Source organism: Corvus moneduloides, chromosome 1, assembly GCF_009650955.1.
Source record: "Corvus moneduloides isolate bCorMon1 chromosome 1, bCorMon1.pri, whole genome shotgun sequence".
Taxonomy (NCBI): domain Eukaryota; kingdom Metazoa; phylum Chordata; class Aves; order Passeriformes; family Corvidae; genus Corvus; species Corvus moneduloides.
The window spans coordinates 99,394,659-99,971,374 of NC_045476.1; the positions used below are offsets into that span (position 1 = coordinate 99,394,659).

At 39.0% G+C, this 576,716-nt stretch overlaps 2 protein-coding genes across 4 annotated transcripts; one reads left to right on the forward strand and one right to left on the reverse strand.

Annotated features, from left to right (window-relative positions):
• Positions 1-3,762: 3,762 nt before the first annotated feature.
• On the forward strand, positions 3,763-477,465 carry GABBR2 (gamma-aminobutyric acid type B receptor subunit 2). Of its 2 annotated transcripts, none has more exons than XM_032119790.1 (19): positions 3,763-4,494; positions 110,869-111,006; positions 194,349-194,519; positions 226,796-226,897; positions 232,023-232,088; positions 237,508-237,699; positions 238,828-239,064; positions 273,095-273,155; positions 313,093-313,173; positions 316,120-316,270; positions 316,754-316,886; positions 329,653-329,760; positions 343,827-343,949; positions 437,271-437,381; positions 450,020-450,244; positions 456,566-456,748; positions 458,691-458,820; positions 467,562-467,679; positions 474,990-477,465. In XM_032119790.1, exons 1-19 carry the CDS (start codon positions 4,180-4,182, stop codon positions 475,153-475,155), a joined length of 2,811 nt encoding a protein of 936 aa, XP_031975681.1. In that variant the 5' UTR covers positions 3,763-4,179; the 3' UTR covers positions 475,156-477,465. The 2 variants fall into 2 exon arrangements, with proteins under 2 accessions (XP_031975681.1, XP_031975690.1); XM_032119799.1 differs by lacking the exon at positions 3,763-4,494 and adding an exon at positions 19,054-19,413.
• Positions 477,466-512,957: 35,492 nt separating this feature from the next.
• Positions 512,958-552,782, reverse strand: ELP2 (elongator acetyltransferase complex subunit 2). 2 transcript variants are annotated; one of them, XM_032119837.1, is made up of 22 exons: positions 552,624-552,782; positions 552,444-552,522; positions 550,633-550,718; positions 548,704-548,854; positions 547,408-547,485; positions 543,133-543,197; positions 537,099-537,165; positions 536,109-536,243; positions 535,092-535,187; positions 533,293-533,393; positions 531,183-531,314; positions 530,554-530,703; positions 527,266-527,454; positions 525,150-525,216; positions 523,473-523,568; positions 523,295-523,352; positions 519,530-519,602; positions 518,944-519,130; positions 517,221-517,342; positions 516,576-516,718; positions 515,351-515,464; positions 512,958-514,377 (listed from the first exon to the last, which is right to left on the reverse strand). In XM_032119837.1, the coding sequence occupies exons 1-22, from the start codon at positions 552,753-552,755 to the stop codon at positions 514,221-514,223; spliced, it is 2,478 nt and encodes an 825-aa protein (XP_031975728.1). In that variant the 5' UTR covers positions 552,756-552,782; the 3' UTR covers positions 512,958-514,220. The 2 variants fall into 2 exon arrangements, with proteins under 2 accessions (XP_031975728.1, XP_031975718.1); XM_032119827.1 differs by having other exon boundaries at positions 525,150-525,219.
• Between the last annotated feature and the right edge of the window lie 23,934 nt (positions 552,783-576,716).

Genomic DNA, 576,716 nt, shown 5'->3' on the forward strand with positions numbered 1-576,716 from the left:
AGATGCAGAGGGTGTCTGATGTAGACCACCAAATGAGAATATAAAGCCTTTTTGCCTAACAGATAAAGGATGTATGCTGCTTCAGAGGATTTCATCCTGGGGAATGAAATTTACCAATTTGACGGTAGCAAAACATTCTGGGGATTTCTAAGGGGGGAAAAAAAAAAAAGGCAGCTGGGCAAGTGGCTGTGTCTGACACAATCTTTAATAAGCAGTTTGGTGCAACTCTCCTTTAGGCCTCTTTTTATTTAAAATGAGCTGTTACCTGGGCATGTTATGCATAAACACAGCATAGTACCTAAGAAAGAAGAAAATTCTCCGTGCTGAGAATTGGAAAGAAGCAGGCTTTACAAAACATAACTGTAGCATTCAATCATGCTGAAAACGTATATGGACAACATGAAACTTTCTATCAGATTGCAAATTAAATACTTAGGTGCCAGAAATAATGATTTTTGTGAAATCAAAAGTTGGCCTCAGTGTGTCTATTACACTATGATTTTCAATTACATTATTTTCTTGCAGTACATTCATTCCCTCTTTTGGGGGGTGGAGGGTGTTTGGGTTTTGTTTGTTTGTTTTTGTTGGGTTTTTTGTTGTTTTTTACAAAAGATGGGGAAACTGTCTTTTTCATGCCTCACTGATACACAGGAAGAATTCTGAGAGGCTTACTTTAACCAATCCACATTGTTCAGTATAAGGCCTTATTTGCATCCCCATAACAAATCCCTAGACCGAAAAATAAAAATTATTTTCTTAGTGTGGGTTGTTTTCTTTTTTTTTTTTTTGTTGGTTGGTTGTTTTTATAGAACTTGAATGTTAAGTTTCGTGGTGTTTCCCAAATACTTATTAATCTGTCTTCACAGTATTACCATGAAGGAAGAGCATCCTGTTTTATTGACAGGGAATGCAGCAACAAACAGATTAAGGTCAGAAGTACCACATTGTTAAATACTGTAGTTTGAGGTGCAGCTTTGCTTGGTTTAAATGATATCCAGCCATACTCCAGACCTCTGCAGCTCCTAGATGCATTTCTTTGCCCTATCTCTCCAGCACTGGCCTTCCCTGTGCCCTGCAGGGACACCAGTGTCAGCTGCTCTTTGCCTCCCACACGAGGGCAAGCCTTGAACTTTACACTGAGTGGAACTGTCCAATAACTCCTTCCAACCTGTGCTGGGAAAAGCAAGGACATGCATTTCAATGTTCAGCTAACAAAGGGATATTTGCTGCTGCAGCAGTAGTAAAGAAGGATGTCAAGCAGTTGCTAATAATATTCAAGATACTAATTCTGTTGTAACACACAACCTGGCCTCAAGCTTTCTTTCAGAAAGACTGAGTTCTCAAAAACGTGAAATTGCTTCCAAAAAAAACCCCAAATCTTGGAAAGCTGATGATGGTCCAGAGATGATGTGAGTGTGTGTGTTAATAAACTGCCAATATTGTAAAATGATCACAAAGTGATCCAAGTAGCTGTAGTCCTGGTAGCCAAGTACTGGTGAAAATCACAGAATGATACAGAATACGAGCAATGCAGAACAATTTTCTGTGAAATGAATTTTGACAGACAAACTTGCAAATCGAGTTGAGAATGGCAAAGCATCATTTAGCATATGACATTCTGGTTAAAAATAGCATTACACGAAATCAATATGGCACCTATTCCTGTTGGCATCCTAGGAATGTTCTTGGTGTTATGATAATCAATTTTCTGGAAGAAAATGAGTTGCTGGAAAGTTTGCAGGTGACAAACTGCTGGACAAGTCACTCGTACAAAAGAAGCTCATGGTTTGATTTATTCTAGTGAGAGATCGAGTGCACAGGAGTAAGGAGGTAAGTGATGCTTTTAGGCAGTATGGATTCAAAACAGGGTGTAGATGATTTCATAAAGAGACATCCCCACAAGGGCAACACACTGATCTGTCTGTAGGGATTAGGTTTCCCGACCTGCCCAGCCTATGGAACTGGCTGGTACTGAGGGAGGTGCTGAGGTTGCAGCGGATGGCCCAGGGCTGGCAGGTCACAGGGTCAGAAGGGCCACTTCGACATCATGTGGAAAAAGGAGAGGTGCATTGGAAGTGCCTCCAGCAATGATTCTTGAGGTGAGGGAAAGCTGGCCTTATTTTTTTACAAAAGCAAAATGTGATTAATCTTAGCCCCTGTCTGTGGGAGAAGATCACTGATACTACTACTGATATTACATCCCCTTAAGCTAATTAAGGTACAATGAGAACTAGTGGTTGGAAGGTGGAATAAGACAAATTGATACTGAATATGAAATTCACCTTTTAGCAAACTAATTAATGATTGAAATGATTTATCAAGAGATGTGATGGACTGTTCATTACTGATGCCTTAAAGTCAACACTGCTGGATGTCATTCTGAGCGAAAGGCTGTAAAGCAACAAGTGTTATGAAATTACTGTTGAGGGCTTTTAACCCAAGGTCAGATCTTACAAACTTAGAATGTATTAATCCATGAAAATTCTTTCCAATTTATTGCAGACGTGCTGCCATTGCTGTGTAATATAAATTAGATGAATTAGGTTGATCTTCAAAGGTTTGCTTGGAGTGACCTCAGGAAATTTATGAATATGCATAGAAAGTGGGGTGCCTAAGGCAGGGTTAAGAAAAGTTTTGCATTTTGCCTGTACCACCTCCTGTGCGGGATCTACCTGAGATGAAACAGATCAGTGAACTGCTGCTCTGGGGCTCTGCAGATCACAGATGTGGGTGGGCAGTGTGAACGTGTTCCCTGGGGTGGGGGTATAGCCTGGGAGCAACGTAGAAAGCCATGGGCTGTCCATGGGATACGCTCCACAGCCACTGAGACCTGGAGACAGCTACCTGGGAGAACAGACGTGGAAAGGGCTCGTTTCCCACAGGCTATTCACAGGGTTGCGACAGCCCTCGGGGAAGCTCAGAGTCCTGCCTCAGCCTTAATTTTTTTTTTTTTTTTTGGTAACCCGAGCGGCGTCAGGCTGCCGAAAAAACCGCCAAATCTGCTGGAAAAAGAAACCAGTTTAAAAAAAAAAAGCAACCCACGACTTCTCCTCCAGCGAAACGCCCCGCTCCTGCGTGCCGCAGAGCTGCCGTGGCCCGGGCTGGCTGCGCGTGTGCGTGTGCGGGGTGCCGAGCCCGAGTGGGAGCGTGTTTGCGTGCCGCGTGTGCGCGGGGGAGGGCGGGGAGAGTGCGCGGAGCCCGCCCGCGCCGGGCAGCGCTGCCAGCGGGGTCTCTGTGCGTGTGCCAGCCGGGTCGCGCGTGGGGACAGTGCGCGGGCCGCGGCTGCCGCCGGCCTCCCCTGCCCGCCGATGGGCAGCGGCCACAGCCCGCACCTCCCCGCGCCCACCCGCGCCCGCCCTGGCCGCTCCACCTGGAGAAGGTGCCCGACCCACAGCCAGCGAACGCTGATGCCGTGAAGGGGGAGCTCGGCCCGGCCCCCGCCGCCGCACACTTTGCTCTGCCCCCGGCCGCGCATCCTGCCCGGCGGCTTTGCCCGACCCGGAGGACGGGCGCAGGCGGCACCTCCCGCCCGCGGCGGAGGCTGCCCCGGCTCCCGCGGAATGCGGCACTAGCACCCCCGCCCCGGCTCGGCACCGCTCCCCTCCTCCGCCTCCCCGGCTCTAGGGGGGGCTTTTTCCTCTTCGGCGTTTTCTGCCGGAGCATCCTTTTTTTTTTTTTCTTTTCACCCTTTTGGAGGAGGAGGAGGAGGAGGAAGGAGGGAGGTGTTCAATGAGGGCTGCTCGGCTCCCCCCCCCGCGCCTGAGAGGTGCTGTCCCTCCCTGAGCGGAGAAGGGGGAGAGCTGCTGGGGAGGCAGAGGCAGGTCCCGCTCCCTTGCTGTGCCGCCGAGGAGAGCGGAGGAGGGTGGTGGGGAGCGTGTCTGTGTGTGCGTGGTGGTGGTGGTTATTTATTTATTTATTGCTCCTGGTGGTTGCAGCTGGCAGACCTGGGAAGGAGTAGGCGCCATTGCCAGAAGGATTATTGCCAGGGGAGGGGAGGGGGGGGGAAGAGAGAGGAGACCCCGAGGCTCCCGAGGAAGCGGAGACAGGCAGATCTTTTCCTCCCGCCTTGGCTTCTGCCGCCGGGGGATGCGCCCGCACTGAGAGGGGCTCGGCTCCCTTCCGCCTCTCTGCCGGTTCCCCCACCCTCAGTCCTCCTCCTCCTCCCCCCCATCCAGCAGCATGCATCCCTCTCCGCGGAGACCGGCCGCTGCCACCTCCAACCCTGCCATGCTACTGCTGCTCCTGTTCCTGGGCTGGGCGCCGCCGGGCTGGGGCTGGCCGCGGGGCAGCTCCCGGGGGGCGGCCGGGTTGCCCCTCAACGCCACCACGCCGATCTCCATCATGGGCTTGATGCCGCTCAGCCAGTCCGAGGAGGACCAGAAGAGCAGGATCGGCCGGGGAGTGCTGCCCGCCGTGCAGCTGGCCATGGATCAGATCCGCAACGAGTCCCTGCTCAACCCCTATTTCCTGGACCTGCGGCTCTACGACACGGAGGTAGGGACCGCCGCGGGCCCCGCGCCTCCGGGCGCAGGGGGAGGCGCCGCCGCCCAGTCCCGGGGCGCTGCGGGTACAGGGGCGCAAGGGCAGCGCGGACGCCCGGGCCGGGGCTGCGGCTGCCGGCGGGGCCGTGCGCGCCGCCTCCGAACCGCCTTGCCCGCCCGGCCCCGCAGGCTGCCGGCAGATGTGCAGGGTACCGGCGGCGGAGGGGGAGGACGTGGAGCCGGCGGGCCGTATCCTGCCCGCCCGGCATTATCAGGAGCGGCTCCCCCGGCAGCGGGGGCTCGCCCCGCAGCCCCAGGAGTACCCTGCCCGGGAGTACCCTGCAGCGCGGGGGTGGGCCCGGACGGGTGCCCAGGCGGCGCGGGTGCTTGGCGGTGGCGGTGGCTGGGATCCGCTGCCCTTGGCACGCACGTACACCGGTGGGAGGAAGGCTGCCTCGCCCAGCGAAGCCACGGCCGCATCCCTGTGCCAGCCGCCACCCGCTCAGCAACAGATGCACGCCGGGCGCTCCGCTCCCCCGCTCCGCCAACGGGCTCACGCTGCCAGCCCGTCTTATCCCATGCGGCGACGGGACGCGAAGGGCAGCCGTAGCTTGAGAAGGAGGCGGGGAGGCTCTCGCAGGGTTCCGCTGAGTCTCCCCCGTCCCTGCCCTCCGGCGGGAGCGGCTGAGCCCTCGCCCGGGGGTGCGTGGCGGCGGCGACGGGGCGCGGAGGCGCTCGCTCCTTGGGAAGAGCTAAATTTGCAGTCCCGGTCCGCGCAGAGCGCCTCCAGCGCGGCGGGATGCCTGCTCCCGTTGCGGAGCGCTGCGAGCGGCCGGCCGTCAGGGCTGGGACAGGGGGGAGCCCGGCTGCGCCAGAAAACACGTTCCCTTTACCTGGGAGAGAGAGGCAGGGAGCGAGGCGAGGGCTTTGTCGAGTTGGTTGCCACTATCACCCGCCCACAACTGCCTTTGGTTTTTGTCACAACTTCAGTACCTGTGTGTTAGCGGAGAGTACGCGCGGGTCCGGTACCGGGGCTCCCCTGAAGATGGCAGTCGCTTCTTGTGTAATGCTGGCGGCCGGGGCTCGCTTCCAAGACAACCCCCGGTGAAGCAAGTGACTGCTGAAAACCTTCCCAGCTGTAATTTAAGGAAGCCCCTGTCTGCTCCCCTTCGGTTCTCAGGGTCCGCGGGGAACAAGCTGAGAGCAGCAGTGACAGGCTGTACTGCTTCGTGATAGTGTTTCCGTCCCTAAAATGACTACCAAAACCTCTCCTCCCAGGGTGGCTGCTTTTAATTGACGTAAATTTGTCATAGTATTTTTTTTTAGATATCTCTGAGCAGAAATGCATGGAGGGCAATACTGCTGAAGATGTCACTTAGGAAGGAGCACGCTGCCATCCTGTCGTGTTTAGTGAACGAGACTAGATACTGACAGGGAATACAGGCAATATCAGCCTAGAGTAGCTGCCTGTTTCCTTAAAAAGATGTATCTCAGGGAACTCTGCAATCGTAATGAAAAGAATTATGGGGGATTTTCTGAATGGCATTACCTGTCTCATAAAGTGAGACGTGTGTTAGGAAAAATCACAGTTCTCCTAGTCCTGTTTTCATTACATTATTCTATATTAGTTCTTCCCTTGGATTGAATTATTACAAAAATAACATATGCATAGGAATTAGAGAAGCCTTGGCAGGATCTTCCTTCATACAGTAACATCTTAATCAATAATGTGCTGCACTTTATTGCAGTCAAAATACTGTGAAGTTCTTAATAGAGATTTTGGGTTCTGAACTAGGTCGTTATCATTAAAATATTCAGGAAAAAATACCGTGCTTGTTGTGGAATGAGTATCAGTTTCTTAAAAATTGTATTTTTACTGTTTTGTACTCCAGGGACATAAGAAATCAGGGTCATGTTGCTAGCTTGCTGTGTTGCTTTGAATGCTTTTAAGCAATTAATAAATGGATGGTTATGGAATGGTAAGTCAGGCGAACGTATATGTTTGGAGTACAGTTGGATCATTATTGTGTGCTTAATAGTGACGAGTAAATAAGTTGGTGTCCATGAAGAGTGCTAGACTGGCTGCACCCAAACAGAATAGACCAATGTCTGGAATAGCCATTAAGTACCTAATGGCAGCACAAACTTTTTCACTCGGTTCAGACATTACCTTTTTCCTTCAGTGCACTTACGGTAAGCAGGAGGGTAGCTGGCTCATCATGCCCACTTGATTCTCAGCCTATTTTCTGAGGCCGCCAATAAATAGATATGCCTGAAGGGCCTGGATCCTTATCATTGCATAATCAGGGACCAGCGAGTAGTTCTCCCTCTCAGGGCTTCACAGGTGGTGCTTGTGACATTGTTGGCTCTTGAAAGAGAGAATGTAGAGCCTTGAACACATGGGATTTTTCAATAGCTTGAAAAATAATTGCAGCATATTTATAATACTTAGGAAATGTATGGCAGTGATTTACTAACTCGTGTATTCTCCCTTGTGTCTCTCCATAATCCCCCGTTGTTGCAGTCTGATCTTTGTATTGCAATTTTCCATAATGCTTTAACTAAATGCTTGTGAAAAACAATAATGAAAATAAACAGACTAGATTTTTTTTATTTTTTATTTTGCATTCAGGTAGTTTTCTGTCAAGTTTGAACTGAATATTCTAGCTTGTTTGATAGTCCTGGTGTGTATAAGGAAGAATTATAATGTCTTTACTTTCTGACCAACCATCTGAAGATCTGCAGTGTGCCTTCTAAGGTCAACTGCTGTTTGTCAGCACTTGAACTCATTAACATTTGAGTACATGAGCAGCAGCTCTAGTGTTTTTCAAAGCATTTAAATTGAATTAAGCACTTAAGTACAATGTTTAGTTTGTGTCTCAGTTGAGATTGTGTGAATTACATCTTTGTTATGAAATATGACCACAGGTTACATCATGTACAAAAATGCAGAGGCTTCTGTTTTGGGTATTTTTGATCTTTAAATGTGCTTGAAGTGTGATCCTGATCTAGCCTGGTAAAATATTTTGCTACTTCTTGGGCATGCCTTCATCTATTTGGGCATTCCTATGTAGGCTCAGTCAATGAAACAAAGCTCAAAGGTAGGCATTTGCAGAACTCTGGTCTAAGTGGCTTTACTTTTTGCTGTTCATTTCAATGAGAGTGGGAGTCTCTCTCTAGATGAGGCTCCTGGGCAAAATTTCATAACCATGTTATTTTAGAAACTCAAGAATTTATAAAGTGATCATCCCTAAAGAGTCTCATCCAAACCCCATTGAAATTAATGGCAGTAATGCACTGATTCCAGCGGCCCTTGGACCATGTCCTAGAAGTTAAGGGTACTTCATAGTTTATGGCTTCAGATCAACAACCATGATACAATAATTCTTTTTTTTCCATCCCTGTGATTGTAGCTTTAGTTGGTTGAAAAAGCAAACAAATATTTTGCAAAATAATGAAAGAAAAAACTCTACATATGCTAGAAATTGCTCAAGCTGCACATAAATCAGGAAAGATGATTTCAGCTTAAGTACCCTGACACACATCTGTTGGAGGAAAAAACCAGAATAACCCTAAAATAAAGGAATTGATCATTCTATTAGACACTATTATCAATTTCAACAGTAATTGATTTGCATCAGGCAAAAACTGACCATATAGTAGCTGGAGGAATAGGCATCTTGGAAGAAGGCAAGGGAAGTTAATGGAAGTTGGATATCTGTGCTTCTACATCTGGACATCTTCCCTCAAATATGCACTGGATTTTCTGATTTCTTGTAGGAGCAGTGCTGCAAGTGGTGTACAGACAGTATGAATTTGTTTTGAATCTAAACATGGGTAGCCAAGAAACATGTAAAGACAAGAAGTTTTTGAAGATCAATGTGAGTCTTGGCAAGCTGAAAAAAAAATCTTCCTGAAGTAAATGGGTAAATTATCACAAAGAGGAAAGAATATTTGTACTGGGGGGGTGAGATTATTTAATTTTCTCTAACTACAACAAATACCTTGTGGTAATCATGATATAATCTCATCTTTGTGTAATAATACACTCTAATACCTTTAAACAGCGGGTTGGCACAGAGGAGTGAGCTCTGGAAAATTCACAGGACTCCACAAAATCTGAAGGAAAACATGAGCTTATTGACATTTGATACATATTTGCCTTTTTCTATTCTTTAAGTAGAAAGTGCCTTTCCTAATTTATCTGACAAGAAATTACAGTATAGGCATAGTATGTGTAGACTTTATTTTCTTCTTCTTTTTTACTAAAAAAGTGCATGTGTTTTCAGTAAAACTCTCAAAGCTTAAGAAAGGCTGTGCACCCGTCTGAGTCATTCTTACCAGCTATTCTAACTTTTAAGGGACCCTGAGCCCCCAAATAAAGACGCCTCTTCCAGAAAGTCCAGTCATGAGTGCTGTCAACAAAATCCACTCATGTCTTGTTCCTGCAAGTGGAAATAGGAGAACTATTCACTTTTGCTAAGTATGGGGAACACATTATGGAAACAGGAGGGCAGGTTTGTGTCAGTGGTACAGAATAAGGTGTCTGTCCACTGGAGTTCAGTGCTCAATAACACATGGTGGTCCTCAGAGAAGGACAAAGAGCTACTGGTTGCTGTCTGAAAAACCACCATAACTGTAACAGGACTGAGCAAGGGCACCCCCCACCCCCGAAAGAAGTGCATGTGATGTGTTGGTTTGGCCCTCTGTCTCAGGAGGCATAGATCCAAGTCCCTCTAACAGTGCCTGGAATTGCAAGAGGAAGTATGGTGTACCAAAGTCAAGTAGGGTCTCTGGGGGTGAGCCCTGTCATGCTTGTGAGTGCTCTGAGCACTAAATTGTCTGGAGCCTTATTTTGATTTCAGGAGTGCTCGCAGTGGGACAGGTAAGGTGGTGTTGTGGTCATCTGAGGGTAACAGCTGAATATACAGGAGATGTGAGGGTCTGAAAGAGAGTCAGGCTTACAGCAGACAGAGGTGGTAGACTTTTGTTCTTGTATCGTCAGGTGAGCATGTGTCTGGCATATGTTGAGGCGGCTGGGTAATTTCTTACCTTCAAATATTACCGAGTTCTTTCGCTGTCTGATATTTGCAGAGAGTGAGGCATTAAAATGCACTACGCTACGTGTATGGTGACGATGGCTGTCTGCTCTGCTGGTGACACTCTGCTTGGAAGGGACGTACTTCTTTAAATAGTCAGTGTCTCCTCTGACTTTTGCGTAACATGACTCCGTTTACGACATTACCTCCTTTTGCTTTAGAGTTTTGTAAACTTGGAGGGAATCATCTAAAAGTTAAGTGTTTATGTTAATTCTATGCTGGCTTCTCCGCTGATGTTAAGATGTGGGTGGGGAGAGGAGAGAAATCATGTATTCACTGCACCCACTCCTCTGGGTGCGGATCCCAGACCTGCAGAATGTATATCCTCTAAATATCTCTGCAAAGAGACTAAAGCCAATTTCTGGCATATGTCTTGCAATTTCTTGTATAACTTATCCTATGCATACTGCAAAACACAGTTATAGAATCTTTTGATTCAAATGCCAAACACACTCCATCAGCATGGAAAAACCATTTTTTTTAATAAATCTCGGAAGAAGTACCCATTTGCATTTGAAGAAAGAGGGGAAGGCCCTATCCTCTGATGTGGTTATCAAACAGAGTTAATTACTCAAGTTTGTGGAAAAGATGGGGTGTAATATCCTGGTGATAACTGTGAAGAAAATATTTGCAAGAGGAAAATGGAGAGGAAGGAGCTAGATGAGAGAGATTTAATGATGGCATGCACAAAGAAAGTTGTTGATTCACTATTTCTATTGTTTTAATTAAATACATGTAACTGTTTGGAATGACATCATAAATAGCACTGAATATCAAGGCTACAAAACCCCATCTTGCATTAATAATCTGAGTATGATGATACATGTGCATCTCAAGCTTTGTTCTCTGCTTTCAATTTCATTGCTTTATGGATGTTCCCATGACATAAGGCAGAAGAACAATGCCTTTGAGCAAACTGCAGAACCTGGAAACCAAACAGGTCTTTCATGAAAACTCAAGTCGAGACCTTTGTTATTACAGGAAAGGAGATACTTTTCCTTAGGAAGGGTTGAACCATTGCATGCAGAAGTCTGGCTCAAGGAGTCAAGTGGTAGAAATTAACAGAGGAAAACCCCCTATGATTCATTTCGGCTCAAGTAATTTTTGGGGTAGCTGGGGTTAGCAAAGATGTGTACTGAGATCAGTGAGCACAGTTATGACTCAGTCCTGTGGAGATGTCTGTTAATACACAGCAGCCCCAGATATCCCAGGAAGCCTGTTTCAGACTCTGGGATTCCAAACTGAGATGGTACAGTGCAAATACATCTCATTTTTTCAAATTTATTTTTATGCTAGGAATCTTGGAACTAAATCAGTGACAGAGCCTCAAACTTTTCAGGAGCCAGATGCACTGTTCTCTGATTTGTGGGTCTAGCTGAGCTAGAAATGAGATTTGCAGTACTTTTGTGGTTCTTGGGCTCCAGCATTAATGGACCAGTAGCCTGACTCCTGTAGCAACCTCATTCAGCTACACCATTGCTCTGACTCAAAGAAGGCAGTGTCCCTAAGAACAGCTGGAATATGTTTTCAGTCACCCTGTGTCTCCCCTTGCCATGCCACTGACACTTAAGGGATGCCTTCTTTGCTAAGCAGGGATTTCTCTACTTGCAAATGCTTTTGCTGTGGGTAAGATCTGCTGGATTTGGGGATTGCTTGATACTGCCTGCTGAAATGGGACATACTGGGTGGCAAACACCTTTTTTTATTTCTTTTTTACCCTCTTGTGATGGAATAGCCATGTAATCTCATTGCTAAGTCAGTGATTGATGCCCAATTTCTGTGCCATTAATTTTTCATTATCGTCAGCCTTTATTTCTGACAATTTTATCCATAGTATTTTTCAAACAAGTTTTATCAAATGTGAAGAAGAAAGCTAACAAATTAAAGACAGATATCCACCTTCTGTCTGAAAACTGTACTCACAAAGAATGAAGAATATGGGGGCTAATTCATCAGGGTTGTCCAAGCTGTTGTTACTGAGGCTTCTGAGAGATGAAGGCCCGGATAACAGACTAGCTGCTGTAAAGTGAACATCACAAGTTTGAGCAATAGGATTAGAACACTTAGGTTTCCTACTATGGCCATGGTGCTTACCTTAAATAATTAATGAGTTCTAAGATCAGAGGACCATTAGGATTATCCACATCTTACCATACAGACCATGTGTTTCACCTGGGATTTCTGCCCTCTCTGCTGCAAACTGGAATATGTACTTCAGTAAACCACTTGTCATAATGTTCCCCCTTATCCCTAGACAACTTTTCTCTGTGATCTGCTTGAAACCCCTTTAAAGGTCCATTGCTATTTCCAGCTTAAATGCTACTGACCCTGCAGCTGCTGATGCCATGAGAGAAGCAGCTCCCATTTTTTTTACATACACTGCTCTCTCTGCCATACCTTCCCAGCTCCAGGCTTGGGACATCACCAGCAAGAGAGGGGGATCAAGGCTTTCTGACTTTTATGGCTGTCTAGGGGATCCTTCCCTTGTATGAGGAACTCTGATGGATTTGATCCTGATGGAATCAAAGACTTCTTTGCTTTGGCAGATTGTCACAGACTTCATGTGGAAACCTTGTATGCTTGCTTCTTTGCAAGCTGGGTCTGCCAGACTCATGTGCTCTGTTGCTGAGTAGATAGTTCTGCAGAACCTTTTTTGAATTCTTGGCTGAACTGATTTTCTTCTTTACACCTACCTTTTTTTTGACCTATTTTGCCACAATCCCCATCAGAGGAACTTATACTCTCTGTCTGATTAAGTTATTTCCAGAATCTCATTTATTTTATTTATTAAATAATCACCACCACATATCTCTAAAAGAACCTACTCTTTGAATCTTTTATGTCATTAAAGTAGTTATGTATTCTAATTTGCCATTTACCTTGGGTAGGCCTCAGTTTCTGCTGCAGCTTCGTTGAACTACAGAATTATGTGAAGAATCATGTGCACAATAGGTGTCTAAGTAACCATTTTACATCCAAAACCTCCAGAGACAAAGAGTAAGAGGCCCCTTTTGGGATGCTAATTAACTTCCTTTCCACTGTTTACTGCTCCTGTTTTCACAGGGAATTAAGTGTTTTTCTAGCAAGGAATAAATCTCTTTCTTTACTATTTTTACTCTATATGAAGGGGCAGTTTTTGACGCACTAACACTTAGTGTGGTACAAAATACAACACATAACATTTTTCAAGCACTGTCATTCAGATACACCTTCGTGAGTATCTTATCAGCAACATGTAGGTATATTTTAGTATACACATGGCATAAAAATATTAAGCTCTGTGTTTTTGTGGGGTCTTCCATATAATTTTAAAGTTCTGTAAAAGCACCTTCGGTTTTGCTTTCCATTCTCCCCTGTGAATTTGGCAAGCCCGAAGTATAAATAATTTACAGGAGGTTGACCAAGAGAGAAAGCCAACTTTCTCTTTGTTTTTCCCCATTCACTTTCTCTCTTTCTAAACATTACAAGCAGGACCAAATTCCATGTTGTTGCTGAGAGTCTAATCTGGAGGGATGTGCTAGTGGCAGCAAGACTGTGCAATGTAGCAAAATAAATTAAGTTGCAATAGTTGCCTGTATATAAAGTGACAAAAAAAGTTGTGCATCTTTAAACTTTGCCAAGCTCCTCTCTTCTCCTGATTTTTTGCTGTCAAGCATGCTAATAATATCAGCTACACATCATTTTTTCTTTTTTTTTTTTTAAGAGTTTCTAGTTAGGTCCCTGAACTAAAGATTTGCTTTCCAAAAGCATGGAGTGATTTGCATTTTCTGTCAACAACAGTGGGAATTGCTGAATGCTCAGCACTTTAGAAAGCCAGCCCACCTATGAAAATGCAACGTGCTTCTATGAGGAGGAGACCTAGAATTGCCACTTTTAATTAAGAACAAAGGCACTCATCATTACTTGCTTTAAATTTTCAAATTGCCTGGTGGAATAAAATGCTGATTTCACTCAGCCTTTGGGACAGAGATCTTTTCAGGATCCATGGCAGTATTAAATATCTTTTAAAATTAGATTATTACATCTCAAGGATCTTGTAGTTGAGAAATATGCAAGGTACGGATATTTTTAAAAACCAATCAATTAAAAAATAGTAAATTTTTTAATTAACACATATTTGGAAGTGGTGTGTTTGACCTTGGCAAAAATAACAGTTTGTATGAAGTAAACAAGAGGAGTGGCATGGTGGGAGTACTGTGTCCCTAGGGCCTTATTACCCAAGGCAGGTCTATATGGCTGGCACAATTATGTCATGGGTGGGTATCAGGAGGTGTTATCTCAATGTCAGCAGAAGCCCTTACTGTAGTTACAGCAGCAAACATCTTTTTTAACAGATTGAGCAAAAGTTATTTCATGAAAAGGGGATAGTTTACTGAAGGGTAGAAAGTGTGTTTTCCTTAACCACTCAAAAGTTTGGTATTATTAGAAATAATTTTTTCATCCACTATAGAGCAAGTTACCAATTAAGCCACCTCTGAACATTAAACTTGATAGACTGAATTGCTGCTTTTGTGTTGTTTTTTTTTTTTCTCAGCTTTTTATGTGTTCTTGTGTCTTTCTTTTCAATCTTTTGCAGTTTGTCATCTTCATTCTCAAAGTGTTGCCACTAGAATTTGATCTATTACTTCAGGAATAATCTCACCATTGCTGTATATACTTGTAATTTTATCTCTTTTCTTCAAGCCTCCTGTTCAGAATGGAGGAAATTAATTTGATCTTTGTGCTGCACTGCTAGGAAAGAGGAAAAGGAGGCAGAGAGGAGATTTTCAGGCTACACATGAGGAGTGAGACACTAGGGTTTGAGGCAAAAATAAATTTTCATTTGCTTTCTCAAAATGAATCTCTCTAACTACAAGCAAATCTAGTCAGACTTGGTAGTGGTGCCTTTGGTCTTAAAATCAAGTCAAACATGGTTAGAAGGGAAAAAGGGATTTTACCTTGGTATCTATTTGAAGGATCCTTAGGTGCACTACATCCAGGTCGAATGCACCTCAATGCCCACCACAATGCACACCACAGTGCACACCCCCAAAAGATCTGGTATAACATTATAGGTCTTACTAATTAGCATATCTATCAAAAATTCCCCAATGAGAGGCTCAAGTGAGCCCCCCTCCCCAAGGAGCCTTCCCCTGATGGTTCTATCTTGGTTTACAAAATGTGTTCTGGAGAGGACCTTGGGGTCTGGGGCACACTGATCCCTACCTACGAAGCTTCTAAAATGTTTGGTCTCCTAGCTTGACAAACAAGTCCAAGAATGTAGGCAAAAGCACTAAGGGTACAGAAGTTGTAAAGAGGTATAAAAGGGATTTAAAAGAAAAGGCAAAAATTCATCATGACATCAGTAGGACAGGTGGACATAGATAGCCTGGTCACTTGGATGGTGTTATGGGACGTAAATAATTTTAGCTGAATAGCAGCTGCTTAAAAAGCTGGGACACGTTACAGCAGATAGTAGTGTCTTGATAGTGAAGCTGCTCTTGGCAATAGGTAGAGACTTGGTGTCAATGTCACAAGAGGAGTTGCCATCCACAGTAAATGTATTGGTTTCCAATACATTACCAAGGTTTCCTAGGATGTGAGAGTGCTCTGTACTCTAATTACACTGAGCAATTAAGCAACAAGAGCAGAGGCACATGGGACAAGAAAGGGTGAATGATAACCTGCTTTGAAAAAACTAACGTGAAGCTGGGATTAGAACATCCTATAAATGTTAATGGGTGTTACTCAAGGGGGAGGAAGCTGTGTGTGGGAGGCGTGAGGTGACATATAGCTTAAATATATAGCCAGCCTTTAACACAGTTAATACAGTCTAAAATCAACCTCTTACATGAACTAATAACTGTTTAAGTGATTTACAGTTCAGAAATACTGATCAGGGGATTGAGAACTGAATTTAAAATGCTATAAAACCAGAGGATAATGTGGCAAGGCGGACAACACCGAAAAGATCTCTCCTTTGGAAAGTATTGGCTATGGACGACACATTTATGCCAGGTGTTTGGGGTTTTTTCTATTTTTAATTTCTCAGGACTGTGCTTCTACGAGGGACCACAATTTCCTCCTACAGTTTCCCTCATTCAGAGAGGAATTATTACTCAGTTTGTGTGGAACTCACAAAGGAGATGCCAACAGTGAGTCATCTGGTCACCAGCTCTGTCCTAAGGCTTTCAGCTAAATCTTGCAAAAGCTACCTTAATGTACTGAACAACAGTACCTTTGATAAAGCTCCCCAAAACAGTGTGGAAGTGTTTAAAGTCAAATGGCCTTCTGACACTGAAAACAAATTTCAAAGTTAGTTCTATTTCAAATGCTTCACATTTGAGAAATGGATGTAAGATGCAGTGAGTTGATCTACCATCTTAAAATTTCATCATTGTTATGTTTTAGTAGTAAATTTTGAGGGTATTGGGCAAACTCACTTGAAAGACTACCTTCAAATGTGTGACAGGGGCTTAGTAATATGCTTTTGTATGTATTAAGACTCAGCAGATGCTATCCTGAAAACGAAGCTGATACCTGTATGATCAACCACGAGCGTGGCAAATATGGCTATTTTATTCATCAAAATGAAAACACACAGGCTTTTTTTGATGCAAGTTTTACAGGATTAATTAGCAATAAAAATACTATATAAGAAACAATTGTCTGGTTAGATAGTCAAATGTTTCTGTCAGAAAGCAGATTTTCAGGACACAAGCAACCGGAGGCTGCTCCTGTTCATAATTTTGTTTGCTCCTTTGCCAGGCACGGGTTAAATGCAGCAATGCTGAGGGCACACAGAAGTAGCACCAGAAGAGGACTGGTCTAGTTTGAAGCTGATCATGTATAGAATAAGGGGATGCTCCCTTAAATGTGTGTCCATCCATATGGTGCTGAAACTGATTTCATAGCCTCTGATAGGCCATTGCCCTCTCATGAATTTAAAGACACTGGCTGAGCAACAGCGGTTCAGTGAGGTGTGGTGGCAGATCTGTGTCTTTTTGAACACTGAAGGGGATATTGGATAGTCAAACCACATTTTTTCTGTTATCTACCTGTAAGCCAAAGCTATGACTCAATGGAGCCCCATGTACCCACTTAGCTGGTAGGAAGATTTAGGCATAGGAGGAGCAGCAGTTCAGAGCACCTCAGCTGCTCAGGTTTGGCAGCATGAATGCCTGCTTTCCTCTCCTCTCCATTAGTGTAGTCAATGCTGAAATAATGCTGGTAAGGAAGGCTGGCCCAAGGACTATTCACCAACAAAATCCTGTTTAAGCCTCTAAGAAAGGTATTAAATGGGATTTAAGCAACATCTTGGCCTATACTGGCCCTCTGCTCAGGGAAAAATTTAATCTCAAGTTTAAAAAAAAAAAATTAAAAATATGTTTTCAGTAATCACATTATAGAATCATAAGACTTAGGAATGGAAAATACCTATTAAGTCATTGTGTTAAATTGTTGCTATGCAGACTGTGCTATGAGAGTGTGCTTCCTACTCAGTATTGTGCCCGGACAATGTGTTAAATTTCTCAGTCTAGGAAATGTCCATAATAAATTTTGACCTTCCTGCATTTGATTTGTCCATAGCCTTGCACAGGAAGAAAACCAGTATCTCCTTCCCCACACGAAGGGCTCCACGCATCCTTGCTGCTTTCTGACTATGGGCAATGGTGATGAAGGAAAGCAAGGGCTATGCAAGGTTTTTTCACTACCCTAAGCAAGGGTATTTCTTTTTCACTCTGTGTTTGTGTATAAGAATGCATTGGGCTCTTTTCTTGTCTATCCAGTTGCACAGGTATCTTGGCAGAAGAGTCACTGTAGACAGATAGTGATGAATTGAGTGTATCTCCTGCTTGGAGCTGTTTGCTGGGCTCAAGGTAGACATTATTTGCTTATTTATTCATTATTATTTTGCTCTTTTTACTTTTATTTTTCTATTTACTTCCATGCCCTCATGTCATGCAACATATAGATTGTAATTATAAATTAGAATGTTTATAACTAGAATTTATTTGGAGATTTTCTGTAAAAACTTCTTAGTTACATGTCAGTTTCAGAATAATTTGTTGACCTGGAACACCATGTTTTTAAAATTAAAATTAGACAAGCTACTCTTACCTTCTGCAGCAAACCAGTAGTTTCTTTTTTTTTTAAATGTCAGCCATTCACAAAATAAATTGCCAAGCTCTGAACATATAATTTCAAATTTGATTTATACCAAATTAACCTTCTGCTTATGAGCCCTTCCATTTTTTTTCCTTTCAGATTATTGAGTCATGAAAACCTTTGAGGTTTCAGGTTTCCATCCCAGCTTGGCACAGGGAATTCTTTTGAAACCTTGAGTTTCCACAAGATGGTGAAGCAGTTTGCTATTCAGCTGCATATATAACGAGACTTGCTGAAAATAAGAGTTTTTTTCTACTCAAAGAGGCAAGCATCTCCCAGATGTCCTTCCTTTCCCTGCCCCTGGGCTTGGCCCCTGTGTTTCCTTCCCTTGCCTATGACAGCATTCCAGTAGGTGTGGGAGGCTTCCTGTGGATGGGGAGAGCTTGAATGGAGGAAAGGGGTCACCCACGCGGCTGCCTCGAGAACAGGGGCATTGCTGCTGTGAAAGGGGCAGGGAAGGAGGTGCTTGTCTGAGGGGTGAGGCAGGCTGCAAGTCCTGGGGAGCAGAGGTGCAGGTTCTTCTCTGGTGTGGTGATCCTATGTATAATCCCTTCTCACCCTGGTGAGTTTTGATTAGCAGCAGGGAAGATTTTCTCCAGCATTACTATTTTCTCTGCATTTCTGCATGTACAGCATCCGTTCAATTTCGTAGCCTGGCATAGGACTTGGAAAACTGCAAATAGTGTGCTGAAATTACTTAGCTAGCTACAACAGTATGTGAAATGCCTGTCAAAATCTATGTGACTGTACATGGGAGGAGCAGACCTGAATGATGAATTTTCTCACAACTACCACTGATTTTAAGGAAAGCATGGGGTTTCTGACAACAAGCAGAACCAGGAAAAGGATGTACAGCTTTAGGCTGATGCAGCTTTTGCACTAGAAGTATATAAGATATTATCGATATACAAAAACTTCATATTCTCTGTTTGATGTGTATGAAGCCAATAGAAAATATGTTTGTGCAAGATAAAACAAGCTGAAGCAATCTTCTGACCCAATGGCATACAGGTTGCTGTACGCAACTCAAATGACTTCAGTATGCAACCACTTTCATCAACCCCTAGAATATCTATTTTCAAAGGAATCATATGAGTTTGTGTATTGATTTGTCACCTGTGGTTGAATATTTCTCCTACAGAATGTTTAAAATGACACATGTTTAAAATTAGACTTGGCAGGGCAATTTGCCTAGAGATTATTCTTGTGAAGTATTGATTCACAGCATTGCTGTGAGCTGGATTACTGTCCAAACTGGAAAAGCCAGTCGTTGAGAGGTCTTTATCCTTTAATAACAATTAGCTGCTTTCTTAGAGGGACAGCCGACTGAAGCAAAGGAAAGCCGCAAAATGTCGGGCAACCAGGGAATCTAAGGCCTTCTCTTCAGGGATGTGGACTGCTGGCGAAGAGAAAGAAAAAGAAGAAAAGCACCAAAAAAGATGGTTTTCTGGAGCTGGAAACTAGACACACTGATGCTGTTTGTGTTACTAATAATTAGGTGCTCTGAGGAAATGAATCGGACGCGCCTCTCTCTTCTCGGGGTTTTACCCACCAGCTGCCTGATTGATCAGAAAAACCTAACGGCAGATGTGTTGCCCGCGGTCCATTTAGCCTTGAAACATTTATACAAGCATAAATGGATGTTGAAGAACTATGAACTCCAGATATCATTCCATGATACACAGGTAAATGGACATAGGTGTAGAGTTGTGCATTGTTTGAGCCCCCTCTGTGAGCACAATTCAGAATGCTTGTGACTGAATCCCTTCCCAGCAAACCCTGCTCTGCTGAAGTACAGCGAATGTGGCTGTCCAGAAAAGTTTGGGCTCTTGGGTGGATGCCTGACTGTGATGTGATTCTTGCAGTGCAATTGTGTCCTACTGGTGCTAGAAGCAGGAATAACGAGTGTGCAAATTTGGGGGGGTTGCAAGCACCTATGGCTCTTGAAGAGTGGCTGAGGTTCCCAGAAAGTGATCCCCAAATCCATGGCTGGAAGAGTCACTCTGTTCTTCTGCACTGTCTTCTGCATCTTGCTCTTCCAGCTTTCCACAGTAACAGCTTTATAGATCGCTGCCTTTCTCTTCCTGCTTCTGCATGAGCAGGAGAGAAGCCTGTGCTGTGCTGTCAGAGCAGGGTGGTGGTGCCAGTTTAAGGAAAAATTAAAGGCTGATATGAGAGGTGAGGGTATATAAAGAATATTGATAAAATGGGGATATAAAGAGTATAGTGATTATATCTGTTTTTGTAATTGTTTCAAAGTTGAGAGAGGCTTCTTTTAGAATTGAGATATCTTTTCACCTTCCATACAGAAATTAAGGAAATCTGTTTCTAAAACAGGTCTTTTAGTCTGGCCAAAATAATTGCAACAAAATTAAGAGGAGGAGCTCATATATCAGGGCGATCTGGGACTGTAAACATATTCTTAAGGAGATTGTCACTGATACGAATTTCTGTTTCCTAAATCAGAGGCATGTGGTGGGGCAGATGCCCTCAGACTCATACGCACTTACAGGCTCCCTATGGTGCTTAATATTTTGAAGTTGCAAAGTAGTGTGTCTCAACATATTTGCTTATCTATGTCTTTAAACATGGAATGTACTGTTATGATGAAGTTATTAAAATTTGACATTATTGCACCAATAACAGTTGTGCTGTGTTATATAATGGGAAGAAGGTATGATACATCTTCCTTCGAAACTCTAGAATATTAGCCAAGGGAGAAATTAGAATGTAATTTTAATAGTGTATTTGGTTCATAAGCACTTATGTATAATTTTTGAAGTGCTTAACATGTAACAAACATGATCCCATATGCTATAAAATTACTCGAGGATTGCTTCCATGTTTAATAATGGAACACAAATGTATCAACTGCATGTACTCATTAAGAAAATATCTGTCTTGTAAATTACTTTTAATACAATTATTTATTGTTTTATTTATTTGTCTGTATGTTCCTATAGATATGCAGTCCTGAAAAATGTGTATTTCTTAGTTTGTCATGTAAAAAGAGTAACATATCAGTTACATTTCAGCTTAAATAAGTGGAAAGTGTGGATGTGAGTTTAAGTGGACAGCAACTAAAACCTACTGGTATTTGCTCAGATTCAGTGTTTCGATTGGGCTGTGGGCAGTTTTGTGGAGGTGGAGGTTTATTTGTTAATTGTGTTTACGTAGTTTCCAGTTCTAGGAGCAACTCCAAAATATTTTTCCCCACATAAATATTCAGTGGATTTGAATTGCAGAACTTCAGCTCTGTTGCACTGACCTCTCAATTTGAATTGAAATATTGAAGTAATCTATAATTATCTTTTTGAAATAACCTCTGGAAAAAGACATGTCATGGTGACTTGTAAGAGATTAACAAAATGAGGATCCCTATGATTTCTGATTTTTCTTCCTGGTTCTGAGAGTAGAGTACACACTCTTGAGTTTTAAGTATTGATTACAGACAAGCTACAGAGCTCCTTGTATTTAATTGTTTCTTAGGGACAGTATGGATGCAGGAGAGCTGATTTTTTTAATGTTGTGAGCCTAGATTTGCCATATGTGACCTTATACAACCTTTGAATTAGCTTCCTTTGAAGTAGAAAATATGGATATTTGTCTCTTTGGACGCAAGATCTGTCATGAGGGGGACAGATAATTGACTTTTTGGCATAGTTCACTAGGAAGAGAGAAAAGTTACATCGAAAAGTACTTGTGTTGCTTCTGCTGAAATAAAAAAATGGAAAGAAATCATGGGTCCCAATATATGATGATGCACAGGGCTTGAAAACAGCGTTGTAGTTGCATTCATGAGCAAAGGGAGCAGAGCTGTGCTCTGCCATGAGCCCCTGAAGTTTTGAACCCACATTCTCTGCTGCCCATGTGGGAGCACTGCCCTTTCACAAGGTAGGATGTTTTGTGCAGGGTGTTCAGTCTTTGGCTTTGCTACTGTTTTATTTCAACTAATTAAGCTGTCACGACTCCAGAACGTGAGTGGTGACTGTGAGTCAGGGGGAGCACGCTTGCAAGAGCTGTCTGAGTTCTTCGTATTAAATGAAGCTACTTCATCTGGAGCCTTTGGTAAACTTTCTTCAGCATACTTTATTAACCTGGTGGCTTTGGCACTGAGCTGAGAATGGAATGCTTTCTTTGACTGATGTCTCTCAGATCTCCCATGATTAAACGTGCATTTCCTAATTACTGTGTTGTCAATTCCTTTTAAGTGGGACTCCCTTGAAAACTCATGATGTAGCACTTTCACGTTAAAAAAATGCTTAAATATTCACTAAGAATGAAAAGCAAGCAAATGAAAGTGATCTTGTAGTTCGGTAAATGGCTGCTTATCCATCAAACGGTACATCGATGTCTGCAATGTTTATTTATTTATACCAGAAGGACAGTGTTAACAGGACTGATGTATCTCTCTATTCCAGCCACCCCAAGCAGTGGCAGCTTGGGGAGGTGTGTTTCCCTGCCTCTAACTGAGGGAGGCCTGAACCTGGTTTGTGTAGAGAGCTCAAATCCTTGAAATGTTGGACAAAGGATGTGGAAAGGCAGAAAAGCTGCCTTCTGCAGATTTGTGAATCCAGCCATGGAGCAGCTTTTTTGTGCAGTAGGGGAAATTATGCCCTTGAGATTTTCACCCATGGGGGTGGGCAGCCAGGTATAATTGAGCTGTCTGGGTATCACATTATTTCTGTCTTTCACCGTATGGCTGACATCTGGAGTCTCTCCTTCTACGCTGTCCTCAGGGTGATCAGGCTGGTGGATTCTTACAGGCTTAAGCAAACCTAAAAATAGTTTTACTGTTGTGTAAAGAACAATTATGTTGGTTCTTCAAAGTTATTTTTCTTTTCTTACCTAGTTTTTTGAGTTAGTATCCAGTTAAAAGGATGTGAAGCCCGGGCTTTATTAGCAATGGCATTAACAAGGAAGGTTTGCGTTCTGTAATTAGGGCATGGCCTGAGCAAACGAATAGACTTTACCACTGGGATTTTCTGAGTAGTGCTGATTTGCACTCAGATTGCTAGTTGACACTTGGCTGAGTCTATCCTAATGTGTATCATTTTTGACAGGAATGCTACAACATGTGCCAGTCTAACTTAAAAGCTGCTTGTCTTTTCTTTGTTAGTAAACTGATTCTTTTGTAATGGAATGACATAGTAACATGATAGCTGTGTGTCAGCTCATTTAAAGGCATGTTTTTCCATTCTTATTAAAAAAAATGCAAAAAGTAAAACCCCAAGCCCCCTAAAACCCAGCAGTGGAACAGTCACAGAAAGTGACATTGGTAAGCAAATTATTTCTAAACTGAAAATTTCAAGGCATGCTGGTTTTCTTATCCTACCTAAATAAGAAAAAAAATCTGCTTCAGGCTTAAGATGCAATAAACTGAATCATTACAGTGGTTTTAGATTGTAAGTGTACATTAATTACTTAAAAGTGAAGACATTTTGCAATGACATTAGGATACATCGCCAGTATTATTCCATAAACAAGACAAAATAACTACTGGTTTTTGTGTGTGCAACTCGTTGCATACAATGTGTAACTTCACCTTGTACATTCCTGCATTCTGGGATGCTTTATGAATCAGTTTGCCAAGACAGGCATGACAAAAGCATCCTGTTTTGTAGACTTGACAGTTTGAAAACGTCTGTAAATTGGTGTCCTAGGAAGTTATTAAAAGACCATGTACTTGTGTGCTGATTTGAGACAAATTTGGAGGAAAATATCCTCTGATAGAAGGCAGGTTACAACCACCCCTGCCCCACCAGGTTTGGGAAAAAAAAATTTGCCTCGGAGGAAAGTGAAATAGATAAAAAACCTATTTATTTAACAAACACACAGGAAAAGGATAATAATGCTAAATAATAAAACCTCTCACTGTGGAGAGAAAACCTGGGAATATTTCAGAGTCCTTCCGTAGGTGTGGTCTCTCTCCTCCTCCTTGGAGCTGGGTCGGTGTGGGCCCACCTCCAGGGCCTTGGTGGAAAATTCTCCCAATGTGTTCTGATGTTGAAACAGTCCAGAAGAGAAGAAGGGAAAAACCCGAAGTCCCAGGAAAACAAAGTTCAACTCTCCATCTCCCTCTGGAGAAAAGGAGCCGAAAGCTGGCTGAAAAGCAAGAAGGGTGCTTCCTCTGCTCTTGCTACCGTAGAAACATGCAGAGAGGGATAGCAGTGATCTTGGAGCACAAAACTGCTTTTGAAAAGCTCGCTCAGTTTTTTTCTCTTCCCCCTCTTGGACTCAGTTTAAAGGCACAGAAATTCATTTCTGGGCATAGAGAGGCGATAGGGGATACACACCATAAAGTCACCCCAAGACAACATGGTAAGCCAGTTCTTGACATCTAAAATTCACATGAACAAGGTACTCTATTTTGCCTTTCAGGGAATGCAGTTTCTCAGTACAGTATTGTAGGCATGAAAATTGTGAACAATAAAATACTTGTCGAAATGCTAATTTTAGCTTTCCTAAACTACCCCTATTATTGGAACCCTCTAACTGAAAACAGGAAGAAAAGTGTTTTGTTGCCTATGTTTTTCAACCCAAAAAAGTCTTAATTATGATTCCTGGCGATATCGCTTTGTTTTCCAAATCATATACTTAAAAAAAAATGATTATAAGCTTGGCTAAATTCCTTATAAACAGTTCTTTTGAACTGTCATGAAAGGTATCCAGTTTCAGTTTTATTTTAATGTTTCACTTTCCAGTGCAGCAGGGGTTCAGAGTTGTACAAAGGGTGCACAGTCACCTTATGTTAACCCTGTCTAAATGTTATTTGAGCTATTTCTCATATAGCAGAAAGGAATGTAGCTTTTCTTAACTTTTGGCCCCAAAAGACTCAGTCTTTATCCGCTGATGCAATTCTATCTTCTTAGTGTCACCTTTCATTTATTTCAGGCCTTTGAAACTGCTGTGTTTAATGCACCTTACCCATACGAGTGCTGCACATGCAGACATCTGGTATGAGAAAAATTATTTGGGCCTGGCATTTTTGTTTTCCTGCTACTGCTTCTGAGCTGTAAGGAATTTGAGCAGAGGAGTTAGTTGATGAATCCAATGAGGGCTGACAGTGCAGGAGAGGGGTTTGGCGCTGTGAAGCCGGGGATGTTCCCAGGCATGTCCAGGGCAGAAGGGCTCCAGGCTTCAGCTAACCTGGGTTTGGAAATGTGGGCTGGGGATATCTCCCTTCAGCTAGTGTGCCAGGGTTCTTGTTCCATCAAGGAGTAGGCCCTTCTATGTGGAAAAATTCATCTAACCTATTTTAGGTGACTATTTTTAAGATAAAAAGAATTGTATACTAGAGAAAGCCTATTTTTTTTGTGAAGTATAAAGGGAGCCTCAGCTGAGTAGTGTAGATGCAGATGTCTCCTATGTGGAGGTCTGTATTACATCAGCTAGAGACTACCCTGGTGTCTGGGGGAATTTTAATGTAAACCCCTGTAGTAACAATGCATTTCCATCACCTTTGATCCTCCATGGGTTTCAGCAGATGGTCCAGAGAGCTCACTTCTCACCACCCGCACTTCATCTTTATTGGTTACAAAATATTCTTCTTTGGTCTCTCATGTCTAGCCAGAAAAGCCTGGAAACCAGGTCAGCAGTGCCCTGTGGTGTGTTGGGACGCAGGGTGGTGGCAGCACAGTGGCCAGGAGTGCAGACCAGGAAGCTCTTCCGTGCTGACCCTGTGGACATCCAGGCTGTCCCTCACCTGAGCTGAGGTTGGGCTTCTGCTGCTGTGTGCTGTGGGGCTGTGCCTGGGGAGGGCCTCACCAATTAAAGCTTTTTCATAGGTGAAATGTTAGATGCTGGGAAACATGTCCTGCACTCTGGTCCTGCTTTTAGCTCCTGTATAAAGAGAAAATTGTGAGGAGAACTATTCATGTGGAGCACAGTTTCTTTCAAAATCACAAGCACTGTGAAACCACATTACTATCACCACACCTTAATTTCAAAAATCAAGGAAGGATAGTTTAGATAGTCTTGACATAATTTTTGAAATTGCATGCAGTTGTATATTCCTTTCAAAATTAGTTTCAATTGTGATGGCAGTGTTTTTCTCTATATTCCACATTAAAATGAAAATAAAAGAATCAAAATTTGAATTATTGTTTTTATTAAGATTAAACATTCACATCAATGAAAAATTAATTCTTTTCAGAATTCTCTTTCATGGAGAAATCCAATGTTCAGGATTTTCTGCTCCTAATAGCATGAAAACCACTTGCAAAACTTCACAGATCACTTGATCCTGTTCTGCACCTCCCGCTCATATCTCCTCATGAATGTTTTCCTTCTGTGAAATTCTACACATACATGTTTTGTGATCTTTGTTGTGAAAGTTTCATAAAATGCCTCTTTTTGAATTTGAAAATAAAAAGGGAGATCCATCAGAACCAACAAATTCTGGAAACGTTAATGCATTTAAGTATGCTTTGTTTAGGGTAAATTCAAGGTTTTAAGATGTATTATTTTTGAATGGATCCAAATGTCTGGTGAATACTGTTGCTTTTGGAGCAATTTGCTTGATTTTGATTTGCCATGTGGGCAGGCAGTCTCTAAAGAAATGCCACCAGTGACATCTCTACTCTGCTGTCATTCTCAGACACATCTTGCAATTTCCTTAGCTTTCACTGTAAAGCAGTGATAAAACAATGCAGGGGCCTCGTGAAGGCAAAGAATTAAAAAGGCCACAAAGCCTGTTGTTAAGTTCTGGATCACTTGTAGCTAGGCTAAAGTGTAGCAGCCTCACAAACTGCTCTGAGAATGGTGACCTGCTGGACAACTGGTACAGAAGTAAACCAGGGTTTGTTTCAAAGTAGGAGGTGGCAAGACCACTTGATTGATTTGAGTAGTTCCACTGAAGGATTAGACATTTCAGCTTTGCATCACAATTAAACTTTGTCAATTTTTTTTGCATAGGCAATCTTTTAAACTAAAAGTGTCTTTTACTTTCAGGTACTATCTATTCACTTTTCCGATACCAACTGATATCATACCAGTAGAAACATTTTCTTGCTCGATGGAGATGCATGGTAAATATTTGAAACATAGAGAAGTAATCTGGAAATTTTTTTAAAAAAGGAGTATAGCACTGTTCTCTGAGGGTGTTCACACCCTAATTTTCTAGTTATTCTCCAGACCTTCCATGTTCATCATAGTCAAAGTACTCAGTCCAGCTGCCCATTTCCTCCATTTGCAGCTCTTATCCTCACTTTCCACGGATGGGGTCTTTTTCCTCTCAGTTAGCATATGCTCTGTCTTGGCTCACATCACTGCTGCTCCAGAGCTCCTTTCTCCTGCCATGACCACTGACTCCGGGTGCTCTGTGATTTCTCATCTGCCCACAGTAAGGAGAGAGGCAGGGATCCAAGAGAAAGGAGTCATCAACAGGAGGACAGTGAAATGTTGTGAAGAGGAAGTAGGCGTTTCACAGGGTTTTAAAATGAGAAGGATCAGGAAAAATGTCACCCCAATGTCTTATGAGCAACTTCCAAGCACAGGAATCCTTCAGGAGTGCATGGCTTAGTACCAGCTAAACCACAAGAAATTTAGAGACACAAATAGGATCAGAGTGCTGTGTTTAAAGAAGTGAGGTTTAAAGCTGTAGTGAGGGATGTTAACTCCAGAGGTATTTAGCAACAGGAAGAAGAGAGAAATTAATTTTTTTCACATTTTTGTTAGGAATTGGCTTCTTGTTGCTGAGTGGATCCAGTATTGCTATGGTACTTTACCAAGTGTAATTCATAGATTTCAGGCTGGAATGGAAGATTTTCTGAAAACTATGTTAAATGCATCATTTAAGGAAAATCATGAGGTTTTTGTGATTATTTTCTCAGCTTTGTGATTAAATTACCTCCAAATAAATTTTTGTTTATTTTTATTATGAAGGCAGGGGCACTGAATTGCAATTACTATTTTGTTCCAAATGATGTCCCAATTCTGAAAAAAAACCCTAATAGAAATAAGAATTCCTTCATACATAAGAAAACTCACATGAAGATCTAACAGACAGCTGGAATTGGTTTATAATATTTACGTGATACCTATTAAGTTATTTGTTTAGGTACGTGTATAACAATGGGAAAAATATTCTTGATCCAATTCTCTTTTACACAAAGGACTGTTATACTGAAATTGACAAGGTAAAGGTGCTTTAAAAAGATCTGATCTTTAAGTCTACATAAGAAACCACAGCCACAGCCAAAATAATTGACTTCAGTGTAAGTTTCTATCCCCAAAATCTGAAAGCCAGTATCAATAAAGTAATACATATAACTTGTGGGATGGGTAGAAATGCAATGGGAAGGTATAAAAGTCAGAGAGTTGTTTCTCTTAACTTTGGTGTGCTGGTAGCTGCAATCAAAGTGGTGCTATAATACAGATATGCTTTAAAGCCAAGTGTCATGCCAAGTTTTATCGCTGGGACTAAGATCCAGTTTTTAAGAAGTGATACAAAGAACTTTCTATATGGTAAATCATGGGAGGAACTGGTAGACATACCAGAAAGCCTCCCCTTTGTAGCATGACCTACACACCAAACAGCAGAGAAAACCAGATGACTGAAATGCAAAAGAAAACATGTTGGCCTTGAAAGGGATACTCGCATGTAGGTATTGGTACATCAGCCATGTTTTTAACCTTGGCAGTGAGCGTCATGGTGGTAGAAGTCTTAGGAGATGCTTATAACAAGAGTTTCTAGTTCTTCTTGCCTAGTTTTTGTTGTTACTGTTGGCTGTCCTAACTGGGTCAAAAACCTAGCAGTAGATTAATTCACAAAATATGGTAATCTTGACTTCATTAGCCTTTCATGGACCAGTTACTCTATCCATCAAGAGATTCCTACAGCAGGTTCACCAGTCTCCCTCAGAACTGTAATTTATCTTTTTGAAAGATGTGCAATTTTTATTCAGAGTTATCCAAGGGTGAAGAGAATTTACCGCATTTTTTTGCAAAGCTGTACCAATAGGCAATCTCACATGTTATTTCTGATTAAACTTTGCTGATTTTGTATTTCAGTTGTAATGTATAATGGTTTCAGATTTACGATCACACTGTGATCTCTGTATATTGATTGTGGATCATGTTCATCTCACCACTTTCTATTGGCTGTGATAAACAGAGAAAATGCTTTTATTTTCTTGCTGCAAGGCAGGATTCTCGGGAGTTACACCATTCATCAAATTAGCTTTCTGGAGAGAGGAGAACAGAGGAATATCACCATTCTCCATTCCCCAACTTGACTCCTACTTTAACCTCACGTTCTAGAAGCATGGTTCCCATAGCAATTTGCTCTGCTGTTCCTACTGACTTGCAGAGGTCCAAAGAAAAAATGGGACACATATCTGATACAGGAAGAGCCCTATTTATTTAAAAATTGCATATGAAGGTAAAAGTGTCTCTAGAAATTTTGCCGTGTCCTCGAGTTGTCAGCACACACTTATTCTTCCTTCTTGGTGTAATGCTGAGATACAGGCTGTATCATAAAATATTGTACCCATAAAACATAAGAAGTTTAGACCATAATCGTCTTAATCTGAATATTCTTGATAGACAGAATCACAGCATGACCTTTTCTGCTTAAATGAAGTTTGAAACCCATTCCTTTGATAACAAAAACTCAGCATGAGAAATGGAGGCTATTTTAAGATTTTACAGTGTTTCACATATCATTGGAAGACTCTTGCTCTTTATTTACAGAACATTGCATATATAAATACACATTTCTCTCAATAGAAACTATGTGACAGACGTTTTGTTCTTGGACTTTGTTTATGTAGAAAGCTTGTATGTGTAAATATGTGTAGCTATGTAGTACTAAGGGAAAAGGTGTGGGATTTTGGCTAGTTATGAATGCAAAATCCAAATGATTGTTTTCTTGCTTTGTGTTTCAGCTGTCCTGTATGAGAGCTCTTTTGCTTTATACACATTTTCTTTCAATCTCTGCAAGAAAACTGCTAATAAAATTAGGTAATTTGAAATGATGATATTCATGGAATCATAGAATTGTTTGGGTTGGAAGAGACCTTAAAGATCATCTAGGTCTCACCTCCCTGCCACGGGCAGGGACACTTTCCAATAGATTCAGATCTCCATCCAACCTGGTCTCGAACAATTCCAGGGGTGGGGCATCCACAACCTCTCTAGCAACCCATTCCAGTGCCTCACCACCCTTATAGTAAAGAATTTCTTCGTACTATCTGATCTAAATCTACCCTCCTTTGGCTTAAGGCAATTCTCCTTGTCCCCATTACTTTTTATTTGCATTTAACTTGCAGAGTTTTCTGCCTTGATCATTATTGAGAATGTTTTCATTCTTAGTTTTATATGAGTACTGCTAGTTTAGCTTTACAGAGTTCCCTTCTTAAGACCTGATCCATAACCAGGATGCATATATATATAGATAGGGCCCATCAAAGCTGAACTGAACTGAGAAGTGACAATGGATGCAAAGTTGATGTCTGATTCATCACACCTATTTTTAGATATGTGTGTCTGAGTTGGTCTTTACAGTCAAGATATTTAGATGTCTGCTTTGGGATGCAGTGAATCCTGTACTAGAATAGTCTGCTTCTTTCCACTGTCTATACTAACCCATAATATTTAGCATAAGTCTAAGTTTGGTCAAATGAATCACACTATGCATCTGGCCATACGGAAAGGGATTTGTTGTTTGTGCTGTTCAGGTACATGGTGATCATTATGTTGTTGTCCAGCTGCATTGCAAAACTGTGCATTTATAGTCGTTTTACTCCTTCCTATTCATAAACCAATCTCTTCTTAATCTAGGAAATACCCTCAAGTATGTGTCCTAAGGGAATGCCTGGATACTACCTAGGTTTTTGCATGACAGACCATCCATTTAGCATCTGAGAAGTAAACCCACTAATGGCAACCTATCTTTGTGCCTCAGGGACTGCTACCTCCCAGGAGCCGCCTGTGTTACCTAATATGTATTCTCTTTACTTCCACTGTAGAATTCACATTTATCTGATTTTCTGCTTCCAGTGCTTCTTCTAGAACTGTGTTCAGATTGGTTTTGTTATTGATATTTTAATTTTGCAGGATGCTTTTGCTAATTAACGATTTTACATTTTTGAAAATTTAATCTCTTTTGTTATTTTCCAAACACATTTCCAAACTAAGTTCCTTGCTATTATTTCCTTTCATTCATTAGTATTCTCAGTAGCACTCAGCTTAATAGCATCAGCAAATTTTCAGCAAATTAACTGGTTGTTTATGTCTTCAATATAAAAAATTTAAATGTTAAACAGGACTGTTCCAACACTGATCCTCTGGCAGTCTAATCATAGTCACTTTTCCCAAACTTAGCAATTTGTCATTTATCACGGTGGTACTTCAGACATAGTTCAGACTATCTTATCACACATATGTAATCATATGTAATTAATTTGGTAAGATAATATAAAATGATATGCTAAATTTCAAATATTCTGAGTTCAAGCTTAGTTTTCAATTAAAATTCCCACTCAGTGGACAGATGCCTCACAAAAGCAAATACATTAAAATCAACGTGCAGCACATAACGAATGAAATGGAAAATCATGGATACAATATTATACACAGATATTCGATAAATCAGTGATACATCTATATATGAGCTGTGCTCCATCATAAATATGAATACAGGCATAACAGAAGGGAATCAGAGATGGGGGATGAACCTAGTCAGAGGCCTGCAGATACCTCAGTCAGAAGATACACTTGCACAGCTAGGATCTGATTTGAAAGAGCAGGTCAATCCCAGTATCACATTCTGGGAGACTTATTCAACTTAATTCCACACTCTCTTTTACTTTTGCATTTTACTTGAGTCAATGAAATATTTCTTGGCCCAGATATCACAAGTAGAAACTCATGACAGTGGTTTCTGGCTTCACTGGGATATCCACATAAATTCTTGGTATTGCTTGTCTTACTTGAGTGCCAGTCCACTTCTTGCATTTCCCAATGCATAATGCACAGATGGGTCACACTCAGACAGTTCTTTCATGTACCAGTTCCTCTAATTTGTCTGAACCAGTATATAAAATTGTTGTTTCCATTATTATTTCATGTAAAGGTTGCCCCAGATCATCCTTCACTTCTTTTGAATCTGGCTCTTTTGGTCCCTAAGGAAATGTGGGAAGACACTGGGTCCTTGAAATGAAGCTGATGTCTTGGACACTTTCCATAGCACACAAGGAAAAATAAGACCAAGTAGGAGAGAGCTCCGGAGCAAGTACTGGAGGCGGTGAGGAATGTAGTGTGATGAATGGTCAGGAAGCCACTCTAATGCTTTCATTTAAAAATAGACATGCAGTCTCTTGTGTGGTTACAGAGTAAAACTTGAAAAGGTAATAAGAGTGCATTCCAAAATCCAAAGGTAAATAAGCAATAAGAATTTATTATGATGATAGGTTCAGTTTCATGGTATATTGGAGCCTGACTCATGACCTTTCAACATCAATAATGGATGGTGTTAGCAAAATAGGGAAGAGATTCATAATGTGTAGCAGTCAAGTAAGGAGCATAGTGCCTGTCAACCCTTTTGCAGTGAAATTTAATTTCCTGTCTTTTTGTCCTGTGCAGAGTAGAGGTTTTCTTTTTATTGTTCCATTTGACTTTGAAGAAATAAACCTTGTTAACAACTTCATGATTATGAATGTAGTTTATCTATCTCATACTTTATTTTAGTTTCCTTCTTTATAATGGTGAGACACTGAGCATGTGTTTCTTAAGAAGCTTTTAAATTTACCTCTAGTAACTGCAATTCATGTAGGTCTGATTGTGCAAAAACAGAAATATTAGTAGAAATTGTATGTATAACAGAGCAAATAATTCTTAAAGAATGAAGTTGATCAGAGTCCTCAAAATTTCTGGAAACAGAAATGTAGTGTAGCAATATGTTATATTTAAACTGAATTTTATGGGTCAGTAAAAATACACAGACAGATCCTTAAGTAGAAAAACAACTTATAAATACTTTTTAAATGCTAAAGCATGTCACTGACAGCCTAGCTCTATAAGTAAATATATACCTCCAAAAGACTGGAAAGACTGGGCGGTGTCCTTTAGAGATTGACCAGCACTGGAGCTGATTTTGTGGAATTCCTCTATTGTATTATTGAGGAGGATGGGATAGAATGCCCCCTTCTCTAGTTTGTAAATGACACAGGACTGGAGGAGTGGTTGATGATGGAGACAGAATGAACTCAACAAGGTTGGGTTGAAAGAGCCCTTGGGTATAAGACATTGCCATCATGACGTGAGTCCAGCAGAGGTTTACCAAGATAGTTCAGTGGTTTGAAGCACATTATGTATAAAATGTGGTTCAAAATTTAGTTTTGAAATACTGTGTGTAAGGGAAGGCAAAGCAGATGGTATTTGGTGACTCATTCGTATGAAGGTAAAGTGCAACTACCATACTGAGCTATCATCTCTTCATCTCATGGGTGGCTTGTCCCACTCTCATGTCTGTTGGAGGGACAGCACAGAAGGGCACAAGCAGCTCAGGATGTTTCTGGAGGGCATTGGTGATAACTTCCAAGCAACATAAGTGATCAAGGAGCTCACAAGCTGATGAAGTAGGGGCTTGTGGGGGTGGACTGAAAGCTGTCTGAACAGGCAGGCTCAAAGTGAAGTGATCAGCACCATGATGTCTAGCGGGAGGTCAGATCCTAATGGTGTACCCCAGGTAGCAATACAGGGTCCAGCACTGCTTAACCTTCTAATTAATGATGAGGATGCTGGGGCAGACCCTCAGCAAGTTTGCAGATGAGACAAATCTGGGAGAAATGGCTGATAAACCAGGTGCATGTGCCTTGATGCAGGAGGGACTTGGACAGGCTGGAGAAATGAACCTTATGAAGTTCAACAGGGGAAAGTGCAAAGTCCTTCTCACAGAGAACAGTAACACGTGGTACCAGTACACCCTAGTGTTGCAGCGGGGATCACTGCAACATGCATAAGACAGAGAGACCCCTGGAAAAATAGGGACTGATTCTTGGCGGATGTTTTCAGAGATGTTTATTTTCCAGCCCCATGGCCGAGGACTGCCGAAGAACTCTGCAATCACGGGACAACGAGGGTCCTCCCCACGCAGGGGAACACAAAACAACCAGTGGGGAATGGGATTCACCAGGGAGTAGGGAAACTCCATAGGCCATGCCTCTGCTCCAGGGTTCCCTCTCCCAGGACCCCATGGCAGGGGGGAGGAACCCCAACACTTCACGTTTTTGTTTTAACTAGAAGAGATTTAAAACTTAGCATTGAAAACACCTGGATAAACATAAGATAGCAAGAACAGTTTCAAAAGAAAACAAGCCACCCTCCTGAGTTTTTAAATATCCAAACAGATTTTTTCTCTGGAATATCTTAGGGCTGGCAGAAGGGAGACAGGACTCTATGAGCATGCTTTGTGGGGAAACTGAGGCAGGAGAGGGTTTCTTCCATTTGTACCTGTTGCGACTCTAAACAGCAAGTTAATTTTTTCCCCCCCTGTCATCCCCCTTTTGGCATTGGAAAGGGATTTTTGGGAAGACAATTGATAAAGGCATGGTTTTGTGAGGGAAACCATGGGTGGGAAAATGGATTAGGAATACACCGGGGGTAATAGGATATGGGATAAAGGGAGAGGTAGGATTGGGAAAGGGAGATTGTATGGGTTGCTTATAATGGGGATATTGTCTAACATGACTACAATTTGCAGCGTATAAACTGCCTTTCACAGAAACACCACCAGGCCCGGTAACAGTTGCTGCTTGCCGGCCTTTCCTTCCTTGAATAATCTTGAACTCTACCACTTCTCCGTCTCCTAAGCTTGGGGTATATTTTTTGGGGTTATTCTTCATAATGGCAGTGTGATGAACAAATATGTCTTCTTTGTTGTCACATCTCATTATAAAATTATAATTTTGTTTGACATTTTACCATTTTACTATTCCTAAAACCTTAGCTATGATGATTTTTTTTTTTTTCCAAGTTGCTGCTGTTTTCTGTCTCGCTGTGTTCCTGCTTTCACTTTCGCTTTCGCTCGCTCCCACGTTGAAGCTACCAGAGCTGCCGGGGCTGTCACGGCTGCTCGTGCCTGTGCGCTCTCACCACGGGGTCTTGACTTCTCAGGGTCACATCTGGGGCCACGCAGGCAGGGCCAGGCCAGGCTGGGCCGCCCAGCTCCCTGTGCGCCGCCACTGCCACTGCCTCTGGTTGCAGCTGCGCTGCCGCTGCCTGGTGTTGCGCCCACGTCTTGGCCGGGCCTCCACGTGGCAGCCCCCCCCGTGCCTTGCAAACGGCTCCATCCCGGCACGTGCCTGGGCTTCGTGCGGCTCTGCTCCACCACCATCGCCGCCGGCCATAGGCCGCGCATTGCCCCTCTCGGCCAGGCATTCACAGGGCTCGCTCCACCACACGCTGCGTGGGGCCGGGCGGGCACCGCCAGCTCCCACCATTCCCACCGCACCTCGCTCCACTGCCGACACCACAGCTCGCGCCGCTCTGCCCACGCGCGGGAACTGCCTCGCTGCTGCTCGCAGAGCGCTCAGTGCACGTGGCCGTGGTCGCACAGTCCCTGAGGCACGTTCCCTTCACAAGGACACAGTTGACATTGTTCAACAGTCTCCGTGATTAGATAATATTCAGAGAAATATTCTTCCATTGGTATATATTTTGACTCAGAAATTAACTGTCCAAACAGTTCTTCCAAAAGTCTTTGGTAAGAATCAAGTCCCAAAAAACAAAGAAAAAGTTTTTAAACAACCATGCCAGGAAATGTTTCAGTTCTTTTTGAGCTTGAATTAAGCTAAAATTTACATATCATTTTTCAAGAATCTTTTCAAGTTTAAGATAAATGCCCTTATGCGGCTTGGAAAGCCACGAGTCTTTCCACAGTTCCTCCACAGTTTATGGAACAGCAAAACAAAAGCAAGAAAAGAGATCCAGAAAGTTTCCTTACTCATGAATCTTTGGGGATCTTCAAAATCTTGATTGTTTCACAGTCACTGACTCCAGGGAATCGTTCTGCCCGCATTCTCCACCATTGTTGCAGCGGGGATCACTGCAACATGCATAAGACAGCAAGGCCTGTGGAAAAATAGGGACCTATTCTTGGTAGACGTTTTCAAAGATGTTTATTTTCCATCTACATGGCCGGGGACTGCTGAAGAACTCCGCAGTCACGGGACAACCAGGCTCTTCCCCATGCAGGGGAACACAAAACAACCAGTGGGGAATGGGATTCACCAGGGAGTAGGGAAACTCCATAGGCCGTGCCTCTACTCCAGGGTCCCCTCTCCCAGGACCCCATGGCAGGGGGGAGGAACTCCAACACCCTAGGGCGGACCAGCTGGAAAGCAGCTTTCCAGAGAAGGCCTTAAAGGTCCTGGTAGACAACAAGCTGACCAGAAGCCAGCAATGTGCCCCTGCAGCAAAGGAGGCCAACAGCCTCCTGGTCTGGCTGCATTGGGAAGCACATTACCAACAGGTCGAGGGAGGTGATACTTCTTGTCTACTCAGTACTTGTGAGGCCACATCTGGGGGAACAGTTCTGGGCACTTTGATACAACAGGAATATGGACTTATTGGAGCAAGTCTACAAGAATTTCTCGTATGTGGAGAGGCTGAGAGAGCTGGGATTGCTTAGCCTGAAGAAGAAAAGGGCCAAGGGAAAGCTCATCAATGTTTATACATGTCTGATGGCAGGGTGTAAAGAAGAAACATTTAGACTCTTCTCATTCATGCCCTTTAAGAAGACTAGAGGCAGTGGGCATAAAGTGAAACACAGAAAATTCTATCTGAATATAAGAATTTATTTATTTTTTCACTTTACTGTGAGAGAGGTTGCATACTGGAACACTGTTCAGAGATGTTGTATAGTCTCCATCCTTGGACATTCTCAAAACACAACTGGACACATTCCTGGACAACTTAGTTTTTCTGACTCTGCTTTGAGCAAGGAGGTTGAACTAGATGATTCCCCGTATATCCCTTTCAGACATCCATTCTATGGTCTGTGATTATCTAGCAAGATGACCTAACTTGAGCCTGAGTGGGAAGCACTGAAGGAATTTCAGAAATATCTGAAATACTGGCAGACTGATAATTTCCTGCTTTGTCTATGGTGAAAACCTCTGTGTAAGAACTAAGTATTAGGTTACTAAATTTACTATTTGATAGGAAACCTCAAAGATAATTAAAATTGCTAAAGGTTGAATATTTTACTTAACCATGTTAAAGAGTCAAAATTACGCATGTTACTCAACTCCCCTTTCAGCTTGAAATTTGAAAAGTCAGTAGTGTGAAATAGTAGAGCTTAAAAAAACCCAACACCTAAACAGATGGCAAGACAAGGGAGAAAAGTGCACAGTGAAATGAAGACAAGGAGGGACGTGACATTCTTTTAATCCGTACATGACTTGAATTCTGTGAGAACAGTAGAAATTAAAATGGTTTAATGTTAACCAGTTATGAGCAAACATGCATTTGGCCATTAATATTTTGCAAAACCATGTGGAAGTAAATGAATGAATTGCCCATGACTCTTGCACTCGGTATTGCAACAGCCTTTTGGCAGATAAATCACAGAATCACGGAATTGTTAGGGTTGGAAGGGACCTCAGGAGATCATCTAGTCCACCCTCCCTACCAAGGCAGGGCCACCAGGAGCACGTCACACAGGAATGTGTCCAGATGGGTTTTGAATGTCTCCAGAAAAGGAGACTCCATGACCTCCCTGGGCAGACTATTCCAGTGCTCTGCCACCCTTCCTCACATTGAGGTGGAACCTTCTTGTGATTTAGTTCATGGCCATTGCTCCTCGTCCTGTCACTGGGCAGCATGGAAAAGAGTCTGGCCCCATGCTCTTGGCACCTGCCTTGAGATACTTACATGCATTAATGAGATCCCCTCTTCAGTCTTTTCTCCTCCAGACTGAACAGGCCCAGCTCCTGCAGTCTCTCCTCATAAGAGACCCCTCATCATCTTTGTGGCCTCCACTGGACCCTCTCCAGTAGCTCCTTGTCTTTCTTGTACTGAGGAGCCCAGATGTGGCCTCACTAGGGCTGAGTAGAGGGGAAGGATCACCTCCCTTGACCTGCTGGCCACACTCCTCCCAGTGCACACCAGGATTCCACTGGCCCTCCTGGCTGCAAGGGCACTGCAATCTCATGGGCAATCTGTCATCCACTAAGACTCTCAGACCCTTCTCAGCAGAGCTGCTCTCCAGTAGGTCAGTCCCCATCCTGTGGTGGTACTTGGGGTTATTCCTCCCCAGGTGCAGGACCCTACACCTGCCCTTGTTGAACCTCATGTTTCTTTCTGCCAAATTCTTAAGCTTATCAAAGTCCTGCTGAATGGCAGCGCAGCCCTCAGGTGTATCAGCCACTCCTCCATATCATCAACAAACTTGCTGATGATCCCTAGCATTTTTTCCCTTCATCCAGGTCGTTGATAAACAAGTTGAATAAAACTGGACCCAGTAATGAACCTTGGGGAACACAACTGACTACAGGCCTCCAGCTGGATTCTAATCCTCTGATCACAGCCCTCTGAGCTCTGCCATTGAATCTGTTCTTGATCCACCTCACTGTTCATTCATCAAACCCACATTTCCTGAGCTTACCTACAAGGATTATATGGGACAGTCTCAAAAGCCTTGCTGAAGTCCAAGTAGATGACACCCACTGCTCTCCCCTCATCAACCCATCCTGCTATGTCATGATATAGGCTATCAGATTTGTCAAGGATGATTTCCCCTTGGTGAATCCATGGTGACTACTCCTGATTACCTTTTCTTCTACATGGTCCTTGATGACCTCCAGAATGGCCTATTCCATCACCTTTCCAGAGATGGAGGTCAGGCTGACTTGCCGGTAGTTTCACAGGTCCTCCTTCTTGCCCTATTTAAAGATGGGAGTAACACTGGACTTCCTCAAGTCATTAGGCACCTATCCCATTCTCCATAATTTTTCAAAGGTGATGGAGAGCAGCAGAGTAACAACATCTGTCAGCTCCCTCAGCACTCGTGGGTGCATCCCATCAGGTTTTATGGATTTATGCATGTTAAGGCTGCCTAGCTGATCTCTAACCAAATCCTCCATGACCTGGGGAAGTACTCCTTTCTCTGGCCTTCTTCTCTTATCTCAGAGTTCTGGGACTCCCGACTGAGGCAAGGAAGGCATTCGGTGTTTCCTCCTTCTCTGTGTCTTCCATTACCAGGACAACCATCTGAATCAGCAGCAGCCCCACATTTCCCCTAATCTTCCTTTTTCTGCTGATACTTTTGTGAAGCCCTTCTTGATGTCCTTGATGTCCTCTGCCAGACTTAATTCCAAGTGGGCCTTGGCCTTTCTTGTCACATCCCTGCCTACTGTGACAATTTTCCTATAGTCCTCCCATATGGCCTGTTCCTTTTTCCACATCCCATAAATTCCTTTCTTTTATTGAGTGCTCTTAATAACAGATGGATGAAAAGACCTCCCCAACAAATAAAACGACACGAGAAGAGGTCTGTATTTCAGTATGGTGTTAATTCCTCAGCCTGCCAGAGAAGTAATTTTTTTGCTATTTTTACAAGTCACTGAACATCTTAACATAACTGGAACCAGTCAGCAGTTGGGTTCATCTGTTATATTAAACCTGACTCAAATGTCAATCTACATGTAAGATTAGCAACAGTGGTAAAATCACAGTTATGAGTCTCCAAATGTTTTTAGGGAAGAATTTGTAAGTTACATCAGGAAGAAAAGGTGGATAAATCTGTATTATTTGGAAATGAGCATAAGAAAAAAGAAAATAATTTTTCTATTTATTATGACAGAGTCTCCAGTCTGGAAGTCATGGTGGTTTAAATCTGAAAGAATGATATTTCAATATAAAGGGAGATAATGATTACATAATTAATGTTTCTGGAAGTAATAACAGTAGTAGGAGTAGTACTACTAGTACTACTCCTAGTAGGAGTAGTATCAGCAGTAATATATTCTCAAGCAACATGCAGTCCTGAGGAGAAGCAGGTGTTGAATTCCCCATGATCCTGAATCCTCAACATGGATACTGTTGACTTCCTCTGTACAGGGGAGCCCACGATGCAGGCATGTGCCACTTTGCAAGGGGTGTCCTGGGTAAATAGCCTTGGTGGCTTTCTCACAGGCCACAGGAGTTGCATCTGGCACTGGTGGTACCATCATCTGGTAGAATCCAAGGTGGGATCTGACATTCTTCTTCCTTGAAAGACTAAAGGATGAGAACTTAGCAATGGATTTACACAACAGGCCTGGTAGGAGCCTGTATGGGCAGTGTTTGGAGAGTGAAACAGGGATGTATCAATGAGATAGAAAAGAAACACAAAATCGCATCAAGGAAATTCTGAAAGTGTGACCAGAGCCTGAAAGGTGAGAGATATGTCCTGTCCAGTGAATGATTGGTCTGAAACAGAGTCTGTGGGAGCAGTGGCTGCTTAATTTGTTTATTGAAGACTCCACATGGAATGTGTCTGGTAGCTCACTTTTGGTGGTATCCTGCAGCTTCAAGTTGCTTTCGCAGAAAGACTTCCATGGCTATTGAAGTGAATTGAGCAGTTTAAAGTAATGCATTTTAAATCCTTCTGAAAGTCAGAAACAGGGGAACTTGGGGCCATAATCTGTGAATATTTCTGCCAGAACTTAAAAATAAAAATGCAACATGTTCTTCCTATCTGACATCTGCGCAGCAGTTCAGGACACGATCTGTAAGTTTGGGTAGATATTTTTTCCTTGGTGTTAGCTGGGGGATGGAATTAAAATTTAATATGATTACAATGAATTGGAGAAACAGTCTGGAAGAAACAGGTACAATTCAATACAGACAAATGCAGAATTCCAGCTTTAGCAATAGACGAAGTTAATAAACACTTTCCTTACTTGGCTATAGATCTTTGATGTGTGTGACTTAATTTGACAGTTTTCCTCAGTTGTACATAAAGAGTTAAATATATCTTTGTTCATTACTGACAAGGGAACATATATTTTAACAAAAAGATGATTAGGGAGGGTTTAGGACCATCAATTCTTTCATCACCAGCTGTCATGTATTGGCTATAACACATTCCTAAATCTTCATTCATATATATTTTTATTTATTTTACATTTATATAGGCAAGATCTCTTACCTTAAATTCATCAAAGTATTATAAGAAGTTATCATCGGATAAGAAAGAGCTATAACACATGCATTTAAATCAAAGTATGCTTGAGAAACAGCTGTATGAGGCACTTACTATTTTTTTTCTTTGCTTTACAATTCATTTCTGCTACTTTTTCTCAGTTCTTCAATGTTGTACACTTCATTCACTGAAGATGTGTGTTTTTTCCTGTCTTACTATGCATGAATTCTCAAATTAACATCTGGAAAATTCTGCCAGATGACACTGAAATTGTTTCTTAGCTTCAGTGCTGGAGATACTATCTCAGCTTGAGATACGCAGGAGGTTTGTGATTGCTGTGCTGTTCTGTCCTGCTGCTTCTATATTCTCCATGCACGGGGTGATCTGTGGGGGAGCTGCCAAAGGAAGAGAAATGTCAACGGTATAAATGTACTTGCTGCATCACACAGAACAAACAACCCCACCTTCCCTCTCCTTTCTCCTTGTGAAATAGCTAGGAAGAAGATCTAAACCTCTGGAACAGACCTTTCAATGTGCAGAACTTAAAAGTATTAAATATAGTGGTTTGGGGTTTTTTTGTGTCAGAATAGTGAAACATGGAAAGCTCTCAAATCAGTTCATTTCTAGATCATCAAAACAACCCCTCCATAGTAAGGGGCTACAGTTTTACCTGCTTAGAGGATGATCATCCTTTCTGTGCATCCTCATGTTCCTGTCACCTCTGACAGCAACCCCTGCATTGTCACTGCTCATGACTTGACATCCTTACTTTTCACTGTATCTGCTTAATTGTTCTGTCTGGCTCCTGCTTTCCTTCTCTACACATTTTCTTTCACACACAGTGCTATTTCATCTTGTGTTTGTAATTAGCCAAATGATAATCAATAAGGTATTACATTCTGTGCACAAAAATAATATCTGGAAATTAGCTTGCTTCTTAAACAGCTCCACTTCCCTGCAACAGCCTGCTGAATCAGTCACTTCAAATATTACTGGAAACATTGATTGCTGCACTATTCCTAAATGAAATACAAATTTACATACTTTATCTTCCCATGACAATGGTAGTCTGAAATTATACCTTTGAGCATACTTTATTTTACTGTAGTTTATTTTGGGTAAATGGCTCTGAGACATAAATCACATCATTGTTCCTCCAGCCAGCCTCGCTGTAAGGGAGAGTTGTAAGCATTAGAAGATATGGTGTCATTAAAATGAGAGGTGGAGGGAACTGTTTTGCTGCAGGAGCGATCAGGTAGTGGTTTCTAGCTGAGGGTATTCTGACAATACATTTTGAAGCATACCAGTCAGAAATACGGTTATTCAGATCCTTACACTTAATCATCTGATTGAAATTACATGCAGAAGTAGCCTGTTCCCTGTGTAACAGACTGTGAAATGTTACTTCTTTTCTGCTAAAAGGGAATCCAGAGTTAACATTTGGCATAAAAATGCCAAAGGAAGTGGCTGATCTTTCAATCAAAGGACACAGATAATTTTTGGCAGCAGGAGCCTGATTCTGGATGATCATATGTTAAGAGTTGTACTAGGAATTTACTTAAAAATTACTAGTCAGCCAAATAAACAAATAAATAAAACAGATGCTGTTATGATACCAACTTCAGGCACTTGACTTCAATTCTCTAAAATATGAGATGGATTAAAAAATAAACCAATGCCATTGTGAAAGGCTTATATGTGCCTTGGTAAAGAGAAGAAAATTGAGAAGGAATGTTTCTGTATAATACCAGCAGAAAGTAGAATTATCACACAGAGTTAATCCTAGGAGCTACTGCACACGTTTTACACAGCAGCAGTTCTGCAGGGATTCAAACAAACTAAAGTGGCATCGCTGCTTTTGTGGTAAGTTTTCATGTCAATGAAGATTTTTCTCAAGAAATTAAAGTGGCATCGCTGTTGTTTAGAAGATTGTGTGACCTTTGACTGGTATAGTAATAAAGCATGTAGTCTTGTCTCTGCAGATCTAGTAAGGAAAAAAAAGAGAATGGATAATTTGATGAATGCAGCATGGTGTCAGAAAGGACATAAAATATAAACAACCTTAGACTTTGCAACCTCCATTTCAGTCTTCTTGGCAGATTTGGAAGGCTTAAATATTTCCAAGCTCTCTGATTTGTGTATATTTAATAGCACACTACTATCAGAAGGTTATCAAACCTAATGTTGTACTTATTTTTTTCTTGCCTTTGGAGTGATAAATTGAGGACGGAGGAATGGGAAAGCAAATGAGTTGGTCTTAGTGCAATCTGAAAGAATGTTGCCTTGTATCCATTTGAACCCTGCAAGGCAAAAACATTTTCTCACCAGACAGAATCTAATCTCCATGGTCTATTGAGCAGATAGATCCATCAAACAATTTTGCTTTATTTGTTGGGAAAGATACTAAATATTTCTGTTTTAGATCTGTGCTCTAAATTTATATGCTGATTCTGGTATGCTTAGAATAGGTGTTATCCATGCAATACATTAGCTCAAAGCAGGCAACGTAGCTTGTCAATCACACTGATATGCATGTTAATCACTACTTTCCTAGATTCCTTGTCATCCACAAGAAATGCCTTGATGGCATTGGGACCAGCGGCATCAACACCAGTACAACATCCAACTCAACATGCTGTCAAAAACCCTTCTCATCTTCCTGCAGCTCTTGCTCCAAACACTCCTTCCCCTTATCCCCCCACAACAAGATCCTGATGTGAGATCACAGGACAAGACCAGGCATCTGCGCATCAGGTCAAGAGGAGATGTAGGAGAGGCATCAGGTATGAACAACCCTCCTGCAATAAATCCCCCTTTTCACAATTGACATTTTTGTGTGCCACCTTCATCACAGACGGATTGGCTGCCGTGACCGAACAGACTCAAAGTATATCTGAGCCGTGCCTGAGAGGTGGTCAGATCCACCGGGAAAGCAACCCCAGGCTGCAGATTACTCTGAGTGGAGGCCAAATGCAGCAGTTAACGTGATGGTGCAGAGGGGGTGTTCCTGTCCCACTGGCACAGAGATGAACAGAGACTGTACTGCTTCCAGAGATTGATGTGTCACAGTGGGGCACAAGGCACAGTTGCCTTCTGCTTCACAATTTCTGCTTCACAAGTTGCTTTACTTCACAATTGCTTGATACACCCTCATAATCATCTGCTCCCCAAGACTCTTTCACTTCTGTTGACTACTAGATTTCCTCACTTCTTTCTTTCTTCAAAATAAGATTCAAGTCCATCTGTTGGCTCATGAACATCAATTTCGCCCTCTTGGAAAAAACTATCCAAGAGGTGTCACTTGAATATTTTTTTCTTATTTAATTAGATACAGTGATGCAACAGCATTAACTCTGAAGCATAATTTAATAATAACTTACATTCTGTAGTGGTTTGATCCATTTGTCTGAAAACACTTTAAGACATTAATGCATTAAATTTAACACTGTCCTTCTTGTGAAGTAGGTAGGTATTATAGCCTTAATTTTACAGATGAGAAAACACAATCACAAAGAATTGAAATGCCTAGCCCAAGGTCAAATGAGAGATTCCTGCTAGAACTAAGAGACTGGGAAGAGGAAGGAACAGTGTGTTTCCATTAGCACTGCAGCAATGTATCCAGCTCTTAGGTTTTTACGGAAGAAAATGTGTGCATCTACACACATGAACAAATATATTGGCTTATCTTTGTATGTGTAACAAGACACTAGTGTAAATGCCTGCATAATCAACAACATACTTTTAAATTGAGACAATGCATCAGAGGGATTTAGTTCATTTTTTCCGTATTAGAAACTAAACATCTATAGCACTATTGTTTTTTCTTGTTTCTTTAATAGAGTTGTTGGTTTTGAGAAATAAGTGCAGTAAATAAATGAGTGTGTAACCCTAGCCATGGCTGACACAGGTTAATAAGATTCTGGACTGCTGTCTCTGGAAACGAACATGAAATCAATTCTTGGTCATTCCTGCCATGGTGTTAAAAGAAAAACAGACCATAGGAAGGTACAAAGTTGAGACAAAAGCTTGATTACAGAAAGCTGTCATGACTTCGGGGGTTTGCCATGAGAAAGAAGAACATCTGGAGAACTGTTAAGGGGCTGTTTTGCAAGGACAGGGGCCTCTGAGACATGCCTGGGTCAGTCTGGAAGTGTTAGCCAGAATAGAGGATGTGTAAATTAATTTTTTTTCTTCTTAACTTGCTGATGTAACATGCCAGTCAAGGTAGAGCCATGCCATGGGTCTTACGATTTTCTTTGTGGCTCTGGAAAATCACTTTCTTCTCTTCAGCTGTTCAGTCTTGTTACATTAATGCACATGTTCTGGAAGTACTTGGATATTTCTGATTTTCCTTCCCTCCTTTTCCTGTAATCAATTGCTGCCAGCCACTTCCAGAAGTGTATATTGGCTTGTTGTCAATTTGCCCAGCTTAATCTATGTAAATACATACAAATGCTTTTATCTCTACTCTCTTTCCCTCCCTACTTAATTCTTCTGAGGTTCTCTGCATCTGCTCTGATTTGTGCTGCATGCAACTCTGTTCCCAAGTTTTGAATAGATACATGCACTTATCCTGTACATCTTTGCTGTTACCGGATACCCGCAAATTCCATGCCTCTCAAGCAGTGCCTGTTGTGTTCACCCAAGTAGAGAGGTTTGTGATCTTTCTAGGGAACATGAACAAAGGCCTTTGTCAAGTAAAAAGTCACACTAGATTGATTTTCCCTTACTTCCTGTGAAGAATAGGACCAGAACAAGAAATTGTCAAATAAAAATATGGTCCCACTGCATATGCAGCAATCACAGTTCTTGCTTCCCAGCTGTAAGCACTGAACTCTGGCTCCTCAAACATAGAGGTTCTGTTTCTGTCTGGAAAAGTCCAAGCTGGCCAGCTGAAGTGTGGGAGCTGGAGAGATGATCCCAAGTGAGAAGCTAGGACAAATTTCTACTTATCATTCCTCTCCTTTGCATATTTTTTCATACCTGTTCCCATTTGTTACTTTGTCATATGATGCTCCACAAATGTGATTTGTCATCTGTTCTTAAGTCATGCAAAAACACCACAAGCCAGGGCATCCTGCCCTGAACTTGCTTTCTTACTTCTCAACCCCTAATCCCTGGCAGAACAGGAGCAACAGGAGGCCTTCTTTCTCTATCCATGTAGCTCATGAATGCTCTGTCCCAAACAAACCTTATTCAAGAGGTTGTTTTGTGTTGCTGCCTCTCAACAGCGTTTCACAGTGCCTTGGACACTTGGCATGTGTCCTCATGGTGTCATTGATGAATGGACAGCAAGAAACACAGGTTAAAACACAGCAAAACTAAAATCTCCTGAAACCAGCAAGACAGACGAAGTCATCTGTGCCTTATCTCTTCACTCATTGAAAGAGGCAAGAGACAACTGCTGGCTTCCTGCTGAAGGTTTATGTTTTATGTAGACTGATACAGGATATCAGTGTGACTCACTGTGCTAGTGGATGATGGAGGTGTGGGGTTTTTCTTTGGTGTGAAACAGCAAAGTATTTTTTATAATCTGATTTGCTTAGATTGTCCTTATCCATATCAATATTTATATAAAGATCTAGAAAACAAAGGATTTTTCTTTTCCTCAAGGGCTAGCTTTATGTCACCTTTTAAGGTCCTACAGAAGAACAGAATCAAATAAGTTGGAAAAGAGCTTTGAGATTATTGAGTCCAACCTATGACCTAACACCACCTTGTACATCTCCATAGAAATGGCTTTTAGCACAGAAAGTCATGGAAAGTATTATCTAAATGAAAGATACCAAGGTTTGCCAAATAGCTGCTTAGAAGGTCCAAGTGTTTCTTTACCCTTAATGGGCAGAAAGTAGATATGACAGCCAGAGGTCTTTGCAGGGGCATTTGCTACAATGCTTTCATTAACTTTTCTTTTAAAAGAGCTTGCAACTTTTTTTATAATGCACCTAATGGTCTCTTGTCTTCTCATTAATATATTGATAGATCAGAAGATGTGATAATATACAGAAGATATAATAATAATATGATATATACGTCATACATGGTGTACTACATTGTAGTGTTTATTATGAAATGAAATAACAGTAATACAAAATAATAGTGTGAGAGATGGCTTCAGACCTTTAAGGAGCTCATTTAGAGTGTTTTTATTTCTGGATGTGTATTTTAGCACAGAAGGATTGCTTAAAGGTTGTTACAATTCTTTTTTTGACCCGAACTAGGCTTACTTATGTATGCAGTTAGACTGGCGCATTTTGAAGCAGGTATGGTCTCCAAAATACTGTTTTAAAGACAGGTATTAGAAAGCCAAAATAGGAGTTTATTTACCAGCTAAGGGAAACTTCTAATTTCTCAGTCACTCAGGGGTGTGCTGGTGGTGGAAAAAGGTAGGACATTAATAATCCACTGCTTTTTGGGAAAGATGTATTCTTGAGACCAGAACCTCAGGAAAACAGAACAAAAGTCTGACTGGCACTCTCTTACAAGTTAAAATCTTTCCAGGAACAATTTATACCTGTTCCTGCCCTGGGCGGGTAGTAGGATTCTCCTTAGCAGTTTCCTTGCATGGCTTCCTTCAGGACTGTTTAAAAGGCTGAACCTGATCTTTTGGCATCAGAAACACAAGCTCACCGCGTTGCTGGAACATCAATTACATCAGCAGGTTGCAGTACTGGGTTCTTACAACAATTAATCTGCCAGCAATAGAAAATGTGTCCATTTTCTTTTTATTTTGGGTATGTCCAGGAAGTCTTTTTTGAGAATGTAGGTTTCTATTTTGATCTGGGAATATTTTCTGAGTGGTTTTAAAAGTATTTTCAGACAAGCTCTGTGCCAAATGGAAATCTTTTCCCCCATTGTTCTCTGCTGCTTTGGGAGCAAATTCAGTGCAAGTCAGATATACTGTGGGCAGAAGTTTTCCTTTCCACAGGCAGTAGTTTTTTGTTTCTGGCTGGATTGCAGAGGTCTAAGCCCAGACACACAGATGATATGGAACTAGAACTGTTTTTCAACATTTTTCTCATCCTGCTATTTTGTTTTAATGAAATCAAGAAATATGAGTTCTTTTCAAAAGTCAAAATGTTATTAAAGCTTAGATCACGGGTTTTGGTAGATGATGGAGGATTGGCTTGGGCCAGCTTTGTAGAATAATGAGACCTCACAGATTCATTATGTCATAGGCTCTGTTCTCAAGGTGTAAGTTATTAAACAAAAAAAACAATCGGTGCTGGTTTGGGGGAGTGTTTAGTTTTTGCTTGGTTTTGTTTTTTTTTTTTTTTTCAGATAAAACTGTTAAAAATAATTTCAAGATATGTTGCCAAATTATGGCATAATTTGTATTTGCATAGTCTGTTAAAGTCCATGTATGAATTTGCTTTCAAGATCCAGGATTTAAACCACAAAGTTTAGTGCATTTGCTTGGGAAATAAGAAATGCAAAATGACATGCAATGTTTGATAATTAAGAGGATACTGTCAGAAAATTACCCAGTGATATTTTCAAAGGCAATAGGAAACATGATCCAAAACATTTTCCTGTTCTTGTAAAAAGACTGATCATCCTCGGTGGGAAAACATGTAAAAAGAATCTTTGTATGAAGGAATTTGTTCCACATAACCATATTTTACTTTTCCCCAGACAAATTCTTTGAAGATGACTATTTTAATGGCTGCTGAAAATCTATTGAAGATCTGGAAGATAATCAGCATTAACAAACTTGCCTCCTATGTACTTTTGTACATTGTCAAATACAATCTTAATTTGCCACAGGCACTGTATATTTATTAAAAGTGACATTTCTCCAAGCAGATGTCTCATATGTGCACAGAAAGCTAAGTAAGAGGACAAAGACTGTGTGTATTCCCTTAATGTTCCACAATTGCAGTATTTCTGAATTTTCTGAAAGTGAAGACCTGAAACAGTTTCTTCCAATTCCTACTTGTGTGGCAAAAGTTTTTACTTAGAGTAACATGAATTGCCTGCATAATTCTTGCATAATTTTCAGCCTGAGTCCTTCATCTGTGTGTGTAGCACACATAGATATGCTTACAAACTTCCCACGTGCTTGACAGTAATTTTTTCCCCAAAAGCAACATTTGTTAATTATAGAATGGGTTAAGCTTATGCTGTAGCTTGTTTCTGGTTTTTATTATCAAGACCAGATGCAATGTTCATTAGGCTTGATCATTTTATCTTGGACCTTTGCTTTATAAATTTAATACAGATATGCTTTTTTGATCTACAGTATGTAAAGTTTTAGGCATGCACAAGGGGAATTAGTGACCTTGAGTCTGTGAACACTCTGCAGAACCATAATTTGCATCACAATGCCATATAAAGTCAATAGTAGTAGAATTTTTAGCATTAATTTTAGATGATGCATCATTCCAACAAGCAAAACTTTTTGGAATTTGACCCAGTGAGTGCTGCCAGCAGATTATGAATGGGAACAATTCCTTCTGAAAAATCCATTCATCTGCCTGTGAAGAGTTTGCCAAAAGTGCATATAGTCAGATTAGCCTCCTACATGGATGGCTAAGTGTAAACAAGGGACTTAATGCTAGTCTGTAGGGCATGCATCAGAGATAAGAGGTTCAAATGCAAGACTTTAATTTCTTTGCCTCTTTCCTTACTAATCTTATGTTGTGCTCACCTCAGGTGTGTGTGTCCAAGGAATAGTAGGAATGCTGATAATTAGTTTTTAATTTGGACATCTTCAAGTCAATAGCATCAAAATTGACCAGAAACTTTAATTTTTTGGTTAAACTGTGAGTAGTGCATTAGCACTTTGCAGCATCAAGAACTCACCCTTTTGGTTTTCATACAGTCATTTGAAATACTTTATTTACTTAAAAAGGATTAATCTTAATTGCTTTAAAAATGAAAGGCCAAAACTAGCCAGAATTGTTGGCTTAGGACCTACAATAGGGAATTAGTGGCTTCCCACTCACCACTAATGAGTGGATTTTTTTTTAAGCTCTGTTTATTTATGAGTACTGTTGGATACAAATTCTTGTTAAACAAGTCATTTTAGGGAACCTGCTCTGCTTGACATCAAAATATATTCAACAACCATATTAACAAAATGCTACTTGCCCAAGTGGCTACATACCTTCATCTAACATGAAAAAAATGCTGCATGCTTAAAGAAGAAAAAAGTTCAAATTATTAGTAACTGTAGGCTTTTAAAAAGTTACCTCCTTTACTTAGCGTGGGTACTTTTTGGGCAACCTAAGATACAAGTACATACTATCATGCACTTAAATTGTGTGTACAATATACTACATAAACATTCCAGAAAATTAATATCTAAGGTATGTACAAGCTTAGTAAAGGGATTTGCTCATTTTGAAGACCACGTGACTTAAGAATATTAGAGGGGAAAATAAGATACCATTTTTGGGGTAGCGTAAGTGTTCCTTTGCAAAACCTTCCTCTATTGCACCAGTGTTATTCCTTTTTCATGAATAAAAGAAATTTGAGCAGATTAAAACCAACAGAGTCTGCATTTTAACATATGAGGACAGAAATAATTTTTTGTTGTTGTTTCTTGGCTTCTGGGAACTGACTAGTAACACTTTTACTGTAGGGTTTTCTTCCAGTTTCCCTATTTTGATTCTATTTTGATTATGTGTAAGAGAAGACTATTTAGCTAAACTTAAAGATTTTTTTTGTTGTTGCTCTTTCATGACCTCAGCTTTTGTTTTAAAAAAATTTTTTGGTTACTCTTACGAAATGAGTTTTTCATGTAGTATTTTCATCCTCTCAACTTCATGCTTTTTTGCCTCTTCATGTTTTCCTGCTTTTACATTTTTGATCACAATGTTCTCTTCCACCATTTTTGTTCTTGCACTGTAACACTGGGGCGCCGTTTCTGGCATTCAGTGTGCCAAGAGGAGCGTTTCTGTACCTCCCTTGGCACGGATGCTCCAGGCTAAAGCTGGAGTTCAAGCAGCTGCAGGTGATCTTGGAGTAGCTGCAGGTGACCTTGGAGTAGCTGCAGGTGACCTTAGTGAAGCCCAGACACTTTGCTTGCCCCTTTTACAGAAGTGCTTGGGTGCTGGTCTGGGATTCTTAAGTAAGGGTTTGCTTCTATCTTCTTTCTTTACATATCTAATAACCCCGAAAAACAAATTAATTTTCACAAGGAAGTAGAACCACTCAGCTTTGACCATCTGCTGCTGCTTAGCAGGAGAGCGATCCTGGTCCTGGAAAAACATACCAGAAAGGTCAACTAGTTTTAGTTCCTCAAATTACTCCATTGACAGATTGACCTGTAATTGTCTTCTTCCACTGTGACAATTAAAACTCACTTACAGTGGGTAATGATTTGCTCCATTATATAAGATGGAGGTGGGAAAATTTACTGCATTCCTGCTCTGTGCTGGAATTGCCCATCAGATTAATTTGGAGAAAAAAAATTACACAGTGATAAAATGTAGCATTAAGTGGATTATACTCCAGGTCCTTCATGATCCAAGTGGATGTCTCATTTTGCATTTCTGAAGCAATAGATACAGTATAAATTGTTCTCATTGTTTTTGCTAAAATATGCATATGTATGCACACACAGAAGAGCTGGTCCTTGTTTGTCATTGACAAAGGTGTATCTTGGGGAGATAAGGCTCCAGATCATTACAAAAGATATTTAGAATAGTTATATATATAACATAGTAGTAATATATTATATATAATTTTTTTTTTAAAGTTCTAATTAGTGCATGCTACCAGAAGTATTGAAAGGTTGTTGCCTGACAAGGAACATCAAGCTTTCACTTGAAATAATTTTGATTAAAATTGCACTATTTGAAAAATAAATTATAGAAACATATGGAAAAGGAGCCATTTACATGCAATTGTGTGAGTATTTGCAAATATAGCTCTGAATTTTTTTCCTTGTTTGTTCATTGGCAGTGTCCAGCTAAACTGCTCTGCATCAGATTCCATCATTATGTCTGTCAGCTTCAGTGCCACATGGTTTTAGAACTTTCTGTTATTGCAGCAGTGAAGCAGAGCAAGCACATTACCAGTCAAATAATAGTTAAAAAACCAAACCAAAACCCAAAAATTGAATTGATATATTTTCTGTATCCCTGGTAATGAAGCTCAGTAAGACAGGAAGACTCTATTACATCATCATTACTGACAGCTTGTGACTACTTACCCAGTTGCGAGTCGCCTGGTACACACAGGATCAGCTCCCTCTCCTAGCATCTCTTTTTGTTAAGTTTTATTGTGCTTCTTATACAACAGTCATCTCCCTCAAAATTTGTTTTCTGGATCTCAAATGCCATGGTATTGGAAAGAAAAAAAAACCTCCACAGAAATGATAAAAAAGTGTCTATCAGGTATGGAAATTATGCCTTCAGATCCTTTGAAATGGTGACCTTTCTGGATCTCCCTAGCTGAGCACATTCTTTCCTTCTCCCCCTCAAAAAAGTATTTTTATGTGTATTATTAACACTCTTTCAGATGCACTGCAATGTGAAAACCCCTGGATAGCCTGGGCCGTGAAGGAATTCTTACAGAGACTCTGTGGGTTGAAAAAGAAACAGGAAGTTCAGGAGGAGTGGGGGAGATGACAGGTGTTAGCCAGAGACAGTTCTGAAATATACTTTCTTCAACCTTTATTACTGCTGGCATGAAGGCTTTTGTTGTGTATTTATGCTTTGTTTTGTTCGAGGGGATAGCACATTCATAATAAATGTGTAAATGATGGACCTTTTCCTTGCTTATCCAGGGGCAGTGCACATGCTTCTTAATTTTTTCTAGCTTTTTTTATAAACAGCAAAGATATAGTGTTTGGATTTATGCCAATGGGTTGTTCTGTCATTTTGGTTTGTTTTAAAATCTGAGTAGCATATAGATGGCAAAGCCATGATGCACCTGTAATGAAATACAATTCTTGTCTCCTTCACACACATGCACCTATCTTTAAAAAGAAGAATGAACATTAAAGTAATTGAAGGTAGAAGACACAAATGATAACTGACTTTGTGTGAGTAGACCCACTTATGTAAATCTCTGAATCAGTCTTCACAGAAAGTACTACCGTTGAAAGCTATAAATATTTTTTTAATTCTTTCTGAATGAAGATCAGTGTGAGGAGGTGTCTAACTCCAGTTTCAGTCAAGAAAAAATTTATTCCATTTTAATTTTAAACAGAGTTATTAAATAGTGCTCACATTTTGAAGTATATATTTAGGGATGGTCAAAAGTAAGGAACATTTATATTTCAGGTGCAATTGGTAGTCAAGCTCTACAAGCACCTCTTCTGGATTTAAATAGTCTCTTGAGTGCCTTCCTCCTACCTTCTGCCATTAGATGAAAAAGTCATCCAGTCTAACTTCCTGCTCCAAGTAGCATTCCTGCCCATGCTACAGAGGGTCTGTTGTGGCTCAGTTGGACAAACCTCAGCCATCTCCAGGGTGCAGACTGCAGCTTCACAGGGCCATCCGACCCAGTGCTGCTCCAGCGAAAATGTTATTCCTGATGTCCTGACAAATCTCCCAGGCTGCAGTTCACAGCTAGGTTATTGCCCACTGTTATGTTATCTGCCAGGACCATCATCTCTGTAGCCCATTTTGAAGTACTGTTCTGTTGTCGCTCAGCCAAGCTCAACCAGCCCAGCTCCCTCAACCTCTCTGTGCTGGGCTGTGTGCTCCAGGCTGCTGACCAACCTGGCAGCTGGGCTTTTGCTGGAGAGCCAGAGCTAGATAGAGGAGTATTACAGATATAGTGCCAAAAAGAAGAAAATGGTATCTTCTCTCTTATTGTCTAATTACATCTAGCTATATTACAGGCTAATTGCATCATGTCATAGTGTTTGAGAAATGTTTGAGGAATATGGTAAGATAATATTTCTAAAATAATGCTGTTCTTACAAGTGGCACAAAAAATAGGGTATGCTTCCAAGATGTCTTGCCAGCAGAAACAATACTACAGGGCTCTGAGAAATCAATGTATGAGACTTCTTTATCAAAATTCTAACAAATAACTTCGAGGTGCAAGGCCTGTTTTTCTCAAACTTAAGACGAAATTTGCACTTGATTAAGCTGCAGAAGCAAAGCAACATGGGAAGTGATTGTGGGCTAGTTTCATCTTTGTTTTCTGGCAGTGGACTCAGAAAGATGAGTATCCACCACATACACATCCTTTGTATTGCTTTTTGCAGGGAGAACAGCACAGGAGAGATATTTGAGGGTGAAATGCCTTCGATCACTCACAAAGTACTTGTTGGTAGCCTTCACAAAGATATTGAAGATGGTATATTTGCCTCACTTCTACTTTGGACATTCATTTTTAGTTTTCTAATTAAATGGGACTATTATTTTAAAAATGTATTTTTAATTACTTGAAATGGCACAAGAAATAGTAAAGGTTGAGCTCACCTTAATTCCATACAGTACATGTTCTAATTTTTAAGAATATTAAGAAAACAGGTGCACCCTATCACAAACTTTGTAAATGATATGAAAGCGTCTACATATAATTTGTATTTGAGCATAATCTCTTCTATAACTGCTTTTACCTCTTATTTTCTTTGTAGTTCTTTGTCCAATTTGACATTTGCAACAACTCTTATTTTAATAAAAATGTGGAAACAGTTTCTGTTTTGATTGTCTTTTTCTTTCCATTCAACTTTAAAGGATATTAGTTTCCTTTAGAAATGTATTTGTTGTGAGCAACCGTATCAGAATTGAGACGTAACGAAACACAACTTGACATAAAGAGGCAGGCTCAAATATGCTTGTAATTACTACACAGTTTAGAACCTGCTGTCCAAAATATTTTTTGTTGGTGGTGGTGGTTTTTTGTTTGTTTTTTCTCCTTTTTTATTTTTATCATATCAAGAGGCCTCCTAAAGGAGTGCGTTTTCATGTGATGTAGCTCCAGTAACCAAAGAGGTGTTCCTATTCCATAAATACTCCTCTCTTGGTACAAGATGTATGATAGCAGTGGCAGGCAGCCGACCTGGTAGAAAAGCACAAGCAGTTTGTGTAAGAAAACAAGTTAAAGAGATTGACAGGTGCATAAGGGTTTGTAAGTGTCCTGTTGGGATAGATTCAAAGGAAGTGCTTGAAAGAGGGTATTTTTGTGCATAGATTTCTTTTGTAACACTATGTGTGGACATACAAGGAGTTTTGTAGGAAAGATGACGAGTGGGGATAGAAAGTCACTGTTGCTGACAGAGGGAGCACAAGACTTGATGCATGAACTCAGTATTGAATTAGTTGGGGAGTGATGAACAGGAGCTAGACAAAATAATATAAAAATGTAATAACATACTTGATGAGAGGAGGGTGGAAGCAGAAACTCTACCTTACACTTTTTTTACCCTTCCGGATTTGAAGCAAAAAATAAAAAAATCCAGTTTTACAGGGAACAATTTCCCCCCATACACGTAAAACATGTCATTTTCTGGAAGAAATTTTTTTTTTTACATCATTGAAATTTTATTATTTATTAGTCAGTCTCACTTCCTGCAGAAATTGTGACAAAAAGAATCTTACATACAGAAAGAAATAAAGGAATTGCCAAGCATAATCAAGAGTTTGTTTAAAAAGAAGACTGAGTTTAGAGTAATACTGAGTAGAACAATTTGTAGGGTAAAGAAGAACCAGAAATAGAAAATCAAGGGTTGGAGAAGAAGATATGAAGAGATAAGTAAAGGTTGAATTTCTGGATTGGGTGGATGAGGTGAGAGGTTCAGTAAAGAAAAACAACTATCTCATTTGCACTGACAGACTAAAAAAAGTAGTTTGTAAGACACGGGCGGGATAAAACCTGATTGAGGCATGGCTGATGGCATCTTCAGTTTCCAGTGCTGGGAGGATTATTTCAGGTTTTTTGTTTATTTTTTTATCTCCTTCCTGTAATTGGAAGGACTTGTTTGGGTGGGACTTGGATGGAAATGGGAGGTTGCTCCTGCTGGGGTAGGTGAACAGAGATCTGCCCAGAGGGAAGGTGGCAGCCGGACGCAAGGAGCCTGCGGAGCATCAAGAGCATTGGGGAGGAAGTAGGAAAGAGTAGGGACCAATGTTCTAGTGACACAAATGTCAGAAAAAATTCCCTACAGGCAGAGGAGGCTGGGAACAGTTTGCTGCAACTCAGAAAGTCACTCAGTTGGCCAAAACTGGGCTGTGAAGCAAGGATCAGCCTATGTTTGCTGTTGTGAGAATAATAAATTTGAAGCAGACCGAGAAGTTGTCTCTCTCAATTATCTTGATGATTTCCAATGATTGAGGGCATCAGTGTCAAGCTGTTATTTCTTCCCAGAATGTAACTCTACAATCAATACGTTGTACTAACACTTCCAATGCCTGTTATGAAAATAAAATAATTTAAATATTTAGTCAGAAAATTGCATCTATCAGTGCTTCTTGAGTAACATAAAATTATTCAAATTTTGAATGCTTGATATAGATTCTACCTGAGATGTAGCAGTCCCTGTAGCCTTCAGGCTAATCTTCCCCTTCCCCTGCCCAGGGGACAGACAATGCCGCTCAGCGGGATGAATTTGAATATACCATCCAAAATATAATATTGGAAGAGTATCTTCACATTCAAAGTTTCCATGCTTCCAATACAATAACAGCTTCTGATATTTAAAAATGTTTACTTTATGCGTTTTGGTTTTGTACTTGGGTTTTTTTTGGGGGGGTGGAGTTTGGATTTTTAAATATTGCTTTTTCAACTTATTCCATGAATTCTCCATTTGATAAAAAGCCTTCTGGTTTTTGATTGACTGTTTTCAGTGACCATGAAAAGTGCTGAAAAGTGCAGCTAACTCTAGGTACTGGGGAAAAACGAGTGACAGAGTAACACAGCTTTTCATTTAAGAAGCAACTCCCACCTCCTAGAAAGGACCGGCATTACAGAAACGTGCTCTCAGGCTGTGCGTTAGCCAACGAAGGTGTTTGTTTTGGGCTCGAGCACTGGCACTGCATTTGTGCAGATGGGGCAGCCTGGTAAAGTACACAGAGCCATTTGCCCAGCTGTCCTTCCACCAGAAACCACAGCTCAAGAGGATTGAGAAGATAATGCACCCTGAGCTCCACCCCACCTTAAAATGACATGGTTTCATTGCTTCTTCATGCATGGAAAAACGTTTTGATACACAGATTCAGTCAACCTAACTTTGGATTTCTAAAATTTTTCTACTGAGGAGGTTGAAATTCTAGTAAGATTTCACTTGGTTTTGAAACTTGTGGAACACTGTCACCTTCCAGCTGGAAATGAACCAAAGGCAAGCTACATTTGTCATGCAAAGTTGTCGTGGCCGCTGCCTAATAAAGGTTATTGACCTGAGCAGGATAGCCCTGCTCTTAACCAGCTGCTGGTGGGAGGGACAGACAAACCGAGCTTACCAAGGCAGACGTGGGAGTTTTTATGTTGTGATTTTGGTTTGGGATTTTTTTGTTCATTTTTTGTTTTTTCTCCAAAGGAAAGCAAGTGTTTATTTGCAAATGTTTATCTTCTAGGATAATGTGATGTTTACGTTCTTGGAGTGCAAAACACTGCTATGCTGCCTGTTGTTTTCCTCCTTATCATTTCAGCATCTTTTAGAAAATACATGAATATACATGTCATGCAAATGAGGGTTTATAAGTCAATAAATAATTGTATTTGCATTATTGCAGATGCAAATTTTGAGGTCAAGTTACAGTCATTAAAATAGTTTTATAAGCATTTCTTTTTACCTTGACAAAAATAACTCATCTTTGAAGCAATTACTGTCATGCAAGCTACTCAACTATTTTGGATAACTTGTTTTTGCTTTGCAATGCTATTTGCTCTATCCAATTGGCTAATATGTGCAAATGCGTTAGGAAAACAATTTGCTTGCTGGTAATCCTATTGTTCAGCAGGCCAGACCTTGTATGACATCTCTGTAACTCTGCTTGTGCAGTGTCTGGATTAAGCAGTGATTCCCTTACTAGCAGAAGCAAACGTGAAATGTATGTTACATGGCAAATGAATTCACCTTGCACAAGCTTCTTGCTCCTTGGGGCAAAAGAAAGCAGAAAAATTAATTCTACAGATAAAGACCTGGACATCAGAGTTATGAGATAAATATCTGCTAGAACTTGTGGAGAGTAGGGTAATAGTCCAATGTCAGTATTAGAGGCATACCCAGGCCTATGACTTTAATAATGATGTATGTCTGCTGTATATAGAAACATTTATGACCTCATGCTGTAATTTAGGTGTCCTTTATAAAAAACCTGAACACATTAGGCAAAAGCTTGAAGTGATTTGCTTGAAAATATAATTTGGAGATCATCCCTGCAAAATATTACAACAGCAGTGTCTTTGGAAGAAGAGATCAAACCAAATTGATAGCCTGGGGAAGTAGAAACTTTAAAATAAGACCATGTGATCATCAGATGGAATGAGCAATATAATAACTCTTACAGAAACATAGGTAAATACATAGCTACTGACTCACTGATTTTTCACTGCATATTAAATTATTCCTAATTGAAAATTTTTAAAAAGCCAACAGTCACACGGGCAAGACCCTCAGTGTTAGATATTTCCTTTTAGGACATTTTCAGACACCAATTTACAAAGAAAACAACTTTTTGACCTTCAGGATGCCTTTTGGCTGATATATGTAACTTTGAAGGGCATTTTGCTTTCTTCCTAGTGCCGCAATAGTGCCAATGACAGTTCTGTTGTATGAGGCCTCAGGGGGGTTAGATACAAACGCAGATGACACTAAAATGTTTGACTGAGGAAGTTCTTGATTGTAACCTGATAGCATAATGAACAACAGAAGGTGTCAAATGTTATTACAGTTAATGGGCCTCAGTTTTCTTGTCACGAGCTTGAACAGATCTAATCCTCTTCACAGCACAGCTTCCACAGTGATAAGGCAGAAATAATTGTCAGGACTGCCAAAAGCCTGGGCTTTGGATTTTATTGTTTTTCCCTCCCTACCCATATCCCCCCATCTCCAGATGGAGAGGAATAGGTAAGTGGGAGCAAATCAGAATAACAAAGTGTGTAGAAAGAATTGCTAGACTAGAGAAAAACACCAGCAGAAGGCAAAGGCAGCCTTCCAGTACAGCTCATGTCACACCATGTATGGACTATCCTGTTTATAGCAAATGAAGATTTGAAGCCAGCAGCAGCTGAAAATATAACTGCAAGCCTCAAGCCAGTGGTAGCTAACTAAATACTACTGTGCAGATAGCCAGATTCCTGAGACTTCTAATATTCTTGCTAACCAAGGATGCAGCTGCCATCTAAAACCAAAGGTAAGGTGTGAAGGGCACAAGAAGACACATGTTCAAGACTGGTGTCTAGCAGCAAAGAACAAGTGACAGATTCAAATGCACAGGTGACTGGTTCAGCACCTACCTAGCAGTATGGATTGAGACAAGGTGACCAAGATAAGGCAATAAAATCATCAAAGACAACTTGCCAAGACAGATGTCAGAAAACTATTACAAAAGTAAAAAAAATCATAAAAAGAGCTGAATAAAGCAAACTGAAAACCTTTTATTTATAACTGAAAAAAACTCACTGTATTCCAGTAAAAGCAACATGAAAAATAATAAATATGTCCTTTATGAAAGCGATTAATGTAGAGGACAGGAGCCTCCTAGCATTAAATGTTTTCTATTCATTAGTCTGAGTGGTTTATGCAACCAGTATTTACGAATTTTGTTCTATCTAACCACAAATAAAAAGGGAATTAATAAAGAGATTGTAAATAGAAGGGAGAAAGATAACACAACATCGTGTCGTTTTATAAGCTTCAAACAGCTACTTGAGTGGAAAAGAATTCCTCTGAAAATTTTGCTTTCAGCATGCTGCCAGAAGCAAGCTCAGTTTTACTACTGTGCCTCATTATTGTGTGTGGCCAGAGGTACTGGCCAGCACTTAATGACAGGCATGAGAAATTTATAGCTGAGACATAAATACAGTGAGTAGCAGAGAGGTTATATATAATGGAAGAGCAAGTCATGTTCCTCTACAACCATAATTCTGAAAGAATAAACACTAAACTCTTTTCCTTAGGGAACAATTTGAATTATTCCTATGGCCTGGTTGTGAGGATAGCTACTTGCTGTAAGACTTGAGGCTTGGCAAAAATGACGCATGAAAATGAAAATCAAAGTATGGATGTATCTTGAAGGCAATTGTGAAATGAAGAACATCACCCAGAAAAAAACTGTGGGTGAACTGTAGAAAGGTCTAAAAACCTCTACAGGCATTACATCCAACTAATACTGTACTGATTTTTTCTCCTGGAAGAGAGAAAGAATCATCACAGGAGCTTCCTCAGTGAGCAGCTATCTAGAAAAGACAAGTTTTGTCACTGCTTTACCCTGAACACAAGCTTTTGTGGCTCTTGAATTCTTGAAACTCATAACTTTCAGGTGGCCCAAGTGCAATGTTTGTGTTGAAGCAAAACCACGCACCTGGAAGCTGGCACAGATCCTGCTGGGTACAGCAGGTCCTAGATGCTGCAGGCAAGTGGCCAGCAGAGCTATCCAAGCTCCTGCTCCTGGGGTCCCCCAGTTCAGACTACTGCTACTCTGCAATGAAACGCGAAGTTGTTCACAGGCAGGAAATATTAATTACTTCCACCACCTTGACTTACCTCTAGAAACCGGCTTCCTTGTTGAAAGAAAGGTCACATGGCAGGTGACAGAAAGAAAGCCAGCCAAAATCTCTGCAGTGTTGATGCCCACACAACAGTAGGGCTGGCTAGGCCAGGTCTTTCTCCACCCTTCAGGTGGGTTTTCAGAGGAAAAACATCTGTAGAGCTTTCCCACTTATCAAGCTCTTTATTAACTGAATTCAACCTGAGTTTGCAAATAGTTTACTATTTTCTTTAAAAATAAAATAATAAAAAACCCTTTACAAAACAAACAGCTATCTTTCCTAGCCTTAGGCACAGCTGAACAGCTGTGAAGAAGCATTTCTGCTATTGTCGTGCCAGTCACGGCAAGGGAACAGAGCTTTTCACAGGTGGCTCTCATTTTCTGGGTTGCTGACTTGCGACCTCACTGTTTGATTTGCAGAAGCACTGAGTACTCGCAGCTGCAGCTGGAGTTAATAGTAGCTGGGTTTTGAACATGGAAGAGCACCATGAAGCAAGTCTTCTGAAAAGCAGTTTTCAGCACTTTCAGACTGAGTATCCAAAATTAGTAAGTGTGTGGTGGTTTTTGGTTTAGTTTTTTTGTAAGTTTTTTTTGCTAGGCTTTTTTAATAAGTTTTTCTTGCTGTATGTATGCTGTGAAAATGAATTTATTAAAATGTATTATGCATGTAGATGCTGCAATAATGAACTTATGGAGGAAACACAGACGAACTTAATTGCTTTCAGTCTGAACTCATGTTGAGTTTACAGAAAGAGAATTCAAGGAAATGAAATATGGTAGGGCTGGTTGCTGAATCAAGTAGGACACAACAAAGAGTAGTTATTGTCTCTCTGTCTTGCCCTCAGAATTGCATGGAATGGTTTAAATATGTATTGAGAGCTGCAAGGTCAGGTACAGTCTCTCCATGTTGTGTAACTCGCTTCACTTGTATTACTACTACCTTATTGTGGTGTAAATCAGGAGAGAATCTTGAAGGAAAGAAGCCCTTCATCACAGTGCAAAGAGAGCTCCTGTACTGTCATGGGCCCTACCATAGTCTGTAAGTGCTCATAGGATATTCTGAGCAATGAGTTCTCTTTCAAGGGGCCTGTGGTAGCCCCAGGTGAGCAGCACAGTCCAAGACTGAGCTTCAAAAGTCAGCGGTAGCTTACAAATAACAGTGCTGTAAGTATATAAAACATGGCACAGTGGTTTTCCCTAGCTTCTATAGTTACTGATGTTTTTACTTTATTATCAGGACACTGTAGGGACAGAGACACATAAAAGAATCATTGATGTGATAGTTGAATAAGGTCACTGCCAGTGATAGGAGGAAAAATCTGAACTGCTGGGTTTCTCTATTTCTTAAAATGTTAGAGGGGAAACAGTGGCCTAGGAAAGGATAAGGAATCCTTAAAGTTTTGCACTTTCTTTCTTCTGCATAGCTGAGGCTGATGTAAGAAATGTAGCTGATTCTGATTAGTATCCATGTATCTAATTGCAGCCTGCCTGCTTATGATTGATTGTACTTAGGATGTTATGGCAGTTTTGCATTGCAATTAGTTTAGAAACTGGAGGGTGAGTTTTGATGTATTTGCTTGTACTGATTTAAGATTTCCCCTGGCTGTTGGAAATTACCATCTTCGTTATAGTAAGAATGAGACGTGTACGTGTGGTTCCACTTTCCCGCTTGTTAACCCATGAGGACTGAATCACGGATAAGAGCAGGTTTCTGTAGGAAGCCAGGCTGTTAATGGGGACGGCCTGAAATGCACCTTCTTGTCTTGCTCCCTTGGGCATTTGCTAAGGGCCAACTTGGGGCAGAGCCACCATATTCAGTTCTCGTGCTGGTACCCAAGTGAGACACTCCAATGTGAAATTTTAAAGCTCTTGTCTGCTCTCCCTTACCTGCTTATGAAGCTTTATTACCCTGCTGGGAATGACTTGGGGCTGCTGGTGGATGAGAAGCAGGACATGAGCTGGCAATGTGCACTTGCAGCCCAGAAAGCCAAATGTGTCCTGGGCTGCATCCAAAGCAGCATGGCCAGCAGGGTGAGGGAGGGGATTCTATCCCTCTGCTCTGCTCTGGTGAGACCCCTCCTGCAGTGCTGCATCCAGCTCTGGGGGCCCCAGCACAGGAAGGACATTGACCTGTTGGAGTGAGTCCAGAGAAGGGTCATCAAGTTGATGAGGGATGGAGCACCTCTCCTGTAAGGAAAGACAGAGAATTTGATTTGTTTAGCCTGGAAAAGAGAAGGCTTCAAGCTGACCTAATTGTGGCCTTCCAGTGCTTAAAGTGGGCTTATAAGAGAGCTGGAGAGGGACTTTTTAGAAGAGTGTGTAGTGAAAGGACAAGGTGGAATGTCTTCAGACTGGAAGAGAGTGGGTTTAGAATAGATATCAGGAAAAAGAGTCTTTACTGTGTGTGTGGTGAGGCACTGGAACAGGTTGCTCACAGAGGTTGCAGATGCCCCACCTCTGGAAGTATCCAAGGCCAGATTGGATGGGGCTCTAAACTGGTGAAAGGTGCTCCTGCCCACAGCAGAGGGGTTGGAACTATATGATCTTTAAGGCCCCTTCCAACCCCAAAATTCTATGATTCTACAATACTGTGGTATCAGTGGGCAGATTGATGCAGTGACTTTTTTAGTTCCATACACGTTATCAGTTATAAAAGTTGCTGTAGGTTTAGTGCTCCTATGAATCCAATGCACGATAATGTCTAGAGAATGTTTGCTAAAGCAGTACAATTTTTCATGTTACTGACAAAACAATGCAAATAGTGAACATCAGCAGGATTTTGCAGTTTAAGAAGTCAAATTCATTGTTGTCTATTACATAATACATAAAGCAAAACCACTATGAAAGCATGCATGCATCTTAATACCAGTGAAGAAAACTATGTCCAACATTGGCTCTGTGTGTCTCTGAAAAGATAGCCAGCTTTTTAAATTAGCAGCAAACTGAGTATGCCTCAGCTGTTTTCTGCAGAAAAGCAGAAGCCATCATAAACAGTGGAAAACGGTTCTGGAGTCCTCCTATCACTCAGTTTTCAAACACAGGATTTTTGCTTCCCTGGATTTCAGCTTTGAAATGATTCCAAGCATCACCCCATGCAGCAGGATGACAATACCTGGAAACTGGGACAGCAGAGTCACAAGAAAGATTGCATGCTTTCAGTAAAGTACAAGTGAAGGAGACTTCTAACTCCTAGTAATAATAATAATAATAACACTGTCTCAGATGGGAGAATAAATTCTGCCAGCTTTTTACTTTGCTAAGCTGTGTGCTCTGAAATGAGTCATCATCAATTCATTTGCGTTGACCCAATTCAACCTAAAGTAGAGCTTCATCTGCCCTGATCTGATCAGAAGCCACACAGATTGTTGGTAGCTGTAATGGTTGGGGAAAGGAAACTACATACGGTGATTAACAAAACTATTTTATTACACCTACAGCCTTGCTCAGGAATGTGTATAATATTATGTCAGCATATGGCATTTTTTTACATGTTGGTTTTTCAAATATAAAGAATCCTTGTCACACTCTTCCTGTAAAATTTCTTCAATTCCTGGCTGCTCTTATTCCTGCTGTCTCTTCTTTCTGTTGATGGTTGTGCCTGAGAGACTTTTTTTCCTTGCCAAATCTGTCAAGGTTTGAAGGTCAGTCACTGGCAAATTGAGCTTCATGGTTTTCACAGGTTTCAGTCCTGGCCTGTACTCGGAGCAATTACTGGAGTCCTGTAGCATTGCAGCAGCATTTTTCTGTATCTGCCTGTAGTGCTGTTAGCAGGCAGCTGGGATGCAGTGAAGAGAGGAGCTTTTTAATACCCTGGTGTATCTTTGCAGATCTGAAATGTTTTTCTTCACCTTTTTGTTACCATTGAGTGCATAAGCTGATTTGCTGTGGGCTGTAAACTGGATGGTGAAACAATACTGCTGCCTGCTCCTTTGGTTGGCAAATCTTAGTTCTGCTTTCATCGTCTCTTATCCCAGTTTGCCTGGGTAATATTTTCTTGAGAGCTGCACACACTTTGCCATTAAACTGGCTGCAGTGCGGGAAAAATGTGGGACATTCAAGTTATGTTTGTGATGTAAACTCTGCAATTCCTTGACAGGCAAATTAGAGAGAACTGAAAGGACTTTGAGAGGCTGTGTTTTCCATATATCCATCCAAATATAAATGGATCGATTGTAACTGTCACTTCTTAGAAGCATTTGTCTAACTATTTTTAAAAACTTCCTATGATGAAGATTCAAATCCTTTCCCAGTCATATATTCCAGCTTGCAGCGTTGGACACAGGAAACTTTTCCTACCTTAAATCTGTGATGCAAGCCCATACTTTACTGCTAGAAGACATGGGGGAGAAAATGATACCTTAATCTGCTTTAATTTGCCACTTAAATGCTTGCTGGCTCTGAATGGTTACCAATTTTGGCTTTCCAGGGCAAACTGTCCCAACTCATTTAACCCTTCCTTACAAGCTATACTTTCTAGTCTTCTGCTTGGTCCCATTATTTACCCAGTGGCCAGCTGTGAAGAGCCTGGATACTTCTTTAGTTTTAGCAGTCTCAACTAGGTGTGCTGGTAAAGACCTGGCTAGTGCCACACAGGGCAAAAGCACTTCTGTGGTTGTCTTATGGACAATACTCTTCCTTTTATATTATTGGTATGGTGTTTGGTTTTTTTAATTAAGCATAAAGTGCATCATCGGCTCAGATCAGCACCTGCCTCCCGCCCCTTTGTTTGGGCCATTTTTTTTTTTAATTGGCATATTAATTTATCCTTTGTCTATAGATCTGAAAATGTAAAATTTGCATTTGGTCTTACTGAATTAAAAGGGAGGTCCATGTTTTCAGTGGGAGCCCCTAGAAGGTTAGCCAAACTAAGCAAGCTGGTGAGGAGGACTACTTTTAAAACATTTTTTTTTTCTTCTTTTTTCTTTTCCTAAATAAAACAAATGACAAATATGCTAGTTCTCAATCAGTTGGATGTTGTTTGTGTTAGGCTTATGTGCTATTTTTAACCTATTAAAGATGAAGTGTCAGAAAATCAACTGAAAATTTATTTGACTGGAGTTTGTACTTCAGGGGAAGGCTTAGGAAAAGCTCTGTTGTCAGAGGGTTTCACTGTGAAACAAGTGACATTCAGAGACCTGTAAGAGTGGATGTGTATTTTTGATGTGTTTATGGTAATAGGCAGGGAATACACTTCTCAGTTCTTCCTGAAATCCAGTCATGTCCTTCAGAGTGAGAAGATGTATCTATTCATCTGCTGCTTAAAACAGTGCGTGCACAGTGGCTATATTATTTCAGACCAGAAATCATTTCTGTTAAACACTCGCAAACTAAATCTTTCGTGGCATTTGTAAATTTTGAAACTCTCTAGTGAAGCCCTGACTCTGAGTTGCTGCATACTGTCAGTTACTCAGTGACATTTGGGATGTGGTATTCAAGGATTCATCTCCAAATGCTGACTTTAGGCTGTCAGCACTGAGATCTTAGCAATAAGTATCTGCAGTTCAGACTAGCAAGTTATGGAATACTTACAAAAGCAGCTCGATAATCTGTCTTTCAAAATGGTGAATCTTTTACTTCATTTTTCTTAATAGATCTTTTCTTCCATAGAATGCAACTCCATATATGTCAGTGACATTGTTAAAAATTACATTAGGATTTTTTTGTTGTTGTTTTGGATTGTTTTCATCTAGAAGATGAACTGTGAGCAGCTATTTGTTGCCATTTGCTAAATGACATCTTTAATTCCATTGAGCCCCTACATAAGCAAAGAAAGAAGATGCAAAAGACCTTGAACCTTTTTGTGTCTATAATGATGATTCTGATGTCCTACATGAGGTTTTTAAACCACATTTAAAGTCTTGGTCTGGGGTGTGACAATATAGCTCTTAAATCATGCTGCGTGCAATGATGCACTTGGAAAACAAACTAGCACTGATTCTGAAACAATGCCAGCTAATAAACATGGTGGGAAAATATTCTCCTAGCCAACATTGCCCAGAATGAACTAGATGTGGAAAGCTGCAACTCAAGGGAAAAAAAACTGTTTAGGGGCATGTTGCAGATGGTAATTTATGCAAGACTAAATTAAGCCTATGCAGTAAATTATGGGTAGAATGGAGCTGTATGTTTCTCCAAAAGATCCATAAGAATACATCATCTACTGTAGTTTCCAGTGGTGGATTTCCATTTTTTGATGTCCCTGTTTCAGAAATAAGAACGGCCCCTCCACTCCTTTAGCCTTGGCATGACTTGCTGCCTGGTGTGTTCACAAGCAGAACTTGTCCACTCTCCCTCTGCTCCTTTGCACAAGCTGAGGTCTCGCCTGTGGGTGAAGTCTTGTTCCTTGACCTCATGATTCAGGGCAGGCATGACCCAGCCTGTATAGCTGAGGTAAAAGAGTTCAGCACCACTGTATAAAATCTGGCAGCTGACATGTTACCTTACAAAGGAAAGAGATGTCTCTTCTACCTGAGAAAGCAGAGTAGCTTTTGGAATAAAATACAGCTAAAGTCATTGCCTACCTGTTTGTCCTAAGAAGCAGAAATCCTACCTTATTTAGACCTATCATGATGGGCAGTCAGTGTTATTTATAAATAGAAATGAGATACAAGTGGAAATTTAGACAGGAAACAGTCAGTCTTTTTTTCTACCATCCTAATCCCTTTACTAGCCTTTGAATTTAACGTGTTTAATAAATGGATTAAGCAGAGTAAAGAAAAATTTTGCTTAATGGAAGTAAGTGGAAGCAACGAAGTAAAACATTTAAAAATAGCTCAGACAAAAAGCTTTAAATTGCATTGCAGAGATGGGTGGAAAAAAAGACTAACACAGACTTGTCTCATGGTTTTTTATGTATATATGAAATAGGGCTTCTTTTATTCTGAGTTAAAGTTTGGAATTTATCTATTTTAAAATTTCTGTTGATGATAGAAATCAGCTGAATATAAAAGTTGTTAAAACTCACTATTCTGTCATAAACTAGAATTTAAGAATTCCAGGGAGTGGATGATATTTATGGGCTTTATTTTGTTTTCCTTTTGTTCAAATAGCAATGTTGATTGCCTAATTATCTTTGATTTCCTGTGAGAGATAAAAAGCAAATGTCTTTTCAGCACATGTGGCTTTCACATGATGTTAAGATGTCATTATCTTCTAGTAGCTGGCCTGTAGGCCTAGTAAATTTTTGTTGATCCGGTGAAGGTAAGCTGAAGAAGTGAATAGATAAAAGCTTTATGGCATCTAGAGATGTAGCCTGGATTCTAATCTGATAGGATCTACCCAGCTACTTAAATTGGTTAGAAATGTGTGGGAGAAAAGAGCTGTATATGTACTTTTGTATATGAAAGAACAGATTTCCTTTGAGACATAGAAGGAAAAGTGCAATATGTAGGGTAACTGATAAATAACTGCTTTCTCCTCAGCCTTGTTTTTACGTGGATTGTAGACAAGTAATGAGATGTAGGGAGTTGCTGTCTTCTGTAGAAGGTCTACAACTGCCTCAATGCTGCTGGCATCCTGAAGTTCCCTATTATCATCTGGTCTCAGTCAAGAGCTAGTGATAAGCTACATAGAATTAGTGTGCTAAAATATTTGTGGGGTTTTTTTAAATTAATTTACAGTGATATAAACTGTAAGGTTCAGTGACAGATTCATTCCTTGCTGCTGCATAAAGCCAAATAGCCACCAAAAGGGAAGTCAAAAACTCCACTTCCATTGCAGCAAGGATTTACTTAGTAACTAGTCCAGTGCAGCATTTAGTGATTTAGTGTGGTAAAGAAATACTTGCATGGGTATTGGAAGGGAAAATCTCTAAAAGACCAGCCAGACTTTCTCCCACATCAGGCAGAAATAGGAGTGTTGAAGTGGAGCATGAGAGTCCTGTATAATAGTTTAAAGGAGATCTAGGCCATAGGAGCTTGATGGTACAAGGGAAGGCTGTATGTTCTGCAATCTTGATTGTTGTAAGGAGGGACCAGTAAATCAACAGAAAGAAGTTTTACAAAAGAATATGAAACTTTTTTTTTTTAAAGTAGGTTTTGATGTTTCTATTTTTTCTTTTCTTTTTCTCCAGAAATATCCATCTCCCTTGTTATTTAGTACTCAGCAATGGGCTGACTTGATTCTAACTGTAGCTCTATATTTTTTTCCAAATATAAATAAACATATATACAGCAAATATAAAAAGCAAACCCTTTTTGCTTCTAAACAATTTGCATTTCTATCAGATGTGAGAGATCTAATTATAGAAACACATACAGGCTGCTCTGTAGTGACATGCTGGAAAAATCTGAACAATTCTGTTCCTCTATCTTCTGATTCCTTTAATCTCAATGATTTCAAGAATCAATTCTGAGCATGCTCTCACTTCTTTTTTACATAAATGGAGCATACTTATCATTATTCAGAGATTTGGGTCCCTTAAAGTAAGTTGTTAAGCAACTTTAAAGCCTACATTCTCAATATTTCAGGAGAGAACTAGACATGTGAATCACTTTGACATTTTTTAAAATATTGCTTCAGTCCTCTCTTTCATCTTGTAATTTAAAAGGATTAAAGGCTTGACTGTCCTTTTAAGTCTCAACCAGCATTATCACTGGGTGTAATGGCACTGTATTTCAAGACACATAGAGCTGTCCATCTTTAGAAGACTTCTGAAAGCTTGCTTGTAAACTAGATAGATGTAAAGATCATCCTCAGGATGGGGGTGGCTTTGGAAACATAGGCAGCTCCAGGAGTGGTGGTTTGCAGAGCTGTGCTGCTACAGATGCTTGAACAGTTGCTTGGGTCTAGCAGCAGATAAAAAGAGAAGCTCCAGCTCTTTGGGAAAAGTAGAAGGGATGAGACGGTTTCAGGGCTTGCTTGGTCTGAGGTACCACTATAAATGCATTCTGATAAAAGAAAAAAAACCTGTTGGTTGGCTAAAAGCACTCAGTTTTGCTATCAGAATAAGGTCACAACAACCCTATGTATATCTCAGGTGAAAAAGAGCACTCAGAAATAACTTTTTTTTTTCCCCCTCAGAGCTACTTCGCATACGCACTTAAGTACAAAGCACTACTAGTGCTACTAGTACTAGGGTTAAAGTAGTATTCTCCTCAAAGTAGCATTGATTTTTATATATCTCTCACTAGTTCCTAAAGTCATGATAGAATGTTTTAGTTATATCTCATCCTTGCCCTTTGTTTTCTCAGAATTAGTTGTTGTGTAGATGGATGTCTTTTTGGATGCAAGAGCATCTTTAGTTACAAAATGAGGCAGAGGTCTGTTAAATAAAGGTGTTTATCCAGTCGTTTATTGGCAGCAATTCTTCTCAAGCACCTTTCTGCAGGACCCTCCAGTGCAGTGTGTCTTACTTTCTGTACCCATCATCTTATTTGGATTTAAATGTGCAGGTGTCACAGTGTCCTTGACTTTTACAGTTGCCTGGTTAACCTCTTATTACTTAAAGATAGCTCCTCAGACTGCCTTTCCTCCTCCTGGTCTGCAGTCACCTCCCGCTTCATCCTGCTCAGCTGCTGGGGCCCTGCACCTTGCCGAACTTCCAAAATGCAGCATCAAGTCCTCCCATATGCTGCTTTTGCACAGCTGGTCTTCCAGATATAGCTTTGACTTACAGCAAAATAAATTTGCAGAGAAAGCATTTAGCTGCCTTGATTTAGTCTATATCCCAAAGAATTTTTGTAAAGCCAATAATTTCTCCTCTCTACACTGATAGGTTTTATTGAAGAGCAAGAGATTATTATACTTCAAATGGCAGGTAGAATTTCAAATCTCCATCTTCCTTCTGCTGCAATGAGGGAGTCACAAACTTGTGTGTTTTCTGCTACAGCTCTATACAGTACGTAAGGGAGCCTGGAAAAACTGTATTACACAACATGCAACTATTAGATTTCATTACATGCAACTATTAGATTTCATTAAACTCTGACTGGTAGATTGGTCTCTAAAAATAAATCCTTTCTGGCCTATGGACATTTACAAATTGTGACAAAATGCCTCTTGATTTCATCCTTGATAAATAAATGGAAGGAGATCTTTAAACTTATTAGGCATGACCGCCTACTCTGGCCTGTATAGGTTTCCTTCACTTAGTAAGTTTATAGGTTGGATTAGTGAGGGTTGTCATAATTATTGCATCTTTTCACAAAAAAGATGATAAATGTCCCTGCTTTCAACTACTACACTGGAGAAAGAGTAAACAATCCAAAACATTGGATAGGCAGCATTACAGTTGAGCTGATTTCTACTTAAGAACAGTTTTCGTTTTAGGAGGCTTTCTGGAGGAGAGACTTAAAATCTAGTGGAGAATCTCATTTTCATTTTTCTGATCCATTCCTGCTTAAGAAGACACATTGTTTCAGGAGCCTTTCGAGATTAAAGTAATAGACTGACCAAAACCTCCTAATGCCTTGGTGCTCTTTTCTTTTGACTGAATTTTTTTGAATGCTGCATGCTTATGATGCTGATAGGGAAACACAAAACATCCAAAGTCTTGTGTCTGCCACTGAGGGATGCTTTATGTGACTCAAAATGCTGCATCTTACTAGAACTTTAATTTTTCCTTTGCTTATTTATTATTTATTTATTTGAACAATAGGGTATGGAAGTAGCAAATCTTGGCAGAAAGATTGCAAACCATATTTTTTTATTTTCAATTTTGGTGATCTTTTCTCTGTAGCTTGTACTAACTCTCCTTGAAGTTAGACAGTTTTGGCTGTCAGTTCATTTCAGGCTGTCTCACTGATTTAAAGTAATACATTTTAAACTTAAAAGAAACTAGTTATGTTTTGAAGTTGGGATCTGAAAACAACTAGCAGCAATTTACTTGTATTCTTAATTCAGAGTGCTGAGCTACCACCTCTAACTGTATTCCTTCTTCGTGTACATTGTCAGTGGGATATTGGGTGTAATGACAGTAGTAAGGAAGGATTTGGGGATCACTTGACAGGCTGAACAAGCATCTGTAATTCTCAAGTGTATGAGAATATCAAGTGGTAATAGGGACTTTTTATAGTTTTTTCTTAATTGAACATTAAGACCCTTACTTCAAGACTGTATTCACTTCTGGTTTATGCTTTCAGCAAAGAAGCTGGAAAGGATTCAAAGTAAAAAAATAATGAGTGATATGACATTTGAAAAAATAATCTTAGCATAAGAGAAGAAGAAACTCTATTTTATTAGAGTTGCTTCAGAAGTTTCCTGATCACAGCCTGGGGCAGGATTTTGTTGAAGACTGTTGTGCCAGGGTGGAATCGGCTGTAAACAAGCAGGGAAGAAACTGGCTTGTCAAAACACCAGCTGCCTCCTCAGTGACTGTCTTTAACTTATAGGCAGGTCTTTAATCTGGTAGGAAGCTCCCAACTTTAACAAAATCCAATACGAAAATTATTTTGTTGCACTGTTTTGATAGGAGTCAGAGGATTTATAGGCTACAAAGAGCATAAGCACGTAGCAGGCATGTAACATCAAACAGTAAATTTCTACCTACTGAAAGATTAAAACAGAATTACAAGTGACTATTGGAATTGAGAAGCATTCTCTGAGATGTCTGCCAATTTAATTGAAGTGCCATTGTGAAGAAATTGGCTTTTTACAATAATTTTTTAGTACTTGGAAAGGGTATATTCATGTAGCAATGTCACAAATTTGGCTTAATGACTAGAAAAACAGAAACATCCTAAAAGTTCCTAAAAACCTGCAAGAATAGCAATCCAAAACTCAACCTCTAGCAAATTGATTATGCATAACAGAACATCCAGTTTTTATCTGGAAAACACTGCAGAAACCTAATTTGATTCTTAATTAATAGGTATTTCTGGTTGTATTCAGTTGTCTTGGCCTACTGCAGAGGAAAAGGTGTTTTTATTTGTCAGCCATGGAGAAACAGCTCAGCTTCAAGACTGCTTACTGAACTTTCATCTCATATATCATGAACATAATTATTTATAATTTTCTGATCAACTATTCCTGAATAAACAGAGAGATTATACCACTAGCATCAAATACTCAGTCAAGGACTTTCCTGGCGATTGCCATTTCCTAAATCAGACAGAAAAGAAAAAGGAATTGAAATGATTATTCCACTCTGAAATGTTCACGTCTGGGTCCCATCCTCGAAATGCTGTATTAGTAAAAATAACTGGTACATCATAGCCCAAGTTTTTCAGGGTGTATGTCCAGAGTTCCCTGTTTATGTGGGTAGATGGTTTTTTGTGCTATCTATTGCTAAAATTATTTGATTGAAGTTGTGTTTGAGTGATATCTGTGCCCAATATGTAGAAGATGGTGTCTTTGGGAAAGTAAATCACGTTTGTGACACAAGATTTTGGAAGTAAGACTGGGAAGCTTGTACAGCCAATAAGGATCTTTGAATGAATGTGGGGGAAGTGGAAATTATTCAATTTCAGAGAAAAAAAAATTGTCTTTAATAACTCAGAGCAATAGCAAAAACTTTAGCAATAGCTAAAGAGTCAACACCTAAGTTGGAATACATTTTTTATAAACTTACAAAAATGCTCTTCAGCCCTTTTTTTGTCTGGTCAGGCAAGCTATATACTTCTTCTGTGTTGGAATGTGGACAAAAAGCTTTCAAAAACATCTTCCAAGTGGGCTGCTTTGAGGTGGGGGAGGAAGGAGGGCAGGTGGCTGCTGCAGCAAACACATGCTATTATTACCTGTAGGAGGTTTGCCCTGTCCCCCACCTTTCAGCTTAGGAATGTCGTGGGGAGCCTGCTTTGGAAATGCTATATGGTTCTTGGCTGCAGGGTGGCACCACAGCTGCCACAGTTTGGCTTGGGAGTCTGAGCTGGTGGTGTGAGAAACAGGAATGAAAAAAAATAATGCAGATGGCTTTTATCTACAGCAATGAAAACATCTTAAGTTTGTCCACTGTTTCCATGGTGACCATGCCATCCTATAGTCTCCCTGGGTAACAGGCAGGAGGTGGAGAATGCTCAGAGTCTTGAAATATATAAACCAGCATATTCTTATGAGAAATTGTTTTGCTCAAAAAGCAAATAGATGAGGGTGTTTTTTGTAGAACTGCATCTGTGCTTGCACTTGTGCAATCTCAGAATGGCAGTGGCTCTATTGATGGGGCTGTCAGCTATTCAAAAAGCTGTGTATGAGAAGTAAGCCCCTGTCGCATCAGGGAAAATTATTCAGAGGCTTGTGACACCTGGATAAAAAGCTAATCTGCACATTATATCCTTTCAGGTTTTCGTGTAGTCCATGCATATCCTGAAACTGGGTGACTGTGAGCCACCTGCATTGGAAGACTTCTCTGCACTTTTTGTTGGTGGTGTATACTCAAAAGACACCCAACTCTTTCTCATGTTGATCAATTATTCTGTAGTATTGTTTGCTTCACTTTTGTGTTTTAAAGGACGAAAAGAAAAGGGAAATCAAACTAAAAAAACACAGGGGGAAGAGAAAGAGGAGCAAGGAAAAACGGTATTTTCTACTGACAGGACTAGAATAGCAGGGGAGCACTGCCTAGGTACTGGCTGCTGCACTCTGAGCCGTGGTGGAGAGCCTTCTGCTGGAAGGGCAGGCTGCACGCTCTGCACCTATCAGGGAAAGGGGTGCAGCTAGGAGATCTCCAGGGGAGCCTGGTGAGAGAACATAGAGGAGCCGTCATGCATGGCAAAAAAGGAGATTTCCTCACAGGAGCAGGCCAGAACAGGCTGGACTTGGAGGTTTTCACCTTGGGACACCAAACTGGCTTCAGTCACTTTACCGTGTGACTCTATTGTCTCAATTCCTTTGCAATCCTGTCTCTTTGTCCCTTTCTTCTTGCAGTTAGATGTGGCAGGGGTGAGGGGTATGACTTAACCTTATGCCATCAGATTTTTCAGTTTGTTTTTGTTCTACTTGACTTTGGTTATCCTCTGTCCTGGCTTGCCCTTGCAGGTGGCAGCTCAGGTGGCCCAGTTCCTGAGCACAAGGCATTCCTATTCAGCTGGGAACCCAGAAGGACACTCCAGGAATATGTGAAAGGCTGGTTTTCATTTACATGAAATGATATTATACATACAAATACGCTGTGCATATTTATCATCTACATCTGCAAGACTCATCTGTACTGGATCTAATAGATTCTGTACAGAACTGGTAAATTTTTGCCTTTTAAAGGCAAACTCAAAGAAAATGCTTCTCTTGTGCTTCCTACAAAGCTAAGGCAAACAAAGGTGGCATGGGAATCTGCAACTCCAGCAACTCAAGAGGCCACTGTTGACTGGGGTGGAAACACTTTGACCTCCTGTTACTCTGAAAATCCTGTTATGGGTGAGGAGGATGCACGTAAGTAAGCAAATAAGCATACGTTTTATATATGTAAAGACAAATATTTATTTGTAAAATAATGGGAAGGTTATAAGTCTAATTATCCTTAGTTGTAGAAAAACAAGGCTAATAATGCCATTAAAATTGTCACACACAAATCTCTTCAGTTTTGTCCCATTCCTGGTGTTATGCTACCCCATCCATTCTTCTCTGGGTTCTCAGGTTGAACAACCATGTTGGTCCAGCAGGATCTAATGTTAGTAAACCCATTCTGACTCTGCCCAGTTGCTTGCTCTTTCATGTGCCCAGAAATGCATTCCAAGAGGATTTACTCCTTTATTTTCCCAGATCTGGCATCTGTACTTCACTTTCTCACCTTTTTCAGGATCTTGAACCCTGTTCCAGGGTCGTGACAGCCAATGCTACAACTAATTATCCCACGTCCACACGGTTCTTCCTGTGTTAGTGAACTGCAGATCCAGCTGTGTGGCACATCTTGTCAGCCCATCCTGTACCAATGTCAACAAGCTACCTCTGGCACCCTCAAAAAATCTCTCTCAACTGCTTGTGTCCTGCCATGTTGCCTTTGCTGAAGATGTCAGGGCAGTTGCAGACCCCTGTGAGAGCAAGGGTCTGATACAGAGACTTCCTCGCATTATTTAAAGAAGGTTTCATCAACTTCCTCACTTGATTTGATGTGGTACATGCATTCTGTATCCTGAAGACACCCACAGCATCCAGCAGCTTAAGCAGCATTCCTGGGCCCCTGTGCACGCCCTTCCTCTGGCAGCAGGATTTGGGATGTGGTTTGCTCTGCACTCCAGAGCAGGCTGCTTCTCCCAAGACTGAGTCCTCCTGTCTGCTGCTCATTTTACTTGTGAGGAACTCCAGTGCTGCCATTGTGGGAAATGGCACTGGGGTATTGTCTGCATATGTGTGGTGAATCTTCCCCCAGCAGGTCCTGTCTTCTGCAGCAGCTGGCACCACTCCTCTGGGTATTCCCTATGGTCCCAAAGTTTGATCCCAACTAAGTATCTCTCAAGTGCAGTTCTTCTCCTTGAGCAGGGAGTGTATTACTGTCTGTGTTGCAAGTAAACTGGTCTAGCAGTACCGAAATTCATATTTTTCAGCCCATCTCTATGCTAAGGAAAGCTGTGTGGAGCTGTTATCATTAACATTTCACCTGCTTTTCATCTTTCTTTCCTGGCAGCTGCAAACTTTATCAGCAGAGATTTTTTTTGAATTTACTTTCAGGAATGGATCTGCCTTCTTGATGACCTTAATCAAAGCGGAGAGGTTTGAGATTTGGCAGACTGTTTGTGTCAAAGCATGACTTGATTGATGGTGTAGCCAAGGTGTGTTCATTACTCAGAACTGGAGGGTTAGATCTGCTTGTCTGGCTCCTAGGTACTTTCTGGGCACAGAAGTTGGTAGCTGGGAGGTTCCAAGGAGATATTCATATGTATACACACCCTCTTACCTCCTTAGCCTGACCAACAGAAAATCTGAAAATGCAGAATTAAAGTACCATTTAAAAACAAGGGAACAACAGAAAACCACGTATGCTGTGACACACCTAAGGACTTTGGGCAAAAATGGGAGAGTGGAAGAGGTGCAAATAATTTTCATACATGAAGAGGAAGATAGGTGGTTCATTGGTTAGTCCCCAGGTATTGCTTTGTGGCACCTAAATTACAACCTGTCCTGTTTTAGAGAGCTACGGAAAGGAGAAAAGCTCCTTGCTGTGAGTCCACAGCAGGTGAGTGTCTTAATGCTTAAAGTCTTTCAGTGGTGATGGCTGTCTCCAGTTTTTCGGTCTCTCTTGGTGTAGGTCCTGTGCTGGTCCCTTTTGACTTGTCTTCCTTGCTTTAAGTCATCAAATATTCCACAAGATTCATGTCTGTGTGAAGAAGAATCATTGAGATGTAAGAAAGGTGCTCCTTCCAGCCTTCATATGATTACCACTACAGAGTTTACAAAAAAGTAAATAGGCATTATGCTCTGGAGTAAATATACTGCCTCATATCTGCAATCAGCAAATCTTAGAGCTAAGGCTGTGTTTATCTTGCATATTTTTGTGATGTTCAGCAGTTTGATAGCCTGTCACTGAATGGTCCTGTTTTGTTGTTGCTCAATCTCAGTTGATATCTGTGTTCTCAAAGAGATAAAAGGATTTTGAAGGACTTCGGGCACTTTGGAAATTAAAATTGTAGCGTAGGAAGAATGAAGGGAGGAAATACTTTGTGACCTCCTGTCCAACAGTCTTGACAAACATGGTAAATTGGCATGCCACTTCTAAATAACTGTAACTCTCTCAGGGTATGATAGCATTTCAGGTGAACTTTTCATCATTTACTTCTGCAAGCCAGCTTTGACAAGAGAGTTAAGATAAGAAACTGCTGCCTTTCAATTTTGTTTTCCAGAAAGTCACGCATAAGAGTTAATATGTGGTGGAAAAACTCTGAATTTACTGAGTCTTGTGGTTTGACTGGCACAGAACGGCCAGGCTATCTTGGGGATAGTGTAAGGGGTTGTGTGTTTACTGTCTGTAAAGTTACAAGAAGAATGGTTAGTAATGTAACTGGAAGGAATTCTACACTGGATCACAATGATCAGCAGGTTTGGTTGTTTTTTTTTTTAGATGGTATATTAGCTTTGTAGGTTCTTACTTTGTGCTGATTCACAGTAAGGAAGCTCCTTGGAAAGTTTAATGAGACATCCTACCATGATTATTTTCCTCTCTTTACTTCTGTTTTAAGAGATTCCACAGAGTCAATTAGGAGGGAAGTTGCTCATCTTCCACACTATGTCGGTATGTCTGCTCAGAAGTGCAAAGCTATAATTTTTCTATTTTATTGTTTTACAAAAAGATAGGGCTGTTCAGGATTTTGGTACTAGTAGCCTAGTGGAAGCACAAATAATGGGAAAAGCTCATCAAGTGTTCAAAGATATTTTCCATTTTACTAGATTTTTTTTTTTTTCCCATGAGAGAAGTGTCTGTGGTACTCAATAACTGGTGATATAACTGGGGAGAAAAGGAGTAGCCACAGTGAACTTGTCATTAAATGTGTACAAGCTAATTAGAAATTTGTGAAAAAAATACTTCATAAAGTCTGGTGTCCTGGAGATTTGAGCCTTCTGTCCATTTGCCTGGCCTCTGCATGCACTGTGAAAAATATAATTTCAAGCTTTCTTCAAGTCCAGTGGGATTTTGTCCCTGTTTGGCTTTTAGAGCACTATTGGCTACCTGGTGTTTCCTCATGCCTTGGGAAGACGCAGCTGTGGCTCGTGTGGAGTCTGTGTGTGGCCGGACAGTGCCCATGTGCTGCCCACTTGGCAGATGACTGAACTTCAGGGGCTGTCTCACCTGACACATTAGAGTGCTCTAGTTTGCCTCTTCCTGATTCTTGGTCACTTGTTTTCATCCAACATAGAAATAATCCTTTAGGAGTTCAAAAGGGTGAAGGGTTATGAAGAGAATGATGGATAGGCAGAAAACAACTGGTACATTTAGAAAGTCACTCAAGAAGTGAAAAGCAAAGAGCAAGATGTGATGTTTCTTGCAGCTTTAGAATTCCACGCCTGAGCACTAAAAAGAAGCTTTTCCTCTTTTTATTTTTTTTTTGCTATAGGTAAGAAAACCCTCCCTGGGTGTAATAAATTCATTCTAGGGGAAAATCAGTACTAGCACTCCTGGTAGGGATTGACAGATTTGATCCTCAGGGAAGGATTTGGACTTGCTGGTTTTGGGAACAGAATAATCCTGTCTGGATTTCAGTCACAGTCAGCACAAACCCAGAATTTGTAAACAATAACAGAAACAATGAACAGTACGGAGGAGGGAGAAATAGTACTGAAAGGAAAATCCATCACAAGGAAATAGTGGTAAATTTTAAATTCATCTTTAAGTGAAAGGAAGAGTCACAACCAACAATTTAGAGTAATTCTTGAAAAGAATCTCTTGAAAACTGTTGATAGGGCAAAATTTAGGAAAAAAAATTATATGTATTTGTACTGTACAGTACCCAAAGTGTTAACAGAAGTGGTATAAATGCATTTCTAAAAATACACATTTATGAAAAATGTCAGTGGAGCTGCATGAGTTTTTACCAGGGCTGATTTCCTTTCATATTTATAAGCCTTGCCTATTTTCGTGGTCTCCAAAGTAATTTGAAATTTCATATTTGCATATTTATTTCTTAACCTTAACATAGTAATAAAATGTATAACCATCTCCATTTTATTATGTATCTCATGCTTGATTTTAAATTAAAGGAAGAGAACCAATTCATTAAGCTATAAGCTATGATAACTACAGGGATTTTTTAAAATTAATTTTGCAGTAAGTGAAATTTGTTTCTGTTTTTTAATTGTAGTTATCTTTTTCTATGATAATGAAATATTATAAGGTTGGGGTTTTTTTGGTTTGGTTTTTTTTTTTTCCTGTATGTGTAAAGAACCAGAATCACATGTATACCAGGTAACTTTGCATGTAAAACACGAGTTTGCTTCTGCAAGAATTGTCATGTCAATACTTCATTAATATATATTTCTATGAAGCTGTTTTGTGATAGAGAATGTGAGTATATCATTCCCCAGGATGAAGGGTTAGTACAAATCCTTCTGACATTATTAATAAATAATAACTCACTTTGCAGGGGGAGTGTGCACTATATAATGACAGCATGTCTATATAGCCAACCAATTCTGTGATTATAACTGGTGTTATAAATGAAAGTTTTCTAGAAATAGATTATTACCAGGAGACAAAATAAGAGGAATATTTTCTCCGTCAATGAGATTTCAGTGTCTATAAGAACACATCTTGTGGAAAGATTTATATGACAGCTATAGTAAGTGTAAAATGAAATAAATGCTGATGTTGTACATATCTAATTCATCTATATGATCTCCATATGGAAAACATTCACTAAAAATGCTCAAAAATACTGACATTTTTGCACAGAAGGGAAGGCTGAGTAATTTGGGTGGTTTTCTTGTTTGCAGTATATCGGGCTTATTCTCCTTAGGAGGAGAGAATTGTGCTTAAACCTTGATATACTTGAATCATGAAAATCATTTAAGGATGCAAATTGCTTTTACAGATAATGAACACAGTCTAATAAGTGATGCTTTAAATGAATCAGTTTAAACTTTAGCATTTATAAAGCATTTTATTGCTATCAGTCTATAAAAAAATTTGCATTCCAGCATTGTCTTCTTGGCCTCAAATTCTTCCATTTCATGCCCTCGTCTTGTGTTGGGCATGTTAGTCACCCTGAATGTCTTTGACTTCAGGTTTCAGCCTGACATGATTCAGAAATATTATTAATATATGTGAAAGCGTGACACTCTTCATATACTGGGTCAGGTCTGATCTGGTTGGTATATCTATACAGTCTGAAAGATATTTCAGAATGATTGCTTAAAAAAGAAAGTAATTTCCCATCTCCAGGGTTGCTATGAAATCATTAGCTGTGATATAAAATATCCTGTTAAAAGGTGGAATACTCAATATATTCCAGATGCTCAAAACTGAATGTGGAAGTAAGAATTATCAGGAGTTTAAGTTCCTTATATAATTTAATTTCATCTGGATGTAGTGAGTAAAAGAACAGGACTAGTCTCTGCACCTTCTATTTTGTGTGATAAATAAGTAAAGCTAATATCTAGCCTTTCCCTAAGACAGGCTTCTGAAATAGCAGTAGTAATGGGAATGGAAAGTCTTTCTCTGTATCTGTTGCACAATGAGTTAATCATTCTCAAATGTTATGATTCAAGATGCACATGATAGTCCTTTTTGGGTTATTTGCTGTGTCTGGAAACATTTTGGTAGACAATTTTTTAAATTACATTTGATGTTTTTGCATTTAAATGTGATATTTAAATATTTACCCCTCAATTTCCAAATGATGAACTCCAGACTTGATGTGTACTTCTGTTTTACTGATTTGTCATGGAATGGTTTGGGTTGGAAGGGACCTTAAAAATCATCTTGTTCTAGTCCCACCCCCACTTCCTGCTGTAGGTTCTGAAGACTTTGTAAATTACTGCTCACCTACATACACAACACATACAGGTATGTTATATAGTCCAGTTGTCAGCTCTGGGCTAGAAAAATGTTGTTATAGTTCCTGCTGCCCTCAGAGATTTGTTTGCATCCTGTGAAGCCTGGTCTGAGCAGGTTTGCGTAGCCCAGGTGCAAACCAGGAATGCTCTGGGGCAAAAAGCATGAGCTACTGTGAGCCAGTGTTCATGTCCCAGCACAAAGGCAAGGCTGCAGGAGACAGGCTGCTGTTACGCCAGCTAATTGATTCAGCCAGCCTGCTCGTGTGCACTTCAGCCCTTTGCTGCAGGAAGGGCACGGGTTTGCCTTCAAAGGAAGGGAATCCTGACCATCAGTCCCAAAGGAGTCCCTTGCCCGGGTGGTCTGCCCCAGTGGCCCTTTTATTTTGTCAGAGCAATGGGAGAGTCAAATTGTCTCAAGAGATCAAGAGACCTTATCCCGTAGGGCCTTTCTTGTGCAATGTTAGCTTTCTTGCATTCATTTAGGAGGTAGAGCAGAGGAGGAGAAGAAAACACCAGATTTCCTAGAATTTTTCAAGAAACGCCATAGAGTCCTTTGCCTAATTTTGCTTCACCAATAGGAAGAATTATTTGCAAGACACAAAACCCTAAATTCAGATTTAAACTTTGCAGTGTAACTTAATGTATTAATAGGGACAAATTCACATCTGTCAGTGCAACTAGGAGCAGAAGACTGTCTAGTCCTATGTCTTAATATTAACATGTGTCCAATATCTAAAGTGTTTAGTGCTCTCAGTGTCTACCTCAAACAGGACCTCCACTTTAAGGATATTTTCCCATTCTAGTACGTCGTCAAGAAGCTAGAATCCCCATTATGCATAACAGAAATGTGATAGGGGAAAAAGAAAACTAGAACTAGTGGCGGATGGAGGCAAAGTGTTATTGGGTGTGCTATGTGTTGAACTGGAGATCTGTTGATTGCAAATGCTGAGCATAGGGACTGGGAAAGAAGTGCGACTTAGAAATGTGAACCTTATATTTCTAAGAATTATTCAGTTTGGTTTCTGGTGTTTTGGAAATTTTCAGGGATTGTGAAGAACTTCTTTATTTTTTTTTTTTTCATAGCATACAGAGGCCTAGTCTAGTGATGGTCAGGGTCCTCATATATGTCAATTTGGAGATATAGAGGCAACAAACATCTCTAATACTTCTGGAAATGTGGATTTAATACTTTAAAAATGCCTAGCTGCAGTTTGCATTTCCATTGTGTGGAAGCCCTTGGGTTCATACCTTGATTCAGTTATTTTTTAAGATTGCAATAACTTCTTCTGCGTTGCAAATGTGTAGGGTCACGTATTAACTGACAGTGACTGACCTGGGCCTTTTTGCATCTGTAGTGTTTCCAGTTGTTATAAATGACATTAGTCAGGAATGCTGCTTCAGATCTACTTACTGAAGGAACAAAATGAGTCTTAATAGTGTGCCAGAATGAGGAAGAAGGTTGTAATTTAGAGACCAAAAAAGCAAACTAAGAAGTGTTAATTATCTCATCCCTTTGTACACTTGTCAATTTTTAACTGGGCACTATAGTTTTAATGTACAAAAGAACTCTGTCCCTGTTCCATTTTGTTACCTAATGCCAATTCATTGGTATGGCTGTGGTCTTTTGTCACAGAATAACCTCAGAACTACTTTCCATGAGCACACTGAAAACCGTTTTTTCAGTTTTGTAAATCAGGATGTTTTAATCCAAATGAGTAATGAGATGGTTTAATCTTATTGAGAAGACATGTAAAAAAAATAAATTACATCTTCAATTATAATGAAGCAGTTTAATTGTGTTATCTTGCACAACACAGTACAAGGTAAAAATTAATTTTTCTTAAAAAAATCTGTTCATTAAGCATTCTTTTTTTTCTGACAAGTGACAAGAATGGGAGATGTCTTTGCCCCTCTCTTTCTGAAGCAGCTCTGTTTGATTCAGATTTATGTCTTAAGTTGTTTTGATACCTATGTTCTCTAGCTATTCTTCTTTTCCATTATATAAATATTAATCTTGAGTTATGGGACAGATCTGTGCTGTTAGATGAGTAGCATCAGAAGCGTGTGCTTAAATTTTGTGGAATGTAAGCCTCATGTAGAAGTCAATAATAAGCTTCTGCCCCAACACTTTCAAAACAAAATGTCATTTAGTCCTTACATTAAAAAAAAAATAATAATAAAAATTATGCTCTTGTGAAGAGAATGAAGGAGACATTTTGGGCATTTTTAAGCGAAGTAACTGACCTTGGTATGCATTGCTGTTAAGCTTATGATCAATTTTGTTGGGGGAATGCCAACAGGAATGAGTGTATGGTAGTGGAGAACTTGGAACTGGGGATTGCAGTGGGGCAGTAAACACAAGTCAGAAGTAGTAGGCATGACTCAAACACAAACTTGTTTTTCAGCTAAATGGTTCTGTCTTTTACTGTAGATCAAGGATACCAGCAAAGTTTGTGTTCCATTTGGTAAATGTTTGACATCCAGTTTCCTTGCCACCTGGGTTCCCTGCCTGACCTCTTACCAGTAGTACTTATCTCTGCCAAGTTCTAACCTCTGTTTTAGTGTTATGTGAAGTACTTACTGTGTACTTATATACCTTAATATAATTTGGATGTGATCCAGTAAATTGTAACAGTTAAACACAGTTCCTGTATAACACAGTCCTCTGAGGGTGTTGAAGGCTGAAGTGTCACGACATACTCACCTTCTGTTCTTTGTCGGTTGCTGTCCTGCAATCCACCTGCTGTGGGTGGATCCAAGCATTGCTACAAACAGAGGGAGATGAGACACAGTTATGACAAACTTCTAGACAGAGCTCGGCTGACAAAAGCGACTTCTTCATTTCCTACCCCCTTTTCCTAACCTTTGCAATGGCTTGGCTCTGCCTGGCTCTGGGGTACTGAGTTTCACATAGATATTTATAAACAGAAAATAACTTGTTTGAGTAAATGGAGATAATGGCAATGTAGTTAAGATTTTCATAAATGCATCAAATTCAGCAACAAAGTATCGTTTTCTTTTATTAGGAAAAGGGTTACCACTTGAGTGCAAATAGGCCAGAGTTCCATTGAGGGATATATTAACGCAGTTGCCCTTCAGGCTGAACAAGCACGCAGAGGTCAGTGCATCTATTCAGTGCTTAAACAAGATCAGAGCAATGCTATTAAGAGAAATGGTGGAGTTCATCAATTTTACTCACTTAAATCTATTTGATATTACAATTTGTTTTCAGCAGTCTCCTAGAGTTAACCTACTTTAGTTTCCTTGCGTGTGCTTGGCAGCTCCAGAGTCAAGTGCCTGAACCATATGTTCGAGAGCCATGTGGTGATGCTGAGGCATCAGCCGGGTGGGAGAGGGAGTGGTTGGTAACAAGGCCAACGCAGCCTCAGGAAAAGGGGCGAGTAGGCATTTGGAAGAACTCGTCTTATCCTCTATTTCACTTAGATCCAAAATACAAATGTGCTTGAGACGGCCCTTTTGACAGGTAATTCTGGGGCTGAGACTGAGAGTTGTTTACTGAAAATATTCTGTGTTTCTCAATACAACTTGGAGAACTGCTCTGGGAAAGAATATGTTTGAGGGATCTGTTGTCAGGGAGGCATGAACAGTCCTAAGCTCTGTGTTGTTTGCCTTTAATTTTAAGGGTTAAGGGATAGATGTTGAAGTCTGCTGAAAAGATTAATGTAGAACTAATGTATCACATATGTATAACATTTATCAGTACAAATTTAGGTTTAATTTTGTAAGTTACTGACCATCTACTTCAGCATGTTGTAATACTGCATCCTTGTTTTGTACAGCATCCATCATAAGGTAACTTGCCAAATGTGTTACGCTTACAAGATTAAATGACAAATGGTGCGGGGTGGGTTTGCTTTTTATTTTTTTCTAGATAGGTTTTATTGATGGTAGTTAAGGACCAAATAAACTGTGGAGAAATTTACTGCATGAGTAGGGTAAGGTGTGAAGAGCCAGTACAATGGTAGACCAACACTTGTGAAAACTTGCCACATAAATAAGGCTAAAAAGGTGTGGATTTATTGTGGAAGGTTTTGGAGGGCTGGCACTTTGCTTCCTTGTTTTATTAGCCAGTACGGTATGAATTCCTGCGTCACGGGGCTGTTGCATCTGCCATTGCACAATTCCCTTGCCTCCTGGTGAGACAAAGTCTTGATCAAATGTGTGCACAACACTGCCATGGAAGCAGTCAGTTGCAGTTTTGAAACACGCCTTTTAATGGGTGCCACTCTGTCCTGTGTATTCTGCAGTTTTAATGTAACAATATTGCATAGTCTCATTATTTTAATATGTTATAAATGTAAATGGGGGGATATATAAAGCTTGAATTCTAAAGATAAATTTATGATCAAGAGAAAAGTTATTGCCTGAAATACTCAAGAAATAGAAATTTTTCTAATGAGATCAGGAGAAGCAAGTGATGTTGAGGTTTTTTTATTTAATGAGGAGTTGTCATCTAGCTGCAAAATAGGCTGAGAATTATTAACTTCAAGGAAAATAGCAAAGTATCAGTGCCAGTTATCATTCTATGACCTTTCACTGCATAATTAAAGGTGTTTGGAATGGCTAAAGGGTAGACCAAACTATTAGTGTGAGTTTACTTCACTGGGATAGAAAAGCATTGACAGCGTTTGAAGACCGGTCCCTACAGGCCTAATTCCAGTGAATTCCTTTTATATCGAAGCTTTGCTTATGTGCTTTGTGGCAGTACCTGTGTTCTGGAACATATGCTACCCATGGGTTTTGTATGAAACAGTGCTATGGTGTTGGTTTGTAGGTTTTTTCCCTCTGCAGGAAACTAAGGAGCAAGGAAGGATGTAAGAAAAATGAAGAGAACACCCCAATTGAAATGCCTGCTCAAAGCACAGATGAAATAATCTAATCTTCCACTAATGTATAAATAAGTCTTTTCTATGATTGCCCCATGGGTACTGTGCAGTAGCAGATGAGGAACCAAGTGATTGCCTGATTCTCTATGGGATTAAGATTGACTTACATAGTGACAGAAGTGAGAGATGGAGTGCTCTTGAAGGAATTATTCGTGAAGATGTCATCCATATTTAGCATTAGGCTAAAACAGTGTAAAAAACAAATGTAATTTGTTGTTGTGAAAGAATTGGGAGATGTGTTTTTGCTGCAGTTTAAGCAAGTTTGGAATTGTGCATTTCAATCTACTCAGAGATTGTGGTGGGTTTTTGTTTTGTGGGGGTTTTGTTGTTTGTTTGTTTACTTGTTGGGTCTTTTTGGTGTTACTGAGATTTGTTAAATGTGACCTAATATACAAGAAAATAATCATAGTGAAATCTCTGGAGATGTTTTAAATGGTGTACAGAGGGAAAAGTAATTAGAATGCATAAGAATTTCTAAATGTCAAGATACATGAGTAAATGTAACTTCATAATTTTTAGTGTTTGCAATTCTTTATGTGTATTTATAAGGTCAGAAAATATTGTATAAGATAGCCATTCAAGCTACGTAGCTTTTAGGAAAACAAACAACTTGATATATTGCAAATTTTACACTGTAAAGAGGAAGAGATCTGCCTATTACCAAATATTAATATTTCACAAAACAGTGCTGGACTACACGGAATGATATAGATCAAATGCATGCAATAATACATACATTTTATTATAAGTGGCGTAATGTACCATTTTGAGGTTTTTCCCCAAAAAAATATGTGTACAGGCAATAGAAACACTTGGTAAGGGGGGAAAGTATGGACATGGCCTCCATCAGCTGCTGGCTTTTCTCTCTTTCAAGTAAGTTAGCCTTTAAAATATAACCTAACTGTAGGTAATTATAAGGCATATCTCAGAGTTTGCTGAGAAAGTAGTTTTGAGCTTTGGCCTCATTTATTCCAGTGTCATTCAGATGGCAATGATTATAAACACCCTTTAAATGTTTCTATTCCTCACCGAGTGTGTAAGTTTTCCATATATTCCAGCTGCCAATGTAGCTAAGGGATATGAGCATGAGAGAATCAGGATCATGTTTAGGGTTGCAAAGCGTTACATTTCTGACCTGTGTTACAAGCTGAACCTGGAGAGGTTAAAGCTCTTGGGTTTTACAAACACACTCAATAAGCACAGTTATTTTATTAAGAGCGTTAGTCACAAAATCATAGAATATGCTGAGTTGGAAAGGACCCACCAGGATCATCGAGTCCAACTCCCAGCCCTGCATGGGACACCCCAGGAGTCACACCACGTGCCTGAGAGTATTGTCCAAATGCTTCTTGAACTCTGTCAGGCTTGGTGCTGTGGCCATCTCCCCGGGGAGCCTGTACCAGTGCCCAGCCTCCCTCTGGGTGAATTATTCAGCAGTGCAGTTTCTAATTCAGCCTAATATAAGTGTACCAAAGTGAGAATAGCAATTACTGGTCTAATATTTTATCTCTTTATTATGGTTTCTTGATGCTAGCAAAAAGCTATAGATCTGTTTAAGTTTCAGACTCTGCAGCAGTTTCTCAAGATGATGACTGTTTTTTGGGGGGTTTTTTTTGTTTTGTTTGTTTGCTTGGTTTTTTTTCTTTTTTCCCCCTTTGTGTCACAGCATGTGAAATATTTTCTAAAGTAAAATTTTATTGGACAGCTGAACCTTGTGTTTAAAAAATACAGTTTTCCCCCTAAGATCACTTCCCATTACTTATTTAGGTGTAGCAAGGGTTCCAGGTGATACGGTACCAGTTTCTTTATGTGATAAAATAGCTCATCTGTAAACCATGACATCAAGGTGTCAAGCAGTTTAAGCACCAATTTCATACTCCTCTAATCTTATATATAATGAACCTGACATGTTTCAGGATTTCAGCACTGTACAGTGCTCAGCTTTGCACATACCTTGGAGTTAAATCCTAGATTCAGAGAGGACACAAATTCATGGTAGATTGGCTTAATTCCTTTTTTTTGTGACAGATGTGCAGATCAGAATAGAAACTGGACTTTTAGGCTAAGTAGTAGGAAGTGTCTTTGTGGATTGAATGCAAGCGATGTGGTCAGAGAGACTTGTTAAATGCTTTTATCCTATGGTGCACTTAATTTCTTGGAATTTTTGCGTGTTTTGAAATCCTTTTATTTGTTTTTTCTAGCTACGTTCTGTGGAGAGGGTGAGATGACAGAGCAATTACATAGTTTGGATCAATCATTTGTAGGTTGAAATGAAAAGAACATTTTGATAAGGCCAGGAACTAGTGTTTTGTGTGGAACTTTTATAATTACAGTAATGTGATCTAATATTGTGAAACTTCTTATTAAGTGGCTGGTGTAGTTTTTTAACTTAGAACTTTTTTCATTCCTGGCTGAAGAAAGCAAATGTGATAAACTCTGTAAGATTTCAATGGTTTCTGATGCACTCCAGCAGAGCAATTTCCATCAGAACCAAAGGAAAAATAGTGCCCTGGTGTCTAAGGGCTGCTCCTCTGCCAAACAAAAACATCCATTTATAGCAAGTGGAGCTATTAGGGCTCTTTCCAAGTTGAAAAATACAACGGGGAAAAATGTATTATCAGAAAGCTTCAGGCGTCATTGTTGTTTTTCCAATGAGATGCGGGCAGAGAGATTTCAGAAATGGAGTATTACAGCAGGGCACTGCCATTCACAGCAGCCTGGTGTCAGGGAGCAGGGCTTTGCCTCTTCTCCAGCCCTGTTAGGAATGCTTACATCGCTGTGGGTGCTGAGGTATGGGCTTGATTATTTTGCCTGATTTGACGACTAAGTGACGTTAAACATTATCTCCCAGGCACAGAGATACTTCTTAGTGGCAACAGCAGCGTTTAACACCTTTGTGTGCTTGAAAGACCTCTAGCAACTTTGTATGACATGGGTATAGTTTTCAGGGAAAGCTATGGTTTCATTGAAATAAAAATCATAGCTATTGTGGGCTAATTTTTACTCTGGCACATGGAGGTGGATGGCCAGTGATTACAGAGGGTTTGCATCTGTTTTTTTTTTCAGGCTTGAAGTTATCATGTTACCCTTGCTCGCCCTAACATTCACTTTGTTTCATTTCTTGTGTGTTGTAACAAAACATATTTCTTTCCCCAATTCATTCATTCATGATGAAACTTCAACTGAACTCCAAAGTGTTAGGAAATTTAGGCAGATGAATAAATGTATGAAAGTTCCAAAGACAGAACTGCTTGTCTGCCAAGACACTTCCCGTGATTAAAAGATGCTGTCATTTAATTGAAATAAATTATTGCTTAAAAATCACCAACCAAAGACTCAGTAAAATGACTTCTAGGATTAGCAGTCTTTTAAAGATGACAATACACCTCTGAATAAAATCCATATTTATTTTATATGTCAAATTAAATGAGATTATTAAAGAGTTTTTGCACTTTGCCCATATTTCATTTTGTTTGCATGGCCTACTTTTGAACTTACTTAAATTAATATAGTTAGAACCAAGTCTTCTGAAGATAATGTAATAACTGTAGCAAATCACTGCTGTAAGGGAGAGGAAGTTCTGGCATGCATATGTAATATTAAAAGAATTCTTCATGAAACTGCTTTCATAATGAACTATTCAAAAACATCACTTACAAACTAAGCCACAAGATGAGACTTTGGGAAACGCTGCCATAAAACAAAATCCCTGTTACTGTTGGTAATGTTAATGGCTACCACCCACTGAACGTTTGATGTGTATGCAGTCACGGGTCTGGTTAAAGCTATGGGCTAAATCATCTTTTAGTCAAGCTAGAAGTAAGTGGAATTCAATGTCCTTCTTCACAGTGTTATCTAGATGTGGTAGGAAGATACATGGATACCTAGGAAATCCAGATGATGAAGATTATTGTTTTATTACAAATTTAAGCTGAAGGTTGCGCATGTGTGTGAGCACACAAACCAAGAAACTAGGACAGGAAGAATGGAAAATTAGCAACTGAGTAAGAGAAGAGGTGTGAGTAAGGCCTCAGAAGATGCAAAGATGTGCCCTTTCTTATAAACCACCCTGGGGAGGCAGCTCTGCAGCTCTGATCAAGAGTGAGCTCACAGCACAGCCAGCCCAGCCAGGGCCTTACTGCTGCAGAAAGGGAGATTTCTGGTGCCTTCCCTGCATGCACCCCCTACCCTGCCTGCTTGCCCCTGATGGAGGGTAAGATGGTTTAACTCACTGATCAGGGGGAAAGAAATCACCTGAGTACTTTTCTGTTCTTTTATTGTTTCAGTCTACTCACCATGGGATCAAATGACAGTCAAAACCAGCCTTAGTGAGAGGGCAGCAGGAGCAGAAGGTCAGCACCTCTTGCTCTCACCAGCAGCGAGGTGCTAGTTCAGCTTCAGGCCTGGGGATAAGCAGGGCTCTCAGCTGCGCTAAGGGCATGGGTGGAGAAAGTGCATGTGGATTGTTAGAACAGCTTTCTCTGCTTGCTCTACCTTTATATTTTTCAGCAACTGCCAAGAGTCTAAAGGAAGACTCAACAAAACATCAAAGTCTATGATATGATAACTATGATAACTTTCACCCTAAAAGGTATGGGCATTTAGACTGTCTGCAGGGGAGACAGTGGTTACATGAAAAACTGCATCTAGTTTGCCCCCTTGAGCCCAGGCTTATGGTGGTTTTATTGAAGGTCTTGTGCTTGTGAGGAGAATCATAGAATGGTTTGGGTTGGAATGGACCTTAAAGATAATGTAGTTCCAACCTCCCTGCCATGGGCAGGGACACCTTTCACTATCCCAGGTTGCTCAGGGCCCGATTCAACCTGGCTTAGAACATGGGAAGGGTTGGGGCATCCACAACTTCTCTGGGCAACCTCTTCCAGTGCTTCACCTCTGAGTAAAGAATTTCTTCCCTAACATTTAATCTAAATCTCTCTTTCCGTTTAAAACCATTCCTTGTTTTTCTATCACTACCTGCTGTGTAAAAGTCTCTCTCCCTCTTCCTTATAAGCCCCCTTTAAAGTACTGGAAGATTGCCAGAGGTTTCCTTGGGGCCTTTTCTTCTCCAGGCTGAACAACCCCAACTCTTCCAGCTTGTCTTCATAGAGAGGTGTGTCATGGGTTAGCTGTTGTTGGTTAGACCAAACCACTACAGGTGTCTTGTCTGTGCGGAGGGCCAGGTGGGGTGTTACAAGAGCAGAGTAGAGGGTCACCTCCCTCAACCTGCTGACCCTTCGATCTGTGAGTGCACACTGTTGGCTTTCAGCCCAGAGAGGGTTGCTGGACACAAGACACTGAAGTAGTAGAAGTTATCTTCTGGTATTATAGACCTGGGAGAGCTGGAACATAGATGTCAGTTCCCAGGTGTTCGTGACTTAAGGAAAGGCAGATAAGGTGGCAGTATCCTCTGTTTCCTGTGGTGGTGCTATCTGGTTCATCCCCACCCTGGCCAGACTGTCCCAGTCCCAGCTGACTCCCTGTGCATGTCCAGTGTGTACAGAGGTGGCAGAGTGGTAGCTCTGACAGTGAGATTGTTTTCTGAGTCTCTCGTGTTCCTTAGGCTGCTCAGTGTGTCCTCACAGCATCCTTCTTAAAGACAGGTAAACGGAGCACTGAGTGACAATCGTTCACCCTTCTCATCCTCTGTTCATCACTTAGATGTCAAGCATCAGTAATTATGCCATTTCCCCTTGCATTCACTCTTTCATTTTACCAGAAGAGATTTTAGCATAGCCTTTGAATAGTATTGGTAGATTTATTGGTCTGGATGCACCTAATCTTCCCAATGCTCATTGACTGTTCTTAAATGGTGGTATGCAATAGGTTGAAATGGATTTTTTTTGCTACCTTGAACAATTCAGAGTACAAACTCCTGAGAAAACAACATCATGTTTAGACAGGAGAGGCTTTAAAAGCCCAGTAAAAATCATTACCACCTGAACTAAGAGTAACTGGTAGAGAAGTAAACTGTTTTCTCGTGTGTGTGAACAAAATTTCACTTTGACAGTGATTCTTCACTACAATTAACTAAAAATGTTGGGAATTGTAGAAACTTATCTTCTACTCTGGTCCCAGAAAAATGCTTGTTTTTAGAATTTGCTGATCACAATGTTGGGTTGAGCAATGAATTAGGATTTTATACATAACTTTGTGAGCCTTGAATCCACCACATCCACCTCACAAACAAGGGCTGGATTTTACCAGTTAAGAGCCTATATAGAAATAAAATGAATGGCCTAATGACAAGCTACGGGTCAATATGAGGATCAGGAATACCACAATATCCCCTTGTCTCTTGCAGAAAATAATTCAGGCAAACTAATGCACACACTGCAGTTTAGCAGGCTGGGTTTTAATGCTGTTCTTACCATCTGCACATCTGCTGACTGGCCATACTCCTTAAGATCTTTAAAAATTTTAGTTAAAGAATGACTAAATTTTTACTTTTTATTACCTGCACCAGGTGGGTAATAGGAAGCTGGTAATTCCTGACACACAAAAAAGTTAGTTATTGATTTTTTTCCCTCTCCTTCCCTCCCTCATCTCCCTCCCTGGTCTTAGAATATTTGCTGAACACTGCAGGCCATGGAGAAGAGTTATACAGAAGCTAGTACCAGGTCCTGCATGCTGCCGTTCTCTATCAAGTTATTTGTATGGTGACAATCCTAAAGTTTCTTGTATTGCTAATTTATCAGTCAAATCAATATAAATAACACTCAAGAGTATGTGAGTGTTATGAATATCTGGGACCAACATCTCAACCATGTTTAATGGAAAACAAAAAAGGGGAAGAAGATCGTACTGATAGTACTATATAAAGAATAGAGGCAGCATGTCCTGTTTTTCATTTCCTTATGCTAAAAAATTTCATATTCAAATATCTTTAAAAATACATTTTTCATCCAGATACTGCAGCGTGTTGGACCACTTCCTTCCTGTTTGAATGCCAACATTTGAGAATGCTAGATCAGAAAAAGCCTTGTGTAAACTGCACTGAATAACAGAGCATACGGTAATGAGGCAACATACATGATGTTCTCCCAAGTGAAAATGATACAGAACGTTCAGTAAAAGAAATTTGATGTCTGTTAGAAATCCAAATTAGCAGTGTGACAAGGCTGTCTTATAAAAATATTTCACAAGTTCTCGAGATTCTATCACAGATGTAGTTTCTCAGAGGATATTTCCTGCATGTACATCTGCTGCAGTAGCATGACTAGCTACTAATCTACTTATTTAGATGTCTCAGGTTGTATCCTTTTAAGAGGGTTGCCAGTAGTCATTGGGAAAGCAGAATAGAAGTATTGATAAGGTGCCAAGAGTGTTGGGTTAGACACAGGTCTGAGCTTGGGATCTAGTATTAGGGGAGATGGGATTCACGGGAGACTGTAGGATGCACAGGAAAGCATATAGCATCTGTATGGGCAGAGACTTATGTTTGTTGCTCTTTATCAGAAAAGATTGTGATTATGCTTTTTTCAGTTGGGGTCTGTAAGCATAGCCCTGGGGAGAGAGTATGCAGAAGGTAGGAATGGGGAAAGATTTTCAACAGAGTGTGAAGGAGAAGGATTGGAGTGAAAGTAATTGGGATGTCTCAGGGCAGAAGTGGTGCTAGGGTTAAGGAGTACTCAGGGAAGAGATGGAAACTCTGCATGATAGTACATTCTTGCACACACAACTGACATCTGCTATTTCCCTTTGTATTTTAAACAGATGGTAGGAAATCAAATTAATTTATGTGATTACCTAAAGGGAGTCATTCAAATGAGATCTGTCCTTAAAGAGTTCACAATCACAATTTAGATGAAGAGTATTTTAGCATGGATTCACTCAGTGATATTTTTGTCTGCCAGGATTAGTTCAAGGTCTCTTACCTTATCTAATTTTACCAGCTCTCTGTTCCTAGCCAGTTTGCTACCCCCAATCTAAGTCTTCCCAATACTATTTTCACAGATATATAGAGTATAGTATTCATCTAAAAGGCAAGATCCTAAGACTGGAAAAGGAGTTGCATTTAAGTGTTTTTCTCGTCTCCTGACTAGCAGTAACTCCAGTGTGAAACATTGTGCTCCCTACAGCTGGGGAGTGAGGTGATGGTGATCAAGTATTTGGTCCCACAGGATGCAGCATGTGCTGGCAACTTCTGGGGTTGTCCCAGTTCAAGGAACAGTCCTGAGAAAAGCAATGAATGATATTAGGAGTATTTATTCTAAATCAGATCCCACTTTTCTGCTCTGTTTACCAAGATTAGCAGATGCCTTCTTTCCAGGAATATAGCCTAGACAATCTGGTGTTTTCTAGGAGAAGTTGTAATTACAATAAGTTATAAATACCTTACATGATTATACTATTTCAATATTTGATTTAAATTATTACAAGGAATATTGCTATCACAGCTTTCATTGAGCTTTCATAAACTCTGACTTGCCAGGAATTATTCTGGGATCTTGGCAAAAGATGACATATCTTGTGTTTGTGGGTTAATAAATATTGTTGTAGTACTTTTCCTTACCCGTTAGAAATTGTTGGCTGAACTTAAGTATGTAAAAATGAAAGATGATGTTGCTTGACTAGATGATGTTTAAAAAAAAGTTTTTTGACAAATTGAAATTAATCTATTTAGAAAAATTGTGGCAAAACAGTGTGATATTAGTACAGGGAAAACAATTGTCTAACTATCCATAACAATCTGTAAATAATACTCTTTATAGTGGCTGAGAACAAACCATGATGGAAATGTAATTTAAAAAAGCAAAACAAAAAGTTTCAAATAAAATATTGCACGAGAACCAGAGAACGCACTGTTGTTATGTGAAGATTAATGATGCCATTCTTTCTCAAGCATTTTATATATAGTCCTGTTGCTGTCTTAAGTAAATGCTAGCCAAAATAACTTTCTGCTTTCCCATTGCAAAAGGATTCTTATTGGTGATGGAAAGATGTGATACAAACTTTAGGCTCAAAACCTTTATTTGCACAGCTTCTTTCCAAAAATGGGGTGAAGACCCTATTTTTTCAGTGATCATGGTTACTGCTTGAAATAAAGACCTTATTAAATCAATGCTGGAATTGCTGCTGGCTCTGCAACTAGAATTAGCACTGCATTGGAGGCTACTGTGAATAGACATGGTGTTGCAAGGCTGATTTTGCCTTTTTTGCTTTGCTTCAGCTCTTGTGGCAACTTATTATTGAAATATCACAATTAATTTTGATTGAAAAGGACCTCTGGGGATCATCAGGTCCAACATCCTGCTGAAAGTGGCTGTTCTTGAAGCTCTCTCAGGCTGCTCAAGGCACTGAACTGTCAGGTGTTGAAATTTTCCAAGGATGGAGGTTTTCCCAAGCTCTCTAGTTAACCTGTTCCAGTCCTTGATCACTCAACTTGCCGTTTTACCTCTTAAAACTAATCAGAATCAGTCTTGTTGAAACTCAAGACTGTGAGCATGTCTGTGAGGAGAGTCTGCCTCCATCTGTATTCCCTCTGTTAGGGACCAGAACGCTGGCCCAGTAGCCTTCCCTTCCTGAGGCTGAAGGAGCCCAGCTTCTCCAGCTGTTCCTCATGCATCATGTGCTCCATCGCCCTTTTGATGTCTCTCCTTGGTTTCTCTCCTGTTTATCAGAATTTCCTCTCTATCCAAAGACTCAAAAATGAGCAGGCTACTTGAAATGCAGCTTTGACAATGATGGATAAAAGGGAATAGTCCATCCCATGAAACCACTAGCTATGCTTTTGCCAGTGCAGAGCAGTCTGCGCTCACTACTGCATAGCCCCGCTGCTGACACACATCCAACTTCTTGTTGTCCAGACTCCCCCCTTTCCTGTCTCAGGGTGCTACCTGGCCTGTCAGCCTGAACTGTTGCATGGTGCTCTTTGCTCCTACATGTGCAACTTTGGATTTGCCTTCACAAAATTCATGAGGGTGTTGTTAGCACATACCTTTGGGCCTGTCAAGGCCCCAGTGAAGGGCAGCATAGTCCTCCTGTGTACAAACATAAGAATTTGACTTGGCTGAGCTCAGATAAATGAGTTATGAGGAAAGGACTTCAGTTTGCTCTTCCAGGAGCTTCCCTGAAGGAGAAAGCTGTGTCCTTTGGGGATCTGGGAAAGGGAAATCTTGGCCTCTGTCCTGTTCCACTTGGCCCCACAGTTTGTGGGGTTGCCATGATGTTCCCTTGAGCTCATTCAGCTTCTGCAGTTTTGTACTTTGTGAGAAGTTCCTGAATCACTAATGTAACCAACTGCAGATTTCCAAGATTATATTACCTGTTTTGCTGGCTTCTTACAGAGTTAATCAATGACTTTAAAGGAGGGGTTTCTCTTTGTACATCACTAAACTCTTTGTTCAGAAATCAGTGGCATCAAGGAGTTAAGTGCTTTTAGATTCAAGTCTAAAAAGGAAGGTAGGTCTGACAAGCACTGGCTGGCAGGAGTTGGACTCAACAAGAGGGTTAGCTGACTGTGACCTTTGTATTTACAGCATTAGCTGATATTTAGAGCCTCATGTTTGTGTCTCTTCTCAGTTTGAGATAGTCCAGTCTTGCCACTCAGAAGAGGTTGTTCTTTTTTTTTTAACTGCCAGGCCCAAGATAGACTGGACAAAGCACACTTCTGTTTTCTTGCTAAAGGTGTCTGGAAACTATATGAGTTAAATTAGAAGCATTCCTCTGTCTGGATCATCAACTGGAAAAAAAGGTATATTCTTCTCAAGTCCTTGATGCCTTGATGTTTTGGTGGGTTATATTAAAAAGAAAAAAACAATTCCATGAAAAATAAATATTTTTCTTTAGGCAGAAGTACCTTTTTGAAGATTTAACTATAAATATTTTCTTAAAGTTTGAAGTCACAGAGTGAGTAACGTTAATAGAAATTAAAACCTCTGGGAGGTTTTAAATGGCATTTATTTCCAAATGGAAAGCAATTAAATTATTTATACCAGATTAAAGCTGTGCCAAAATCACTTCTGGCTTATTATTTCTAAATGGAAAGCAGTGCTATTTGTATTGTGTCACTTTTAACACAGGTACCTGATAAAAATGTGATTTTTTTTTTTAATGTGTCTTTTAGGCTGCACTAAAGCTTCACATCAGCTTAATTTACATAGGTCTTACATAACTTAGTCGTATTGTTTTAAATATTTGGTTAAGTGTCATTTAGAATCATAGCATCCTATTTGTTGGACACTAAGAATTTGTAATTAAGAACTTATCCAATATCTGCTGGATGTGAGAAGGTACAGGAACTAATGCTGATAAATGTTTTTGAAAAGGCCAAGTTAGACTGTCAAATGACATTTCAAGTTGCATGTGCATATTTATCAGCAATGATAAATCATGGATTAGAAGGTAAATTCTTTCTACTCAGTGAGGAATATGGGAGTAACCAGTATATAAGTTGTTCCTAATACACCTGGTGGAGTTAATGCACAAACAAGTTGAAAACCCATCAAAACAAGACTAGAGAGTCTCTTACTGTCAGGAACTAGTCAAAAGAAGAACTAGTGCTTTGTTAGTGTGAGCTAATCTGTTTCCCTATGTCATGGCATAGAGCAGAAGTGTGCAGGGCTCAGAAGTTGATTATCAATAGGCTGTGTACCCAATATTAAGTGCTGAAAAGTCTTTTGTTGATTTAAGTGTTAAAATGCAAACTTGGGAAATAATTTCTCTGAGTAATACTGCAAATAACTCTTGTAGTCTAATTTTCCTAAATTTGTTTTCTATTGTGATCTCAATTAATTAATTATGTTCATATTTGTTTCCAATATTTATGGTTGAACACACTGTTCATAGTTTATGAATAAAGGAACTTTACAGAAATGGTTGCAACGCAATGGAGGAAGCAGTGGACAAATTTTCTGTTTTCCTTCCCATACTGTTATCATAATGAATTTAAAGCATGAGGAGTTCTGAAATCTGGAGGTGTACTTGTTTTGTCATATCTGCATATCTGTGGAAAAATTCTGAGCTTAAAAAAGTCAATAAGCTTTTGTGGTTAGGGGAGATATATGACACTTCCCCCCCACCTTCCAACTCTGGCATGTTTGCATGCTAACACATCACATGCCACCCAAATCCATGTTAACATTTGTGATTCATCCATATCCCTGTCTCTCCCTCCTCTTTGCTGTGGGTGTGAGTCTCTTATCTTCCAACTCCTACAGCAGCTTAAACTACATTTTGAACACACTGGAAGAGGGTACTCACACAGTCTTCCATCAGTTTGCATATAGCAGTGTAAGTAGGAGGCAGCGGAAGAAATTATCCCTCCTTTTTTCCACTGGTTTTACTGTTACTGGGGAATATAGGCTCCACTGTACCTGAGGGAGGAGCTGTTCTGTGTTCTCATGAGCTGGCACCTGAGATGTTATTTTGTCACCATGTGCTTAGTTCAGCAAGTTGACTTGTGCTTCCAGCTTCATTTGCTGGAGCGGATTTGTTTTGGTTTTGTTTGTTTGGGGTGAGGGGTTTTTTTTGTTGTTGTTTGTTTGCTTACAGATTTCTTTTTTGAAGATTAGTATGTGAAACTCTGATGGCAAACTGTCCTATTCTTGAAGCCGAGATGTGGGGTGCTTGAAAAGAGCATTTCCTTTTAACTGCTGTGTTGTCCTTCACCCTCAAAGCATACCAGTCAAATCAGAGCTGCAGGAAAATCTGTGGCAACCAGCAAGGCTGTTGACCTTGTCCCTCCTCTGTCCTTGCCCCTTCATGCACATGCTGACACACACGTACCTACACATCCTGCTTTGACAAAGTGGAAAAGATGGTGTGAACTTATCCATTTCAATGTGGGGTCAGCAGACATATTCAAACAATTGTTAATGTTAGTAGAAATTTGTCAAGTTGCTTTACCTGAAGTGGGAACCACTTGCATAAACTCTTCTGATTGGGCTGTGGAAAGATAGTAGCCCAGTGATATGTTTCTGACCACAACCTCAGAACTTTTCTTGGCTCTACTGTGCCACCTGGTCTATGGCACTGGAGTGTTTCTGCTTGTATTTCATCAAAGCTTTGAACTCCTAATCTTGCTAATATACATTCCCACTACTGGTTTTAAATTAGATGTTGTGCCTCCCTCCTGCACCAACATTTTCCGCAGCTGCCAATTTATGCAGTTTCCAGTAACCAACAGAAAACCTATTTAGATCTTTTACTGCACCACTACTTTGTACTAGAAGACTTAATGACAGAAACCCCTTTCCTCCCCTTGAGACACTCTGAGTGTCATATCAAGTAAGACATTTGAAATCTCGTGAGGTACTCATAGCACTGGTTCATTTTGAGAATGGTTTCCTTGGACAAGGTCATTGTCAATTTAATATTTCACGTTGTCAGGACTTGCATGTTTTCCTTCAGTTTGTCTCCTAAAAAATGGTAAGACAAATTTAACTCATTCACACCACTTCCTTTACCTATATGATGCCATAGTAAAAAATAAAACTGATCCAGAGCTGTACAAAGTACTTTTCTTTACTTGACAGTGTAGTGTCAGCCATGCTTGACAGAACAATTAGAATCATTCTATTAGCATTTTATACCATTTCAGCCTGTTAAGATTCTGGGTGACAGTCAGTACATGTTTGGCAAAAGAATGTCAAGAATCTGCTCTGTTCCCTGTGCAAGCTTAAAGCAATTTAGCTCTGTTGAAGTACATGGTATAAGAGGAAGCAGGCGGTCTTGAGGAACTTGATACTTGCATGATTTTTAAGTTTATTTTTTTTTATCTCTGGGCAGCTTGGGACTGAATGAGACTGACAAACTCATGGAGATTTTAAGGCAGGGTTATCTTTGTAGACAGATGGGAAAAATTACATGTTTCTCTCTCCAGTTACTATGCTAGTGTGCGAATTTTCTACTATGATGATTCAGGGAGTTTAGTAATTTACAGTTTATTAGAGTTTAGTCAAGCCATTTTTAGTGGAGTTTAGGCAAGTTAAAAAAGTCAATTTACACAGACATGAATTCTACTCATGCATATAAGTAGAATTTGCTTGTGGGGTAGCACTGCCTAGCAGAGCATTATGTGCCAAAGTAATAGCTGCAGTCAGGGAGGTTTCAAATAAAGCCACAATATAAAGGCAACGGGGCAAATGACAGAGGATTTGGTAGTTTGGAACTTCTTCATGGTGTGTCAGTGAGATTTCTGTAAAGCTTGGTTAACAGCCAGCAGGAATTACTAGTTCAGTGAGACATGTCTGAGGGAGTTCATGTTGGGGTTTGTTATGGAGGAGGAGAGTGTATACAGAGACAAAGCAGTTCTTGGGCTCCTGCATTCATCTTGGGTGGCAAGCAGGCAAGGAGCTGAGGAACAAATGTTGTTGTGAGTGTGTCTCAAGTATATAACACATTTAAGAAACTAAAGGAAGAAAATTAGGGTGACCTAATTATGCTAAGATGAGCAAGATAGCAGGTCTAAGGCTCTGGTATGGATTTTGTTGGCAGTTTCCAGACTTGCATTGAATATATTTGCTTTTAAAGGTCTGGGTGGTTGATCTGGGGCCAACTGCAGGTTTGAGCTGTGCTCTCTGTGGGCATTTCACCTTCATTCAGCTCAGCTTTTTTATTTCACTTTTGTGCCATATGGCTTTTTTTAGGGGGGGAGCATAAGGAGAGAACCCCCAAGGGTCAATACTTCAAGGTGAGTAATACCCTGCTCTTGGCAAGCTGAATTAAGACTTTCTGTAAGGGCTGTAAGAAAAAGAACGTTGGTCATTCTGGTTGTTGAAATCTTGTACTACACTGCTGAATATGAGTGGTGAGGATTTATTTGTCAGTCTGCTACCCTTACTTGATCTTGCAAAGGAACACCTGTTTGTTAATCACGTTGCAATTTGCAGCACAGAGGAAGTATCTTGCTTTTATAGATTTAAAGCCACTGAAATTTAGTGTCCATGTGTGAATGTGACAGGACCACGTCAGACAGATCCACCATTTCATGTTTTTGAAGTGGTCCCTAATCTCTACCACTTATTTTCCTGCAATATAAAATCAACTGGATCAAGGTGAGCCTTTAAATAGGGAAAAAACAAATTAAGTTTGATTGCAGTAATACCCGTGACAATCTTGCCTACAGAGCTCATTAAATTGGAAACCTTTTGAACATGTTTCCACTCCAGTAACTCTCCATACTTCTAGGGCTGGTCCTTTTCTTTCCTTTGCCTCTCAGACTCAACTTTGAGTCAACTCTGCATTGCAGAGAAGTCCGTGACACCTCAGGTTTTTGTTAGCAAGGTTCCTGATACTGGGATTTTGGGGGTTTTTCATACCTGCTGGCTGTGAAGCACTGTGCCTACTCATGGCCTGAATGTCATCCCATCTGAGTAGCTGCTAAAATAAAACTTTTTTCTCTCCATATTGTCTCTTTTGCCAGGTATTAAGGGGAAAAAAAATGGTGATACCTGTGTTTATATGCACTCTACCCATTTTCAGCCTAAGATGTCTACAAAATGGTGAATTATTGTAGTCTCATGCTATGTAAATTTAAGCCAAATTAAAGCATACCATGGATTTAATTTGGCTGTTATGGGCTAACTTAATGGTAGCTTATCTAAAGGATCATAAATTATTCCTCATTAGATAAATTAGCTTAGCAGAGCTTTATTCACAATAGACAAAGTTCAACTGTTTTACATCACAGAAAGATTTTAATTAAAAATCGTGGACTTGTGATAAAGGCTATTACACCAGATTTTCTTGACCTTTGAGTCAAAAAAATTATTTTTTGCTATTCTTAATTCATTAAGCCCTTTCTAACCTCTTACTTTGTCAGCTGTATTTTAATTCTGATCTCTCTCTCTGTTACTGAAGTTCTGGCTGGGAATTTAAAAAAAAAAAAAAGGATAAAAACCCTCTTTTAAACAATATTGCTTCAGAAAAAGTCATGCTGGGAGCTACATGTACCACTAAGCACTCCTGATGTTGATTATCATCCTCTAAAGTAAAAGAGTTTCATCATATTTTCCAAAAATGCCAGGTGCTTTCGGACCTTTTATTAAAATTCAAATATATTCTCAAGGATGCTACAGACATCCTTGTGATGGCTTAAGAGACTGTCTCACATTTTCCTGGTAAATGACTTTCAGAAGTTATAAAAACAGTTCTGAAGGGCCTCGGAGTCATCTGTGTCTCTTGTCATCCCCGGTGAATGTTTATTTAGAAATTTCTGTGGTTGTGAGCACTGAGACGTGGGCCCTGTTGCCATATGACAGAGGCACACAAGGGAGACTTTATTTCAACATGACCCTTAACTAGAAGGATGCTGAAGAGTTTTGGTTTTTTTTTGATATTGCTTCACCCTCAGAATAATATTTGAATTTCATGTCAGAAGAGTATCAAGAAAGATTTCTTTCTTTTTTTTTTTTCCCCCACCCCTACCCCTTTTATAAAAATGAAGTCATTTTCATGAGTAAGTAGGTCATGGTAAAGAAAGAATTCATATAGCAGACTTCCCCTACAACTGCTTCTTGCTGCTTGCTGAGGGTCAAGCGATTTTTCAAAATATCTTTGCACTCCTATCTTGGTTTCAATTGCAGCTTATTACTGCAGAGAGGGGTGCCAGGCATTCTATCATGTATATCACTGGTACTTCAAATGTTTTGCTCTAATACACCTCTATTCTCTTCTACCTACAAGAACTTCTTGATTTTTATTTATAAATTCAGATTTTTCTGCTTTTATATGCTCTTATTTCAGTCCTTTCTTTTATTCACTGCAAAGAGCACTGTCGCAGTTAAAAGGAGTTACACATTTTTAGTATCTAACAATTTTCAGTGTACTGAAAAGACCCACTAAGGGTTCAGAGATGGTACCCTTCCCTGCATGAGGTGATTTTCCTATTCCCAAAATTGCCTGGGAAAAGAAAACCCAATCCTATTAAAACTGAATATATAGTTAGTAGTAGACATAAGGAAAGAAGAAAATTGGTGAAACTATACCTTTACAGGTAGTTTCAGAAAATGTATTTGCAAAACACAGTATGAAGTATGATTTATTATTTTTGATTGTTCATGCTAAACATCATATATTTTTCATACTCTAGATCTGGAGAAGAAAATCAAATGTCATATTTAAATGACACATCTTTTCACTTTTCTGAATTTTTCCTTATAGTCTAAAAAGCACAGGGGAGAGAATGAAAAGAAATCTAACTGAAATATTTCAACAGAATGTGACAATGAAAACATAGGCTATTTATGGTAGTGTAATAATAAATAATAAATGGTAATAATGAAGGGAAGAAAAAAAAATAAGAGAAGTACAAAACTGAAGAATTGACATTAGTGCCTCTGTGTTGAACCTGCCAGTGTTGTCTCCCTTAGCTCTTCATTTTGTACTTGAACTGCAGTGGGCAAGTCCTTTGTAAATCTACTACAGCACATGTCTGAGAGACAACAAAATAATCAGTAGATTGCAACAGGAAATTTAAGTGGCAATGATCTTGGGACTCAAGTGTCTGAAACAATTAACACCTTTCGAGGTTACTTAAATGCAAAACCACAACTGATTTCCTAGGGGTACTTTAAAAAATTAAAATAAAGTCTGAAGATATTTTCCTCAATTATTGAATAATTCAATTAATTCTTTGTTTAGTTAGAAATCATTATAATGTTGAACTTGTTGGTAAAAATTGGAATAGCTGGAGAAAACCAAGCCAACTTCTTCTCAAAACCAGAACATATTATTTGTTTTCTAAATCTATTTGGATATATTATTTTACTGTTCCTTTGGAATTTTATGCTTTTTCATAATTCCACTTATTTCCATAAAACATAATGACAATGGAGTAGTACAGGTTAGGTTGGGAGGAAGAAGTAAGCAAAGTATTGGTCTCCCTGTTCATACTGAATGTACAAAAATATCTGATTGGTGTTCGAGTGCAGAAATGTCAGAAAAAACCAATACAATACCAAGACTTAGTTTTGTGTTTTATATATTTATGCCATAGTAGGGCAAATGTGAACATCCACATGCAGCTTTAAGGATACTTGGAAAAACTTCTAATTCAAGATGACATTGTGTGTGGGAACATTCATCCATTTCAATTAATGCTGCAAATTAGAAAACATCTGTAAAACTATCTTGTGCAATATTTTATCGGATTGGTGCAGGAATGAGTTAAATAAAACGGACTGTATGTTGTGGCTGAACCAATACAGTGTGGATGTTATAAAATCCCCTCTGGTCCAGGAATATTTGAATTAACACCAATTTGATTCAGGTAAGATGACAGGTCCGACTGCAGAAAAATCCAACAAAACTCAGTAACTTATACTGTGGGATCTGACTAATTGCTCATATTGCAAAATAGGAGCTCTGTAAGGCCCAAATGTTAGCTTTCCATTAGCAAGTCACAACGAGATATTAATGATTTGAATTTCTGCTCAACTTCTTGCAGACATCCTGGCCAGTGTTACCTGAATTATGAATTTCATCTCTGCATAGAACAACTCCTGCATGTGATAGTTGTACAGCCAGAAAAAAAAAATAAAATAAACCAAAACATACAGTAGATCTCTGCTTCACTATGGACCTCCATGGGCTGCAGGGGGACAGCTTGTCTCACCATGGGCTGCAGCACCTGCAGCATCTTCTGCACCTCCTTCTTTACTGACCTTGGTGCCTGCAGGGCTGCTCTCACATATTTTTTCTTGTTCCTCCTTCACAGCTATTGTGCAGTGGTTTTTTTGCCTGTTATTTAATATCGCAGAGTTTCATCAGCACCACTGATGGGCTCAGCTTTGGGCAGTGGTGGAGCAGTTTTGGAACTGGCCAGAACTGGCTGTCAGTTCTGGGGACAAATGTGGGGGCAACTTCCAGTGTCTTCTCACAGAAGTCACCCCTGTAGCTCCTCTACTACCAAAACTTTGCCACATCAGTCCAATAGTTGTGTTTTTGAAAGGGAGTGATCTTTATATCACAAACACACAAAATGTTTCTGGATGGTCTTCTGAACTTCTGTGTGTGTTACAGTTACATATCAGGGAAAAAACTTTACCTTTGTTTGAGGAAAGACTTCACCTTTCAAGCTGAATGCAAGTTTTCTCTCAAAAGAGGAAGTCAAATTGATCTCTGCTACTACTGCATATTTAATCAGGATGGAAACATAGAATCAGTTTTGATTACACAGGATTTATCTATTTGCTACATTCCAATTCCATTTCATATTGGAGTTCTTAAATTGGAATCATTTCGTGTAAATGTTATATACTCAAAGAAATAGTAACGAGACTGAAAATAAAAGTCATATAATAAGAAAAAGAGCATTATTGGGAAAAGTAAATATACTTCTCTTACAGGGAGAGACAGCAAATCTTTGTTTATCTTTCTTGGTGGACTCAGTTCCAAACAGGGAACCGAGTAAAAAGAAAATGTCATTGAGCAAGAGGCTGAGCCTTCACAAGGTGTGTAGAGAGTCTCTTAGGAAATGAGGGGACAGAGGAGTGAGTGGTGCCCCTTGCTTTGGAAGCAGTGATTAAAGAGGCTGGTGACGCTTAAGGCAGAATATAAGCTGTTAAATGAGATGCCAAGCACCAGTACCTTAGTGGTAGCACTCTATGAGCTGTGCAGCAGGCAGAATCAGATAAAGGAGTTGCTAGGTAAAGTCGAGAAGTATGTCAAGAGGTGGCAAGGTAAGAGAGTTAATTTACTGGGAATTACTTCACTGAATAGATTAAGTCCTCCTCTGCTGTTTGCACTTCTTCTAAAGCAAAACCAAATATGACTGCTAGCAGTTAAAATTAAAAGATGTTAGGGAAATCACATAACAGAAAAGCCTACTGTTTGGGATGATCTACCTTCAGTTTTAAGATCAAGAAGTTTAGTGTAGTTGCTGGAGGGGTTTGCTTTTGTTTTTCAAATGCAGAACATAGGAATGGCTGTAGCAGTTCAGACCAGAGTTGATGCAAGTACTTTGCACTGTCTTGGAACAGTTGATCAGCAAGAAAGGGAGAGATTTTAGTCTTGCTTCCCTGGAGTAGTATCCTGGCCACCAATAATCTGTGATTCAGGAATTTCTTGAGAAAACTGACATCTCTCCATTAAGAAGTTTTGAATTGTTTTTTGATCTATGAACTAGTCCAATTTAATTGCACGTATTTGTGAACTTTTTGCATTCATAACATCCCCTGGCAAGATATCTCACACCTACTTTGCACAATGTGAAGTATTCTAGAACAAATGAAAGGTAGTGTTTTTTCTTTCAATGGATAATTATGTTGTCACCAGATGCTGTGGTTGTCAAAGTGGAGGTTCATGGAAAACTCATGGAAAGAAAATCCAGCTACAGTGATTAAATGCAAAAATCTAGTTGCTGGCTTTTAAAGTACTTAAATTGCAGATACTTGAAAACAGAGAGAAACCTCAGGGGAAGCATGCCCTGCCCATGCAAAACAGGCAGAGTTTGCTAAATTGATTGACATTTTTTGTAGTTCTGAGAAGTTGTCTATATGTTCTTCACTGAATTGTCTATATTTATTGAAGTCTTTGAAGAAGTCGATGAAAATTAAATTAAAATAATTGTTGGCGTTCCTCATCTCTTCGCTCCACTTGAGGTGATGTTGTAACACAGTTAGTTTCTAAGCAAGATTTTGCAGAGGACAGGAGTAAGGCTTTATACCTTTGTTCTCTCTGTTCAAAGAAGTGTCTTTATATATTTATGAGCATTTAGGGCAGAGTGCTGCTGAAAGCTCTCATATCGCTCGATAAAGTTGGATATTTTATTATGCAGATGACAGCTGTTTGTTAGTCCCTCTTTTCATAAAGGCTCTCTAACATCAATTGTCAGTAGCTCAATAGACACCAAAATAGTTCCTCATGTTTGCTTTTACTCAGAAAAAGTATAGTTGTGCCAGAATACAGCTTACTGAGGAACAGTTCAGCATAGCTATCCAACAGCTAGAAATCTGAACATATCACACATGTGACCAGTGTATCCATCCCTACAATGTTCCTTGCTGTGCAACTCTAACAAGATCGGTTAAATTGAGAGTATCTGCTGTTGTGCTAGCCCTGTAATTACTCAAACCTGTCAATGTTACAGAGTTGGCAAAATTTCTATGTATGAGAGCCATTCAAATTTCTGTTCTGTGCCCCAAGGATTTGCAGTGCGTTATATTTATGGCCATGAGGATTTCAGTGCACACCCCAGTGTCTCTTTCACTGTCTGCCAGACAGGCTTCCTGGCAGCCAGCAACCCTCACAGGTCAGTCCTGCTGCTTCTCCTGACTTCAGTGATGCGTGGCCTTCACATGGGACATCCTTCTCTCAGCCGCAGAGGGCCTTTGGGTAGATTGGAGGTCTCTCCTGTGTATTCAGCTGCTCTGCTGTTCTCTCCAGAAATTTTTCTTGTCCTTGTGCACCCCTAATGTCTCAGGCAGTTCTTCCTCCCTGTGTATTTGGATCCTTTTCCCAGTGGAGGATAATAGTTTTTATTTGTCAGCCTCTCCTCTGAAGAGGATTCAGGAAGGCTAACACCTCAATCCACAAATTCCTTTGACTTGTCTCTTATGCAGTTCATCTGGCTGTTTTTCCTAATTAAAATAGATGCCTCTATGCACACTTTGTCAGGTGCCAGCTGTGATATTAAGCTGTCTTTGTCACAGCAAGAGGCAGGACACTTCACAAACCTTTGCTTAGTGATTTGGTTGTATTTTTCCTTGTGAATCTCCCAGGTAATCTGTATCAAGACAGTGTGTTAAGAGATACACTTAATGTAATTATTTCATTAATATGTATGTTTGCTATTTATATTTGGCTTATTGCTGGCTTTTGGCTGAGACTATGCACAACAATTAATGTGTTTGGGGTAGGTAGTTCTCAGCCCCTTCTCCTGAAGAAAACTGTGATGAGTAACAAATCACATATATTTGAAATTCTAGTTTGGGTAAACATATTGCAACCTTGGTCAGTGTTTCAATGTGCAGTCAAGTTCAGGGGAAGAGCATAGCTGCCAGGTTTTATATATGGGTTGAAAGTGAGCTGGCTGCTGTTCAGCTCAGTGAAGTAGATATGTTGATGACAATTGAGGCAAAAGATCAAAACTTGGTAGTAAAAGCAGTGCTGGCTCCTTCAGGTTATATTTTTCATCATATAAATTTGTGACTTTTTATTAAGGATTCTTTCCCCTTCATTGCTCCCTGTCATGCTCCAATTAGTAAGACAGTCAGCTTCATGTCATCCACATGTGGCCAGGACTTTCTAGCCTTTGCTTTTTAATGTGGATTTTGGTCCTTATGCAGTCTTCTGTTGTACTGTAAATAGATTGCTGCAAAGGGTTGTTCCTGGACCGAGCTTGAGTCACTTGTAGACAACAATTCAAGAAGTTGTTTGGTAGTGATCTGATGGGAATTTCAGTGATTGTTGTCCTCCAACAGCACTGCTCTCTTTTAGGGTTACATATGTAGGGTTTGGAAATTGAAGACCATGAGCAGCAGTGGTGGCCATCTGGGATTTCTGAAAAAGTGCATATGTTCAGAGGGCTTCAGGAGCTCACTAAGGATACAGTGCTCAGACTAGAGGCAGGAAGAAACGTTTTCTACTGCTTGTCTGTCTGGCTTGGTAGGGCTATTATTTTTATCTGAATGTTTATTTTTTAATGCTTTTGACAGACTGTTCTGTTGCTTGCAGGGAAGAATGTTATACACAGTGTATGTTGTGAAATGTGTCATGAAACAAATGTGAAAGTCTGCTTTCTCCCATCTTTCTCATTTTTCCTTTCATTTCTGTCCAGTTGTGGCCAGCCACAGTACTAAGTTCTTATTCTTTATCTCTGAGACATACTTTGACTATTGGAATGATCTTGCTCAAGGAGTAGGCAGAGTCTGCTATAATTATTCATGGTGGCCTAGAAGAGAGAGAACTGAGACTGGTCAAGAGGAAAGTACAAAGGTGAAAACATGGTAGGCTTTTAACTGGATCACATCAAAGAGAAGCCCAGGTGTTATTGTAGGTACTTTTGATTGAACAGTACTATATCTCAGTGGTGTGAACCTTTCACTTTGGGAGAGATGAACAAATATTTTGGCATACCTTCCCAAGAGAATTGCTGTGTGATGGAAAAAGGGTTGTTGTCATGCTAGTATATTCATAACCATGAAAAGATCAAATAAGAAAGAAAGACCTTATACTAATGCCAATTCTGGACCTCCCAGTGAGTCAACCTACTGGGACCCATAATTGCTTAAGTTTACTGCAGTGAGAAACATTTTGTAGTTAAAAATGCATCAGTGTTTTGTGATGTAAGGGTGGGTTTTAGCATGAATTTTGCTTCAGATAACACACCATAAGGTTTTATAATTTAGAATGTAGAATTTTATTTATCCATAACTTTCACAGGCCCTTCCCAGACTGCAACTTAGGACAGTCATTTTATTATTAACATAATTTTTATTTCATATAGGACTTGTATTCTTCTCAAACTGCTACTTAGTGATGCATTTTAAATGTGACCTAATAAAAAAAAAGAAAAATAACTATATTCACTGGTTTTAAGTTGGTATGAAAACCAATTCAACAATCTCTTCTGCTGCAGCTTCAAATGATAAGGTGGATGACGGAAAAGACTTGGCTAAATGTCAATTAAATAAAGATACCTACAGCTGTATTGTCCTTGGCTGCTTAAAAATTCAAGAAGTAGCTGAGCCTTCTAGTTGCACTTGGAATAAACTGGTCTTTAACTAGGGAATGAAGGAGTAAGAATGGAGGATGCTGCTTCTTCCAACGATCACAGTTTTAATTCCCTCACAACGTGAGCTTGCCACCAACACATCAAACTAATAGGGGAGCCTCTGCCATACTGAGTGGTTTTGGGTTTTTTTCTGCATTAAGAAGGAAAGTGTTGGGCTATATTATGCAATTTAAAAGAGTCTATGCATTAAATATCTGTATCCTTTTGAATAAGTGGGAGCAATAATGCTATTCTTGCAGATAGAATGCAAATATAATATTTTTGCTTTTAACATATTAACTCAGTAAGGAGCTTAATATAAGCTTCCGAACTTCTTAGTCAAAATCTTTATTCTCTCTGCAGAATTCAGTACAATTACTACTTGGATGCTGATAGTAAATGAACTCTTTTATTGAATAGTCATAATGAAATATTGGAGGCTGGTGTGTGATGGCTCTTATAAAGAGTACATTCAAGGAACACTTTGTAGAATAGGCAAAAGAGGGCAGAAAACTTTCGTTTCAAGAAGAGAAAAAAGTGGCTTTTAGTGGAGCAGTGGCAGCTGCTATTATAATCTGTTGGCACTCCTAACTTCCAGTATGGTTTGGAATCAAATTCCTACCTTCAGGCACATAATTTATTAATACTTTGTTGCAAGCTTAGGAATTAGGGTTATTATGAATGATTAATATGACTTCATTCAAGGATTGATATATCTTTTGCAATACTGACTATCATGAGCCTTTTTCCCCTAATTTTCAGTCCTGGTCTCAGTTTGCAGTAAAATTCTTTACACCTGAAATAATGATCAAACCAATTATCAGGGAAGCCAAGAACAGGTCAGGTTAGAAGGACCACAGAATGTCATTTAGCCCAGCCTTCCTCTCAAAGCTGTGTGAGCTATGAGAGCAGAACAATTAATTCTTAGCACTTTAAAAGAATATTTTGCTATCTTTTGAAGATTTTACGTTGTCCTTCTAAATGACAGGCTCTCTGCTATATATTTTTGCACAGAATACTGAGGTTGGACTTCCTATAGAAGTTCCTTAGGAGTCTACATTAGAGACAGAACTTTTTTTATAGAGACCATCAGTAGTGTCAAGCTTTCCTCTGACTACGGAAGTCCTGCTGACAATGTGGTGTTACATTCCAAGTTTTGCTTTGGGAAATGGTAGCTCTGAATGTAGAAAATAAATGTTTTGGTCAACCATTTTTTGCTGGACTTAGTTATTATTTGTCAAATGGAGGTATCAAAATTCTGGTTTTGTACAATGTAAGGAAGCATGTTGGTGTTCTTTTACTATGGCACATTAGGGATCTGGAAGAGAGTGCTCTAACTTTTCAAGTTTAAATCTTACGTTTATATCTGTGGAACCCCTGATTTTTTTCTCTGCCCAGCTGCCCAATAGTTTATTTCTTAGTTAATTATTTTATTTGTGACATTGAATATTGTCTCTCTCTTTTTTTTTTCCCAGTGTGACAATGCAAAAGGACTCAAAGCCTTCTATGATGCAATAAAATATGGACCTAATCATCTGATGGTTTTTGGTGGTGTATGTGCAACAGTTACTTCTATCATTGCTGAATCTCTAAAGGGATGGAATTTGGTTCAGGTAAGGCATGGAATGGAATATATTCTAATGCTGACTGTCTTGTGTCTCTGGATCTTTTTTTAAAATTTAGAAACTTAAGTTTGATGCTTTTAAAGCTAAGCTTTAAAACCGGATTTTAAGGCTTGGCATTTTGTTGTACTCAAAAATGCCTTTGAGTTTGAGGAAGCAGTCATCTGTCTCAGTAGGCTAATCAAATAAAAATAATGGGTCTCAAAAAGCAATCTAGGTGAAATCAAGTTCAGGCATGGTAGGGGGGCAAACCTAGGACTTCTGAAAAGTTAGATGAAACAACTCATCAGGCCTTAAATTATGGTACTTCAGGGCATTTACTCAGTCTGTACTCAGTCACAATGCAGTAATTACTATGGACTTTAAAAGTGCTGGAAGTGCATAAATTCTAAATAGTGACTGGGTTTGTGTCTCAGAATTTAACTCACGAAGCACATTTATTCCCAGTTGTTTTCTTTCTGACTTTCTCAAAGGTCAAGTTTGTGGAAAGGTTTCCTCTGCTGAGGAATCAGAATTTATTAATACTAATCTCTAAAATGCAGATGATAATAGCATGATTTTCTTCATTTATTCAATCATCTGACTAGTGATAGTTTTCAGATGGATGGCTTCTCACATAGCCGTTGAGTTTTGCTTTTCTGATGTGGAAATACCCTGGCTTTCTACTCAATATTCATATTGCCCAAAAATACTCCTGTATATTTTTTTTTCTTAAAAACTGCAAATTATTCTATAGCAAAATAAAAAATATATAGTTAAAACAATTACCTGAAGTTACAGTTCCAAACAGGCTCCTCTTTTCCACCTGGAATACTCACTAACAGTAGAGCAGCAAGAACAAATGAGGCATAATTAGATTTGTGAAGAAGATGATGATCAGAGTACAAATGGGAAAATCTTAGGAGGATAATTAAAGTAGCTTGTTAACTGTGTTTGCAGTGCTTGTCAGATCAGATTTTTTTTTTTTTTCTGCTTCAGGATTTTTTTTCTGATGTGAAAAACAGTTCTTCTGTGGAAACCAAATAATAGTGTGTCTCTGGGGAGAATGGAGAAAGTAACAGAAAGCTTGAAACTATCTTTTAACGCTCTCTCTAAAAAATGGCCTAGTTCATGACCTGTAACGAAGTATGTGGCTGGAGCTCTGTTTTTTTTTTTTTAATTTGTCACATGGAATTTCTATAAGATGGAGGATGTTTTAAATAGCAGGATTTCATTGTGCTAAAAATCTTTTCACTTGCAGTCAGGTTCTGCCTGATACAATCTGGAAATCAATTTGTTAATGAAATTTCTCAGTCTAAGGAAAGGTTTCAGAAAGCTTTTAAATTCCTGAATTTGTCGATGTATGTGTTCAACTATAGAATGACATGAAGTATTGCTACCAGAGAGCATTTATTTCTCTGTGTTTAACCACTCTGGCTGTGACTATGTCTTAAATATTATTTATGATATCAGTGCATCAAGGTATTCTTGATTGCTTGGGCTTAGTATTCTGTGGGCACTAGATAAATCCTCACATGGTAAAACTGCTCGTTATGTCAGGTTTTTATATATTGATTGACTGAATGATGAAAAAACCACAAATAACAGCATGACTAGGAAGTGTGGCAAGGCTTAGTGGATGGTATAGCAGTAATGGTACCAATCCAAATATTGTTTGTGAAAGTGGTATGTCACATGGTGACAGCAATATGTGTTATCTGCAAATCAGCAGACGTAGCATGTATAAGACAGCAGGGAAACAGAGTACAAATCCTTCCACTCCTCAGGATCCACTGTCATATGTGTCTCTGATTAAAAGCATAACTTGAATAGAAGGAGAAGATAGAAATCTGTAACTCCTAGAAGTGGAGCAATAATATTCAGCCTGATAAAATACAAGGCTGTCCTCCCTCAAAACTTGAAACTTCACCTCAAGGAATCAGAGCAAACTCACATAAATTGTTTTATTGTGATAATGATGAAGTCATTTCATGTTACAGTCAAGAAGAGGGAAAACAGCATATAGACAAAAACTAACCTGACATTGTATTATTGAATAGAAGATTTGCATTTGGATGTCTGACTCCAAAGCTTTGTCCCCGTCCTTGTGCCTGCAGTTGTGAAAACAAAGCTCTTACCTCTAGCAGGAACATTTGATTTGATTTACACAGATGTCATGAGGTTCAGCAAAGTGATGACTTTCTTACATGCCAGAGAAATGAAGGATGATACTGATAGTCTTGGGAAAAATAGGGATGAAAGAAGAATAACAGAATATAACAACTAAAAAAAAAAATTACTTTCCTGAGGAAATACAGTATGAGGCTTGCTGACTGCAAAACCATTCTGAAAGCCTTTTAGCCGTGATTTCCAAGTTACTGGGTGACTGCTTTTCCTCTGTTTGGATGAATTTTTCTTTTCTGCCTCTTCTCCGTTCTCTACAATAAGAAGCTGCCAAAACCAAACAGTGAAACAAAAAGCCAAGAGTATAAATGTGCTGGAAATTTTCATATTGCGTTTGCTACTCAGGCAATTGTAGTAGTGATCAGGGAGGGGAAGGAAATAGATTCTTGCCAGGCAGCTTCAGTCTCTACACTCCTTACTGTATGCTTTTGATAATGATACTGTCTCTTTTACTTAAGTGGTTAAATCAGGTAACTGATGTCCTGCAACAATGTGAAATAGGGAAGATTACAGAGGTTGAGAAGAGTCTCAGTCTGAAGGTGACATGTCTTATTTCCATGCTATATCAAAAACCAGGTACTTTTCCTTCTCCATCTTGACAAATTCTGATTTAGTTATGATCAGCAGCAGAAAGGGAATTTGTGTTCTCAATTAGCTGCCTTCAACTGCTGGCTGATTTAATTATCTCTTACTGTAACAAAATTAATTATTTTTTAATGGAGCATTTTATATCTGTGAAAGGAGCAAGTTGTTTTAGTCTGCAAAGACTTTTGTCATCCTGAAAGACTTTCACTGAGGTATGCTAGGTGACACAACTTGGAAAATGCTTTTTGAACACATATTCTTAGTAGGACAAGTGCAGGCACCCATTCCTTAGCCTCTCAAATTAAAAGCCTCTCCATGGGTAGCCTCTATGTGCCAGCAGTCCTTTGTTGAGTGACAGTCTGAATATGGGCTGGAGGCTGCATGTGTGTCTTTGATTTCCAGGCTGTGGTGTGGAAGCAGTTTGAACCTTTGGTGTTTTAGTTTAAAAGTGCCAGTAATATCTTGTGCCTTTGAGAATGTGCCTTAAAGGCATAATACAGGGAAGTTGCTGTTCTATAGGGAGAATATGTCAATGTCAAATTCTTCCAGATTAGTCTTATCCCCATTCTTTCTCAATGTGTGTTCAAGGCAATTAAACAGAGTGAAGAAGAATCATGAATAGTATCTCTCAATATCTTACAAAAGACAAGTTATGTATTTTTATTCTGTATACTGAAGCATTCCTGCTAGTATGCAGTTAGTGTAAAACAAGAGACAGTTAGCTAGCTATTCAGTCTTTCTCTTCTATTTCAGGATATCCATCAACTGTTATCTCCATGTGATTTGCTTACGGTGGCAAAAGTGACTATTTTATATGGATTGCTGTTTCCCCTGTTTTTTATTGTCATCTCTCACTTTTCCTAATTGTTATATTAACACAAACATTTAATCAGCATGAGGATTTTGACCACACTGGTCATGTCTCTTAATACGTGGAACTCTGTCTCAACTTTTGGAGATTTGTCTTTTTCTTTCATTGTGCCAGACTTTCTCTTACAGCCTGCTTCATTTACAATTTCATTTAACTCTGGAAATAAGCCTCTGCCAGAAACAGAGTATAAATGTTTGTGCTTCCTCGCAATATCCTCTGTTTCCACATATTTTATGTAATCTAGTCATAACTGCTGGCTTCTAGGCAAGTAACTCCAGGCAATACAGTGATTAGATCGTAATGACATTCAAAACTGAGGAACCTTATTTTGGATTCAGCATCTCATGTTGGAAAGTTTTCTAACAACATTATAGGTGCCCTAATCAGGATGTATTACTTCTCACTCTTGGGCATATTAATATAGGATGAGTTCCTGTGTTAGAAAGGGATGTTGGAAAGGGAAAACTCCTGGTTCTGTGATCATGTGATTGGATATTAAAGAGCCTACCCTGAGATTTGTTTTATTGTCCCAGAGGTCCATAGGTATTCAAGTTCCCATCTCTGAGTTAGTGAAGAGGCTGCTGGTGTTCAGGAAAATCAGTGGTGTTTCTAGCTTTTGATTTCCTTCTGAAACAAGGCTGATGTGATTGCGCTGTCTGTTCCCCCTAGTAATTTCTGACCACTGGGAAATCACAACCCAGTTTTAACAAAGGATTTCCTAAACATTATTAGCTTCTATACATTTATGTGAAATTGAGCTTCTGTGGACAGGGATCCATAAGAACGAAGGAGAGGCTCCAACATGAGCACAGAGAACTTAGGGACAGTCGTGCTGTGTGGTTTTCCATGTTCAGCTGCTGTTATGGAAAGGGGACTGGCTGCATTGAGAAGATTGTTAGAAAAACAGCAGAAAAAAAATTAAGAAAACACAGAGAAAGGGTGAAACCCAGAAGGATATGAAATAGAAGCTGAGGTACGAGTTTGTGTGTGTGTTTGTAGAAGCCTAGGACAGTGCATCTGTAAGAAACCAGGCTTTATTAAGTGTCTGTTACTCATCAAAATTCTTGTTAATACAGAATTTCACAGATATGTTCAGGTTAAAATAATGGGGTTTAACACAGAACTATTGCAAATCACCAGACATTTCTATACTGGCCACTGAATCAAATTCCTTCTTGTTAATATCTGAATTTTCTAAATCTTTGTACTTGTTACCTGGAGCTCCAGCATGGACACATAAAGTAATGTGGTGTTTTCTTTTTTAGCCTTCTTCGTTCTGTTTATTCCAGTACAGTGAGTTTGTGCTACTTTTGCTTCCACTGCACAATTTCCATGCATTATTAGCTTGAGTAATGAAAAGGGCATTTAAACTAGTCTTTGGCTAAGAAGATTAGCTACTTCTATCTATGTGATGCAGGTAGTCCCTCTTATGAAGAGGCCTTTTTCCCACTGGAATATGACCCAATGCACCAAAAAAATAGAATCTTTGCCTTTTAGGCCCATAATTCACTATTGTAATCTTCATTTTCTTCTTCTTCTTTTTCCTTTGCATTTCTATTTTTTTTTCTCCTGGAATTGGAGGGATTTTATAGACTTTTCTGTATTTGTGTTGCGCTTTTAATAGACAAAGGGAGGAAAAGACACCTCTTGAGGTCTTATTGTATAAGGCACAAACCTGAAGACATTCTTGTCCTGTTTTTAGGAGTTAGCTGAGCACATAAGGAAATTTTGCTCACTTCACTGTAGGAATGCCCAGGAGCTCCTGAACAGGAAGAAAACACAGTAGGTCTGACCTTCAGGCAGAATTTCATGTGAAGTTTCTCCTCATTTAAAAGAAGCTCTGGTGCATTTGGAGGGAGACAGACCTTTTGATTCTGCAAATCCTCCCCCTGAGAGAAGCTGCCAGCAGGAGCCCTGCCGTTATTGATGAACCCTCCTGAAGATTTGCGGCTGCTGCTGGAGCAGAAGATGCATGGGGAGTAGAAACAGATCATCAATGCCATACCTGCTAATTAGTCTGGGGGTCTCAGCATGTTGATGGATGCATACATGCACAAGGTAGAGCAGACCTGGAAGTAGCTGTATGTTCACCTTTCAGCTTAGAGAAATGGATGTGGCAGTACAGCAGGCAAGACTGGTCTAGGGCAGAAGAATTACTTGGGTGACAAAAGTTCTTTCACAGGACCCCTTGATTCCCAGTGCATTATTGCAGTTGTACTCCAGGGGTGACATTTGCATTGCTTTGCTTTAAGAGCAGAAACTTGGTCCACAAAGTTTACATTGAAAATTTCAGAAAATTTCCAGGCTGAGGTATGGCAAGAAGTGCACATCCTGATTTTCAAATGCACTGCAAGATTTAGTAGGATCTTCTTTTATCTTCTTTCCCCCTTCTGCCTAAATGTATGACATTGATTTCTATGGCTTAACCTCTCTTTCCATCAATTTGAAACTGGCTTCCATCCAGTGTTCACTTTTATTTAAATATGATTAGCTGTTCTTTTTCATCTTGTTTGTCCTGGAGAAAACATCAAAAGTACAATATATAGTCTAGTTTTTGCCTTTGATCTAATGTCTAAGGTTCAGTTCTACTACATAAAGCGTGAATAAAGGTATTTTAATACAGCTCTAGAGTTAGGTCAAAGCAGCTCAAGACTGAACCTGTATATTTATTCTAACATGATCTGCATGCTCTGGTAGAAAAAAAAAAACAAAACAACAGCACATTTTTTTAAATTGTTTTTGTTCTTCTTAGTTGTTTGCACATATTCATTCAATCACTTTTGTTTAGAGTTGGATCAATAATATGAAGTGAATGGGTGATGGTCTAGGGGACAGATACACACTGAAAAGGCAAGGGTGTCACTTTGCCTTGCAGTATAATATGTGCTTGGGAAAATTTAATTCTGAACACATCAGATATTCTCTCTTTCTGAATCTGAATGGTCTCTTGAACAAAAATAAAATACATTAAAAATATCCCAAACACAGAGTGTAATACATAAGCATTGATGGGTTTTGGGGTTTTTTCAAATATAAAGCCTTGTGCTTTAAAGCTAACTCATGTTATTGGTAAGGTGTTTAAAATGTCCAGGTTAATTTATTATTAAAATAAATAATGGCTGCGTACTTTGGTATTTGGGTATTTTTTTTTTCCCCCCACGTAATTTTTTACTGTCTCACTGCTTGTGTTGCTGGATTTTTTTCAGTTGTTCTTGTTATCTTTCCCATTTTGTTCATTTTTATAAAACAGGCTTGAAGCCTTTTCTCATGTGGCTTTTACAGCCCCTCAGCTAGGATAGACTTGGCAGGTAGAATCTTACTTACCAAAAATGTTTCAGTATTGCGCCTTGCAGCTCTTGCAGAGCTTCCTTCCCTGCTACACAGGTATCCCCTCAGTGTGCTGTTTGGGGCTGCCTTTTCTGGAGGGGTTTTAGGAGGGGAGGTAGAAAGGCAACTTTGGTTCCCATCTCTTCCTTGTCCTCTTCCCTGTCCTGATATGATAGGCAGACTTATGGTTTGCTTCTTTGTAAAATCACTTGTAGTTCGGAATCTTCGTTATGCTGAATGACGATGACTGTGATATACACCAATTTCTTTTTCACATTTGAGATTATTTTTATGGCACATTTTCTAGTACCTTGTCAGCTGTCTGGTTTTTTGATGGTCTAACCCACTGGACTAAAGTGCTGCTAAATTTTGTTCTAGCATTGTGTTTTCACTGACTTTCTCTTGGAAATGTCATGCAATTTGTGGGGATATAGCTGTGTAACACTAATGTCCCATTAATGATAATATTTGATTTATTCACAGTTATGCTAGCCCAAAGAATCACATTTTGATTCATTAATCTCATTAGTTTCATTACTCTGTGACCCACAAACTTGTCTAGAATTTCCCATTGCTTAGTGGGAGCATTTTTATAGTTTCTCAGCAATTGCAGCACTGAATTTTGAGCTGCCTCTTGCATTTTCCCCTATGCCTGACTCTCTACGAATCTTGTTTCTCTCTCATTGAAAGCTATCTCAGGGAGATCAGATGCTAATTAGCTGCCTATCTGTATATGTTTTTTCTGCTTTTAAGATTATATTGATTTAAAGCTATCTTATATCACTGAAAATCATGTTATTGTTATTTGGTTGATTTTTGACAATTATTATTAGCTTATTCCAAAATACTCAGACTATAATATTGTATTTCTCTGACTATTGCAGCATTCCAAATATTGTAGAAAAGTGGTTTCAAGCTTCTTTTACCATCAATTCCCCAAACGTGGTTTTTCTGATTATTTTCACTATACCTAAGCTGGAATTGGTTATTTTGGTATGCTGTTTGTCAGTGACTACAGTAATTTGTTTCTTAAACAAGTAGCACTGACTGTACTCTAGAGAACCAGCTTGCTGGCCTGTTTCTCAACAGCCTGCTTGGAAAGCCCTGGGGTTGTTTTCTCTCCAGTCCCTTTGACCAGCCTGGCTTGAGTGGCCTTATGTGGAGTGGCATCCTCTGCCATAGCTGTTGTTGTCCTTGGAACGCACAGACCTGTTCAGAGTAAGAAGGAAAATACAACAACAACTAATAATAACTAACAACTAACAACAATACAACTTGACAACCAAGTCAAGGCAAAATTGATGGGATAAATTTTGTTGCTTGTACTATGGCTCCCACAGCCTTAAACTCACTTCTTCATTTCATTCTCTCTCATTTGAATGTATTTCTTCATGTCACTGTTCTATTACGGTACAAGGAAAGCATTTTCATGTGGTAAATTAACCTGCTTTCCCCTGAATGTTGTTTGGCCACAGTTACTTAATTACTTATTTTGAGGAATAGCCTAATTCATACAAATTCAGCATCAACAGCTCCTGGGCATAATTGAAGAACAAACTAATACACCAAGAATCTGGAAAAAGAAAAATCATCTTCACGAAATTTTGAAATTTAAATAAAATATTTATTGACCTTTAAAAACAGAAAAAAGTTAATTATGCTCCATTATAGAAGTAATTCAATGGTGATATGTTTGTAGAAAAGTAAATGCTACAGTACAAATCCTCACATAATAGAAGCTGTTCTAAGGGCATGATTCTCAAATTCACTGTGGAGTTCTTGGTATATGATTCATCTAGGATTGAAACCTATATGGATGACATCTGTTTTAATTTTTGATATTCTCAGTACTCGATGCACCTAGAACAGTTTCTGGGGAATTGTAGACCTTGCTAAGTGCCTTTTCCAGGCATCAGTTAAGTTTCAAAACAACTGGAGAAAAATAAGGCCAATTGAACAAGTGATAGTTTATTTCAATTAAACATGAAATTGTTTGGAAACATTTATTTCCTTTAACCTTAGTTATCACACATAGAAAAAGCAGAATCTCAGTGTCAGAGAAAAGAGAAAGGATCAGCTTAGCTTAAGAAGGTCCAGACTCTGTTGGAAAAGGACTATTAATTGCATACAAAATTGTGACTGAAACAATTTGCAGTTGGAATAAGAAGCATTGTTTGGCCCTAGGATTACACTGAGAAGAGGAACATATTGCATAGCCCTTAAACATTGACTTGTGATATCATTTCCCTTTCCTTCTCATCACATTTAAAACTTACAGCTATAGACAGCTTAAGTAACTGCATCGAAACTTTTTTTTATACTGGAAAATAGTTCCACAGTTGCACCTTTCCAGTCTTTCAGAATCTCTTCTTAGCTCTCTGTGTTTTAATTCCAAGCTGTAGTTGCAAATCCAGATTTACTTTGATTTCTTGTTTTGCCTTGATTTCATTCATTTTTAGGAGATGAGTAACTTGAAAGTTCTGAACTCTGTGTTAAGCTATAACACCTTCTGCTCCTAATTCTCAAAGTAAAGGAAGGCGTTTCCCCAGTAAAGTGTTGCCTTCATCTTCCATTACCTTGCAGGAGTCCTTTAGACTTTGTTATTCAGTAGACAGCCTGTCACAGTCTGATTAATAAACTACAGCAGGACTGGCAATATAACCACTATGAGCTTTGTTTGTGTTAGGATGCAACACTAAGCTAGGAAAATTCTATAATTATTCATAATTAAGCTACTGTGAGGGCACAGTGTGTATCAGAATGTGGATTCATTATGTCAGTTTGCCTTCTGAAAGTAAAAAGATTAGTGGCACAGCTTCTGGAAGGTTTGTTTAAGTCCTTCAGTATTCAGATAAGGGAATAAGCCTGCATGTGATTGGGGAGTGACAGGTCTCCAGCAGTCTACAATATTCCATGAAGTGCTTGGGGGCTACAATTTTGTATTCATTTTAAGCACTGTCCTCCTGACATAAATCAAGAGTTAATTTGTTCTATTAAAAAAAAGCAAGAATGTTCTTCATCATAGCCCTTCTGAAAAGCTTGTAGAAGGCTGATGACAGTCTCGATCTGAAATAGTCTACGACTGCCTGTCAAAAGCTGGATGCTTCTCTGCATTTTTCCAGCGGAGGGCAGGAAGACAGTCAGGGGTCTGGAGCATCTCTCCTGTTGATGACGAGCTGAGGCAGCTCAGGTTGTTCAGCCTGGAGAAGGGATGGCTCCAGGGCTTTATAACAGTCTTCCAGTACCTAAAGAGAGGTTACAAGAAAGCTGGAGAGGGACTTTTTTTGGGAGCATGGAGAGATAGGACAAAGGGTAGCAGCTTTAGACTGAAAGAGGGTAGGTTTATATTGATTATTAGGAATAAATTCTTTACTGTGAAGGTGGTGAGACACTGGAACAAGTTGCCCAGAGAAGCTGTGGATGTCCCATACCTGGAATTTCATGTTCAAGGTCAGGTTGGAGGGGGGCCCTGAGCAACCTGGTATAGAGGAAGGTGTCCCTCCCTGTGAAAGGGGGCTTGGAACTAGGTGATCCTTAAGGTGCATTCCAAACAAAACCATTCTGTGATTCCAAACAAACTCACAAATTGGTCCCACTAATCTATTTGGGAGAATCTGGAGCTGCAAGGAAAAGATCAGTTCTGGGAAAGTGGCATACACATCCATCCTTGCTAATACTGGTGTATTTTGCTGTAAAGACATACTTATGCTAAGGAGATTTTCCTCATGTCTCATTTAATTTATGCAGTCAGTCCAAAAATTCGTTTGGTAAGCAAATTTTAGCTGCTTCTTTTTTCAAGGCTCAGAATGCTACTGAGAAAAGCAGAGTGACTGAGCAAGCAATAGAGATGATCAATATGATGTTTAACTCTTATTAACAATAGGAAAATTAAATAATGAAGTTGTGTACCTACCTATATATGTATGCATGCACACACATATATCTCTTTAGAATTATCTAAAACTGTCCTCAGTCTCTTTTATGGCTCAGTCTATGGCTGGTGGGGCACTGGCATGTTTCAGATAAATGTATTTGCATTCTCTTACATTGCATCAGGATTCATTCTCACTCAGAATTATGGCTGACATGTGTACATGGGTGCTACATGAGCAGCCTGGTTTGATAATTTCTTCCTGTGACTTTCTGCTCTCCAGTTATTATACCCTTTACCGTTTTTGTTTTATTCTGCTTGCTTGTGAGAAGTTAAAAAGAAATCTGATTCGCAAATCTGAAAGTGAAGGAAGGGCCAGAACAAAGAGTTTATTTTCATAGAACAATCCTGTATGTTATTTGTGGTCTTGATGAAGAAATCCAGAATTACAGATTAGGGACTGTAAACAGACCGGCATGGATTAGGCTATAGAGACAGAAATTTAAGACGTAATTTTTACCTAGCAAATTTCATTCTGTCTCTTCAAATTTTCATATCTTAGCTATTAAAATTCAGTAATGTTGCAGTTGCCAAATCTGCTAATGCTTAATGACATTAACATTAATGTTGATTATGAATTCTTTGAGTTGTCATTGTGAAAACCCTTGTGATCAGTGTGATTTTGTCCTTGCTTTTGGAAGTCTGTATGACAATGGGATAAAATCCTGTCTTTATGCTGGTTTTAGCTTGGGAGGAAGCGAGAAAATGCAGATGATGGTTTCTTTTCTTTTTCTTTTGTTAGAGCAAAGGGCATAACGATGCAGCTACAGGGCCCTGAGTTTCGCTGCCAGATTACTCATGTTTATTGATTGACACCTGAAGCTACAGTTTTTGCAACTAATCATAGAGTCACCTTATATATAGATTGTACCCAAGGTGGCAAGAGGCATGTCCTCAATTATAACACAAATCTTCCCTCGTAACAAATGTGCTTGCACTGGCTTGGCTTGTCCTATTCACTGTCCAATTGTTAGATCACAGTAACAGACCTAGAATTCTGCAACTTACTGTTGCTTTAAGAAAAGGTACGTAGGTAACTTGCTGTTTATTTTTGTTTAAAGCATTGAAACAGAAGACAACAAAACTGAGTAATAATCTTTGTACAAATAATTCTTTGCTTTGCTCTTTCTGTTAGCCTCATTCTTAACTTTCTTATTTCCCATCGCCACAAGCAGCTCTAGGAGGGCTTTAAGGCAGCACTTTGCCAATTAGTCATGGCTTGCACACTGCTCGTTTGAACTGCAGGCATTTTTTTTTATATCCAGAAATCCACGTTTATTAATGCAGATGAACCAACAGAGAGGGTAGTCTCATAGTTAGCTCAATGGTCTAAGTAGTCATGTGAACAAGGAAAATGAAACTTTAAATGTTGTTGCCCAATATTCTACTGTTTACAGGCAGATTATTATAGTATTATAATCACCTTGGAATGACAGCTTATGCCTCTAGTCAGAAATGAATTCACACAGAATATGACATTCTTAGCATAGTTGTAAAGGGATCACCGGGCAGTAAATCTTAGAATTAATGTTTACTGGGAATAAGTGATTGAGAGTGCTACTTTGGAAGTCTTAGCTGCCTGTCCAGAGACTACATAAATCCTACCTGAATGTTTTCCCCAAAAGCTCAATTTATAAGAGGTATGCTTCCAGAAAGCAAGGGTAATATTATTGCCTCAGCTCCTTAAATGAATAATGAAATGTGCATCACTTGAATTCTATAGAACTTCAGACTTGTCCATGTATGAAATGAGTTTTGGTAACCCCACTATATGAGGACACCTCGAGGCCCAGTATCTCATAAACTTGCCATCAGACTTTGCCCTCAATCCTACACTGCTTAAGAGTATAAATGTCTCTCGTTCTGCATCTCTTCTTGGTAGTCAACCACCTCCATGCCATACTGGGTTCTGTCAGGAGGGGTCCCATCCCAGCTGATATTGCTCATGAGTTTGCCAGGAGTTTTGACTGCAATTTCTACAGTTATTATGAAAAAAAAAAAAAATCATAAGAGGGATCAAAACAAATGTCACTTTTCTGAATTGTCATCAAGATTATTGTGGCCAATGTAAAATTTCTGGTTTTGTACTTCCTTTGCTTTTGGCCTTTGAGGGAGGCAATTCTGTCTTGCTACAAAACATCAGAGGTGCAGTGAACTGTCTCAGATGGGCATGGCTCAGTGCTTACACTCATGAAATTAATTTCTGGGGATTGGAAGTGGTACTGTCTCAGATTCTTCTTTGGTGATACAAAGACAAGCTCTGTGTGAGTACCTGGGTCACAGAAGAGAATGGATGGATTTCCACTTATCTTCGGGTGCTCTAAATGATATTTATATGGAATAATATGCATACTCTTTCTAATTTATCTGAAAATGGAAGAGTGAAGAAGAATGAAGTGTACACATTTTCAGAGCATGATTTGGTCCCAAGAGCAAGGAGTTATGAAACCTGCAGAGGGTGGGATTTCAGATGCACTCCTAGACTTGAAATGGCTCATTGCTCTAGCTCTAAGCACCCCCATGCCTAGCATGCCTGATGTGTTCAAATCACATCCTGAGGCACTTAACTCTCCCTGTGTGCTGTACAGTGAGCTTAAGAGCCTAGCTTTGTATCCCATTACTCTGAAAAAGCACTGATGTTCTCAGAGTATGTGTTTGCCAGGTATTTCTGAAGCCATGTCTGCCTTTCATCATACTACAACTGCTCACTATGTTGAATCACCATATATAAAACTGCAGTTCTAATTTTAACATCACAACCAACATCCGTGGAAGTGGCTGTAATGAACAAAATGAAAAGTTATTAACCAAATCCCTTTTCCTGCTCTGCAGCCTAATTGTCATCTGGAGAAATCTCTTCAGAGTTGTAATAACAACTTTATGGGCTCTGTCGAGAGGAAGTTGTATGCCTCTACTGAGGCTTTAAGCCAGTACTAGACACCAAAGACCAACACACAAATTGAAAAGAAAAAAAAATCACCTTCATGGAGATTTTGCCTGATTTTAGGAGTGCCTAAATGTATAAGGCAGTTCCCTTTTTTTCTCAGATGGCTCCAGGTGCTGGATATGCATGAATTTGCTTTTGTGCATTTTATTTAGCCTTACTCCAGTCTATGCAGGTTCTTGCCACATAGTTGCAGAAATAGGCCTTAACACAATGTGCTGGTTTTCTTTCAAGATATTTCCAGCAGATAAGATAGTAAAGATGTTGCTGGTGTTTTACTGTTAAAATAAAACAGCCAGAACATTTGCCCAGAAATTTGAAGGTTTACAGTTTTCTCCTAGGACAGTCAAAATCACCTCAGAATGCCATAATCAGTAGGCTATGAAGTCACTGTCCCTCACATGCTCTGTTTTTCTGGTCACACAAACCTTTTCAATATTTTGCTGTGCAGTCAGGCACCACTGACATGAGGTAAGAGAAGGTGTAGTTGGCACCCTGAACGTAAGGTTATGATAAAAAACAGTCCCAGTGCATCATCCTGAGGATAACTTGGACAAGATTCTCAGACACATGATGTGAGTCTTGGGGATGATGCTGTGCAGGGCCAAGAGTTGGACTTGATGATCCTTGTGGGTCCCCTCCAGCACAGCTTATTCTATGGTCCTGTGATCTGTGTTTCCTTCCTTCTGGACAAGACTTACAGTGACTTTAAAATATGAGTGCTCCTACATTCTGATAGCTAGTGTGTCTAGATAAAAATAGTGAACTACAGCCAGCTGTTTTGGCCAGACAAGTATCAATGCTCTTCTTCAGCCTGTGATCTGCATGGATGGGTGCAGGGATCTCCTACCTTGAACGATGTGGCTGGTCTTTGCAGAGCAAGGGGTTTGGCACTTCCCGTTACCCCAAGCATTATAATGTGCTAAATATGCCCTGTTTAGGATATTACTTGTTTTCTTCTCCACCATAGTTTCATAGTTCATGTTATAAGGAAGCTAAATGTGCAGAGAGTCCAAAGTGCTCTTCTGTGACCCAGCTCCCACAAGTTGAGTTCTGCAGTATTTATCTTCTAGATACTGGGATTTCACCTATAACTGAGTCTGTATTCACTACACAGCCTGAAGTTACCTTGTACAACGTAAACGTAGCGAGGACAGGAACAGAAAATAGCTGGTTTATTGATTGCAGCTTAGGGGTCATTTTCAAACATTCTAGATATGGATAGTGGAACCATCCATCTCTGTTCCTGCTTAAAGAGTATATGACTGATCTTGTCAGCTTTAATTTTTATGAAATTTAGAATGTGACATTTGCTATGTCTGAACTTACGTCCCTGTAGAATACTGTCAGTTCTTTGGAGTCAGTTAAGGATAGGGCATTGAAATTATCTGTCTTATAGGAACAAATTACTGGAATGGGTTTTTCTGGTAGTATGAGAAATACTCAATTTTTCTTTGAACTGTTGGATAACTTTTCAAAAGTCCTTAAAGGGGAAGAATATGATACAATTTATATATTGATTACACTCAATTTTCAGAATTTCATAGCAAGTTTTTCCAGAACAGATCCCAAGAATCACTATAGTGGTTCTCCACCACTTCAACATACAGATCACATCTTTCTTTATTTTACCAAAAGCTGAGCCTAAAGGAATCAGGCGTCACAACATAATATATGAAAGTACTATAGAGGTACCAAATTTTTTCTGAAGAGATCTTTTATCTCTTTTGATTCTGTATCCAAACTAGAAATACATGCTCTACATTTTTTTCAGAACACTGACATTAGTAAAAATTAATTTAATTTTAATATTTTCTAAGCTTTCTTCAAGCAAATTGAAAGGCTAAGTATTTTCATTTTGAAGATACTTGTCTGTGTGTGGTGATTCCTAGATCCTACTTTAATTATGCCTAAATAATTACGAACCTCCAGATTTTTTTTCTATGGTAGTATCTCTATTTAGATCATAAAAAAGTATAAAATTCCACACTATGAAAGTATGACAGAACATGCAGATCAGAGCTAAAAATACTGAATTTTTAATTTGAATAGGCATAATTTGATTAAATCTCTCAAAATTAAGATCTCATATCTGACAGTATTTATAATTCTGTGTTTTTATTAGTATATAAAACTTCCTCTTGGGTGAAGATGTAAATTCTTAAGTTTCTGCATAAACCAGTTTTGAAATGTCCTGCTCTCAGGGAGACATGTCTTAGTACTGTTGGAGGTTACAAACCTTATGCATTGATGTCTTATCTTGATTTGACCATAAGTATAATTTTTCTTTAGAAATATACTTGATTTATCCAGAGCCATAAAAATGGAACCTCTATTTGCTGTGCACAAATGTCCCCATTTAGGTATCTTCTCTGGTTTCAACATAAACATTTCCTTGTTGGAATGCTTTAACATTAGAGCACAGGATCTTCTGAGTGGAAAGGCAGAAAAGTTTTGTTTAATGTGAGAGTGGTCAAACATTGATACAGGTTCCCCAGGGATGGTGTGGTGTCCCCATCCTTGGAGATACTTGGTACCCTTGGCCTTACTGCTTTGGACAGACCTGGGCTCCTTGGTACAAGAGAGATGTGGGCGTGTTGGTAAGAATCTAATGGAGGCCCACAGAGATGGTTAGTGGATTGGGGTGTCTGTCACATGAAGAGAGGCTGAGGAAGCTGGGACAGTTTAGCCTGGAGAAGGTTTGGGAGAATCATGTCAATGTGTATAAATACCTGACGGAGGAAGTGAAGAAGGCAGAGCTGGACTTTTCTCAGTGGTGTCCAGTGAAAGGACCGGAGGAAAATGGGCCAAAACTGAAATGCAGGTAATTCCATGTCATCGTAGGGGTAATCAAACCTAAAGAAATTTTAGAAAGTCCATTCCTGGAGACAGTCACAAATGTGACTGGACAGGGCCTTGAGCGACATGCACAAGTAGACCTTGGTTTGAGCAGGGAGGTCAGACTAGGCAAAGTCCTGTGTTGCCTTCCTATCTCAGCTGTTCTGTAATTTTGTGAATGTACCCCACAGTCTTGGTTTTTTTTTTTTGTTGTTGTTGTTTTTTTTTACTGTAGACTAATAAAACCTGATGTAATAGCAGTGAAATTCCACTGACAGATTGAAATCTCTATAGGTTCCCTTATCAACTAAAAATGATGAGCAGATTTTATTTTAATCCTGTTTAATTCAGTATGCACTTATTGTTACTAGTTTGTTTTTTTTTTTCCCCAAATCCTCCTTCAGGCTTTTAAAGCAATAACAGTGAAACCCTCTGAATAATGAATTGAATATGACTTGATGCATAAATATGCATTTCTAAAAAACCAAATTCTTAATACCGCAAACGACGTTCGTTGACCCTCCTTGGAGCAGGAAGTTCGACTATTTGTTTTTCTGTGATTCTGAAAGTTCTGAACCATGGTGGTTCCTATTAGGTTTAAAAGACTAAAGATGGTTTATTCTCACGTGTTATAATTCTGAAAGTGCTGACATTCTTGGAAATTGCCAAAGTATTGAAACTTTTTATTGCAGTATCCTGCAGTGGTAGGGAGGAAAAGAGACATCCAGCAGGCAGGAATTGTGCAGCAAGATTCATTTATTTAATTATTTTACCACTCTTTTATAGACTTTTCTTCATAGTCTAATTGGTCAAAGGATCAGCCACCCCTTGGGTGTGATTGGCTAAAATCCTAAAACAGCCATGGTCAAAATGTTTCCTATTGGCCTATAAACAAAGGTTTGCAAGGTCGCAGGTGTTCATAGTTTATAGAACTCTACTAATATCTTCCATGAGAGAGAAAAGTATCTCACGGAACTGGACAGAAGCAAGAAAAATTCTTGTTAGCTGCATATTGTATCCACAACTTTTCATTTTAGCTTCATGTATTTCTAGACAATAGAACAGTTCTTTGCAAGGTTCTCTGTCCTGCCATAATCATGCTTAATGGTTAGAAAAGTGTTAAAGCTACTGTTCCAAAAGCAAAGTTCTTGAGTCTCATTCTAATTTACCAAGCAGCTCCAAAAATCAAAAAATATGACAGTCAGTAAAATTTAAAAGGCTTTTCAAAAAATCTTGTCAAGCCTAAAAGCCAAAAAAGAGAACAGACAGAAATGTACAGGAATAGTGTATTGGAACAGTGTCTGCTTTCTGTCCTGAGCAGAGACTGAATAAATTGTATGGATTCCTCCCCACTAAAACAAGGATGGAAACTCAAGGGGAGTTACATCAAAGATGGTCAGAAGATCACTGCACTGAAAACAGAAAAGAAATATAGGGAAGAGAGAAAGTGTACCTATTTTAATGCAAAATTGTATTTTGCATAGGGTCAAAACATTCTTTACTTGGTTGCACTTGAGTTTCAAATGAAAATAACTATAATTCCTCATCTATAAACATAAGTTATATTTTATATATTAGTGAATCCTGCTGGAAAGATTGACATGATTGGAGTGTTAAATTCTACAGTCATAGCCTCTTTAAGAAAGATTAGGTGGGCAAAACTCAAGACGGAGCAGTCAAAAATAGCATTTCTTATTGTGGTGTCAGTGACCTCTTGAAAGAAAATGAATATTTGAGGGATTACTGTCAGATTGGAGAAGTATGAAGCATGTAATCAGTATGAAGTTATTACCTGATGTTTTCAGAAGACTATTAGATCACAGTAGAAAACAAAATGCAGAACTCAGGATGTAGTTATGATATATACAGGAGAAAATGAAGACACATGACAGAGGACTTCAGTCTGGATGAAATATGGTAGAAATAGCAACTTCTCCAACAACAGCAACAGAGAAAAAGGACTTGAAAGCAGAGGTTTATGTTTATATTGGCACAGTTTATAATTTGAGTTGTTTAATAATACTGCTCCATATCCAGACATCTACAGATTTTGATGATTATAAAACCCAAACACATGGAAAACTAAGTGGCATACTGGATGACATTTAATGAAAACAAAGCTAAAAAGGAGACAGTGATAACAATAGATGGAAAACAGAAAGAGGGAATATTTGGAACATAACAATGTCTTGAGCAGTCTGATATGATTAGACCTGCTCTGGACAGAGGTTTCTTCTAGGCAACCTCTGGAAGTCCCTCCCCACCTAAAGTATTCTGATATTCTAGGAAGACAAAGAAGAAGAGTAGTAAGACATGTTTAAGTAACTCAGGAACTAAAGAAAACTGACAATGAGATCATTAAAGTGTTAGGAAGAAATAGTATTGTCAGTAACAATGTGTAAACAGAAGAAGGGCTTTAATATTCTTGTGTTGCTTCAATATTCTTGTACTTTCTGAGTCTGTTTTGGGGAAACAGATGACAACACAAATGCTATAAGTTTTTCTGCAGTAACCGGTGAGGATGATGGTTAGGTATTTTAGAACAAGCTGTTCTAAATAAATCTCTATTTAAATTTTCTGACAAACTGATCAAAGAACCTTGTGTTTGTCCTGAATGTTGCCATCTTGGACCACCAAAGAACTTCAAAGGAACTAGAAGGAAGCTAATGCTGCACTATATGTTAAAAGAATAGTTTGAGTTGATACAGGCTAAAGTCAGTTCTATAAAATGGAACACATGATATAGATATTTGATTTATACTGAACAGATAAAGGTAAGAGAAAAATGACACATGGATTTATGAAAAATTACCTCCTGCCAAACTTCTCTTGCTTGGAATTTATAGTTTCTGTTGAGGAAAAAACCCACAAGTTTATAAATTGAGTTAGTTTCTAAATAATAGAGGCATTTGCCTTGCAGAGGTTAGGGAATTATAAGTAACTAAACCAAGTCACTAGCACAGAGTGATCTTGATTAGTGAGAGAAAAACATGTCTGCATAGATTTTGTATTCTTCTCTTCTGGAACATTTTTCTTCTAGAAAGCAGTGTTCCTAAAAAAAAAAAAATACAGTCTTGGTAGATAACTGCTCTGTCATCACACATCTGCCACACTCAACAAAACAGGATACTTGGATGGGAAGACAGACAAATAGGGGAATTTTTAGAAGGAATTCTGTGTCTAGTCCTGGTGCCCATGTCCAAAATTTTCACAGAACAGCTATGCAAATAGCTAAAATGGAGTAAAAAGGTCTCCTAATAATGAGATATTCCAAGAATTCTGTTCAAACCCTCAGATATATGATGATGAAATTTTATCATCTGAACGATATAAAAACTTTTGACCACTTCCATATCAGGAATAATTATAAGTGGAAGCTTTGAAATAAGTGAAAATAAGGCTAGAAATAAGATATACATTTTTAACAGCTGATATATTTAATGCAACAATTTACAGAAGCTTTCATTCAATTCTACCCTGCTAGAAGGTCAAGAGCAAATGTTTTTTCTAAAACTAAACTGTAGGTTAAAGAAAATGCAACTCAGGGCAGTACTTTGGCATGTCACACATATGAGGTCACTCCAGATCCTCAAAATTATTCCGTTCAGTCTCATCTACAAGTTATATGAACAGAGATATTCTTACAGGAAAACTGAAGTGTTATTGTTTATAGTATGAAAACATGGAAAATTACATTTTACAAAAAAATTAGAAAACCTTCCTTGGATAATGGAGAAAGCTACTTATTGACTTAAATTGAGGAGAAAGTATTAGAAGGAAATTATTCTTCTGGAAATTGCATGAAGCATCATAGTAGTGGCTATTAACAGTTCATTGTACACAAGATAAAGTGATTGCAAAAGAAAAAGAAGAACGACCATGATTAATATGTTCTTTGCTCAGATATTTTAATAATTTGATAGAATTTGTTTTGTCAGAAATCTACAATGAAGAAATCTAATTACTGTCCTCATTTTTGAGTGTAGTCTAGAGGCAGGTAAATGTCTTGCAGTAAAGCAAAAATATTTAGCTTTTTCAACAAAGAATACTTTTCATTTGCAACTGGAAACTGTGTTCATGTAAAGATCTTTTCTGGGCAAAGATAGGAAGTAAATAGTATTCCCGGTACAATACCTTGCAGGGAGAGGAAGGAGTTATATAAACGTATTTTATACTTTGTTCTTAAATTAAAACAGAAATAATCTTATTAAATGTTTGAACACCAGTTCTTTAAAGATCACATAGAAAGATAGACTCTATTTCCATCATTAGTCATTTTTTAGCTTTTTTATTGTGAAGAAAAGCTTGCCTCTATGCCCTAAGGCATCAGACTTGTAACAGACTCTTCTGCAGCTGTGAAGACATGGAGGTGCCATTTCAGGAAAACTGCCCTTGTGCTTTCTGTCTGCATCTGGGCCCAGCTGGCTAGGACTCTAAGGCAATGCCTAGAGTAGCATTTTAGTTCAGTTCTGGAGTGTGGTTTTGAAGTACATCCTACTATTGTCCCCACTTACCATGCTTCGGCTCTTACCAAAGGAGGTGTTGGAGTGCTGAAAGGATGATGCCTTCTGCCATCCTCTGTGCCTGGTAAATGTTGTTCCTCAGTAGCTGTTGGGTTTCTCTGGTTTTTGCTCCTTTATCTTTAGAAGCCCAAAAATTCCTTTCACAATCAGGATTCCAAATATTCATAGAGCTAAGACATGAGACCCAATGGGTGGAGTTATCACACAGAGCTTATTCCATTGTGTTTCCAAAACTTTCCACATTCTTACTCTGGTCCTTAAAAATACTTTTATTGAAACTTCTGTTTTCTAGAAGTTGAAGCTAATTTATTTGTAGAGTACAAAATCTCCGGGTCAGAAGGGGCAACTACAACATTTAGTTTGATATGCAATTAAAACTCTGGCCAAAATTTTTCAGCTACTTTTCAGCTATCTTTGTACAGCCTAGTAATTTATGGCTAAGCTAGGCTGAATCTTTATAAAAGACATCCACTTTTGATTTAAAATGTTCTACAGAGAATCCAGCATACCCTTAAGTGAGGTGTTCCATTGATTAATTGCACTCACTCTGAAAATATTTCCAGTCAGACTTTGCTTAGCTTCAGTCTCCAGTCATTTATCTTTATGCCTTTGTCTGTCAAGAAGCTGCTTGCCACTGAAAAATCTTTTAATACATAGGTACTTACAAACTGACACTTTGTTGCCCTTGGGAAAACAGTTCTGTAAAACTGACACACATTTTCAAAATCCTTTAAAAGAAAAGAACTCAAAATTTCAAACATTACTTTGTTTTCAATTCTTTCCAATTTCAAGGGAATAAGAATTTCTTTCTATATAGTATAGTTATACTGAACTTTCAAGAGAAGGAGAGAACTTTTTTACCAAACCATTGCCATGAGATGAAATGAATCAAACTCAATATAGCATTCCTTTTTGTTACCTCCGATGTCATAATTTTCAGACAGATACAACATGATTATTTTAAATATTTTTTTTTAAATCAGTTATGTCTCAGAAAGCTGTTCCTATCATAGTTACTACTAAAAAATGTGGTTTTCCCCCAAATGGTAGCATGAGAAAAATGTAATGGAAAGCACAGAGACGGTAGAGCCAAGTTTTCCAGCCTAAGGTGTACAATGATAGGACAGGAGGAAATGGATATCAGTTGCAACATGGTTAGATATAAAGAAATGTATTTTATTTTTCGCCATGATCAGAGACTCAAACAGGTTCCCATAGAGGTTTTTGAATCTTTGTCCAAGATAATGCTCAAAATTTAGCTATACACACCCCTGGGCTACCTCATCTAGAAGACCCTCCTGAAAGCAGAAGTTGACTTCTTTGATCCTCAGGGGTCCCTTCTGTCCTGAATTCTGCAGTAATACCACAAGTGGGGCTACGTGTTTCAGCCTTTCTGTCATGGATGGAGATTGACAACAGCTTCCTCCTGCACCTGGTCAAGAACTTGTCTGAAGCTTGTTGAAAACTGGGGTCTTTGAGAACAAGCCCATAAACATATGGCTGGACAAAATAAACTTCATTTCCTCAGGCAAGAAGGCCTAAAACAGACAGCAGGTCCCTGTTTAGCCACATCAGCTATGCACAGGCAGCATGGGAAACAGTGCTTTATTAAACTGGTAATCTAAATTGACAACTTTGTTGGCATGCAATAGTAAACTATCCATGTTCCATATTGCTGATTACTAAATCTCAATTTCTCAATTTTATCTTTTGACAATCAGTGATATTTGGGTAGACAGTGATGCCTAAAAGTAATTAAAACTTTCTCTGGTAATAAGTAACTTGAGGCATGGAATTTGCATTTATTGATAATTACACAGAAAGACACCAAAAATAATGAAAGAGAACTCATTTTTATTCACTTGAAGTTTGTCTCCCAGTTTTCTAGCCATCACAAAATATTGCCCATATCAGACAAGTCAATGTACAAGCAATGCAAATTAATAGCTAAGAGAAAAATGAATCTCTCATTCTAGTACAGTGAATTGTGACACAAAATTTAAACAAGTATCATTCTGTTACTTAATTCATTCAATTTAATCAAACAGAGGATATACCTATCTTTGTATTTTTTCTATAAATAAACCATGTAGTCTGGAAATTTTTAAGTCAGGGAAGCCAGGCTGTCAGCATTCAAATTCAAAGTTGTCTTGAAGACTGTACTCTTTGATATGCACCTGATAAAAATAAACTTGTTATGTAAGGTGGTGATTCAGTGAAGAGAACAACTACATGCTTAACTTTTTAGGCACTACTGAATCTTGTAGCATTCAGTAAGTACACATATGTCAATTCAAAATTATTGAATGACAAGACTCATTGTCATCATTAGGAACATAAATGCATTTCAGCGCTACCAATCATTAACAGTATACCTGGTGGATTGGCTCCTTGGTTTGATTGCTTGTTTTAGCAAGATCAAATATTTCAGCAGTTATGGACTTACAGTAAACCCATTTTCAAGAACTTTCGACTCCCTGTTAACAGTGGCGGGGGGGGGATGTCATACAATCACGGTATTTGATCAAATATATTTATTAAAAATCCCAACAGAGTTCAACTCCATGGACAACTATGATTCTGTGTTTCAGTTAGTTATCACTGAACCCTTGTTTTTTCTTCCTCTGTTTCTCCCATAATCTTCTCAAGATCACTATGAGTAAAACTAAGCCAGTACTTAAATCTTTCTTCCCTTTACATTTTTATTACCATGATTAACATCCTTATTTTGTGTAATATTTGCTTATTTGTATGTGGAAACAAAACAGTGGTGATTTTTTTCTGAAAGTGACTTTTATATTTTCTTGTAGTAGTCCCAATTGAAAAAGATAACAAAAAGTCACAATGCCTATACATTTCTGATGTGGTTTCTATATGCTGGAGGGGTGTGTAGGTTTTTAGGGGTTTTTTTGGTTGAGGGGGATGTTTGTTTTATTATTGTTGTGGAGGTTTTGTTTATTGTTTGATTTGTCTGAATCTGATTGGGGCATCATAAAAAGAGAAGCTGGAGAGTCTTTTTATGTTGGTTATACACAATTCTGTGTACATGGAGAGGGAGGGAGTTTTGTTTTTACACAGAATGATCCTCCAGCTTTTTGACTAGGAGTTGCTTTGATTTGAATGATGATGTCTGCTCATGAATAAGTTGGTCAGAGCATGGTAATGTATATGTGTGATTTGAAGATCTTTCAAGCAATTTGTGAACTGAAGTTTTAAATACAGATGGTTGACAATGTAGCTAAAGTAATTTGTATTCTGCTGCACAATGGCATCAAATTCTCTGATAGCAGATGTATTTTGCAGGAACAGCCAGTGAATTCCATAGCAATATCAATTTATTTTATTGCTAAGTAATACACTTCTTTTTCCTCACTTACGTCCCTTGCAAAGATACAAAATATGACTCATAGCTGAAAATACTCAACAAATTTTATATTGGATGAATATTTTCAACAAATGCTTTCATGTGCTCTCCAAGTTGTATGGCCACATCACACGCAATCCCTGTCTGAACCTGCTTTTCTCCACGTGCCAGAGGGGAGGCTAAGCTTGAAGGCTGTTAGACCAGCTTTTCTTCATCATCTGGACAAGTCTGTACTGCTGCTGTGTTCATTCAGTAACCCAAGTCTGTGGTGCAACATGTGATGTGAGGATCTCTGGAACAAACAGCTTGTGTGGCTGGCACTACTGGCCAACACTTCCAGCTCTTTCTGTTCCATCTGCAAGCCTAACCTGAGTGTTTGTTTTCCATCTTTTTGAATGTTGCATTGTAATCTAGTTAGAGTGCTCAATGGGCAAGTCTTCCAAGAGTCAGCTGCAAACAGAAATGGCCAATTGCACGTACGTGTATTAGAAAGGAAAAAAAACGTTTAAGCTTACATGATGTTTCTCATATATGTATGTTGAAAATTGGAAGGTTTGCTATCTGCAGATGCTCTGGACCTACCTTTTATTAAGACCCTTGTAATAGCAAGGGACTAGATTCTGACTGGAGAGGCCCCATTCAGCCTACACACTGGCCAAATAGTGAAATCAGAAGTTAACAAGTCAACATAATACAAAAGGCAAGGGAAAAGGCAAGAAAAGGCACATTCAGAGATGTCATTTTGGCAAATATATGCAGAGCACACATACCAATTTTTGCTACTAATTTAGTCTCTTCACTGCTGTTCAACTTCCTTGTTGCCTGTTGATTTTAGTGTGTGATTACAAGATGAAGAGGAATTAGGTAACTGCTGAGCTATAGTCCAACATTATGGGATTTAATTTTTGACGTCAGAGGAAATTCTGGTGCATCATTCTGTGACAGAAGATGAATTGTAAGACGAAATGCTTGTGATATTTAAAACAAGAATACCCCTTTTCATACTGAAGGCCGTGCTAAAAGTATATTCTCTAGCATTTCATGCTTTTGGTGTTCCTCAAAATGTTCATTTTTGCCTTTTTCAAATCTTTTCAAGTTTTTCTACAGCTCTTGATGTCAATGCCTTTCTCATTCTCTATTATGGTAGGTTTTTTCAAGTCTAATTTGCCTTGAATATCATCCACATATGTTTGGAATTCTGCGGTCTAAAATTCTTTAATGGAAGAGAAAGGGAGTTTTAATGGTGTAACACAATGGTGTAGAAAGATTACTTGGGAATAAAAGTGATAAAATAGACCTAAACTTTATATACATTTTGCATATCAAGTGTAAAGACTTGTAAAAGATTCAACATCAGTGATTTTGCAGTCATTTGAGCAGTCTAGGTAGGTGAACTGAACACGTGATTGCATGCTTTTAATGAAGTAAATGGAGGAAAATACAAAATAAAGAAGGTGGGTTTACTTTTGACTCCAGCACAAGCAGAACTACTGGATTATCTGTAGTACCTACATTGCAGAACTGTAGGAAGAATAGTTTGAGGACTTATATGTATTAGAAGACCTTAGAATTAAAATTTATGAAAATGGTGCTGTATCTGTCTGGGAACATTTTGGCAATTTTTTCCATGTTCTTTCTTCAATCTAGTTTCTCAGAGATCGAATAAAGGTTTAGAGAACTTGATTTGTATGCAAGGCATTGATTTATAATGTTACTGACCTTCTCTGAATTAGCAGACAAAACTTAATGTGATCCCTTGTCAGCTACAAAAATTCAAATGTATGTATGGGGAGATATCTTCTTTCTGTGCAAGGGCCAGCTGCAGTTTCATAAGAGTTGTGTGAGATTTGCTGTGACTGGGAATCTTCTGAACAGTACGTTCCAAGCAAATCACAGGAGGTTGGAGGTTGGTGTGGGTAGTATTGAACGACCTTCCCTTGTCCATCTCACATGGGGAGCCAGGTATGGGGACCTTTGATGCTCTTCCAGGCCTCACACTCTACATATCCTCCATGTTAACCCTGTAGGGACTGTTTGCTGCCATGCCACTGATGGAGAGAAGTGAAAGCTAGATGTTATAAAGAGATCTTCCTGTTTGCTTGTGTCTTCCCAATGCCTTTTGTTGGGGTCCCTTCCCCCTGCTGTGGGGTCCTGGGAGAGGGGCCCTGGGGGGGGAGACATGGGGTTTCCCTGCCCCTGCTCAGCCTCGTTCCCCATTGGTTGGTTTGTGTTCCCTGCGTGGGCAAGGACCCTTGGGTCCTGTGACTGTGAGAGTTCCTCGGCAGAGCCCCGGCCATGCGGCTGGAGAAATAAACATCTCTGAAACATCTATCAAGAATCCATCCGTATATACTTCTTTTCCACGGGACTCCTTGTTTGATACATCGTGTTACAGAATCCCCACTGTAACAAATGGTGGAAAATTGCAGGCAAGACACTGATCCCTAAGGATGGAAAATTCGTGAGTAAAAACCACTCTAGATCTCTCTCTTCTCACCTTGGTTTGGATATTCTCTCTGGACTATGGAAGAATCATGGGAAATGTGGCTCCCTGAACCACAGAAAGAAATGCATCTAGAAGTTAAAGGAATCCTTGAACAACAAAACAAGAAAGTATTTGTTCTGGGAGATCTAGAACATTTTTTTAACTGGCTTTTCAAAAATTTCTTCTATATTTCTCCAGACTTACTTTTTGATATTAATCCTCCTGGAACTAGTCTTGAGTGTTTTGGAGATCTGGGATGAGATAAGGGATCAGACAAAACATGGACTAGTGACAGAACCTCTCCATGGATCCATTGTAATCAGTGAAGCTCTTGAGGAGCATTTGTATGGTCCCATTACCCCTAGAGCAGAGGATGGCCGTAATCCCGTGGCTGAGACCGCGTGGCCGCCATCCCAGGAGCGCGTGACTGCAGCAGTGCAGGCAGAGGTGCCTGTGCTGGATGCGTCTGGCTCCCTTGGGGGTGCGCGCCTTATCGCGGACCCCATCCCTGTCTCGGGGTCCCCGGCCGCTCGACCGTCAGTGAGGGAGCGATGCTGCAGGTGCTGTGGGTGCCGTGGGGCACGTGCAGCAGAGAGGCGGCCTCCACGAGCAGCCAGGAACCAGGGGTCGGCGTGGCAGGCCGCTCTGAGCACATGGCTCGGAGAGCCCCGTAGAGCGAGAAGCGGCGGTTTCCATAGCGACACGAGAAACTGCGCAGAGCAACACTGAGCTGTAATGGGGCCGCACTCAAAGCAGCGTGGAGCTGGCAGAGCGGAACCACTCACAGGGCACGGAGCCAGCGGCGATGGCAACGCGGGGCCGCGCAGAGCCCAGACACGCGCCGGAGCAGCGCCGCTCGGAGGGCGCGGAGCAGCCGCAACGCGGGGGCCCGGCCGAGACGTCGGAGTTGGCGAGGCGGCGGCCACGCGGGACCAGCAGCCACGACGAACACGCAAACACGTGATAGGAGAAGTTATAGCAACGAAAATCACAGGAACTGTGAAATGGTGCAATGTAAAAAACAACTATGGATTTATAACACGAGATGATACAGGGGAAGATTTATTCATCCATAGAACTGCCATTAAAAGGAATAACCCTAAAAATTACCTGCAAAGTGTAGGAGATGGGGAAGCTGTACAATTTGATATAGTGCAAGGAAAGAAGGGTTTACAAGCAGCAAATGTTACTGGGCCTGGAGGTATTCCAGTCAAAGGCAGCCATTATGCACAAAATTATAAACAATATCCATCCCAGCAACTTCCCTACCCACAGCCTACTTTCCCCTTTTACCCTATACCCAATATGAACCCTTTCCTAAGTTTACCCTATCTCCAGTTTATTCCTAATCCATTTTTCACCCCATGGCTTCCCTATACAATTCCCTTTCCCAAAGCTCCGATGCCAAGGGGGGGATGAAAAGGGGGAGGAAAGAAATGAAACCTTCTCCTGCATCAGTTTCCCCACAAAGCATGCCCGGAGAGTCCTGTCTCCCTTCTGTCAGCCTTAAGATGTTCCAGAGAATCTGTTTGGTCATTTAAAGACTCAGGAGGGTGGCTTGTTTTCTTTTGCTTTGTTCTTGTTGTTTTCAATGTTAAGTTTTAAATCTCTTTTTGTTAAAAATAAACGGGTGAAATGTTGGGGTCCCTTCCCCCTGCCAGGTAGCCCTGGGAGAGGGGCCCTGGGGGGGAGATACGGAGTTTCCCTGCCCCTGGTCAGCCTCGTTCCCCATTGGTTGGTTTGTGTTTCCCTGAGCGGGCAAGGACCCTCGGGTCCCGTGATTGCCGGAGTTCCTCGGCAGAGCCCCGGCCATGCGGCTGGAGAAATAAACATCTCTGAAACTTCTATCAAGAATCTGTCCATATATATTTCTTTTCTACGGGCCTCCTTGTTTGATATATTTGTTACAGTATCCACACTGTAACAGCCTTTTTTTCCACTATTGTTGTTGGGAAAAGCAGTAAAGAAGGTGCATTGCTCCTTGTGGTCCCTGTTGACAATGTTAGGGGCTTTATAAACCCAAGTTACAGTGATCTTTCTCTGTATCACTTTCTAATGGCTAGAGATGAAGAAGAAAGCTGGCTAGACCTGTTAGCTGTCTTACAGACAAGGGCTTCGCAAAGAGTGAATTATGTTCTCTGTAAGGGAGAGATTTAAAAGTGTCTCGCTTCCTCTGTCAGTTTCAGCATCTGCCATTAAAAAAGCTGTTTGGTAGCTATTACAGGAAGGTTAGGCAGGTATTGCTGCTCTTTTTGCAGTGAAAACAGAACACAAAAAGGGCTTTGTTAGCAAGCAAAAAAACTAAAAAAGGAAAGGCAACTTGCTAGGAAAACACCAGAAATGATAATGGATTTACTTTCAGAGTTTGAAGTGCTTCTCAGTAAGTTGTTTTATGACATACGCCTTTACTACAAATAAAATCAAGTTGGAAAAGTAGTATTAACTTCCTATTGACTGCTTGGGTACCCAAGATAGTCATCGTTTTTATGTTTTCTTTAGGGGTAGTATATTTAGAATAACCAGTTCAATCGTTTTTAGACTTACAGAAAGTCTACAGAAAATGATGTAATTTCTTTCCACTAAGTTTCTAACTAATTTTCACTTAAATTAATTTAGATGACATGTTTTTCTTAGTAAAAAATCTGCTGCACATGTAAATAAGTAATGCATGCTTAAAAACACACACAAATTTCCTACCAAATTTTTTTGGCACTGTGAATATATTTTATAGAATAAAATTCTGATAAATAGGCTTTGCCAGTTTCTTATTTATTTAAAGCAAGCATCTTTATCCTTTTTGTGTTGGTTTTATTTTTTCATGTTAGTTTTGATTGCTTAGACTTACAAATTTTTCTTGAAAACAAGACAGCATGTATTTAAGGTTTTTTTGCTTTGTTGATATTTTTGCAGAGCAGGCTAAAGACATCATGTGGGTTACCAATATGTGTCTGTTGTTCTGAACAGAGAAATACTTTACCTGTTGTTACATTTGAATCTCCTCTGAGAAAGTGATTGGAAAGACTGCCTATTAATTCTTTTTCTTTTTTTTTTCTTCCTTCTTCCTGTTTTCAGTATTAGTTTATGGGAATTTTATTTAATTTCATTTATTTTACCAGAAATACCCTCACCATTTGTAACCAGGGATTTAGCTGAAGTGATGTTTGAAATCAAAGAGCCAAGTTATGGTAAAATCCTAGTAGAGGAGGAAATCTTTACTGATGTGTACGTTTGAGAGCTTTTGAGTATTTAGTTCTCTTTCTTCTGGTTCAAAGAAGCGAAAAACAATACACCTACTGTGGTTGGTAGGTTAAGACTGTTTAAAAAGTCCTACAGATCTCTCTGTAGTCCCAGAAAGTTTAACATACACTTCCATTTTTTAATGCTGTTAAAATTATTTGGGTTTAAACTATTAGACAAGAGTCAATGTAAATAGTAACATACGTTTTATAATCAGCTAATTCTGACAGTCTTTGTATTACTCAAAGAATTTAGAAAGATTTTAATCATACCTGTTTTCAAAAAAGTGCCATGTAAATACTAAATTAAGTTTAAAAAGTCTATAGGCTGAGAATCTTATACACTTATACATTTTTCACGTATAAAATAATTGAACATGTTTATTCTCTTTTGTAACACACATAAATTTTTACCCTGAGGAAGTACATTTGTCTTTTTTACTCAGCCATGCTTTCAGGTGACAGGTTATGTACGCCACCTTGATTCAAACATTTTATTTGTTTTCAGTGCTGTAGTTTAATACTTAAAGTAGAAAGTCTCCATTTCTGATATCAAAGATACCAAAAGATACCCCCTTGACAATCAACACTTTCTTTAAAAACAAGATGAGCCCTGCTTTTGCAGCATTCCTTTTAATAATCAGCAGAACTTTGAAGTCAAGAAAATTTTAGCTGAATGTCAAATGAGGACATTTCTCCTTGTTCCTCTGCAATACTTAGTTAAGTTTTATTTGCTGGAATTCCTTTGATTTTGCAGTCATAAAATAATTTCTTTTTCAGTGTCTGTCCTTCAGTCCTTTGGTACATGAGAAACAAAATGTGCCTGTAATGCCACAGCTTTCCTCGTGGTAACATAATGCATCTGAAAGAGGCTGGCTGCTCATTCATGTTAAATACTTTGCTCAGTTTCTCCTCCTTGCTTACTGAACAGTTATCTTTGTTAGTAGGCAGTGTTGATGAATCTCTGCCTGGTGCTGTCAGTCAAAAATAAATTTGATAGCAAACATTATAGAGTCTTCCTATTGTACCAATAACATGTCCCAGTAAGCAGGATTGTGCAACAGGTTCAGCAAATCCACACCTGCCCTTTTGTACTTTTCATTACAAGTAGTAAAGTTTTCACTTTCTCTCCTGCATGTTTTCTCATCGCAGATAAGAGTATTCTTTCTCACAGTTATCTTAACTTGCCCCGAAAAGCCAAGAGCTTATTATGCCTTCTCTGCTCTTGTAGGTTCCAAACAAGAAATTTGGGGTTTTTTTCAGAAGAGTATATGTTACTTGACTTGATGCCCAGAGCACTGTAAACATTCACAATTTTGCTTGCACTTAACAAAAATTAAAATGGCCTTCTGCATTAGAAGTTGGTACTGAACACATCCTCACAAGAAGGGCACCTCTACCTCTGTAACCAGCCTGGGAACTATCCAGTTCTGACCTGTAGCAGGTTTCCCAGTAAAGCCAATAGAAAGTTCTTAAGAAGCTAAAGTAAACAATAATATCTAAATGTACTACCAGTATCCAGAATAAATGTCTCAGTGAGACTGAATATCACCAAGAACTGGAAAGCCAATTTTAGAGCTGTTGTTTATTGTCTCTTTCCTGGCATTCTTAGCATTTTCTTTCCAGTTCATCCTCTGTTTCTCATTTACTTTTCCCTTCTGTGTTTTATTGCTTTTGAAAACTCCCAGCTGATCCTCCTGTGCTTCAGCTCCACTTCCTCTCACAACTGCTTTCCAAAACAGGATCATTGAACAGTTAATGCTGGCGCTTAGAATGAGTGAACAACCCAATTAGATTAACTGAGGGTAGGGAAATTCATGTTTCAGACTTTTATTTTCTGCCAACTCAGGAAGACAAAAGAACATCAAACAGCTCCCAAGTTCTGCCAGGCATAGCAGTACAATGTATAATTGGGACTATAATGCCCATGCTGGTGATGATGTTGCTGTTTTCTGCCTTCAGGGAATAAGGACATTTGCCATTTGCTGGGGAAGAATTAAATGGGAGAAATGAGGGGGTTTGGCAGATTCTACCTGTCAGATTTCGGGTCTGAGCAAATAAAGATAACTATTTAAACCTTCATCAGAACAAAAGACCTTAACCAGCCCTTCTGCTCTGCTTTGTGGATGTTGAGTAATTGATCTATACCTATGGTTAGCTTCCTATGGATCACAAATTTGTATTTTTGCTCCTGAGTAACACAGGACATTGGAGAGAGAGCAGAGTCCAGGCTTGCTCTTAAAAGGTAATAAAACATCAATAAAATATCTTTTCTGTTATTTAGCCAATGTGGTTAATACAAAGGAAGTTGACTTTCCCCCTGGTCAGGAGATGTGGAGTAGCTCTTTTATTGTTTTTTTCCCCTAGTCTTCCTAATCAAGCTGCCCCTGTATCTGTAGGGTTTTGCAGCTGTAGTACCACAAAATTATTTTTTAAAGCTTTAAGACACAGTTGTTATTAAAGTGTTGGTAAAATATTGTTATTATATATATATTTACTTTTATATATGTTCATGTAAATAAACCACACACATATTCCTCTTCCTCAGAAAAAGTACTGTCAGTACTAGGATTAAAAAAGTGTGTGTTTCACAGATCATTACCTTACTGGCTAGCATAATTTGTTTTCAGTTTCCCTCCTTTCCCTGCCTACTGATGCTAATTTTCAGTGCTGGCCAGCGCACAGGCATAGACTAGCCTTCCTGAGGTTTGCATTGAATGTAGTTTGCTCTTTCCATTGCTTCTTATTGGCAGATTAGAGAGACATAAGTTTCCCTGATGAACTTCTGAGACGAGTTCTTACATTTGATGGTTTGCTATTCTCTATGTCTTATTTTTGCCTTTCACCACTTTTGTTTAGTCCCTCCCTCACTGAAGGAGATGGCACAAGTTATTTCTGCCTGCAGCATTCCCTCAAAAATGCAAAGTCAGTTTATTGCCTAGGGTTTATTTAGTTGTCCTTTATTTGTGCAGCAAGGGAGGATATACAACCTTAGCACAGGCTGCTATTTCAGCAAGTCAAACACTATTTGATACCTAACATTGTCTCTTGTTAGCTCAGACCAGTTTGTGAGTAATCTCCTTTTGGTTTAGCTCTGGCCTTGAGTCAAGAAACTAGTTAGATTTTGAATTAAACTGCTCTCTCTTACTATAATCTGCATACGTTTCAGGATCAGTGGTCCTGAAAAAGTGTTTCTCATTGGAATTTTTCATAATTTATATATTTACTCTTTTTTTTTTTTTATAGGACAGGACGGTATATGAGTCACTTACAATTTCCCATACCACACCTTCTTAATTTAAAGAGTGCCATTGAAATTTGTCTGCAATAATATTTTCTTACTGGCATAGTGTTTTGTTCTTATGAGTATTTCTGCAAGTTTGCATCACTTTATAAAGCCTAATCAGACCTTTACAAACCGTTGCACTAGAATTCCTATAAAGCCATTCCTAACGATTAATTTGGTTTGCCTTCAATAAATTTCAAATGATTAATATTTGTCAAGCATAAAGACCAGTTTTTAGTATTAGTTTCTCTGTAAGAACAGTTTCACTTTGCTTTAGTTGCTCTTTAACAAAACATGTCACTGTTCAACCACCATGGAAGAAGCCTTGCAGCCTGCTGCTGATGCTGCATTAACAGATATTCTGGCTTCTTTGTTAAACTTGAAATATTTCACTAAAGATTTATACCTTGGACAATATTTAATTCCTCAGAATAATTGCTCTTGCCAGTCTTTCCACACAACAGTTTAGTTGAAATGAGTTCATTAACAAAGGGATGTTGTTAATAGTTGATCTGTCTAATTTCTTTTTGTAGTCAGTCAGAAAGAGAGAGCAAGAGACTGCGCTCTAGAGAACAAGATCAGCCCCCGAGCTAGGCATTGACTTCAAGAAGAGTCTTTCCCCATTGACTGCAGAAGAAGGCTAGAGAAACTAAAATAGCTTGTGTGACTAGTCTGGATTTCTAACTCATTAGAGAGGCTTAATTATATCAACATGTTGGAGATTCTTCTGTGATATAAATTCACCTTCCATCTGTACAACCTTTTCATCTTTTTTTTTTTTAAGCTTTTTAGCTTCTAGTCAAAATATCTGCTCCACAAGTGTCTCAATTAATATGGGAATTTCACTGAAAATTGTTTCTGAATTTATTTTTGAGAAAAACATGGAGATCATTTGCAGGGAGGCAGTAAAACACTACGTAGCCTCTCACTGCATGTTCATTTTAAGAGGAACTTGCAAGGAGCTTGGAACTCTTTCTAGTTTGCGCACCCAGTTGGTAGTATTTTATTTAAAACAACCCCTGAAAGTGCCACTGAAAACGAAATCTGTTTGGCACACATGTAGAACACCTCCCATGTAGATCCATGCTCAGTATTTGATTAAAGATCAGCCATTGCTTGCACATAATACCTGGATTTTGTACAATAAGCTAGGTATGATGTATCTGTAATACAACATGACCTGAGTTGACATATTTGCTTTCAATTGTTCTTTAGAAATATATCTATGCTGGTGTTTATCTTATGAGATTTTGCTATAATCATGGATTTTTTGTTCTCATGATTCACTTAAAATTATTTTATTTAAATACCAGGTACAGAGTTTTATTCTTTGTACCATAAAGTTTAGTTAAAAGCTTTCCCTTACCAAGGCAAGCGTGCTTCTAGATATATTTTGAATTTCTGGTCTGTTTATTTCCCATATCAGAAACTACTCTTAACAATTTTTTTTTTAATTGAAGAATCCAAAGAGATATATCTTTCAGTGTCAGAGTATTTTTTGTCATCTTTGTCCTCTCTCTTTAATATTTGTTACTACCTTGTAGTTGAAAAAAGCTGGGGTTTCTGGTTGAAAGTGTGATTTTGCAGAACTGCCATTTGTTTTTTCTATCTGCAATCAGTAGGGTTTTTAACTTATGATTGTTTTATGGTTTTTTTAATTCTCTGACATGATGCAATTTTACTTATGGATGTTTCGATTCTTCTCCTACAGCTTTATTTTTATGTACCTTTTAAGCCCACACTTTTCCTGCCATGTCAAGTTTATTTCTGAAAGTAACCTCACTATATTCAGATTCAATTTTGTCATAAATAAATTTCATTTTCAGTTAATCCACATTGATGTGATTTAGCTGCATTACTTAGTTGTTTACTATAACTCAGGGGCTTTATGGTGCAGCTGAGATCACATAAATAAAAGTGGATTGCTTCCTGAGTATGAACTTCCAAATATCACGGAGTGAGTCACTCAGAAGTTTCAAACAAGCCATCAGTTTTTGGAGAGAAGTCCAGGGAAACTTATGTTGTTGGAACAAGCAGTTGTGCTGACATTAAATGAAAGTGGAGAAACATTGCAGGTGTTTTAGCAACCTAAAAGTATTATAAATAAGAAAGTTCACTGTCATTTTGAAACTATTTTTGTTTTCATTCTTTTGCTGTATAGAAAATAAATATAAAAAGTGGAAATTTAATAGCACTTTTCAGCTAGCTCAAAATAACAATTTATACACAACTGCACATTTTGTTACTTTGGAATTATCCAGAATAAGCTCAAGGTGTCATAGTCCACCATACAAATGCTGCTACTCCATGGGTAGTTGTTTTCTGTCGATTTATTGTACACTGGTATTAAATGGAGACCTGTGACATTTCTTATGAGCTATCCTGGAAAAGAACTGGAAGGTGAGAAAATAGTGTCTTTGGGTTGAAAGATGCAAATGGAAGTACTCTATTTTGAAGTGCTCTATTTCTGTCACCATATAATTATCATGCAACACAAATGATTATGGTTAAAGAATGGACTCTGTCTTGATGCTAATCACAGTGCAGTCAGACTGACAAGTAGCACCCCTTTGGTCAGCTGCTGGAAAGTTATTCACTGACCTTAATGACTGCAGGGAGCAGAAGGGATTCTATTTTAAAACCTCGACTGTAGCTTATGAAGTGAAATAATTTTATCTTCAAACTGTTGGTTGAGTAAAGGATATCAAGTTATAGGTAGTCTCTTTAGAGATTTCTTTCATTTTAGGAGATAACTGTCATGATGAGACAGAACTATTAGTCCCTCTGATGCAAACCATGAACTTAGAGAAAGGTCTTGTTAGATTTAAGTAATTCATAAAACCCACTGAATCTGAAGATTATTGCCCACTGTTTTATTGCAGGAGTTGAGACAAGGTTTGATATTTCATTTAGATGTATCAAAAAGTGGCTGCATGTTTCTCTAGTTTATTGTTACTCTACTGAGAATTTTCAGCTATTTTTATGGGTCTCCTTACAAGCCCTCTTCAAGCCTTTCCATTTTAATCTCATAAGTCTTGATGTGGACCATGGTATTAGGAAAAATTGCTTCTATTCCAGAGTTTCATAATAGTGGTATAATGCAATCCTTTTCTCCTTTGTCCCAAAATAAAATGTAGAAATGCTTTATTTTTTATTTTTTATACATTTTTTGGATCTATTTTCTTATTAATTAATGGCTCTGATGCCTTTTCCTGGTCTTAAAATCAAGAGTCATACACGGTTAGAAGGGGAAAAGGGATTTTACCTTGGTATTTATTTTAAGGATCCTTAGGTGCACATGTCCAGGTCATATGCATCGAGATACACCCCGCTGAGTCTATCTCTGTGTCTGTCCCCAACATTGGGTATAATATTATAGGTTTTACTAATTAGCATATCTATCAAAGATTCCCCAATGAGAGGCTCAAGTGAGCCCCCCTCCCCAAGGAATCTTCCCCTGGATGGTTCTATCTTGGTTTACAGAATGTGTTCTGGAGAGGACCTTGGGGTCTGGGGCACACTGATCCCTGACTACGAAGCTTCTAAAATGTTTAGTCTCTGAGCTTGACAAACAAGTCCAAGAATGTAGGGAAAAAGCACTAGGAATACAGAAGTTGTAAAAAGGTATAACAGGGGTATAAAAGAAAAGGCAAAAATCTTCATGGCATCAGCTCAGGTATATCACATTGGTTTTTTTTCTCAGGAATTTGTTGAAATTCCCCTCGCTTCCCCAAGAAATTTCAGATGTCTGCCTTTCCCCTGCTCTGGGCATGGAATTCACTTTATCCTAGTATCATTGATACTGCACTTTGAACTGCTTTTGCTTGTATGGCTATGCTGAACTTTTTCCATTCACAGATTTTTCTGCAATGGATTTTCTTTGGTTTTTGTGTATTTTTATTTCTAAGTTTGTTTGTTACGTTCATATCTGTTCATTTTTTTTGATGGTGCACCTCAGTGGAGCATAATTAAGCCTTGTATGATAATTTGCATCAGTACATACTGTCTCATGCATACTACTTGCATCAGCAGTTTAATTTTGATATTTTCTACCTGCCAAGTGATTAATTTAAAAATTTTTTTAGAATATAATATGTAGTTCTAATTCCTATTTTCAAATGGAAAGCAAACAGAACAAAATTTCACCCAAAAAAAAGCCCTAAAAGAACTACTTCAGGTTATCTGGGACAAGTTAAAATATCTTGAACCAGATGTCAAAAATTATAAAGTTGTGAAATGTGCTACTAAATTATAACCTTCTGTATAGTCCAGGCCCTTCTATTGAAAAACAGTGCGGAGGCATGGTCAGATTTCTATAGAAGAGGAGTTCAATGTGATATTTGTGCTTATATTTATCTGTGATTCTGTACTGAATAAGAATGTGGAGGTAGAGGATGTTTAAATGATACATTTTTTCAGATGAAGATTATTCCTTTCACATTAGAGAGATCCTTCTGTGTCTTACAGTATGAGATATATCAAACAGAAAAAAATATATTGAGATACAAGAACAACATACCAGACTTTTGAGTTTTCTATAGATAATGAATAAAAAACGTTGATAGCGGTTCCATTTTCTATTTCAATTGTTTTTAAGGATTCATTTATAAGGAGCTTTCTGTCCCATTTGGCTGACAAATACTGATGTCTGAATCTTGATGCAATCGGCATCTTTTCCTTATACTAAATCATTCATGAATATTGCACTACTTTTAGACTCTTTATTCTGTCAGTGACTTTGTGGTAAAAATAGAAATGGAGCTTTTTTATTTCAGTCAGGCATTCATAGTTGATGCAGATCATTAGGTTTTTAAATGCATAACTCATGGTTTCTAACTTTACAGTCTTCAGGCTTTTAATCTGTTGGTAGTGTTTTCTTAAACTATTTGGAATAATTTAATTACCTTTTTTGGTACTAAATGGAATAAATAACTCTACAACAGTAGATACATACATGTAAAACAGGAGTAATTCAATGAGTTCTCCAAGAAAAAAGAGGAAAGATTATAAGCCACAAACATAAACAATTAAAAGAATCAGGGTTATTCAATATTTCTGAGAAGAAAAGGTAATATGTGATACAGTTAAACACTGTACAAAACAAATGAAAAAAAGAACTGTCTCCCAACTCCTTATGTGACCTTTAATTACGAAAAAAAATATATTTGTGTTTTTAACTAGTAATAACTTTATGCTTCAAAATGTATCGTGTTTGAGAGCTACAGAGTTTAAAGTAGGGGAAAATGTCAACCAGGAGAAAATTTGTTGCTGCCAGTAAGCCAGTTGTGGTACACTAATCTTACTGTGGAACTACCAAAGGCAGAAAAAGACAAGGAGCATGGTAGTGCATGTATCTTTATTTAAAAATAGTCATAATTTTAAAAGGTGATTATAAAGAAAAGAGTTTGTAGTAGTGATGCCGTGATGATTTTTTGCCTTTTTTTATATATATCTTTTATACACCCTTTTTTACAGATTTTATGTATCCTCAGTGCTTTTAGCATGCATACTTGTAATTCCTTAAGTCTGATAACAGCTTAGACCCAATATTCCGTTAAGCCCTGAGACCAAACATCCTGGAGGCCTCGCAGTTGGAAGCCAGAAAGCCCTACGCTATCCTGAGAAACCAAGGTCTTTCCTAGAACCTCCTGTAAACTAAGATAGACCCATCCAGGGGGGGATTCCTCGGGATGGGGGGGTCCATTCAAGCCTCTCATTGGGGAATCTTTGATAGATATGCTAATTTGCAAGGTCTGTAAATTGTATATGCCATCTATCATGGGTGTGCATTTTGGCTCATTCCACCTGGATGAAGTGGTGCACCTTAAGGATCCTTATATTAATACTGAGGTAAAAACCCCTTTTCCATTAAACCCTGTTTGGTTCTTAATTTTAAGACCAGGGAAAGGCAACAGTAGCAACAGTGAATCTCTGACTCTTTTAAACTTGAATCGGGCTGAGAAGTTGAAGAAAGAAACATTTTACTTATACCAAACATTTCTGATATTCAAGAAACCCTTTCCAGTGCTGAAAGCTCCATGACAAGTATAACATATCCTCTGCCTTGGATTTTTAGAGAGGTTTGCACTTTTCTGCATTGCAGGAGCTTTAGAAATAAAGCAATCTGCACTACTTGGGCTTTGCAATGAATCTGCATGAGAATTGCACTACTCATAAAAATTTACTGTAGGATGTCTTAGCAGGGATTGCCTTAAATTTAGTTGATAAAAATGAGTAAAGAAAGGAACAGATAGATATCTAACAAATCTCATCAGTGTGACAATACAAAAGGTTTAGTTTGAAGTCAGTCGGCTTTTAGATAACAAAACATTTTGTCCTTTTCCAGTGTTAAACCAGTTACCATGATTGTTTGTATGGAAAAGGGAACACGTTTTATTTCTTTTTTAATGTATGTTTACTGCTAAATGAGTTTAAAATGCAAGTCAAGAAATGAAAATGCTTACATAGCAAGCAAGACAGAATTTAGGTTATGTTGCAGGTTTTTGCTGTTGAAGAACAGGCAGCTGCTCCTTAGTGATTTCTCTTTTTATAGAATTGAAAGAGAAGAGATGAGCAAACTCTAATGGAAAAACCTTAATTTGAATGGTATGAGAATGTCTTTCACAGCACAGGAAGCAAATTGTTATATGAACTGTGTTTATTTTACTCAACATTTCTTTGATGAGAACTTGCCCTTCATTAGAAACTCTGCAGAACATTAACACAGCACTTGGCTCCTAGAGAAAAGGCTGTAATAAATTATGGTAGTCAGTTATTTCTAGGTTCAAAGGAGCTGATCTACTTAGGGCAATGGAAGGGCATCTCTTGGCTTTGGATAAAGGCTTTGTACAGGAACTGGGAGTGGGAGGCACATGTTATAGAGTGTTTCTGGAATAAATTTGAATAACCACAAGGATATGGCTGAAAGATAGGAGCACTGTGGTCTTCCAGAAACTTCTCGCTCCAGTTTTCTTTGCTCTGTGTTGAGGGGCTGTAGCTCACAGGTACAGTGGTATCCTATACTGTAAGAGGATGTACTGGAAAAAAAAACCAAAGTGAAGTGGAATGCCACATCTGCTGAGAATTTACTTCAACTGCTTGATGCTGGATTGTATAAGTTTTTATTGTTTATTTTTTTCCCCTGTGGAAATGTAAAGCATGGGACAAGGGTTATATAAGCAATGGTCTTTTTTACTTGATTTTTTGAATTGCACCCTTGAAAGACCAGTGGACTGTCAGAGTTGACAGTGAGAACTGGTTAAAAGGCAGATCCCAGAGAGTTTGTAATCAATGGCACACTCTAGTGCCTGTCACTTGCAGTGTCCCCCAAGGTTCAATACTGGGCCCAGTATTGTTTAACTGGTTCATCAATGACTTGGCTGAAAGGACAGGTGCCTCCTCAGTAAGTTCACTGATGACACAAAGCTGGAAGGACTGGCTGATACCCTAGAGGGCTGTGCAGCCCTTCAGAAGGACCTCTGTGGAGAGATGGGCAGAGAACTGTCTGAAATTCAACAAAGGCAAATGCAGGGTCCTGCACGTGGGGAGGAATAACCCTGGGCACCAGTACAGTCTGAGGGCTGTCCTTCTGGAAAGCAGCTCTGCAGAGAGGGACCTGGAAGTCCTAGTGGACAACAAGCTGTCCATGAGCCAGCAGTGTGTCTTTGTGGTCAAGAGGGCCAGTGATATCCTGTGGTGCATTTGGAACACTAGCCAGTCAAGGGAGGTGATCCTGCTCCTCTACTCAGCCCTGGTGAGGCTGCATCTGGAGTGCTGTGTCCAGTTCTGGGCTCCTCAGGACAGGAGAGACATGGAGCTCCTGGAGTGGGTCCAGCAGAGAGCTACAAAAAGGATTAAGGGCCTGGAACATCTCTCCTATAAGGAAAGACTGAGGGGGCTGGGCCTGTTCAGCCTTGAGAAGAGACAACAGAGAGGAGACCTCTTTTCTCAGTGGTGCAGAGCAACAGGCAGAAACTGATGCACAGGAAGTTCCACCTGAATATGAGGAAAAACTGCTCTGTGGGTGACCAAGCACTGGAACAGACTGGGCTGAGAGGGTGTGGAGTCTCCCTCACTGAAGATACTCAAGAACCATCTGGTTGCAATTCTGTGCAGTGTGCTGTAGGATGATCCTACCTGAACAGGAAGCTTGGACCAAATGATCCACTGTAGTCCCTCCCTTTCCAACAGTACCCATTCTGTGATCAGGTCTCTATATACCAAAAGGGTTCATCTTGAGAATCTAGGCAACTATTGTGCTTTTCTCTCTTTACCTCCTGTTTTTTTCCTGCCCTCCACTTTCTTCATTACCACCTTCTCCACTATTACTTTTGTTTTCATAGCCTCTTTGCAAACTCATTTGTATCTCTCATTGGTGTCTTTAGTGTCCCATTGTGGGAATCATACCATGATTTTGATCATTTTTCACACACTTTTGCTGTACCTACTTTGTTTCTACTACTTCATTTGTGGAGTATGCAAAAGAGAATTTGAGGCAGTCAGTATTCCAGCTGAGGTGACATCATGGACATAAATACACTGTCATAAGGATGTCCTCTGTTATATGCTATGATCTTTCTAGAAATTCTTAATATTCTGTTGAAATGTTTGGCTACTAAACACTAAAGTGATGTCTGCAGAAGTTTACCTGTCATAGCCATGTAATGATTAATGTTTTAGAGTGAAACGTTCTGTACACCTAATTAGAGCTGCCGGGTTTGTTTGGTTTTACTACATGGATGTGGTTTCCCGTGCACAAATATTATTGATGTACTGATACACTGAACTTAAAGAGTCCACGTTAACATGAAAATATTTATGGCACCATTTATGTACAGAGAAGTCTACAGGGATTATTTATCAATTTCATCAATTCTTGAGAGACCTGAAAACACTGACATGAAAGCATTTGAAATGTAGTTTATGATGTTATATGAAATACTGCATTTTAAATTTGTTAGCAAATAAGGTAGCAAAAAACCCCCAAAGAGGATATAGATCTCTGCAGTTAATAGGCAGCTACTAGCACAGATGTTCTCACCTGTTGCAAGCTAACAGCTCAAAAAATATGTGTAACTTTGAATACAAGTTGCTAATAACAACTAAGACAGAAAAATGTAATTATTGCATGTTATTATACTATCACCTGTGCAGCTGCAAGGCGTAGACTGAATATTCTGCCATGTTCAATTAGAAGAAGACAAAAGTAGCACTGGAGAACCGAGTCAGTTAAATGAGGATTTAAATCACTGCAACTGCAGTAGCAATTGTAAAGTCATTCAACATCCCAGCCAACAAGACATGTTTCAAGACTAGCAAAGCATGATTTTTTTTCTGAATTTAGGTTACCAAAGCTAGCAATTTGGATGATATCTTAAGGGAGTGTTTGGCCTGTCAGGCAGGTGTATGATTTCTTAATGCCTTTTGAAAAGTGATAGTCTCAGGAACTGTATTGTCCTGGCAAATAGAGCAGAATAAAACTACCTTCTCACTATGTTACCAACATTTGTCCCTTGCATGCACCTTGGTGCTTGCCATACTCTTCACTTTCTTACCCAGTCTCTAACAACTCCAAGCAGCATCTACATACTCATATCAATACATTTTTTCATAGAAAATGGTTCCCGTGGGGCTGTAGCACCTTTTGTTTTAAGATATAAGTCATAAGGCAGTTTTATTCTTTTGACATCTGTTCTAGAAAAGAAATCAGTTACGGTGATGGTTGATCTCCCTTCATTGGTAAGAATTTGTTTTGTACCAATGTTAAGATTTTTACCTTGTAAACATAAAGGACACACTAGTGCTATGATTGTTGTTTCTGTGATCAAGCAACCTCTGGAGTCACAGGAGCTTATGAGGCTTAAGAACTCAGAAGTGAGAATTTAAAAGCTGCTTAGAATTACGGAATTTTAGCCACATGTGTCAGATGACATTTTCTGTATTATCTGTCATTGACTAAACTGATTTCTTATAAAATAAAGGTTCAGTTGGAGTAAATTAACTTAAAACACTGCCTAGAAGATTTTTATAGGTGAAGAAATTCATGCATTTCAGTAGAATGATGATAGTTAATCATCACTTAGACTTGTGTCCTGTGTAACACAAGCTGCTTAATCCAGTGATGCTTGTAACACATCTATAGCTTCTGTTTTAAGAAGGTACCCAGTGATTTAAAAATTGAGACCAGCTCACTAATTACCCTTCCCTTTGGTATGGGCCAGTAAGTTTCTGACTTGTTGCTGTAGAGTTATCATCTGACAACTTCAGTCACTTTTGTGGGATTCGCAGAGTAGTTGAGGCCAAAAGGCACCTCTGTACATTGTCTAGTTCAACCTATCTGCTCAAGCAGTGTCACACAGAGCTAGTCAACCAAGACCATGTCCTGACAGCTTTTGGACATCCACCCTCATAGTAAAAAAGAAGTGTTTCCTAATGTTGAGATGGCACCTCCTGTGTTTTCATTTGTGTAGATTGTCCCTTGTCCTGACGCTGGGCATCACTGGGAACAGTCTGCTTTCTTCTTCTTCATTCTTCATACCCTTTCATCAGGTATTTCTACACATTCATAAGTTCTTCCCCAAGCTTTCTCTTTTCCAGGTTGAGCAGTTCCAGCTCTCTCAGCCTTTCATCATAGGAGAGATGCTCCCCTAGTTTTGTTTGTTGTCCTTTGTTGCACTTATTCTCCAAAGTCCGTATCTTTCTTGCAGCCCAGTTTCTTCAGAAACATTAATTTATTTTTGCTCTCTTATTTGACATTTAAGTGGCATATTCTAATGAGTCCTCTTTCAGATTACCATTTCCTTATTGTAGACACAATTCTAGAGTCTATACTAGAATTCCTTTGATCTCAACTAATGCATAAAGTTGAAGTCTCCTTTCTACAATTCTGCAAACACACATCGAGTAAAATGGAAAACTACTGCTCTTAAAATTGGTGCCTCATATCAACCAAGCCACAGCAATCCAGGCTTGAAATTTAAGGTGTCTTTCATTTGCTGTAAACAAAGAAATTGTACAACTCCACCCAATTAATGTCAACTGAAAGAAAACTGTCCTGTACAAGATGAGGCAACAGTGCTTGATTTTATCACAAAATACCAGCCGCCTAACTAAAGAATTTTGTTGGAATCCCTCACACTCTTTTAAACTGTGACCTAGAAAACAGCACCCATATAACCCCACCAGCAGTACAACAACCACCCTCCAACCCCCATCCTGATTCCTGCTTATCACATAGTTGGGTATTGCTGCCTAGGTGCAATGCATATTCCTGCAGTTTTAAGATTCTTATTTGTATTTACTGTTTGAGAAAATGTATTGATTCAAAATATAAATAAAAGCAATCACTTAAAAGAATTTAAAAAAATATTGTTTATTTGAAACATAAGTATAATTTTACGTGCTTCAGACAGGAATAAAGGTAAACCTTAAATAAAGATGTTGCAAAACCCTAAATTTCAGGCTATAATATGTCACAAACTGGAAGGAATTTTTAATTTTTTTTTCAGGCTTTAGATTTAATTTCTTGAATTTTTAAATCTACTTTATCTTTGTAAAAATATTCATTTTACATACTGCTCTATTTGATGAAAATAAAGTGAGTGCTGAAGGAAAATCATATCTACGAAATTTGGTTTTCTTCTCAGGTTAAATATTGAATAAAATCTGACACATTAAAAAGAAATGTTGTTAATTGGAGGGTGGTTTTTGAACACAGAGTAGTTATAACACTTTAAAATGCATCATTATTTATCCCATGCCATGCCCTACTTTAGAAATGAAATAAAACCTTAATTTTAACCTTGAAGACTGAATACTCCATGTGAAGCAGATGGAATGTTGAAGTACAATTCGCAGTGGGTTTCCTCTTATCAGTGTGAAAAAATTTGAAAGATGATCTCTTTAAACATTACTTTGTTATTGTCACTTTCTGAAACTTCCTTCTTTCAGTTAATAGAGTTAGGGTGACACTTATTAATATGTCTGGTGTTTGCTTTTTATTTACAACCTTGCTGATGGTATCCTAGAGAGTGAGTTGTTCTGATCAGCTGTCAGGAGGATCATACCATAAGTAGTGATGTAAAATGAAATAAAAACAGGTTTCAGATGCTGTCTTAGTTTAGGAAATAGGTGCACAGTATCCTCTTCTGTTTATACAAGTAATGACTACTCTTGTAACTGCTGCACAACTTGCAGTCATCCAGCCTAACCTACTCAGTATGGTCCTTTCAGAGCAGTGGAAACCACTCAGGTTTGGACTTGGAAATCTCCCTGAATGGAAAGTGTATTTGCAGGAAAATTATCTTCTCAGAAAATTCCATAACTTTTCTGAGCATCCCTGCAGCCTACATGACATGTCTAAAATAGCTGGCTGGTGAAAAGGTGTTAAACTACTTGAAGCTTTGTATCTAAAACCTCTCTGGATCTGTAATCCATTACTGAAAGCGAAAGGGCTAAAAATGTAATAATGATCATAGATGCTGAATTTTTTTAAAGTATCCTTAATAACTAAACAACTTCATTTTACATCAAGAACACTTTTGATGACTGTATTTTACGGAAATGCTTTAGCTCAGAGAAAGAAAGACAAAGGTAATTGCAGTATGACTACAACCAGAGGGATAGAAAAGAATGGTGCTTTCATTATTAACTACGCTTTAGCAGAGATGGCTGAAGAAAAACAAAGTATCTGGGTTTGCCTAAATGTAGTATTAAAGAGAGAAGTAAAATCAATGAATAAAAAAATGGCATAATAGTAAATTCACCAGTAGAGTGGAGGGATATTTTATGACTGCTATTTTTGTCCCCTGAGATATTAGAGGCAATTCATCCAGAAGAGTATAACTCCATGTTGCATAAAGTTCCCTGTGGACATTCCCCTGGAGACCTGCCTGCCACTTTTTCTTCCAATGCTGTTTTCTCTCCACACCAGCTGTGTCCTGGCAGCTCATCTTTCTGTCAATAAGATTTTCCCAACCATGGATTCCACTGAGCCACAGTGTCTGCTTGTTTTGTTTTGTTGGGTTTGTTGGGGTTTTTTTAATGTCTTGTAAGCTTGACCGTCCTGTTCTTCCTTTTTAGAAGGACAAAAAGAGGTTGTAAAACTTTGTGATTTCCTTCTGCATCTTAATTCCTCCACCTTCTTTTTAAGATTCTCTTTGACCTTGCCTTCTTGGAGGTGTAAAAGTCCTAGGAATACCGTGACAAAGCTCATTCTAGAGCAGGGAGTGGCAGAGCTGCTCATTTGCTGAGCATCAGCATGCAGCTTTCCCCACAAATTTTTTCCTATTGAGAGGCAGCCTAAATGAGCTCAGTGTTGCACCAGGAGGGTTTCGGTGTGCTGGGGCCCTGAGCTGGAACTGCTGCCTGAGTCAACAGTTCTTAGTTCTGTACTCTTGTGCATGCTGCCCATACCGAGGGTGATAATGAGTTGTATCAATTAGGGTACAGCTCCTGGTTTTGTGCATCTGAGAGGGGCTATTCCACACAAACATGTACATGAATCAGATTTAAATCTGCCTTACCAACAGTTGTGTGGCAGGCAGTATAAATCTGAGTCCTTGCTCAGGTTTATTTTTTTCAATCCAATCACATTATATTCTTCTATCTCTTTTCACACTTAATTTTCATTTTAGTATCACAGCAATTCCATGATATCTTTCTTAAAACTGAAATATACTTCAGTTTCAAACTCACTGATGTAATACTGCAATGCAAAACGATAAAAAAGCTGTATATTTATTTACAGTCAATGTACTAGCATCTCTTAATTGCCCTAAGAGCAAGGAAGGAATTTCATGGAGACTAGGTTTTCCAATAGAAGCTTTAAAATAGTCTGCTTAGGCAGAAAAAAAGTTTGGCAACCTTTGCAATTTATCAGTTTTGGGACACTTTTGAGTATCTGCAGTGCAACAGGGAATAAGAAACTTTGGCCATTTATTAGTGTTTGTACCTTTACATCTGATAATGCTACCATGTTGCATGTATATGTATGTGTGTGTAGATATATATGTATATCACCAAATGCTAGGAAAATATAAGACCTTTCAGTTACATAAAGGTAACTAATTCAATGTTTTGCCTTTCCTCTTATTTTGATAGAAAATATCTAAAGGGGCCAAAATCGCACCCCTTCCTCACTTCATATCCAAGAATCTTCCAATAATGAAGCTATCTAACTTCTCATAACAATTGCTTCTTACAAAAAGCATTTTCATTGCAGTGAAGGAAAAGCAAGTAGGAATTTTTTTTTTTTTTTTTTGGTTAGTCTTGCTTTGAAACTCAAATATTCTGCTTATCACAAGCCATTTGATTTGAAGGAAGTATGAATTGGGCTTTAGCAGTATTATGTTCTTCAAAGTTGACAGTTTCCTGAGGCGGTTTCCAGGAAACTTCCTCAGTGGTTTTTGGGCAGCCATGGTTCCCAATAAAACCAGATATGTCTTAGTCTTTGTGATTTGAAAATACTGAGTTTTGTCACATCCTAGAGAATTTCCAGAGTTCAGCAGAACTGTTCTTTTTGCAGCATATGTATATTTTTTCCACCTAAAAATCCCTAAAATAACTTAGAAGCAGGAAGACAGATATCTGTTTACATGTCTATTCCTAGTATTTTTGTCTAAACTTATCAGGAGATTTTATTCTTAAGTATGCACTTCTCAGTGATGTGCAGTACTTCAGAAAAGCAGAATGTGAAGTAAGAAATTTGCTTTCATGCTGAATGAAGTATTTTTAAGGATTTAAATTCTTTATGCTTCTTCAGAAAACAATTCAACTGAGACTGAAAATTATTGGATTTCTGAAGCTGGAGAGTTCATCTTGTCCTCTACTCAATGATATTACGACTGTCATGTCTTCTTTAAATCAGTTTAAAAATTCTGTGTATTTTTCCTGTGATCTTCTGTAGAAGTAAAGTAGTGTAAAGTACAATAAAATATTTGTTAAATATTAGTAAGAGACAATTAATCTGTGGCCTTACAAGTGTATGCAAAGAAAGATGTTAAGTAAGGCCCTTTAAAGTATAATGAGAAATAAAAGTACACATTGTCTAGAAAGTAAATTTAGCAAATTAAAAATTAGATACAAATGCCTGAGAAAAAATCTATGCAGTCCAGGATACATTCAGCTGTCTTTGCTGCAAGGGTATGATTGTCTTCAATGAATAGAGAAATACTGTATAGCTGGTTGGAAATCCTGAATTATTTATTCATAAAGATCTAGATATAATCTGCTGAGACTGAAGTACAGATGCCCCCAAGATGTAAAGGCTGCAAGCTGCACCATGAGTAGTTAAGTTTGTAGGACGTATTTACAGTGGTGTAGTAGTAAAATATTTTTTGAACATGTAGCCACTTGACAGCATCTGCTGAAATATAGTATCTACACAGAAGAAAATTCAGATAAGTGAATATATTTAATCTTTATTTTATTTTCTATCTCTACGGGCTTGGCTACATTGAAATAAAGATTCTGAGTTGACCACTAAGATGAGCTTAGGAATAGTGTTTTAAAGTCCTTATCATGACAGATTGATTCAGGCACTACAAAAATAACACTTGAATGGTAACAGGGCACAGCAATGCCCTCATTGTTTCTCTGTTGACATATTAAAATCTGTTGCAGTGAGCAAGACCTAATCATGAATGGCCTTGGAAAACAAGGATGGGGTATTGTAAAGAAACAGCTTGGGTGGGGGAAGGAAACGGGAAAATGAAGTCCTTCAAACCAGCTCTTTACACAAGTGAAAAAACAGATCATCATTAAATGACAAATAAAATGTTTATGATTAAAAAAAAGCTTAAAATTATTGTTGCCTATTTAACCAGTATTCAAAAGGCTTATAGGAAAGAAAAAAATGAACAGAGTTAGGATAATCTTGAGAAAAAAAATATTTAGGAAAGGAATAAATAAACATCCAAAAGCTGAAAGTAGGTTTGTTTAGATTAGATATTAGGAAGAAATTCTTTTCTGTGAGGGTGGTGAGGCACTGGGACAGATTGCCCAGGGAATTGCAGATGTCCCATCCCTGGAAGTGTTTAAGGCCAGGTTGGATGGGGCTCTGAGCAATGATCTAATGGAAGGTGTCCCTGGTGTCCTGGTTTCAGCCAAGGACAGGGTTAATGTTTTCCAGTACCTGGGAAAGGACATGGCTAAGGAGGCATGGGCGGACCCAGATGTTACTGGATACCCCCTCATGTCATTGCCAGAGGCAGATGAAAGGGATGTTCTCTGACTTCTAGGGAGAAGTGTGTTCCTTTCAGAGGGAGAAAACCCGGTGGGCGATAATATGGTCCAGTATTGGTTTATGTTTGTTTTTTGTCTTGTAGCTGTTGTTATTAACATTGTTGCTGTTATTCTTCATTTTCTTATCTCATTGTTTCCAGTAAATTGTTCTTATCTCTCTATCTTTTGTGCTTTCAATTGAAGGGGAGCAAACGGCTTGTGGTCTTTTTAGTGGGAGTACTAAACTGGGGAAAACCTTTCCTAAACCATGAGATCTGTGCATGGCAGGGGGGTTGGGACTAGATGATCTTTAAAGTGCCTTCTAATCTAAACCATTCTGTGATTATATGCCTCTAAAATTACTGCTCTACACCCAGTTAATAAGACAGTAATTAAACGTTGAACAGAATATTGATTCAGTCTGAGGTGTTACAGTAACAGCTCACCTTTTTTGTACACCTTCCCAACTTCTCATGAGGGTCATGTGTAGTTTTTGTTGCTCCTTCTTTCTAGTTCTTATTAAAAGCATTTCAAGAGAAGATGATGCCGATCTGTCCAGTACTGTATGCCCTGTACTCCTATCTCTGTGGGAGGGGGTCTGCCTTCTTCTTGTTCTAGCTGGGGGAAGAGCTCTTATCCAGATACAACGTTCAACAACAGCTTGCTTGTCTGGAGAGAGACAGGAGCATTCTGGATGACTCCAATGAATTAATTGCTCCATTTTTGTCAAGGGTAACAGTGTATACAGGTACAGAGGTGCACTTCTCAGGGCAATCATGTAGTAATGGTTTTCTAATCTCTTTTTTTCTCACCATGGAAGCAGAAGGCAGCAGAAGCAGCTGCTCTGTTAGTGCCACTTATCATTAATCTTCCGTCAAGGTCTTTCAGTCTTTGTGAAATTGTCTTGAAATCTGCTGCAGCGAAAAGGCAATACTCCTGGAGACAGATACTCTGCCAAAGTCTGTGTATTACCTATTTAAATTTTGCAGTCTTGTGTGAAGTTATTTGTCTGTCATGATTGATTGATTGTAAATGTAATTTCAATAGAAATCCATTAGTACTTTAATCCTGTAGAGATAAGCGAATATTTCATTATTTTACTATGAAATCAAGTTTACAAGATCACATTTTTCCACTTTGTACTTGAAGTCACCAGTAACGCCCTTCTTTAAATCATGAAAGATGCACAATATGAGTAGAGATTTACAGGAAAAATAGTACCCAATCATTTTTTTCTTCAGTCTTCTCAGGGACAGGTACCACAGGTGGCACAGACTCCATCAGCACACTGAGTGTGTGTGGAGTAGTAGTTACGATGTAGCACAAAGTGCTGGCATATGGTGACCTTCAGTGCTCAGCGTTGCTCTTTAATGATCAGGGATTGGCGTTTACCGATTGCAGTGTTGGACTCTGTGTGTGTGTTATGCGTACACATCTATACATAGTTTCTGCAGACATTTATTTTGCTTCACCAGTAGCTAATGACAACATACAGAAGGATCTGTCTTAGATAAGTATCAAAAGCAATATGCGTGCCATATGCATGAAGCTTGCAGGCTAAAGCAAAGCCTTTAGAGTTACTTTGGCAGTCATTTTTGGCAGAAAAAAACTCCCAAATCATAAGATGCCTGAAAGTTAAATATACCAATCCTGTAAGACAGTTTTATGCCAAGGAATAGGAGGTCTTGGGAAATGCAGCATGTTGTGAAGTAACATGTATTTTGTTATCGCTTGTTGAAAATAACAAGTACTTTGTAGACATTCATGAAATAGAATTACAAAATGCTCCCCCTTAAGGGGGCTAAATGAGTCTTGGGGTTTATGGACACTGTACTTCCTCAGCCTTAATTGACAAACAACATTAATTTTCTTTACTAGTTTTAGTGAAAAAACAATCAGGGGCAAATAGGTGTATAAGGAAAGTAAAAAACCCTATGCTTCCCTATTTAGAAACACCAAAAAAGTCCTGACTGTACCTCAATGGATTATTTCTTTGTATATGTGTTTATTAATTTTGCATACATTTATACAAGTATCATCTTTGTGTTTGCTATTTTTAATTAAAAATCTATTTGCATTTACTATTGGCCTGACATGACAAAACATCCTATGCAGTCCTGATGGCAACTCAGTAGGCTACAGACTCCCCAGCAGAGCAAATGCCAACTCACGCCTGCAGGCAGATGGGAAAGTAAAACATGTGTGTTATTTCCAAACCACTTAAATAAATAACTTCCCTTACAACACCAGATGAAAACATATTAAAGAAAAACTGTCTTTTTCCACATTTAGATAAACATGTTCTGCAAGACCAATTACGTGGAGTAATGTATTTGAACAAATATGCAGCAATGAGGACATTTTGTTGAGTGTATCTGAGGTGACTACCAGTCACATCAAAGCCATATTGGTAGCAATCTTCTTTATAATTCCTCTTGCTTAAAATGAAATTCAGATTTAAAAAAAAATGAAAGCTAAAGAAAATACTTGGTACAATCTTTCTTTTTGTAACCTATTTTATATATTCAATTAAAACCTAACCAGTTATTGCTCACAAGGTACTTTAAACTAATGGCAGTGTGTCAGCCCTTAGTGTCATCCTTGTGGCATGTTTCAGTTAGGATTGGAAACTGATTTTTTAAATATCATAAAACCAAAAGAAATGTAAAAAATAAATTTAAAAAAAAATCAAACCAACCAACTAAACAAAATCCCAAGCAAACCACAAATCAAAATCTGCTGTTCTTCTTCTGACCCAAGGGAATGTGCCTTTGCTTTGCTAAGATGCAGAAGGTCCTTCTTTAAAATTGGGTAGTTGTCATCTGCCATACCATGATTTTGGGACTTGCACATTAAAATAATTTTTAAGACTTTTCTGTTGCTATACATTATAAAGAGACTTTTTTAAAAATTTTGTATATTTGCTGTGTGTGGGTAAAGATTCAGTTCTTTTAGAAGTAGTTTGGTTTACCCAGTGATACAGAAATAAAACATAGATAACAGATAATTAGTTGAATGCTGTCAAAGCACTGCCCAAAGATAGACTGTAAACTCTGTATTCAGTGTGGGCTTCCACTGCTGGGGAAAACAAAACATTCTTTTTTATAGAAACTAACTAATCTTATAAACCTTTAGACTTACATATTTTTTCCAATGATGTCAAAATGCTTATGCTTAGAAATGGAAGTGATGAAAATATAAATCCTCATACATCTGCCATTTAAATTTTAAGACATAGTATTTCACAGCTTTCTTACAATATATTGAAGTGGAAAAGTAGGCAATTGAGGGGTTTTTTTTTTTGTCTTCTTTATAGTTTACATCAGGCATAGACTGCAATCAGCTGAAATTATTTTATTCAACTTTCTATTCATATTTAGTATGTTTGTTTCTATTAATTTGACACTTCCTCAATTTAAAGACAGTACAATGTTTGCTTCTCAGCTCTAAGAAAGGGCTTATGGTTGTCTGTATGGGACATTAATTAGAGCATAGGTATGAAAAAATATTTTCAGACTGGGTTAGTGATCAACCTGAACTTAGAGGCATAGGCCTCAAAGATAGAAGTGATCACAAAATTCACTTCATCATAAAGCCCCAAGATTTTTATGGTGTCCGGGCACTTCAGTTTTTGATTAATTTTTCAATCTGCTGGGACTATATATCCAGTGAAATATTAGTTCTTTAAAAAAATTTTATTTCTGTAACCTTATAATCAGAATAGAGAAAAAAATCAGCAATCATTATCTTGTCACCATAGCAATCCTAATTGGAAAAGACTTCAAGTTAAAGAAATTCTATCTGTATTAGTATTGGAATAGTTCTTTTACTAATCTGATTTTAAAGCTTTCTGAAATGGTGACTGTGCAACCTGCCTCCTCCAGTTCTTGACTACTAGCGTTTTTTCATCATGTCTAACCAGAATCTTTCTTGTTGCAAACTTAACTAGTTATTTCTTTCTTTTTGAAAGAGAGTAAAGTTTATTCTTGCTTCCTTTATGAAAGAACATTTTAGTATTAAACACTTCTATCAGATCCCCTGACTCTTTTCAACAGTTAAAACCCAATTTTCCTTTAAAGTTGAGTTGGACCTCTGGTCCTTTCTCATGCTCATCTCTGGACATACTGTCTTTGGTTCCCTAAGATGAAACAATGTTTTTTTTCAGCAAAAACACTAATTTCCTGTTTTATGTTTGTGCAGGTGATTATTTTGGCCTGAAAATTTGATAGCTTGCCCTTATTTCTACTGAATTCCTGATTTATTTGCAAGCTATTGCTTTAATTTGTTGAGATTTTGTTTTATTAGTTCTAATTTTGAGCTTTAATTTGCTTACTATCCATCTTTACCTAGTGCTATCTGCTGATCTAATATGTATGATCTGCGTTCAAAGGCTATTGAATAGTTAAAGCGATAATCCTATACTCAGACAAAGACAGAACTCCACACTCCCTGTCCCTCTGAGTTAGCTTTTCTTGCTGAGGAGAGGCCACTGAGAAGTTTTCTCTGGTTTGCCAATTTCTCTGCCATGAAAGGCAGTTCTGGAATTTGAAGCATTTAAAACTGGAAACAAAAATGCCAACAACAAGAAACATGCTGGCTTTTGAAGAAATATGGAAGAATATCCTTGAGGGGTCCAGAAACGTAACAAGTTCATGACCATTTTCAGCTCTCTTCTTGTGTGTTCAGCCAATTAGTACAGATTGAATCACGAAGGACTGTTTGAATTTTGACCCTGTCATTACCTCTGTAAAGGAAACAACTTCATAAATCTGAAAGAATTAGCTCAGCTCTCTGACTGATGACAGAAGTACAAGGGGAAATGTGGTAATAGGATAAGCACTCCATCCTGGACAGCCTGAGTCCACATCGAACATGACACTTGAAAGTTTTGTGTTCAGAGGTGAGTGATGAGAATAATTTTTGGTCCAGAAAGGCTGGCCTGCAAAGAAAGGTCAGAAGACCTGAAGTTGTTCAAGGAGGAGTCAGAAGGAAGAAGGCAGACAAGCTTTCAGCATGAAAGAACTGACTGTCAGGAGGAAGAGAGCAGAGGCAGGATCTTTCCACCACTGTGGTGAGAAAGGAACAACTTGCCAACTTTATAGCTTGTCAGACTATCTAAGGAGATAGAGCAGCCTGTCTGCCAGGAGAGCTGATGTCCCTTCCAGCCCAATGTAGGATTCTCTGACTTGCTCCTGTTACACTGTACTCCAATACCTGATTTCATTCCCTCTCTTATTCCTGCATGTTTAAAGGCTCTTTTGCAGCTTCTTTTCCTTTTGTAGATGCATATTCATAATGATTTTATTATTTTCCATCATGGAAAAATACTTTTTTAAACCTCCAGCCTCATTTAACAGGAAGCCTGCAATCATTGATTTATATTTTTCAGGAATTAATTTTTCTGATTATCTCCCAAGCAATTTCTACTTTGTGTGCTGTACCAAGTTCCATTCAGAGCAAGGCAATAGAAACAAGAGGTTCTTTACCCCATCTTTACTCTTGTATAGCATTTGTTAAACAAGCTAGTATTCTTCTTCTACTATCCTTGGTTCTTGGGTTATCATTTAATTTCTTCCTACTGTGTCTCATTTATTGTCTTATTCCTCTAACAGGTGGAAAATTTCAGCTTTCCTCTGGACATATTTTTCAGGTAGTGTTGTTTGTAGCTTTTATACTGACAGTACACATGCATCTCCGTATGGATCTGTTCTAAGTCTATTAAGTTAGAATCTCTAGGGGTTTTTCTAGTAGTACCTGAGTGATAAAGTGGACAAAAACAAGCTTAAACTTCATTCTAGTGATATTAGAAATGTAAGGTAACTTTTTTTTCCAAGAAAATGTTGCATTCTGTGTTCCTCCCAAACTTCTCTCAGCCAAAGAGGAGCATTGCAGTCATGACTGAAATCCTTCAGTGGAAGATGTATTAATGTATGTTCTGCTGAGTGTAATTTTCCTCAATCTGCTTAATCACCACATGAATTCATGGTTCTAGTTTCAAGATCAGAGCCAGCTGCTGTGGAAGTGCTTGCTGCAAACCAAGTGGAGAGCTCGCGGCCAAACCTCTCTCACAGAATCACACACAATCACAGAATCAATGGATTGGAAGAGACCTTCAAGATCACCGAGTCCAATCCATGCCCTAACACCACCTCAACTAAACCATGGCACTGAGTGCCACAGCCAGTCTTTTTTTAAGCACATCCAGGGATGGTGACTCCACCACCTCCCCAGGCAGACGTTTTCAGAACTTTATCACTCTTTCGTGAAAAACTTTTTTCCTAATATCCAACCTAAATTTCCCTTGGTGTAGCTTGAGATTGTGTCCTCTTGTTCTGTCAGCTGTTGCCTGGAAAAAGAGACCAACCCCCACCTAGCTACAACTGTCTTTCAGGAAGTTGTAGAGAGTGATAAGGTCACCTCTGAGTCTTCTTTCCTCCAGGCTAAACAATCCCAGCTCCCTCAGTCGTTCCTCACAGGGCTTGTGTTCCAAGCTCTTCACCAGCCTTGTCACCCTCCTTTGGGCACCTTCTCTTTGCTCTTGACATAATCAGTTAACTGATAGACTCTCTCAAGGCAGCAGAAACCCATTGATGATATGAAAGCACTTGTTACAAGTTGATGGGATAATTCGAACATTGCATAGCGTGTGCATCTCATGTGGGATGTAGGAAGGCTTTGAGCACCTAAAGCAAAAGCTGTAGAAGCTGAATTTTCAAGGCGCCTCTATTTACAGTCGGTTGGTGTGTCCCTACTTATTGCTGGCACCAAAGTTTCTGCTTTTACACAGGCCTGAACTGCTGTGACCTGAGAGGTGTCACATGTGGCTCCTGCTTAAGCCTGACTTTTTGTGTAAATCTCCTGAGAGCTATGACTAGAAGTCATGCTGTGAAAGTGTCTGCTGCATCAGTGTGGTCAAGCTTGTGGAAGCAGTGGCTTCCACAATTTCTTGCAATATGTAGGAAGAGGAGCAGAGTGGGCCAAGAAAGGGAGGTATGAAGCCTTGCATGGCTTGTGATGACCTTTGGCTGTGTAGTGCAAGCAGTGCACCCCTCCTTGATGTAGTTGTGGTCTTGTCATTACAGTGATATCCTGGATGGTGTGAGGGGAAAATGGGAATACTTGGAATTCAAGAGGGGCATACATCCTGGGAATCCTGACTTCTAGGCTATCCTTACAGAGGATAGCTATACTCTGGGCAGAAAGGCAAAGTTATGATTCCTGCTTTTCCTGCTTGCCGTTTCCCTCTGATTACTGACTTACACAAATGGGTGCCCTGAGGTGCCTGACTCTTCCCATGTGGTGCCTGCTGAAAGCCAAAGGCCATATATGTGTTCTGTGCCATGTACTGGCACAACAGGATTAGGAACTGCTAGCCGGAATGTATCCGTGTCTGTTATTCCTGGGTCTCCCAAAGTATGGCAACATTTCTGAGGGCACTGCAAAGGAGGAGAAACTGAATTGTTCCTGACTGGGGGTCTTCCATTTTGCTGTGCTTTCTAGCTACCTCAACATACTCTTGAGGACTTAGAATTGCTTTGAAATTACAATAATTTGTGGTTGAATCTGAAAGAGCCACTGATGCAGGGTTTGGAGGAGGTGTGAGGAAAGCAAACTCTCATCTGCCAACCCTGCAGGATTCAACCTGCTAGTTCAGTGAGCTCACAAATAGGATAACCATCCATGGAGGGCCATTCTTTTAATTTCAGTACGATACCTCTCTGAAATCTAGGTAAATGATTTAGAAAGATAAGGGTTAACTTGCAATTAAATTTTATTATTTAGCTAAAAGGGAAAAAAAAAAACCACTTTAAATTTTTTTTTTAATTATTATTCAAACATAGACATTAGGTTTGTAATCTGGTGACTGCTGGAAAGCCAAAATCCATATTCCCACTAGCTTGTTAATTAAGGACTTATTCTTAGTAAGTGATTAACAAACTTAGTTGAGTCATCACCCACAAGCTGGTCGGTGGGTACATGCCGTCAGATCCTCATTCGTACACAAACTCCCTCATTTTCAACCCCTCATTGTCAGCTGCCACTGGCCTTGGAGACATGGACTGAGCTGTCAGTCCTCAGGATTTACTTGCAACTTTTGTGATACTTGGTGTTTTACTTAACACCTTGATTCCTGCATTATTCTTGTTATACAAGAATCTCCATCCTTCCTGCAAAAATAAATTCTTGGGATTTTTTTTCCTCTTAAATAACTAGGTCAGGTTTAAACTATGAACCTTAGAAAAAAAAAAGATAATGCCTCTGTGTTTGCTTTTTAATTTTATTTTAATTGAAGAAAGGAAGAAGTGGGGTTTTTGATGCTTGACATTGGTAGTACTATAACAATTACTGATGGTTTGTTATCGATAAACTTGATCTGTTTGCCTCCCATCCACAGTGGTAGACAATTTGCAATGGGTTAACTGCTAAAATGGCTTCTTTTAGGTAATACTTCTGTTAATGATAAATACTTGTTTTTTTCAATGCCACTCAAGATTCATCGCTTGTAAACCACTCAAGAGAAGCATTTTGCTATAGCCATGGAGAGATTGTGGTCTGTCTTTAGTAGATAGATTCTCCTTGTTTAAATGTCCTTCTGAATTGTAGTTGGACATGCTTCACTGGCATTACACTGCATCAGTGCCATGCCCATCCATCCACTTTAGGGGGGATTAACTCTGTGGCAAAGTTCATCAGTCACTTCTGTCATCATAGCTTGGCATGATTTGTACTAGTCTAATTGGATCACAATTTCAGCTAATAATGATTGATACAAGCTTTTTATCAGTGTGGGAGGAGGACGTGTGACCTTTTTATCTAATCCTCTGCTTTATGAAAAACTTGTTTTCCAGTTATTAACATCATACAAATATTAAACTTGCTGGAAAAAAAATAAAGGAGATGGAAATGTGTGTTTCATTAAAATATCTTCATTTAGTCATCTGTTAATGTGAATGTAACATTTTAATATGAAACTGCTAGGTAAATGCTACTCTTCAGATTTCTTTGATGGAAACTGGTAGTCCCTCTGCAGGTTCAGTTGCAACATGCTCACTTTGGAACTCCCTATTTTAATCTTTTTCCCCCTCAGCATCGTTATTAATTTATTGTCCCTCTGTACTTTGCACTGGTGAGGCTGCACCTCAAATCCTGTGTTCAGTTTTGGCCCATCACTACAAGAAAGACATTGGGATGCTGGTGATGCCTTGGGTTTTAACTTTCATATTTTTCAAATTCTGTACTGCTTAGTGTGTAACTCTGAAGTTTCTTGTAGCCTGTTAACTTCTGCTCTCTCATGCTGGGTAGACATAACAAAGCCTCTCCGGGCCTGCTCTCCAAAGACACTCAGACCGTCCTGGGCCCAAAAAGTATAAACCAAAGAGCCTCTAAGGGGGGAGCAAGCTGAGGGGAATTACATCATTAAACTGAAGCTTTAATTGGAGAATTAACCCTGCTATGCAAATGAACCAAACCTATAAAATTGTAAAGAACTCGTGACCTGGGGTCCATCTTGGGGTCCATCTTGGTAGTAGCCTCTGGCCCCCAGGAGGTACCTTTGAAGTCCTTTCAAATAAATACCTACCTTTATTCCTTTACTCCTTTCTAGTCTCTGTTTCTATGAGGCCTCTTAAGGCATCACTGGAGTATGTCTAGAGAAGGGCAGCAGAGCTGGTGAAGGGTCTAGAGAATAAGTCTTATGAGGAATGGTTGAGGGAGATGGGGCTGTTTAGCCTGGAGGAAAAGAGAGTGACAGGAGACCTTATCACTCTCTGCAACTACCTGACAGGAGGTGGTAGCCAGGTGGGGGTCTGTCTCTTCTCCAGGTAACAAGTCACAGCGCACAAGGAAATGGTGTCAAGTTGTGCCAGGGAAGGTTTAAATTGGATATTGGAAAAAATTTCTTCACTGAAAGTGTGATCAGACACTGGAACAGGCTGTCTAGGGAAGTAGTGGGATCATCATCCCTGAAAGTGTTCAGGAGATGTGTGGATATGGCACTTGGGGACATGGTTTAGTGGTGAATGGTGCTGGGTTAACAGGTGGAATTGATGATCTTAGAAGTTTTTTCCAACCTTGATGTTTCTATGAGTTCAGAACTAACAGTATACCAGTGGTTTGCCAGATCCTGGTGTAAATTAGAGTGATTTTTCTCCTGTTGTGAGTAAAGAAAAAATATACGTTTTCTCTTCTGAGGCTTACGTGGCTTTTGAAGGAGTACTTTAAAAAAATTCTGTCACCATAATAGGACATAAAATAAAAGTCAGAGTGTATGATTTTTATTCAGAAGAGCCACTGTCAGTACAGTCAGTTGTTTCTCCAGCTGATGGGACCCCAGGAAAGTACTGGTAGCCTTTAAGATATGTGAACACACAGAACAGGAGCCCTCTGGTTCTAAAACTGCGATGTAATATAAAATTCTCAAAAGCATATTTTACACAAGAAATATTATCTGTGGGGTGCTTCTACTAACCTTTAAGCCTTATAACCTATTTATCCATTGTGTTTTTATAATCCGTGGGTTTGGAGTGGTTTTCATCATCTTAAAATATAGCACAAGCCAGTTCTTTCCCTGCACTATTCGCATTTCCATTCTGGTGTGTCTGAATGTCTGCATCATTGTACTACACGAGTGCATTTTTCATACTTAAAAATAGACTCAATAACCATCTTCCTTCTCTGCCTTTCATTTTACAACTGCAGTAGCAGCTACATTTCCTGTCTCAATAGCACTTATGAAGCAATTAGGCAAATTTAGGACAGATTTTTGCTACTGAATGCTAGACAGATTTCTCTTCATCCTCACTAGAACTTGTGCATGGACAGATTATACCCTAATGGCCTAGTTCTTTTTCTGCCCCCGCAAGAAGCACTCTTCTCATTTTACACATGGGCCATTTGATTTGGTACAACAAAATGAAATTGATGGATCCTCTAATTGGTCACTTGTAATTAATTAGTATAAAAATTATTTATCTTTGTCTGTGTTGTATCTTTTTTAGCCTTCAGTGACTACTGCTTGTGGTTATACAGCTGAAGGAAATCTTTAGCAGACAAATTCTGGACCTGTGGGAGCAGGTCCAGAAGAGGGCCATAAAGATGATCAGGAGGCTGGAGCACCTCTCCTGTGAATAAAGGCTGAAAGAGTACAGCTTGGAGAATCTGAGGTCCAATGAGATCTCATTGCAGTCTTCCAGACATGAAGAAAAAGGGGGAGAGTGACTTTTTACATTGGCAAATAGTGATAGAACAATGGGAAATAGTTTAAAACTAAAAGGGAAAAGGTTTAGGTTAGATGTTAGGAAGAAAATCTTTACTGTGAGGATGGTGAAGCACTATAATGAGTTTCCCACAGAACCTGTGGATGCTGCATTCCTGCAAGTGTTCAAGGCCAGATTGGGTTGGGCTATGAGCAACCTGAGTGCTAGTGGGTGGCCTCCCTGGCCATGGGAGTGTGGGTTGGAACTAGACCTTTATAGTTCCTTCCAAACAAAGTTTTTCTATGATTCTATGAAATTAGAAAGGTTTATAAAAAGTAAAATAAAAAGGTTTGGAAAAAACCACCCCAAAATAGTTCGAACAGTAACAATTTTTTCTATTTCTGTAAAATCTCAGTGTTTCAGTTAAGTTGAGGGAGAAAATAAACCTTTTTTTAAAATCAAGTAAAGAAATCTTAACTAAAACCATGATTAATTGCATATTAACAAAGCTAAATGTATAAAAGATAAATAAAAGATAAAAGGGCACAGCAGTCGTACCAGTCCATTTAGGCCACTACAAAATAACAAAAACTATTATTCTGATTTATATCAGAATATGCCCCAAAATAAACTATTACTTAGACCATCCCTTGTCATACTTCCTCCATAACAGCAGTGAATATAAATAAATTTGTCCAACACAGCTCAACGTTTCCTGTTAGTCCACCTCCCTCTGCTCACACAGAGACACACATCTCCTTTAAAACTGTTGGGAATCATAAGCATGCTACCTGCAGATTTACTGCCATCCTTCTTTGGAAGGAATTCAAACCCATATCTACCACCTTCTCACAAAGACCCATTAAACCATGAGTGTGGTCCCTGTTCAACAGTTTCAGGGAAGTTGCATGTCCTGTTGTCACAGCTGCCATATATTGTATTACTGAAAAGAGCTTTCTTGCTGAATTGCAGAGGAAAGACATGTAATTTTGGAAGGAGCAATTGTGCAGGAAGGATTCATTGTGCAGAATTGTGCATTTCAAAACTAGTAACAAAAATTTCTGCTACAAACATAGGGCTTGAGTCACCTGTGACTGTAAAACACCAGGATGATGTGTATGCAAACATAATTAAGCTTAGTCATGGCAAGGGGTTCTTGATTGGAACAGGAAACAATTAGTACCATGGCACAAGATATGGGTAATACTTCATTAAATAATTAGAACATTCTGCAAGAAATCTGGCCAAAATGTTTACACTGTTCAAACTGGAACAACCCAAAAGAATAAGAGAATGAGGGATTCTTGGGGGAAAAGTGTTATAACTTGTTGAACATGAATATTTTCCAACTAGCTTTGATGCTAGTTATCTTTCTGTTCAAAGAGCAAATGCATGTACAATGTTCATAGAGCATTTAGATTTGAAGGTTTTAAAAAAGTTTCTAAACATCCAAAGGGCGAAGCTCTGAGATGACCTACATCAAGGGAGGTTGTGAGGGCAGGAAGATTGGGAATACTTGTTGGCTTTGTGCAGACTCTCTTACTGTGTTTATATAGGGAAAACACGTGTGCATGTACATGAATATATGTATAGGTGTGTATTCCCTGTATATGAAATACCTGCTCAGCCTTGCTACTGGCTGGACCTGGGGGCACAGAGCAGTGGCAGCCTCACCTCTGTTGGGCCACTGGATTCAACAACTCTAATATAGGTCATTAGGAGTTGCACAGAATAAATCCCCTGTTTCTGTGTAGGTCAAGGGCATTGGCAGTGTTTCTCATCTTTCTATGCCCTCATTTTGTGGCACATCATTGCTGACTCAAAGGGAGTTTTACTACAAGTTTTCAGCTTAATGAAGTGTGTAGGGAATATTCTGTGGGTTTGGTTTATTGGAGCACATGTTCTCTAAGTTCTTACTTGTGGTATCCTGCAACAGCTGAAATGGGGCTTGATGAACAAGGTCTAATTTTATATTGCAGTGGGCAGATTATATTGACTACATGCCACCAACTGAAAGTGTTTTCCTTGTAAGTAGTTTGATTGCTTGAACTCTCTGTGTTGATCTTGTGCATAAGCTCTGAAAAGCAGCACAAAAGAAATGGTTGACCCCTCATCCTCTTGGTACTCATAACAACAATATGTTCTTAGACTCAGCTGCTTTATTGCCATATATCAGCAGTGGAGGACAAAGTTCTTTTCCACTGGAGTACAGAGAACACTCCTGTTCGTACACAGCCGCATGACCTTCATCCTGCAGAAGGCCATTCTTGGTGCACATTCAACTCTGTGAGCTATTATATGCTCAGACCTTTTTATTTCCCCATGCAAGACTAACAAGTTGGTTTTCAACTTTTTTTTTATTATTATTATTTAATTTGGTGGGTTTCATTTTTCTGAAATGTGTAAAGGTTTTTCATTTCATCTTAATGAATTTCATCCTGTTTTCTCCAGAGTATTTCTCGCATTTACCTTTGTTCAAAATACTACAATGGCATTTATGTGTCTTGGATCCCCTCTGATCTGTTATCTGCAAGTGTAGTAGTTTACATGTTACATCATCATTCAGTCCATAAGGTTGTTAGCCTGCTTACAAAATATCATAAGATGGTGTCAGAAACCTTGTTAAAAATGAGATGTGTCACTCCCCTTGTTTTTCCTTCAGATACAAAGATTGTTTTCTATCAAAAACCATTATCTGACTGGTTTAGCATGATTTGCCCTTTAGGTTTATGATGGAGTCAGCAGTGAAAAAGAAAAAGAAATTGAAAACAGTCAGTTATGCACTAAAATTGTGTCCTTCAACATCTGTTAGAATTTTTGTAAATCAAAATTGCCTTTAGCCGTGCTTTTTATATGATATCTCAATGCATCTCAAAGCACTAGTGTAAATGTCATATGTTTAGGTGTATAATATATAAAATCCAAACCAAACCAAACAAAGATTTGTAGAAGAAAATGTTTAAGCATTTTCAAAATGAAATAAGGAAATCACATGTAATACACTTTTATATTAAAAAGGGTTAAGTAAATAATTTCACAGAAATTATTTAATTTAGAGAGAAGTTTTTCTTCTGCTAATACAACAGATAAAAAATTTTCAGAATTTCCCTTGCAGAATTTGCAGATATTGTGAGACTTGAAGTTAAGGAAGGATTTGGCAGGGTTTTTACCTGATCTGTAGTAGAATAATGTTAAAATATACTTCTCTATTACAGGATTAATATACTTCTATATTACAGGATTCAAAAATTGAGCTACACTATATTTTTCATATTATATTACTTTTGGAAATTATGTCGCTCTAATATTTCCTTGGACATGTCTTTATTGAGACATCATGGAGCAAATCCACAACATCTTTATAAGGCTTAGAGCATTTTCCTTTTTATTTTTAATTTAGGTTTAAAAATAAACAACCCACTACAGATATCTTCACAAATAACGACAGTGATGTCTGAATTACAATTTTCTACTCAGTCTCCCTGATGCATTAAACACATTGTCCAGGATTCAGAAGCAGAGCCTCTGTCTGCGTTCTCAGCATCCTGCGTTCACTGTGGTGTAGCTTTCAATATTTTCACGTTGCTCAAAATCTGTGCGACTTTATTCGCGTGATGCTGAGCCTGAGCTAATATACCCTGCTGGGGGACTTAGCTGCAGCACAGAGCTCTGGCAGAAAATCTCCTGGTATTGTAAGAACGACTTGTTAAACTCTATACATGTTGTTGACAAAGCAGCAGTGTTTTGAAGCACTGACTAATGCTTCCACAGCTGTAGGTAGTATCAGGCACTTGGTTATTATTAGGAAAGCTGCCAACGTGTTGAGAATGTTTGTATGCACAGTGACTGTAGCTGAAGGTACTCTTTGTTGTTAGGCACCACTGTTAGCAATGGTCCTAAAAGTTCTTAAATCTTGCATTACTGTAACCCCAGCTGACTGTGGAAGCTAATAGCATTGGCAAAAAAGCTCCTTAGAAATTATAAGCAGCACCCATATGCCAGCGTTTGTTGCTAAGTGAAATAAATTGTTACTAGCACCGCCAAGTTGCTGGAACCTCTTGTAACAGCTGTGAACCCCAAAGTCGGTGATTAATGTCAGCTCTAAGCGTTTCCGGCTGCCTGACAGAGCTTGTAACACCCAGGAATGCTGAACAGCAGGGCTCCTGACAGCTGGGAGCACTGCTGGCTTCCCAGCAATAAAGGTAACAGACACACATCCTGAAATGCAGGATTCGCAGCATCTTCTCTTTTTGCCCATTTCTGCTTGGCTCTGGTCAAATCTAATTGCTAAGATGAAACCTCAGGAATTTTAGAATGTCCATATAGTTATTTTTGCTGGTAAGCTTCATTATGAGAATTTATTTTTTTTTTTTAATCCTTGCATTTTCAAGAAAGAAGGGGGCTGTATTCTGAGCATGGCCATACTCTCTATTTATTGCCAAAGGGTCGGGACGGACTTTTACAGAACCACTTATAAAATTCTTATCCTGGGAGCAATTCCATGCTATGTCCTATCTCATTATAATTGAAAGCTGCCCAAGGACTAGAGATTTAGCTTCAACTAAGCATTGCCAGAGTTGCCTCACTGTGCCAGCAAGTTGCACCCTCTGCTTGTTGTCTGTTTGGGAAGCTGCAGTGACTATGGGAAGAATTAGTAATGAACCATAAATCTTTAAAGACTTCAATCTGTATGCATATAAAACGTCTGTGGATAGGCCAGTTGTCCTACAGTATTTTATATGTCATGCTGCTACACAGGTGTCCTAAGGCATGCATATCATAGAATAGTTCAGGTTGGAAAAGACCTCTTCATCAAGTCCAACTCTTATCCCAGCACTTCCAGGTTCACCATTAAACCATGTCCAGTAATGAAACACCTCTAACGTTGCTAATGGGATATACAAAATTACTAATTAATCTAGGATTTTAACAGTTGAAACCTCAGTATTTATCCATGAATATCTACTTTTTTTTTTTGGTAGAAGGAGTATTTCCACTGCCTCTGCCAAAATTGTGTTACTAATCCTTGGGCTGCTAAGCAGCTGTACTTAGATCTTGCAATCCTGACCTTCTTATCAAATACACAGAGTAAGATAACAAGTACTCTCTATTGCTCAGGCAGCTAAAATGTGCTGGTTATGAGCTTCTGTGAACTTTTACTAAGCCAATAGTTTATTCACTCTGTTTTCTAAGCAAGAACTATGCAGCATAAAATGAAACATGAAAGAAACAGATTCAGAATAAAGTGGAAGAGCTGGTTCCTCAAGTAAATTATACTTAATCTGTGCATCTCTTTGCTGTGGATTACTATGCGGGCGAAAAATTGCACCTTTAAAAAGTAGCTGAACCAGACAAATTCATGGAAGGGAAAACAACCAAAAAGTGTGAGGAACATTAAATCCAAAAGCAACAGAAACACCCAAATAAATATATGAGCTGCAAATTTCTGGAGGTTGGGGGTTTCCTTTGTGGATGTCTCTAGCAGCAGCTGAGAGCAGATTTCTAAGAGCACAGAGACCTAGGAGAGAGCAGACACAGAGATGAAGGAAACAACAGCGTGTATCTTTGCTTTGACCTGGTGTGGCCATCGCCTGGATATGCTGAACTTTTTCAAATTGGACCATGTATCTTGGGCACAGTGGATCCCCACGTAGGTGTTTGCCTTCCTTTGTGAATAACCTGATTGAATTAATTTGAATGAACAAATTTGAATGTTGTGTGGATTTTTCCCATTCATCTCCTCAGACTATCAGCTCTCAAGCCTTCGTGAAGAGGAGTGAAGCGATAACAAATTTATGGCTGATTATCTTAAGTGAAATCTAAAGCTACTCTCTTATCCGCAGCTCTTAGATGCATGGCAGCTTCTGAGTGCAGAAGCAGTGAGAGAACTGCATTTGTGGGATTTGTGAATTTGCATTTGTGAAATCATGTGTTAGAATTATGTGGCTCAAGTAACACTGTTTTTTCAATGACAGCCATTTAAATAATGAGACGGTAAGCTGGCTACCTGAAACTGGAAATACTTCACAGTAACTGCATATACAGAGCGCAAACGATCGAGGTTGTACACTGTTGGTGTTGGCTCGGATTTAGTGAAGATATTTCCTCTGTAACTCTGTGTGAATACTAGGGCTCTACTCTCAATTTGTTGTTGGAGAGAAAAATAGAGGTATATACCATACGTATTCTGTTTTAGAGTTTTAACTTGCATCTGCACCTTAGTCATTCTTAAAAGACATCTTTATGACTGTTTTATTTCCCTGGTGGCATTTTTCAGTTTTAATTTTTTTTAATCAACAATATTTTGAGAAGATGACAAACAAGCATGTATGTTAGCATTTAAAATATATTATTTTGTATTTTGACCACAGAGGTTGATAATGGGGACAATAACTGTGTAACATCTTCAGTACTCACTTAGATGATGGAGTAGGGCAGACACTCATCAGATCTGCAGGTGTGAAAAAAACAGGATGAATTGTTGGTACACCAGATGTACTACTAGGTTGTGCTGCCATTCCCTGGCATGTCAGAAGGCTGGAGATCTTGGCCAGCAAGACTCTTTTGAATCCAAGCAAAGGAAGTGCCAAGTCCTGCCCTTGGGGAGGAAGAAACCTTAGGTACTCAGCTATACAGGCTGGGTGGTGTTTGGCTGGAAAGCTGCTTTCCAGTAAAGGCCCTGGTGAACACCTAATGGAAGAAGAGACAACAAAGTGCCCTTGGATTATAGGCAGCCAGGAGAGGCCAGGTTGTACTAGGGAAAGTGTTACCACTAGATCAAGGGAGGTGAGTGAGTCTTCTCGACTGCAAAACCCTGACTAGAGCATATCTGCAGTGACCTGTCCACATCTGGGCTCCCCAAAGGAGGGGAGACATGGACATACTGGACCAAGTCTAGCAAAGACCTCTGCAAGGATGAAGGTACTTGGGCATCTATCATATGAGGGGACCCTGAGAGAGTTGTGATTGTTTAGCCTGAAGAAAAGGCTCAGAATATTCCTGAGAATGCCCAGCAGCCATGACTCATACACTCAGGCTCTTGTTACGAATCCCAGTTGTGCTCTGCAGCAGCAGCTTGAGCCTCTGTTAACACCAGGTTTGGGTGGCAGCCATGAGGGGAGAGGTGCCTGCCTTAACTCTGTGCTCAAACACAGAGACAGGCGTCCCTCTGGTATCTGCTCCTTCTCTGATCAGTGGTGAGGTGGTGGCTAGGGAAAGAGGGTTCACTGCAGAGGGAGGCAAGGGACAGATCAGCCAGGGCAGGCACCACTTTTTCCAGCCTTTTGAGTTGCTGGACTGTTTGTTCTACTTCCACCTTTGTACCCCATCTTCTCCAGGGAAGAGCTTCTGGTTCTTGCCTCTACTCAGCAGTGCAGGAGGAGGTGAGTTGAGGTCATGCCACAGATAGAGGAATGGCTATTTTGTGCCTTTGTATTGCAAGTCTCAAGTAGGAGGCAGATATTGGGTATTGCAGGAGAAAAGGGAGAGGTGGGAAGACATGGGGAAAAGAGGGTGCACATGTCTGTTCCCAGCCACCCCCCAAACAAACTGAAGTGGCCTCTCACTCTTTGAAAGCTGCTGTGAAGCAGTGCTGTACCTTTCTGAAATAAGCATCCAGAACCATAAATACCCAGAATCTGTAATATTCCTTTTGGAGATATTGTCCTTCCCTGCCACTTCCTGACCAACTCCCTTCCAGCAACTGCACTGAGCTGAGTCCTGCATGCTCAGAACTTGAATAAATGCATGGTTTTACTGGCAGTGAGAGACAGAAGCTCTCAAAACAGGAAGATTATGTGTATCAATCTTTACATTCTTTATGCTTATGAGTTCTCAATAATATCAATAAGTAGCACCATCAAAATTTCTGAATTATTGTAGTCTTTGTGAATACAGAAAAAATCCTTTCCATCAGCAATGGGATGTTCCATTTATACTTGATCAGTAACTTGGAAACAGGCATCTAGCACAATAAAACTTGAGACCACTATTATCTGAATGATATCCTGACACAAACATATTTTATAGCCAGTTTAGGGATTGAGAGTATAATATTTCAATTTTTTTCCCCAGATCCAGTAATTCAAAACACTTCCTGATCATACGTTTTTTAGGCTTTACTCTGTTTTGCTTCTTTGGTTGACTCCTACTATTTTTTGGTGGCTCCTACTATTTCCAGGGAAACTTCATAAGTCTGGTGCACCATTTTGTGCAAAGAACAGTGAGAAAGCCTTCTACCCATTTGCCTCTTTTCCATATTTGGCTGGCTGTCATGGGGCATAATGGTTTCTGAATCCCTGAATAAAAAAATTGCTGGGTTTGTTTGCAGTATCTGTCCAGTGTCCTTTTCCCCTCAATTTTACCCCATTGCTTCTGCAAAGCCTTGCAGTTTACTGTAGAAAAGGTTAGGTTAAAGTTGTTGTCTCTTCTCTTTGATTTAGTTATTTAAAGTACATTTCTTGTATTTCAACTGTGTTGCATTTATCTTTTGGTCAAGCAGGACATGCAGAAAACCACCAGCAGAGAGTGAGTGTTTTACCTCCACAGCTGACTGTGAGAGCTCAAGTGTCATGCAGCAGCTGGGATATAGCAGGGACTTGGTCCAGCTGCAGCCTTGGTTGTGTGGATGTATGTGCAGAATCCTGAAATGAGCAGTTGAAAGTCTGTGGACATTGGTTTTTTAGCTATTGCTTGAGGTTTAAGGTGAATGACGTTGGTCATAGAGGGTTGTTATACTGGCGTGGCATGTGATGACATTACATGCTTAATGACACTACAAAAAATCACTGGCTCAAATGGCAACTCTTATTGAACAAAGCAAACAGCTACCCCATAAGTTGCTTTGGATAGTTTATGTATAAGTGGAAGTGTTATGCTATGATGAATGTGGTAAGAGCAAGGTTAAGACTGTTTTGAGACACCTGACCTGAACCTCCAAGTACGTTTAAGGTTGAGGGAAATTACAGTGAAAATTCAGTTATCTAAAATCTTAGCACTATGTTAAGCATTTTTGCAGACAATGAAGATATGGAACCACTTAAAAATTGTGTGATATCTGTATTTTTCCTTTACTATGATTTCTGAAGAATTAAGGCACTGTCAGATTTACTAACCATTTTGTTTAACCTTTTAAAGAGATTAAATACCTAAAAATTCTCAGGGGTTAGGAGGCCAAAGTGTCTTCCGGGTGGCTCTCTGCTTTCTCACAAGCTTAAATAGGTCTGATGATGGTTGTGGGATTCATTTGACCAAGTGCAATGTAGGTGGCTGCATCTGATACAGTCACTGTAGTCTCCCACTGGTGCCTACAGTAGTTAGTAGCAGATGCTTCTAGAGAGTGATTCATCTCATCTTAAGACAAGTCAATATAAGTTATGATGTACCGATATAAATCTCATCAAATTTGAAGTTTTATAGTTCTTTAAATATACTGGGACGTAAAATTTCTCACGTAAACTTAAGAAAAGTCTTCAAAAACATATGCTATCCTCTACTTTCAGTCTGTGATATCCACGCAGGTTTTTCTGTGGCTGCAGACCCCTAAAGTGTGTTGAACATTTGGACACGTAACCATGCGTGGCTACATGCTTGTGTTTGCACGTATCAGCCCAAATAGACACAAAGCCAACGTTTCAGCAGATTATTAAAATAAGGCCAAGATTCCTTTTCTTCACTTCATTCGTCCGTGCTGGCTGTCCATGCTTGGGCCTGGTCATCTCTTTTTTTTTTTTTTTCCCCCCCTACAATGTGTGTTTCTGTGCTATAAACAGCACCTCTCCTCCTCTTTTGTCCAACTATCTCATGGTGTCTTATGCAGTTCTTGCTGCTGCTAATTTCCTGACAGGGTTTCCTTCCTTCTTTTTACCTAACGAATTTTGTTTTGGAATGCGTCAAGAGGTTGTATTCACGCTAATTGCCTTCTACTCACTCCTTATCTGTACTCTGGGCCATGCTTTTCTGCTCAGAGTAATCTGAGTTCTCTATAAGGGGAAAATCAGGGGTCCAGGAAGCTGGAGAATAAATAAACTATTGGTATGTAGAAACAAAAGCTGTCAATTCCAGTAACTTATTGATAGCAAGCTGGATTAATCTGATGCTAAACAAATTAAGACAAGAAAAATGTAAAAAATGCCCTATTCATTTCTAGTGGTTTCTGTGAACAAGCTGCAAAGGCACCATATGCATATTAGGAAAAGTATCTTCATTTTTGCTACAGCTCTGTCAGAGAGGTAGTCTGTCACTTGTGGTTTATTGGATAAGTGTAAAAATGTACCTGGAGTTGTCTCAAAGATGTAGCTCTGTTTAGTAGTTATATTTAAAGGAAAAAGAAATTTGATGTTCATTTAAGAAACTTAGCTGTTCAACTTCAGAGAATTTTTGAATAACCTGCTCATAAAAAAAGACAGTGAATACAAGGAATCTCATTTCGTTTTTCACCCGGTTGCACAATGCATTGGTTGTTAGTGCATCTCTTGATATATATCTTCTTGATAAAGCTGACATTACTTTAACTGGAGGAGGTACTTCAAAATTCATAGTGAAACTATATTAGAATAAAATATAATATAATTCCTTAGGAAAAGCAATACAGATCACCAATTTAGTTTCTGAAATCTCCAGCTGAATATGAACAGTTTATATTTTCAGATCAGGAATTGTACCAGTCACCTGTCACAGATGCTTTTGATTTTCCCTGTTTGTACCATCATGAGTTTGTCCCATGCAGAGGCAGTAAAAATAGCAGACAAGTTCACATTTATCAGGAATATGTCCAAGACCAGTGTTTGAAAAAGACCAAAATAACTCAGTAGTACCCAAAATAACAGAAGCCCAAGTCAGAAAACGGTTGAGACCAAGTAGACAAAGCCATAAGGCATGTGGTTAAAAAAACCAACCAACCAATTAACCAAAGAAACCCTCCCCACATAAATATTACAACAACTTGGTCAGAAATGTTGTATAAAAATAAATGGCAATTGAGAAAACACTGGGTCACAAATAAGAGAGCTGAGAAGAGGCAAGTGACTTCAAAAATTACAACTTAATCACTGCACGTAGAAGGGAGTAAAAAATAAGGAAATACATGAGATTGAATTAGAAGAGATGATACTTAAAGCAGGTTCCAAAACTAATAAACAGTACCAAACTCTAATGCATGTCTGACTTTTCATATATGAGTTCCTTCTCTCAAATCAATAAAACTATTGAAATATTTAAAATTAAACTGTATTATCAAGCACTTTCCTGGCTCTGTGACAAAGATCGAGCACAAAGCTATTCCTTGCATGTGAAAAATTAAGGCTACATTTCCTTTGGTACTGTACATGGATATGGAGTGATTTAGTTCAGTTTCTATCTCATCTGGATGGATGTAAGTTATGGAAAATATTGTAAGAGCAGGTGGATAAGGACTATTTTCAGGAGTAGATGGGATCGTAGTGAACAGTTTTATGGACTAAGTGACAAAAAAGATAATGAGGTCTAGAGAAAACGTTCAGCTTTCAGCCTGCAGGAACTGGGGCGATGGCAGCAACTAAGGAAAAATGGCTGAGAGATCTAATTGAAGTGTGCATAATCTTAAATGGTGTGGATAATGCTAATGCTTTGTACCCAGCATGCATTCAAAGACCAGGGGCAAGTACTGTACTTAAAATCAAATGCAGGCATAAAGAAACATTTATTAAGTTAACAGGAGCTGCTGAAGTGACCTGCAAGGCATAGGTATTGAGAAAAACACATTGAGGTTTGCTCGGGCACCAATTAGCTTATGTCCTGGAGTCATCAGCACTGGAAGGAAACATTCCTGGCTTCTTCCACTTCCCCGGTGACAACAGTGAGGGGATTTTTGTTTTGTAACTGTTCTTGAACCAAGACTGTTTGACATTTTTTATTTCATAAAAATAGATTATAATGCCTTATTAGATTTTTTTACAACTTCTTACAGATTGAAAAACACAGAATGCAGCTTTAAGTTGACAGTTTTGTGACTTAGGTTGTCTGAGTATATCTGCATGAGCATTTCCTAGCTGCATATGTTGCTGAAAGGTTTTGTACATGTAGATTCCTATCCAGAGTATCATGTTCAAATCTGTGCTGACCACAGATTAAGAAAGTACGCCTAAAATATGCACGATCTTGGTTATTTCTTAGAGGAGGATCAACAACACATTTGATATTTTAATGCCAAATATATTCTAATCATAATTGTGATTGACATTGCTGCTGAAGGTTTTTAGTGGCAGTGTAACCCAAGCTGCCCTTGCTGCTGGGCAAGCAGTATTTATTTTGCTGGCAACGTCTGCTGGCAAAGAAAGATCCCTGATTTTTTACCAGTTTTTTTTACAACATCTCCCCTCCAGCAAGCCTTTGAATTCTGTAGCATAGCCCTTCTTTACCCACTATTAGAGAAGGTACAGTTCCAAGTGACTGATGTCAGACTAGTCTCTAAGCATTTCTGATAGGGTGTAACTGCAGCATGCAGTGCTGAGATATCAGAAAATTTACAGAGCTGAAAGAAAAGACAAATTAGCCCATGCTGAGTACAGATTTAGTGATGGGGTATTGCTCCCAGGACCTGATAAGTTATCTCTGAGCTGTGCTGCTCCATCTAGAATAAACAGTGTCTTTGTGTATTACTACATTGCATAGTGAGTATGTCACCTGTTTTAGCATGAAAAAGTCTGGGATTTCATGCTTAGGTTTGAAACCAGAGAATGAAGAAATAAACAAATCATTAATTCATAACTTTTTTAAAGATTTCAGTAAATCTTGAGCTAACACGATGTGCCTTATTTCTTAAGGTGTTGTATTCCAGTAAAATAAATAAAAGATGGAAAGAACTGAATTGGGACTGTATTGGAGTGTCCACTCCACAGAAGAACTGGGAAATTTTGATCTTAAACTCACCAATGGTCCTGTTCCTGATTTCCAGTAGAGTGCAGGGTTCATATACTCCCAAGAACAATATTGCACATCTAGGGTATCTTTATACTGGGGAGTTTTTTTTCCCTTCTTTTCATCATTTAGAGGTAGAAGAAAAAGAATAAAACAGATATTTAAAGACCAAATGTAAACGGAACAGCTGTACTTTTAGCATGTGTTAGCTGGATGAAATCTGACAAACAAACAATACTAATAGAATGATAATAGTTTTGGGCAGGCAGCCAGGAACACACTGTTGTGAATAGGTCTGGAATGAAGGTTTTTTTTAATTAATTATGGCAATATTGTCTGTTTTATCAAAGGTGAAATATTTTATGAGGTTGCTGGTTTCCACTAGATTTTGAGGATAATTTGTTACAGACAAGAAGCAAGGAGATTGGGTACCAAGAGTATGAGTGTAGGAAACTTTCCTTGGTTTGGGATAAACAATAATGCTGTGACTGAAGGATAACAGGGATTTGAAGCTGAATTCTGATAAAATCCAGGCCAGTAGCCAAATGCTAAGCAACTGAGTGTGACAGACAAAAATACACAACCCTCTTTTGCAATGCAGTTCCATTTTTGAAAATGCTCAAAAGATTTTGTCTCTTATTCTGTTTGGAAATTGAAACAAAAGTTTGCAGCAACTTCAGTAGATCTGATGTTTAATTTTAATACTCTGTTCAACCTGTAGCAATAAGCATAACACATGTTAGGTGCAAATTATTTGTGTTTAATATATATCTTAAAATAGTTTCTGGAGTGTGGAAAAAGGAATTAATGATTTTGTTAGACTCTGATAGACCTTTTCAAATGAATGGTCAGAAAAATTATGCAATGAAGAGAGGATGGCAATAGTTTATTTCCCATTAAAAGTGAAAGAATCAAGTTAAGCCTTATGCTAAATTTTTAATTTCGGATGAGGTCATCTGTTGGAGACAATTCTGCCTCACATTCACCTAACTACCTTCTAAGTCTCTGTTAATTTTACTGGTTGCACTGTTAACCATTGAATTGGAGGACATTTTCCATAACTCCATCATATACTTCCTTGACACGTCTCAGAAGTAAGGTTAATGTGATAGGTTTGTGAGGCAGTATTTATTAGAACTTAAAATGGATCCCATTTCTTGGACATGAATTTGATATGTAACTATATTTTACTCCGAACACTAATAACTACTCTATTTTCTGTTCACCAGAAATGTTGTGTTAAGGATTCTTTTAACTCGCTTTTTTTCTATAAAGTTCATAAATGTAGGCTCTTGCTAGTGTGATGATGCATGGAAGTTAATATTCTAGGCTGAGAGGCAGGTGAAGCAGTAATGCTAATGCCTATGTTGTTTTCTTCCTTAATTTTTTTTCAGCAGATCTGCTACAATTTTCAGCTACTGTTTATCCTTTCCATGACTTGAAGACAAAAAAACACCCATCAGCTGAGAATGAATTCATAGAATCATAGAATGGCTTGAGTTGGAAGGGACCTTAAAGATCATCTTAGTTTCAAACCCCCCTGCCATGGGAAGGGACACCTTCTACTAGATCAGCTTGCTCCAAGCCTTATTCAACCTGGACTTGAACACTTCCAGGGCTGGGGCATCTAGACCTTAGCTGGGCAACCTGTTCCAGTGCTTCACCACCCTCACAGTAAAAAAATTTCATCCTAATACCAAATCTCTTTCAATTTAAAGCCATTCCCCCTTGTCCTATCAATCCATGTCCTTGTACAAAGTCCTTCTCCATCTCTCTTGTAGTCCCTTTTAGGTACTGAAAAGTGCTACGAGGTGTTTCCAGAGTCTTTTTTTCTCCAGGCTAAACAGCCCCAATCCTCTCACCCTTGTCTTCTTGGGAGAGGTGCTCCAGCCCCCTGATCATGTTTGTGGTCCTCCTCTGGACTCGCTCCAACAGGTCCACATCCTTCCTACACTGGGGGCCTCAGAGCTTCAATCACTATTCCTCATCCTAAACCACAGACTTTATGGGATTAAAAAAGTTTAACATCAAAAGACCAAACTTTATAGTCTGCTCTGACTTCTTGAATTCAGAAATCTATGGGTCCTGCCATATTACGTTGTGAGTAGTTTGGGCTGCCCAAGAAGGAAACAGGACTGAATGCTCCTCTTCCATTAATCTGTAGGCACACATCTTTCAGCTGAAGTACTTCTCATATGGATTTTATCTAAACCGGTTTCTGTCCTCAAAAATATTTATTCATTCAGTAGCCAGAATTGCTTCCTAAAATGTCTCTAGAGCAAAACGCAGCTGAACATCAATCTTATTGTGATTGGATTAATTCACTGGAATGCCATCAGCATTGAGGCAGGGGCCTTCCAGCCTTGAGACCAGCTGGAAGTGCTTTTTCTGTAAACTCCCAGGTGCCAAAAGGCAGTCAGTGAAAGCAATTTCAGACACAGAATTAATGAAGGCAACGGTAGATGATATTGGGCAGCAGTGTTTGGCAAAACATCTGATTTCAAGAGGAACAGTAGTTTTAATCGCATGGGTAATGTGTTACGGATGATGAAAGGGATGTTCATCCATGAGATCTATTCTTGTTCAGTGAATTTAATACAATGTGTATCCATGTTCCCCTTTGTATGAGGCATCTTGTCCATGTACCAGCTAGTGAGGCATCATAGGTATTCTCCCAGACTTTTATTTTGTTCTTGCAGCTGTCATAATGAAAGCCCTTACAGAGTTATCAGACCATTTTTTAATTATGAGTTATATTTGTTATAACAATAATGTTTGTCCAGTCCCATAAAATCTTCTGAATGATGGAGTTCCCAGAGCTTTCATTCAATTATTTAAGAGTATTGTATGACAGGTAAAAATGTAACTGATTTACCACTGCTGGAAAAGCATAATTTCTTGTTAATATTTTCTTCTTTAGTCAACGTATGTTATGTCTTCTTTATGTCAACTTATTACCTGTGCTATTTGGAGATGAGGATTAGGGCATAGCTAGGAGGGAAGATTGCCACTACAATTTCTAGGTCCAGTTCAGAACCTACTTTTTTGCTGTCTGTATCTAGACACTCATCACCAGCAGTTGTACAGGTAAATTGTCAAGAAATATTACCTTTGTTACTGTGTGTTGCTTTCACCTGCTTTGAAGAACTATGCAAGTAACTGTCAATGAAGTTGCTGCACTTAGCTTCCTATGTTGACGTATTTCCCAAATATATAGGTGCTTGTAGCTGTCTTTGCAATGTTACTTTCACATGCCTTTCCTCTAAGTCATCCATCAAAGCTGATTAGATGACACATTCTGTGCATTGAGGTGGGAAAAGGCAGTCTAATATACCCCTTTTCTTATTATACATACTATCATGTATTTAAGGTTCTCTTTAATATTCTTGTAGAATAAATATATATTTTTTCTTATTTCAAGTACTGTTATGATATTAAAATTTATTCATAACTTCACTAGTGGCAAGATCAGGTTCAGTGGTAGTTTGACTGCATACCTGGATAAGTTGGCTTGTATAGTAAGGTTACTGTGAATTAACATTTAACCTAAATATTTATATTTTATAATTACCATTCCATTTAAAATGCAGTTTGTTATGCTTCAATCTGTTCTCTGTCTCTGGGTTAAGAGTGTATTGTTTCACTTGTTCATCTAATGCTGTCTCAAGAGTTGCAGTAGGCAAATCTTTTAACTCTTCATTATTCATTAGTTTCCATTCTGGTCCTTTTAGCTCCTGGGACCATCAAGCCATCACTTGCTTGCACTTGAGTATCATTATTGTTGGCACAGGCTTGTCAAAGCACTAGAGCTCCTGGCAAGGCACACAAAGGAGTGGTGTGTGGTGTCACAAGTACACATTGCTGCAAATTATCATCTTCCTGAGTTTTTTCCTTGTTATTTTCCTATGACCAGGTTCTGCGTGTGCAATCCTGTACCATTGTAAGAGTATTTTTTGTGCAGTTTTCTGATGTTCTGCCCCTTTTTTGGAAAGAATTATTTGCATTTTCCTTTTTTTGCAGAAAATATTGCTTCCTATCTAAGCATACATGACATGCAATCTTTAGTTATGATAATAAATGTTAACACCAATCAGTTGAATCAGCAGTTTATATCTTGTTTAGCAATGCTGATTTATCAGCGTAATTTAGCTTTCTAGAAAAGGTGCAGGAAGTAAATATAAATATATAAAACCCTCTCCATCAGGACTAGTTTTGCAGCAAGAGGGGCACATTTAAATTTCTAGCAGTCATTAATAAAATACTTGTACAAGCCTAGTGCAGAAACCTAGGAAAACTAAGTTAATCTCTCTGGTGCTCAATAAGCTGATTTCCCCCATTTGCAAACAAGAATCAAATCTCTTAGCAGATGACATTTTATTCAAGGGAGGTTACCCTGTTACCTGAAAGCGCTTCTTTTCATTTTCTTTTTCCCCTCCATTGTATCATACTCCATGAACACAGTGTGTAGAAATTAAGCTCCAAATAGCCACTTCCTTTCCCCCCACCCTCTTTGGCAGGAGAGGGACAAAGGCAGAGACCATAGGTTGAGATAACAATTTGCTGAAAGCAAACAAAAGTGACTAAGTAATGCCCAGTAACAGCAGCAATATCAATAACAAAAGTATACAAGAAGAGAGGGTACTTTACACACAAAAAGGTGTTCAGCACCTCAATGTAGTTCTGCTGGCTGCCGGGAAAAGACAAGATGATGGCCACTCCCACACAGCTCTATGTGGTTCCCCCAGACAAAGACAGGATGGCAGGTGCTCCCCATCCCGGAGCCAGAAACAGAAAAACCATGGACAACCCCCGAAAGCTAGATTGTCCACGTCGAGCCACACTTCTGCTTCAGGCGCTGGACTTGATTCCGCACAGCAGCTGCTGGCGCTGGCACCGCCGTTTTTGACTGCTCTCCCCAGTTCTGCCAGGGTCCTTTCACCTTGGGTCAGACTCAGCCGGGGTCTACCCATTTGGACCTACATAACTTTGCTAAGGGTTTCTGTTACTTTAGCTGATACGCTTTGTTTAAATAAACGTGACTCCTAACCAGACCTGTTGTGTTAGATGAGAGTGACTGTTTACCCAGGAGCAGTTCTGCACTTTTATTTTTCCCAGATTTCTGTACCCTACTACAGTGAAAAATATTAGACATAAATGTTTCCTAGAGATAATAAAACAACTGAACAGCAGAAAATTACTTTTCATTACTGATGGCTTCCTTTCTCTCTGAAGTACACGGGACAACGTAGCTTCATTCAGCCTTCCAGCTTCCAACTTCTGGACTCATATATGGGATAGATACACTCTGTATAGGGTGTTGTTTACTTCCCTAATTTTGTTTCAGCTTTCTAATTATATCCATACTTTCTTACATAACTCTCAGTCTTTTCCATTGATTTCATTAGTGCTGCATCCCATTTTCTTAAATGGATAGTAGAGCTTACCCTCTTATCACTCCTGTACTGCATTTCTTTAAGGGAATGCACCATTACTTCCTTAAACAGAAACACTTGAAAGCACTTCAGACTGATGTTTCTTGTTTAATCTATCACACCTCTTTTAAACTTAATGTGGCGTTATGAAGATACCTTTTACTCCCCTTCTGCAGAACTGTTCCTTTCAACACTTTGAACTTTCTTTTTCTTTCATCTCACTATCTAGTGTTGATGACAAAATTTCCATGAAAATGTGTGGATTTCCAACTAAATTAATGTTTTCAGAAAATATCATCTTTCTTGGGAAAATTTAATTCATCAACACATACGGCTGACCCCAAAACTTCCTTAATGAAATCCTTCTGTATGTTTCAGTTTTTCAGCAGTCCACCAAAGTCTATCCAATACCCTGGTCTATTTGGTTCTCATTTTGTACTATAGTTAATAGTTTATAGTTTGTGAATGGTAAATATAATCTTATTTTCTATTTCAAAGTTTTATATAGTTTCATTTCAGAAATTCCCATCTGAGTCATAGCTAATGTTTCCCTACATACACTCATTTTAAGTTCAGATCCAGTTTCTCACAAATTCGAAGCAGATATTCTAAAGATATTCTAAAGAAAGATTTGTCAGAGATAATCTAGGTCATAGCTGCAGGTTTTTCTGACAGTATTCAAACAGATATATATATAGATAATATATGTATGAGTGGTTTATTTCTCTAGGTCTGCATACACATATGCACAGAGCCTGTTTATGCATGCGCACACACAAGCACCACACACACTGTGATGATGTATCACCTGGTAGCTGTCCACTGCCTTCTGCTTTATAGCAACTTGAAAAAACCTTTTTTGTTTTCCTTTCATTCATCCTTTCTTGAAGTTTGGCTATTGGCCATCACCTTTTAGCAGTTCTATAAAAAATTTTCTGTGAAAGAATGACATCATACACCCCACAGGCATTTATTGGTGAGTTATAATCCTGCATATACCCGTTTATCTCTCACTCTTCCTAAACGTGGAGAGGCAAGTATAAACACCTGTAAAAAAATATAGCAGTGCATGAATATGTATACATGGAAAATGCAATGATGTGAAAAATCGAACTTTTGTGTTTTGCAAAGAATGATATGAGCAATATGATTGCCATTCATCCAGACTTTTGGCTAAATAACTGAAAGTTATAAAAACTCTTACAAAAAGTAGAATGGCTTTCAATCCTGTAGAATGAAGTGAAGATTATGAAAAGTTTGCCTTTCAGTATGCAAGTTTCAAATCAGCCATGAGTAAAAAAGACCTAAAATACAGAGAATTAATGTTCAGTTGACAAGAGCTGTACCATCTAAATGCATATGTGGGTGGACTGTGTTGTGATCTTATTTGCTTTATCAAATTAAATGAAGATTTTGTTATGAGTATTTTCCTGATATTTCCGTATAGCTGTGCTATCTCACATACTTTTCCAGTAAGTCTACCTTATGTCAGTTCATTTCTTAACATGATCAGGTTTTTTTCCATTTTTCTTCCTTGTCCCTCTCAAAGCAGAATATTGAGTGCTGGTGATTTTTGGGTTAAGTTCATTCCATGTCCCACACTTTTACAGAGACGATTTTATGAAAAGTTAAATATTTTCAATGATTTAACATTTTCAGGATATTTTTCCATCTCTTATGAGTGTCTTATTAAACGTCAAAGTGATGCAGAATGAGACCAACCATGATATATGTGATGCTTGAATTAAAGACCTCTGAATATATCCTACAATCTGAGAATTGTTTGAGCATGAAGTTTTCCAGATTTTTATTTTAATAAAAACCTTAATTTAAAAAGGAAATGAAGAGGACTGTTCTTTTGCAATTCAGGTGTCATTAGTTTTACACATAAACCTGTATTCATCTCATCTCACCTCACATGGCTGAGAAATCTGTTATGAGACTTCATCTTTCTGGAAGAAATGAAGAGAGGTAAGGTTTTGCTTCATTGTTTCCAAGGAAATTTGAGCAGTTAGGATACTAACTCAGGCCCTTTAAGTCACTAAAAAATCACAAAGGATGGTTTTGAATTGTCTTGCTTATATCACAGACCCTCATCCTAAAGCCAGCTCACACATGTAGAGATGATTCTCATTACTATGGAGCTTTGTACTACTGATCAGAAAAATTTACCAGTCAATCTATGAACCTGAACTAGGTGAACCTTGCTGGTGTTTCCTGCCACTACTGTTACTTCAGTGTTGCTCTTCTCTTCTTTTTCTTAAGGATCAATCGAATTATGTTTGATCCAAAACCATAATAATTTGAAAAGCAATTCCTTTGCAGTCAGCGGGCTGCAAGCAGCTGCGCTGCCAAGAGGTATTCCTCTTCATGTTGGATTTCTAACATCAAGTGTTCTCTCTTTTTCAGTCAGAAGTACAGGTCCTTATTTCCACCTTCATTGTGGATGCATGATGTTCAACACTACCAGGCTAAACAGAAAAGCTGAATAGGTCTGCTTGGCAGACGTTCATTCTTCTTTCCTTATGGGAATGGTTTTGGAAAATCAAGATGACAATAAATCATAACACTTCATATTGCACTTTTTAAATGAAATTTAGTAAAAGATCAGTTGCTATATTAAAAATGTTTAACCTCTGAATTACATGACAGTTACACTATTCACTATCTCCTGACCAGTGAAAAGAAAGAATCTTCTATTTTGAAAGGTATACTGTAAACTGTCCTGGTTATGTACACTTTAAGTTGTTTAGATTTCTTTTGGTTAGGAAAACAAACTATATTCAGGCCATTATAGCAATGCAGTATATTCTTTGTGAGTCTAAAATCAGGCAGAGAATAAGTCCTGTCTCTGATAGGCTAAACCTCGATTTTATAAACATGAAGAAAAGACTTGAACTGTTTTTTTCAGATTTTCAAGATTAAACTTGTCTATTCAGAATTTCAAAAAAGCTTATCTAACCCAAATATATTGAATTCTTGATTGAAAAAGTGCAAACTTAAAGCTATGTTTGGTCTATACTTATGTAGTCTTGAATTCACATACATTTTTTGACTCTCTATTGAGTTTGAAAGACTTTAAATAACTGTATTAGGGAGCTTATGTTTTTTTCCAGTCAAACCTATTTGCATCAAAACAGTACTTTAAGGAACCCCTCAATCAAAATTCCTGGCTGAAAAAATGCTTGAGAAGCACATTCATAGCAGCCTAAAAAGAACTGGAGGGAATGACCAGAAGTATCTTTGGAGTAGAAGTGTTTTCAAAAACTGAATGTGCAGGCATTCTCTTCAAAACACTGTCTGAAAAACGTTCACAAAAATAGGTCACTTTTAATTTGGGCAGAAGAATTCAATGAAGTTTTCTGTTTGTTTTTGCGTGTTTTAAAAGGTTTCCTTTTTCTTTTGTTATAAGCATTCTCAAACTGTGAACAAATTCCAGTGTTTTAGCCATTGAATCCTCTTTTATGAAAGAAACCACAGGGGGCTGCTTCAGTGCAGGAAGCTGGGACCCAAGTAAACTTCTGAGTTGCAGCCTTGGCTAACATAATGATTTTCTCTTTTTCTGTTACCTGGAGCTGTTTTATTACCTGAAGATAGGAAGAAGTACTACTAGAGGTTCACCCAGCAATTTAAGATATATAAGACTTTGAGAATATAATATTCTCTTGGAGGTATTCTCAACTTTTATGAAGAGAAACTGATGGGGAATTCATCAAAGAGATTTACTCCCTTAGGCCTTATTGCTCAGTGCTATGTGTAAGATGCATGATTTTAAACAGAGGATTTTACATCACTGACTTTTAAGATTCCCTGGTTTAATTTTGCAGCAGGTGGTTTATAGAGCTAAAATATTTCAAAAATCTCTTTAAAAGTAAATGGTACTGGTAGGACTTTCAAGTTGTATGATGATGAAACTTCTCTACATGACAGCAATGCACAGATTCTCTGTCTTGTTGCACTGAGAAAAGCAAAGTATTTTTACTGACATTTAGATGACTTATGGTGACTTTCATTTTTTTGTTCTTTGATATTTTACAGCTCTCATTTGCAGCAACAACTCCAGAGTTGGCTGATAAGAAAAAATATCCTTATTTCTTCCGGACAGTGCCATCTGATAATGCAGTGAATCCAGCAATTTTGAAGTTACTCAAACATTATCATTGGAAGAGAGTAGGAACTTTAACCCAGGATGTACAAAGGTTCTCTGAGGTAAGATTTGCATAATTTCTACTACACACAGAGAGATACTAATATCAGACTTCCAAGGAGCTAGTTCCTTTATAGCATTAAGGAAATAGCAATTAAGGAAAAAGAAACTGTCCCACTGTTTCAGTCCTATTTGGCTTTCTCTTAATAGGTCACATTTACTGTACTGAGTAAAATTAATTCCCTTCTGGGGTTTATTTGAGTGTCTGTAATGAAAGCTACCCATGCTTTCACATGCCTGGTTTTTACACCCAAGGTCATTGCACCCAAGTGCAAAGGTTCCTTCATACTCTTTGATTTGCAAAAGTTTATGTTTTTGAGGGAGGCTTGTATCCTGACTCTGGTTCACTTAAAAGGGAGAATAAATCCAATTTCTTCATGTTCCTTTTGTACTCTGATTTATTATAAGCATCAATCTGAACACTGAGGAACAAAATCCATTAAGTCTATGGCTGAAGATATTGGAGGAGCTTACTGAGCTAAAAATGTCTGAAGCCCCCAGAACTAATAAGATCACATATCATGCGCCCCACAGACCAAGTTTCACCCTGAGCAACATTTTGGTCATAAAAATTGCAATAAAGTATGGACTAAGTGCCTTTAAGCATGGTTTTAACAATAGAGTAAAAGAAAACATCTTACATGTAATGAATCAGAGCAAGACAAGGAAAAGAGTTGGCCCATTAATTATCAGAGAGGTAAAACTAACAGAGGCATGCCTGGTTGTTTGGTTGTTGGGAGTTTTTTTCTTCCTCAGCATTGGTTTTAGAACAGGCTGACTGCGCTCTGAAGACTAGCATAATTAAAACAAGGGAAGAGAGATAAGAACAGGTTAGAGTCATCTTAGATGAGTCAGGTATTTTCAGATTGTCTGGCACAATTAATTCACTGTGGAATACTTAAGAAATCTTAGACTCTTCCCTTATGAGTTTTGAGAATTAAAGGATAGAAAGTAGATGAATTGTGGGGGGAGGGAAGAAATCTTTGTGTCTGTCTTTCCAGAAAACATACAAAGGCCCAGGGAATTATAGGCCAGTCAGGCTAAATTTGATTCCTGGAAAGACACTTGAGCAGATAATCTGTTTGGAATCACACAGGAGATAAAAAGATGCTAAACAATGGTGAAATTGGATTTGTCAAGAATAAATCATGTAAAGCAATCTGATTTCCCTCTATGACAAGGTAACAGGTCTCAAGGAGGTGTGATAGGTGATGTGTGATATGACTTATAAAATGTTAAAAGTACTCCTAGAGAAAAGTAGAAAAACTTAATCTTGGTGAGGATACTGTAAGAGCACTCTAGTCTCTAACCAATATTCCTGCCACAGAAGTTAATTGACATCAGGTCAGTTGAATAATTGTTTTTAAAACAAATGCTGAAGCAAAAAGTCACCAAAAAAGCATGGTATGCTTTACCCTTCTCTGTCTTGGAAATAATTTCGGTGAGTAGTTATCAGTGGTATACTGTCAAATAAGAAGGATGAGATTCTGTCAAGTGGTATACTCCAGAAAGAGATAAGATTTTCTCTAGATAGTATGATAGAGAAAATGTTTATTAAATTGCAGTTTATACCTACTTGGGAAAAGCTGCAAGTACTTTGCAGAGGACAGGATTAAGTTTCAGAATGATATTGATATTGGTTTAACCCCAGCCGGCAGCCTTGCACCACACAGTCGCTTGGGCACTCCTCCACGAGCAGGTTTGGGGAGAGAATCAGAAGGGTAAAAGCCAGAAAACACAGGGGCTGAGATAAAAACAGCCTCATAGGGAAAGCAAAAGCCATGTGCACAAGCAAAGCAAAATAAGGAACTAGTTCATTGCTTCCAGGCAGGTGTTCAGCCATCTCCAGGAGAGCAGGGCCACATCACACATAGCAGCTACTTGAGAAGACAAATGCCATCACTGCAAACATTCCCCTCCCCTCCTTCCTCCTTCTTCCCCCATTTATATACTGAACATGATGTCATATGGTCTGGAATATCCCTTTGGTCATGGAGGCCTGTTCCAGCTGCGTCTCCCTCCAGCCTCCCATGCCTAGCCCCTTGCCAGCAATGAAGTATGAAAAGCAAAAAAGGCCTTCGCTCTATGCCAGCCCTACTCAGGAATAATAAAACCTCTGTATTATCAACCCTGTGTTCAGCACAAATCCAAATCACAGCCCCATGCTAGACCCAGTGAATAAAACTAACTCTGCCCCAGCCAAAACCAGCATGTTTATAAAGGTTTTAATAGCAATAATATTTAAGTAAAAAAGTGCAGAATGCCCACATAGGCAGAAGATCTCCAGAGAAAGATATGGAAAGCACTACAATGAACCACAAACTGAGTAATGGGCAAGATGTTTAAACTGCTGGACTTATTGTAAAAAGTAGAAAGGAAACAAAGAGCTCTTGTTGCACAACCCTGATGTAATGCAATATTGACCCTTAAGACACATACAGTAGACTGCAAATCTACTTAGTGTTCATTAGACAGAAGTTGGAAGATCAGTCCTAGTATCATCTTCAAGAAGGAAGTAGATCAGAGAAGTCTATAAAAAGCATTGGGTCACCTGGAAACATGAGAAAGATTAGAAGTGAAAAAAAGTCCAATAGAAAGGGTAGATTGTTAAACTTTTGTTGTGTAGGGTTTCTCAGGATAACACTAAACAAACACAACATAGGGATTCTTGGTCTTCCTTTGGGACAGCAGGAGGGACTTCCTGTCTGTCAGGGTCACTTAAGAAGTTCTAAAACTGCACTTTCAAGGGTTTGGAAGAGTGCTGCACTTGAGTTCAAAGTCTCTCCATTTCTCTTGAAAGGTGAGCAACAACCTCCTCTGTCTGCAAACTCAATTTAGTGTGATTCATTACAGCTTTCAAGTAATGTAAGATTCAGTCAAGGTTTCCTTGAATTGCAGTGATTTTTATACTGCATGTTGAGTCCTGTGTCTTCAAATGATTAGAGCTCAATCCTTCCTTTTTCAACTCCATGTAGAGTTTCACCCTTCCCTGTGCAGACAGTGAAAGCACGTGAAAAACTGCAGGGACTGCAGTTATTAATTTGCTGTCTGGGAGCAGTGAGGGATGGAAGCCACCAGCAGTAGAGCAGGAGAGCATGCGACAGCTGGGCAAAACCCAGTCCTGCTGCAAGAGAGGAGGGCAGACCTAGGGATCGAGGCCAGGATCAGCCAAGTGTGCAGATCATCAGGCAAGTAAGTCTATGGCAATGAAGCAGGTCCAAGGCCAAGGTGGCAAATCAGTCCTCAATCCAGGGTCAGGTCTAGTGACTGCTAGACAGGTGGTCTGTGGCAGAGACTGAAGACACAGGACTAAAAGCTAGGTGGAGGCCCCAGAGGAAAGATCATCAAGGCCTCTTAGTGACACTCAGGTGCTGGTATAAGTCTATACATCAACTGAAATTATAATTTTCCCTCTAAAGGAGCATCAGGCAAAACTATTCTTGTGACATTTTTTTGAAAGTGACAGAAGAGTTGAATAGCATCTAAAACCTCTCTATCTGTTGTAAAATGCCACTGAGCTTGGGATGTGAATGGTCTTATCTATAATGAAAATACATTACAAGCCATTAGATCAGAAGTAACTGAATCTAGTCTCTTACTCTCATGCAAAATAAAATAAGCAGAAACAAATTAATGGGATCTTTAGAGAAGCCTTTTGTGATAACTCAGGTGGTTTTACTCTTAGCAGCAAGACAGGGCAGTTGTCTCATTTTTCCATCTCCCAGAAAGACTGCAACAGTTTGACTGATCTCCTTCTCTTTTTTCAAACTAGAACAGTTTGGACATCTATCTAAATTTCCTCCAGTGGTCCTTCCACCTAAACACATGGGGGGATAGATGCTCCTTCTTGTTCTTGCATAGCGACTTGATACCCATGTAGTTTAGTCCACAGGAGCCCTGATTGCATCTCTTTACCTGCCATCTAACTTCAGGGGTTTTTGAGCTGATGACTTGTTTTTCTTAGCTAGATCACTCTCTCCAGTCCCTCTGCAATTTGTACTTTATCTTATCTCATGAATAATTAAAGCTCACCTAACTTGCCTGCAAGTTAGCTGCCCCTCAAAGTCATCAAGCTGTCTTTTTGGCTTACTTTGCCTTGTAATGAGACAGTTGTCTCAAATGCTTAGCTTATGAATCTTACTCCAATTTATCTCTGACGGCCAAGATCACAGAGGATCTCTTGCTTCTATTTCAGGTGTTTCCTTTAGGAATCCTTTCTGCCGAGACTTTGGGTTATCACCATTTCCTTTTCCTTGGTGAAAAAAATCTTCTCTTTCTTATTAAAAAATATTATATCTTCCTTATTCTCCAGGTCACATAGAGAGACAAAGGGTAGGTAGAGAGAATGGAGAACTTTATGCTAATTTCTTTCAGTTCTTAAAGAACAATGGCAATATCTATACATCTTATACTGCTAGTGTGGCTTGAGGCTCCCTTTCTTGGCATTACTTGGATTCAAGGAATATGACTTTTCAAGTGACCTGTATTCTATGGCTGCCAATAGTTCAGCTCACTTGTAGCATCCTTTGTGAATAATTCGTCTGTTTGTACAACCATAAATATCGTTTCTACTGGGTTAATGTTTAAATTGTGTAAGTTGACTTGATATAAGAATAATGTACACACTTCCTCAGTTCTGTTACTTAACAAGGACAAGTTCATACCTACTGTGCTTCTGTGTCCTAGATTTTATGGATTGCTGCCCTGTTTTCATCCTCTGGGAGAAGATTCTGTTTCAAAAGTTAATTCTGGGGCAAAGATTTATAAATGAGGTTACAAAATACTTTTGGGATATTCAGCTCAAAGTATTTGCTGTGGTATGTAACTGTAGGGTAATTTAGGTTGGAAGAGACCTTGGAGGTCTCTCATCCAACCTGCTGCTCAAAGCCAGGCTAGTTTTAGTGTTTATCAAGCCTGAAGAATTATAGCTGTTTGTCCTGGTTCCAGGAAGGACAGGGTTAGTTTTTGCAGTATCCAGGAAGGGGCATGGCCAGGATGCAGAAGTTTTTCTATGCCACCTCACCTCATTGCTGAGAGTTGGGGGAAGGGAGTCTCTTCAAGCGAGAAGGGGTCCCTTCCAGCTCAGCACAGTGTGATGGAGGGAGCAGTCAGGAATTGTTTCCATGAGAATTGTTCACCTCTTTCTTGTACCCTCTGTCATTAGTATTGCTGCTGTCACAGTTCATTCTCTTATCTCATTGCTGTTTTCAGTAAATTGTTCTTATCTCATTCTATGATCTTCACCTTTTTGTGTCTCTGACTCCCCTCCATCCCACCACAGGGGAGGGGGAGGGGGAAGAGGGTGTTAGCAAGAGGCTCATGGTTTCACTGGAAACACTAAATTGGAGAATAACATTCCTAAACCACAACACTGTTTTCAGCACACGGTTTTCAGAAAAGGCCTGGCTGTGTCTGGTTTCTGATTCACAGATGAGCTTTCAGGTGATTGAAGATTATGCAGTGGTTGGTGCCTCAAATTTTACTGCTGCCTGGCACTACCTGTTTGGGATTGTATTTTGAATTAGGCAAACCAAGCAATATTCCTGTGGTTTGTTTGCTGTATTTCATGCTTCAGTGGGAAGAGTCATGAGAATTAAGTTATACTTAACTATCAGTAAGTCAAAGCTTTTGGAAGCCACTAGTATTGAAGAAGATGTAAAGGCTACAGAATATGACTGGAAAACAGAGAAAAGTATAATCATATATTGGTTTTCAGATAATGCTTTATTTGCTTATGAGTAATCCTAGTTTACCTTTCTTCAGTATTCTTCTGTTATTTCCTGCATATTTTTCATTTTATTTATAAACATTTTTATTCATAGTATGTTTCAAACTGGAAGTTGGCATTTGATTGCACTGGCACATTAAGAGGGCTTCCTTGTTTTATGATAGGGCACTTCCTGTAGAGTGGCTTCAGTTACTTCTTTTTGCAATCATCTCATGTTGAAATTCAGTGAAACTGCAGTTTAACTTTACATTTGATAGCATATTCATGATATTTCTGGACTTTTAAAAAAATATATATTTTCCTCCCACTGAATACCTTGTCTGGGATTGTTTTTAAAATAAGGTGAATTCTGTTCATCTCAAGTGAATCTTTTGTTTTTCCCTACTTCTTACTAGTCATCTCTTTATGTGATTTCTCTGCTTCTTCATGGAAATATTGAGAACTCTTAATGTAATTTTATCAGTGTAGGTGGCATTTCAAAAAGGCAGAAGAAATGAGAAGTGTGTAGTAAGCTAATGAAATAGATTAACAATATCAAGATAAAATATTCTCTCTTGTGACTGTCACCATCTTCATTGATTTCAATAACCTAAAAATATGTTGGTGATAAAACCTTAAGACAAACAAACCTTGTAAGTGGACAAAAACCCCGTTTTTTCTGGTGGACATGATGAACACTAAAGATTTTTTAAAATTGTGTTGCGTTTTGCACACTGACAATGCAACATCTGCAAAAATCAGCAGGCCATCAGGGTCCATTTTACCTAAGCTCAAAGAATTTAATATCTCTAATTTCCAAGTCTCATCCTAGAAAATGTAATATTGGAAGAACCAAAATTTTTCCCGATAAAAGCAGCTAACAATAAGTCTTCTCAACATAGTATATGTTTGATGCTGTAGAGAAAGCAGGGTAGAAGTATTATTAATCTAGAATTTTATTTATTGTAGCCTTGTTTTGTCACTGTGTAGTCTGCAAACTTGCATCTGAGTTAGTGGGCAGTTCTGATAAGAATTCACTGTATAAGCAGAGGCAATGAGAGAGTTATTGTGGGGCTAAGAGGGAGGGAAAATACATGAGATATCTGTTGACGTTTCAAATGTCAGCCAGAAAACAAATTTAAGACACCAGTTTTTGATAGCTATAGGTATAAATTATGTAGACTTCAAGGTGTTTTTTGACTTCTTATGTTTGGCTTCTGAGGATCAAAAAGAAGAGCAGAGGTTTCCACTCTCCATCACAATTGCCAAGAGGTTTTAGAGCAGGAAGAAAGACATTATTTTTTGTCCATGAATGAGCTTGGAAGCCTCAAATATACCAGATAACATAAATGTTTAATCCGAGAGCTCTGAATAGTACACAGTAATTTCATCCTAGAAGGAGCGCCCTACCTTCAACTTTGAACAGTAAAAAAGAAAGGCAGAAGATAAGAGACACATGCAAGGCAGTAAAAGGAAAATATGGGAAAAGACATGAAGAGAAGAGATTGAGAGCAGGAAAACCAAGACAGTATAAACGTAACTGTTTAACTATAAAACTCTTAAAAACTATCTCTTCATAATATTTACTTTTTTTCAAGGTGTCATGTGCCTGAAATCTTCCTTCATATTGTCCTATTCCCAATTCTTGGCTGATTTCTATAGCAAAATCTTAGAAACAATTTAATTCAAGTTTTCTTGACCTTGCAGAGAATTAATTTCTCTATTCTGTCTTGTAGCTATGCTTTCATATAATTCAAGTTGATACATTAAGATCTTCACAGAAAGGCAATCTCTGAAAGTGACTTCTACTAATAAAAGAGAAACAGAAGTACTAGATCTGTTATGATTCTTCTGGGTCCAGGTAAATATTTAGAAGCCATGAGATTACGGGAGGGTCATAAGATTATGATATAGGAAATGAGGACAAATCAGAGCGATAGAACGTTAGCTTAGGTTTGTCCCTCTTCATAGGAAATGGTCTGTGTAGATTCAGTTACATAGTGGGAGATCATTTTTAGGTGAAAATTGTAAATAGTAATTAGAAGTGACTATGTACAAGCAGCCTTTTAGAACCTTTGCAGATGAAGACTACACAGCCTCCCTGGGCAACTTGTGCCAGTGATCCTCGCAATTAGAAAGCATTTGCTGATGTTCAGATGGTACTTCCTAAGTTTCAAGTTATGCTCATTGACTCTGATCTTGTCACTGGGCACCACTGAAAGAAGCCTTGCTTCATCCTCTGTAAACATGTTATATCAATATATATAAATGTATATATTAATGTATTAATATACATTGATGAGATTTCCCACCAAGCTTTCTCTTCTTCATGTTGAAAAGTCCCAAATCTCTCAACCTTTCATCATAGGAGAGATGCTCCTGTGTCTTAGTCACCTTCATAGCCCTTCTCTGGTCTCTCTCCAGTGTGTCCACGCGTCTTGTATTGAGAAGCCAAGAACTGAACCTGGCACTCCATGTACGAGCTCAGCAGTGCTAAGTAGAGGAGAAGGATCTCTTTCCCCTACCTGCTGTGACAACACTTCTTCATGCAGCCTAGAATGCCATTAGCTTTATTGGCCACAAGGGCCCATTGCTGACTCACTTCAACCTGGTGTCTATCAGGAGCATTTTAACCAAGCTGCTTTCCATTGGGCAGATCCAGCATATGTTGGTGCATGTTGTTCTTCCTCCCTAGCCCAGGACTTTGCACTTCCCCTTGTTTTACATGAGGTTCCTGTCAGCCCATGGCAGTATGACCCTACTGTGTATCAGTCACTCATCCGAGTTACGTGTCATCAGCAACCTTGCTGAGGGTACCGTCTGCTCCATCATCCAAATCATTAATGAGGATGTTGAACAGGACTGGAGCTGGTACTGACCCCTGGGGTACACTGCTACCTTCTGGGCTCCACCTAGACTTTATGCCACTGGGGACACCCATTTAGGACAGTTTTAAATTTACCTCGCTGTCCACTTGTCCAGCTCATACTCTATGAGAATCTCATGGGAAAAGGTCAAAAGCCTTCCTGAAGTCTAGGTAGACAATACACTCCTTCACCTTGACAAGAACTGATGTGAGGTTGACTGGCCTGTAGTTCCCTGACATTTCCTTTCCTCCAGTCTTCAGCACTTCTCCCAGTCACCATGATTGTTTGAAGATTATTAACCCAATACAGTATCACCTACATTGGTATGCTTGGTAGTTGCCCACAAGATCTCAGTTGGCTCATTATCCATCCCTAGGAAGAGCTCCATATTGTCCAGCTGTTCTGCCTCATAAAGGGCAACCCCACCTCCTCATTTTTCTCCCCTCTTTCCAAAGGACCCTGTATCCCTCCATTGCATCACTCAAGTTACATGATCCATCTGACCTTATCTGTGAGCCCCGTAAAAAGGCAGCCCCACAGCTGCTCACTGATACCTAAGTCATCATGTTTACTCTCCATGCTGCAAGCATTAGTGTATGGGCACTGCAGAGACACCCCACATGCTGATTTCCCAAAGAGATGGGAAGATTTCTCTGTGATGGTGCCTTGTAGGCACATCCTTGCTTACATTTTGGAGGTGACCCTGCTTAAGCTACTTAAGCTTTGTTTTGTTGATTTTGTGATCCCTTTCGGTCATGTCATTCCAGGCCCTTTACTTATCAAAACTCCCTTCCCTTCACTGTCTCAGAGTGCTTCTGGTAACTCTCTCTCCTCTGTCATTCCTAGTTTAAAGTGCCTCTTTACCAGGTCAGCCATTCTGCTGGCAAAGATAACTTTGTCCTACTCAGTGAGAAGGATCCCATCTCTCCCAAGCAAATGTTTACCCACAAACAGGGTTCCATACTTGTAGAAATCAAAACCCTCTCACCACAACCAGTTCCACAACCAGTTGTGGATATGTATTACCAGCTGCCTCCTCCTCACAGCCTTTCCCCTCACTGGCAGGAATAAGGACATCAACACCTGGGCCCCTATGCCCTTTACTACTGCCCGTAGAGCTTGAATACACTTTTGATACTCTCCAGGCAGCATTACTTATATTGACATGGAAGAACAGCAGGGAGTAATAGCAAGAGTGTCAGAAAAGCTGTGGCACTCTCTCAACATTATCCTGGATCCAGGTCCCCAAAAAGCAGCAAACCTCCCGAGATCATAGGTCAAGTCCACAGATGGGTTCCTCTTCAGAGCAAGGAGCCACCCATTACTAATTTCTTGTCACTTCTTCCTGGTGGTCTTGCATGGTTTAAGGTTAGGTTTAAGGGACCCAGATACTTTCCTTGAAAGCACATTTCAGTCATCTTCAGGATTCACTAGGCTACTGGGAGGGTAGTGAACCTCTGTCATATTTGTAAACCTTTATGTGAAGCAGCAGTCTTCCTCTTGGTGCCAGAGATCACTGACTTGGCATGGACAGCCTGCATCTCCACTGCAGCTTGGGGTCCAAGGAAGTTGAAACTGTGGTGTCTCCAAGAAGTCTGTGTGTCCGTTTGTCTGTTGCTCTTTCATCTTTCCTTCTCTTGTGCAGCCTGTGTCACTACCACACTTCAGACTGTTTATGCTGACTTGAACACAGTTGTGTGCCTCTCTCTCTCTCTTCCACCTCTAATTTGGTTTGGGGTTTTTTTTTGTGCCCTTCTTCACAAGCTTCTGTGCTTGGCTGTCCCTAGGAGCTGTGCTCTGGGCTTGGCTCTTACAAGGCCTCTCCTGAGCACCAGCTGAAAGGATTCTTGACCCTCTGTGATGAGAAGACTGCAAGGAGGACTCTAAGCACCTTGGGTCAAGGGCACCTGGTCATGTTCATTAGAATTTGCTAGAGCATTCTGGGGCCACACTCCCATGGCCCCCCTTATCTCTTCCTTGCCTGACAGTAGCAGGCACCTTCAATTTTCTCAGAGGATTTATGAGTTTTCTGATTATTCTGGACCTTGTGCCCAGAGGATCACAAAGCAAAGACCATCGACTGCTGCACAGACTGCCATGTCTGTTTGGGACACAGGAAAAGCAAAGTCTGCATGGAGATAATAAAAAGGGAGGCAGAGGGCAGGAAAAATAAATCATAACATAGTTTTATTAAAGGAAAATTATGCCAGAGATGGTAAGCTAATTGATTTCCTAGAACTGTTAGAGGGGATTTTAATGCTTGGCTGAATTTTATTTTGGTTGGTACAGTGCCCAGCAGGACCTGGGCAGAACAGGGAAGATAGGATGAGTGCAGTGAGTTCTAAGCCAGTTCATAAGCACAGCCAGAGGGAAAACTGCAGCAAACAGAATTATTTTGAGGATAAAGAAGTTGATAGTGACTTTTTCTTTTTAAAGGAATAGCCTTGGGACTGATTGTTTTAATTGTATTAATTCCTTACTTTAGGGAGAACGACTTGCAAACTTGTGAAAGTTGTAGATGACACAGGGAATAAAGAAATTCCCATTACAAAAAGAAACAGATCATCACAAGGGTTGGTCTGTATGATCTTGTTAACAGGAATTAGAAAATGAAGTGTGGTAGGCTTTATATGTGGTAAGCTTTCTAGATACTCTAGGATTTTAATTAAATATATTCCAGCTGTTGCAGAACTGTAAGACATTGGTGATGGTTTCAAATGCCCTTCTTTTTTAACTCTCTTCCTTTGGATCATTATAGCTGTAGCCTTAAATATTTTATTGCAGATTTAAATTTTAGTTCTGTAAAAGGTTTTATAGCCTACAGCATATGAAGAGACTTCCCACATATGGATTTTTTAAATCTATGTATCAGCTCTTTGGTTGTACCAGGCAGTCCCTTTCAGTGATAAATTCTTGTGGATTTTAGACACACCCCATTCTAAACAAGAATCTCCTTTCCTTGTTCTTTCTTAGATCCAGTCAATCAGGATTGTAACTGTAAGTTCCTCCCGCAAGTGCAAATTTTTGATTTGCCTAATCAGTGTTCCATCACTTTATGGAGAACTTAAGAAAAATTTATTTTTTCTTTTTGTTTGAAAATACAGAATTAATCTAACTCTGATTGTTGAAAATTTTATGATAATAATTGTACTGTTATGATATTGAAGATACAGTTGAATGTGTTTTAATTTTTGCCAAATGCCTCTTTTTTAGTCTAGTTCAGACAAGCTACTTGGGCATTGTATTAGTATTGCCTGGCTGAATGAATGCATGAGAACTTCTAGCATACACATTTCTAAACTTTGACTGCAATCAATACAGTCAGAAAGAACTTGCATCAACCCTTTCTGTAAATGTCAAAAGCTAAATCACATACATTTTAAATAGGAGTTAAATTCACTAAAACTGTTGTAGTGGCTGTCTTGGCTTCTTCTCCAGAGTTCTTTGCAATTGCTGTGAAGGAGCTTTCAAGAGGTTCATAAAGCTAGGTCTGTAAAAAGTATATAGGCTTCTTATCCCTAACTTCAAAACCTGTGGAGTTTAGTTGTTCTTCCTCCTCACACAATTGATGGGGTAAATCACTTTTGGGTGCATTCCCAAAATCAGAGGCAGAGATGACAGCACACAGACCAATGAACTAGTAAAGTTTACCAAGAGTCAGCACTGCAAATTCCATGTATTATAAATGTGGCCATTTTTCTAGGAAGTTAAAGCCTTCCTCTGGGGCTAAAGGGATGCACTTCCGTGCATGCAGAATTTGCATCCCCAAATAAATTTCTGGACTCCAGAGTGCTACTCTCTGCACTTCAAAGGCTGAATGGAGGTCAATGCTTTCTCTCCAAAACCTGTTTCTGCAGATGATGATATTTCTGCTTTAGTTTCTCTTTCAAGAACATGCCAAGGAAATGGAAAATCTCTTTTCTGTTCCCTTCTCTTTGAATCCTCTGAAATGAATTAAAAATCACATCAGCTCACTGCCAGGACAGGGACCTGATCATCAGAGTGGCAGACATCTGCAAACTTTTCTGGCAGTAACTCCAAGTACTTTAGCTAGTGTAATAAATGGGAGCATAACCCATTCCAGAAGGGTACAGTGTAGGTGGAAAACAAGGAATATGTCCAGGTACTTTTAAACAGATGCATAACAAGAAATGCTTATGTTTGCTCTGCGCTGCTCTGAGGGAGGAAGGTGGGCGGTGAATTCCTGTACTTCATTCTGCAAATTACACATGTACTAAAGGGAGGAGGAGTACAGAACAGAATTAGACAGCGTTGTAGAGAACATTTCACTTGCAAAACTTTTTTAAAGTTCAGCCTGTATATGGACATTGAGCTGGCAGTATTTGGATGATAAAAAATGAGCAGATGTTGGTCTCTCTTCTGCAGAGACTGTTCTAATCATTCCTTAGGTAGGCACAGTTAGTAAAGCAGTATGAGCAGGAGTGCCTTTGCTACGCCTTTGTTTGCCATGCAGAGACATATTTGTTCTCACATTTTACATCCCCAATCTAAATAGGGGTTGCTAAGAGAAACACAAACTTAACCATGACAGACAAGACAATCTATGGCATTAGCAGGTCCTAACTGCTAAAGGCCCACCAAAGCTTCTTTAATAATGCTCTGTGATCAAGTGCAACTTTCCAGACAGGACAAACAGGCGTCAAGGACTAGGGGAATCTGTTAAGCTATCTCAGTTGCATACCCAGGATGCAGTTACTTCTCCTAACAAGTAAATAAACAGTAGTATTTAGAGAAATGCATCAGTCAAAGTGTATGTGTGGGAAACAGGAGGCTCTGTATTTGCAGTTATCAGGGGTGGTGCTTTGCATGGTGATTGCTGAAACCATGGCTTCCTACAGAAGCAGGAATCCACCCATAAAACAAACATCCTATTCAATATAGAGCCATATTCCCCCATAGTTCCTCTTGCCTTCAAGCACAGGACACAACTAAGTGCTTGTTTGCAGTCACTAAGAAGGAAGCAGGAATGTTTTTTGTAGACCTTACTTGGCCCACTTTCCCCCCTTGCTTTGTGGTGAACTCTTTTGAATCTTGTCATGTCTCCAGTTTGAAAATTTCCTTTCTGTTATACTTCTGCCTCTTGAGGTTGCATGTAGAAGAGGTATGGTTTACTGTACCCTTCATCTGTCTAAAGTCATCCTGTAGATGAGATACTAATTTTATACTAAATGAGTGCAGAATCCAGCTGCATCATCTTTATTGGTGAAAGGTGTAGCCTTTCATTTCCTTCAAGTCATTTTCACCACTGCCCAGCTTCATCAAGAAGTGTCCACATATCTTTTCAAGACAACTTCTCTAAGAGTGTAAAACTTCAATTTATATCAGCATTAAAATCACTAGTTGGTAGGTATAAGAGGGTGAAATCTGTTTCAAAATGCAGCAAATTATACAAATTTTGATTTTCACTACATGTTTTTTTATCCAGTCCTGATAACCACATAAGAATTCATAGGAGTTCAAACTCTTAAGCTGGCATGGATCCAAATTGCCATGCTCATGCAGTGTCTTGCATGCATAGTTCCCAGCTCTCATATGTTTCTTTGTCGACACTGAAAAGTTATACTCCTCACAGTACCAGAGATTGCAGAGCTGTTGGCATCACATTGAAATGACATTCCCTGGAGAAGGAGAGGAGGGAAATATATGAATTACCTTTTGATTATGGTACACAGCACTGTAGCCTTTAGCTCTTATTTTGTTTTCCAGTCATTTTCTTCACTTTAGCTTTATTTGTTTAATTTCAGGCTGTATGATGTTCTGATGCACTAGCAAACCAATTTGCCTACAGCCTAGTAAAAATCTCATGTTTTGCCTCTGTCAGGTCTAATGATTGTAAAGTGTTTGCTCTTGCACTGGTGGAACAGACAGGTGCTCTGTGTTACCCTTTTCACTCTTCTGCAATCGGTCCTGAGGTTTTCCCTCAGAGCAGCTTTGCTTTGCTTGTCCAGCTTGGTGGAATGAAAAACATGGTATGAAGTTTTCTCTGGTGGATATCATCACCCATGATTTCCTGGGTGGTTTCATTTATATGAATACTGGACACTTTAGGATGAATGCAAAGGCAAAAAGCAAGAAGTTCTCAACACCGTTTCTCCTGAAAACTAGCTGGTTTGGTATTTTTCACTTCTCTCAAAATTACTTATCCTTTGTGAAGCTCTACAAATACAAAACTAATGAAATCCCCCTACCCTGATTGCCTTGTTTAGCTTCAATTTTGTGTCCTTAAATTGCTTTGAATAACTTGTTTAGTTCTTTCCATATAAAATACTTTCTTAAATTTATCTCTGATTGAGACTTTCTTCCTCTGACAAGATTCCTGTATTTTGTTGACCAAAACTGTTAGGCAATATTTTTACTGAAAAAAGGTAAAGATTAATTCTGAATGGTCTTGGTAAAACAGACAACTAGATTCAGAATTGGTCATCTTAAATATTTACTGTACTAAAAGGGTATAACCCATGTAAAGTTTCTTCAGCTTTTCAAATGAAAAACTGAATACATGCCTGCATAAGTGACTCTTCAGGGCCAGAACGCTCCCTTTGCTTACAGAAACTGCTCTGTGTTTGGGATTCATTTTGTGTAATGTTAACCACAGGGGCGGGAGATTATGATCCGTAGCTGAGTGAGATGATGGGTGCGGGGGTCAAGATCACAGGGTGCAGGGTGATGGGAACAAGTGAGGCTACAGGAACAATAAAGCAGGGTGAAGGGACATCTGCCTCAAATATCTATAGTCCCTTACTGAAAAGTATAGTAGAGCACTGCTATGTTGTGACAGCTATTGTCATTAATCAGAGTTTAGTGAAAGTAATCAGGCAGCCTGAAATATAGAACATACTGAGGTTTGAATGCAGGCATATTATATTTGCATAAGAAAAAAAGGGTTAATTGAAAAGAAATTGATTATTTTTTATTTCTCTTGTGGGAACATCATTTCTGCTGAATGAATATTAAGCAGTCTGTGGCAGTTCATGATGAAGTAAATGATTCGCATTTACTAAAAAGAAACTTTAAACAAGGCAGATCCTTTGAATCTGTGGTGGAAATTCTATGTTAGTTTAAAATAAAACCATAGACAAGAACTGAATGCACATAAGTTTTCAATTATTAGAATGAGAGACTTCTTTCCTGTAAAACTTAACATAAGAATGAAAGACAGGAAGGGAAAAATAATGCATTTCTTTTCAGATGTACACAGTATGTATGTTTGCATTTCAGTCAGCGATGCAACGAAAGAAAATCAATCTCAACTGTAGCTAGGCTTAGCTGCAAATTTTTATCTGTGAAAAAAAGAAAGCTAAATAGAATTATTTGATAAGCAAATGCTGAACTCAATGGGATCTGAAATTTCAGATCTTAAGAGTATGTCTGTACCAAAAAAGAAAAGTTCTTACCTGTCTCCAAGAGAGAAGGAACTTTCAAAAGAGATTTTGTTTATTAAGGCTAAGATTCTGCCAGTGTCCATCACATGGTTTTGAAGCAGCACTTTCTGACTTTAGTCAGCATTGTGCCCTCTATTTTGCAGGAATTCAGACTGATAAATTTCCTTTTGGCATTGAAATATTTGTATTTTTCCTTAAAAAGCCTGTGATGTTCCAGATCTTAATACAGCATTATGTGGTACAATGTAACAATCTTTCCCTGAGGTTCTATTGCTGACTATGACATCATATGGTAGGGAATATCCTTTCAGTCAGTTTGGATCAGCTGTCCTGGCTGGGTCCCCTCCCAACATCTTACCCATTTCCAGTTTACTGATTTTGGGGGACAGGAGACAGAGAGAAATCTTAACACTGTGCAAGCACGATTTAGTGATAGCCAAAACACTGGTGGGTTATCAGTGCTGTTTTAGCCACCAGTGCAGAGCCCAGCAACACACAGGCTGCTGTGAACAAAGCTGAGTTCATAATTTCATTCCAGCCAGACCCAGCCATCATGTTATTCCTTTGTGCTCAGGTTTCTGCCAGTGAATGAAAGTCATCAGTGTTTTCAATCAGTAGACCTTAAACAGTTAAAAATAGCTACTTTTGGCCGATATAAATGAATTTCCCTTTTTTATTATCTACAGGGATTTATTACCATTTTGATCATGTGGATCCTGAAGTAGAAATAAATGAGGGAGTGGAAGTTAGACTGGATGATAGTAAAAAGTTCAACATAGGAAAGTTTGGTTTTATCTAGTCAAAATGCAGATCACTTTTTGGTTTGTTAAGGGAAAATGTTACAGAATCTAATTAATGTATGTATAAGCCTGCTGCTTCCCATGTATTCATGCTCAAGAACACCAGAAGGCTGGGAAATTCACTATTGTCTTTGTCATTGTCTTAGTGATAGTGATACACATTAAAAAATGTGTCTTATTTCATCTTTAACTTCTAGTCACTATATTCTATGTATTTTTGTCTGCTAGATTAAAGAGATTGGAGTTAGAAAATCTCCTTAAGTAGGTAATTTATCATGTACAGACTATCATCAAGATTAAGTTCTGTCTTAATCCATCTTAGAGCTCATTTAGTCTCTTGCTGTACAGTCTATTTCCAAACTGCAAATCAATCTTACGGTTTTCCTCTAAAGTTTGAGCTCTATCTTGGCATTGTTTTTAGCGGAAAACCTGGACAGAATTGGCTATCTTCAGTTTTGGGAGAAGAGTGTAGGTACTTTAGTAGTACTGTAGGCACTTTAAGCATATGTCTTTTTTTGCTAGGCACGTATCTTGAAGTGCACATCTTTTCGAAGGTGGGCAGATTGCCTTCAATCCATGCTGCAATCCAGATATAGGCTGGCAAACTCTGAACTGTGCCCAGCTAAAGAGTGAGTAGGGCTAAGGTTTCCAAACAGGGCTGCCTGCACATTAAGGGATGTGTAGGATAGTCTGTTGGGGTGCAGGAAGAAAATTCCCGCTTTCCATTTATATTTTTTTAAATTTTTATCTTAAAAAATAAGGAAGAAATTAAGCTTTACTAATATTTAGTATACAAATTGACACTGGCGCATTTAGCCAATCCATGTGTCAGATGGTCACATAGAATTCCAGAGGGAAGAGGGAGTACTTCGCAACACTGGGGAGTTGAGAGTGGCATCCTCACTCATTGATTCACTTTTATATTATTCCATGCATTACTGTTTATATGTGTCCAGTTAAGTGGATTTATGGATTATATTATCTAGTTTTCACTAAACTACAAAATGCACAAGGAGCTTAAAAAGAATCCTGCAGAGTAACTGCAGATTGAAGATAATACTGATAATGCCAGTAGAAGTGAACAAGAAGAAAATGACAGAGCTGACATTTCTCCTCCTGCTAGTACAAGCTCTTCATCAGTCACACTATGGATAACAACTATGATGAGCCTACCAAATCTCACAAGAAGCAAAGCAAAAAAACCCTCCCAAATTATCAAGATCATTTGAAATACAGATTTATAGCTACTGTTGCTAATAGTAAACCTTGCTCTAAAGGTATATTGTGCCTTGAGACATTTGCTCTTGACAGTATACAAAGCCATTGCAATTATAGAAAGACATTTAAAATTTAAGCATCCAGAACATGAAAACAAGCCTCAAGTGATGTTTAAAGTCATGTGATAGTCTGTCCAGTACTTTGCATAACTAAACATAGTGATAAATATTTAAAAGAAAATTCTGAAATTTCTTACTTAATAGGAAAATACAAAAAGGCCCATATTATTGAGGAAACTTTTGTTCCTCTTGCTGCAGTGAAAATGGCTGAAATGATGCATGGAAAACATCCTCAAGTAGGGTGACAAAGTCTATCGCTTTGTCAGTAAATAACTGTTGTAAGATGCACAGAAGAGTTGAAGAAACAGATATTAAAACAAATCGGGCAGCGTAGGATGTTGGGTGCATCTGGGTGAAAGTACAGATACTTCTAATGTATCTCAGGTATTTGTTGGGTTCTATTTCAGTAATGAAACAGATAAAGAAGTACTTCTTTGTGAGCCATTGAGGGAAATATGTACTGTAGAAGGTACATTCTTGGTAGTAATAATATGAGTCATGTTTCATGGAAAAACCACGTAAATGTAACCACTAATGGAGCAGCTGGGACAAAAAAAAGGTATTCCAGAGGGTTGCAGAGAGAGGATCACACGTGAAGTTCCTTCACTGTGTCAGTCATAGGCAAGCTCTTGCAGCAAAGAATCAGGAGCTGAGCTGAAATCCTGCAGGGTGCTACTGATGTGGTTAATCTTATATAAAAAAGACCTTATAAAGCTGAAAATTAATCTATTAGACTCTATTATATAGCAGTTTGGAGAAAACTAAGAGATGCACTGCCTCATACATATATAATATAAGATATTCTCATTTCCTCCATTTCTCCTCTCCTTTAGGACCATACTTAAGAGTATCACGTCATCTGGTGACCTAGGGTATCAGAGCAGGGAGAAAAAGAGGGAGGATTCCCATCCTCCTTTCTCTAATATACATTCTTAAACCCAAATATCACTAGTAACTGATATTTCCCTTACTTTGATGTGTTCGTATAATGTGGAGGAAAATATGTTTCCATGTCAATGGATTGTTATTTAAACATTTGTTCACACAAATTAGTAATGAATGGTCAGTTTCTTAAATACTCTAATAACACCTGCACTCCTAGATAATATTCATCAAATTTTTCTGGCATTAAAATTAATAAATAGATAGAAATTTAAAGAATTATTCAGATTGCAGGATCCACAAATCTAAATTCAAATATATCTGCAGAGCTTTAGCAGAAATATTCTGTAAAGAAAGAAAATATAATTTAAACAAAATTAATGTCTTTCTTCTAACTCCCAGTCCAGTACAGCTTCTTCTTGCCAGAACAGAGCTTGCCTGTATGGACTATGGGACTATTCCCTGTGTTTCTCTTTCTTATTTAAAGGAGGGAGATTAATTTTACAGGCAATTAATATTACAGTTTGGTTTTGGGTTTTTTAATGCTAAATGGGCATTATCCTTCAGACCAATTCAAAACACATAACAAATGGCATGGAATTTACTTAAAACTTGTAAATAGATAGAAGTTAGTTTGGAGGAGATTATTCAATTCCAGTGAAGTCAAATGTGTAATCCTTAACGATGCTATGTGAATACGGTCTGTCCTGAGAGGGATAAAACAAAACATTGTATATGCTTATGTAGGTACCAAAAATTTTTTCATACCATATTGGTTTTCGGTCTTGAAGGGGTATAGAAGTCTGATTCCAGGGGTTCTGTGAATTCCAGACACAATCCATAAGGGTAAAAAGAAAAGGGCAGCAACACTAAAAAGTATTAGGTCACACGGTCAAGGAGATGACCCAGTCCATAACAAACAGATATAATTTTTACCATTTGAAGCTGCCAACAAGTTGCCCAAAGACACAGATTGAAATTGATTCCTTTATTTGCAGCATAAGGCACTTCAAGTAATTCTCACTTGGAATTCTAACCTAGAAGATTTAGATGAATTAAGGACTTCCTCTCAGACAGTACCAATAGACTACTTGTATTTTTGTATGATTTTCCGGTCATGGATAAAATTTGCTTTACTTTCTTAAACCAAACAGCTTGTATCAATATGATTCTGGAGGTTTCTGCAGGAAGACAGAATGTGAAGCCAATGAAATGAAAAGATGCCACCATGGTTTTTTTAACTGTGTTTCTGTAAGAATGAATGCAACCCCCATAAGGCTGCTTAAGACAATCTGCCAAGATGCAGCACAAGGCCTATTCAGAATCCCATTGGGAATAACATAAAATAATGTGCAGAATTTATTACAAAGGACTTGATATGCAAGAAATTATTGTGATTTGAGTAGTTTCAGGAAAAGATACTACTAGGAAGAAATCTCAGAACACAGAAGTCTGTCAAAGAAGAGAAAGAGTAAGAGCAATTAACAAAGGCATTAAAGGGTTAAAAAAGATATGTACAAGAGTCAGGGGAAAATCTCTTTTCTAGAAAGACTTTTTACAGGTAACTGCAGTAGAGCTTCAGCCAACAATTGAAATCTCAGTGGAGGAAGTATGTGAATCAAACTGAGACGCTCAAGTACAGTAAATTATCACTACCATATGGTGTCCTTCTGAGGATTCTGAAGTAAATAAAGTGTGAAATAACAGTCATATGCCATTGCAGGAAATGTTGCTGCAAGGTTTTCTTCAATATTAAAAAAGATGTTCACATAGATTCTGTATTTTCTTTAATCTTGGAGAACCAAGGGATAATCCCCAAATTACAAAATAAAGTTTAATCACCTAATAGTCCTAGAAAAAAGAATAAAAATGCTCTAATAGAGACACTACTTTTTCTTGCTTTACCTTAATTTAACCTTGATTGAATTTAATTCACTTAGCACATGTGACTTGATTACATTAACTGGAATGGGTTAACTGAGCTATTAACTATCTTGCTTATCTAAATTTCTGCTTTCCAAAGAAGAATGTGATTATGGATTCTACCTATTTTTAATTTTTTTGGCTTTTTTAACAGAGGTGGTTGCTCTCCAAAGCCTTTAGCAGAGGACAGTCATGTCTCTCATGATGAATTTGGGAAAATCACTGATGTAATAGATGATAGTGCCATTATCAGTTTTTAGGGGAAAGAGATGTGAGGCAGAGAGATTAGAAGGAGAAATAATAGTTTAGTCTGTAACTTTCTTTTCCCCAGGTGATATGAACTACTGTAGCTCCCCTTATGCCAGAGAGTGTCATTTAAACATCAATTTTTTTTTCTTTTGCGGACTTTTAGCAACATTCTGTCACACTCCCTGAAGCAGCCTTGAACTTCTATTTGCTGCTGCATATAAGGGACAGGGTCAACGTTGTGTGCTTCCTAGAAATCACAGTCGGATATTGTATCAAGTACATGGCACCTTTTCAAAATACATTTAAGTAGTTGAAATTGTATGCCTTGTCTTTTATTAGTTTTGAATTTTCAAGCTTTACTTTTAGGTTTATTGTTTTTTCCTGAGCTCATGGGTGGTCTAAATGCAACTAAATTTTAGATACCATTAATTTTGCATGTGATCCACTTTATGTGCATTTCTGACATTTTCTAGGATCACCTCTCTTCTTTTTTTTGTTTGGAAACAGAACAGTAAAATCAAGACATTTGTTCAGGAAGCATTTACTGATGGGTAGACTCAAGCAAGGTTTCCTACAACGATTAAGACCATAGCCACTATACAGCTCCTGCTGCTTCCTCCTACAGGTGTAGCATGTAATCACCTTGTCAGAGGTTTACTGCACTGAACAATAAATGTCCCAAATAGAAAAATATTAGTTGTCTTGGGACATTTGAAACTTCTTGCAGCATCAAATGACAATAAAATTCAACTTATCAAGTATTCTTTTCAGAATGTTTAACTCACTCTACAAAGTCATGTAAGATATTTAGATCTTAATGTAGCAGCAGCTAAATAACAGACTTGGGCACCAGTTGGGATTTACAGATGGAATTTATAGAAGTCCCTTCTGTAAATAAAAGCATGATTGGTATTTCAGGATGATCTTTTTCCCCTTGTTATGTAGCCTTTCAGCTAGCCTGTGAGATACTATGTCTATTTTTTTTTGAAATATGGAGTACTTAGCGGAGATCCAAAGGGAAGGACATTGTTCCCGTTGTGAAGACTGCCACTATTAAGATTGTGAATTTCAACCTTCTTTTGGGCTGTAGTCTTGAAAGCAGGGAGAAAGGAGATTTTCCTGTAGCACTGACAGTATCTCAGTTGTTCAAGGTTTCATAACTGCTCAGTTTCTCCAGTACAAGTGGGTGAGTGCAGACCCTTGATGCCAATTATTATAGCCAGATTCACAATCCTTCTTTGGAAGGTCTGAGCTGCTGATGATTTTCTGCATCCCACAGACAGAGAGGATGCAAAAAATTTTTTTAAAAAAGTTTTGCTTCACAAATATTTGTGAAACTATTTTGGTATTCTGCATTATAATTATGAATAAAGCTAATAATGTGGCTGCACAAAGAGTTGATGCTGAAGCATTTGGTCAGAATCAGAAGAATCAGATCAGCAGTGCTTGCAGGTACCGAAGGTGGACATTTGGGTTTGTAGTTTCCTCAGATAATAATCCCAGTGATCACAGGAATGATATTAGTTACAATCTGAGACAAAAAGAAGTTAATAAGTGAGTAATTATTTACACATCAAAGACTCTAAAAAGTTATATTTGAAAATAAAACAGTAGTATGAAATTTAGATACATATAACCAAGAAATTAATAAGTACTTTAGTGTCAGGTATCTTCAGTTTATTCTCTTCTGACTTTAGTTTCCAAATGGATTAAAGTTACAGTCCTTATGTGATACAAAATTCCAGTCTTAAGAAAACAGAAAAGCATGGCTCAATTTAATATACATGTGCAAGTGAAAAAAGTTATTTGAATGTAAATGATACACAGTGGAGAGAAAAAGGAATATTTATTTTAAAAATCTCCCTATTGCTTATCTCTTCCCAGTAATATCACTCCAGTTAGCATCCAATTTAGTTCTCTAATGTAGCAGAACCTCTCTGAGTCAGAAGAGGTAGAAGGTAACTTCTTCTGTATTTTTCCAGAAAGAAAGAACATGGGGCTGAAGCATGGTTCATATGGTAAAATTTTCTTGTATATTTATAATAAATAGCATTATCGTTTGGTGCAACATTGTAATGTGATGACCTTAGATCCCTGAAGTGGTGTCTTGTTTCCGGCTTTTCATTTGAAAGAAATAGAAACTTACAGTGTTTAAACCACAGGGGTTTTTTTCAAAGTTGATCTAAACAAAGATATTTAGAACAGTGGAAAATAAGTTAATGAAAAGCTTTATTAAACTGTTCTCAAATTTTAAGCAAACCTATCCCTGTACTCCTAAAAAGCCTAAAGTCCAAATACCCTCCTGTGTAGCCAGGAGGTCAAGTATTCCCATAGCTCAGACATAGACCAGAATTAAATTTCAGCTTGATATTGCTGACCTTTCCACATTTAGGAAGTCTGATGAATATGGATTGCTATTTTGGACGATTTTTGAAATAATGTAATAATTCCTTGTGATTTCTATTCTCACAGGTTCTATAATTTCCCTTTCATCAAAAAGTCATCCATTTTTTTTATTAGGTAAATGTTTCTTCCTTTTTTAGTTTCCCACTGAGGATTTTATTCATAGTTTTCAGTTGATAATAAGACTTACTCCTGGATGCAGAGGTTTTCATAAATGTTGGCATAGCTCCCTGAGTCCAATGCAATTAAACCATTAGTAAGGATCTGTAGCTTTGGTACAGCAACTAAGTGCATGGTAAAGCTTCAAATTGGTCCAGGTTTTCTGAAAGAAAAAATCCCAATGCGTAATGACTTTAAAGTTTTCACAAAACCCATGGTTTGAACAAGCCTTCTATACCAGACAAGAAGTAGAATAAGACCCTGTGTGTTCTCCCTCAACCATTGGGTGGACAGGCTGAGAAGGGATGCAGGAAGACAGCCCACTCCTCTGACCTTGCCCCGAGAACCTTTTATTAAGGTAAGGGATCTTCAGGGCTTCTGAGTTTCAGTGGATGACAGGGCTACTGGAACACCATTTTGAGACGGGGTTAGATTTTGAGACCTGAAATTCATCTAGAGTTCAGCCGTCTGTATCTGAGAGTCATCTGAGCTCCATTTATAGTTAATGGGAAAAGGAGAGGTGTTCTTCCAGGGTGCAATTCATCTCACATCTATTTATTTTAGACATCTATTTATTTTAGACATCTAATTATTGATGAGATGACTCATTTGTTAGAAATGCTCATTTATCTTAACTTTGGCAATATCCCTATAACACCCTTCCTAGTTAGTGTTGGAATAAAAAATATTTCATCCATCATGGATGAAGAGATTTTAAATGTATAAATATTAGGTTGCTTTCATTCTGCCTAATCAAGGAGGATTTTACATAAAGGTGCTTCCTTGTGTAATTATAAATCAAAGCTCTTTTGGCACTGATAACATTTTCTTAAGCAATATTTCATTATCATTCATGTTTGTTTGAATTATCCCTCTCAATTAATTTTGTTCAGAATAGTTTTAGTAAATGTGCTCTTCCTGAGTGTAATAAATGTGTTTGACATATATGTGTATGTAAGAATTATTAACTACTACACATTGCCCACCTGTAATATTATAGTCAGATGTTGAGTCCCTAATTTTTGGTGCTGTAGTCGAACAGTCCTTGTTACAGGTAGACTATTACAGAAGTGGGTTTGAGGGTGGTGGTATAGTGTGTCTTTCAAAAGAAATTAATTATCTTTTTCTAAGCTGTGATTTAATCTTTATTTCTGTGGTACTGTGAGACTTTCCATCTTGTTCTATTCTTATTTCCTGGGCTAGACTAAATTCACCAATGTAAAGCAGCCTTACTATGTATTCTAAGGGGTTTTAATTTATTTAATTTTTTTTATTATTTCTTTAAGCATTTTTTTCTCTAAACTCATACTCTAAACCCTGTGAAATTTAATTTCCCAGAAAAAGATGCAGGTGTATTCTATATTTTTCATTTGGTGTTCTGATTGCGCTTCATACATAATAATATAGAGCGCCTTTACTTGTCTGCCTCCACATTCCCTCCGAGATAAAGTGTTGAGTATTCCAGCACCCCCAGTTACTTGAATGCTTGCACTAACTTCAGTAGTCCTATTGCATTCCCTTGCTTTAATAAACAAGCATTTCTAAATTCTCACTTAATTACTTGCACTTCTGGCATTGGTTTATGAATTATTAAATAATCTATTCTCAATATCGCTTCTATTTACTTTCATAATACCTGACATGAAAATTACTGTTGCATAATATTACAACCTCCAGACCCTTTAATTTTTTCTGCTTTCTCTATGAGTCACATCTGATGAACTTGTAGAAGGATGGTTGTCCCATTTTCCCTGGAAAGCCATCAGAAATCACATTATCCTCAGTTGTGTAGATGGTTTCTCACGGTGAAGAAACCAGAAGTACATTTTGTGTGTATTTTCTTTTCCAGTTTTGTTCATTGGTGCTCCTTAACTCCTCATGTGAACAGATGCTATTTCTTATAGAATATATCATTACTTTCAGTCCTTCCCTACTATCTTTGAGATCCTTTTTGGCTTGGCAACATGTTATGTATTTTTTCCCTGTAAGGAATGTACCATGCCTTTCCCCTCTCTGCTGTACTACTGAGTTGTGTTTTAACTTGTCTTAGTGAAGTCCAGTCTTACTGAAGAGAGTTTGTTTTTGCAGACTGCTCAAAGACCTGCTGAACATGATGTGTGTGTTCTTAACACACTTGTAGATTAAGTGGAACTTAACCTGTTCATACTTTGTTATAGCGCAGACCCCTGGGGCTTTTCCTAGCTAAATTTTTATTTCACTGTAATGGTGCCTTCAAATACCTCGTAGCAACTGATCCACCTCTTGATAAGATGAATTGGTTTTATCTCTTTGTTGTACAGAAATCACCTTCTAACTTGGACGGTTCGCAGGTCACCTTAAAGCCCCCTAATTAACTTCCCCCGTAGCACAAGAACCCTACATTCCTATCAATTCTTTTTACACATAACTGATAGGTTTAACATCAGAGTTCCTGATTATGTTTAACTTCTGTGATCAAAAAACACGAGAAAGGTAAAGTAAGAAAATTTCTTTCTTCCTTTAGAGAATTTGGGAGGAAATTAGAGCATTTCGTAGGTGACTTCATAGAGGTTTCTTTTTAAATAGGCATGATCTGTTTGATGGTCACGCATATGTAGGTTTTATGTGAAATCGTATTTACCATACTGCCATTCCAGGCAGAAAGGAGGATAATAAAAATTTTGAACTGGAATATGTAGTTATAATACAAATACAACAAAAATATCATTAGCAGTGTTATTATTACTCTAGTCTGAAAGATTCAGTTTGAAACATGCAGGTGCTTCTTGTAGGCAAGACTCATATTGATTGCATTAGTTTTCTGGTTAGATCCAGCTACTAATATCCTACTTCAATGAAAAAACTCGTATTTTTTGTGAAAGCCTGTACTGTGGCAGTTTATCCAAGTAGAAATCCAATATTCCAGGGTTCCTTCTTCCCTTCTTGTCCCAATGAAAACTGTAAACATGGTACTTTTAAAAAATATCTGATTTCTTTTGAACAAAAAAGGAAATCCAAAGCAGTTCTGATTTCATTTCTCCTTTACACAATAAAACATGTCTAGTTTTTTAGTTTTCCTCTAAGTGGAACTCTTTCCTAATAGCCAAAATAATATTTTACTGTTTCCTCTTGGATTATTTATGCTTCGTCTTTTATTTTTGCATTATCTATTTGCTTCACATAAGGTTCTACCACCCATTCCACTTTTGTAGTCCCAAATGGTGTATATATTAATGAAAGTGTATCTCTGTAGTTTGTATTTCTTGGATGTAAGTTTTCACTTAATGCTTCCAGGCCTCTAAATGTGAGTGATATATTTGTTCCATTGGAATGGAAATAGGGATAATTATGTTTGCTTGTAATGCATCGTGTATGGTGAGACCTCTGTCTGTACTAATCCCAGAAATTGTAATCTGTCCTATGCAGTTACTCACAATTTACGTTTTGCCCATGTAACAAGGAAATATTTTTTTATCATTCAAGCATTTATTTTGTATGTATATGTCTGTACTGAAACTCCTACAGTATAACATTTTAAAGTACACTGTATATTCTGGGCAGCAGGAAATCTTAGTAAAATATCTGACTGTGTAATCCATCTGGTCTGACCAGTTCTCATTTGTTAGGAGTCTCTTATGATCAACATCTGGTAGGATTAGACTGCCCTGAACAACAAGGATTTAGCTTGCTGTACTTACATGCAGCTTTAGTGAACCAAAAGGTCATCAGAAATATCTGTTAAAAGCAAAGTAGTATGATTAATCTAAAAATTATTAAATTCATTTTGTAACTGGCAGAGTTAGGATTAACTGAGTGGACTTGCCTTTAAACACATAATTTGAAACCTGGTTTGAAATGTTGGTCAGTGGAGACCCTTAAATCCAAACTGTCATCACTAGATTGACAGTTCATCAGGAATATCATCTTTCTTTACTATTTTCCTCAGAAAAAATTGATAAAATTGGCTTGCAAAAAAATGAAATACTGCAGTCAAATGGATTCTAACTATTTACTACAGGTCACAAGGTGCTTGCACTAATAATCTCACTAAAGTGAGCAATCTCATCTCACCTAAAAGGAAATCACCATGTGTGCAACTTTTGTACCCTTGTGAGGGACATTTATATATTGTGTGCAGAGAATCATCATTCAGAATTTATGTAGGAAATAAAAAAACCCCAAAATTCAGTGTTGGGGCCCCAAGAGCACCAAAAGCCCTTTCTGCTCCTGAGCAGTCCCCAAGGGCTGCACTCCCCTCACCACCTTCCCCCTGCCCAACTCCATTTCAACTAAACTCAGTGCCGTCAGTCCATGCCTTAGTGATGCTGTGGGAATGCTGGTTTCTCATTCTCTCCATCACACCTAAGCCTGGCAGGCGCCCTGTAGGCTTGTCCCCAGTCCTGTCATATTGGTATGGACCTGCCCAGCAATCATGGGTTCTGTCTGACCCTGGTTATTTTTACCACACCTGATCCTGTTCCAGACTTGTGGATCAACTTCCCAGTTTTATGCTGGACTTACTTTATTACCATGGAACTTGTGTGGAGGTGTCACCTCATGCCTGAAACTGGTTGTTCTCTCCACGCCTGTCCTGCTCCCCTTGCTGGGTTGCTGGCTGGTGAGGTCCTGGTCCAGGAGCTGTGCTATTGCACTTGCACCCCTCTTCCTTAGGGAGCCAGACCACGTTGCTCCCCAACATTTTCTTCCTTTCCTTAAAGCTTACATGCATTCTTTCTGGTACAGACCACAAGTGTGTTGCAATTTTATCTCCTCTAGACTCATAATTTTTTAGAGCTCACTTATTTATTCTATCTACTCTCTCAATTTGCGAGCGATTAAAGAAATTAAAATTTCTTCCTTTGCACTGCAAGTTCTTTATTCCTCTAAGTCCCTGTATTTCTTCTTTCACAGGGGCAGGGTGAGGGACTTTGTTGTTCACCTCTCAAACATCACTAAATTTGATACAAGAGCTGTGAGGTAGGCATGTATTGCTGCTATCTACTTCACAGGAAAAATATACAGCCAGACTTGGTAGCAAACTTTAAAACCTTTATTTCAGTCATAGGAGCTGAATCAAAGAGCAGCTCTGGCAGAATGAGAGAGAAAAGCCAGGTCTCTTGCATCCCATCTTCTCTTTTGCCTAAAGCCAAAGGCCCATCCTTTTCTTCATGCAAAAGCATCCCTTACAAAACCTTCATGTTTTGGAACTTGCACCCGAGTAAACATATTTGCACCCCAGTAATTTTTGAAGTTGACCACACATAGATTAAATATGTACTATGGTGAAATACTGATGTCATCTAATTTTGTAGGCAGAGCAGTGCAAAAGTGTATTTTTTGGTTTTGTTCTTTTAAATTTTTTTTTTTTTTTTGCTCCGAGTGATGGACTAAGGTCTCTGAGCACTGGTTTATGAAAATTGTCAGGTTTATTGATAATCAGATCTGGTAGTTCCTGTTTTAGGAAAATGAAATATTGCTGTCTTTGAAGTACATAAAGTTGATATAAACAGACATAGAGCTACAGCCTTCATTAAATTGCTAACAAGGGTCTAAAACCCCGTGGAATTACACTGCTTCTGTGTTATTGTGGTGCAAGATTTCCTTAGCAACTGTGGATCCCCATAAAAACTTAATGCAGCTTTGGTACCACTTTCTACAGCAGTTTCTAAAAGTTGAAATTATCCTATTTACACAACAAAAGCCAGAAGCACAGAAGTTTACAATTCTTTTTACTTGGAGTTGGTGGAATGAAACGATTGCTGCTGAGCTCTAAAACTGCTTGCACCAAAACTGCTGGTGATACACTTTCCGGGACTGCAAGCATCTGCTGAAACAAAACATGCAACATTTTGTATTCTCAGTTTCATAAATTTTATCCAAAATTGGAATGTTTGTATCAGGAACTGGCAGCTCTAGAACTGGAGGTGAGACTTTGCAAATTCTGACTTTGTACCTAAATCCAAGTCAGAAGATTCTGTAGTTAAATGTATCTGAAAGAAGTGAAGAACCTCTGTAGAATGAAAACCACAAGATTCTGTTCCATTATATATTTAGAGTATTTATAAAGGAAGAAAAGAACCTGAGGTTGGTGACAAAAAATATAGAAATAGGAAGTAAAAACTGGAAAATATAGTGAAAATACTCCCAGACCAGGGACACAGGATGACATGTGTCAGACACAGATCAGACCATTGAAAGGGAAACATCATCTTTTAGAAAAACCTTGTAAATTCTTATAAAGCTGTGAATATCTTGCTGGGATCGTGAGAAAGAATCATATTTCTTTTGGCAAAATCTTCACAACATATGCATCTGGAAAACATCAAATATCTGTTTGCAGCAGTAAAGGGAAAAGGTTTTTGACTTCATTGACACAAAATCTAGTAAGGCGTGTCTTTTGGAAGATTAATCAGTAGATAAACGAAAAGTCTAAGAGCTCTGAAAGCCACAGACACTTTGCTCCTAGCAGATTAGCTGGGGAGATATCAAAGAAATTTCTCAGTGGCTGAATTGGCATTGCTCAGAAAAAACCCCAAACATACGCAATTTAATTCCTCAGTTGCAAAGTTCTGAAGGGATGGAATCCCAGCAGGTCAATAGACAGTATGAAGTATCATTTTTATAATCATCAGCCTTGTGCTCAACACTGAAGCCTATCTATAAGTTTTAACAATATTTAATGTGTGTTTTTTATCACTGTTTTTCTGTTAATAATGATCTAATTTGACTAAACAGTATTTGGTAAATCAGCTGTTTTCTGCTCAATTTAGCTGAGTAATGTCAACCTAGCCTGTCTTTGATTAAAAGACTGACTAGAATTGTTTAAGAAGAAAATCAAGAAAATATCAGAAAAGCAAATCTGAAACTAAAAAAATTCTTGTCATACAGAAGAAAGGACAGTATTGGGTAGAAGCATATGACAAGTTGTATTCCTTTGTAAAGTGCATTGATGTTAAGTAAGGAAAATGTTACTTTTTGTCAGTATCAAATGATAGTTTTAGTGATCTCTCACACTAGGTAGAAGGATTTTGGACAATAGCTAAATTATGATCAAGAGAGGTTTGTTTTCTTGTGCTATCACTGATGGTTTGTTTTAAAAAAACCAAATTTTTTTGTATCAACAAAGACTTCTGTTGTAAGGAGCAGTAAATGGCATTGCTGGAGCTAAAATAACAATAATTCAGTTTTGTTACTATAGTAGCAGAAAAAGAAGTCACTACTGATCACTTTTTGTGAATACATTTTCACAGAACGAGTTTAGAAACTGGTAGCATCACAGAAGGATAAAGGATGTAACTCAAATCTTGGTGGGCTGACCATTCTGACTTGCTTCTCTAGGATAAAAAAAAATTAATAAAAAGTAACTTATATGCCCATTTGTTTTAATCATTGCGAAAGGTTATAAAGTAAAACTGTGTCTTAGTAATTTTAAAGCATGACTAAAGGGGATAAGATGACACAGAGGCCATGAAAGAAGTAATTAAGGCAGCTGGTGTAGCGATGATTGTCAGGAAATGACCCATACAGAGGGTCATCAGAAAGTATCTGCAGATGATACACAGGCTTTAAAATCCTCCTGTTTAATATCATGTATCTTCTACCTTCTGTTTTCTGTGTTTGCATGTGGGATACCTGTTTTACACTGATTTGATTCTCCTATTTCTGTTATTACAAATAAATTAAATAAATAATTACTGCAATTGATGTGATCATAATTCTGTTAACTTAAAATTGGTGTGCCACTCTCTTCATTTCAGTCTGTAATCATGTTGCAGACTAAAATTATTTTTGCTTATCTATTAGGAATAGTAATGTGAAACTGGTTTTGCAATCATGTGGCTGGAGGAAAACCAGCAGTGATTAAGACAGGAAAACTTGAAGTAGTTATATGGAGAAAAAAGCCTATTCTATAAGGGTATCAGTAAGCCATATTGCTTTGTATGTTATCTGGGTTCTTTGTGGTATTAGGCAGCTCAAAGAGGACAGTCTTGCCACTATTAAACAGGTGAAAAAGTCTGTTGCGTGTGCCACCTTCGAGCAAAGTCTTGCTGCCCCAGGGTATAATGCATGGTCTAAGAGAGGGGTAGGCCATGGAGGAGTTCATTAGGCTTTATCAGTCCCTAAATGATATAAGCTAAGCTCTGCTGATTCGTGCTAGGACCAGCTGAAATCAGTACTTGAGAATGTGTAAGAGTTTCCTTGATGAGTCTTTTCCCTTTATACTGTCTCAAACATCACTTTGGCTACAACAAAGCTTTTGGTCCTAACAGTCCTGGAAATACTGGAAATACATCCCCATGACACAAAGTGGGAGCCCAGCTTGTGGGGCTATGGTGAACTTTCTGCTGCACATAGTAAAGTCCTTTACATGGTCCAGCCATTGATAGTAGGTTGTGGTCATAGAGTACCAGTCCCATGATCACATCTTAGGCAAAATGGAAAAAACTCTGCGGGTGCATATATCATCATTGAGATCACTGCTTGTCATTACAGATATAAAAACAGTCCATCTGCTTCCTTCTCACTGGCTCTTGGTTCACTAGTTTGTCTTTTTCTCAAATTGTGACAGGTGAGGAATGATCTGACTGGCGTCCTTTATGGAGAAGACATCGAGATTTCAGATACTGAAAGTTTTTCCAATGATCCCTGCACAAGTGTAAAGAAGCTTAAGGTATGTGTGGCTGATTGATGAAAAAGAGAAAGTGTTGTTTTGGGGTTTTTTTTCTATGAAGAGGAGTAGTGAAACAAAATTTGTGTTAGAATGACGTATTACTACATTCCATTGCATAACAACATCCAAAAAATGGCGTCTTGAGCACCTAGTCCTGCTTAAGTTAATGAAAGTCTATGTGTATAGTAAATATTTTTTATAGTTGCTGATGATGATGTTAAGTAAAGAAAGTTGTTGCTGACTTAATGTTTGCACTTAAAGCCACAGTCATAGTGATATACGTGTGAAAATTCTTGAGGTCTGGAACCAGAACCCTTTTAAGGTAAATTATCATGTAGAAAGAATATTGAGCCTCTTCGCATTAACTTCATTACACATTTTAGATTAAATTCTTTGCTAACATCATCTGTGTGATTTCATATGAATCATAAGGAAAAAAAAAGGAAAAGTAAATTTGGTAGCAGAATAATTTCCCATCCTTCTCTTATTATAATGATTTATTAGACTTCTGGCATCTCATAAAATTAAAACTATATTTTAGCATTACCATGCAGTGCAACCAGCAACAAACTAGACACAGGAGATATGAATCTTAAACTGCACATGAACATGAAAGAAATGATTGAACAGCAGGAGAAAGCACTTTTAAATGTCGAAGATCAAATTTTTTCTGGCATCTAGTGCATATGACACACAATCAAAGGCACAATCCTGCAAATACTTAAATATGTGTAAAACAGGATACAAAAAAACCTTAATAAACAGAATGATATTAAAAAAAGATAAAATTAAAGCAAGAATATTGACCTGTGTAAGACTAGACCACTACTGAAGCTAGCTGGAAAAGTTCTGGAGCATGGTAAACTAAGTATGCTTTATTATTTCCACAATCTAGAGATGTAAGCCTGAATGTTTAAAGTATTAATTGGTAAAGATTATGTTTGTGGGAAGCCATTTGTGCTGTCCAGTCTAAGCCAGTTTGCATTTCCTGTCTGGGTTGAAGAGACTCCAGTAGGAGTTACAGTAAAGTCCCCATTATTGACTAACAATAGTATAATAAAAAGGGGGAAAAAAAGCATATTAAGCACGTATCTTTAGGCTGAAAGTCAGAAGAAGCAATGTGGTTCTAACTTTCTTGTGTGTTGTGTCAACAACACACTGGGGTATTTTACTGGGAAGACCAGAAGACTCAACTAACAATATATTAGTTATCTCTTGGTTTCTTCTTCAAAACAAATTAGTAAAACAATAATAAGCAATTATCCAGAAAATTGCTGTTCTTGACAGAAATATAAGGTTAGTTTTTGTTGGGTACATGTTAGACATGGAATTCAGCTATACAATTCTAAAAATGTTCATTCCTTTCTTCCACATGTAAACCTCATATAAGTAAATTGGTATCTGCTTACCTGAAATAATTTTATTTTCACAAACACATTTAAATTATTGAAATCTACGATTATGGAATGGAAAACAGAAAAATCTGGTGTGATTTGCAGAAATATATTTTATATTTCTTTTGGTAACACATTAGTTTCTAGTGCATTGACTCCAGCCTCTTTGGACCACAGTTGAAAGGTAAATTTAAGCTTAAGGATATCTTTAAAATTCATTTTTATGTTCAAAGAAAGGGATGCGTTTGTACATCCATTTAAATGCTTGAAAATTCTAAGCATGCACAGACAAATTGTATGGGCAATAACATTTCTGCTTCCAATGTTTTCATATCTTGCATGTAGGACAAAAGAATTACCATCATGTTATGATGATGGGAGTTGATGACATCTAGTTCACCTTCACAATCAGTGAAGGTCAGAGGCTCATCTATAGCTCTTTAAGTGGACATCCAAGCATTTAGAAGGCAGAACATGTGGCTACCTCTATTGTCAAAGTTACCCAGCTTTGTGTAGATTTATTGATAACCTCTTGACTGCCAGATACATGGTAGAGAATAAGACAGAGTATCTGAGCTATTCAATTTAGGTATCTCATAAAGAGCCTGCCAAGACATTGACTTTTCCTGGCAGACGAGATATTGTAGCAATCCTTCTCTGGAAAGCTATATAATACAACATTGTGGTGTTATTCATTAGAAATGAGACAGATTAAAATCTGATCAAAGAAGGGAAGCTCTGAAGGCTGAAAAAAAATAGCTGCCTATTCCAGCAAAATGTGCATCACTCAAAAACTCTGAAAAGGCTAGAGTGTCTCGTGTCTAAGGCTGTTAGAAATGGTAGTGAAGGAGACAAGTTGTTCTTCATCCCTACATCATCTTAGATGTGTTGGTCCTCACTCTCTTCAGGGTTTATACTACTCAGCTGCTGGTGCTACCAAAGACACTTCATATTTAGTAGCCAAATAGTACCCTCACTTATATGAATGAAAAAAAGGGAGCAAAAGAGTAATTAATTTTTGAGGCTGTGCTATAGGCTTATTTTATAAAACCTTTTTTTATGCAGGGTTTGCCACAACTGTGAGTAAATGAAATGTAACTGTTCTTCATTTTCTTGTTTGAACTTCAGTCCATATGGGAACATATGTATTTCTTACTGAGGGGCAAAGCTTAAATGCTGATATTGCTACTGTAATCTCTGGGAAGAGTAAATATGACAGCTCACCATATGGCAAACGGTCTAAACATTGGTCTTTTTATGTAAGTGCAGCTTTGGGAGTTGCCTTCCCCTGGGATGTTTTTAATCTTCTTGAAGATCACCTGCCTAATTCCATGAATTAAAACCTCTTCTGTCAAATATGTTTTACCTCCATGCAAGCAATTTACAGCTCTCTGAAAAAGAGACTTGACACTTGCTGGAATCCAGTGGGTGATTTCTTTGATTCCTATGAGGAAGTTCTACTGTGTTAACTTGCATCATTCTGCAAGGGTTGATGTAAAGGAATAGTATATCCTTGCAAGAAAACCACGCTGATTTATAGTCAATTAACAGTATGAATGAAGGGGTAAAAAAGTTATGCCCAGCAAGCATCTGATGTATCTCTTTTCATGAGTCTGTAATGTGGACTTTCACCCACAAGCACTGATATGAACCCAGCTCTGATACACTTCGGTGCAGATTTCATTATCCATGCAGATAAAACCTCTGCCAGGGACTGGAGCTATGTGCAATTGCATGAATTTGAAGATTCAACGTCTCTCATGCGGGATGGAGCCAGCAGACCCAAGTCTGGCATCCATGGATCTAGGCTTATTTGCAATCTTGAATGCAATTCTTCAAGAACAAATCTGGGGAAAACGTGAAAGGGGATGCAAAAAGTTCAAGAGGAAGAGGCTGACTGAGGAGTGTGTCATCGCACAGAGGAAGAATGCTGTGCACGGAAGAGGAAGAGCTCTTGTATGGACTTTCCTAAATTAGCTCGTTCTGCTTGTGTTCTAACAGACAATTCCTCCGTTGCATGATTGCATACTAAATTATGTGATAGTCATGTGGAAGCAATGTCTTAAGGTGTGAAACCACACACCACAGATGCTGTGACTTCAGTCTGAATGTTGTCACACAGCCAGTGGGCAGCAGTGCTGCAAGTGCACTCTGGGATTATTCTTTATGAGGCCACATAGTTTACATCTTTTGGGGTTTTTTTAAAATTGGTTCTCATCATGTTATGAAATGGAAAGGAATTTCTTCAATTTTTAAGTTTAATTATTAGGTGCTGTGCCATTTATTTTTTAATCAAACTCTGCTACTCTTTTTTTCAAATATTACGTCTGCATTTTTATGTTCAGACCAGTCAAGTGAGTCAGAGCTGGGGTTCCAAGAATAACAAAATTATTTCTAAAATGTGAAAAATAGAAATAGTTGATGAGGTGAGGGTTTTTTTGTATAATTCCTAAATCTATTTATTGTCCTTACAAAAACTGTAATGCTATTGCTGTAATTTGTGTAATTTGTTTGTTTGGTTTATGTAACTTTGCTAATTTGTTTAAAAAGAATCTAATCCACTTGAAAAAGATTTACACTACTTTATCAGTCTGTGGCTAAATATAAAAATGAAGAGAAACAGGCTTACTGAAAATGCACAGGTTCAGAATGAGCAAAGTACATTATGTTATTTCTGATTTAAACCATGCTAAGAGTGACAATATTTTCATGGATTTAATTGCAGAAACATTCTAATATCTTATTGCACTGTCCATCATAATATTTTCTGCTGAACAGGAAATAAACATTGAAATTATCTGAACTAAAAATCTGACAAATTGATTTAATTAAAGCTTAAATGGTTTTTGCCACTGAAAATCATACTGAATCATATGTTTGTTTTTTCCTTGGAGAGGGAAAGAGCTATTAGTAATTCTAAACAGATCTTATATGAAAGAAATGAAAAATTTGATTTGCTCAAGCTTTTGCTGAGAACTCTGCCTTTGTGTGAAAGAAAGGTAATGTGAAGTCATAAAAAGATATCTGTTCTGTGTTTTATGGATATTAGAAGTCATTTTTCATGTTAGGAAGGTGTTAGTCCTGTTTCTGGAGAAATATTTTTCTCCATATGCTCCTGACTTTAGGAAGACTTTCTTAATATGTTTCTAAGTATGAAAGCAAAATTATGTCTTTGAACTTCAGTCATGGGTTCTTAAACGGTGATGATTTTTTTTGATGTGTGGAGGTAGGAGAGAGGGAGTTGACAATGTGTTATAGTGGCTATAGAGATGATTTTGTATGGGTAAAACCTTTAAAAATTACTAAAGCAGGCTTAATATCAAGGCATTTGATCTCACAAATCACATTTCTTACTTCTACAGCATTATTTTACGCAAACAGTGAAAATTGTATGTCTTTAACTTGTAATATGCAAAATTGTAGAAGAAATATTGCAAGGAAGCAAAAGAATATTTGATATTTTAGTGTTATTGAATACTAATATTTGACTGTAATATCAGTTTTACTCTCATTGGTACTATAGCTTAATCTTTTTCTTCAAACACCTCGGCTTTTTTTGTCTTTTGTGGTACTTCAAGTTCTTGAACTTCTAGAAGGTGAAATAGTTCTGTATTAATTCTGTCTGCAGCTGTAATCTGTGCTAAATCCCTGCATGATCTGAATGGCCAATTAAAGGGGTGTCTGGAAGCTGTGACTGCATTTAACTACCATGTATTTTATTCAATCTGCAGGGTAACGACGTTCGGATAATCCTTGGCCAGTTTGATGAGGAAATGGCTGTGAAAGTTTTCTGCTGTGTAAGTAAATATATTTAATTGCATACCACAATAAAGAATGTGCTGCATTTGAATAAAAAGTAACTTGAGCATAAACTTTTTTTTCACGGAGTTCAGCTCTGTGAAGGTTTATATCCTAAAGAGAGGTTACACATGCTTAGTTCCATTTCTCTTTCAGTAAAATACTTTGTACTTGACTTCAGTGGAATTTAGGCATAGACTGCATGCTTAGCTTCTTACTACTTTCCTGCAGTGGAATTAAATGCCAAATCAAACTTGAGCAATGCTCTTCACATCAGATCCAGAGAAATACTTGCATATGTAGCAGCAGATAGAGAGAACTGCAAGGTTTCAGTCTTGTCCAAGAGTTGTGTTCTGGTGATAATGCCTTTGTGTATGGGTTTTGCATGTTTTGCTTTTAAAGAATAAGAAATTCAAGCCACTTCCTATACATCCTAACTCAGCAACATTAATTTCTGCTACTGAAAATGTTGCTAACTGTACAGTTGTCATTCCCATCTGACTTAGCACTGTATATTTTACATGTATTACATGAAAGCAAATAGTACTTGGTAAAAAATAAAATTTTTTTAACCATAACAGTAAGACTAGCAAATATAAAATTCCCTATCCTCACCATTTGTTTGTGTGAACGTGCTGCAAACTTATCCACTGTTACTGCCATTGAAAGTAGAAGGATTAAAATGTGAATCTATACTTGTACTGGCCTGAAAAAAGGAATCCCAAAGAGGCAGATTTTAGTGGCCTAAATTTTGAATAGGTATTGAATTCGTAGTCTAAATAGTTAGATTATTCCTGTATGATCCAAGAACACAGTAAATATAATGGAAAAGTAATAATGACAGCATCTAAATTTCAGAGGGTGGTTTTTAGTGTTCACTTAGTGAGTTACTTATCCTTGCAAAGAAAGGAAAGGCAGAAGTTCAAAATCTGAGTGCTATATGTGCCTCAGATGCATTTTGGCTCTTACTCAGCGGCTGTCCCAGTTGGTGGCAAAATTTGGAAAGGAGATTGTAGAGTATATTTGGAAGGAACAAAATCTGTTTTCATCCAAAAGGAAATGGAAAGTATTATTTTATTTTTCATTCTTCTCATCTCTGATAGGTCTTTGTATATAGATCTTTTTGTACTGCCATTTGAATTGGATTGACAGAGATAATCTCTTATTTTTTCATTCCTGGAAGAAATGATGGTCCTTTTGCAGCCCAGATCCTCGTCAGATCTCTTGGGTTTGGACTGCATTTTCCCAGCAGAGGGGTTCTGGTCAGAATTATCTTCCAGTCCAACATTAGCAAGAGATTGGCCTCATTTATGCCACTGCCCTTAATTAGTAGTTGCATTCCTCTAGAATTCTCTTCCAAGTCCATGTGAGGCCACTGAAGAAATCCTAGAATTCCTTGGAGGGGCAGGCTGTCCTTTAGTCTGCACCGCTCTCATCTGAAGGGTTCCAGGGAGAGGATGTCTCTGTCACATGAGCACAGCCTTCTGTGGCTACAGTTTGGTGTGAAAGTGGGAAATGTGTGTAACTCTGAGCAGTTCAAAGTGTGATGGCCGCTTCTAAAGTACATTAGTGTCAAAAATAATAAGGTGGATTTTTCTGGAGCCTGGAGAAATCTGGAAGATCATATATTGAGGCTTGTATAAGTGTATTTATTTGGGAGTTTCAGCAGGAGACTGAATGAAGGAGAGGGCAGTTCTAAGTAGGTCATTTATATATTAATGCACTAAAATATGTCAGAAAGCTTGTTATTAGTCACAAAATATATTGTTGACTCATGCACTCCTACAGATATATGTCTAAGGGCACAATAATTTAGATGTGTCAAGGTTTTTTAATTCCTCTTTTCCAGGTGTATCTTCAGACAGGTTTGAGTTATGATTCCCTGTTATATTTTGCAGGGTTACTGATGTCAGTCAGAGAAAGGCTTTGAGTTTGCTAAAGGATGGTGCTTTTTCACTGGTGCAAGACTTTTTTTTTTTTTTTTTTTTTTTTTTTTTTTGTGATTGTGGTTATAACCTGAGTATTATTTGGTAATGACTTACGTAGGTGGTAAAATCTTTAAAGTCTGCCTCACTTTTCTGCCTGGATTCAACAGTCATATGCTGTGCGGTTTCCTCAGGACATCTATCGGAGTTTATATAAGATCATAGAATCATTTGGGTTGTAAAAGACCTTTAAGATTACCAAGTCCAGCCATAAACCCAACACTCCCAAGTCCACCACTAAGCCTCACCTAAGTGCCTCATCTGCACATCTTTTAAATACCCCTTGGAATGGTGGCTCAGCCTCTTCCCTGCTCCCTGATAATCCTTTCAGTGAAGAAGTCTTTCCTAATAGCCAATCTAAACCACCCCTATTGCATCTTCAGACCATTTCCTCTTGTCCTATTCCTTGTTATTTGGAAGAAGAGACCAACATCCACACAATAAATGGACTAAAAGATGGGACAATTCAGTGGTAAACTTTAAAAGTCCTCCCAGCAGACAGGACTGGTTCAAGCCAAAGTGAATGATGGCAGGTATTTCCTATAAGGATTTAAACATGCTTAGCTGTTCATTTATCACCAGTGTCAAAAACAGTGAGCAGTTTTAGTTCTATGGGAAATCTTGGCTTTATCATTCATTTTCACCTCAGTGGAAGGAATGTGATATTTTCTTGGAATAGAAATTAGAATCTTTTTGGTCAAAACTTAATTCTTCAACCATAAAAAAATTGCCAATAATTGTTTACTACACATAAGAAATATCTATTACAGGAACCTTTGTTGTAAATAAGCATTTACTTATGGATTCAAACAAGAATTAAAAGTTTAAAAAAAAAATTAAAATTCAGTTTCACAAGGGCAAAAATTGTCCATGACAGTTTCCTGGCTGCTTGACTGCAACTCAGGGCTTTGCATCCTACACAGGGTATGAGAGGAAGATAAAGGAAAATGTATGACTATTTTATGCTGTTCTGGTGGTACAAAGTATGTACAAACCTTCTTCACCTTGGTTTTGTCTGCCAAAAATTCTTCCCCTTAGAAACTGAAACTTGCAAGAATTGGTCTGTGGGCATTCAAACCGTTCAAGACTGTTCCACACAACACAAGTTCCACGTGTTTCAAGTAGTTGTATCTTTTAAGCACCAAAATCATCTCCATTTAGCAGAGTCAACAGGGAGAAAATGGTGGCAAAAAAAGCATTATTTTGCAATAAGTCTCCTGGGACCCAAACACTGAAATGTCTGAATACTATCAACTGTGCTGTCACTAGAAAAATGACTGCATGGTCATGGTGCTCAACCTTAGAGGAGCTGATTTTCTTCCTTCTTTTGCCTTCTCCAGACTAACCTTCAAGCCCTGACACTCCACCATATCTCAAAGGACAAGCTGACAGCTCTTAAAGTGTTCTGGTTTGGGTTTTGTTAAACCAAATTGTTGCAGAAATGTGAAAGTGTAACCAGTCTTTCAGGCAACCATGTTGGGAATGATCCCTTGTTTCCAGGATGAAATTTCTGGCTATTTTGAAACTTTCAATTTTCAGCCCATTTCCCAGGGCATTCGCAGATTATGCAGGAAACAGTACAAGTGCTTATGCAAACAGAAAATTTCCAACAGCTCTAATTTCAGAATAGTTCACAGCCAATACTTTCTGGCAACACACAATTTGATACTTTAATCTCTATAGAGCAGGGAAAGCTATGTAAGATTGTCCTTCTCTAAAAGCACTATTTTGTGTCAATTTGTGTCCTCAGTGCTTTGAAAACTGTCAGACAAAAAACACTGAGTCACTGAAAGGTCTTGAATGACCTAACTGTATAATGAAAACTCTATTAGAAGAAAGTACTGCTATAGATGGGATTGCTATTTTCCTTGCAGGTGGACCTGGAATACAGTGTCTCCATAGCTGTGCAGGGGTGGAGGTGGGTAGGAGGACAGAAGCAGATGTGTTTCTGGAAGGGTAGAATTAACAAGCAAGAGAAAGACAAACTATTTATGTGGATTGTGGAATAAGTAAAATATGAGATGCAAGACACAAGACTTCATACAAGACTTTCAAGCAGCCTTGTATACAAAGGCATGAAATTTGATTTTGGCTGAACAAAAGCTTCTGCACCAGGGGCCAAATATATCTGCTTTGTGCACAATACTGTTATGAACTCAGTTGGCACCATTATAATAGACTTCACAGATTTAAAGCCCATTTTTAATTTGGGTATTAACATATTTAGGAGGCTGTCCTATTTCATATATTGTGCTATTGATCTTTACTTATCTGATAGGCTTTTCAAATGATCTTTGGGATAATTTTCAAAACAGTTATTTCTGAATGACTAATATGTCCTGTTTGGATTCTTATAATTTCCTCCCTTTGTAATATTATCTGTGAAAATGTAGCAGTTTTCCTGTTAAGAGCTCTAAGCTTGCACCATGTATTTCTAAAAATTAGAATTTTTATCTTAAGCCTTCTATCTCAAGCATTGTTTATATTAGGACCCAAAGAAGCATGAAACCTGCAGTTTTGAAATGGAGTCTGACTGAAATGTCAAAAGAAAAATATCTAGTTGCAAGACAGTGAGAGAAACATCTGACTTAAAATTTGCTAATTTTATCCTAGAACACTCTTCCCAATCAAAAAGAATATTTGAGAATAAATCAGCTTTTAGATACAACAGCATATGTGCCTGACTAAGAAAGTGTTTCTGTTTCCTGTTATGTATATCTGCTAAGTATTGAAAGGAGACAACTATCATCTCAGTATCTGGGATTACAGTGGGCTGTATTCAGTATTCCAACAATATAGAATTTCACATGAAGAAAAATCTTGCTGAGAAAAAAAAATAAATCATTAAGAGTTTGCTTTATATATTCACTATTCACTCATGCTCCTCAGAAGGAACTGCTAACTTAGTGTTTCTGTGGTTTGCTTTTTAGCACAGTCACCTAATTCACATTTGCCAGGTGTGGTTTGATGGTGCCTATGATCCAAGTTTTCTTGTTAACCTGGTCCTTAGGTTGATATAAGGGTGATAATAACTTAGTTTAAATGTGGTAGCATGGGGGTCCTATCACTTATGTAGTAGTTGTGTCACGAAGAATTTTCTGTGCAAAAGTGTGCCTTCTGCTTGTGTTCCTCTTTAACTCCCTCAGTTCTAGAATACTGTTTCATTTTTCTGTTTCTGAGGAAATGGTCCATGAAGGAAAAACAGGGTTTAGTAAATTCTCTTGTCATGTCCTGAATTCTGTAGTCAGGAGTCTTCAAGAAAAGAGTCTTCCTTATTAGCAAGTAATTATTCTAAACTGTTCAAAATACTTGTGTACCACAATTACACCATAATTTCATTAATAATGAAAAAAAGTTAACAAAAAGCAATTGGTTTTATGTTCAATACCTCTATTACAATATCCATTATCTTTTCTGTTTTTCTTATTTGCAGGCTTATGATGAAGAAATGTATGGCAGCAAATATCAGTGGATTATTCCAGGGTGGTATGAAAATCTTTGGTGGGAATCCTGGATTAATTCCTCACAGTGTCTAAGCAAAAATCTTCTTGCAGCCATGGAAGGTTATATTGGAGTGGATTTTGAGCCTCTCAGCTCAAAAACGAATAAGACTATATCGGGAAGGGTTAGTATTTTTCCTCCATCTATTTTGTTATACCATCAGTCTCACTGGTGTGTTGGCACAGTAAAGCACCAAGGAGGGAGGTGAAGCTAAAGGGTTCTTCTACCTACAGACCTGGCAGTCATCGTAGTTAGTTTCACCACTTTCCACTAGTTTACAATTTTAAAAGATTTGAAAATCAAATCTTATTCCCTACAGGGTAAGAAAGCAGTAAAGTCCATTCCTTCAAATCTATCCTCTTCCCCCATACAAGCATTATAGTTAAATGTACATTAAAGTTTGAATTATAGTCTTTAGTATCATGTGCTGTGTCACGTCAAGTTAAATAGCTGAGCGCAGAAACAGGAAACTCTTATATTTAAACCTATTCTGCAAACAGCCAATCTGAATGGTGATTTGTGCCTCTCAGAACTACGGGGCAGGAAGTGAGGCTTGTTTTAAATATAAAAATGGGTGGTGTTTCCATAAAGCACATAAGATTTTATCACATAATAAATCCATACAAACTCTGACCAATGAGCAACCAGGTCTGATTTTGCTGCTTTTCATCTTTTTTTTCCATCTGCCTTTCATGCCTTGCTGAGTGAGCATGAAAGACAACTTTATGGAAAGGCAACTCATCATATGATAGCACACCAACCAGAATGTAGTGAACTTGTAAAATATAGACAAATTGCCACTCAAAATTTCATCTTGAGCAAACGGCTGCTCAAGTAAAGGTTATTGGATTTGTGTTATCCTGTAAAGCACAATCAGACCACTAATTTGCAGGGATATGGACTTATTCTCTGTTTTATGCATTATGGCTCACCAGTGTACAGTTTTGGCTGAACTGGAGCCTTTTGTACACAAGTAAAATAAAGCAAGTTGTCATTTATACAGTGAGGCAGTACAACTGCTTTCAGTCTCTGTCTCCTAGTTCTGCTTTCCAATCTCCCCAGCAGTTTTTAAGTCAGGCAGTACATGTTTTTTGTGAATTTTATTTTCTTTCATAATTTTTACTTTGGAGGCCATTTCTCTATTAGTTATGTACATCTCTAAATTGGAGGGTGCAATTTGAGGTGTCAGTTTAGATTCAACTCTGTTAAATGTTAAGTATTGAGGTAAAACTGAATTTTATCTCCTCTGCAGACTCCACAGCAGTATGAAAAGGAATACAATGCTAAACGTGGTGATGGACAATCCAGCAAATTTCATGGTTATGCCTATGATGGAATATGGGTGATTGCCAGGACCCTGCAGCGGGCAATGAATTATCTGAATTCCACCAACAAGCACCAAAAAATTGAAGATTTTAACTACACAAATCACAAACTTGGCAAAATTTTTCTGAATGCTATGAATGAAACCAGGTTTTTTGGAGTAACGGTAGGTCCTCATCAGATAATTGTGGGATGGAGGAGGCTTGTGATTTTGTGCCAGTAGTTGAAACAAGTATTAAATATTAAGTATGCTTGAAAAAGAAACACAGTTGTGTATTTCTTCTATCTTCAGAGCTTCCAGTTCTATTTTATATTAAAAATTAATGTTGTTGCCTTGAGACTCTTGCTTATTACCTGTCTTCAGATGCCAAGAGATGACACTGTACAATTCCTCAGTTATCAGATTTTTAAGCACGAATGTCATCTGAATTAACAAATCAGAGTGGTCTCAAGGGAATCACAAGCTTTGCAAGCTGCAGTGACCTTTTAAGTGAATGTTTTAGCAGTTAAGGAGTAGCTGGAATGTGATCTGAAAATACATTTTTTTCTCCATCATTTAGGTTTGGTACTAGGTTATAGTACACTAACTGTAGTGCTTTACATCCTAGATAGTCTTGCAACATACTTCAGTTGTGTTTTAAATTTATTTATAATTTGTATTTTTTCACAGTCAAGTACAAAGCATGCTCACATTGACTCAAGAAGAACTGGTTATATGCAGTAGTATCCTCATTCTGATTTTAATTGTACAGTTGCAAACCCATAGTATTTTTTTTTTTTTTTTTAGAATTTGTTTACATTTCTTCTGCTTTTTGACAGAGTAAAACAGACCATAGGAGTGTGGCCTTAAAACTTCTTAATTGCTTGATTGTATCTGAGACAACATTAGTCAGAAGTTAATGATGCATATGTGTTCGGGAGTCTGCAGAGCTCACCAAGTGAGATGAGCTGACTCCATTTCAGGGAGAATGGTCTTCACAGTTCCCAACAGCTGCAAAGAAGGAATGTACTGAAACATGCTTTGTTGAGCAGTGTACTTGGACTGCACATGGAAATTGGTGCAATAAGGAAATTGGTGTTTGAAGAAAAGTATATTTCAGTGGTGCACAGAGGGATGTCTCCTTGCAACAAGAGCATGGAGGAGGTTAGAGGGAGCTGGTCAGATTCTATTCCCATGTTAGTTTAAACTGTCTTGGACATCAATTAACCTCTACACATATTGAAGTAGCAGAACTAAGATTGTCAAAAATTGGTTCAAGGAGAAAATGCCTACACAAAGACATCAACAAGGTGTAAAGGCTCAACCATTTGCTGTCTTTGTTAATTGCTGAAAAAGCTTTCTGTGACATGGTACAATTGAAACTAATTTGGAATTTCTAAGTAAAAAACAACCATATGGCAAGACAATACCAGTATCTAGTTGCTTGCACAATTTTGCCTTCTTTTTACACTGAATTTGACTGAAAGTTTCAGTAAAATCATTTGTTATCCCATTGCATGCACAGTAGGACTGGATCTTTGATGAAGCTTTCAGACAGTAGCAGCTATGAAACAGACTCTGGAGGGACTCAGTTATATTTGTCCTGCATTATTCCATGTACAGTACCTATCAATAGCTTGAAATTGAATATTGCTATGTAGTTCCTTTTTTGTTTGTTTGTTTGTTTTTTTCTTATCCTTTTTGCCTTCGGTTTAGTTTTGCAGCCAATTATGGTGAAATCGATAGATTTCATTAGCATTGCTTAATTGTCCTTCACTGCTCCCCCTCCAACAAAAAAAACCCCAGCAAAATCAAACCGAAAAAAATCTAAGATTGAAAGAAAGCTCTTTTTTATTAGTTTCAGAGACAGCAGCAAAATCCCACAAGCATCCCTTTAGGGAGGGAATTCAGCTATGTTTACTTACTTTGCTGTATCAGGTATAATGGTTTTCAAAGAAATTATTGCATGATTATTCCCTGTATTTAGTACCTGTCTGAGGTGCTTGATAAAATATTTCTCTTTATCATTGGTCAACCAAGTCATAATGACAATGCACAGTCCAAATCTGGTATTTGCAAGGATAATGCTTCCTGTAACTGTAATTCACAAAAAAATTTTATTGAGAAAGATATGGAGAGAAGAAAATCTATAGGAACGACACTTTCTTAGGGCATAATTACAACATATGCTACTCAAGCTTTTCCAGACAGCATGGAGAAAAAGAGTTTTAGAGGAGATATCAAATATTTTGCATTGTAGCGTTCAGAAAGCTGAAGGAGCAGATTGATTCTTACCAGAAATACTTTTAAACTTTTTATTCTTCAGTTGAATAACTTGCTGTCATTTGTGACCTAATTTAAAACTTTCACTGGAATATGAGTTTTAAGTCTCAGAGTGCTAAATCTAATTTCATTTTTTTTCCAGAACATGTATTTTAATATCATCTTTTTACAGTTTATTTTCAAAAACTTATTCTAAACAGGAAAAGGACATTTCTTTATTCAAGAGTATCTATGCCAAATATAAAATAGGTTTCTGAAAAAAAAGAAAAAATAAAAGGAAGGACTAAATCTTGTCAATATTCAAAAACTCATCCAATAATAAACTATGTTGTTATTTATTAGGTAAGAGGAGATAGACAAGAAGCTGTAGATAAGAATCTGAAACTGGAAAATCTATTAAGTAGAGGCATTTTTCTTTAAGCTTTCTGTGAATACGATATCAGAAACACTGTCATGTCATAAATAATAAATCCCTTTACCCAGTTTTCATTTTCTTTGAAATTATTTATAGAAAGCAACACCGTTAAAGGTGGGGGGGAAGGAGGGTGGGGGAGTTGGGGAATTTTTTAAACAATTTTGAAACAACTTGTTGGGACGAAGTGTGCTAGTTCCTGATTTTACAGAATATCATTCTTTCAACTTTCTGTTCTTTTTTTCCTTTTAATTTTTTTTAATTGTCTAGGAGACAGCATTTAGAAAACAGATAAGGCTATTGCTCAGAGACTTGACATGACAAATCCTATTTTTATGCATCAGAAACTCAATGCAAAATGTTATTTATTCTAATTCTGCTGTCAGATATATATTAGAAGGGAAATTATGGCTATTCCTCAAATATTTCTGAGAGTTCTGTTCTCTTTCTGTTTGTTTTTTTTTTTTTCTTAACAAATTGATTCCTTCTGTTATTTTGCCTTTGTGCTTATCAGACTTATAGGACTTATAGTCATGTCAGTTACCATATAAATTCCTTGTGTATTCTGAATACAGAACAAGGAAACATAAACATGGTGATTTATCAGAAAAGAGTAATACAGCTATCTGCTACACTTTTAGAAAGATAAACTGGATACTGTTTTACAGGTGGAAAAGGATTTTGTGATGAGAAGTGCAAACCAAAAGACCTGCAAGGGTGTTCCTACAGTTTTGTTAATCTGAATGTCCTAATTCTGGAGTCAGATTCACTGGTGTTGGCCATTTTCCAATTGAGTAAGGCATTGTGTGGTTAGAATGGCCCCTCTGCAATGACCAGCTTTCAGGACAGGAATGCTTTTGATTTGGGACTAACTTGGCTTTCATGGTGTGCATTTTTCTAATTCCTTGGTTATCTGAGCAGTTGATTAGTTATAAATTAGGAAGCTGCTGAAGCAACAAAACAAAGGATTTTGATTTTTTTTTCCCCCCTTTTCTTAATCCAGATAGAAACAGTTGTATAAACTGAATGCAACACTACCCTAATGATTTATAAAGTGCAGGTCCTGTTTCCTTGCTAAATATATTTCTCTTCTCAAATAGTACACGTTCTTTCTGTTAAGTGTCAGAAAATGAAAGATAAGAAAAGAAGTATTTACACAGGGGTTTTTTTGACACAGTTTAGATGTCTGAGGAGTTCCCTTATGTAGTTGATAGAGGCACTGGAAGTAATTTAGATTTGGAGGACCTACTGAGGTCTCTGTTGAACTGTTACTACTTTGAATCGGTACATAGTGATAAAGTGATGGGAAGAAAAGTATATGTCTGGGAGATGAATATATCAGCATTTCAGTTATACAGCACTTTACAGCATGCTACCTGTAACGTGTTCATCATGTATGTGTGAAAGCTGAGGAGAATTTTCCACAGAGCCAGAATAATTCTCCTAAAGCAGATGTTTTGTTTGTCTAAGGGATAATTAAAAAAAAAAAAAAAAGGAGAAGAAAAGCCAAACTTTATTTTGTGCAATGCTACCATAATATAGCTTGCAGGCTTAATAATTAATGAAGAATTAGTGCTGTCTTCTCAGGATACCAAATCATATTTAGTGTATGCTGGATCAAAATCCTTCTAGAGAATAGAAGGATTTTGTTTTAGTCATTTTTTGCCTTTTTTTTTCTCTTTGTAGAGACTATGGATGACACAGTAACTTAAATTTACAGCAATGTTTATATTTGTTAGCAAAAAAATGTTGGTTATATTTGGAAAGATGTCATAGAATTGTTTAGGTTGGAAGGGACCTTAAAGGCCATCTACTTCCAACCCCTCTCAGAGCCCGATCCAACCTGGCCTTGAACACTTTCAGGAATAGGGCATCCACGATTTCTCTGGGTAACCTGTTCCAGTGCCTCAGCACCCCCACAGTAAAGAATTTTTTCCTAATATCTAATCTAAACCTGGCTTCTTTGAGTTGGAATCCATTTAACCTTATCCCATCACTACATCCCCTTGTAAATAGCTCCTATGCAGTTTTCTTGTTGGTTCTCTTTAGGCACTGGAATGCTGCCATATTAAATACCACATTTGTTCTCAGGATATTAGAAGTTTGTTTTGGCTACATGGGGGAGCCAAGTAGTAGGAAAAATACAGTCCACGTTGGAAATAATTTTTGATTCTTTTTTAATTCAAAACATGACATTCTATTTAAAAAATGTTTTCCTGTAATTTTTTATTTGCCTTACCTTTGTCACTGATGTGAAGTCATGAATGTTACCATTCTTACTGATTTATGCCTGAACTGTTGCAGTGGGGTATTCTGCTCATTGCATTTACTGCTATTATCTGTTATTATAAATCAAGTTTCAAAATTGTTAATTTATTTCTCATCCTCATGACCTTCTATTATTTCTGTGTAATGGAAAAAGAATTGCAGTGGAGGAGTGAGAAAATTAAATACAGCCTTGTCTTTTCCTTTTATGTCAGCCAGAGACTAGCACAGTAGGATAAAATTCCATCACAGTAGCTGCTGAACAATTGAAACCACAGCCATGAAATAGCTTTCAAGTCTGTCCCTGGCATCCTGCATTTGAATGTATCCAGTCATATTTCATAACCGGAAAAATGCTTATTTATATGAAGTTTGCTTTGTATTTTGATGCTGATTATTTCTGAAGATTTATCTTAGCAGCTTGCCTCCAATTTCCAGGCTTCAGTAGCCACTGCATTGTACAAGAATCTCAGAAATACAGTGTTAGCAACAGAAGAAGAACAGGGAGAAAGTATTTATTTCATGTCATCCTGGAAAAATAACATACCCAAGATGGTTAAATTAAAAAACATGTTGGTCTTTGGCAGAGAATCAGATAAAATTAGCATGGACTTCAGCAGGATGAACTTATGCTTAGTATGGGAGTCTAACAAACATTTCTATTAGTAGCATTCATCAGTGCAGCTAATTTTGCATGTACAGTACTGAATTAAGCCTCAAGAGCTATTTATACCTACAGTTAAATTTTCTTTGTTGACATGGCTGAGGTAGGGTGAATAGTAAAAGTAGTGGGGGGAGGGCAGAAATTTCAATCAAACAATTTCTTGTTAATCTAAAATAGAGCTTTAAAAGTACAATTAATTTTATAAAAGGGGGGGTAGAGGTTTAGTGTGCCGTGGAATACTTAACACTATAAAGACATCTGTTACTGAGAAATGCTTTTGAATGTTCAATCAAATTTGACTTAATTTTGAGCATTTGAAAATTTCTTGGTTGACATTAACCATAATTGGGTGATTTGAGGGAGTACAACAAGCTAGCAAAATGCATAGTCTGGAAACTATATATATGTATGCACACACATGCACATGCTCACAACCCCACTGACTCTTGGCAAATCTCAGGTTTTTCTGCACCTGACCCCATGAATGTGAACTATTCTGAATTTAATGCCTTGCTTTGCCTTTTCATTTTACAGAACTTGTTTCCTGGTAGGACATTTCTTGTGTAGCACAAAAAAGAAAATTATTTGGGATCTGACTGTGTGCAAGGCCCCCCACAGAGCTTTTTGGTTTTCTTGAACCTTGAATCTCAGTTTACCAGAGAAGAGATAAACATGGTGAATCTCTGACTTCCTTACTCCCTCCTGATTTCCAGTGCATTATCCAACTCCCATGAACATGTGAGATCAGTGCAGTGGATTGGTGAACTAATTTGCTCTCTATGTGACCAGCTCATTTAGGAGACCCCTCAAAGTAGAGAGCTGCTAAACTAAGCCATCAGCAAGTTTCCATAAGGTCATAAACAATGTTTGCTCATTAGGAAAATTCATTGCAAATGTTTTCATCTGACAACAGTGTAAAACTGCATACAAAAGGAAATCCTAACTTTTTAAAATGAGAACTGAAATTAGCTGTGACATTTCAAAGATTAGCCCTCAAGCTAACCAGCAGTTGACGATTTAATAGTTATAGTAGGTGTCAAATAAAAAAGGCTTTAGTCTGAAGTTGTAGAACACTTTCTGCAGCATCTGTCATTTTAATAACTGGATATTTGATGAAAATAAATGAACAACATACATTTATAGAAAAGCTAGTGAAACATTTTCTGGCTAATATATCTTAGCTTCCTCTGCTTTGTATTTAATTTTGTCTGTATCTAAATAGTGATTAACATAATGCTTAATATGCCCGAGAAACTGTTTGGTGCTACTTTGTGTACAAAGAGTGGAAGTCCCTACAAATAAAAAAGAAACAAAGCTCAAGGGAAGGTGATTGCACTGTCTAAGTAGGGGTGCAGGTTTGTACTTCACAGGGTAGTTCTCTTCAAGCTTTTAAAGAAAGCACATTTCAGTAGTACCACAACCTTGGTTTTTTCTGAAGTGTGATTTATTTTGTAGCTGTTTGTTTCTAATCCACCTTTGGTCTATGTTTTGGGATTGCTTTTTTTCTTTTGTTTTGTCTTTCTTGTCTGTATTCCTTGAATTTGAAGGATGAAAAGACTAAAGAAAAAGTTACATTTATGAAATATGGAAGCTCTGTCCTGCTCCGGATCAGCAGTTAAGCTGGGAGAGGATATCGATGGTTTTAAAGCAAGTTTTCAAGGCAGTTTTTCCCTTCTCCAGTTGGGTTTGTCTGACGTTGGTACAGAGGGCTCTTTGAAAACAGCAAGATACTGAAAGAGTGGGCAGTGTATATGTGTCGGACAAGCAACACGGAACTGCAGGTTCTGGTGTCTGCTGAATAAGCAGGACATTGGTTTTCCAGATGATTAGATGGCCTTTTGTGTTCTACTTAGTAGCACTACTAGGTAGATTCCTTTGCCATCTCTTAAACATCTAGCAGAAAAAGAAGGAAAAATGTCAGGTACCTTCTATCACTGCTTTAAAGCCCTGTGCCCTGCTTCACCAAGTTTTTAAAAAGACATAGGAAATGTTGTGTGCCTACTGAAAAAGGGTGATAGGATAGGATAAAATTCTACAGACACTTATGGAGAAATTTCCTGCTTGCAACAAGTGTACCATTGAAATACCATCTCCTAAAAATAACAGAAAGCCTGTAGTAGCTCCATCCCCCTGTACTGTGGCTTCAAACCATGTCAATATTTTGTGATCAATGGCAGATGACACATCAGTGTGGATCTCAGATGATGATCCCAAATCAGCAAGAAAATGTCAGCACCTTTCTTCATCATATACAAGGAAAGGATTTGCAATACATGCTATAAGAACTGTTTTGACAGAGTCTCTCCTGCAATAATTACCCAAAATGGAAAATGTGGTGAAAGGCATGTGGTGTTGACAATGTTGCAAATTTCTATATTTCTGTTTAAAATTTCTCCATTTCTGGCACTGAAACAGCAGGTGTAACCCCCCCAAGGAAGGATTAAAACATTGCTGTAAAGGGAGGTGCAGTAGGAAAGTGGAGTGCGATGGGGAAGGGAAAGTCTGAACTGCTTTAGCTGCGCTGGGACCCGGTGCAGTTCTCGGTAGCTGTTGTAGCACAGTGTGTCAGTCAGTACAGCAGCCTAGCAAACAACTGTCTTGAGAGCTATGATCACATCATGCAGGTTAAAATTATTTCAAGCCCCTTTCAGGTAATGTTGTCTGTGAAGGAAGATTGCTCCTTCCTCAAGAGAGAAATAACTTGAGTGCAGAAGGAACAGATGAAGTGTCAGCAGGGTCTGCGTTCTGGGTGGAGAGGCCCTGGAGAGGAGGACATATCCACAGTTATGTTCCTAACCCACACACACGTTTTTTTAAGAACAATGATTCTGGGAAGGGAGGCTGCAGGAGAATGAGTATTTAGGAGAATGTAATGGGAAGGAAAAATATTTCCTGGAAGGCTCTTTTCTAATCTGCATCACTGAACAGTTCTGGGTTTCCAGTCTCCAGTGTCTCTTGTTCTAGTTCTGATTTGTTTATTAGTGCTTAGAGTTTAATGAACATCTTCTTACCTGACTGTGCTTTTCTTGAAACTGATTTTACTGTCTTTGTTGAAGAGCAGATCAGTAAGAGATTATGTCAATTCCACAGAAATATGTCCAGATAAGACAGGTGTGCATGGGCCATGTGTTTAGTAGCTGGGCCAGATAAGTGTTTACTAGATGGAGCTTGATGGTCTTCAAGAGCCAGTGAGTCTTTTTTATGGTTACCTGGCAGATGGTGTGTGACACAGGTGCAGGCCGGTACAGGCATAGCTGAACCATACTTCCAGGTGTGTATTTGCAGATGATCCAATGAAACTTAGGCAAAAAAAAAAAAAATCTATGAATTATGGGCATTCCAGAATAGCAGTGTTTTTCAGTGGTATAGTTATTCTCGCATTTGGTGTCCTTAAGAGAAGGAAAAAAGATGTATGGCAAATATAGGGATGCTACTGTTTCTACCGATATGTCTCCATTTAAAATTACAAGCAAGGGTATCTTACATGGATATTTCCAAGCCCTCAGCTGCTCAGTGGCTTGGGGATGAAAACCACCAAGCAGAGCCTTGAGGTGCAGCATATTCTCTCAGTGGGGACAGTGGTCAGAACGGCAAGATTAGGTATCCTGCATCAGCCTCAGTCTGTAAACTCTTTCCTCAGAGCTACCTCTGATTTATCTCCCTTCCCTCCTAGAACAGAGCACTACAGAAGTACCTGGTTTAGCTTAATATTTGGGATGTGAGTTCTTTTCTGTCATGAATCTAGAGTTAAAAAGCTATTATTTTGGAGTTAACATATTTTAGAAATAGTATCAAACTGAATTCCTGAGTGCTTGAGGGAATTGCAGTTCTTGTTTTATTTTCCACAGGAACAGATGTTAGCCCTGCTGCCTTGGGATTGTTCCAGCTCTGGTAATTCTGTTCTGTGTACCTAAAACTCTCACTGAGATTTCAGATGGATGAGGAAGTTATTATTTACTAGCTTTTCACCAAGAGCCCTCTGGGACAATAAATACCATAAAGATGCAAAATTTTAGTATTACTGTTCTCCCTTTTCTAAGACTTTAATTTTATTATTATTATTTCACTGTACAGGCAAATTATAGTAAGATTTTACTGGTTTTATCCTGTTCTTGTTTCAATCAGTGACAAATCTCTTTGAGGAGGGGGTTCTTACCTAGCAAAGTGCTCTAATAAACAATTTGCAAATATAACTCAAAGCATTATTCTAAAATCCTTTTTGCTCACAGAAATTGTAGGAGAAACTTCTTTTGAAATGCTGTCCAGAATTAGTAGAGCTGTTCTAAGAGTGCTGATCAGGTGTAGTGCTGTAAGTTAGTAATGAATGATTAAGCTCAAGAGCCTGTTCAAGTGCATTTGGAGAATGTGTTGAGTGTACTAGGTGGAATTACATGACTCAGATGTCAAATAACTGTGAGCGATTAAAACAATGTGGTGGAATATAGCAATTTAAAAATAATGTCTAGTGACGACTATAAGAGCCTGCAACTTTAAGAGCAGACCAAGTCAAAGAAATGTTGAATATTTTGGTGATCAGGTGTGCTTGTTGGATATGTTCTTTTGGCTCCACAGTGTAATTCTTTACAGGGTATCAGATGGCTGGGAATATGAAACATGAAGAAAGATCAATGAGAAACTTCGAAGCGTGAAAACAATATTCTGCAGGCTGAAGCAATAGGAAGAATATTCATAAGCCAGTTTGTTGAAATCTCAAAGATATGTTTTCTACTGTTCTTTGAAGAGTTGTCATCATACTACTCTAAAATCTTCTCAACATCTGCTTTTCTTGAGAGTTTAAAGAATGAGTAAAGCTCATAAATGATACACACTTTTTTAAGTATGCTAAGATCTGAAAGCAGGTTCATTTAGTAAATAAATTCTGAAGTATAAAATTAGTTCTAACCTGCTTATTTTTATCCTTTACAACACTGTCTTGGATACTCTAAGTAAAGAAATAAAATATATGCATTTTCTATGACAAGTATTGTACCATATTTGCAAAGATCTATTGATTTAGGTAAATTGTATTTCTCTCCATTTGTGAATAGTTGCACGGCAAACTTTAATTTATGTTCTACTTTCGTCTAGGTTACCCCATCAGTGGGCAATTTTAAAAGGCTTTTAAATGGAGCCTGTTTTGTCTTCAGTGAAAGTGACCAACATTCATGTCACAAGACCTAGAATTTAGCTTGATAGGAATTTTTGTGTGCACCTAAAAGCAAAATTTTCCCTCGAGGAATATTTTGCAATGTGACATTTTTACTTTATGGCCAGTAAAAAACCCTTAACTTTTGAAACTGTATTTTAATTTTCTGTTCACACTGCAGCACTTCTGAGTTTTTAGATTCACCAAGTAACATATTCTCCACTGTTGTTCATCTTTACAACAGCTCTAGGCAAAAATATTATGTGACTTGAACATCACATTTTGCTGAGTGTGAATCCACCTGCAGTGTTAAGAGTTGTGTTATTAGCTGACTTAGCCTGGAAATGCTCTGAGGTTGTCAGGTCTGATGTTCAATGGATTATATTTTCATACATCACTGCTCCTCTTTTCTGGCAGTCATGATTTCTATGATGAACTAGTTTTCTTCCTTGGAGAGGTGCTCCAGTTGCAAATAGGATTCTTGGAGCCTGCAAGCATTTTAGTAAAACACAGGAAAATTAAAGTAGTATAATGGCTTTTATTGCAGACAAATGCACAGTACATTTTCAAATAGTTTTCTAGTATTTTTGGAGTCCGCTTTTAGTACTTCTGTGTTTGCTACCTTCTGCTCTTCTCCCCACCATTTTCTCATAGGAGGTTGTTCTGTCAGTTGCTGCTGCTGCTGAGGATGGCTTCAGCATTTTCTAGCCTCTGATAGAGCAACATAAAGATAGTTATTTTTTAAGATTTCATAAAACAAAAGAGATCTTGCACTTCAATAGAGTATATGGCATTGTAGGATTTCCCTCGTGGAGTTCTTCACATATTTGGAAGGCGATGAAGCAGAAAGTGCAGCAGGGTCCTTGATGGAGCCTCTTCAATATAGGACGACATGTTCCACTTGGGCTGCATCCCAGCTTCATGACAGTTCTGCCATGAGAAAGCAGGCTGAGACCAAAGGCAGCACTTGGAAAAGTAAAGTAGTCTGCCTTTTCGTTTTTGTTTTTCCCACCACCAGCCCCTCTCCCCCAACTGTCTCATTTCAACAATTTGTAGGTATTTCTATTCTATACATTTTAGAAAAATAATCCTGCGATTCTGTCTTCTTCATTATCACCCACTTTATATCTGGTCCATAGTGACAGCTGAGGTTGTTAGCATATGAACATATGCTTTGGCACTGGAGAGGAATCAGACTCTTCTCTCATTTTTTTATGATCAGTTTTAATCAAATCTGTGACCTGTTGTGCTTCACTTGTTGAACTTTCCTGTGTGGCAGAATTTTTCAGTTTTGTAATTTGTATTGACCTCAAATGCACCAAAACTTATAACCATGCCTCCTACTAACCACTGTCAGAAATCAGATTATTCTTTTAGAACATGGTCTATAAAGAAGTTCACACATTTCTCTGTTGTTGATACTTTTAACAGCATCTATATTTTTATATATCAGCCTCCAACATCTAGCCAAAGTTTCATGAAACCTTTTTGTCTCTGCTAAAAAATCTTTCTGTCTTTCATCAAGAACTTCTCAGGCTGCTTTGACATTAAACCTTGTATATGCGACTAAGACAACCAGAGCTGTATCCAGCTCTCTCACTTATGTGTGATCAAACCTTTTTGGCTGAGTGACCCTTCATCCTGAGCATAACCTGCACAGTTTCTGTGTAATGCCACTTATTTAGTATCAGTAGGTGTTATAACAGGTAGTTAGATGAAAACAACCCAGCTCTAACCAAAACAAGATAATTTGAGTACAAAGAGTGAATCCACAGTTAAACAATATCATAGATTGTGTAAATAAGCTGTCCAGGGCTGATGTTTTCTTGTCACTGCAGAGTACAGTCTACATGCTGCTTGGTGACATGTAAAATTCTGAGTGTAACTGTAATACTGACAAACTGAAGAATTTTCAAGAGCAACTCAACACAAATCAAGAGATTATATAGAATTATTTAAGGAAAGAGTGGTCCATAATAGCGCATTTAAAAATCAACATGGTTTTCCATCTTGACATAGGGGTTTTTGTCTGCATAAATTAGCTATATAAGAGCCAAATCTTACCTGGAAATCTTTGAAAAATAAAGTTACTATTTTACAGTTTGTAAATTCTACAATTTTTTTACCTCACAAATTGCGCCTCCAAAACTGACGGTGAAATTCTTCTGCCTGTGCAATTTCAGTTCTGCCTCATTCATTGTGGCTGTTGAATTAGACAGCGGTTCAATTGTTTTTGACTGTATAATTAGGATGACGTGCGTAAGCAGTCATCATTGTGAGTGCTGCAAAGTAGCCAGAGCTAAAAGCCACAGCCAGAAACTGCAAAGAATATTGTCCCAGGAGTGAGAGACAGCAGCAGAGCCTGGAAACCTTCCCTCCCTCCCTCAGCCACCCCCAGTGAAGGACAGGGTCCCGCTCCATGCAGTGAAGGAAATAGCCTGTTGTTTTGCTTGTGGAGTCTCAAGCACTGAAGGTCTTCCCTTAGGTGGCTTCCTTGTCCTGCATGCTACTGCTTGGCTTGCTTTCTGATATGCTGCTGTGTTGCTGCATTTGCCCGGTGACTACAGCTTCACCACGTTTGTGTTGGGCTGATTTGGTTAGAATGTTCTTCAGGAGTTATAAAGGGGAGAGGAAGTTTCAGTGGTCAGGAGTGCATGTGAATGTGAATTCTGTGAGACAGAGGTAAACTTCTGTAGCCTGGAGGTTCTTGTTCTGCTGAACTCAGATGTTTGCTGCAGGCCAGAGAAGCATGTGAACATCTCCAAGAGAGGCTGCAATGACATATTCTGTTAGATATTCTCAACACTGAGTTTTCTAAGATCACAGTCAAATCTCATAAATTTTATTATTGGTGCTTTCATTATGAATGACATTGAAGACTGGCATTTGAGACACAAAATATCTAGCTTGTCAGTTAATTTCCTTTTTTTTTTTTTTAATTAAAATCTTTTCTTGATGTCAGGCTACAGAGTTTCTTCTCCATTATGACAGTTTCATTGATATAGGAGCAAGGCAAACATATAAGAAGAGCAATTATGACACCACAAAATTTGATTGGGGATTAAAAGTATAAATTGCCTGAGGTAAGAACACATAGATCAGTTAAATTGCATCTAGAAATAAATCAGTCAAGCTATGCATACAGCTGAGGGATAATTGTTTGCTGGTCCCTTTGGATGAGTGCACAACAAACCGACGCAGCATTATATACCGGGTTGCACAATGACTGTTGGGAATAGACCTCAGCAGAGTCACAAATGCTTTGTAAGGACCTTTCTGTTGTAATCTCTGGAGTGGTTAATAGATTCATGATTTTTTCTGTGATTTTAAAGCTATTCATTTTAATGAGATTTGTCCTGTAGCCTACTCTTTAAAAGCAAAGACTGTGGTGCTGTGGAAATTTGGATCTCTTTGCATCCTGATGATGTTTGCTGCTAGTTTCCATTTTGAAGATGCAGGTTATAATATTGAGGCCAAAGAGCCACAATTAGTATTCTAGAAAAGATTGGGTGCTCAGCTTTCAGCCTAACGTTCCAGACCTGTGCATGTTAGTGTCAAGTTTTCCCTCTTGCAGAAAGTAAGGGGAAAGTGTATGGGAAGAAAGACATCCTTTTGTGGTTATTTCCTAACAGTGCAGAGCAAAGCAAGCTTTCTCTCTGCTTTAAGTCTGTTTTCCATGCAGAGCTGTTAATTCCCAATGCAGCAGGGGCCATTTCCTCAACTTGAGTCAACCCTTAGCCTGCAAGAGAGGGGAGGGAACCTGCTCCAGAGCACTTCTACAATTCATCCCTGCTGCTCCTGGGCTACAGAAGAAGCTCTGACAGAGGGAACAGAAATCCCTGTAGATGCGGTTCAGAAAACATTTGGATAAGTAACTGTTATGAATCATGAATATTAAGCATACTTTCCCTTAAAACCTAAGTAGTGGCATCTGACTCATTGGGCTCATGAATTTCTGTAGCTATTACTGCAAAGTACTTGCAAAGCATGTACATGGACGGAAGGAAGGAAGGAAGGAAGGAAGGAAGGAAGGAAAATGTAACTACCTTGCCAGTTATTTCTTTTCATATCTGTTTTTATGTTTGGACATTTGGGGCTTTTAAGACCTGGGCACTTTAGATTTCTGCATTTGTGTGTTGTAACAGTGAGTAAATGTCAGCTGTTAAAATGTTCAGGCAACTAAAGATGCAGCTAAGCACCTCGAATATTGATTTTATTATGCAACTTATTTAGTACGTACTTAGATATAAGCATACTGCATTTTATTTCTGATTGAAATACATCTCCGAAGTATTTCCACAGGAAAGTGGATTATGAACTTTATGTATATCCTGACAGTCATGTTATGTGTCTTATACATTTATAGGGTTTTTTAGATAAGGATTTTGATTAACTGGAAAACTGCTCAAAGGCTCATGCAATGATGAATGATAGAGAGTGATATTAAAAAGAACTCCATAAAAATTATAAAATAAACTTGGAAGACCCTAAGTTTTGCCCCTTTACAATTACCAAACTGCATATTTCTCTGCTGTAAATCTTGGGAACATGAGATGTGAAACCAAATGTTTCAAAACTGCAGAATATTTTTCTCTTCTTATACTTAAAAATATCAGGGGCAGAATAGCTGCCTTTCATATTTTCTTTCTGAAAAATATTTTCCCTGAGGCTTGCAAACTGCTCATGCTGGCCTTTCTGTTAGGTTCTGATTAAGCAAAGTGCTTAAAAACACACTGATTATTAAAAATAAGTATTCGAAATGGGCTGGTGAAGGACCTTATTGAATCAAGTCTTTAAAAAGTATGTTGCTTGTTTTGCATAGTAACATTTCCCTCACAAAGTTAATGTTTAATATCCTCTCTTTGTGGAACTGCTTTACAATAACTCAAATGTTAGCAGTCAGAGAGAATAAACTTTGTTACACAAAATGTGAATATTATACAATTTTTAATGTGCATCTCAGTGAAATTAAAGGCATGTCAGGCTTAGGTTTTACAATAAAGGCATGCCACAGCCTGGGGGCTTGTCATGGCTGAAAATCCAGGCTGTGACATGTTTTTCACTTCTCTGAGTGACATGCGAGGCAGTGCTACCTCTGAAATATAATGTGTTAGGCTTTTGCAGACTGCATGTATTTTATGATGTTAAGTTATAATAGAATCATAGAATATCCTGACTTCAAATGGAGATAAGAAAACCAAAGTTAGTGTTTTAATTTTAGGTTGGCTTTGTTCTTTGAGATCTGCAAATGCTTTTTAAAATACACAAGCCGTGGACTATTCTCAGTTAGTAACAAAATGCAGCTGTATGTGATGCAGTGCCAGTGAAACACAGCAGCCTTATTTTCTCTTGTGTCTTTCATACCAAATACATCTCAGACTGCTTTCCACAATGCCCAGCAACTCCTGGCAGTCCATAGGTGAGAGGAGCCAGGAAAGAACTTGCTCCAAATGCCCTGTGTGTCACTAATATAATCTCATTCAGCAGTGGATCCTGTCTAAGAAGGGGAACAAGTGAAAAAATTCTGAAACACAGCAATTCCCTTGTGCTTTAGTGAGATTTTTAAGAAAGGAAAAGAGGGATGGCTATCATTCTCTGCCAAAGTATTATTTCTCCATTTTTATAAATTAATTGCCTCATCACAGTAAAATCTTTAATCAGTATTACCTTCTCAAGATTCTGTTGTTGTTTTACTTGTCTTTCAGTTATAACAATGAGACAGGTTAGTTTTAATGATCACAACCTTTTAGGCAAATGCAGATTTAAGTTCATGTCCCTTTGTCTTTTGTCCACTGGCAGCCAAAATAAAACCATTTAGAAATCAGACAACCTGTCTGTTTGACTTAGACACTGATTGTAGTCAGCAAATGTGGATGGTTTGCTCTGCAGATGCTGTGGTGCACAGCCTTGAAACCCTCCCCCCTCCCAGGATATGGACCTTACTACCATCTCTACCACTTCTCTTCCACTCCAAGATGGCACTATCTTTTGCTCTTATTTTTGTAGTTGTAAAAAAAATCCTGCTGGTCATGACCAAAACTTGAAGTCTTTATTAAAGATATATTTCTCTCTCCTAGCCTTTGTGCTGTGATCTAGTCTGCTTCTCCTTCTACAGATCTTTAGCTTTGCAGTTCCTAAATGAAAAAGCTTATTTCTTTGCTGATTGCCTCCTTCAAATATTTGTGACAATATCTCTTTTTACTTGTTATTCAACCATTTCATATAGATGGAAAGGTCTTAATCTTCACTGGGAAATTAATCCCTAGGTACTTAATTTGATTTAAATTCCTCCACCAATGCATATATTAAGAAGTTATGTGGCAGTGAGCAGGCCATTTATTTAAACGTGATCTGAGAGGGGAAACAGTATTTTATATGCATGATGTTAGCAAAAGCTGCTTTTATGTTGAGGCTTTCTGAATTTCCCTCCATTAATTCACATCTTTCTGCAGTGGCACTGTTTGTGTGTGATAGGAGTTTTCTCAGTGTAACTTATTCCAGAACTTACTCCAGACAGATGGGGCAGTTTTGCTTATCTTTCTCATTACTTTCCCCTCTTTGCCTTTAATTTGAATATTAGTTTGTTCAGATTAAATTTATTTTGTTGTAAACACTGGCTATTTTTCTGTCCTGATCTCCACATTCCTGAAGCCTGCATGGTTTTTTCAGCTTAATCCTGTAATTAACTGCAGGAGGGTAGTATTGATGTAGGTAAGCACAGCTGGCACCTTTCCCAGCCTTCCTTGGTGCAGTCTCTTTGCAGGCAGGGTAACAAGGATGTGTTTATTGACAGAGTATGTCCAGTTTGTTGCTCTATAATGTTAATAAAGGCAAGACTTTCAAGTGATTCTCATATTTGCTATATTGTGCTTCTAAAATGCACAGTAATTAGCATGCATTTGTAGACACTGATGGAAGACTTTTAACATTAAAAGTACTGAATACTTCTTTAAAAATTGGATGTGTCAAAATTCTTCCCAAAGCTAGCATGCTATTTTTCACATTTTAAAGTTCTACATATGTCAGCATAAAGAAACTGTACTTTCAGTTTGGGTTTTTTTAAGTCTGGGTGAAGTGGAAACCACTTTTAAAAACTCTCCAAACTCCAAAAGAGGTTATAAAGCAACAGGAGAAATGTGGAAGCTTGTTCCTACTAGTTATGTAGAAAAGCTGCATGTTCAATGCTGCATCTAGGACATTGTTGACAAGCACCAATTTTATGATCTATTTGAAAAACCTGACCTGATTTCACTGTAGAGAAAGGTTAAGTATAAGTTTAAAGATGACGTAACTTGCAAACCACCAATTTTTTGAAGGCCATGTATCGCATCCTGCTAAAAAAGGTGAAAACAAGAAAAATTAAAACCAGGTGGTACTCTTTGCTTTAGCAGAAGCAGTCATAATTCTCTTCCAAATAGCCATCCAGGATATGAAATAAGGAAAGATGATTCATCTTAAAAAATGGTGTCTCATGTTCTTATTTCAGGGCTGCTCTTTGGCTCTCCCCATTTTGTCTTGCTGCTTCCTTTTTGATTCTGTGATACCAGCAAACCCACCATGCTGGGCAGTAAACTGAGCTCTAATGGGAACTGAGAGCTGAGAGTAATTGCTCCCTTGCCACTCACGGGGCTCTTTCTTGGTGTAGAGGTAGAGTAACCCAGGAGCAGTGGGTTTGGGCTGGTCTATGTGACCCAGGATACTGCAGCAGGTGGAGGCAGCACTTGAGCACTTTGCTCCGGAATAGGCACCATTCCTGAAGACTCTGCCTGAACTCTACCTGAAGATATATTCTGTGATAGCCTCTGGCAATTGTTGCATGGTGAGAGGGCTCTGTTTGAAGGTCAGACACAGCAATAAGTGCTCTGTTGTGGAGCGTGTTTGAAGTGTAGCCAACACATTTGAATTTGAATGTGTTTTCTTACTGAGTGCATATTCTTATAACAACTATCTGCATGATCTTTCTTTTCAATAAATGGTGTTTCATGCAGTGTGTCTGAATGAAAAACTTCTCTTGTATTTGCTGCACACTGAAATGAACAGACAGGTTCGGCAAAATGTGAGAGCTTTTTCTGGATCTGGTGCTTGCTGAAGTTTTGAAGTGTTTGTGGATTAAATGACGAAAGGAGAGCTAACACAAGACTGTAGCTCTGTTGAATGTACTTTGCTCTGAGGAAATCTGTTTATTTCAAATGTTGAGCAACAGTATTTTTGTTCAGTTGATTTTTTACTTACATCATCAGGTAAAAGAGATAAGTAGGAGGAAAGAAACAAAATGCCTAGAGAGTGGGGAAGGGCTTACTACAACAGCAACCTTACTTCAATACAGGGAAGGCTAAAGTTCTGGAACCATAACATGTCTCCATGATAAGCATCATGCTGAGATACATCAAATTTGTTTGACTGCATACAGTGACCAAACAATCTTGTTTTGATTTAATACACATAGAGGCAAAAAGGACAATTTTATTATAACTAATAATATTGGAAAGAAGAGAATCAGAAGAAAGTTTACAGCATTTGAAAAATTTAAAAACAAAACTCCAATAGGAGGTTGTGCATTTGAGGAATACTTGTTTTTCATACCATAGGTTCCTTAGATAAATTTGGAACTAAAGATGCTGAAGCTACAATTGGAGTTATTCTTTTAGGAAACCATTTCTGATAAAATGAAAATTTTAGAGAAAAATCCTGTAGTATTAAGATAGTATAATAGTTCCTAAAACATATTTGATGTGCTGGGCTACTAGACTATCACAACATGGAACTTCCAATTGTTTCATTAAATATAAGCAATCAAATTGGAAAATACTTTGTCTACCATTTCCCTATTCCTCACCTGTAAGTAATATTCAGTATATCTGGGATGTGTGATTTTCGTACACTTTATCTTACACTTTTTAAAGGTGGGAAAATTTTATACTCACCTGACCATCCTTTTCACTCATAAGGAAACAAAGAGTTATCATAGTGCTCTACTGCATGTGTAAATTGTATAAATTAAACACTATTGAGTGAAGACAGAAGCTATCTTATGCTTTAATTTCAGTGGGAATATGTAGTCCCATGTCAAATGCATGTTGTTTGGACAAAAAGGTTACAATGGCCTTTTATAGCCCACATGCAAAATAGAAGGTCTTATCCTTCTCACTTCAGTAAGTAAGAAAGTTTCTTTTGCTTAGATATCATGTAGAATATTTAGTCCACTATTTTCTGTGGGAAAATTCCATTAGTAAAAACTTGGTGGAGTGAGAAGTGGCTCAACTTCTAGGAATAAATCTTAAAGATGTTCAGAGGCTCAGAAAATCTCAAAATTATGGTCTTTATTAATAACATAGTGCATGTTCTGGATAAAAATAATCGTCATTTGGATACATTTTGACAAAAAAAGAAAAGATGAATGCTGTCCTGAGAGAAATTTGTATTAATTATGCTTCACTGATGTCAGTAGAAGACTTCAGATGCTTTCTATGATGCTGTTGATCAAATACTGGTTAGAATGACTGGAGACATGAATTTTCTCTCTAGACACCACCTTTAAATAGGATATTGATAGTCTTCTGGGGGTTAGATATAAAAAGGTTTGCAACTTGGAGCAAATGGATCCACTACTCACTGTGTGCGCTGTACAGGGAGCAAAATAAAGTTCAGTCTTTAAAATATAAGAGTATGAACACTGTGTCTCTTTTCAAGAGTATGAACATACCCTGGCAGAAAAGAGTATGAACACAGTCTTTGGCTGTCAGAAAGACTGTGTCCACCCTGGGAAATAAGTCAGAGAGTGCTGGAAATTGTTCCTGGCTTCCAGCCACAAAAATTACTGTCAGGGGTTAGTAAGCAAAATCCCTTTTCTGAATACATTGAGTCAAAAAAGTCACATCAGCAGCAGTAAGCATCTCACCTCTTCTGCTCCTGTATATTCCCCCTGTCACATTGCAGAGGGAAGATTTCTGATGAGAAAAAAGAGAAGAGTGAGATAAAGCCCTTTCTGTCTCTAGGGGTTACCAATGCACCTTATCTGGCGGATGGTAATAGAAGAGGGAGAAATAAGATTGAAAAACAGTGCTGCATAAATTCCTTTATCTAATGTGGACAGTAACATAGCCCAGCAGTACCACCTGATACCCAGATCTGCATTGAAACTTCCTAATCATCTCCTACATGTACCTCTCCAGAGGGTAAAGTTTTTTCTGATAGCATGAGACACAGCAATAGGGCCGTTCCAGGGAAGTTGACTTGGCTTATAGGCTTCAGGAAAATGGTCTGGAATAAGTGGTATCTTCCTTGTATAAGTATTCTGAGTTTTTGAAAACAACATAATTTATATGCTAATAAGATTTCCATTATTGCAATGATTGCTTTCTTGTCCATTAATTACGTATGCTTTGATCAGTCATCATTAGTGCTGTGCATAAAATAGCTTTACAAATATTTAATAAATGGGTTCACAATATTAGTGTTTTTAAAGATAGTTATTGCTACAAATTAAGAGATTCCTTTTCCAGCTTAGAATATGTAGATAAATATGATCTAATTTGAGAAGCAATTGTTAGCTGTTTTGAGATCATTAATTCCTTTTATGAGTGATAGAAAGAGAGTACAATCTCCTTTTAAGTGCTGTATCCTCATTCTAGCTGGAATTCAACATTGTCATATCACTGCAATATACTGAAAAACATCATAAATATTCATTGAATGCCAGTGGCAGAGAAGGAAATACTTTCTTATTCTAATACCATTTTCATTTGAGACAGATGAAATAAAAGGCTTCTCATTAGTTATTTTGGGACATTTAATACTCTACAGGCATGCCATACACTTGGCCAATTAGCATAGGTGATTGATGAGAAGAATTAAAAAATAAAAGTAACTGATTTTTAAGGGCACCTGTGAATACGAGGTTTGCTGCTATTGCACAGAGCAGTGCAGTCTGTCAGAGTATTAAAAAGAAATTTAGTCCCATTCCATTCAGTGTGTGTGTTGACCAAGATAAGGAAAAGGTTATGATACTGGAGATAGCCAGAGAAAATAATGGAATCTGTCATTTGTCTTCCTTCGGGCTCTTTAGATATTATTGCTGTCTCTCCAAGAAGCCAAGCATCTGATGCTGGAATGCTTTAAGTACAGAGGTGTCAGTGTGAGCTTCAACTCAGGGTGCTTATTTGGAACTTGTAGTGTTGGATCTTTTGTAGGAAAATGAAGCGTACTGCATCTTTAAACAACGGTTTCTTTGTTTTCCGGTGAGATCTTTTCCAGCTAGAATGCTTCCTAGGTCTTAAACAGGGCTGAAAGGCAGCCAAACTGACAAGATAAGAAAGCTTTTGAGTATGAGGTAACCTTCTCTTTCCCTGGGAATAGAAAAACAGGCAAAGCAAGGGCTGGGCCTCTGTCCTTGCCTTGGAAAATCTAAGCTTAAAATCAGTCCAGCACCCCTGCAGAGCAGTTTCAGAACTACCTTCAGTACAAGCTGAGGTGCTGCCAGCAGAATTTCCAGTGGATTTGCACTGTCATCAGCTTGCTCAGTTGCTAGAGCACTGCTGGGGCTCTAACATCAGTTCAGCCCCAGCTCAGTATGATTCAGGGGTGTGGGGCTGGGGTACTGCTCTCGAGAGGGAAATGGTACTGCTCTCGAGAGGGAAATGAAAGCTCAGCTGGTTTTCAAATTAGTCCAGTCCTCTCTGAATATAAATTAGGGGAATTAGTGTAGGTTTGTATACATTATTCTCTAAAGAGTTAGTTATGAGTAGCAGTTATGGGTTAGTAAAGATTATCTCCTCTTTTGAGTGGTATCCTGCCACCATCAGCCTTTTGATAGACACACAAAAATTTGTTTTTTCAAAATTTAAATATCAGTATTTTCAGTATTTAGAAATTTTTTTTACAGTTTCAAAAGAAAACATTTTATATTTTCCTTTCAAATAAAATATTTTTGAAATCTGAAAACTGATTTTAGCCCTTTATCCATGGGGAAATGTATGTGGATTTTTCCCTATTTTCCAGCATTCTTTGTGTCTTTTAAAATTTATTCTTTTTCCTTTTCATTACAGCAAAGTAAGGGTTATACCAATTTCAAATTCTTGTAAGTGTTAAATAAATTGATTGTGTCATTCTGCCAAATTATCAGAGGAGAGCATTAATCTCTCTACTTTAGGCATACAGAGGCATTTAAAGAGAGTGTAGGTGTCCAAGCTTCAGAGAACAGCAGCCCAGAATGGTTCCTCTCCAGTCTCACTTCCAGGACACTGAAATTCAATCCCTGCCTCCATTCTGGAACATGAAGTTCCAATATACTTTGTTCATGAGAGAGACATTTCAGACTGGCCAGGTAAAAATCTTCCTCCTATATAAAACCAACTTTTGTGGTGGAAAGATAACTCAGCTGGTTTTTATTCCCCTCCCTGTGGCAGATCTGAGAATACCTAGTCTGCTGAGTGGAGAACTACTTGTTCTCTGCACAAATACCATTTAAAAAAAGAACAGGGGGATCTCCTTCAAATAATACTGTGAGCCTAAAAGTAAGTATATGGCCAATAATAAGAGGAACCTGAAAGCAAGGGGAAAGCTTAAAATGATAAGAAGATTCAGGTTCAGAAGCAGTGTTCTGATGGAAATAATGGAAGTAAAAAAGCTCCCCATACTCAGTTTTATAATTTCAGGAGCTTAGATATGAATATAGCACCATGAAATGCATTGGTGGGTAGTAATTCCCTTCCAGTTCCAAATTTACTGACTGTGTTGCTGCCTGCACTCCTCTTCAAGCAGGAACTGAGAGCAGTACCTTAAAAATAAGTGCAAATTTTTTTTTTTTTTTTTTTGAAGGGGGGGTTTTCTTTTTGTGTTTGTTTGGTTTTGGTGATGGCAGTGGGATTCCTAAGTTTTATGTTTGGTTTTTTGGGGATCGGGTTGGGGTTTTTTCGTTCGTTTGTTTTTTAGTTTGGTTGTTGCTTTGGATTGGGTTGGGGTTTTTTGTCCAGAAGCAGATAGTGATGTCTGAGCTGAGAAAGGAAATTCACTAGATCAAGCTTGGTAGTCTGGGAATCTGCTTGTACTTACGGACTGACACCAATCTGGTTTTCCTATGTAGATTTACCAGCTCACTTGCCTGGGCACATCTGAATTAGTCGGTATGGCATGTAGATACCATCCTGGGTGTGGAAACACTGTCAGGCAGTAGTCAGAAGAGAGAGAGAGAGATGTCTAGTCTGTAGCTATTTCATAGCATTAAATGGACTTTAAACACTACCTTGAGTTAGAAGAAACCCAAAAAGAGGGCTCAGTTTACTAATACCTTGCATTTATACTAATTTCGACAAATTAGCTAATGTGACTTAAGGAGTGTCAAGGGGATATCATCTGTTGTCTTGTTTTCATTGCCATCATCATGTCCATGGGGAATCTTAAAGAGATTTCAAGTAGTATATTTCATTCAAAACTAAACTGTTTATCTATTAAGTGACTAGGTATGTCTCAAATTTTTAGTATGACATTGATTTTTGATTAATTTTAGGGGGAGAATGTGATTAAAACAACAAAGTGTTTCACAAAAGTTTTTAAAAGCATCCGTCACAGCGGGAAGATATTTAAGTATCAGTAAGACTTAACTTTAGTGTTCTGAAAATGTAGGAAGAGTGATCCCAGAGTAACACCATTACTTATTACATTAAGCATTGCTTTATGAAGCCTGAAGAGAGCTACACCTTTGAGATCTCTGACCTGTGCCAGCTGGAAAGCTGCTATGTTGTGTAGGATCTAGTGGTGTATGGCACTGACCACTCGTAAACCATTCCGAGCCTCTTCAGCATCTTTAGATCTGAGTGTTTTACAAAGCACCTGCCATCTTTCCTCAGCAAAACTGCTACAAGCATATAAATAGAGAATCTCTGAAGTGTCAAAACTATGCCAGTTATGTCTTACAGACTCTCTGCAGGTTGTTGGCACAGGTTAAAATAGCCTGAATGATTAAAATGGACAATGAAAAGGGCTGAATTTGATATTACTAAGAATATGCTGGTTAGATATCCTTCATGCCACTGCCAAGCCTGTTCAAATCTCTGTGCTCAGCAATGCTAATGCTCTTCTCTGCAGATTCAGTCAGAATTTGATGCTGATGAAAGCATCACCTGGAGGGATGCAGTGCTGAAGAAAGGGAAGAAGATGAAACTTCTACTTCATTTCATCAGAGTACTTTCTGATAGCAACGTAGACAAAATCTGAAATTTTAAAGAAAAGTAAATCTGAGAGTCCTAGGATTGGAAATAGCTTAGGCTAGGCTTTTTAGCTTTACAGAAATAGACATCTTAAATGTCATAGCAATTCTGGCAATTGTCAAATAATGCCAAAACTACAACCGGGCTAAATTAAAAGGTCGTTAGAAGCTTCCTGTAAACTTAGATGAACAAAAATTGTTGTCTCATTCTGAAATGAAAAATGGACCCATTTCAGTGATGGTTACTAGGAAATGTATTAGAAAGTCAATGTTCTGGACAGTCAGTTCCCATGTGCTTTGAACTGTCTTATCTGATTTACCAAAGAAACGTTTAAAATCCTCTAATCATTAGAAACATTTTATGAATATTGAATTAAACAGTCTGAGTTCCTGTATAAGAGTTTGTACTGCATAAAAAGAGGGAAAATCAGTGTTAGTGGTCTAGGCCTGGATGGCTGCTCGCTACAAAAAAACACCTTTTAACTGATTCAAACATTCTTCCCTGGTCAGTGTCAGGTCACACTTCTGCCTGCAGGGGCCTTTTCGGATGTAGAGTAGCCATGAAACACTGGGAATGAGTCTTCTATCATTGTCTTTTCTCTACCCAGTAGTGAGAATCATCCGTGACTGACAGGTCACTTACAAAGAGATTTGTAAAGAGACAGGTCACATACTTACAAAGAGATTTGTAAAGATGTCTGGTCTTTGCAACTTTTTAAATTCCCCTTTCCTGTTAAGGCAGTTTTGAATTAAAGTTGCTCCCTTAGAAAGATAATAGTCTGAAGATGCTGTGCTCAGCACTTGCACATGGGTAATGCCAGTGTGTTCTACTTTGGATATGAAGACCTTGCTAATAACAGAGGCTGCCTGCTCATTAGAAAGAAGAGAGTAAACAAAGTAATCTCATGAGTCCAGCCAATGTGACAGAGCCTGGGCAGGAAGCGCACAGAGAAGAGGCAGTGGCTCCTGCAGTCATTTGGGTCATCATCAGAACAAATGAAATACAGCTTGTGCGGTTCTGCTCTCTGCTGAGATTAATGTAGTTTAAAGAAAATGGAAGAAATTACTTCAGAACATCATATAAAATTGCTGTTGAAGAGATGGAACTGCTGCTTAATGTGGTGTCCTTAAAAGGCTTTTTGCCATGTCTTCTGATTCATTCTTACAAAAACAGTGGGGAAAAGAAACCATGGTGGTGGAAGACAATGTGCTGTTACGCTGTTTCTACAGACACACAAAGCTAGAAACTGAAATCATCAGGGACTCAACCTCATAACAACAATTCTGAGCATCACCTCAGCTGTTTGTATTTACTTTTTTATGCACACTGGAAAGGTCTTGAGTTCCTAGTCCCTGTGCTTCAGACTGTTTCCTTTTCTCTTGCCACCTTAAAAGACAGGTTGTTTACACCAATGTTTTCACACACTCCTGGAAGAGACTGAGTCAAGAGAAAAGGAATTACATTGCTCGTGCTTCAGAGGCCAACCATAGATCAGGAAATTGGCTAAATACCAACAGTCAGTGCTGTTATATATTATATATCACCAGACTTGAAAGCATTTGTTGCACACTGTTCCAGTGCCTGTCATTTTGTTTCTGAAGTACTCAGAAAAAAGCCTGCAAAATAGCTCTCAAGTATGTATGTTTCATTTCAATTTCTTTGCTGCCACGCTTTTAAACCTAAGACCACTAATGATGTCCAACACAGAGCTTACCTGATCACTGAAAGAGATGACTCACAAAAAAACCGTATCACTGTATAAAAATGATATGGCCATAAAAAACAGAATAGCATCTAACTACTTTGCCTTGTGCTGGCCAGATGAATGTGATGAATGTGTAAAAGCACATTGCTGAGTAACAAAGCATAAAGGTTTCATCTTTCTTCACCTGCAATGGCCAGCAAGTCTGATACCCTTTGATGTATGATTTCCTGGCTAGCATCCTTTTCTCCCTGCTTTTACCTGCTTATGAATTGCTGGTACCTTGTCAGGGACATTATTCCCTTAGTCTTGCTTCTGTGTGTAAACGGAGGGCTCAGATGTTCGTAAATGATGCATTTGCTTGCTTTGCTGAAAGAAATGCTATGATTGTGCTGTCTCATTTCAGCATAGCTGTGTAAAATTGTTTAGCTGCATCTAAATGCTAATCTAATGGAGAAGCTTAGTCTGGGCTTATGTCATTGCGCTGCCAACAGCACACTTTTATGCAATGACAGCTGATGATAGAGGATGCTGATGAGATGGTGGGAAGAAATTTTAACTAAAGAAATTCTATCTGTTCCCCATCTGATTCTTTCACTTCCCTGAAAAAAAGAAAAAAAAAGAAAAAAAGAGTTGAAGTTCTGCCTGAAATATGGTAAAGATCAGCTAGCAAAATATTAGTTAGAAATAGAGGCACCCTTCTACACAGCAAGAGCATCTGTGCTTCAGTTATGCCTTTGTCAGGAAATAAATAAAATTGTAACAGGAGCTTAGAGAAGGGAGATAGGCAAAATAAAAAAAATCCTCTCTCCTTGGAAGAAGATGCTGAATAGACTGGAACTCTTTGTTTAGAAGGGAGTGTAGTGACAGTATGATGAAACCATGGTGGTAAGGCTTACCGTACTTTGTATTTCCGCAAAATCCTAGATTCAAGATGTATGTGAATGATAGGTACATAAAGATGTTATACTCAATTTGAGACTGTAGGTGTTGGCCTTCACTTTCCATTTCTTCCAGCCCAGCTGTGGAATATAACTCCTTGCTGTCATGATTTTAGGGGAGGCATAGTAGCTTTTTCTTTTTTTAGGAAACTTGGTTTTGGGAAATGATTTTAGTTCAAGATAGTCTCAAGGAATTATTTTACATACCAGGGATTTTTTTTTTTAATTTTGAGAAACTCTATTACTTATTCTGTACGCATTTAAGGTAGACGATTGCCAAAGCAGAACACAATGGGCTATGCCACGGACTACTTGAATTAGCTGATGCTAACAAAGATCTTGGCAAATGTGAGACAAAAAGCCCATCTTTTTTATTAAAATTGCTGGATATTTTTGCCCAGAACAGTTTTTGTCATGAGGGAGGGGAAAAAAATTCTCTGCTGTGTTCTTTATTTCCAAATTGCCTTTGATGTGAACCTGTACATCTGCTTATCCCATACTTCATTCATATGAGAGCAGCTTCTGTAACCTATTTAAAAAATCATTACTATTTCCTGATCTCTGAGATATAGTTTTCCATTTACTTGTCTGACTAGCAAGAGTTCACAGAAGCTACACAAGAATATATGAAGTTCCCCATGAGATCAGTAGACTGAGTCACGTCCCAGTCCTCTGTTTCTAAATGAAATAAATACACAAGTAATCCTCGCTCAATGCAAATTTCAGAAGGTCATTACCTCCTGTGCAAAGGAATAATGTGAAAAGCATCACTGATTTTTCTGTCCTAATAGATGAGTGCCTCCTAGTTCCAATATTAAGGGATTTGATGAATGCCAATTCTTTATTTTTCTTTTCTGTCACTGTCATGATTACCAGAATTTTTTTTCCTTGACAATTTTCTTCCAACAATTTAGCTTCCTTCTTCCACACTGGTTTCCTCCAAAACCGATGTTTTTGTGTTTGGGAAACTAACTTGTTTGTAGGTATGTTTTTTAAGCATACATAGCATGTTTGCTATGGTGTAGATGGATACTTAATGTGTGAAAGTAAGCCTGTTCATTTTTTTCCTGCTATTTTATGCCTGCTCTGTCATAGCTAGAACACAAGTTTCTGTTTAGATGAGAATGGTGGTATTGCTTCACTTAGAAAATGTTAGCCAAGGCCAGGTTTTTAGCTGTTCTTCACCCTGCTCTTTGAGCTGCTCTGCTTCTCTCCAGACACCAGTGTTCAGTTACCCAAAGCTTTTAGAAAATGTCATAAGAGAGAAAACAGGCAGGGAAAAGACATCCCAATGGATTGTAAACTATTTCAGATTTTCATCTTTAATCTTGAAAATTTTGAAAGAAACACCTTTTATGAAAGTAATCTCAGGGCTTGAAAAGCAGCAGTCACTGAGCCTGCTTTGATCAAATGTTCTAGAAACATTTTATCCACAGCAGTCTAAAGGTATAAAGTCATGGACTGAGGAGCATTGTTGATTTGATGGAGCATTTTAATTTCAGTCACCCTCTGCCTTCTGCTCTCCTCTCATTTGTCCAAAGATGATGGTTACCTCTTTATCCCACAGGGGGTTCCACCTTCACTGCTGTCTCCCTGGTATCCTCTCTTGCACTCTGCTTACATCTCCTGTGCTTAGCTCTTTGTCTGCAGCTGAATGAGTGATGTAACTAGGTTGAAACCAGAAGAGTTGTGCACGAGCTGCCCTCAGCTGGAAGCTTGCTGTTTTGTTTCAGAAGTGAGGTTATCCTTGCAGAGCTAAAAGCCTGGTAGGTAGAATAAATGATATTTCCTTTCTCTATAAACACTGCTGTCTCGGAACTGTGAAAGGTGGAAGAGGCTCTGAATTCCGGTGTGTAGCTCTTCACTGCGCACATGTTGCAGAGCCAAGAGCCACAGAATGCCAACTTGCTACTTTGTACGTGTCAGGGAAAGAGTGTCAGTAGTTAAGGAGTCCTGAATGAGTAAATTGAGTGCAACACGTGAGTAGCAGGCTGTGTGGATTGCATGATAACATAGAAAGTCTTCTGAGAGGATCTGGGGCAAACAGAAAGTGTCTTGCTCCCTTCCTTCTACCTCCTTCTGCTAGCACTTCATCCTTCTAGGGCTCCTTTGTGCTGGCTCTGGTTCAACAATTCAGAAAAAAACATATCCCCCACTTGCCTAAACAATAAAAAATAAAGTTTAAAAAAATCCCCACTGAATGCATTTTGCTGGTTTAATAGGCCACTACAGCTCACACAGGGGTCTGATGAATGCTGAGCTACCAGCAGGTAGGTGTAGGGCTGTACAGCTAGGAGCAGTGCGAGAGGCCGATACAGCGCCCTCTGGGTGTTAGCGAGCTCTTAGGTTTCCTGTCCTGGGATGCTTGCCTTCCCTGCCTTCTACTTTTACTGGAGGTAGTCCAATAAGGAAACTACAAGTTCAGAAGTACGCCTTGATTTCACCATATGTCACAGAACTTAAAGAGACAGGTTTAGTTTTATATATTATACAAATATATAAATAATATGTAAAATTATATAAAATACTATTTCAGTTGTCATAGTTATCCTACTGATTTTCAGTTATTTCTGCAAGCATCTATTTAGATTGTTTGCTTGGTATCAAATATCTCACTCAAGTATCCCAAAACTGACTGAGTTAATTTATTTTTGGGAAAATACCAATGGTCATTTTTGGAGCAGGTTTGACTGTGTAGGCTCAGGTGCTTCATGGAAAGCCACAGGGTTTAAACACTGTTATATGAGGAGATGACTTGTCTATAGGGCAGAGCAGCCCAGATTCCTGGACAGTGACGTGGAACTGAAGCAGTGTCCTGAAATGTGTTGGCCCGCTGGAAAACACTCAGGGCACTGGAGTCCTGTGGTATTTAACTACCTTGCATCCATCTGTAGTGTTTCTGTCAACATACTCATGGTCTTTCCTCTGATGAAGGGGTATTTGTGTTATCAATTTAGCTTGAATATATAATTATGACCTTTTAAACGAGCAATAAGATACCAAATGTAGGCTGAGTATATGATAAACAGTTGAATAAAGAGTTGTTTGGTGCCATGTGGTGGAAGACTGCTGAAGGAGGAAGTAAACATGGTCTAAAGCTGACATTTTTTGCAGGGATAGTACTGAAAATCATAAAGTAAATGCTATGCATTTATTTCTCTGTTTACTGAATTTGAGATACTTTGCAGGAGAAAATACACAGTAAATTAAATGGTGGTCAAAGTGTAGACCTAGCCCTGACTGAGAGCAGTTAAGAAACTTCTGAACTCTAATTTGATTGAAGAAGATGAAGAAAACTAAAGATATGAATAAAAAATTGTCCTGACTGTGGACTTCAGTGTATGAAGAATGAAAGAATTGTAAGTTTGGCATGGCCCTATGTCCAGAGCCAAATAACAATACTGTCAAAGATAATGCAAAGAAAATTCTAATAAATTCTAGTGCTTTGTAGCTCAGAAAGAGCTTAATGACATGTTCATAATATAGCAAAGATACCTACTTTTTAACCACCAGGAAAAAAAATAAAAGCATAACAAACAGCTCCTTCCAAATAGAGACAAATGACTGCTGTGAAGACAGGGGAAGTCCCACGTGTCTGAAATAAATCTAATGGTGGCTAATCATTTGTAAGTGTGAACGGATCATGTGGACTTCTTATTCTGACCACAAATAAAGGACTAATGACTTAAAATAAGAGGGGAAGACTCCACACACAAGGAGGGTAGAGACTGTCTTTTTATTAAGGGGATGAAACAATTATTCTGTATAATGAAGTACATAAATCAATATTAGGTTTGTAAAACAGAGCACAAAAAAGATGATGGTACTCAGAAGAAATAGGGAGATGATATCCTTCTATGTAGCAATTGTGAGATTGACGCGGTTGAAATGTTTGGTTTGGTTTTCATCATTTTTAAAGGACATTCAAGCACTGTAGCTTTTTGAGAAAAACAAGCAAAAAAAGGCCAAAGAATTACAAGGGAAGCAGGTCAGAGATGTATCCAAAAGCAAACAAACAAAAACAAACAAACACAAATAAACAAAAAAATCTAAGAAACCTACAACATAAGCTTCTATATTTCTGTTGTCCGCACCGCCTATCTTGCAATGTGAGATTAGTATTGTTTATACTTAAGGGTAGTTGTACATTCAGGAAAACTGAATAAATTACACCTGTGTAAGGCTGCATGATGAATTATGCAGCTGCAATGAATCCCAAATGCAGGGATGTATTTGGGCCAAAAAAGCTGAAATGCCGTGTGCTGCGGTGGCTGTACACACCAGCAGCAAAATCCAGGGGTGTCAGACTGTGCCAGACTGAGCTCATGCAGCTCCTCTTCCACCCTCTGTTTGCATCACTGTCTGTTGGAATCCAAGCCACAAACTTTCTGTTTCCTTCCCATCAACTTTTCAAGGGTCATTGCTATTGTGAAGATGCCTGTCCACAAAGCTGGACAGATCAGCTGGGCAGATTGGTATTTACTCTGGCATTCACTTTCACAACTATTAAAGAAAGAAAAAAAGTTTAGATGGTAGATTGAAGAAAATAAAATAGGCACCAAGACACCAGTGTGGTTTCTGTTGGTCTCCATCTGGATGACCTGTGTGTAATGGAAGAGGAAAGCTTTGCTTATTAACTATTTGATACATAGTAGAAGGTGGAGTTTATTGTAAGTGGAAGTTATTTAATTGTGCAGTTGATTTAAATGCTTGTTCAGGATTTTACATCTCTTGAAATAAAACACTGACTTGATCAAGAAATATTTTTTAATTTGATGATCATGTTCTGAAGAAGTTAATATTAACATTAGTTCCATTATTTTCTTTAATTCTATACAATCACTGATCCTTTTGCTAATAAGTATCTAAATATGCCTATGTAATGTCACCAAGACACAATGGAAGGCATAAGAGGATTTTGTGTGTTGCTATATTCACATGGATTTCATAAGTCCTGGGTTTTACGGTGCCTCCCACCATGAACTGCAGTTTGTACTGACCCATGTGCTGCAGTGTGTGGTGAGGTAAAAAGAAAGGATGAAATAGTGCTAAGATTGGCTTTTGTAACATTGCATCTTAATTTGAATAATATCTATTATTCAAATGTCCACTACTTTAAATAAAGAAAAAACACTTTTAGTAATTTATGAATCTCAAGTGTAAAGAAGACAACTCTCTAGCTAAATCTTATGATATGTTATCTCAATAGCAAAGAAATGGCTCAACGTGAGCCCTGGAATATCAACAGATTATAGCTCATTTCTCATACCATAAATCAACACACAATTCCTAAGGGCAGGTTTCTGAAACACTGATTGGCTTATTTCTTACTAGCATTGCTATAGTTTTTAAAATTAAATTCAACATTTTATTATCTATTTATATCACTTCTTTTACTTCAAATGTAATTCTCTTATTTTTCATAAAATAGCCAGGAGATTGGGGCTTTTGGCTCTTCAAGCTTAGCACAGTGTGGCTTATACTTGTTTAAGGCTTCTTCTATTTATTAAAGAGAAATGGTGTTTTGTGGCTTGCAGGAAACTGCGGGGTGAGTGTGCTGTTCTACAAAACCGTTGTACTGTTCCTGCAGGGACCTGATTTCAGTATTTCAGAGGCCTTCAGTGCATCCCTTCAGTGACCATAAAGGGTCATCCTAAAAGTGGCAGGCTTGCACAGAGAAATGTATTGTAGCCTCACAGGTTTACCATTTGGTTTCTTTACTCTGATGTCTGCAAAACAAATATTTATGGAGATGCTGTTAATAAGCCAAACCAGGGATGAAGTAGAACAGCAATCTATCTTGACAGCATTCAGCTCTCCTCTACAGGTTCAAAATATTAAAAATACTTATCATAAATGAGTGAAACCCTCTTCTTTCATGCTCAATTATGAAATAGCTGAAGTAAGGAGGAAATTTAACAAGACCTTTTCTTAATTTAATCCAGAAAGATGGGAAGAAAGATGGGAGTAATTTTCTAGGGATATGTGAGGAGGTTTCAGCATTACATGGCCATTATATTGACAAGTAACAGTGTGTAGCACCACAAATGGTAGTACTGATTTAAAGACATTACAATTAAAACGAATACTAGAACACATATATTGGTATAGTACAGAACCAAGCCACAGGAGCTACTGGTATCTATAATCTAGTAGGATAAGTATATAAGATAAGATAAATAGCTTATAGAGCCATTTGGAGAACTGTATGATGGATGAATGAAATGAAAAACTTTTTTCTTGTGTGATCTTCGAAAATTTTTACGTATCCTTGATAAAAACAAACAGTGAAAATCAATTGTTTGCATATCTCTGATCATCTGAAATTCAGTATGTTACTGGCTTTATTGTATTTCCATTTCCTTCCATGAAAAGTGGATGGTAACACTGGTCACCTTTCTAAGGCCATTTGAAATCTGTGGAAGAAGGCTATAAGGAGGTGTTCTTGAGTTATTTTGAATCTGGTTGAATCTACTATCTTCAGAGTTTAAACACTGCTTTGGTAATTTTAATAGGTAATGGAAAATTAAAATGTAATGAAAAACTATATTATGAGGGATTTATATAAAAATTTTAAAGTGTTTATTTGTTTTATTTAGGGTGAAGTTGTTTTCAGAAATGGAGAGAGGATGGGAACCATCAAATTTACTCAATTCCAAGGTAGGTTGTAAGCAATTTTCATTATATTATGTATGCAGTTTCAAACTTTTGTGTCAGTTACATTTGTTTCAGGATGTTCTAAGTAAGTACAATTATTTTGAAAAGGAACTGCTTGGAAGATGCAGAAAGGAACTTAATAAGTTTTTGTTACCTGTTTAAAATACTGTGTTCTGAACCTTGAGTGCTGTGAAGTATTTCTGAGAATTTTTCTTGACAACAATCCACATATTTATAGAAACTGCGGATCTATAGCAACCAACAGCTGTTTAAAAAACCCTACTGGTCAGCTAAACATCCACTTCTTAATACAGTTGTTCCTTAAAACTGGGTGTGAAAAGGAATTCAGAGAGGATTTTTGTTGTTCAACTCTTTCAAGTTAGTTTTAGCGCTCTCTGAAAACTCACTTTTGACATTCTGCAACTGCTTGCTAAAACTTGCTTCAGGAGTCAGTCCCTCAGCGTGCAGAGGACACAAACTGCTGACCCCATCCCTTGGAGGCAACACGCTCCACAGCGCAACTCACCAAGCCTGCTGCATCCTCTCAGCCTGAGCTGCTCCTGCAGGGAATGGTCTCAGCAGCAGAGACCACAAATGATGCCATAGAGATTTGTCAGGGGCCATTTGCAGCCAGGATGAGGCACTTGCTGGGACAGGTTTCGGCAGAAATGATGATTCGTGTTGTTTCTGCAGTTTATAGAATGCAATTTATGCGGTTTTTTTCCTAGGCTGAGGCTGAGATAAAACAGGAGATGATTGCATTTGGATGGTCTCGTGAGGGTAGTAGTAAGCTGGCAAATTCTTTTCATACAATGCATGAGAGAGAGCTTGCTCTCCCTTTGTTTTCAGGAGATCACTTTAAACATAATCTTGCTGACCAAGTTACAAAGGCTCATTCTTTGAACAGAAATTGTCTGCTGTATGGACATTATTATTAATGAAAAGCAATGCACTTGAGGGGATCTGTTGTTACTCATTCTAAATTACTGAAGCAATCTTCAGAATTGCTCTTGCCTTCACAACTGTAAGTGATGCTATTAATTCATGTTCCCGGAAGCATTTTGACCCACTAAAACTTTGCAGACATCATCTCACGGTAATGTAATTTAGGAATTCTTGCTCAACACTAATGATAAATATTGATTGCTTCCTCTTCTTCCTTCCCCCCACCTTCTTTTTTCACAGTAGCAGTGTTTACAGCCACATGAAAGAATCATGAGAAAATTTTTACAAGAGGTGTTTATTCCTCAGAAGTCTGGAAGAGCTCTAATGCATTTTGCCTAAGGCAGCTACAAATACCCTCCCAGAGTGAGGAGGAAGTTTGGCATGTTCCATCTGCACATTAAGGATGTGATTGGGGACCATGGGGAGGTGCAATATATATCTTCTGAACTAATCCAGAGGAGCAGTAGAAGTCCAGTATAGCTGATTTTATACTGATTTTTATTTCCAGCCATTCAGACTGAGGTTCTTTATAACATTTTCAGTTTCATATCAGATACTACTTAACATGAATGGTTTTACCATCAGCTGAAATATTGTTTGATCAGTAAAAACACAGGAGACAGCCACCCCTTTTAAAATTCCTTGAAATTGCAAAATTACTATTTCAGAAGTGATTCAGACACATACCGAGTATTTTGATCATCAAACAAAGGTTTCCAATTAACCTACAGAAAAAAAAATAACTCAGGCATCCTATGGAGAAATGCCAGAGGAGGGTTGGATTTCTCCTCATGCAAGCAATAGCCTGTCAACGCATCTTAAGGCTTGTCTCAAGTTTTGTTAATTTCTCAGTCATTTTGGAAATAAGGAGAATGTGCAAAAATGTATGAGAAATTGAAATAAGGAAAGTATAACAACATAGATAAAAGTTTGGGGGGGGTTTTAACTACAAATTTTATTCTAAATATTATCAAGGATTTTTCTGTTCTTTTATTGGTATTGTTTTTGTTCAAAGCTTTTATATTCAATACTTGTGGTATAATCGTAGACATTATTAATCTGTTCAAAAGAATCCTTTATTGGTTAGGAAGCTTTCTGAAACATTCTCATTAACTTTTAATAATTGTTAGACTATTGGGAAAGTTCCTAATAATGTAAAGAAGTTAATTAAGTCCAGTGCTTAAAATGGTAAATGGGTTTTTCCTTTGTAGTTATAGCTGTTAGGAGCTATCGACCATGAGACATACAACTCATTGGTTAAAGTGGGGTTTTTTTAGAATATAATACAAATCACGATGATTTCAAGGAAAAAAGACCACATCAAAGATGTCTTGTAAATGCTTTTGTAAGATTAGTTGTAATTATGAATATAGCTTCTATTAAATGTATTAGTAGCTTATTATCCAAACATAGTATTTTGGAATACCTCAAGAGTAATTTTTTCATCTACACAGCTTTATAGTTTCTTTAATAGTTTAAATGAAAATTGTCGCAGTTGTTCACAGTTGAAATAATTCACTGCAGAAAAATAAAGCAGATAAATAGGTAATCATTTATCAGAATACGGACAAAATCTCTGTTCCTCATTTGCTTGGGTAGAAAAATCATCTGGGCAGTCTCAGGAGCTAAATTTTCTGTTCTTTGCTGGAAACTTTTGTTTTAATGAAACTATCTGCAAACATTTTGGCTATGGAAAAACAGACAGCCACATCTGCCAGAGACAAGGGAAAACCAGCCTGTGAGGGTTCAAAGAGCAACTGCAGTACGCCTGACACGTTGTGATGAAATTCTAAATAGCTGGTTTAATTTTGGATCTAGATACAGTTTTTCCCAAACTCATGCTAGTCATGCCTCTTTTTCAGCTTCTGTGCAGTCTGTTACTTTTGCAAGTGGTCAAACAGATGGTGCCAGAGATAGCTGTGACCAAACTACTTGCTGCTTTATAGATCACGAATACCTCCCAGGAATGATTTAGTATGCAACAGAGAATACAGAGCACATGCAATAGCATTTTCGTTCCCTACCTTACTGGTAAATAAAGAGCAGACTGTTAGTCTGGCTGAGATATCCAATTGATGTTTGAAGTTGGCATCCTTCTGAATGAATGGCTGTTTTTCCACAAGTGCAATTAAGGAACTCTTCTCATAGTCAGACATGTAATTGAAATAGATGGTCAAAATCCTTTATCTAGTGAGAGCTGAAAAAGAGTCCTGACAACTTTTGTGGGCATAGCAGGGAGCAAGGAGGGCAGTAACAAAGCTGAGATTGTAGATTGCCGTGATACGGGAGGCTTCAAGGATAGGCTCTATACCTGTCCTTCAAACTGTTTCACTTTGGCAGATCCTTTCTGATTAATCTGACTGGAGCCTAGAAGGCACCTTGCTTTCAGTCAGATGGCTATTTCTGTCAGGTGTCAGAGAAAACCTAAGAGGCATCTGTGTTGGAATAGGTTGAAAAGGAAAATCAAAGAAGAATCGTAAACAAATACAATTGAAATGTGCGTAAGTCATGCTTTGTGTAGATAGGAAAAAAGTCCGCATATTGGAAAAAACTTTAAGAAAATGGGTGGTCACCTGCCATATCTTTCTGGGAAGAATTTAAGGGTTTCAACTCATTTAGCCACATAATGTGATATGACATTTGTTGGTGTTGAAAGCTGATCTGTACACCAAGCAAGAGGGAGAGCATGACTTGTCAAGTGTAACACCTTTGGTCTTCTTAGAAAAAGCCTTACTGAATTTCTGCAGGAAAAGCCCCAGATATTCTTCTCTGAGTTTAATCAAAAGAAGTAGACAAAAAAAATGTCTACTCTACAGTCAAGAGGAAGGTACACAAGAACCCAGGATTGCTTTCCTGGATCTTCAGTTCATCTACTTTATTCTGACTTTTTTGCTGTCCTCAACTTTTTCAGTGAAGGAGGCATAAGAAATTCTGCAGAATCATCCACAGATACAATAGCTTGTTCTCCAGGGACATCAATCCAACCCTGGAAAAGTTTCCTTCTATTACTCTAAATACAGTCCATCGTACTGTTACCTACTGTTGGTTCTTGTTTCCATAAAGGTTCATGTAAATAATGTGACTAATTGCTTTTGAATATTTCTTTTAATATTTAACATCCATCCAGCATATGTCCCAAAGAACCAGTCTCTGGATGTTTTTTCTGTGATAATGTTGAAGGAATATAATCCAATTAATAGGAAATATTTAGTAAGAACTCCAAAAACTCAGAGATAGGTAGATAGATAGATGGATGCTGTGATGTCACCCTACACTGGTGGTTAGGTTGTTCATAGGGAGAAAACATAAAATTTAATTGCTCTTCCAGCATTGGTTCTGTGTTCTGTTGTTTTCTTTTTTCCTTTGAATTCAATTTATTTGAATATAAATCTTTGGATCCCTCAGCCAAGTGAGTATCAAACTGCTAATAGGTGTCAGGGCCACTCACCCTTTTTCTTCTGGTCTACCAGTCTGGATTTCTTTTTCTATGTCGTACAAGGATTTAGCAGGACAAATAGTGAAAATCATTATCCATATATAAGTATAAATGCAAATGGGTGAAAACTACAGTTCTCCTCAGGCTGAGGAGAAAAAAGTGAATTGAAGCGGGGATCTCCCAAGTATATGATGAGTCTTTGTTATGGGTATCTGTATCAGAACAGGTGCACGGTTTACATTCTGAAATCCAAAAGGCAAGTGTTTTCATGACTTTTTGAGCTGGAGGGTGTCTTTGGACCATAAGGTTTAATTATTGCATGTGAATTTATTGTCTATCAATTTGTCATGTCTTTCATGAATCCATTTATAGTTTTGGCTTTCAACACATCCACTGGCAATGAGTTCCACAAAATAATTATGGATGTAATGATGAAAGCCCTTCCATCTGTTTGTTTTAAATCAACTGTCTTAAAATTTCACGGGGCATACCCCGCTTCTTGTAATGTGATAAGCAAGGAATAACTATGTCTTACTTTTTACATACTGTTCATGTTTTACAGATCTCTCTTATCAATGAGTCTTTTTAGAAATGCAAGTCTTTTTTATCCATTTAGCTTTTTCATCAAAAGCTGCTCTATAATTCTAATAAGCCTCTACCTTTCCTGATATTCTTATTCCTTTTGTGAGAGCTTAATGACAGCTGCACACAACACTGAAACATCCACCTCCATACCTCACATTTCTGAATGACCTTTCTGCATTATTTTAACTGCTTTCACAATATTCTGTCTTGCCACATTCATCCTCTTTTTGCCTCTTTGGCCACCAGTGCCAAAGGGCAGAGCACAGCACTGATGTTTTCAAAGAACCAGCCACAGTAAGTCCAAGGCCTCATCCTTGATGCTCTTAATTACTTAGTACCAACAGCTGCATTTGTATACTGATATTCATTTTCTCTTGTGTGTTATGTTCACTAGCACTGAACATCACCTATAATATATAATATATAATATATAATATCAGTATCTCATGTACCTTTATAAAGTCCTCTGTCAGATGAAACTATGCAGGAGTTTGTATTTAATATATGTTTACAGCTGTTTTCCCCTTTTATTGTCAGGTTTTTTTGACACATTCCTGTTCAATTTCTGTTCTGTTCCATACCTACCAGCAGCAATGTTTCCTCCTGTGCCAGTTATTTCTCTTGTAATCTGTTGTCATTACTTATTAGGAGTTGGGGTTTGTGTTCATTTGGTTTGTTTTTATAAATAAACATGAAAAAAAAGTACTGAAATTCAGGTGCCCAAGTTGTGTACTTGTGCTGTCAAACTGGAGAAGGGACAGATAAGAGTTGTAGAAATTGTTAGGGATCTTAGGGTACTATTTACAAAGAAAGATTAGTGGGATCAAGTGTGGGGAGTTAGTAGAGTCACCTCATTTTGAGCAATCAGTACTGTGTGGATATAAATTGCAAGGCCAGGGAGGACTCGCTGGAAGGGGACACTGATATGCAGCTGCTGGTCGTCATGGCAGCTTGGTTTGGTTTGGTTTGGTTTGTTTTACCTGAGCTAGCTTTAAACAGGCCAACTGCGGGGCTGTGAGCAGTGTAGCAACAATAACATGGAGCAGACTGGAAGCTGGAAATCTGCTCAGGAGCGAAATCAGTGCTTTGGTAGGTAACCTTTCCATTGGGAGCACAGCTATGGGAGGCCACGGCTTTGCAGCTATCAGCATTCAAGCCAACTAATTTCAGGCTAGCTGGGTACTTCTGTGCCACCCAAAGTTGCAGTCAGCATGACAGGGTTGCTGGGAAGAGTTGCATTCTTTATTTTGCCCCAGGCACATTTGAGGAGCAGGGGAGACCTGCTTCTCAGTGTGTGTGTGACTGTGCTTTACACAGCAGTTCATCCCTTGAGAGGTGGTTTGAACTGTGCAAATAATTATTACTGGGACAAGCAGACGCACTATAGAAGAAGCTGTCATTTTCATAGGATTCCACTTCAGTACATTCAGCATACTCCAAGGCACAAAGTGTTTCACGGGATCTGATAAGTCTCTGTCACTATGTTGTGCAAAAATGTCTTAGGAAGTGTCTTAATTACCGAGAAAAAAGACTAACTTTCAAATGTGACAGCAAACAAAAAAAGTTGAAAAGCAATGGAAAATAATTTTACTAGAATTCATTTATACCAAAGACTGAAGTATTCAGCTCCAAAAAGTCAACAGAAATTAGTACCCAACTAAAGAAATAGTGTCTAAGAAGGACCTGAAAGAATTGTTAGATTTTTCCTTCAGAGCTCCTTGACTTTCACTGGAATTTAAACTGAACTTTTTTTTTTTTTCCAATTGGCATTCAGAATCCTACTTCTACAAGAGTTAACTTGTTCAGATGTTCCACTTCAGGTGATGTACAGTGCTGTCCCTCCTTGTCACCACCCAGTCCTCCCTGTCTTTTGAAGAGAGACAGAGGTTTTCTTGAGGGCTATGGGGCCACCTTGACCTGCTGCTCTCTGCAGATGTGTGCTGGCTAATCTCTCCCCTTGGCATCTCAGAAAGACACTTTTTCTGGAAGAATTTGTAATACATTACATGGGGATAAAAAGAGCCATAAGACTTACAAGAAACCCATGAAATTCTGATATATATTATGGGAAAATATTTAATTTGGCATAATTAATAAAGAATTCAGTCTATTGCAATGACATCATCCCTAACTTGTGCTTCAAATATTTCCCCAAGATATACAGAACCGTGAAAGAGAATAACTTTAATTCTTGATGAATAGAAAAGAAGAAAATGAAGTTTATCTAGGTCACTGAAAGGACATAGATTTATTATTTGACATTACTATTTGAACAGACAAAACAGAATATTGTTGAGTAGTACACCAAGCCAGCATTCAAAGGTTTGTATAGTTGTAGGCTAGAGATACAAAGATAATCTTACAAAGCCTAAAAGATCTCTGAATCTGTGGAATCTTATAACAAAGTATATTTGACAAAAATTTCCTTTATAGAACTACTTCAGGGATGGTAGGCAATATCATCACAGTGTTATGAGAAAACATCTCTGACAGGTGGATCTATTATAGATAAGGGAGATGGAAAGGGAATAATTCTTTTGAAACAGTGAATATGGATTTATTCACTGTGTAGGTAACCAAAGGCAGTTGTGAATTTTATGCTGCAGAATTCATTTAGGGATTTGTACTAAAATTTTGAGAGCACAGAAGCAGTTTAAGTCGAGCTATTAGCTCCTTATTAATGGAACAGAAAGGTTAAGTTGCTTTTCAAATGTACTAGTCCCCTTTTTTCCATCCTGATCATAGTTTTGTTTTTTTCTGCCATTACAAATGCTTATTTAATTTCAAATTGTAGAACATAATGCTGTCATTGTACTGGCACCTATTTCTCTAAGCTGTCATTTTATTTTTTGTAAAAACAATCTATTTCAATATATAATCCCTGGACCCTGGTTCAGAAATTAAAGAATTCTGATTCTTTAAATGAGCACATGTAATTAATAGATTTGGAAGAAATCTTTTGAATTTTGTCTAAATGTCTGACCTTTGGTAGTACTCCACAATGGATCTGTGATAAACATCTCTCTGTTTATTTTCATTGAATTTTACTGATTTGCTCCAACAGAAATTTCTCACTCTCCTTTTGAAAAGAAATGAAGTGGCGATGCCAGTTCAGGAAATAGCAGCTTTCCATTTCTCTATTCCAAGAGTCAGTATAGACCCTTTGTAATCACATATTTTGACTTAGAATAAGCACATTTTTCAGACTTTTCTTTTACAGGGTCTGGGAGTCTAAAAAACCCACAACAGCCACACCCCAGACATTTTGGACTTAGGCAAAACATTTTTTAAAAGCTTACTATGGATGTTAATGTACCCCTACCCCTGGAATGAAAGGACTGGGTCATACTTTTCTTACTCTTGAGTTGCTACTTCAAAAATTGAAACCAAAGGGAGAACATGAGTGTGAACTCTTGAGAAAAATCTCTGTTTGAAGTTCCATCCGTCTTGGTATTTGTTACCTTCAACTGGAGCGCATGTATAATTTTTTCCTTAAATGATTATAGAGGACAAGGGATGAATTCCTCATAAGAAAATTATTTCATTAGATTGATCTAGTATATCTACCTGTAGCAAAGTGATTCCACCACAGATGATTTAGCAGTGATTCAGTTCAAACTACTGCCAGAATGAAAAATGTGTTGAATTAATACTGTTCGTGTACGGAACAGGGTGAGGCAGAGATATAGGGAACTGTCATTTGTACATAAAACTAAGTGCTATTTTATATGATCCCCAGCTACTGACACAAAGCTGTTTCATTCCTCACTGTGTTCTCCCTTTATTCTTCCTCTCTTCGTTTAACCTTTATGCCATGGACACATTTTTCCTCCTTGAGCTGCTTTCTGCATATCCAATTCAGAGCTATCCAGGCCATGGTTGACCTTGACAGACTGTACAGTCTTTACTGGTTAATCTCTTGTGTATAATAATCAATTTACTTTTGGAACTTGACTGGACTCACTAGGCAGGCTCAGAAGCCCCACATGACATGGGAAGCATGGGGATAGTCTCCCTGTCAGTGTCTTGGCCACTGCAAATCATCTTGGATCTACCAATAAAGACTAGTTTGAAGGAGGAGGAAAAGAGCAATACCTCACTAAAAGGGTATTCCCTAAACTCATAGAATCATTTAATTTGCAAAAAGCCTCATCAAGTCCAACCTTTGACTAATCACCACCTTGTCAAAGTGAACCTGGCACTAAGTGCCAGGTCTAGTCATTTCTTGAATACTTCCCTGGATGGTGATTCCTCCATCTCCCAGAGTACATTCCAGTCTGTTCCAGTCACTCTGCTTTTGCACTGAGCAGGCTGGATAGCTCTTCCCCAGGAAACATATTCCCATCTATAATATAGTCATGAGGGATCCCTGCTTCTGTTAGAAGTATGCTATAGGATCCAAATTAGTAATACACATACCCTGTTCTGGCCATTTTAAAAGGTCAGGTTATGTATAAGCCTGTGAGGCAAATAGCCCTACATACTGCCTTCACCTGAGTACATCTGGGGAAGCAGATCCTTGTGCTCCTCAAGAATAAGGTGTCTGACACACACAGAGACCCTAATTCTCAAGCAATCAATTTTACTCTTTTAGAATACTGCTTGTAGCACACAGGCTATAGGATGGAGCCAAGGAGAGCTCAGTGGATTGCAGGAATGTCACATGTTCATAAAAGCTGACAACTCCCCCTGGAATATGAAGCATGTGTTTCTCACATTTAGGAGAGAAAATAAGGAGAGGCTCCCTGCACAGAGAAAGGGGAGCTAAGCCTTCATCTCATTCTGGCCCTTCAAAAGGTCAGTGCAGAAAGTGTTGTTACACAAAGTGATTTTAACCTTACTCTGCTAATGTGACATTTGGAGCATGGCTGTGGCAGTCTGATGTGACAGCAGGCGAATGTTGCATTTGTGCTGTGTTAGTAAATGGCAGACGGCCTGATAAAAATGAGAGACTTATTCACGTAAATAGTCTGTGCTTCCCCTCTCCAGAGGAAAAGACTTTGAAAAGTCTCTGAAGTGTGAATCCCAAAGGTCAGTAAATGCACGAAGGGCTTGTTGAATTCAGAGAAGAGAACAGAATTTTAAAAAAATCATTTGTGAATTTTCACACCCAGAAAACATTAAGTTGGGTTTAAGGCTGCAGTTGTATACAGAAGCTATAAATCATCAAAAGCTCTTTAACTGCTCATATCCAGGTTTGATAAATTCAGCTGATAACCTAAGTGATAACCTGTAGCCGAATGCTAGATTATTGCCTGTGTGTTACTGGTTCATTTTTCAGCACTTTAGGGCTATTTTAATCCCTGAAAGACTCAGGTAGCTTTAGTTCATCTGATTTACTGTGCTAGCTAAAATCAGTGGTGCACATAACTACAGCTGTGGGCTGACCCTGGTGCAAGAGGGTTTACAGAAGCATTAGTTCTGGAAAAGAGTGTGGGCTCACAAGCCATGAATAGGTAGATAGGTGTCCTTTGGATGTAGAATGCCCTACTGATGCCATGGACCATAGAATAAGTTAAATATTTCATCCGTCCTCTGAGCTTGAGTTGGACTTGTGCTTCTGTTTCCTTTATAAATACATGTGTCAATTATCTTTTTTAAATGAAAGTTCAAATTATTTTTTTTTTACCCCTGTATGATCTATCTATTTGTATGGAAGAGGCTGACTAAAAGAAAAGAATGCAAAAGATAAAATGTTAGAGGTAAAGACAACAGAGTTGTAAGTCTCAATTTCTAAGTTGCTCAGGCATTTTGAAAATGCTACCCAAAGTGGATTTTCCCAAAGATTAGCTCAGTTGGTCAGAGCATGGTGCTAATCATGGCAAGGACGTGAGTTCTGTCCCCACATGGGCCCTTCACGTAAGATGATCCATGTGGGTGCCTTCCAACTCAGAATATCCTGTGATTCTGTGAAGCTAGCTGGCAGCCAAGTCAACCTCGACATGCCCCATCCCAAATGGAGCAAAGACAAAATCTAACTTTTGTAAAATGTAGTAGCCAGTTAAATGCATCTCCTTTGGTTTCAGAACTGAAGATTTGAGCATGTAAGCATTTTTTCAAGCTTTTCTTTCCTTAGACCTTTGTTTTGATTGATAAAGGAGATCTGGCCAGAATAATGATAATGTTTTCTTGCTCTTTCACTGAATAAGAGAATAACAGTCTAGGTAGGAGCATTGCAAAGTTCCTCAGCTCTGCCCTGTGAAATTTAATGTTGAGATTTACTTAGCATGAGATCCTAAAAGGAATAAAAGTTTATCTTAAATGATCTGTCAGGTTCAATTTATTTGCAGTAATTGGCCTGGAGCTCTTACATTTAGCAAAGCCTTGGCTGCTCTTGCATGGGCACAGTGCTTGGAAGAAAAGGCTCTTTTTGCTGCCTAATGATGCTCCCACGCAAAGTAGTCCAACTAACATTCCTGGCAAGGCTTCCTATCCCAGAGGGCCATGGACAGATGTACTGGAAGAGTAGCTTTGGGCCTTCACAATCTGCATGCATACCTCCTGGTGCTGGGCAACAGATCCTACAGAAATGTGTACTGCCTCGTTCGTGACAGATTTGAGGAATTCAAGAAATACCAGACCTTGCACTTAGTGCCATGGTCAAGTTGACAAGATGGTCAAAGGTTGGACTCTGTGATCTTGGAGATCTTTTCCAAATAAATGATTCTGTGATTCTGTCATTACAAGCAGCCTCCTTGCCTCAAACAGCACAGCCATGGCCAGACATGGCTAATGGGGGCAAGGCGCACTCATGCCTTTGGGCTGATGCCAACTGTGGGCTCTTGACATGCATGAAAATTATGCATGTTGGAACCCCACATTTAGCAGTGCTTCTCCTGAAATTCAGGTAACAGTCTGCAGATGCAAAGGATGGGGAGACGAGATGGTATCTAGGCCTTAGCGGCACCTGTTTCTTTGCTCTTTCACCAGCTCACTAATATATAGACTAAAAGAACAGGTGTAAAAGTGGCTCATCAGTATTCTTCATTGCAATATAATTAATTGATCTCATGACTGAGGCATTCATTCCAGGTGACATTCATATCCCCATCATTTTGTATAAATTTAGGATGAAATATTATGCTTTATTTAAGACTACATATATTCCTCTTGTTTGCTTTCCTTTCATCTCGGCATTGCAACTGTTATTAAAAACAAGCAGAAAGTGGGGAGACAGGAGTAAGGGAATGAATGTCATAAACCAAGTACTCAAAAGTCAGCAATTAGAGGATCATAGGTGAAAGCTCACCAACAGTTTTTCCCTCCATTCTAAAGAGTAAAATTACTAACGTTGAAAATCTCTAGCAATGAAAAAGTTACAAGCAGCTGAGGCAAACTCATTCAAGGTCCAGATAAGGAAACTGGAATAGTCTGTGCTGACAGACCTGATTTTAACTGGGTGAGAGATTAGGTCATAGAGTGGCTTTTAGTCACTTTGCATTAAGAAAGTGAAATTCTGTCCCTACTTTACATTGCTCAGGATGGAGATGGAAACACAGAGTTGAAATATTTCATAATGTTACTCTAATTCAGTCAAATTGTTTGCCACTTAGCATTCCAAATAGTTTCTTCACTAAAACAGAAACGGGTAGGCTGCCCCAAGATGCACAAAAAGGAAGTACAATCTTCAGGATTCTCTGAATTTTCCCTTTGTCAATCTTTTTTTATTAATGTTTGTTGATATCTTCCCAGAGTAGAGAACTGTTAAAAAAGCTAGATCTTGAAAACCAGGTTAAACAGGTTTTTACGTGTGGTAAAAATGCTAGGAATTTTACAACTGGTTAAATTTTGTATAAAAAAAATAGTGATGTACGTATACTGTTATCTCAGATTCAACATAAGCATCATATAATGTCCTCTGTCACCACCATGTGTGGATTTTCCACACTTTGTAGAGGGCCAGTAGCAATCAGTCCGTGGAATAGTGCTAAGCTCCTTTGTGCTTTGACTAGAATATTCTCCTGTGTATTCCCTTTTCTCAGATGGTATGAGTTTTCAGGGAATTGTCCTCATCAGAGATTTGTGAATTGCTGTTCAAGAAATTGCCACAGATTTCCCAAACTATGAGATGTGGGTGCCTCATAAAGGTCTGAAGCAGAAGAAAGCTTCCTGGCTTGTACATATGATAGGTTTCCATGCTTATAGTACAATTCAGCAGCCATTCTCAATGATAGGATTTTTGCCTGTGGTCTATAATTATGAGGGTAGAGAAGGACTTATGGGAATATTTAGATTACATGGCCAGATCATCAGGTAACTCTATGTAATGGTCAAGTAGTAGAAGAAGATGCCAGGAAAGTTATGCCATTCTCATTTTATTTTTCAAAACAAGCTAACTAGATGATGGTGGATAATTAATCCCCATGGAGTGACCAAGGACAAACAAAATTGAACAATAGCTATTTCTCTTTGTCATCTGGAATGGTTCTATAAATTGTGTTGTTACATAAAAATCGATAGCTGATCTGTTAGATGGATAAAACCCAAACAACAGATAAAATATAAATGAAGCTGCATCACACTGAATTGGGTCAAATTACATTGGAAATGGGTCAAGCCTTTAGGAATCCTTCCCTACTGTTGATTATAATGAGTGAGCAAGGTTTTAAAACCAGCTTACAGATTTTAATCAAGTGTAGCTTATGGTATGATGAATTGCTGCTGTGTATGTGCTGTAATTAAGCAGTGCTTTATGAAGACAGTGTAGTTGTACTGTTGTAAACTCTGAGCCTGATACAGCAAAGTTCTGAATCCATCTTGAAATGTTAAACTGATTGGACATTCAGGCCTTTAGCATCTCACACAGTCAAACCTGTAATGCAACAGACAGTGCAAGACATCCTGTTTTGCACATGAATTAAATATTCATCTGTGACTGTAGCAGCTTTTAAATTTTTAAGGTATTGATCCACAGCCTACTTTGATCTTAGAGCATACAATCTGAAGCAATGTTAATATTAAGTACCCAAATATAAATATTATGTTCTGGAGGCACATGAAATGCAAAATTTTATTTCCCTCAAGAAATTAAGTTATTCCAAGCATGTGACAGTCTGTTGCAATGCCTTCTACAAGGAGTACGAATGAAAAAGGTGAATTTTGTTCTTGCTAAAGCGCCCATACAGTTAATCATGTATCATTTTGAATGGGTTTCTTTTTTTGGGTTTTTTGGGGGTTTTTTTGGGTTTGTTTTTTTTTTTTTTTTTGGTTTTTGGGTTTTTTTTTTGTTTTGACACATGTACAAATTGACTGTGCTTGCCAGGTGAAAATGAACTTCCAAATTTGAATAATATATTTGTTTTATTTGATAACTGGATATTATGTATTTAATTGAAAGCTATTTTAGTTAGTTTACCAATTAAACGGTAAGAATGTAGATCCTCAAGCTGTTCTTCGGACGTTTGCTTGATCTTTAACTCCCTGCATGCCCATATTTACACCAGCATTTGTCTGCTCTGGACTTAGACTAAGATGTGGCATATCTAAGCCACATCTAAGCCCTAGAACCTCAGGACAAATTGTTTTCTTTCAAGATGCAATGTTGCTGAGGATGTCCCCGTGTGTAGCAAACAGACCACCCGCATAAAAAGTGCATAATTCAGATGTAGTTCCATCCTCTGCCTGATGTGGAGCAGGAATTTGCATCAAAACCTCCTTTATTCTGAAGTTACTGAACTGCTCCTGAGGTGTATCTGGGGTGAATTTCTAAGTCTTTCCTGCTTATTCTTTTTTGCTATGTATAAATAACTAAGTAACCACAAAGAAAGAGCAAAATGACAGTCCAGGAGCCAGGAAATTAACCTAAACTGGGGAGATCTGAGTTTGGACCCCTCATCCAGATTTTTCTGAGAGGGAACTTAAACCCTTATTTAATGTATCTCAGAGGAATGTTCCTGTGACTGACCTAGGAGGCTAAGTGGGGTTAGCAGAAATTCTTCTTTCTTGTCACAAAAAAGTATTGGGTCAGATGTAGAATATATTTGCACTGTTAATTACGCCCATATTTGGTTTTGACCTTAGTGCCTAGGTCATTAAATCTCCTGGCCAACACAAGTGGAAACAGAAATGGAAATTCCTTAACTTATATTTGAACATTTATAGACCTTTGAATTACTTTGTTAACAGAAAAGGTAAACAATTAGTTTAAACTAGTTAAATGGTAGTAAAATTTCAAGAAAAATCTTAAGCCCAAATATATCAGTGCAACAGGAGTCATCTTTGCTGAGATGAGTTTTTGTTGTCTGTGTACTGCACTCTATTTGTACAGGTGTAAGTGACAGCAGGATTATTTTTTGTGAGCAGGTATTGGTTTTTTTCAGCGGCCTTTTTGAAAACCTTCCTTCCAAAAATTTGTCCTTCAGCTCTTTTCAAAGCTATGCAACTGTAGCGGGTTTGGTTTGTAGCCGGGCGGAAACACCAATTTAGTGTAGTGCTTTGGTCCAAAATACTCATTATTGTTTATCTTCTGTGAGATAAGAATTAGGACAAATGCAAAGCAGGCACCAAACTTGAAAGAATAAAAAGAAGTTTATTAACAGACCTAAAAGAAGGAAAAAAAAAAACATACCACACCTTCAGAACACTTGTCCTCCCCCCTCCCCACCTTTCTCCCTTCTCCCAGTGACAATGTAAAAAGACTACCCTTGAGGTGTTCAGTCTGTTTATCACTTCCATAATAACCTTGTTCAGTCCATTTAGAAAGAGAAGTCTCTCTTGTCCATGCTATGAAAACATTATCACAACGAGACAGCCGCCCGGGTTGGTTCTCTGCTCGCATGTGAGTCCCTTCCCCTGACTTGCAGCTTTTCCCACAACTGCTTTCGAGGGTCCACTCTTGAAATTACTGGGGTAAAATTTTAAGGTTGAGCCGTTCAGAAACAAAAGTTCTCTTCACCCATCTCTGGGAGCATTTCATCTCTAAGAACAGAGGCCCTTCTCCTTCCCTGGGAGCAAAGGGTCTTCCTCATCTTCATCTCTAGGACTATCTCTGGGAGCATCTCTAGGAACTGAGGTTTTCTCCTTTTCCATGTGGAGTCAAAGTCCTCATCGCTTCCATCTCTCCCTGTTCAAATTTCTCATGAAATTACAGCTGCATCAGCATCTGCCTATCTCAGCGCAGGTGCTTTTGCTTACGAGTTGAACACTTCACCCCCCATATCTTCATGAAATTACAACAGGATACTCTGATATATCATAGCTTCACAACAGAATTTCAGCTTTAAGCATCTCCTCTTTCTTCTCCCTCAGGTTTTCAGCTCTTCACAGCACTAAAAGGGTTAATCTCACCTCGGCCTTGCAGCTGTGTGGCTTATTGCTGTTGGTCACCTGACCTCTGCCGGACATCAGTGCTGCTTTTGCTGAAATCTTGGCCGCAGTGGAAGAGGGGCCTTCCGAGCTGCTCTGGCTGCCCACAGCCCTGCTGGGGGGGGTCATCCTGGAGCCGTGGCCCGGCCCAGCCTGGCCCGAGCAGGGCCTGGCCAGGCCCGCTGGCCCCCGCACGGGGCCCGCAGCCACCTGTCCCAGCACCGAAACGAGAGAGCTTGGAGGGGGAGTTTGTCTATTCTTAAGTGTGGATCACAGAGGCGGTCACAACTTTAAGTGGCTTAAAGAATTGTCCATATTCAAACTGGCCACTGATAGGTTCTATCAGGACCTAGAGGAAGCTGTAAGAAGAACATCACTTCTGAGACTCAGCTTGCTAACCTATGACATCACCTCAGCAGAGATTCCTGTGTCTCTCCCTCTTATCAGATTTGTTACCAACACAGAATATTTTGACAATCACAGCTCTACAGAAACAGATCAACCAATCAAACAAACAAAAAAAACCAAACCCAAACCAAATGCTGTATTTGGTTACAAGTATATAATTTTAAATGTTTCTTCTAAAAAAATTTATTAACATTTACTAAATTTTGCTGTATGTAGTAATCCTATTTAACATCTAGGAAAGAGATTAAATATTTCAAAAGTTATATTTTGCATTTGTTGGTTTTGCTTGACAATCAAATGAAGTTGCAAGATAAATTTACTCATAGTAAGAAAAAATTATTTATGCGGTATTGAAACCTATAAGTTGATTTCATTAATTCATTATTTGTTTCCACCAAAAATTAAATACTGACTAAAATTGTAATTTAATTTGGAGACGGTCCTTTTAAAACTGGCTTTAAAACTTTCTTTTATTATGATTGTTATAAACCCTATAGTAATGTAATTTTCAAAAAATATCATCTTATCTGGGATGCTCTTACAAAAATTTGTTGTGATAATTTTTTTCAACTTTATGTTCAAGGGGCCTGTTTTCTTTCTGATGTGGAACTAAATTAGTCATACACAGGTTCCTCTAAGAAAATGTCTCATGCAGGAAGCAGAGAAATTCAGATGATTTTTCACCACTTCAAATTATGTGTATTGTGCTTTCTTGATTGTTAAATTACACTCTAGGCTAGGTCAAGATATAGAATAATTTTTATTTTCAAGTGAATGGGAATTAGATGACTTAGAAGCGTATTACTGGGTATCAGAGAGCAGGTAATTTTATGTTTAAGCTTAGTGAAAGGTTTGTATGGGGTGTAAAGGAGGCTTTTATTAAGAAAATAGGAGCAAGAAATTGGATCTCTTCAAAACAGATTTACCCAATTTCTCTTACTAAAGCCAGTGAGTGGGTTTTCACAAAACCAGTGTCAGCTATTGAGGGAAACAGACAATGTACAAGCTAGATCATGATAGATTTAGCTTTTGTTTTCAATTGAATGCAATTATCTTTCATCCACAGAGGTTTTACAGCATGTCCTGTAAAAATCTCCTAAGATATGAAAAGCCCCACTGAAGAACATCATGCCCCAAGTTAAAAAAGAGAAAAAGATTTTATACATTATATACATAAAAATGCAGTGTCAGTTTATATTTTCTGTTTGTTCATTACTTCATTTTCATATGCAAAGTCAGGAAACTCAGAAGGACAGTTTTATAAACAAGAGTCTCAAGCCTGGTAGTTGTTGCTGTTCTGTTGGTGAATTGCTACTTTTGAACTGGGCCTAGCTGAGTGATACCTGTAACTCTCTCTTTGGACCTCTTCTGGAAAACTTCAAAATGGTAGAGAAATGCCCCAAATAGTTTTTTGTTTTGAGAAACTAGGTAGATATGAGATTAAGGACTTAACAATACATAAAAAGGCCTGTACATACTATTTCTTTTGGAGGTATGCAAGTATTGAGGATAAACATGGTTGTGTCTCAGGGCTCTGGTCTCTCCAGGATTACAGGCTATAACTTTTGGCAGTGAAGCATGGTGAGGCTGTGTCTGTGTCCTCCCATCATTTCTCTGTGCCTCCCACCACCTTTGCTACTGTTCACCAGGCTCAGCATGGTTGTCTGACCTGACCACCGAGCTGTGTGTGTCCTACAGCTGTACCTGTGTCAGCCTGCTTTTTTGGTCTCTCTTGTCAATTCTCTTGGTCTTGCAAAGTAATTTTGGCGTGTTGAAGAGGGTGGGGTGGGGCATGTATCAAAGCTGTGAAAGGATTCAGTATTTTCGGAGTAGGAGCATGAATAGGAAAGGACTGGGTCATTAAGGGCTAGTCCAGAAGAGTCCATGAAGTTTTCACGGCAGCTCCACTGTCCCTCCCACATACACCCACAAGACATACCAGAAAACCCATGACGTACTACCCTTGAATAAAAGAGCAGCTTCAAAATGTGCCAGAATACCTGGGGGCATTCTGCACAGGGATGAAACACCCCAAGTGATGCAGCAGGTTGACATGGTCTCAATACCAGTTGCAGAAGTGAGAATTGCTTTCCCTATGAATTGTAATAATCCTATTCTTTACAGCTCAGGGTTAAAAAGCATCTGCAGAAACAGTCCATGAATAGGATACATGAGTTATAGAATATTTTTCATTTAACTAAGAAACTTCCATTTCTAGGAATATATCCACTGGTGAGTGCCAGAAATAATTCAGCAGAGCAAAGGCAAGGCAAGTTGGTGCTGCAGATGGAAAACAGAGGTGCTGCCAAACAGCAGTGCCCTCTCCATCAATGGTGTGATTGAAAAGGAGCCAGCAACTCCTCCTGCAGCTAGACCAGTGCAGAGGAAGATGCAACACAAGCACTGTTCTGTTCAGCAGCTGTGTTTTCCCCCATGTTCACTCATGCTACTGCTGCAATGAGGAGTAACATGATCTGGTTAAGTGAAAAAGTGATTTAAGCAGGGTGGGCTTAAACCCAAGGCAAACCTTAGCAAGAGCTCTGCAATATGTGCCATAAATCTTGGCCCCTCTGTTGTCTCTTCTTTTTCCTGATATTGGTACCAGGACTGTGGCCAGGACACTTCTGTTCCTCCTAGAAAGTCAGATGGTAAGACCACTGAGGTGAGGAGGGCATCAGGAATAAGGAAAAGACTGCAGCTGTAATTTGAGGGTTCCAGATTTCCAAATATGCAAGTGAAGATCCGGGGACTGGTCTCACACAAGAAGTGTGATTTCTTCTCTAGGATGTGTTTCATGTGTTTGTGGCTGTTGCTCATGAGTTTTGACCTTTATTGTCTTACACTGTTCTTGTTTAGATCACGTTACTTAAATCTAGAAACAAGAAATTTGTGCTAGATTTTTCTGTACCTACCCAAAACACAGGGAAACAAGAGAACATTTTTACATCTTTTACTGAAAAAGCAGTAAGAGCACTTGACTTGCATTGATGGCTCCCATGAATCTGTACATGCTATTGCAGAAGAAGGAATTGCTTATAAGACAGCAAAGAGACAAAACTTGTGCTTAAGTTTAAGTACTTTTTAAATACAGTTTTGTGCTGAGATTCTTAAAATTTGAGTAGTTAAAGATTTATGGTCAAGTATGTATCTCTAACTACATAAAACACATAATGTAGATTATCATTCTGTTCCAGTCTTTTTTTTTTTTTTTTTTTCTGGAAACATTCTATGACTTAAATTTCCATCAAATGCTGTAAATATCAAGGAATTGGTAGCAGTTACTCAGATGCATACACACTGAGATGTGTACTCACTCACTTCAGGTAAGATTTAAAACACCTTCTCACAGTTTAATCACAGTGGTTTTGACTTTCAGACTCGTCAAAAATAAAGTTAATGGGACAACTGACTTTTGTACGTAGCTTATACTAATACTTTGCTATCAGTTTCTGGGAAAAGCTTTTTAAAATATTTTTAAAGTGTTTTTAGCATTACCTGCTTCCAGATTTCTGCTTACTCTCATACTCCAAACAAGCCTCAGCTTTCTTTACTTATAAAACACCTAAAATTTAAAATTGTCTCAGGCAAAAGGCAAAAAATTATGTTAGGACAGTTAAATACATATCCCTCTCACTTAAAGCCCTGCAATTTTTTGAGTTTTGATCTGCAATGAAAAATCGATTACATTATACAGCAGTCTTCCAGAATTTCGTGCATTTTATGGAGGTTATTTAATCTAATATTTTATGCCCAAGCAATTCAAAAAATTTCTACCATTCTTCAGGCTCATACTGCAACAGTCACACATAAGAAAAAAATGCATACTTCTGCTTTTCTAGTTTTAATCAGCTTTTCAAGGATCTTTGCCTTATATTATATTTCACTCCTGCAGGCATTAATCCTGTCCTAACAAAACAGTGTTGCTGTATGCTACCAATTTTCTGGGCAGAATAGATTCTCTCAAACTTGGAGTGTCTTGTCAAACTGTTTTCTCTTAGTACCTAAAATATCAGTTTTAATTCTGGAAACTCTTAGGGGAGTGTATTTAATGTTATGCACAAATACAGTGCTCTGCTTATGCATAAACACTTGCGTGCTCTGGCTGTGCTTTGCCACACAAATTTATTCCAGAGCTGTCTGTCAGGTGTATTATATAACTGCTCTATATTAATTATTAAACCCTTTATTATTTAGAGTAATTATAATTTAATGGCTGTAGCTTTCCATGGGAGGCTTTTCCTCTTAATGTTAGTCTGCTTCCTGTAGCTATTCAAACTCCAGATGAAGGAATAAAAGGAAAAGTAAATCAGAATTTAAAATAAAATAGCACAACAATGATGTATACCATATTTTAGGAAAAATTTTGAAGCAATCATTAAAGAGAAAATCAATGAGTTTCACTTTAAAGCTGTTCTTTGTATCTTAGTCAGTCTTCTACACCAATTTCTTTGCTCTCAGTAAAACACATTGCTCCTAATTAGTGCTAAAAGGAAATCACCATTGGACCTTTTTCATCCTTTTTTATTTTTTTCCACTGGATTAGTACAAAGAGATTACTCAAAACAGGTTAAAGCAAGTGGAGGTTTGCTGAAGCAGCAGGAAAAAGTAGTTACTTCTCTGGAACTTTAACCAGGTCCAGTTGAAGTGTGTTTCTTTTCTCTTGAATACAGGATCAGCTTACAGGTAAAAGAACCCAAGTCTGACCAAACCAAAATAGTTTTCTTAATGAGTTTTCTTTTGTAAAGATTATTAATTTTTGGTTGTTGTTTTTTGTTTGGTTTTTTTTTTTTTTTTTTTGCTTTGTAAGTTTTAACATCGTTAGATTTTAAAATTAAAAATAATGAAATAGTAGTGATGATAAATTTTGAAATTCAAGACTAGATTTCATCCTACTAAAATGTACTGGTAGCATCTGGAGGAAGTCGAACAACTCTATCAACATGAAAAACCTGGATCAGGGTGGACTAAATTCTGAATTGGCCATCATCTTGTGCTTTGGTCTCATCATGACGTACAATTCACATATATTTACATTTTAAAAAAGAAAGCATCAAATGGAAATTTATAAAGTGAAAAATATCCTTGTAGGGGTCTGTTGGATGGGCTGCTACACAAAACATTTCAAATGCTGGTGTTTGAAACCCCACCACTTCTTTTGTAGACAGCAGCCTCTTGTGAGGGGTTCTGCCTCCTGCATCTGTCTCTTAAAGCCTGTGAGAACTGAGTGGGGCATGGTCATTTTTCCTCCTCTTCCAGTGCTTGAGGTCATGGGGCTTCACAGCCTCACCATGTGCACCTCTCAGCCAGTGCCCTAGGCTCTGGGTCTCTCCCACATGTGTTTACAGCCTCACAGCATCCTTCTGCCTGGCAAATAACCCAAACTTTCCAAACTTCTCAGGCGGCCTCATGGGGGTCAAAAAGACAGACAAGAAACATAGATTTTGAAGAGGAATTTCCCAGCAGCCAATACTACTGGTAAAATACATCTCTGCCCATGGCAGGGGGGTTGGAACTAGATGATGTTTAAGGACCCTTCCTATGATTCTAAAACACTGGAATTTGCAGTCAGGCACACACTTTTCTCACTCTAAGCATCATGCAGTTCTTGGGTTAGACGAGCATCCTTGCCTCGTGTAACGCCTCTTGTTCTCTCACTCCCTAGTGTTCAGTCCCTAACTGTAGCAGTGAGAATCCCGTTCCTGATGGGAGCAGAGTGTACCTCCCTGAGGGCAGGGAAATCCGATCTGTGATCCCGTGTGACTTATGCATGGGGAGCTGATTGTCAGGGGAAGGCTAGAGCTGGAAAATCTCAGTCTCTGGCTCTAGATGGCTCTTTGAGTGACAACTCTCTTGTTCATCTCAGCAGCAGAACCTGAAACAGTGATCTATGGGGAGTATCACTACTTGGGGGGGCTTTGTAGTCTCCCCTGTATCTCAGTAAGGGTTTGCTTGCAGCTGCAGGTGGGCACAAGTGGGCTTTTTTTGTTGCTCTAAAGATTTTCCTGAATTATTCCCCTACACTTCCTGAATAAAGTATTTGGAATAATTACCAGCCTGGATGACTCAAAACTGCATTTCTTGTGCAGGAAAAACTTTGGCAGCAACTGTGAAAACCATAAGACAGGAAAGAGCATAGAGTTTGCAGCATTGTATGAGTGTGTTCAGCACTCCCTCAACTCTTTTATTTGGTATCTTAGGATGAGGCCAGTGGGAATTCTGCCTTTGGGTTTGACCCTGAATCATGAAGAATGCTCTTCATGAGCTACAGTGTTTTCACAGGCCACCTGGTGTAATGGCAAGAGTGGTTATTCAAGGACATAATGAGTAGTTCAGATCTAGCACACATAATATGCACAGCAGCTGCTGCTCTCCTCCTTTTTCAGGCTTGGTAACTGTGAAACTACAACCTTTAAATAACACCCTCTTAACTCTGTAAAAGTTTAAGGATGCAGTAGGTAAGGAAGGAGCCAGAGCATCTTGGTTTAGGGCCTCTCAGCTGGAGCAGAGCAGGCACAGCTGGCTGGGAGGCTGCTCAGTGTGTGCTGAGCCTTCCTCTGCCAGGGGAGGAGGTACAGAGCCCTGACAGAAGGTGAGGGAAGGCCCTAATCATATAATCATAGGTATGCATCCAAATGTGCCATAATGGAGTTTATGTTTTTTCCCTGTATGGCACGAGATCACCAGAAAACTGACATGCCTTGCTAAGTGGAGGGAAGACAACCTTGCTGGCAGGTGTGATTGCTGGCATGATCCTTTGGTCAAGCATCTTCTGTGCTGGGAGCCATTCTTATTTCTGTCGTGTTGTGCACTTAAGCTTGGTTATAATTTAAATTAGCAAGGGCTAACCAGCCTTCAAAAGGAGAACTGCATCATGCAGCTCATCCTGTACATCTGACTGGCCACAGAAAACACGGTGGCAGAGACTTAGCAGCTGTGTGCAGGTCAGATGAAGGTGTCCACAGGCCAGGGCTACTGTCAGACTGCTGTGCTGTGCATCACCACACTGACAAGAAAAGCCTCTCTGGAAAAGATAACCACGTCAGGCTTTCTAAGTAACTGATGAGGGTTTTTTAATTTGCTTTGTCTACTGCAAAAAATACTTGATATTCCATGTTGAATTTAGAATTTCAGTTACAAACATAAGTATTGGGCTTAGGTAGTCATAGCAAAACATTTCTTTTGAGCAGGCACAAGAAAATCAAATGAAATGTTAGAATATTAAGCATACCAGAGGAGGAAAAGGTCACCTTGATCTTCTCTCTCATTCAATCAGAGTGTGTAGCTGGGCTGGAGTCAGGGTCATCCAGGTCCCTAGGGACCCTGTTTTTCCTGTCAGGATATCCTCTATCACATCATCTGTCATATTTGTATGGAAAGCTTAAATGCTGAGCTAGCAGGTAGAAAGTGGGACTAGGCATTTTTCAGCTGCATGTCTACTTTACCCTGGTAAGTCAAAAAAGACTGTCAGCAGTGCTATTCCCAGTTTTTTCTTCCCTAAATGGCACTGCTTGGTTGATTTGACTTAAGTCCATGAGTAACTTTTGGCTTAACTAGAAAAAAAAAAAATCTGATAATTTGGTAACGATTCAAATCTTTCTTTTGCCAGACTCTCCTGAGAGTGCACACTGTGCCTATTCAGGCTGAGTTTGCAGGACACCAAGGATATAATAATTGCATTTATTCCCCTTGGATAAAAGATGTGGATACACTAATGCTCTGTCATCTTGAGTTTCTTTGGAAACACTGTAGATTTTGGAAATGGATACACTGCAGTCCTGTAGTTTGCTGTCCCCTACCTTCGAATGAGTGCAGTGTCAGGGTGTGTCTTTGTTTGTGCCTCACAGTCTCTGACATTTCAGCACTCTGAAATCAAGTTCAGGAGGCAAGAGAATGTGGCCACCGCCTCTCTCACTGGCACCTCCACTCCCTGCACGGTCCTGCCTTCGGTTGTCCTTCTCCTGGGGAGACTCTGACAGATGGAGCTGCTGCTGGGCCCTGGGCTGCTGCCAGGGGGATTCTCTGCAGATCAGTGGCATCCATGTCCAAACCTGTCACTGCCTGGATGGCCTTTCCAACCTGGGAAGCTCCTGGGAGTTCTCCCGGGAAGTCAGCCCAAGACTGCACAGGCTGATTCCCTCACACACCCCCTGTAGAAAACGGACTAGTGTATGACATAACAAGTAATGGAGTTATCATTTAGTAATTAAGAAAATGTCTTCTCATGATAGCTGCCTGTAGTTTTACATGTACAATGTTATTTCCCACTGTAAATTCTGAGTCAAGAAAAGCCTGCTGGGTTTGGACTCTGCCAGGAAGAGGTGACTCCAGGTGATAAATGGCATAAATATCAATATTTGTAGACCATGGTACATTTAGATATTAGTATTAAACTACACATGTATAATTACACCATTTGACTTTAAAGAATAATTTATTTTGGCAAATAAACTCCCGGAATGATGAGGATTTGCATTCTCTGAAAAGTTAATCAAATCATAAAAGACAATGAACAATAGAACAGAAGAACCCTTGACTGGACTAAGATGTTGCAGTTATTGCATGTATCCTAGAATATAATCATACCATACCCAATTAAATATACATTTTTATCTTTTAACTTACTTAATAGAGTTGATTTAAATTACTGACATACATTTTGGGACATACAGTAGGGTATCAGTCAAAATTTTATGCTACAATTATTAAATCCAAAAGAAGTGTGATCTCATGTACAACCTCATTTCAAACAATCAAGGATTTTATTAAGTATCCTAGGAAACAGGAACTTCTATTCAGAATTAATGTAAGCTCTGCTCACTTGCTTTATCACAACCATTGTTATGCTTCATGGATGATCTGCCTTCATTTCTTTATATATGTTTATATCTTTCTAAGTTTCCTGAATGAAAGCCATTATGATGGTGTTAACAACTCACATTTTAAGAAATAATTTTTTTAAGCACAGTCTTGATTTTTTTTTTCATCAGATAGCTCTTTGATACATAATATATAAACATGTAATATATTTAGGTGTTAAATCCATATGAACTAAATTACTAAATTTCTGTGTAGAGCTAGAAGTCAGTTTAACAAACCAAATAAGAGACAGAAGTATAATAAGGAAGGTGGAAAAAAAAGCATTAAAGGATCAGTAAAAATAATTTCTGTAAGCTTGTAAAAATGCATAGTCTTGAAATTTTTATAGAAAAATCTTCCTGGGCTACAAAATTACTAGATTTTTTTATGAGTTCAGGTTACTTAATGATACTTTATGTGCTACTTGCTTACTTGCTTGCTGTGTCCTTTTGGCTAAATACCATTACTAAGGTAGTGAAATACATCCAGGGTTAAGACTCCTTAGCTTTTATCCTGACTCTAACGATACCCTCTTTGGCTTTTGTCTGGTTTGACCTTTCTGCCTGTTTTGCTTTATGGATGACTGAAAGATTTACAGCCAGAGAACTGGCTATGAGGAGTAATTATCACTTGCTATATATACTGTTTTCATAACTCGAGATTTCCTATATGCTGTGTATATATGTTTCCAAAGCAGTGAAACCCAGGATTTCATAAATAAAACACATAAATAAAAATTTAAATGAAAGAAATAGTTATGCAGCAGTTAAAGATGAAGGTAGTTATTTCTTAGGGCAAAGCAAATTTTAAAACTGTAATTACAAGGGTAAAAACTGTTGCAACCCAAATCCTTGCAAAGGTAACATATTTTTCTTCCTTGATTCTTTCTTTTCTGGCAGCTTCTGCTGAAGAATAATCTTCTATCTGACCTGACATTTTCTTCCTTATTTGAACTGCGATTCTTAATCTCAGCATTTTTGTCTTTAAACAAAGAAATGGTTGCCTGCAAGTGAATGAGATTCATGAAAAAGGTTTTGCTCATTCATTATTTATAAGCTTCTATTGTGATTTTCTTTTTTTAATTGGAAACTTTCAACTGGTGTTCGTTATTGCTGATATGTGATAAGGATAACTGAAAAGCTTCTCAGTCCTGTCTGACAAGGATATATTATGAAAGTTAAGATTGCATTAATTTGCTAAGACTTTCTACATGATCCACAACATGAAATGTTTCTGTATTTATTCTGAAGGAAATTAGCTTTCCTGACACTTAGTTTCATTCAGCATTGTAGAGGCATTTGAGACAGCATTTCCAGTCATGTGGTAGATCGTTATTTTGCGAAACAGCTTTCAAAAGAAGTGAGACAGGTAGGGCAGGTTAGCAGAGATTTTGCAGGCAATTTGCACAGGATTTACTGAAGTATGGGAAGTGTTCTCAGGCTTGGCATCAGTTTGCAGTCTCCTGCTTAGGTTTTTCACTGCTTGTGTTTGGCCCGTCTTCTTTCCCGGGACTTGCTCTCTGAACTCTCTTGGCCACAGGATTGCTGTTGCTCAGTGCAGCACATAATCTCCTCAGGAGACTTCCCAGGAGGCAATAGCGGGAATGAGAAAGACCTAAGACCTGTCAGTGACAAATGATTGCTAGGTGACTGGTGGTGTAAAGTGTTAAAGAAAAGCATTCACTCTTTAAAAGGGAATGTGAGCAGAAGGTAAATTGGAGAGAGGAGCCTCAGGACACCATAATGTAATGTGTCAGAGCACCCTTCGCCCTTTCTCTGGACTGAACCTGTCAATGAGCTGCCAATAGCTTGCTAATGGTGAGCTTTCAGACAGGTCAGATGTGCCTTTGAAAGTGTGAGTCCTTGTGCAATGGCATGATTTTTGATTCATGCCTAGGAGATTGATTTGAAATTTGAAATTAAAATCTGTCATGGCTTAAACCCAGTCAGCAGCCAAGCCCCACGCAGCCACTCAGTCACTCCTCCATCAGCAGGACTGGGGAGAGAATTGGCAGGATTAAAGCATAAAACTCAGGGGTTGAGATAAAGACAGTTTAATAAGAAAAGCACAAGCCATGCACACAAGCAAAGCAAAACAAGCAATTCATTCACCACTTCCCATGGACAGGCAGCTGTTCAGCCATCCTCAGGAGAGCAGGCCCCATCACATGTAACAGTGACTTGGGAAGACACATGGTGACACACCAAGCATCCCCCTCTTCATCCTCCTTCCCCCACTTTATATACTGAGCTTGATGCCATATGGCCTGGAATCCCTTCGGTCAGTTGAGATCACCTGTCCCATCTGTGTCTGCTCCCAACCTCCCAAGCCCTCCCAGCCCCCTCCCCAGTGTGGCAGCATGAAAAGCAGAAAGGGCCTTGGCTCTGCGTAAGCCCTGCTCAGCCATAAAAAAAAACCCATCTCTATATTACCAACCCTGTGTTCGGCAGAAATCCAAAACACAGCCCTGTACTAGCCACTGTGAAGAAAATTAATTCTACCCCAGCTGAAACCACCAGAAAATCTTTCCAAATTTTAGAGTTATTCTCTTCCTAAGGATCTTCAAGTATTTCAAGTGTGTATGGACCAGGCTTAGTTTCACCTGTTGGCAAACACTTTGCCAAAACTCTTCTGAGATTTGATAACTAAGTATTCCCTGTAGCTGCCAGTAGTCCTGTTGAGCTGCAATGCATGAATAAGGAATAATGGTCAGGAACTAAAAGGCTCTGCTGTAGGACAAGGTTTAATAATAATGGTTCCTGAGACAGGCTGCTGGGTGCTGATTATGCAGCAAGATTTTCTAAAATGCTAAGCATCTAATCACCCCCACTGAATTAGGATGGTTAAGCAAGAGGGGCAGCTGGAAAAAAATGGGAGAAAGGATTGTTAAACTGATGTCATAGGAAGGTTTAAGTGGCTACAGTGATCATTTTCTGTGTGGAGAAGCAGGAGAAGATAGATAAAAAATTTTGAATAGCTTTTCAAGGACGAGTCATGGAGAGAGCACCTTTTGCAGGCATGTTTTTTCAGAACAAACTAAGACCTAGGTATTTTGTATGCTTTCAGCTATATGTAATATTATATTTCTGCTGCCTCTAAATTGAGAATAGCCTGTGTCCTCTAGACGAGAAACCTCTGTGACCCTTAGTTATCTGGAGAATAGTCCATGGTAAGTTTATTAAATTTACCTTAACATTTACTTTGCATTTGTTGGAAATTGAATACTCATCACTTGCTCATATTTCTCTTTGTAGTTTGCATGGAATTCTAAGTTTATAAAGAGCTGCAGTAACAAAACAGTGTTCTTAGTACTGTCAAGCTATGGTAAAGTGTTACGAGCTTTGAAATCCTTAATCTTCATTTGGAGTCGTGGTTTCGGCACTGCAGTGATGTTAGAGCAGACATGTAACTTGGCTTTATGGTAGCCTAGACCATGCTTTTTACATGGATATATCCCAACAGACATATAGGAGTTCATGAAACTTTGAAGGATACTGTGTTTTTTCAGAGTGCCCTTACTATTATAAGCGTAAATTGTACTGCTGCTCATACTGGTGTAAACATTTTTTATGTTGGCTTAACTGCATCACCATGAGGGTTATTTCTACAACTGCAGTTAGACTGACATAATTGAGGGTGCTATTAGCTTTAGATGTAGTGTCATTGAAAGCTAGACATAGAGGAAAATGAAGGAAATCCATCTGTCCCATCTCTTATGCATTGCAAGTGCATTTCTCTCGTCCCTAAACACTCTCAGTAGAAACTATCTTCATGAGGTGTGAATAAGTATACTTTAAAAAGTGGTGAAAATAGAAATTATGACGTATAGTGAAAGGAACTGAAACTAAGCATCTGGAAATTCTCAGTGTAAGTGGATAACAGTCAGACTGGTAATCACAATACTGCTGTGCATTTTGGTAAGTTTGTTTTACTCAGCTGATATCACTTGCAGGACTTTTTTTTTTTTTTTTTTTTCCTTTTATTCAACAAGAACATGTAACTTCCTGATATGGTCTTGAAAATCCTCTGTACTAACTTTGTGAAATGTGAGCTAATTAATTAAGTTGTAGTGTGTCAATTTGTGTGGAGTTGCGTAAAGTGGTGTACTAGTTTGAAAAACAAACCAGTGGGAGGCACCAAGTCAGAATAACAATTTAATGGAGGAAATTAAAGAAAAGGAAAAAAAAACCTAAAAGAAAACACTGGCTCAAACTGACAGAGTCAAGATACAACCTGAGTCTCTGTTAGTCAGGGTGGTGGTAGCAGTCTGGTAGAATGGTGGCTGCAGTCCTCTGAAGCGGTGATCCTGTAGAAAAAGAGTCTGCTCTTCCTCAGAAGGTCCAGTGGTGGCTGTGTAGCTCCTGTCTTCTGGAAATCCAGTGGGAAGGGTTGTCTCTGGCGTTTGGAGTCTCAGATTATATCCACGATGGGATGCTTGGTTCCTCCCTCCGGGTGGAGCATCTCACAATGGGGTAATGAGTCATGAGGCCAAGTGTTGATTAGGCTCATTAACAGAAAATGGTCCGGAGGGAGTTATCTCTGAGTCAGGCAGCAGGACAGTGATGGGCAAATAACAAAAAGAGAGTCTGGGGGGAGGAGGCAAGGAAACACTGCCCCACCTGGTTTCAACAGCTCCTGAGGATGGTAATAGAATACACTGCAACCCAGGACAAGTGGGCTATAAAATTCTGTAATAAAACATGTAGAAAAAAAATTTTAATACACCTTTGAGAGTATCTCATTGTTTGTTGGCAGAAGGCTTTCATGTTGGCCATATAAGTAATCTATTCTATGACAATTTATTAACAACAAGGATTAATTGTTTATAATTCTGTGAGAATTATAGGCATAATTTACAGTCACATTTTTCTAGGCCAGTTTTATCTGGGTTGGTTAGTTTTTATAACTTTTGTCCCACTGTGAAAGAACAGCTTCAGATCCTAGTTCTGAAATTTCTCCACTCTTGTCATGGTATTGACAAACATTATCTCACAAACCCAGTATCTTTTCCCTCCTATTTTACTTCTGCATTTTAACGTGAGCTTCAGTACAACCTCTCTATCATGACTGTGGAAAGATCTAGTTAAAAATAATAGAAGCACTACAGAAAGAAGTCAGCACCGTATTCTGAATATTCTGAAAAGCACTTCGTTAGTGTGTTTCTTTGAAGGAGTTCTACTCCCTCCTGTCCTTTTGTTGTTGAACACTCAGAGGTTTTGACAGATACAAGCTACATTATACAAATACTATCCTAACTTTAGTAATTCAGAATTCCCAAAGGAAACTGAATGGAACGGCATATAGAAAAGTAGAGCCTGCAGTCCCATCTTTAGCTGTATTGACCTATGCAAGAGAGCAGAGAGCCACAGTGCTGTCCCCTTGCTTTAATTAATATTTGGAAGTGACTTTGTCACAGATCAGCACTTGTGCTTAGGGATCTGAAAAACCAGCAGCTGTGATTCTCCTTGCTGGGAGAACAAAAGATCACAAAAAACCTTTTTGTGTCTCCCCCCTCAGCACCCCTGTAATCACACTATAAAATGGATAGTATATCCTTCCTCTCAATAAAAATATGGTTTATTTCCCTCACAGACTAATTTCCACAGTTGTCACTACTTTAAGATATCAAAAATCTTTACAGGTTTTCTTGACTTCAGTAAAGTGTGGCATGTCCTCTATGAACTGTACTTTCCCATTGGTAAGGGACAAGGCATTGATCATGTGGTTTCCTGGCAGCAAACATTGAGGGTTTTTCCCCACACTCTTAGGTTTCTAAGTCCCAAAATCTTGCTCTTCAGGCTGCCATGGAAGTTTGTTTCTCAGAATACTGAGCTCCATTCCTACAAGGGCTAGCTCCTGCTACCCAGGCTATCTAGTTCAGGCACATTCTCAGTGTTACTTCACCTGTGAAAGAAGCCGTGTAAGAATTTATAGATGTTGAAAAGAAAGGCCATTGTCTGTCACATGAATTAGTCACAGAAAAACTTTCTTAATTGCTGTACTTTAATCAGACCACAGATTTACACTGGTTTTGTATATGCTTTTCCACCTGTTATGTGCTTCCTACATCTCATCTAGTCCCAGTGAACTCTCCATACAGAAATGGTTGTGGAGCAACCTTCATTTCCCTTCTATGCTCATCAGAGTTATGAGGCTTTAGCCTGTTGCTGTGAAGTTGGTACTAGACCAACACCAAGGTGTGTGTCATCCCCTTTTGGTGTCAGGGGATGCTGTGGACTCTCTGGCATCTAATGTGCACACCGTATATCAATACGCATCCTGATGTTTGTCTCTCTTCTCTCTAGATTGTGTTTTGATGTTTTAGATCTGCAGGTAACAGCTATCATGCTACAAATACAAATGGAAGTGGATTGGTTCTGGTTTTAGCATTAACCATTTTAGCTTTTAGATGATTTCTGGAAATATTGTATTGTTTAGGATTGTCAAGAATTGTTCATGTATCTATTTCACAGTGAATGTTCAGTCTGCGACGGAAATTATAAACTTATATTCACTCCGAAGAGTATGTGGTGCCATGTGGATGGGCTTTGTGAAACTGCTGCTGGACACCGGCAGATTTTGCTTTTATTCCAAATTAGTCTTAGGTCCATCCAAGTGGATCATGCTCATGTGAAAGGCAAATGAGTCTTCAGAACTGCAAACTCCAGCTTTTGTTGGAGGTTGTCCTGGGTTGCAGTGTATTCTATTACCATCCCCATCAGCTGTTGAAATCAGGTGGGGCAGTGTTTCCTTGCCTCCTCCCCCCAGACTATCTTTCTGTTAATTGCCCATCATTGTCCTGCTGCCTGACTCAGAGATAACTCCCTCCGGACTATCTTCTGTTAATGAGCCTAATCAACACTTTGCCTCATGACCCGTTACCCCATTGTGAGATGCTCCACCCAGAGGGAGGAACCAAGCATCCCATCGTGGATATAAGCTGAGGCTGAACACCAGAGAGACGGGCTTCCCACTGGATTTCCAGAGGACAGGAGCTACACAGCCACCACTGGACTTCCAGAGGAAGAGCAGACTGTTTCACTACAGGATCACTGCTTCAGAGGACTGCAGCCACCATTCTACCAGACTGCTACCACCACCCTGCCTAACAGGGTGTCAGGTTGTACCTTGACTCTGTCAGTTTGATAGTGTTTTCTTTTACCTTTTTTTTCTCCTTTTCTTTAATTTCCATTAAATTGTTATTCTGACTTGGTGCCTCCCACTGGTTTGTTTTCAAACTAGCACATAATTTGGCGCCCAACGTGGGGCAGCTCTGAGAGAAAGTCAGAATTACAATTTTGTGTTAACGGAAACCTATTCACCATGGTGCTCAGCTTGTCTATGTGGGTACTGTATCTTGCTCTCTATATTTTTCCTCACATGGGGAACTACCTGCCTGTAGTATTACTCCTGTTAAAACCAGGGAATGGTATGAGAATTGCTTTAATGGTTTATTATGTCTACAGCATAATAACCTGTGAGGCGATGAATACCATTCGGAGTATATACTCAGTTTTGTTTGGCTGTCCTAGTCTGGGCTCCTATGTCTGGGATCTCCTCAACAATCGCACCCAGCCCCTGGTGGGAGGAGTAGAGAGTGGTTTCTTCCAGCCTTTCAGGCCAGGCACAGCAGTTTTTGAAAATATTGAATTCCCTCTGGATGTCAAAGACGGCATAAACTTGCTGTCAGTTCTGCTTTGTCTTCTCTGTACAGCCTGCACCATGTACACCATGCTTAGAATCAGAGCTATGGCACAGCATCCTCAGGATGAGGGAGGGAAAAAGAGCAGAGCAACAAACACCATGCCTACGCAGACTGACACAGAGGAGAAAGGAACCAAATGCAAAGCAACAGCGTCCATGTCTACGCAGACTGTCACCGAGGAGAAAGAACCCAGATGCAAGACAACAGCGTCCATGTCTACGCAGACTGACACAGAGGAGAAAGAAACCAAATGCAAAACAACAGCGTCCATGTCCACGCAGACTGACACAGAGGAGAAAGAACCCAGACACAAGACAACAGCGTCCATGTCCACGCAGACTGACACAGAGGAGAAGGGAACCAAAAGCACTGTCAGCGTCCCCACGCAAACCATCACTGAACCAGAACAGCCTAAACCAATTGCAGTTGCCCCCGTGCAGAAGAAGAAATCAAAAAGCAAATCAGTCCGCATAGTGACTGACGAGGATGCAGCAGGACCTTCGCACCCAGCAGAAGAGGCAGAGCCAGAGATCATCACTCGGTCGCTATCCCTGGGTGAGCTGCGAGACCTGCGGAGGGAATTCACCCGCCAGACGAACGAGTCTATCCTGACCTGGCTGCTCCGCATCTGGGACGCTGCAGCCAATGACACCATTCTGGACGGAAGTGAGGCCAGGCAACTGGGATCTCTGTCCCGGGATGTGGTCATTGACCAGGGGATCGGGAGAACCCAAGAAACCCTCAGCCTCTGGCGGCGACTGCTTACAAGTGTAAGGGACAGGTACCTTTGTAAAGAAGACCTTCAGGTGCACCAAGGAAAATGGAGCACAATGGAACAAGGTATCCGGTGCCTGAGGGAATTGGCTGTGCTGGAGATCATTTTCTCAGAAGATGAGAGATTTCCTAAGAGCCCAGATGGTGTCCAGTGCACGTCACAGATGTGGCTGAGGTTCGCACGCCTTGGACCAGAGATATACTCCCGTTACCTGGCAACACTGCAATGGAGGGAAGGCGAGGACAGGGTGGGCGTCTTGGTGAACAAACTGAGGATTTACGAGGACACCGTCACAGCCCCGTTTCGCACCCATGTCTCATCCGTGGAAACAAGTCTTTTGGCTGAGCAAGTCCGGAGCTTGATTGAAGAAGGCCATCAGAAACTGAAAAAGGAACTTAAGGAAGAGATTTACCACATCCCACCAGAACCAACAAGAGTCTCTGCCATTAGGAGCCGGCGACCCCCAACCAGGGAGAGAGGATACACCCCACGAGGTAATCTCTGGTTTTTCCTTCAGGAACATGGAGAAGACATGAGTAAGTGGGATGGAAAACCCACCTCCTCCTTAGCAGCTCGGGTACGTGAACTAAAAAGAGGGACAACTACCACAAGAAGCGCATCTAGAGTCAACATTGCTCCGGTCTCCCGCACACAGAACTCCAGACGGTACAGGAATGATAATATGACTGATCCTCTTGAAGGGACCTCAGGAACGTATTCATCGGAAGGGAGCAACATGCAACATGACCAGGAATAGAGGGGCCCTGCCTCTAGCCAGGTAGAGGAAAGGGAGAATCGGGTCTTTTGGACTGTGTGGGTCCGATGGCCTGGCACACCTGACCCACAAAGATACACGGCTTTGGTTGACACCGGTGCTCAATGTACTCTGATGCCATCAAGGTATGTGGGAGCAGAACCCATTTCTATTTCTGGGGTGACAGGAGGATCCCAGCAGCTGACTGTACTGGAAGCTGAAGTGAGTTTAACTGGGAACGAGTGGCAGAAACACCCCATCGTGACTGGCCCGGAGGCCCCGTGCATTCTCGGCATAGACTATCTCAGAAATGGATATTTCAAGGACCCAAAAGGACATCGTTGGGCTTTTGGGATAGCTGCTGTGGAGACAGAAGATATCAGACAACTGAGTACATTGCCTGGCCTCTCAGATGACCCCTCTGCCGTGGGACTGCTAAGAGTTGCAGAACAACAGGTGCCAATCGCCACAGCAACAGTGCACCGTCGGCAATACCGCACCGACAGAGACTCTGTGGTTCCCATCCATGAGATGATTCGCAAACTGGAGAGCCAGGGGGTGGTCAGCAAGGTCCATTCACCTTTCAACAGCCCTATATGGCCAGTGCGTAAGTCCAGTGGAGAATGGAGGCTGACGGTGGACTACCGTGGCCTGAATGAGGTCACGCCACCATTGAGCGCCGCTGTGCCGGACATGTTGGAACTTCAGTACGAGCTGGAGTCCAAAGCAGCGAAGTGGTATGCCACTATTGACATTGCCAATGCCTTCTTCTCCATTCCTTTGGCAGCAGAATGCAGGCCCCAGTTTGCTTTTACCTGGAAGGGTGTGCAATACACCTGGAACCGACTGCCCCAGGGGTGGAAGCACAGTCCCACCATTTGCCATGGACTGATCCAGACTGCATTGGAAAAGGGTGAGGCTCCAGAACATCTGCAATACATCGATGACATCATCGTATGGGGAAACACAGCAAAGGAAGTGTTTGAGAAAGGAGAGAAAATCATCCAGATTCTCCTGGAAGCTGGCTTTGCCATCAAAAGGAGCAAAGTCAAGGGACCTGCCCAAGAGATCCAGTTCCTGGGAGTAAAGTGGCAAGATGGACGACGTCAGATTCCCACTGAGGTCATCAATAAGATCACTGCGATGTCTCCACCGACCAGCAAGAAGGAAACACAAGCTTTCCTAGGCGCCATAGGTTTCTGGAGGATGCACATTCCCGAGTACAGCCAGATCGTGAGCCCTCTCTACCTGGTTACCCGCAAGAAGAATGATTTCCACTGGGGCCCCGAACAGCAGCAAGCCTTTGCCCAGATCAAGCAGGAAATCGCTCATGCGGTAGCCCTTGGCCCAGTCAGGACAGGACCAGAGGTGAAGAACGTGCTCTACTCTGCAGCCGGGAACAATGGTCTGTCCTGGAGCCTCTGGCAGAAGGTGCCTGGTGAGACTCGTGGCCGACCACTGGGATTCTGGAGCCGAAGCTACAGAGGGTCTGAAGCTAACTACACTCCCACAGAGAAGGAAATCTTGGCAGCCTATGAAGGAGTCCAAGCTGCCTCAGAGGTAATTGGCACTGAAGCACAGTTGCTTCTGGCACCCCGACTACCGGTGCTGGGTTGGATGTTCAAGGGAAAGGTTCCTTCCACGCATCATGCCACCGACACCACATGGAGCAAGTGGATCGCCCTCATCACACAGCGTGCCCGTATTGGAAACCCGAATCGCCCTGGGATTCTAGAAATTATAACAAACTGGCCTGAAGGTGAGACTTTTGGATTATCCTCTGAAGAAGAGGAAGAGCAAGTGACTCGTGCTGAGGAAGCCCCACCATATAATGAGCTACCGGAGACTGAAAGACGTTATGCCCTCTTCACTGATGGTTCCTGCCGAATTGTAGGCGCTAACCGGAAGTGGAAAGCTGCAGTATGGAGCCCCACACGACGAGTTGCACAAGCTACCGAGGGACAAGGTGGATCGAGTCAGGTTGCAGAGCTTAAAGCCGTCCAGCTGGCTTTGGATATCGCTGAACGAGAGAAGTGGCCGAGGCTCTATCTCTACACCGACTCATGGATGGTAGCTAATGCTCTGTGGGGATGGCTGGATCGCTGGAGAAAAGCCAACTGGCAGCGCAGAGGGAAACCCATCTGGGCCGCTGAGATTTGGCAGGACATCGCCGCCCGAGTAGAGAAGCTGACCGTGAAGGTTCGACACGTGGATGCGCACGTACCCAAGAGTCGGGCTAATGAAGAGCATCGCAACAACGAGCAGGTGGACCGAGCTGCCAAGGTGAAAGTATCACAGGTGGATCTGGACTGGCAGCACAAGGGAGAATTATTCCTAGCTCGTTGGGCCCATGATGCCTCTGGTCATCAGGGGAGAGATGCAACATACCGATGGGCCCGTGACCGAGGGGTGGACCTTTCCATGGACAGCATCTCACAGGTCATCCACAGTTGTGAGACCTGTGCTGCAATCAAACAGGCCAAGCGGGTGAAGCCTCTGTGGTATGGTGGACGATGGTCAAAGTACAGGTATGGTGAAGCCTGGCAAGTTGACTACATCACCCTTCCCCAAACCCGCCAAGGCAAGCACTACGTGTTGACCATGGTTGAAGCAACCACTGGATGGCTGGAGACCTACCCTGTGCCTCATGCTACAGCCCGGAACACCATCCTGGGCCTGGAAAAGCAAGTCCTGTGGAGACATGGCACCCCTGACAGGATCGAGTCAGACAACGGGACTCATTTTAAGAACAGCCTCATCAACACCTGGGCCAGAGAACACGGTATCGAATGGATATATCATATTCCTTATCATGCACCAGCTGCTGGAAAAGTTGAACGCTGCAATGGACTACTTAAAACTACCCTAAAGGCACTTGGTGGGGGGACCTTCAAAAATTGGGAAGTGAACTTAGCAAAGGCCACCTGGATAGTCAATACCCGAGGGTCCATCAATCGAGCTGGTCCTGCCGAGTCTGAACCCTTGCACACAGTGGATGGAGATAGAGTCCCTGCGGTACACCTGAGAGGTATTTTAGGAAAGACTGTTTGGATTAATCCCACCTCAGGCAAAGACAAACCCATCCGTGGGATTGTCTTTGCTCAAGGACCTGGTTGCACTTGGTGGGTAATGCAGAAAGATGGGGAAACCCGTTGTGTACCACAAGGAGACCTAATCTTAGGTGAGAACGGTGTGTAGGTTTCACTGTGTATATATATATATATATATGTATGTGTGTTTTAGAGTTTAAGAAGGTATTGATTTGGGATAATGTAGATGGTAATAGAATAAGGGGTGGATAATGTCCTGGGTTGCAGTGTATTCTATTACCATCCCCATCAGCTGTTGAAATCAGGTGGGGCAGTGTTTCCTTGCCTCCTCCCCCCAGACTATCTTTCTGTTAATTGCCCATCATTGTCCTGCTGCCTGACTCAGAGATAACTCCCTCCGGACTATCTTCTGTTAATGAGCCTAATCAACACTTTGCCTCATGACCCGTTACCCCATTGTGAGATGCTCCACCCAGAGGGAGGAACCAAGCATCCCATCGTGGATATAAGCTGAGGCTGAACACCAGAGAGACGGGCTTCCCACTGGATTTCCAGAGGACAGGAGCTACACAGCCACCACTGGACTTCCAGAGGAAGAGCAGACTGTTTCACTACAGGATCACTGCTTCAGAGGACTGCAGCCACCATTCTACCAGACTGCTACCACCACCCTGCCTAACAGGGTGTCAGGTTGTACCTTGACTCTGTCAGTTTGATAGTGTTTTCTTTTACCTTTTTTTTCTCCTTTTCTTTAATTTCCATTAAATTGTTATTCTGACTTGGTGCCTCCCACTGGTTTGTTTTCAAACTAGCACAGAGGTGTAGTAGATGCCTAGAACTATCTGCCAGATTTGCAGCCCAGTCTACAATTTACTGGAGACAATTTTAACAATATAATAATATATATAACGACATAACAATAAAAATAGTGGTTTGTGTTAAGGAAACTTTTGCCTCCTGTGAGCTTAGTATTAGTATTAGTCAGCCTGTAGATTTTACTAAAATGAAGCTAGCTGTGCTATTCAGCAGAGCTGTACAGGCAAAATCACTTTGAGTGAGAAAGGAGAAAAGGTTAATGTGGAGCTGTTGGGTGAAATACAGCCTTTTCAAATTTGCCATCTAGCTCAAGATCATCAGCTCCCAAAATCAGTGTCACAAATAGGGTCATGAGCTTGGAATTTAAATGTAAATTGGGTTGTGCATGCCCAAACAAAGAGGCCTGAAAGGAAATTTTTGTCTCTGCTGAGCCAGCTCTTCAAAGAAATTTTTAGCCAATGGGCCTGTGGTTTGTAAGTCTCATCAAAATATAAAAGTTTTAATGTAAAAATGATAATTTAGTAAGCTCCTGCACTTCTAAGCTGTACCAAAAACCTGACAAAAATGGCAGAAATTAATTCATGCCAGATGTTATCAGAAGTGCGGGACAAATGCATGTCAGAGTTCCAGGTACAGTGGCCAAGGCAGCAAACAAACAAATTCCTCCACCTTTATACTCTATTCTGTCAGGTACAAGAAGGCCAGAGATGTGACAATAGTCCCAAAACAGCAGATGAGACTAACAGTAAAATTTTAGCTCAAGTGTGTGTTGGTTTTAATTATATAACATAGTATGTTTTGCAGTCAGGGTACTAATGAGTTGCTAATTCCCATTCAGAGTAAGAGAATTGATTCCCAGCATATCTACTAAGTAACCAGTCTACTCCATACTGGCTGGAGCCTGCCACCGTGACTCTCCTGGGAAATACTTCACAGGGCGAGATGTCCTAGTTGTTTAAATGGGAAGGGAATGTGTGATTTAGCTGTGTTTGTTCTCCCAGTAAAAATTTCATGAATAGTGTGAGCCAGTAAGAAACTATGTGATCTTTAAGCTGGAGATGACTGTCCAATAACAGTTTCCTGATTATGTAAACGAGTTCTTAAAATTCTTTACATTTCTTTCAAGAACCAGAAATATTTCTTCTAATGATGTTAGCTGTCTGGCATTCTGATTTAATTATTCATGCCCTATTCTTTCATATTTCTTTTCCTTTTGACATACTGTCAAAAAAGAAAACAAAATCAGTTAAATAATTGAGAACATGTGAACTGCCATAAATAATCACTCTTGTTTGTTTCTCTGCAGAACAAAAGGAAGTAAAGGTGGGAGAATACAATGCTGTGGATGACAAATTGGTTATAATCAACAACAGCATCAGGTTCCAAGGTAGGAGACAAAAATGGAAAGAGGTACAGGAGTGGCATGGGTAGCTGTATGTAGTTTCTAAGACTGTGTGCTCTTAAAAAACTGGTTTAAGATTTTTAATATCAAAAAGCTGTAGAAAAGTAAACACTATAGAAAGTAAAAGGGAACTAACCTGTGCTTGAAAAACCAGGAGAATTCTGAACAGAAAATTGCAATTTGATATTGTTTTGATATTGTATACTTGGTTTTTATTCCAATGATAGGGCAAAATCAGATTTTTAATGTGTACACAAATGTTCTTTGATATTTCAAGAAGCAGGTTGGTTGAATAATGTTCTATTTCATCCCCATTTCCCATGCCCCCAGCTCATCTCACCTGAGGGATGTGAAACAGGGCCAGACAGGGTTTTCAGACCCGCAGCACTCCCAAGGTCCGCAGCAGACATATAGCCTTTGTTGCTGTATCTTGCTGGTTTTTATGCCAAGGTGCTCCAAAGATAATATGGGGGCCTCTGCCCTCAAGAAGTTGGAGTGCAGACATATCCATGTTTTTCAGAGCCCATGGCTGTGGCAGCCAGGTGTGAGCTGAAATGAGTTTTAAGGGTGTCTCCTGCTGAATATAGGCATACACATTATTTTCAAAGCTTATTTTTAAGATTTAATCTTAAGCTCTGCTATGGTGCAGTTCAATGAGAAAAAGTGAAGTCAGCTTTGTGAGTTCTGTGTGGTTTTCCCCTGGAAGTGGTGAGGTGGATCAGTATCAAGCTGTTGTACTATTGTACTCTCCAACACCTACCTCCAGTAGGTCCCAACACCCAAGTTTTGCATGAACACAGGTGGAGTTTCATTGCAGTGATCTAATTCATGACTACTTGTCTATCTGCTGGAGCTTTCCAAATTTCCTTTTGGTATGCCTTGCTGGGCTTAAAAGAGTACAGCTACACAAACTTCTCACATCTCTCTGGAGAATGGGGCTTTGGAAATGAAGAGTGAAGAATCTGTCCCAGTTGCCAAAGTCTGGGACCCAGCAGATTATTTTTGCTGCAAGGAGGAACTAATGATGCAGGTGAATACTGATTCATTCCCACTAATTTCCAGAGAATATATGCAGGATGAATCCAGTTACAGGAGACAGCATTTGTTCATAACTCCTCACCTTTAGGGACAGTATATGATGGGGAAAAGTCTCTGTACAGTCTTTTTCAGGACAAGACTACTAGGTGTCATTCTGACCACATGTGAAGGTGGTCTTTCCACCCATAACCTGTCTTGTGGTTTTCTTAAGATGTATTATGTGACTCTCAGTGAATCTTTTCCTTTTACTCATCTTGGCTTTCATTGAGACAGTTGGATATTCCATGTGGAGGACACTGACTTCCAGTCAGTATAAGAAGCCTAGTAACTTTAACTATTTGAAATAGAGAGTAGTAAAAATGTTCCTGTTTAAACCATTGCAAAAAATTCCACAGCAACAGGAAGCAACAGGATTGAATGACCAGTGCACAAACAAGAAAATACATTTTGTAGACTCACTGTTTGTTTACATTTAATAAATGCAATCCATTAATATACTCTGTAGAGTTTAGAAACAGTAGGGTGAGGTTTTATTTTTTTAGTGTTAGTTCTTTTAAATCAGGCATGCGTTTTATTGATTTTTTTGCTTGTTACTTGTCTAATTTTATGAATTGCCATGGACTGTAAACACATGCAATGTAGAGGGAAAGAGGAAAATCTCAGGTATTTTTCTCCAATATCAAATCAACAAATGGTCCCTTCACTGCCACTTTTTTGTGATCACCTAAAGGAATTTTTTTCTGAAAAGTTGGACATAAAGACCAAAGGATAGCAAGTTTCCATGGTCTGAATTGTTTCATTTTAACTCTTATGGGTAAGGCTATTTTATTGTGCAAATCCTTGAATATTCTTTTCAGTGCAAGGCAGAAGAGTGGATGTAAAATTTAGCCATGGCAGCTGCTAGTCAGGTACTCACAGCTCTGCTTCTGCAGTCGTGCTCTGAATGGAGTTGCTTGGCCCCGTGGCCCTTGCAGCCCCAAGGAGAGCTGATGCAAAAGGACTGGCTCAGGAACTGTAGGGCACAAAAAATCTGTTTCTGAAGGAAGACACTGATGCAAAAGGCCTTTTGCCAATCTCCTGCACCAAGGACAAAAATTAGTAAGCAGGTGAAATGGAGTGTGGGAAGTCGGGGATGCAGAGCTTTATTGCAGTTGTAGGAAAGTGATTCTCCTCATTAAACCAAGAAGCTTTTAATTAGTTGGAGCTGACTGTCGATGAAGCACACAGCTTTAAACATAGTTTTTAAATTTAGACATTCAAATCCACACCTGCAGGGATTAGCAAAGTGGATCTGTCCCTATAAAATTTTTGCTATCCATTTTCCCATATTGTTCCCTTCTGTAGAATCCTGAGGGCACCAACAACCCTCCCTTCCCTCCTCCCAGGGCTTCCCCCACCATGGCCACAGCCCAGGACCACTTTTCAGCCCCAGGGCCATCAATCCCTGTCCCAGGGATGCCACACTAAGGCTGATCTCCAGACAGGCTGCTTGAATTTGCTCTGGCAACGACAGATGCACAGAAACGATGCTTTCTGTTTTCTACTCATTGCTCTGTCACTTGTCTCAGAAAAGCGTAACCTCCTGGTAAAATTTACACTCATAGTATGCATTTTAGTGTTTGTTTACTTTTAAATGAGGCTAGTTAGCATGTATGGGGTTCTGCACTGGGGTTTTGTTGTGTTTTTTCTTCCAAAGAGGCTATTTACCTGCTCCAGAAATGCAAATCTTCATGTCAATCAATGTGACTAACATATGTCTGTCAAAGTCACTGATGTGGTTCACCGTTGCTAAGTGTGCTAATTCAAGGTATAGTACTTAGGTGAGGCAAAGTTTCTTGCAGAAATTCTACATCTGGTTGAGCTTTAGCCTTTCTTTTCTTCATGCAATTCTAGGTCTTGAGCCTCCAAAGGACAAAACAATTATACAAGAGGAGCTGCGCAAAATCTCCCTGCCTCTCTACAGCATCCTCTCTGCCCTCACAATCCTAGGAATGATAATGGCCAGTGCCTTCTTGTTCTTTAACATCAAAAACAGAAATCAGAAGTAAGACATTCATGTTATTTCTATCACAAATTCTTTCATAATGTCATGTTCATAGAACCAGTCATGGGTATGTATCTATCTCCATGTATATGTAAGGAAAATGTAAAACTGTGGAAAGATGGTATTTTAGAACTATTTAATTGAAATCACTGGGTAATATATTCACATTGAAACAGACTGGATTTAAGTTCTTTAATACTGTCTGAAAAGTGTAATTTTCTAGTTTATGTTTGACTGTCTGCTAATAATGTTAACTCTAGCTAATTAATCCATCAGTAAAAGAGGGGGTCTTTCTACTAAGCATTTAAAAACCTGAAACAATGCCAGACTTTATAAAATAGCAAATACTGTGCATGCCTATAGATTTCATGGAGTTCTAGAAGAGTTATCTGTTTACCTGGTTACAAAAAGCTCTTCTTTATTGCTCTTGTAGCCTAGCAGTAATCTTTTCATCTTTAATGCACTATTACCTTTTGTCCATAGACTAATAAAGATGTCCAGTCCCTACATGAACAACCTTATCATCCTTGGAGGAATGCTTTCTTATGCATCTATTTTTCTTTTTGGTCTTGATGGATCCTTTGTCTCCGAAAAGACGTTTGAGACACTTTGCACAGTAAGTAATTCCATATATTCTAGTTCAATTCTAGTTGAATTCAGTCTTACAGGAAACTCTGTGAGGAATGCAAACAGAAAAGTTCAGTAGTTGGACGTGTCATTCCATTAAATCACTGATTCTCATAGTTCTTTCCTGGGATATTTTCTGGGACCAAATTCTAAAACATGCACAAAGCTTCATTATTGTGCTGGTTGGTGGTTGTTGTTGTTGTTGATATTATTATTATTATTATTATTATTATTATTATTGAAAGCTTCAGGTGCATTGGGATTTGATCTCAGACTGAAAGGGTAGACACACATTCCTGTTTTGAAATCATACCTATGACGATGATTTACTAAAGGTTGTGTTCACAGCATGACAACTTGTAATACCTGTAAAGCTACTGTGTTTTCTTTATACATTCCATATTATTTTAAACTACATCACTGCTGCTTGTCTATATCTCTTTAGTCAGCCTCTTTGGCTGACTCTCCAGACTTCTTCTGCTATTTTGAGGCTATGCTATAAATTCTCACAAGCCTACATCCATATAGAATACATTCTAGTTAAATCAAAACAAGCAGCTCTGAAACCAAATTAAATATGTCCACCTAGAAACTTGTAATGTCTTAATTGTTCAGTATAATATGCACTTACTCTGACTTGCAGAGGCCTTTTCAAAGAAAGGGAAAGGGCAAGAACTTCACTGCAAGGATACTTTTTCCAGAAGCAGTACAAAACAGCATCTAAATTTATCCCATATATCTTCTCAAAAAATTCAGGATTCTGATTGACCTGCTGCCTAAAAATATCAGACTTAGAAGTTACCTTCACTATCATTTTGATTCTTCTTCATGTCTCTAGAAAGTTGCGGTTCACAGCACCTTTTGTTTTTAGGAGCCTGAATTTCTGATCATGACTAGCAAGAGAGAAATTTTACTTCAAGTTGGATGCCTAAAGCCAAGTTTACTGAAAGTCGGATGCCTAAAGCTAGTTGATGCAGATACATCCCAATATGTCAGCTGAAGCCCTGCATACTGGCTAGAACCATTGCAGAAGTGAAACACCATGTGACCTGTTGAGTTAGACCATTTCAAAACACTGGAGATTCCATAGCACGTGCTAAGGTGGACTAGAAGACATACTATAGGTGCATGTACAGGATTGTCTGATGAAAGTCTTACCTTCCTTAGCTGGGCCTGGACACAACTGTACTTCAGACACTTAAACTTTAGCAGCAAAGGAAAGGAGAAGAAAAGAATATCCAGTCTTCCTACAACTAGAGCTCTAATTCTCAATACAGCTAGTAGAAAGAGGTGCCTTAAAGATTTGAAAAGGATGATCCTGTTCACCTCTCCCAAACTAGTCTATAACTCTATGAATACAATGGGGCCAATAGGAAGTAAAAGAAGACATCATCCATTCTTTAGCCAGGAATTATGCCCTTTTTTGTGAAAGAGCTTCTGATGGAGCAGAAGAGTCATTAGGAATCCAGCTGTTGATGTCAATCTCCATTCTTTTCTCATCCTCCACTGCAGAAGGATCTAGTGGCAGGGGACATAATTTTTAAGTCCTGTGTCTGCTCAACCTTGAGGGGCTTGTATCCAGAGCTCCTGAGTTCACTGCCAGGCTGCAGGCCACCATATGACTGGGCTACAACCCTCCTCTGGAAGCAGCCATGCACTGCTGAACAGAAGGAAAGTGGGAACCAGAGGTACTTATCAGCATCTAGCTGTTCTAGGAAACAGATTTCCAACCAAATGTAACCATATGAGACTAAATTTGAGTCCTTCTTTACATGTGAAACATCTCAGTCTTAACTCTGAAAAATGAACCAACATCCAAAATCCTGTGCCTCTGAGCTAGAACATTTCTTCTGTCTGATTTTTCTCTAATCTGCCTCTCAAAATGCAATCACTACTCTTATATCCTAAATGCAACAAAATTTAACTGTGGGCTGCTTTTGTCTAATCTTACATATCTCTTTCTTTCATTCCAATTTGTATCTGTCACGTTATGTTAGGTCTGTTTGTCTGCCATAGAGGGATAGATCTGCACCTGAGTAAAACACCTACTTGAGTTAGGGGACCAATAAAAGAAAGGATTGGAAGAGAATGCTGTGTCCTAGAGCCAAACTTTGATTGAGAAATATCACCACACGCCTTAAGCAGAGGGGGTTTTTTTTGTTTTTTTTTTACATAGTTAAATCCTGTATAAACAGAGCAGAGTCTGAGATTTCTTCCCAGTCTTGGCTTTCCAGGTTTTTGGTCCAGTACAGAAGCATTTCTGATTATGTTTTCCTGTGCATGGCTACTGATATATCTTATGAATCCCAGCTCTATCAGCAATTAGTGCTACAGTCATAGATGCAACAAATCCTTCAGTAGTTGTCGATAGGGAAGGTTTTTCCAACTTCTTACTCATTAAAAAAATTCTTACAAAATTTCTCCTCCAACTGTATTTTTTTTAAATGGGATAGTTTATGCTTCTCTTAGATATCATCTCTACATGGCTACCATTGACTGTGATAATTCAGTTTTATTGTATCTAGAAAACTCTGAATTAATGCTGGGAAATTCATAAATATGAGAGGCAAACCCACTTACCTGTTGAATAACTCTTCTCTCTCCTCATCTCCTCAAAACAGCCACCAAGTGCTGGGTACAAAGTATACATTTGGCTTCATGTCAAAAACATCCCAATTCCCATGTAGGCAATATGCTTAGGGATTTCATAAGGTCTGCTAACAGATACCAGTGCTTATAGGATCAGGCCAGGACAAATCTCTCTTCATCATCCATCTCCCTGGAAATGCATGGTTTTGATTAGTCATTCTAGCCATGAGAGATTAGTTTAAAATTCCCATTTGATTTCAGACTGTGGATTAGTCTTTAAAAAAAATAGTTACATTTGAGAATGATCATAAAAAGCCACTGAGGCAAGTCATCAAGGTGTAACAACTGTATCTCAGACACAGAGAGCCATGTAAATGAAGGGAGATTTTTTTTTTTGGAAGGGAAATAAAAATATTCGTTCAAGTTTTATAAGCACATGCAAACCTATAAAGCTATCATTAGTGTTATCCCCTGCCTAAGCCAAGTAATCACCCTCGTTGTCTTCTGTATTTCAGAAGTGATTAGATCTCACCAGGGTAGCAGTATATACACAATAGCCAGTGTACTTAATTAGATACATTATATATGGTCCCTGTTTAAGTTTCTGACAATTTCCAGCAACACTTATAGAAAGTCCTTAGAACTTCTGTTGACTAAGGTGTTCATGCCACAGGAAGGGGATGGGAAATAGGTGGTCTTTAAGGTATCTTACAGTTCAGGCCATTCTATTATTCTATACTCAAAAATTCAGGAAAAATAATTTCCAAATTGTAGGTATTACATTCAACTCTGTTGGATTTGTTTCCTCTAGAGCATTGTTGTTTGTAGTGCGGTTTGGAGGGTGAAATGCTTTGCAACCTCAGCTGTTTTTTTGCTTTTCTACACTATGTCTGTATGTGGCATATGCCTAATGCTGTAGTATTCCAAGGACACTGAAAAAGGATCCAAAATTACGCCAGTAACACCTGAAAGTTTCAAAGGATTTATTTGACAAGTTGTACTACAACTTTCCACTCTGTAAGGCACTCGGTGTAAGAGGATATGGTCCATAAGTCATTATGCTGAAACATAGAAACAAATGTTAAATCTAGTTAAGAGTCAGTAAAGCACTTTAAGCATATAGTCAAAAATTTGCTGGATAAGGGATTATATTAGTCTTTAAAATTATATAATGTTGACTCTGTGACAGAGTGATAGAGTGAGTAATTGGTTCCCAAACACACTTATTTTTACCTTGGCATGCCCATTTTCTATGGAAAAGTAATCAAGTATATTTAAATACATAATAATTCTGTGTTTTCTCAGTAAGAACTCATAAGAGCAAATGTAACATAATTTAGTTTCATGTCAGAATTAGAGATTAGGTATCATATTTTATAACTCCAATTATATGGAATTAAAATGATCCAGAGCAGTGAGTTCTGAGAAAGTGGTCATTGTATTATTGAACCATTAGATCATGTCTTACTTAATAGCAACTTTATTGGTTGCACAGAACAAGAAAAAACAATACAATATTTTGTTACATGCATATGTATGCCACAGTACAAAGTGTATCAGATATGAGAGAGAGAATGAGAAGGATTTATCTTTGTTTTTAATCTCGGAATTACCATGGTATCATAGCAAAAAAAAAAAAAAAAAAAAAGGAAGAAGTTAGAAGTAAGGGTGTGAAATGAGATGTGATGCCAACTGGAAAAATGCAAGCAAGTGGAAGCATATTTGAAAGCATTCATTATATGGAAGAGAGAGACTCAAAATTAGCAATGCTAGTGACATATCCTATGAATAGAGTTTAAGGTGACATACTAAATAGAGATACTCAAAATAGAGAGAATATTAGATAAGATCATAACGTTTAGACTTCTGTAATACATTCCACTGAGAATTTCATGATTTACATTTAAGATGAGTAATGTCTTTTCAAGTTGGAACTGCCGTGGGATGAAAAACTACTATGGTCCTGAGTACGACCATAGTCTTCTCTGTTATGCATCTTCCTCAAATAAGTAAACCCAATTATTAAGTTGAGGCTGAAGATATTTTAAGTACTCCACACTGCACTCACCCGTAGTTCCACAAAAAAAGGCCCGGTTCACTAGGTCATAGTAGAGAGAACAGCTCTTCTCCTCGGTCATGGTAGTTCCAATGTGTAGCACGACTTCCTCCTGGGGAGTGTCATTGTAGTGACTGGGAAGGGGCAAATGATCTGTCTTGAATAATTGAATATAGGATTCATGCTTTGTTAGGAGATATCTGTTCTGCAGATAGAGATTGTCTTTCAATATCCTTTACACTACAAAGTGTTCTGCAAAGGTGTCACATGAAATATAAGAGGATCTAAGTCTTGCAATTTACATAGGTGCTAAAATGAAGCATGCTTTATCTTGTTCATCTCAGTAGTTAGCATAGTTTATATGCAGATATTCTGTGATTTCAGGTGATCCCTCTGAGCCTGGTCAGTGTTTTGGCTTGGATAAAGCAAAAAAAGGCATGAAGGTTTTTTCACACTGCAGACTGTGCTCAGGCTCTCAGATTTCACTTGGTTGGTTGGTTGGTTGCTCTCAGCCATGATGTAGGCATTTAGAAACAGTCTTTGTACAGAAAGAAGAAACCAAACAGTGGGCTGGGATGGAGAGACAGAAAGAGAGAAGGAGAGAGTACAAATATCAATTTGTCAGACCACTGACAAAGCCCATCTCCCTACTGCAGTGTGTGTGACTACCCAGAATTTGTGTTTTTTTCAAACATCTTGAGAACGTGCACATTGATGGCAACCGTGGATGTTATAGACCTTATATCTTCTCAAAGGTGCATTTTAAAATGTGACCTTTAAATGCATCCAGATATTCAGAAGCACTTAAGAGTTTTCAACTAGTATTATTCTTAATTATGGGTCACAAACACTTTTGACTCTGTCTTGCAGCAATGTGAAAGGCAAGTTTTTTTCCTTTTACTGGTTTTTTTACAGTCTCATGACTGCCATGCTGAGAGAACAGCTAGGCAAGGTGGAACTCGGTCCACATTTTGCCTTTTCAAGGAAAACACTGAACCTCTGCAGGGTGGGGATTGCAGGGTAATGTAAGAGTGGAGAGACATCCTGAAAAACATATTAAACAGAGTCTGATAGACTGTACTGAGGAACAGGCAGGAAAAGATAGTTGTGAGCTGTTATGGAATGGGTTCCTAGGGATGGAAGCCGGCTGCAGGGTGAAGGGGATGGTGGGGAATTTGCTAAAACTCTAAAAGCTGGCTGAGAGCAGATCTAAAAGGAAGGACTTGCTTCTAATTGTAAAGCAAGGAGAGGGAGAGGATGCATGAACCTTCTGCCTAGTTATTTATTTCTGCTTTGTCTTCACTTGTCACTTTACATTTTTTCTGTTTAACCAATTTTGAGGCAACAGACTGAAAGAAAAACATGTGGGCCACATCACCACTAAAGCTGTTTTTCTCTTTGGGCAAGAGCCACTTGGACTAGACCCTCTGCTACCAAATAGCACCTGGCCTTGATATTTGGATAGTAGTTGATGACGTGGTCCTTATTCATGCCCTTTATGCTCTTCAGGCATTGCCTAAAATTCAGCATTTTGTTTTGGTTTGTTGTAGGGTTTTTTGTTTGTTTTTTGTGGAGGGGGAGATGTTTCCTGCCCGTAGACTTTATATTTGCCCAATTCTTTTGCTGACATTGTTTTGTTTTGGCCAGGAATTTAAAAGAAAATCCAACAGACAGACACTCATCTTCCATTGAACTGCAAAAGGATTTACACCTCTAATCTATTTCTCTGTCTCTGGAAACCAGAGCCTTTATTTGTGTTTTTCATCTGGCCTTTTTAATTTTGTGTGTATTGTTCAGTTTATTTCCTATTTAATTGTTTAGCTGTTAATTTTAATCTCCCTTTTCTGTATAATCACTTCCATAATTGTTCTCACTGTCGTTCAGTCTGAGACTGATCTCACTCCTATTTAGTTCAACAGCAGTTCTGTTACTGAGTTTAACATGAGCCCGATCAGCTTCTATTTTAGTAAATGACATTTTCTTGAGGGTAAAGAAAAAAGAGTACAGACAAAAGCTATAAGGCTGAATAGATCCTAGAAACAAAATTATGTCATATACTGAAGCAAATACACCACAACCTTGCCAGAGATTTATTAAGGTAATATTTTTAGAATGTTTTCCTCTCCTTCAGTAGAAACAGCAGACAGTTTTTAAAGCCCCCTTATAGAAACAGGAGAAATGATAACATCTTTTACACTACCCATAGATTAACTCTGAAAAATGATCTAAAGGATATTAAGAAATCACTACAGGGGATCTCACAGCATGCAATGAACCTCTGTATTTAATTTATGGGAAAACAGCAGGATTCAATTTTCTAACATTATTGCCACTTACGTTTTACAGGAATCTGTGCCGGTGCCGCACAAATTCTAAAAAATGAGTTAAAAGTCATAAAAATTTTTCAAAAATGTTTGATATAAATGAGAAAAGTATAATTCAAAAGGATGAACTCATTCTTTGGGGTCTGCTTGTGCTCACACTGTCAATTTTTCCATCATTAATAGAAGTAGAATCATAACCCAGTGAAAACTTGTTGAGATGAAACATTTTTGTTCATCACAATTATCCATTATGTCCCCGGTTTTCCAAGAAAAATAGAAGGTGTTTAATTTTCAGCTCATGAGTACTCCACTGAAATCAATGCAATTGTCCACTTAAAGACAATTGTTCTCTCCAGGGCTCAATCCACAACATTATTTATTCTCACATTTGTTCCTTTTAAGTCCTAAATCTAGTACTGAGAGGCCACCAAGCTGCTCAGCAGTAATGTTCAGCTACAGCCTAACCCTGTGGGCACTGCAGATTCTACCCAGGGCATTTGTAGAGCTGGCTCACTATTGATACTCCTTAAGTGAATCAATCTGAGTCTCATAAACAAAGCCGGAGAGCGGAGTGTAAAGTCCTACAAAAGAAGGATTTGCAAGTTTTATTAAAAAAAATTAACATCTTGAGATGGGAAAAAACATGTTTGCAAGAATCTTAAACCTGAGTGATTCCTTTGAAGAAATATAATCTAAATGTTTTACTAACTGAAGAAGGAGTTCTTAAAGAACCAAGCAGTTTCACTATCCCATTCAAATAACTATTATTTAAAACGAAAAGTTCCTAGAGAAGTGATAAGAAGTTCAAAGCTTTTGACACAACACATGAAAATTTTCTGTGCTGATATTTGGGTTTCTTTATTCTTCATTCTGAGTCTTTAATCCCATCTTCTTTTTTTAGCTTGATTTTGGCAAACTGGATTAACATAGAATTAACAAAGCTGCAACATGAAAAATGAGAGTGCGTAGTGTATTCAGTTCAAGTGGTTATATTTTTTCAATTTAACAAAGCAGTAAAATGCATCACTTCCTTGATCAACTACATTTGAAGTTGCTATTACAGTTTCCATGATCTCAGTACCTTCCCAGGCATTCCTTGCCAAAGCATAACTGCGTGGTCTTCTGAATGCATAAGCAGTGGTGGTCAAATAGAGGAAAATAATGGAACTTCTTGAAAAATGAAAGTTTTAACTCTACATTAATTCAGTTCATTTCCCAAGATAACCTAATTTTATAATGTTATATAGAACTGTAACTATATTAAAATAAGATATTTAAAATAAATTCAAATAATATTGTTGTTTATCTGAAAGTTAGCAGTACCTACATATTGGTTTTGTTTGTAAGCTTCATTCTTAGAATATATAAACAGAGACTCTTACTTCTTTATTCAGCATCTTTCTGGCACTTTCACCACTTACTAGTTTCCCCTTACTACTCATTGTTCATCATTAGATTGCTTCTTTTATTGAGTGTTAATATCAGGTAACTTTTATGTCTGTTACACAGATATATAAATAGTAACCACTTCACCATTGCTGTAATGATATGATGGGAGAGGTGCAGATAGATTTGTGTGAAGATATCAAATAGCAGCAAATATAGACTAGCCAGCTAAAGCTCAAGGTTGAGATGAAATAGGATTGAATTTAAAGTAATTTTATATAAGACTGTTAACCTATCTGTGCTTATTATGTGGCAGAAGAATTGTCTTCCTTGAAAAAAAAAAAGGTGTTTAGCACCTTACATATAGGTTAAAAACAGAGGGGTTTTACTGGCAAAGGAAAATAAAAAGTAATGCTCCTACAAGATGTAAGGAGCATCTTGTTCATACGTGCAGTGACTCTTTAGATGAACCTTACAATATTTTTTTAAATATGAATATTTGAAAAAGGTAGGGATTTTTTTGTGTTAAATAAAGTCATAGCTCTTTCAAGTCTGGAACATTATCAGAAAGATCTCTTTCTATGCGGAGACACTTTCAGTGTTTACTGTTTGTCAGCTGGGTTATCCGCCAGATAAATGATTTCTAGTTCTTTTAGTTATCACAGTAAGAGCTTCTATCAAGTAATTTATAAAAAGCAAAAATTCCTAAATGAAATTTTCAAAAAGAGACCCTTAAGCAAAATAGTGTAGTAAGTAAAAAGAAAAGCGACATAGGAAACTCCATTTTACTATCTGTGTAGGAATACTTGATTGTTGTATACCAAATTATATCATTTCCTTTGACACTTGCATGTTGTCTTTGAATTATAGACAACAAAATATTTTTGGACATATTCAAATAGTCAACACATCTTATTAAAAAAAAAAAAAAGTAACCAAGAAGTATAAGCAGATGATTGAAAGTATACCCTAAAATAATTGAAGGCGTTAAGAATTTTGTAATGAAAAAAAGGTTTTGTGTCAAGTTAGGAACAGGTATTTGAATGCAAGTTCTTCTCTACTAAAGAGATGTTTTCCTGCTTTTTTCGTGAGTACTGAGGGAAGGGTGATTTTCTTTAGCTTCTGGTGAAACACATGATTATAAACTTCCAACATGAGAGAATTACTGATCAATTCTGTAACATCATGGTCATGCTCTTCAATTACTGATATTTTTATCGTGTTCCTTCAAATGAGTAGGATGTGGAGGTATAATACATTTAAGAATGTAAATGAGCAGATATAAGAATTTCAGAGACTTTTGCTGTTTTCTAAATTTTTCATTTTGCCAGCTGCATTAATGAATTATAGCAGACAAATTCGAGGTCATTTTCTTCAAAATTAAAAATTTATTTTCATCTGAAACTTACCATCTCTTTCTTAGCAACAATGATCTCATTTTGACAAAATCCTGGTATATTTAAGATAGAATGTTTCCAATACAGATAGTAGTTATGTTATTCTAATATGCACAATCCCAATCAGGAATACATAAAACTTTTTGAATCAAACATGCTAGAAATAACATTTTTCTGAATATTTAGTTAGAAACATATTTTGAGCATAATTGAATTTATTAGTATTCCCAAGGGACAATTACTGTTTCAGTCAGAACAAAACAGAGTCTTATTAGAGACACAAAAATACCATGTATCTGTTTGCCAAATATATCACTAAGCTGTACACAAAAGAGCTGAATACTTATTAATAGCAGCAAAAGGATTGAATGCTAAGTATGGTTATTGATGTGAAGTCAAAAAAAATGTAACTGGCTAGTATGAACACGTTGATATGAAATGTATTTTTTAAATCCCTCAGAGTTGATCTAACTGTGGTTTTAGTGAAGCATAATGTAGGATAGTGGTTAATGAGCAATGACTTGAAAAATATTGACGTTAAAAATAAAACTTTGCTAGCCAAAATATCTATTCTTTTTGTTCATTTTTTTTCTTTTTTTTTCTTGTTTTTGTTTTTGTTTGGTTCGGAGTTTCTTTTTCAATATCACATTCAAGAATGTCACAAAGTGGCAAAACTCCTGTAGTTTGAATCTAATCACAATTGTTTTACTGGCTTTTTTAATAGCAAGATTAACCAGCAGTGAGTGAACTCTACATTCAGTGTCATTATCAGCAATGCTACAGATAAACCACAACATTAGATGCCACTAAGTTGTTAATATATACGTGCAAATATCTAAACAGTCCTCTACACACAATCACAACATTTTCTAATGTTAAGACTGTGCTGTGTGTACTTTTCACAGAATCCTAGAATGGTTTGGGCCAGAAGGTACTTTAATATCATCTAGTTCTAATTTCATGGCCGTGGGCAAGGATGCCACCCACTAGACCAGGTTGCTCAAAGCCAAATCAAACCTGGTCTTGAACACTTCGAGGGATGGGACACCCACAATTTTGGGCAACCTGTTCTAGTGCCTCACAACTGTCATAGTGAAGAACCACTTTTCTCTTACTAATTCACCATTATGGACCATATGTATCTTATTTAATAATTTTAAGGAACTGCAGTAATTTTATTGCATTATCAATAGTTTTTAATGAGTATATCTTTTTTTTCTTTTCCCTGCCTTTATACCTAGTCACTAATCACTACTAAAAATCAGAATTTCTTTTCCACTGAAAGTTTTTAGAAAAAGATCATGTTGTGAATACAAAAATGGGAATTCTGGAAAAGTTTGGAAAGGCAAAAATTAGATAGCATGTATTAAGATATGAAACATTTAGATTATTCCTAAGGTTTATCTTAGATGTCAAGTTTTGAATCTTACTAGAACACCTAGTTTCTCATCAATATGCATATCCTGAAATTACAAATTAAAAATCCCAAACTCTTCAGAAGTTAGATGTGAAACTAGGCTGCTTTCTAATGAAAAGCATCGCCTTTAGGTTCTCTAAAGAATATTTCTCAAATGCTTTCTTAGAACATCCTAGTTCCTCTAAATCAGATTGGTTTTTCATATCACAAAACAGCACTTTTGGCCAAGCATGTGTGGTCAACATGGCCAAAAGAAGGCTGGCTTTCTCTTTTTCTAGCTTTCCTTTCCCTGTATTTAGCCATTGTCTCTCCCTGTTTTTCAGTCAGTAAGGTATGGTACTTCTTTTACTTCTTTGGTCAATTTTGTGCAGTCTCCCATTTTATGAGCTGGTCCGTGTGGAGCCTCTAGATGGAAGATGAGATTATTCCTCCTAGTTGTGATTTCTCAGGATTTCAGATTCAACTATTGGCTTCCAGCTCCATGCTCTGCCTCTCCCATGGTCGTCTACCTGCTATGTTCTGTAGTATCTGATCCATATTTGGGAAGAAAATGGCCTGTTCAGGGCAAAAAAAACTTTCAAACAGACAAACCTGCCTGGTAATGAAAACAGAAACTTTCAAGGAATTAGAGAGGTTTGTGCAGAGCTTACTGCAACTCTGAATGTCACTGTCCTAGCCCAAACCAAGTCGGAAAGTGAGGGCCTGTGTAGCAGATGCTATGAGCGGGGCGGGGAGGATTGCAGAAAAAGCTTTTCTAATGTTCTGTCCTTCTTGGACAGAACTTTGAAGCTTTTCTATTAAAAGGATAAAAAAGAACTTAGTCTTATTTTTATGCTAAAGACATAAATTCTATTTTAGTTTTTAAATCTCCTGTTCTTTCTGGAAAGCTCATTATGAGGAAAATGTCTAGATAGGTCTATGTCAAAGCTATGGCCAGCTCAGGGTCTCATTACACCATTTCTCTGTGCAAGCTCACCACCTCCTTTTCCTTAGGCCCCATTTGCAGGTATTATCATTGACTCAGGTCTTGTTCCTGAGGCTTGCCCACCAAGACTATGCTCCTGTTTTGCTGTTTTCTCTCATAGCATAATTAAAATCTGTTGTTCTTATCTTTCCAGAATGCTCAGGTTTTTCATTGAGTGATGCATATCTCACGTAGTACAATCTTTTCTTATTTAGTCTGAATTACATCTTATTTCTCCGTTCATTTCTGTTCAAAATGTTGCTGTTAATACTAGCTCCCTGAGTGCTTTTTATGATCTGTCTCTTGAGTTCCTCCATTGGTTCTTTCCTCTATCTTCAAAGAAGACAGTAAAAGTGAAAAAAAAAAAAAAGCAGAATATTATAAGAGATTTATAAGTTTATATATGAAAGAGACTCTTAATTCAGCACCCAGATTTGTTTTAGTTGGAGAGGGAATGGACAGAGGAGTAAAAAAAGCAAGTAAGCAATGAATGAGAAATTCTGCAATATCAACATTTTTGTGAAGTTCTTCAGATATTTTTTTCTCAGGGTCTTGACAAACAAGTTGGCTGAAATTATGATATCTAAATAACTTTGTCTTTTTTATGTATATACATTTTTAGGTCCGAACATGGATTCTTACAGTGGGATACACAACTGCATTTGGAGCAATGTTTGCAAAAACATGGAGAGTCCATGCAATTTTCAAAAATGTAAAAATGAAGAAAAAGGTGAGGGGAAATAGAGTCTTTTCTTGTTGCCCTGTTAATACAGTTTTCTAATTGTTTTCCTACCTGTCCTGGATGGCCATAGCCATGCTGACTGTTCATGTGTCACATCCAACGATCCTGAATAGTTTGATATTAGGGCTTTTTGGTTTCTTGTTTAGTCTCTGAATGTTGGAGTCAAGCATCAGCCCTCCAGTCTTTATAATAAGAGGTGGAGAGTGGATTGGGCTGTAAAATGTCAAAGTGAATTTGGATCCCTGATCTCTCTTAGTATGCCACTTCAGCATCCAGAGGTCTCCTTCTGGTAGATTCACAGCTTTTATGTAATGTTTTCTGATTATATCTGTGTGAGACTGAGGTATTACATACAGATTTCTCAAGGATTGGTAGGACGAGGCAAGAGAAAGTGCTGCTTATAGCTTCCTGTTTCTAATTATCATTGAAATTGCATGAATTTACTCTAATACTGATCAGAATTGAACCACAACAGTTGTCTCTGTCATTTCAGGTACAGTACATTTTCTGTAAAGGATTAGGCTCAGCTTAGGAGTACTGCAGCTCTTAATGATATTTTTCCCATGAACCTTCTTCTCATACATGAAGTACTTTTTATCAGATGGTTTTATTAAAAAATTCCAAAAATACTGAATAGAAAGCATTTTGCTGGTGAAAACATTAAGAGAAATGCACATGAAACAGAAAAAAAAATATTTTTATAGAGTGAGCAGAAGTGCCAAATGCAGTTCCTATGTGCATCTGAATAGTTTTATTCTAATAACCAATAAAGACTCATGTATAGCCAAATTAAGTAGAACAGTGCTCCAAAACCTTGTCAAATTCCTCTGTTTCCCTCTATGTGGGGTCATGGAGGAGCTCTATTATTTTTTTTCTTAGCACTATGTTATTTTTTTCACAATTTCAATGTGTAGGGAGTCTGTCACAATGGGATACATCATTGCCTCAAAAGGAATGGACTTCAGATAGACAGGGAGAGAGTTAACTCAGTTTTTAAGAGGATTTATGTCTGAGGTTATTAAGGAATTACATGCTGTGTCTGGAACTGGATCTATTACTCTGGCACCCTAACAACACAGCCACCAGTCATGTCAGCTTTGCTCAAATATTTAATTATCATTCATTTTAAAATATAATGATGAGTAAATACAAAATATCTTAAAACTAACTAAAATTATAAAAAATTTCTATACCAAACCCAGGATACTGTGGGTGTAGTGAACTGGAAACCACCCTTCCTGCACCTGTGCAAAGAGCCCACTGTAATGTATCAGTTTATACTACCAGAGTCTTATATTTATATATATTTTCAAGGATCTTACACTTCCTATGTTAAAGTTTTTTAACCAAAGATGAGCCAGCATTCTACCTTCCTGAGAAATGAAGTTTTATATTACAAATATGTTTTTAGCTATATTGGTACCAATTTTTTAAATTAGTGAAGTTACACAAGACACTGACAGTCTAATACATAAAAGCATTTACTTCATAACCTTTATTATCCTCACAATTTTATAATTTCTCCAATACATTCTATTTCAAATAGGAGTGAACAGGTACTGTAATGGACTGTCACTGAACTTTTGCTTCATTTTTTTTTAAACATTACATTTTAGATCTTCAAGTTGCTACTCAATATTAAATTTCACTGTCTGTTAATTGAATATAATCCTCAAATTCTTTATTGTTCCTGTTCTTCAAGGAGCTCATCAATAAGTGCAAATTTCAATTGTTTATGCAGAGCTGGATGTTAAAAATTATTTAAGATCAGTTAAAAAGACACTGGCCAATATAAGGGATATAAACTTTCAGACAACTGGATGATGACCAATGGACTACTTTGCTCTGAATGATACTGGAGACATCAAGGCTATTAGCCCACCATCTTCAATATTCTGGAATTAAGTCAATAACACATTTTGTTCTGTAAACTTTAAAGAATTCTTTATTTAGATATCCCACTCCAAATCACAAGCATGAATCATGAAGTACAACAGTTTTCTTAATGTAAAACAAATCAGCTATCCATGATAAGTGTTTACCAGTCATATATTTTCTGTCTTTGATTTCCCAGGATAGATAAACGTGTTTATAGGAGTTGACTGGAAAACATGGCATTCTTTACTTATGTGTTGCAAAAATGACATTTCCATTTTCTGCAGATGTAGTTTACAACAGAAGTAATATCTATCTATGGATGCACAGAAAATAGAAATTTTCACAAACAATATCTAAACTGACAAATGCACAAATGTAGTGCTGCATGAAAAAGCATATTAATGTTTTCTGAATTAGTTGTCCCGTGACAGAGCAGACTGGCATTACAATCAGAGGAGGACAAAATTCCAGAATTATTTAAGTGCTGTGGATCCTATTCATTTGTGATTGTTTCAGTTACTACCTGTACATAAGTGTGACAGTAAAATCTGTATGACCTTTGGGTATACCACCTTTGCCTGTCATCCTCAATATGTTCGTCAGGAAAATGTTTCCCAACAGTGAAATTTCTTCACAGGAGGAAAGAATCTCTGTGTGGCTTTTGAAATTACTGGTTAATTCATTTCATGAAAGTGGGTGTTAAGTAAGAGAGAGTATGATGAGTAAATCTGTTTATCTTCATTCGATAGGGCAAGCTTGCTTCTGTATGTTTATTGTAAACTTTAGGGTACAACATGGCTTTTTGAAGAGATGAGTGGATGTGTGAGTGTGAGAAAATACACAGAATTTTAAATAATAATAATAATAATAATACAGTCCATATTAGTGCAGTGGAGAGTGGAACTAAGTGAGTTAAAGTGTCTTGAATTCATTGAAGATTCTCATTAACTGCTGTTTATACAGCTTTCAAAAGTCTATTTTATTTTCACCCTTTTATATATCCATTCCTCTGTTACTGAAAATTAACAAACAATAAAATTCGGAATACACTCATTCTGTTATCAGGCTACTAAGGACAAATTTTGCAAAATTCCCAGAGCTCCGTTACCATCTTTGATCTCGCTAGGGCTCAAAGGAAGCAAATTAAAAATGCATTAATTTTAGCTGGATCTGAAACAGAGGGGTGCAAGGGAATCAATTTTTGTCAAATGGAAATGACAAAATCAGTAGGGGGAAATAAATTATTTTTGAGTTTTGAAGAGGTTAGCAGAGATAATGGAAAGTGGAATAGAATTAGTATTAAAAATAACTGTAAAAGTTATAATTGAGGTGCAATTCTGGTTTTCATACGTCTCCTTTCTGTTTGGGCTGCAGAATGTCTTCTGCTCAGAGAGAGGTGGGGACTGGTTTTTTGTTTCCCTTGGCAGCAGAAGGGCTGAGAGTGGATAAGAGAAGAGAGAGGAGAATATCAGTGGCAGGAGAGCATGTGGTGTCCTGGGGAAGCTTTAGCTAGCTGAACTGTTGACAGAAGCCAGCCCTTCTGGTAAATTTAGAAGGATGAGAAGCTGTCTATTTTGATGGGATCTGCACTATCTTGGGTTTTTGGGGGTGTTGAAACAGTCCTGCACAATGACTGCTCCTGCACAACTCCTGCATGCCGAATAAAGCCCATGCACTTTTGATAAACACCAGAATAGTAAGAAATTCAAAGCAGTGGTATTTAAAGCCTCCATACATTTTATAAATTCTGCTCCTACGAAGACAACCATTTGGCCGTTTGTACATGGCTACACTAAACCATGAAGGTGATCTATGTCACAATGTTGCCTTGTTGCATTTGTTGTATTTGAAAGTACAATACGTATCCCTTGACACTGCCACGATAAGCTTGTCTTACCCTTACCAGAGTACATTCTGGCTTTGTCTATTTGGAATTAATTCTTCAACTGTGGCATCAGAGAAGGGATGTTTTATCTTCAATTTTCACTGAAAACATTAGCATTGTACTCAGTTATTATTACCACTGTAGACTTCTGGTGGCATATGTCTTTATGTTGACAAAGTTGTTACAAGATAAATACAGAATATAATGACAAAAGAGATGTATAACAGCCTCCTTTCTTGAGGCTTGTGCTGCTATAGTTTTGCCAACATTATTCTACTCCTTCACAATAATTCATAAGCTTTTCTCTGTATTGGTAATATCACAGAGTAAGAAAGCTACAACCAACCAGAACAGACAAAAATGACTTATCAGTCTAACCCGACCTAGCTATGCCTGTCAGGCTAACATCTGGCAAACTTGTTTTCACCCATTTGGCCTACTAGGTCCTTATAAGAGTTCTGAAGAAAGCTGAGGTCTTCATGCCTTGCAGAGAGGGGTAGGAGCTTGCACAGATTATGATATTGACAGTAGGATGGGGAAGGGAGGCTGGCAGGGCAAGGGAACTTCAGGGCCAAGAGATAAGGAGCAGGTAAGAGACTGAAGAGGAGAAATCAGGTTTGCTGTCAATGACTTCAATTAAAAAGTCCTGATTAAAAAAATAAGGAAAATCTTGGGATTATATACTGGGAGAAGATATTGAAGAGGGAGACTGAATTTGGATTAAAATTCCCTTGGAAACTAAGTTTCAAAGACAGGACAGACAGGAAAGTCCGAAGTGATCAAGAAAGCTGAGTATGATGGAATGCAGAGCCTGAGTATCGTATTTAAGTGGCAAACTGTAATTGAAGTTTAAAATCTGGTCTGGTTTAAAATTAGGTTAAGACTGAAGTTTAGAGGCAGAATGGGAGGCCTGAAAAGTAGGAATGTAGTCTGGGAAAGAAAAGCAGGAATGAGAAAGGAGAAAGAGGCAAGAAAGAAGTTGAAATTAGGACTGGCCGAAGTGATTGCACAAGAAGCGTGGGCAGAGCATAAAATTTGAACACTGGATTTTTGAATATTACTGTTCCTTTTTCCATTACTATGTATCTATAAAACCTACAGGCAAAACACGTGCCTTGTCTTCCTGTTATGCAGTTGTACAGATCCTGATAGCTACTGGTGATTCTTTTAGCTCAAGCTGATGAGGTGTGCAAAGATGTAAAGGCTCGTCTTGCTGATGCTTGCAGCTCTCTCTGTAATTGAATTATCTTTCCATTTTCTTTATGAAGAATGGGCTCATGAAAACATTAAAAGTTTTATGTTGTGGCTAAAAAGTCAATAACTGAAAAACTACAGCTTGCTAGGATCTCTACAATGTACATCTCTTTTCCTATGGATTATAAGGACACCAGTGAAGCCTAAGCTTTCTACAGGGTGCCACTGTCATGGAACACAGGCTCTGGGCACACAATAGGACTATGCAGTAAAAGAGACAGGTTTATGGTCCAATCTTTTACATTTAAACCAGAAAAAATGCATAATGAAAAAGGCGGAAGGAGTTTTGAGAAAGGTGGTCTCGTGGATAAGACAGTTAAGTGCCAAATGAAGAAAAATAACTACTTTCCAGAATTATCTGTTATGCTGTAGAAATCTCTCTGAGCATATTTTTCAGAAATTATTTTTTTGTTTCATTGTTACTGAGAAGCAAATTTATTGCCTGAGTGAAGCCGTGCAGGAATTCTCAGACATTTTAGCTCATTGCCTTCACACTCCATTTTTTGACACAAATCTGGCCACCCCAGCTCCATACTTTGTATATTTAATGGTTCATAAACAGGTGCACAGAAAACTGGGAGGGGTAAGAGACCATCCAGGCTCCTTCTGGGGATCAGGGCACATGGGTTACTCTGAGCAGTCCCCAGTCCTCATCTCCCAGGTCGGGGTGGGCAGCAGCTGGCTGTGTGCTCCTGCCCTGCATGATGCCAGCTGCAGGGAAGCTGCCAGTTCCTGTGATTGCACAGTGTTCCTGGGGGGTGGAATAGGGAGAAGAAAGCAGCTGGAGGCTACACAGCTATGAGTTTATGTGCTGCTGCCTTCTCTTCTCAACTTGTGTCTGTTGATTGCTATCCCCCTTCTTCCCTTGAAAACCTCTGTGAGAAAGTTTATAGAATAAGTGTAATCTCTAGCTATAAACTTTTTGGTAAGTTTTTCAAGCCACCTATGGAATTTAGAATTTATTACAATCTACATTTTTTCTCACTAGAGTCCTGAAGAGGTTTAAAAAAAGTTACCCATTATCTTAATCTTTTAAAAATAGATGAAGCAAAGTTCTTCAAATTACATTGACAGGGGTTTAAGTCCAAACCTCACAGGCCACATCTCATTTATTCACTTAAATCCCATATAGACATAGTTCTGGATTAGCATAAATGTAGTTTGTGTTATCAGTTCTTTCTGTAAATTCTGTTATAAAATATTTTTCCAGGTCAGTTTTCAGTCTGTAAATATTTATGCTTTTCCAGGACTTTTTTTTGTCAATCTAGCTAGAGTGTTTTATGCGTATAACAAAAAGTTATATGATCGATTTCCCCTAGGATACACTTGTGTTCTACTAAATATATGTGAGAGATCATAAGTCTGGAAAAGAGATGTGTCAAGATCCAAAAATTTGCTTTGGGTAACCATACCAACAGTACAACAATCTATTAGGGACCATCTGCTGAAAATGAACCAGCATATGGACACCTAAAGAAACATTCAGTGTTATTGTTCAGTCTTTGAAAGTAACAAAGAAGACAGCAGTTTAAAATTTGCTTATGTTTAGGATTTCTTTTTTATTAAGAATATTTACCACTGGACCAAGTAATCTCTGATACTTACAGTGCAGTGTAAATTATTCAGGTATGGTTTCGTGGTTTATTCATATACAGATATAGTACTTCCTAAAGTGATGTAAGTGGAAACAAAATTATTTTTATTTTTTTCCCCCCAAACAGCTACAACTATAAATTTTAAGTCCAAAGCTTTAAAAATATTCGGTATAGTCTTAGAGTCCAAACGTAGATGTAAAATAAGCATCCTGGTTTCCATGAGGGCTGATCAGCCAAAATGCCAACCAAGGAACAACAGGAATCACATTTCTAAAATTTACATTCATATAAATATAGAATGTGGAGCTAAAACTCAAGCTCCTGTCACAGAAAGAAGCTGAGCTAATGAACTGTACATCTAGGAGAAAAATCTGCTTTTGAAGTAATTTATGTATGGAAATTTCTGCATGGTACAGATTGAGAAGGCTAAACCTCAGTAGTGACAAAAACAACCAAAACTCCATGTGAAATGTAAGTGCTCATAAATGGTGCTACAACCATAATTTCTATGTATTATGAGACTATTGGATGACAGAGAAATAAAGAACATGTCGCTATACAGTATGAGGCAATTCATTCCTGAATAGCTTGAAATTGGATTGTAAATGTAATCAAGTGCATTGATGTTCCCAGCTATTTGGTAACGATGCAGTATGCTTTCCCACAGAATTTTTCATTAAGGAAAATATTAAAGTCTAGGTATTTTAGTATTATATCAAACAGAATCAGAATTTTTTTTCCAGAACATTCAAATCCTTCATGCACCTTTTTTTTTTTTTCCTGAAGATTTTGGCTCCCTTTAATACCAAGGATGAGAATTCACTGCTCTCATAGAAATTCCTTTACATTTATGGCCCATGTGATCTTGGGCTCAACAAGTGCATTTCTCTCAAAGGTGAATTTGGCCTGCTGTGTTGGTAGGATATGCAGGTCTCTCAAGGCAGCACATTTTGCTTTACTTATGCTTCTGAGCAGAAGTTAACACAATGTTGAGGCTTGTTTCTAAGGCTCCAGAACACCAGCAGGAATGGTTGGTTCTAATGCTGTCAAGTTGGATTTCTTAGTGCCATTTTTAGACTAAAATGCTTTTTATTTTTGTCCTTTCAAAAGAGTTTTGTGAAAAATAGTTATTTTATATCACTCTGTGTGCTCGTTATGGTTGGATTAGAAATGTTAGTAAAACAATCACCTCTCCAATTCTCTAGTGCACTGTAGTCATAACTGAGGCTCAGGCTTTCAAAAATGAGCATTTTTATAACTTTTTATAACCCATCACTTAATCTCTCTTCATCTCTAACCTCTGAATAGTTTCTATCTTCTGCTTCCCCTAGGGAGCATCACCACTAGGATGTTCCCACTTTCTTTTATATGAGCTGGAAAAGAGGAAAGGTGTCTCCTAATCAGATAGCTTCTCCTGGCAGCAGGGCATAGAGTCAACACATCTACATTTGCAATACCATTACTGGGAGGGTGAGTCTGCCCAGTGACACAAGTATCCTAAACAGGAGGCACCAAAGAAGACACATTTTAGAAATATGTGCCTTAGCAGGCTAGTGACTGTAGCTATAGAATGCTCAAAACCAAGGTTTTTGATCATATCCAATTGTCCATTACTGTCAGGAGTACCACACACTTCTCTATCCTGGAAGGTAGTCACCAGGTTCTCAGACTACAGGTGTCCCAGTAGATCCTCACAAGAAACAGAAATGTATTTTTTTTAATTTATAAGTAGATGTACAAATCTTCCATTAAATCAGTCAAAATACTTCGAAGAAAATAAAACTTAGCTTTTTACTCCCAGTGACTTACTGGTCAAAAAACCTTACTACTATGACATGTGTTTTTTAAAATGTTAGCACTCACTCATTAAAACTAGTGTAATTGCAGCTTGAGGTAGTGCCAATAATAATCATAGAATCTATTATAGGAAGTACTCATAATAGCTGCTAACAAAACACTGTGGAATTATTGGGAGCAATGCATAATGTCTTTTCAATAGTCTTTTTTTCTCATTCCATTACACAATAGGAATTAAGAATGCATTGCAGTATAGTTCTCTAAAATATTAATGGCTGTAATAACTCTAAGAGAGAATCTCCCTCAGCCCACATATGGTAAAGTTCACCCACCCACCACTGACTTTGCGTCACCAACCCCCTGGCACCATCCCACTTGTGCCGACCCACTTAATGCAGGAGAGCAAGCCAAAGGTGTCCCTTAACCATCCTGAGAGAAACGAAAGGGCAGTTTATGCAATGGACGGAGTATCCTGAAGGCAAGTTCTCGAGTGGTTTTATGGTCCCTTTTGCAGGCTTGCAGACTGTACAATTTTTTCCCTGCAAACTCTATTTTCCTTCTTTCCCCTCCAGTTCAGAGGGAGGACTCCGATCAGCAGGATTTCTGTACATACCAGGGGGAGGAATATTTGGTTTCAGATTTCTGAGGGCTTTTATAATTGATGTCAGTGATATTCATTTAATTGAATAAGGTCTGGGAAGCTTCAGAGAGGGATCCTTGAAAGCGAGTTTCTCTCTATAGATTCCATCCCAGGAGTCTGGGAAAGAGACAACTGAAAAAAAAAAGTTAATTAATAACATTAAGTGTTTATCCAGCTAGTGCCAGAAGGCAAGGGACTGCTCTGTCAGCTAGACTAGAAAGGATTGATCTACATAAGAGAAACCAGAATTGCCTTCTTAAGCAGAAAAAACCCCTACATTTTAAATTAAAAAGAAAATATATTTTTTTTATCTCAAAACCTATGAATAAATGTAAAAGCACTCCCAGCTCTTCTATGTTTCTATGAATTCAATTAAAAACCTAACAAACAAACAAATCACAAAGATTTAGCTAATATAGCTTTAAATTCAAAGATATTTTATTCTGACAAATGGGAGGTGACCTGGTAACAAGGAAACTAACTCTGAAGTAGTAAAGGAGTAAATTAACCCTTCAGTCATGCTGCAAAGCTGTTTGTGGAACTCAGAGAGTACAAAACTAATGTTACATCCTGGAGAAAAGTGTAAGTCTTTATATGCAAGACTCTTTCTTCCTGGTTTAGAATGAAGTTCAGCTTTAAGGTCTATGTCATAAACATTTTCGGAGTTTGTTTCTAGTAAGGTAAGAAATAACAAAAGGTTTTCCCTAGCCATAACTATAAAAAACAAGCCTAATGTTTAATTACTGTTGATTGCCAGATCACCAGGTGATTGCAGAAACTGGTGGATGATAGGGTCCTCCAGGACACAATGGATATGCTTTAGAAAGCAAACAAAAAAAAGCCCAACAAAAGGTTTGTGCAGTAATAGCCAAATGGACACTTGAAGTTACCGTGGCAGGTGGTACAGCCTGTGATAGTTCTAGAAAATCCTCAAGAGTTTCCATGAGCAGAAACTTTATCTCAGAGCTTTAGACAGATTTTATATCTCCTGTGATCAGACGGTAAGGTCTGTGGAGAGTAAGGACTTTGATCTGTCTTCATGGTCACGAGTCTTGAGAAGAATTCTGATTTGCTCCTACAGAGATGTTGCTGAGAAGAAAATGGCCTACCAGCTTTTGTTCTGAGTGAATTTGTTTTGAGGACAGATCACTTCATATCCAGATATATAGTCCAGACTGGTGGCAATGGCATTTACAACAGTGTGCAGATCTGCCAGGATGAGACAGATTCACCTATCCAATCACAGATGGTAGAAAATATGACTCACAGATGCTGCTGTGTGAAAGCTTGGCTTCAGCAAGGATTCAGGAACACTTGCAAAAACGGATTTTATTAGCTACCATGTATTTCTCTAGGATGATTTACTGTAGGCTAGAAGGAAAATGAAAAGGGAAAAAATGAGAACCTTCCTCTTAAAGAAGAATTACATTTTAGATTGTAAGGAGCTTCAGTTGCTCGTGACTTTCATCAGACGGAGAATTTGTTGGATTCACAAGATCTGAGTCAAGACTCCTTCAGTGCATCTGGTGTTTCCCAAGGAGTGAATGTACTGAACTTAAGGAGTTTTAGTGGGTGGGAGTGATGGCTGGGGAGAGGAAAAGCTGGGCTTCCTGCAGGTGGCAGGGGGAGAGCAAAAAGCCTTTTAGACGTGCTGTTAGTGATATACCAGTGGCATTTCTCAGGGCAAGTCTCTTTTAGGACAAGCTGCTAATGACTGGCAGAAGTGAAAAATAATTGACCCTCAGTGTTTTGTTCTGAAAGCTAGCATTCTGGTGGGGAGTTCTGCTTCAGAGCTGTATTTCAGCAGTGGTTTTGCTGAGGACAGACCAGTGCCATGATGGGTGTGGGAGGCAGTCCCAGGTGCCCTGCATTCAGCCTTCTCACCCCACAGCAGCACCAGTACCACCGTGTTTTACAGAGCTCATCACAGTAGTGCAGGTCACCTAGGTTGTCTTATGGGCTCTCTTTTGCTGGCCTTCCTCCTGGCTGTCTGGCAGAAGTAAGGGATGAATAATTCCCACTGCCAGTGACAGCTGCTGTTATACAACTCCCCTTCTGTCCAGAAAAGGGCAGAGTAATGCAGGAAAAATTACTCCAAGAGGTATCCAAGGAAGAGCTCCACTGTTTGCTGTACTCTATTTTTTTCTAATAACTACCTGTCCAAAAAGAGGTTACCAAATTTACAAGTGAACTAAAATACTGATCTGCAGTAGTGCAGGTCAGCTACGAATGAAAGAGGTACAAGAGCAAGGAGAAGTGATGTGATCACATTAGCAACGTGATCATGAGCAGTAAGTTATTTATTTTGATCCTGTGAGTGGATTATCAGTATTACTGCTTTTAATAATATCCTTTCACTCTTTTGCTTCTGGCATTGCTGTACCAGTGCGATTAATATTGCCAGGGGTTGGTAAATCTGCATCCAATGCAGCCTTGCTTTCAGTATGAATATAGTCCATACAAATATGGAAGACATTGGGCTGCTTACCCATCCTAGGTAAAATGTGCACTATTTTCATTAGAAAGATAAGATATTTTGGGTTTTTTTTTCAAGGAACCTTTTGGCTTAGGAGAGCAGAGGGAGACATTTCTGGCAAGATGCTTTCACATACCTTTAAGTTTGTCAAATGCATATTTTTAGCTCAAATTAATCGTCTTCACCGCCGCTCAAGGGGCGGGGAGTGAGGAAGGGAGGGACATGTTCCAGAACAATACTTTTTCTTACCCTAAGTTGTACCCAAGATAGGTGGGATGAATTGTCTTTTAAAGGCTTCTGCCCCTGCCTATTGGCTACTGAGAAAGGCTAAATGTAATAGTTCAACAGCTAACTTCAGTAAAATAAACCCAATCAGTTAGAAAGAAAGACCAACTATGCCAATACAATAACCAAATATGCCAAATAAATTCCCTAGCCATTTAAGAGGGAGGAGAAGAAATTCAAGTTGAGGTGTCTACGTTTCATCTAAATCCAAATTCTCTTTGGACTTGACTCCCCCTTGTTTTCTCTTCCATGTCTCCACTCATGTTAGGAGCAGTACTAGGTATGTTTCACCCAAGGCCTGTTTACAGGCATTAGAAAAGAGATTAAAAAACCCATGGGCTGTTTTAAAAAAGGCTAACCTGTTCCTTTTCAGCTTTGATTGCCACTTGATAAACAGCTGAAAGGTCAGACTCAGCTCTGTTTTCCCAAAGAATACAAGGGACCAAGCTGTGTCTGAGAATCTTTGCTTAATATCTGCTTTTGTTCTCTCTGATGAGATGGATGTACTGCTCCGTTACTGCCACAAACATATGGAAAGCATCATTTTCCAGTCCTTTATGGCAAGGGTAGCTACATGGGTTTATATAACTGGTCTCAGTAAATGAAAATAAAATATCAAGTCCTTTAGCTCATTCTGATTTTTAGCCTTTATTTTACTCTTAGTTTATTCCAAATTATCTATAAAATAAACCAGCAGATTAACAAAATGTAGTGCACAATGTTGACGAAACATCTTTTAAAATAAAAAATGTATCACACCAAGCAAACATATGGAAAGCATCATTTTCCAGTCCTTTATGGCAAGGGTAGCTACATGGGTTTATATAACTGGTCTCAGTAAATGAAAATAAAATATCAAGTCCTTTAGCTCATTCTGATTTTTAGCCTTTATTTTACTCTTAGTTTATTCCAAATTATCTATAAAATAAACCAGCAGATTAACAAAATGTAGTGCACAATGTTGACGAAACATCTTTTAAAATAAAAAATGTATCACACCAAGCCATATGAAAACCAGACTTTCTAAAGTTCTTCTTACATTATTTCAAATTTTCTTCACTTTTATCATTTACTTCAGCTTGATAAGAATTTAATGCAAATACAATTTATTCTATGCAGGAATACTAACCTTGCCTGTATTAAGATTAGCTGACACTTCTGGCTTTTTTAATGCATTTTCAAAATCCTGATAATTTCATCAAATTGAACTGAAATAATTATAACTTTATTAAGCTTCTCAGGCTTAATATTTTTGAATATTTCATTTGGATTAAGTCAGCTCTTTCCAAGAGTGAAAACTTGGAAAAAAATAGGTGGGTTTGTCCATGTTAAAGCAATTTGGCAATAACTTTTGACTATTGGATGAGTGTTCTTAATAATAGAGGTACATATTAATTAAGAAACTATGATCATAGACTCAAGAACACTGAAATAAAATTAATTTAAGCCTGATATTTCGACATGCTTACAACTTTGCAACTGAAATAATGTAATTGAAGTGTATTTTTTCTGTGTTGCTATAGTACAATAGTAGAAATAACACAGGGATTGCATGCAGTTATAAAAGACTCTAATACATGGTTTGGCTTGTTATTTTTATCAGCAACCCGTTTTTCTTTTTTGAACCTAAACCCCAAGCAAAATTAAAAGCATGTTTTACACTGTGCATTAAAGCCTCTGACCTTTGTAATATAGAAAAAATGCATCATTCCTTTCTGCTCCCTGGGTAACAGAGGCAAATATTAAACACATAGAGACTCAAAACCTCCAAAATAAACTTCTGATACCATCTATGTTTTCCACATCCAAGAAGGTTATGAAGAAGTGAGCGCTAAATCTCAGTGAAAACTACTTCAATTCCAGCTACTCTGAGATGTTGAGGAACATTTTCCCAAATTTGCCTGCATAAACACTGTAGTGGCTCCATAGAATATATTTTTCTCATTTTCCAGGAGTTAATATTAAACCTGGATTTCAATATTAATGTTTAAGAGTCCTCCCAAAGTATTTTTAGAAGTTGGAAAGCACTTCAGATACTTCTAATAACCATGAAATGAACTAAAATAATTTGTCTTGCTTTCATCTTTCTATATTTATTTTCTTTGTTCATTGTTAAAAACCTTTATTATTAGCAACCTGTGTTTTTCTCCCTATATAGGAATAAAGCTCTACAGGGTCTATCTATGGCTCATGGGAATCTCCCTGCTTCTTTTTTCTTTTTTTTTTTTTTTTTTGTCTCTCCAGATCATTAAAGACCAGAAGCTACTGGGGATAGTTGGAGGGATGCTACTGATTGATCTTTGCATCCTGATTTGCTGGCAGGTTGTGGATCCTTTGAGGAGGACAGTGGAAAAGTATAACATGGAGGTATGTCCTCAAGCCCAAGTAATACTTATAGTAGCATATCAGTATCTATAGCTTTCCATAAGATCAAGTTAAAGATGCACTAAGTAAAATGAAAGCAAGTCAAGCTGTGCATTTCGGGGGAGGAAGGGTTCAGGTTTTTAAAACCAAATAGAAAAGAAACAACTGCAACAGAAAGAAATTGTGTATGTAGTTGCAGGTGCCACGTTTCTGTCACTTGTGAGAGGTTTTATTTGCAAGGGTTGTAAACACAGCAGCGTCCTCTGCTAAGACTCTCTATTAGAGTCTGTTGCAATAAATAATAGATTATCAGAACCCATTAGTGGATTTCAGTAAGAGCTCATTCAAGATAAGTGCAGGAGAGGTCACTGCTTAGACTGCATTCTTTGTGGAGATGGTCAGGAATTATGTTACCTACCGCTATATTTATTTTCAGTAATTTTATGGGCATGCACCCATACTGATTGTTCCTCTTTTAATAAAGGTCACACAAGCAGTTTTGATGGGCAGGAGGTAATATCTTAATTCCAGCTGTAGACACTTTCCAGCACTCTGGCTGGTTTCTAGAAGTGGAGCTGAAATAGAGCTTTCTGGATAAACTGACAGCAAGAAACATGGCAGCAACAATTCAAACCTAGGAAAAAAACATCTCTCTGTATGTAGATTTGCAGTGTTTGAGAGTTTATTGCCTCCAGCATGGAAACTGGTGATATCTGAAGACTACATTGTATGAAGACACTCTAGAAGTGTTAGTTTCTTCTCCAATACTTGGCAATTGGTAAGAAAAAGAACAGTAGTTTTCTCTTCTGATGTTAAAATTTGCAAGAAAATATATACTATTTTACTTCAGTGCTTTTACTTTGTTCTTACTTTGCAGTGTAGCTCTGGAATTTTATTAGGAGAATATTTTACTTTTTATCTGAGTATAATTTGTAGAAGATACCCTAGAACAATGCCTCTTAAACTGCAAGGGATGCCTTAGAAGAAATAATTTTAGAGTCTGAAAAGATTTCTCTCAGTCATTCCCCAGAGTTTGAAAGACTTCCCAGCTAATACAGTTGTCAATGAAAAACTGAAAATGTAAGTGAAATTTGTCTTCTGGAGACACTTCTGGTCTGTGTGTGTATAGCTTGAAGCCATAGCAGCTTGTTGAGAGCCTTGTTTACTTCATTTTACTCCAACTGCATTGTAACTGATCTTTCAGTTGTCAGTATTGTTAACAGTTTCTCTGCTCATCTAAACCCAAGTGTATTATCACAAATAGTTACAACATTCAATTAAAATAATCTCAGATAGAAGGAATTTTACTTTTTACTTTAGTTATAACTAAAGATCCTGATTTCCACTAGATTCTCTTGAGTAAAATGTCCCTAGACAGAAGCAGTAACTGTGAAGTTAAACTGATGCCATGATGATTCTTTTGCCTTTTTTTTTTATATCTTTTTTGCAACTTCTGTATTCTTAGTGCTTTTGCCTACATCCTTGGACTTGTTTGTCAAGCTGAGAGACTAAACATTTTAGAAGCTTCGTAGGTAGGGATCAGTGTGCCCCAGACCCCAAGGCCCTCTCCAGAACACATTCTGTAAACTGAGATAGAACCATCCAGGGGAAGGTTCCTTGAGGAGGGGGGCTCATTCGAGCCTCTCATCGGGGAATTTTTGATAGATATGCTAATTAGTAACATCTATAATGTTAGACCAGATCTTTTGGGGATGTGCACTGTGGTGTGCATTGCAGTGCCTTCAACCTGGCCACAGTGCACCTAAGGGTCCTTAAAATAAATACCAAGATAAAATCCCTTTTTCCCTTCCAGCTGTGTTTGACTCTTGATTTTAAGACCAGGAAAAGGCATCAAAACCATAAATACCATATACTTGAAAAATAATGCTTATTGTAGTTTTAAATTATTGCAATTTCCATCTAAACTTTTTAGTGTATATTCTTTGATCATCTAATGTATAACACTCAAAACTTAGTGTGTTTTTTCCACATTTGGGGCTTTCCAGACCATGGGGCTGCACACCACTTGCCTGAACTTTGTATAGGAAGTGAAATTCTCCTGGAATTACATAAGCCCATTCAAAGTGACATTTCCTGAATGCACACATGAGGATGTTTAATATTTTGATCCCTCAGTGTAGAATTGACTTGAACTTACTGTTAGAGCTCTTAGTTATTACTGTAAGTTGCGCAGAGTATTTTTTAAGCTAATGGATTTGGGGTGGGAAGGAAATAGAAGTCTTGTACTAGCAAATATAGTCATTAAACTATTGTATGTGCATAAAATATGTTATTATAAAAGCAGTAAGGTGAACTGCAATTTGCTTTCCTGAAGCACACCTCTTCAGATCTCAAAAACTCCTGTGTAAAAGTAAATGACAATTGTCTTTGCTGCGATTATTATTATTGTTATTATTATTGTTGTTGTTATTATGTTATTTTTTAATTTTTATGTTTTTAAAGTATAATGGTGAATTCTTTAGTTGAGTTTGATTGACCACATATTATATTTTCTATATTTGAAAAATACTTGCCGCATAGTAAACACGACTGGTGGCAAGTTTCTGTTTGATTTCAGGAATATTTTGTAGAGGATGTTTCTTGTCCCACTTGATTCTGTGAAATAATTTTAAAGGGATTATTTCTGTCAGTTAATGCTAATCCAAGTGATAAAGATTAAACTAAATGTAGGCTCCAAAGTCATGAATGCAATCAGTCATTCTAACTAATGAACCATATGAGTGTTGTTTATGAATACTCATCAGCTTCCTACGTGATAGTTCTGCATTTGGCTTCTATCAGGTGGCCCTCTGTTAGCTGTGTCTTCATAAACATGTCAATCAAAGGAACCAAGACAAGAAGCCTAAAGACTGGTTATGTCCTGTGCTCTTTGCTATTATTCACAAAATAGTTCATTTCAAGGAAAGAACAGCAGTAAATTATCAAAAACTTTTTAAAGAGTTCTTAAACCCAGAACTTAAAAATCCAGGCTCCTTTTCTGGAGTTGTTTGCAAAGTCCATGCAATCCATGCATTATAAACTGAGGATAGGCAGTCTAAATCTAAAAATACTGAGGGAAGTGAAGGCATTTGTGGAGACTCTCTGCCCCTTAGGGTAGGCAGAAATTATATGGGATGTTGGGTCTGTCAGTTTTCAGACCTGTTTCTGGCACCCTGATCCCACAAGTCTTTAGGGAAAGCACAGCTGTGGCTGCCCTAAGACACCATGTTAAAAGTTGTAATGACCGAACCATAAAGCATCCAGATCCTCAGTAGGGGAAGTAGTTTATGATATATAGACAATAAAATTGCTGGATAAAAGCAAACAGGTTGAAGACCAAGGCAGGGATGACTTTAAAAATTCCCTAACTATATGCTGGTCTGCAGAAGAACTGTAAAGGTGTCCCTATGTACATTTCCTAAGTTTGACTTTCACATAATGCAAAAGCGTTTGCTGACACAAAGGGCTTCTCAACTTCAAGCAGCAGTGTAAAAAAAAAAAGAAATAATCCATAATGTTACCTCTATTCATCTGTTTTCCTAGTTGCACTGGCTGTAACATTTCTCCTTTTGCTAATTTTTCAGACCAGTGGAGAGATCAATCACTTTTTTCCTCACTAAGTCATAATTCATCATAATTCACCTTTTTTGTCATAATCAAAAGTTCTGCAGTTATGCTCAGATCTGAGCTAGGTTCCTGCCAGACTAAGTTTCTCCCAGTCACATGAACTGGAGTGCATCCTTCCTGCACTGTCTCACTGGCTGGGCTCTTGGGCTCTACTGCCCATGAGGAATTACAGTGCTTCTGTGGATGCGGCTGGAGAAGAGCTTTGCAAGGCTCTACCATTTTTTTCTTTTTGAACAGCTTTCTTAAGAAGGCAGTGTGTATGTGCCAGGGTGCTCTGTGTGTTTTTTTCCTGCTGCCTAAAAAACTTTGCCTATTTCAATCAAATATGACAAATTTGAGCAGATACAGCTCTTAAGGACATAGCACTGTAAGACATTTTCTGGAAACAGCCAGCTGTGTGGAGGAGAAGTTCTGGTAGTGTCTCCTCTAAGAGAAGGGTGACAGGGTGAGTTTATCCCTTTGTCTAAAGACAGATATTTTAAATGACCCACTGCAGTGGATCTTCACTCTTAGCCAAAGAGAATCCAGCCACAGGACAAAAACTACTTAAGAAACCAGCTTGCTCTAATTTCAGTTGCTCAGCTGCATTGGAATGGAACCACAGTCTGAAATAGCAGAATCCTTTAGAAAGTGGAGTCTGTGCAATAGCCATGTCATAATTCAATTATGTACTTAGTACAGCTGAAAGGGTCTGTGTGTACACATGCACTCACACTCACCTCTTGCTTGTAATTAGCTCAGTTGGTCAGAGCATGGTACTAATAATGTCAAGGTCGTGTGTTCAGTTCCTGTATGGGCCATTCACAATGATCCTTGTGGGTCCCTTCCAACTCTGAATATTCTGTGATTCTGTGATTTTATGGTGGAGTAACTCTTTAGAGTTTAGCTTGAAAGGCTCTGACTGGCTTATCTTCTCCCAACACAAATATCTGTGAAACAGATTGGATCTCTGTGGCCTTGGAAGGTAGACAGTGATAATGTTTAATAAATAATAACTTGTCAGGGAAATGGACTACATTTTATAATACCCAAGGTAAAAAGATCTTGCATTACTGTTAGATACAATAAAAGTAGTAACTTGCATACTGGATGCCAATATTTTTTGTAGAATTTTAAAACATGTTTATCCAGGGCAGCAGCCTTCGCATTCCTTGATGTCTTGGTACTCATCAAGTAGTTATTTCTGTGATGTTTCCTCTTATGCATTCTTATGATAGCATTATCAAAATTTAAAAATAAACTTCATTCTGGTATCTGGAATACCAGTATTTAAGGTTTCACCCTAATTTGTCCTGGGATGGTAATAAACGTGAAATAGAGGAAAAAATCTGAACAAGGTGCCATTTTAGAACACACTGAAGAGAAAAAGAGATCAATGTGATATGTCCTATTTGGGCTTCTAGCATTGATATGGATGTAAAATGCAGAAAACAATATGAGGAAACCTTATATGAGGATGTTGAAATAACAAAAATACCAATATGCAGGAAAGATTAGTAGGCCATGCCAGTGTTAAAGCAGTGCAATATGTTAAAGAAAAGTCAGTTCATATTACCAAATTAATTATTTCAGTGAGTGAGACAGAATTCCTACATATTACAAGTGTATAACTATGGTGCCAGACACATATTACTACACAACAAGCCAGAAGGTCAGCTTTGACTGATCTGTTGAGGGACTCATAAACATTGCAAAACCAAAAAAATGGCTATGTAAACTGGACAAATGTGCTGCTCAGACTAACTCATTTCTAATTCAACAGATTAGAGAACCCACAGACAGAGAACTAACCCTTGATTTCGTTCTGAGTAGTACACAGTGTCTGTTGTCTTGTAATATTGTTTTGTCTCTACATTTTTTAAATGAAAGTTATGTGAAAATTTGGATTCAACTGCACAGATGTAGATTTTTTTCTTTAATATCCACTTTCATCAATAACACTGCTGTTGTAGGGACTGGTAAATACTTTGGACCAAAATTATACACAGAGGAGTGTGGGGTGGGCTGGGGTAGGGACGGGTATTTGTATTCACATGGTAATATGTGAGTAATGTAGGTATGGAATTGGTGAAGATGTCTGGTTCAAATTCACGCGCTCAAGTAGATTTATGTAAATCCTTTGACATTTTGAAAAAGTCAGATCATGTTCTTTTCTCTTTCTGCATATGTATATATGCATAAACAGATGTGTTTATGGGGTTTTGTTTACATTGTGCTGTTCAGTCAGCTAACAGCTGGATTAGAGAGAACTTTGTCAAATGTGCAATATGAAATGAAGAATTTAATTGGCTGAAGTAGTTTCTGGGGGTGTTCAGCCTAATGCAGGTCAGAGCTTGTTAGTCAATTTGTTCTCTAAATATCATTACACCCATCTGTTTCCCCTACTATTTTTTAAATAAATTTAATTTCTTTCCTTCCAATTTGAAATATTACAGACTGTGGGAGCCAAATGTCTCCTGAAATCTGTAGCCTGCTTTCAAACCCTGCCATTGTAGCTCTCAGCAGGCGGCCCGCCAGGAGTAGCTGAAACAGAACTCTTACTTGCATCTGCTGGGACACTCCAGTGGCTGGCAGATGCTGCAGAGAGAAGGAAAATGAATGGCTATTAAAGTCATCTGTAAACCTTCCACTGGCCCAGAGGATCTAGCACAGGTCCATAGAAAGAGTAAATACTAAAGTGTAAAAGCTGCTTTACTTCTCTCTTTCATTTGACATCAGTTTCCAAGGAAACAGAACAAAACGTGAGAAGTGGGAGCCAGCAGCTGAGATTGACTCAGCTGGTGGCTAGTCCTGCTTCTGTTCCCATGGAAACATGTATCAAATTGGCAAAAATAAGGAAATAGGGCAGGGTCAATTCCAAAATGGCAGGATGAATGGCTGCTGCTTAACAACAACTACTTAACAAGATCATGTTTGCTGGTACTTATTCCTCTTCAAGAAACAATTCCAGTTTTAGTTCTGCCTCCCAAAAAACCAGTATTTCCCCACCTCAGGAGTGTAGGAACCACTGTCATTGACGAGACTTGTAGCTCCTCTTGTCCGGCACCTTGTTTAAAACAATGACTGGCCCAAATACTTTCAGAGGTGGATGCTAAAAATGTGTAGTGCACATCTGAAAGTTCATCTGTCATGCTTGAAAACTTCAGTCGTGATTCATAATGAGTAGTAACTTGAAACAAGCAGTTGTGTATAGCTCATAGCTCTTATACTCTCACTAATTGAAAACTTTTGTTATTCCCATAAATGTCAGGGGGGTTTGACTCTTGCATACTTTGCACAGTTCAGTGTAATTGCTAACTAGATACTGCATGAAGAACTTCCTTCTTCAGCTTTGGAAATGTTGCTTTTCAGTCTCATTGAACATATACTATGTTTCTTTTAGGGAAGAAAAAGAGAATTGAATCTTCCACTTCTCCTTTGGCAGCACCAGCCATTACTATGCATCTGTGTGTTTACAACCTTATTTTCCTCTTTTCTCTTTGGTAGACAGTCCCAATCTTATTAAGCTCTCTTTCATATGACATAGAAAGTCTAAAGCATCCTTTTTTAGTTAGGATGACTAATATTGCATATTTTAGAAGATCTGTGTAATGTGTTTTATCTATTATTCATCCTCTTCCATATATTTAGTGTATTATTTTTCACTGTTGCACACTATTGAACAAAATTTTGGACTTCACTGTCAAAGCGATTCCCAGATCATTTCCATGAACTAATTACGACTCTGAGAAAATGTATAAGCAGTTCCACTGTTTTTACAGTGGAATTACAGTTACTGAAATCAAATTCCACTCGTCATCATATGGCCCACTCAGTTACTCTCCTCACACAGTTTTAGACTCAATTAACCTCAATATTTTTGTCTGGATATTTTCATGCTCGTGTTGTTGGGCAACACTGATTTTAGTATGGAATTATGGTTCTTAGAGTGAAAGTATTATTCTGGAATATGGAAGCATGATAGTGGAGGGGTTTTATGATATAATTATTGTTACTTATGCTACTGTTATGTAGTCACACTTCTGGCATGTCACTGCTGCTTTGCTCTAGCTCCTCCAGTTCTGAGGGCTCTGCCGCCAGATGTACCCAACAGGACTCATCCTTTCAACTGCATTTGGAAATCCAAACTATTATTCCCGCTTTGGGATTTTAAGGCATAATCCCTAGTCCTCAGTGAACTAGTCTACTGGAGGAAAGGAAATCAGATGTCAGATATCTAACTCCAACAAGTCAGTTCGTACACACGCACCGAAGCAGCCATTTACTACTTAGGATAGCAACACTGCTGAGATTGCTGCGTGACACAACCAGTGAATGATTAACCACCATTAAAAGCAGCAGACATATCATCTATCAGGGACACCTGGCTGCTTCCCACAGAAGGCACTGTGACAATTTTGCTCATTCACTGAGGAGGCTCATTACATGATAGACCCAGTGGCACTTCCTCACTTTAAACTTTGAACACATAGGATACAATCATTCAGATTTATTTCTCTGAAACCTAAAGCTAGAGCCTAACTTAACACTGATTTTATGCTCCTTTATAAGAGTACAGTGTTGGCATAGGATACTTTTTGGCAGTTAGGAATTGCCTACCAAATAGAAACATACCTGGCTTTAGGTTATTTCAGCATTTGTTAAGCGGTACCGCATTAGCAAGGTCATGTCTTTTCCTCACATGCTTACCTTCTTTCAGAAATAGGTCTCTGTGATATCTCATTTTTACTTGTACTGCATATTGAGTGTCAAGATTTACAGGCTTTATAATCCAGACAGGAATATTTTTTGCTCTTTTTTCCAGTGATTTGAGTTGTTCTTTATATCAGAATCAAAAAAAAAAGACAAGAAAACTCTTCTCTCCACCAAACACCAAAACCTGATGAGGATAAACTTCCAGAAAACAGAGTCTAGGAACTGATTAATCTTTCTTTCTGCATTTTATCCTGGATAATCAATGTTCAACCATTTCTAGTATTGTAGCATCTCTCTTGTTTTCTAGAACGAACCACCATTGTATAAAGATAGACTTTAATGCTTATGTCCAAAAACAGATTCTGGTATGGATAAAAAGAACCATAATGAATTACTCCAAGAATATGCTAAGGCTGCACTAGAGACCAATAAAATCCTTCCACCAGACATCTCTGAAAATAGATCATTCTGCATTAAAATAGCTATTTAGAATAGCAGATTTCTAATGTAATTAATACTTCTTTGGGGAAGAATATTCCCTTGTTCCTTCAAATGTTTAAGTAGGCTGATACTGAAAAGATACAATCTGGATATCCTGGTGCTTCTTTAAAAACATTCTTTCAATCATAAGTAACCTTATGGAGAAGGCAAGCCTTAGCTTATATTATAGGTAGTTAAAGATAGTATTGTTTGCCTAGAATATCCTAAGTTCTGGCCAAGAAACTGTACTGGAACGGATTAATGGCAGTGATTAGTCCTGTTGTCAATTTGGAAAAGCAAGCCATTGAGTCACTTGCCACAAGATCTTTATGTAGAGCTTGACCATGAAGTAATGCTGTCTCACTCAAGAGGTGCACCTTGGCTTTGCACTAAAACCACTTCAGTGCTGCTCAAACTTAATAGGAACTGATGTACTTCTCCTTCGAGGTGAAGTGCCAGGTGGAGCACTGCTATTTGTAAGCACACCCAGGGAGACAGGGAGAGCTGGCTGGACTGCAAGGGCATACACACAGGCAATAAGCAGATGGCAGTGATGCAAACTTAACCCAGACTTCATGCTGATGGGCAGAGGGCCTGAAGAAGAGCTTCCTTGAACAAAGCCATCCTCTTCATGGCTATGCAGTATGGGTCATTTCACTTCTATATTTAGTTCTCCTGGATTCCTCGTCATTACTGCACTCTCTTACAGAGCAGCATCTGTAAGCAATGGACGGTATTTGTGCTCAAACCTTGAAGACTCTGTCCTTCCCTAGCAAAGCAATGCAGTCATATTTTGAGAACTATTTTGAAAAAAGTGCTAGTAAAAACACAGGACATTTTCTGCAAGTGCCTTGGGCCATTCTCTGCTGGAGTTTCCCATACGGTAGTAAATCAAAGCCTTTATATGACTATATTTTAGGTACGTAAAATTGTTTTGCTTTAGTGGGTAAAATTGTTTCTTCTCCGATAAGCATACTCTAAAATTTAAATGTATATTTCATATGAAAGTGAGAAAAAAATTTATCTGGCTCTGCCAAGCAGCAGAACGAACTTTTCTACAAAAATTGCTGTTTTCATGCATCTCAGCCATGCAAAAGCAAAGATTGTTTCCCAATTAGCTTTCTCCTGCATTAATATCCAGCAGAATGTGTTTATGCCTATGCATTTTTATTTTAAAATACCCTCCTGCATAGAGTTCTCTCCCTGGATAAAAGAGAAGAAACACATAATAGCTGTTAACCCCATTATTAATGGGGCCAATATTCATTAGCAATACTTCGGTTGCATAGGTATTTTTTAAAGCTATAAAACAGAGGGCACCTTGCTTTTTGAAGAGCTGAATCACAGTGAAGTCTACTTTCCAAACTGTTTTCGTTCTTAGACCTTCAGCAGCTCTATTTGGGAAGTGCATTCCTTCCTTCAATGCTTCTGTACTCTCCTATAATGCTTTCTCCTGCCTGTGTCCATGAACTCTCACACTTAACAAATCTTACCTCACGCTCTCTTTCACTACCATAATGTGCAGGTCATTCATAAAACTGGCTGTGTGAAAGGACAACAAACTTATGGCTTAGGCCAGCTCAACTTTAGATCACTAGCCACACTTGAGCAACTGTTAAAGACTGGTGATGACCTGACTGTGGGTAACCACCGGTCAGGAAGAAGAAAACGTGAAGAATGGATGCAGACTGGACAATTTCCCAAAAGAAATTGTTTTTGTTAAGGATGCTGAGACTGCTCAAATCCAATCATTCATTTTTTTCTTTAAAGAAAGAGCTATGAATCAACCATGAGCTACACAGATGGATATGGACATACTTCTGGACAGTCAGTGTAAGGCTTCCCACTAAGACCTGATTTAATGGTTTGTAGTTAAGACTCAAAAATAAATGCTTACTAATTAGTTATGTGTAAGTGGAGCAAGTTCCTAGTGCACAAGGGTGCCTCATAGAGACCCAGTTCCCACAGCTGTAGCTGCCTGGAAGCCCTCTGTTTGGTTTTTTTTTTTTTTTGGTGGTGGTAGTCAACAGTCTTTTCAACAGAAAATTCTGAGTTTTCGTTCTATTGTCATCATTACTTCTCACCTTAACAGCGACGTCATGGATCCATTTTTTTATTTTCAGTTACATTTAAAAAAACTTAGTATTGCCTTTTAGCTACTTGTTCTTGAAAACTTTTATTAGCCATCCTAATTTTTCTCATGTAATTTCTGCTCTAATATATAACTTCCTTATTATGGCTATGTTATAAAGGACTCCTGATTATCTCAAATAACATTCTGGATTTAAGTGATTGGTGTACTTATTTCTTTAGAATTCCCATTTTATTTAACACTTTGCATTGATTCTGTGGTATTTGTATCGCTTTCTCATGAAGCATCTGTGACCCAAGTAAGAATTTTAGAGAACCAAGAATCTTTCTAAGCAGTTGATAATTCCTTTACCACTTTATATCAGGTTAGAGTTTACAAATCTAGAATCCTCATTTTATGGAAAATACCTTGCTTATATTTTAAAATTATTATGTCTGCTTTTTTCATTAACAAATGAAATATTGTGTAATTCTTACCAGTGTGGAAGAGTCTCTTCTAATCTATTCAGAATTAGATACTCCAAAAGGCACATATTTGTGAAAAAATGCTTCTCTAAATATCTAATTTCAGTATGTTGCATACAGATGTTCATATATATGTATGAATGTTGTTAATATGTACATATATATAATATCTTGACTGTTGGTATTTCAGTTCTGGTATTTGGTCAGGGATAATTCAGGTGACCAAATATCTGGTTAAAGAATTTTTTTTTTTTTAATAACTTTTTCTGAACCTTGGTGTACATGTGCTTTTCCAAGGGAGTCTCTCTCGTTTTATGACAGTCTTGAATATGTGAGCTCTTAGCTTATGTGAATTTTCAAGAATATCCTATGGAATGGTAGACGACCTAAACATAATTGAAACAACCCATGGCTTGGATTCTGGTAGGCAAAACCTGGGTATTCTCTCTGTTATTTACTTCTGTGTGCTGGTTACTTCTCTGCAGAAAAGGAATTTTTCATCTAAATGCTCTGATTAGTTCTCTCGCATTTTGTGGGGCTGTTGTAAGTAAAAGTGGAACAGTACATGTACATCCTAAATTTGTAGAGATAATGATAGAAAGTTCCATTCACAATGGAATTTTCTGTTTGCAATAATACCATTGAGCCAGCACGTAACTTTGTGTGGCAGATGAAAGCAAAATGAATATTTCTTGCTTCCAAAATGGAGGTGTTCTTCATCTTTGCTGTATAAGTTGAAGGCACACATCTTTAATGCTTTCATTGGGATCTAATCTTGCAATAATGCTGTGACCAGTTTAAACCAAACTTTTTTTTAGTTTTTTTCATATCCTTCATTTGCATACATTAAATAGAAGAAAGAACAGCCAGTTAAAGCACTCTGGAGACACATTCAGGATGGAAATGTATGTGTGATGGCAAACCATCAAACAAAATTATAAGAAATGGTGTTACAAAGGAATTGGGCTGGAATAAGACAGAAGAGATCACTGTGGAGGCAAGAGTGTGATAATTTGGATTTTTTTTCCCTCTTTGCCAGTGTTTGGAGTTTTTTTAATGAATTAATAAAATTTTAATTAATATGAAATGAGATCCATATCAGAAATGATCAAAGTAATTATTTAAGCAGGTAAAATGATGAACTTTGACAAGCTGTTTCCACAAGTCACTATGACACTGATCTCATAAATTGAAATGCCAAGCAAGATTTCTGGTTTAAGGGAAAATGACACGATAGGTGAAACTGCATGTAAATAAATGCCAGGTAATGGTTAGATCATGATACAGTAGCACTTAAGTATAATAAAATATCATCTTAATGCACAATAGGAGTCAAAAGGCAAACCAAGTGTAAGGAATTACAAGAAAATAAGTAGGGCACAAAATATAAAGCAATATTATGCCAGTGTTTGAATCCAGAGTGGAATTACACCTATACCTATACTGTGTACAGCCCCAGCACAGTTCCTTACCTCCAGGAGATGGGAAACATGCAGAGCTATGTAGAGCCTTGAGAAGTATGGAATAGCCCCCATCCAAGAATTAGGCTGGGATCACTTCTGCCTAGAAAAGAGATGGATGAGGACGGGGAAGAATAAAACCTTCAGTGGCTTAGAAAATGTGATCAGAAGTGATCACACATAGTCTATTCCTATACAAGAGCTAAGGAGCATGAAGTGGAACTGGCAGGTTCAAGGAACAGACAACACATACTACAGATAGAGAACTTTTCTGCAAAATGTTATCCATCCTAAAATCTTACATGGGATTAATACAGGAACTGGGCACACTGATGAAAGAAAAAACTTTCAGGTGTTAAATAAGCAGATATGGCATCACTCTAAAGAAATCATTGTGTGACAGACAACAGAGTATTCTAGAGAGCTATTTCTATAATCTTGGCCTTTTTCAGATTCTTCCCCAGGGGAGGCATGGTTTGGTAGGACTTGAGACATGTGTTGGGATAGATAGATTTTTGTGAGTACATCTGTTATATGCATCAACTATGGAGAGAGGGGCTACCCCTGTATTTTTAAATTCTCTTTGCATTTAATTTTATTTCTATTCTTTATAATGTTTTCATAGACTAAAGAGAGCTATTCTGAGAAATTGTAGATAATATTTCTGAACAATGATGGAAGAATGTTTAGAACGTAATTCTTGACACCAGGCGTCCTGCATTCTTTGCCAAGTATGTCACAATATCATATTTTAGAGCACTTGATAATTGTGCTATGATGGGAAAACATATTCTTCTAATATGTCGTAAAGAGGAAGAGGTCTCTAGTGTTTACCTAACTTTTATTTAATTCATACAAACTGACTCCTGAAAAAGCAACTGAAGTTAAGAAATTAAATACAGAATTATAGAATCTTTGAGACTGGAGGGGATCTCTGGATATTCTCTAGTCCAATGCCCCTGCTCAAAACAGAGTCACTTATGGTACATTTTTCAAGACCATGTCCAATCATATTTTGAATATATTCAAGTGTGAACTCTGTACAACCTCTCTGGGCAAAATGCTACAGTATTCAACCACCCTCATCATCAAAAATCTTTTTTTTTCTCAGGTTTAAATGGTACTTCCTGCATTTCAATTTGTGCCTTTTGTTTTTTCCCTGAATACCACTGACAAAAGTCTGGTTTCATCTTCTTTACTCCCTCCCATTCTATTTTTATGCACATGGGTAAAATGCTCGGTTTCTCCTGAGCCTTCTTGTCTAAGGCAAAACCCCAGCTCTCAGCCTCTTCTCATGTCAGATGCTCCAATATCTTGAGCGTTGTAACGCTCTGTTCCTGAACTCAATCCAGTATGTCCTTCTTGCTCTCACACTAGAGATCCCAGGCTTGGACACAGTACTCCAAATATGAACTCACCAGGGCTAAGCAGAAAAGAATTATGTCCTTCGACCTGCTGGTGACACTCTTCCTAATGCAGGGGCACACTGCTAGCTCACACGCCACCTGACCTCTGCCAGGATCCCCAGGACATTCTCTGCAAAGCTGCTTTCCAGTCAAACACCACCCAGCCTATATGTGGTTCTTCATTGCCAGGTACAGAACTTGATATTTCCATTTCCTCTGCTCAGGAGATTCCTGCCAGCCCAGATCACCAGCCTGTTATCATCCCACTTAATAGCAGCACAACCTTCTGGTTTATCAGTACCTCCTACTTCTGTATCATCTACAAACTTACTAAGGAAGCACTCCGTCCTACTGTTAACATCACTAACATATGCAACAGCATTGGCCAGTGTTGATCACTAAGAAAAATCATTTGTGACTGTACTCCTGTTGAACATTATTCTGCTAGATAATACAATCCCTTGAATTTAGTCGGTTTAGTCAGATTTCAGTCCCGCTCCACTTGTCCCTACTATTTCTTGAGGAAGTTATGGCAGAGTGTTGAAAGCCTTGCTCAAGTGAAGATAGTAGCAGCTGCTCTCCCCTCATCCACCCAGTTAGACATTTTATCACAGAAGGCAGGATTTCCCCATCATAAATCCTTGCTGACTACTTCCAATCGCATTCTTGGCCTTAATGTGTGTGAAAATGGTACCCAGTGGAATTTGCTCCATCACTATCACAGGTGTTAAGGTGTGGTTGACCGGCCTGTGGTCCCCTAGATCCCTCTACTTGCCTATATCAATGCTCTTTGGATTTTCCAGTCCTCAGTCACCAAAGTCTTCCAAAGAGTGACCTCACAGGGACATCAACCAGTTCCCTTAGTCCTCATGGATGGATTCAGTTGGGTTCCATGGATTTGTGTATGTTGACTTGGTTTAATATTCCCTAACTTGGTCCTCCTAACTGAGCAAACTAAAACTTCATTTCTCCAGACTTTCCCACGGCTTTCAGGGGCTCCAGTTCCTCAGGATAAATGTTATGGGTAAAGTCTGAGGTGGACAAGGCACTGAGTGCCTCTTCCATGTCTTTTGTCGTCAGGTCTCCAGCCCCATTCATATTTATCTAATGAGGGAAGGTGTTCATTTTCCATGATGTCCCTTTTGCTGAGGAAAAATTTGTAGAAGTCCTTCATGCTGCCCTTCCTGTCTCTTACGAGATTCTACTGCAGATGGGCTTTCCTGCACATTCACTTATCATAGAATCATAGAATTATAGGATATGCTGAGTTGAAAGGAACCCATCAGGACCATTGACTCCAAATCCTGGCCCTGCACAGGACACCCCAAGAATCACACCATGTGCCTGAGAGTGTTGTCCAAACACTTCTTGAACTCAGAAAGGTTTGGTGCTGTGGCCAAAATCTCTGCCCTCTAATCAAGTGTTGTTATCACGCTATTTCCCTTATCTCCGCCTTTCAGAATCCCAAACTTTACCATTTTGTGCTCACAGCAGCCAAGGCTGCCACCAATGTTCTCCTTCACCACATCTGCCTTTTTTCTGAGTCCAGAAGAGTGCTTTCTGTCGCCACATCATATATGACTTGTGTCAGGAAGTTCTCATCAATACAATCCACAGATCCCCAGGATTTGCCACTTCTTGTGTTATATCAGGGGGTTAAGTTCCCTATGAGAAGCAGGATCTGCAAACATAAAGCTTTGTCCCATTGTCTGAATAGGAACTCGGCAACTTCTTCCTGAACAGGTGGTCAGTAGTAAACACTGACCACCATATGCACCACTTCATTTGGCCCTCTAATTTTAACCCCAAGGCAGAACCTAATGTATTCCTGAAGCTATCTCATGTAACAGGCAACTTCTCTTTTTCATTCCCCAACCTGTTTCTTCCTATTTATCTGTTGCAGCACTTGAATCATGGGAGCCTTCCCATCACTGCTCTGTGACTCCAATGAGGATGCAGTCCTGCAACTGCACACGTACCTCTGGTTCCACCAGGGTTTCCTCCGTGCTGCATGTATACATTTAAGTACAGGCACTTGAAAGGGATGCTCCATCATGCTGACTTCTCAGAAAAAGTGTGAACACTTCCTCCAGTTTCACCCCTGTCCACCTGGCATATCCGTACAATTCATTTGGGCTTCCTTCCATCCTGCTTTGTTGTTTTAAGGCCTTTTCTTGTCTACCTCATTCTACTTAGTTTTTCACTGTTCAATAAAAAATCAGTGACCTATTGTGTGTAGCTGGTGAAATTATCAAATACCTCTATTTCTGATAACTTCAGTGCTTCACAGAACTTCACTGTATTTCATTGACTTACAGAAACAGAAGTGCTGTGAAAGCAAAAGGCTTCCAAGGTTAAGTAAAAATATGAAATATGCTCTCTACAACTACCTGTAGCAAGGCAGGGGTCAGTCTCCTCTCCCAAGCAACAATCAATAGGACAAGATAAATGAGCTCAAGTTGAGCCAGGGGAAGTTTAAATTGGATATTAGGAAAGGTTTCTTTACTGAAAGGGTTGTCACATACTGGAACAGGCTGCCCAGGGAAGTTGTTGAGTCATTATCCCTGGAAGTGCGCAAAAAGTGTGTAGATGTGGCACTGGGGGCATGGTTTGGTGGTGGACTTGGCAGTACTGGGTTAATGGTTGGACTCGTTGACCTTAGAGGTCTTTTCCAACCTAAATGATTCTATGATTCTAATAATCAGACAGAAAATCTAATTTCCACAAATTTTGTTGATAAATTCTGAATAATGGTATTTCCTTCAAATCTGTTCACCTCTGATTTAAAAAAAAAAAAACATAAAGGAATAGGTATCTGCAAGAATAGTTGGGTTAATAAAAACAATCTGAAAACCACTATTATTAGAGAAGTCTAAAAATTTTGGCTTGCTTAATTTTGTAGGATTTATGCCAGGAGAATATATGATTATTATATCTCAATTTCGTGGATATTAAAGACCAGGAGGGGAGATGAACTATCCAAACTGTGTCAGTGCTGACACATGAGAAAAAATAGTTTAAAATTGATCATGAGTAAAGAGACACTGGAGTAAGACTATGTTTCTAAGGCACTAGATTAGTTGAAGATCTAGAATTGTCTTCTTTTTGGGGGGGTAATGATTCAACTTGAATTTCAGAGTTTAATAATGATATGAAAGAAATTATGTGATGTGTAGACTGGCCCCATGTTTCTGTGTTTAGGAATCAGTCCCCAGATTTTTACAAACACCTTGTGAGAACTGCTTTCATTCGTGCTATTTTCCAGTTAGGGGTTGGCTAGCTTCATCTGGATTTTGAGATATTTTTTCTGCTGCAAATGGCTAACACAAGAGACAGAATACCACAGCTATCACTGCATCTCCTTTAAAATGGTTCATTTGCCTCAGGCTTCAGGATTTAGCTGTAATGAAGATGAAAGATTGATGGCTGACTGCTGACCTACTTTGAGGAAATGAAAGAGCAGGTGGCATGCTGCTGACTAGGAAAGTAAAAGACTGTACTAAATGCAGAGAAATAAAGCATGGCTGAATAAAGTCTCTTTTAGATCACAGCTTCTTTTCAGTAGCCCAATACGGAATAATACACATCTGGAAACCTCAAAACCTCTTTTATATCTCTGCATGTGTAAATATATTTAACCTATTTGAAATAGTTATTTTCATTTTACGTAAGAAGGCTCTATCAGTTACTGATAGGGCTTTGAATCTATCCAACTGTCACAGTGTGTTGCAGAAACTAATAGAAAAAGCTAGATGAGGCAAATTACAAAAAATTCAAGGCCTAAAGTGTGACAGATGTGTCAGTGGTTGCAACAAACTCCTCTCAAAATTTTTTTTAACCTTTGGCAAAAGAGAGGCACGTCCATCTAACCTCAGAATTAAGGTGCTCCCAACTGTGTGACAAAAATGTTTAATAGTTAGTGTGAACCAGCCCTTCAGCAAAGAGCTGTTGCCTTTCAGCTGGGAGCAGTGTACTCTACTTTGTGTCGGGAACTTCACGCATGAAGCATGAGAAGGGACTAAAAGAAAACATTTTCAGTTTCTTGATAGCAGTCTTGTGTTTGAAGCAAACCAGTAATACATTGGCAAATGCAGCTAATGCTGACCACCAAATATGTCTGCAGCTTCTCATAACTGTTTGTAGAGAATGACAGGTTTATAGAGAATGGCATGATTTTTAAGCTAATTATTTTCATTAAAAAGCAGTTATCGTCCATGTTTTGGAGCAGGTACAGAAGAAAAGAGCTATGTTGCCTACCTAATGGGAAATGGACTGAGCTGCAAGTCCAGAGACTGAGTTGTAAGCAGTCATCCTCCCCTTACATCGTGCATTTCTGCACTTCCAACAGCCCTCATTGATAACTGCAGCGTCATGCTGATTTCCTGAAGTGAAAGGAAATTTTACAAACTAAGTAGATCACTCTGTACTTGGCTTCAGATGGCAACAGGACCCTAAGATGTCATTTAAGACATCCAATTCTCATTCCTTTGGAGAAGAGTCAAAGGCGTGTGCCGTTTAGAGAATAGTCAAAGGTGTGTTGCTCTGAGTTTTCCTTCAGTAAATTATTACAAAGGTCCAAGTATGTGACAAAAGGCATCTTTGTGTATCTTTACACTCTTTTCCCTTAACATGGAGAGTTTTTAGTTTATTCTTTGGGTACAAGACATGGGAGATACCAAGCTATTAGGCTGTCAATTCTGTAACAAATCCCAAGAACTTTCCTTTCTTAAAGTCTGGGAATAAAAATCTGATTTTATCATCTGACAATCAGCCCATATTTTAAAACAACTTAGTAACTCATGGTTATTTTTGTACTGTCTTCCTTTGTTCTCCATCTTCGAAAGAGGAGGCAGCTAGAGGAAGTGGGCATTTACTATTTTGGTGTCATTCAAAGCCTGAGAGCGATTTAGAGGGATAAAGGTGGAAAAACATGTGTGTGTATCAGGGAATGTGTCGAGTTTAGGTGCAAATCTTTTTTTTCCTTCCCATCCTGTGAAACATTCTTGTTAGGAGAAAACTTACCTCGTTTTTTTTTTTATAGTTTTGGTGGGTACAGGACAGTTGCAGGAACTTCTTCCTTTGAGTACAAATAGTAACAAGCATTATGTATGTGTATTCTGTAAAGGACGAAATTTAATTTCATAAATCTTTTTCCTCAAAAGAAGTCAGATTTCCAAGTTGTTATATTAATACTTATGGGTGTGGCTGTCCTAGGTGTAGGAATTGTGCCATCAAGACTTCCATTACTCTGGTTCTGATCTATCTCACCAGGTGTCTGGTAGCTATTCATACAAAGCAAAATTGTTTGCTTGTACTCCTAGAACCCACGTGATAGACTCTCAATCATTTGTTTGTACCATATACAGCTCACTGAGAACAGACCCTTATTGAAGCTTTTCATAAAAGATCTAGAAAGGACAAAAAAATTACCTATTTTTATAATGTTAGATTTAACCATAAAACAATTTCAAACCTACATATTAAGCTTTTAAAAATAATTTGGTGTTAGGATGATTAAGAATCTTTTAATCTGTCCTGAATAATAAGGCTACCTATAAACAATAGTAATATGGAAAAAGGAGAAGCCCTTTTTCTATTGCTCTTGCTTGACAAAAACCATGAGAAACAGGAGTGAAGGTGAGGGTGACCTAAAGAAGCAAGGTAAGAGGAGCAGAAGATTATTCTTTGGAATCAGAGTCCCACAAGCCAGTAAAGAAAAAAACCAAGGCAAAAAATGCATGTCTACCAGTGAAAACACATGTGCATGGGCATTTTTAGGAAACATCTATAAAGAAAATACCAAGATAATTCTTTTATTGTCTTAAACACAGACTGCAAAGTGGTAACTGAATAGATTATTTTTTAAAGGTTAATGAATTATAGCCATTAAAACTGTGGGGCTTGGAGTGTTTTAGGACTATGTTAGTGCAGTTTGTAAGCACAAATTGAAAAGAAGACTGTAGCCTTAAAAGATCTATTAAGAACATCACATGGTGAAGTGATGTCAATATTCTTCTGTGTTAGAAATCATAGAATCATGGAATCATGGAATGGTTTGGGTTGGAGGGGACTTTAAAGATCATCTAGTTCCAAAATCCTGCCATGGGGAGGGACATCTTTCATGAGACCAGGTTTCTCAGAGCCTGTATTTCCCCTAGGTGAAACACGCACAATTTTCTTTTTGTATGACATTAGAATCCAAGGAAATTTACTGCCATTGCTACTGAAAGATTTAAAATATATCTGTCTCTAGTTTTGATTTAAAATATGCCTATCCCTAGTTGTGATTCACATATGAAGCTGAGAGGATTAAAGGTGAATCCTAAGATGGACATATTTTATGACATTTCTAAATTGATTTTGACTTAACTTACAGCCATTTAATTCACATCAGAACTCTTGATGGTGTACAGTTATTAATGTAAAACCTTTTTCTAATTCTGCAATTTTTTCACCAGTTTAACTGACATATTTGTAACTTCTACAGATTAAGCCAGTGATGTTTATTATGCAGGCAAGCTAACACTTTCCAAGCTATCAGGCTACCTGTCACAAAAACATATTCACTCTAAGTGGTACAAATTGAAGGACTGCAATCTTGTCTATTAGGCACTTGAATACTTCGGGTCTATTAGCAGCTTTTGTACAAAGAGATAAAAAGTATGAGTTGTGAAAATTTAGTTTGCAATGGTTTTCAGAATTTACTTGATGTTGTCAATGGAATTATTCAACATAAACAGTTTGTGGGATTTATGATAGGAGTGGTCTGTAAAAAAACATTCAGTAGTAATTTGATTCCTGTTTGCCCATATTTTCAGTCATGACACTCCTTTTTCTTTTCCTCCATGTTTTCGTAACTCTTTCAATGAACAGAACTGTAACTCTTTCTCTTTGATGTATGTCCCTTTTGATTAGGAGATCATCAATTATTTAGATTGTTCTAAACCTTGCAGCCTAATACTTTGAACATAAGACTGTAAGTAGAGCATTTTGAAGATCAGTGTTTAAAAATAGGTCATGTTTTTCAAGAGACCAGCCAATTCAGTGCTTGAAAATTTGGAAAATATCCTGATTAACATTCAGTATTTGTTAACCTAGTATGGAAATGTTTTTAAAACATTAGCTATATTATTTCCTCTATTTAGAAAAGTCACCTAGCTTATGCACAACATTCAATGCCTGTTGTATTATTAACAGTATGTGTTAAAAAACAAGAACAATGATATTCAAGGGGTTTTGCTGAAGGAAAAGGAGGTATTTCCTTAACTTGCCTTTAACATCCATTTCATACTGTTTGGGAACCTTATAAAGTTATCAGTGTTGTTTTGCTATGATAATTATTTGGTGCATGTGCTTTATTATTAATATTAATAGTAATAATAATATTTTGCATTTCTGAAGCACTTTTCATCTGCCGACCTCACTTCTTTTTGCAAACAGCTAATTAGACTTCAAAACACAGTAAGTGGTGCTATACCCACTTTTCTGCAGGGCAGTACTAGAGGGCAAACCATGCTGCCTCTCAGTAGGCAGTCCAGGATGCTTGAGAGGATGAGTAGGAACCCCCATGAATATGAATTGTGAATTAATATGCCATGAGGCAAGTTTTCCTGCTTATTCCAACTAATTAGCTCATGGCCTGATAATGAAAAGGACAGAAATTTCAGACTGTTCCCTGCAACTGCATGCTTAAAAGTTTTCCCCTTATCTCATTATATGGCAGTGAAAACATGACAACCACAGAGCTTTTCACAGTAGCTTCATACACCCGAGAGAAGCTCAAACAAAACTAACTACTTACATATATTTGTTGATTAAATGGCATTTTCCATCCTAACCTGTTTAAATGGCGACAGTTCTATTTCTTCCAGCTTTGCTTCTTTCATTTCATGATATGAGTCCTTGTCAAGTGCTTTCAACAATGCAGCTACTGATACTTGTCTAGTTTTGGTGGCTCTCCAAGCACTGGCTGTCACACTCAAATATATTAGAAATGTTCATTGTACATAAATCCTGAGAGAGAACTAGCTATATCATCAAACCACAGATTCAGTTTAACATCCTCCTTTTAAACCAGGAGGGTAAGAGCAGTGCATACTATCTGTTTACCTCAGCTTTAGTATGGCTTTTAACTCTGTCCACCATATCCTCATAGAGAAACTGTTGCTGACGATAAGCAGACAGCAAATTGAAATCTGAGTAGCTGAGACCAGAAGGTGGTGATCAGCAGCACAAAGTCCAGCTGGAGGCCAGTAGGTAGTGGTGTACCCTGGGCTCAGTCCTGGGCCCAGTCCTGTTCAACATCTTCACTGATGATTTGGAGGATGGAACAGAGGGTGCCCTCGGCAGGGTTGCTGGTGGTGTGTAACTGGGAGGGATGGCCAATATATAAGAGGGTTGTGCTGCCAACCATCCAGAGGGTCCTTGGAAGTCTGCAGAAATGGACTGACAGGAAGCTCAGGCAAGTCACGAAAGAGAAATGCCAAGTCCTTCAGCCAGGGAGGAAGAAGCCTGAGTACCCTGGAGGCTGACCAGCTGGAAGTAGCTCAGCAGAAAAGGACCAAGGCTTCTGGTAGACCCCACATCAAACATAAACCAATCATGTGCCCTTGCCACAAAGGTGGCCAATGGGACCCTGGGCTGCATCAGACAAAGTACTGCCAGCAGGTCAAAGGAGAATCCTTCCCCTCTACGAGCCACTGGTGAGGCCACACCTGGAGTGCTGCATCCTATTCTGGACTCCCCAATACAGGAGAGACAAGGACATACAGCAGAGTCCAATGAAGGGCAATGAGATTAAGAGACTGCAGCATTTCTCCTATGAGGAAAGGCTGAGAGAGCCGGGATTGCATGTAAGTATATATGATATACATATATATGGATGTATATATATCATGGACACATGATATCCATATAGCCATGTATATAAATACCTGAAGGGAGGGAGCAAAGAGGATGGAGCCAGGCACTTTTTAAAGGCACTCAATGACAAGAGCAGAGGCAGTGGGAACAACCTGAAACACAGGAGGTTTTATCTGAACATTCAGGAAACACATTTTCACACTGAGGGTGACTGAGCACTGGCACAGGTTGCCCAGAGGCAGGGAGGAGGTATTTTCATCCTTAGAGATATTCAAAAGCTGCCTGGATATAGTCCTAGAAAGCCTGTTTTAGGTGGCCCTGCTTGAGCAAATGGGTTGAACAAGATGACGTCTGGAGATCCCTTGCTACCATAGCCAGTCTGTGATTCTTTGATTCTGTAAAATAAAAAGGTGAATTTCTTAAGATTCTACCTCAGGGCTACTTGGGATTTCCTCTCTGCTACTAATTTTACCTTGGTTTCCATGGAACCAAAGGCAGAGGAGCAGAAGAAATCAAGTAATGAAGCCTACAAGTAGTTTCTCAAGGGAATGAGGAGCTGAATAAGGTAAATTGATATGAAATAAAACAAACTATAGCTGACTTCATTGAATGCTTGAGAAAATAAAAGAAGTATGTCTTTGAATGCAGTACTCTCTGTATTGGTATTTTGCATCGCTTTTTAATATCTGTATTTTCCCCCTATTATCTTATATTTATTGCTAGTATCATTTTTAAACAGTAACACCATTTAATGGTTTCTGAAACGTGCTATGGACACAGAGAATATTAATAAGACCAGTGAAACTGTCTACCATTTAAGTCTTGCTTTACGAGCAAACTGAGACTTACATGGCTGTCCTACACACAGGTGAATTTCAGTGTAATTTTTTACTTACATTTTAAAAAGAAAGTATTCGCTGTTCGCAAATATTTGTCCTAGAGTCTGGGTAAAGGATCACTGTGATGTGAAATGAAATATACCATTAACATAGTCAGCATGAACTGTGAAGTCTATTGTACCTACTGTTTAGGATTTGAAAAAGAGTAGGGTGAAAATGCTGGTGGAATTTCCTGTTCTCAACAACCAGAGCACAGAATGTCATTTTGTCATCTGTGTCTCATGAAGCAGCTCATCGTAACATGTCACAGATTTTTGGTCTTTTTCTTTTTTTCTTACAAGCTATACTGCTGATTCAGGCCCTGACTCTGCAAGCTATTGTGCACCACTACCAGCATGTGCTCACTCCCAGAACTGTGGCTTTTCCGAACACGTGAAGTATTCGTTTTGCCACCAGATTCTGCATTAAGATATTGAAGATTATTTAGGGAGTGGTGGTGGGTTTTTCTTTCCTTTTTCCCTTTTTTCCTCTTCTTTCTCCTTTTTTTTCTTTTTTTTGTTTTGTTTGGGTTTTTTTGTATTTTGTTTATTGTATTGTTTTTCATCAAAGAAAATAAATATTCAGTGGAGACAGTCCAGGTGAAAGAGTGCTGCTGTAGTGCTCCAAGGGTGAAATACTGTTACAGAGGCCAAAAACATTAAGGTGGCATGTTGTAAAGTCAGTAACTACTGGGAAAATGTCAGTGAGAGGCTGTTTATCAGAGATTGTAACGTATTATTAGGAAAAGCATTAAGAAACTGGCAAGCAGACCAACTAATTTATTAAAAGATGTTAAGAACTCAGAAACCACTAAGAACCACAGTAACTGAAAACTACATGGATCATCATATACAGATTATAGACTAAATGAAAACCGGCATTCTGCTGGTTCCTTATGGACTTACATGAAATTTGGGTGAAAATAATTCACTTTATAACACTTGAAAGAGAGACTTATCTCAAGATAATGGCTCTGAGGTCTTTAAGCTACAGAATAACAGTATCCCCTTATGTGACCTATTTTATGTGTTTTGGCTGGTACTGCTGAACAGCTGCAGTCGCTCTGTTTGATCTCCTCTGCAAAACTAACTGTTGGGTTTGTAGGGATGACCATTTATCAGGCTATCCCTGGGGTGCCCCAGAGGTAATTCCGATGGAATAAGGGCTATAGCAGTAAGTGATATCACTTCCTGAAACAACAAGCCCTGAGTAAGAGAAATTATTGGAGACTTTTGTTTAGGAAAGCTACAAATCCATATTTTTCTTCTCTTGCTTGTTGTTTTCATGTAACATATGTCTGTTATCAGGACTTCTTCCCAATATCCAGCAATATTGGAAATTGGAAACAAGAATACACTACAGTGTATTTTGACTTTTTTTGTAAAAGTTTTGAAAAGCATTTTCTGCATGTCCATGTCATGGCAATACCTGTAGGTCTCCTGGCTGGGACACTAGTGATTCTTTTTCCTGGTCTTAAAAGCAAGAGTCAAACACAGTTAGAAGGGAAAAAGGGATTTTACCTTGGTATTTATTTTAAGGATCCTTAGGTGCACCACGGCCAGGTCGAATGTACCGAAATGCACACTGCAGTGCACACTCCCAAAAGATCTGGTATAACATTATAGGTCTTACTAATTAGCATATCTATCAAAAATTCCCCAGTGAGAGGCTCAAGTGAGCCCCCCTCCCCAGGGAGCCTTCCCCTGGATGGTTCTATCTCAGTTTACAGAATGTGTTCTGGAGAGGACCTTGGGGTCTGGGGCACACTGATCCCTAACTACGAAGTTTCTAAAATGTTTAGTCTCTTAGCTTGACAAACAAGTCCAAGAATGTAGGGAAAAAGCACTAAGAATACAGAAGTTGTAAAAAGGTATAAAAGGGACTTAAAAGAAAAGGCAAAAAAATCATCATGGCATCACTAGAATGATTAACACATAAACTTTTGCTAACTTGGCTAAGTAGTTATCTTGTGTTACCTAGCCAAAAAAATACACTGGGTATATACTGGCATAGTTTTTACCTCAAAATTCCACTGATTGCAGATGTATCTGCTGAATTGCTTCCTGTAGTGTAAAGTAAGTGCAAAGGCAGTGCAGGAGCTCAGACTGGTCACAGCTCTTCCCAGAAATCCCCAGGCTCGGTGCTGTAGCTCTTCTCGGGCCAAAATAGCTGCTGTACTGAGAAAGTGTTTTGAAATTACTTGTAGAAGACTTTTATCCTCTTACACATTATATTAATACACTCTAGTTTTTTAATTTTCCAGTAATTGCTTTTATTGTAAGAAGTCTAGCTTGTGCTTGTGCTCTTCCCATGCTCTTTTTTGATTCACCTATTCAGCAATTTATTATGCACCCTGGCAACTTTCAGATTGGATGTCTCCTATCTGCTCTCCCTCTCTTTCCCCTGTTTCCCTCCTAAACACCTTCTCCTCAGGCATGTATCAAAGGTTTGGCTCTTTCACTGTTACCATAAACTACATGTGCTCCTGAGTTAGGTTCTCTGTGGTTGTGCACTTTGGTGAGCCAACATAATGAGTCTCTTTTAAACCTCTCAGAAAAGGTAACTTGTCCCTTTGGGTTGATTATTTGATTTGACCTAGAAGGAAGGTGAAATTTGAAACTTTCTTGAAACTTTTGTTTGCTTCTTTGAGTGGAAAAAAAATATATAAAAATACCTGTCACTAAACCGAAGGAATTACGGATTTTGTGTACGTAAGTCCTGAAAGGGTACTGGTTTCCAAGCCTTTCTTCACTTCATAACACTCACAGAGTACATTTCCATCTCAACATACATCTATTCCTTTTATATTGTAAGGATCAGATTAAATTGTACCAGAATTGTCTGCTATTTCTTGCTTTCTTCCCAGATCCACCTTGTCCTAAATGAACTTCTATTCCAAAAAAATAGAACCACTAAAGGAGCAGTGAGGTGTATATTCACCACATCTGCACAGACTTTCCAACTGAACCCACATCAAACACACATAAACCTAAAATATGCTCTATTTTATTGCTTATGTGAGCAGAAATGTTTTCCCCCGGACTTGTCAGCCCAGCATTCCTGTTTATTTTGGAACAACCAGATCCTGCAAATTTTTTTCCTTTTGCTGCACACAGTTGCATGTCTAACAGAAATATGAACCCTGAGTCAATTCCTGTTGAAACTGCTGAGAAAGTATTGCAGAAATTAGTGGCTTTGAACTGATCCAGATAAGTATTTAAATGTTCTTCTTTCCTCCGCCTCATTCCCTGGGTGCCTCTCTCTCTCATTTTCTCTTTTCATTCCTTCAGCTGCCTCCTTCCCAGATTACTCCTTTTGTTTTTATTCGTTCATTTTTAACCTACTACATCTCTTAACTCAGCTTTTGCCATTGAAAGCTTCCTCTTTCAAGGAAAGATGTTTGTTTTTCTCTCCTCTGCAGAGCATATACCTATTCTTGGTTAATTGGAGTACTTCCTTTTCTGCAACTGTACCTCTATAATTAACCAGGTGTGCACCAATTTTGCCCAGCTGAGTGTCCCATAATGTGGTTCTACAGCAAAAATATTAGGATTACTGCTACTGTTTCTTCCTACTGTAGGAGTTTTGAAGTTGACCATGGTGCTGCAAAACAAGCTGTAAACCCCCTGTTTGGTCCCTGGAATATCTACATCCAGTACAGATCAAATCTTTATCAACCTCTGATTTTTCACTTGCCTTTAGTATGTAACAATGAGGCATAAAGATGAGCAGCTGAGAAGTTACTGCCCTCACAAAAATTTTAAATCTTAACAACAAAAGAGAAATAAAAAGCTAATAAAGGCAATTAATCTTTGGATAGTTAACAATACATTTTCTTAATAGAACTCCATCATAAATGTTCATACATGTAAAAAATGCTTGTTCAGAGAGAATTATAAAAGGGCACTCTTGCCACGATTGCAGCACTAAAAGTGAATTTTTTGGCGTTGGAGCAAACAAAGCACTTGTTTACTTGTTTTTCCAGCCTGCTCTGCTCAGTACACTGGTTCATTCAGATTCAAACACTACTATTACCCTTCTCTAAGGCACTTTGCCTGAAAGCTTTTCCAGCCATTGACAGTTGTCTGACCCAATCGTCACTTCAACTTAAACTTTTATGCAAGCTTAACACCTTCCCTGGGCCCTTGATTTATGTGTCAGCCTTCAAATATGTCTTCTTGTGCTGAAAAAAAAATATACAAAATATTTTATCTCCTTCAAACTGAGAACCCCAAAATAAACAGCAGAAAGAAATGTTTCGTATGACAGCCTATCTCCTACAGAAAACAGAGCTGTGAAGTGCGTAGACAGATGGCTTCTTCAGGCAAAGCATATTCTCAGTATGAGATAAATCAGATTTTTTATAAATATTCTTGTCTTCTTTTTTTTTAAATTGCTGTTATATAAAGATTATTATTAACTGTTGAAGAATGGGCTATCGATTTCATCCTCAGTGCTGCATGGGAGAACATCATCATTCACTTGAGACTTCTCATTGGCAAGGCTCTTCTGAGAGGCAACCAAAAGTGGTTTGTTCTCCAAAAATATTCTATTTCTGGAAGTGACACAGATTATACACTTTTAGAGTCAACCACCTTTGACAGTTCCAGGTCCATTCTTTCCATTAACAGATATATGATTGCTATTAGAGTACAAACATCTGGCACATAAGGAAAAGTTCTTCCCTGGAATACAGAATTTCCACTACTCACTGTTATCTGCTCATCCCAACAACAGTGAGACTTCTGAACCAATGATATTTAAGGATATGACATTTTATAGTGCTTGTCTTCTGTTTACTCAAGTCTTCTCTATTACTGCTACATATTTTCCATCTATCAATCTTAACTGTTCACAGTATCAAACAAACACATACACTCCCTTTAGTGTGAAATTTTGAGCGACTGTGTCTAATAATTTAATAGTTGAGTTGAGAAACATGGAAAATTCATATAGTAAAAAGCTGAATTACCTGGACAACTGTGCTCTATAATTACGAATGCAAGAGAACCTAACATTTGTATTTGCCGAAAAGCACATTGCTTTTCTGTTCGGTCTTTCAAACTTAGGACACGCATTTTTTCATCCCACACTGCATGTTCAGAAGGTAGAATCCAGGGGACTGTTTTACCTTCTTTCTCTGTTCTTTAATAGTCCCCTTGGCACTCTAATACATTTTGAAAGAGCATGTCTGCTTCTGTAGCCGGGGGGGAACTGTCAGACTTGACAGACTGCTGAGCTTCTTCCCTTTAGCAAGCCAAGCCAGGCCATAGATTTGGAAAAAAAAAAAAAAAAAATTAAAAAAAAGGAAACCACATTTGGGAAAATTTGTTACTGAGCTTCACCCTGGCAAAGAGAAATCCTGAGCCAGGTCTGAGTGAGAAGCTGGAAAGAAATGGGTAAGAGAAAGCAGTGTAAAACAGAAGTACTGTTAAATCTTTCGTGGTGAACACAGTTAATGACCATGGTCAGGCAAGGTCAGTGTTTGTCAGCACCGTTCAGTAGCCCGAGATGAAAAGCCTCTCACCAAAGACACAAACAGTTTCTGACCGAAAAGTCTAACCTGGAAGGGAAAGGGTCTGTTCCCTACTGTTGCAAATGTAAGTGGTTTTGTTAATAGTGCTCTCCATTCTTCTGGGGTATTAGTTTTGTGTCTTCTGCCTTTGCGTCATCTTTTATATGAACTAATTAATCATTACACATCCCCCTGATTTCAGTGGTGAGGGTTTGAGCAATGCTTGGATTTAGGCTTTAAATCATGACTTTTCAACGAGCCAAAGGCAAGCTTGCTGCAATAGTCAAGCTGTTGTAGGAATCCAAATCCCACCTGTAATCTTTCACACAGATAAACGTCCTATCCTTTGAATACTACTTCTCAATGTTATTGGTCTTTTACAGTGAAGGGGGGGGGTTGTACATAAGATGTATGTAGTAGCATTGTATACTAAAATACAATCTGCTGTAAATCACCTATGTCATTCTGCCATTAAGCTGAATTCCTTTCCTTATCTTCTTATTTCCATTTCATTATTAAGATCCTGGAATATTATGAGAAGAACGGTGCCTTTCTGGTTTTTTTGTGCACACAAGGACAAAAGCAGTCAGGAGCACAGAAGTGAGAACTAGGAAAAATATAGACAAAGAGCAGCAGTGGTGCTGGTTGGTTTTGGTAACTGGCAAAAGTGAATGAATGACATCTACAACTTACAATTTCTTACCTTGAGTGAAACACATATTTCAGTGTGTGCTTTAGGTTTTTTAATAGGCTTATCTCTTAGAAAGCAAGAATAGTACTCTGTCTGTGTATGCAGGACTTTTCTCAGTGGCATGTAATCCTGTACCAGTTTTCTGAAGCATTCTCATAACCAAAGTAAGAATTTTTTTTTTGCAATTACTTTATTTTATGGTTTTGCATTCACTCTATGTTTTGTTGTATTTTTTTAATGTTACTTGCTTTGCAGCCTTTGAGGGCAGGCTTTGGTGGCCTGTATGTACCCAGTGTAGCTAGTATATTTGTCTAATTCACACTTTATATGTAAATTACACCACAGTTTGCACCTCTGATATTTAAGGAAAAAATCAAAATTATCTTTCATTGTTTAGTATTTCCTTCAGTTCTGTCCTTTCCTATTTTTTAATTTCATCTTCTAAGAAGACAAAAGACTTGTACTTTTTCTGGAGAAATTCAGCAGTATTGATACTTTGTTTAGAAATCCCTTCCCTTCAGTCTGCAGACACTTAGGTTTCACTGATTAGTTCCGTCACACTTGAAATCCTGCGTGTGGGCATACTCCATGTAAGTGGATGTTCACCACCTCAGGCCTTTCTCTACATATATTTGTTTAGGCATTTGGTCTAATATCTTGTTTTAAGAGCAAGTCTAATACATACAAGCAGAATAAGTTCATCTGAAAGCGTAACAGCTTTGGTTAAAAAAGTAGAGGGACTGTTCTTGGTTCAGGCACCCCTACTGGGGTGTGCCCCATCAGCCTGCCTTTTGTACTGTGCTGCCTTTTTCTGTCTTTCTCCTTGTAGCCCAGCACACCCAAGATGGTTTCTGTTAAGATCAACAGCAGTTTCTGCAGCTGGGACTGCAGGTGTGATGGTGGTTCAGCATCTCGACATCTACAGTTCCCTGTGTCCTCAACAAGACATGTATTATACAACTGGGGGTTCCTACAGCTGCACTGTCTGGGTGTCCCAGTCCAAAAATGTTAGAGTAAACTCTCCACAGATTTTGCCTGAAACTAGGAAGCTGGTTTTCTGCACTGGAGAGGCTCTGGTGTGTGACTTCCTAGCATAACTCATCCTCTTCTGGGAGACCAAAGCCGAAGAAGGATGTGATTTCAGACACACCTCTCTCGTTAGTTTTTTTCTTGGAGTAGTGTTTGTGGCTCACTGCTCAGCATGCTGCTGCTTTGAATCTCATTCAGGAGAGTGCTGTGGAGAGTGCAGGCAACTGACACGGCGTGGTGGATTGCACTTCAGAAGAAGATGCCAACCACTTCAAAGTCAGACACCACAATGCCAGGTCCCACACTGTGTCTGCATCCTTTTGCACAACACACCTTTACAATTTTAATTTTAATCTTTTAATCTGCCACCAACAGAAAGCACTTAAATCATTTCTTTCATCTATTGTGAGTTGCAGAAATGTACTTTCCTGCTAAATGACTTCACTCAGTCCATTTCTGCATGCAGCCTTTCCAGTCCTCAGCTCAGTAATCAGGCAGGCTGGCAAAAGGTAGAGCAGGTCTGGGCTGACTTTGGATAAGTAACTTGGACAAGCCAACAAGCTCCAGGATGTTGAATTCCCTGACTGGAATGCTATTTTTTTGTTGAGTCATGGTGTACTTGTTAATTGTCACTTTCCACCTCTGCTCCCTCAGTGTGTTGGGTCTTTCCTTTGCATGCTGGTCCCCAGAAATGTCAAAGATGGCAATGGTAACCCCACACAGTGTCAAATATCCTCCCAGACCACTCCACAGCTGGAGACATGTCACTTTTCATAAAGTGTCTACTTTCAGCAATCTGCTTCTTCCCTTGTTTTAGTTTACTTTTAAGCAGCTTTTAGACATACTGTTAAATATAGATATTAAAAAAACACTCTTTCTTGAAGCTTACTCCTTTTAAATTCTTGCAGGCAGGTATCCAGGACACACATCATACAACTGTGCTTATGTCTTAGGTTACAATATAAAATGTAACCAAAAGTATGTATTCTATCACCATCTGTTGAAACCAGGAGGGGCAGGGCTCTTTGTCTCTTCATGACACATCCCTGATAATTCCCTCCAGAGGGATACCTTCTGTTAATGGGCCATCCAGCCTCACTGCATGACTCACAGAATTACATCATCCCATTGTGAGATGTTCCGCCCAGGGGGAGGAACCAAGCATTCCTAGCTGGATATAATCTGAGGTTTGGAACACCACTCAGCCCTTACCTACTGGACTCCCAGAGGAGAAGAGCCACATCACCACCACTGGAGCTTCAGAGGAAGACCAGACCCTTCCACAAGATCACTGCTTCAACAGAACCACATCTATCACCTCAAGAGGACTGCAGCCACCTTTTAATCGGACTGCTACCGCCACCCTGCCTGACGGGGTGTCAGGTCATATCCTGACTCTGGCAGTTTAAGCCATATTATTGTCTTGTTATATATACTAGTAAAGAACTGTAATTCCTATTCCTCATATCTTTGCCTGAAAGCCCCTTAATTTCAAAATTATAATAATTCAGAGGGAAGGGTGTTACATTTTCCATTCCAAGGGAGGCTCCTGCCTTCCTTAGCAGACACCTGTCTTTTCAAACCAAGACAGCTAATTATGTTTATTTCTAGATTCATTACTACAGTCCTGTCCATCTTAGGATCCTTTCTCTTAGTACACTGCTCTTCCTATTTCATGCACTGTTCTGGCTCTGAACAGGGAGAACCATATGCTGAAGATCCCATCACGACTTGTTTAGAAAGTCTGTTGTCCCCATTAAACTAAGCAGAGGGTTGAAGATTTTGTTAATATTTCACTAAAAACTTTTATCCACTTAGTTCATTCTCTCCAGAGCTCTCCTCTTGACATTATGAGTTTCTGACCTGCAGAATTTTATGGGCATTGGTATTACAGGTATCCTGAGGATAGTTTTCCTTTCTATCCCTGTGTATTTCATGGCTCTAATCATCCTCTGCAAGTACCTTGACTCTGCTTTCTCTTTCCCTTTGTGGGTATACTAACACTTTGCAATCTTATAGCACCTCCAGATTTGGTACAAATTTTTCAATAAAACCATTAGTAGTACATTATTAATTCAAACTATTTTAATTTTCCGTGACAGGTGATACCACACGCTTCAGAAGACGGTGTGAAATTTTCACTCACACACACACACACATCAAGCTGTTGTGTACCCATAGTGAAAGTTTATTTCTTTGCTACAGCAATCTGTGGCCGACACACGGCTGCGGTGTCCTGTCACAGGTCCTGTGTCTATTCCTGCTGAACTTGAAAATGGGTCACCTGAAAGTGTTTAGTTCCCGAGTCTTACTGAAGACTTCTTCCTTTAAACTCTCAGGATTTTGTCATTTCAGTAACCTCTTTTAGTAGATTTTTCTTCTTCCCCATCGTAGCCCCCGACACACCTACTTGTGAAATTGCACACTTTTCTGCAGAGATTTTAACGTCATTTTGACAGCGTAATTGCTGGGTTATGAATGAGGAGACTAATATTTTCTGGGAAATTTACTGAATTTCTCTATTCTCTGCATGGAACCATACTTGACCACACAGTAACAAAAGTTAAAAGGCACCGCTGAACCATTTCAGCCATCTTTCACCACAAAAAAAAAAAAAAAAAAAAAAAAGGTTATTTAAAAGGAGGATAAGTACCAAAAGCTAATTTTTCCTAGGAATTAAAAATCCACAAAAATTAATAGTTCCTGGTCAAAGGGAGTACCAACCGAAGAAAAGGATTTAAACTGAATCAGATTTTTGCTAATAGTGTCTAAGGGACCATTTTTTTCATCTAACCTACAAATCAAAGACTGCCTGTGCTAATAATAGCAAATTTACTCTTTCAAATTCAGCAATTGAATTATTTTAATGGAATGATGAGTATGTGTTTTGTTAAAAGGAACCCTGTCAGTTTTAGTATAGACCAGATAACCTTGTGGTATTTTGAATATTAAGAGCCATAAAAATAAAATCCAGGTGCTTTGGTTTCTGTTTACCTCAAACTATATTGTTTTTCAGATAATAACATTTTTATTTTTAATTTTCAAAACAAAGATTTAAAATTCTCCTCAAAGCAGTGAAAAATGGGACACAATTACAGATTTTAAAATATTAATATTATTTATAAACATTCCCTTCATATGGGAAGTACACTTCTTAACTGTATTTATTTGTATTAGTATTCTAAAGAAAAAGTGGTTACATTTATTATTCCATATATTTTAAGGCCAAAAATGCATTCCCAATGCTGACTTATATTTCTTTAAAAGACTAAAATACAAATAGCACGAAGCAGTAGACTGTGAACCAAGCTCAGCCATTTAAATGCATGTGCTAGGAAAATGTGATTTGATTTAACAGCTAAAGATGTTTCCTTACCAGAGACAGATCTAATAAGACCTTAAAGGAAGTGAGGCTAAATTCAGATAATGCTTTTATACTGAGGATAAGATGTCTTTGTGAGCAGCAATCTCTGGTAATAACACCAATTTCTTTGGATGGAAAACGGGAAGATGGAGGTCACCTCATGGTGCAGGGAAGGGAGGCTGCTCCAGCGCCTGGCGTTTCACTCAGACACTGCTGAGCTCTCCCCACACCACCCCACTTATCTGCTGCCTTCTGAGTGGATCATATCGCCCCTCACCAACCAGAAACACCGTAGTTATAGGTGGGCTTAGGCAGGGGCAGGTTAGTCCTCACATAACTGTAACCAACCGCCCTGAGCTGAAATTTTTTAGTAAGATAGTAGTACAGAAAATTATATCAGTATGCATTTAACTGGATCCTTTCGCTTAACAAACCCACCTTTCTTTGGTTTCACGTGGATAATGGTAGAGATGGCCCAATATATTTTCTAGTAGTTTAAAAAAAACCCCAAAACTGAAAAATCTTATACACATGCTACTCACTATGTAAGTTAGTGGCCACCATCACTGCAACACATCACTAGCAACCTAACCTACATGCTTTATAGTTTTCTCACCAATTGAAACCTATTGTTTCAGTAATTATTTTCTTGAATAACAAAAGGCTAATTAACACCCAGCGTTCTTCACAGAAGCATTTTGCGAATGTTATTGAATGAGTTCTGACAAAATCAATAAAAGAAAACAATTTATTATTTCCAGAAGGGTGTATTTATGGACAGAGAATTTTAGTGATTTTTCTCAGACCTTAAAGAATTGGCTACAACACCCTAGTTACATAAGATAGGATGAGTTCTTTCAATTCAGAATCCAGCTGCCTATTAGTTACACACAACACCTTTCACTATTGTGCCCAAGTTGTTGTTGGGATCCTGTCTGTTGCCTGCCTAAAAATGTCCCTAACTGGCTAAGGAGGGTATGACTTTAATGTTTACCTGATATATACTGTCTACCCAGAATTGTACAGATACAGTGCTTTTGCCCTGGGTTATCAACCTCTGAAAATGAAGGTCTAAAATAAAACTGATGATGTAGCCTTAGCTACAGGAGAACTCAAAGTCATTTCTCTTAGAGCACAAAGTGGGGACATTTTCTTTTCCTCTCCAGCATTGTGGCATGCTCGGACTGAGTCATTTCTTTGATGTCTAAATGCACCTTAAGAAGGACATTAAATATTTCAAGTAATTGGTATGAACATGAAATCTCTCATTAGTGTCTGCTAGACAGCTGCAAAGTGAAGATAAGAAACTGTATGCACTAGTAAAAGAAAATATTCCAAAATTCTTGAGGGAAGTTTCCTGTCTAGAAATGCCCTGCTACTTTTTGCTCTTCCAGTCTATGTCTGTGCAATCTGTGTCTACTGTAAAAATTCTGGTTATGTGGAAAAGTAAAGCACTGTGTCTGTTAATCTCCTCGCCACAAAGGCTTTTCCTTACAGTGACATGACATCCAGGATCTAGGCTGCAGACCAAAATTATTTTCCCACCTACTTGCAGAATCAAATTTGAATGGTGCTTATTTAAAACACTTTAATTTGTCACATGTTTGATTTTGAAATGTGTTTTCAATAACATTCAGTGAAGTCCATTCTAAAGCTGATATGACTGTCTAAAATGAAGTGACAACAGTAATTAACAGTCCACTTCATGGTTAATTAAAATAGATTATATACTAAGAAAACACAAACTTTGTATTATAAAACTAGTTAATTAGTCTTCTCAAAGCTGTTTTTATGATGTCTGTTGTTTTCACAAGCTCTAAATCTGTCTGTTAGTGTAGTTTGGATGTAAAGAAATCCTCTGGACTGTTTCTGTGGAAGGAGAAAATTTACTGTCCTGCATGTACTTCTAGCTCTTTCTGAGAAAGTCTGGATATACAAATTCATCTTTCCTGAGACTGAGCAAGATGTCGTTGGGAATTAAGGAAGAACCATGAAAGTGAAAGGAATTTCGTAACAGGCTGATTTTCAGCATTCATTGCAGTTCCTTACTGCACTGAGGAGAGAAGGGCAGTCAAGTGTGTACTGCCAGTATAACCATGTAGAATAATCTAGTTTACTGGGAAGACCAGGGATGAAGGCTGGAAACAGAACTTGAGCCCTTCAGAGAGCTGGAGGTTTTCCAGATACATGACAGGGTAGAGTTGCTCTAGTGCAAATCTGATGGTTTTTTAGTGCTGCTCTGAAAGCGGGGTAGGATGATGTCCTTGCTAGTGCAGAATCCCAAGGTACTGAGAGCAGCTCTCCCTGTTATTTAATGTTGTGACCTGCATTACGCATTAACCATTAATTATTTTACAGATTTTTTAAAATAAATGTACAGATTTCTCCAAAGATTGACTTCTTTCCTATAAATTCAGACATTATGAAAGAATACAAGTTGGTGGTTTTGATGTATGAAGCTTTATGTTTACAGACTGGCATTAAAGCAATCTTTTCTCTGAGAGTGGTCTGCAAGTCAACTAAAACCAGAATGGAGAAGGAACTTCTTCTGCAGGTAACTGACCTTTCAATCACAATAATTTGTGCAGTTCTGACTGTCCAGTAAGCATGCAGACCATGCTGGTGGATGGGGAAGCTGAATCCAACTGCCAACATCACCTCGTCAGTCTTTTAAGCAAGAACATCTCCAGCATCCTAATGAACAGGACTGCAGTGCAGTAGATATTATACAGAGGAAATGTTCTGTTGCCAGTGAGGCCAAAGGAGAAAATACTAGATTAGTTTTGCTTATAAATAAAGTAAACTTTTAAAGACCACAATAGGTAATCAATCATCAGGTAATCAATTCTAGAGCAATGCTTGAGCTACACTTGAGCTACTTCTTGGTCAATCTTCTTGCATTTATGTGTCTTGAATCCTGGGACATAAATAGTTTTTCCACTTTTGGATCTCTCTGATATTCATAACAAATGTTTTCCTTTAGTGTTGTAAGAAGAACTGTAGCACAGCACCTCATAGAAAGTACAATCATAAATGATGCTGAGATAGTACATTAGATATTTGATACTTGGCTTGCTTTCCACAATCCAAGAACCAGCAAGTGATAAAAACACCTGGTTTAGCCATTAGTCCTAACTATCCATTTTTCTCAAGTTGTCTTAAGTACATAACAAAATTAAGTTTAATTAGGAACATTTCTTTTCCTCATGCATTAGTTTGAAGTTTTTACTATCTTTTCAAACCTGATGATGAGCTCATAAATACATAGATTTATTTTATTCTTCCAGTCAATCTAAAAAATCACCTGCTCCTAAAAACCTGCCTTTCTATGTCATTAAAACACTGAAGCTGGAAAAACACTAGTATTGAATATCTTTTTGCAATATTGTTCTGTGGCGCAGCAAGGGAAAATGTTTGTAGCTGTTTCATTAAAAATCTGTGGTTTATGCTCAGCTCTGCCTAAAATATCCTTATGTAACCTCATGAGTGAAATGCATGATACATACTTACTCCTGAACAATAGCACTAAGAGGCCTTGACTGATGCTAAGGGGTTTGAATATTCAGAGATATTACCATGTGTAAGTGGGAGAGCTGGGACTGCACAGCTCAGTGAATGTTCCTCCGAGCTATAAATAGCTTTTGGAAAAGGTATCAAATGCAATTTAAAAATGCCACAATTCATAGCCCTCTTATCTTGCATTACTGAGTATTTTTGACCTGTTTAGAGCCTGATCTAATTTTTGTGCCAGATACTACAATCTGGGTTGCTTGTTTTCCAATGCAATATTAAGGCAAATTCAGAAATACCTATACAGAGAGAAAAGATACACGTTACCTAGCCCTTTGATCTGGCAAAAAAAAAAAGAGCATGATTTACTGACTGACAATCAAAATTATCACTGCCCACATTAAGAAGCAAGATGGAACATTTTAAATACATGAGCCATGAAGCCATCCTAATTGTGTAGTAAATTCCTCTTTCTTTGCAACCCTTAATTCAGCAGTGCTCTGTAGCATTCAAACTGCAAAAGGCATAGTGATCCAATTTTGTACTACTGGAATTAATTTCCTTCTAGGTGTCCCAGAATATAGAAGATGTCTTGCCATTTTTGTGATCCCTTTCTTCTTCATCTTTCTAATTACATTAATAATTATGTTCTATTTTTTGTTATCCTGACACAATCTGTAAATCTTTCACATCCTGAACTTCACACCATTTCAGGTCTGTAGAAGAAGGATCTATCTTGTTTCTAGCTTTGGTTTCAAACCAAGTTACTATTTCAATATGTTGTACACCTTCAGCATATGGGTATTCATACTGAAGTCAACAGGTGACTCATACTTAGAGAGAAGCATATGGTTAAGTAGTGGGGTTTTTTTCTTTTTTTTCCAGATTTGGATCTAAAATCATGCTGAAAAAGCTTGAATATAACAAAACTGCTGTTCTTCCACTGTGTGGAAGAGCAGGACACCTGACATATTTCCACATTTCCTGTCTGTATGCCATGAAGCTATATTTTGCAGGATTTCTTTCTATATAAGTGTATGAGGTTAGAGGAAAAGCTGACTTAGCATGATCCTGTACAAGCACAAGCAAATTACGTAGACTTCATTATGTAACTGGAAGGCTGGATGAGCAGTTCTGCTAATGCTTTGCAGAGATAATCTGTTTGAGTTCTATGAAGACTGACAGTGTAATATCAGGTTTTGGTACCGTAACCAAGGTATTCTTGCATAGATACTGAGCAAGATTGTGTCCTGGCCTGTATTCCAGGTTTATTGTTTTGTACAGCTCTGCACAGAGTTTCTATTCAGGTCATGAAGTAGTGCTAGGTTTTCACTGTTCATTCTGTTCATTAGCTTTGAAGCGGCTGGATTCAAATGTATCAGATTGCTGCTTCTCTTTCATATGCATTCCTTATCTGTATTTGCAATAGATTAATTGTGTTAGAGTAATCTATTTAGCATAATCCATTCATGAAATCTTTTTCTTTTTTTTTTTATATTGCCCATTTGTGTGATGGAAAGCAGAGAGACTTCTGGGGACAGGGTCAAACCCCAGCTTTCTCTCTCCATCCTGGATTTTAGCTGAGCATGAGGTGTTTATTCTGTTTGGCATTTGCGTGGAGACAGATCCATGCTGACACGAATCCTAGGAATTCCTCTTTTTTGGTGAGTTAGGTGTTACTTATAAATCTTGCTTACCATATATTCAGTCTTTCTCCTGTTTGAAAGCAGAGGGCGCAGCTGCAGAGGATCTGAGCAGACTGAATCTGAGCAGACTGAAGGGCCTACCCTGCAATCTTCATTCACAGGCTGAAGCATCTGGGAGAGGTCAGTGGTCAGGCACAGCTTAGCACTCCTTCTAGGGTAATTTCCACTATGCAAGAGCATTGAAACGCCTTTTAAAAGCACTTCAGTTGCTGTCAGCTGTGCTCTAGCAGACAGTCTCTGGGCAATTTACCGCCACCAAACATCCAAGCCTGATATCTATTGGGGCTCTCCAGATTGCTACCAGAAGTGGCAGAATGACATTTTGGCTGCCATAGAGTGCCACCTAAGTCATTAACCTAAAAGAAAGTCAGCAGTTATTTTAAGTTAATGTGTGAGCACTGAATTGCTGCAAGTATATCATCCATTCTGCCATGTTGGCTGCAGTGGCGGTAGCCTGTGCCAGAGGTAAACAGCCCAGATTGGTGACCTCTTGAATCTTCATTAATTCAGAGAGACTGCAAAGAGACTATAAATCTGTCATTGACTGCACTGGGAGTTTAAATGTCTAACTTGGATAGTTTGATACTTAGGTACTTTGAAACAATCTCTCTTTGAAATAGAGGGAAAAAAGCCCATAAAACACGCTCTCCACTTCTCCCTACCCTTCCCACCTCCGACCCCTACACTGAGCTTTTAAAACAGATGTTTGGAATCTGCGCTTTGTGCTAGGTGCAGGCTGATATTATCTTTTTGTAGTTCACTGTTGTTGCATTTATTTTGCCAATCACCTCACAGCTTTGCAGCAACCTCTTCTGTAGAAACTCGGATTTTAAAATGAAATATATTAACTCTTTCTCCCATAGTCACTATTCCATTTACAGTCAAAGAACCATAAGAATCCATGCCAATTAGATTGCATCAACAAGCCTGGTCTCTTGGGTCTCTTTTCATTCTGCTTCATTTATCACTTCAGCCCATTTGCCAAGTTTAGGTGTATGGTTTAATGCCAAAATCAAGCTCTGGAATTTTTAAAAATACAGACATAACCATGGTTATGCTTAAATAGCGTTTAATTTTTGTAACTATTTTTCAAGTATATCTGTTTCCAAAACAGACTCTTTTCTCCCTAAACTACAATATTTGAGGGATGTGGAGAAAATATTCAGTGAGATCCCAGCTGGCGGCTAAGGGGACCAGGCACTGGAATTTCTCAGATTCTTTTGCAGTTTTACCTATACAATGAAATTCCAGCAGGACAAAGGCTTCGTTATTAAGGTACATATTATTGTACTGAGAATGACCATTACATAAATGAGAACTGTGATCTGCCCTTCTAAAAGGTGTTTGCTGAAGAACAATCGATTGTAGAGGATGAATCCTCAGCTGAGCACCCCAATCCCTGCAGGACTATGCTGGTTCCCTCTCCATGCTCTTCAACCTGACACATCCTGCCTTTAGGTTTTCAAGGGCGCCAAAAGTGCCACCGTACCAGAGAGTTCAGCTCTAAACGGGGATGTGTCAGCATTCCTGACTTGTGTGTAGGTCTTGGCTATTGCATTGAGAGTTCACTTCATTCTGATGTTCTGCTGAACACAACAGAACCAGTGAATACACTTCCAAGCCCAACGGATGTTTTAACCCGTGTGAAAAATGTATTATCAGAAATGAGTATAAATCACATCATCTCAGGTGCCAAGGTATCACATCACAATAAAAGTCTGTCACAGTGGATTGTACTGTTCCTGTAGTACCACAGGAGCTCCAGACCTGGCTATTTAAATGCTGCCACTGTTGTAAAGGGATATGTGGAGAATATTTGATGTACACTGACTGACAAAATCTGATTGCAGATCTTTTCCTACAAGACTTGGCCTATCCGAGTTCACACAACAGCAGATCAGGGCTGAGGCTCCTTACTGGTCATAGCTAAAGAACTCTTACCACACTAATGAACAAACTGAAAACAAATTAATGATGAAGTGTTGCAATTTGGACAGTAGGTGTTCTTTCTTTCATGTTTGCATCACCTGGCTATTCAAACGCAACTGATTTTTAAAAAATCCCTCTCCCTAATCTCAGGTGATGGATAAGGGTTTCCGTGGGAAAACTATGATGGCCATGACATAAACCCACACAATATAATAGTTGAAATAATTAAATTTAGCAGATGAAGCTTAGGGCTAAGAAAAACCCATCAATCACTTGCGTCTGTTTTTTCTGATGTAGACCTCTCTGATGACTTTATCCAGAACTGACACATTACTTTTGTGGCTTTTGAGCCTTGTGTCTAATGTTGGCTCCCTAATATTTTAGCTCAGCTCATTCTGGGATGCCTGTAGCCATTCTCACTATTCATTTAGTTTCCCAATATTTGTCAGTGTTAAGTCAGTGAGGTAGATGAACAGCTGTGACACAAAAGAATAAAAGGGAATCTTTTGCTATGAGTACAAATGTTTCATGTGTGCAGACCATGAATGCTGCAAATTACTGTCATATAATACATATAATACACTTAAAAACCATGAAAATATTTCTTTTATTTATTTTATATCCCTTAAATGTGTAATAAAACTTGATCTTTATCACTGCTAGCAATATGGCAGAATCCCTTAAATGTGTAATAAAACTTGATCTTTATCACTGTTAGCAATATGGCAGAATAGCAGCAAACTTAGGACTATTAATCTCAATTTATTATTATTAAAAAATATAAAAGAAATATATTATTATGGAGGAATGTCTTTTACTAGCCAATTTAGTGCTCATCCCTCTGTCTGAGATTGCTTGTGGACCAATATACCTAGTTTTATTGCTATTTATTTGGACAAATGTCAGTCATATCTTTCTCTTGACCTTTTAGTCTATTTAAAGCAAAGAGGAAATAGATATTTATTGTTTGCCAGCCCTTTTTTCTGTCTCATTTCACTGCATATTTTCTAGAATCCAGTTTTCTAGGCAAGCTGACTGCATTCATTTCATTCACCATTCTGCCATCTGGGAAGTAATTAACTTTTGACTTATGGGAAAAAATCAGGAAGAATGACAATCATTTTATTTGTTTCCTAGCACCCCTAGAAGATAAGCAGTAATATTGTTTCTATTTAAGCCAGGGGTATGCATGAACATCCAAAATCTGGAAATTGTTCAGAGTTTCTTTTACAGTAGTCATTTTAATTTTACTATAGCTAAAATTTTACTGTCATGGCTATGGAGTCTGCTGCTGTGAGCTGTGTTTCTGCATCTGGGTTGAGTGTGGCCATGAAATTTAATGTGAGGACTGGATACAGATTGACATCCTCCTCTACCAAACCACAGCACTCCTAGAACCAAGATTTGCAAAAGCATTTAGAGATTTGTAATGTTTTATGTGGTTTGGGGTAGGAGAGAAAGATATTACAAATTTACTTTTTTGTCATTTACAAGCAGATTCATATTACTATAAATGTTAAAAGAAAATGCTGCTGAGCATCCTTACATGATACTAGTTTTCATCTTGAAAGGAAGACACTTTACAAGACCGTTACAGTGCTGATCACAGTAGATCACAAGTCGGGTTCTGTTGTGTGGAGGAGCAGAGAACTGGCAAAAATTCTGTGTACCTACTGTGATTATAGCAATTCAGTCTGATGAACTAGCCTGAAGCATTCACATTCACACTATAGAGCAACCGTGTGTAGTTATTTGTCCAGGTTAGTGCAATGATTACCTTTCCTCCCTTCTGTTTTAATCCAGTTGAGTTGACACAGGGAGAATGAACAGATATGGCAGAAGTGCATGCTGCTTTTACCAGTTTTCCTACTCCTTGCCCCAGGTGTTGCTCCTTCCAAAGCAGGGCTGGCTGGACCACGCATGAGGTTTGCAACCCAGAAGATGAAAAAAATTATAGTGTCTGGGGGAGGATTTTCTGCCATTGTTTGGGGAATGCTTCAGGTGTGGTTAAAGCATCCTTTGGCATGGTTATATATAATAGCTTCAGGCATCTTACTGTGATCCTCACTGTGAGTCGACAATATTAGAATTACCGTTTTTCCTTTAGAGCTGCTAATGTTTCCAGAAACATTTCCTGGGATGGCAGTTTCTGGCCTTTTCCCTGCAGTACTTTCTCTGGAAGAGTCTCCTGTTTCAGTAACAAGCCCGTCAAATATTCTCCTATGACTGCCAGGGATATTTCACCTATCCAGTGAGTAAGCTCAACAGACTATATGGAGAATAACTGAGGAAACACAGTTTCAGGCCAGGGTGAGAGCAATTTTGGGTTACAGCATAACCAATATCCATAAGCCAGCTCTCCTGGTGAACAGAAGGCCATCCTACCAGCTAAAAGCATTGAAAGACAGGAAAAAAAATTGGGAAGGACGGTCAGAAAACAGATGTACTAATCCACGGTCAGGCTCTATCAGGTGGGATTTGAGACTGCTGTGTCTGTAACATGGCTGGAAACAGTGGCAGAGCCACTGCCTCTTTCCACTCTGCATATTGTAGAAAGAAAAAGGTTCATATAACCCTCAAAGCACAGAAGCATGCCAGCTGCTTATCTCTCCAGCCTTTGCAAATCATGTAGGGAAACATAGCAAAATTGTTAAATGAAACAGGTTACATATCCTTATTTTCTAACAGGTTTTCCATCCCAGATGCTCTGTAAATTGTCCAGCTATATTCAGCATTTTTTTTTCTGAGGGGATGGGAGGGATTTTAATAGAATATTAACAGTATACAATTTTTAGCTCAAATAAATTTTTTAAATGGCTGGTGGACTATGTCTTTCCCAAAGTTATTTCCTTTCCAGAGGGCCACAGATTTAGGTCTTGTTAATAAAATTTAGAAATTCAGGTTTATTTATGTTTGTTGTCGCACAGCCCCATCTTGCAGTTTCAACTATGCATTCAAAATTATAAATATGTGGATATGGATAATATTCTTGAACAAAATGGATGGGTGCTGTGGTACTGCTGGAATCAAAAATCTGGCACAGTATTAGCTGGCATAATCTTTTGTCTCAGTTTTCCTGTCCAGGCCATGAAATTTATTTCTTCACAGTCCTGCACAGCCCAAACCCAAGTAAGTTTTTCAGGGATTTAGTTTATGTTGGCATTATGCTTTCAGAAGGCAAAGAGCTCATTTCTGTAACATCTGGTGTGAGACGCTCCAATCTCCCCAGTTTGTGCAAATCCTGCTGTAGTTTAAGTCCTTTGTAGTGTTTTAATGTCTGGAACTATTTAGTACAATCAGTAAACTTTAGTAGTGCACAGTCCAGTTCTCTCTTCATATGAGTATGTAAAATAAGTATTGCTTATTATAACTCTGAAGGATATAACCTTTTAACCTTTAATCCTGCTGAAGAATGTGAAAATGGCAGCTTTCTGCCATTGTGTGCTCTAACCCAGTGTAAAGCTAGATGTATTTTTACTTGATTGACTAATCTGCTCTACTTTAGGCACCCAGGAATGGGATTGGCTTTTTGGCTTGAGACTACTGGGGGATGCTGCAGAGAAAAGTATCATAGGTGCAGGCACATTTGATGAAGGACAAAATGTGCCAAAGTTTGTGCTTCTTTTTTTTTTTTTTTTTGTTTATCTGACAGATCAGATGTTAAATTTAATCATCTCAAATTGTATCAGTGTTTTACCAACTTATGAACTAGCTTCTCAGACAGTTTCCCTGGCTTTCATTTAAGTTGCTTCTGTCTGTAGATTACAAGGCTGTCTTTTTAGGAGCAGCTTTGCTATCTTTAGAAACAGATGCTATTTTAAGAATAACTTGCATATACAGTGGGTTTAATTGCACTGGATTATGCAAAGTGTTTTCTGGATATATGGTAGAGCTATCTCATTATGCAAACGTGCCCAGAAAAAGAAAGGAAACATATTTTCTAGCTATTGAATGTTAGGGATTGATTTAATCTTCCATATTTAATCAGTTCTAATTGGCCAGCATAGCATGGTTGAAATATATGCACATTCAGTGTAAAATCCTATGTATGTTGCTTGTTGAAGTAGTTGTTACCAGTCTTAAAGATTTGAATTAATACTCAGACATTAATATCAGTTTCAGACATTCATCTTTTACCCAATAAGCATTTTGAGTCTTTAGTATTGAATACCAGAATATTCATACTTTGTGCCATACTTTCTGTACAGACTCGGTTCCACTTTTTATTGCCTTCAAAAATCCAAGGTTGCTTTGTTCTTAATTTGGTACAATGGCAATTGAAATATCATTCCCCCTAAAGGTTCTTCTCAGATTACTGTGATATTAAACACTCTGATGCTCCTATAAATTAAAAAATTTATAAAAGGCTTCATTTATGTGTTTATTTTTCTTTTCTCTATGTTCATCTAAAGCTTTGTTCCCTGCCATTGATGACAGGAACCTCATGCTAAATTTTGGGGAGGCAAAAGAGCAAATGCACAAAACTCAGTCCAAACTTACAGACCATAAGAGACTGTGGTCAGCAGTAAAGCATTAATAAAACATTTATCACTTAATAGAACCAAGGAGAGTTTCAGGGACAATTCACAGGGAAGAAGTGGGTTTAGCTCAGAAGAATCATACAGCTTACTCTAGGATGGGGCAATATTCCCTTGGGTAGTCCTGTAATCCTGTGGCATGCCCTTGCCATGAGAGTTGTGCCTTACTGTTTGCAGATTACACATCAGTCAGTTTGGCCCTTTGCACTGGTACATCTCTTACTAACCAGAGATCTACTTCACAGATACAACCAATCCAGGTAGAACCACATTGAGTACCTATTTCAAGAAGGAACAAACACAGTGGTTTCTGCATTTCTACTAATTTTGCTATCTGAGATTGTGGTAAAGTTTGAGAGTTTCGTCTTGACCTCTTGAAACCATTTTCTCAGTAGAAATCACTCAACATGAAAGTCAAATTTTCTGCAGAGTCCAAATGTGTTGAATTTCAGAGTTACCGTGCAAGACTCATTCTTTTGCTAGGGGAGCAGCAAGGACTCAGAGACCAGAGCTTCATCTTGTGTCACCAGAGATTCAGTGGACAACTGTCTGGGGCTCTTCAGTATGCTGTTCATTCTGCTGAGAGAGCCAAACCTGCCGCTTTGGAAGCTGCAGAATAAATATCCTCTTCAGTAAACTCTTTCACATTATTCCTTTCAATCCTTGAATGAAATACCATCTGGTCCTGATGACTTACTGTAATTGCATCTCTAATTGCTCTGTAACTTCCTCAGAGAGTTCAATCTCGGGGAAAGACGTATTCGGATTTACCATTAAAATTGCCTACAGTATAGCAATTCAGTTACCAGGTCTCCTCTTCCTACATCTCACTGTATCCAAATTGTGTAGAAAAATAAAGGCTACCATAAGGATTTTTCTGGCCTACAGGAGTCCTGCTTTGGTTATGTTTTTAGATATGTTTTTCTTGGAAAATGTGTTACAGATCTGACAAGTAGAGAAATAAGATGAATTTGAAACCCCGTAACACTGAAAAATCTGATATTTTTATCAGTTCTGTTGATTACCTCTCTCTAGACTCAGGATTGACATTATCACTGTCAATCACATTGATATTATACCTTTACTATGAATGCTTTCCTGTATTTAAAGTCCCAATCCTTATGCTGTTCTGATGCTCTGTTCTGATGTTGCTCCAAGTTACACTGACTTCCCTTATATTTTTAAGAAACCTTTTTGAAGTACTGAAAATTATGAAAAAATATGTACACACATTTTTCGCATTGTGCGTGCATCTTTCTGGCTCTGTAGTTGTGGTGTAATGCGTCATGGCTCATAGGTACAAGTTGTTGAAGCATCCCAGGTAGTGGCAGATGTCACTGAAAGGTTGTCAGTTGTTTTTGAAAGCAAAACATCTATTCTTTTGTAGATTTCAAGCCCACACTTCAGTTAAGGGATCAGACAAAGGAAATATTTTTTTAATCACTTACAGAGATCCTAATACAAGATCATCCTGCAAACAGGGTAGGCACAAGACATCTTTTCCTAAAAAAAAGCAGCATGTTTAGCTCTTTCTCTTACTTTCCACATTTTTCTGTTTCCATTTCTTCTTCTCCAACATCTGAAATCATTTGCAAATAGATTTTGTAAACCAGTGTCCCTTACAGAAATGACACATCTTCCATCTCAGGATACAGAAGAACTTTCTGTTGCTATCTGTATCACTTCCTTCTGCATATCCAAGAGAAAACAGGAGGATATAACCAATATGGCTCAGTCAGTTTTCCCATATGGATCTTCAGCTCAAGACAGTGACATCAGCCTTGTTGTGCTCATTAGGATCTCAGGATTATTTTCCAGATACTGAGTTGAGTTCAATTCTGTCCTGGGACTGTCCTGGGATCCTGAGCAATTTCAGAAAGATTTCTGGTCACTATCATCAATGTGATCAGCTTAAATCCTTGCATCACAATGTTATTATAATTATTATCCTGTATGGCTTCACTTGCAAGATTTCACCTGAGGCTACTTCAGAGCTGGCTGCCAGTCCGAAGCAGTGTGTGGGCATTTATAGTATCACTTCTCCAGCGTTGCTTTCACACAGGAGTGGTAAAGGGATACACAGTCTCAGTGTCACATTTCCCTCCCTTCAAACGTATGGTCTTCGCACGTGCCTCAGCACAAGCAAACAGGAGGCATATGGACCCTCAGTCGTCCACTCTTCCTGAAAATGTATCGGAACTCAGACAATCCACTTCGCCTGCAACGATTTCATCCTCCTAAAAGAGAAGTGACACTTTGCATCCTGACAGAGGTTACATTGGCCATATTCACTGTGTGAGGGAGCGTTTTTCACCCTGATAGGTTCCGCATGAAATAACTTGCAGAGCACTGCAGTTACCAGGTGTAAACAACCACCCACCAGACTGTTTTAAACAGCCAGTAAATCCCCAGGCTGCCAGGTAAGGTGAAAGACCAATCCTCTCCGTACAAGAAGGAAAATGAGTAATGAGTTGAAAACATACCATTTTGTGCTATAAGGGGCCATATTCCTGCCTCTCTCTGAGAATGCCCTTTGGCATTCTTATAAAAAAACCCCTACTACTAGATTCTAAACCTATTTGCTGTTAAAAATGACAGTAATTCAAAATGGTTTGTCTCTGTGGATCCTATTATCTACTTTTCTTTCTCTCTTTTCCATCACCTCGCTGTGCGTCTAGGGTGACTCAAAGTGGTAGATGGAATACAAGTTTCTAATGACTCTGAGATGAGACACTTGAAGTCCTTGAATTACAGTGCCAGTCAGAGAGTATGAGAGATATGGGAGTGTGCCTATGGATAAGGGATACATGAAGACTAATATTCAGGAAGCTGTGGTTATAGCAAATTCGGTGACCATGTGAATGTCATCTGCTTTAGTTGGTGGGAGGAGGGGTTAAGCCTGGATTATTTCATCTGTTTCTGAAGTCCTCCCCCTCTTCTGGAGTTTGTGTGTGTGCAAATCTGAATGTTATCTGTGCAATTGTTGATGTCTCCCCTCTTGAGCTCTACCACTACTACAGTGACATTTATACTGTTGACATTACTATAAGGGGTATAAGGTGTTAGATATTGCATCAGCTAGAAAATCCTTCCCAAACTAGATCAATATATTCCTGTGATTTTTGAGGTACTTATTCTGGATTTAAGTTTAGAAGACTTAGCAAAATTATTTGCAAATCTAAAAGCATTGTGAAGTTTATGGCAAATTAATACATATTAATAGAGCAAATTTGGTTTTCCAGCACAATGACTGGCCACTGTCTGTTTTCCTTCTTGTAAAATATTAATCATGCATGCAGGAAATTCAAACAGTACTCAAGTGATAGGCAACAAATCAGAAAAGACTATTTCTTTGTTGTTTTGATAAGTGGCTTGCTATTTGTTTTCAGGTTATTTTTTGTATGACGGAAGGTGCTAGTATTTATCTGGATTTGTTCAACAAATGCTGAATGGAATATTTTACATTAAACTGCTCAACACTATGACAGTATAAAACCTGTAAAATCTATAAATAATTCATATTTTATAAAGAGAAGGAAATATGTTGGCAGAAATGTAAGTTATGGCTTTTTTTTAAGATACAGAGACAAAACACATGATTTGTCTTCAGGCAAGAATAATTGAAATGTCATCTAAGATCCATGCACCTTGACCTCTTTTCACTGAGTAACACACCAGTTGCATGACAGGTGCATTTGAAATATTAAATTTTGATGGAACTGGAAAGTACAACTAGAGCTAGATACGTATGTCAGCAGAAATGAAAGACATGCCTAATCTACCAGGAACAAAAAACTACTCTATCCACTTCAGACATAGCACCTGATCAGACATTGTATCACTGGAATGATCATGGAGTTCAAATCAGTTTCTCTTATAGGATGATGAAATCTGTCAGATTTTTACAAGCAAATGACATGAACTCACTGGACTGGGATTTGAGGAGAAAAGTGGATTTTATCCAGAAGTAACTGACAGCATGAGAGATGGAAAGGGTCAAAGGGGGGAAAGCAGAAAGTGCTTTCTTGGAAAAGTAATTTTTTTTCAATATAACTAAACTAATATAGATGAGCCTTCCAGAGAGTCAGACTGGATAAAATATTCAGACAGGCTATTTTAGTCTGGTGTCTGTCTATTCTGTGTAAATCTGGTCCTAATCTGTGCTCCTTTACCCAATATAAATCAAATAAAATTGTATAGTTGAGATTAAAAAACAAGGCCAGTGGTCTCAAATCCAGCCTAAATGCCTGAATTATGAGGCCACTTTCTAAAACTATTACAAGTCTGCCATCCTACTGGTAGCTCCAGCAGGGAAATGGAGGGGGTTTCTCTGAACGTTACTGTACAGAGAAAACCCTGACTTTTAAGGCAAAGAAGGACTTTCCCAGAAACCTCTCAGTGATATACTCTGATAGTAATTGTGTTGCCAGAGGCATGTCTTTAACCACACTGTTACTAAAAAGAACATTTTGGAGGTGATATGCAGTCCATTGGCCAGAGCAGCTCTGCAGAAGTGAATATAGTGGCAATTCTGGACTGAGAAGCATTTTACCAGCTGACATGATGATATTTTGCTGCACACTACCAGTATTTGCCTCTTCTGCATCACCTGAAGTCATTTATCACAACAAACCAGAATAAAAAAGAGGGTTTTTTTTCTGTGAGATGACTCCCTTTCAAACCAAAAAGCACTTCACTCATTCAGCTGTACTTATCTGCAGAAGTTTATTGGTGCAGACTTACCAAAGATCCTTTCAGGCACTACTTCATTTTATTTGAAGAAATGCAAAAAGTGACAATGGTCTCTCCACGCAGTGATGGAATAAAGCAGCAGGAAACAGAAACTGAGTCTCCCTCCCTCCACGCCGGCAATCTCAGGGGCCAGAAAGATCAGTTCCTCTCTTTTTCTGCTATCTGCATCAGCCAGTGTTAAACTGCTTAGTTTCATGTTTTCCAAGTTCAGATACCTTGGATTATTGGGCATAAACATCAACCCAGCTGACTTCACAAACTTAGATATATTAGGGTTGAGTAAATTTTGGTTAAGACTCGAGGGTCTGTGAAGAGTAGTTTGTGTCTACAGAAAAATATTACTGCTTGCTTTATTTTGTTCTTAGTTTTGCAATGATGAGCATATATGCAATATGAATAAAAAAGAAGGTTAAGAGACAAATTAGAAACTAGAATTAAGAGAAAAAGTTCAAGAACCTTAACTGGAACTTCAGCAGAATTATGTGATTAAATCCAAAACTCTGCAGCTGTAACCTAAACCAGTAACACTCCATTTACTGCTTTAAAATCCTCTAGAATAATACACGTGATGAGTTGCCTCAGTCTTGGCAGAATGGATTAAACTCTTACATCATTTTACACCAGTACTTGGAAGGGAAACATCGCTCGTCTTATTAAGTTTGAGAAGCTTAATCTTTAGGGTTAACACACTGACACACTTAGACTTCAAAAAAACACCAAACAAAAATCTCTGTGACAGTTGCCCCTTCCTTGTAAAACACAACCCTTCAGATAGCACGAGATGATGGTGAGTTTATTTGCCCAAGAACTGGGACACCAGTTTCAATTCCCTGCTCAGTGTTTAAGCTCCCAGTTCCAGGCACTGACACTTCTTCATAGGCACATTTGTCTGTATCCTGGAAAATTGTCACTTTGCATTATCAGATCGGAGACACAAACTGCTTTCATAGATGATTGATCCCTAGCCTCAAGGTTACCTTTTCTTTTTGAATTTTATTCAATGAACCAGGAAGCAGCTCCCCTCTTCCTGATCAGTGGTCTAAGGTACCAATTTTTATGTGGAAATGGAAAACCATGTATTTTGTTAGCTTTGTTTCTAAAGAAAATCTCCAAAGTATGTTTGATGCATGGATTTCATGCTGGAGAAAGAAAAAAAGAAAAAAGAGGAATCTGGATGATGTGCCTAATGTGGTGATGTGAGGTTTTATTGTATTTTCATATGTTTTCTGTATCCCAATGGTTCATCCCTACCTTCCCCGCTCCTATTCCCAGTGGGTTTGCCCCAGACCCAAGCTGCTCCCCCGGCGCTCCCTACATGGTTGTTCTCCTCCCCTTGTTCTAGCTCTTTCCCTATCAATCACCCAAACCCCTCCTGTTCCTTAAAGTTCTGTGCCTGTTACCAAAGCCCTCCCTGTTTACCCTTATATCGTCCCCATCAGTCCCCCCCCCCTCCCCGAGATCCTGTCCCCTCCAATACCGCCCCTCTTGGAAATCCCCTAAACCTCCATGCCCCATTGGGGCATGTGATCCCTCTCCCTCCACCCCTCGAGGCTATTGGCCTATGTGATTGTCTATCCCTGTCCATATCCCTCCCCTTAAGATTCCTATTGGTCCCCTGTTAAGCCATCCCCACGGTAATGCCTCCCCTTATAAGGTGTTGCCCAGAGCTGCTCTGGGCTTGTCCTCTGTGGATACCCTTTGATGAAGTTGGGTTCCCTCCCGTGGCAAGCCTCCTGGCTGCTTTTTATCTCTCCCCTCGTCGGGGGCTGCTGGCTGCTACAGTGCCTGGAGCTGGTGCTCCGAAGGGTAGAGCAGAGGCTTCAGAGGAGCAGCTTTAAAGCTGAGAGCCTCCAGCTGCTCCCCCCTCCTGCCGCACACCACTGGAGCTAGCCTGGGCAGTGGGCAGCAGCGGTCACTGCAACAGCCTAAGAGGCAAGATTTAATGATCCTGCCATCCTATTGCCTAGCTCTAGGTAGCATTCCACTCAAGATTCTAATTGTGCTGGTTTCCATTTGAGGATATCTCTCTATGTCCACGTATCTAATCCAGCCACCAAACCTGTGAAGGCAGGTGCTTGAAAGATAGCCATCCCTGTCCTTACTTTCTGGATCACCTTACTGGATCCAGACTTGAAAGCACATTGCTGCTGGGCAGCAGCAGATTAACTTTATAAAATGTAGTTCTTAAAATTCCTTCTTATCTATCAAATTAAAAAAAGAAATAATCTGGCCTAGAGACTTAAATTTATCATGGCGTTAATCTGACCATGTTTTTACTCTGCCTAAAGTTTAATTTGATTCTTTCCTTCTAATAAATCTCATGTTAATTAAGACAGCCCAAAATGAATTATAGGGACTGTTACGGGATGCTCTTTGTTGAATATTTCAAAGATAAGTGAAGCTGACTCCTGCCCTCAAGTGAAGCAGAAACAGCATGAGGGCATGAACACTGATGAGATGGCAAATTGTAACATGAACAAGAACTATGAGGCTCCTAGCAGTAGATCTTGGCTTGTAGACCCAGTAAAGACAGTGACAAATGTGTAATTTCTATAGGGAGTGCATAAGGTGCACTACCAGTCCAGTGTATCTGTTTGGGCTTTTTTTTTGGCAGTGGCCATGAACACAAGTCCCCCATGCCAGACGTACATAGCACAACTGGAATAGTGTGTACAAATTCGTGTGCAGAGTCAACAGCATCGCACTGCAGCTGAGCCAGTGAATTTCAACATTTATGTGTAACAGGCTGCTATCCCAGTCAAGCACTTTTCCTCTCCTTAGAAGAAGGCTATCAGTGATGCCAAACTCTACAAACAGCACTCAGTTCTTCTTTCTCATTTGCATTGGCTTGAAATGTAGTTGTTCAGATATACTTGAAGGTAGAATTGAGCCTCTAAAGGCCCTATTCCTGCAAAGTGTGATGTGCATGCAAATAACTCCTTTTACAAAGGTTCCCATTGACAGCATTGACTTTATAGCCAGATGTTTTGTGAAATCAATACTTTTGACGAAGTTTTTTAAACATGAGATACAGAGCAACCATTAGAAATGAATATTCAGTAAAATTCCCAAATCTGAATTTCCGGTATTATGAAAAGCATCATTTCTTCTTCATAAAATATGACTAGTTATATAGTTTTACTGGTTAGCCAGCAGATATTGAGAGATGTAAAACGAGAAGTATCTTTGACAGTACATGACTTCATACTCTAAAACTGTCTTTTTATTTAAAAGCCTGTCGAGCATAAAAGGATTGTGAGTCTTTAAAAAGTTTATTAGACTCTAGGAACTGCATAAATGAGATTTCTTTTCCAGTATTGTGCAGCTGGTGCTGTAGATGGTAGTATAATTAAAATCAGTTACTGAAATGGCAATAAGGTCACAGTTAGTATCTCTTTTAGGATAATAAACTATGTTAACTTTTTTTTCCAAAGGGATGGATTCACGGGATTGGGAGTTTAGATGAAGAGTGAACAAGAGTGTGTGTGAAGCAGTAGCAAATGGTAGAATAATCAGTAGAGTTGTATAAAGACAAAAGGAGCAGCAACTGATAATGTTACAGGTTGATGCCATCCAGTGGTTCAGCAGAGTGCTCAGGGACAGGTTTTGAGCAATATCTGGTACAAGATACCATTAATAGATCAGGCCAGAGAATTGCTCCTCTCTCATATTTTCATTCCAGTTGAACTTGCTTGTGTTTAGTAATTGTAAACTTACTGTTGCTCTAACCTACAATTGTGTAATACTCTTCCCATATGCTTTGACCTAATTTCATGTACACAGGTATATATTGTCCTGTATGTGTCATGTGTCTGTGTGTACATACAGACAAAAATAATGTTATATGGTACAGTTTCCATGTCAAGGGCCATGCCTCAGTTATTCAAAGAAAAACCAGCTATTTTTTCTATAAATCACGTTGTGAGATATGTGCTCCATAAGTGGAGCAATTGCTTTATATCAGAGCTCTGCACATTAATAAACTTTTTATTTTGCCACATGCCCATAGAGGGGAGACATACTAAATGGGCTGCAGCAATTATGAATGCTTAAAGCAATTATGAATGCCTGCTAGGAGTAACCTGCTACACCAATACAAACAATACTGCAATTTATTGATGTGGCCAGCATTTAGAAAATAAGGAAATACCAAAGGACTCAGTGTAGTGGGTTTCAGATGGATGCATTGCATTGCCAAGCTGCAGAAAAATTGCCTGTGGACACTAATTTTGTAATGTTCAGTAATCAGAACAGATATTCTTGTTAGTTTCAAATCAGGAAATCAGTGCAAAATTTAACTCAGGCCCTGACAAGAAATCTGCTTGCTGGTATGTACATGTTGATTTAAGGGATTGAAGGAGATATTGAGAGTTGTTTCTTCCTTTGAGAATGGACATCAGTGCTAAACAGCTCTGAGAGACCAGTAACAGCTCACACTACTATTCCATGCAAAAGCAACTTCAGGAGTGTTCTGCATTGGAATGCCTGCAGTTCCCTATGGAGTCACCATGGATGGCATCAGCACATGGTAAACACACACTGAAGTACATTAGAGGAACTACTAGAGTCTATTGTCCTATGTGAAAATTGCATCAATTTCTAAAGTGCAGATTTGGGTGGGAAGGAGTGTGCAGTTATGAAAGGGAAAAAAATACTTTCTGTGTGGCTCCCTTTATTTCTTCTGTAAATAAAAGAAGCAGAGAAAGAAAAGGGTTGAGAAATGCAAAATGACTGACAAATTAAGTTATCCCTCTTCAATTTTGACAGGAATATAAAGGGTATGGGAAACAAGCCAGTTTCCTGGTAGTCTGCTTCACAGGAATTCCTGTCTGTTAACAACAGTGATTAAAACAGCAACTGAAACTTTAAATATGAGATACCCAAAAAGCCTTTTGAAAACTTAATTGTTGCAGTTTTTCTATCCCCTTGAGTGCCAGCAGCACACAGTTAATGTCATGCCAGCCTTCCCCCACAAACTTGTTAAGTCCACAGCATCTCAAATATAGACCTAAGGTTTCTGTGTGTCTGTTAGCAGGGGAAGTGCCTTCTCTCATTTAGCAATTATTACTTTTTTCCTCTAATCTCAGCCACAGGCGGTTTAATTTTACTTTGATCAACTCTCTTGTCTTTCTATCACTTGTCTGAGATCTGAAGAGAGAGAAACATCACTGAGGAAATGCTTGTGAACTGGTATTAATGTGATTTAACTCGTTTGAATAAGTTTTGGATTAAATTTGGCACTTTTTTATCTGTAAGTTTGCGCAGTTAGTTCTCATAGATGTTGGGATGAGAAAGGATGAACACGTGGATTCAGTGCCACAGTTATAGGTGCCCATATACATCTGTGCTCCTAGTGTGTTAATTTTTAATACATAATCCCATGTTCTGTTGTATACTTACATTGATTATCCCCCACCTCCTCAAACTTTGATCTTGCCTTTTCCTCTGAAATACAAGAACATTGGTTGTTACAGCATGCTAAAAGTTGACTAATGGCATGGGTGAGGAGAGTAAAACTGAAGATTTCTCCGGGCAAAATGCTGGCTGCCTGTCATGCCTGTGCAGAGGCTCTGCTTCTCTGGTACCCTCGCAGGCTACACTGCAGAATAATGATTTCAGCAGTGGATTTTGGCCATTATTATTTAGATTCTTGTCAGACTATTTAGGGCTTTATAGGCTTAAATTGTCCATTTCACTTCTACCCAGGAGCTCACTGAAGGCCAGTACAGTGGTGCTGAGGGTAGTAGTGTAATGGGCTTACCTCCTACTCATCCTTCCATGTTAGCAGGTTTCAACATCTGAGGCATCACAGGCAAGCTCTTTCTGAAAACTGTATTACAGTGACCTTATTTTGCCAAATCCTGCAGTGGAGAGGAAACAGCATGGAGATGAACTGGTCTCTGCATTAAGAGTGCAGGAACAGCCTGGACAACAAAAAGAAGGCCCTGACAGACAAAAAGGAGTCTCTCCTGTTTAAAATAAGTTGCCAGTGTAAACTGGGATGATGCTACCTCTGACTTGATTAACCGTGTAGTTCCTGAGTGCTAAGTTAATGCAAATATTGGATAATATATTCCACTACTTCAGCACCACCAGACAAAGTGAAGCTGTAGGACTATGTACCACAGGAAACTCCTTATCTTCCTTACTGCATCCAGAGTAATCCTGGAAGTTGAACAGTAAGGGAACACCATTCCAAATAATGACTTAGACCATTGTCTAATAATTGTCTAATAAGTCATTCAAAGCATCCAGATTTCTTACAGCAACCTAAAAGTGTTTTGTTACTGAGTCTTTTTTAAGAATGACGTTTGTAAGAAATATTGTGTCGAGGCTGAAGCACTTTCTGGTTTATTTCACAATCCTTTGGTGCACTGCATTGTACTATGAGCTAATTAAATCTGTTGTCTCTTAGAAATTACAAATTCCTTGTTCTGTGTTTATCTTGTGAGGCTGAACACAAAAAGGAAAAGTTTGGAGGTAAAGGCAGATTTAACTGAGGTTGCTGTAGATAGGTCTTACTGGATCTCTTGTTTAGTAGCCTGAAGATTCACTGTCCAAACACTGAAATGGTTTGAATTCCTGAACACTTACAATGTGCAAAAACAATTGGCAAAGGAAGGATAAAACATGCAATCAGTGGCTTTGTTTTGCTAATTGTTGTTAGGAGTTTGCAGACAAGCCCATAGTAAACCACTTTTGCTTTGCTAATTTTGTGTAAGGATCATGAAGAAAGACTTTCCTGACAGGAATTTGAAGAAGTGTAAGAAAAGGGGTTTGTGGGGTAATTCAGAGAAGGAATTCAGAAATGTCTCTGTGGGGTCCTCATGACTTACTACAGAGTAAAGAAACAGACTTGGAACATGCAGAATTGCAATAGTAGAAGAAACAAAAGGCAGAATCCAAGTTCAGAAAACAGAGATACAAAAGTTCTTCTGCAAATTTGTAATTTAGTTTAAAAAATGTCTAATATTTACAATTACATTTTATACTGTTGACTTGAGCATTCAAGAATGCTTTCAGTACAATAGAAAGGATCATTATTTTGTGAAATATTGCCAATGACAAAATACAAATTGTAGAACAGTCACCCTGCCTTTGATAGCCAAAAAGCTACCAAAACAAATTTGTCAAATAATCAGTTTTTAGGCACATAGATAATAAAATAACAAACTGATATGAAACAGCCAACATCAATTTATCAAGAATAAATCAAGTCAAATCCTTCTGTGTTTCTTTTTGACAGTGTAACTGGCCTGGTGGATACGAAGGAAGCAGAGGATGTGATATATTTGGACATTAATAAGGCTTTTGACACACTACCAGTTACATTCTCATAAGCAACTTAAGGAAATGTTCTGGATGAAATTGCCATCTGGTGGGTGCACCCACTGGCTGCAGAAATGTACTGAAAAGTAGTTATGACAGTTCACTGTCAAATTGGGAAGACATATTATATAATGTCCTTTACAGGCTTTTCCTGTGTTTTCTTCCAGTTTCATTAATGATCAGAAAATGCTCACGAAAAAATTGAGATTTTTTTTTTCATCCACTGATAAGATGGGAATATTTTGGAGGATTAAAATTCAAGTCATGGTAGTTTGAAGAAGTGTTTTGAACATCATTAGACATGAAAGAGCTGCTACAGTTACTAAGAATAAAATACCCAAACAGAAGATTTGAAGTAAGGGTGATAATACTGTACAAAGGAGCAGGCATAGATCATAGTCTAAATATGAAACTGCGGTTTCATACTGCTGAAAAAAAAAGGAGCAGAGGAATTACAATGTTTGTATCTAAAACGTGGGAGGTAGGAGGTATTTTGTTTTACATATGGCATTTTAATTAGGCCATTATCTCAGATGCTTGGATTTCAGAATAGGTAAACATATTGCTAAGAGTCCAAAAGAAAGTCAAAAGAGTTATGAGAAGTTTATAAAATGGCTTGTGAGGGAGGTTTGAGAATTTGCTTACTTGTTGTGGCGTCTTTGTTTTGAACAAAACAAGTATGAGAAAGCTTGTCATGAAAAGAACTGGGAAATTTTATGGTTATTATAATGATGAGAAATTAAAATTTTCTCTTATTCACTGAGTATAGGACAAAAGTTGTTAGCTGAATTTATCCAAGAGAGAGTTAAGTTAGATGCTAAGAAAATGTAAATCTAGGGACAGATTGTGCTGGAACATGCTAACTGTGCAGTCTCCTTCACTGGAGATTTCTGAGGACACGTTAGATGAATGTGTAATCAAGAGTGAGCTGGGTATGCTTCATCCTGTCTCAGAGATTTCTTTCAGCCTTGCTTTGTGTGATTTCTACTTACTAATGCAAATGTCTGAAATTAGTGCTTAGGTGGATTCTAGAAAATAGCTCTGAGGTGGATTCAGGCAAAAGTATCTCTGCCAACAGAGTAGCAGCAAAGCCTTCTGACGAGACCTTGAAGCTAGGAATGAGGGGTTGAAGAGAGATGGTGACCCACAGTCCATTGGGGAAGTGGTGGGCTGTGTTGGCAGGAAGGTGCAGTAGATGAGACAGAGCTTAAGAATGACAAAACAGGGTGAAGGACACCCACTTCAAGCACATGAAGGCGGACAGGGAAGTGCCACAAGGACAGTATCATGGGAGTAGCTCTCATACTTTGTGAGAAATCAGCTGGTTGGAGCACCCCTCTGGAATGCCTTTACACTGATGCATGCATGTAGCATGAGACAAGAGCAGGAGGAATCAAAAGCCTGTGTGCCGGTGCAGGTCTACGACCTTGCACAGACATGGTGGGACAGCTCCCACAGCCGGCATGCTGCAGTGGGTGGACACAGGCACTGCAGCACGAACAGGTGGTGGGTAAGGTTGTGGAGTCATTCGGCTTTTTGTGAGAGACTAACAGGGATTAATGGAGCCTGCCCTGGGACAGACAATGAGACAGCAGATTATTTCTTAGAATTAAAGGGCAGACCATGCTGTGGCAGGTATCTGCTACAGACTGCCAGATGAGGAAGAGGATGCTGCTGTCTTCTGACAAGGGGAAGAAGCCTCATGTTGAACACCCTGCTTCTCATAAGGGGCCTGTTACGGGCTGGACACAGCATTAAACAATCAACCCTGGTCATACATGGATTGCACTGATGACAACTTCCCAGCAGAGGTGCCTGGTGATCCAACAATGGCTGATCCTCCATTAGACTGGATGCTTGCAAACAAGAATGGACTGGGAATATGAAAGTTGGGGGCAGTCTTGGCTGCCCATGAGGTGGTAGAGATCACATTCTGAGCAACAAATAGGAGGAGCATGACTCTGAATTACAGAACAGCAGACTTTGGCCTCTTGAAGGATCACTTGATAAGAGATGGTCATGGAGAGAAGAGCAGACCAGGAACTCTGGCTGATTTTTAGGATGCATAACAGTGAGCCATGCCAATGGGGAAAAAATCAAACCAAAGTGGCAGGAAGCCCACACCTGTGTTCTGTTTTGGGCCTCTCACTGCAAGAAGGACATTGAGCTGCTGGAGCACGTCCCAAGAAGGGAAACAGAGCTGGTGGAGGGTCTGGAGCACAAGTCTTATGAGAAGCAACTGTGGGAGCTGGGGCTGTTTAGCCTGGAGGAAATGAGGCTGAGGGGAGATCTTCTTGTTCTCTATAACTACCTGAACAGAGGTTGTAGAGAGAAAGGGATATTAGGAAAAATTTCCTTGTGGAAAGGGTGGTCAGGAAATGGAAGGGGCTACCCAGGGAAATTGTAGAGTTGCCATCCCCTGAAGTGCATGTGGATATGGCACTTGAGGACATGGTTTAGTGATGAATATGGTGGTGGTACTGAGTTGACAGTTGGACTTGATGATCTTAGAGGTTAATGATTCTATGATGGGTGAGAACAAGCTCCTTACTTAATTCAGACCTAAAAAGGAATAGTAGAAGAGGTAAAAGCTGGAACAGGTGAAACAGAGGAATATAGAGATATTCTCTCACTGTGAAGGAATGGCATTAGGAAGGCTAAAGCCCATCTACAGCTAAGTCTTGGAAAATACAGGAAGGGGAACATGAAGGACTTTTACAGGGCCATCAACAAAACACAGATCAGCAAAAATGAGGGCCTTGACACTGAATGGAGTAGGGGAGAAAGGACATGGAAAAGGGTGAGGTACTCAGTGCCTTCACCTCAGCTTTTACTGATAAAATCCGCCCTGAGGAGTCACAGCTCCCCGACACCCATGAGAAAGGCTGGAGCAATGAAGTTTTATGCTCAGGAGGATAGATAGCATTACAGAATATTAAACCAAGTGCATGTACACAAATCTGTGGGACGCAACTGAAGGCATCCATGAGGACTAAGGCAGCTGGCAAATGTCATTGTGAGGCCACTCTTGATTATCTTTGGAAAACTGTGGTGACTGGGGGAGGTTTCAAAGGACTGGAAAACCAAAGGTCACTGATACCTTAAATAAGGGCAAGCAGGAGGGTCTAGGGAACTGCAAGACAATCTACCACACCTTAATTGTTGTGATAGTGATGGAGCAAATCCCACTGGAACCATTTCCAAACACATTATTGTGTTTTAGGCATTTTTCAATCCTTTGTAGAAAAATGTGAAACATTTTTTTGTTTGTTTTTAGTGTGATACACAGAAGTTACACGTCTACAATGCTGAGACCCTATTCAGTTCAGCAATCTTGCTATTCAAATGTCACCTACCATTTTCTGTCTCAGCAACAAGCTGAGACAGAAACTTTTAGCATCTCACAAATGCTGGTGAAGCTCCACACAGTCAGACAATATCTTCCAAACAGCACACTCCTACTTTCTAGAAGGGGTCAGATTTAAAAAAAAAAGCCTACTTATTGTGAACTCCCCCGTTTCTGCATGGCCATCCTTACGCCACAGTTGGGCATAATAAAGTGGAACCATCTGGGACTAGCAGATACACATGAGAGAGAGTGAGGATGAGATTATCTGGGTGCAGACTGATTGCAGTTGCAAAAGTAATAAATTCATTTTTAAGGGAACAATTTTCAGGAAGTTTAATTTGCAGAGTAAGAAAATTAATTGAGAGCATAGGCAATTTTCATCTTTCCGTCCAGCAAGGAGAGAAAACTAAAGGGAAATAGTGAATATAATCAGAACAACAGGAAAAAGAAAGAGTCACTTATAATTGTTCTTGGTGACAGCATATTCTTTTCCAGAATACAGAGGTGTCTGAAAATTACTTTCAATAGCTCTGAAAATATGTGAGTGATATCCAGTCAACTATTTATTACGACCAAAACACTTGCACAACAAGTCAGATGCTTGGATGGGACTTTAAAAATATAATAAAAATAAAATATTTTAAAAATCAATAATTAACATACAGATGAGACACATACTCTCACACAAATTCATGTCTATGCAAACACAAAAAAGAACCTTTGTAATTCAAGAGGAAGAATTGTAAGCTTTATTAAGCAAAGCATGGGTGTGAATCTCTATTGAGGCTGTGGGGGAAAAAATGTCCTGAAAAAACTAAGATATTTCAACATTTGCGTTTTTTCTGAATTAGCATAAAATTAAAATATCTAATTTTTTCATGGAACAAAACGACTTTTTGTAACATGCTTGTTTTCACATTCACCATGGTCATGGCTGAGACTGCCTGGCTCCTGATTCTGGGGATGGTTCTGCATGAGCTATGGTGTTGGGTGAATTTAGTGCTGTTCAGAAGACTGCTAATTAGCAACTGGTCTAAAGGAGCTGTTTGCCAAAGTAAGCAGAGTGCAAGAAAACTGCAGCCCTTTCCAACATGTTTCCTTTTCTAGGAATGGTGGGATACTACTGTATTTGTAATTATAATGAACTGTCTTGTACTGAAAGGATCCTTAGCTGGCAAATGTGTCTCATTTTTAAATCCTTGACACTGGTTGAGCTGTGAAAAGTAAGTGAAGCAGATCTGATAATCTGACCCACACTACTCCTTTACAAAGTGAACATTATCAATGAACACTTGATTTCCTGTATCCTCAAGGAAAATTGCTTTGGAGGAAAAGACTGCTCATGAGTGGCTCTTGATAGCCCCTTTTCAAATGCTTATCTTCCTGGATCAGCAGGCAAGTCTTGTTTATAAGGAGGGCTCCACTCCTTGTTTGTGATACCAAGGGTAATTCACACACATCTGTATCTTGGTTTTCATCATGTCCTGCTCTGCTGTAAATATCAGTTTTATTGACAGCTATCAGCCTCTCTGACACTCCTCTGTTGGCTGGAGATGTGAAATTCCCCAGCTCCACTTTTTGTCAGAGCATCTCCCAGAGATATAATGAGCAGCAGCAGGGATTGGAAAAAGCACTTGATAAGTGCTCAAAACCCAGCTTTGTTTATTCTTTGTGGCAATCTGCTCTAAGGTTTGCTGCCTAATAGTGCTCACTCTACAGAATGGTGCTTCCTACATGATTAGCCTTTCCCACTATTAAAATAGTGCATTCTTTATGATTGACCTGATTGTACGAAGAACTTTCACATCAGGCTGCTGTTGGAATTGTTTTACATGAAAAACGCTGCAACTGTGTTTTAGGCACTCCAGAATCTCTAAAAACAATACAAAATAAATAAGCTGTCACTGTCAAGGACAGAAAACAAGTGCTGTCAGGGAAAGGATGCCATTTCTTCACATTTAGGGTATTTGTGTAATCTTTGCTGCATAGCACAATTATTCTGAAAATTGCAATGCTTCTATTTTTTAAAACATAATGTCTTTAATGGCTAAAAATAGCTTTCTATCTAATGTTCTGTGTTTCTGCCCTATAGAACTAGCCTTGCAGAAAAATGCCTTAAGGCAAAAAGAGGCAAGCCTGAGCTTGACCCACATCCAGAGATTTTTGTGAACACGAACCCCATGGGCTATTGGGGTGGTAATGATTAGAATTGCAAAAAGTTTTTTTCTTATTCTGTTCTTCCTCGTGGCAATGCAAAGCAACAAGAAGAATGAATGCAGAAACTATGTTAGTGCATTCATATCCCAAATTCAAAAGTACTAAAAAAGTAGAAAGGGGAGAAATTATATTCTGGCTTCAGAAATAATACTAAGTTATATTGCAAATGGGTAGGTATGTATCTGTAAGTCCAGTTGGATTTTAGAAAATATGGAAGATCAGCTTACTGCCTTGCAGTTTCTGTGATGTTATGATGAGCTTCATGGTTTTGAGGGTTGTCTTGGCTTTCTTACCGCCTCTCTTGAAAAAATTTGCCTTTATTCAAAATTGTTTGTTTCTCCTGTTAATTTTAACAGGACGCTTCTCGTGATTAACATATCTGTCCCAGCCATACATCTTTGAAATTAAAAGTGAACTCATTCCTAACATTACACAATCTGCACTTCATTGCATCTTTTAAACAATGGTGAACTGCTGCTTTGCTCATTGTTCCCTTAATTATCTTTAGGACATATGTAGCCTTCTAATAAAAAAAAATTAAATCTATTTAAACTTTTGTTTAAGTGCATGCGAAGTCAATACCATTTATATTTTATAAATACATGCACTAGAATTAAAGTAGAGATAAACTAGGGACATAAGTGAAGTTTTTACATAGTATGTTTTGCTATGGCCCTTGGACATTGAGGTAGAATAGAGTATTGGGAGGTAATTCTTGTATTTAAAAATGCTGTCAATTGCAATTCTATAGCCTGGGCTCAGGTGTATGTGTGGAAACACACTTGGCTGCTGGCAGAAAGCAGCCGTGGGTCGCCCCTGCTACCACCATCTGTGGCATATGTGCTACTTGGCAGAGGGATTTCTCTGTATTTCCTAGGAGGCAGGCCCCATCCATCCCTTTGCTGTTGCCATGGCCGCATTCCCTCTCTTAGCATCCTTGAGTGGAGAAGAATGCAATGGTGTTGCTTCCCCAGGAGATTGCCTATGTGTGTACCTTCCTCTTCCTTGTGTTCAACATCAGCATGGCAGAATGATGGGTTTTGGTGATGCACCTGGTAAAACAGAGCAAGATGGGGAGACTTGAACCACAGAAGTGGCAAAACCAGAACCAGGTCTTCAGCTGCAGGCAGTTTGTGCTCCTCATTTCAGCACTGAATTCAGAAGTCTTCGTAAATAAATAAATAAATAAATCTGTATATATATTTATAAAGATATACCCTCTCTGAATATAGTTATTATGTAACATATTATACCTAGAGGATAGGTTCCAGTTTTCCTAGATTATCAAATTTGGGGTCAGATTTTGAGAAAAAAAAGTAGCACCTGTGATCTGGTTCAGGGATAATCTCTTCATATACTCACCACTTTATCTTATTGCACAGACTTTCCATAATATCATTCAATATTCCTATTTTTGTAAGAATAGCTTTGATTGCTCAGTAAACAAATCTCTTTTTGCTAGCTTGCTTTGGTGATAACATTTTACATTACAAGCAGCTGCTCTGTAAAGATTGAAATGAGGACTATGTGTTAGTACCCCAAAGAAGCAACACTGGGCTGCAAAGTGCCCTTTCTTTGTCCAGGTGCCAGCACTGTGAAGAATCAATACAAAATGAACAATTAGGATGAGAAAGAAAACAAACATAACTCTGTCCCCATTGCTTCTTTCTCAGTGTAAAAAACCTTGCTGTTAAACAGGCAGAGAGGAAAAGATGATTAAATGCTGGGGGAGATGAAAAACTTAAGCCCTCAAAATTTAGGACTTTGTCTTCCTCTAAAATGGCAAAGACCAAGGTCATTTAAAGTTAGTGAAACAGGAGCCATTCTGCTGTGTCCTTCAGTTAAAGCAGAGTGGGCATAAAGATGATTTTTTTCTGCTGCATCCTTTTCAGACTCTGACCCAGTAATGACAACCCAGTTTAGCAAGATGACTTTGATAATCATTGTTCTCTCAGGTAGGCAGAGGTGGTGAGGAAAAAAACATCTTATAAATGCCTGCCACCACAATAAAGTGACAATATATTTGATTATTAAGGAATGGGATCTTTATTTCAAAGAAATTGAGGAAAAAAATTTAAGCAGTCATGGGTAGAAATAGAAAATATTTAAAGAGAGAGAAGCTCCAGCCAATGAGCAAGATCACATTTCAAAAGATAGATTGCATGATCCTTTAATTGGGATTTTAGTGGTGCACAGGACTTCTGCTGTATTATTCTTTACAATAAACAGGCATCCAGCAAACTCAGACACACATCCCGCTTGCATGTACTGCAGGATACGGAGTTGAGTAAGCAGGGAACAATCCTTCCAGATGCAGAGCAATAATTCAGAAACAACAGCCTAAAGTAAACAGAAGAATTGAGTGTGAGGCTTTCACACCATTTCCTAGGCTGAGCATCTGTTCAGCAGCTGAGGTGGATATTTAGATTCAGAAGCAAATCTCAGTATTTTTGCATAAGTACAAGCCCCTTCCTCCGACGAGAAGGGATTTTCCAAGCTGCTATGCTCCAGCGTGGAGAGCCACCTGGTGGGGGTTGGCAGCAGTGCCTTGCTGTGTTCACCTACAGAGCCCAAAATACTCTCTTTGCCATATTCCTTTGGTTATTACTATTGGGATTTCTGTTTGCAAAATCTTCATAGCCTCCTAAGTTTTTCTGTTGTGTTTTTTTCTTTTTGTTTTAGCTTTTGTGCAATTGTAGTTATTCTCTGCCAAACAGGATTCACCAAGAGGGCTTATTGTGAGCCATTTCATAGCTGAACAAAATGTTTTAGCAAAAAAAAAAAAAAAAGTTAATTACTTCAAAGTACAAATTCACAGTATCTCACAGATGTAAACTAGATTCACCAAATAATTTCAGGTGGGGAAAAAAAAAGGTGCCTCATTCAGATGCATGATTGAGCTAGACAAAAGGAACTAGTTTCTGTCTGCCTGCTCTCTCAGGGCTTAGAGCACTGTAGAAGGCTGGAGTGGACTTGATTCAGTTGTAAATCTGAAAAAATTAAAATCCGTCCTCTGTAAGACTGAATGCTGGATGTCAGCTGAGGAGGAGGTGCTGATAATCAGATCATAAGATGTTCTAAACAAGGGCTTCCTCACTCTTCCCCTTTGAGATTGTTTCATTATTTATTAAATATTGACATAATTACGCAGCCCAAAAAAAAAAAAAAAAAAGAAAAAGAAATGAGAGAGCTGTCTGAGGCTGATTCTCCAGCCATGTGCTGGGACCTTTTCTGTGTAGACAGTATATTAATGCACTGGGGTGCACTACAGCAGGGGTTGGGCCAGATGACGTTTAAAGGTCCCCCTCCAACCCAAACTAATCTGCAATTCTGTGATTCGACACACACCAGTGTTCACACCAGTTACTACTGAGTAACACAGAGAAAGTTCCTCAGCAGGTGAAATGCAAAGCAAACTGCCCATCGTGGCACCAGGGTATGGCACTTTCCCGGGAGGTAGGAACTGGGAATTCCAATCCTCTCAAGAAAAGGAGACATCTGAGCTTGGAGTTCCTACACTGAAAATCTCTGAGTGGCTGAATGAACCCATCCTTTCTTTTTGGTTAGGCTCTCTTTAGCATTGTTCTTTTAACAAGTAGAGAAAAAGATTTTTTTTTTTTTCACAGTAGGAGAAAATGAGGGAAAAATCTATATGAGCCACATCAAATGTGGGTGTTTGATCCAAATCAACAATTTGATTCGGCTAAAAAAAGTTTCACAGCCTTAATTCCAGGTGCACGATATTTTATTAAGTACTCATATTCCCACTGATATTTCAAAATACATTCACAAAGTGCTCCACCTATATTTTGCATCAGAGTTTAAAGAGAGCGTTGGAAATTCAGGCAGTGAATTTCCTAATTTCCAAGAATTACAGGAAAACAGAAGCTTCTTTCAGAATGCTGAGTATCCTTTAGCCTGAGAAGTACCTGGGACATTTTATCTCACTGCAGAAAACAATGGCAAGTATTATTATTCTGTTTTCCATTGTTTTAACTGTCACCTTTATGTAATTAATTAAATATGCAACACAGAACTGTTATGAGAGGGTTAAGTGTGTTAGACAGTGTAGCTCTTATCTAGGAAGAGAGGATGGAAAACTGCTTATCTATATTCTTCAGCAGGGAATTCCACATTTCTTGCAGGGTTGGAGTGAGCTGTGTACCACAGCCTGCCCCCATCTCACCTGATCCCCTTCTTACAGCTCAGATGCATTAAATTCAGTGTAGGTCTGCATAACAACCCCCACACCTCTTTCCTATAGCATCAGGTGGACCCCATACCCTCAGCTCAATCACACTACGCACGTCTGGCTACTCTGACATTGCTGCTCAGTCACCATAAAGGTCTAATGAACATTTGCTGTCTGTAGATGTTTCTTCACTGGTCTCGGGAGCAGGTGTGGGCTAAGTGAGAGCCCTGGCAGGGAATGCACAGCCTCAGAGGCACAGCCAAAGCACCCAGCCTGTAGGACAAAAGTCAATCAAGGCTTTTCAAATTTCTCTATTTTTAAAATATTGTTTCTTTCATATTTTTGGTCCCATTTTTCTTTCCCTCATTTTAAAAAATGCATTCTCATATTAGTATACTTTATGTCAGAGCCATTTCTAATTTGAATGTCAGAGTAACAGAGTGGCTGTATTTCCTCTGCTTAGTACATGAGCTGCTGTTTTTTCTAGAAGGTATTTCAACAACACATCTCAATTTCAGAAAGAAAAATGATGGTGCATCCACCATGCCCTTACATCATGCTTCAAATAATTACATAAACTTGTTGCTAACTATTTTCATTGTAAAGACAATGGAACAAAACCAATTGTATTTGCCAGTGAACACAAATTCAAACATCAACTTTTAAAATCTTTGTCCCTTATAAAGCACAAACCATGGCATATGCTTCAGAAAAAACCTTACTTCTTTCTACTTTTCACCTGGTTAGTTGCATGCAGGAGCCTTTTGTTGCAGCTCCGTTTTACAGAATCAGCTACTTACCATGAGCATTCAAGTAGAAGTGCTGATTTTACAAACATATACATCCACCTGTCAAAACCATAATTCACATTAAATGGAGATTGTAAAATTAAGGTTATTTCATGAACTAGGTTGCATGTGATCTTAGATCTGATGAAACAAGAAACTAGGACAGAGCCAGTTTGTGGTCCTAAAATTTCTGCCGTTAATATCTAAAATGCGTATGATTAATATGATTTAAAATTTAAGTGATTTCAATTGTTCATATGGGCCATTCACTTAAGACTTGAACTCGATGATCCTTGTGGGTGCCTTCTAACTCAGAATATTCTGTGATTCTGTCACTCCATGTCGTTGTCCAATTTTTTGCAAATAATTCAAATTATATTTGAAAATTTCTATTTCAATTTATCACTGATGATTCAAAAGAATTGCAATTTTATTTGGAATACCATTTCCTTGAGTTCCTGTACTATTCCAGGAGTCCAAGAACAGCACTAACACATCCTAAATCTCTGTGAGCTCATTACTGAAGCAAGTTCAGGATAGGGCCACCAACATGATATGGGCTGGAGCACTTCACCTGAGGAGCGAGCTTAAGGGAATGGATCTTGTTCAGTCTTGAGAAGAAGCTTCAGGCTGGCTTAACATCAGCCTTCCAATACCTATGAGTACATTGCTGAGGAGGTGAGATGAGCTTCCCCTCAGAAGTGCATGGGGCAGGATGAGAAACAGTGGGCACAAACAGAATAGATAGGCTTGGCCTAGACACAGTGAGAATCTTCTTTTGCAGGGAGCACAATCCTGTATTAAACCAGGTTGCCCAGAGAGGTTGTGCAGTCTCTGTCCATTTTGAGACTAGACTGGATGAGTAACTGAGTCCATAGCTGACCCTGCTTTGAGCAGGGGGTTAAACTACAGACAGATCTCTGAGGTGTCTTAGAATTTTCCTGTGAACCTATAATACATTGTTTCAAAGGAAAATTGTCTATTAGTATGTCAGAAACATACTTAATTGCAATACTTACACAGTAGGAGTTACATGAGGAAACCTCTAAGGTTTAGCCATCTCAAGAGACCTCCAACAATGTCATGCTAAACTGGATTTGTTCTGATAAAGGAGCTTTGCTGTGATTACACATAATGATCCCTAAAACCACAGGAGAATAGTATTTTCTCTCCTTGTCATAGGCATGGAAATGTCTACAGCAAGGTTGTCACTGGGAAGGAAAAATTAAAATAAGAAGTTCTGACAGGAGGAACTCATGAAGTGTATCACCCTTGTGTAACAGTGGTTATGCACTAGAAGGGATTGCTTCCACTTCTGCCATTCTTTTTAAAGAGTTTAGCTTAAAGAATCTAAATCTCTAAGGCTCTGTAGCCTTTTATGTAGTTATTTGAATTTTATTTATATGTAAGATTCACATTAAGTGGAGTTGTTTCTGCTTAGTCTGAAAGGGTTCTTCAAAATAATTTGCTGTGACTGTCATAGTTTTCTCTTCTTCCCCAGCCAAAGGGTAAAATCCTACATGAGATGTGCTTGCAGATTTCATGTACTGTTGAGCTTCATATTTAAAATACAGATATTTTGTGGTGACTGCAAAACAAGCTCTAAACATAACTTCTCTTTTCTGTATGTTTTAGCTGCACAGTATAGGGAAGTTCTTTTCAGTGCTCCTTGAAGGTTGTTTCGTGTTCTTGATGTTGGGTTTTTTTTAATAAATGGAGACTTACTTTAAGGTAGTAAATCTATGCTTTTTGCTAGGGATAAATATAGTCCTGAATTTAATTCATTAATTTAGCACCTATGAACAAAAACAATTAAAGTCCAAACTGAAATATTCAAAGAAATCTAACACTCCCATAGACTCCAGCACATCATCGAATGATACATTTCTGCAAAGACGACTGTTTTTTTCAGGCATATAAGAAATAATTGGCTGACAACCTGGGTATATGAGTCTTTTCAGGAATAATTGCTTCCAAAATGAAAAGAACAGCCACAAAGTGTGAGTCACTACATCCAGTTGTGGAAAATAGAAACGAAATATATTAGACATGTTCTAATAGTCATATATGAAGAAAGTAGAAACTTTCAAGCACTTTTGTAGGACAAACCTCCCACTTTCAGTTTGAAGCATAAAGAGAAATGTAATTCTAATAAATAAAATGCGTAGTAGTCAATGAGGATGCCTTTGGAGTTTCACTTTTCAAGCACAGCAGAAGCTGAAATAGCCTGCCTTCAAATAGCTTTTAGATGTTTGGAAAGAATATGAGATTGCCATTCCTCTCAGGCATCACAAAAACAGCAAAACATTTGTGTCCTTTATATTTTCTTTAAAGTTTTAAAGTTCCTTAAAGCTTTAAAGAATATACTGAAATACTCTGTTGTCAGGAATACCAGAGTAAAAGAGCATGAAAAAAAATATATGAAGTGCAGCAAAATTTGAAAGCATGCAGGTTTGAGCAATTGCACATATTTTCCAAAGGTTTTCTTACACATTCTATCTCTCTTATCAAAAGATACTAAATCAAAAGTATATCACAATAATAGAGCTTATATGTACTACATAAACCAGTGATCCAGGCAATCATTACTCTATTACAGTAAATGCATTGTGGTATTATTAACTTACATTTTAATAGTGAAAGTCAGAGGATGGTGGTTTTATTTTGCTATTTTAGTTGAAAAAGCAGATAACAGATCAGAAAAGGTTGGCTTCATACATCTATTGGTTAGAAATAAATATATATATATATGTATATATCAAAACTGACAGTTGGCCCTAAGTTCAATTATATTTAAATTGCTGTGAGACAACTTAAAAGGAGTGAGGAAAGGGCAGCAAAGAGAAGCATAATATAAGAGTTTCTATTTTGAAGAGCAATTTTGTAGCTGATAAGAGTGGTAGATGTTGGTGGCACATGGTGATGAAAGTGGAAAATATAAGGAGGCAAGATCACAGAGACGAAAGAGGAATTTCAGGTAGTAGGACAACAAAAATTATAAAGGAATTTCATTCAGATGCTTTCTAAAAACTCAGAAAATACATAGGAGCTAACATGACAGTAGTATATAAAATAATTAATGGTGGAAAAGTCCAAAAAGTGTATTTACTCTTTCTAATGTGACATCAGCAAACTGTCAGCTAAAGTCTTAATTTTATCAGCATATTTTTAATAGATGAAAGGGTATTCTTTGTAGACTATGCATAAGTAAGCTGTTGGAGAAACTTGTGCAAGAACTGAAGAAGAAAAAAACTGCAACCTTTATACAAGTAATAAAGATTTTACCACTCCTTCAGAGAAAATTCCAGTAGCTTGGGGGGAAGATTTTATTTTCTTTTTCCTGGAAATATGGTTAGCTAGAAAGTTTGGACATTTTGCAAAGCACCTCTGGAACTGCAGTGACAGTTCCTTTGCTGTGGTGCAGTGCAGATATATTAGTTACCCTAAAAAAATAAAAAACTACTGAAACAAATTATGATTTTAAGTGTAAATTCACACCTGTCTGTGAAATATAAGTTGTACTTTTATATAGCAACAGCAATAATGAAGATCTGACTTTTTCTATAATGTTCTATTGAAAACCCGCTTAAATTAAATGAATTCTTCTTTACCAGCAGTAATAAAATAATTCTTTATGTAAAACAAGCAACTCTGCTACCACAGCAGAAGTTTATGCTGCTTGTATGTTGTCACGACGCTTCTGGGTAAGTCATTCCTTTTCCCACCCCACTTCTCAGAAGCACTTTTGATATCTAAGTGTAAGGGTGAAGCTTCATTTCCTACCAAGTTTGTCCTTGATATTAATTCAATAATTGTCATTTATGCCGTGGAAAAGTGTTTTGCACCAAGGAACACATGAGATCTTAGGATGCTCAGTACAAAACACAATTGAAGCTACTGATAACTGGAGTAGGAGACTGGCATAGTGGTCTGATAACTTACTCAGGATTCCAGTTAAGTCCACTCCAGTGTACTTATTGCCATTAAAACTGTGGATAATCCATTCAATCTTTCACAGTTCCCCATCACTAAAATGGGGAAATAATTCTTTTCTTCAAGGTACACTGGAAGTATATGCTGTTGGGATTGGAGTGGGAACATTTCAATAAAAAACCCTATTTTAGGTTATCACTTCTTCACTCTACAGGAGGGTTAAAAATACAATTTTTTATTACTTCATAACAGGATAAATAGTAGCATTTCTTTGTGACAATACTTGTCATTCTTACAAAATTCCTATGAAAAATACATATTTTTTCTTCTCTCTTTTTTTTGCCAGCCAACTGAATGGTGACACAGATAACTGAGCAGTTCCATATTCTACCAAATGCAGCTTACCTCTAATTAAGTGTTGTCCATGTATGAGAAAGATAAAATATTAAGTCAGGATTAGCTGTAGAAGCTGTCTTCATCCTCAGGAAACAAATTAAAGGCACTGTTGATTAAATGGATGATTTCCAATAGTCAATGTAGATAGTCCATGTACATCTTCCTGTCACCATCTTTTCTCAAAGTGACTGGTGTGTACATGTATGACAGCATTACTCCCATTCAGGAGAAATTAGGTGTTTATTGTGTGCAAGGCAGCACTGGAGATAATTTTATTTTAAAAGTATGAAGAGATCTGTTGAGGGCAGTTCAGGGTGTTGATGACCTTGATGCCTCTTTTTTTAATTACCTTTTTGGTTATTTGAGTCATGCAGGGATTTTTCAAGAAATGTTTAATTTACCTCAACTCCTACCACATTTAGAACTTGTTTTGTTCCTTAAGCCAGTGAAACTGCTGGCAGAATGGATTTCTGTGCAACATGGAATGAAGCGTTAGACTAAAAATAGAAAAGGATTAGAGACACTTCATGGCCAGGGATTTCCATATTCCAGTACACGATCTCAAAATTTCTCAACCTCCTTTCTAATCTTTATACCCATTTCTTTCACTGCTGCTCAGCCGCACAGAGAACTGGGTCCGTTTTCAAGTACTTGCACTAGTTAATGGAATTCCTGACCCCAAATTAGGTTTTGAGGTGCCTCATTTCAGCATCTCCTCTCCTCCAGCTGACAGTTGTACATCAAGGGACACGAGGAGGTAGCAGTTTCTCTCATTCCCTCTCTTCCCAATTTGAGTATGAGGTATTAAACTCTACTGTGCTTCAGCAAGTTAGTGTGCAAAAGTGGAAGATGCTGATTCAAATTTGATGAGGCAGGAGAGAGTTTAGAGCATATCTCTATTCCATCCTGATAGACAGCAGTTGGGGTGGGGGGAGGGAAGAGGAAAAGGATGCCTCCCTGCCCTTCCCACAAGCTGTGTTTTACACAGGGGTAGGTGCTGCCAAAGTAGCTTTCGAAAATCAAGCCCCACATGTCAGTCAGTTGGGAAGCATTTTGTGGTAAGGTTTGTCATAAGACAAGCTGCAGGTGAACAGATGTCCTGAGGTGCCATGCAGGCACCTCACTGCCAAAATGGATGTGCCTGCTAGAAATGCTTGCAGAGCAAACTGAGGTGTCATGGGGGTATGCTGCCTACAGAGCTGGCCTGACACAGGTACTGGTGATATCAAAATGATGGATGTGTATTCCTGAAACTCAGCACTCCTGCCCTCTTTGGAAATACATCCTTGAGCATCTCTGATAGTTCTCTTCTTCTTATTGGTTCTGTTTTGCTGTCTTCGGCCTTAGTGAGAATGGTCTCATGAAGTGTCTAACGCTGGGAGGAATTGCCTCCATCTAATGCTGGGAGGAATTGCCGATTTATTCCTGTGTTTTCTTTCTTCTTCTAATGGCTGTGTTTGAGATGGGTTGGAATTTTCATGATAGATGTAAATAGGAATTGCTTTGTATCCTTATCTATTCTCCTTCAAGGAAACTGGTTATAATTACTGTTTAAGGTTCAACTGTAGGTACTGCTATGACAAACTTCTGCTTCTCGATTTAGTACTCAGAACTGAGATGCAAATAAACATGAACTGAAATAATTAAATCAATTACCAACTTTGACTGTTTTCTTGTTAATCTGTGTAGCCTTTATATTTTCAGAATAATAATGTCCAAATTCATCTTAGCTGAAGTAATTTTTTGGTTGAGATTCATTCCTTCCTCTCAGTACTCAGAACTAGGTCTTGCTTGAGGCAGTCATTTAATTTGTAAAGAAATTTCTTCTCTAAACTTTGTCCCAATGTGACTTTTGACCAGTTTATGTGTGGATAGCTGAAACAATACCTTACCAACAACTTATTAACTTCAGCTGCCATTTCTCTCCTTTGGTATTATATGTTCAATACTTTTATGATTTAGAGGCCATCATTATAACCTGCCAAGTATGTCTTTCAAATGGGGTGAATACACATTAGTATTGAAGTTAAACATAATAGCTTCTGTTTGGCTTGGGGAGCTCTGGATACAGCAGGAAATTATTACCAGGTTTCTGTAGCTTTACTGTTCCAGCCTTCTCTCAGGCATCTATTTCCCTTTTCCACTCACCATGAGTAGAAGATTGCCTGTCGCTCAGCCTCCCGTGGGCTGAGCTGCCCTGGGCTGTACGGGTGATGTGGCAGCATCTCTGGTCCTTCCCAGGTTTTCTCATCCTACTAAAAACCTGGCTGCTTCATTTTTACCTCTGCCACCAGAAATTAAGGAAATTGTAAATAAGGAATGTGTCCACAAATGCAAGGGATGCATGGAATTAAACTAATTAGCTACATGGAAAATATTCAGAACTAAGGAGGGGAACTCCTTGGAACAGAAGAAGATGGATGGTTGCAAGGGAAGCAGAAGAAAAGGATCTGGGGATGGCAGACAGGGTGGTTGTGAGTTGACAGTATTTGTTGCATGGCGGTACATTGTTCAGGGAAAGCCAGCAATAGCTAAAGCACTGCAGGAGATATGTGGGAATGCAGGGTCAGGACTCCAAAACTATTTAAATTCTTAATTTCCTAGATGTCTCATAGGCACCTACATGCAAAGTCATCCAAGCTCAGTCTAGCTGCCATTTGTCATTTCCTGAAATCCTAGCTCTTAACTTTTCAGATGCCCAAGTGCAGTGTTGAGGGTAGAACTGCCTAAACTTTGCTGTTGAGCAGCTGGACCCTTCCAGCTCTGCCAAGGTTCACAGGCTGAGCAGTCCTCCATCTGATATTCTTTTTTTATTCTTGTCTGTATTACAGGATGCAAAACAGATACCAGACCCGTACTAGTCTCTTTAGTAACCTGTGGAAATACAGGATGCACATTTACAAATTTTTCTGCTGGCTTTGATAACATTTCTTGGAGAAATACCTTGGTCTTTCTGTTTGCGTGATCAGGAGCTGAGACTGCCACATGTCTTTAATGAAGTTCTCTGTTTTTTACGAATCCCTGCCTGACACTGTTCCTCCTCACTAACCCATTTTTACAAAAAAATAAACAGCAGATCTTTAGGTTGTTAAGATTTAATATCCTAGGTTCTTTTTGTGAGCTATACATAGTCTGCCCTCCCAAGGACACTATGACTTACAACAGATTGGGAATGGAAAGCCGAGAAAATGGCTTCAATTTTGAACCTGTTATTGAAATTTCCACCAACAAATTGAGTATCATTTCAGTGCTACAGTTGCACGTTCACTGTACATCTAACAACAGTTTAATTGTAATGCCAGGCTTTATTTTTGAAGATTAATTTTTTAATTGGAGATCAAATCGTCAGTGCCTGACTGAAAGCAGCTCTCCTTTATGTAATAAATTTACGTCTAGCAGCTCCACTCAAGTCACTGGAGTTGTACTAGGGCTGCTGAGAATGCTATCATCTTTAGAACAGTATAAACTTTTTAGGATAATTATTTGCTCTTATAAGTGAATTCAGCAAGCTAAAATCACCCTTCATCTAAAGCAGATAATTGCATTAGGATTAAATTAATTGATTTATTTGATGCTTGTGTCCTGGAGCCTGACAGGATCCTGAAACTATGTCTCTCTTTACTCCCTCTCTTGCTTCCTAGCATGAAAGTGATGGAACTGGAAGAAATGTGCAAGTTGCAAATTCAAGTGTGTCACCTTTTAGGTTATTTGTTGCTGTTTACATAGCAGCTCAGGTTGTGTGACACATCAGGCAAGTAAAGCATCAGGTTACTGCCTGACAGCATGGGAAGCCTGATTGTTCACCACTTGGCTTAGGCATTCCTGCTTGCACAAAATACAGGTGATGTGTGCGTAACCTGATGGCAAATTTGAATGCTTCGTTCACCTACCTTCCATTAGATTTTTGCTTTATGCTGACTGCTCAGGGAAGCATACCAGTGTAACAAATGTGTGCTGCACCAGCTGAGGTCCTGGAACAGGAATCAGATGTGATGGAAGTTTGCTATTGTGACAGCAAAGGGGCAGGATTAATAGCCTGCAGTTGTGGAATTCTTTTCAGAAGTGACATGTAGAAAGGCAAAATGCAGATGAAAAACGAGTGAAAATTTGTAAGGAAGATCTTCTTTCCCATACTTCCCCTGTTTTTCTTTATTTGTATATGTATTTCCTCTTTTATCTGCGTTGGTTTTTAATTCCTAGTTGAATCTCAGATGTTTTTAAAAGCAGTTTAAGGTCACCCATATGGAAGTATGGGTCATCAATTCATTACTGCTATGTGCATCATACATCACCTCAAGTGCCTTTAATTTTGTTCCAGACTTCACCATATAGACAGTAATATATATATCTTTGATTTATCTATCATCATGTCATTATGAACACTGGTTGAATTTCCAGGCCTCTGGAAAGCATGTTCATCCTTTAGGGTCTCCTGACAGGAGAGTACTGGTGTAAAAGACCCGGAGGGAGTGAGAGAGAGAAAAAGAAAGAAAGAAAGAGGAGGAGAGGCACTTTTGAACTATTCCTTGGAAGTTGGACTTCATTAAACAGCTGCATCTATCAATCAAAAACACTGATTCTGAGCAATCAGGCTTCATTAGCTCCATTTGATGCAGGAGTAATTGTTTAAACACAGAGTGAGATGAAAGAAGTCATAAAAGTTAATCTGTTTGTTAAAACTTTTGCTTCTGGTAGATGATAGGGTAATTTTCATTGAAAATTAAATTGTAGAAAGTTATATATGAATGTGGCTAAATACAGCCTGGGAAATTGTTCTGAAAAGAATATATTCTGTATCTTGGGATTAAAGTTAAACATCCTGAAATGTAGGAGTTGCTATGGAAATGATTAAATGTAAAGCATGCATAAATTTTCAATATACCCATCACTTTGGGAATTGGGGCATATGTTAGGGGGAAAGACATATACATGAAGACTAAGCAGAAGATAAAACATGGGAATTTTTTTTTTTTTTCCCTGTGGATCTGTGTTTGGAATATTCCACTGTCATATCTATACTTCATTTTGAGTGCAGACCAAAACCCACACTGGAACACCAAAGTATTCTTGTGCAAAATTTAGGACAAGCCAGAAATGTGGCCCTGAGGTAATTGTGCCACCAGTGCCCTGTCTTCTCACAGCTTGGCCAGCTTTGGGCAAACAAGCTGGATATCCTGTGCTTTCTAGGAAGGTGTGGGGTACCACCACAGTCGATCACAGCATGTGGTTGATCCTAGCTGGTCCTGTGTGAAACAGAAAGGACAAGATGACTTCCAGATGTGCCCTCTGACCCCAGCTATTCCATGGTTTCCTGAAGTTGGAATTATCTGAATAGCCTGGCATCTTGTTGTCCTTCCAACAGTCTGTCCACTGAGGTACAGATGTTCTTCAGAAGATGTAGTTATAAAGTGAAAAAGACAGAAAAGCACATTGGGTGAATTCCACCGCTTTACCACCATTCTTCATGCACTGTGAATTTGACACAGACAAAGGATTTGAAAGCATACACTTTGCATTGTACTCCAGAAACTGCCAGTTAACTAACAAGACACTCTTTTGGCTATAAGAAGAAATACTTGGGAGAAAAGAAATGCTTAGCTTTTTGCTAAGTGCTCCCACTGTTGGTTCTGTGAGCTCTGTGTACTAAGCAGGGGACAGCACACTGTGTCTTCTCTCCTGATTGCATTCAGGAAGGCCTGGACTTGCTGCACATGCACAGGAGCACCTGTACATGCCATAGAATACCAAGGGACAGGTTGGGTGCAATGCCTGTAAGGCGCTACCAAGAGTGACTGGTGTTCTGTACCATGGTACATGGCAGCCGCCCTCACAAATCAGCCTTGCCATACTTGATAGTTTGCTATCACTGTTTGACACAAGTTAAAAACCACAGATCTAGAGTGAGGGTATAGCTAAAAAAACCCTCCAGGTTTCTGTCTCTGGTGATGCTGACATAGTGAATGTCTCATCAGCCTGAAGACTGCAGTTCGCAGAAACGTTCTGAATCTCTTTTCATGCTTGAAAGGCAGCTTCTGCAAGGTGGTTCAGTTTTCTGTTTTGATCTTCTTGTTAAATTATAGTTCATCATTCTAATGCAAATTAAAAGAGAAACTCTGACTCTTCAAGTTCCAGCTTCTTAAAAGTCAATTTCCTCTTTAAAAAAAAAAAGATATCCGTATCAGAGATATGTCATATGAAACTATACACGTACAAACACACATGCACCTTTAATAATCAAGTTATTCAGTTTAATCTAAGTCTTGATTTATGATATAAAAGTCTTCTCTCCTCAAGGAACTTTGTCTCTGTCTGTCTGCATCAGCATTTTGATTTGGGAATTTGCACTTCTGATTTAGTTTCATTTTTTAAGTGGAACTACATCAGAAGTACTCCAAAAGTGTGCCCAGTGTGCTCCATCCACTGGTGGGTAACAAGGCCCCAGGGCTTTGTCTGAATAGGTGTGCCCAGCCCAGGCAGCGCTGCAGGTGGGGACTCATAGCTGAAGTTGTAGGAATCCTGTTAGGTTTGAAAAATGTAAAAAATCAGAGGCATAATCTTGACTGCACTAAAATTAAAAGTAAGATTCCCATTCTCTTCAGGGAAGGCATGCTATTACTAGAGTAGGTGCTCATCCCACCCCAGCAGCTGTCTGGCAGGAATGAACAACTGCAGCAATCAATTTTTAGGTATGGCTGCTGGATCCAAAACAATAATATGCTCTGAATTGCACTTCTCTGCAGAACTAGAAAAATACACCCTTTTGCACCCTTTAGCAAAGACACATTAACCCTGCTGGACAACCACTTTAATGGATAGCTTTAATAATGTCATATCTGGGGTTTTTGCCACTGTCCATGCACATAAAATAAATTCCTCTGCTAACACAGCCTGCACCTGCCTGTCCTTTACAGCCATTTTAAACGCTATTTTGTACAGATGTGAGTGTTCATCATTTGTTAAAAATGGCATGATGATGGTAAAAAAAAAGAAGTATATTCAGTCATGTCCTTCTTCTGTGTATTTATCATTTCTAGTTTTGTTTATTCATTTAGATAATGATGGAAAGCTAAGGGTCGAAGATAGCCATTCACATGTGCAGATAAGCTTAGGAGGCTAGGACATGCCAGTAAATATATTCTTATGTCCATATAGCTGGGTCTTTGATCAGGGAATTTCAGGTATATATTTATATTACTTGTCCACTAAGTAAAATACTTGGAAGAAAAAACTCAGAAGCAACAAATGGTACCCGGTGGATTTGATTTCAATCTCTAAGCAATAGGCTGTGTCTTTGTAACCCATGGCATAGGCAAATGATTTTTACCGTGGAGTTAAACATTACTAGTTTCATTGGAGACTTTTTTGGCAAACATAGAGCCTATTAAAGAGAGAACAAGAAATCATACTGGTGAAAATATGTTGGGAATAGAAATTGAACTATAACATCTGTATTATGATAACATACTATTTAATTAAAAAGAACGTATTTGCACAGCTAATATAGATCAGAAAGTGTTGGAGGAAGCTTCTTATTGCTTGTGACAAGAGATGTTGGTCCTCAGGGTTTGATTTGATTCATACATGAGCAATGCATATCTCAATGTTTAGATTCACGATCCTGTGATTCAACCCAAATTGCATATTGTGACTACTATATTTGATACAATACTTGAAAGCAGTATATTTAAAAATACTACATTAAAACTGAAACCTTTTATTTAGTCAAAATTAGCAGATATAGTAATCGAGATACCACAGACTTTATGTCTTCAGGGAGAAAAAGATATTTAAAGAACAGTAAGAAGTTAATATACCTCATAAAAACTTAAATGCATAGGGCCATATTGTGACAAGTTGCTCATATAGTACTGAGGTACTATTTAACGTGCAAATTTTGTAATGGGGACTCTTTCCTTTTGAAACACTAGATTCAGTTTTTCAGGTACTTTTTGTTTACATAATTATTCCACAAGTTGTCCAAATTACTACAGAAAATAATTTTTTGTGGAAGATGGTCCTATTTAATTGAGGAAGGCTGTCATAAACTGTCTGTACAGAATGGGTTCATGTAACTTTTAGCTGTGATTAAAAGCCCCAGTAAAAACTGTAATATTGTGAAATTTAATGTAAGAATTTGTTTGGATTTTTCCCTGAAAATAACAATATGAGTACACTTTTGATGGTGCTTTCAAAATTTTTCATGAACAGTAAATATTCTAATCTCTAAATTGTATGCAAGTAAACCATGCTACTTATATTAATATATAACATATATAACTATATGTTATATATAAATCCCGATGTTTTAACAGGTAAGCTAAATCATGGTCTACTCAAATTCTTACATTTTTTCATCCCATTGAACATATCCTAGCACTGCTCAGTGGTGGATATACTTGTCTATTCATAAGCAAGTGTATGAAAAACTGTCATATGTCTTTCACTGTCCATTTGTCCCTGGATGGTAATATCGGATGGGTATTTTTCAAATTAAGACTTTGTTAAGTCAAGCTCAAAAGACTACATTTGTATTTTGCCTCTACAGGAGTTCCTGTTTCTATAACAATAATAATATAATTTCTGATTCATATAGAGGTATATTTCATAGCCTTCAAACACCTTCTAAGAAAGCAGTTTTCAATTTCCAACCAATAATTGCTATTGTTTAATTTGTTGTATTGAATGCCTGATGTATTCATAAAGTAATGTCAAGGTGATTGTGGGAACATCAGGCCTTGTTGCCATGGAAATAAACACTTACACAGACACATTTCAAAAAGAAAAAATCACTTTTATAAAAGTTCATTAAGAGATACTTTTTAAATTAACATTGATCAGGTTGCAGAAAGAATTCTTTGCTATTTTTCATTTAAATGTGTTGGTTTATATGTGTTAACTGGGGGACAATGTATGGGATTGCTGAGTCAGTTCATACCCCACTTGGTGGTGACAGAAGGAAATGCTGTTTAGGGGGAGCGTGTGAACCTGCCCACTTTCTGCATTAGCCCTCCCTTCCCTTTCCTCTTAGTTTGGCAGGCAAAAGTGGTCACCTTCACTTCCTTTCTTCCACACAGTCTTCTTGAGCCAAAATGGTCTGATGTTTCAGTCTTCTTGAGTTTCCATATTTCCCTCATTCCATTAGGTCTCAGGATTTCTCCCAAGGTTTATTTCTATCCTTGATGTATTTGTGAGATTCTTACTTGATTTTCTGAGTAATTCACCAAAAGTCTACTGTGCTGTATAGAAACTTATGTGATCAAGAACTGTCACTGCTGACACTTTTTCAAGCCTCAGATGAATTGTGATACCACCTCAAACTTCAATTTTTCAATGGTAATGAAAGTTTACTCCAGCAGAGGAGTAAGACCTCGCACCGAGTTGGATCACCATAGGTGCTCAAGAGATCCTCAGTGTGGATTTACTTTGGGGAGGATCGACTAAGAGCTCTGTAGCAGAACATTCTGCATTTTCCTTAGCTCCTCAAAGCACATCAGCAAAACTAGATTTCCTGGGGCCATACCAGTGCTGCTTACCCAGCTGTTTCAGCTGGTCCTGCTCCAAGGAGCCCTCCAGCAGCCCAGTGCAAAGTGCCAGAAGGTCACACCTCCTGCCTCTCTAAAGTCTTGTCACGCTGCAGCCTTAAAGAGGAGATGGTGACAGCATAATAATTCCTCAGATAGCTCAGACAGAAGAGGTTTGTTCTGAAATGTGTGACAGGCTGGTTAGTGGCTGTAGGTGAATACTGCAAAGGAGGTGAATGCCAAGTCAGACAAACCAGGCTGACACCAGACATCACTGTTCAGAAATGTGCCGCTTTTCCTGCCCTCGTGCTGATAATGCCTGTCTCCTTGTGCTTATCTTGTCCTCTGCTGGTCGCTCAGTCAGCTGTGAAACATGGTATCAAGAACTAAGGCATCAACCCCTTACTGTTTCTCTTCAGTGCCTTGATCTCAGAAATGAAAATTTGGGTGTAAGTGTAAGCTGTCAGGGGCTATGCTGAGAAAGAGCTTTTGACGGCTTTCATGTCAGCTCTGGAAGTACTCTAGAAGAATTACACATGCTCACCTGTCAAAATAAAACTATGCAATAGACATGCCTGAAAAAATAACAGGAGGAATGATAAAATTGCTAACTACACCCTACTAAAAAATTATGGATAGATTTAGAGGAAGCACTTTACCACAGAAATAACAACCTCAATGAATTCTTCAAGTCCAGTAAAGATTACAGGCTTTTCTTCCAATACTGGAGCAATCCAGTTTCCTGAAACATGCTGACACCTGACACAGTATGATACACCTGTACTGGGAAGATGCTTGTAGGTAAGATCATCTTATCTACTTGGACTTCTTCAAGTTCACATGACAAGAGAAGAAATGTACAGCTGTGGATATACACTGTATATTTAGCTATAGAAAAAAAATCAAAACACATCAGATCAATGCTTTCTATGATTCTCTAGTTTGAAAAAATAAACATTTTGTTGTGTCCAGATCTTCTAATACAATAATTCACTGAAACGTGACCTTAAAAATAAGCAAATGTACTACTATAATCAAGAATATGTTGGAATTGCAAGGCAGAGTAGGTTCAGAGTTATCTGCTTGTGCTACCTATATATATATATCATATATATGCTTCAAAAACAAACAAAAAAACCCTATATGATTTAGAGTTTAACAATATAAAAATAAAAATCTATGGAAATATAAAATAGATTTTATGGTTGCGAGGTTTTGTTTCACATTGGTTTGCTTTTTCAACTGAAAATTCTTCTTTTGTATACCAGAGGAAGGACCTGCAACATTTAAAGTGTGTGGTAGACTTGTGTTAAATGAAATCTGGTCTGACAGATGCTGAAAGAAAATAAATTATTTAAGAAAAATGTTGCATAAAAGTTTTACTGAACTGAGAGAAAGAAAAAATTCCCATGACTACCTGCTTTGCTCTAAATAGCGTCAATAGAAGTGGCAACACCAAAATAGCTATTTGTAGAAGAAAGATGTAATGGAAAAATCAAAAATCCCTGTAACTGCTATTCTTTTTGTGTTTTGGGGGCATGTAGCTTTCAAGGTAGCTTAGTGCAACTATTATGGGTTCTCACTCATGTCAAATATTCCTATTAAATCAAGAGAAGCATTTGGTGAATAAAATTTCAAGATTATCTTTTTTCTTTTCTATAGCTTTTAAACTATCTTTACATTTCTGTCATCATTTAGAATAGAGAACAGAAAAATGGAGAGATCTTGTGACATCTTTAGTTACATGTGTATGCTTTGGTCTCACTTGACCTTGGGTGTTGTGGTGGTATTAATCCTGGATATGCCTGCAGGGCAGCTATGACCAGCTGAGCATACTCCATTCCACTCTTCAGATTTCAGGAAATGTGCTGGTCCAATGCTCCAGTGAAGACCAATAAGGCATGGTAAAGAACGATAAAACATGTCCACAGTGCAAAACACTGCCAGCTCAAGAAGAAGCTTATCAAGGACTACATTAAGAGTTTACTGGGTCAAAATCTGTAAATACCAACCTAGGAACAAATTTTTGTTATGTAGCCTTTCAATTCAGTAGGCAAAACATAGTAAGAACTAAAGGAACCTGACAATCCATTTTAGACATTAGAACCAAAATTAGGGCTATTTTTTCTTCAGTCAATACAATTGGCTCAGCAAGAGCTATAAAGGTTTATTGTCATGGGATTATTTTTCTAAAAGAGATGTTTTATTTCAAACTGGAGTTAATGCAATGAAAATCTATATTCTGTGTTCTACTGAAGATGAGACAGCTACCAAGACAGTCTCATTTAACTGTAATGTCAATATAACTATGAAAGCCTCATTTCAGAGTCTTTCTTTAAAGCAGGACAGACATTGATTTAAGACTCCAAGTGTAATTTTAGTTTGTTTAGGCCTATGTTTTTCACTGCTGAAGCAGGACTCTACTGAAGATGAATGCATACTTTGTACGCCTTTAATCACCCGCCCTCACCCTCAGTCTGTAGGCTTTGCTGGCATAGTGATGTCAGTGAAAGTTGCAAAGATGTGTGGTTCATTCATTGGTGTCGCTGGTCTAATATAGGATCAGTTATACCAGCAAGTGTGAATCTTCAGAAGTAATCCGTCAGGACCACAGATTTACAATCTTGTTGTTGTTAATATTCCTTAAGTTTTGAGATATTTTTCTCAGAAAGCATTGAGTAGCCATAAGATTCATCTATTTGTAATAAAAAAAGGTGGTCTCAGTTTCCCCACGCAGAATTACTTTGGTAGGAAAGTGCTAAAATATTCTTGTTGACCTTTATTAACTAAAGAACATCTCTTTTGAATTCAACATGACCTTTCTTTTCAAAATGGAGTTAGGTTATATCAAAAAAGGTTATCAAGTCTAAAAGGTCAACATGAAATAAAATCTTTTGAAATAATCAAAGTATTTCTGTTGACCTGAACTTTATTGATTTATTCATCCACTCCTTTTTTTGGATGAAAATTGTATGTACAAATGTTTATATCTGAGACATTACTAGTATTGCAAGGTGGGAGAAAAAAATCAAAATCTTCAACATTTTTATGAAAGACAAATGTTTTCATGTACTTCCGTATCTTGAGATGCACCTTACATTTTACTGTCAACAAGAAACTGGGAATTGATTAACGAGAAAGCAGCTTTTGTGTTGGGGAAGTTGAATTACCTAATTTTAGAAGGACTTAGGGAGGACAAATAGGTGTTTCTGCTTCAATTATAGCGATGAAATTATGGAATATACTTATTATGCTGATCTTAGCATTAGAAATTAAAGATTTTGATCAAAATTTTTGAAAACAAAGGAAAGACCTCCCCTTACTACAGCAATCCCTCAATTATGTCTTAGTGCAGTCATAAAACAGCAGCAAAATCCTCTGATAGGTTGTTGGACCATCACCTTATCATTTTGGAGAACATAAAAAAACAAGTAAGGAAATTAAAATGGTCCTTAATGTTGAGAAATAGTCTTTTTTTTATTTGCCATGGCCCAGAAACTATTCATTTATCAGAGCCTGCATAGGGTGGCAGTGGTCTCTGCTGATATTTGCCTCTGAAAATGTCATAAAACCCTACTTTATGCTTCTCTCTTTTCCACATATGATATATATGTTTTTAAATCCTCTTAGGGAATGGATTTTTCACTTTCTAAATTAAGTCAGTGTCCATTTGTTGTTGTTGTTGTCACTACAATGCAAATAAGCATAGTGATAAATATTTTCAGAATCCATAAATCAAGGGAATTATAGCAGTAAATAGAAAATATAAGACAATTGTAGGGGTGAGATTGTTGTCCTCCTTGACCCAAATAGCTGGGCAAAATTGAGGACCTGATTTTTCTTATAGGAAGAAGCAACTGACAATAGATTCTGTTAGCTGATGGATGCAAGTCTGTCTTATTTACAGGAAAAGTGTTAAATCCAGTTTCTCTGAGTGCCACATGATGGGCGATAAGTCATATCCTTGCTTACAACTCAAAGCCTACCCACTAGGAAATTAATTACAAAAAGAACCTCTACCTTGCTTCCAGCTGGGGCCACCCGAACAGTTTGTCCCTGGCTGTCCTCTGTGGTTTCACTCTACTGTTCTTCTTTCTGCCTTTGCCTTCCTTCCCAAGAATGCTGTCTGTTTCCATTACAATAAGCAAGGAGGCACTGAATTGTTCCAGCCACCAAAAGGAGTGCCTGGCATGGCCTTCAGAGTAGCAGCAAATCTAGCTAGGAAAGAAAAGAAAACTAGAAGGAACAGCAAGTCTGGGCTGTGAACCACAGTTCTGAGCAGCTTCACAGGAAAGGAGGGGAAAATCCTCATCTTGTGAAGCTGATACCAAGAACTGCACATTTCTGGGAGAATCTGTGCAGTGCAAGAGGGTCTGAGTAGTAACAAAGGTCTTCATTCCTTTGACCTACTTTTCTTATGTGTCTTGGCCCCTTGCCTTCCCTTCAAAGAAAACCACACATTCTACTGCTGAGAGTGCTTTATTAAGCCTTTGTAACATTCGTCCCTCTGTCTCCATGCACATACACAGAAATATTTCATTATCCAGTCACTAGATATGCAACTGGGGCAAGATTCTCTGAGGAAATAATATGATGTAAAATTTCTACTGAAGCTATAGCTGACTGCAGAGCGGGAAGACTCAGTCACAGTTGTTTGAAACTCTCCATGATTCAAGAGAATTTTGCCTTTTCCCTTTCATTTGCTATTTTGCAATTGTTTGCAGGGATCACAGTTTTTTCTTGACTCAGTCTAAACTACTACTTTGCATTTTATGTAATACAAATAAAGGAAACTGCTTGGATTAGGAGATAATATTAATAAAAATAGCAAGAAATCTCTAGGAACCTTTTGGCTCTCAAAAAACACTTTCATTTAAACAAAAATGAACCATCACAACAGGAAAATAAAACTCATTAAGTAAAGTGATGCTATAAATAATGTTGATGGGAGATTTTCTCTACAAATAAATGTATGGGCAAATTTATGATAAAAGAGTTTATAAATAGCTCTTCTGGCATTTTATCATCTTGAAATCACACTAATTTACAGTATGTATGCTGACTGATTTATGGAATTATTTGTATAAGAGGCAGATGGAGACCTAAAAAGTAGGTTTCTTTTAAATACATTACAGGGTGATATCACTGTGTCTGTATTAACAAACATTATTGTTTTGGGATAATAGGAATTACAGTGGTTATCTCCAATATAATTGGGGGAGGTTTCCTGTCTTTCTTCACTCCCATTCACTTGCAAATTTAAGCATGGATTCTGTATATGTAACAAGCTGAGGGATGTAAAATAGCAACATCAATATCCTTTTAGTCCCCAAATGTATCAGTATTTTTTCATTGGCTTGCATCGTACATCTTCTTCATTCTTTAGAAAACCCAATTGAGGAGTGAATAAAAAAAAGGGGATATTCACATTGGTATTCCAGCAAGTGTCATTGTATTGTGTCATGTTTGCTAGCTAACCATTACTGAATTACTGTCTCATACTAAAATACCACTTGGAATGAAGATTTTTTAGGAGTTACAATATAAACATATATATTGATATATTGAATTGTGGGTAGAGTTTAATTGTTGAAGTATTTGTGAAGCCAGACAATGCCTAAAGTCCATTGGCTTAGGTGGGGTGGTGAACTGGATTTCAGTGTAACAAGAAAACGAATGAAGCAGAAATTACTCTTTAATCCCATTGGATAACCAAAAGAAACCCTTTAGTTCATGTCACAGAGGCAAAGGGTGTGTATTCAGATCTATGTAAGAAAGCTCATGTGCTGAAACACTTCATACCTCCTCTTTCAATCATTAGAATGTTACACAAATATCCAAACTTTTCAATTAACATTGAAGGGAAATTAGATTGGCCACTGGATTGCAAGAATTCAGTAATAGTTTTGTGCTTTGCTGAGCTACCCTGTGACATACAGTGTGATCTGTAATGTACCCAAACCCAAGCTCAGGTATCAACAAACAAGGTTGCCTGTTATTCTAGGCTGCCTACCACATTTTTAATTGGAAGACATTCCAAATGAGCTACCCTAGCTTAGTATTACCATTCCTATTTTGCAGTAATGGAAAGTATGACTGCACAAAGCAAAAAATACATGAAACAAAAGGGATCCATTTCCTGGAAAATCTCTTTTTCATATCACAGCTGTTTTGCTCTATAAATACCTACAAATTATTAGGTAATCAAAAAGTTGACAGTGTCTGATCCTCATCTTTTCATCAGTAATTAAGAGTCTGGCTCTCAATTTCACACTGCATGCTCAAACTGTTTGAATCCTTTTGTGAAATACCTTTACAGAATTTAGAGTATAAACCAACTCTAATTTTCCTTGGAAAAAAAAAAAAAGGTGAATTTAAGAAGTAAGAATGATCTTCTAATTTAGCTAAGTCTGTGTTTTAAGACAAGGAATCACATGAGCTCCATATGCCTGCTAAATATGACAAATTAAAGATGCCAGAGATATCTAATTCACACTGCAAATTAGCTGTAGTATACAGTCATTATGCCAGTTCAATTGAAGCCATTTAAAGGGAAGATAAAACAGGGAGTGGGATGAGACTGACCCCCTGTGAGCTCTGCCACATAGCAGCACCACAACTCTGCAAACAGAATCATCTGTTGTGCTGGCCAATGGACCTGAGGAGGAGACCATGAAGAAAAAGTACCTTAGGAAGGTCAAGGACTTTTGGATACTGTGTGCTAGTCCAGTCTGTTCTTCCCAGACATTTGCTGGATAAAATGCCTCACAGAACAAAGACCCTTCCTCCTTTGAAGACCTTTGAAGCTACAGAAGAGGAATAGCAATAAAGACACAAATTAAGTCAAAGGTACATCATACAAATATCTGCCCTTTCCAGAGGGATTTTGGCTAATATAATAGCCACTAAGAAATTGTACTTATAGATTAAAAAAAAAAAAAAAAATTCAGATTTCCCTAATGGTTCCTGGTAGTTTTAAGCTTCACTTCTCCCTCTGGTAGCTCCCACCTGGGCCATAACTCACCTATTATGACAAGGATCTTCCAGCCCTCCCAGCAGACTGAAGAGCAAAGAAAATGAAAAAGCAACAGAACTACAGAATTGACTGATAATAGTTTAAACACACACACACTGGGGATATAAACATTCTGTTTACTGGTTTGGGTTGCTTTCTAGACCTAGTGGATCTCACGTAAAACAAGCATTTTACTGGTGATGATACACAACTCTTGTATGAAGTGAACAGACTAAACTATTTATGTTCAACTGCTGAAAGCACTCCAGAAATTGATGTCAATGTCAGAAACCTTATTAGGTTTCAGAAGAGGTAGGAAAGCTTCAGCCTAATCACAAGATAGGAGGTCTTCAGGCTTTTGAGAATGACATCTGAAGGGCATTGAGATTGTTTTCTATAAAAGGAAAGGGCAAATTTCCAGTACATATATAATCACTGGTAGCATTTATGTTGTCATCCTCTCTAAGCAATAACAAAGTGCACAAATGGTGGATGATTAGAGAGGTCAGTCAAGTGCCCCATTCAGCTGTAATTGTAGAGTTTTTGAAAATTCTTTTGACATCAGAAAATATCATATGTTTTTTTAACCCAGCTTTTTGCTATGATTAGTTAATTCATACAAAATCAGTGAAGAAACAGAATGGCAAATTAAAGGCAGTAGAACAGGAATGTCATTTTGCAACAGAGATAAGTAAACAGCAAAATCAGTTCACTTTAAAATTACTGCTACGTGCCAACATTTAACCCCACATGCACAGGACCTCAGCAAATTTTTGTTTAAAGTACTACTGCTTTGCAGATCTCGAAAGTCTTTTGAAAGATGTGCTTCCCCAGGTACATTTTTGCTAATGCTGCAATCAGTATTCTTTCTTTTCCTGCTCTACCTAGAGCACTTCACAAGATTTTACTATCTCACAAAGAAAATCTGAACATGCTGTTTTACTTAATTAACATCAGTTTTGAACTATCATGCGTCATAAAATCTGACAATCTTCCTACTAAGGAAATGATGCTTACTCTCTAACAGTATTTGAAAAGAATTTATGTTTTCCACTTCATCTTTTTTGTGCCTGGATCTTAAAAGAGAGGTTTCGAGTAATGAATGGACATACACTTTCCAATTTTGAAACAAATTTTCATGAGAGATAGCCACATAGGGAAAATAAAAATATAATTGCCACAGAACAAATAGGAGTTCTCATTTCAGTTATATTCTTCAAAACAGGGAATTATTCCAATTACTTATAGTTACTTAAAGGTGGGGGAGTCCTTCAGTCCAAGTGTGATTGGAGTTTTCAATCCAGGAAGAGGGGAAACAAACCACATGACGTTGTCCATCGCACCAGGTGGCAATCCACATTATTTATACACTTTCTTGTTTCAGAAAAGTGGGAAACTGGAAGAGAAGAAATACCTGGCAGGAGGGATGTAGAATTGGGGAAATGAAGAGACAGTCCTGTGCTGACTCACCAGTGAGAAGGAAAAAAAAAAAAGAAAGCCTGATGACCACAGCCTTAAATTTTATGCCACTTCTGTAATTCCAGACCATGAGAGATGGTGCTATTGGCAGGCTTAGATATAATTTTGAATTTTACAAAAATGTCTCTGTACTACAGTCCTGTTGACACATCAGTTACATATACAGAGCTCTGTGTGAATGATTTGCCTGGTGAACTTTATTACATAATAGAAAAAAATGATGTTCAACATATCAGGTTTATGTATATTTTCATGTAACTTTGAGATGAAAGAGTGCTTTCAGTGCACCTAAATTTTAGCATTGGGCTTTTGTCATTGATCAGGGAGAATGAGGTAGTTCAACTGATCCCCAGACAAACATTTGTAGCATCTTAAATGTTGTGATGACACTTAATGTTTGTAGTCATTTCAGTTCTTCAGCTAATGGTTGTTTGCCTGCCATCAACAACCATTAGGATGGAGTCATAAGCTCTTTGGGAGAGTTAATATTGCTGCCTTGGTTTTTATCGTACTTTATTTTAGCCCAGCTTTTTTTCCAAGAGCTTTATTTTTCGTTTCAGGGTTTCTACAGGAGTTCAGGATAGGAAAAGGTTTTAAATGTTAATGTCTTGCCTACTGAAGGCTTTGCAAAGAAAGTTGTGAGTACTTTCACTGTGCAGTGCATCATAGCACAAGGTTGTTTGGGTTTTCTCATTTTTACAGAGTATGAGGTCAGGGGAAATGCTTCACATACAAAAACACCAGTGGAAGAAAGTGAACTGAAGATTATTGCTGTGACTGCTGAAATACATAGCAGAAGTCATACATCATCAGAGACAGCAAGAATAAGCTTTAGGAAATTATTCAGATATCTTCAAAGTCTTTCCATGTACATTTCTAACTTTCAGTTGGTAAAAACATGATTTTTTTCTTATATAATGATCACTATACTTATGTTTGAAACATTTTACATGTGTTACTCATCAAAAAGGAAAATTGAAATGCTCACTGGAACAACCAGGTACAGAAAGCTGCGTTTGGGTTGATCTTAGTTTGGCTGAAGTTCAAATCCAGTCTTTCAAAGTAGAAAGGAAAAGTAGCTTTCAGCATTTCAGCATTTTTTGTAAACACAACAACTGTAGGTACATGCATCTCAGGATAGCCAGCAGGAGTGTTCTGCAGCATGTAACTAAAACAAGTTCTCTAAGAATCACATACAAGAAGATCCTTGTGTTCTTGTACAATGTGCATCATTAACAAGCAGTTTAGCCTTTTGCCCAGACCCAAATATCTATTCTAATTGTGTACAGCATAGTAGCTAGTAACCCTTTGCTCTGTGTGTCAGCTGTTCTTTCCTCTGTTCATAAAAAAAAAATGTGAGGAGGGCAAGGGGTGGTTCTTGCAGGTTTCTCTGAGTCTTTGTTATTGCTCCTCCTTCATACAAACAGTTCTATTAGTCTCCAAGTCCTCTTGATTCTGCAATATTATATAATCTCCTTTTCAAAATAAATGGAAAGCTACAAAGCTTCCAACAGTATTTCATTTTGCACAGGCAATCACTGTATCTAAAAGACTTTCTTTTTTCCTTATTTTTGATGATTTATAGTCTCTCCTAAGCTACTGGTGTAGTTTTCATAGTAAATGGTCTTTAATTTAGCTCATGGTTATCAATGAAAAACCACCTGAAACATGGCAATGTTTCATACATTGTTTATCAGCCATTTGCCAGTGACACAAGAACCGCAGGTGAAAGGAAAGAGGAATTTAAATACATTATTTTTCATGCCTCTGCTTTCAAGCTGTTTGCCTTGTTGGAAAATTGTCTGTCCTAAAGCTGATAAATATGACTGACAATGTTAAATACAGAGTGACTTCAGACATTTTCTTTCAGGTTTGCAGTAGATGTGACCTCACCAGGTAGTAGGTATCATGCAGCTGTTTCCTCAGATCCTTGCTTTTCACGGTATTTCTCTGCAGGTTCATGGGTCCGCTCTCATCACAAGTTACTTTAAAGTTGTCCACTCTGTATTCTGCACATCCTCAATTAACTGAAAATATATCTAAGTACCACTGAGGTGCAAATGCAAAGGAAATCTGAGTCCAACTATTCCACCTTTTCATTTTGCAGCCGGACCCTGCGGGCAGAGATATCTCCATCCGACCAATCTTGGAGCACTGCGAAAACACCCACATGACCATTTGGCTTGGGATCGTCTACGCTTATAAAGGGCTGCTGATGGTAAGCACAGCTTCTTCTGCACAGCACTGACTTCAAGCTGCTATTTACTGATAGGCATCAATTGAATTTTATTTGCTTTCCTGATGGCTGGGAGTCAATTAAAATGGCCTTGAGTACAAGTTTTATAATCAGGTCTGTTTTAAAGTTCATTAGACAATAATATGTGGATATATGCATTTGTAAAATAAATAAGACATTACTAGCACTTAAGCTGAGTATTATAGGTATACCACAAACCATGAAATTTAGTAGTGAAAAGATGGGTCTACAAACGAGACAGCTTTGTAAATAAAGAAGTCAAATCCTCTGAATTCCTATAGGTTCTCCAAAAAGGTAGATTTAGATTGTTCGAGGTGTTTGCCTCTTAGTTGCAAATGTCCTTGAGAAATAACCACGAGATGCAAGATTAATTTGGGGCCTGAATCAAAATAACTCTTTTGTCACTGAGGCCCATCTCGATAAAAAGATTTAGTTACTAAAACAGACCTCAGGAATGAGGAACCCTGAGGCTTGATAGTTTAAAAAAAGAAAAAGAAACTGTGACTATTAGTGATTAAAAGCTCCTGAGCCTGAAGGTTTTGAAAACATCTGATTTTGACAGCACTGACCAGCAGAACACCTATCTTGAGTTGAGCCCCATCTGGATCCTAAGCCTGACAGACATTAGTCTACAGTGCCTGAAGGGGTCAATCTGTTCTGTGCATTTGGAGCATGCTGGTTCATTAGGACACCGGGAAAGATGGGGTCAGCTGCTGCCACTTGGTGTGGTTGGTGCTGCTGCCCAGAGGGGGCTGCTCGTGCCAGGAGTCCTTTTCTTCCCTCTCCCCTGTGAATGACTGCTCTGATGAGTCCTGCTGCGTTTCACACTGCTTTCTTCAGGCTGAAAAGTGTTTAAAGAGAGATGGGGGTTTTTGTTTCTTTAAATTCTAAACAGTTGCTTTGTGGTCAGACCACTCTGCTGGGGTGAGCCTTCAAGCAAGAAGGCACTAGCATCAAATGTCTCCAGGTCCCAGGTGAGAGCTCAGATCCTCGAGCTACTAGGCAAAAGGAAGTCTTCTCAGGGGAAGGAAAGGGAAAGGGAAAGGGAAAGGGAAAGGGAAAGGGAAAGGGAAAGGGAAAGGGAAAGGAGTAGATGGCTCTTTTTCAGACAGAGAATGTCCAAGCAGGCTGTGAAATTAGGACCTAGGACATACTTGCTCCCTCCAAAGGGATCAGGAATCAGGAGAGATTCCACACCTCAGCATGTCTGACTGGTCAGCTCTGGGTGGCTCTGGGTGCACATCAACCTTAGCATGTAGTGCAGCATTGAGGGATTTGTGTCCTAAAGGATACTGCAAGTTGGGAGCCATGACATTGACCAGCACTGGGGCCACAGTAAGATTCAAACAAATGGTAGGGTTTCTTTGGTTTTTTAAATAACTTCATCAATGTTTTCAGTAAAAATATTTTAAATATACATTCTCAGGCAACTTTCTTTGAAGTTTCAAGTTTGAGTAGTGTTAGACAGTAGTCAGACTGCTTTGGTTCTCACTAGCTCTTTGCTGTATATTGATTTGTCAGCATGTATGTTGGACTATGTTCTATAAGATATGTGACTGTCTTTAAGTCTGTGTCACTTGCAAGCTTATTTTGCAAATGCCATTACATTATTAGACAATAATATGTGCATATATGTGGATATATGCATATGTAAAACACCCAATTCACTATTGAATTTCTTGGTTTGTGGCATATCTATAACATTCAGCCTAAGTGGTACTAATGTCTTATTTATTTTATGTATGCCATTACTCACTAATTTCAGACACACAGCTTTTCATAACCACCAGTGAAATACACACTTTTTATTACTCCAGTGCCCTCTTAACACACAAATCGCTACATATTAAAAAGGAAGATACTCATCTGAATCATTTAAATAATTGCTATGATGAGTGAATGAGTGATATGAGGACAACAGAATTGATGCATTTTATCTCATCACCAAAAACATTCTGTACACCACACATACTTTGCCTTCAGAACAAAAAACAGAACCTCTCATGTTACTGTATCATTTTATAAAGGTTTAGCTAGTACAAAATTCTGTGATTTGTAATAATAAAACATAGATCTAATTTAACATGCTATATACTAAAGAGCTAGTATTGCTTATTACAGTACAATGCAATATTTAAGGTAAAATGGCTTTACTCAGGCCAAAATGGTTTACCGTGACCTCTTGTCTCAAAATAGGAATACAAAAAATGGGGTTAACCTAAAAAAGTTCTTTTCTTTTTTGTCTTGAAGTAAAAGCAATACTGTCCATTCTGATGTCTTAAATGAACTGATGCAGTGAATAAATCACTCAGGGTAGGGCAGAGCACAGAAGGGAAGGCAAGGTATGGCAAAATAAGGGAAGGCATTACATGACAGGATACATTGGTTCCCTCTAAATTAAAGTAAGCAAACTTTAAAAATCAGATTCACAATTCTTCAATTGCCTCTGAAGGGATGTGAGGAAATTCTTACTTACTTCATGAAGGCTTCTCAGTTATTAGATTCAGATTCCTCAGGACTCGTGACTAGAGAATAACAGGAAAATGACCATCCTACATTTTGCCTTTACCACTTTATTAATTTTCTTAATGAACAGTGTATTAGTCTTCTCCAGTTGCTCCATACTTAGAGGATTCAGTGTTTTCTCCCTTCTCAAGTTCAGCTCCTAAAAGGCTGCAGACAAGTTCAAGGTCTGTCTATGTGTACATGTTGACCATTGCAGAATAACAGAATCAGTTAGGCTGAAAAAGACTTCTGAGATTGAGAATATTCTATGCCTGAGCACCATTACGTCAACTGGATCAGTTGCACCTCAACTAGTCAGTTGCAGTATTTTGATTTTTGATGAGGCACACATTGAAAAGCACCTTTATTTCACATATTCCAAAGGATGACAGAAAACACACCATCTTCACCTTGCTGGTGATGCGTTATTAGGGAGCGCACTAACATTTTTCTGAGGGGTATGAATTATTTTTCTCATCTCAGCCAGAACAATACCAGACTGGACTCTTAGAATGCTTTGCTTATTAGTCACACACACATTAGTCTTGTCTACTGTTTGATCCCTCTCTTCCTGATAATGCTTTAAGTTAACATTAGATTCAAGGTGTACATATGTTGGAAGTTTCATTGTGTCCCTGACATGTTATTACAGACACCTGTTATTCAGCTACTGAGAAACAGGCTTTTGAGGCAAAACTATATTTTGAGCTTGACTGTTGCTCTCTGTATGAAATTCTACTTTTTCCCCGTGTTAATTGAGGGGGTTTTAAGCCATAACCAATAATATTGACCACTTCCCATACACCATTTTTAACAGATCATCCTTAGCTAAGAATGCCAAGAATGCCAAGAATGAAAATATCAGTATGGTTATCAGTATCTCATGACTGAGATAGGAAAAAAAAAAAGCATATGCACCATGCAACTTGATAAAAGTCCATAAGAAATTTATTTTCTTCTAATGATTCATTTTCCGGCATTCCACTATAGTTGATATACTGCACAACACAATTCTGTAATTGATTTATGAAGCCAAAGAAAACATTAATTCAACTAATACATATCCTTGGGATAATGTTCAATATTAATTTCAAGACTGAAAGAATCCTCTGCTTCCTAAGGCTCTCTAATTGCTAAGCTGAATTTGTCTTATTCCAACCCTTGAACTTTGTTGGCTCTTGCTTATATGTTATCCCTCTTTCTCTAAAATGGCCTGATGTCTTTATTTCTAGGAAAATTTTCTTGCATTTGGCCAAAGTTCTGGGATTTTTCTAAAAATCTTGCTGTGAGTTGTCTACCATTCTTCGCCTTTGCTTCCTCTGCATCATTTTCAGCCATGTTATTATAGTCTCCTCCAAGCCCATGTACATGTATGGGACAGCTTAAGTTAGAATTTTTTTAAAAACTATCCTTTTTTTTCAGTAACTTCTCTTTAATAGCTACGTTGAGATTTATCACATAGATTTCAATCAGTTTAAATTTGTTGTATTGATTTTATAGCATTCAGTATTTAAATAATGATACTGTGCACTGAGAAATCTACTACTGAGAAATCTACATAATCTGCATGAATGTAATTGCCTTTATTCAGTCTTGCAAAATAATAGCATGTTGAATTATATTTCTATCCTTTTTTTTTTTTTGTTCCCCACTTACTGGATGAGTTCATGTGTCAGCCATTTCATTAATTTGCTTAGGAGAGAAATTACAGTAATAGCTCTGTAATCACTGGGGGTGTTCCACTTTCTCTTTTCCCATATGGCCTCTTTGCATCTTAAGTGGAGCTTTGCCAGAATTCCAATAAATATCAACAAATATCCAACAAATCTTTGCTATATATAAATATCAAATTAAACCCAGTAGTCCAGACAACTTCTAAATCAATTCTTAAAACTCCTGCATGTAAATTACAGGATCTCTGTGATTAAAACAGCTTGTCTTGACAGAGTTTTCAAGAGGTCTCTTACTTCTGGAATAAGCTGCACTTCACTGTTTTGGCAAGATGTGAATGGACTGTTCCATCTCTATGTAAATATAGGGCAAAATCCCTTGTTAAGCAATCTTATGGTGCACCATTGCTATTGAATTTTTCATCTTCCAAGGAATTAATCATTATTACAATTCGTTTTTCTCAACTTACATTTTTATAAATCCTTATAAATTCTGTTAATGCTGCTAGCCATTCATTTACTACCATACATTTAACTTACCTTTCCTCTATCTCTATTTTAGATCTTTAATTCATAATCACTGTTATGAATTTCCTCTTTTTAATTTTTGTTACATTCTGTCTAGTCTTTGGCCATTTTACTGCCTGTTTATTTTACATTCCACAACAACCAAAATAATTTTTAAGGTAATAGCTTTTTTACACATGTGAAGCTTAGGACAGATCATTCACAGCACATACCCAAACATCTTTCAGTTGCTGTTTGTAAATATCCCTGTTGCTTCCCCTTCCCCCTTCTCCAATGGTTTCTTTTGCTTTGTTGGCTAATTCATAAACATTACTTTTCCATTTTTTTTTATGCACTTGGGAGTAGATTTTAAAAAAAGGAGTTAGGTACCATGATTTAGAGCTTGAGTTCCAGTCATGGCCAGAAGCCCACTCTTCAGTCAGGACTTTGTGCTCTTGCCCCTACAGGCAGGAGGGGAAGCAGATGCTTGTTGTGTGACAACCAGTCACCAGTTAGCAAATATCCAGCAGAAAATTTGGTCACTGACAGCATTTAGATACCTACAGATGGTACTGAGGGATGGTCTGGCTGTCCTTGCTGGATGTTGGATGTAGCTTCTCTCTGCTACTTCAGGTGCTTAAGCCGTCTGTGTGTGTCAAGCCCAGGAGCTGCATATGAACCGTACAGCTGTGGTGTGCAACATGTGCTACTCCTTTTATTATTTTACTATTATTTTATATTTACTCAATGAAGGATGTAAAGAATTTTTTTTTTTTTTTTTTTGTCACTGAGGAAAGGGAAGCAGTGGAGCAGTCACCCAGAGAGTCTGACCAGCTTTTGTCCTAAAAAGGTTACAAAACCAGACTGGATAAAATTATGAACTGCCTGGACTGAACTCACATCTGAGCCTGCTTTTTGAGCAGGAGGTTGCACTACATGATTTCCTCAAGTCCCTCCCAATTATCTTATGAGACTATATCAACCATATTATTAATTCATTCATTTATCAAATTAATCAATTTGACGTGTAGAAAAAATGAATAGTTTTCAGATTATGTTAAAATTCCCAATTGTTTTCTGATAATACCTTTGATTTTTAACACATATACTTGCATTCTTTCCTAATTCCCTTCATGATCAAAAAGAGTACTCAGAAGAAGGAACTGCCTCTTTGTCAATTAACTTGCATGATTCCAACTCATATATATGGTGGGTTTAGCACCAACCCATCTGTCCCATCTTGCAGTGATCAGAGAGGAAGGTAGTTAAGTTTTGCAGTGGGGGAAAGTAGTTTATAGTGGTACCAGATATTTATTATATCTTTTATAAAACATGGACAGTATTTTAGCATCCAAAACCACATTTCCATATGGTTTTGTTGGATAAATTTTTCCCTAATATGACCATAAGGAAACTTCAAATATATTTTTGAAATGTTGCAAATAGTGCAGTATTCCCTTACATGTCTCTTGGCATCAATTTTTGCACAGCAGAAATAGATTTAAACTGTAGCACACACTGGTTTTTAGCAGAGGTGCTTCACCTCTTTACAGAGCTGTGATTGTGGTAATCTTATGCCAGAGACAATATAACGCTATTCCAAATGGATATTTGCTAATGACCCGTTGTGTATTTGTTTAAACTTAGTTACTAGAATGTGTTTCATGACTAAGCAGAATTTTCATGGAAAAAAGTCAAATATAGTCTCAATGGAAAGAGGGGAAAATATTTTATTGACCTGTTGATTTGGGAGGCTGGAGTATAAAGTGAAATCTGGATGCCTGTTAGTGTTTGTAGCTTTGTACCGCTGCCTTTCTGTCCTGCACTGGGAATAAAGGATTTTGCCAAGAAGAAAGTCCTTCAGCTGAGTAGCTGAATATCATATCTTGCAATTAAAAATAATATTTAACTCTTGTCCTAATGCTCAATAGAAATATTAAGCTTCCAGAGCAGCTCTGTGAAAATGAACTAAATACACAGCTGACTCAGATCAGGGGAGTGAGCAATGGTTTAACATCAGATTGTACTGACTGTGAAGGTAAGAGACCTACAAGGGCAAAGTTTGTCTTTCAGTTTTCTAACCTTACTTATTGTACTGCTAATTAAAAAAAAAAAAAGGTCACTTTTATATGCATCTTCCTGAAAGCTGCTCAGTATTTTTACTGCACAATTCTCCAGTGAAAACATGAAAACCAAAAATCCCTTTTTTTTTTTTTTTTTAAGTTCTGAGAAACCTCATTGAAAAATATCTGCAGCCATTTCACTGAAATAAAAATGTGCCTATGTCTGTGATGATCTGCATTTAATGAATGAACCTGAGTAAACAACACACAAGTCAAGCTTCACAGGTACTCCAGGCTGAAAGGTCTTTACAGGCCAGAGTCCAGAACTGCCTTGGTTTAAGGTGGCCAGGAGGGGAAATCTCACACTAATCTAGCTAGAAAAAAACAAAACCAAAACAAACTAAAATCTCCCAATGTTAAATCTTTAAAGAAAAGGCTTCATTTTATTTTTTTATATGGCAGAGCAGGGCTACAATCCACAAGTGAGCAGGGTCAGTGCTACTACAATACAGCAACTAGCTGCAAAGCTGCAGCCTGGTCCAATATATAATCTTTCCAAAACCATATTCCCTAGTTATTGGCAAGCATTACTTCTGACAAGATTGGAGATTTTTCCTCTGGTATTTCTTTGCTCTTCTCAGATATCTTCAGTATAAGTTTCTTTATCTTTCTTTCCTAAGTTTCTTTATCTTTCTTTCCTAACCTAAGCTGACATGACTTTGAAATGAAACATATAAAAAATGGTTTAAAGGCAGTACCATGGAGGTGAATAAATAATTTCCTTCCTGTCATGTGACAGTCTGTGCAATCCAATAGCAAATTAGGCACTTCGTTGTATCTATTTATGTTGTGGATCTAAGAAATTGTTACTGTGTTTAGCAGTAATTCTCATGAACAAGATTTAAAATTAACTAGCTGGTAGAGTTTTAAAAAAAAGTGTTAAATGTTTTCCAATACTTCAGCTACAAACAGCTATCAAAATTTGGTCAGTATAAGTTTCTTTAAAATTAAAGTTTGCCTGCAAAACTCTGAAAACACAAGTATTATATTCTCCATACACCTGTTATGCTTCTAACATGATAATACAGATTTCTCCTAGTGACCACTATTCTATCTTTAATCACAGTGATACAATCCTGTTGTCTTCAGATACTGTTTTTCCCAAATGTATGCAGTGGTTTTCTCACAGCCTTTTTGGGTGCACTGACAACACAGCCTAAACCTACCATACCAACAGTTGCAAAGACACTCTAAATCAGTGTCAAATGGAAGCTGCCTGCCCTCAAACAAAACGCAAAACAAACCAACCCTGCCTGTACAGCTGCCCATATCTTCTGAGAAAATCCAAACCAATATTTTATGGCACTTTATACATCAAGAAGATGTGTGTATTTATTAGACCACCAAAATTGAAGAAGGCTTTACGTTCATGACTGACAGTGTAGGAACTATACTGCAGTTCCTAGCTGCATTCACAGTGTCATTGGTCGAGATCCAAAAAAGACTAAAATTAGTCCATTAGACTTGATAGTAGGCTGATGTGTCCTTAAATTTTATACAACTGTTTCCTATAGGAGAACATGTAGCCCTGAGTTATTTGGAGATGCGTGGGGTCCATCAGAAGCCTCGGGATGGGAATTGTAACTGCCAGCAAGGAGCTGCCTAAGTGAGCTGGTATAAAACAGTGGGGACAGATGTGTCCTACACCTCTCCAAATCCAGCACATTAGCACTGCTAAGAGCTGCCTGCCTCCATCCCAATGCGTATTCATGCATGCCTTCTCTAAAGACTGGTTAATCAAAATTCTCAGCAGAGATCAGAACTAACATCCCATGCAAGTGCCCAATTAATTAAGACAGTCACTTTCTCATTACATAAAATTCGACAGCTCTGAAAGAAGTTCAGGTGCTCCTTCTGGAGCCAGACTATGCTCTGGGGTTAGGGAGCATATCTCAGGCAAAACTTAGAATTGTGCCGTGTCCTCCAAACATGAAGCTACACAATGGTCATCACCAGCATCAATGTCTTGAATGAAGATGGCTGCTGCTGTATTCTGTGTGGGGCCCAAGCCAGTAGACAGTCTGAGAACCCTTTACCAGTTTGAGCCCTGGAGGAGGAAAGACAGCTGCATTGCAAATCCCGGCAGGCAGTCGTAAATATCAAATAGTCCTTAAATTCCACAGCAGTCTCCAGAATTAGGGGCCCCCAAGCATAATTTGAAATGTAATTTTCTTATCTGGGGAAGATGAATGTTTAAAGTTTAGGTACCAGGAGTAAAGAGGAGCTGAACTAGGTACTATGAGTCTGTGTTTTTAACTGTAGCTCCCAAGTTTCATATTCGAAAGTTGTCAAGGAATCACAGAAATCTGGACCCTTCACTAGCAATATCTGCACCCCATTCCTCAACTGAGACATTTTACAGGATTTTACCAAGGGATTTACAGAATTTTTACTGTCATAAAACTGAATCTTTCATGTGTGCATATTGTCTGAGCCTCAGGAAGGAGGAAAATAAGAAGGGCAGATGGAGGGAAACCAAAGCATCGTGTTCCCTCAGGAAGTCTTTATCTCAGAGGAGAAACCTTACCAACCCCATGGAGCCCTGCAGGCATCTGTACCAGGCAAACAAGGAGCACCTCTGCAATCACCACTGCACTGGCAGCAGGATGCAGAAAACTCTCAGCTTTTATCCATGTTTGAGTCTCAGAGATGAGCTGTGACTTCTAGAAAAGGAGATCTCTCTTCCTGAGGCAAGCATTTTACCCCAAATGCTAACAAAAATTTAAAAAAATGCTCTCAGATTTACAGTGCTTAATTCTGGGGAAACCCACTTGCTGCAAGAATCTCTCCCTTTCTTTAGTTATTGTATAAATAAGTACATATCATCCTTTCATCTGAAAGATATTTAACAGTTTCCCATGCTGTTCTCAATTATAAATGAGAATGGGCCAAACCGTAACCACCACAACACTCCAAACGATCTTTTTTCCATTATAATTGATATTTTAGATCATTTTATAACCACCTCAGCTATAAATTCATCCCCATTATTTGTAATAAGTGCTCATGTAAGTATGTTGGCTGTATTCCCAGAATAATTCTTTTGGAATGGAATCTGTTCATACTGGGGGAAGTGGACGAGAGTGAGGGATGACCTACAGCCCTAAAAATCTCATTAATAATTAATCATAGTCGGAGAAGATAGAAATCTTCTCCGTCGTTAATCAGGGTCTCATGCCTTTAAAAATGCGATGCAGAAATACAGACAAGGATTCCTTCTACCCCTCAAAACAGGCCTAGACCAGCCTGTTTGTCAGTTCATGGGCTGGCAAAATGTAAATTTTCAACAGAACTGAGCTGTGCAGCACCAAGAGTGCAGGGAGTGGACAACAGGCAACCCCTGAGATGATGGGGTGTCTGGAAGGAACAGGTGTGTACCCTAAAAAAAGGTACCACCACTGTATGTCCCCCCAACACATCCAGGTGAATATAGTGACAATTTGCTTCTGCTGAGCCTGTAATGGAGTCTGTACATTCCTGCTCTGCCTGTGCACATGCCAGACCCAACAGCAAAGGAGTGCTGCCTGCACCCTTCCCTATTGGAGGTACTGCCTTGTTTAGCAGAAGGGCTCTGAAAATGTATCAGAGGATGAGCTGTTGCTCTGGCACAAAGCCTGATAATGGGCTCACACACCTCGGCTGCCCTCCCTGAATGGCCAAGACCCCTTGCTGACCCAGGTAGCTGTCTACAGACCCCTTAAGAGCATCCCCTTGCTGTGCTCTGCCTGCAGCAGCCACTACTGCTCTTCCTGCAAATCTTAGGCTGCTGGGAAGGTGAGGAGAAGAGGCAATGGGCCAGAGTGAGGTGTGGGCTCTAGTCCTACTAAAGGAGATGGATTAAACTGAAGAGGCAGGACTCCAACAATGAGGCAATGGAGTGCCCTAGGAGAGGACCATCTCCTGAAGTAGTGTGTAGAGAAATAAGGTGGGAATGTTGCTGAAAAGGACTTGGGTAAGGATTGCCAGGGCAACTACTGCTGCTGTTGCTGGGAAGGGCCACCTGTGTCAGTGTATCTTGACAGGGATTGCAGCAGTGATGGCAGTACTGGAAAGTGGGTGAGCAAGTGATTCCACATCCCATGCCTGGACTGGGCAGCCCCTGCAGCCTGCCACACTCCATGGGCTGAGAGTAGATGCCTAATCTGCCAAAGCCTCCCAGCCAGCGCTGCCCATGAACATGTGGCAGGGTGACATGTGCTGCAGGCAAGAGAATGAAATAAGCCAGCAGACAAGCTCAGGGAGGGCAGGGCTGGCAGTTCAGCAGCAAGTCCTGATTGGAAGTGCCTGGGTGAGTGGGTAGGTGGCTGCAGCCTGCAAGTGCCTGTGGGAGTGCAAAATAGCTGAATCACAAGTGGTTGGCTTTGTTGCCATTGTTATTTGAGATAAAAACTAAGCAAATAATCAAGGAAATTTGCAGTTACTGGTGTCCAGGTGTTACTACAGTTGAAACCCAAGTCTGTAGAACAAACATCACTCTGTCACTTGCCTGCTCTCTTTTGTTTGTCTGGCAGCACTGTTCTTCTAGTCCAGGTTATTTGCCATAGGAAAAAAAAAAACAGAAAAATAGAAGGTAAATTATACTAGACAACTGCAATTAATCCCCCAAATGGCATCATCATTGACCTCCAATTTCCTGGATTGCACATAAATTGAAGTTATATGAAAGAGAACATTATCTTCATGATATGGCAGTGGACAAATGTGATGGTCTGGGAGGAAGGCTACTAAGGTCAATGGGAATGCACCTTTGCTCTTTCTCCTTCTTGTCTGTCCCTGCACTGTGATCAGAAAAAAAGCTAGAAAACATAGAAACCATGCCTTGGACCTTAGTGATAGTTCTTCTCTCTGTCTTTTCCTTTCATCCAATACCATCTGCTCTCTGTCATGCTTCCCAAGGCACCATACAATCCTACGGGGCTTTGCCTAGACTGTAGGCTGGGTTACCTATTTACAACATCTTGAGTTCGTTTAGGGTTTTACTGCATTGCCAGGACTTCTCTGAGGAATGCAAGAGGAAGAAAATAATTGTTTGCAGCAGTTCACGTTGCAGAAAAATCTAATTAAATTTCGAGGGATGGAGATGGCTTCCTTCCACTAAAGGCTTTCCCCTGCTGAATTGCAAAAGCATCTTGCAAATAACAAAGGGGCTAAAGCTTAAAAATACTCCGAAGGAAAAAAGCAAACAAAAAATTGCCACAAGAATGTTTCATGCCAGAAATCATTAGACAACTGCAATTGAAAGGCCATTACCAACTCCCACTATAATAAAAGACATTATAATTGTAATCTGAACAACTCGGGTGACACTTTCTGCATTGTATATTTATCTCTCATGGGACACATCTTGGCACTGCTGCTTATTAATGTAGGTGATAATCATGTAATGAATGGCTGGATTGATAAGAGTATATTGAGAACAGCTGCTAAAAATAGCTAAAAGAACAATGCACATTATATCTTTACTGGAATCCTTGAAAAGAAACAGAAGGACTGTCTTTAAAATTATTAAAAATATAAAATAAAGATAACCATACCATTTAGAGAAATTTGTTTCAATCAGGACTAATTTTAAGTTTCACATTTTTCTTGTTAGAGTGGGAATCTGTCCTAGTGAGCAAAACAAATCCCACAGGTAATTAGATATTAAGCAAAAGGTAGGTGTATATCTCTGAATTGTAATATAACCCATAGTTGTCAAGTTGGAAAACACATCTGTTTTAAACTAGTGCTTTTTCTGGATGACAGCCAATTCCTCTTATAATTATCATGTTTTCTCCTTCTTTTACCATTTCAGTTATTCGGGTGTTTCCTCGCCTGGGAGACACGGAATGTCAGCATTCCTGCTTTGAATGACAGCAAGTATATCGGAATGAGTGTGTACAACGTGGGGATCATGTGCATTATTGGTGCTGCTGTTTCATTCCTTACTCGGGACCAACCCAATGTGCAGTTCTGCATCGTTGCTTTAGTCATAATATTCTGCAGCACCATTACTCTCTGCCTTGTGTTTGTACCTAAGGTAGGTGAATTTGTTTTGCATGAATATGGATTTTTTTTCCTGCTGTTTTGTAATTATGATGTAATATGTAGGTGTTTATTACCTTTTCAAGTTCAGGAGATATGTATGAATTCTTGACCAAGCCCATCTATAAACTCTTGTCTCCGGACCCTGAAGGAGAAACAAATCTTCATGACATTTTGGAGAAAGTGTGAATACATCAGCTTCTAATTTCTATATTTTTACTGAAATTGTGACTGGGGAAACAAAAGTTGTTTTCTGTAGTTTCAATGGAATAGTCTCTCTTTCCAGCTTTCAGGAAATTTTTGGAAAGAGTGGGAATATAAGTGGAGATTCAGGGGGAACAGGTCCTGTTGTCTACTCTGCCACATTTTGTCTTTTCTCTCTTCTCTTTGGTGACCATTTACAGCTACCAAAGGAATGGCATAATGCTGTCCCTGGGGAGTTTTAGGTTGGATACTAGGAAAAGGTTCTTCACCCAGAGGGTAGTTGGGCACTGGAAAGGGATACCCAGGGAAGTGGTCACAGCACCAGCCTGACAGAATTCAAGAAGCATTTGGACAATGCTCTCAGGCACTCTGTGTGACTCTTGGGGTGTTCCTGCGCAGGGCCAGGAGCTGGACTTCAATGATCCCAATGGGTCCCTTCCCAGGATATTCTAAGATTCTTACATACCCTAAGCAAGATAATCAAGATCTCTGTTTCTATACCTACAAAATAGTGAGATCTTTTTTAGTTCAGTAGCATGATATGAGATAAATTGCATTTAAATCTCTAAGTATTTGTTTATGGTGGTACAATAGGCTTTGTCAGCACCTCAGAGGAAAACTGTATGTATGCTGCAAATGCTGACACTGAAGTTATATTTGTTAATGGGTATATTAAAGGACTAAGTGAAGCACAGACTGGGAGGCACGTGCTTTCATTTCCTTTTGCTCTTTTGGGCTCTGAGGACAGGTTCATTGTGCCTTGTTGGAAGAATCGAGAAGATACTTACCTGCAGAAGGGTGGAACTTAATCAGTTCCCTTGTAGAGTTAGGCTTTAGACATGAATAAGACAGATCTTGAATGAAGGGAAAACTGATTTTTACATAAACTTACTTTAGCAAAGCCTCAAGTACTAGGGAATGCATTTGATGTTTTGAAGTAAAATGTTCAATTGTGTTCATTTTAAGTGGCTTGTGTAAACATAGCTTATTACCCCAAATTAGATGCATATGCAGTTGGATGTCTGAAACATTTGCAAGGCAAAATGTAGGTCTTTTTGCCTCTCAAATCTGTTTTTAGATTTTTCAAGTGAGTATTTATAAGAAGTTTGTGGCTCTTTATTGGACCATATTCAATCAATGTATTGAGCAAATTTTAGTCAGTAGATTCTGGTGCTTAGGGGCATCTCATCTACTGGGGGGCCAAGAACTGTGTGTGCAAAAGAAACAAGCTGATGAACTTATCTCAAAGCACAATCACTGAAAGAAATTAGAGGCACAGACTAGCAACAGAAGCTGATTTATGATCTGCAAACAAAAGAAAAGTAATTTGTTCTCCAGGACTGACTAAACAGGATGTTTTTACAAGTTCTGCAATTCATTTCTCAAATATTAAAAAGCCATACAGACATGTATAGTCATATTTTTGTTCTGTATCTTAGGGAAGAATCACAACTTTGTTCTAAATTGAGGGAACATTCACAAACACAGCAATAGAGTGTACTTTGAAACACTCTAGATTTAAGTGGGTAAGCTCTATGAAAATGCATATTAAAACTCTGGTGCCAAAAATACCTCTACAGAATGTCAGAACTCTCTTCAAAGAGAATCATTAATGCTGTCCATGCTCTTTGCCCCTTTGCTTTCATGCTCCTTTGCCCATCCTTCTCTTCTCTTCTCTTGTCACAGGCTCTGAAATGACTTTTCTGATTCCTTTTTTAACCCCTTCCTCTGATCTTCTTCTAAACCCCAATTACCCTACCCTCATTTTTCCTCTCAGTTCTTTTTTACTCAAAATACAAACATGAACCATAGCCTCCTAGCATGAAGTACTTAAATTCTTTTCACATAGTGTCAGGTTTCCAAATGCTTAGCTATTTAGCAATAAAATTCATCACTGGATAAGGTACAAAAGAAAGATGTTGAAGCAGGGGCTGGAATGCAGCACTTTCAATGCCCATGTGAGTGCTTTCACAGCTGGAGAGTTCTTCTAGCACTCATATATATTGTCCTACATCGCCTCTCGCCGTGCTGTGCCACAGTCACAGCAGGATGGCTGGCAAGCACTCTCCCCTCAGCCTGCTCCAGCACAGGTTGCACAATAGCTTGTCTGGACCCCACAGACAATTATATCCAGCACTACCTAGTTTGTACATGTAGGTAAGATGTCAGTGTGAGACAGGCACCAAATCTCTCCCCTTAATCAAGTGTGTCGTAAATTAGTACAATCTTAGTGACACAGGAGGATTGTTGGTGAATACTAAAGCCTGTTGCTCATCAGGCACAGGGGATGATAATGAAGACCTGGACGACTGCACTTTCTCATTTATTAAACTGACCAGACAGATGCAAGCAGTAATGTGGTTCTGAGCCAGGTGAGTGCCACTACTTCTCTGCTATACCGAGTAAAGTGCATTCCTTTTAACTACTCTTCAGCAGTCTCCTGGGTCAACAGTGCTGAAATTCAATTTTACTCCACAGCTTTTTTATGAATCTGAATAGGCAACTACTCAATGATGTAGACACACTAGGGAATGAAACATGACATTTTCCCCTTCCTTCTTGTCAGCTCTACTAATCTTATTTACTTATAACACGGCAATTACTATACTTCTCCAGTTAAATGTCCATTTCGTCCACTGCTATTTTGTTCAGTAGCAAGTGCCCTAGAAAAAAACATGAGGAAAATCCCATAGCAGAGTGAGACAGATCAGGGGAAAAAATGTTCATTACCCTTTCGGTTTAAAGGTACAAATGTTGATAGCATTATACTGCATCGTTATACTGCATTAACTGCAGACATTCTTGTTATCTGATCAAAAACTTTCCAAATATTGTTACAACTATTGTAGATTTCCACAATCAAGCATATCTTGTAGAAGTTATCTGCAGAATTCAAACATGTATTATACGTATTTTTCCTGCTAGAAATTAACAGCTATGTCTAATTACCTTTTTAAGGACCAAGATATCTATAGTACTTTTCAGCATATTCTTCACTTCTTTAAAAGAAGAAATCCTAATATGCATTGTCTCTTCATGAAGTAATTGTCACAAGCTTATCCATATTTATGAAGCTTCCATGTCCTTTCATTTTTTCTACTCCATCCATTTTGAGACAGAACACTGGGCTCACTTGTAGTCACCCAGCAATTGCATACCATTTCTGGCTGCAATGGCATTAACACACTAATTCTTATCCAGTTTCCTTCAGAGCAGCAAGGCAAAACCAATTCTAGGGATTAAAACATTCATCTTCTGTGTTGGTAGCATTTGATGCCTATTTGGAACTGGCTCTGTGGATACTCAACGTTGACCGTTTGTGAAAATTGAAACTGCACAGATGTAAGACAGCAAGATATAAGCTCCACTGACTTTATGGTCAGAAAAAAAAAATTTAAAAGCTCATCTAACCCCATTCTTTGTACCGCATGAGCCAACAATATTTCTCATGGACTTTTCAATCTAATCCACACCATGTGAATGAATTCATTACAGCATGTCCCTGTTTCAAAACATGCAATCTTTAGCTGTAAAATCCCAGGTGAAGATGATTCAGAGGCAGTACTTCTATCTTATATTCAGTTTGAACTTAGACCACATCAAATTGCAGAACTTTTAACACTTCGGCCTGCTGCTTTCAGAAGCTTTGTAATTAACATTTTTCACCTTTAACTTTATTTTCATGTAGTTTTTTTGTCTGGGACTTAGACACAGCAGTCATTACAACCAGCCTAATTTGAAACAAGGAATTGTGAGACTGAAGACACTTCCTTCTGAGAAGGCTCAGCTACAGCAAGATACCCAGGGCCTTAAGCAGTTGGCTCTTGGTTATCTCCAGAGGAATACTTCCCAACCCCTCTGAGTATCTCTACCAGCATTTGACCACACTCACAATAGGAAAAGTTTTTCTGATGTTTAAGTGAAAATTCTGGTTTTTCAGCTTGTGTCCCCCTCCCTTTCACTGGACATCATTGAGAAGAGTCTGGCTGCATCCTCCTTACTCTCTTCCATCATATATTGGATACACATGAATAATGTCACCCCCCAATGTCTTCCATCTCAAGGCTAAATAATCAGTCTCTACTTCTATCCTAAGGGCTGTGATCATCTTCAGCACCTTTGTGGCCCTTCTCTGGGCTTTCTTTACTACACCTATCTCTCTCTTGCTCTGGGGACTCCAAACTTGGACACAACATCCCAGGTGTGCTCTTGCCAGGCCGAGTACAAAGGAAGGATCACCTCCATTGGCCCAGGGTAGTGTTGGCTTATGTTCCACCACAATTCCCATTGCCTTTACTGGAAAACTACTTTCCAGGCAAACACCCCTCATGCTGTTTGGGTAGGTGCTTGGGGTTTATTTCTCCTCAAGAGCAGGACTTAGTATTTCCCTTTGCCTAGCTTCAGGAGATTCTTGTTGGCCCAGACCCATTTCCTTCCAGACTGAGGAACAGCACTAGTGACTGGCTACCGCAATCCTCTGAGCCTGTCAGTTCAGCCTAATTTGAATCCACTTCAGTGGCCTCTTGTCCAATCACTATTTTGTCAGTTTAACCATGAGGATGCTCTGGGAGACAGTGTTAAATCTTTGCTTAAGTCAAGAAAAATAACTCTCTACTCTCATCAACCAGCCCAGACATCTCACTGAAGAAAGCTGTAAGTCAGGTTGGTCAGGCAGCATTTTCTTTCAGGTGAAGGTGGCAAGGAGGCATTTCCCCAAATTCTTCTCTCACATCTCCTGAGCACAGCTGTGACTTTCCTTTCTTCCAATCCTCAAAAACTGCTCCAAATCAACATCATCTTCCAAAAGACTGAGAGTGGCCTCATGATGACATGGACCAGTTCCCTTAATCCTCAGGCATACAATTTATCAGGCTGGCTGAACTTGATGTATTCAATTACTTTTGAGGTGTGGAATTTCTGAGGGCAAGTTTTACCAGAAAAGACTAAGGTGAAGAAGACACAGAGCACCTTAGCCTTCTCCATCTACTTTACCACCTGAAAAATTAAGTATATTATCTGCAAGCATCATCCCAATCTGCAGCCTTGGTCTGTAAATACATGCCAGGGACCACATTCTTCAGAGTCTAAGCAGTCATACCTCTCTCAATTAGAAGGTAGGGCCTTACTTCATGCCACCAGAGCTGCAGAACAATGCCATGCTCTTTAAAACAAGAGGAATCAATTCCGAAATGCAGTTATACCACAAAATCTGGGTGAGCTGTACATACAGAATGATTGCCTGTTCTCTCTTTTCAGATAATTCAACACCTCTGGATTTATGATTCCATGTCTATCCTCTCAGGGCAGGGAGCTCCTTCAGCTTTGTCTGTATACAAATATATATGTATGCTGCTTGGCAAGTAACATAAATTTTGTATTCTCCAGAGTAATCTGAGAATCTCTCTCCCCCTTGCCAAACAGCAGTAGCTTTCTCTCCTCATGTCGAGGTGATATTTTCACATTGTCACCGAGTGTTAAATTTTACTTACATTTGCTTAAATTAAATATGTTTAAGGTTAACTTTTTTTTTAACTGGCTTATTTAATTTGTTTGAACAGATTTGGTTTATTTTGGGTCACTAAAAACTAATTAAGTTTCTGTTATCTCCAGAGTGCAATCTCCCATGAGTTCTCTCTGTTAATACTCCTGCTTCATGTCTCTCTCTGCTTGAGTGTTATTTGTAACAGTAGGAAAGGAGAAATTTCAGATGGAACTGTACTTGGGAAGGGAAGGGGTTGGTGGATTGTTTTTTTCTTGAAGAAGGAACATATTCTTTTAAAGTATAAACATGTCAGTGAAGGAGAAAAATACATTTTATAGAATATTAAAATATATTTTAATATATTTAAAATACAGATAAATATATTTTGAATGAGTTTTTTTCCTAATTTTTTTAACACTTCCCTTCTCATAATCATTTTCATTCAACCTATTCTATAAAGTTATTCAGAAATCATCTCAAGTAGTGCACATGGCAAGCAGAGCTCACTTTCCAGAGTTTTATACTTGAAAGTCAAAAAGGAGCTCTTGGTTTGCCTTTCAGTATTTTGAGATACAAAATAAATAGCTGCAAAAATAAAACAGGATTTCTTAAGGCTTTTCAACCTTTCAGCTCATCACACTGCGAACAAATCCAGATGCAGCCACACAGAACAGACGGTTTCAGTTCACTCAAAATCAAAAGAAAGAAGATTCAAAAACATCAACATCAGTCACCAGCGTCAATCAGGCCAGCACATCTCGACTAGAAGGATTGCAGTCAGAGAATCACCGCTTGAGAATGAAAATTACAGAGGTATTTTTTACTGCATGTACTGCCTAGGCACTTTATTTTTCATTGTTTTTTGTTGCAATTATGCAATCTCCTTAATGCTGACTACTATTTAGAGAAAAAAGTTAACTTTCCCCATAGTAATAATAGGAAAGAGACAATTTATATGGTTTGCTAACTAGTACAGCAAATGTGTAGCAGGTGTGATAAAATGAAAATGTGCCTTAGCAAAATGAAACTTGCCCTATTTTTTTGTGACAGGCCAATTGCCCTCTTGTTTCACATGGACATGCTGAGCTCCACAGCTCCAGAAGTGTAACCTTTACAAACAAGCATAAGAGCGATCCGCAGCCCCAGGGGCTCTTAAGGGCTGTCTTTGTTCCTGTTTATGGCTGAGTTCTGAGACTGCTTTTGCTGTTATTTCTCAGCCTCTTTGAGAGTTTGCTCCAAAACTTGCTAGACAGATTTTTACATCTTCCAGGAAACAGAATTACGTATTTTCTTAAGGTAGAAAAAGACTTTTATGAAAGTGTGAGCTGACCCTTTTGGCACAAAGGTGGTGAAGTTTCTTCAGTACCTACTGAGGGAAAGGCTGAGTACTTGGAGGACATGAATTCCATCAGAGCTATAGCAGGTACAGTTATAGTTATGTCCATCCTTGCTCAGTAGACCTGAAACAATGACAAACCAGTCTTGAACAATTTTTGAGACAAGATAACCATCACTGATCATATCTTAAAGAAATTAACCTGTTCTTGTCCAGTCTGTATTCTTATACCTTGAAGAAAAAGTATTTTACTGCAACAGTTATTTCTTTGTCCAGATCTTAAGTAATGACAATTGCCTAGGTAACTAAAAGGTATTTACTCAGGCTACCAGAGAGTCCAAAAGTAAAAGTTATCTCTGCCTTGTTAAAGAAATTTAGTTCAGCTTTGCCAGCTTTGGCCCTTTCATGTGAGAGCCTTGACATTTTTAATGAAGGCCCTGCTGGCTATCTCTGTTCCTGTACTCTACTGTAGTTTTTTCTACTAAGCCTCCTAACACAAGATCTCAGCCTGTGCTTCGCAAGGTTCATGATGGTGAGCAGAGGTAAGGCTAGTCAGAGCAGCCACATTAGTGCTCGCAGGGCCCTGCCTATTTCTTTTGGACTTTGCTTAAATAGATTAAATTCCCAGAACCAGTAGGCCCAAATCCGTTTCATTGTCAAGGGGATTTGGAACATGCCTTACCATGGCAAGCAGCTACATCTCTGTCTCATCTAGTTTGAGTTGCTATGCCCCAGTTCCATAAGGAGCAACATAAAGTTAATTCAGCACTTTAAAAATTCGGTTAAGCTGGTAGTGAGTGGGACATACTCTGGCACCACATCCTGCACAACTGTTCACAAAGAGGGTTATGAAGCTTGTTTCCTGTAATTTTCAATTGGGGCTATAGACAACTTGTAGAACAAGTTACCCCTTGAGGAGAGCACTCTGTGCTCTGCTCAGTGCTAAAAGTAAAGCATTCTTGGTAGAGTTGACTGCAGTCACTCACATGACTGGACGTGCCATAGTTCCCTTATATCCTGCTGTGCGTTCGATAATTTGATGGATGAAGTGGTTACAGCTATGTATGCCACAATTTTACATATAGATAATAGATAGTTGAGAGGTTTTCAGACTGGGCTTTCTAATGCTCATATCTTTCTCATTTGTCAGTACACCTGAATTGCTTCTACTGTCAACTACTAAAGCTTATTTCTCTCCTATGCCCTGTGTGCAACACCACAGTTGAACAAAATTTGTTACTTGTAGCATTATTTTTAGAGGTAGTGTAGTAGTGCTATGAGAAGACTGTATTTGCCACAGTGTAGTAATTGCATTACCACCTGCCTTCCAGTCTAATTATAGAAAGCTACGCCTCAGTGCACATACCTGAAGCAAGGACTCTTGAATTTTGAAGGATTTGTACTCTCTTTGTTTTGCAGCTGGACAAAGACTTGGAAGAGGTCACAATGCAACTTCAGGACACTCCTGAGAAAACAACATACATTAAGCAGAACCACTATCAGGACCTTAATGACATTCTTAGTATACGGAACTTCACAGACAGCAAAGGTGAGTGTTAGTAAAATCCATTAGTAGCTTAACCTGCCAAACTTTAGAACAGCAATCTCATTGAAATGGTTTCAGAGCACTCAGACCTTGGTAAGACAGAGCTTTAAATATTTTGGTTTAATTAGAGAGAGTATGCAGATTCACATAATAAGCTACATAGTACCCACTGAGTAGTTATTTCTATATGTATGTCTTCTATTTTAATACACATGGTGAAGTGGGAAAATTTTAGAAGTGTACTTGTGTTCAGAAGTCAAGTTTTCTGTGATGCATGGAGAGAGGAAAGTCACAGAATTTTAAGCCCAGTTTAATATGTGCTTGCCTGACTAGGATGCTGAAATCCTGCTTTTGGACACTGCTATCAAGCATGTAAAAGAGAAGCATGTAAATATTTCAGTGCTGATTTGGATTCTAAATGCAGAACTGAAGGCACTCATGTATGAAAATTCTTCCCTAGGAACTGATAAAAAAGGATTTCATGACAACTATAATATTCCTAAGTTGTTTCTCCTGTGTCTCTTGCATGGCTCCCTGAAGAACTACATGCAAGAGAATTGCTTCCATTAGAGCCATTTTGCTTTTTGGGAAGCAATAAAATCTGGTGCATAGCGCAATAAAAGTGGAAGCCAGGACACCCACCTTCCATTTCTGACCTGGAATGGATGTACTTTGTGACTTCTGGCAAATAGCTTTGTACAGCTGAATATTACTATAGTGTGTGAAAAACTATCTGCTCTGTGTTTGTAAGTTGTAGATTTGTGTGTTTGTTACACTGCAAGGCTCCAGCTTCTTATTGATGTGGCACCATAAGCTTGGTTAAGTGGGACAGAAGTTACCCCTGTGAATAAACTTGAAGAATAATTTTAGAACAACAGCAACAGACCACATATGTCTTTGAAGTGTATTGAAATTTTGGTGGGATAAGGTTACATTTTCTTGCGCCTTTTGTTTTAGGCTGGGTATACACTGGGTTGTATAACTTGTGGCAAAAAGAAAAAAGAAGGAGAGTTCCCAGTGTCCTTTCTAAAAGTAAAAAAAAAAAAAAACAGAAGAGGGGAAAGGAGGAAAAGGAAAACGTAAATAGCTGCTGGAGGCGTGTGATTATTGGGCTGAGATCAGGAGCAAGAACTAACATCAGTGAGTGGGATGAGCAGTTTGAAAGGAACACATAGAATGTTCCTCTCATGTCAGATGCTCCAGGAAAAATGATAAATCATGAATAATATTTCAAGCAGAAAAGATACATTGCATTGTGCCAAATGCCCATCTGAGTTTGGGTATGAGGAACAAAAAATGATTCTCAAGAAATACACTGGGTATAAATTTAGGATGGATGCTTCCCACAGCAAGATGCACTCCATTAGCAGTAGGAGGCTGGCAAAGAAATCAAGGATAAAATATAACCTTTCTGCATTCACTTGTGTCTATGTATACAAAAGATATCGATGCCTAACTGCTGCTTGAAGCAGCAGCATCCAAGATTGTCTCTGTTCCTAATTTTCCCCCAGTGCAGTTCCCTAGCTTTTACACTTCTGCTGTGGGGTGCATATTTAAAATCATCTGTATGGAGGCTAAGTATGGAGTATTAATATGCAGAGTAGCTTGGAACTATGTATTATTGGGATTAACAGGGTAGATATTCGGCATACTGAAGTTTCTGGACACAATTTTCTCAATAGACCTACCACATAAAGCTCCACACAAAAGCTGGGACAGGTGGAGAAAGATGTTCTTCCTTGGCCAACTTTATATGGAAAGATTAGAGCATCCATTCACTGGGAATGAGGAAGACCTGGCTCCTAATTTGCAGCAGGTGTTTGAAGCTTGGTCCCACACCTGGTGGCAAATACTCCACACATGTACATTACAGTGTATCCTGATTCTGACACAAGTGACATTAAATATTCATACTTCCAGGCTCTGAGCCACTGTGATCAACAACCCTTGCTAGCCTTTTCTGTCCCTCCAATTCCATTTCTTCTGCTCCTTCTCTTTCCACATTTCCCTGTCCCTTAGCTACATGTCTGAATCTCTTGTCTGTTTGTCTCACCGCATCCATTCCCAATAGTCAACCTATGTGCTTAATATAAATTTGCCATTCCAATCAAAATAACAAGGCTTTGGAGAATTCATGCTGCTGAGTCACTGCTGCTTCTGTGCAGATTCAAACAAACATCGCTTAAATGGTACTTAAAAAAATTCTGGCCCTTACAGCTACAGGAAAGCTAACTCTGAATGACATGACTATGCTTTCTGTAGCTGTGCATTTCATGAACTTTCAGGAAAGGAAAGTACAGAACCTTGAAAGTATGCATCCCTGGTGGTACTTGAGTGAAGAAGTTTCAGAATTGTAAATAATCTATTAGCATGACCTAGAAGTGACCATCTCTCTCATCCCCACTGTGCAACTGGGGAAGCCCGGCCAACATTGGTTTTGAGGTGATGATGAGGTTTCCTTAATCTTGTGAAAAATGTGAGCTGGGAGAGTAGGAATGGGACAGTAAAGAGAGAGGCTCAAAACAGCAGCTGACTTGGAGCTAAAAATCATAGGAGATAATGTGCCACATTCGCTTTGTGGTTCATTTCTATGTCACTTGTTTTTATAAAATACCTTGCTGTTCTGGAAGAGCTCGCACAGAGAATGCCATGTAGTGTAACCCCATTGCTATTGCTTACACAAACTCAGGGCACTGCTCTTCACAGAACAGATCATAATGTGGGATTTAGGCAATGCATCTCAAGCAAGCCCTAATCAAACTTTAATGTCATAGTACACTTCAGTAGGTTTCTGATCTGTAAAAATTGCCCAGAGTTAAAAATCCTAACTCCTATAACCAAGTGCCAAAGGACGTTATTTGATTCATCTTTTCCTTCCCCACCCCCCTCATTTACATCAAACATATGGATTTAGGATACAAAAGTTAAATTAGTTTAGCCAAAATAGGTAGAGGCAGCTGTGAACTCCTATATCTGCCTGACCTCAGGCAGTGTTTCATAACTTCGGGATTCTTGGTTAGTTATTAACAGCAATAGCTCCTGGTGTATTCCAGGAGCCCTTTGCTGGCACAGGGACTCCTTCTTTACAGCACATTTCAGTACACCTCATTTAAAGAGAGATATTATCTGAGACACTCATCTCTTGTTCACAAATGCATAATGTTCCTGAGACATCTACAGCAATTGGCTATGTAAGAAAAGCAATTAGGAAAATGTGATTTGTGGTTTATGGCTTGATTGCTTTCTTTTAATGCAGGCTTTTTAGCTGCACTGCTACAGAGCTTTGTGTGGTCAAGCACTTTTCAGCATGCTCCACAGACTGTGGCTCTGGGACTTCGAATGGTTTCCCCAGCCGCATTTAAAAGGGCATACCATTAACTTCATTTGATACATTCCTCACATGACTGAGTCACTGCGCCTGCTAGTGATCTCAGCTCTGTGCCCAGGGCAACATTAACTTCTCCCCTGGCATTTGTGAGATCTGGTGGCCTTGCTGGAGCGGCAGAGCCACACTCTAGGCTGGGTTTGAGGCAGGGATGGGGTGTGGGGGAGGCCAGGCTTGGCTCGGGCCGTCTCTGTCACTGACAGAGCCGTTCAGCAGGAACAGTCAGGCTTGGAGGCACAGCAGCGTTTTCCAGGCTGGCATTTGGAAAAAAGGAGGACAAGTGCTTCAAGTGTGATGCTGTGTAAAGAGGAAGTTCCAGGAAAGTTCCACACAGTTCCAGGGAAGAAATGTCCTAAAATGGACACAAACCAGAGCTTCCCAAAAGGGCTCCTTGCACCCATGTCAGTGTGTCAGACAGGAGAGAGTTTGTGAAGGTGGAATTTATTTCTGCTGTGCAAGTTCCTGCAGAGTTAAAAGCTCCTGAAGAGACAAATAGACAGAGGAAAGATATTGTGTGGTTTGGGGGTGGGGGGCTGGATAATTTTGCTACACTTGGAATCTTACTATCTTACTCTACTTGACTTCTTTTTGATGTTTTAATACATGAAATTATTTCCATGTGAAATAATTCACAAAATCATGGATTACAAGTGTTTCTTATAAAGCAAAGCTCAGAAGAAATCCTGGAGAACAACCTCCCTCAATTTCTACCTTGGCTAGTACATTTCAGAGTAGCATATTAGGGAAATTAGGCCATTCTATGGGAAGTACATGAGAAGAAAGAGACTGCCTTGCCGCAGTCGCCCCTTATGAACAAACCCTTTTTGCAGGTTCTTTCTCTACAGGCACTCTTCCTTGCTCAGAAAACTTTGTTTTAAGCCAGAAAGCAGTCTTTACTCATTGCTGTAAACAGGCTGGGAGCATTCATTTACGTGTCAAATATGCCTACCACTTGTCACCCCACTCCGATGTTTCCTAGTGTTAGTTTTTTCCCCATGTAAAAGCAGCTCAAAGGAAAACAGATTTCAAAGGCATGTTGCTCACAAATGCGAAGCAAAACAGAATTCATCTGTGATAGATGGGGGAAATATCATTTCTATGAAGTTCATGCGATTCAAGCATTAAGCTTGAGATTGAAAAATAGATTCAAAGGTAAGGGCTTTCAGAAATAACTCCTTTAAAGGGATGCTGTTTTGAAGCAAGGATATAGTTCCTTTCTTTATAGAGGTATATAGCGATATGTATGCTAGTTTCTATGAAGCCTAACAAATTGATTCAGTCCTGGAGCTTGTTTCTATTTCAAAAGGGAGACCAAGCTGTCAGAGGTTCAGTACCTGCCCTTTCTTGCACAGAAATGAATTTGTAGTAAAGGTAATTTCTTCTGATTTAAAGTAGTATAAATCAGAGCAGAATCTTGCTGGCTTTTCTTTTTAAAAAATCTTCCTCTCTCAAAACATAACTATTAGAAGTTATCATTTAGATTGCCAGTGCAGTGTGCTTCCTTTAGGAGAAGTTTTTTTCTGATTACCCAGCAGACGAAGTGATCATTTTAATTTTTCCTTTCAGCTTACTTTCTTTACATCCTATTCACATGAAAAACAGAGACTGCCTAGTCATGTTTCACAGTCCAAACAACAGAACTGGGGAAAATTACAGCAGGTTTTAAAAATCTACCTCTAGATTTAAAGTTTCCTAAGCTCCTTAGTAAATCAGCAAAATTATCTCTGCCAGATCTTATAAGTCTTTATTAAACCACACTTGCTTCTTTGTGGAGCACAAAATATGCTTTCTAGCAAAGAGAAACAACAATAGAATTGGAAGATATTGGATAAAGAGTAGTTCTGCCATCCAGTTCTAAGCCATCAGAGGAATATTGCCAGTAAAGGGTAATGATGAAGATGTTCAATAAAGCTGCAGTGTACAAACATCAACAAAACAATCTTCTAGTTAAAAAAATATGTTTTCTAAACTCCATGGAAAAAAACTGAAGCATCATCAGTGCTTCAGAAACCTGGTGCTTTCTGCCTGCAGCTGAATGAGAGTTGTTAAAACGCACGGTGCGTTTAAGCCTGCCCAGGTAATTTTGGCAGCACGAGGTTGCAGAGTGATTATAGGTGACCCCTGACAGAGGGAGAGGAGAGCAGCTGGGAGCAGTGACCTCCTCGCTGAGCCCCTCGGCAGCCTGCGTGGGTGTGCTTTTGCAGCTCAGAGCTTTGTAAACGGAAGCTGTTTCTTTGCTACAGGTAGACAAAGGTCCTGAGCTAAAACCTTCTGTCTCTCACCGACCACCAGCAGCAAGCTTTGTTTTATAATGAGCCCACTGCTGAGTGCTCTGTGCGGCCCTTGAGATGTATTTGTCTTTTTTCCCGACAGCTTTCTGAATGGAAAGTGCTCAGGCATCACTTATCCAGATTTCTGAGTTCCGGTTTGAGGTCTACAAAGGTGAAAATTATTTAGAAGGTGCTTCTGGCTAATGTAATTTCAGTTTAGAAGGTCGTTACATCATCCCGGTGCAAGTTACTGGGTAGGATCTGCAGTGGCAGACAGTACCCTGAGAATGAAGGGCATTTTCCATGCAGCATACTTAATGGACAGAGGAGAAGATGGGAAAGTATCAAAAACACTGCTACACTCTACAGGGGAAACTGGGAAATCAAATGTTTACCACTGCCCTTAATTTATTTTCTTTCAGTTGCTCAGGTATATAAAACTAGTTTTCTAAACCCTTAAGTTTTTTAAGTGCATATGGCAATAGTGTTTTTTCTTTAAGATCCAGCTCCCAGAAGCATATGACTAAGTGAGAATCTTGCTCTACATTATTTAAATGAAAGGTAAATAAAAAATAAAGATATTCTAGTTTCCATAGCTGCAAAATAGAAATCTAACAACTCCTCTCCCAAAATGCCTAACAAATAAGAATTACTTAACTTTTTTTGTTGTTTTTAATTTTGAAAGAAGCAAAGGAAAAAGGAAAAAAAGCGACAATTTAATGTGCATTTTGTCTGTATTTTATACATATACAGTAAAAGTTGCACTTGGTAGCCTTGTATACAGAAATTTATTCAGTGTATTAAGGGCAAGTCATCTGCAAGAGTGGTAGAAAAGAGTCTATTAAGAATAACACACGGTGATATATGGGCAGTTGGTGTTGAGAGGCGAGTAGGAAGAGAATATATGATTTCTGCTCTACTCTAAACTAAATCCCCCACCTTTTTGACAAGGACCACCTCCTTCTCTCTCTCTCTCAGCACATCTGAAAGTGCATGAAACTCCTTTAGCGTGTACAACACAGATTATTCTATTAAATAACATACTCCCAAACAGCAACAGTTGCATTTTCCAATCATTTGATGAAGAATTATATCTTTAGTGGCTTTGTAAAATGTTAAAATGCTTATCTTGTCCAAAGGAGTTGGAACCCTAAAATAATTAAATCATAGAGTTTTTCCATCCCTAATTACAAGGGTTACTCAAATTTTTACTTTGGTCTATATCAAAAAGTCAGCAGTTTCCATTGTCAGCTTACATCAGCTCAGGACTGAATGTTGGTTTTAATCACAGAAGTAAAAAGTGTTCTTTTCTACATGTCTGTTTATAGACATCACAAGACTTTTATGCAAATGTCAAACTTGATATACAAAGAAATGCAATGTATGGAAAGTAAAAACTGAACGCTTGTGACAGCAAATGCCACATCAGCAAACTTCAGGCTGCCCTGAGATGATAGACCTTATTGCTTATCTTAGCCACTGCCAGATTTGACTCTTTACTCTACTCCCTTCACATCTAAACCATCACTGACTCCTGCCATCTCTTAAACACTCTTCTTGCTACAACTGAATTCCTTTGCTCTCTTCTACTGACATTTTCCTGCCCCAGCCGAAGCAGCTTCATGTGTTCTGGTCACCTCCTTTCTCAGCCAGATCCTTCTCTTCAATGCAACATAAGTGAAAAATCTTGTCTCCTTCTGAGCTGTAGTGATCCCCATGTCTGTGCATTGTTGCCTCCTCACCTACACACTTGGTTGTTGCTTGCTTTTTAGGTTTTTCACAGCAGGAAGTGAATGCTATCAAATAATGCCAGGGATGAGCTTACTGGGAGGGTAATTATAGATGTTGGAGTTTGCCCTCAAAATATTTGTGCTTCTAGCTTCTTTCCTCACTCTGTGTTTCTGCTGCTTGTTTTGTACACCCGGTGCCTGTTGATAACATAGATATTCCTAGCATGCTGGGAGCTGAGCATTATTTGGGGCTCCTAAACAAGTACAACAGAAAAGCAGCTTAACCCTTCAAAATGTACCAGATTTTTCATGCTGTTTTCCTTTTTTCTTCACTCTTTTCCTGTTTTTCCCCCTCATACCCACTTTTATGTTCAAATCCTCCAGTACCCTCTTCAAGAATTTACCTCAGACTCCTCTTCCATGCTGCCTCAATGCCTGCGGCAATCACTGCTTCTCTGTTTGTGTGGCAAACAACTGCTGGTGATGGTTTTGGAGCTCTCTGTAATTATTTATGAAAACTGTGAACTGCCCTCATTATTCAGATGCTTTCCATATGATTTTATTTGGCTTAACACAGAAAGACACTTTGAAAAAGCAGGCAGGAACAGAAAGGATCTTCTTAAAATGGCTGTGTTCGCCTGTGTTTCTCAGGGGGAATGATGCCATGGGCATCAGCACAGCTAGCCAGGGACTCCCAGGACACCCAGGGGAATCAAGAATTATGATCTGTTTTGTTATCACTGTGCAGAAAAGAAAAAAGAATAATGACATCATTAGCTGTCCATGCTGCAGACAACCTACGGACCAGTGAAACTGATATGAATCATATTTCCATGCTAAAAATGATAGCAGTAGCAGATAGGCAAATGACAGCACTTAATTGCCTGTGTGATCATAAGAGTATCAAGGGTCTATATATCAATGAGGTTATAGTTCTTTTAGGAAAAGTCTTAAGAAAGAGGGTTTATGAGAAGGTTACAATTTCTGACTGCAAGAACACTGTAGTTACATTAATTTTTCACATAGCCTAAGCCTAGATGAGAGAGAATGGTACAGCTGCATAGAGGTGGGACAACAAGGGTTGGTTTGTGGGGTTTTTTTAAAGGTGGGGGGAAGCAAAGGGAGGACAAAGAGGTTTTGTAACTTTTCTCTTTCTTCATGGTAGCTCCTATGGAGGAACACATCAACCAAAACATAAGAGTACCAAACTGTCACAGCAAAACTTGAGACTATATTGGAATATAGGTAGTATGAGTTTACTTTGTGGCATTATGGATATCTGGGAAAATTTAAAATGAAACAATTTTGAAATGGTCACCTGGTCACAGTAAAGTAAAATTGAATGTGTTGTCCATCCAGATGGTGAGAAAGCCATTTTGAAAAATCATCTTGATCAAAATCCACCAGCACAGTGGGGCTCATCAGACCCTTCCAGAACAAACAAAGATCCCATAGAAGACATCAACTCTCCAGAACAGTAAGTATACATCATTATCTTACTGACAAGATGGTAATTTAAATTATTACATTTCATCAAAGCCCATACTTCCCTTCCATGCATTTTTTTATGGGAAGACCTTCACTATAACCCCCTTTCATGCAGCCCCAGCTACAGAGAGAGCCTGAAACATCAGCAATGGGGAATGTGAATGGCACCTCCTAAAGCACCAGTAGGCAGCAACATTGTACTGTGATACCTCCCTGCCACCAGCTCACCACCCCAATGAAACTCAAAGGATAACAGGGACTTTAGATCCTAAGGTGCCCCGAAGGCAAACAAATGTTTCTTTTCTCTTGTTGGAGACATCCGCAGCATGATGTCTAAAGTTTCTGTAGAGAGTTGCAGGATGAGCTGTGCCCAACCACCAGTGTGTGGAGGAGAGAAGAGGATGTACATATGTGCACAAGTGTCTTATGACTCTTGTCAAATGTCCAAGTCCTTCCACACACCAGCCAGAGGGGTTCATGGTGTATGTAGACATTTTGTTCTTTTACATTCTTAAGCTAGATGAGAAATAAAAAGTGTCCTGAGGGCTTCTCAACGTTGCCATAGCAGCTGGACCTGATTTTTGGCACAGGAAAGCCTGCACTAAGTAGTTTCCCTTAGAAACAATGCTGCAGATACAAGGAGAGGATGGCACAAAACCCTGGCTGGATTTACAGAGGGGAAGGAGTCTTTGGGTGTTCGCTTTTCTCTCTAGGAACCGATACAATAAACTGGTGTCCTACCCTCCACTCTCTGAGCAGGACCTGCCATGGGCCAGAGCTCAGGGAAGCAGCATTCTCATGTGTGCCTGCATCAGCCATTTCCCCAAGGCAGCCTGGTTACACGAGCATCGCTTCATCAGTGTCTGAGCTAATAGCTGTCAGACTCCTGGGCAATTTAAAAACTTATTTAAAAACAGAATAAATTAAACAGATTACTAGAATGAGTCACGTTACATCAGCAACAGCAGCCCTGATTGCAGATAGTAGCTACTGTCTTGTACTACCTGGTGCAGGAAAACACGTGGATTTCTAATTCTGTCCTTGCACTCAAAGAAAAAACCCAACCCAAACCTGCAAAGAAGCTAATCCACACACACACACACACCTCTCAAAAAAAGGGAAAAAGTCCCACAGTAGACGAAATATCTTGTTATTTCACAAAAGCAGGACTCTTGCTGAGAGCACTCTCCTGACTTCGTGGGGTCAGCAGAGTGCTTTAATGCATAGCTATTAGAGGCCTGTGTTTTTCTCAGCACCATTTGTCAGAAATAATGTAGTGTGAATGCAGCCTCATCCACATGTGGCTCCCTTACATTAAGAAAGATGCTAAGAAAAACACAGACTTTCAGATAATCCAATTGTCTCGATACAGATTTAATACAGACAAAGAAAAACATTTGGTGATGACAGAACTTCCTCTAGGCTAGTGATAACTGATGAGAAGACTGAGATTTCCTAAAGGTCCTGGAGAGTGGGTCAGTACAAATCTGAACAGTCATTTATGGAAGGCAATTAATACAGTCCTGCTAAATCTAAACGGTGCCATTCAGCATTTGCAGAGCTGTGACTGTGCCAGGTCCAAGGGCCAGTGTCTTCCCTGGGAATGAGGTGGTGGTTTGGATACCAGAGCCACACTGCCCAGGCACAGTGGATCTGCCAGGGAGGAGAGGTATAGCTGTCTTCAGGACTTCCCTCTTTTTGATAAGAGATTGACTCTCTCCAAAGTTTGTGCTCTTGAAGATATCCTTCTGCACCCCTGGGCTTGTTTCTCAACTTGTCTGGCAGCACTTCTGTCCTTTGATGGTTGCTAAATATATAATTTTTGTCCAAAAAAAAAAAAAAAAGGATTTAAAGGTAAGCTGTAGTTTCTGTCTTTCTAATTTCACTTCATACATAGGCCATCTGACAGGTAGTCACAGTCTGAGAAACTTATTTCTTATTCAAGAACACGAATCTCAAGGACATTAGTCTGAAAAAGATTTCCTCTTGGTCACAAACCTGTGAAAGGAGGATGTTAATTCAATCACTTGCCTGCAGAAATTTTAACTCTTTAATGACCGTGGGGAAAAAAATCTTCCCAGCTTCCTGTGCTTGTCAGCACTCATGAAAACTGACATCTTCCAGTATGAAAGCTCTTATAGAGTCCAGAAAAGAGCTGATTTGGGATTTTTTCATTCTTTCTTACCATTAGTGCTACATTTGACTCATTGCAAGTAGGATCCCTTATTCTACAGTTGTGCCCAAAGTGAACCCAGAACAGTATACATGCACTTCAGGCAGTAGTGCAGGAAGTTGTTTCACATTTTTCAATGGGGTGATATTTACATTGTCTCAATCAGAATGTGAAAAACAATTTTTTTGTGCTTGGCTCAGATTTAGAATGCTGCACCTAGGGAAAATGTAGTCTGTATGACTGTAAAGCAGCCTTAGAGCATGAATATAGATGATTCTCAGTTCTCTTGGCATCTTACTCCTTTTCCCGCTGGACAGGACCCAGTAGGTTTTCCATACTGCCATGTAAAATTTTCCATACCCAATCAGGCCATCAGATAAGAGGAGCAAAAAGTGGATGCCAACTGCTTTCTTTCCTGTGTACACTGTCTACACAGTATAAATTAACACCTCCTATAGTAAAAGCACTGGCGAAGCAGTACCAGTGCACAGGCACGAGCCCTGCACTTTAATTTCCCATTGTGCTTTTTAGCATACTCCCTAGCACAGCTGTACCTGCTTGTGCTCTCCCAGGAAATGCTCAGCAGCAATCTTGGGGGCTGCTTAGCTGTGTGGATAGACACTGCACTGTGCCAGCTCATCTCAGGTCCAAAAAGCAGCCTGAACCGGTTTAGAATAGATATCATTCATTTCCCAGTAGGATGAGTTGTCTCTCAGGCAAAGTCATCTGCTTTGATGAGCATCAAACTGCTCATCTTTCCTGATGGGCAGTACTGCTTGCTTATCTAAAGATCATATCAGTCAGCTTATGTGCACTAAGGCTACGTTCAATGGTTTACCGTCTGTGACCCTTAAGGACATCCATCTATGCTCCTTCATTCCTGTGTGTGTCCCTTCTCATCAGTGACCTACATCCAGCAGGTCATTAGCTTTTGGCACCATTAAAATTTATACCATTCTCATTTTAACAGCAACAATATGTAACAGTCTTCCAGATCTCTAAGTAGAGGTGATGACAGATTTCTGGGGGACCCCACTAAAACTTGTGATCTTAATAGACTATTCCTATATGCAGGGTTTTTTGTAACCTTCAAAGCATAACTGGAGCCAGTTATGTTAATTTAAGTAACAAAAAATTCTCAATCAAAAAACTTGGTTGTGACTGGATTATTGCATTGCAGCCATTTGCCTCAGCAGGAACAGGCCTTTGTTTCTTCACTGAGAGTGATTTATATTAGTCTATCTATGATCTAACTCAAATCTATCATTAAAATAAGGTGGGTTTAGAACAGTTAGTTTACAGAATCACTAGGTTGGAAGCGACCTCTAAGATCATCAAGTCCAACCGATGGCCTAACACCTCAACTAAACCATGGCACCAAGTGCCACATCCAATCTTTTTTTAAACACATCCAGGGATGGTGATTCCACCACCTCCCCGGGCAGACAATTCCAGTATTTAACCACTCTTTCCATAAAAAACTTTTTCCTAATATCCAACCTACATTTCCCTTGGCACAGCTTAACACTGTGTCCTCTCTTTCTGTCAGTTGCTGCCTGGAGAAAGAGACCAACCCCCACCTGACTACAACCACCCTTCTGGAAGTTGTAGAGAGGGAAAAGGTCACCTCTAAGTCTCCTTTTCTTTTACTTGCTAGTAGAACATCTTGCTTTACTGTAGTCTTTTAGAGTTTCTCCATCTTCCCTGCAGTTGATAAAAATCAACATTAATGTGCTGCAGAATTAACTGAAATAATCCCTGAGTGCTCAGACACAGTTTACACACTCCCACAGAACTTCAGATGTTTGACTGTTGCAGCAATTTGTTTCAGTCCCCCCACTTACCAATGGATCTTATTAGTGATTTTCTATAACAAAACCAAAATATATTTCAAATGCCTCGGCCCCCCTTGTGGTATCTTGCATTCCCATGTACACTGCATTGTATTTCTGTGTGCATTGACATTGGAAGTCAAGGTTTTACTTGATTTTATGTTTTCCTAATAAATGGTATTTCTGTATAGAGCTGAGGACACTTCCCCTGTCACAGAATCCTGATGAGTGGATGCTCTGTGTGTGGAATTATCTTTCCATCTCCTTCAGTGGTTGCCTATGATTTTAGACTCAGTACTACCAACCATTCCCTCTCCAAAATACTTGACCATATATATGTTTTCACATATATATATATATATACACCTATATAGTATGCACAGCTTGAAATAAATTAATAGGATCACATAATGGTTTGGGCTGGAAGGGATCTTTCAAAGTTAACCAGTCCAATACCCCTGCAATAAGCAGAGACAACTTCAAGTAGATCAGCTAGTTCAAATCCCCATCAAGTTTGGCCCTGAATGTTTCCAGGGATGGGGCATCTGAGCCACCTGTGGCAGTGTTTCACCACCCTCATCATAAAAATTCATTCCTTATATGTAGTCTAAATCTACCCTCTTTTATTTAAAACCTCACACAGCATCCTCTTACTCCATGACCTTGTAAAAAGTCCCCCTCCAGCTACCTTGTAAGCTCCCTTTAGGTACTGGAAAGCAGCTTCAAGGTCTCACTGGAGCTTTCTCTTCTCCAAGATGGAAAACACCAGTTGTCTCAGCCTCTTTTCATGGGAGACATCCTCCAGCCCTCTGATTTTCTTTGTGGCCGTCCTCTGGACTTGCTCCAGCAGGTCCACACTCTTCTTATGAGAAGAGCTGAATGCAATATTCCCTGTGGGGTCTCACCAGAGCAGAGCAGAGGGGCAGCATCTCTTCCCTCACACTGCTGGCCACGCTGCTTTTGATGCAGCCCAGGATATGATTAACTTTCTGGGCTGCAAGTGCACATAGCCTGGTCATGTCCAGTTTTCATCCACCATCACCCTCAATTTCCTCTTGGCAGGGCTGTTCTCCATCCCTTCATCCCCCAGCCTGTATTGATACCAAGGGCTCTCCCCAAAAGCATAGGCAAAATGTGTAAGGACTGGGAGAAGGGAAAATCACACATATTGTGAGAAAAGGAGCCCTAAACAGAGTGAGGCAAGGCACAAGTTCTACTTTCACTTCAGGTGAAAATAGCAAGTTTGTTTGGATTTTGCTACTTGTTTTGTTTTGTTTCACGTTTCACCCTAGGAGTTTTGTCTACACTCTTAATTGTGTGCAAGTCTCCAGGCTACAGTTCTCTGCCCCAATTCCAGGAACCAAATTTTCAAGTGAAAGTAAACTTTTAAGTACAGTTAAAGCAAAATTCGCCACCCACTGCAGCCACTGTTGGCATAGCTAAATAAACATGCTTTGTCCGTGGTATGGCTAACAGTGAAATGGATGGAAAAAAAAAATCCTATTCACTTGATTATGCAACTGGATTCTCTTGGAGTAGCTTCAAAAAGCCCTTTAATGAGAAGTCTATAACAGTTGAACAAAGTAAGCATTTCCACTGGTGGGAAAATAAGTGCGGCCATTCTGCATTTGACCCCTCAACAAGAGACAGAATGACAATCCATGGCATCGGGCTCATAAGGATTCAGCACAGGGAAAGAGTGAGCCATGCCACCTCTGCACTCCTTGGGAACAAGGCATGACTTCATTGATAGCACCAGAAAGAATCAAGCACAGTAGCAAAATAACAATGAATGGATTTTGTTCAGTTCCAGGAGTGCATTGCCAGCACTAGAATGGTCATCACTGAGGACTAACATTGCATGAAAGTTTTAAAGGGAGTTTGAGGGGAAGACAACAAGAAAGAGTTTCCTGGGTAGGCAGACAACAGCTATTTCTACTGCACCTCTGTATAAATAAGCCAAAGTTTGTAGTGGAGAAACTAAAGAGAAGAACACTACATTTCTTTCTGTTTGAGTTTAAAAGCTATATTGCCTGGTTCCCAAGCAGTGCAATGGATGCCTTGGTATCTGTGTCTGCTACCTAACACAAGCAATTAAATGTCATTTGAATCAGAAAGGCTGTTCAAAGGGCTAGCTGTCAAGCATGCACCCCTTGTAAAGGCCTGTCTATACATTGTCATTATATCAGATAATGGGCAAACATAAATTTAAAACTCTATTATACAATTACAATGCTTTCTATGGGCATTTTTGTTCTGAAATCCAAAAGCCAGTCTTCAGTTCAGCTCAGTCACTTTGACATCTTTCTTCTCTTTAGAAAGTTCCACTGTGTTTCAAGGGTGAATGTCTCCAAATGCAAAGCCATCCTGAGGATAAAATGACTGAAATCATCTTTTACACTAGCAAACCTCAACAGGATTTCGATTTTGTGGAAGGTGCTAGTATATCCACAGCACAGGGGTAGCAGAGGCCTTTTCTAATGGCACCATGCTCTCCAAGGAAAGGGCTTAGATGGGATACCTGTGAGCAGGATTTAGTATCCATTTTTAAAAAAATTACACCAGTTATTATGATGTCAATCTGCTTGGAAAAATGGATACAGAATGTTGGGTTTAGGAACACTGAATTTTGGTATGGGTGTTGGACAGGACTGCTTTTAGAGTGCCAGTTCCTCAGTCCCATAGCACTGACTGAAACATCTATCACCTCAAAAGCACAGACCCAAACTTTAAAGAGGAGCTACTTAAAAGAGGAAAAAGCCATCAGTCCCAATCACCATGCACCTGTGTTTGCTTCAGCTGGAGTTGCAAAAATGCCATCCTTAGTACTAACATCCCTGTGCTAAGTGATGCATGGCTTGAAACTCAGTCTGTGACCTCGTGCATGTCTACACAGTTGGTCAGGGCTCTGAAGGCAGCTGGTTGCTTTGCAGGGGGTGGGGGGTCACCAAGCCATACGGCCTCTTTGCAAACTTAAGGTTTTCCCTTTTCCTGGTATCAGCAGTCTAACAATTAACCTGAATGTGCCTGGGAATTTCAGAAGGTTGTGGGATGCTGAGAAAGCACGCTTATTTTCCTTTGCCATGTCTAACCTGCCAGAAGAATTCCCCAAGGGGAAAATAACATCACGGTGGCACAGTTCAACATCAGCAAGGGCCGTGCTCTTGGCATTAACCCTGTCGGTCACAGCGGCAGGCACAGAGAACTCCCTCGCAGCACCCTGGGAGCACACCAGCCATGTAATGTATTCCATTTGGCCCTTGGCTAACGCTGCTCTCCCTGTCTCTCCCGCAGCATACAGCGCCGGCTGTCCTTGCAGCTGCCCATCCTCCATCACGCCTACCTGCCGTCCATAGGAGGAGTCGATGCCAGCTGTGCCAGCCCATGCGTAAGCCCCAGTGCCAGTCCTCGGCACAGACACGTGCCACCCTCCTTCCGAGTGATGGTTTCAGGGCTGTAGGAGAGGGAGATCAGTGCTTCCTGAACTGCTTTTAAGTACTCAATGACTGGACTAAACATCTGACCTAGAACTCTGCTACAAACATGTAACATTGGCTCTTAATGCAGAGGAACTTCTGCTGAGGCCCTCGTCACAGGAGTGCCCACGTAACTCATGTGAAAAAGCAAAGGAGGACACAAGGAGTTTGATCTGTAGCCTTATTCATGGAGTTTTTATTTCTTCACCTAGAAGTCACTGAAAAATGTTTCTTCCAAAATTTCTACTAGCAACAAGGAGGCTGGGATATACGGATCTTGCAAAAAAGACACTAGGGAAAAAAAAAACAAACACTCAAATGTCACTGAGCTTTATGTGGCTGCTGAGAACATGCAATTCTATACTGTATCCATGTAAGGAAAATGCAGTGGTTGAGCTATACCATGTTGGAATAGATACACTCATTTTTACAAGAGTTGTGTTAAATCGCTGGAAACATTCTGCACTGGTTAGTCTTGCTTTTTTTCATTTCAGGGATGATGTTTAGTAGGAAAGAAGAATTGTGAGAAATGATTCCTCGGGTGTCATTGAGACTCTGCAGTGCTGTGAGCAGGGTCACCTTTACCTTGCAGCTGTATGTGTAACCCAAGCTCCAGCTCTGAGTTGCCACCAGCTGGAGAGCTGCTGATTGCAAGCAGAGCACTTCACCCATCTCCAGGGGCATTGGTAGTGACTGCTGACCATCTGCAGCTTCATTTTTAGCAAAGTTTCTGCACCTATTTCAGAATAAATAGCACCAACCATAACACACTAAACTGTCTGAAAAAGTCCTGGGGCTGATAACTCAGGACACTGAGGACAGATGGGTAGTAAAGTCTTAATGCCACAGGATGAATTGTTTTTCCTAGTTTGTTTGAACTGTGTCACACATAATTACAGTAAAATTAATTTAGTGGACTTGGGGGGGAGGGATTAGGGCACAGCACTTTGCTGCTGCGGGCAAAGCCTGCAGGGCACATAGATGTGAATATACACAATGTTTGCTTCGTACCTGCGTACGTGTGACAGTTGTAGCGGATATTAGAGAGGACAAATCAAATTTACCAATAGAATATTTTATCTGAATCCTGAAAGGACTGTGAAAAAACAATTGGTTTTATACTTTAGCTCCTTTCCCTGAACCAAAGTAATTAGGAGGAATGATAGTGGTGTACCGTCTGGACCAACTCTGGAGCCAAACCCTCAGGCACAGGTGAGACACACATGCAGCTTCTTTTTTCAAAGGACTGGAAATGTGTCCTCTCACTGCCAGGGCTGTTTGCTAAAAGTAGGGGGAAAAAACCACATGAAGCACCCACTAGGCTCTCAGTTTTCTTCGATCAACACCTGTGCCCCTCAGACCAAACCTTTGGAATGATATTTGTACAAAGGTTTACAAATCAGCAATGACTGAAGCACAGCTGAAGGGGTTCATTACCTGAGGGAATTAACTGCAGCTTTGACAAGCTAGCATAAATCTCCATTAAAAATAAAACACACCTCATAGTGGCCAAAACCAACACGAATATGTATCTGAATCTTGCAATCAGGAGCATCACAAAATATTTCACTTGGCACATACAGTAAGAGAGGTTATGGAAATATCTGTAGCTTTTAGAACAAAAAACCATGTAAGTATAAACACAGATAAACTAGAACTCATTACTCTGTTTAAGCACTAAACACTGATGTCGTCACTCAATGTGTGTTGACAGTATTCTCTTGCTTTATTAATATCATCAGGGCCTGGTTTATTTTAAAAGGAATGTTAATTTTTAAAAAGAGAAAATTACAATATTGTATATAATGTATACACAAAGATCTCTGTAGAAATATTATTCCAACTTAGCAGGAAAAAAAAATAATTCAGAAGTATCGGACCATTGGAGGTGAGTGTGTGTGTGTGTGTGTGTGTCTGTAACTTCGTGAATACTGACTGTGTGACGTTTATTAGGTTTAAACCATGCAGTACATTCTTTGTCTCAATGATACTGTAGTTTCTCCCATAACATTTTTTTTTTACTTTACTGCAGATAACAAGACCAACCAAGTGAATATAGCTATTTAATGTTTCTGTTCTTTTATACTGCAGCAAAAATGTACTGTAAATTTATGAAGAGGCTGTGCCCCAATGGCATTTTCCAATGATGTTAGTGCACAAATGCTTTAAACTAGACTGGAACTGCCAGAAGAAAATGTAAATGAAGAATTTCTTGTATAACCTTATACTGCATGAGATCAATTTTTAATAAATTGTTGCAAATCTGTTTTTATGAATAAAATATATAAAACTTAGCTTTTTGCACTCAATGCCCTCTTCCCCCATAGCAAAATCGTTTTTAATGAGTATGTGTGTATATATATAAACATAGGTATATATATAAAAGCCTCCTCAGAGAAAGAGGAATCCTATTACAACACTACATTTTAATAAAAATGTAATATGTAATAAAAATACACATCCTAGTAGTTGAACAGTTTGCATTTGGAGATAATAGATAGAAGAGCCTCTGCCCCGGAATACAATTACTGCAGTACCCAAGAGTGAAGTCTAAGACCTTTTTCAAATGGAAAACTAATCAAAACATGTACTGAACATTTATATCCAAACCACACTTAGCCCACACACTGTTCTCTCTTGCCCCACAGTGAATGTGAATTCAGAAGAAAAGGAAATATTTTACTATTTCACACGAATTATTGAAATTGAGCCAATCTTCCAGCTCAATAGTAAAATCTCTGCATTAACAAATGAGACATTTCTGAGAATAAACACCAAATCCTTCATGAAGGCAAACATTAAGCCTCTCCGTCTAGTTTTGTGCATGTGGTGGGGTTTGTGTCTTAAGGCAGGTTCTTCCACATGGCAGAACAGGAGGAGGGTGGGAATGTAGGGCAATGAGACAGTGACAGGAAAGAACATTTTGAGTTGTTTGCTTTTCAACAGGGGAGCATCCTCAAGCCAGCCCAAAATGTCATAAAGCCCAAGATGTGGGAATTAGAACCACCACAAATGGTTTTGCAGCAGGTTTCTGATGCAGCTTAGGAGTCCCTCCGAACATATTTAAAAAGAGAAAATACCAAGGAGGAGTTAACAGTGAGGATCATGTCTCTCAGTGCAGAATACCAGATGGCAGGAGAAACTCAAACAGATACATCAAAGCTCATTCAAGAAAGGAAAAAAGTACAGAACAACTTCAATGCGAAACCTACATTCAACCAGAAATTGTGGGAGGATGTGAAGAATTTAGAATTGCTCATGAATAATAGGAAACCAGAACAAAGAGAAATATTACTTTAAAGGGTCATGAAAAAAAAAAAAAAGAGGGAAATGTCAGGGGAGCAGCTTTATTTGAACCATTGAGTTTCCACAGGCACAACAAATATGCTTCCTATACAATCATAATGTTGCTACTGGATTCATGGAGGATTGCTAATCTTGCAGCCCTACTTTCAAATAAATAAAATCAAGGAAGGTAAGGAAAGAGCATTTTTCTCTCTTTTTTTCTTTTTTTGAGATATAGTACCTTTCCTTAAAGGTTGATAGTCAAATCTTTTCTGTTCTTTTCAGAACTTTTGTTCATTACAAGTCTCAGTACAGTGTGCCTGTTCTCCCTAAGACCAGATTAGTGTTTCTGCTGATCTCTGGTCAGGATTGCTTAGGTGCTGGTAGCCAGCCCAGCAAGGCTTGTGCAAGCACTTCCACAGCACCCTACTGGATATCAGCAGGGCTTTACTGTGCTCTCAAACCACAGTCCAAAGGATGGGCTGGTTTGCCTGTTCAGCAAGCTGACTCTCCCTGTCGCTGACCTGTTTAATAGGGATTTTCTGCTCACTGTCTGAGAAGACTGACAGATTTATTACAATGGTTTAAGCATCATGATTTTAATTGGAGTTCAGTTCTCAGTTACTGACTGCCTTTTCCATCTCTTGACATGGTGAATAGTACTTACAGCCATTACTTTGATATGTGTGAATATTATTCATGAGTGCACTTTCAAGAGCACTCTGCCTCTTGAGTCGATCAGGACTCTAAAAGCACTACTGTGCTTGTCACTTCTCACTCAGTGACATTGCAGAGGATCAATAGAGGGTCTAGAGATGCATTGGAAGAGGAGCGGCAAGGACAACTCTGGGTGACAGTACCACCACATCAGTGTTGCCACAGACAACCTGCATTTTGAGCCACTAGCTTTGCAAACTGCAGCTGGTTTAAACCACATCCCTTGATGATGAAGTGCTGAAATAGGCCAAATGAAGGCAAAGAGGGAAGGACATGTGGGAGGAGAAAGGTGAAAGAGGCATCTTCAAACACTCCTTCACTGCCCCAAAGAAAGTGGCTGCTACTTTCTTTTTTTGATGGATGCCCATCAAAGCTAAGCATCGCACAAGGATTAAACAAATTACTGAACTTCAGAGGTTAATTCAGTAAAGGTCAAATAGATCTGAGGACAGGAGTTGTAGGTACCAGCAGCTAGCAGCCTCTGGGCTGGCTCATTAACAGAAAGGAGCATAGTAAAAAGGAGCTCACATCACCTTGAGCTTCAAGAGAAAGGACACCTTCATGAGTCAGCAAACACAGGCTTTGACCAGAACGGATCCTGTGCCCACATGCAATGGGTGCAACATAAGCTAAGAAAAGTATCAATTACATTTACAACCCACAGCTGCAACGACCTCAGGGACCACATCACCCACCTACCCACCTACGTACCACTGTCCTCAGTAATGTGGGATGCACGCTTGACCAGAGGAGCTGCCACAGGCAGCAAATCACCCCACAGATCTGAAGTTGTCCATTCTGGCAAATAAAATTGACTGCAAGACAGGGGGCAGGTGTGGAGCAGAGAGTGTGTTATGTGCGTGTGTTGCACAGAGCACTGGCAGGACATGGAGAAAGTATAAGCAGCTCAGCATTAATGGCCTGGAAAACACCACAAATGCCAAGGCAGAGACACCCATGGTACCTCCTGCTTTGGGAATTTGTCAAGCATTTAAAAGCAAAAATCATTCCAAACACATAAACACACAAGATCCCCAGCTCAGAATTAATTCTCCTCAGCCCTGGCCTACTCTGCCACAAAATCCTGAGCCTTTGCAGCTGAACATTCCCTGTTTGAAAGGAAAATGGAGCCTAATGCAGAAACAAAAAACTGGAAAAGAGCAGGTAAGAAAACATGCGCATGGCTTTGTCTTGATAAAATGCTCTGCTGTACTGTTACCCAAGTGGCTCCTACTCTGCCCTGTCTAAGGATACTCCAGTATCCCCAAACACCAGGGGCCCCTCCCAGCAGGCAGAGGGATGGATACACCTCTTCTACAGGACAGAGGAACCTCACATCCTCACCAAAAGCTAGATGGCATAAAACTACTCCACATGATTAAGCAGTCTATCAGCTGCTGATATCCAGCTGGTGATATCAAACCAGGATGAGGTTTGTAAGAGCAAAGTGTTCTCCAGAACACAAACATCCCTCTTTGGGAAACATTGTGTTCCTTTTACTTTGGACACATCATGTACAACACACCACAAGGACATCTCTTACTACTCCAGAGAAAAAAACTCTTCCTCCAGTCTGAGAAACCCTTCACTTTTTCCCCTACTAGGCCTGTGTCTGAAGTGGAGAGACACAGAAAAAACAGTAGAGGTAAAAGTCATCTCTTGAGCAGTTCAGGAGATAAAGGCAACATCTCCTGAAAAGGTGCAAGGACCACCTGCCTGACTGACAAGGTCATCTGCAAATAGAGGTGCCACTAAAAGACCTGCTGAGAAAAGCAAATTGCTGAGCTTCTCCTCAAGAAGGGTAAAAGGGATGTGTTAGTTGCTCGTCCTAAAGGCAGCCACATTTCCAAATACATTGACTGTCTTCGTGATGAGTGGTGGGTGAAGGACACTAATAACAAGGGGAGCAAGGACAGTAACTTCACTCTGGGGTTGCAGAGGGAGCGTGATGAGATAAGGGTTAAATCTTTAAGTTAAGAATTCAATAAGCCCCACAACTCATCCTGACTGAACACTGGAAAGAAATCCTCCTTGGTTTGCCTTAGCTCATACCTATGTCACTGGAAGACACTATTTGAGAAAAGCGAAAGAGTTAATGGGAGAAAAGGGGAAAAATATCAAAACAACCAACACACACGTACAAGAAGATGGCTTGAGAGTCATAAAGATGAAAATGAACAAGGGATTCAGTTGCAATCACTTCTGAGGAAGATACATCAATGTCAGCATCAGATATGAGCACCCCTAGCAAAAGATAGTAGTCACTGTCATCCCAGAAAGCTGGCTGTACAAATAAAGCTGTTAAAATTGTCAGAAACTAAGCCAACACCGTCACTAACTGCCTCGGTGTTGCTAGTAACTAAAATGGGAGTGACTTTCCTCCAAATTTTGACCTCAGATTCTAGTAAGCTCAAAGTTTGAAATTCAGTTCGGTATCTCTATACCTTAGGCTGTTTCCAGGCTTTCATTATTACTGAAAGGCTGCAGGAGTGTGAAGCCTGCAAATTACCAATCCTTATGAAAATTTTACACACACTGGTTCTTACAGACAAAGAAACAGTTTTTTTAACCAGACTGCCTTATTCAGGGGGTGGGAAGAGGGCATTTTTCATTATTCTTTCTATGTACATATGGTTTATTGTTTTCAGAGGCCTCCTTTGAAATTTCCTTTGAGATTATGAACTCTCCAAGCTGCAAGTACAGCTGAACATCTGTCATACTGCTGTGTGATAAAGAATATTTCTCTTATAAGTGTCCCCATTATTTGAGAACCTTTCAGTCCTTTCTCTCCCAAAATATTCTATGTTTTCCGCTTTGTTTTAATTTTGAAATACAAGAATCTATTTACCTAAGAATTAACTGACATTTGAACTTAAATAAGCAATTTATGATGAGAGTGGAGCTCAGCAAAGTGGAAAAAATGCATGAGTTGTTCCAGCATAATCCATGCAAACAAATAAGAGCAGTACTTGCTACAGATCAAAACTTTCAGGCATATCTCACTGAGACAAATGAAAATAATTTCAAAACAAAATCAAGTAAACACATCCCAGATTTAATGGACCATTGAGTTAGAGGACAGCTTTCAGTTATCTTGGAGCAGCTGATTTGGATTGCCACAACCTGGGATCCAGCCTGCCTGCTCCACCCACTGGGGCCCATTTTCTCACTGCTAATTAAAGCCGCCTTCATCTCCGCAGAAGCTGGCGTGTAACTTTTTGAAGGTGAAGAATTAGCTTTGAAATTCAGGCTTGTACATGTGAATTTTCCATAGACCTTTTATTGCCTTGTGTTAACCTGCCCTTCCGTCCATCCCGTTTTGCTCTATACGATACTGTCATTTTATATAAAACTGTTCCTATTAGGGACAAGAAAAATTTTAATGAGGATGGAAAGACATATAAAGACATTCATCTAATTGGTCTGTAGCACAGCATTGCAGTAGTAGGAGTGACAAACTGATCAACCCAAAGGCATCTGAAACTACCTGAAAGGAGCTTGTAGCAAAGTGAGGGTCAGCCTCATTTCCCAGGCAACCAGTGACAGAACAAGATGAGAGCCTCAAGCTGTGCCAGGGAAGGTTCGGGTTGGACATCAGGAGGAATTTCTTCATGGAAAGGGTTGTTAAGCATTGGAGCAGACTGCCCAGGGAGATGGTGGAGTCACCATCCCCGGAGGTGTTCAAGGTGAGACTGGACATGGCACTCAGTGCCATGGTCTAGTTGATACGGTGGTGTTCAGTCAAAGGTTGGACTCAATACTCTCAGAGGTCTTCTCCAACCTAAATGTTTCTGTGATTCTGTGATCTCCCCCCACTGAGCAGCAAGTTACTTGTTTTGCCGTGGGACAGAAGCAATGGTGTCAGCTGCCCATCCATTCCTCTCAAAAGAAGTTTGCTTTGAATTGTTATGCTAACCTGATCCTATGGCAGGAAGACTAACTACTCCTCTCTTCTTCCAGACCTTAGCAAAGTCTCCTGACTGAGTCTTTTCAAAACAGCCAAGAAGGTGAAAATTCTCCTTCATCCTCCTGGACCTGCCCAACCCTGCTCCAGCACCCTGTGCTCCTGCAGGTAGGCAGAGTGGCTGGGACATTCAGCAGCCAGACAGACCCACTCCGAACCACATTTCTCCACAGTGCAACATCCAGAAAAGCTGCACGGTTTCACACTTCATCTTTATTTTCTTTTTTTTCTTTTCATCTACTTTACCATCTTAACTCCACCTGCCATTTCCATTGTTCTTAGTGCAGTTGTTACTGATGCTGGAACATCTGAGATGTTCAAATCTTTCTGAAAAGGCTGTCAGTCCATACTTGAGAAATCATGAGAAGCGAACACTTCAGGAGACCCAAATGTGATAAAAATAATTTCAAGAATCAAAGAGTGACTGTTTTAATACAGCCTCCTTTCAAATAAGCTCTATTTTTTTCCCAGTGTACATCAGCAATCATCAAACATCATTGTCTTCTAGAATGAAAAACGTGAACACCCAGCTCTGTTTCAGACCTCGCAGGCATGCTTGCATTTCTTTTCATACCCCTTGTTTTTTGCCTTCTTTTTTCCTATGTTTCTGATTTATTGTTTGTTTGTTTTCAAGCAAGACAGAAATAAAATTAACTTTCCCATATGGAGAACACCAACCACAGAGCACTCGTGTCTGTGCAGTACAAATGCTCGAGAATAAACTGCTTCTCCTCATCCAGCATGCAGAGTGCGTATCCCAGGCTGTGCGGGTAGGAGCTTAGAGCTTCAGTCAGATGAAAGATAATAAAATGAGCTTGGGCCTCATTAACTACCCTGTTGATGTTAATATTAACACAGATTAAAATCCAAGCTCCAAAAAGAAAATGCAGTCCCAGCTCTCATCACAGGCAAACTGCAAGCAATAATAACTTCCTTGAATTAATTTACTTCATCATACTCTGAAGCTACTGTAAGACACTCCACATAAAGGCCTTCTTCACGTGGCTTTGGAAGTTTTGTAGCCAAGTGCAATTTCAAGAATTAAATCTCTGGTTATGCACTTTGTTTATGGCTTTGATGAATACCCTGCTGCTCTGGCTGCATATGGAGAAAGAGTCTAGGAAGGCATTTTTCTTTCTTTCAGGACCTAGTTCAGCTTGGTATGCACAAAAACATTTATGAACATATCAGAATTTAGACGACCTTGCTCAAATTAATTTAATGGGGTGTATTCAAAATGATGAAAAGATGTTTCTCATTAATTTCTCTCTCTTCTGGAATAATGTTTTCTTTTTACTGATGCTCAGTTCTTTTACTCTGTTCTAAATAGATGTTATATTACCTTCATTACGGTTACATTATTGGTACTACACTAGTTATGCAAATAAGGACACTTCATCTTATTTTTCCTCTCTGCTATTCCTACAGGGGTCTGTGTTTACAGTGTAGTCTTTGTACTTATGTAAGAAAACCTAAGGTGGAGAGAAGAAAGGAACTTCTGGGTTTTTTACTTACACTACAAACTTCATGTTTATCACAGAAGTTAAAAAATGTGTTTAACAACTTAACAAAGGGAAAGACATTTATTGATATCATCCATTCCTCCTAAAGTTCTGTCCAGTCTTGAACTGTCCCTTAGGAAAGCATCACCCTCTCCCTGGGGTAAGAATTTTGATGTACTAAGCAGCCATCAGCAACCCTCATTCAAAATCTTTGGGCCATCTTTTAGCTTTGTTAATCCCAGTCACCAGTTTATTGTTTAAAAAGTGCTTTCCTCAGAATCCGCTGCCTCATTCGTCATGAGATTCGTCTGCTACACCACATGAGACTGCTCTGTGCTTTCCTGACATCGCTGACATGGAAAGACAATGAAGTTGAGTTTGCCCTCACATTCCCCATGCTGAATGGATGGACTCCCTTGGCCAAGGGGATTTTGTTCATCACGGAACCTACCCCGCTCTTTAGGATACATCTGCCTATTTGTCCATCTACATTCAGGGTTGTAAGCTGTCCCTTGTGAACTGTAGTGGTCTTAAGATAGGCATCTGTTCCTGCCTCTGTGACAGAGACATCTCCTACCAGTAACTTGTAGCCCTCTGTAAGATAGCATTAATCCAGCAGAAGGGTAGAGCAGCAGTTCATATGACTTTCAGGGATGTGTTTACTTAACTGGCAAAGATTTATTTGGATTTTTGTGGTACATCAAGCTCCATGCTGCTTTATGCACTGTAGTTTTCCTTATATTTAATACACAGATCACTGCCTTAGCATACAATGGATGCTTCTGCTGATGACAGTCCTCTGTCATACCTTTTTTCTGACACTGTTCCCAATGCAATTGCTGTGGGCAGAGCTGCACGTCCCCAACGACTTTCTGCATAAAAAATACCCCACAATCTGCTAAATTGCTTTTGCACCTGTCAGGCAGTCATTTGGGCTACCCATAAATTACATTATTCCTTCTTGCTCTACCTAGCATCCTCCTCATGTTTCTTTAGTTGTCTTGATGAGAGCTTCTGCCTTCAAACTCTAAAAAGTCTCTTCTACTTTTCTCTAACTTCTCAATTTCACCTTTTTGGGTTCCTTTGGTGGCCAAACCTGCTACTCACAACTGCCAAGTGCATCACGCCACCTAATAGTTAGCTAGATTACTGATTGAGTCCTTCTTTCACAGGTGAAATGGCAAGAATGAAATCCAAGAACAAAACCTCTGTCAAAGAAGATGCAAGCCAATAGATCAGTGTTGTTATTGCTATACGGACCATGTTATCCACATTTTCTGAGTGATGATTCTGCTATCAGGACTTACTGGGTTGTGTTTTGGCATCTCTGGGCTTGGTTTTGCTATGGCTGCAGAATCACTAAATAGTTGTGATCAGCTGCTTAACTTGTTCTTTTCTTTAGCCTGAAGCTGACAGGTTTCAGTGTATATGGTAAAGGACTAAGAAAACACAGTGATCATTGTGAAACTACTCTTGTTATCTCGCCAACAAGAAAGACTGGCCAAACAGACTAGGAAGGCACAAAGATAACCTCCCCAAGCCAAGCCAGGGCTAGAGGAAGGGAACCCACTTCCACGACCAGGAGGAAGGGAGTCCACTCCCACTTCTGAACTCCTTCTGGGGAAGAATTTGAGTGACTAACAGCTCACCTCAAAGACTTTCTTCTGAAGGAAATCTGGTTCTCTTGACCTTCAGGGCTCAGAAGGGCGCAGGTAAAGTGTGTACAAAAGCCCACATAAGTTTCATGAGGTCTAATGCAAAAAAAGGGAAAGTGCAATTTTTTCATCTGAAGTCATTCAGTCATTCGGAACATCATGTGTCTGATGGTCTTCTCCCCTCCCCCAGAATTAGCACGAGAGAGAGAGAGATTATGGACTACACTAGCTCATGTGAGATGCAAGGTAATTTCTGTGCAAAGTCTTTATCCTGAGAGTTACGTAAAGTGAATGATTCACTGCTCCCTGAAATCACCATAGAAAAGGCTGACAATGAGAAGTGTTTTCCTGCTCCTGCCTCAGCACTCACCATTATTTTCCACCATTATATTTATGCCACTTCATCTTAGGTTTACTCTAGTGAAACAAGTTCATCAACAGGGAGTGTAGAGGGATTCCTTATGGAACAGGGGCATATGATACCCCTGGAAAGATTGGACAACCCAGGGTTGCTGAGGAAAAGCCCCTGAACTGGCCCCTGGCTGCAGGCAGCCCTGAGAGTCCTTGGCAAAGTTATACACTGGTCATCTCCCCCACTGATTAGAGGCTGTCTAGAGGGACTGGGCGTGAATCTTTGCAAAAGTAGATATAAGCTTGCATAGTTGAACAATAAAGGGAGAACGATGCTCAAAATGTATCGGTGTACGTGTCATTTATTCGGCCAGCTCTCCGGACTCGGTCCCTTTCAGGGGAGCGGGCTGTTAACTTACGATGATCATTTTTCATCAACATTCTAGACATGAACAAGTATCTGGAAACCAAAGTGTATAAAAAAAGAGACCTAGGAATACATGAAGAAGGGAGAAGAATGATTTTCTTGCTCTTTCTTCTTGAGAGAAAATATTTTTACACGTGGTTTTTAGATCAACCTGAGCAACATCTCAAAAAGCATAGAAATAAACAAACAAAATAAGAAAACAAAACAAAAACAAACACAAAGAAACTACATACATACACATTACAAAAAAAAAAGATAACATGCTGTTTTCCAGCACTTGCCTACTCCTATTCCCCCAGTGGTTATGGTGGTCAAACCTGTCACTGGGATAAACACATTACTAGCAGAGGGAGAAGACAATTCAATATTGAATCACGGTTATTTCATATGGTTTCCCAGATGGAAAAACATAAATCAGGGTAAGGGTTTACAGCAAAACAGAACAATCTGGAGAAGGAAAAAAACATATGCATGGATGCATATATTAAAAGCAGTTTGAGAAAATCAGTTAGACATTTAGAAAATGATAGGCAATGAAGAATAAGTTTCCGCATTTTTCCAATCAAAACTTTGCATTAGAAACCATTCTCTGGATGTATTGACAATCTGAGTACATGTAAGTACATTGATTTTATACTGCAGAATTAAACCTCCCTGCTGCCAAGTTTGGAACATTAGGGTCCTATGTGCAAAATTAATACGGAATCATAAAATCACTAAGGTTGGAAAAGACCTCCAAGATCATCGAGTCCAACCTCTGAGTGACCACCACCATTTCAACTAAACCATGGCACTGAGTGCCACGTCCAGGCATTTCTGAACACCTCCAGGGACAGTGACTCCACCACCTTCCTGGGCAGTCTGTTCCAATGCTTTCTGTGAAGAAACTCTTCCTGATGTCCAACTTGAATCTCCCCTGGCACAAGTTGAGGCCATTTGCTCTTGTCCTTTCACTAGTTCCTTGGGAGAAGAGGCCAACCCCCACCTTGCTACAACCTCCTTTCAGGGAGTTGTGGAGAGTGATAAGGTCTCCCCAGAGCCTCTTTATCTCCAAGCTACATAATCCCAGCTCCCTCAGCTGCTCCTTATAGGACTTTACTCTCCAGACCCTTCACCAGCTCAGTTACCCTTCTCTGGACCCACTCCAGTACCTCAACGTCCTTCTTGTAGTGAGGGCCCAGAACTGGACATGGGATTTGAGGTGTGGCCTCACAACTGTTGAATACATGGGTATAATCACTGCCCTGGTCCTGCTGGCCACACTACTCCTGCTACAGGCCAGGATGCCATTGGCCTCCTTGGCCACCTGGCCACCCACTGGCTCAGGTTCACCCACTGTCAATCAGCAGGCCCAGATCTTTTTCCCTCAGCAGCTGTCCAGCCACTCTGTCCCCAGCCTGTAGCGCTGCCTGGGGTTATTGTGACACAAGTGCAGGACCAGGCACTTCACCTTGCTGAACCTCACAGTGTTGGCCTCAGCCCATCAACCCAGCCTGTCCAGATCCCTCTGCAGAGCCTTTCCACCCTCCAGCATATCAACACTCGGTGTTATCTGCACTTACTGACTTGATCTCCTCATCCAGATCATTGATAAAGCTATTAGGCAGGACTGGCCCAAATATTGAGCCTTGGTAAACCCCACCAGTGACCAGCCTCCAACTGGATATGGCATCATTCACTACAGCTCTCTGTCCTGGCCATCCAGGCAGTTTTTCACCAAGCAAAGAGTGCCCTCATCCAAGCCATGGATTTTCAGCTTTCTCAGAAGAATGCTGTGGGACACAGCAACCAAGGCTTTACTGAAGTCTAGGTAGACACATCCACAGCCTTACCTTCATCCACTACAGGGGTCATATGCTCATATAAGTGGATCAAATTGGTCAAGCAGGCACCTCCTTTCCTAAACCTGTGCTAGCTGGGCCTCATCCCCTGGTTGTCCTGTCCATGTGATTGCACTCAAGATGGTCTGCTCCACAACCTTCCCCAGGCCTGTACTTCTCTGGATCCTGCTTCCGACCCTTCCTGCAGATGGGTGTCACATTTGCTAATCTCCAGCTGTCTGGGATCTCCCTAGTTAACTGGACTGATGATTAACGATGCAGTGTGGCAATTCTGCCAGCTCCCTCAGATGCTCAGATGAATGTCATCTGGTCCCATAGACTTATGAGTGTCAAAGTGGCTCAACAGGTCACTAACTACTTCCCCATGAATTTCAGGGCATCTATTTTGCTCCCTGTCTCTGTCTAGAAGTTCAGGGGTCTGGTTGCCCTGAGGATAAGCAGTCTTTCTGTTAAAGACTGAGACAAAGGAGGTGTTAGACACCTCAGGCTTTTCGTCATCCTTGGTGACAATGTTCCTCCCTGCATCCAATAAATGATGGAGATTTTCCTTGGCTCTTTATTTATTGTTAAAGTACTTATAAAAAAACTTTTATTATCATCTTAGCAGTGTCCAGATTGAGTTCTAGCTAAGCTTTCACCTGTTTTTTTCTGTACATCCTCTGACAACATCCTTGTATTCTTCCTGAGTGCCTGATCTTTCTCCCAAAGGTCATAAATTCTGGTTTTTCCTGAGTTGCAGCAAAAGCTCCCTGTTAAACCAGGCTGATTTTCTTCCCCACTGGCTCATCTTTCAGGACAAAGGGACAGCCTGCTGCTGCGCCTTTAATATTTTCTTCCAAAAATATGTCCAGCCTTCCTGGACCTCTTTGTTATTAAGGACTGTTTCCCAATGGACTCTCTAAACCAGTGTCCTGAACAGCCCAAAGTCTGCTTTTAGGAAGTTCAGGGTAGGGGTTTTGTTGATGCCCCTTCCTTACTTCACCTAGGATTGAAAACTCTGTCATTTCATGGTCACTGTGCCCAGGATGTCCTCTGACCGCCACATCTCCCACCAGTCCTTCTCTGTGTGTAAACAGGAGGTGTAGCAGGACTTCATCCCTGTAGGCTCACTTACCAGCCGCAATAGGAATTCATCTTCCACACGGTCCAGATATCTCCTAGGCTGTCTCCTCTTCACTGTGTTCAGTTTCCATCAGAAGATGCAGCAAGTTAAAACCTCCCATCACCCATATTCTTGAGCTGATAAGACATTTTTGCATAAATATTATTTTGGTTTATCATGTAAGAATACTTTGACAGGATATTCTGGGCTCATATATTTTTTATAAATTGTTGCCTTTTTGATAAAGCAGAAATGTGGGGTAAACAACAGTAGCAAGTAGTTACAATTTCCCATCTTGCTACTACACAGCATACCAGGATTTATATCTAACTTCACCAATAGTTTTCATTATCCTGCTTTTTAACATTTTCCTTTATCTGTTGTTGTTGGGGGGTTTTTAATCATTAACTTCAAATTGACATCCTTGGGCCAACTCAGTCTTAATTTTGGAGTATGAAACAAAAATAGCTTCATGAGACAAGAATTAAACAAATGAGAAATGAGCAGATGGCAAAACCCAAGCCCTTTTAGCTGCTCTTTGAATGTAATATGATTTATAACAGTGAGGTTATGTGGTAGAGTTTAGAGTGCAAAGCTTACTAAATAATGAATACAGTGCTTCCATGTAATTTTGTTGGCAATAGCCCTGAGCAATTTTAATTAGCTTCACCTCCCATTAACAGCAAGGACAGCTGTGGATGTGCAGCCTTCCTACAAGAGTTCTGCAAGTTGACTTATCTAGATTTAATTTTTTTGCTATCCAAACTTCTCCACCAACACAAAGGAGCACGGAGGATGACAAGCAGCCAAACACCAATATCCTAATCAGGCAGAGAGGCTGGCTATTCCCAGGCTCAGTCCACTGTCCTGGTATGAAACCCATTATCAAGATGAGTTTTGGTGGGAGAGACCTTCTGGATTACCTTATAGACTGAGGGGGTGTTACTGCCTTAAGGGATGTGGCATGTGGGGATTTTACAAGACTAACTACAGGTTTTAAGGGAGGAACAGTGAGGGATCAAAGAGGTTTCAGAGAAATAAGCATGGCAAAAGCCCCGAAGAAATAGGATTAAAGCAGCTGATTGTGTGCAAACAGGTAATTGATCAGCACACTTCTCTGGCCATGCCCTGTGACTGATTGCAATGTCTTCTCATTTAACTCCATTTCTACTTTCCTGGGTGAGGGGCTCTCTACTCTGTGTGCATGGAGGCCCAAGTACCAGTGATCAGGCTACCAGACCGTGAAGAACAGAACACCTTTGTCTGGGATGCCAGCAGCTGGAGAAACCAGCAGACCCTCAGGCATGCCTGGATGTGTAGAGTGCTGTGTAATCACTGGCAAACATGGAGTGAGACTCAGCAGGGTGAGAGTCCTGGGAGCCAGGTCTTGCAGCAGCCAGAAGTATGGGCTGGACAGCACAGAGACCAGGAGGTCTGAGAGCTGACTACTGAAGAGATTAGGAACCCAAAACCAGCTATTGGAGAGATTGTGGCACCTGAAGGTTGGCTCAGACATATCTTTGCATATTGTGTGCTGGAGGCACTGGAGAGCAGAGGATCCAAGGAGCATTTACTGGGTAGGCTGTGGGTCTAAGGCCAGTGGGTGGAGAGATCCTAGAGTGCCTCTGTGTGTCTGAGCACCAGCATTGGATGGTTGCAGATGCCATCTGTCCCATAACTTGGTGTGATCTTGGTTTGTCTGGTGATAAGAATACAAGCGGTTGCTTCTTTACATAGTTTGCCAACAGTGGGAATTTTTGATTGGATGCATTACCCAGGATGTTTAACCAGACAAACCAGATCTTGTCTCTGCCAGGCCTGGAGTTAGTGACATCCTGTTGTTCCCTTCTGTGCTTATCTCATGGCAAAATTCTTCTGTGGCCTTAAAAGTGTTTGAGACAGGGAACTGTGCTCTCTAAGTCCTTACAATTCCCTGTGTGCCTGCAGGACATACCTGCTCAGCCTGGCTGCTGGGCACATGGGGCTGCAGAAGAAATCTCACCTCCATCTGGCTACCAGATTTGGCAGCTCCCAATAATTTCCTTCTGAGACTGCAGCTGAAGGGTGCAAACAGCCCCCCACATCATTTCCCCAAGGAAAGGTCAACAGGACATCTTGCTGCTAACTCAAGGTCAGACAGCAACTGTCCCCTGACACTCTGACACTTGCCTGCCCTGGTGGAATCAGTGACACCTGTGTCTCTTGCTACTGTCTGAAGCCTGGTGTTCCTCTGCAACATTGGCCTCAGGTGCATTCCAAAAAGGCATGGCTTAAGGAATGGGTTTAGTACTCTTTGTCCTTAACCACTTAGCTGCTGCCACATGAAGAAATTGCATCATTTATGTTCTTCTGCCCATTTTCCTCCTCTGTCCCACTAGCCAGCTTCCAGCTTGATTTGTTTTCCCTTCACTGCAGAAGCCTTCTGGCAAATCACTACAATGAACTCAAGAAATTGCTGTAACACCCAGAGAACAGTGTGCCCCAGGAGCCCCTCTCCTCTTTGCTGCCTCTGCCTGCCATGCTGGTGGCTGGAGAGCAGACCTCCTGCTCACTTGTGAGGCACAGATCCCTATCTACTTCCTAACACCAGGGAAATTTGGAAAGACAGCTGTAAGCAGAGGAAACTCGCCTCAGGACCAGAGATCTGCTGATTTGAAGATGACTGTGGCTAGGTGTGCCCAAAGAGTTTTTACCCTGCCTTTCTTCCGAGCTCAAGCCCTTTTGTGCCTCAGCACCAGATATAAAAACTTTCTCTAGTGAGTGTGGATAACCCAGCAAACAAACATAGCCCAAACTGCAAGATGGACAATCTGTTCCTTGCATATCCCAATTTTCACTTATCTTAAAGGAGGAAGAAATGAACAGAGGTGGTTTTGTTATGTTTTTTAATAAAATCTAATGTCATTTCCGTATTATTACCAGAGATGTGTTACAAGGACCTTAAATCCGACCTCACAGTTCTCATTACCTTCTGTTAAAGGTAGCACTTCTTCGGGGGTTTTTGTTTCATCACTAAGGGAATAAGAAAATTGGACCTATTTTGTTTCACTACACCAATTTGCTACAAAAGGTTGATATTCTTGGATAGCAGATGCTTGGAGATTTGCCAAATGGGAGAAGAAAATCAAAATAGCTTTTCTGTTGTTATTACAAAGAGTACTGTGTACTTATAGGTCTATAACATATCCTCACCTCTTTAACAGTCTGTCAGACAGCTGGAAGTTTTCTAAATTACACAAAAATACCAGTTTTAGGTTTTGTCACTACAGATACTTAAAGCGGCCAAATCCAGAGAACAGAGCAGAAGTCTACACCAAAAGGATAAGCCAGATGGGAGGGCTCTACATGATGGCAGACTCCGCAAAACAGTCTGACTGCTCAGAGAAAGCTGAATGAATTACTGAAAGTTTTTCCTTAGACATCCATTCATGTTTGATGTGGAATTTGTGAGCCCAGATGTTTTCTCCTGTTGTATTTTAACAGAACTCTTACTGCAGTGGATAAAACAGCATATATGTGTCATTCCTTCCACTGGTGCTGGTGAAGGGTGCAATGGCTCCAGCTACTTTGTTGAGGAGGAGAAACAGCCAGTGAAACTAATCAAGGAGAAACAGCAAATGGGAAAGTGACTTAGAGATCAATTAGTGTCTTGTACCCTTTGTTTTCCAAAACATTTTTTCCCGCAACCCGACCCACCATCAAATCAATAAGCGTTAGCTAGCAGGAGATGCTTGGGTGATGTCCGTACAGCCAACACTTCCTTCCCATAATTACAATGCTGCTGGAGCTCATGTGCACAAGGCTGCTTTGGCAGCACTAGAGATCCTCAGAGCAAGAGGCAGCTTTACAGGACTGGGAGCCATGCCTTACAGCTGCTAGCACTGATTTATTTGATTGTGTCTCCACTGTTATTTCACTGCTGACTGTAAAGCAGGTTGCCTGAGCCTTTAGAGAAGTAGTTTTCTGGAGGGAGCAGGCTAGCTTTTGCAATATTACAGGGGCTGTTTTAATTTTGGGTACTTTTCAAACCTGAGGTAAGAAGTAGACTATTCCCCAGTAGATAGAACTAACAACAAGAACAGAGCACACACCTGGAGCAAGTTAATTACTCAGTACAAGACAAAAACTAATAGCTATGAAAAAGAAGCTGGGGGGCTGATCAAAGTGTATTTAAGGGATTTCACTTTTTAAAACCATTTGGCCCTCAAAGAAGTCTGTCACCAGGTATATAAAACAGAGTTAACAAAAAACATCATTGAGTTTATGAAATTTTAAGTCAGGAGGTTTTCCTCTCAAGAAAGGGAGGATGTTCTGTCCCTAGATAGCTTTCTAATTTAGTAAAATAAGTTCTCTCTATACAAAGATGTTGGCAGGCCTACCTAGCTCTTATCAACTCTGTTTAGGCTTCCTAGCAAATCACCACATGGTGTCTTTAACTACAGAGTTAAAGAAAGCTTCTAGCTAAATGGCTTACTGACAAAGATATCTGCTTTTAAACTACACATAAAATAGGTATTTAAAAAGTCATCCAAACCTCTGGCCTCAGAGGTAAAATATACTAGAAGAAGAGAACAACCACACATATGCTAATGTCAACCATTATCAACCATTCATGAACCCCATGTCTTACCCATCGGCCTCTCCTGATCCACCCCACTCTTGTCACCCAGGAAATTTTGCACCAAAACCTTCAGATGCACGACTACAGTTCCTGGAGGACAAGCACAAAAGCTGTTTCCAAGGTCAAGGTCTGTTTGTTGAAAACACTGTGCATCTCAGCTTTCTTCAGCTAAGCTGTGACATGTCAGCTTTAATGCTTCAAGCAATTGTAGCTGTCACCAAATGACTCAAGAGAAAGTTGGCCTTTAAGATATTTCAGAACTTTAACCATTTTCTGGGGTATTCTATTTGTAATAACAAGAAGCGAACTCAAGATCAATCTGTAACTCAGAACATGGGTTAATCACAATTTTACTGACAGGCTCATTCACACAGGGAAAACCAGTGCATTTGGAGAAACAAAGTAAGGAATTACTTTTAGAAAGACTAAAGCTCTTCTATTGGGTACTGACTAGCAGAAATAGGGCTGGTCCTATTCCAAGACGTTCTCACTAAAAGCTTGCACTTAGAAATTTGGAAGTTAAAATGTACTTTCTGGGGGCTGAAGAAAAAGCTGGATGCAAGAAGTGGCATTATATAAAAGAGTTTTAAGCTATCAGAAAGATAGAATAGGAGAGACAACACACTGGTATGGAAAATCAATCCTAAAACCCAGAACCATTGTTATCCTCTTCCCATTGCTTCTTCACAAGCAAACAGTAGCCCCATCCTCCTCTTCACAAAACAGCCCAAGTGGAAAGTGATCTCTGGAGGTCATCTACTCCAACCTGCCTGCTCAGGCACCGCCATCTGGAGCAATTCGCCCAGGACCCGTCCAGATGGCTTCTGAATACTCCACAACCTCTCTGGGTCCTCTGTGCCTGTGTTTGGTCACCCTTACCCATAAAGAAGAACCTTTTGACATATAAATGGCATTTCCCCTATTTCAGTTTGTGCCCATTGCCTCTCATCCTTCCACTAGAAAGCAGTGTCCTACCTCCAGAGATCACGTCAAGCCAAGGCCTCTGCTGTGCCAAGGGCACTTGTTTGAGTCACTGCAAGGGACCATGTCTCGAGTGACATCTGCCCATGGCCCCCAAGCAGCCTTTCTTGGCTGCCTCCATCAGTGCCTCTCCTACAGCACCCTGCATTCTCATCTAGTTAGAAAGCGAAAACCAGTATACAGCTGCCTCCCCACATCTGTTTTCCTTTCCCCAGTCTCCTTCCCTGTCCTGCTGCCTGGATTATTCCCACTCAGTGCCTGCTCTGCTATGCTTTCCTCCCACACCCACCGCTTGCACCTCTGCACAGTCTCTTCTCCTTTACTAGCTGCACCCTCACATCTGCCCCACCATCTCTTACCAACTCTTCAAGGCAACCAGAGGTGGAGGTGTTCATGGCAACCTCACTCCCAGGCAACCCAGGTCCTCACAAGTCTTTAGGAAATTCAAGAACATTATACCAAGCAGTCCAGCCTAAACCACCACTCTGATACATTTATAAGACAGGATTGGGCACAAAGTCACACCAATATCTCTGTCATTTTTACTCCCTGTCCACTAATTCCCCCATCCTCCCTTCTGTTTTCCTTTTGAATTGAATACCCCCCATCTGTCTGTACTCCACATAATCCCACTGTCTTTTATCGAGGAGGACTGATATGGATTTCCATTGTTTCATTAGGCAAAAACAATATATAATTTTATATTTCCTATTAGGTTTCCTAGCACAAGTGTCAAATTTAGCAGCCTACATTTTCCTCTGTCTCCACTGGAAACCTTTCTAAAAAACTCGTGTCATGGTTGTAACAACCTTATAACATCAAACTGGTTTTAGACAAGAGTTTGCAAGCTGCTGTAGGCAGATCAGCTCTTGCATACTTACATTCACCTTTGGAAGACTTGGGTGAATGTCTTCCAGTCTTGGTGATCTGGTGATATTAATTTAGTCTATTCCTTCCATATCCTGTTCTGCAGTCACTTAGAAATGGGCAATACAATGTGTGACTTTATGATGTGCTAATCAAAGATGAGCACTGCAGTCAGGATCCTTTCCCCTGAAACATCTACCCTTTTTGAGACGGTGGGAAAGGAGTGCAAACACTTTGCTCTCTCACACACCCACTCCCTGCCTACTGAAAATGTATTTTTTAATGCCCACACTCAGAAGAAAGAAGTAGGAGTGCTGTAATTTTAGTATACTCGTCTTGTTGAGAATTCATACAACCTGCTTGCTTTCTGCTTCCCGCACCCCAAAAGGCTCAGAGAGCCAAGCGAGATGCTTTCAGCTGCTCCCGGCAGATGCCCCCAGTGGTCAAGGCATACAGGCTTCACTCCCGCATTCCCCTGACACTGCAAAGCCTGGACCAACCCTGACGTGGGCTGGTGGTACAGTGCAGCCAAGTCCTCTTGTACCAAAGAGTAAACCTAAGCTGTTACATAAAATACACGGATTCCCTCTCCCATGCTGAAGAGGTCTTTGTTTAGCTCCGATCCCTGCCCTGGAGGATGGCACAGATGAGATGTAAATCCATTCTTGTTCCACCAGCAGAAGAGGTGGATCCTGCCAGCTCTCTGCTTCTGAGTACCAGCTCTCACATGCACTTACACACTTGCACTTGGGGGTGGGCGGAGGTGGGGTGTCTGCCTCCCTCATGTCACTGTCATTTACATCTCTCTCCTTCCTCAGAGGGCTATTACAGATTTGAAAAGACCTAGCTCCACTCTACTGGTTTTGACGAGAGGAAAAAGGCTCCCTTCCCAAGCCTCATCTTACAGGAAAGCCCATGCAGACTATTAAAGCATACATAGTGTTTATAATATAATACAGTATAATCCCACTGTCTTTTATCGAGGAGGACTGATATGGATTTCCATTGTTTCATTATGCAAAAAAATATATAATCTAATATTCTGCCAACCAAACTGACTATGAAAATTAAATGTTACAAGTGACCCAAATAAAATTTAACCACTATGTTTCTCATTCTCTCCCAGTGAAGGTACAGCCATCTCCAGCTCTGATTCCTGACTACAGATTATGGAAGCCAAATTCCCCACGTACTTCAGCTGTTTCTACATTTTAAAATAAAAACAAAGCAATTAATTTGGTGTAGAGTGGTTCAGATACAGGATTCTAATCTTTATTCCTATAATCTTTGAGGAAAACACTTGTTCCTGCCTAAATGATCATAGGTTTGCTGCCTGGATGATAATCCTGATGCAATTTCACACTGTTTACCAAGGATTTTTACTGTGGCATAGCTGATCAGAGAAGTAGGCTCATAGGCGATTCTGTAGCAGTCTAGGTGATCTGTAAAGCCATCTTACTTCCTTACTTCTTCATTTTTAATACTAACCAAAAGTGTTACATATAACACAGCAAAATAGAATAAAGAAGTAAGAATACTAAAAATTGTTTTAAGCAGTGCAAGCAGAAAGGTAGTGAAGGGGGTGACGAGACCTGAGAGGAGCCTGCTGATGGATTTTGTTGTCAGAGAGCAAGACAATTTCATTGCCAAGAAGCACTTCTGAGGAGGGGGGGAATTGCTAATAGAGAGCAGCTCCACATAATATCCACACTTCTCCTTAACTGTGTGTTTGGGCAGCAGTATAGGCAGTGAAGCACAGAGATATTACCCAAGAGCAGCTGATGGTTAAACTCAGTACATCTACAAGAGCCATGAGGGATCACTCTCAGGTAAAGGATTTAAATTACACAAAGAACAAAATGCCATCAGAAAATCCTTATTTTGAAAAGGGCTGTGGTTGCTAGACCTGACCCCTCAACACACTGCTTCTGCTACCGACAGGGCATCCGCGCTCAGCTTCGTGCCAGCCTGCTGTGGTCAGATTTGGGTGTTCTAAACTCTCACTTTGAGCTGATCTCTGTCAGCACTGACCCCACCACAAGTGGAGAGTTTAAGAGATGATCACAGACAGTTCCCACCAGCCATTAACCTCTGCTTCCCTCAGACCTTCCCCCTTGCTCAGAGTGCTGGTGCACAGCCACTCCTGCTGCTCCTCTCTCTTGTCAGCAGCTGTCCCAGCAAGAGGCATGTTTCTTTTGCTTTCCCTTCCCTCCCAGGCTGGGATCCAGGACAGCTTCTCCTCTGTCTAAACTCACAGGAACAAGCAAAGACCTCTCCTGAGCAGCCTGGAAACACAGCTGATGATTTTCACCCTGCATGCCCAGGACTTTTGCTTCACATCTAACGTTATCTGCTAGGACTTACAAGTGCACAGCCAATGGATCTCTTTAAGTCAAATAAAATACTTGTTCCATCCTTCAAATGGAAGTATTTTTATACTTTCCTACAAACCATCAGCTGTTTCATAACCTTAATATTCAGCTCCTTTCCTCAACTAGTTAACAGTGTTTCCAGAAATGCTCATTCATAAAATCATGGAATCATCAAATTGGAAAAGACCTCCAAGATCACTGAGTCCAGCCATTAGCCAGCACTGCCAAGTTCACCATTGAGCCATGCCCCTAGGTGCCACATCTACACATCTTTTAAATACCTCCAGAGATGGTGACTCCACCACTTCCATGAGCAGCCTCTTCCAATGCTTGACAATCCCTTCAGGGAAGAAATTCTTACTAATATCTACTCTAAACCTCCCCGGTGCTATTTACACTTGTCCTGCTGCATTTTACTTGGGAGAAGAGACTGATACCCATCCTGCTTCATCCTCTGTCTGCTGGTTTTGAAGGACAGCAAGAACACACAGCAGCAGCAGCAGTCAGGGTGAGTCAATTTTTGAGCCAAAAATAGGACATTCTCCTAGCAGTAAATTTTGTCACTTAATTTTGCAATTACATTGATTTAAAAAAAACCAAACAGTTTGGGCCACTGTTTGCATAAAAGATGATTTGGAAATGTATACTGTATTGGTTTTCAAATTATTTGCCAATGTATCCCATAAAAATTTCTGTTCTCTTTGCTGTCTGTGCCCCTGCGTTAGGAAGGGACTTTAAAAACTATCCTAATTCCAGAACAAGTAAGGTAACAGTACCAAGATGTATTCCTTCTGTCCAGTCTTTCCATGCTCAAAATCACTGAGTTGTCCTAGAGCATTGCTGCATTTTTTTTTCAAAATCCCATTTCAGTTTCCATTGGATTTCTTAGATGCACAAGTGACTTTCCGGCCAATGCTCAGGCACAGAAAATGATTCAGCAAGTACACCCTACTCATCCTGTACTCCTAATGAACACAGAAATTTTACCTGCCCTCTGGAAGCTTTACTCAGTGGATAAACAAAACTTCTCCTCTTTCAAAGCCTGTTGCAGCCCCAAGAGCCTCCCCAGAAAAGCAGCACCTCCACAGCCACCCTGCAGCCAGGTAATTCCAACTCCGTGCAGAAATGCAGGATAATTGCAGCTGAATTTCCACAGCAGGTGCACTCAGCCCACAGACCTTGCCATCTCCTGGGGAGCAGAGACAGCTCCGTGAGAGAGAGAAGCCCTGTGGGACAGCTCTGTGAAAAACTGAGCCCAGGGAACATGTTTCAGCCACACATCAGGTTTTGTTGCCTCTACATCTGCTCTCTTTCCCATGCAGTCTGTCTTTCCCCATAGGCAGGGATCCTCAGAGCTGTGCCTGGATGCAGTTCCCCAAGGCAGGTGTGCAGGCAGACACTGCTGGCCGGACAGGGCCAGGCTGCCCCGTGCCCGAGCCACAGCTCCTTACGCGTGCCCTGCATGGCAGCCTGATCCTGCTGCCGACCACCCTGTGCTGCATTGAAGTGTCTGCCACGCTCCGCGTGCCGCTCATCTGCCGGGCACGCACACCTGGCCCTTTCCAGAGTTATCCCACATGTCAAGGATCCTCAGCAGCAAATTATGGTGGGTATGTTGCTGCCAGCCTGGGCTGGGTCCCTTTGTTTTCATACATCTGCTGCCATTAGCATTGTTCTGCCCGTGACAGAAACCTGACATTGTCCCCTGTAGTTTTATGATCAGTTTAGATTTTAGTTACTAATGAAACCAAGCCAGGCTTGAAAATACACCTTTTCACATGTCTGAGAATTGAATGGAGACTAGCTGCTTCATCAGCAAGAAAGCTGTTTTACTCTTTCAGGTGCTTTTTCCTTAGCCTAATTGCTAAGGTCTCGTTTGTACTTAAATTATTGCTACTCAGTTTGTTCAGGCAGTTTTAACTTGCTTATTCCTCACTCTGTGGGTTGGAGGTGTCCTTTGCGAATACAGTCCAGTCTGTTTGTAAGAGAAGCAGAAGGAAAAGTCATCTTTTCAATAAAGCATCTTGTGGTCATTTAGAAAATAAATTTTGAAAATGTTTTCAGTTTGTCCTTTTACTGAGGCAGAAATCTGAACAGGGAGCAACAGGGAAATTGTCAGAGAAAAACTGTGGAACAGAAGTTTACTGACATGCCAAAAATTTCCGATGGAAAAAAAGACAAAGCAAAGTTGTGATCTGTATTCTATTCAGCTTAGTGGAGGTCTGCATGTGTTACCCTCTGCATGTCCTTCCCTCTTTAATTATCTTGCCAGCTTTAGTGGCTCCCAATCTCAGGGTCACCAAAGCTACTTGCTGGTAACCTGATTGCCAACAACAACAAAAAACTCAGAATTGCCTGTTTTGATTATTGTTTAATTTTCATTCAATTCACAGTCAGTCCATGGTGAAAAGGGCTTCTTACTGTCTATCTCATTATCTGGAAACTCTCACCAGTGAGTGAAAATAGCTGCCCCTCAGAAGAGAATACAAGTCCAGAGCTACTGGTCACTCAAGGACACCCAAATGCCAGTGGTAGCTACTTCCTCCTAAAAGAGCCTGTCCCAGACATGCACTTATTCCCCCATCTCCATCACCCTTAGGTGATACTTCAGCTTCTTCTGGTGAAGTCAACTGAAAAATACTTGCTGTGCAAAGATCAAAGTAAAGCAACAATTAAAACTGGGTGAGGGCTGAAGTTTAAAGGAGAAATGCTGGAAGACATTCACAGAGAGAAATGTGGAGATGATGGGCATGTCATTTTGCAGCACCAGAGCTCTTTCTGATGTGTCATTTCGCACGGCCTTAACTGGCAGAAAATTTTCAGAAGACCTTTTCAAAACAAAGTTTCAGGAATACTCTGAACTTCTTTAGGCACAGCTCAATCAGGCTTGAGTAGGGGGATGAGAAGGGGAAAACTAAAAAATATAATGGAACAAGGACCAGTACCCCTCAGTTTGCTTTCTAGCTTTTCACTACCCACCTGTGAGGTAATAGCAGACTGCTGCTATTGCAAGCAGCCAGTTTTCCCTGGGCCCTCTAGACCTGGGTGAGATGACAGCAAGGAAGCTGCAGGAGCCTTTGAAGAAAACACCGCTAACACTGAATTGGCAGCTCAGTGCAGGAGGCAGAGCTGTCAGGGACTTATTTTGCCTTCCTCACATAGGCACTTCTTCACTGCAGCCACCACTGAGGTCCCTGGAAGCAAGACTGTAAGGGAGGAGAGCATGTGAGAAAAGGTTTTGATAGCTGGCCAGTACCTAATGCTCCTCTTGAAATATTCAGGGAGAGAAAATGGTGTATTCCTTCAACCGCCTCTCCTCTTTTGCTTCTTGAAACTCAGTCTCAGTGGTTTTCCTGTGTGAGAAACCCTAGCTAACTAGGCACAGCTTTAGGATATTTAAGGTCTCATCCTTGTGACGTCAACACAAGGACACTGATAGTTCCAAGGTGCTCGGGAGAATGAGGTGGTGGTATACTGTTCACAAGAACTGGGGAGGGCCAGAGAGATGTGCCAGTTCATGAAAAACTGTAATATCAACAGATATCTGTAACACGACTCCAAAGAGTCTCTCAGAGTGGCTTTTAAATAATTGAAGAGGGAGTTTAGGTGCTGCTGAATGATGATGCTCTGGGCTTTCAGGCCAAGTTTTCGAAGTTTACTACAGACTCCAAAGAGGGAGTGCATTCTAGCTTGAAAACAGATCTGAGTGAGCATTGAGTTGCCCTGGGATCAAAGTTTGTTAATATTTTAATGCTTCTAACGTGACGTAGAGTGCATGAGAAGTATAAGCCTTGGGGACCATCCTGCTTAATTTATGTAGTGAGTCACTACCAAAAAAACAAGGCTGTAGTTCTGCCTTCCTGATGGCACATTAAATTCTGGCTATTCTCAATAGTCCAATACGGAGGATTAAAACAACCTCTTCTTCCCCTTCTACATTTTCAACAAAGACAATAGAAAATTAAACTGGTTCAGGACAATAATAGGCAATCAGGAAAAGATGTTGGAGCTGACTGTCATTAACTATACCACTTTTCAGTCTAGTATAGTGATAAATCAGATCAGCATTTGGCAAACAAAACAGTCATGCTGATGCTGGAATAATTGCATGCATTGTCTGAAATGCAAGTAAAGGCCTTCAAAGGTTCTGCCTACTTAACATCAACTCTGCTTTATTTTAAATAGTCATCTACAGAGCAAACATGATCTAGGGAAAAGCAACACTGTGAGGCACAAATGGGTAACAGTAATCGCAAAAAGCTGAGCAGAGCACATGTGAAGGGCCCCACCATGAGACAAGCAGTAGCAGGCTGGCTGCCCAACAGCAGTACACACAGTGGGGTCAGGGACAGGACAGACCTCTCAGGGTTCTTCTTTGCCCCTAACAATCCCACATACAACCAAGAAAAGAACTGGTTCTCCAGCTTTGTGGGCAGAGGGGTTAGGACAGGAATCTCCCCAGTGAGAGGGTGATGTAGCACAGATCTCTTCTCTGTGTAGGAAAAAAAATTGACAGCCTTAGCCTGCAAACGTTAGGTGGTGAGCAGACTGAGAGACCCAATCTCGGGATAGCTTTGGATGCTGAAAACCATTGTGCCATCAACAATGCATTTTGGCTCTCCTGCTGTCCCTGCTGCCTCCTGTAATTTTGTTTTGCTCAGAGCAGGATACCAAGGTGAAACCCTAGACAAGTCATTTGTGGCCACTCGAACAGTAAGGCAGTTGATGAGAAGGGCTGTACCCATCCTCCTGACAACAAACTTCCTGCAAGTCACACGTGTCTTGGGAGGTGTCCCCCACCCAAGGAAGTCCATATGGACCACAGTGCCTTACAACTGCTACTGCTTTCTCCCTTTCTGGCCTCCCAAAGCATTGAGTTATCTCATCCTGTCACCCTAGGGTGGGAGCTTGCTATTTTTTTAAGTGACTTGAATGCAAGCAAAGGCTGTGAATTTGGCTCGGTCACCAGTCCCTGAACCATCTCAATTTTACAGCTTCTGCTGGCAAGAGATATACTGAACTCAGCTATTTTAGGTGAGCTTTAATCCTCAAAGAAAAAAGGGAAAGCAGGTTGATGTTCTTCCCTGATAAAGCAACAGACCTCAATATATCAGGCAGTCTTTTTACCTGACAAACAAAGAAGCAAAAATTGTGCAGTTCCATGTATACTGGTGAGTGGTTTTTACCTCATTATGGAAGTCTGTATACGCTGATACTACATTTTACCTAGTTTGAAAAGACAGAAGAATCTCATTGTTTAGCTACAGCTTTGTTCATCCCATCACAAACTGATTCCTCAGAAGGTTTCACTAAGAATGATGCACTGTTCTGTTTGTGCCACGAAAAACTGGCACGTCTCAGAGATGCTGCAACCTGACATTGGCTTGGTGTTTGTAAAAGGCTCCACAGCAGCCAGACAAGCCAAGGGCTTTAGGAGGCAGAATGACACTGTAGGGGCCAGCTAATCCTGTGGCAACCTGGAGAGCACTGTTGCCTGAAGGTGTTAAAGAAGCACCAATCATTGATCTGGGCCTGCAGTGGATCTCCCAAAATAGCCTGGTACTGACTATCCTACTGGAAAAGGGAATAGCACAGCCAAAAGCCTGCAAGCATCTGGCACCAACATGCCTCCACATGTCGTGAATGCCTGCTAGCAAAGCTTCATATGGCCATTATCCTGTGAAAGGTTCATTTGCATATCTGTGCCACTTGGGAAGTGAATATTGTTTATATTAGCCAAGAGTTGATGAAAAAAAAGGGAACATCTGCCTGGGACATGGTGTGCTTTCAGAAGCCGAGGTGAATTGGTCATCTGCCGACACGCTGCCATGAGACATGGCAAACAGCTTCACTATTTGAACATGGGAATGGCATCACAGCCAAAGTCATAACTGGCCAGTTTCAGATGTCAACAAAACATTGTACATGTCTAAAACAGAGTTTCCATCTGGCTGCAGCACAAGGTGGGAAGATGTCTGGAAGAAAAAGACCGCAAAGAAGAGCAACCCCAAGGCACTGCAGCCCAGCTGTAGGAAGACTGGCCTTGTCACCACTGCCAAGCTGAAGGGATGGTGAAGAATAGGACTCTCAGATCCAAACACACATCGACCTCTACACTGACCTCAGAGCCTACGGCACCTGTCAAGAGCTGCTCCTGTCGTAGGGTAAACTATATCCTGGTGACTCAGAGAGCACAGATGGCACCTTTAGAAGGAAACAGGGATACAACAGCTTCTTCAAAAACATATGTTCACCTTTCTCCCACACCTACGTAGAAGCACAAGGTGCAGAACATGCTCCACGCACACATCATCGTCATCACCACGGCAGAGTACAGTCTGCTCCCAGGAAGGGCAGGGGTGTTGCAAACATTGAGCCTTTAGGCAAATCTCAAAACTCTGCAACTTCTGTCGTCATCTGCTGTGGTTCTGCCCATGCTGAAGCTGTGCTTGGGCTGAAATCAAGTATTTTTTGCCTGCTTTGGGCTGGCTCTTTAGCTGGGTCTGGGGCACCACTTCTCACCCTCAATCAAACAGCTGCTGGGGAAGAAGAGGATAGGGACAATTCTGAGCAACATTTTTCTAACATTTGTTTCCTCTTTGAGGCATATCAAACCCAAATTTTCATTTGCTTCCTCAAGACGTATGGAGAAAAATGAGTACTACATTTTTCACACAACTTCTCTCATTGGTTAAGAGACCACATTTTGGTGTCTCACAGATGACCAGTCAACCCCACCATCACCATAACAGAGCAAGACTCCAAGACCAACAGCACAACCTTACAAGCTCTTTTTTGCTTTTTGAGAACCTGTTTTAGCTGCATTATAGTAAGTGAGTTGTGGAGGAGGAAGGACATGTTTCCAGCTTTTACTTTTACTTTTTTAAAGATCTTCCTGGATAACCTGGTTAAACACAAGTCACTGCACTGCTCAGTAACTCCCCAGAGTACAATATCTCCTCCTACATTATGCAAAAGGACAAGCTGAACAGCAACTACACATTCCTCTAGACTTTAAAAAATCAATTATTTGTTTGTTTTTAAATCTGTAAGATCCTATGGAGACTTTTGCTTCTCTGCTGATTTTGTGGGCAAGGACAGCTGGAAAGGGTTTCTGACATCTGCCACATCTGTGGGGAGGCTTTCCACACAGTGTGAAAGCCCTCTCCTGACACGGCTGCAAAGGCTCTCACCAAATCACAGGAGTCACTCACCAGCCTCCTCTATTTTTACCGAGTTGATAAAGGAAATTCTCACCACTGTGATTGACTGATTCTTTGATGGAGGTGCAGAGACACAGGAGGCATAATATCAGCTGCTGCACAGACGTCCCAAACATATGCTGCCAGTACCTTCAGTCTTGGGTTACAGCTACCCTGTTATTTTAGTACTGGATTTATCCTTTAGCAGCAAGTGCTAATCGTTCCACACCGGGCTGCGATGCTGAGGTCTCTGCAACTTGTCACTGCTGACCAGAATGATATTAGAAAAATCAATTTATGACTTAAATAAGGAAAGAACAAAACAGTCCAGAGACAAGATACTACACTGTGTCACAAATACCCAAAAAAGACACCATCATGAGCCTTAAATGCTTCAAATAAAAAAGTTTTGACTTGTTTCAAAACAAAACAAGAAAAGAAAGAAAATTATTTGCCAGTACTTTATATAAACAGTTTGGTTTGTTACACACTCGCAGATAAACATGAATACATAAAAAGATGCAGAACCAGTAATAAATACCTCTTTATTGGTATAAATATTGTAGCGCTGGCGAAGAGGCAATAAGTTCAATGAAAGGAAGAGTACAGCTGCCATAAAAGGGACATTAAATTACAGCAGGACCCTTCAAACTGCAAAAGAAATCCATGAGTAGGGAATATGCTAGAGGTCTATAAAATCAGAAATAACAAGTAGACAGTGAAAAACAACTAATCCTTTTCTTTTCTAATATAATAACAAGGAGGCATTAAATGTTCCAAACAAACAAGAGACACATCTTCTTATTGGCACAGACTTACCCTCAGGATTACGCACTAATCACGGGAGAAATTATGTGTTTGCATGGATTCAAAAAGCAATTAGACAAATCCACGGAAGGAAGAGGAAATTCATCAATAGCTAATAGGCACTAGGACTCTCCCTCTGGCTCAAGATGTTCCTGAAACGTAACTCACTGGCATCTGGGAGAATTTCATCATAAGATCCACTATGGTCATCCATCACTTAAAAATTTAGAATCATAGAATGGTTTGGGTTGGAGGGGACCCTAAAGATCATCACTCCTCAAAGCCCCATCCAACCTGGCCTTGAACACTTCCAAGAATAGGTCATGTACGACTTCTCTGGGCAACTTGCTCCTGTGCCTCACCACCCTCACAGTAAATAATTTATTCCTAATATTTCAACTAAATCTACCCTTTAATCTAAATCACAGCTGCCATCAGGAGGTGCATGAGACATCATTAGCTTAAACCCCTCCCAGGGCGTCCACATGGTCACACAGCCTTTCAGAATACAAAACACAAACAACAAAACAGACACAAAAAATTAAGTCCCATTTTACACTTCAACAGGATAAAGCAAGAAAATTAAGATTTTTTTTATATCCTCTTCAGATTGATATGTTGGCATGTGATTAGGAAGAGCTCATTATTTTCTGAAGTTTACAAACAGTTTCCCAACTGCAGGACAAAACCAGAAGAATGCTTTCAAAAGCAGTGTTTCATGAGAAATGCTTGTCACTGAAACACTGCATTTAAACAACTCAGAGGAGACCAAATACCTGTGTTTGAGTATATTTGTAATTTATTTTGGTTTTTCGGGTATACATGACAGGTGCTGCAAATTCACATTTATCCTTTTTCTTATATTGCCACCTGGTGGTCCGGAGCATGTGGAAGCAATTAACTCGCTGATTTTTCAGTGAAATGAGCACAGTTCAGGCATTTAAAATAGCATCCATTTCTTTTCCTCTGAGACAGATGGTAAGCAATTTTTTAAATCTCGAATTTTAGGGGTGAGGGGCTGTTTGGGTTTACAACCAATATAACATTCCTGTGTCAGCTCTCGATTATCTAAATAGACAGTTGCACTGACTATCCCAAGTCACAGGGAAACAGTTAATATGGATTGCAGTTCTGCTGTGGGCTCTGGACACCTGATTGGCCTGGGTGCCTTGCTCCCTGAGGGCAGGCACCCCACACTCAAATGGAGGCAGGAGATGAATGCAGCTTCCAGCCAGAGCCAAAACATCTTTTTTCTGCCACTTCCACCTCACCAGTGGTGGAAGCATGGAGTAAGGACATTTAACTAATATGACAGGAGTACTTTTGTTCCCAGAAACAGTGTGCCAAGTGGCCAGAGCAATGCCTGAGTTCCCATCTGGTGGGGATGTTGGACTACACTGCACAGTGGGTATGGGGAAGGTCCCAGCTTTGCAGACACACATTAAAATCTGTCTCGGGATCACATCACCACCACACAGTCCAGTGCATGCAAAGGAATAGTGTAGGAAAGGGACATGATCAGGTTAAAGAAGAGAGAGTTATAGACTTGGACTTCATAAGGAAGGAAACTATACAACTGACTTTAGACACATGGTCGTTAGTAGAGACCATGGGCACTTGTCCAGTTTGGGGTTTCCCAACACAGGAAAGACGATGTTACACTGGAGCAAGTGCAGCAGTAGAGGGAGCTGGATCCGTTGCCCTGTAAGGGAAGGCGGAGGGATGCGCCAGGTTCAGCCTGGGGAAGAGAAGGCTTTGCAGGCACTGCGTAGCAGCCATCTGACACAAAGGAGACTGTGAAGATGATGGAGCCCAGCTCTTCACAACGGTGAGCTGAAGGAAGGCAAGAGAGGGCATAAACCAAGAGAGGTTCAGAACTGAGAGAAGAAGAACAGTTTTCAGCATGAAGACAGTCAGCAGTCGAACAGGTTGCTCAGAGTGACTGTGCAGTCCCCATCCTCTGAGATTTTCAAGAGCAGACTGGCAGTCTGAGAACTGAAGTTCTGAGCAGCCTGGTGTGATTTCACAGTTGACCCTGCCTGGAGCAGGCTGAAAGAGAGACTTCCTGAGTTCCCTTCCATTTTTAATAAACACATGATCCTATTGCTCTGTGGAAATATAATCTGGTTTTATTTCAGCTTTGAGCTAGCAATTTTCAGTTCTAATCTATGGAAACGCACTTTTGAGCAATAAATAAGAATTGCAGAATTTCGCATCAGAGACATAACTCCTGTTTTCAGCTTTTACATGATAAAACACACCAAATTTAATTTTAATGGGTAGAAAAAGTTGAATCTGGCATTTCTCTAGTAGTAGCTAAGGAAACCCAACATTTATACCTTTTTATTAGCTTTAACAGACCACATTCCATGCACCTGTAACTATAGGGGTGGTCTGCTGGCCTGAATCAATGCTCACCAGCTGTAAAGGGGCTCCCACTTCAACTAGTCCCAATGGACTTAGTGACCTGGAGCTGTTACTGAAGGCACAGCAATGTTTGTGATACAAAGAGACTTTGTGCACACACCAAAGAAGCAGAAGTTTGACCAAAGCACCCATTGGAGGCTACATCACACCTTTAGCACCTATGGAGGTCAGACAGACCCGCCCTGAAGACTTACACAGAGCAACCTACAGGCACCTCAGGAGCTTGCCTGCACGGCAGCTTGTTCAACCTCCCTGGCTGAACTTCTTCTGCAGAGAGAGAATAGTGTGTTGCAGCTCAATGCTCTCTGTGGACAGTGGTGAAAACCTGTAGCATCCAGAGAATTGAATATAGGACTGCCTGTCATGTCAAAGGGAAAAATTTAAACAGCAGAAAGCTTCTACACTCTAAAAAGTCTGTCTGTGGAGTACAGATATTCTCTCAGAGAGGCACATCTTTATATGATAACTCGCAGGACAGAGACTCTCCAAGATTATGAAACAGAGAGACAAACATAACGATTGCTTTATCTTGAAAAGCACTTGGAAAGCTTCTCTTGGGGAGATTGCAGTCAATTCATTTTTGTACAGGAGGAAAGTTCCCCCCACTGGCAGGTAGACAGCTTATGCTTTAGTACGGGAGGAGGGCATGCTGCTCACACGTATGCCAGTAATTTGTTGTCAGGGAGAAAGGAGGTAATGAGGCTGGACAGGCTGTGTAAATACCAAAAGCCCAAAACCTAGCAAAGGAAGAATCAGAGGCACAGAAGACAGAACAGAAAATACCAAGAGGATGTTATACTTGATACACATGAATTCTCCTATGATCGTGTATTAGAAAGCATAAGATTATTTTACAAGAACAACTAAAAGAGAGAGGAGGCTGTTGAGAAAATAAGGATTGGTTACAGGAGTATTTAGGGGCCTGAAGGAATGGAGAAGGGACCAAGGTGCCAAATCACCTTCTTAGAAGAAGAGGGGGTGAGTAAAGACAGAAAAGCACTTAGAAAAAACAAAATGAGGCAGGACAAGACCGGTGTTTGCACAAGCTTTTGAGGCAAGGGGAACAGCCCTCTGCAGTAAAAAGTCTGTTTGCTGCAACCCTTTTATTTCAGCTGGGATCTGCTGGAGTCTATATAAGGGTAACACCACTGTAACACGGCAATTACCTCAGGCACACCACCTCCCCTCATCTGTTCAGCCAGAATGTTGGCCGAGTCCTGCAAAAACCAATTACATGGAGCAGCTCTTCTTGAGGACTTCAAGTCCAGGGCACATGTGGTTGGTAGAGCTACCCCAGGATACTGGAGTAATAACTGGAGTTATTACTCTCTGGAGTAATAACTGTACCTGTTAGTGTGGTACAGCATTGCAATTTGTCACATGGTTTTCCCTAAATTCCCTCCAGAAAGAGATCATTTCTAGTTTTATTATTGCATTACAGCATAGGATGAATTGCTGCAGAAAATGACAATGTTTGGATATGCCACTGAACACAAACTGCTCAAATACAGTCACTAGAGCTGGTCACACAAGGTGACAGCAAGAGCTGTGCTTCAGCAAGAGTACCAGGGGCTGGCAAAGGGAGCCCACAGCCCCCTCGGCTCCCTACCAGCAAACACAGAAGTAGGATAAGAGGAATCTGGTGGTTGGCATGGGAAAAAAAGCAGCTCCTGGCTGGGGGAGAAAACTGTCTGAAGGGATATCCCACAACTGTTTGAGGATGTGCCAGTACACAGGGCAAAAATGGGAATGGTGGAAGGGTCAAGGGCTGGGCAAGTCACGGGGTACACACTCTGCTGCCTCAAAACTACCGCTGCAGAGCCTGACACAGGATTGCTGGTAAAAAAGCAGTAGTGGGGCACTGCTGAACTGCGCTCAACTCCCACCTCTACCAGTTTCCAATGCACAAAAGGCAAAGTCTGATTTTTGTCCTGTCAGTGATTTTGTCTCATCTTTTGTACAGCTCCAGATGCTCCTTAAAACAGAGCAAGTAATATTTTTGCTTCCCATTTCAGTTATTTTAAAGTTTCCTAATTTGTAACAGCCACTTCTTTAAAGTGAGATTTGAGTCTAAATGAGGACACAGCTGCTTCCTCCTCTTCCCTCATCTCTGCATTAGCTGCCATTGGCAGTGAGCCAAGGAGCATTCTCATTTCTTCATGTTAAATATTTTGGAAAACAGAGATTAGTCAGAGTTACCAGAGCGATGTTTTCAATAGCTCAGAGTTCAATAATTTACTTCCTTGAAATTTTCAACTGCTTCTAGTTACTTCTGAAGTCCCAGCCCACAAGATAGACAACTGCAGGAAACAACAGCCTTTTTCTTAAGGCTTAGCATGATGCTCCAGCTCCTTCTTTCCCATTTCATAACTGAAGAAATGAAGACTATCGATAGCTTGGCAGCAGCATTTAGGGAGCCTACCATGTGAAGCCCAGGCAGGAGTTCCTTGGGCTGAATGTCAGCATCCCACATCCTCCCAGTTTACACAAACAGCTCATTTTGTCCTCCTGATCCACCGGACACCACGGCACCCTCACCTCTAATGGCAGTGTTAGCATGGCTTTTTGGTCCAACACAGACTTGAGAGGATGCCTACACCTACATCCTGGACTGAAAGATTTAACATTGCTTTGGATGACCTCAATAACCATTTGATTCTGGTTACAAACAATAAGGCCCATGCCATTTCTTGCTTGTTCACCTCTACTGTAAGACAAAACAATCCTCCTCCTTTAGCTCTGATTACATAAAACAGTTTGTTCATATCTTTGACCACAAAGTCTCTTCAAAAGAAGCATAAAGCCAGTAAATACTGGTAATATGCATCCAAAATCTTCATGGGATGGCTTTACCTCAAATGTACCAAAAGGTATTAAAATATTCTTTACAAAACTTCAGTTTGTCCCATCAATTTTCTCAACTCCATTTTCAGTGGCACGGTACAACAAGCAGAGAATTTCAGAGCACCACCTACATTGACAGCACCTCATTTCTTAGTATTTTTTACATGCTGGTTGGAAAACACGAGTGGATTTTCTTAGAAGATAAAGGTGTATATAAAAGTCACACCTACTAAATGCATAGCAAAGTGATATGTGATCAAAGATAGTATCATACATAAAATATTAATTGTGTGCCAAGGTGTCTCTTGACAACCTCTAACTTAACTGAAAATTAAAAGTTTCTATTATGAACACTTAGACTTGGGAGACCAACAGACTAATCTGGTTCATTTAAAGCTGGAACAATGAGGTGTAATCTTTAATGTGATTGAGTCACAGAGTCCCAGTGGTAATGGAGTGGATTACTAAATCATCTAGTAGCTGATGCTTGTTTAATGCCAGCATTTCACAAAATAAAAGAGAGCGACAACTAATATGAGGTTTCATTGTCACCTATGCCCAGAAGTGGCCACATGACAAGATGTACTACTACTGGAAAGAATTGTACAGTATTATCAACAAATTGTAAGATACAAGATTACAGTTGTGACACAGAATAAAGTTCCACTTCTGGCAGTTTTTTGAAACTTCATGAGTGGTAAGTTATGTCCTCCTCTTGCCAGGATATGGTTGCTTAAAAACTCCCAGACAAGTGAAATACAATCTTCAAACGCTTGAATGCTAAAGCACACATGTAAGGAAAGCACTGGGTATCACAAGCAAAATGTAGCAAATCATCTTTATTAATAAGTCATTTTTTTATTCCCCTGTCCCCATTTTAAAGAATGATTTTTTTTTAATGGCTGAAAAACAGAACTGAAAATGAAGACCTAAAATACAAAACCTTTCAAGGCATAAACTATAACTACTCTGAAAAGAGTATTACCCACTCTGAAAGAGCTGCACTCTTAATTTAAATATCCAACACTGTAAAAAGTTAAACACAATTCCAATTACCTCTGCATTGCCATTTACGGGTAGCAAGCGGTTCTGAAATAACAATAATTTCATTCTCAAAGTTTAACTGATTTCTAAATTAGACTTTGGAATCAGATACAGACCTGCTGAGGGAAAGTCTGAAGTACTCTCAGTCTATTAGCATCCTACTTAAATTACACTATGGGACAACTAAGTTAGCTTGTTTTCATCAGAGCAAAGAAGGAGCCCTCAAAAGTCAGGAAGAGCCCAAAGGCAGTGTAAGGAATGGCTGCCTCCTTTTAGCTCCTGCCTAGTGATATCCATAAGCTTTTCCAGTCCAAACTGTAGAGGATAGCCCTCCAACAGTCCAAGATGTGGCTCTTCTGTCTCTGCTCATAAAGGGCTCACAGGGGAGACACCAGAACATTTAGTGGTCTGTGAGTTCAGCTTTAAGCCCCACCTGACCAAGAAGCACAAGCTCAGCCCTGCACAGCAGAATAAAGGAATAAAATCAAAGAAGCAGGCCTGTCCAAGCATGCAAACACAAACTACTCCTTCCAGAGTCAGGTGGCCTCAGACTCGGACCAGGGCTGTAATATAAATTCAAAGGCAACCAGAGAAAGCTGTGTGTTTAACCCTGATCTCTGGCTGCACATGCCTAAACACACTAGCAGCACTGGCAGGCCAACCAACAGTTAAGTTTAGCAGCAAGAGGAGTTAAAAAAAAATTCAGTACTCCATGTGGAATCTCAACCACAAGCAGCTTCCCACCTACCCTTGGAGTCACAGAGAACAAAGCTCTCTCATTATCCTCCCATGCCCTACCCCACCTCCCATCCCTCAGTTTCAGGATATTCACCAAACAAAACATATACTTCATATTCCCAGAACTGCAGCAATAAAAAAATATTTGACATTTCAAACTTCCACCAAAGTTGTTTTAATAAGTTACATGTCAGATATTTCACTTGGCACAGCAGAAAAGAGAAAATTCAATAATCAAAGTGGCTAAAAGTTGAAATAAAATGCTGTGAATCTCTTTGGTGCAAACAGGCATGCTGTCTTTGCTAAAGAGCAAATCTGTTGACATTGAATATTTTAACAGAGTGATCAGCTCCACAACTTGCAAGCTGCAACCACTTGCTGCTGTTCTCATCATTATGTCCAGCTCTGCCTGCATGATGTCTCCAACATAAGCGTTTCACAGCAAGAGCATGACTTTGGCTGCAACAAAAAGAAATCCATACGTAACTGCAAAATGTTAAACACAGTTGGGCATGTGAGTGTAAACATCAACACTCACGCAATTAGTACTCTTCAGTTTACACTACCGACTGAGGAAAAACTGACTTGTGACAACCAGCAGGTATTAAGTTCTTATTAAGCAGGGTCATTAACACTAATGACATTTTATCCTCTCACTCATCAATAATTCAAGCAGCTATTGATTTTCAGTTTTACCACATTAAGCTGGAGGTCGAGCATCTCAGTTACTTAGATATGACGGATTTCTGGCTCTTAGCCTGCGATTTCCTGTTTTCTGGTGTCTCTTTCCCATTCATTTCAAGCACACACAGGCCAAAGTCACCATCAACTTCCATTTCTGTTAGTATCAATGCCAGTGTGTGATAGAGGAACCCAGGAGAGTGCTTCAAGTGAAACATCTGAAGTCTCTCCACAGAGTCTCTCTAGCTGTCACTGCAGCAGCTCTGCACATAGCTTGTCACTCCTTTGGTTTCTCCTGGAAGCTGCTCTTGAAAGCTTGCTGTCATCCACTCCAAAATGTTTTGCTGATGTATATAGACAGTGATCCTTTCCACTCTCTCAAGTGTTTCTATCATCATATATATGACTGAAAGTAAAGCTTTTTTTTTTTTTAAGTAGGGCCAACAAATAATAATACTTCTCAAAGTATCTGCATAGCATGAAGTATTTTGGGGTTTAACTCCCCTCTGGTTTTTGTCTGTATTTTTTGGGAGGTTTTATTAATACATCTAAATAACCAATATTTTTATTTCTGGGTTTTGCTTCAAGACATCTTTAGACTTTCAGGGATCAAACTTTTCATAAAAGGATAACAATTTTTGGTATAGAAATAAACTAGATCAATATATTTTATACTATAAGAACAGAACTCCAGCACTGTTAGTCTGAAGAATAATATTTCATTGCACATAACTCACTTCAAAAGACTTACCTGTTACACATCTCAATGCTTGTGGTCCAATCAGCCTGTGCTGGTTCTTTCCCACTTTGCTTCCATGTGTACAAGATAATCTTCCCATTCTCTAAGCCTACTGCAACAATGTATCTATCAAGAGAATAATTACATTAGTTTAGAGATTACAGTAGACAGCTCAGTGAGGTCAGCTCTAATGCAGCATAGAAAGAACTAGCACTCAAGCACTGTTGTTGTACCTTGCCCTTCAAACCAGTATTTACTTTTCCATGAAAAAAATTAATACATCACAATTTACGTCAAAGCTGCTTCACAAAAAAAAAATGAACAAAGCAGAAACCTGCTGCACATATTTGATTAGGAAAAAAAAGAACGTTTTCACAACATCAGATAAATCAATATTGTTGGAAGAATTAATGTACTTCAGGTGTGTTCACACCTGTCTTAGGTTACAATGTAAGATGTAACCAAAAGTATGTATTCTATCACCATCTGTTGAAACCAGGAGGGGCAGGGCTCTTTGTCTCTTCATGACACATCCCTGATAATTCCCTCCAGAGGGATACCTTCTGTTAATGGGCCATCCAGCCTCACTGCATGACTCACAGAATTACATCATCCCATTGTGAGATGTTCCGCCCAGGGGGAGGAACCAAGCATTCCTAGCTGGATATAATCTGAGGTTTGGAACACCACTCAGCCCTTACCTACTGGACTCCCAGAGGAGAAGAGCCACATAACCACCACTGGAGCTTCAGAGGAAGACCAGACCCTTCCACAAGATCACTGCTTCAACAGAACCACATCTATCACCTCAAGAGGACTGCAGCCACCTTTTAATCGGACTGCTACCGCCACCCTGCCTGACGGGGTGTCAGGTCATATCCTGACTCTGGCAGTTTAAACCAGTATTTCTGTATTATTGCCTTTATCCTAATTTTCCTATTAAATTGTAAATCTGACTTGGAATCTCTCACTGGTTTGCTTTCAAACTAGTACAATGCCTCTCTCCCTCCCCTCTCAAACTTTCTTTTTTTCTTGTTACACTTTTTGGAGAAGTCACCATACACCTGAAAAGGTGGCTAGGAAAGAAAGAAAGAAGAGGTCATTCAGTTAAAGAATGGTCAAAATAATTGACAGGTAGATTTTGGGAGCTGTTTAGCCACAGGAAACTAGTTGACTAAAGGGATAAATACTAATCTCAGATTAAACACAAAATGACCTCACAGAAAACCAGCAATACCTTCCATCAGGAGTAAGCACACGGCTGATACCAACAGCAGTCACAGAATCCCCAGCATCCAGCACTGTTGAACAAGGCTTGATTGAATCCAGCACATTCCCTTCAGTAATCACTGACAGATCACACTGGCCCCAGATAATGACCTGTAAGAAAAAGAGTAATCTAGGAACTTTCATTTTAATCTCCTTGTAAATGCACATACAAAAACATAAGGAATAACTTAATCAAAATAATTCCAGGGCACAGAATTAAGTGGATGACCCTGAAAATAGTAAAAAAATCTCTACCTGCAAAGATCCAACTTTGTAGACAGTCTGTCTGATTTCATTAAAATTACTGACAACAAAACCAGATTCTGTTATGAAAGTTAAACAAAAACTTGAGACCCATAGTATTATGTCATGTATGCTTGTCTTACTGCATGAAAAAAGAAGGGAGAATGTCCAACTGGCAGCCCATAGTCTTGTATATACATATTCTAGCACTTTATTTAGCTTATGAAAGTATCACTGATTTCTGTGCTAATACATGCAATAAGATTTTTGTGTGTATATAAAATATGGGCTCATTAGAACATAGTGTTTGCTATTCTAAAATACATTTAAAATAGCCCTGGGCTTTCTAAATTCCTTTAACATTAATTACCTTTTTGTCCCGACTACCAGTAATAAAATACTTGCTATCTGGTGTCCAATCGCAGGACCAAATGATTCGACTGTGAACAGCTGTATTTTTATCTGTGTAGGCACAGCAAGTGAAGACTGGTCCTGGAATAAAACATATAGAGGAAAAGCCTTCTTTCAACCACTTTACATATTTAACGTGATTGTTACTCTTACTTTACTCTGTGTCAGATCTGCAGGAATACTTGGACATTATTCCGCTCATTATTCCATTATTTTTTTCTTTAAAGCAACTGGGAATACTTAGGACTACATGAATATTTTTTTTCCAGCATTTACCACAGTGGTAACTGTTCAAGACCATATCAGTCAGCCCTTATAGCCCTAAAACAGTAGGAACAGTTCAATCTTTTACATGTATTTCTTTTTCAGAGGAATTTAAGTCCAAGTATAACACCTTCAGGTTATTTCTATCAAGAACAGTGATTTCAGAAGTTTTTGAATAGTGCAACATTTACCATGTGTTCACGTTTCCCCAGTAATTTCACTGGCACTCCTATTTACCAGTAAAGTCCCAACTGCTCAAATCAAAATGGTCCAATTGTAAAGATTAATGTGTTCCCAAAGAGACAAGCTGCCATTTCAGCATGTATACAATCAGGCACTAAATCTGATCAGCAGATCAGTAAATGGGAATGCTTTTCCTGAGTAGAAAAGGTTGTCATTTTGGAGGATAGACTTTGAATAACCCCTTATTGGGATGCCAATAGCAGCAGTTTTGCTTTACACTGATAATGATGTTATTTGTAGACAGAAGGGTTATTGATGAACAGATGAAAAGAGGATTTCCTCTACTTGCTATGAGTATTCATGATCCTTATCCTGAAACATTGTGTAACTACTGTGGACAATATGCCAGGCTTTAGAATAGAAGTCTGAATAGAACAGAAATTCAAGCCAGGATACAACCGGACACTGTCTGAAGGGGCCAAAACTCACTGCCAAGTCTCTAGGAACATTCTATAGAGCCCAGCAGTGTTTATATGCTATTAAGCCAAGAGTGCAATGATAATTGCTTTCAGCACAAGCATCTGTTCTAGGATTCTATTAAAGTGTTCAATAGCAATCTCCTCATGATTTTGCAAGGCTCAAAGTCTTAATGAGAAAGTCAACTGAATCCTTACTATCAGCTCTTTTTCCAGACATAGCCAGTCCTAGTCAAATTAATCAATTGTGTAGGATTATCAGAAAGCCACACCAAAGACAGAGATTAATCCTGTCAAGAGTCTCAAAGGGTCGTGTCCTGCAAGCAAGGACAAGGCAGCCCTATGCAGGATACGGGTGCAGCGCTGGACCTTCGGCTATGCCTGCACAGAACTCTTGAGATGGCTTTCCCTGACAGAATGCCAATGTGAAGTTCAGCTAGTATATTTGATTTCAGTAAGTCAAACATACAATCACATGCAGAAGGCAGGAGGACTAGCAGACTTCATTACATCCGTCAATTAAACACCATCTAACGCCTGATTATATTCTTCTCTGCATTTTAACTTCCTTTCTATCTTTCCACACATTAACTGCATTTCTTAAATCCACAAGAGCCTACAACATTAATAATTCTTCAAAGTCGTACACAAACTGTCCATTAAAATATTTTATCAATTCTCTTTCAAATATTTTGCGGTCAAAAATATTGAACAAACTTCCAAGTCTACAAATTTGTATACCGACTTCACATATCTTACCTGACTCTGAAGAATCTTGTTTCCTCCACAGTGACCAATTCCTGTCTCTAGAAACAGCTAGTAAAAATCTGTCATCAGGAGAAAATGCCAGCTGAGTTACAGTCAGATTGTGAAAAGACAAACTCTGCAGTTTCTTCCAAGAAGCAGTGCTCCACAAAATAATTGCTGCATGTTCTTTTCTGGAAGCCTGTATGGATGGAAAAAAATATCAGTGTGAATTAATGAGAGCAAATATAAAAGTCACACATTTCAAAGTATTATAATACTGGACAGCGTGTTTTAAGGCTTGAAATCAAGTAAGACTCAGCTTTCCTCTGGTAAGTTTCAACATTGTTTCACTCCTTTCTTTTAATGCTGACAGGATATCAGAAAAGATTTCAGATCTGTATTTGTTAGTATTTATCTTACTAATATCTTCAAATGAATCGTATACAATTTAGGAATAATAACATATTTGCAATCACTCTCACCTTTGCAAGGCAACTGTCACTTATACAAAATCTTCCACATTTTTGTGAAAGAGCAAAATTCAGGCCTAAAAGTCTGATAGCACTTTTCACTAGGTGGTGCTAGAATCTTGTCTTACCTTACATGCTGAGGCAATTACAGTGTTTGAATTATTGCAAGCAACACAAAAAATTTCATATCCATGTCCATATCTGAAATACATGTGAAAACAAATTCAACACATCACAGTCTTTTTTCCAGTATGTATCAAAGTTCTTACATTAATTTAAATCCCTTTTCAAAAATGAAAGGCACCTGCCGGGAACTTCTCACCACTGTTTCAGTGTTACATCCCAAATAATTTATTCAGCACTCGGTTTAAACATCTGCACAAATTCTTCCATTAGAAACTGGCTACAGAAAAATCTCTCCAGCCCATTCCACAGTCTTAAAGCATCAGCACTGTAAAAGCTTATCCTAATGACTAACAAAGCAGATTAAAGCAGCATTTAATGTATCCTTATTTTCTTAAAAAGCAATTTTAACACTACCAAGAAAAATCATAAGTCACATATTTGAAAACCACTGAAGAAATATGCCACAAACATACAGTCAAAGAATGCCTATTCTGTGAAATACTGCAAGAAGATTTCTGAACTAAAGGACAAGAATCATCTGTAAAACCCCCAAAATTTCTAGCCTTCTCCAGAAACACATTTTTTAATCAGTCTTTGCATGATTTCTGCTGAAATTCAGGCTCACATATCCAGATTGGTATTTAACTAATGCGGAGAAATTCCAATCAGACTAATACAAATTAAAATCAGTCACAAAAAAGACTGGAAGTAAAGTAAAATTGGAGATGCAGTCTATAAACAGTAGACAAGTATCAGCTCAATACTAGCAGGGTGGAGTTGTTTCCTATGAGTCTCCTAGCTCTGAAGAGATGGGCAGTTCTCTTAATGAACTCCTTCAGTCAGCAGTGTTAACTTCTTATATGGGATTGATGTTCATGGGATTTCACTTGCAGCCAGAACAGCCACCTACTTAAATGACAAATTACTGTCTGGACCTGTTGGACTGAGTCCAAAGCATCGCTGATGGGGATATCCTGTCAACAGACTTCCACAGTCATGTCTGAAGACTGGGAGTGCACTGGCTTTTCATGAAATGTAACTGTGCCTGGACCATTTAACAGGGAGAGGGACTGGTGTGTACCCCTAACTGGAATGTTAAATTGCAAACTTGGTTGTATCTTATAATGATGAAGGTACTACTGCATGTCTTACTCTTAATTTGCCACCAGCAGGAGTTTTATCATAATGCTTACTTTGAAAGCACATTCCTGGAGACTGTTTTGTAGTGAAAACCATTGCAAGTCAATCTTCTAAAACTAAAAAAATATTTATTGCATCAAAAGTATAAATTTCCTGAAATTCAAGGAAGGAAAAATAACCTGTGAAACAAATCCTTTGTTGCTTCGGTTTTAATCTCCTAAAAGTAGTATTGAAGAGCAGCTGATGGAAACATTTTAGGCTTCTGCATGCAATGCTGCTTTTGCTAAACGCAAGCACCAAAATGTAACCATTCTTATTAAATTAACAGAAAAAACAAAATATTGTCTTTTGCAAAGTCACATGAGCAGGATTATCCTAGGTCAGACCAGCAGCTGGAATAGCCCACTGCTGTCTTCAGGAAAGAGGATTAACCTACTGGCAATAGGAGATGCTGTTTTAAAAGAGTGTATGAGCCTTGACAGCATAGGAGCAACAATCCAACCCCATTCTCTGATCCCATAAACAAAGTCTGATTTCTTCACTGCATAGTACACCACCAAATAAAGGTTCACAATGGAGAGAAGTTAACTGCATGAATGAATAATGAAATGATATTTTCAACCACAAGCAATTTTGCCTCAGCATTGTGAAATTCAAAGCATTTTTTTAATGCACAGGTAAACTGACTGGACTTTCACAGTGTCCAGACAAATGAAGGCAGCAATTTTATAGCGTCAAAAAGGATCTCTTCCAACTTCCAAGTGTATTATATGAAATGTACATACATATAAACATATATACATATATATTTATGTCAACACTCAGGCTTTAATCTCAGCATGCTGCATATGAACACTCTATGATAATTTTCCAAGAGGATAAAGATTAGCATATTCTCACAAGATTTACCATATTTTTAAAGTTATTATATTACGTAAAAAATTCGCAAGTTCTTCATACTAAAACCTCCTCAAGCAAACACTTTGCAAAACCCAGCACTAATCCTTCAAAATCTGGTGTCAAGTTAGAGCTAGGAATACACAAATGTCAATGACAAACAAGCTATTTATAGCAAGTCAGTGCCTCACAATGTTCTTCTGCTGCTATGGCAACTTGAAATCTACATTATGCGATTTCACGTTACTTCTTTCAAGATTATTCTGAGCAAAAAATCTGAAAGTCTATGAATGCTGTACATCTTGTTGCTCTTGCATAAAATAATCTGTATCATTAGCTGTATCTCTAAAAACAGAAAAAATTGCTCAGATAAGTCATCTGAAGACCATCATAAAACAGAGTTATTTTAATGAATGCAAGATATAAAGGCAGATAAGCAGTACTCCCATAGCAGCGTATAAAATATTAATGTCCCACTAGACTGTGAAATGTCAAAGGCAAATGAAGAAGAATTTTGGCCTTGGCTCCTTTTCACTACTTAAACATCCCTTATCAACCTACTTATGTGAGTCCATTAGCAGCCATAGCATGCACAGCAGAAACAGTTAAAAGTAACAGTTAGAAATTACAAAATGTGCAGATATGGTCTAACATCCACTGGCTTTCCTCCTAAAACCACTTTCAAGTGCAAACACAGTAACAGAGCTTAAAAGCATTCAAAGCAGATTTACTGGCCAATTCAAGGCAAAGATGAGCTCCCACAGAACTTCACCCTCAGTCAAACAAAAGCAAGCTGCAAAGTGTTTCCCCAAAGCTTTTTATTTCATCCCTCCCAACTGAAGTCACAAAATTGGTAATGTATAGAGGTAACTGAGATCATCAGCAAAGGCTCAACATTCTTCTTGTTCCAGTCTGAGACCCCTTTCAGGAGATTCAGATAAATAAACCCATAAGAGATTGAGATTATTCAATTTCTTTGGGCTACACTTTGATACTAAAAGTTTGAAGACTGTGAAAGCACAGCCTTGTGTTACTGGGATCATGAGGGAACAAACCAGGTGACAACATTCATGAGAAAATTGTTGTGAATTTCAGAAAAGGAAGAAAATGCAGCTGAAGAATTCTAAAGCCCTGCAACCTCAAAACAATTATGATCACATAACTCCATTATCTTTGCAATTGACAACCACTCTGTCAGCATTCAATACCCAAACTGGGTTTGCAACCATCTCACTCAACATTCATCACTTTGCTCTACCACTAGACACACATCCTGGTTTGGCTGCTGCTTCCATCTACTGCACCTTACAACTCTGATAGGCATTAGGGGCAAGCTCCTCCATCAATGTCTCAGCCTTTACTTCCATACCACATCTGCAGGCCTGTGCCATGAAGTGGAAAGATGCAGAAAACTCCTTAAACAGAGAGACCTTCAATATAGACAAGGTTTTAAGGAGAAACAACCAAGTAAAATAAAATTGTGACACATCAGTTCTAACTGCTATTTTCTGCACTGTTTCCTAATTTTTACATATATATATACATACATATATATACATATATATATATATATATATAAAATTTATTTATCTTACAAGCAATAGAGAGCACACAAAGTCAAACAAGGTAGCAATATAGGAAGAGTTACAAGACCAGACTATATTAATATGTTGCAACAGCTTTCTGGAAATTTTGTAACTTAAATAAGAAAAGGAAAAAATAAAACTTACAACTTCTGAATTTCAGGCCATAAGGTATTCTGCAGCAAGTGATCCTCTGGTGGAGGTTCTAAAAAAGATTTGTACAGCATATTCAAATTTGATTTTTTCAAATCTGCTAAATAATGCTTCAAGTTTATATCCAATGAACCTCATTCTCTATTTCATACAACAGAAATTAATCTCATACCTGTAAGGATCAGGGGTTGAAAATAAACCTCTGGATACTGATTTGAAATTGTATTAAATGATTCTTCATCCTCATCTGGTTGAACAGCCATATCTCCTATTCAAAGTAAGGACTTCATTAGCTAAAGAACATACTTAAAGGAGGAAAAATATGAGGATTGACTACACAAGTAAAAAATACCTATTTTTTTTACAAGTACTTGAAACAAGGTTTCTCTGCTTGCAGAGTTACAATAATATAAATACTAGAAGCTTGTTATTCTAATGCATATGAGAATGAGAAGATTTTTAAAAAATAATAATCTAACCTTCATTTTGAAACTGACCTCTCTCCATCAGCAGTCTTTTAGAGATTCCTAAAAAGAATTTGACTGAGCGAAGCAGTCACCAGAGTTCAACCTGTGTTTCCCCAATATTAACACTTTCCTTCTGTATTTGACAAAGTTTAAGACAAAAATCTCTGATACAAGTGATGAGTTCCTAAGTTTGATGTAGATGACTAAATGAAAAGCCACACTTGAGCAAGTGTATCTACAACTTGCAAACTTCAGCAAAACTGTAGAGGACTCAGTCCTTAGCTTTAGGCAAAAGTACCAGAGGTAACCGAAACTAGTTAATTATAAGTTAAAATTCAACTCTGTCCTTCACTGTGAAGGTATTAAGAAAAAGGTACAGAGACAGGGAACATTTCCTCTCAGACAGAATCTACCTTTTTGACAATGTACACCTCACGCACAGCAGTTCCAAAAGCAGGTATACAAAAAGCAAAGCGAAGACTCTTGTCATCAATCCCGTCTTCTCTTTCCTTGAAAATTAAATGAGCACTATTTATCTGAGACCACTGTCTGATCATCGCTCACCATGAAGATTCCTCTTCAGAATAAGTGAGAACATGTCTGTGGTGTTTTACTCTAAGCCATCAGTGCTGACAGCATTGTGTGAGCAGCAGTGGACAATGCGGGGAAGTTCTATTCATGGTGCTCCTTCTGTGTGGGCCACATGACATCAATTGAAATTAGTTATTCTGTGTGTGGCAATAATCTAGAAGAAGGAAGTTTTGTTCCCTCTCTCATTCAAAGAACTCATGAGAAAGCAGGGGGAAAAAACTTTGCCAAAATACATTTTACGAGTTATTTGAAGTATAACAAAGGCGGTTTTTCTCTCACAAATGATTTAGGAAAATCTGTCTTATTGCCATTGAAGACCCTGGAGACAAAGCTTATTAAAATGCTTCCTTTTTTTAGATCATACCTTCTCATAAAGCTTTAAGCAGAGAAAAAACAGGTCTGACCTAATTTGTACATTCCACTGTAGTGCATTTTTACCAGAGACTTTATGAAAAACCAGACTCTAGTCTCAGTCTCAGGAGAATACTTTTATCATTCTAGGGAGATGTTTGTCCCTCTTTCCTTGTCCCCCCATAATGTAATCTCCCCTGCCTCTCCAAGACATTAGTTACTGTTGGCTAACTAATTCTTCTTTACTTGTGCTTTTTCTTTTATTTTTAAGCACAGTATTTAGGTTCTAGCAAAGAAATAAACACTTCGCATTATTTTATTTCTAGATTTGGAACTTGCAGTCAAGCCTACATTTACAGACCTAATATGTACACTAAAACAATCCCTTAAATAAAGTTTCCACATGAAACACCATAACCATTATTTCTCACTAGCAATACCTTCAAAAACAGCTTTATTGGATAATCCCAAAGCTGGCACAGTTGCACCTTCTGGAAGATCAGATGACTGCTGAATTAAAGAAAAAAGAAAGGTTACACACAGATTATCATGTAATCTTGGATTTCAAAGGCCACAACTTAAGGAATCCCCAAGAGTTTCTAGAGTTAATTTCCTAGCAAGTGAAGGGGGCACTTCGAAAAACTCTTGGACAAAATAAAAACCAACACTCTGCAAGGAAAAAAAAAAAAAAACAAACCCAACAACAAAAAAAAAGCTTTTCTAAGGCCCCAGCTCAAGGATTTTCTTCAACCTTAATTGCAGCTTTTCTTCCACAACTATATTTATTCTAGCGCATACATGACAATTAATCTATTAACTGAGAGCATTGCAGTTTTTAACACAATAGAACTGGGAAATCATTGTTCTGAAGTGAAATAATAAAGCAGCATTTTGGAAAAGAGAACAGAGGGTGACTGCCTGTGACCACCACTTGAAATACAACTCAGTAAATAGCACAGATATGTGGCTGGAATACGTGTGTGTTCAAAGCAGCACAAGGGAAAGACAAATCACCACACAGAAAATACTTCCATAATGGTATAGAGAAAAGAGTAAAAATTTAGAAAAGGTAAGTGAACTTGGGGACCTTCATGTAGAGATAAAAGAAGATTTAATAGCTGTAAACCCACTTCCTTATGGTATCTGAAAAGTTCAAAGAAACACTGTTTTACAGAATGAAATCAGTAATTTAAGTGACAGCTTAAAATGTATTTAAATGTTCATAATTAGATAAGAAAATTTATCAGACACAGACAAGTATAAGTCCCCTAAAACAAAAATCGTTCCTGATTACAATCCAAAGTATAATACAATACCATGAACTTGAACTGAATATGATCCTATTCAACCCTTTTTGAATATAAAGCTGGGTTTTTTTGGTTTCAGGTACTTTTTTGGGGAAGGCATTTGAGCCAAATTAAGAAAAAGCTTCCCCACTTTAATGATAAAAAGCTTTCACAGAAAACAATTTCAAGAAAGCTATTTAAAAGCAGCTGTATAATTAGAGCTCATAAAGCCTTCCTCTTTAACCAAAGCCCATGTGAAACACTTTGTGATATGAATCAAAAAACAGCACTCAGAGGAAGAGCCGATAAGAAGTCCTCATAAAGTAAAATAATGACATCTGCCAGCCTTATAAAAGCACAATGTTATTTGTACAATGGCCATTAATGCAAATGCTTACGAAGTCTTGTGGAATTAAAGCACTAAACAGCTACTTATGTAACTTCTTGCTATTGAAAATGATTCTATTTCTATCCCAGATATTTCAATTGTTAAATTAAATGGAAAGGCTAATCCATCTATGAGAAACTGCAGAGAAAACCCTGCTTTTGAGTGAGATATCCAAAGAGCATGCAAGGCACTGTACAGAGGCACCTATCTTGAACGAAGTCTGCTCTACAAAATGCAGACAAAATCAGAATTAGAACTTAATGTAAATGGGGACCAAACAAAGACAGCAACACAGGACAGCAGACATACCCACAACTAAGAACTGGAATCTAAGGTCTCAAGAAGATTTCCAATGCCAAGAGGAAATAAAGCCTGAGCAAGTACATATTTATAAATATTTGTATGTAAGAACTAAAAACAGTGCTGAAAGCTTTACGCTATTTCCAAGCATACAATTACAAAAAAAATTAGTAATACCAACACATAACCACACAACAATAATTAGATCTAGACAAGACTACTACATCCTTAAATTAAGAAGAAACACATTACCAGGCTTTATTGTTTGTTTAATCCCCAAGTGTGTACAGCAGCCTATTTTGGTTTGAGTTACTTAAAATTTACCCACACTCTTTTCAATCTTCTGATACAAGGTCTTGTTTGGTTTCAAATAGAACCTGTTTCATATGACAACACCATAAAAATACGTATGAAACAACACACATGGAAACAAGCAGAAGGGAAAGGAAAAGCAAGGTTAAGGTTTCAGTACAACTAAAAGAATTTTTACAGAGTTTAGTGCAATCTGACATTTTCTGAAGCATTAACTTTATTTACATCTAAGAGGGCTCTCTTCACTTAGAATTGCTATAGCACACTTACAGAGGAGCACAGCTTCTCCATTGGGATACCAGTGATGTTACTGAAATTTTCTATAAAATTCTTGGGAGCACGAAAAACTCGAAGCACTTTTTCATCTGCTCCTGACACAAACTCAAACCGGCCGATCATTGCCAGACAGCGCAGATCGTATCCGTGTACTTGAGGCCTGGCAATTTCATGCCACGTTACCTAAAAACAGACACACAGCAAAACCACAACTCTTAAACAGAGAAGCAGCACAATCTAAAGCTCAAAAAAAGTACCACTATTTACTTGCTGAACTTACTAATATAAAGCAAAGTTAAGAGCAACCTTCTACTGATGTGCATAAAACTGGTGCTCACATACATCAGTTGAATCCTATTTTTCCACCAAACCACTCCTTTAATTAGTAAACTGTGTCCCTGCACAGATGTGTTTAAGGCACTTACTGTGACTTCTTTATGCTAGACAGGAATAGAACATAATTTGCCTAAGCAAAAAGACGATTGTATCCTACTACTTTCAAAACTGTAGGTCTGTAAGACCTAAGAAAGGTAGTGATAATTATCTTGCTTCCTTCATCTGTCTTTCACAAAGAAGAGCAGCACTGCAGGCTGCAGGTTCCTACTTCCCTCTTTTCTTTAAATACTTGTCATGGGTTAGCACGATTTGAGACCACTTAGCAGAAGATTTGCAAAAAACTGACAAAATCTTCATAGATTCTTGCAAAAAAAAAAAAAAAAATCGGGAAAATCTACGTAACTGTAGAAGTGTTTTCTTTCTTCCTACTTTCCTGAAATATTCTATCCGATCGTCAAGTGCTAATCCAAGAAAACAAGAATTAAGTTAACCAAAACAGAGAGACAAGGTAGTTTTATAGTCATACTAAACAAATAATATTAGCAAAAAAGATATTAAATTATTTTAATTGCTTTTCTAAAAATCTGACTTATTCTACACATGGGAAAAATTACTCTTAAAAAAAACCCATTTGTTTTCTAGCGAATGCACTTTCAGAAGAGATTTTTCCTAAGTGTCATTTGCTACTTCACCTAAATGATACTTCAGTTGGAAAAATCCAGTGTGTACTTTTGAGTTAAGAGCTAGTAGAATCAGAATCAATTAAAATAACTTACACTACTTCACTATTAGAATTCCTACTACTTCAGTATTCCAATGCCTGTAGCCAAGACAGAATTTACACTGTACTAGGTATCATATGAATATAAGCAAAGGCATTATATTGACTGAACACTGCACATATCACCCTAAAAATTCAATTCAGTTTTGAATGTTGAAGTTTCCGATAGGACCTGAATGGGAATTTGAGACATCCTACAAAACTTCATGATTTCACAAAGGCTTGATTGTTTTCCAGTGAGGAAAAAAGCATTCATTCTAAAAAGGATAAAATCAAACAGTGCAACAAGCCCTTCTTACCCTTTACTAGGTATGTTTTTGCATACTTTGGAACATAACACATAGCAGGAATGAAAAAAAAAACCAGAACTCAAACCCCAAACAGACAAAGAGAGGGCTGTATAAGTCATGCAATAAGCTTCTTCCAGAAAAATCAGGATGCAAAGTTGCATGACAAATTGAAGCTGATGGTTATCCCTCTTTTCTGATATTCTGATATCAGAACTGAGACTTTAAGAAAGGATATTTATTTGCATTTAACACTTAGTTTCCTTCTTATAGGGAAAAACATAAATACTGACCTGTAATACTAACTTTCCACAGATATCTGAACCATCCATTGTGTCTTGTTAAGACAAACATTGGATGTCTCCTGCTGTAATTTTTCAGATGCTGAACTCAGTGTAATAAGGAAAGTAAGCCATTTTAAAAGCCTATGCTATCCAAGTTCATGAGCAGAAGTAAAAACCTTTCCGGGGTTCAGAAGTCCTGAACAAACCTCTTCAAATGACCCATTTCTACCCCAACTCTCCACTTCACCCATCCAAAAAGGATACTACAGCTTTCTCCCACACCTCATGCAGCAACAAATATTGAAACTACTTAGATTTATACCTGGTCAAATTAGCCAGGCGGCTGCTCTGTGTCAGAACAGGAAGGCAAAGTACATGAATTCAGTTTATGCCAAATTTAGATATGAAGACTGCAATCATTCTGCTAAATAGATTCAAAAGTTTCAGGGAGAGCTGTGCAGGTAAGTCATCCAAAGATCAGTTCTTTCAGAAATAGGATTAAAATTTAGCAAGCAGCATACATAATAAAGAGCGGTACTTCAGTACCACTTCTGTCACAGAGAAAGTGATATTGACAACTCTTGAATGCTGCCAACTTACATCACGTGCTAGTCCTGATCTGTTTTGATATATTTAATGTACCCTCCAGAGTGGAGATTAGGGTAAAAAGCAGGGAAGGAAACTGGAAATGTCCTTCCTACAACACAAGGCAAAGCGTAGCTCTTGAACTGGGATTGCCACCACTCCTGTGTGGCCTGGAAGAAGGAAATCAAAGAAACCATGCCAAATTCACTCTCTCAAAAACATCAGACCTCCTGTGCTGGTCTACATTACAGAAGCTTTGATGAGACAGCTATAATAGCCTCCCCCAATCAATGGTACAGAGCCTTATATGACTACAGTCGGTCTAGTTTCTGCCAGTTTCCTGGATGGAACACTGGTACTGTTCTGCCAGAAAAGGTTGTATTTGTAGAGGAGGAAAATGCATGAGAAACAAGAAACAGGAACTTCTGCATTCCTAAACAGACTTTCCCCCAACCCAATGCAGGAGGAGTGAGCAAGCAGCTGTATGGTCCTTAATTGCTGGCTGGGGGTAAAAACAGGACAGGTACCAGCTGCACTCAGGTAGTTCAAATAATCATTCTAGTAAAACAGAGTCATAAACAAATTAATGTAAAAAAATACAGTGAGAACTTTGTTTAGATTAAGTTAGTGTAAAAAAGTACAACCAAGTTAAGTTTCTTTATGACTACCTGCAGCAGTGTTTAGCCAATTGTTAAACAAGTGCAATAGGTGCTTATTAGTACCAGTCATGTATTCCTCTCTCTGAATTACTGCAGAGCCTGTTTCCCAAGACTCTGGGAGAACACTAACTGAAGGTAATCTGGAGGTGGACTCAAGAATGAACTGCAATCACACTGAGTGATTGCAAAAACTCTGCCACTAATATTTTTAAAGTGAAAACAGCACAAACTGAATGACCAAACCAAGCAGTTTTAAACAGATCACCAGCTGGGAACTCAGGTGACTCATTCCAAACTCAGGACAGACCAAGCCCCCTTAACCACACTCACAAAATCTTTGAAGATCGTACCTCTGTCTCTTCCTTCCTTTTCCATGGAGCAAAGAGCCTTGTAGTTTGATCGGAGCCCACACTGATGATAAACTCTCCTTCTGGATCCCACTTTACATCCTCTACACTGTTAAAATGTCCTGAAATCACAACTTCTGGAGTCCATTCTTTCTATTAAAAGAGTTCCACAAAGAAGGAGTTTTTCATTTGACTGATTGGTAAATTATAAGCAAAATAAAAGTATCAATGGACTTATTAAGAAAGTAAGAAAAAGACGTTTGTAAACAGCAAATTATTAAAACTCAAGAGAGGCTGAAGAGACACAAATACTGATTTATTGCTCCCATCTAAAAGAAATTTGTGTTATTTGTTCAGCTGTGAACAAAGCACAACCACAAAGGAGTTCAGTCCTTTCAACTGACTTCATGATCACCACAGGCAAGAAACAGCGTTTAAAGCGTGGAAGATTTCAACCTCCCTTCTGTGCAGGACTGAGACCCCTATAGAGTATTATATTCAGGAAAGGACTATTTCAATCACTAATTTTAAACTATACTGTTACACTTTTCTATTAATAACAGAAATTTACCTCAAATGACTTAAAAGTACAATTCTTTTAAGTAATACTACTAACAAAAAAACCAACGTACCTCATTAACTGTAGCCTGTTTCCAAAGGTGGAGCGCTCCATGAAAAGCATGAGCAATGATCATTGAACCATCTGGACTGAACTGGCAGTCAAAAAATCCAAGAGTATTGCCACCCACTTCACCTACCCGTACCTAAATTAATGAACAGAAGGGAAATATCCATGAAAATGGTCTTCCATTCCTACAAAATCATTCATATTTCACAAGATGAAAAACTACCTATAGACAAGAGTTCACGTTACACACACAAATACATTCAAGGAATATTTTAATTGCAAAGTTAAGCACTGAAATATCATGGGAATTAAAGCTGCATGCCATTTGAATGGAACCCCCTTCATAGACATCTCAAGATAGGATCCCCAAAGGGAAAGAAAACATCACATTAGATGAGATGCAAACCCAAATGTTCCGTGTTTCAGTCCAGCTTGTTGGATGCAACAGTTCCTTATCTGTTGCCTGGCTACTGCTCTGTTGCACAATATGGAAAAATGATTCAAAGAAACAGTAGTTCCCAAGTACATTTTTTTTCCTACTTAATTTTCAAGATTCCCTACCATATTTTCACTTCCCTGTTTCCCCATGAACACCTGCAATTTGATCCACACTCCTTCTGTGGCATATTCTGGCCCCCGTTTTGTGCTTCCCTTATGACTTCACATGTATGTACGCATGCATACACACAGGCCTTATAGTTGCTCTAGTGCCCTTCCACTTTTTAAATTTTATTAAAAGATTAATAAAGTTACATTTTCAAGTTTTATTCAATACATAAGACCACCATTTCTTTCAAGCTTTCAACTCCCCCATTCTTATATGGCCTCTTTTAAGATCAAAATGAAATGAACCATTGCCCCATTTTAAATGGCATTGCACTAGTAGCTCCATTTTATTAGCACTCACTCAAAAAAAACCACTCATATTGAAGTGACTTTGATACACCATGCTAGAGGCAGAATTCTAGTCTCACCTCTGAGCAGGGGAATGAATTTCTGAAGGCATCTTGTTCATCATATCATGATGAAAGAGAGAAATTGGGATGTTCCCCTTGTGCCCTTCCTCCCTGCAGGATTCCAGCTCAGATTTCCCTCTCTCGATGCAAAACGGATTGTTGCAGTTAAAATGTCTGATCTGAACTTCAAGCTGCACATTTGTGGTCAAACAAATGCAAAGAGAATGTAAAATTAAAGAATCACAACTTGCAACAAGCTTTACTGCACAACCCATTTTTAGAAGCTTGTGAATTAAGCCACAACTATGTGTTACACCTAGGGACATCAAATGGCATCTCTGTGTGATCACCCTTTTCTGAACTAACTTCTACTTAAAGCACAAAGGCACCACAACTTTTAAATGAAACAGAGGAAAAATTAAATACCGTACTGTAATTCTCTCTTTTGCACCCAAGAGAGGATTGGAACTTTCTTTGTGACAGGAAAGATCACAAACAATGGCTAGCATAACCCAACACAAACAACACCAACTGAACTACTGCAATTTAGAAAAGCAGGTCAGCTGAAAACAAAGACCTCAATCAAAGCACTAGAGAAATCTGGCTGTACTGCTTGTTTATTTAGGATGATCCACATCAGAACAGCTTTCAGAATACTACACAAGTGACACAAGTATTCAGCTCAAATGGAGAAAAACCTAATGACACAAGCCCATGATCAAGTTACTGTGAGTAAAACCAGGCTTATGAATTGCATGTCAGCTGCTCTGCAGTAACTGCTTAGGTCACATTCCCACAAGGATTAACTGCAAACAGTTCAAGAGGGTTTCTTCCTCCTCTTACCAGGAGTATATAGCACATAGTGTTACTATGCAGCAGCTGTCTTGTACACTATGAATGACAGTTGAGCACAAACACCCCCCAAACTCCTCAGTATAGTAACAAGAAAACAAACAAACAATAAAAATCATATTGTATCACCTTTTTTTTAAATACAGTTTTACTGGCAACAGAGCATCAGAATGAGTATTTTTGCAACAAAACAGTTTTGCCTTTCTCTGCCAGAAGTTTATAGAGTTTTTGCTCCCTACAGCACACACATGATGCTGGAAAAACAAATTGAATATGGTACATATTGTGAGAATGACTGACACTTGCCTGTTCTAGCCAGACTCCAGATTCCTTATCAGGTTCCCAGATGATCACAGTTTTGTCCATTGATGCAGACAATATCCTCATTGGTTGTTGCATGCTGCCATCTACAGTACAAGGAAAATTATTACCCTACAACCTAGGGGAATACTTTCTAAAGAAATTAGGTGATACTGAAATACAAACACATTAAGAAAATTGTTCAGCATGAGAGAAACACAATGCAGTTCTTATATGCCAAATTTACAGGCTCTACATTCTTGCCAGGTATTCTTTAGGAGGTATTGTATTCTCAGCATAATCATCCAAAGAAAAAGTAAAACATGTATATGAGAACAACCATATTCCACAGTTTTCGCACTCCAAACTCATATTGGATTAAATATAATTTGGAGGAAAAGCTAGAGCTTCACAAAGAGGATGCACAGCAGTTCTCAGTTCCAGTCCTAAGTAAGTTTTTACTGAGAGATTTACAGTTTAAAATAAAATAATCTCCCAGTATTCACTGTTTATTTCCAAATTGTTAGGTTTGCTACTGACTTCAGCAGACTCTAGAATCCTGTAAAACATACAGTAACTCAGGACTGCTCCCCAGAATGCAGTGAAACACTCCAAAAAAAAGCCCAACACAGAATGGGAAAGAGGGAGCTGGTTCATCACCCAGTTGTGAAACCTGCAGGAAAACAACTGAGGAATTTTTCTTGATAATAGAGATATTGGCGGGCATCTCATGAGGTGATACGTTAGCAAGAGGCCTCCCACCTTACCTTCTCAGGTCTCTCAGATCAGTTTGCCACTAGTGAAAATCTGTTTTGGGGAACCCAGCATTGGGCAGGCCACAGAACACAAGCAGCTTCACGTATGCAGAAGCACCTGGAAGACTTCCTGGTCTAACAGGACAGTTTTCAGATTGCAGTGCAACGCTGACAGGCCTATATTGTGCCTAAACCTTGCTCTAAAAGGTTAAATCTTTTAGTGGTGTCTAATCTAGAAAAAAAGAAAAGTTTAAGGACCAGATAACTAAACCAATATTTTTAAAGCAAGTCCTGTGTCTTTCACTACATGTATTTTGACATTCTAAAGGCACTCTGCTGTTCAAGTGTTGTATATACACCAGCAAAGCTGTCCTTTGTACTGCTGAAGTCACCTGCCACCAGTAACTCTAAAATATATCACAACAAAAGACATCTTTGCCAGTACAAATATTCAAGGGTGTTCTGATTGTGCAATGTCAAATCAAGAATCTCCTTCCCTTATATGCCAGGCAGGCAAATAACAGCAAATCAGAACTGCAAACAAGGCTGTCAGAATTTAAGGATTTCAAAAGAAAGATACATACTATAGCAAAATGCAAAATTAAACTATAAATAACACTGTTTCAATAGGAGTCTGCATTAATGCCTTAGAGGTTAGAGAAAACTGTTACTCCAGGAATGTGCACCATTAAAAAGAAAGGAGTGCTCTTGAAGTAATGCTCACCTTCTGAAGAACAGACATTTCAAATACATGTGTCAAGGTAACCTATTAGAGCTATTAATTCATACTGATTAATTAAACTAATTTGTACACCATAAGCCACAAATCAATCACAATAAAGTCATTACAGCTCAGTTATTTAATTTCCTTCCTTAAAGAAAACTTGAGTACAAGGCAACATCTGTTTACTCATAAGACATTATTTACAGAATTTAAAGACTGTCATTGTCTACAGGAACAACTGAACATGCAAACAATACAAAGACACGTGACTGTGCTCTATGTATATGACACTTAACATTGCTGGTAAGTGTTTAATACCTCTTTACCTTTGGAAAATGAAGGTTGCCAGTGAACTGCATACACCCAGTTTTCATGACCAGCCAACACAGACTCCAAAGAAACTGCATATGATGTGTCAGTATCTACCAAAAATCAAAGAAAAGCACATTTCTTTCTAAAAGCCAAGAAAGACCAGGTCACTTCTGCTATCATTTGTAAAAATAATCAACTGCTTTCAACATCTACAGGTATCTCAAAAGCTTACTGACATTGAACAGCTCCTTGAAATCCTACTTTGCCACAAGCCCTGAGTACCCGATTGATGGTCACAGGTCAGTGTATTGCCTCAGAGCAGTCTCTCAGAATTCCTGGAGAACTCTCAAGCAGCATTGAAGTAAATGCTCTAAATTGGCACTACGCATACTCTTACACATATTTGCATCTCCAAATGACGGAAAACACAAGCATTAAGATACTTCAAACAATGAATCAGGATTTGCAGGAAGTATCATGAGGGCTTTTTACACATAACATCATACACACTTCATTGTATTACCAAGTTGCCAAATAACTTACCCTACAGTATCAGCAATGCAAGCATCTGACATTACTGTCAGCTAAACGGCTTGTTAAATGACCATAAAGTAAGCCTGTGCACACTTATCTGTTCTTTTCAGTATGTTTCTAATCTTAAAATAATAGCAGCACCTCTTGATTCATTGTATTTGAAAGAAAATGAAAGGTAAGCTATTAAACTGGAGAACTACACTACAGCTTCCCTCCCACAAATAAGTGTCCCATATATTGCATTTGGAATATGCATAACAATAACAGAATGTTGATATTAAGCTCTCTCACTGCTTTACCATTTCTTGTAATACATCATTAACTTTCCATAGCCATGCCTTTAAAACAGTAATTCTGCTTTTTCTAACAGCTAAAAATAATGCAGTCAACAAGAAACAAAACAAACTAGGTAGTAACCACCTTGTTAGCTTCCCTGAAACCATGAAGAGATACACAAGTGAAAAGTTGTGCCAGAGAATTTTGCAGCTGTTACCTACCTTTAACAGTAAAAACATTCTCTTTCAGTTTTATGGAATCATCTTCAGTTTCTGGAAGTTGCTTTGATTTTGTACATACTTTCCAAATTCTTATCAAACAGTCCTGAGCACAGCTTGCTAAGAAAAGGTCTTCACCTATTTGTTTTCAAAAAAAATAAGAAAAAAAAATAGAGCTACATTTTCATTGCAACCACTGCCAGGACTAACCTATCACCTTTCCTTACATGAACCTACAGCATTATTCCAATTTTCCCTATTGTACACAGTATAAAAATATCCAGTTTTATTTCAACATCAACTCACTTTCCCATTCAAGTTCTCTATTTTTATAATGCATTGAATATGAATATGTCCCTGCTTGTAACATGTGGAAGACATGGTAAACACTATACATGTTGTACATTTTTATTTCCCTACTATTTATGGCCTTTGCTTTTGGAATTCTATCAGTATCAATACTTGTCAAGAACTCCTTTCCTCCTTTTCTTTCTCCAGGCTTGCAGCATCCTCTAATTCCACTTTTTTTTTTTTTTTTCGGTGCCATGGCAATAACTATTTGCTTAGTTCATGTCTGAAAAGGTTCTCCTCTTAATTTCCCAATTAAAAAAAAAAACATGGGGGGGGGAGCAGGAGAAGAAAAGATAAACATACTATTTCCCCCTACCCTCCCCACTTTGAAAAAGCAGCCAACTCTCCCTCACTCAGATACAGACATTTGTATATTGAAAAGGACAAGTTGCTAAAACCCCAATTTGTTTGCAGTTAAGTACAAGTCAGGTAAACATACCTGAAGCAAGCAAGAAAAATAGGTTTTAAAAGGATACAAAGTTTCATCTTGAGTTTTAATATTAATACCACCATCTCAGGAAAACAAACATCACAACCACAAGAGCTTAGGTGCTACAGTGCCTTAAGGCCATCTGCTGGAGGGGTAAAACACTAGTACTGTCATTAAACCAGAATACAACTTTATTTATCTTTCATACTGACCACAGACTGCCCACTCAACGCCTCTAATCCAATCTTCATGGCCAAGGAGTATTAAAGTTTTCTGAAACTGAATAAAAACTCCTGTTACATCACAGAAATGCACCTAATTACCATGCACATATCAGCAATAAGCTGTATTTTTTCAAATCTTTTATATTTACAGCTTCTATTATTTGAAACCGGAAAAAAAAAAAAGCTGCTACTAAGGATTGTAATTTACACATAGATTCTAGATAAGCCTTTTTGGTTTTATCACCACTGGATAAGCACATGTAACATTACAGCATTTCCCAAATACAAGCGGGAAAGGATGTGAATTTAAGGTGCACACCTTCAAAAGGCTACAGTCTCTCTATAATACAGTTGAATTTTTTTTTTAAAGTTTATCAGGGTTACTGTGCTACCCAAAGAATAACATAATGCAGGTGTGATGTGACAAGTAATTTCTCGTATTTGTGTGAAGCGGATACAACTGCAGACAATGAAGAAAATGAATACAGGCAAAATCCAGTATAAAAAGAAGAGTAAATCCTTTGAGATTATTTCAAGAATAAGTTTGTAATAGAATATGATTAATAAGAATCAGTTATGGTGCTGGAAATACTCCCTATGTTTCTTAAGTTTATTGACAAAGTTTCTAAGGAAGCTACACATCAAGAACTGCTGATGGAAAACTGCATGAAGATGGGCTCAGGAACACAGGAATGCAAACACAGTCTGGATTCCCTTTTAAGAACTTTCACTAGTAATTTATTTTCATTCATAACATATTAATATTACTGTTTTATTTTGATTCAAGTACAAGTGTTTACTCCTTACTTAGCATTTAAACCATTTCTGCTTTTCTTTGCCCAGAAAAAGCCCTACTTTCATGACATTTTTTTAATCCAAGTTGACTTAAAGTACCTGAAGTAACTGTTAGTTAAAATGCTACCATAGTTTAGTATGAATAACTATCACATTATTTCTGGCATTATATTCTACTAAATTCCTTACCTTACCTAGGCCTACTAAGAGCTATGATTAAATGATAGCCTCTGCTATCAGTGCAAGTAAAAAAGCCTTTCTTATTGTGTTACTGCTCTTTCAGAAAATCTGTCTTCAGCTTCAGAAGAGATGGTGAACATTAGTAATTCACTCAAAGGAAAAATCTGTATGAATATGAAAAAACTTATACTCAGAAACTGGCATGTCTCTTTTTGACCCAACGTTTCTGATATTCTCCAAAACCACCTTCCCATCAAACAAAGTTACTCTGCTTCTCCTCATCATACAGTTGCAGTCACACAATCATAGAATGGTTTAGTTTGGAAAGGACATTAAAGATCATTTGGATCCACCATCCCCAGCCATGAGCAGGGGCACCTTCCACTAGACCAGGGTACTCAAAGCCCCATCCAACCTGGCCTCAAGCTGTTCCAGCGACGAGGCATCCACAACATCTCTGGGCAACTTGTTCCAGTGCCTCACCACCCTCACAGTAAAGAATTTCTTCCGAATATCTGACCTAAACCTACCCTCTTTCAGTTTGAAGCCATTGCCCCTTCTCCTGTAGCTACATGCTCTTGTAAAATGTCCCTATAATTACAGAACAATCTGTATATGAGATATGTGGCCAGAAGAGCTGATCAGATACTTCCAAATCAGAAAGTTTAGGTCTTAAGATTGTGTTCTCAGAGCCACCTAAGCCTCATTTAGCTGGTCACTTCTGCACTAACTGGCACTTCTAGATGGGGTGTTCCAGACGGATGTTTATGTTAAACACCCACCAGGTTTAAAGGCAGAAGGGAGCAGTCCAGGAAGTGACATGAAACAGCAACCTAAAGATTCTTCTGAAGGCTACATGCTTCTGGCAATACATAAAAAAAATCTTTAGCAATCAATATTTCAGATAATAGATAAAACACATATTTATTTATTCATTTATATGATCTTTGACAAAATGCTCTGTATTTTATAGCCATCAAGGTTAGCTGGCAAGTTTATTTCTAACTGAAAGACTGGTTCAGGCTGAACTGTTGCTAACATCCTTCTCTTTTATGGTAAATTTTATGCTAAACAGTATGTATAGCTCCTGAAACTTGACGCTAATATTAATCTAAACACATAGCTAATCGTTTTCCTTGTTCTAATTTCAAGGTGTTGTGGTGTAGGGTTTTTTCAATTACCCTGCTCATCTTACATCAAAGAGATCTATTAAGAAAAGCAGCCATTTGTTTTCCCGTAAAAGAATAAAACTAATTACTTTGAGATTATTAATACTACCCCAGATTTTGAAGTCAGTTCTCAAGCAGGTTTTTAGGTACTACTTAGCTTTAAGTCAAGTATGCAGTTCTTTTGTGCTACAGAACAAGCACTCTTAACCAGTCAGCTAGAAGTCTGTACTAATTTTTATTTTTACATGCTTACATTGAATTTACATGCTTACTATTGAACTATTCAGAGGATTTAAGGTAGAGGCTTCTGAACTTAATTACCTCATATTTCATGCACAGCAGTAATATCAGCACCAGATGGTCTATGAGGCCTCATTGTTGAGGAGAGATACCCCCAAACTTCTGTAAATGCATCCACTCCATTAAATGAGAAATTCATGCTGCTGTCTTTTCCATCCCTATAACATCATCCTCCACTCTGCACCTATCTGAGCAGTGTCAGTACAGTGGCTGGAAAACAGAGATGAACACAAGGGCTGTTACCAAATACAGAAGGATGATGCCGTGAAGCATGAGGACCATCACATTCTTAGTCATATGATTTAGTTTTAGGTGGTCTGTGAGGAGCAAGGAGTTGGACCCAGCAATCCTAATGGATCTCCTCAAACTTGAGATGGTCTGTGGTTCTGTGATTCAAGGTTTTCAAGATATTGTTTCCCATAAAAATAAAAATTGTCCACTGAAACTGAGCAAAGAGTACTGTTGCTGTTATGCCTTCTGCTAGGGTTTTTTGTATTGTTTTTGCCCTTTTCTTTCAAGTCTGTGTCTCTTGGTATCCTATATACGGTTTCTTCAGATGTATTTGGTTCTAAAATTGAATTAATACAAAGGTTCACGCAGATGCACATGGTCATTATTTTTAGGTGGTTCAGTCAAGGTTTTTATTATTGTCTAGGTTATATATACCAGTATCTTGAGCTGTCATTCTCTTTTTTACAGATTTTGTTTTTATAGTCTCGTATTTCTTTGTTTCAGTTTCCACTTGGTCCTCACTGGATACACAAGAAGTTACAGTACCAACAGTTAAATCTAACAAAACCTCCTGGCCTGACTCTACTTCACAGGCTTTCCCATGCCTCTTACCTAATCTCTGAACATTGTTGCTTAGCAGCAATCTTGTCTCTTTCCTTTTAAGCCAAGAACAAAGCTGTTCTGTAGATAGAACAACTAATGAAGCTGTGGACACGCCCAGCACACTCTGCACAACTAATCCTGCCCACACTTTGGGTACTTCTCTTTCAGGACCAGGCTAGTAACAGTTTGGTAAATTTAGCAATAGTGGTTCAAGTCTTCTCATTTTTTCTCCAGCAGACACTAGACATGATATCCCTCTTCCATCCAGCTGTTAATCAACAGATTAGAAAGAGCCTGGATTACTTTTGATTCATTCCCCTATTACACTTCTCAACTAGGCCAAACTACTCCGGTGGAACCCAAAACACAGTGCCCTGTCTTCTCAGAGATACAAAGCTCAATGTAAAAATGTTTTGGTTTAAAGATCTAATTTAATCCACTGGTTTGCTTGCTTGCCCTCCACAGGCCACATCCACAGATGTTGTATCTCAAGCAGGAAGACATACTATGCTTTCTGAAAGATTTTTCCCTGGATACTTTTATAATCAATAAATACCCTCTTCCAACAAGTCAGAAAAGCAAAGAGTTCATTTTCTCTCTACTGTTTAAGACAGTAAGGGATCTATGGGTAGCGAATCTCAAAAGCTATAAAGCATGCCCACTCAGATTTAAAAACCAAGCAGTTTTTTTGACTGTAAAATTAATGAGTTTACCAAAAGGTAGACTGAATTAGCTAAGCAAAGATGCCTCATCCTCCTTCAGAGTCTAACAGTGCCCTTTAAGTTTCATTAGAACGCCCAGTTATGAACGTGTGTTCTGCCTTTGGATTCATACAATTTTTTTGAGGATGTTAACCAAAAGAAGTGGTTTACAAGAGTCACAATTAACAGAACAGAGCTACAGGCCCTTACCAGTAAGGGAATGACACAGGAGCTAAGATTCTAATCATTCTCTAATGCCAAGTTCCAGTAAAAAATGGCAGGGCTATAGTAACACTTCCTTCAAATACCTTTAATACTACTAAGAAGCCATAAATAAAGATGCCAGTAGATCTGAAAAAACCTGATGAAAGAGAACCTCCCTTTAGCAGCTAGGCAGGAATTCATGTCAGAAGGCTTGCAAGTATGTTTTAATTCTGTTAGTAGTTGTCAAGCACTACATGGGCTCTTCTCTTTGAGGCCTGCACAGTCCATTTAGCTAAAAGAGATGTTCTGCAAAGTTAAGATAGACACCAACAAGAATTCCCACCTCATTTAAGAGATATTCTGAACACCAACTCTGCCACAACAGCTGGTGAATACACTTTCTGAAATTGAAGGTGTGAAAAATAGCACATGCAAAACAAAACTGCTCACCCCTTGTATAAAGAAAAAAAAGACAGCACAAACTTGCTTATGAAGCTGCAGAGGGAACTCGTTTATTCAAGTTACCTTCCTTTACACTCCACAGACTGACTGTCTTTAAGAATGGCAGACTATTGTTATACTGGAAAGTTTGGCCAACAATGGACAAAATAAGTTATTTATCTCTGAACATTTTTGGCAGTCAAACTGTATATAATTTGTTAATCTGAATCATACAAGAAAACAAGTTTCAAACTGTGAATGAGAAAAAACAACTGCACAGTTCCTGAGATAAAAGTCTTTCTTTAGCACATTGAGAATCAGTAGTGGCATTGTGCCATTGCTAATTCCCAGAGAATTCATTAAACTGACTTAACTCACAAGCTACATAGGAAAAAAGAAAACTAAAAATCTAACCATGCACCCTGCTTTCCCACTGAGTGTTCAAGAAATCATTAAACATAGAAGAAAAGGATGAAGTACTTATTTTACTGACAACAACAGCAACCAAAAAATCTTAATATTGTACATGGCAGCACAAACTGGCAAAATTATCTATAAAGTAGCTTTTATCTCTCTCAAAAAAAAAAGGAGTATCTATTCTTTAATCCCTAAAGGGAGTGTGTCTGAGCAAATCCAGAAGACTAACTAGTTCTACATATGCCAGTTTCAAAGGGGGATTCTAAATAGTAGCTTCACTGGTGCATTGGGAGAGTTTTTGTGGTTTGAAGGGGTTTAAGGGAGTGAGAAAAAGAAACAAGTGGTACTGAGTTATGTTTTGGAAAACACATGCTTCAGAATCTAACAAAACTTCTGAACAGATGCAAGAGAGGACATAATGTTTTTCTACTGCTCCAAAGGAATATTTATCTGTATGAAAAACTAAAAATTGACAGCTTCCAAATAACACATGAAAAATGTGTGTGCTTTTAGAAGATCAGATACTCCTAAAAATACTTTTTTTTTTGATGTTCAAAAGCATTCAGACATAAAGGGCATACTTAGCAACAAACAAAGTTCCTCAGATAGAAGTCGTAACAGTTTCATTATAAGAATTTATAGAATGAAAGTAACAACATTTCCATATGAACAACTCAATGCCTGGATACTTAATAAAGGACAGTTGCAGCTATTTTGTATCAGTGGGAATAGAAACACAGGCTATCTTCACACAGGGAAAAAGAAAAATCAAGAAAAACTAACACTTTCATGCACTGAATTAAACTTCAATATTCTGTATGTGCATTTCATAGAAAATGCATGAACTATTTGAAAAGAGGAGGTTGTATGTGATGGCAGTGTAGAGACAGATAGGACTTACTAAGGAACTTGAACAACAGCACATTTGAAAAGAAGCAGAACTGAGTAATGCTCGGAGCAAGAAACAAAAATTGTAATTACCTGCCCATTCTGCTGAATAAACAAACTTATTTTGCAGTCATCACCACCACAAGCCAGTATTGGTACTGGAAAGGAAAAGTCAGTCTTAATTTTTTATAAAATCTAATATTCTAGGATATGAAAAAATATAAATAATGTAAAAATCAATATAGAAATATATAGAAATACATCAATACTAACAGATAGGCAAGTGCAATACCACTTTTTAATGTTTTCTACATTAGCTGCCTAATAAATTAGTATCTCAAGAACACAGAACTCAGGAGTTATTTTGACATGCAAATAATATCTATAAATATTTAAGATGCTAAAAAGAGTAGTTTGCCCCAAGTTCACATATCCATAGGAAGTTCAAGTACTAGCGTTATTAATTAACTATATTTTATTGATACCAACAGGCACTTGCTCTAAATACAGAGGGAAGGAACAAAACAAAATGACTCAGAACTAAAGCAATTCAAGTTCCTAAATCAAGATCCTAAGATGCTAACTCCATCTAAACCTATAATTATTATACAGCAAATAAAAAGACAGACCAAAAATGGAAGACGGATCACCACTACCTGTACCCAAGAATATGAAAGAAATGAAACATTTTTTACACCTACTCAAGTCTTGAGTAGTAGCTGACTTCCACTGGCTAACCTAAAAAGTGCACAAACCCCATAAGTCTATTGAATCAAAGTTAAGTCTGAGGCTAAAAAAAGAGAAGTTAGGCAGTGTATTGCTTCCTCTCTTCTACAGAATAGGATAGGGAAAAATAGTTAACTCTTATTCCACTCTTCTCCTTTTGGGTCATAAGGAGGAAATACTACTGCTAGAGACTGAAACAGTAAGAGAAAATAGATTTATATAAAATTATGAAGAACTAAGCTATTAATTAAGGGCTAGGCATTTGCATTTCTCAAGTCTGGATAGAAACCAAGATACTAAATTTCACTAAAATCAACTACTTCTTTTACAAAAAAACCGCATGCCATCCCTTTATATAGATAATTTTATCTTTACTATGCATAGATTAAAAAATCAACTTGAATACCCATAATATGCTTATCCTCTATACTAATTTCTTCTTTCTACTTGTACCAAATCTGTGCCTAGTCATCCACTGTTCCTCTTGGACTTCTCCGTCACATTTCACATTCTTATAGTTCCATCACTTGCTTTTTCTCTCCAATCTCTTAAGTCACAATTCAGCTCCATCTCCTCCTCTCTTTAATAGGGCTAAAAAAAAAAAAACCCTGTTTTGGATTGAAGGTAATGAGCTGCTTTGAATGAAGACCTGGTGGTCAGGTCCACAGAAATTGGACAAGAGTGAGGTTTTCTTCCATAAAATACAATACGATGGCTGTTCTTGAAGACAACACCATCCTTTCCTGAGAAACATATTTTATGGGCCATTACTGTAATTACATATTTACTCAATGGAATGAAACTTTAACTAATAAAAACAAAGAGAGAATTATGATTTAGTTGCTGTAGCAGATACATGCAAATACTTTCACTCAAAAAGTCCCATCAAGAAATATATATCTGGCAAAACCAGACTAGTATACAGTTTTTCATATAAATGCTTTAGGGTATTAGAATTTGGATCTGATTAAGATAAAAGTCCTGCAGAGGAAATAAGAAAAGTATATTGGATAAGCAGAGCTTTTCCAAGTTCACTTGCTCTTTTTTTTCCACCTGTTGCAATTCAGCTCTGATGAGACAATTATTTACTGTCAGAAGCCAAGCTACATCATGACAATTATCCAGGTGGTAAGAAGAATCACAGTATATGACAAATAGCTGATCAAGATTTGTAAAATAGTAAATCCTACTGCCAGCAATTTAGAAGCAGAGTTTGAGCAGACACTGCAAGGCAAAATCAAGCAACCAACCAAAACAGCACAAGGCTCTTCTTCAAGGCTTAACAAGCAAATGCACAGAAACTACTTAGCGAAGAGGCTGCCAGAAAAGTGCTTAAGCTGCATTCCAGCTGCAAGTGACTGGTCAGGTTTTTGTAAGCAATCCACCAGTTCTCCCTATTTGACTTCTTCACAAAAGTGGCTCAATTTTTTTTTTTTTTAATAATTTATTTTCAAGGACAATCAGTTACAATCCTAGGCATCATGAACGTCTTCTGAAAGTTAAAGCATCCATTGCATATGAATCAATTTTCAGTGCAAGCCTCAAACTTCTTTGCTTGGTGAAATTAGAGGTTACTGTAAATGCTTCAGGAAATGTAGTTTATGATTTTCAGAAAAGCAATTCTGTATTTAGTTCCTGACTTAAGAAATGCAGATTGTTCTCAAGAGAAAAGCTTCTTTGAATCTCTGTACAGCTGAAAACTTAGCCTTTGTAAAGATTTCTGAGCATCTACTAAATTTATCGTAGATCATTTTTCCCTGAAGCTCATTAAAATTCCAAATTGCCATTAGAGATTAATGTTTCTGACAAATGATCAGCAGTGATATTTTTAATAATATATTTTAAGCTACTTTATTTAGATCTCAGAATTAACATACTCCTCGGCTATATGGACTACTATGTCAAGCTTAGGGAGAAAACACTGGTTATGCTTTAATAAAGTCCCGTTACAGATTTCTACAGGAAACATTTCTATCCATTTACAGTTCAAAATCTAAACTGTGTCTTGGCAATTTTAGCAGCAGAGGTTATTCATATTGGAACTGGAACAAAAAAAAGCAAATGTCTAGAAAAAAATTTTTTAATTCCATACAAAATGAAATTTTTTTGCAAATTGAAATTATGCAAATTGAAAATAATTTCAGTTTTTGAGAAAAATAAAGTACTCTTTTTCAGATTATGAGCACTGTACTACTTTGGATAACTAATCTGAATGGGGATGAGAAGAGTTCATAATAAAGGACTGTCCTGCTCTCAATGTAACTTTAAGCAACACTGGTTTTGGGGACTCTGAAAACAAAATCCTTGCTATTCCACCATTCAGAGAAGTTTGAAGCACTTCCTGCTATTTGAGTTTCAGAAACATTTAGCTTAAGAACTAATTTAATAATTTTAACAATAATTTTAATTTATGGTGTTTTCAAAATGTATGATTACTTCTCTTATATAGAACATGATTTCAGCATTAAACAGATGCACTACTCTAGAGTGTTACGGTGAGAATTTCTTATGTGTACAGCATCATAAATGACAATATAATCTATTGTTTTGCAGTATGAATGTTATACTCATTGACACCACAGGCACTTCACTTCTAAAGAATATTCCCACTGGAGGTAATGATTTTAATTTACCCTCAAGCCTTCTAACTCCATCTCAACAAGCACATGCTAATGTATTTACAGGAAAAGAGAGATGTAAATGTTCTTTACCGGTGCAGATGCTGCTTTTGGTATCAGACACGCTCTGAAAACAGAGACTGGCACTTCCAAATGGGACAATACATCTAGATAAGAGCTTTCATAGCTCCCAGATTTATCAAGGCCAAAGAATAAAATATGCTTGTAGTCATATAATCAAAACAACACATCAGTGTGGAATGCATGCAGCAAAGAGCTGAAAATTCTAGATAGAGTAAGAAAATTTAGCACTTTTCCAGTTGGGAGCCTGGCAGGTCTCCATCCAGGTGAAAGACTCTAACAATACTTAAACACAAACTTAATTCAACACATGTATCTGGCCTGAGCATACAATTGCTTTATTTAAAAAAAAAAAATTAAGAAAGCTTCTACCTATTTGCAGAAAAAGAATGTGTCTGTGGCAGCCTACAAAATCTAACATTTCTGTTAATAGAAACCCACATAAACCATACTGAACAGTCAGGTTAAAGTAGTTTAGCACCTCAATTTTTTCACATTTAAGATTGTACAGGTGATAAATATTGCTTGGGAACCTAAATTTTTTGATGCAGGCCTTCAGATTTTTTCTGAATCTTGCCCTTCAATTCAAACAAGAAGAACAAACATATGCAGCAGCACCACAAGGAGCAGGTGGAACTAACAGCATCATCCTATCCCATTCACTTACAGTATTGTTACCCTGTTTTAAAGCTTTTCATCTCAAGAGTTCAACCAAACAAACCCATGTGAGTGCCATTTTGAAGACACTGTAATCAGTCTGGTTTTTTAAATATTAAGAAGAGTTCAGAAAAAAATTTTAGATATAAGAATCAGCTGAAGCAGATTTCACAGAAAACAAAAACTGTGGCACACAAGTCTGGAGTCAGTCAAATGAAAATCTATTTGGGGGATTTCTTAGATTTTGTTTCCTGCATTGATATTCAAGATGTGCAGCTTTACTTACCATTGCTGCCAGGCAAGAAGGATAAGCAGACATCCATAACAAATCCATTTCCAAACTGCAGAATTTCAACACATTTAGCTGGAAAACAGGAACAGACAGTGTTGATCTCATTCACTGTAACTATTACAGTTACACTGCCATTTCCTACTACATTATATAGTTAAAATTTCCCATCCTTTTTTATTTCAAGAATCTGAAACATCTACATTTTTTCAGAAGCCTAAACAATAGTATCATCCTCTGTGTGACCATAAAAATTAATCCAGAGTTAGTTGAGTTGGAAGATAATACTGAGTATTGCATTTATACAGCTTCACTGTGGTAACACATCAGAAGCAATAAATAGAACAAAATATATCCTGTGGCAACAGCCTTCACTGCACAGTAAGCTAAAACTGAATCCATTTGCTACAACAGCAGCTAGAGAGATGAGCAAAAACCTGCAAACATCCCTGAGATCCTGAAAATTATTAAACTAATAAGCCATCCAGATCAAAATAAACAAGAGGATAGCAGAAAAAAAAACCTCTCTACAGAAGAAGAATTAGTCTCTCCATCACTGGAACCCACAACAGCAAGACAAAATGGAAAAGACAGGATTTCATGGGGTTCTTTGGGAGCATCAAAAATGCCTTCCGGAACATGGGACTGTAGATTGGCAACTCCATACTCTCATGTAGGCAAGGCAATATGAAATCTTCGAATACACCAGACAAAGAAGAAACCAGCTAAAGAGATGCAGTCACTATAATTCATCCAGCAAATAACACTTTAAATATCGATTATCTACCCAATTTATTTCTTATGTATTTAGAATGCTGTTTTCCGGTATTTCCATGCAAGGGCCTAGTTCAACAGAAGGTCAACATTCTACTATCCCAAACTTCATTGGATTCAAGCCAATAGCAAAAATCAAGTGACTAGTTAAACCTCACCTTTCTAATACCAGCATTAATCATTCTACTATGTAATTTTACTTCACACACACGTACAGCTAGTCTGCCTCCACATTACAGAGCAAAACAATGGTTCTGATTATTATAATCTGAATACATATTTAAAAAAAAACAAGTAAATTCAGACCACACATCCCTGATGAAATATGAAGATAAATCATTCTGCAGAACAAATCTGGCCCAAGGCTTTCAAAGAGTAATACCGTGCTTTGATGTACTAAAGTCTGAAGAGAAATCAATGTAGTTGCATTACAAGATGTTAGTATTTAATGCTTAATGGATAAGCATTCATCATTCTTATTTAGCCAGTATGTTATCCCTAACATTAAAAAAATGTTACCTTCTGAACCATGCCGAGACCAGATTCTCACAGTAGAGTCAGAGGCTGCAGAAGCTATTAGCAGATTTAAATCAGGTTCATCTGACTGGTAGACAGCATCCACAGCAAAAACAGCTTCTGTGTGGCCTTTGAGAGGAATGCTTTTCACAAGCTGAACACATGAGAAAATTTTACAAAGTTTTAAATTCCAGTAACTTTTGTGCAAGAACTTTTAAAGCCATTTTAGGAAATAAAATGGCTTAATATTGAAAATGAGTTCTATACCTGCAATGGCAGAGGGTCTGCCAAGCTATGCCTAAACTATAGCATATTCCAGGAAACTCAGAGAAGGGATACAGCAGTAATGAATATTAACATGGTAAGATTTTGCTCAAAGCTGAACAGAATTAAATGTTGCCATGTACACTATACAAACCTCACCATTCCTTGAGGAAAGATGGAACAGTATAGAAGTTAGCAAGAGCAGTTTTCTTTCCTTTTTCTCCTTCTCTTGTCCCTCACCCTAAGGAGCATCTCACAAAAGTCTGGAGACCCTTAGTGAAGGAGATAGAGCAGGGAACACAATGGAATAAGCAGCAGCTACAGCAGTGCTAGCAGCAATGTTTAGCATGTTCTCACAAGTCAAAACAGCTTTTTACTCCTTCAAAATGCCAACATGAAAAACAACACTGCTAAATTTAGACTTAATGAATACAGGTGATACAATTTGCAATCTGTTCCTTATATACACAAAGATCAAAATGAGAAGCTTTTAATTTTGCAATCAGAAGTTATCCAGCATTTATCCAAATTTTATCATAGACATGTTTGACATCTCTTTCCAAAATACAGCCAGGTAGGCCCCAGTAAGAATTTTTCATTGGTTCAATATAGAACTTTGTTTTTAAGATTTACACTAGTCTAGAACTGCCATTAAAATGTGCACATTTAGCCACATTCTTTTGAAATTATTGCCACATGGCTGTGCACCACATCAGCAGAAAAAGTTTAGTAAGAAGTCTGTACGTTATCTTAAATAAATGCATGAACAGTTATGATGGATCAGGACAAGAAATAACTTATATCTGAGAACCTTCCCCCATCCAAGTAGGTTCATTTCCCCCTACTATGCATTCTCATGCATTTTAAAATGCCAAGACTAATAATCTACTTTGAGAGAGATGATGAAATGGGTTACCTACACAGCCATTCCCAATCCAGTGCCTAATAAGAAAGACTTTAAAAGTTAGATAACAAATTAAGAGTGGTTTTAATCTAAATTTCAGGTCACACTGAAGGCTCTTTCACAAAATATTGCATCTTTTGCCTTACATTTTATGGCACAAATAATAAATTAGCGTGTCTCCTTACTTTTATCCATTTGTCTGACAAAATTAAATTGTTGCACAGATTTTTTTACCTTCATTTTTGTTAAACATCTACCCCAACTCGTATATATTCCGGTAAGACTACCTATATACAAACCCCACACTGTTGCACAGATCGACCAGAAATCACTGGAAATGGATATAAGGAAACAAGGAAGAAGGGTACAGAAAATGCCAACTCAGAATGGGCCTCATGGTTTGAAGGCTTTAAGGTGGTTTAAAGAAAACTGCCAGGTGAGATCAGAAAGCTGATGAGTCAAGAACAGACACACAGGGTCCTTCAGACACCTAAACAAATCCACTCAATGACTGATTGGGTAATTTCTTTACCAATGCTGATTTGAAAAAGGTGAACTAAAGATTTTATTTATAGTAAAACACAGCAACACACCAACAATTTCAAGGATATACACACGGGGTTCAATTAAAAAAAAAAAAAAAAACCAAAAACAGTCAAAGTGAAACAAATAGCGTGAATCAGAAATACAGACAAAACAGATAATTTGTGATATGTGAGAAACTACTGAAGAAGGAGATTTGAAGAGAGGTTACTCCTGCTCACCTGATTATTCCATGTTACTGTATCCTTCCATTCCCAAAGAATAAGTTGTTTATCAGATCCACCAGAAATTAACTCTGTTTCAGAAGCTAAAAAATATGTTTTGGTTAGTTTAGTGTAGACATAACTTTGTAACAGCAACATAAGCAGTTCTGCTGGTTACTACTCACAAAGTATCACTGGTAACCAAAGCCTCCACCAAAATAAAGTATAGTTAATAGGAGTTGCACTGTGCAGAACAGGTTAAGAGCAAAGATACTCCCCAAGAACACATAAAGAGAAAATTCCCAGGACTATTTAAAGTTCTGTATGAAAGTGGTAAAAATACCATTCCAAAAGACTCTCAAATCCAACAGTGTAAATTAATCTTTTGGGTTTTTGTTTGGTCTTTTTGGAACATAAGAAAATAAATCAAGAGAAATCTAAACAAACAGAATTCGAAGCTTCACAAGAAAATTTAATTCTCAAGTTCCCTGAAAATAACTTCTTTTAATCATTTTTAAGAAGAATATGTTTTAGTGCAACCAGTTGAAAGGATGGCAGTTTATATCACTATTAAAAACTAATGTTTGCACCTCAGTACTTCTCAAAAAAAGCAACCAGCACATTACATTAACATTCTAGTCAACGGCCCCATTTCTCTTTTTCAGTGAGTTTCCATAAAGGCCTCAGGACACAAATATGTGCCTATGAACAGTCTGCACCAAGCAATGTTAAATCGTGGAATTGCTATCTAGCAAAAGCCTCACAAGGGTCTCAGACATTTCTATCTATCTAAAGATTATTTTTTTCAGAGCACATGACCTCTATGCAACTTAAGAGCTTTATACTCAGAGATTGCTCAAAAGACATCGCAGATCAGTTTACAAAGTCAAAACACACAAACCTCCAAACCTTCCTGAAGAGACTGGTGGCAGAACAAGCAGCACAAGCCATCAACCTGTGCGAGCTGCTGCAGCCCCAGGCAAACATCCTCCTGGGGTGCCCTTGGCTGTGGGGCCAGGAGCAGAGATCCCCTCACTGACCAGGCAGCTCACCTGGGTTCGGCAGGTCACATTCCTACAGACCCACCTGTCAAAATGAGGCCACACCTCGAGTACTATGTCCAGTTCTGAGCCCCTCAGTTCAGGAAGGGCATTGACATGCTGGAGCAGATCCAGAGATGGGCAATAGAACTGATAAGGGTCTAGAGCACACGTCTTATGAGGAGCGGCTGAGGGAGCTGGGAGTGTTCAGCCTGGAGAAGAAGAGGCTCAGGGGGACCTCGTCACTCCCTACAGCCACCTGGAAGGAGGCTGTAGCCAGGTGGGGGTCGGTCTCCTCTCCCAGGTATCAAGGATGAGATAATACAGTCTTAAGCTACACCAGAGGAGGTTGAGATTGGACATCAAGGAAAATTTCTTTACAGCAAGGGTGATCAGACATTGGAACGGGCCGCTCAGGGAGGTGGTGGTGTCATCGTCTCCGGAGGTATTTAAGGAAAGTCTGGATGTGGTACTTAGTGCCATGGTCTGGTTGACACGGTGGTGTTGGGTCATAGGTTGAACTCGATGATCTCTGAGGTATTTTCCAAACGAATTGTTTCTGTGAAAACCCCTAATGGGAAGCTGAGCTTAAGGCGAGAGGATGCACTGCAAGCGCCGCAGCCCCCTATTTCCTTCAGTGTACAGCCCAGCCCCGCTGCTACCGACCCTCCTCCGACTCCTCTCCCCTGCAAGGGCAGCAGCGCCCGCGGCCCGAGGGGAACCGGCCCCGGCCCCACCGCGGCATCGCACACCCGAGGGGACGGGGGGGTCCAAGGCCGCGCTACTCACCGCGGTCCCGGCGGCGGACCCAGCGCACGCAGTTCACTCTGCCGGCGTGGCCGCGAAGGGCGGCGACCGCCCGCCTCACCTGCGGGACAGACAGACAGCACCGAGTGTGAGGGACTGGTCCTGGTCCTGGTCCCGGTCCCGGTCCCGGTCCCGGCCCCACCCCATAGCGCATTAGCTCACCGTCGGCTCGTAGAGGATGACGTCGTGGCAGCTGCCGAAGGCGAGGAGGCCGCCGCGGCCCCAGGCCACGGCGCCGCCGCCCGCGCGGTTGGCGCAGCAGGCGATGTGACAGAGCGACACGGGCGCCGCCATCTTCGCCGCCGCTGGCGCGTGCGCGACCCCGCGCGGCTCCCGTGGCAACGACCCCGCGCGGGGCGGGGCCTGAGGGGGGCGGGGCGCGGGGCCGCGGGGCGGCGCGGGCTGGGGCGGCGTGTTTCGGTGCGAAGGGGGCGTTTTTATCCTTATTGCAGCTTTTGCCGAGACCTCAAGGGTTTAAAAAAGTTTAAAAGTTTTCTGTTTGTTGGTTTCTGTGAAAAACGTCCTCCTAGTGTCCAACCTAAATGCCCCCTGGCGCAGCTTAAGGCCGTGCCCTCTCATCCTGTCACTTGTTACCTGGGAGAAGAAACCGACCCCTATCTGGCCACAGCCTCCTTTCAGGGGGTTGTAGAGATCGATAAAGTCCCCCCTGAGCCTCCCTTTCTCCAGGCTAAACACTCCCAGCTCCCTCAGCCACTCCCCATAAGATTTACCCTCTGGACCCTTCACCAATTGGATTCCACCTGAGCTTCGAGAGCTGAGATGAGTATCAGAGATCATGTCGGTGTTACCCATTCCTGGGCTGTTTCCATCCCCTGTGAAGCCACCTCCTGATAAGGAATCATGCTTAAATTCACTCTCTGATGTCGGGATGTATTTAATACTAGAGTGTATGATGTCCTAAAATTACTGTCATGGAAAGCATGAGAATTTGCAACTGAGCGATGGCCAGGCTCAATGGCTTGATCTGAATATGTTTGAATACCTCTGCTTTTCAAGGAAAAAAAAAAAGATGAGAACAGAGAAATTAGTGAACTCCATCTGTTAATTTTTTTTTCATTTTTTGATCTATTTACTGCCCTCCCTGCACAAGAAATTCAAATCAAATCAAGAAAAAAAAAAAATACTGCAGTAGTATTCTAGTTTTACTTGCATGGTCACTGGCCTTGAGAAAAGGGGTCACTACAGAGTATTACACTGTACAGATGTGCTCAAATTGTTTCAGCCACTTGGATTCACAAGTTCAAGGATTTTGCCAGTTTCCAGTAGCCACAGATGCAAACAGCTGCCCCACAGGCTGAATAGGAGTCTCAGCAGGAGCTTCGAGACATCCACTCTGCCTCCAAATGTGCTGCCCAACACATGCAGAAGGCCTCAGAGCAGAAGCCAGGCTGAAGTATAAATGGAGAGCCCTGCAATGAAAGCGTGGAAAGGGAGAGAAACAGAGATATGCTTCCTGTCCCCAAATCACACCTAGGATATCCTGAAATAATTGAAACTGAACCAAAAAGCTGGAAAGTCTGGGCTGGAAGGAGAAGCTGGCTTTAATGGGGCTATGCAGGGAATGGGGCAGGAGGTGGGGGCAGGAAAAAACAGCAGCAAAAAGCAAGCAGGCATCCAGAGGAAACACTCTGCATAGCACGTGGAACATTTTGGCCCTAAACCTCTCCTGCCAGGCCTTTATCTTCCCGTGTGTTCTTGAATCCTGGCTGTCGGCAGCACTGCAACCTGACACAAAAACACTGCAGATAGGCACAGTTTTTTTCCAGTGGGTATGAGAGGAAGGAAGCTGTGCCTGATCACACACAAGATACAGCCAGAAACGCTAGCTGCTAGGGGAACAAATGGCTCCTTGCAGAAAAATGCATGGGTCCAGTCATCAAAGCATGCCTTAACTGAGGAGTGCTGTCTTGAGCTGCCAAGGATGGCTGTGCAGCAGTCAGGTTGCACAGCAACCCCTTCTCAGCAGGCCTTGCCAGGGTTGGAGTCAGGGCTCCGGCAGAAGGAGATCGGGCACTGCCAAAAAGCTGGGTCATGTTATAGGAGTTGCGTCTGTTGCCGTAGGAACAAAGCTGGCTCTGGCTGTGATTGTAGGCATGAGTGTGGCTTTTCCAAGATGGGTTGGGTGAGAGACTCCTCTGTGACACAAAAAGTTAACTCAACTGATAGATAACCTGCTCTTTTGCTGTCCTGTAAACAGGAAGACCTGGGGTGCTGCTTGTGTTGCAGAGATTAGGGGTGTGTCATGCCTGAGGGTGCAAGGGCACTGTGGCCCAGTGCTGCAGGGTTTTGTGAGGCTGGTCTTTGCACACCTCAGGGATGTGTGTTTCCCAGCCAATTTGAGATAGCACATTGTGGAGGGCTGCTAGTGCCAAGTATTGACAGTGATTGCCTCTTTTCTCCAAAAAAAGGTCTGTCATTGTCACCCCTGTGCCACCCTAAAGCAGTCCAACACCAAGAGAACTGGGATGAATCAACACAGAATATGGACTTAAAAGTGCCATGAGGAATGCTGTAGCAGCACCATCCATGGCTAAAAAAGCATGGGAGGCTGGATTTATGTCAGGACAGATCAGCCCAGATGATCAGCCCAGATGAGCCTAGTTTTTTGCTTTTTGTGAGTATTATGTCTGACCAAGCCCTCATTCAAACAAGACCCTGAGCCTTTGGTCAAACCCAAGAAAGTTTTTTGTGAATTCTGATGTTACAGGTTCTTCTCTTGAAAACTGAAATATCTGGAGGATATTGTATGAGAAGTTTAGAATATTGGATAATTACAACAGAAAAAATATTCCTTTTTAGGAAACACATTCTTTATAATGAAATAATGTGATGGTCAGTGATGTTACAAGGACGGAAAAAGGACATACTCTGGACTTGTCACCAGCTGCCTGTCTTCATTCACAGCTAACATCCTCATGGAATTAAAATCTCTTGTAGAGGCCCAGAGAAGCTGGTGCTTCCTCCCATTAAGAGTGGGGTCATCACATCTGTCCTTGTTTTCCTTCATTGCTCCCAGAAAATAACTTCTTTATTTTTCAGAAATATATGTAAAAATAATCTCCCTCTTCCCCCCCCTTTGGTGTAATTTTTGAGACACAGGAAGAGTTGTTCATTGAACATAGAGATGATTGTTATGGAGCCTAAGCAGACAAAGTCACTCCATAGTTTTGTTCATATCTTTATGTGTCCCCAGTTTGGTTCTGCCAATGGAGGTACATCAGCAAACTCTGATAAGGGAGATACTACTTGGACAAAAGTTTTCTTGAGGTTGAAAATAAATTTGCCAGTTAGTTAGGCATTGGGAAAACTTCTGTTCAATAGTAATTTAGGTAGCAAAAATAGTAATTTTGTGTAGTGATTTTTGTATAGTAGTAGTAATTTTGATGGGTCTACAAGTGGTGGTTTTGCAGGCAGAGATGCCCTTAGTGCTCTTCATGTGCTCCCCACCCAACTCAGTTATGCCTAGAACTTTATAAGAGAGACCGAGAAAATACAACACAAATCAAAAAGTTACATTTAGTGTTTAATACACGTATCTAACTATGTCTAAACATTGAGATGAAAATATAATAATGTTGCAAATATGTTAAATCAAAGTTTAATGCTTTCTTTTGTTGAGTGAAATCCTGATGTGCAGGAATGTGTTAATAGACAGGAGTCATTCCACATGAGACTATGAACAGCAGCAATCACATGTTAGGTTTACAGTTTAATTATATGTAGTTTAATTCTACAGAAGTTCAAAAGTTGTTAAATGAGCAAAGCCAATACTCAATTGTTGGGGGCCTTGTTCTTCTTGTAAGTTGTTGAACTTAGCTTGTCTTTCTGTGTCTTCATTGTACACATGCTTATGAAGTAACCCCTAATGAAATTGCCTCATATACAAATTACTGTTTGCTATTTTTACTGCTGTTTGCCTCCAATAGCAACCTGGATGAGTAGTGCCTGGTGAATGAGACAGCTATTCAGTATTTTAATTTCTTCTCATTAGTTATATCAGGGCCCTAGACTTAATTTGTTGTACAGTAGTCTTTTCTGTACAGCACAGAATTATCTTTTTCCTAACAGCCTTCTTTTTTCTTTTCTTTTTTTTTTATGTAACTTCTACTGCCACGGCACCTGAATGTCTCAGGAAAAAATTTATGAGTTGCGTTTTTCTTTATAAGATAACACTTAGGCAGAGGGGTATTATTATATTCATTTCCTGGGGTGAATTTCTCCCTAGACCAGAATTCATAATAAAATCACAGACTCATAGAACGGCTTGGGTTGGAAAGGACCTTAAAAATCATCTACTTTCAACACCCTGCCATGGGCAAGGACACCTTCCACTAGACTGTGTTGGCCAGGCCCCATCCAACCTGGATTTGAATACTTCCAGGAGTAGGGCATCCACAGCTTCTCTGGGCAACCTGTTTCAGTGCCTCAGCACCATCACAGTTAAAGAATTTCTTCCTAATACCTAACTTAAACCTGCTCTCTTTCAGTTTGAAGCTGTTCCCCCTCTTCCTATCACTACACTCCTTGATAAATAGTCGCTCCCCTATTTTCTGTAGTTTCCACCCACTTTAGGTACTGTAAGGCTGCTCCAAGGTGTCCCCAGAGACTACTCTTCTCCAGGCTGAACAACCCTAAATCTCTCAAGCACCATATATCTTTAGGGGCAAAATGCCCTTTGTGGAAAACAGAATAGCATTCACGAGAGTGGCAAACTATCCACAGCATCCTTTGCATCTGGCTTGGATTGAGAGCATTCAAAACTTGGAAATCAGATTCCAGCCCTGAGACACTTCTGATCCCATGTGCCAAGATATCATCTGAGGGATCAGAGCTGGAGTACTATGAAAATAGATATTGAACAATAGTGTCCAAAACCATAAAGAGTTTAAATAACTTCCCACCTTCACAGAGGATACCCTGTACAACAGCTGGGAACAGCTCCGTTGCTTTTGATATCTTGAAAACAGATCCAGCCTCTTTCTTTTTGACAGCTGTGGGATCTGTGCTGGAAGGCATTCCACTGCATGAGGAATACTAATTTGTGGGTTTGCTAGGATTTCCTTCCCTTGAGCATGCACCTACCAGATTTGCTGCCAGAAGGGATGACCAAGGAGAAGTGTCATTCCCAAAGCTAATAATTGAGTCCATTAAAATTCAGCATCAGACTGTTTTTAACTGCCACTGGAACAATTCTGGAATTGTGAGTCCTGCATTCAATAAAAGTTAATATTTCTAGTGTATCTTGAGTATAATGTAAGCCTGGGGCATCCTTTCCAAATACATTTCTCAAGATAGAAAAGCAGATATTGTTACTTGAATAGATTTAAAGTGTTTAAAGTACGATTTTAGAAACAATTTCTCCTTTAATTCATCTCACTGAAGACTGAATGATGTTGGTGAAAGAAGTTGAACTGAACAAATCTTAGCTATAACTATTTCCATTTTTCTTGAAGGCTGTATTTTTAGTATTCTATGAATAGCTTAAATCCCCTCTGCCTAAATGGATTTCTGATTTTCTAAAGAAAAAAAACCCTAATTATTTAGAAATATAATTCAAAATTAGTTCTCCAAACAATGACTGTAATTGCTGGCTGAAAGAAATTCCACATAAAATCTCTCTGATATTCTTTTTTTTAAAGGAAGACCTAAGACAAACATGACCTAGAAAATTACTTGGGAAAAAAAACCAGAGAAAAAGAATGAAACAGCTTGTCACATAATCAAACTGATTATGCATTATGTTTTTGAAACAGAAGCTCTAAAAAGAGACATGATAATGGGCATTCATTCCAGAGGGTGTACGTGAACAAACACACATGCACACACACACAAAAGTACTTGGAAATGCCAGCTGTAATAATTAAAATAATATTTTACACTTAAATTCTGTATTAGCAGCAGTTCTTGTAGGACTTGTATAGGCTATTGTTTCACACCATAGAATAATATCTCCCAAACCCAAAAATAAATTTTGAAATAATCTCCTGATGCATGTTTCAATGCTCATTTAAAAACCCCAAACCTAACATGTTGAGTTAATACCAGTTGGTGGTTTATTTGTACACACACATATTTATACATGCAGCCTCATCCACTGCATAGATATTTAAAATGGGTTTGATCATGAAGCGGTTTTGTACAAGTTACATTATCTCCAGAAGGATATGCCTGATGCAAAGCCTTCAGCAATCAGATTCCCAGTATTTGATGAGGTGCTGAATCAGAGGTCTGGTTACCAACACGGGGAGCCGGCAACCTTTTTTATCTGTATGAAAATGCCATACCTCCTTGCTCTTTGTTACTGTCTCACTCCAGTAACTTGGTGAGAACAGGTAGGAAAAACTAATAACCTTCTATCCTGCAGGTCTGAAGCTGCTGAGGGTTTCAGCTCGGGGGAAGTACAAACAGCATTACAAGTTTGTGTGAGGAAATCCCCATTCCCAATGCTAAGTTCTCAAAGCAAATGTCTGCTGAGTCTCACAGCTGCAGAGAAAAGAGGAACATGACACAGCATATCCTATGCTCATACAGCAACCTGCTTGTGTTAGGTGGAACTTCCTCTCTAGGAAAGATAATGAAAAACTCTCTCATTTTTGTGGAAATACAGTTTCCTTTTTAAAATGGGGGGGGGCCGGGGGGGGGGGGGGGGGGGGGGGGGGGGGGGGGGGGGGGGGCGTGTTTATTTTCCTTTTTTTATTTTTCACTATTGGTGCATATTGGTCCACAAAGTTTATGTAGTAGACAACAACTTCTATACAGAATTTGATGAACTGCTTTACCATACGTTATAGATGAAGTTGTGAGAAGGAAAGGCTTGAACCTGTCCCACCACAGTGGCCACAAAGTCAACGGTGCCATTCAAGTTGGAGTTGGCATCACAGGTGACTGTGTTGTTTTTCCCTTGTCACCCACAGCAGGACACAGCCCAGTCAGATGCCATAAGCCACAGAGAAGAAATAAAAAATACTTTATTTTAAAAGGGGGAAATGTGCTTTCTGTTTGATGTGGCTCAGCTTAAGTGCCTCAGAGGAAGACTTCATACCACACTAGCATTAAGAAAACATTGTTAACAAGAAAGGTATTTCCTACAGGGGTATAAGACTGAATAATAGTTGACGGTAAAGAAAGTTAGAAGGGAAAAATACTGATTGAGTGAACATGAGGAAAAAAAAATCCCACTGATAAATCAGTTAAAGTATACCAGATTAGGCAATTGCAGTGTACTGAACAGGAACTTCTAATACCTCTTCAGATTTAAGGTAGTGAGATCTGCTTTGCACCTAAAGCTGGAGTTCAGCCTCCTTCTTCTGCATAATAATTCTAAAAAACATACACTTTGGACATCGAGTTAGTATTTTGATACTTAAAATTAACTCACTGGATAAAATAAGAAAAATGAAAATGAGTTTGCATAAGAAAAACACCATGAAACAGAAAGAACATGAAATATGAAAATATAAAAAGCTGCATCATCTTAACAATTTAGGAAAACACATACAACATACACCCTCAAGCTGGCATTTCCAAGCACATTACTTTTAACTTCTCACACACTAAAGTGTTTTTTGAGGCAAGGTATTTTGTCTACATTTCCAGTCAGAAATAGAACCATTTAAAGAAGTAAAATACTGAAGCAGGGATGTCCTGGAGAATCAGGGGCAAAAGCAATCTCTGCACCAGTGAGGAGCCTTACAGACATTCTGCAAATAGCTTTGCATGAAAGAACCAGGCAGAAGGGGCATCTACCAAAAGCATGCAGTGCACACTGAAATTCACTCATGAGAATCAAACTTCTGCACACTCAGCAGTAGTAACACTCACAGAGTAGATGCTTACCTTTCATGCTGCATTAATTGTCAACAAAACCAAACTTACACCAGGCTAGAGTAAATTTTTACCTCATTTTGAGTGCGGTGAAAAATTCTCATTTCACCAAGGGAATTTTGTCAAGGTAAATTGCAACATGCCTCATAGTTCCTTCACCAGTTCTTCCGTTTCTTCCATCCAAAAGTCCATCATCCATGTAATCAGGAATTGCAAAACTTTGCTTTTGCCAGGCTTTCCCTACAGTCCAAGACATGGAGAGCTACATCCTCCTGGTTATACATACGAATTGTGGGGAAAACAGGTTGGAGAAAGAGATCTGGGAATTTTGACTTGATTGATGGATGGCAATTTGGATATAAGCCAGCAATGTGCCCTGGGCCAGCCGCATCTTGGGGTGCATCATGCACAGCATCGCCAGCCGGTTGAGGGAGATGATGATCCTGCTCTGCTCTGCACTGGTGCAACCTTACCTTGAATACTGAGTGCAGTTTGGGCACTACAGTGTAAGAAGGATATCAGACTATTGGAGTGTGTCCAGAGAAGGCAACCAAGCTGACAAAAGGTCTTGAGGCCAAGACTTTAAGGGGTGGCTAGGGTCACTTGGTTTGTTCAATTTTGAGAAGGCTGAGGGGTGGCCTCATTGCAGTCTACAGCCTCCTCAAGGAGGGCAGTGGAGGAGGAGGTGCTGAGCTTCTCTCTCTAGTGACCAGCAATAGGACATGAGAAAATGGAATTAAGCTGTGTCAGGGGAAGTTCAGATTCTTCACTGCATTGGTGATTGGTCACTGGAACAGGCTCCCCCAGGGAAGTGGTCATGGCTTCAAGCCTGTCAGAGTTCAAGAAGTATCTGGATGATGCTCTTAATTATATGGTGTAATTTTAGTTAGTCATGAGAAGAGCAGGGAGTTGGATGCAATGATCTTTATGGGTCCCTTCCAACTTGAGGTGTTCTATGATACTTTTCCTATTCTGTCATTACCTTCTAGAAGTTTTCTTTTCCTTTTCATATCCTTTTCCCTCTCCTATTCACTTCCCTGTTGCATTAACTTCTTCACTGAGTGTTTTGCAGAATGCATTGTGTTCAAAGTGCTGGCAATCCTCAACATCCCTGTTCTACTGGGCCTTGTACATAGGGCTTGGCCAGCCCATTCATAAGCGTGAGCAGCCCTATGTAGGAGCCATCCCACACCAGCCTGAGCTGCACTGGTGTCTGTGGGATGGAGATAACCTTCCAAGCTGTTGAAAGACTGTCTGTTAGCTAGACAGCCTGCTCAGATAATCTGTAACTTACCAAATGGTTGAGAAAGGTGACTTTTATGTGGATCAGGGGGTGGAGCACAGCTCTTCTTCCTGGGAGAGGGCTGTCCATGGAGGAGTGAGTGATTAGCTCAGTTGTTTGGAGCATGATGCTAATAACACCAAGGTCACTGATCCCCATATGGGCCATTCACTTAAGAGTTGGATTCCATGATCCTTCTGGTCCCTCCCAACTCAGACTATTCTGTGTGATCATATTTCTCTGTGACCCCAAGCACTGTCACTGTAACCCCAAGCAGGTGCAGGTGGGTGCTGGGCTGCCTGCCCAGCAGGGTCCTTGGGCTGTGCCAGGCTGCACAGCTCCTCTGCCTCCAGGGTCACCTCACCTTCATCACAGTCAGAGCTGCCTGCGGGCATCTCCCACACCATACCAGCAGCTTTGCCTCCTATGTGGCCTTGCCTGTATCTAACCATGCAGCAAAAAGTTCTGTGAGCATCCTTTGGGAACAGAGTTTTCTTGTGAGAAAATCCTATATTAGCTCAGAGAATCAAAACAGGGAGAATGGGAGAATGTCTCTTCATGGACAGGGTCTGCTCTGCATGGAATTCCTTGGGGAAATCCATCTGACTCCATCTGATGCTGCATGAGCACAAGAGTGCTCAGCAGCTGAAGGGATATAAAATGTACTCACTGTATATATATTCCTCTTCTTTTCTTATTGTACAAAACCTGCTATTTTATGAAGTTGTTTGTTTTCTAACCTTTCTTGTTGATATTCATAAGAAGCCCTGCTCTGTGTCTTTCCCCCTTCACCTCACCCCCTCCCCAGTGCAGAACAACCTTCTCTGCCTTTTCCCCACTGCAGGTGTAACCCTGCCCTCTAAGCCCATCACCCCTCTGCACCACTAGCTCACTTCCCATCTCACAGCCCTGAGAGCCAGGCCGTAGAAAGACTTTGGCATGCCCATGAAATGGCATAAAGTTCAGGTACAGAGGGCTGAAAGATTCTGTCACTCACCTCAGTGTGTTTGCACATTTATATTTCTCATACTATGACATATCCCTTAAAAACAAAAAAGGTGCTATAGAGGTTGAGAGATCTGCACTGAAGAGTTGCATACGTGCCTCATGCAGAAAGCAGCTAAACCAAGCTGAGGAGCTGCGCATCATCCCCAGACTGTTCATGTGCTTAATGCTACCATGTCACCCAAAAACATACAGCAAGCAAGCAAGGCAAAGGGGAGCTGCTGAGATGACTTCTACTTGCACACTTCTCTGCTTTTTGTTTAGAACTTTGTGAGACTGGCTTTAAATTATTCTGGTTTTAATGGCCTTTTCCTTGGTTTTTTTTTCCTGACTGTCATTAGTCATTACCTGACTTGGAAGTGCTCAGGATCTGGGGAAGCCAAGGCATTTTGGTTCAGCTGTCAGGTGAGGCATGTGACAGATGGCAAAACTTTATTCTTAATGAGATGTTTTTCCACCACAGGTCTCTAGCAAGGAGTCCTCCCTCCCAAAGCCTGCAGTGAGCCCAAGGTCACATGCAGCAGGACAAGCTCAGGTGAGTATCGGGAAAAGCACAAGCCTGGGGAGGTTCTTGAACAGACTGCAAGTGGTGGTGTTACCCTGAGGACTGTTCTGTTTTGAACACCAGGGTAACAATAAGGGTGGCAAAGAAAGGACAAACTGTTAGCCTTGGGGAAAACTGTGAAAGGTGCCTTCACATTGGAGCCAAAAAAACAAAAAAAAAGGTGTTATTTACTTGGACTTTATTACAGCCTGCATCCAACTGCATCAATCTTTAGTCATCTTTATAGGATTTTTAGTAGAAGGAATGACTAAATTATAATAAACACAACATTCTTATTTTATAATACAGTACAAAACTGACTAAAGTATTAGCAGGTAAGGTCTAAAACCATAGAGCTGGCTTATTATGGTCATATTTGATCTAATCTAATCTAATCTAATCTCTAATAATTATTTCCTATTTTTACAGATGTATACCAATGGAATTGTTATCACAATCTTTTCCAAATTCCTGATAAAAGGCATCAATGTGAATAAAAAAAATTGTGGCGTAATAGTGATTAGCTTTGGGATATGTAAGAGTCATGATCTCTCTCTTGTATATTTGTAACCTTTTGTATAAAAATTTATATCTAAACAATATTTTCTGATCCCCTTTTGAATATGTAACATCTGTTGGGAAGTAAACACAGATTTTCTTGTACTGTATAAAAGATGTCAATGTTCTATAAAATGCTAAGAAAATGTTTTAAACACGATCTTTTTTTTAAAAACATGAGCCTTTTTTTTTCTCCTGAGATCTGTGAAGAGAATATGTTTTCCTTCTTTCTATTTCCATCACATAGAGGAAAATTTTGTTTTCCTTAGTTTAATCATAGAATCATAGAATGGCTTGGGCTGGAAGGGACCTTGAAGATAATCTAGTTCCAGCCTCCCTGCCATGGGCAGGGACAACTAGACTAAGTTGCTCAGAGCCCTGTCCAACTTGTCCTTGAACACTCCCAGAGATTCCAAGAACTCCTAGAATAAATCTAATCTCTCCCTAGACATAAGAAGCATTGCAGGAGTTGCCCCAGGCTGATAGAAATTGTTATACCTCTCTTGGAGCAAATTTTTGATTGTTTGCATCTTCTTAAGGTTTGCTTCTGAACTGTGATAAAGAAAATGGCATTTTATTCTTTACTTTAGTGTTCAATACGCCCTGTAAGCTATGACATGAATCCATTTATTGTAGCCCCATTACGCTACAAAAAAACCTTTTACGAATGTTGGAAATTTATTCTACCATCTTCAGGGCAGCAGTTGAGAAACAAATTGAATAAATTTTAGGTGGGTGTTCATGAAACTGAAAAAAATGGATCAGCAGCCTCTTAGGCAGATTTTTCCCTTTCTGGGTTTTTTGTTTTGTTTTGTTTTTATGACATGGAAACAGGATGTACCTTCCCTATTTTATTACAGATAATTGCATTCAAATCTTTCCAGATATTAAAAATAACTCATTTTCATGCATCTTTGTAAAATACCGGGGGGGGGGAGGGGGAAGGTGGGTGTATTCTATTTTCTGCATCGCTATTATTCCACATTTTTTTATTTCTATTTGTCCAGAACTATACCTTTTTTTCAAAAGAGATTATCAGATGCAATTTGACAATATGTTTGAAGAAGCTCTGATAAACAAAGATGACTAATAGGAGTTTTACCATTATTTCACATCACTGTTCACTTCCAAGTGAAAACCTCAGCCTACATTTTTAAGGATGCTGTTTGTATGAACAGCCTATTGGTTTGTTCGAATATTCTCTCATAGAGTAGTTCCTTTTCTTTCCTTTCTTTAAAGTTACTTTAAGTCCTTACTTGATTCTTACAAGCACATTATTGCATGAATATTTTAATTTTCAGTACATGGACATCCTTCTGCTTTTAGCCTGTATATATTTTGTCATTTCAAAACTTTAGAAATTATTTTTTGTGTCTAAGAGTCTTAAATAGGTTAGCTGTTGTTTTGCTAAGTCATGTGCTTCTTTCTAAGTAAGACTGAATTCTAAATAAGATTAGTGGTAAACTAAATATTATACACAGTTATGAAATATATTAACCAACAGAACTGAATAATATGGCAATAATTTAGCATTTATATGTATAATAACCATAAAAAAAGAATAGTATTAAAGCTCAAAAATCTTCTTGAGCATTTGAGCCTGGGATAATCTGGTTTAGGGTTTACATTTTGTGATGGTTCCATTGATTTATGTCTCATTTGACAAGAAGGTACCTGATAAAGTGTCTTTTGAGTCATATGACAGGAAGATTAAAGAAATTTAAAGTTTTCATATCTTTGGGTTCCAAATCCAAGTTAAGCATTGTAAAACAGAGGTGACCTACCTTGCAAAGGTGCTGAGTCCCAGCTGGCATGGACATGAGTTGTTCTCACTCATCACATTATCCCACTGAAATCCTCATGTCTTGCCCTGTCTGCTCCCTGTTACATGTGACATGTCTTCTCTGATCACACATTCCTTCAAATTCTCTTGCCCATTTTTTTCCCCAAACCTCTTTTCTCCTTAAATCCTTTCAATAAAACTGTGTATGCTTATAAATATTTTTAAATTTCATACAGAATTTCAAAAGGCAAGACACTGAATAAAACCTTGACCATGACCTTTTCTTCAAACCTTCTTCTTCTATAATCCCCATTTCTCCCCATGGTGTATTATTTCCCATGCCCCAACCCTATGTAGAGATTTAAATTATTATGCTTCTATAAAGAGAGTTCACATTTTTCCTTCTTCACAGACAATAATTCATTCCAGACAATGAAATTTTTCTGTGTCTGAGCAAATATTGATTCAGACCATGCTTCAGTGCATGAAAATTATTGATTATTGATGATCCTGCAAATCTGAGTTTGGTCATTTGTAGTTCTAAGTTCTGGGGCTCCAGTTGTCCGTATTTCGGGCCACCGCCCATCCTTCCCATCTCCATGTGCTTTCTGTAGGAAGAGGAATGCAGTGGAAGGTAACTCCTTTCTCCTTTCCACCTTCCCACAGTGCATCAATCCAGCCCTACTGTGAAGCCATGTGAACCCACAAGGCTGAAGGTGATCTGAAGTCCAGTAGCCAGAATTCAACTTAAGAAGTCCGGCTTTGCATGGAATTTCTGAGCCAGCACTTCTGTCCTGACAGCTTTGCTTTGCACTAGAGAGCTGTTGCCCACAGCCGAAGTGCAGAGTGGGTTGGCACATTTTATTTCCTAAGTTGCTGCAACAAGTTTTGCCTGAACTTTTTGATCAATCTCCTCATCTCATAGAGCAAATATAATAACCAGGCAAAACACAATATTTGCAAACAAGGAGGCTTCTTATCTGCCAGAGATGTTATTTCTTTCTGTCCTGTTTTCTTTCCCAGCAGCTGCATAATGGAACTGTCATCTTTTATCATGAGATGTTGTGACACTCCTCTGTTGCTTTACTAAGAAACAGAGTTCCTTCAAGGCAAGTACAGTTATGTTTTCAATTAAAGTACAATGTCACACATTTGTTTCCATTTCCATCTCATCGACAAACAGTGAAGATAAAGAATATATATTGTATTTTTATCCAGTTTTTGAGAACCACTCATAGGTTGGCAGGGCCACTGTATCACAGTCCTTATATAGCTTCTCACACTTCACACAAATTTGCACAAGCACATGTAGCTCTCAAAAGCATATCTATCTTTTCAATGTCATTTGATTTGAAGTAGTCACTGATTTCACTCTCTATCATTTAGGTAATACCTTTGACCCCAATGTTCTCCTCCACTTCTGCATACTGTGATCATTTTGATTCATTTGTGCAAATGCCCTCCCACACAAAAGCAAGTTAGAGATGTGATACTGGTCTTCACTACCTGGAAACCTATTGCTTTGATAGAGAGGTATTTTGGTCCCATTCCTGAGTCCAGCAAATATTTTTACATTTACTGGTAATATCTCTAATAAAAAGCATTGTTCTTACATGAATCATTTTGCTGGCACTGAAGAACTGCAGGTTTCATTTTATTTTTGACTGAGTACAGTTTGGTTTAAAATAAACTTGGTTTGTTTTGCTGAGCATCATTTATAAAGGCCTGGAAGGAGGTATTGAAGATGGCCGGATGTGGTCTGAGCCCTTCATCTGCTGATGTGCCCCTGTATAAGGTGTACTACAATATGCAGGCTTTATGGTGGACACTAGATAGTCTCCAGCAGCAATTTTACCACAGTTCACTGGTGTTATAACTTTGCAAATGACAAAACTTAAATTATTTAATCTCCAAGCTAGAAGCTAGGTCCTTTTGCTGTCTTTGAATGTAGGGCTGCAAGGAATCCCAGGAGCCACTTATATAAAAGCAAATCAACTCTGTATGAGACATTCTGGAAAACTTTTCCAGAGCTGCTTCTGTACCATCTACACAGGCTGTCCTCAGCCTACCACTGGCAGACTGGCCAAAGTCCTGTATGGCTAATTTTTTTTAAAACTTGGCATCTTCTTATTTCTTCCCCTTGTTGAAAAGAGCTTCTGCCTCTAGCTTGCTTTTTTGATGTGCCGTGAAGGCACACGTACTCTCTGCTAATGAAGTATGATGATAGCCTTGCTGATCTTTGCCCCTCTCTTTAATTTTCTTCCTTGTTGTTCAGCTGAGGCTGATTTTCAAACCTTTTCAAGAAATTTTAATGAGAAAGAAGTTTTGCATAGATCATCCTCCCTCCCACTCATAGCAATTGTGATTTTCTCCTGTTACTTGAGGCAACAATATTTCTAAAGAGACATTTCTTATGTGGAAAATTATTGCTTGGAAAAAGGTTTCTTCTCCTATTACTATTTCAGAGTTTATCAGGTAGGATCAAGCTAAAATGGCTAATCTTATATCCAATTTTCAGGCTGCAAACCACATGTAATAATCTCATTTTGAAGTCCAGCAGCAGACATAGGAGGGATTAGATGACTCAGAGGAATAAAAAAGGCTGGGTGAGTATCTGGAAAAATTTTCTTGGTCAGTCTGTAAAAGATTGAACAGAGTTTTCCCCAGAAGAACGAAAAAATAATAATTTTGAGTAGCTCAAAACATTGAAAACAAGTTTGGATGCAGTAGCTTGTAGAGGAAGAATGTTGTACTAAAGCAGATAATAAGCAAAAGGGTTTGAGAGTTCTTTCTGATGTTTCTTCTCTGTGGAAGGGTAATTAGGTATGTGCACAATTACAAAGCAAATGGCATGCATGATGATGTTTTCCTCAGTTAGATTTGTTTTTCTGTTCTTCTAATTTGGCTTTAATTAACACTGACACAAACAGGTTTTTTCCCTAAATATAAGCACAGATATATACTGTGGTTAAGGTTTTTAATTATGCCTGTGGTGCACTTAGGTAATTTCTATTGGTATCAAGGAGAATACCGCTTTTTTTTTATGTGCAGCTGGAGTAAATGGTACCCGAGTATAACACTGATAGTTGTGCTTTGTTGCGTGTGTGAAATTTAGCAAAGGGAATTAACAACCCAAATGAGCGCTCCCACATGAAGGATAGTATTAAACAAATGTAGCTGACCTTCCTACTCATAATTCCTGTCAGGAGACTTTGAAGTCTGATACTAAAAAGACTGTGGAGCTTGGAAACTGAAGACAGCATTTCACAGGTATTAGCATGATAATTAGGAGTCTGTTTAACACATTATTTTAATTTGAAAGTAAGTAATCAGAGTTTAGATGACACTTTGCTTAATTATATTGAGTGTTTGACATGAAAGTAAATTAATAGCAAATTGATTTCTACCACCTGCTACTATTAATGCTGGGAAAACCTGTAGAACTCCAAATACCATACCTTTGTTTTATACATATATTTTTTAATATTACTATCCAAAAAAAGATGTTGTATCTTTGTATGAAACAACACAGTGCATTCAATGGAAGAATAAAGCAGCCAAAACAGTTCCCTAGAGAGCAGAAAACACTGTGGGATGTGATTGGGATTGAGCCTGTAGCACCATCACTGCCCACTGCACAAGGCAAATGCAGTTCCTGAAGTGTTACACGTTCCAGACTGTGTCCTGGAGTATTTTGAGTGTAACTAGATAAGAAAGGGAAAGAGTCCCACTACAAGCACTCAACCTTTTGGAACATGGAGAGAATTGAAAAGAGAGTACACGTGTTCAGATTTGTCATTATTCCTTTTAGTTAACCAAGGCTCCATACATCTCAGCCTGAGAAAACTCTGAAGTGTTATCATCCCTCAGTTTCACAGCCGGGTCACTAGAGAGAACATTTCTCTTTGAAAATGTTCTGCCTTTGCATTGTTATGGGGATTTTTCAATCTCACAATGCAAATAATTTCACAATTTAAATATAGGAACCATTATCACTCTAATATTTTTCTTACGAGGAATACATAATTGGAAATTGCTTCCTCTCCTGAAGAGCACAGTTTTCCATACAAGGTATACAATTAATATCTAACAAAAAAGACTGCAAGGAAAATGAATTAGGCAGTAAAACAGTGGAGGTATTTTTAAATCTGAATGTTTACTTGCTTTCACAACACAATTTGAAAAAGCTGGACAAAGTCTGGAATATTTCAGAGGGAAACACCATTCCCCATTGAAAGCTGTTGTTGCTATGGGTTATCTCCCAGAGTAGGTATATTTCATTTATAACCTAGAATAATATTGCATCCAGCTAACATATGCTATTACTGTGACCTGATTCAAGCTGGGACAGGTTGTGCTCAATTTGTTGAGGAGTGGCAATTTTAAAATATTCACGTCCGTAGTAGAGAGATCCATGACGAAGGTGGGTCAGGTGTGGTACCAGTTCACGGTAGCTTAGGGGTAAAATGGAACTACCAAGTTATATCTCTTGAGACTAAGGTGCTCCAAGAACACTTCTTCAAATGATGTGAACACTCCAGCAAGAGAGCTCTCTTGTCTCATCGTGCTGAACAGCAGCAGAATGACTGTGCTTGAGCTGTCCTCTTTACACTGCCTTTGGCTACTGGTTTTCAGACTATTTTAGAGATCAGATTAGCTAAAAGAAATTATCTTAGAGAACCTGGAAAAGAATCCATCCTGAGAAAATAAAACAGCCCAAATGACAAAACCCCAGCAACTACGTTGAAAACGGACAGACTGCTCAGAGGCAGAGCTCAGAGTCCTGCAGCCAGCAGTCAGCAAGGCACTTACTACCAACAACTTCTAGTGCTTTACAGAGTGCTTGAAGAACAGATTTGAACAATTTCTTGCTGCTCTTGTTTGGTGCTACCTGAGCCTTCTCTCCAAAATTCCTGTCCTTGTTTTAAGGGTAAACAGTGCTAGCAAGCCACAGAAATGACAGATGTTAAGGGTTCTGATTCTCTAGGATCTCACTTGGGCATTTGTTTCAGTTCTAGGAGATGAAAACAAAGAAATTAAAAATGTTTTTAGCCAAGGAATACAGTGCTACCAGTTCCTGAAAGTGGAGGCGAGGCAATTTTCCCAATAACTTCTGAGGCTCCTGAAGCATTATAAAGACATCAGCTTTATGAAAGCGTCAATAAGAATTGAGAATCTCCTTGCAAGGAGCATCCCTCAGCAACCAGCCAAATGCTGTTTGGTTTACCTTGTTTTTTCTCTCACCAGTATTAATCAGCGTACTCCCCCTCCCATCAAGAGTGGGGCAAGTGTCCCTGTTCAGCAGCAGGTTTCCTGCCAGGGACACTGTGTGATCATCAGCCACCTCAGGGACGCTGGCTGTTCTGGCCGTGCTGTGAATGGGCTGGTCTGTACAGGGAAGAGCAGAGGCAGGATTTCCTTTATCTGGGCTTTTTGCTCACAGTGACAGTCTTTAAGCATATTGTTAAGGAATATAATTTTTGAAGCTGCCGTGCACCCTCCTTAGAGAAGATATTTCCAAAATCATATTGCTTCTTGTTAATTATGAAATTTAATCTATTGTATGAGTATAGACATTTAACATATACACCTCATGTACATCCTCAGAAGGGGATGGTGAAAGCCTTTGAGTTATGCTTCAGTCACAATTTAAACTACATGGATTGTAGGTTTGTGAAGACAAAATTATCAACATTACAAATTATGTTAGCTAACATTTTGCCAAACAATTAATTTAGGCCATATAACTCTGATGACAAAATTGAGGTGATTCCTTATAAGAAATATCCTTAACATTCAATTTCATTTTCAGACATTGTTCAGAGAGCTCCTGAGAATGACTGTGAAATCAGACTGGTTTATCAATTACCACTTTCACAAAAGAGTTGTTTTAAATCCATTCAATCCATTCTCCCTTCAAAGTCTCTCAGCTCTACTCAGTGAGAAAAAAGTTTGAATCGGAGAACTGGAAATAATTTCTCTTTGTCTCTCCTTCCATTTTTTTTTAACATTTAAATAAATGTATAGTGATTTGGCTTAAATAGAAAAAATCAAATACTATTCATGAGCTGTATTTTTCTCTCATGAACATCCCACACCAGATTTTCCAACATGCTAAAAAACCCCAGGTTTTTAATCTATAACGATTTTTCTCTGAGCCTTACTTAGTAGTCCCGCGCAGATTTCCTTGAAGAGGAAGAACATCATATTAGGTGACACATTGCTGTAGTTCTCATATACACTCTTCTCACACAGCATGACAGGAAGGAGATTTAGGTGCAGAGCACTTGGTCAAAAACTCAAGCAAAAAGGTCTGGCCTTCTGAAACACTCCTCAGGTTTACACTTGCCATGAAGTATTAGAAGAAGGAACCCAGAACCCTTTGTTTTTCTTTTATGACTCTTTGTGTCACCACAGGCACACGTTTTTATTGGATCTTCCACAGATCACCCTGCGTTTCCCATCCTAGTGGTGACTTGCTTTGTTAAACTCTAAAACCAGAGAAGCAAGACACAGATTTGTAGTAATTAAAATTTTAACTGGACAAGTATGTGAGGAGAAATGGATCATATTATCATAGCCAGAAAATAAGGCAAACCCCTGCTTTTAACAGAAGAAATATAGATTTTCTGTGCTGGATTTCAATGAGAAGACTGGAGTGTTTCCACCCCTAAGAGGGAGCAGTAGCTGTTGTGCTTATACAGTACAGCTGCAGTGTCAGTGTGTCATCTTTGGGTGGGCTATGGGCTTTCCCTCTGACAAAGAGATTGTGTGTGATAAAAAGTTAAGAGTTGAAATCTAGAGGCTTAGATTTTTACAAAACCAGTTTGGTGTGAAATTCTAGGGGGACAATATTTGCAAATGATGTTAGAAGTAGGAAGAAATTATTAACCGCTCCAGCACATCTATTTGCATCTTTGAAAAGAACTTGTCTTTCTTAATACATTAAATATGTAGTAAAATAAAAAGAAAAAAAAAAAGGCATAAAAACTTAAGAAGATGTTTCCATCCTATTTTACAAAGTGACTTTAACCACAATAATATCCAAATTTTTATGACTGGCTGCTCTCACCTCTGTAGTCAACAAAGAAACAGTCAAGGAAAAAGAGTATCTTACTCTCCTGGGTCTATCTGTACTGAGAATTTAGATTATCATACTTACTGGAGCACAAGACAGACTTACCTTCTCTTTATAAGACAAATAACGAAAAGATGCGCCTGAATTTGAGGTAAGCCTGCAAAATCTTGTCAAGTCAATGGCCATATTAAGAAGCATGGATTCATTTCCTTGGTGGTGATCCTGTGAATAAAATATCAGGCTGTTAGACTTGTGCTATACCTATATTTTACAAATAATACTATTTAGGTATTTATAAAAAGTTATGGTCCTTGATACTCAGGATGGCCATCAAGGGCAAATTTGGCATTTTACTTACTGAGTCTCAAGTCTGATTATAATGCTGTGACATTCAAATGCAAATCCATGCAGGAACATAGCCTCTAAAACACATGTGTTGCTGAAGTGATTTTTAATGCATAAGAACAATTGCAATGGCCCAGACTCCCAGGACAGATAGTTCTAGTGGTCATATTTGTGTGAATCCCAAACTGGAAGCAGAGCTGTTTCTATTAAACAGGTGATCCTATGAACAGTAGATCTCAGGAGCCCTGCTTACTTTCAGAGGGATCTCCCTGCTGAGGTGCAATCAACAGACACACTCTAATGGAAGACTGGGTTCCCTGGCATCTAGTAAGATATGAACTTCAGATGAAGCTTTCTTAAAGTTGTATTGCTCTCCATTCTAATCTGCTTTCTTCAAATGTACTGGAAACTTGAATCTTTGATACATTTTTTTTTTTTTTAATCTACTTGAAATACAGTGACAGACACAGAGTCCTTGGCTGTGACCTATATTCATAAGTCATTAGAGGGAAACTGAAATTATACATGAAAAGCAGTATCACACACTCTGCATTCATTCACAGGAGGCAGTGTAGTGACATGGGCTTTCCTGTCACCCATGTGAGCATAGGAGTTAGCTCTTACGGCCAGGATGTCAATGTATTTAAAGGTTCACCAACTTCACAGTAGATATGGTGTTTTATCTGAGTCAGAGACTTCGACCCTTGTATTTACAAAGTGCAAACTCATTTAACTCAGTTGATCTGAGAAACACTCCTGATTAAAAAGACTTTATTAGGGATAGCTGTTCATTATGCATACCCACAGCTTCCCAGAGAAACTCATTCTCAGCATCCTGCTGTGACAGAGATTAGTCATTATGCAGTAAAGCTGTACTGCTGGGACCACATTTGCATTATTAAATGAATTAGAGTATTACTTACAAAAAAAAGCAGTCCCACAGCTGTGATCACCACCCCCAAACCTAGGCAAATGTGGCCAGCAAATGTTACAGGACGCATCTCACCATTTGGGAAGAGGACTGCATCCTCAGTCATCTGTCACAGTTAACCAGACTTACACTGGCACCTATAAAATACCATAGAAGGGAAGCCTCATAGAAACTTCACATTCATAGCCAAGTACCTGCTATCAGAAGCAAAGCAGAAGCATACACTGGTTATAAAACACTACAGTAGTGGGTTGGGTTTTCCCCCCCCTGCTCAAAGCCTGCAGCACCACTGAAACACACCTACATCCAGACTTTACACAGACCTTTCTTCCAGGGCACTATGTTACCCACTGTTGCCCTGGCCACTTCAGCACACAGCTGGGTACTGCTCAGCCAGCCAGGAGCAACTAGCAGTTGAGGTGCAGGAAGGAAAAGCTTTTAAGTGACCACTATCCAGGCATCTTTTCTTTTCTTTTTGAAGTTTCCTTCTCATCTTAAAGCAAGTTTAAGTAGCTGTGTGGAAAGCATCTTTTTTAGTTTGAGCTAAAGTGAACTAGAAGGACTCACACTGTCAACCTTTGTTCTGGGAGAACACAAAAAGGAGCTGATGGCATTTCACTTTCTTGAATGGCCTCCTGACCATCCTAGGACATTTAAGCTTTTCCAGCCGTTTTCAAGGCAATTTTCAACACAACTTTAATAAGGTAATGTGTTTCACTTTGAACCTTTGGGAATTAGGAAACTTTATGTGTAGTGCAATTAAAAATAAATCCTTATTTCTGTGCAGCTGTTGACTGCCAACTTTTAGCCTCTGTTTCTGCCTGACTTATTCAAGCCACACAGCATGTAGAACATGGGTCACAGCCACCTTTAGAAATAGGGCTGCTCTTGTCTCTGCTCTGAACCACATCCTCAAGGAGCTAAGCCAGCACACACTACAGTCCAGGGCTGGTAGTATGGCTGGATAGTAAATGAGGGTGTATGCTTTTATTCAGGTAAAGGTTTAGCAGTTCAGACATCATGTGCCACAATTCAGGCAGCCTGGAAAACCATGTGAGGAAAACCAGGAAGGAAAACTGGGCTGCAAGCACGTCCTGGCCATCCAAATTAACGAGAAATGGACGGTGGCCAAATGCAACGAGCTGGTGCACTTTAGGGTACAAATACCAAATTCAGTAACAGTTTGGAAAAAATGCCAAAATCATGCGCTCTGGAAGCACACAGTCCATGTCTGAAATGAAGGCAGTTTTTTACCCCCTGCAGTAGCTATTACTGCAAGCTGTGAGCAAACTGGTGACTTGAACTCAGTTTGTATTTTCAAAGTTATCACCACAATCATTATTCCACAGATCCAAACACAATAAGGTATAGATCCTAGCTGTTACCAAACTCTTTGAAAAGCAAATCAAAAGGGAAGTTACAAGTCTAGAAGAAAAACTCAGAAGCCTAAACATTTTACTAAATCTGTGTCCAAAAGCTTGGTCTGTGGAGGCTTTGGGCTGTTGCAAATCTATTGAAGGACCCCAAGGGTCCAGTCAGACCAATTAGGCTGAGCAGATCCATCAGCCCAGAGCTGCTAAAGAAGCAGTTCTTCTCCCTCTCCTCCTTTTTGTCACCAGTATCCTCCTTCTTACTCTTACCCCAGTGGTCCCCAGTACTGCCCTGGTCTAACTTGGTGCTATTTAACCTTTCAAGGAGGCAGCTGAGCTCATGAAAGTGGTAGAAATTAATATTCAAAAAAAAAAAAGGAGACAGAATTGTTTTTTAGGCATAGCAAGCTGTGAAGTCAGCTCAGCCATCTCATCTGATTGAACCTTCAGACCTGCTGAATTTAAAACAAGCAAACACTGGCTGCTCTTGAAAAAAATATGCTGAGTTTTTCAAATACCAACATATGGCCTTTATTAATGGTGCAAAATCATATGAAGGTGCAAGACAATAGAGCCTGACTCAAAATCTGTGGAGTTCCCTTGTGCTAATTAGAAGTGGCCTTTCCTTGTACCAGTTCCAAGATGTTGCCTGAACTTTCAAGTGTTTCTGAAGACAGCTGCAATTTCTTACTGGAAAGGAAGGACTAACAGCTTAATATTTAACCTGTAGCTGTTGTCAGCTATTTAACCTTGTCCAGAAGTGAATGGGTAATTCTCCTTTGCTAACAAAAGTGTAAAAAATATCTTAAAATGACCTTGTGCTGAGTTTATGGTGAAAAGTCACACTTCAGTAAAGCCACACAGCTAGTAACAGTGTCGACCTTTTGTTCTTGGCCATCTAAGGATGTTAAAATCTGACTGAAACCTGATTACACCATCTTAGACTCAAAGTGCTTAAATAAAACAAGGGGCAGTGGTAGGGAGGACCAGCCAGGCTGAGGCAGAGTGAGCTGAGCCCTGCTTTGGGCAGCCCTGAGGAAGAGCTGTACTAATTTTACCTCACTGATTCTTGGCTGGTTTTAAAATTTTTGTTATCAGAATAGACTTCTTTATTTGGACAAAAGCTGACTAAGAGGGGGGGATTTATTCACGTTAACAGTCAGCCAGTATTAATGACTCATTAACATATGATCAGAGAGGGTTTGTAACCCTGCAGGCCTGTGAGCAGGGCTGAGCAAGCCAAGAGAAGGAGAAAAAACAATGATGAGTTTGCATTTGAAAGTTTGTTTTAGGAAAATAATCCAGATAAGAGGGTCATCAGTTATTAGGAAACTAAACTTCCTATTCAAGGAAGGAGCCTATTAAGGTTTCTCAAACTGTAGTGTCTGTGCAGACATATGAAACTGAGACTAAGCTGCCAGCAAAAGGCAAAGGACCTTACTCATGATGCATAAAGAGGTCTGGGGCTCTTGATGGCTTGGAGATGTCAGCCTAGTTACTCACACATCTGAAAG

Excerpts from the sequence above, each read along its gene's own strand:
- ELP2 (XM_032119827.1), bottom strand. The coding sequence starts at position 552,755 with ATGGCGGCGCCCGTGTCGCTCTGTCACATCGCCTGCTGCGCCAACCGC. Across the intron at positions 550,719-552,443 it reads GGTCCGCCGCCGGGACCGCG|CTTCTGAAACAGAGTTAATT; the intron begins GTGAGTAGCGCG and ends CATATTTTTTAG. Across the intron at positions 535,188-536,108 it reads GAATGTTTTTACTGTTAAAG|ATACTGACACATCATATGCA; the intron begins GTAGGTAACAGC and ends GATTTTTGGTAG.
- GABBR2 (XM_032119790.1), top strand. The coding sequence starts at position 4,180 with ATGCATCCCTCTCCGCGGAGACCGGCCGCTGCCACCTCCAACCCTGCC. Across the intron at positions 239,065-273,094 it reads CCAGGTTTTTTGGAGTAACG|GGTGAAGTTGTTTTCAGAAA; the intron begins GTAGGTCCTCAT and ends TGTTTTATTTAG. Across the intron at positions 316,887-329,652 it reads CGTTTGAGACACTTTGCACA|GTCCGAACATGGATTCTTAC; the intron begins GTAAGTAATTCC and ends ATACATTTTTAG.